Source organism: Emydura macquarii, unplaced genomic scaffold (assembly GCF_026122565.2).
Source record: "Emydura macquarii macquarii isolate MOO-44397 ecotype Brisbane River unplaced genomic scaffold, CSIRO-AGI_Emac_v2 contig_3328, whole genome shotgun sequence".
In the NCBI taxonomy this organism is placed as follows: domain Eukaryota; kingdom Metazoa; phylum Chordata; order Testudines; family Chelidae; genus Emydura; species Emydura macquarii.
The window spans coordinates 5,121,056-5,658,928 of record NW_027133465.1 but is presented as its reverse complement, the minus strand read 5'-3'; the positions used below and the strand labels follow the sequence as shown (position 1 = coordinate 5,658,928).

The 537,873-nt window shown below is 44.8% G+C and overlaps 5 protein-coding genes, 2 long non-coding RNA genes and 3 other non-coding genes across 17 annotated transcripts; 8 read left to right on the top strand and 2 right to left on the bottom strand.

Moving 5' to 3' along the window:
* Window positions 1–37,011: 37,011 nt before the first annotated feature.
* RPS3 (ribosomal protein S3) lies at window positions 37,012–46,865 on the top strand. The gene is made up of 7 exons (XM_067533206.1): window positions 37,012–37,072; window positions 38,148–38,278; window positions 38,645–38,738; window positions 40,230–40,324; window positions 41,511–41,698; window positions 44,645–44,841; window positions 46,794–46,865. Exons 1-6 carry the CDS (start codon window positions 37,043–37,045, stop codon window positions 44,836–44,838), a joined length of 732 nt encoding a protein of 243 aa, XP_067389307.1. The 5' UTR covers window positions 37,012–37,042; the 3' UTR covers window positions 44,839–44,841; window positions 46,794–46,865.
* LOC137143514 (small nucleolar RNA SNORD15) lies at window positions 40,951–41,100 on the top strand. Its single transcript, XR_010917183.1, has one exon. It is a non-coding gene; the product is annotated as a small nucleolar RNA SNORD15 (small nucleolar RNA).
* On the top strand, window positions 44,219–44,366 carry LOC137143513 (small nucleolar RNA SNORD15). Its single transcript, XR_010917182.1, has one exon. It is a non-coding gene; the product is annotated as a small nucleolar RNA SNORD15 (small nucleolar RNA).
* Window positions 45,461–45,600, top strand: LOC137143515 (small nucleolar RNA SNORD15). Its single transcript, XR_010917184.1, has one exon. It is a non-coding gene; the product is annotated as a small nucleolar RNA SNORD15 (small nucleolar RNA).
* A 4,458-nt stretch (window positions 46,866–51,323) lies between the features above and the next one.
* On the bottom strand, window positions 51,324–58,787 carry SERPINH1 (serpin family H member 1). Of its 3 annotated transcripts, none has more exons than XM_067533235.1 (6): window positions 58,642–58,787; window positions 56,039–56,637; window positions 54,570–55,183; window positions 53,751–53,849; window positions 53,043–53,275; window positions 51,324–52,285 (listed from the first exon to the last, which is right to left on the bottom strand). In XM_067533235.1, exons 3-6 carry the CDS (start codon window positions 55,150–55,152, stop codon window positions 51,983–51,985), a joined length of 1,218 nt encoding a protein of 405 aa, XP_067389336.1. In that variant the 5' UTR covers window positions 55,153–55,183; window positions 56,039–56,637; window positions 58,642–58,787; the 3' UTR covers window positions 51,324–51,982. The 3 variants fall into 3 exon arrangements, with proteins under 3 accessions (XP_067389336.1, XP_067389335.1, XP_067389337.1); XM_067533234.1 differs by having other exon boundaries at window positions 54,570–56,259; window positions 56,594–56,637; XM_067533236.1 differs by having other exon boundaries at window positions 56,594–56,637.
* Window positions 58,788–68,292: 9,505 nt separating this feature from the next.
* On the top strand, window positions 68,293–69,238 carry LOC137143458 (uncharacterized). The gene is made up of 2 exons (XR_010917164.1): window positions 68,293–68,416; window positions 68,947–69,238. It is a non-coding gene; the product is annotated as an uncharacterized lncRNA (long non-coding RNA).
* A 4,188-nt stretch (window positions 69,239–73,426) lies between these two features.
* Window positions 73,427–80,525, top strand: LOC137143459 (uncharacterized). The gene is made up of 5 exons (XR_010917165.1): window positions 73,427–73,541; window positions 74,659–74,725; window positions 78,062–78,283; window positions 79,464–79,618; window positions 80,299–80,525. It is a non-coding gene; the product is annotated as an uncharacterized lncRNA (long non-coding RNA).
* Window positions 80,526–153,556: 73,031 nt separating this feature from the next.
* GDPD5 (glycerophosphodiester phosphodiesterase domain containing 5) lies at window positions 153,557–461,572 on the top strand. Of its 6 annotated transcripts, none has more exons than XM_067533310.1 (17): window positions 153,557–154,147; window positions 228,464–228,551; window positions 261,304–261,478; window positions 370,478–370,581; window positions 382,270–382,363; window positions 383,120–383,179; window positions 391,890–391,988; window positions 393,485–393,578; window positions 403,087–403,232; window positions 422,296–422,378; window positions 426,650–426,800; window positions 432,181–432,399; window positions 434,508–434,665; window positions 440,182–440,329; window positions 444,190–444,272; window positions 452,431–452,543; window positions 458,646–461,572. In XM_067533310.1, exons 3-17 carry the CDS (start codon window positions 261,362–261,364, stop codon window positions 458,759–458,761), a joined length of 1,785 nt encoding a protein of 594 aa, XP_067389411.1. In that variant the 5' UTR covers window positions 153,557–154,147; window positions 228,464–228,551; window positions 261,304–261,361; the 3' UTR covers window positions 458,762–461,572. The 6 variants fall into 6 exon arrangements, with proteins under 6 accessions (XP_067389411.1, XP_067389412.1, XP_067389409.1 ...); XM_067533311.1 differs by having other exon boundaries at window positions 391,890–392,000; window positions 434,508–434,635; XM_067533308.1 differs by having other exon boundaries at window positions 391,890–392,000.
* A 16,259-nt stretch (window positions 461,573–477,831) lies between these two features.
* On the top strand, window positions 477,832–487,393 carry KLHL35 (kelch like family member 35). Its single transcript, XM_067533249.1, has 6 exons — window positions 477,832–478,721; window positions 481,260–481,444; window positions 482,411–482,529; window positions 484,412–484,600; window positions 486,568–486,756; window positions 487,205–487,393. Exons 1-6 carry the CDS (start codon window positions 477,832–477,834, stop codon window positions 487,391–487,393), a joined length of 1,761 nt encoding a protein of 586 aa, XP_067389350.1.
* Window positions 487,394–501,093: 13,700 nt separating this feature from the next.
* Window positions 501,094–501,933, bottom strand: LOC137143486 (transmembrane and coiled-coil domain-containing protein 5B-like). Its single transcript, XM_067533282.1, has one exon. The coding sequence runs from the start codon at window positions 501,931–501,933 to the stop codon at window positions 501,094–501,096; it is 840 nt and encodes a 279-aa protein (XP_067389383.1).
* Between the last annotated feature and the right edge of the window lie 35,940 nt (window positions 501,934–537,873).

The window sequence follows — 537,873 nt, the reverse complement described above, 5'->3', positions numbered from 1 at the left end:
AAAGAACAAGAGAGAGCTATAAGGTGGAAGCAGATAAACACGGATTCTTCATTTTCATACCTCGCTTTCAGTGTAAAGAAAACAAAGTGGTGCGGAATGTGGACATCTCATAGATGAGAAGAGAACTGGACTGGCTGGAAGTGGAAACAGCACCTGAATCTTACTGTGTGGATTTGAGCCCAGGAGTACTTCGGTACGTCTGTTCCTCCTATGAGGCTTAGGAGAAGTCTCAGCAGCGCTGGAGGATGATGAAGCTTGTTAATCCCCAGAGCCGGGACAGCACAGGGCAGTGGTAGAGCGAGCCTCCCATGCCTGACCTCAAGAGGAGACCATCTCTAAGGTAGTTTTTCTGCAGGCCCCTAATTTTCTGAGGCTGCTAATTAGGCCCAGTCATGCCATCAAGGATATGGGCAGTTAGACTTGGCTCGCCAGTACATTTTGCCCTCAGGACCACTGAAAAGTCACTGGAGGATGATAACTTTCTGGCATGAATAGAAGAGGCCCAGATCTGAACCAGAAACCTGCCCCAGTCCCCTTAGTAAGTGATAGTATTTAAGCCCAATGAGTGACCTTTTTACATTAGAGCGCACTGTTTTTGTGCTGTTGTTTTCAAAATTCACAGCAAGAGGGATGTGTGGAGATTCACCGGATATTTCAAAGCAACAGGCGAGACTCAAAGAGCAATGTAGCTGGAAGAATGCAGTTTTATTTTAAATATATGCATTTATTTGAATTGTAATTGGCAATGCAAAATAAATGGGGTGGGGCTAGCTCAGAACCAGGGCACACATCAAGCTGTAAGGTAAACAAACTGACAAGTGACTGATCAGAGGCAGGATGGCCTTGTGGGTAAACCACTGGACTGAAACTCAAGGGACCAGAGCTCAGCCCCGAGCCCTGCCATTGACCGGCTGTACGATGCTGGGTAAGTCACTTCATCTCTCTGTGCCTCATTTCCCCATCTGTAAAATGGGGCTCACATGTCCTAGAGGTGTTGCCAAGATAAATCCGTAAATAATTAGAAGCAATTTCGAAAAGAGTCAGAGAGAGAAACCCTTTTCCAGTGTGAAATTATTTACATTCCAGCTCGGAGCGCTACAGAAAAACTGCACATTTTTTTTTTTAAATGTAGTTCCAAGAATGATCAGCATGAAGAATGCTCCTGTTTTCATGGTAATTAGTTTCATCTGTTGTAACGGCTGCTCTCTTTCCCCTGGTTCACTGAAAGATGAATGAATCTCCAGCTCTAGTTGCAGAGGGGCGCCTATGGCACAGCTGGTACCTACCTTTTGTGTTCTACTGAATCTTGCAAAATGGACCAAATTTCTCCATGGAACAGAACCCCCCTAAATCAGTGGGGCCCCATGACTGCATTTCAGGCAAATAACTGCTCCTTCAGAGATTCTCACTTCTCCCTTACTGGGCCTTTAATATATGTATTACTAGAGTTTTTAAGAGCCCTAGTCATGGACCAGGATCCCGTTGTGCTAGGTGCTGTACAAAGAAAGGGGATGAAAGCAGGCATGAGGGAGATCAGGAGGTGGGACGCAGTCACTGGACAACAAGTGGAGGGATTAAAGAAGGACGGGAGACAAGAAACTTCTGTGTTTGTGATGGGAGGAGGAAGAGAGTTGTAGGGGTAGTAGGAAGGTTCTGTCCTATTGTGTCAATTTTTTCTTGGAAGAAATGTCGAGATCCTGTGCAGAAGTGGGGGCAGGAGGAGGGGAGGGTTTGAGGAGCAAGTTAAGGGTGGGGGGAAAAGGCAGCTGGGATTGTAAGTGTGAGACTCAGCTAAGCTGGTGAGATAGAGGTGATCAGCAAGTAAGGTGGCAGAATTGAAGGAGGAGAGAACAAATCTGTGGTGGAGGACGTCAGCCTGATCACAGGATTTCCATCAGAGATGCTCTGCATCACGAGAGCAGGAATGGAGGAAGCAGGCATTGTGCATGAGCTAACTGGAACCTCCCCTCCCATTGAGCGGTATCAGAAGGGCGGGTGATTCTTTGAGACCCCCCTGTGTTAGTCAACTCCATTCTCAGTTTGCAACAGTTTCAAGACCAGATTCCAAGGCCAGAAAGCCATTGCGATCATCTAGTCTGACTTCCTGCATAACACAGTCCATGGAACTTCCCCCAAAATAATTCCTAGAGCATCTCTCTTAGAACAACACCCAATCTTGGTTTAAATATTGTCAGTGATGGAGAATCCACCACAACCCTTGGTAAATTGTTCCAATGATTAACTACCCTCACGATCAAAAATGTATGCCTTATTTCAGGTCTGAATTTCTCTAACTTCAGCTTTCAGCTGTTGGATTGTCTGTCATACATTTCCCTGATAGACTGAAGAGCCTATTATTAATCTTTTGTTCCTCATGTTGGTACTTACAGACTGTAATCAAATCACCCCTTAGCCTTCTCTTTGTTAAGCTAAATTAAGCTCTTTGAGTTTATCGCTATAAGGCACCTTCTCTAACCCTTAATCAGTCCCGTGGCTCTTCTCTGAACCCTCTCCAATCTATCTACATCCTCCTTGAATTGTGGGCCCCAGAACTGGACACAGGATTCCAGCCGCAGTTGCTCAAGCATCAAATACAGTGGTAAAATAATCTCTTTCCTGCTACTCAAGATTCTGCTGTTTATTCATCCCAAGATCGCATTAGCCACGGTGTTTTGGCCACTGCATCACTCTGGGAGCTCAGGTTGAGCTGATTATCCACCATGACCCCTAATCTTTGTCAAAGTCACAGCTTCCCCGGATAGAGTCCCCCATCCTAGAAGCATGGCCGGCATTCTTTGTTCCTAGATGTGCACGTTTACATTGAGATGTATTAAAATGCACATTGTTTGCTTGCGCCCAGCTTACCGAGCAACCCAAATCGCTCTGAACTAGTGATCTGTCCCCTTCATTATTTACCACTCCCCCAATTTTTGTGTCATCTGCAAACTTTATCAGTGATTACTTTTTCTTCCCGATCATTGATTAAAAACGTTAAATAGTGTAGGACCAAGAACCAATACCTGTGGGACATCAATGAAAACAGACCTGCATGATGATGATTCTCCATTTACAATTACATTTTGAGGCCTATCAGTTAGTCAGTTTTTAACCCATTCAATTTGTGTCGTTAATTTAAAATCATTATAGTTTTTTTAATCAAAATGGCATGTGGTACAAAGTCAAACACCATAGAAGATGAGGGTTGGAAGGGACCCAGGAGGTCACCTAGTCCAACCCCCTGCTCAAAGCGGGATCAACCCCAACTAAATCATCCCAGCCAGGACTTTGTCAAGCCACACTTTAAAAACCTCTAAAGATGGAGATTCCACCATCTCACTAGGTAACCCATTCCAGTGCTTCACCACCCTCCTAGTGAAAAACTTTTTCCTAATATCCAACGTAGACCTCCCGCACTGCAACTTGAGACCATTGCTCCTTGTTCTGTCATCTGCCACCACTGAGAACAGCCTAGCTCCATCCTCCCTGAATCCCCCCTTCAGGTAGTTAAAGGCTGCTATCAAATCCCCCCTCTTCTCTTCTGCAGACTAAACAAGCCCAGTTCCCTCAGTCTCTCCTCATAAGTCTTGTGCTCCAGCCCCCTAATCATTTTTGTTGCCCTCTGCTGGACTCTCTCCAATTTGTCCACATCCTTTTTGTAGTGGGGGGCCCAAAACTGAACACAGTACTCCAAATGAGGCCTCACCAGTGCCAAGTAGAGGGGAATAATCATTTCCCTCGATCTGCTGGCAATGCTCCTACTAATGCAGCCCAATATGCCGTTAGCCTTCTTGGCAACAAGGGCACACTATTGACTCTCATCCAGCTTCTTGTCCACTGTAACCCCCAGGTCCTTTTCTGCAGTACTGCTGCCTAGCCCGTTGGTCCCAGTCTGTAGCTGTGTATGCGATTCTTCCATCCTAAGTTCAGGACTCTGCACTTGTCCTTATTGAACCTCATCAGATTTCTTTTGGCCCAATCTTCCAATTTGTCTAAGTCACTCTGTATCCTGACATTTAGAAACTAGAGACTTAAATGGCTGCCAGAAGTGGTACAACTCGGCTCTCTTATTAAATAAATCCTGCCCTCAGCTCTCAAGTTCTATGTGCAATTTGGTCCTTAACCCCCACTGTCTTTGCTAAGCAAGAGAACAGTGCAATTTGTAAATCAGCAACCCCTTACTCCTCTGAGACCACATGAAATCCCAGCCTTTGCAACAGACAGCAGCAGAAGGAGTGAAAGAACTAAAAGCTTTCCAGCTAATATTTCTGGACAGGAACCCTGCTTCTCGCCAGGATTTTCAGACAAATGAAACCACTGTTAAGGTCAGTGCAGATTCTTACAAAAGGCCACTGACAGGGAGTTTGATTATTTTCAGATAACAATTAAGATTTCATGTTCCTTAATCCAGAGGAGACAAGAATTGCAATGGTTTCTTCTGGAATATCTGAATATACTAATCCAGTGATGGGGAAACAATTTATTGATTGTTAAAGTCCAAGACGGGGCTAAATGAAAATCATTCTGGGTTGTTAAATGTATTATTCCCCTCAAAAAAGGAGGGGTTGATGCTCTCCATCCGTGTCTCTAATAGAATGAGGACTGTTGCATTTCAGTTATGCAGGATTATAGTTTTCATGTTCTATGTAGAGAATTGACTGGCTGCAAGATTGAAATAAGTGCTTTTGGGGAGACAAGCACTGTAAATTGATGGCATTTTGCAGAAACAAAATAGCTTGGTTCTGAAAGCAAAGAACCACTCACAGCAGTAAACTGTGTCTGAGCTCATCCTTTCTGCAGTTAATTTTCAGACCTAAAAAGGGGGTACTCTGCAGTACAGGATAAAAAGTTTGAGGCTGTTTCTCTTACTTCTGATCAAGTGGCTAGTGAAGATTCAGACTTCATGGGTCTCTTGCTAACAGGCTGCTAAGAACTTTGATACATTGTCCTGTGAAATAACGCTGTGCTTGAATTAGCAACCATGTGTTACCACATGTTGGCTTCTTGCTCTTCACTGGGGAGTCAGTGCTACACTGCGTGTACGTGGCTTTGTTATTGTAGGGTAGCTTGTGAGCAGTTAGCAGCGCCTGTACTACTGCTCTTGTAGGTCTGCTCAAAAACACAGGGCTGCATGTACACTGGCCAGTAACTATGGTTGCTGGTTGAAGGTTAAGACACAACCTAAGAATGGCCACACTGGGTCAGACCAATGGTCCATCTAGCCCAGTATCCTGTCTTCTGACAGTGGCCAATACCAGGTGCTTCAGAGGGAATGAACAGAACAGGCAATCATCAAATGATCCATCCCCTGTCATCCACTCCAGTTTCTGGCAAACAGAGGGCTAAGGTGATTCAGAGCATGGTGTTACATCCCTGCCCATCCCAGCTAATAGCCTTTCATGGATCTATCCTCCATGTACTTATCTAGTTCTTTTTTGAACCCCGTTATAATTTTCACAACATCCTCTGGCAAAGAGTTCCAGGTTGACTGTGTGTTGTGTGAAGAGATACTTCTTTATGTTTGTTTTAAACCTGGGCCTATTAATTTCATTGGTTGGCCCATAGTTCTTGTGTTATCTGAAGTTTGATGGGGTGACTGCCCCACCCTCTCCCTGCAGGGCTTAATGCAGGCCAGATGGGCCAATTAACCCATTAGGCAACTGATTAAGGAGGCTTAGCTGGGCAGGAATAGGCGGGGCCTATAAAGCCCAGGAGCTGCAAGCAGAAGGGGTTGCTGGTAAAAGGCAGACACTCCTAGGAGAAAGAGAGGAGTGAGTGGAGCCTGTAGGCTGCAGAAGAGGGAGTCCCCTCACTCACTGCCTCAGTGCCGCTGGCCCAGTGGCTGGTAGGTGTTATTTCCTACCGTTTGTTTCCTATCTTTTAACCAGTTACTGATCCATAGAAGAACTTCCTCTTATCCCAGGACTGCTTACTTTGCTAAAGAGTCTTTGGTCAGGGACCTTGTCAAAGGCTTTCTGAAAATCTAAGTACACTATATTCACTGGATCACCCTTGTCCACATGCATGTGTTGACCCCCTCAAAGCATTCTAATAGATTGATGAGGCATGATTTCCCTTTACAAAAACCATGTTGACTCTTCCCCAACAGACATTTACCTATGTGTCTGATAATTCCGCGGGGGCAGGGGCACTCTCCCACTCCGAAGAGTCGGGGGTGGACCCCTGCACAGAGATGCAGACCTGGAGGGGACTCGACAGGTCGTGGCTGGTGCATCTCTGTCCTCGACCCTGCCCGTACCCACGGCGCAGGGGAGCGTCGGCGCTCCATGCGCTGTCCTCGTCCTCGGCACCGGGGATGCTGCTCCGTGCCGAGTGGAATCCGGTGCCGACGGTGCCGACGGTGCGCTCCGCACCGAGGGGGAGCAGGACGACCCGGACACAGAGCGGAGCACTGCGATAGGAGCAAGGCTTTAAACCTGATCTCTCTGCCTCCGGCTCACTGTTTAAAAGCTTTGCATATCTTACTCTTGTCTGCTCTCCCCCCAGGCACTTAAGGCACCGAGTGGGGGGGGGAGAGGAGGGGGTTAAACCCCAGGCAGCCAGGACATAGCCCAGCCACCTTAAGTCCCTCAGGGACTTCTTCCTAAGCTACAACACTTAACAACTACTTAACTAACTAGGTACTTTGTTTAACAAAGAGTTCAAAGAAGGGGAATCGCACTTGCAGAGAGCAAGTGCTAGTTCCATCCGACCGTCACAGGCGGAAAGAAGAGACTGAGAGTGCGTAGGGCCGGCAGTGCCTCATGTGCTGCGGCATGGGTGCGGCACTCCAGGGGGCACCAGAGCCGGCCCTACGGGGTCTGCTAAGGAGAAAAAAGTTCCGGGAACCGTGCACTGTGGCGTGCACACACCTATATTGGAATGGATATGAGCAACACATCTCGAAGAACAACAGTTACTGGTAAGTAACCTTGTTATCTGAATTCATGCATGCTTGCTCCCCCTTGCAGTCAATACAGAACTGCTTTCCGTGCCCTCCCCAAACTCCACCCACACATTCCTACCAAACTGCTGGCCCATCTCGGTACCCCATTCACTCCAATCCTTCAGACAGCTTCCAGAACGATAGCTGGACTTACACCCAGATGTCATAGCTCACACTGCACCTCACTACTTTCTCAGCTCCAACTCAGCTTTTATGTGTGTTGTGAATAATTGTTCTTTAATAAAGACATACTCGATGAGGAATAAGCAGTCTTTATTTGTCTCTTGCACATGGTGGTTGTACCTCACATTGATACACAGTGCAAGCTAGATAGCATGGCACTGTGCTGTTTACAAAGACATCTTATTGGTGCTCATTGTCAAAATAGTTCCTCAAGGCTTCCCTGATTCAAATGTCCCCCCATTGTGCACCCCCTCTAATAGTCCTGACATCTAGTTGTTTATATTCAGCCACAAGGCAATCCGCCTTTGCGCTCCACCCAGGGGGAAATTTTTCACCCATAGCTTCACAAATATGAAGCACACAGTAGGCGGCTGTAACCGTGGGAATATTTTCCTCATTTAGGTCTAATCTGCCATAAAGGCATCGCCAGCGAGCTTTTAATCTGCCAAATGCACATTAAATGGTTATTCGGCACTTGCTCAGCCCGTTATTGAAGTGCTCCTTGCTGCTATCCAGGTTGTCCATATAAGGCTTCATGAGCCATGGCAGTAAGGGGGAGGCTGAGTCTCCCAGGATCACTATTATCTATCATCCCCCATTGGAATCTTTTGGTCTGAAAAGAAAGTCCCTGCTTGCAGCTTTCTGTACAGACCAGTGTTCCTGAAGATGCGTGTGTCATGCACCTTCCCTGACCAACCTGTGTTGTAGTCAGTGAAATGCCCACGGTGAGCTACAACCACCTGCAGTACCATAGAGAAGTATCCCTTTCTATTGATGTACTCCATTACAAGATGGTCCGGGGCCAAAATTGGGATATGTGTACCATCTGTTGCTGTGCCACAGTTAGGGAATCCCATCGCTGCGAAGCCATCCACTATTTCATGCACATTTCCAAGACTCACAATCCGTTGTAGCAGAATGCGATTAATGGCCCTGCACACTTGCAGTAACACAGCTCCAATGGTGGACTTGCCGACTCCAAACTGATTAGTGACCGACCGGTAGGAGCCTGGAGTTGCCAGCTTCCATACAGCAATCACCACATGCTTCTCCACCGAGAGGGTAGCTCTCATTCTGGTGTCCTGGTGCTGCAGGGCAGGGGTGAGCACCGCGCAGAGTTCCATGAAGGTGGCTTTGCGCATTCAGAAGTTCTGCAGCCACTGCTCGTCATCCCAGACCTGCATAACAATGCGATCCCACCACTCAGTGCTTGTTTCACGCATCCAAAAGCGGCAGTGCATCGTGTGCAGATGCTCCGTGAATGCAAACAGTAATCCGGTGCTGTTTGTTTGCATGGCATACAGCAGGTCAGGCGCCTCAGATTTCTATTCTGATTGGGAGCTGATGATATACTGCATGACCAGCCGTGATGTGTTCAGAACACTGACAACAGTGGAGAGCAGTGCAGGATCCATCCTTTCAGACAGCGATGGCGGGCGCTCTGGAAACTGGTGCCGTTAAATGCTACAAAATATAGTTGGAAACCCCTGGAATGATGGGATGGAAAGCACTGCATCATGGGATGTTGAGCCCGCACCCATGATGCACTGCGGTCCTCCCTGCCTTCCCACAACTCCTAGCGGCACAAGGTAGCAAGTTCAAATCACACAGTGGAATAGCTGCCCACAGTGCACTGCTCTCAATGTTGATGCTAGAGCACCAACTGTGGATGCGCTTCGGCAGCACAACGAATGCTGTGTGGACAGGCGCACATGTTATAATTATAGCGCTTCTTGATCATCGCTGTAACTTGTCAACAAAACTTTCTAGTGTAGACGAGGCCCAAGAGCCTGCCCTGCATGCCGCAGAGTTCGATGTTTTCATTGCACGTTTATTTTTTTAGATTTGAAAAGTAAAAACTTACAGCAAAAATAGTCTGAAATTTTAAAGCTGAAGAAAACAAATTCGCATTGAGACTTTTCTGTGAAAAGAGAGAAACGTGAGCACGTCACCAGGTTGCCAGGAGCAGGTCTCATGATGTGATCTGGTGGGAAGGACACTGGACTGGGAGTTTGCCACTGTGAACTGCTCTGAGACTTTGGGCCAGTCACTTGCCCCTCTAAGTGTCTCTGTTTCCCCTCCTACCTTTTCTCCATCTTGTTTAGTTAGAATATAACCTCTATATGTATGTACAGCATCCAACACAATGGGGCCCTGAGCTTTGTTCAGGCCTGTAGATCCCACGGTATTACAAAATAATAGTAGTAAGTGAGCAGACTAGTGTTTGGTATGTCATCTTCTGCCATGTCAGCAGACCCCGGACTTTTGGGAGTGGACACTTCTGAGGAAGGCAGAAAACAACTATGCACCTGGCCAATTCTAAAATGCTGTACATAGATTAAAAGAATTCCTTCCTGACCCCTGCAATGATCAGTTTGTGTCCTGAAGCTTGGAAGTTGATGAGGCTTGTGTCAGTCACTTAATTTCGGGAGAGCAATTGCATTGGTAATAGCATTTGCAACCACTTAGCCTGTCTGTAAAGGTTTCATTTCATGGCCTTCGCATTAAGACAGGTGAAGCGGAAGGTTTGAACGTGAGCTACTGGGATTGCCGGCTGTTAACATTCAGTCAGTTCATTAAATAGTAAACAGCTGAACAATGTCAAGCTAAATAGTGCATGGAGCTTTCTTTTTTCCTTTTCTGTGTTTATAGAGCAACCATTTAAATTATTTACTGGTGTATTTAAAATCCTTTCTTAAGTGAAATCCAGCTGGGAAGCGAAATCTTGTTTACAGGGACAGCCGTCCAAAAGAAAAGTGTCTGAGTCTGATAGACCCATTTGTGTGCCGTCTCCTCCTGCATCCCCAGCAGCTCAGAAGCTTTCATGTATCTGCCAGGCAAAGGTTTTAAAAGCTGGGTGGGTAAAGTGAGGCTGCTTGGTCACATTTAAGCCCTTAAATTGGTGGCCTGGTTATTAAGAGGGAGTGGCAGGCAGCCTGGTTGGGCACTGGGCTAGGAGTGAAGAATGCTGTGGTCTGTTTCCTGGCTTGGCCACTGAGTGACCTTGGAAAAGATACAGTGGAGGGGAAGGATGGTCTAGTGGGTAGGGCACTAGCTTAGGGCTTTGGAGACTCTGGTTCAAGTTCCTATTCCACCACTTAGTCTTTGGTCCTCAGTTGCCCATCTGGGCAATGGGGATAACAAGCACTGCCCCACCTCACAGGGGTGCGGCAAGGGTTGGTACATTAAAGAGTGTGAGGTGTTCAGTGATAGGAGTCTCAGACCTTAGAGAGATACTTGACCTCTCTGTGTCCGTGTTACTGAGACGGGGTGTACTCAGCCCTTTGAGACCCCCTGCTGGAGGCCACGAGGTCCTACCGCACCCTGCCCCAGAAAAGGAGCAGTGAAGGTGGGTCCTCCAGGCCTGCCTAGAAAGGCTGCAGGGAAGCAGCCAATCAGAGCTCAGTAGGCTGAGTTAAAAGTACCCACAGGGCCTGAGCAGGACAGTTGTTGTCTTGGAGCAGGAGGAGGACTGGGTCATGGGAAGACAGAGAAATTCTCCAGGCAAGGAGGCCTTCAAGAGCCCTTGCTTGCACAGGAATAGGACTGCAAAACTCTGCCAAGGAGGCCTGGGAGAGACCCTGCTCAAACAGGGAAACAGACGGAGAACCCAAGAAAGTGATGGGAGACTACGTGGGAAGCAGCCCAGGGAATGCAGCAGCTGCTATTACAGAAAGCAGCCAGTGCTATTTGTAGAGTCCTCTGGTTGGGACCTGGAGTCATGGACAGCCCTGGGTCCCCCCACCAGTCACTGCGGAAGTGGCCTAAACCTCAAGAAGCGGATAAAGACTCTGTACTAAAAGCCTGAGAAAGGAGCTAGAATTTAAACTGGCCCAGAGATGGGGCTGAAGACCCCGGAGAGGGCCAGCCGTTCTTTGCACTGTTATCCTGGAAGGGGTTCCTTCATGCATATTAACTGTGGTATTTAGCCAGAGGTCTGAGCCACTGCAGACCCATGAGATGGGACAACAACCAACAGGACACCACGAGCAGAGAGAGACAGTGCGGGAGGCGCTCTCGAAAGGTGAGTGCGCCCCGTCACAGTTACCCCTTGCTGCCCTTTGTCTCTCTTGCCTGGTTAGCCTGTGACCTCTCTGGAGCAGGGACTGTCTCTTGCAGTGCCTGGCCCAGTGGGGCCCGAGCTCAGCCAAGGGGGCTCTAGCTAGATGCTGCTGTAATACAAGTAAAAGAGACATAAGCGCTGCCCAGTGGTTCCTGCTACAGCCAGGAAAATCAGGCCACTTGATTGTCTCAGTGTGGATTTAGGACCCTAACGTTAGCCCCCGATTTCTGAAACCCCGTGCCCTAATCTCAGTTTGAGGTCTCCTAGTGACGGCCAATACCCTGCCATCACCTTGTATTTGTGCTTGAACATGCATTGGCCTTAATGTGCTGCTGTTTCTGGAGGCATCATGCTGAAGACCCAGCGGGTCAGCGCTGACATGGGGAATTCTGTGTGTGCTGGCACCAAAGGGTTAAAAAAGTGAGTTCAATTTGCAGCTCACTCCAAAGTCTCCCTCCCAACCCTTCCTCCTCTTCTCCACTTGTGTACCCCGAGAATCCCCCGCCCTTTCCCCAGCTTTATGGGCAGCAATGAGGGGGGCAGTCCATTGCTTACCAGCTGTGAGATGAGCAAGATGGGAAGAGGGTGGGAACCACTGGAAGGGACAGAGGGATTATCCTCATACCATCTGTAAAGGAACACTGAGACTTGCTCGGGGACTGCTCTGGTTTAGGGCATGGGCAGGGAACAGAGAGTCCATTGAATAGCTCCGGCCTGGCTAGGGACTTTCAGAGGGAGTTGAGCTGCCTGTACCACTGAAATTCAATGGCAGCTAGGCACCTGGAGGTCGCTTTGAAAATCCCAACCTTAGAGGCGCTGAGCACCATGCAGCTGCTGCTGACGTTGAGGGAGTTATACTGGACTTGCACCTAGATACAACTGACAGCAGAATCTGACCCATCAACCACACATCAGTGGCCGAGATGGGGACAGAACTCAGGAGTTCTGGGCTCCCAGTCTCGGTCTGGCAGCTGCAGGGATCCATTACCACCTGCTGGCACTGCTTAGCACTGGCCCACGCATCTGAAAGCGCTCGTTTATATGTCTCCCTGGTGTTCTACGAGCACATAGAGCAAAGGAACAGCAGCTCTTCCAGCCCCTGTTTTAAATGTTTTCAAAGTGTTCAGAAATTCAAAATTAATGAATCCATTTCCTTCCAAAGGGGCTCGTCACTGAGATCTCAATGAGCTCTGGAAATCCAGCCGTGCTTGACAAATTGGTTCATCCATTATGTATAAAATACACTTAATCAGAGCCTATGTACCAAGAGCTGGGCTCCTTTTAACAAACCAAGATCAAAGGCAGCAGAATGGAGTTTGCAGAAACTTTCCAAAAGCTTGTCAAAGTTATCAGCAGCTCAACAAGGGTTTATAACAGAAGTGGCAATTCAACCTACAGCAGCTGCTCCAACTCCAACTGCAGTTAAAAAAAGAAAAAAAACCAAACCCCCAAAAAAACAAACTATAAAACCAACCTATAATACTCCAACTCTAACAATAAAACTCAAGGCTGAGTCAGGCTTCTCTCATACTTTATAAATGGAGTTTGCATTTGATACTACCTTCACTTGCATTATAATTACCTGGTTCTTGATTAGCACATGGATATTGTCTTTCAATACACATTTCCAGAGAGGGCCTTAGAAATGGCTGTAGATATTTAACCAAAACTCTGTCTCATCTCACGCATCTGTGCCCTGGGTTGTATTTCCATAGATACTCATTGGGAAAACTCATTCACTCCTTAGTGTGTCTGTTAAAATTGCTAGTTGTGATGGTTTTGTGATTGGGAATTTTTCTAGTAGAAAAGCACTTAAACACAAGCTCAACTTTAAAAATGAACAAATTATTACCTGTTATTTGTATTGTGATAGCATCTAGGAGCCCAGGTTATGAACCAGGACTCTGTTGCACGAATGCTGTGCAAACACTGAACAAAAAGAGAATCCCTGCCCCAAAGAGCTAACAGTCTAAGTGAGGGGATTTCAGCACACGCTGAATCACGGCTTACACTAAGCGTTGCCAGCCCGGTACCTCTAAACAGGCGTCACAGCCTGGGCTGGATTAGAACTGCTGACCTAGCAGGAGTTGAGGTTCAATGCTGCGTTTATCAGTCCTGTGATTGTCCTCCTGCACTTCCACTCTTTATTGTTCAGTAAATTAATACTATCCCCTTAGAATCCACTAAACCACTGGACCGGAGCTGAATGTCTGCAGTGCAAATTATATAAAGGAAAGGAAGCACTGGTCATAAAAGTCAAGCAGAAGAAATGGCAACAAGTGAAACTGCAATTCATATGATGCTTGACTTAAACACACAGACTTGAGCAACTCCTCAGCCCGTAAAATTGTGGCAGCTGCTGGAAAGGGGCACTGTTATATCCTTTCTTCAGCCATGAAGTTCAATCTCCCACTTTCACTTTTACAGCCCTTCATTCTGAATTCACAAAACAGCAGACCTCTAGAAATGCAGAGGTGCAATCCCCTAGGAAACCGCATTCCAAGTTACCAGCTCCATACATCACTTATCCAAGAGTAAAACGTTTTATTAGGAAATGTTTAAGCACAAAACAATAAAGCAAATGTCAAGGTTCAAAAAGTACAGTAATACAGCATCCGGGGATGACACGCAGTGCGGGGGGGAATGGTGGCTGATTAAGGGTGAGCTTTGGCCCATGGGAGGGGCTGGGGGTGTGCGGCTTGAGGGTTGCAGGAGGGTGTGGGGGGGAACGCTATCCAGCGTGGAGGGAGCGTCTCTGGGGGCATTGCCAGGGAAGGCGAGTGAGTCCATGCGTGGGGGTGGAGGTCTGGGGAGAACAGTGGCGTACGGGGGGATATGTGGGTTGGGGGACGCTATCCATGGTGGGGGGGTCCCTGTGAGGTTGAGGAGGGAGGGTCCCTGGGGGATACTTGTCAGGGAAGGCAAGTGGTCCATGTGTGGGGGTGGAGGTCTGGGGGTACAACATATTGACAGTGCCCATCGCAGGCTTGTCTTCCATTCGTCTCCTGCCCCGACGTAGCCAAGAGGTCCAGTCTGGTGAAAGTTCTGGCAGACCGCCCACACTTCAGTAACTCCAAGATTAAGGGTAGGGGATACTGGTTTCAAACTGGTTTCAGCTTGCCAGTGAATGGAAAATGATAGATCGGGTAGGGGCTGACTGTGAGGGGCCTTGGAAGTGAAGACAAGGTGCTTATGCTCGATGTGATAGAGAAAGGGGAGCCCACGAATGGGCTCAAGGGGAGAGGGGGGGCAAAGCGACAGGCCATGAAAATGAGCGCTGCTGCTGCAGGGATTTGAGCAGGGCAAGATTGGATTTGTCAAGGCCAGAGAGAGGGAGGCTGCAGGAATCGAGGTGTGAGATGATGACAGCCTGGTCCCGAGTTTGATCAAATCTGGTGTTGTAACTTGGGGACGGACGTGCCGTCCTTATGCACCACCCTTGGGAATCAGAGTCTGACTGGTTCTAATGAGGGTGAATATAAAGGGGGGCTTAATGTGCTGCAGTGACTGGAGTTCAAGGTACAGTCTCTTGTAATCAGAGTGATGATGAAGAAGCTGTCCCTTAGCTGGAGTTTGGAACAAAGTCTGCAAAAACAAGCAGCTCTAAATGCACAGCGGAACGCAGGTTTGAGTGTGGTTCAGCTGGGTGCAGGAGTTCAGATTCAAGGGTAACAACCAGTGTCAGGAGCAGGTTCTGATCTGATGGGGCCAAAATCTCAGGAGGTCATTTCCCCAGATTGTGGCACCAAATGGCAGAAATCTCACAGCCCTGCTTGTTCTTGTTCACGAAAGCTTCTGCCTGCAGAAATGTGTTAGTCTTTAAAGTACTACAGGACTCCCGTGGTTGTTGCTGTATACAGACTAACACGGCTTCCCCTCTGGAACTTGTGGGATTGGCACCATCGCCATTGGTAGAGATCTGGCCAGATCAGCTGATTTGTGAGAGACTTGTGCCATTTGGGGGCTGTATCCAAACTGGCCAAGGAAAATAAACTCCCTTTCCAGGTTTTGGATCCCACCTGCAACCAAAGTCTCTGAAGGCAGGGGCAGTGTCACGGGCAGTGGCCTCGGGTGTTATCGGGATGTTAAGTGAAGGGCCCCCGAGTTGCCGTGCAGAGAGGACTACCTAATGAAGGGTGAGTCCTGTGTAGTGTGACCGACTCCCCTCGCTCAGTTCGCCGCGGTCCTGACCGTGTTACACTGACCAACGGTTTCCAGCCCTTCAATCAGTACCAATACTCAATGTCTCTGTTACAATCCGAGTCTTTATTCAATACACAATTCCGATGAATCATAGAATCATAGAATATTAGAGTTGGAAGGGACCTCAGGAGGTCATCTAGTCCAACCCCCTGCTCAAAGCAGGACTAACCTCAGCTATATCATCCCAGCCAGGGCTTTGTCAAGCCTCAGCTTAAAAACCTCTAAGGATGGAGATTCCACCACCTCCCTAGGTAACCCATTCCAGTGAAAATATAAGAGAGATAGAAAGGAAAAGAAATCCTGAGCAATTCAGGATGTAAGCGATAGGAATGCGTGCCTAAACTGTCGCGAGTCCCCCGATAGTACCTCAGTACCCCAATCATGGCTCCAAGCGAGACCGCTACAATAGCTGGTCCTCTGTTACCTCACTTGCCGTGTTCAACAGCGACCAGTAACAGTCCCTAACTATACTTCTCGTGCCTTAGGCCTGCTATGCTGGCTTCCTGCACATAGCCCCAGCCTCACGGTAACCCTTAACCGTGTCCTCAGGACGTTTCAATCTCATCTAGTCTCTCAGCGAAAGACTTTTCCCCTTGAAGCAATCTTAACCTAATCTTCTGTTACTTGTCTAAAAGTATCAGAGGTTCCCTACTTCCACGAACGGTTATACCGCTCGGCAAAGAGCCCTTTGGTCGGGAAGGCCACTCCTACTAGACCTAATACCTAATCACCGTACTCAATCGCAATATACTTACTCAATCTTTGATTCTGTCTTAACCAGTCTTTGATTCTTTCTCAGTCTGCTCTGCTCTGTTCTGCTCTGCTTCAAGCTGTTTCTCTTCCGGGCGAAATCCAGAAGTCAAGGGGTCGAGAAGGGGGATGTGTTGGTTATCAGCCTCTGCTGTGCTGATTACATCCGAACACACCACACTCCTGACCCGTTGGACTCTGTCTTTTATCTGATGTGGACCTTAGTCGAGCCAATGCTTGGTGTTACTGGTTGGTTAAAATTGTGGTTGAATTAGACTGGCACTTGTGGTTGGTTAAAATTGTGGTTGAATTAGACTGGCACTTGTGGTTGGAACCCACAACTGGCTTCCATTGGTGCATTTAGCATACTGGTTTGGTGATAGGCCACTCATCTGGCTTATTTTGCTAGTCTAAACAAGCCAGTAATATTTGCTTAATTTCCCCCTATTTATGTTAATTATATCCTATATACAAAATCGAACCTTAACTCTATCCAAAGAAACTAAACTTATCTGAAGACGCGCGCTGAGAGGGTGACGCTCACAAATCTCTCATCCGTTACACTCGGCCGCAACACATTCTCTTATTCTACCCAACAAGCAGCCATTTGGCTGCATGTGAGCCGGGCGCACAGCGCCAGGCCTCACAGGCAGAGCAAGAGTTTCTGAAGTGCAAGGGATTGGATTGAAGGGATGGCCTCTCTCTCCTTGTTTTGGACCTGAGTACAGCATGGAAGTAGCTGAATCAGGACATCGCAGAGTGATTCTCCAAGCCATGAGGGAAAACTGCCCAGTCAGAGAATTATCGGAACCTGTGCCCAGTTATCAACTCACAAGGACATCTGAGGTGCTCTCGCTGGCTGTGGTTAACAGTGGCTAGTAACACCCTGGGAAAGGGGCAGGGTGGAGAAGAAGGGAACCCAAGGGAAGAAAAGAATTACCAGTGAAACATTTAAAAAAAAAAACCAAAACCAACCTTCTGCCAAGCATGCAAGAGAGCCATTCCCCAGCAGGGTGAGGGTGGGTTACCGCAGGCTAGAAAATGAAAGTATATCATGCACTCAGACACAAAGCCCTTGAAAAGCACAGCCAGCTAGAAAAATAAAGCCAGATCTAGTGCTCTGTGTTAAAAGAACCTCCCCAGAGGTACTGTGCACTGGGGGAAACTAGAGGGGTGGTGGGGAAACAGTTAGGCTTTTTATGACAAGTCCAGAAAATGGGGGATCATTCTCTCTCTCTTGTTTCAATTCTCCTCCAATCTGTCTTGCCAGCCCATCCCTGTGGTATCTGGGCACTTTTACTCCTGTCTCAAGACCCCTGAAGATCCAAAAGAAGATGTCTCAGTGGAAGCAGCAGGAGTTTTTTAATAAAGACGTTCGGAAGTGCAGCGGCATTCTCTGGGGTATAGCAATTTGCACGTCTGAAGCGCTGCACAAGCAGTCATCCAGCTCTTCACTCAGCCTCTTGGTTTTTAACCATCTTCTCAATTTCAGCTCCTGCGGGATTGTCTAACGGCTCCAGAAAAAACGCTTAGGAGGCTCTGAAACCTCAGGGCCACGAGGACCTTTACAAGGTGAGTGTGTTTCCTGAAGAACAGCCATTTAAATGAAGCAACGCTGGGCCTCTAAGCAAAAATGATCGTTGGCGTGTATCGATTGTTAGAGAGTCTTTCGCAAAGTGCTTCACAAAATACACTAGAAGCAGCATGATCTAGTGCTCGGAGGGCAGGGGTGGGAGCCAGGCGCTTCTGGGTTCTAAGTCCTGGTGCTAACACCAGTTTCCCCTGTGGCCTTGGGTGTCATGGCTGGTGCGTAGGTGCTGAAGCTTAGCAGTCAGAGCCGTGGCGGTCCGGAACAGCGCTGAAGGTCAGAGTCAGGAACCAGGAGTCAGAGCCCAGGATCAGAACAGGTGTCAGGAGTCGGAGAGCAAGCTGAGAAGCAGGTCCATCCATCACTATGGCTGGTGCGAGAAGTGCATCTTGTCACACAGACACCTCCTGGAATTCCTCTGGGGCTTACATAGAGCACTTGGAACAATCGGAGACCACGCGGGAAGCTGTCAGTCCAGCCTTCCAGGGTGACATTTCTTGTGGTGTTTATCTCCACGGAGTCTGTGTGATAATGCACAGGACCCTCTTGCAGCTGCTGGATAGCAGCATGGAGGTGTCTGCTGTCTGCATCCCTCAGACCCGGCTTCTAGTCCCTGCAGAACCTCATGTGGGGCAAATCACTTAGATTCTCCTTGTGTGTAAAATGGGGATAAGTTACAGGAATGCTGAGAATTAGCTGCTATTTACAGAGGGCTTTGGGGAAAGTGCTGTGTAAGTGTGAAGTAATATTACACAGATTACAGCATTCACTGTCAAAATGCAATCACTTCTGGGGTGAAGCGTGGTAGCCATTATAAAAATGCTAGTGAGGCTATACAGTGGTTTAGGGACAAGAAGAAAAATCACTGTGTCCATGAAAGCTACATAGGAATGTGGGGAGGAGGGATGGAATTGTCCATATGGGTATTTAACCAGGACACTAGAGTTATGCTCACTCTTGCGAAAACCATCCTGGGCTCTTTCATGGCCACAGTGGTTTTCATGGCCACAGGACCTTGGCTTGATGTCCCATTGGAAAGACTGAACTTCCGGTACCGAATCAAATCTTTCAAGATTAAATTTCACAGGCCAGACTGGCGTAAGCAGTGACAACCGTCAATGAAGTCTGCCTGCTGTGAATTGGACCCTATATTTGCTCTAGGACAGGGGTGTCAAACTCGCTGATGGTGTGGGGCCAAATTCACATAAACTGAACTTTACAGGGGCCATGCAATACATGCCGCCGAAAAATTCGTCTTCCCCTTTTCGGTGGCGGGATTTCGCAGTGGACCCTGTTGCCAGACTGACTCCGTTGCTGCTTTAAGAGATTTCGGCGGCAGGGTTCTGCGGAGGCAATGCCCTCTGCCGACAAAACTCTTAAAGCGGCAATGCTATACGCAGAGAAATGCTGTCAGCACCACTCACTAATACTGGCCGAACGCGGGCCGGATCAAAAAGGTTCGCGGGCCAGATGTGGCCCACGGGCCGTATGTTTGACACCCCTGCTCTAGGATAAAGGTGCTCAAAACACCTTTGTTCCTTGTATCATCCTCCGTAGGGTTTTTTCTTAACACAGACTGTTGTTAAAAATTGTTATGTTAGCACTCCAGCGTGTTGTTAAAGTACCTTAGATATTCCCTGGTCTATTTCCGACTTCAGCCCCAGTCTGTAGCAGCTGCCTGCCAGGATTACTTCCCTCCTAATGTCTCATCCACTCTCTCAGTCCCAGATGGGTTAAAACCAGAGCTAGCCAGAGAACAATTCTGTTCTGTGAAAATTTCAAGGTTTGGATGTTTGTTTTTGGTTCCGCATGGGAATGAACACGAGACCTTGCCAACGTTTTTGTGAGATGAGAGAGAGCATCTCTGACTGGAGCCCACTGGTCAGGGCACCAGCCTGGGACATGGGAGATCCAGTGTTTCTTCTTCTCCCTAAATCATTGCACAGCATCCCCATTCTCCATGATTCAGAACAGGGACTTGAACCCTGGGCTACGGCCGTTGCCATAGTTACAGGGTTGTAGAAGCACACACGCACACCCTGCTCCACAAAATTTTTGTCGAAACCACGCGAGCTTTCACAAAACAGCCTTTTTTTGGACCGGAAAAAAAGTTTTGCTGCAATTTTTTTTAAAACCCTTTCTCTTAAAACCTGACCAGTCGGTGGATTACAATAATTTTCTCCTTGCAAGATAGAGATTGTGCTTCTCTGCCAGGTCTGATGTGGGAAGCCCCTGGTGCTGTGAACGCAACCGCACTGGCCGTCCTGATGTAATTAACTCTTTCATCCACAGCTCCCTTTACGAAGGTGGCTGTTGTATTTCCCATTCCACAGATGGGAAAACCAAGATGCTGAGAGGCAAAGTGACTTGTCCAGGGTCCCGGGGAATTCATGACAGAGGTGGGAAGGGAATGCAGAGCCCCTTCACTCCCGGTCTGCTGCTCTGTCAGCTGGATGGATAGCACAAGCTGCCCAAATTGATCTTTAACAGGATGCAGTTCTGCTAGGCAATCACTGCATTGTCCTGTTGTAACCGCTGGCCTGAGCAGAGCAACAAGGTTTGTGAGCTGTGACTGCCCCCTGGTGTGAAGCTGGCGTTCCACTGGGTCTGGTCCATCTGCCTTGCCAGAATGTTGGATGGTACCGATGATAATAACCCTTCCTTATACGGCTCTTTAAGGCCGATTGGCCCCACATAAAGCTGCTGCCTTGCAGGAGGCTGAACAATTGACTTGCTTAACGGAAGGCCGGTTATAAATGAAAGTGGCGTGCTGTAGATCCGTACCAAGGCTACGTGAGGCCCTGCCCTGTACAGTAGGTCATGGCTACTAAACATTGGCAGAGGAAGAATCATGGGCTGAGGAGCTGGATGGTAAAGCATTTTCAGAGCTGCTTTCAGGGGCATGCAGAGCGGAGAGATGCCCCGTGCTGACAGGAGCACAGCAGGGAGCCAAGCAGAGAGACAACCCATGGCAACATCATGTCCTGCGAAGAGAGAGAGAGAGAGATGCCTCCGGGGGCAAGGAGCGGAAGGCATGCAGCTGAGCAGAGCGGGCGGCGGGCTGGCCAGGTGCAGCTCTGGGATTGTTTGCACTGTCCCAGAGCTGGGGAATATCTGCTGCGTCCCTGCTCCCAGCTGCGTTGGGCAGTGCTGAATTCCAGTAAAATCACCACCGGCGAGCTTATAACAATGGTGTAGAAATCCAAAGCATTATACTCCCCCATTTAACTAGTCCGGGGGGAAGGGGGAGAGAAGGGCCCCTTCCCCCGCAGATGGCTCTCCCGAGTCTTGTGCAAAGGAGCCCGTCAGGCTGGGAGCTGGAAACGCTGAGGTGATGTTCTGGGAAAAAGGTTGTTTTTGCCAAGCTGCACTATTTGCCATGGACTCTTTCCACGTCCCAGCCATGGAAATGAGCAGCAGTTATCGCTTCCCGTTCGGGGTGGGCTGGCCGAGGGAGGAAAGTGGAGTCAAAAACAAAACAATCCATCAGTGCCGGGCTGGAGAAAGATGCTGACGTGACAGCCCTGGTGTCTGACGTTCTATTTATCCAGGGGACGGGTACCGTATGGGCTGCAGAGCTGCCACCTTCCCCCGCATTGCCCTCAGCCACGTATAGGGATGGCAGTGCCCCATTCAGTCCTGCCTCTCTACTGAAGCTGCCAACCAGGAAGCAAACTGTGATGCGGACACCTGTCTGTTAGACACTGACCTGGGACCACCCATTTATTTCACCGAACAGCCATGGGACAGGGGTTCATAGATTCAAAGGCCAGAAGGGACCGTTGTGATCATCTGGTCTGACCTCCTGTATAACACAGGCCCGAGGACTCCCCCAAAATAATTTCCAGAGCAGATCTAGTAAAACATCCAGTCTTGATTTAAAAGTTGTCGGTGATGGAGAATCCACCACGACCCTTGGGAAATTGTTCCAGTGCTTAACTACTCGCACTGTTCAAAATTTACAACTTATTTACAACGGGTCTAGCTTCAACTTCCGGCCACTAGATCTCGTTATACCTCTCTCTACTAGATTAAAGAGCCCATTAGTAAAGATTTGTCCCCATGTAGGTACTTCTAGACCGTAATCAAGTCACCCTTTAGCCTTCATGTTGTTGAACAAAATAGATTTGAGCTCTCCGAGTCTATCGCGATAAGGCATGCTTTATAACCCTTTCATCAGCCTTGTGGCTCTTCTCTTCAATGTATCAACATCTTTCTTCATTTGTGGGCACCGGAATGGGACACAGCATTCCAGCAACGGTCGCACCAGTGCCAACTCCGGAGGTACAATCACTGCTCTACTCATCATTTCTTGGTCATGCATCTTAGGATCATATGCACACTTTTGGCCGCAGCATCACCCTGGGAGCTCATGGGGCACCTTCCGGTCACACTCAAGCTGGCCAGTGACCTACAGGGAAAAGTCACTGTCTCCTCAGTCAGTCCTGTGAGCCCTGTAATCAGAGACAGGACTGCAAGATTGGCGCGTGCTTGCCAGGCAGCTCGGTTCTATTGTCGATGGGCTTTTGGCTGCCAGAAAATATGCCACTTTGTCGGCAACACGGGGACGAGTTTTCCATTTTGTTACTGGGACTAGTGTAAATTCCTGGTACTTCAGTTAGACTTCCCCCATTGTGCAGATATTGAGCCAAATTCATCCCTGGTGTCAAAACTCATAGACTTTAAGGTCAGAAGAGACCATCGTGATCATCTAATCTGACCTCCTGCACATCACAGGCCCCAGAACCTCATCTACCCACCCCTGTAACAGACCCCTAACTTCTGGCTGAGTTACTGCGGTCCTCAAATCATAGTTTAAAGACTTCAAATTACAGCAAATTCTCCATATACACTAGTTAAAACTTGCAAGTGACCCATGCTGCAGAGGAAGGTGAAAACCCCCAGGGTCTCTGCCAATCTGAACTGGGGGAAAATTCCTTCCTGACCTCAACTATGGCGATCAGCTAAACCCCGAGCATGTGGGCAAGAACCACCAGCTGAACACCTGGGAAAGAATTCTCTGTAGTAACTCAGCCATCCCCATCTAGTGTCCCGTCTCCTGCCATTGGGGACTTTTGCTACTGGCACTCACCGATGGGACACATGCAATCATAGGCTGTCCCATCATACCATCCCCTCCATCAACTTATCAAGCTCAGTCTTGAAGTCAGTTAGGTTTTTTGTCCCCACTGCTCTCCTTGTAAAGCTGTTCCAGAACGTCACTCCTCTGATGTCCAGAAACCTTTGCCTAATTTCTTGCTGGAATTTATTGATGGCCAGTTTATATCCATTAGTTCTTGTGTCCACATTGGCGCTGAACTTAATAACTCCTCTCCCTCCCTGGTATTTATCCCTCTGATGTGTGTTTATAGACAGCAATCATATCTCCCCTCAGCCTTCTTTTGGTTAGGCTAAACAAGCCAAGCTCTTTGAGTCTCCTCTCATAAGGCAGGTTTTTCATTTCGTGGATCATCCTAGTAGTCCGTCTCTGCACCTGTTCGAGACATTGGCTTCAGCAGAGTTACCCTAGTGCTGAATCTGGTCCACATTCCTTCCTCCCTTGGGTGTATACAAGGTGTGTGTCTGATGTTAGTATAGTATGTCCTTTGGAATTTAGTCTCCTGCCTGTGGCTACTAAGATGAACCTGTTCTTCAAGTATCTGAGATGATTGAACTGACCTAAGTTCTGCTAGCTAGGAGACATTGTTAAAATGCCTTTCAGCAGGGGGACTAGATGGCTCACAGGGATTAATAATAAGCCTCCAGTCCACTGATTCAAATCGACTTGATGCTGAAAATAATGTGAGCTTATTGCCATCTGACAGTGGAAGGGAGTGGGATGCACTGGGGGTCTCAGTTCAGTTCCTGGAGGCTGTGTCAAACCCAGCCACAGGGGAGATGCTAAGGACAGAACCCCACTCTCACCATTGGGCACGCTGGCCATGAGTCAGCGAAGCATCCCCGTTCGGAACACAATGTAAGCATATGCAAGTCCTGTTATTAAAGTTAAGCATGTGCTTAAGTATTGTCCTGAATGGGGATAGACTTCAGGAGCTATAGCGCTTTGCTGCAGGGGGGCCATTGATAGAACATTGTCAGGGAATCACATTAGCTGTATCACTGGAGCGCCTAGAAGTCCCAGTCCTGGACCAGTACCCCGTTGTACCAGGTGCCATATAAACACAGAAAAAACTTTGCCTCTCCACCCTCCGTGTTGTACTTATTCTGTGCATGACAGAGCAGCTCCATTACAACGTGGTCAGTGTCGTTATCTCTAAAGACATTGAGCAACAGGCTCTGATTTCCCTTAGCACTACCTTGTCCAACCAGTCCATGCACCAGTTGAAATCATTTTGGGCTAGATTTTGATTTCCTTAACCTTTGTCTGCGAATAGCCCCCTTGAAATCAATGAGGCTACTCATGGAATAAAGACCTGCACCACATACATAAAGAATATCCAAATCTGGTCCTTAATAAGGGCTTGGGAAATTAGATGTTTTGGTCCAAATTCCCCCGCATAAAGGATACATATTTAAATGCAACTGAAATCAATTGGATCCATTTCCTGCCAACTGGAATTCCATTGTAGCTTTTTTTTTCTTTAAACTCCCAAAATTTCCTATGGAAAATTATAGGCAGGAATGAAAACTGAGCACATATCACAACCTTAACTATGGAGAAATGATTGACTTCATGTAATAGATGCTGGTAGGGCCGAAGCACCTGGCGGGAGGTTAAGGCAACTGTTTGCATCCTGCCGTTTCACAGACAAGATACTGAGTCTGGGACTTAGAGAGAATTTTAATGGGCTCTGTCTGCGCCCGTAACAGTCCGGTTGGACTAACTCTTATTTGTAGCATCTAGAGGCCACATTGCACTGGCTACTGCGAATATGCACAGAAAGAAGCAGCTCCTGCCCCAAAGAGCTCACAGTCTGAATACAAGGCATGCCAAGCGAGGGAGAGTGGAAGGATTGTCAGTCCCATTTTACCGATGGGGAACTGAGCGATGAAAAGACTTGGCTGAGGTCACATGGGGAGTCTGTGGCAGAGCTGGGAATTTGAACCCAGCTCTTCTGAGTCTCAGCCCAGTACTTTAACCAGCCATCCTCTGTAACAGTGGCCCTGCTTCCTGGTAGCGAGAGCGAGACCGGAGAGGATAGTTCCTCAGGCTGAAAGAGTGAGATCTGTGTTAAAGATCCCTTTGCTGGTCAGCGCTTCCTTCCCTCCTTTCCAAGCGGGAGAGGCTCGCAGCAGCTGTTGCTGTTTCGCTGGGGCCTGATCCTTCCGGCTCCCAGTGAAGTCAGCAGGAGCTTTGCCTACCGCGGGAGCCGGCTCAGGCCTGGATGTTCAATCTCAGAAAGACGCTGCGGCTGGCAGCCCGGAAGGACCAGCATGCTCGAGTTTGCTTGCTTGCTACCCCCTGCCATGCTCCCCTAAGGGCCTGTGACTTCCCTCGCACTGGCAATGGGATCTCTTCCAGCGTCGCTGCCAAAACACCTCTGGAGAAGAAGCCGGGTTCCTCCCCCACACTCCTGTGGCTGCTGAAATCCAGAGCTTTGGCCAGGATTCTGCTTGCAGACAAAGAACCAACTCTCCCATTCAGCAGGCACGGGCATGCCCTCTTGTGGTCATATGGTGCAATGTTGCATTTGCACCGGTTTCATTCTGGCTGTGATCAGGTTTTATTTATTTATTTTTTTTAAACAGCTTTTACTACTGCTTCAATGAATCAATCCTTGAAGCTCCCAGTATTCTTATAAAGAAACATTCCATCACTTTGCTTTGTGATCAGTACCATTTCTGCTAGAAACAGGAAGTGCTGATTCCTAGCACGTAGAGATTAAAACTTCTCCCTTGTTTGCCCATCATTGCTAATGCACCTGTACCCCTTAAAGCTGAGCGTGCTTTTCCTCAGTTGTTCCGCCAAGCGTTTTGAAACTGTCAAGACAGAGGAAAACGTAAGTTACTTGACAAATGAATAAATAAAATGAATGTCTGTGAGCAGAGAGATAAATAATGCCCTATTTCTAAATGACACATTTAAAGACAGATAGCTGAATTGAAAGCAAAGAAAATCTACATTAAAATACTGACCTTTTCCTCTTTAAAAGTGAATGGCCCAGTTTGCTTAGGCAGTAGGATGGTTCTCAAAGGATATGTCCACTTCAGACTCTTTTTGGTAGCTTTTGTCATTGTACACAAAGCTTACCCTTCTCTTTTTCGGTGTCTGAGTTATATTTTTGGTTTCTTGGGAAGTGGATGCACACATGTTCCTCCTCCGTGTTTTGCAAGAACCCCCTGCAACAGGAAGACACTCACTTTTCTCTTTCCTCAAAGCTGAAAATGGGATCCCCATTTTCTTGTCTCCGGTGAATGTTCTCAGATTCTTTAAAGACGGATGCATACGTTGTCCTCCTGGATTTGCAAGCAGAATCTGACAAAGAGTTCTTGTGAATCTTAATAGGTATTTTAATCCATGCAAGTCCTCATTTTCTGCATTTTTATGAAGCCTCATACTGCGCCTAACCTTTTTTTCGCCATCCTCCCTCACCTTCACTAAGGACTGTTCTATAGAGTAATGGAGATCACTGAACATTTCTGAGTCATTTTCTATTTGAGGTACAGAAGGGGGTTCTTGCTCATTAGAAAAGGAACCACAGAGGTTGTTTCCAAGAGCTTCACAATGGAGGTTCTCCGTATCAGAAAGACAGACAATGGTTCTCCTGCCTTTTGAAGTTAACACTGGCATCCCTGTGAGTTGTTTGTTCTCTTGGGAAGTCTTTACTAGGACATTCAGTTCGAGTATTTTCACTTACAACAATGTCCTGCAGGTTCCTTTAGCACCTCTGTGTTGTTTGAAGGATGGTCACTTTCTAGTGCACATTCATTTTCTATTGAGCCATCTCTCTCTTCTTCATGTTCTTTATTGTCAGATGTATTAAATGGGGAAGTGCCCTTAATTTCTTGAATAAATGTGTTGGGTAGTGCCAAATGAAAATGTGATTGTACAGTTACAGGTGAAGCGTTCTCTCACAAGACTGGGCTCAGACTGCCGATAGCTGGTCTTATTAATGTTGTCTTCTTCACTGGTCTGATTACTCACACCCTCATTGACCTGAGAGGAGGGGAACCCTTCGCTGTCCCCCTGCAATGCTGAACGTTCTCCTCCCACCCCTGGGGGGGGGGAAGGTGGCCCTGTCACAGAACCTGCCATTGGCACTAACTAGCCCCCCGGCTGGCTGCCTCAGCAGAGGTTAGAGGCTGCCTGAGTCCTTGGAGAGCTGGGGAGGCAGTGTGACTGGCTGGTGCAGTACTAGAGAGCTTGACCCTTGGGGGCTCCCATGCACTCGAGAGTCCAGGCTTCACACTGGGGAGGAAGGGAAAACGACTTCCCTGGTTATTCTCTTGTCGGAGGTGTGCCACAGCATTCCCGCTCTTGACCCTGGGCTTCCTGGCCAGAGCCAGGTGGGGCCTCCCCAGGCTCTGAACTTTCAGCCCTCGGGGCCACTGGCAAACTGGGCAGGAGCACAAAATCCGCCTTTCCCCGGGTCCCATTCCATCCGCCACCGCGTCAGTGGCCTTGGTTGGTTCCACAGCATGTGAGCAGCTCCCAGCTGGGCCAACTGCACACGCACACCAATAGGGCAGGGGGTTCCCTGAAAACTGACTGCATGACATGATCCTCTCCAGTCTGGAAGTAACCCACTGCCTGAGACCCGCCTGCTCTGAGCGGTGATGGGCCGGGCAGGCAAGCGTTAGCTGCCAGGTTCTGCCCAGCTCCACGTGTGACATTTGATGCCAATGATTTAATGAGCGAATCTGCATATAGCCATCAGCCTGGGTGGATTTGGTGCTGGTGAATGTACTGCTCTCTCCCCATCTACAGACCAAGGTTCCCCCCACGCTGCCCTGGCAAATGCCCCGGGACGTTGCTCTAGGGTCAACAGGGGCGGTTCGATCTCCGTGCCCCAGCAGCTGCTCGTGCCTCTCCTGCGGCTGCCAATCGGTGCCAAGTGTGGAGGTGAGATGGCGACGTGGGAGCTGGAACCGAGACCCCACGAACTCAGATGTGGGAGAACGGAGCATCTGGCGGGGATAGTGTGTGGGTGTGGATCTGGGAGAGGGGGAGGCTTGTGGACCCCTCCGCTGCTCTGCTCCTGTTTCCCTGTTAGCTTTCTTTATTCAGCCAGGCAAATTCTGTCCCTGTTCCCTTTGCTGGACTCTGTCCCCATTAGCACCTGTTCCCCTTTCCCCTCTTAGCTTCTCTGATCCCATTGGCTCTTGTGTGTTCCCCTGTAAATTCCTGAGGTTCCCACCTGCCCAACTTTCCTCCCATAGGACCTCTGACATGGCAGGTTGTTACAGATCTACAGAGTTCCCTTCAAACACCACCCACTGCTCTGAAAAGTGAGCGCGCTGCCAGGGACCTTGACGGGAGACCCGTGGCCTGGCTTCGCAAGGAACTGAGTGCTGCCAGTGTTAGCCAAGAGCACTCAGCCTATCAGGAGAGCACCAAGGCCTCCCATCCAGACCAAGCCTATCCAGACGGCTAAGCACTTTGCAAAAAGAGCCATTTAGCACAGGTGACTGATGGTGCGTCTCACTTGTATCTGATCTGAACAGCGGAGCTCTTGACGCCGAGAGGCAAGATCTGCATGCTCGGTGCTTGGGCTAGCACAACGTTTTCAAATGTACGTTCCTGGCCTCTGGCTGCCTGTAGCAGCTTTGGCACTAATCTTGCTGAGATTAGCCCTGCATGTCTATAGCTATTCTGAAGCACCAAGGCATTTGCCATCTTCACTCCTCTCCAGAGCTGCCAAACGTACCCGGCACATACAAGGCAAGCCGAGATGCCAGCTGGCAACAGCTGGCCTTGTAGGAAAGGGAGGAAGCCTGAGTTACAGTCTGAACAAGGGACTTGAATTTACCGGCTGGAAAGGGTCCTCCCTGAGCACGTGGGGTCAGTCAGGCCATGGTGTAACTCCACTGAAGTCACCAGTTTACGCCAGGGATGAATCCTGTCCCAAGAGCTGGTTGTCAGCTGGAGTGCTGACCCGGCACATAGTTTATCCATAATAAGGCATAACAAAGCAGTTTACGTCAGGACTGGGGTTTTTTTTTTTCAGCAACAGAAAATTGTTGGCCCAGCCTCCTGTTGATGAACTAATTAAAAAAAAGACATGCCTGCCATGTATTTATGTCTGTGCCCTGTGTGCCGTGCTGCAGGCAGCCCAGGAACTGCGGGTGCTATCACTGCCCTCGCCGACAAGGTGTGCTAAGTAAAATGATGGGGTCTCAGGCTCTGGTCCTACAAATACTTATGCACCTGCTTAACTTTACACAACTGGTCCAGTTGAACTCAACGAGGCTATTCCCGAGCTCAGTGCTAAGCACGTGCATGAATGTTGGCAGGAGCAGAGTCCTAGTGAACTGAAAAATTCACCCTGATTTCTTTGACCTTTGTTTCTTCCTTTTTTAAAGACAAAAGGTATGAAAGTGGGATCTGCTGAAAGGTGTTACAGGCTGGTGGACTGAGCAGCTGACTAGGATGCAGACGTCCTGGATTTTCATTCTGCCACTGGCTCGCTGGGTAACCCTGGGCATGTCCTTCCCTGCCTCAGTTTACCCATTTGCATACTTACACTGTTACCATAGTATCAGAGAGCCTCGGAGTCGCTAATGGATTTATTCTCACAATACGCTGTGCGGTAGGGAAGTGCTGTTATCCCAGTTGTACAGATGGGGGGGCTAAGAGACGAAGGACCTGATTTTTAAAGGTATATAGACACCCAGTGGGAATTTCAAAAGCACCGAGGCACCTTAATCCCAGTTTAGCGCCTACTTTTTTAATCACTGAAGCATGTTTATTGAAGCCATTTTCATACGTCTTATACAAATCGGTTACACACATTGCCCTGACACAGTCAATTTGTGCATTAAACTCGATCTTCTAGGGGGATTTTCCTCAGCCCATCCCTGCTCAGTTTGTCAAACCGACAATAAATGAAAAGCACAGAAAGCAAAGAGTGAAAGCTACAGACGCTGCACGTTAAAATCAACACCTACCGTGTCACAATGACCGGGATTGGTACTGCACATTATGAAACGATCACACAGCTGGGGAAGTATTCTCCGCTTTGTCCCACTAACATTTGACACCAATGAGGTCTTTTCACTCTTCAAAGTCAAGAGAGAAATGTAGTCCCTTCCACTGTAAATTGTCCATTTCTCTTTTTCTCTGCTGCAGAGAGCAAGGATATTCTTCCACATAATGTAATGAAGGACCCCACAGTTTTAATTTGTAATTTGTTTTCACATGTTAAACTCCTGGAATCTTTCTTGGCTGGAGCTCTTTGCCCTCATAGTAAACCAGATGCATTTCCCAGGCTTTTGTGACTTTTCTGTCCCATAAGAACAGTTCGACACATGCAACTTTTCTACCAGTTAAAGATTAAGTTTCCTAAAAAGAACCAGAGTTTGCACTTGACTTGATTTAACCCCAACTGGTATTCTCTTCTCTTTCCTCACAAGGCTGGCATGGGTGAGACTATTGGAATACCCATCCAGTTCTGGTGGCCACATTTTAAAAAGCACGTTGAAAAATTGGAGAAGGTGAAGCAGAGAGCCACAAAAATTATTTGAGGCTTGGAAAAAAAAATGCTTCAGTCTATTTTATCAAAAAGTAGATCAAGAGGATTAATAGATTAAACCACTGTGATGATCGAGTCTGGCCTCATGTATAACGTAGGCCATAAAACTTCCCTGAAATAATTCCTGTTTGAACTAGAGCAGAACTTTTAGAAAAATATCCAAATTTGATTTAAACATTTCCCATGATGGAGCATCCACAGTAGCCTGATTTGTTTGGCTGGAACCCAGCCAGGCTGTTGTACTAAGTGCTGACTGCAGCTGGTTCATAGGTTCACAGATTCTAATGCCAGAAGGGACCAACTGTGATCATCTAGTTTGACCTCTTGCATAATGGAGCTCCCAGACACCGGCCAGGCCCTCCACAACGCACAGGGGGCAAGGAGTGCAGGAGGCTCTGAGCTGGAGAGGTCGGCGCCACACAGTGGGTAAGTGTGAGGGAGGGCGGTGGCGGAGCCTGGTCAGAGCAGGAGAACCGCCACCATGAGCGCCAGAAAGTCCCCGAGGCACAGGAGGAGGAACGTGGCATGTCCCCCCCCACCCCTGCAGGTAGACACCTCTCCTTTCCCAGGGCGGCTGGGGGTCGGTGCCATCTGGTGGGAGCCGGGGACCCCTCCTGCCCTGTGCGGGGGACCCAGGAGGCCTGGGGGGGGGAGCACAAATGTAAGCATTGGCCTCCGGGTGCTGGAGACCCGCGGTATGTCACTGACTGTGACCTCTCTCTCTTTGTGACTTGAGGTGCTCCTCCTTCATGACTCAGCCAGGTCCCTAAGTCCCCCCATTCCGAGGTAACAAAATCCTACCAAACAAGCTGTCTACAAATTCCAACTCCAGGTCCAGTGCCACGTTCCCAGGGGCTGGTAGGGGAACCCGGGCCCACCCACTGCTCTGGGTTCCAACCCAGGGACCCTCTGACTAGAACCTAGGGCTCCTCAGTTTCAAACCCTGTTGCTGTTTCCCTGGGCTCCTCCTTGCCCCATCCCTCTATCTCCTTGTCAATCTCTGGGTTTAACTGCTCCCCATGGCTTTGTGTGTTTCCTGGCAAGGCGGACCCACTTGCTGAGTCTATGACCGCCAAGCACTGGAGACCAGAGATAACTCAAAAATTAAAGCCTTTCTCCTTTCCCAGTATTCTTAAGGAATTGCAATGTGGCTTTTTTTTTTTTAATAGGGCCCCATTTTCCTGTTGATCTTACGAGGTGTTGCAGAGAAAATGTTAATCATTTCAGGCCTCTAAGGTTTTCATATAAACACCCCCTTTCGATGGTACCCGCTTTGCACTCCCAAGAGATGATAAACTGTTCCCTGGACCTGGCACATCTCACACCATCCATCTTTGTTATTAGAAACAAATGGCTATTGAAGCCAAAACGGCCAGTTAATATTCTACATAAATCCACTTCCCTTGTTCTCTGAGGGCCTTGGAATATATAAACGTTTTTAACTCTTGGGTGAATTTCCTGGAATCTTTCCCCCTTTGTTTCTGGTGCCCATATTTCCTGCCATTCCTCTCTTAACTCATTTGTGATTAAAATTTTAGACTCCAGTTTACTTAAAGAGATCAATTTGCTTGTATTTGACAGCATTCTTTGTCTGCCAGCTCTTTGCCCACCACCCCTCCATGCGCTGGGCTATCTGCTGCTATTAGCATTACACCCAGCTGTGTTACTCTTGTTCACAGTAATAGTTCATTAAGTATTTCATTTCTGCTACCTGAAGGACCATTTCTGATTGCCGTAATTCTGATAAGGACTCAGGCAGAATGGCCATGGCGGCTGGGCGCACATCCGTGACCCAATTTAATATCCACATTATGCCTGCCCGATCAGTTGTCAAAATGGCTACAAAATTGATACAGCTTCCTTGATTCCAAGCAAAAGAACGCAGTACGCTGTTCCCATTCTTCCCGTTCTTACATCTTTAGAGCTGTCAGTACACATTGGCAGTAGCATGCCCACTCATCACCAATGGATTGATTTGCTATATCTTGCATATCTAACTTCCTCATCCCTGCAGTCCTTTCCTCCTCCTCCTTTGTGTGATTTATGGCCAGGCAGAGGCACTCCTCACTTGTACACAGCTCATGGGCATAGTTTAGGGGGGGCGCTGCCCCCGTCAAACAGAGCCAGCCTTGTTGGGTACACACTGTGGTCAGTGTGGGACGGCTCGGTGTCTTTAACTTAATGCACCAGGATAGGTCCCTGCCAGCAGCCCACCCACACTCCCACTCCTGACCTCCTCCTCCTCCTCCTCACCCCCCATCAGCCCGGGGTGCCGGCTGTTTGGAGATCCTGGTGGGGCCTGCGCTGCCACGTGTATCTGTGCAGTGCAGTGGGGAAGCAGAAGCCTAGCATGTGGCATCCCCTTGCATCATGAAATACAGCACACACACAGGCTCATGTGTGTAGACACAGGCACAGCTCCACTCACTCAGCCTGTCTTGGCATGACAAGCTACACCAACACCACCAAAGGGGGAACAGAGACTGAGCCCTCAGGGTCCCTGTGCAAGACCCAAACAAACATTGGGGCAGGGGCTCAGCCTCACGGGCCAGCGGTGACCCCACAGTGAGCCCAGCACTGTAAGCTTTGGGATTTGCTCCCCACACGTGGCCTGGCTGGAGCTTCCCCCCCACTCCCAATATCCAACTCAAACTACACCTATGACACTGCCCATTAACATATTAAACACTTGTGGTTCTAAAGTGTTCCCAATTAGTTATTTTTATATTCCAAGTAGGGAGACAACCATAGTCTTCGGTATTACCTTTTCCTTGACATATGAGTATCAGGAAGTGGTCACATCCCATTCCCTCCTCTTTATAGATTTCCCAGTACATTTGCTTGCTATGTTGCTTGTTTCAATTCCCAAGTCTAGCCAGGGAAACTTCCACCAGCTGCATCAAATTTGGTAGGTGCTCCATCATTCAGAATTACTAAATATTTGCATCAATGAATTGCTTTAGACATTTTCCATTATCATTTTTTCTACTTCCCCACAATCTGTTATGGCTGTTTAGGTCTCCACAGATAATATACAGGCTTGGGGCATCTGCAATTATCTCTTTCAGTTCCTTGGCCACTAGTTTTCTGTATGGGTTGTACACGTTATATATTCTTAGTGATGTGGAATTATTTTGCATTGGAACCTCATAACATTATACTCAATGTTAAACCTTTTCACCTGTACTTCAAAATAATTTACATTCTCCTTGATGAATGTACAGCTGCCCCTACCCCTTCCTACTTCTCTATCCTGCCTAGATATACCATATCCAGGGATTCTGTAGTCTAGATTCCCTATTAGCCATGTCTCTTGAATGCATTTAATGTCAGGTTAGCTTCCACATCAACAATATTTTTCTTTAATTCCTGCCCATGCACTATCCGGCAGCGTGCATTGCAACTAAAAATTGTCATCACCATTCAATTTTAACCTTCAACACTTCCTTTGCTTAGGAAAGCATGGATTAGTTGTACTGATAGGCTGCTAACATGTAAATACTTTTCAGATGCTTTAATTGTATTTCTCATGTTCTCTGTTTTCTTTCCTGTCGGAGATGTGCAGTTTGTTACTTCAATCATAAATACTATGAGCCTCTCTGTTGCTATAAACGGTATGTCACCTCTGGTTCCCAGTATCGCTCCAAACAGCCTTTCCACTATTTTGTTGCTTTATTTCTTTTCTCTTTATTGGGCTTCCTTTCTCCCTTTTTTTCTTGAATGGTTCTGATGCTGGCCGACTAGATGCCAGCTCGTGCCAAGGTCCCCATGCCTTAACAGGACACTAACAGATACATAGCTGGACTCTATCTTGCTCACTTGTGGGTTAATATGAATAAAATAGGAATTATAAGAAAGTGTTTAGATTTAGACTCTATTGAATACTTGTGAGTTGCTGCCTGTTTTAATCTTCTTTGTAATATCTGTGTTCTACACTTCAATGTAACATTTGAGCAGTTGTATTGTGAACCTTTGTGGCTGCATGAATTGCCATCCAAGAGAGGGACATTAATTAGTGTGAAGAGTTGTTCTTCTACAGAAATTTTCTCACCTTCTGAAAGCCACACATCTCATTTGGAACTGGAAATATGCAATCAGGCAGCAGCAGAGACAAAAAAACCCAAATACAGTAAATATAGTGCAGTACTGTGTTAAACGTAAACTACTAAACAAAATAGAGGGAAAGTTTGAAATGAAAAGATTTGACAAGGTAAAGAAACTGTTTCTGTGCTTGTTTCATTTAAAATAAGATGGTTAAAGCAGCATTTTCCTTCTGCATAGTAAAATTTCAAAGCTATGTTAAGTGAACGTTCAGTTGTAAACTTTTGAAAAAAATGCCGTAATGTTTGTTCAGAGAGACAAACATTTCAGAGTTATGAACAACCTCCATTCCCGAGGTGGTCGTAACTCTGAGGTTTTACTGTAACACGGTGCGTAGCATAACAGGCAGTGTGATGCAAACTTTAACATAAATTAATGGAATGGGACTTTGAAAATGAAAAGGCAGCAAACATTTCTGTTCATTTCAGTGCACGACTGTAGTCTGGTGTAGCTACACATTCACCAGTCGTGGTTCTCACAGGTCACTATGTGAAGTTGTGGTCTCCTGGCAGGAATCATAAGGGTAAGGATGTGGCCTATGGTGCCACATAGAACGTTGTGGGGTGTAAGGAGCTGTGACCATGGAGTTCTCCAAGGACTGCAGCATTTGTTTGCCACCTGACAAGATCCATTATGTACGAGTGCATCTCCCTCTTCTTTTCCTGTGCCCTTCGCCGGTCTGCTCTTTTTTTCTCCATGCTATCGGCCATGATGGCTCTCCGTGCCCTTTCTTTGTGGTCTGATGCAGCACTGGCTTGCAGGATCTCACTGAACATGTCATCCCTAGTCCTCTTCTTTATCCTCCTCATCAGGGTCAGCTTTGGAGCTCCTCTACACAGCACCTTTCTCCAGCTCCAGCCATGGTGAGTATGGCCTCCCAGGGACAAGGAGTGGGGAAGGAATTTTGGTTGCATGAAATTTGGTCCCTTTTTCATGCATATGAGTGTAGGGTAATGGCACTGAACACTGGCACTATTTAACACAGGCAGTGGTGGTTTTAGCTGATATCTAACTCCTGAGGATCACAAAGGCACAGAGAGAACAGGTGCTGCTGGCGTCCCGGAGCCACCCAGGCCCACATGCTGCTACCTTGTTTACTATAATGACGCCAGCCGAACTCATGGAAGAGAGGCATGGGAAAGTGCCACAACAGAGCCCAGATATCAGCTAAAACCACCACTGCCTGTGTTAAATAGTGCCAATGTTCAGTGCCATTACCCTATACTCCTATGCATGAAGTAGATACCAAATCTACCTCTGTTTGTTGTATTCCCTTCTCTTCTCATTTGAGTAAAACAATGAGACATTTATAGCTGTGTCTTGTTAACTTATGGATGGGCTGGGCACCATCTTAAATTTAAATAATGTAAGAAAAAATGCACGCACACACATACCCAACTCCCCTTCATCACATTCATGTTTACCTGGTGGCGTCTCAAACAGGTCGTATCTCTTACTGCAAAGTGGGACCCGGTTCTGCACCACATCTCCACCCTCCTCCTCCTTGCTGTACATGGTAGAGGTCTCTGTCTCGTGCTCTAGAGTGATCTGTGGGGTGGTCTCTGCCAAGTATGGTATGCAGATCATTGTAAAAGCAGGCCCAGATTGATTGTTGTGGTCCTTGGCCTTGTGGTATGCCTGCTGTAGTTCCTTCATTTTCACATGGCATTGCTGCTGGTCCCCTGTGCAATCTGCTCATAGATGTCTATGTTGCTAGGGCTGGTCCGTAACTGGGCCATCATTGCCTCTTCTCCCATACACCCAAGCAATCCACTATGTCTTGCCTACACCGGCCTTGAATGTAGCTAGTGCATGGAGCCAGCACGGTCAGCTGGGTCATTGCACACAAGAAAGGAGAGCTACCCCGTGTGCTTGATAGGGGTGGGGGAACTACATCAGAGGTGGGGTGTTTGAAGTTTAGATCTTCTGCTCTCTGTGAGCCCTGTGCCATGGAGTTCACAAGTGTGACCTGTTGCATGCACAAGGGTGGTGGGACCACTACTGGAGGTCAGTCAGAGTTGACACTTGCAGTGCACAGGGTGACCGGATAGCAACTGTGAAAAATCGGGATGGGGGATAATAGGCACCTTGGTAAGAAAAAGCCTTGAATAGCAGGACTGTCCCTTAAAAGCAGGATACCTGGTCACCCTAGCGCTGCGTCACCCTCAGTAGCATGGCCACGGTGCCAGGCTGGGTGGGAAAGGGGGCTTAGTGTGTTGCCATAGCAACATGCCCCCTGGGTCGAAACAAGGCGGTTTATGTCAACCTGACTTTGTAAGGCAGACCCCACCTTAATGTGGATTAAGAGCGTCTACACCCACCTTTGCATTGGAAGACTGGCCTCTTTATAGAGAGAGTGGTACCAGCGCCTGCGCACAGGAGCCCAGAACACCTGCCCTCGGAGCTGGTGGCTGGTGTTCCCTGAGGAAGACTACATTTCCCACCCGCCCCTGCGAGCCCATGTGACTGGCGGGACCCAATGGGAAGCGACAAACGGCCCTTATATCCTCCCCCGGGTGGGGCCCGCTCTCCCTTTCGCCCGGCCGGCGCGGCACAAGATGGCGGTGCAGATCTCCAAGAAGCGCAAGGTGAGCGCTGCGGGGAGGGGCCGCGGGGCCCCCCCAACGGCCGCGGGGCCCGGCGAGAGTGGCCGGGCTGGGAGCCGGGAGCGCCCGGTAGGGGCCGGGTAGCGGCGCGGGGGCAGCCGTGGCGCCGGCGGGGGCGGATGGAGACGGATGGAAAGGCCGGGCCCGGCGGGGCGCCAGTCGGGCAACATGGTGGCTCCCTGCGGCGGTGTCTCGTGCGGCCGGGGGGGGGCTGCCTCTCCGCGGGACTTGGCCTGGCCCGTCCCTGCAGCCGCGGGGGAGGGAGCCCGTGCGGGGCTGGAGGAGACGCAGGGGGCGGGGGGGACCCGCAGGCTCTTGTAGTTGGGGGGCGGGGGAGGCCCTGGGCCTTGGGGAAGCGGGTTCAGGCTCATTGGGGAGCTGCGGGCCCGAGTAACGCTGGCTCCTCCCTGATGCAAAGCAGCCAGGGGCGGCTCAGCGATAAGGGGCTGGAGCTGGCGGAGTAAAACTCCGGTTTCCAATGAGTTATTGGCGGTGGGGAGAAGTTGGGTTACGGCCCTGGTCACCCCAGGGGTAGCGAGCTGCTGTGAAACCCTCTAAGGTCCGTAACTGTTGTAGCTGCAGAGTAGGGCCCCCGGGGTGCAAAACTGATGCCCCGGGTGTACTGCTTGCTGTCAGGTGTTTCCAGGGGCAGGGCCTGGCTTAAGCAGCAAAGTTAGGTATTGACTGGAGATAGTCTGACATCATTCACTTGTTAAAATTCAGGCCATTTGGGAAAGAGTCAGGAGCATGGTTTTATCGAGTAGTTTGGAGCACGGTTTTAACTTGATGTGGTTGAAACCCTGCTGTGGACCATTGCTTAATTATTGAACTAACCTTAGAGGTGTAGTCGCTAAAGCAGGGTGGAGGCAAATTTGGCCTGGCACTGGGAAGCTTCTCTTGTCACTGGCTCTGCTGCTCTTTGTGAAGCAAGAGAAATGCAAACTCTGGGGCTGGTCAGCCAGCACCTTCAACCAGCAGTGAAACTTGAAATTAAAAAAAACCCAAACTTCTGATTTGTGAACTGTTATTGAACATATCTTGACTTGGTCTGTTTTAGTTTGTCGCTGATGGTATCTTCAAAGCTGAGCTAAATGAGTTTCTGACTCGTGAGTTGGCTGAAGATGGATACTCTGGAGTAGAGGTCCGAGTTACTCCAACCAGGACTGAAATTATCATCCTTGCTACCAGGTAATTGAATCTTGCTCCTTGCTCTTTCACAGCGTTCATCAGTAGCCAAAATCTGTGACACTTGTGTATAATCCTTCTATACATGACCATGTTTCTTTGGAAATATAGTAACCAGAATTAATTAATGAAATTAAGAAATGGTGAATACATGTCCATATATTAGGGAAACTTCCTTGTGATATGATTAAGTTGTGGAATAAACTCTCAGAATGATTGTAATCCTTATCTAGTCAGTTATTTAAAACTAGACTAGGCACAGTAATGTATTGCAGTAAGACTGGTGTATTAAAATGGAAAAAAATTAGGTCCTCAAATAAGCGTTATTTCCCAGCTGCAAAATCTAATAACCATGTTTACTTTATTCAGAACTCAAAACGTTCTTGGTGAGAAGGGGCGCCGTATCCGTGAACTGACTGCTGTTGTACAGAAGAGGTTTGGCTTTCCTGAGGGAAGTGTTGAGGTAAGTGGAAGTGGCTTTTCTCGTGTCTGCCTCTGATACGTGAAAATGGGCCTTACTGTTGTTTAGAAAAGGCTTTAATTTAGAGCAGGGGTCAGCAACCCGCGGCATGCGTGTCAAAAATGACACACATGTCGACTTTGAGTGGTATGTGGCGCCCTGGCCGGAGCCATAGCACTCCGTCCTCGCGATGCCCCCATTGCCAGAACGAGGATGGCAGATCGCTGCCGACACTGCTGCTGGCGTTGGGAAGGGGAGGAAGATTGGGCATGGCCATTTGTGAAGGTTGCCGATCCCTGATTTGGAGGGACACCATTGTAAAAGTCACACGTCTGTCTGAATATGTATTATCAGCAGTCATCACAAGTAAGGTTTAATAGTGTTGGACATGAAATTACATTTTCATTTTTTCTCTCCACTAATGGAGATGCATTGGAGCTAGTCCAAAAACAAGGAAGGTATTATGACCTGTAGCAGGTCTGAGTTAGAATGGATCCTTATTAGCTAATGCTAATGATCTTGTCCCTTCATGCAAAACTGATTGTTTCTATTGATTATTGCACATACTTTGTGGAACTCATGGTCACAAGATACCTTTGAGACCTGCAGCACCATGGATAATCACATCCAGAGTACAGCAGTAAGAATTAAAACAGTTGCAAAGACTATAAAACGGGGGCCATTGGTAAGGGCATAAACTGTCTGATAGAGTTTAGGAAGAAACTTTTCCTTCAGGCAGACTGTTCCGTAACTGCCTACCACAGGGGCTCGTGCACGTTCCTCTGACAAATCTGCTGTTAGCTACTGTTGGAGATGGTAGGACATAGGATTTGAGGGGCTGCTGGCAGGATCTGTTCATGCAATTCTTAGCTTTGTTTTCCTCATCACAAAGTGAACTGATTATGGAACTTAGATTAAACTTCACTGGGAGAAATTGCCAGGTGACCTATAGCACATTCTGACTTTTGCCCCGTGCTTTGCTCAAGACATTATGCTTTCTGACTGTGATCTCTTTATTAAGCTTCAGTCATCCCAGAGGGCTGGGCATGTCTGGTAGGATGCTCCTCCAAGCACAGCCCAGCGTACCAGGCCTGCCTTGCAGGATGCATCACCAGCAGTGTCCATACTTGGACATGTTTGGATGATTGCACTTCCAGAGCTGCCTAACGTTATGGGCCTGCTTGGTAGGATTGCACCTCTAGGACTGCACCAGGCATGCCTTAATGGTGCCTTGGTATTCAGTGGAGCATTACTTTGCTGTCTCAGCTCAACATGAAGAGCAGAGGACAAACACCAAAGCAGTTTAAAGCCAGTGTGTGATGTCTAAGGGTAAAGATCCTGCAGGTGTGTAAGTATCAAGGAGTTAAGTGGGTTACTGGGTGCCAAGGAGAGGTAACACCGGGGCAGCCTGTGGCTCCTGTTACCTATGTGCATGGAAGTCTGCTAACCTTCACTGTTGTAACACTTTCTGAGCTCTCTTCCCTTGTTTTACAGCTCTATGCTGAGAAGGTGGCCACAAGAGGTCTGTGTGCTATTGCCCAAGCAGAGTCCCTGCGTTACAAACTTCTGGGAGGTTTAGCGGTGCGTCGGTAAGTGTAGAAGTGTAATAAAATGGTCTGGAACACTTCTGGGTTCTGATCCCAGCTCCGACACTGGCTCTGTGGAAAATTCCTTGACTGTTGTGTTTGTGAGCTGGAACTAATGCATGCATTACACAGGTTAATTTAGGATTAACAGATGAAGATGTAAAGGGCTATTATCTAATTGTTCATTAATATTAATGATCAAGGTGGTAAAGACATATTGGTAGATTTCTTATTTCAAAAGTAGGTTTTAAAAGCCACTGCTACATTGGACAAACTTAAAACAAATTTTAATGACTGTTTATTTGAACTGTCATTTCTTTGTTTAAACACAAGTCTCTTGATAGCATGTGGCATAATTGTTTATGAAATAAAACGTCATGATTTGTTTCGGGCTGTCACAATTGGCAATAAAATTAACTATCCGTTTTAATATAGAACTTGTCGGTTTACTGAGAGGATTAGATAACAGGGGCAGGCTAAGTCACACATGAAAAGCTTATATTTACACCCACTTATTAGGAATAGTGGGAAAGAAAATATCCACAAAGAATGGTGCTTCATTCTCAAACAAATCTATCTTGGAACTAAATTGTGGTTTAAATGACCTGTGGTCACACATGTTAAGATCCCTTCAGTGATGATACGATGACGAGTCAGAAAAGGGATTTGTATCCTGTTAAGTGCGCCCTTTACAGTGTCATGTTCTGTGATGCTGTGCAGGGTTCTTTAGCGGGATGATCCTGTTCACTGGGTGATTTACAGGCATATATCTGAGAAGGGATGGTGAGCCAGAATTTTCCACCTGGGGGGGAGGAAAAAAAAAAGCGTTGGACAGCCTATTATAAAATTACATGTTGTAGTAACCAGCGCCCATTGTGCTGAGCAGTGTACATGCCCATAACATCGAAGCAGAAGGCGAAACAGGCACAGGACAGACGGGAGCTCATAATGTTGAAACTCTGGTGTAAATTTTTAGGAAACTTACTTAAAAGTAAACAAGGCTGTGGGTATACAACACTGCAACAGTCACCTTTGGGGAAACTTACCTTTAACGAGAGCTGAGTTTCTGGAGCAGAATTTAATGATTATGGAGGGTTTATGTGGCACATTCTACAACCATAACATCTCATACTTGCACTGTACACAGTGTTCTCTTCAACCACTGAGTAGCTTTTTTCCCTCCCCAAAGAGCCTGCTATGGAGTCCTCCGCTTCATCATGGAGAGTGGTGCTAAGGGTTGTGAGGTGGTTGTGTCTGGTAAACTCAGAGGCCAGCGAGCCAAGTCTATGAAGTTTGTGGATGGCTTGATGATCCACAGTGGCGACCCTGTAAACTACTATGTCGATACAGCTGTGCGCCATGTCCTCCTCAGGCAAGGTGAGTGTTTGGAATGTGTATCCCTTGGCAATTGGCTGGCTCCCTGTATTAGCACTTAGTACCAGACAATCCACACTGCTGCCACTTGACAGCTTCCCTGCTGTGTGACTGCGACAGGAAAGGTTATTCCCAGAATTCTAGTGCATTTTCTGATGTGCAAAGTATTCAGCTCTAATTGCTGCTAGTTACTGGTACCTGTCATGCTGTTTTGCCTTTTGAAATTACAGGCTGGGCCTATCTTCTGTTTCACACATTTCATCTAGTGTGAAGCATCGTGTGCTTTTGTGCTATATAAGTAAATGGGAAATATAGGGTGAGGCTGTCTTCAGCTGCCAGTAAAATTCCTAATTAGCATGTTATGATTGAGGATTAGTAGTATGATACCAGTGGTCAGCACATCAGCTGTTTCTGGTTTCCTGCAGCAGCATTGCCTATCCATACTTAATCTCCTTAAATATGCATACATACATATTCAAAGTTTCTAACCGTCAGTCCAGAAAATACATATATTTTCACAGTGCTGCATAAATCGTTCCTGTAACCCCTTTGGGAGTAGGCAAGACAATATTATCCCAATCATGCAGATGGGGAAAGTGTGACTTGCCCAAGTTTACACAGTAAGTGGCAGTCAGGCTTTCCAGCCAGCTAGATTCTGCTGCCTTGTGGTGTAAGGCTGGATGATCAGAAACGGATCTTAAAAGTGACCTGCGAAAGGAAAATTGAGCTTTTTGCTTCAAGATATAAAGGAGGCCTGAAAGGATTTTTGCTTCAGAAATACTGAGGTTTGTTTTACTGTGGTATTTTTGTTGGAGGATTCTCAGCCTTTTCCATGTGGCTACCTGGTGTGACAACAGAAAGTTTTGGGACTCTCCCCCTCCCATCTAGCCATAAAGAAAGAGCAAACCTGTTTGCGATCCCAGGTTGAGAACCTGTGCTGCAGGGGTATGTCTACACCATAGCCAGGAGCGAAGCTCCCAGCTGGGCAGGGTGGATAAAAATAAAAACTTGTTTTTTAGTTAATTTGGATTTTTTCTATTATAAACCTGTTTGAAATGAAATATGAATTTAATACAAAATATGCTAAGGCCTAAAATTATTGTAATCTCTTAAAACATTTAAATAAAAAATAAATATGCTGAATCCATGAGCCTCTATTCAAGTTAAAGGCTGCTTTTCTATAATAAGAAGGAATCGAGGAAAATACCAACTTTTGAGATCAAGCATTATCAATATGGCACAACAAGTAATGAATTATAGTAAGGGCTTGATCCTGCAGGGGACCCAGGGGTGGTGCTAATGGGTGCAAGAGACTGGCAAAGTAACTCTCATTTTCAAGAAATGTAGGTGAGTAGGAACTCCAGTCGCTTTCTCTTAGGCGTATTTGAAATTTTTTTCCTGGCTGACCTGAAATAATCAGTGTAATTCACTGACTACAGTTAATTCCTCTGTTTACTAAATCATTTGGTGGTCAATGTGAAACACATTTTGATCAGTGTTACATGCTGTTTTGTATTTAATTAAATTCCAGCTTACCATCCTAATGCAGCTTGACACAAATCTTGCAAAAAGTTAATTATCTATTCAGTAAGCAATATATCATTCACCACTTTCTAACATACTAAAATGTACAGTTAATAAGAACGTAAAACTAGAAGCTAAATAAATGTTTATAGTTCTAGTGTAGCCTTCTAGGGAACAAAAAGGTGCACCAAATCTACAGGGATTCTCAAACTTTTTTTTCTGGGGCCCCCTTTGAAGATATTTCAGGCTGTGATGACCCCTCCCCCAAAGTGCTAATTCCTCCTCCCCATGCCATGTCACCCGTACCAGCGTGTGTGGGAGCTGACAGCTTCTGAAGCCCCCTCTCTCCCATAACTTCATGAACCCCTACTTGTAAATATGGTTTAATAGTTATATCAACCAATGGGAGTGCACTTTTCTGTAGACAGTAACTGAAGTACAAATGGAAAAGATGTTTAAAATGATTATTTAAATCAAGGCTTTCCACTTGATGATATAAATCGTTATTTGAATCACCCTGCTTTTAAATCAATCCACTTCCAGACAAGGTTGACAGATTTGAGTTTGTGTGCTAAAAGTAGCTGTGTGCGTATTGCAGCTCAGGCTGGGACTCTGACTGTCAAGTCTAGAGGGCCAGGTGTGTTTGAGTCTGTGCTCCAGCCTGAGCCACAGCGTCCACGCTGCAATTTTTAGTTTGCTAGTTTGAGAGCTGCTGGCACAAGTCTGTCTCCCCAGGCTGGGAAGCTTGAGCTCAGTGGCAATATAGATGTACCCTAGGTGACTGAAGAGCTAGTGGACTTAGAGACTAAAATCTGAGTAACTGAGGAGAAAAGGGATTTTAAGTCACTTTTAATGTCAAAGCCTTTCAGGTCTGTATAGTTAAAGCTTCAAAAAGGATGCAAATTATTTTTTACTCCTCGGGTCACTTTTAAGTGATTGTCACATGTGAGCAAACAGCCCTTTAACGTGATATGAGAGCAGTTAGCTTACCTGATACCCCTTCAGTGATGATACGATGACGAGTCAGAAAGGACATTTCTTGTCTAAGTGTAGCCTATTCAGTGCCATGTTCTTTGGTACTGTTCTTAGGGTACCTTAGCAGCGTGTCCTGGTCATTGGATGATTTAGAGGCATTTGTCTGAGAAGGGGTACAGAGAACATTCATAAATGAGCACAGGAAGGTGGGATTTAAAGCTCCCACTTTGTGAGAGTACAATGCATGAAATGATGGAAGGAAAATGACTAGACTGGTTTTGTTCATTCTATGCCTTTGTACCCTCCAATGCTGTAGGACGTTGCTAATTCACACTAATAACAGGGTCCTGTTACTGAACTTGTATCAGTTCAGAATCTAAGTGCATGCAGAGTATCTCATGTCCTTTAAAATGCAGTGGCCACAGTTCTAATATTGCAGTATTTTTTCAGGTGTGCTGGGGATTAAAGTAAAGATTATGTTGCCTTGGGACCCAAGTGGGAAGATTGGACCCAAGAAGCCCCTGCCAGACCATGTCAGCATTGTGGAGCCCAAGGAAGAGATCTTACCCACCACCCCCATCTCAGAGCAGAAAGGTGGCAAACCAGAACAGCCAGCCATGCCTCAGACAGTTCCCACTGCATAATGGGTAAGTGAGTGTTCTGTAACTCTGAAATGGTAGAAGCTAGTGTGATACCCATCAGAAATGATAGTGTTTATTCTAGCAAGGATTACAGTGAGGGCTAGCAGTCCTCATGCTTGGAGGTATAAATTGATCTGCTGGAGTCAGGAAGAAAAAAAAGTTAGGTGAATTTATCTGAATTGTCCTGAGGCCAGAATGGGACACATGGTGCAGGGCATTAACCATTGATCTGTTCTGGTATTGATGTTCCTATGTTTCTTTGAAAATAGAAAGCGTTAGCAAATTGTAGCTTAATCTGCAAATGTAAAATAAATTAAAATTAAAAAGAAATTGAGTACTGAAATACGTGGGCTGTTATAAAGAAGCACTTGCTGTTCAATCAGTAGCTCCCACTTTATGAAAGGAGACGATCTTGTGGCTGTTTTGGCTCTCCTCCATTTCTAGAGTGCACCCAGCCTTTGGTGGCAAAGACAGCTGCCTCTGTGCAGGGCTTGGGGTAATAAAGTGGAAAGTTAGGGCAGTAGAGAAGGAACCTAGTTTTGTGAGGCGTTTGAGACCACTGTGGTGGTCAGGGAACTGTGAACTCCCTATCATCGCTATTGTATTAAGCCAGTTTACGTCAGCCCTTCAGTGAAGATATGATGATGAGTCTGAAAGGAGATACCTTTGTCCAAGTGCCCTGTGCCATGTTATGTTTTATATCATGGATTTCAGGACCTTGAATCAGCCTCAAGTGATGACTTCAGAGGCATTTGTCTGAGAAGGGTTATTGAGGCCTTTATTGCAAACTTTAGTACTCAAACACTAAAGGTGAGACCCAACAAAGGTGAAAACTGAGTTATGGCTTCTTGGGTATCCTTACCCAACATTTCCCACGATGTTACAACAGTGATGACTCTGACCTTTGTCCTCTTTTCTGCCAGCTGATATATTTGGGGATAATGTGCCTTGTAATATAAACCCAACTCCCTCTGTCAGAAACTTATGAAAGCACTTGTATCACTCATACCTATTCTGTGCTACAGTCTGTGGTTTGCACAGTCCTGTTTTCTCCTTGTATCAGTCTGTGCCCTAAGATATCAGACACTTCACAGTAGACGTAAGTAATAAAGTGCAGGTCTAGTCAGTGTCTCTATGATAATGATCTCACTGAATAGATGTGTTCCTGAGTGTATTCAGTCGTAGCTGCAAATACTTCTGATTTTTTTTCTCTTTTTAAGTTGTATTTGCCCTGCTGTGCTCTGACATGGTGAGCTGGATTCTCTTCTATCTAGCACATCAGCAGAGTTGTTTACTAACCTGCAATTGCAGATGTTCTTAGTGGCGTCAGATCCAGGTGGAGCTGCCATAGCTGCCAGTTGGTCACTTCTCAGTTCAGTTGTTATAGAGCAACATATATAGCACCTAACGCAATATAATATAAACCATAAATACAACAGATCACTGGGTCTTTGATCCCTGGTTCAGGAGTTTTTGTAAAATTAAGCATATTTACCCTCACTAGAGTACGCGTTTTCCTTGGATTACTTCGTTCCCTTACATTCTAATCTAACCGGTCATTTGAGGCAATGACCAGTGTGTGGGAAATGCCAGGGAAGTAAAGGGGACCTTTTGTACTAATTGAAATCACAGTTGCTTTTACAATCATGTCAGAAAATAGCCTCACTGAGCTAGTTATAGACCTGTTACGATGGTGGAAAGTGTTATGGGGCTGATGTTAAATTACAGTGCCTAGCACAGTGGGGCGCTAATCTCTGTTGGGGCCACCAGGAGCTACTGTAGCACAAATAAATAACAATAAATGGATTTTAACTTGTATTACAAACGCTATAGCCTGGCTGGTAATGGATTTCAGTCCAGTGGAGCTTCAGACAGGATCATTTTGGGTCAGGATGGCTAATAACTTCACTGTGATCACTGAAATTTGCACTCACTAAGTATATTGTTTTTTATTGTAGGATTTTTCAACACTTGGAATGAGAAGTTGGACTGTGGCCCATGAAAGTGTCTTAATAAAATCATAAAAGACATTGCAATGTGGAGATTCTTCTTTTGCCCAGTTTGGTTCTTGAAAGGTTTTGCCTCCAAGTTCTCTGTGGAACCATCCCCAGGTTTCTTTTTTCTACCACCTTTTGGAGTGAATCTGTCAGATTTCATGTTAAACAGAATCAGGGCACATTAGTGTGCTTATCTGACTCTGGGCAGAGCCATGCCACAATCTGGTGTTTAGGCCTCATGAATGATATCCCTTAAATTGGACTCCCGACTAGCACCGCGAATGTTATGGCAATTGCCGTTTTTAAAAAAAAGGGGGAGGGGGGAGAGAAAATCCTGGTTGAAATGCACTTGGAGAAGTCTTAACTTATTTAAGCATTGCTGTGTGCTGTTACCCAGCTGCTTTTTGGTGGTAGGTAAAGTTCTCAAAATACTTTTGGGTGTGAAAGAGGCTACATAAGTAAGTTTGACGTCTTGATGCTTGTCGTTTGTTTTAAATCTCCAAAAGAGTTCACGGATTGAGGGCTCACAATGGGGTACCTGAGATGCAAAATTTTCTTTGAACAATCTTCAACTCCTAAGAGACCATGTGACACTGAAAAGGCAGCCTTTTTCCTTTGGATTTGCAGTAGGATTTGAGTTGACACATTGTGTTGATGTGACTTTTGTCTGTACAAAAAGATACCTTTTTAATGGACTGGCAACAGTTCTGTGGGATAAACTCTAGTAGATCTTACTTCTGAAATACAACTAAGCTGTTCCCTGACAAGAGAATTTCATTAGTGTTTATCCATCATATAGTGTTGTATGCAAAGTCTAAGTCTCTGCATTAGATTGCTCTGGGAGTTCAGCAAGTTAGGAGGTCTGAATTTCCTCTCATTTAAACCTGACTCTCCTTGTGTATGCTATGGGCCATTGTTTTTCAACTGGCATGTGCTGGGAACATGGTCATGAACCCCTTTGGAGGAGAACAAAAGGCATTTGGGTCATGAAGCATTAAATCTTACTGCAGCCCTTACCTATAAAGGTCAGTTTTTCTTTCTTGAAGCGCACACAAATTATATCGGTATATCGTTGATACATTTACTCTTTTATAGAAAATGGAAGGATTGTGAATACGAGGTCATAGCTAAAAAGCAATGCACTAAGCAAACAATTACAGGGCATCCATCGCTGGGGCTGGTGCCTGTGTGAAGACTGGAGAATCTGTTTCTGGCAGCTGTCAGTCTGTCTCAAACTCTCGTGATATACTGGAATACACCTAAAGTAATATTTAAAATAGCATTACTACATTATGCAAGACGGTTCAACTAACTTAAATATAATACCAAGGCTTATGGAAGAGCCTCAAGCGAAGGAGCACAGCTTACATTGTTCAATAGGTTTGCACCAATATGGAAACTATAGGAATCAGTCAGTTCAATAGCAGGCTTTTTACCCATGAATTCAACATGTTATCTTTTGTTTTGAAGAGTCTGGAAAGTGTAGATGTTCTCTCCATTCCTAACATTAGATTTAGTGCATCAGCTTATCTGCAGTTTTTAAGCACAGTGGAAATAAAATAGTGGAACTCTGCATTATAACATCTTTTTATGCACATGTTGCTGTGATAAAATGGGAAGTAATGAAAAGTGCAAATTCCCCGAATGTTGTGTATGGCATGTGGGTTGAGAGTTTAGCACTCCCTTTGATCCTGGTTCTTGTGCAAAAAAAACGCCCTAGCCAGAAGTGTTGTGCAGTCATAACAGGAGGAAAAGAGAGAATGGTTAATGGAATTCCACTAGTATCCTGTAACTGGTCCACATACCTAAAAACCATGTCATGCAGCTCTGGGGGAAGTGCCAGGCTGATGCCATGGCTGATTGAAGCAAGGATGGCTGGGTTACCTTGCCCTAGAATCTCAGCCCTGGACACTTGCAAGCAGACAGATTAAGCCTGGAGCTGTTGACTGTCTCGTGGAGTGGCTGGACATGCTGTCAAACTGCATTTCTTCAAAGCTTTGGTTCCTTCCCCCGTTTTTTTTCCTTCTCGTTGCTCTATGCAGTGAAAACTGACTTTCTTTATTAAAAAAAGGTAAACTTTGTATTGTTGCTATAACTAAAAAACCCTTTGTGGCCACAAGGTGGTAGTAGAGAAGTTGTTTATTTTTTATGGTCAGAGGAGACCAAAATATTTAGTTTGACCTCCTGTATAATGCAAGCCTTGGAATTTCACCCCGATGGTTTTTTTCAGTCAGAATAACTCAAGCAGGCAGGATTGATGCTAGTAAGTTTACAAGACTAATAGTTTCAGAACCACAGACTACATATGTTTGCCAATTTTACCATTAGCTTCTTGCAGAAAATCATTCATTTTAATAAGTTGTTAAGATGATAGGACAGAGGAATTGCTCTAACAAGTCTACTCCCTGTGTTTATGATAGATCCTATTGTTTGCACTCTAATGGAGTCCTGAAGCTCCAATTAGGAGAGAGGTCTAACTCTCCTGGGTGCTGCACCAATGCATAAAAGACAGCCCAGGCACCAGTATTTACACCCAACGACTAGTGATGGATTTACTCTTGCAAACCATGCAGACCCCTTGCCATCTGGAGGGGGCTTGATTCTGTCTTGTCTCAGACAGTCAGATTTAATGATCTAGGGGGTCCCTGCTAGCCTTACACTTTGTGAATCAACTAAAACATTAACAAAGGATTAGTCTACTCTTGAAAAGAATACCAACAGTTATGCTGGGCAGGATTGTGGGGGAAAAATGCACCCGACTGACATAGTTATGCTGATGTAACCTGTCAATGCAGCTATGTAGATGAGAGTGCTTCGGTCAGCGGAGCCAAGCTGTTTTGGGGGAGGTGGTGTTCCGACAGCAGCAAACACCCTTGTCAGTGTGTCTGGACTACAGGGCGTTAGCTAAAATCTCTGATCTTTGTCTGCTCCATGAAATGCCTGACAAGATCCAATGGCTAGAAATTCAGCAGCAAAATTCCAATCAGAAATAAAACGTTTCTAAGAGGGTGTGATGATGTGCATTACTGTAGTACTCATTAGAACGGGTTATTAAAGTGGGGGAAGGGCTGTATATTCTTTATCAGCCGATTTTTAAATCAAGAGTGGGAGTCTCTAAAACACCTGTTGTAGCTCTCTTGGGAATTGCAGGCCTAGAGGCAGGAATTGCTGAGTGTGAGCTGTGATCTGTGATGCAGAACATCAGACTACATTAGCATAATGGTCCTTTGTGGCCTTAAAATCTGTTAATCTGCCTGGCATTTGCAGAAAGTTCCTGCTGACATAAGAGCCCAGTTTATCTTTAAGGTCCAAGGTTGGATTGGTGGGGCTGGGCCAGTGGTTAAAGCAAAGTGTGGACAATTTTCCTTGTTTGCATGGGTCTCTTACTGGAATGAAAGGCACCATGGGGCCGCTTGCCAAAGGCTGATTCAGTTGGAGCTGAGGGTGATTCATGTCAGGAGTGTGCACATCTAGTGGTCCAAGCAGAGGATTGAGGAGTCAGGATTCTGGAGGGGTGGGGGAGGTTATTCCTGGCTTTACTATACTTTCTTTGTAACTTTGGGCAAGTTGCTTGTAGCTGAATCGTTTTTCTTAGTCGGCTGTTTTCTCCAGACACACACTGTGAAGGTCAGGGCAGTAAGCAGTCGCAGCTCCTGTTGTCTTCAGAAGCTGAGAGCATTGAGGACATTTGAAAAGCATTTGACTAACCCACTCCATTTCCCTGTATCAGAGGGAGTGTGCGGCTAAATGAATGTTCATAAAAAGCTACTCTGATTATTGGGTGAATGGCAGGAAGCACAAATTGTTTACACTGAATTACAAGCCTAACAATCAACCCGGGTTTGATTTAAGTGGGCAGGCAGAGACCTTTCGTAAGCCAGGCTTCAGCACTGGACGAAGTTTTGCAGATAAATCCCTTGAACCAATTGCACATTAATGAAGCAACTAACCAATGACTCACTGCCACTGCAGGATTCAAACAGTGGAGGCCTTCATAATCTCAAATCGTGCCCCTACAAATGCCTAGATTAATTGAAAAAAGTTTTATTGCAAAATTATACAATTCATAGTTTTGTGGTACAAGAATTCAAAATAGAAAAAAAAGCAATCAATTGACACTGTGTCTGCTCCACACTCCCCCCACCCTGTATAAATGTGCAATAGCACCTGGATTTCAGTGCACAATTTGTCTGAGCATGCACTCTGCAATTTCTTGTGCATGCGGATGCATGCCCATGGGCCCCCCGCCCCCTTACGCATTTGGAGAGGATTGTCAGAGGTGTGATAGCCAGCAATGCTCTTTGGACTGATCTGTACATGTTTTTTGGCACATATGATTTACTGCATTTCCATAGCTTCATACACTTGAGACAAGATCAGGTAGCAAAACTGGTTAGACTAACTACTGGGGGCTTGCTTCTCTGCTCCCTTACATCTGCATACATCAGGAGTGTCTCCATTGCAGTCAGCAGAACACATCTAATGTAAGCAAGAGCAGAATTGGTCGCTGGTGGTCTCTTTAGCAAGCAACATCTAGGCAGAACTTCAAGGAGATAACGGATAAAAAGGACCAGCCCCGACTTCCAGCTCAGCCAAGAAAACTCCCAGTGCAAGGAACCAGGAACAATCTCTCTATGGCAAGAGGCAAGCTGTCCCCTCAACGCTAACCCGAAGGGAGCTATCAGGGAAGGAGGATGAGGAAGCAGCGCTCCATGTGTCTAGCTAAAACAAAGTGGACAAAAGAGACTGTGATGCAAGTGTGTGGGCTGGTGTCTTTACAGTGGCCTTGGCTGGCAGTTTGCATCCTGGCAGATGATGCCATCATGCTTGGTATAAGGATTTATTCTACTGCAGGAAGAAGGAAGAAAAAAACCACAGATAGCAACCTAAAATCGCAGCAGAAATACCCCTGATGGGGAACAAAACCCCAGTGAATTGGTCCCTCCCATGGTTTATGGCCTTTCCCACCCCCACCTCCCCTGTTCCTCTCCACATTTTCTTTTGATGGAATATTCTGGCGAGGTAAAGTGTGTGCTGGATTTAGCATCAAAATGCACTCTGGTCCAGATAGCACCCATCAGTTCATAAGAGGATACAAAAGAACATTTCCCCGTTTAAAAAAACCTCCCAACAAAACCTTAAAATTCAAACTACAATTCATCACGCATTTTGTCCCCTTTGGGCCTCACTAGCCTGCCAATGAAAAGGATGGAGTTGGTTTTATTATCCTTGATCACAAAGACGAACGGGTGATCGGCGTAGAAGAGTTTAGGATTCCTCATTTCTTCTCGGCCGTAGATGTCAGTGTCAAAGGGGTTTCCCTCCGTGTCCCACTCGAGGGCAGCAGCGTGGAAGACATTGGACAGGTAGAGATCTTTCTTGCCTGAAATCTTGGACAGGTCAGCCTTATTTTTGTCAATTGCTTCAGTCAAGCCCAGGTCAGCCAAGTGTTTCTATTATGAAAAACAGGCAGGTTAGACTTCTACAGAAGACACTGATGTTTAATCTTATACTCAACCAGCTAGATTCTGCTCTCAGTAGTGTAAATACAGAACAACACACTGTGCTCACTGAATAGTTCTAGATTCATGGGCGTTTTAACAGCAGGATGTGGCTCCTTGGATCCTGAAATGAACAGGAGAGTTGAGGGAGTTTTCCTCCCCATTTTGTGAAAGTGGAAACGTGCTGTAAAATGACATTAGTTTAAACCTATAAATCCAGAGCCCAGTTTAGAGAGCGGGCAGCCATTTAAACAGCAGTGTTAGTCTAATTCCACTGAATTAGAGTTTGTAAATAACAAACTTACTGTGTATACCAAGCTGACGTGTGTATAAAACACATCTAACAGCCCTATCCTCACTCGTCAGTTTGAGGGCTGGAGCCGAGAACTCCCCAAGTGCAAGGACAGGGGGGACCTGGTTAGAACTACATATGCAGATCTGATCAAATCTGCATATTCTGGGCTTCTCAAAGGAAGTTCTTGTATGTCCTGCCAGGAAGGATCCTAACAGATGTCCACTCAGAGAAGCTCCCAGGGTTTTCTCTTCCCCATCCTCCTGGACTCTTATAACTTTCCCAATGTTGGCAGACATTTCTCTGCTCATAAGCAAGTCACATGTGCCAGCCTGTCACTTCAAAGCAAATGGTGGGGGAAAGACCAAGGAGCCATCCTAAGCAGCCAGTCCGGTTTATGGCTTCGAGAGAATTTACCTGAAGATCGTGGCTGACTTCCAAGCTCACTTTGGGCAAGGAAATAGCCACGGCTCTCTTCTTCAACTTGCCAATCCAAGTTTTCAGTTGCTCTCTGGTCAGCAGCTTCTCAACTCTCTCCAGTGGCTCCACATGGTTTGGCATGATGAATATCATGCTGGAGAGTTTGTGAGCAAGTGGCATCTCCACAATCTGAAGTTTCTCGGCTTCATCATCAAAGTAGTTGTACAGACCTTTAAAAGAAGAGAATTGCAAGCGGAGAGAGAACAATTGAGAGCCTTGGGGAGCAGATAAAGCTACCTGATTCTGTTGCTAATTTGCCCCATGTTTTCAGTGGCGGGCAGGGAATATGCAATCTGGGGACTGTCTAGTTGACTGACCCAAAAGTAGACAGGGTTGATAGTGACTGACAACTGCTACTACTTAGAGCTCTGTTTGATGCTCCAATTCTAGATCTCCTATGGAATCTGTTTCTATGGGACAGGTGCCTGTATCTAAATCCACTAACATAAATGGCATTCCATCGGCTTGTACTAAGATTTAATCAGAATAAGCATAAAGCTGCATAGTTTTGTCTCATCTGAGAGGCTGGTGGGGAAAGACAAACAGATGAAAAGTTGACCAACTGGGCTAACAGCATCTGTTGTAAATCAACAGGATGGATTTAGTCCCCTGTATATTGTGGCAGGGGACAAGCTCAAAACTTACCTGTGCGGTGCATCATGGGAACTCCCACTGTGTAGGAACGGGTCACCATAAAGCCACGGCTGTCCACCATCTTCTGATGGAACCTCTCATCCCAGTGAGCTGTAAACGTAGGAAGAGGAAAACCCATCAGTTGACAAGACATGGGAATGAGCTGTGTCACCATCCACAATCTAACAGGAGCCCGGCAACAAACACCATAGACTGGTGAGCATCTAAGATCCCACAGCGTGTCCTCACGAAGAGAGAGATGGTCTGTCAAGTGCAGTGTCTTGTCTCTGGCTTTATAACTGATCCTTTAAAGTTAAAAGAAAATCCTATTTTTGTTACTGTGCTAACCTGGGGAGGAGTGAGACTGGGACTAGCCGAGGAATCCTTGCCACCCCCTAAACCAACAGACATTACTACTCTGGAAAAGCTTTGGGCATATGTGCATGACTCTCAATGGAATATGACAGGGATCATCACTCGAAGAACAACTAATTCACGTCCACTCCTAAAGTAAGATTTCTGTTGCAAGCTCCCAATGGCTCCGGTGTTTCACCTAGTGCATTTCAGCTGTAGGGGAAATATCCCTCTGTGAAAAGCCCGGTAGGATTCTAGCAAACTCTTCGAGCCTGAGTCTTTTCTCACTTGCCCCAGTGTGCAACTCCACTGATGTACACCAGTGTAAATGGGAGTCAAATTAGGCCCTTCGCGTCATCTATGTCAAGGTTAGGAACAGGAGTTGAAGTACGGTATGGGCTCAAACTGGCTGGGGGCAGCATCTGCACTTGATCACTCATCTCACTACTTTAGAGCACCATCGGCATTTTAACTTACGCTTGAAAAACATGGCGTTCACGATCAGGGCCCCATCAGTCTTCTCCACGTCTTTGGTGACCTCTGGGAGCTTGCCATCGGTGGTCTGGGATGCCCACTCGTTGATGGATTTCAGGGCGCTCCTCTTGTCCCTGAAGTTGATCTTAGAGTATTCATAGTTGTAGTGCCTCTTGCTGCTCTTCACAAAGTCATCAGTGAAGCTGATGGAGCTGGGGCCGTACAGGCGGTTCCCAAGCTTCCAGGTGACGTTGCGGGCGGTGGAGTTGCTGACGTCGTTCAGGAGCTCCGACAGCCCGCTGTGGACGTAGTCGTCATTCAGCTTGTCGGCGCTGAGCACGGCCTTGGCTTGGGAGGCTGTGGTAGCCTTGCCACCGAGTGACACCAGGCCAAGCGAGGAGGCCACCACCACGGGAGACACGAGGATGTTCTCCGTGTTCTTGTCTTTCGCCATCCTTTGGTAGAGGTTGAAGGCCAGAGTCGCGCTGCGGTCGGCTAAGGTGGTTGCCTTGTCACTCAGCTTCTTATCTTCCGAGGGCACTGCGGCCACTAGAGCCCCGAGGGCCAGAAGGTTGGTCACCCACATGGCTTCCACTCAACACGACACTGCTGTGCACCTGCAGGGCAGCAAGAGGTTCAGAATCAGTCAGGCTACGTACCCTTTCAAAGGGCCATCAGAATCTAGACTAGTCTAAGCTCAGACTCTTCCAGTTAACCCCATTCCTCAGATCTAGTAGTGGAAAGCAAACTAGCGTTCATGATGCAATCTGATCTGCATCCATGGTTCCCTTCCAACTTTAATATGGTCCCAATTTCCGGTCAGGCTTCAGCCCAGCTCCCTTTTTTGCAGATGTAAACCTACACCCTCAGAAATTGTCCATGCGAGTAACTGCAGAAGTAAGTCACACTACATGGAGAGCTAAATGGTTGCTAATGCTGGAGAGTCCAAATTGCATTCTGAAATGCAATGCGGGGGCTGTACATTTAGAACAAATGCCTTCTCGCTAACTGAATGTGAACTCACTGGTTTGTTTATGATACTTTAAAGTGACATGATCAGAGTGGTCACAGACCCAGGTGATCGGATGGAGATCTTTTCAACTCTAGGACAGTGGTTCAAACCCAACTCAAGTTAGGAATAACTGAAAAGCTGTGTTTGGTGGTGGTCAAGTGGCCACTGAAGGTCACGGCTGTTTGGTGATCTGGTGGCCACCACAATCAAGGCTGGGGAGTGCAGGCTGGGATCTGTCATCTCTGCAGGCTACGGCTCTGAACAGAAGATGAGGGTGGCTGAAATCTGCTCCATTTTATGCCAGTTAGATGGAGCTCTTTAACCACAGCACGCTGCCATTACAGCCTGCATCTGAACAAGCCAGGCGTCCCTGGTGTGCACCCAAAGGCTGGCTAAGTGCTGCTGCTGCTATCTTGCTGAAAACGTACTTTGGGCTCAAAATCTTCCCTACCAAAGCTACCTGGTTATGTATACCAGCGGTTAAATTCCTTTTCTGTGCCTGACCCATTTTTGTGCATGACGTTATCTTTGTGGCAGCCGAAGACCGACTGCTGAGTTGTACAGGCATCCTGCCAGGGTCTATGGTTGAGCTACTTCCTTCAGTCCTTCCTGCTGCCTGGGGCTAGGCTGCTTTACAGGTCAGTTCTGGCACGCAGAGGCAAGAAGCAGCTGATGGCTGCACTAGGGTTAAAGAAAACAGGACAGGAAACAGAAGCGGGCCCAAGGAATTACAAGCACATATATGCACGTAGCCACAAGCAGACACACATTGATGGAAATTATATAGCCTTAAGTATGAGTAATTTACAGCCAAAGATCCCTTCATTAATAAGCCTTGTTTGAAAGACTGAAAATGAAAAGCTACTGACTTTAATTGGCCTGGCTATCCAAAAGAAAGACTATTTAAAAAACACATACACCAGTTTATAATCGCCCCATCTGGACATGGGGGGTGGGATTATACAGTTAAACAGTTTCAGACTTTTCTGGGTTTTTTGTTTTCTTCTAAAGATACCTTGCAACTTTTTCATAGTGAGGTCAACGTTTGCCTTTTTCATTCTGAAAGAAAACAGATACAGACAGTAGTTCCCTTGCGAATGGTGCCTGGTTTAAAGAATACGACAGATCTTTAGGACAGCTCCGTTACTTCAGACAGCAATGAAATCTAGCCGCCATCCAGGAAGGTGTAGCCACTCTGCCCAAACTTTGCCCAACAGAGGGGTTAAATCGGCAACTGTACAGCTCTCCCCAAGGACTATGGAAGTGCAGTCCAGCCGCGACAGGTCTCAGCCTGTAAGACTCCATCCTGTTCTGAGCAACCTCTCCTACCCTTGAATTAAGTGAAGGAGATGTGGTAGTGAGATAATAGCATTGGCCTGTGTGTTATAATTTAGTGCCTCTCTGATCCTCTAGGAACTCATTCTGGACGTTTCCACCCACGCCGTGCGCTCCCCAAGGTCCCAGTCTGCAATGAGAAGCAGGTGGGCAGATCCTCAGGCCAGCGTGGCACCTCCTGGCTTTCAAAGGACTCTATGCAGACACAAGGGTCTAGCTGGGGTGGGGTCAGTTTGCAGGATCAGGGCCTTAGATGTCATCCCCCCACGAGATCAGAACAAACCATATGACAAAGTGACTCACACAAAGGTAATAAGCAAATGTGTTGGGTGTTAGTAAAGACCTTGCACTGATCAGACAGCCCGCAGGCTTTGCATTTTCATAACAAGAGAGAACAAAGAGCTGCATGCTTCTCCCAAAGGCTGTAGCTTTCCTCCCTGCGCTACAGCAAATCAGGCTTCGGGCAGGGGGACCCAAGGCTCCCAGGGACAGAAGGAGCAGCGGATACTGGTTTACTGCGGAGTCCGAGCTGGAAAGGGGGGCAGAGAGCTGGTCCCTGGGACCCTGCTGCTAGTTTATTCCTCCCTCTCCTTGTATTGCACTCTCCTTGCTCGGGACATTTAAACCTGGCCGGGCACCTCTGCCCCCCATGGGATCCGTGTGGGTGTCACTTGCATGGCCTTCCTAGGACTGCTGCTCTAGGGCAGGGAAGACGGACCCCCTGGGGGGGGGAGGGGGCTGCTGGGCTTGGATCAGGGGAGCCCAGACCTGCCTCCCCTCCCACTGCAAAAAGCCAGCTGTGGCAGCCACGCCCTGAATCCCACCCAGCTCCACCTCACCCTGCGCTGCCCCCTCTCCTCCCCCCCCATCCTCCGCGGGGCCGGGGGGGGCAGGCAGCCTCTCCTGCCCCTCCTCACACCCCACCTACCCCGGGGCCAGGAGAGTCACCCCCGCACTTCCCGGAGCACGGACCAGGCTCCAGGAGAAAGCGGATCGCACGTTTACTCGGTCACCAGTCGCTTTCCAGCGCCAGGAAAGTATTCCCCTGCAGCTGCTCCCCCCCCCCCAACTGGGGATCAATGTCCCAGCAACTGGGGGAGACTCCAGGGCATCCAGCGCCTCGCTCCCCCCTCCTGGTCTGCCCCGGCCCAGGGAGGTCCCAGGCCCCCTCTTCACACCCCCTGCCACGAGGACAGTCCAGGGCACCCCCCTAAACCCCCCACCGACATTGCACCCCCTCCCCCTCGTGCGCACACCCCCTGCCACGGAGACATTCCAGGGGGGGGGAAGTCCCCCCCCCATGCACACACCCACCATGGGCACATTCCGGGGAGCCCCGGCCCCCCGTGCACTCACTCACACCTCCCGCCGTGGAGACATTCCGGGGACCCCCCCATGCACACCCCCCTCACCACGGAGACATTCCGGGGATGCACCCCCCCTTCACCACGGGGCCATCCCAGGGAGCCCCCCCAGTGCACACACTCCCCCCTCACCACGGAGACATTCCGGGGACCCCCCCATGCACACCCCCCTCACCACGGAGCCATCCCGGGGAGCCCCCCGTGCGCACACACACTCGCCCCCCCGGGGACATTCCGGGGAGCCCCTCACCATACCCAAGAGATCCCCGGGGCGCCCCCACGTCTTGCTACCCCCCCCCCTGCCCTGCGCCCCGCCCGCGTAGCCCTGCAGCTCCGTGCACCTTCCCCGCGCCCCCAGGCTCACCTGGAGCGGTGGCGCCGGGGCTCGCCGGCTGCTGGGGGTGCGGGCCGGAGCGCTCTGCAGCGAGCGGTGCTGGGGGCGCTCGGACCGACCGACCGGCCTCTCCCACTGCAGGATCCCGAGTCGCTCTGCGCCCTGCAGCTCCGGCTACTCCAGTCCGGCCGAGACGAGGAGGGGGGCTAGATTATTTATACCCCGCCCAGAGAAACTTCTGGAAAGTTGGAAAAGTTGCATCGTTCATGGGCGGCTCCGAGCTCCTTAAAAAAAAAAAAGCAAAGCAGCACGTCGGAGTCTCCCCCGCTGGCAGACTGTCCCCTCCAACGCTGGGAGCTGCTGCAGGGTCCTACTGCTTGGCGGGTTGCAGGCTGCCTGCAGAGTCCTGTGCTGGAGGGGCCATGAAACCTTTCACGTGCATCATCGCGGCCAGGTCTTCACAGACCAGACACGTGCCGGGCTAGCCTGAGCATCTGAGTGGCTCCGGCTTTAACGTGGCTGGCCTGGCCCCCCCAGGTGAGGAAGGGCTGTTCTCCACAGCACAGACCACCTCAGGCCCAGAGCCGCGAAGGTATTTAGGCACCTCACTCCCCTTGATTTCTGTAGGTGTCGGGCACCTGGATACCTTTGAGGATTTGGGCCTGAGTGACTTACTCAAAATTAGCCACCTTGTCCGTGGGGCGCAGGGGGCGGGAATGCAGGTTTTCCTAGTTTTGAGTTTTGTAAGTTAGCCATTGGACCATCCTGCCACACCTCAGCCCGCTACAGGATACAGAGGTGGTGCCGTGCACCCCGCAGCTTACAAACCACAGCCCTGAGCCTTCAAACAAGTAAGCATGTGCATAATTTTACTCACAAGAGCAGCCCCATAGATCATAATAGGGCTACTCACCTGCATAATGTTACACACGTGCTCAAGTGTTTGCAGGCTCAGGGTTTATATACCGCCAAAACAATACAGTCTATTATTGGTATAATCCCACTGAAGGCAATGGCGTTACAAGAGGGATGCATTTGGCTACGGGTTACCAGAAACCATGTAGCACGGCCTAGTAAATATAGTATCTTCAGCGAAACAACTAAATACAGGCTACTGTTGTCTGAGCAGGACTATTTAGCTGGATCTGACATTCAGAGTCTGTTGCTGATTTCAAGATGTTTGATTCTATCAATGGCCCTGCCGTCCACGTGTGTGTCTGACGCAGAGCATTACTTTTAAATATTGTCACAGGGCTGCTCATTCGATGTCACAGAACGTGCATTGTCGTCAAATCCGTGCTGAAGGTCTAAGGGACCATCTACGGTAGAACTACCTAGGCTAGGTCTGATGGCGCTAGTGCACTAAGAATAGAAGTGCAGCCATGACTGTCTGGGCTAGCCACCCCAACTACCAGCCGATCTGAAACCTACGTAAGTACTCAGGGCAGCTAGACCATCCCACCATCGCAACTTTTAGCACTCTGGCGTGCTCAGAGCTAGTGCGAGTATGTCTGTGGGAGCTGGCAATTACACCGTCAGCTCCAGTGTAAATGTACCCTAAGATGGGCAGAATTCTTTTGTATAGCTAAGTTTTTCTGCAGCACAATGGTCTGAGAAAACTTTGGCAAACTTCTACATACTTTGAAGCATGCTTGGTGTGGATTCATAGAGGAAGAAGTTTTGTTTTAATTTCAAGCTGTCAGCTCTGCTGGTTAATTCACCTTAGTGTGGGATCAAGGTAGAAAACATCCTGGGCCTTATTTTCATATACCTTAACATCACAAGGCCCCTCTACACTGCCAGAGCTGTGTAAAAGAAGTCTGGTTTTAGTTCCTCTTTCCCTTCTAAGCACCATTTTATTTCATTGTTCATTCCCTCTAATATGTCTCTTTTGCCGCTACAATTGCTTTGGCTCCCTAGGTAGTCAGGTATCTTAATGAATGCCTGTTGTTGTGGTAGAAAATAGCATGAAGTTATAGGGTAGGACCTGAGACTTTAGTGTTCTGGCTTTGAATGCACTGAACTTTCAGTTGCTGTTCACATCAGCTGTGCAATGTAGCCACGCCAGTCAGCAGAAAGAAAATGGCCTGAGAACAGTTCATACCGGATGCTCCCAACAAAGCCTATCAACAACTGAGCCAGAAAAACCACATCTTGATGCCCATCTGCTCTCCTGACCTTTGCTGGCAAGATAAAGGGGAAAATGACAAATTATTGGTTTCACTCCTTCACATGGGCATCCACCCTCACCTCATTCAGATCTCTGGAAAACTCCTGCCACTGAAACTGACTTCCCCATTTTACAGCAAACATTCTTGTAAATTTCATTACATTTAAAAATGTCACAAGAAATCAGTGATGCAATTATCACTTAACTCTACTTCTTCAGGAGCAGCTATCCCCCCCCCCCCCCCCCCATGGTATCTCCCCTTCATTTAGTAGTCTCTAAACTGCCAGTGACTTTGTCCTGTTATGTCTTTTAGCCAACCTCAGGGCACGATCTTCCAACCCTGATTGAAGTCTTTGTCTCCTTTGTTATTAGCTGTCTCTATGGTTCCTAACACAATGGGACCCTCATTGCTGACTGGGTTTCCTAGCTGCTACCATAATATGGATGATAATAATAACCTCAGTGGAATTATTCCTGTGAGTGAAAACAAACCATATGGGTGAAGGTTTGCCAAGATGAGGCCCATAGCTTTAAAGCACATTGGTGCAGGAGGTCAGTTTTCCATGTGCTGTGTCCACCTAATAATAAAAATAAATGCTAGAGAAAGTCTGTATCTTTCTGCCCCTAACAAACAGATCTGGATACAATGCAAATAGATAATGTATAAAGCCTCAACTGATTTGAGGTTTTGAGATCTCTTATATAATAAAATGTTTTGTCACCTAAAATGACCTGGCTACCTACAGCTGAAATAACAAAAGTAAATACATGTTTCTATTAGTCTTAGTGCTGTCAGTATGGTTACCAGCAACATTTAATAACAGTTATTGCAGATAACACATAGGTAATGACTGTTTGTTCCATTTGTCCTGTTTTTTTGTTTCTGGCTGAGAGAAAAATAGGCTCGTTTATTAGTTCACAATAACCTTTACTATGCTGAGTTGAGCCAGGTGTAATTCGCACAAAACCTGTCGTATGGAAATTGTGCCAAAGGTGCATTATCTGACACAAAACATGAAAGCATTTCAGCAGCCTAAAAAAGCAGTTTCTGACTTTGTGGGATTTTTTCAATGGGATAAAAGATTATCGTGTAGGGAAAAAGGAGTCTGAGTGCACCAGATTTCCAGGTCTTGACCTTCCTGGCATTTGTAATCCAGAGTTTAATCTAAATTGAGGCCTGATGCTGCAACCTTTACTCATGCTAGTCATCCTTGCTCAGGCACTTGTCCCCCTACTAAAATCCTGTTGTGAGAGGCTGAGCATCTTCATCTCCCACTGGCAGTCACAGGAATTTAATATATGGAAGATGACAGTGCTCTGTACCTCTTGGGAAACACTGAGCACCTTAAAGAACTGGCCGCAGCCTCGTTAGTCATGATGACACTGAATGGATTATCACTAATTAAAGGTGCTACTGGAATAGTACTGAATAACTCCACTGATCAAAGGTGCTACGTGAAGAGGTTTGCAACTGCGGCAGGGCACCAGATTCAGTTACTGAAAATATGCACAAAAGTGGAATACTCAGTGTGCAGCAGAACTCTGGCAAAGTTGGTAGTCTGAGATGCTATTGTGTCATGACCAAGGGGAGAGTGGAAGTCAGACCCCGTTCACCTGACTCATGAATAGTTCGACTGAGCAGGATTTGTCCCTGTTTTGGGTCGTGTAGGCTGTTTGGGTACTAGCTACCCTGGCATTACACACAAGCTTTTTTCTCTTTGTGTATTGTATTAGCATATTATCTTAAGATCCAATTTTGCTTTCATTCACACCATTGCTTCATATCTGAAGCAACTCCCTTGTTCTCAGTGGAGTTACTCTGGATTCACAGCAGTGTAACAGATCAGAATGTGAGCCACAATCCCTTGTTTTTATCATACACATTCTTTGCTACTTTTTAATTTTCATCCTTTGCAGTAGCATCTTCCGTGGGGGGAAAAGTAAGACATTGACTAGAGATGCAATCGTCAGGCTGAACACAGCGCAAGGGAAATGCACCTCATTCTAGTACAAAGTAGGCAAAAGGTAACTAAAGGCAACCAGACTATTTGCCTATTGGTGAAACCAGAGGCAGGCCCTTTAAATCTCCAAGATGCACTTCAGCAATCAGGGTTCTTTGCCAAACCCAGAATCTGCAACTGCTCTGCCTTTCCCTGCCTCTCTGTAATTATGTCCCATAAAAGACATTGCTCTAGCTAAAATGAAATCAAATCTAAACCTTTTAATTTACATGCCTTTTTATGTTCAGCCTTCCACCACTGAATGCCGTTTACATGGCTATGAACCTTTAACATTTAAAATGATCTTAACTCAGTAGAAGTAATTTTTGGCTGAATAAAAATAATTCTTTATCTTTGATCAGTGATCTCTGAAAATATAGACCACTCAGTGCAGAGATTTTTAGAGTTCCTGGATGATCTTCAGTTTTTGAAAGTATATTTCCTCCTATTCATATTCTAACTAAATGCCATATAGCAATAATGTATCCTACCCAATAAAACAGTTGTGTGTATGTAGTTGTGAGCAAAACCAGTTGTAATAAATTGACCATGCTTTAAAATTTTAAGTCCTATAAAACGAACAAACTACATTGACGTGGCTGCACCAGATTGGACTCATCTTTTTAAAATCTTTGCTGCATATTGGCCAGTGCAAAAGTGTCTGGAATCAGTGCGACATGTACCGTGTATAACATTTCTTTAAGTAATCTTAGAGTGGAATTCCAACTCTGCACTTTCTCTAGAATGCTCTCAACTCCCCTCCCCCATAGTGCCACGTTGGACTGTCTGCATCACGCAAAGGGATGGGAGGGGGCGAGCAGAGAGATTGGAGCTGCCTTCTTCCCTCTTCGTTGCTCCACCTAATTACACAGCTTCAGCTGCCAAAAGACATTTCTACTTCTGGAGAGCTAACCCTCCCCCTTCCCCCTGCTCCCCCCCCCCCCCCATAACACAATGCTGCATGCACGGTACAACTTGTATTTCTTTTACCAGAGCTATTTGAAATACGCCTATTTCCCCCTGAAAACTTGCCGGGGACAGAGATTCCTGGCTTCAGGGAAGGATGTGATGACTCCAAGGAAATATAACATACATTCAAAACACAGTTAAATAAGGGTCTGATCCTGCTCGCAGCCAAGTCAGTGTGAGTTTTGCTATTGATTTCAATGGGATGAGGGCTGGGCTTCAGATACTTATTAGATTGTAAACTGTTTGAGGCAGGGTCTGGCACAATGGTGTCCTGGTCCATGACTGGGGATCCTAGACGCTAGCACAATACAAATAATAAATAATGCTGAGTTCTTTCTTGTAAACATCACTGCTAACTAGAGACGGGACCTAATTCAAACCTCAGATCCAGCCCCCTCAGCCCCATATTTTGTAGCTGGATCCCTGGATCCCTGGACCCAGACTTCACGACTCAGGTCTGCAGCGGGACCAGCTTTTGGGGAAGTTTGCATTGATTCTGACTCCACATCTGAACCTGGCAGTTCGCCATTCCTTATGTGAGCAGGCTTTGGTCCCTTAGACATAGGGGAAATACTTCTAGTTAGCTGCAGTCCTCTCTGGGGTGAGGGCAGCATGCCGCGTGTCAGTGTGGGGAGGGAAAAGTTTGCCCAAAGACACCACTGTTCACCCTTTATTCTTAATGAAAGTGCCATGGGCTCTTTAAAGTCCTGGCAGATCCCCAGGTCTCCTCTAAGTGATGCTAAACTATAAGGCATTCAGTTTATCTGCTTGGAAGGACGTCAGCCCAGATGGCCTGTATTCCCCCCTCACCCCCCACTATTTAGGAAATAAAATATTGCCCAGGAGCCAACTCTGGCTTGCAAGAATAGTGCAGGATCATGCCAGGTCCTGAGTATCTCCTGCGATGTGCTGAGCACCCTCCGCTCCCATTGATTTGCATGGAGCTTGAGGGCACACGGTAGATTGCAGGACTGGGCCCATGTGTCACACCGCTGGGGAGGCGTTACGGGCAATTAACAGCACAGCTCAGAACTGGGGGAGTGAAGCAGAACTGCACATGAATTAAGCTGTCATTCCTGATGACAGAAATTAAAGAGCTCAGAGCCCATGACTATCCCCTCCCGTTCAGTCTCACTTCTGTCCCGTACAGAAATCACCAACGTTTGCATGAAATCTTATAGACAGTCTCTTCCCCTGGGAGGCATGCAGCTGTCCCAGCAACCGCTTGAAATGTAGCTAACACCGAATTGCAAAGTCCACACAACTTCCTCCCGTCCCCAGGAATGGCATCTCCAGCCTGCCCTGTAGTCCGGATGTGTTAGGGATTTTGCCTGCATTCCAGCCTGTTCTGTGCGCCTCTCCCCAACCCAATCAGCTGTGTCTGGTGCCAATACGTCAATGGACAGGGCTGGGGGGAAAAGCAGGAATAAGAACGAGGCAGACACAGCGGTGGAGGAAGTGGCCCCCAGGTTACGACCCAGGCACCGCTCTGAGCAGTAATCCAGACACTCTGGCCAACTTTCTGGTTGTCTCTGACCCTATAACGCTTTGAAGTCAAAGGGAGTCCTGTTCCGCACACGGCGTGCGCTAATGCAGCCGACCTAGCGTGTAATCCATTTATGCTTCACCTTGCACGGTAGGCCAAATAGATCCGCACGGCCCAGGTGACGCAGAGCTGATTGTGCTAATTATAGGAGTCATTACCCCTCCCATACCAGATCTCTTTTTGATGGCATGGACCTTCAAACACATAGCACTGCTGTCTAACACATATATCTTATGGCTCTGCTAGTGCTACTGCAAGTCAGTAGGAAGCAAGGTGGCTAAGCTCAAAACTCCCATATAACCAGAGCGCAGATGCAAGGATGACGAGAAGGGGCATGGTTGGCAAGGGACCACTGTGACTTTTTGCTTTTCTTTTTTCAGAAGTGGCCAATCCAGAGTAGGCGGGTCCAGTTGACCCGTGCATATTGTGTCCCTGATCGGCAAGGGTTAACAATGTGTTACAGCTCTGAGTTGTGGGATGTAACCCTTAACTCGCAGGCCTATGCATTTAGCTCTGGAGGTCCCCGGTTCAATTCCCAGTCACCACCAAGCTAGTGGTTGGCATTCCTGCCCTAGAGGCACTAATCCAGAGGAGGCTGGGTAGTGCCTGGCCTTGATGCCCACCTTAAGGGTGGCTGATCCGAAGACAGCATAGGCAGAGCGTGCACCAGAGAGGCCAGACTCTCTGTCGGGTTTGTCCACTCGCTTTCAGGTGTCACCAGCCCCGTAAGGACAGGCACCGAGCTATAAGTGTGGGAAGAGCTATGCACATGAGATGAGGTTAGGATGGACGTGGCTGTGCTGACACCTGTATTAAGCCTCTGAGTGGGCCCAGAAGTTTCCAGTCTGGGCAGGGCATTCCTGCAGTGACTAGCAGGCACTGGGTCTTTTCTCCTCATTCCTGGGTGCTCCCTCAGCGTGGCAGACTTTGCGGGTTACTGCTGTGAATTTAGTACTGGGGAAAGGTTCTGCATGGCCTCTCTCTCCTGCAGACTTAGCTCCTCCACTTAGCCACCGGGCAGGTACAGTCTGGGCAGTGGACGTGCAAGATTCCCACCCCAATGCCCAGCTAACGTAACTCAGCTCTGCCTGGCACATCTGGAGGTGCATAGTTCTCGTTTTCCTTGGCCCTCTGCGAAGGCTGCCAGCTGGAGTGACCGGAGTCATGTCTGCGGAGATCTGCCCTGAGAGCCCATTCTACAGAGGGGATCTGCTAGGTGTCATCAGAACAGCTTTGTAGTCACTGATGACTGGGGCTGCATTAGAATCACTGACATTTTCCCCATTGTTATCTGTATTATGGTAGTGCCTAGAGGCCACTGCTGAGATCAGGGCCCCATTGTGCTAGGTGCTGTACAGACATACAGAGACAGCTCCTGCCCTGAAGAATTTGCAATCTCAACAGGCAAGCCAGATTCAGGCTCTCCTGTCCCAACAGTAACAATGAACTCTGCTGTCTCCTGTAACAATAATGGGCCAAATGCATCTCTGCCGTAACTGATGTTAATGGAAACATCAAAATGTATATACTATATTTGTTCCAAATACGTAGATTTTTGTGAAGCCCCAGGGTAGATATATACACAGTGCAATGGAAAGAGAATACAATAATGTAACTCAGTGGGGATGTCTCCACTGCTGCTATGAGATGTAATTCTCAGCTCGGGTGGATGTCCATGCACTAGGTCTGATTGAACTAGCGTGATAAAAAGAGCAGCGTGACCACAGTATCATGGGCAGTGTCTCAGTCTACCCGCCGGCGTACATACCTGGGGCCTCAGATAGGATAGTACACAGATGGCTAGCTCGTGCTGCCATGCCTGCTTCATGACCACACCGTTATTTTTAGCATGCTAGCTAGATCAGAGCTAGTGCATGTATGTCTGTACGAGCTGGGAATCACGCCTCCCCATGGCATGGTAGATGTACACTAAGAGACATGCCTTTTTTTGGACGTCCCAGCGATGGAGATTGTTCTCCCCTGCATAGCACTAGACACATTTGACTGTTCCAGAGATGAAGTGCATTGAGAAAACATCACAGAACATTAAGTACTGTCTTTCCAGAGCTTTGATTTCCACAAGTCCACGGTTTACACACTAGCCATCAGCTTGCTCCCAGCACCCCTGAGCAGTTTTTTGACGAGGAGAGGATTTCAGAACCCAAACCTGGATTCTGTTCAGAACTTTCCAGCTGGCTTGTCTTCCTCCCAATGGGCTGACATAACCCAGATCCAGACATCCTGAACTCTAGGGGGTTCCGGATCTGGATCCACATTTTGCAGCGGGAACCCATGTCTACTGTTTACACAGAAACACGGGAAGAGAAGCTGTGAAGAACTCAGCTCCTCTTCCCCCTGCGATAGCAAACATGAGGCCTTCTACTTGATCCTCATTGATAATCTCTGCTTAAAGTGCCAGAGAAACATCAACAAATCCCTGCCAATGTGTCCGGGGTTGCGCAGGGAAATTCCTCCAGTGCTTTCAAATGAAAATAATTTCAGTGGTGAGGCCTAGTCCCCTGATCAAATTGCAGGTTGGGTAACTGCATCTGCTCAAATTCCCTCTGTACTTCCAAATGAATATGCTTGGCTTTGTCACTTCCTGACCTAACCCCTTGCATGGTGTTACCACCCACCTGCTAAACAGCTGGTGCATTTCACCTTGCTGGTGGCTGCATTTCAGTACTGGGTGAAGTGATGCCTGTGAACAATCTGTCCATCGGTTTGTAAAGTGGGATTAAAAACTCTTCTTTAGTTATAAGGTGTGGTCACAGGAGCATGGATGGGCATAGGGAGACAGGTTACCCACAGAAGACACTGTCATGTCATAGGACAACATACTGTCAGGCCCTGGGTTTCCAGAAGCTGCCTCCATAGGGGGTCCTGGAAGCCATCACACTCCTCTTCTCCACCTGGCAGTTCGCAGACAGCAGCTGGGACTGATATCCATGAAGCCCAAGGTCACAAGCCCTGCCTCTGTGCTCTGATTGGGAGAGCTCCAAGGCTCCTGGTTGGATTGCAGCCCCTATTTAAGCCAGGAAGTCAGTCTCTTGTGGATTGCTGCTTGGTGTTTATCTGTTCCTGCCATCTGATCCTGACCGTCTGCTGTCCTGATTGTTGGTAACTGACTCTTAATCCATGCTCTCTGGTTTGTCCCTTGATTCTGCTCTCCTGGTGTTCCAACCTGGCCTGATTCCTGGTAATTGGCTCCTGGCCTCTCAGCCTGGGCTAACCCTTAGACCACGCTGCCCATGCCCTAGCCCTGACACGTGCTGATGTCGTATAGGGTACTATGCTTCTAAGGGCTGAGCTTTTCAGACAGACTCTGGGTGGAGTGCTGTGACGCTCTTGCTGTTATGCACAGCCAATTGGAACTGGACACAGAATAAAGCAGCTTTCTTGCAAAGTAATGTAAGATATTTCATTTTTTGCATTTTTCCCTTATGCTGGGCATTGTCGTGGCTTGTGTTGGCTTCCACAGTGTGGATTTTGCTGGATTCTGAATTTGTGCTTTGCCTAGCGGAACATATGCGAGAAGTGTGATGGGCAGAGTGCTATGATCCATTGCATTTCTTTGAATCCCCACATAAACCTGTCTAGGGGGGCAATGTCTCTCAAATTACTGAGTGTGCTGTTTCCTCTGTTGGCAGCGACATTATCAAGACACTGACCTGCAGGCTGTCTCCTGAGATTCTGCCCTGATTCTGCGAGTCAACTTTTTTCTTTTTTTAAAAGAGAATTGCTGTTGTTCATCTGGCACATTTGTATTACCTTTGCTTTCATGACAGCTTGGTGGCATTTCCTTTCCTTCCAGATATTGACCAATGTGGGCTTCAACCAAGATCTCATATCGGATTGGGATTCTGTTAAGGGGTTGAGATCTAAACGTGCACCTTGATCTAAATTTTGCAAATGTCCCCTTCTTTTGTAGCAGTCTGAACTGACAGCTGAGTGCTGATCATCCTTGAACAATAGGGTGTTTGAAATCCAGAGCCAAACTTTGCAACGGGGGCTCATCTCCTTTCCTATTAAATTAAGCCATGCTCTGCAAAGCAGCTTCCTAGCACACCTGGGAGAGTTGACTGTAGTCCCCCATCCTTCCACCAGGCATCCTATACGGCACACACGCCCAACACCCCAGCTGGAGCGCTGTCCCCAGCCACAGCCCCATCTGACTCCATTGTCAGACTAACATCCCCAAATCAGTGCCTTCCTGGGTAAACTGTGCTGGTCCAGGTAAGGGGAGCTACTGAAGCTCTGGAATCCTACAGACAGCTGAGCAGGGAGTCAGCACAGCCTCAGGAGTTGTGTTGCAGGCAGGGGACCCAGTCATAGGGAGTGAGCTGGAAGGACCCACCCAAAGGTAGGGTCGTGTGGCTATAATAAATCAGCTTGAATGTGTGGCTGTTAGAGGACAGGCAATCAGAATACCTGGGCTCTATTCCCCCTGCATGGCTTGGTACCTGACTTTGGATAAGTCATGTAGCCTGTCTGTGCCTCTGTTTCCCCACCTGTAGTAGCTCACCACAGTTACTTAATGCATTACTGCCTATAAAGAGCTCAACATGCTGATGGATGTGCAGAGTGTGACTGAGGAAATTGTGTGTTGGAAGCAGTTGCCAGTCCCCTGTGATTTCATTTCTTCATTCTCCCGTGTGCAGTAAAAGAACCCCCAAAATAGGCATGGCCCCTTTCTTCAACTTGCCGCTGCAGGAAAAGAAACTCCTTAAATGATTATAGAGCCTCTCCTTCCTCCTGTGACCCATGCCTCCAACTGGGGAAGAGCCTCTGGCCCTGCGTGCTGAGAGAAACCCAACACCAGCCAATAGTGGCCTTCCAGCTCAGGCATTCTCAGAGCAGCAAGCCTTGAGTGATCGTTGTGCATACACGTCCCTGTGTGAATTACTGAACGGTCTGTTCCAGAGGGGTGGCCATGTTAGTCTGTATACAGCAAAAACAACGAGAGTTCTGTGGCACTTTAAAGACTAACACATTTAATTTCAGCAGGCATAAGCTTTCGTGGGCTTCAGCTCACTTCCTCAGATGCAGTTGGTAGAGAAATGCTGGTCCCCTCATTTTATAGAAGGGGAACAGACACACAAAGACCTAAGTGCCTTGTCCAAGGTCACACAGGTAGCTACCAGCTGCATCTGAGGAAGTGGGCTGAAGCCCACGAAAGCTTATGCCTGCTGAAATTAAATTTGTTAGTCTTTAAAGTGCTACAGGACGCTCGTTGTTTGAACTGTCTGTGTCGTCCCGCCAGCCAGCAAGGCCCAGGTGTGGCAAATGGAAGTGATGCTGCCTTGTCAAGTGTCTTGCTAACTGTCATTGACAGAAAGGGGATATCTTGACAGGATACAATCCCTGACCAGGCCGGGGGCGGGGGCAGAACCCCTGCTAACATTTAAGCAGCACTAAATAGGGGGTTGGGTTTTGATTAGGTAAAGTGAGGGAAATCTCGACGGGGACCAAAAAGCCGCCTGGGAGGGTAGATTGGCATTTCCTGTCTCTAGTCGCACTTCACTGCAGTGGATTTGTATAATAGCTTGCATTTATAGAGCCTCTCTTCTCCCCGAGTGCCCCGTGGAACAGTTCAGGGCAGGAAGTGAAGAACAACTTTCTAACTGGCTGACACTTCAAGAAAGGGATGCAGAAGGCAATTGCTAAAACTGGAGTTTGGCAAGGACCTAGGGACTAACACTCCTACTCTTGCACGGCTTTTCACTGAGATCTTTAACTTCAGTCCCCTATCCAAAGGACGGGGCTTTCAGCAATGCTAATCCCCCCTCTCCGTCCTGGCCCATGCTGGAGCACTGGTTCGGTACTGCTTGCGAGAGAAGGATGCCAGGGCGGGAAGCGTGCTGCTCTGGTGATGGCTGGAAAGAAAGAATAGACTGCTATAATGCTGTTATCTAATCACAATTGTCATGGCAACTCCAGGAAAATCTACTCTCCCATCTTTGGCTGACAATGAAAATGGTGGGAGGGGGGAGAATATTATTTTACTCACCCATTTAAAAAAGAAAAAAAGGCTTATCCTGAGCAAGCAGCATTATTATAAAAACACTTTTTGATCACTAATGCCAACCGTGCAGCAGCTAAGCTAGCTGTGGATCCAAAGCAATACCTACGGAATGGTATCTTTCCTTTCCCTTCAGTGAGAACTGGATGAGGGCTGATTGCAATACAGGGTGTTTGTGATAATTTGGAAGGCATCTTTCTCTTTTTCTTTGGAGTGAGAGGCTGCTTTTCTCTCTGAGTAACCAAGAGGTGAGTGTTCAACAGCCGGATCATAGTATGGAAGAAGAGTGAGGGGTTGAATCCATCCCTCTGTCAGTGCAGGACCGTTCTCCAGTGTTCTGTCCAGTTTTAAATTACTCCAGTGCAGGGGCGCCCATTCCTTGCTTTGAGAGACTAGTTCTCACACCTTACTGTTAGGAGCTACCTACCCTGAACACGTCTACCACACATTAGTCTGGTATCTAATCACCTCAGACCAAAGAGCCTTTCCAGAGTGATGGCTCCCATTTAAAGGACAATGATTGACTGACATTTTCAAGAGTGACTGGTGATATTTTGGGGTGCCTCCATTTTTGGATGCCCCGTGTGAGGCATGTTGAATGGGCTGGATTTTTCAGAAGGTGGATGACCCTTTAAGGTGTCTTAGGCTGGGTACCCAATAAATGAGAGGAAGGATGGTCCAGTGGTTAAGGCTCTAACCTGAGACTCAGTCCCTGCTCTGCCACAGACTTCCTGTGTGACCTTGGACGAGGCACTTAGATCTTTGTGTGTCTCTGTTCCCCTTCTATAAAATGCAGGGACTAGCATTTCTCTATCTCACAGAGGAGTTGTGAGGGTAGCAACATTAAAGATCCTATGGTAGCAAGAGCTATATAAGTACCTAAGATAAATAAAATTACTAGTCCTCTTTGACAACGTAGGCTCTTGGTTTTTCTGGTTGTTGTCAGATACAGGACAGAGGTAACCCTGCAGACCAATGGCTAAGAATGACTCTATCTCAAAGACAGAGCTCTTTAAAAAACATTTTTTTTCTACGTGTTTTTATTTCGCAAAAATTGTCTCAAACTAATCAACATATATATATATTTTGGCTGTTTCTCACTTGTATTTATGCACTGAAGTCTGCTCTAGTCTCACACATGTTGTGTGTCCCCTTGCCCTTGGCAGCAATTCAATGAGAGCAATAAGAAACTCCAGTTCCCACCACCCATGGATGTACTGCAGATATTTGAGCAGGAGAAGAGTTAGAAATGGTATTGGCAGCCCTGAGGCCTCATCTGTTCCATTTTTATGTGGTCAGCAAGAAAAATACTCAAGTGAATACAGCAGGGAATAGGGCTTTATCTTACCCTGTTTTAAAGGAACTGGGAATAAGGAATCACTGTCTCAATTCCCCACGTGGCCATTCACCAGTGGAGTTAGCCTCCTACTTCTGTTTATCTGACAGGACTAGAAAATCTTGCATCCGCATCTCTGAATGTCTTGAAACTTCATGTCACTGTTTGTGTCTTCATGGTGTATCAAGGTGTGATGTTTTGTCATGTATTGATCTAACATCAGCATGCTGCGATGCCCAAAATAAACGTGGGACTCTAAATGTCTTGTAAACTTAGGCGTCATCTGTGAAAATCGGGACTATATCCTGTAAAATGTGGGAACGGCTGGTGGTGACTTGATCAGGGGGCATATGATGAACTGGAAGTCATAGTATATGCAGAAAATTATGACTTAATTGGCATTACGGAGACTTGGAGCAGACCCCGTGTGTGTGTGTGTGTGTGTGTGTGTGTGATACAGTTAACAGCATGAAAACATCCCTCTTTCACAACATCCCTGCTTCATTCAGTGCACACAATCAACCTGCTGGGGGGATAAATCAGACTGAGTAGTGAAGGAGGCTGTTGTCTGTAGGACCCCTGTTTAATATGTGAAGTGAGTGAGGCAGGGGCCTGCAGGAAGAGGAAAGGCTGGTCTCATGGTTATGGCAGCTGTATGCTGCCAGGGGAACTGGATTCTGCCACTGCTTCTGCCAAAGAGTTCCTCTGTGATGTTGGGAAAGTCACTTAAATGAGACTTTTCCCAGGGGTCGCTAACTGTGTCTTCCTCATTTTCTAGGTGCCCAGTTTAAGGTCCTGGGGTCTGAATTGCAGAAGTGCGGAGCTCTGATAGTTGCCATTGAAGTCAGAGGGAGCTGTGATTTGAACACAAAAAGTGTTTTATAGTGGTAAGGTCTCTGAAAAACTCAGGTCCTGCGGGCATCCCAAATTGGGTGCCTAAAACTAATAGAAACTTTTTACCTTCATCGCTTTGGGCTTCAGCTTCCCCTCCGAGAATAACAGCACCCGCTCATCTCATGGGATGGTTGTGAAAATAAATTCATTTGCATCTGAAGCACTCAGATGCAATGTGCACCCCAGAAAAATCCAACAGGGAATTAATAATTCTGTCTTCAGAGCAGGGTTTGAGTAGCATGCAGTGAATAAGGCCTGGGCCCACATTGACCAATGAGGGGAAAACAAAATATGGCATAGCTTCTTTAACTGAATACCATCTGTCCTGTGCACTGAATGAGGCAGGGTCCTGGGGAAGAAATAGTACCTGATCATGTGTAACGAGGAGGCGTGGCCTCACTCAGAGGTTTCCGCCGAAGGGCTGAGGCACGCCACCTGGTGGGCAAAGCTGGGTGCGTCACGCCACACCCACTGGAAGTGGAGGGGTGGGACAGGAAGGGGAGATATAAAAGCCAGGTCCTGCAGCTCACTCAGGTGAGAGCTGCTAGAGGAGAAGGATGTTTCTCATCTGCTGCTGGAGTGGGAAGCCGGAGTGGACTCTCGCTGCACCGAGGACTGGCCTGACTGACCGGCACAGACCGACAACACAGATGCCATGCTGGGACTACCAGTGGCTGTTTACCCCAGGAGATGGACACTGACCCCTGGACTCAGCTACACCCCGAGGGGAGGGGAGGAAGAAGACCAGAGGCAGCTGACTACAAGCTGGCTGCATTACTGCCCGCACTTGAGTCAGCGTGCTTCGGTTGGGACCCTGCTGACTCATTGGCAAAGCATTCCTCCATGGTTAGGGCCCTAGGCTAGGTCCTGGTGGAATAGGGTGTGGCTGGGTCCCCCTACCCCTCTGCTGTCCCCCCTTGTGGTGAGAGCCTCCCCCAGCTAGGCCAGGAGGTCTGTGTTTTGGTGCTCAACCCTGCCTGAGTGCCTAGACTGCTTTGGGGCTGCCTGGTCGCAGGCCAGATCCCTGACTGTCTGTTGCCCTGCCTTGCCCGAGTCCTGGGAGCACAGACTGCTGCTAATTTCTCCCCTTCCCCACTTTTGTCTCTTGAGATCACCCCACCATTTGAACTATGAGGAGGCGTGGATGCTGAGGGATGACCCCACACCATTACATCAGGTAATGCAGATGCACAAAGGGGCTGAATTTAAGTTGCACAGGTAACCTCAGTTCTGGCATTTCCTAAGTTTGGGGTACTTGACTTTGCAGTCCTGTGAATGTTCTTGTTAAAGATAGGGGGTGGGGGTGTTCTGTTTCTCTCTATCTTCTGCTATCTGCGTTTCAGAATACTGTTTCTGACCACAAGAAACGTGGTAAAAGCAGCATTTTCTTTTGCTCTTAGCAATATATTATCCACGTCTTGCCCTCTTTTTTTAATATCCACAAAATAACCAAAGCCACGTGCAGTATTTAGCCAAAGCTAAATCTTCCTTCCTGTTTGAAATGAGGAGAAAATTGCAGGACTCCGTAGCGAGTGTATATTATATAGCTCCTAATATACACATACACCCAGGCAAGGTTTCTAGCAGTCGGCTGAGATGGATTTCTGGAAAATTCAAGGAGTTTTCATGATGCAACACTGGCGAATTCTTGCAGAGCAACATCTGCTAAAGCAGTCCAGCTGTTCGTATCATACACAGATGTTAAAGGGCAACTTCCCCAAACTTTATTCTTTCAAGGCTCATTTCCATGCCGGTAAAGCTCTGGCTTTTGTGGCCTTCCTCATATTACAAGGTCACATTCATGAGTCAGTTAGAGCTACATTGATTTTTAAAGTTTTCTGTTCTGCTGGGTTAATAACTCGAGAGGACAAATTGCTCCCCACAATATCTAGGTTTGAGTTTTCTACCACTGTCAATTCCCCTTTGAGAAATAGCTAAGTTCCTGTTCTTGTTTAACTGCAAGAAAGGAAAAGCATTTAGAGCTGCAAATGTTTTTTGTTTGCTTCATCCCAGCAAACTCCCCCGACTGTTGGAATAAAGCAAATATTGTTGGAACAGAATCCTCTGTATGGCTGAGTGAATCTTGACATTTTATGGAAGTGGTAGTGAGTCCTTGAGGGATTTGAATGCATTATAGGGATATCTGGAGCGCGCTATGCTTCCCACTTAAAGTGGGACATCTTTGGGACCTCCAGGGACCACTCATCTGCTGTTTTGTACAGGACCAAACACGCTGTTGCCATTCTGGAAATAGAGATGGAGATTATCTGGGGCATTATTCTATGTGGAAGAGAACAAACTCAGTCTGAACATGCCCCAGGGGCATAGGAGAGGGGTGTGCTGCCCCTCGTCCATCCTCTACCACTTTGTGTGACCTGCCAGAAGCCCCTCTGTTGATGCACCCTGGGGATCAGGCTCCGTGGGGGATGATGGGTTGTGGAGCTGGGAACAAGCTGCTCTCCATAGTTACCACCTCTGGCTGGTCCTACGGAAGTCCTATCTGAGGTTAATGCAGCAGTTCTCCTGAGGGGTCCTGTCATGAGGTGCACCACTCACCACCAGACTAGCGCCTCCTCCTGGTACTCTGGGGATTAGCTCGAGGATGACACCCCTCCACCGCCCCCATCCGCAGCTTGTTCACTGTTACTCTGTCTGCCTGCAGCTCCTCTTGCAGCCTCAGGAACCCCAGCATCTGCTTCGTGGCTTAGCCCTCTGGCCTTGTCATCTGTCTTTCCCCTTTCCAGGGGAGGATTAGATCCTTAATGGTCCTAGGCAGTCCTCTCACTCATTGCCTTGGTGCCACTCGTCCTGTGGCTGGTAGGGGAACCTGGGCCCATCCTCTTCTTGGGGTTCCAGCCCAGGGATCTTAAGCTCAACCATCTGGGCTTGCTCTCTCTCTGGCCATGCTGCTGTATTCCTGGGCTGCTTCCTACCATTGGTTCCCCTCTTCTTCCTGGGCCTACCAGCTCCCAAAGCCTTCTCCCTTTTCCCAGGGAGTGAGTGCAACCTCTACCTACTCTCCTTCTCCTGGGATTGTCTGCCTTTTCGCAGCAGCCTCTTCTCCTTTCTGCTCCTGGGCTTTCTAGGCCCTGTCTCTTCCTGCCTAACTGAGCCTCCTTAATCAGCTGCCTAATGGGTTAATTGGCCCATCTGGCCTGCATTAAACCCGGCAGGATGAGTGTGGGGTAGTCACCCATCACATGTCCCCTTTGCTGCTGCAGCTGTGGTGGTAGCATGGCTCAAGAACTACTCTGCCATGGATGAGGGAAGGCAAGGCATAGTGGGTGCCCTGCATGGGGCTGTCCCCCCGCCATCCCCTGCCTCGCTCTAGGCACCTCCAAGTGCCCTCTGGCCTAGGGGATGTCTGCCATGACCAGCCCTTCTGTCCTCTGCCAGTGTCTGGGGAGGGGATGCATTAGCCCACTGTTTGTCCTAAGAGCAGGTGCGTGGAGAAGGTAGGAGGGGTGCAGCCTGATCCCACAAGGGGGGCTCTTCAAAGGGCCCCCGATCCTCTCCCTGCAATGTCAGTGCACGAAACTGGCATGATGATGATGACGAACACGTTGCCCTCTTCTAGCGCCTTCTATCAAAAAGCCTAACCCAAAGATATAGTTTTCTCCCTCCACCTTTGAATGGCTCAGAATGCAAGGAGCTGACAGTATTCATGTCTAGAAATACACCTCTGGGCTACGACCCTGACTGTAGCTTCCTATCGGCAGTGCACATGGCTGTAATCCAGAGGGGGTGAGCGGCTGTCTAACTGCAGCTCCATAGCTTGCACTGTCCTCTGGAGGAAGGAATTCTCTCTGGCTTTTATGCCTGACCGCTCAACAGAACTAGCTAACCAGAGTTTTATAGCACTTTGGTGTCAGCTGGTGTAAATGGGCACAGATTTACACCTGCTGAAGATCTGGCCCATGGTATATTGGGCTCTTCACTCGCAGACCTCTTACTTTATAAACGTGGGGAAGGATCATTATCCCTTTTAATAGATGGAGAAACTGAGGCACAGAGCTGTTAAGTGACTTGCCCAGTGACTAAGGTTACGAGTCAGTCATGGATTCCATGATTTTTTTACATGACCTCCGTGATTTCAGCCCCAGGCAGCAGGGCTGGGTTGTTTGTGATTTACTGTTTGTTGTCCTTGTCCTGTCCATGACTTGTGCAAAAAATACCCAAGCCAAATCTTAGCCGTACTGATGTCCATATGCCAAGTCCATGGCAGACCCAGAAATACAACCCCAATGCTGTGCCTCCAAGTGTATGTCTAAACCGCAACTGGAGGTGTGACTGCGCAGTGACCCAGGCCTTGGCTAGTCTATGTCTGCTGTGGAGAGAGACAGAGGCAAACCAATACAAGATCACCTTAAATATTCAACTTTATAAAGGAAAAACCCAGCCTTTTGGCAGGAATGATAACATCAGTAACAGGATAATACATAAAGGCACATCAAAATACTTGCTTAGGACAATAAGAAATGATGATTTTCAACACATTGTGTCACCCCAACAGGGAATCAACTCCTCCTCCCAGGCTGCAAAGTCTAACTTCACTTCTGCCGTCCCACCTCCACCTCTCTCTGGCTTGTGCTGCTCCTGTGCTTTGACGTGGCGATGACTGCACCTCTTTCCAGCCTGTGAATTACAGTTCCTCTTCCAGAGGCCCACATCCGTTCCCCCAGCTGCCCAAACAGCATGCCTGCTGTCTGCATCCCAAGAGCCAACCTCACCAGTTGTAAGCTCTGTGCCCCTTGTATGTAGCCTTTCGTGGTCCAGCTTCCTCTATCAGTTTCCTCTGGCCAAACCCCTTTTCACCCCAGCACAGTCTCTTTTCACCTCTTCCTCTAACCACTTTCCTTCTGCCCCCTGTGGGTGGATTCCGAGACCTCTCCCCAGCTGCCCTCTTGTTGGCTGTTGCTCCCCCCAGGACAGCATTTGATGCTGCTGCTTCAGGTGCCAGCTGGTAGCAGGTGCTAGAGCCAAGATTATTACATTTGCGGGTGCTGCAGATGTGTCTGGCTAGCTCGAATTAGGATAGCAGTGAAGTTGCAGTAGCCAAGCTCCCGTGACACTTCTGATTGCCGTGTAAACACACCTTGGGTCTCAGCTGCATTCGACAACACTGCTTCCCTTCTCTGACAATGGTGCTGGGTGACTGACCAAAAGCACCCCGGTGTTCACACCCTACATGCTGCTGTACTGATCTTTGCAAAATGTGCCTTGTGAGGCATCACTTGAAAACCAATAATAGTCAATATTCTTGTGTAATGTCTGAAATGTGTATTAAGAGTTTTCAGCATAAGATGAAGACAGGTCTAACAAGGGGGCAAACCTGTTTTCTTAAAGATAGATAGATGCCTCCAGTTGGGTGTCTTCAAAGTTGAGGGGCAATCACTGGCCAAGTGGCCATTCTTTGACAAGGAAGGGAGCGGGGATGGAACAATCGATCTGCATTTTAGCAAACAGCATGGAGCCTCTCTCACAGCTGAACGGAACTTTATCTAGGGGTAACTCTCGGGGGAAAATGCATTTCAAAGGGTGAATGGGTTATAAAAGTGAGTTGCAAAACCACCCCAATTCATGTCTCGTTCACCTAAGAAGGCAGAGGAATCAGCCCTGTGACTTTGGGGGGACAGCCTGACCTGAGAATTTTGGTCAGCCATGTTGCTGGGAACCTGTGGTAAGGATTTTACCTTGAAGCAAGTCTAGCTTAAGTTTTTAGCTACTAAGAAGCACTTTCTCTTTATTTTTCTTGTAACTGTTTCTGACTTTAAAAATAAAAAAAGGTTATTTGAACTACAAAGGGGTTTTAAGTGAGTACACGTGTAAAGATATTAATCCAGTGTTATGTGGAAGCTGAGCTGCTTGGTAACTCTTGTTAAAGTAGCGAATGGTTAAATATTGACTCTTTACAGGGACTTTCAATATCTGAATGGGCCAGAACACATGCTTTTGGGAAATGTCAGGCCTGGGAGCATTGGGGTCACCAGAACGTGATTGGAGTGGTTCTGACAGGCGGCGGGTGTCTGAGTTGCTGGACCAGGGCTGCAGTTACTCCCTCCCTCTTTGGGTATGACCTACATGCCAGTAGGCTGTTTGTGAATGGCCCTGGTTGGGAGCTACCACAGCAAAGCCCTGTGAGGCACCCAAGGTTGTGGGGCAAGTGGTGAGACAACCCCTCACTGGTCTGGATTGCACCCCAGAATGTGACAGTGGTAAATAGAGGCTCCTCTGGGGGGATGAAACCTGTAATAAAAGGGAGGTGGGGAGGGGAGAACAACTTGATGGATAATCCTGAAGCAGGCCTAGGGTTGGGGGGTGGAGCTGCTGCTCTGGGTACAGTGATCAGCAGTCTGCTAGCTGCACGTAGTCTGAGGGATAGCCATCATAGCAAAGGCTGGCGTGCACTCAGCTGTCCTTCTCTGCAAAATGACCCATCAGCTTGTCCTCTCTCTGACCTGTGATATGCAGGGGGAAGGTCTTTTCTATTTCCTTAGATTTGTCCCCTTTCAATGGTCAAAGCAAGAAGCAGACCTGCTGGCCCACTCACACTCCCAGCTGTGCAGGGAGCCCCCCCAGTGGGGAACGTTGAATGAGGGAAAGAAGAAAGCCACATTGCAGAAATCTTTGTGGAGGGACCCCACAAAGCATAAAGCTGGCACTCATACAGCAATCTGATCCAGTTTTTAAAGCTTCATTGATATTGATTCTCTAATCCGGAGTGCTGATTGGCTCCCATCCATCCCACAGGCTACAGGATGGGAATGCTGGCTGGACTGGTTGATTGATTAGCCCCCTGCCTGCTGCTGTAACCCGCATGAGGTCTTTGGGCCCCCCTGCAGTGGCTAATCATGTAAGAAGTTGAGTTGACTACAATGGCCTACTAAAGGCAGGCCTCCTTTATCTGCAGTGTGTGAGGCTTGTGCTTTTAGTGCTGAAGGTCTGGGTTCAAATCCCACTGTTGGCCCAGCCTAGATTGCTGCACTAACTTTGATGCCAGTGTTTGCAGTCTGTTACACCAATAGTGGGACTTTGTTGGTGATTGCAGTGCTGCCTGACAGAATTACTCCTGTCCCTAACCTCCAATTCCCAATTTCCCTCTATGGACAGTGGAGAAAATGTGGATTTCAGAGCCATGTCAGGCACACTGAAGGAATGATACCGGTTGTCAAACAATAGCTAAAAAGGTTGCATAGGGCTTAGCAAACTAACTTAGAGCTGGTTCGCATTTACTGCGCAATTCGGAGGCAGTCGATGGGAGTTACGCAGAGTTTGCATAACTGACATCGACTGCTCTGCTTCCCTTCTGCGCGCTGTTCTCACTGCGCTGAGCCGACGGCTGAGCCGGCTCAGTGCTACGCTACTTGAGGGGGTGGACTTACTCAGTCGACTTCCTGATCGATTGAGCAGGTCTCACTGACCGCTCAATTGATCAAGAAAGATCGATCTGGCGGCGGCGATTTTGCCGCTGTCAGTCTGAACATAGCCTTAGTGAATGTCATGCGGGGCAGTCCATGTCTGGACAAGACCACAGCTCCTCACCTGCTGCACAACTGAGGAATCTGCCTACCACTGTTGGCTGTGGGTACAAAAGCCAGACTTCAAGAGTTTGAGAGAGCAATAAATTGCACTGCACACCCAGCCATGAGCGTATGGAACTGAAAGTTTTATAGCCTTCATTCTGAGGGGGAGCAGCTTCCCCTTTTCTTTGCTACAACAAGGCTCAGTGGTTGAGGCTCAGACTTTCTCCTACTGTTACCCAGGATTTTCAGATCCTAAAGCAGGGGTAACTTAACTGTTTCACTCCAGGTGGGATCAGGAATAAATCAATGGGAACACAGCGCCTCCAACTGATGAAGATCAATTCAAGCAAGCGTGCTCTTATTTACAACTACTATTTATTAGATTTAAGCACCCACAGACATAAACAATAGTTTTAGAACATCCCAAATAATTACCTAGAATCTGTGACGGTATTGAATAATTTGCAGCAGGTCAGCAAGGGCCGGATGCTACCTTGCTTTGGAGTAAGGTGTCAGGAAAAAGTGTCTCAAGATAGCTTCAGAGAACTGCTCCAAAGTACACTGTATTATCTAGCTTTTTATAACTGACTTTCACAAAACACATAGATCATAGTGACCCCTACTGGGTTATCACCTCTCCTAACTTCAGTAAACTACTTATTAACAAAACATTCCTAACAATCTTAGTCATAATAACCTTCTATATCAAAGACGCCCACATTCAAGGTCTCCATCTACTTATTCTTTCAGTCTCAAATTGTTGACTCTTTTCTCCCCTCCTCCTATTCTGATTAGCAGAAACTGCCTGCCTGCAGCTTAGCTTTTTTACCTTGCTTCTGCAGAAGCCTTGCTTGTTCAAATTAACCCTTAACTATGTGCTGTTCTATTTTATTAATTCATGGTGGCTGAATGCACACAATATGACTGCTATTAGCTTGATCGAATTCTGGGGTAACACTAGCAGCCTGTTCCAAATGGGAGCAGTTGGACCAGGCCTATATTGCAAACTTCTGATTGTGAAGGACCCAGGAGCCGGATTCTGATCTGTCACCTCTTGAGATTTTCTTCATTCACATGGGCCTGATCATGACTCAGAGTGTATGTGTGTGAACACCTTGTATGTGTGTCTACGCGTCCATGTGTACATGGGCAGCCACTTTCACAGCATCACCCTCTTTATTGCTGGACCATCTGGAGGACTGGGCAGAGATCCATGAGTGGGTACAACTAAGTGCTCAGGTACCATGGTAATTGGCACAGTATAAAAACCTGAACAATATGGAGTAGGTAAGATGGACTTATTGTCCCAACCCCCGCAGAAGTCACTTAGAAAATTTACTATGGGTCAAAGCTGTATTAACTTTTCCTGCAGCCGCCCTGCTATGGTATGGAACCTGACCCAATTGTATTTGCTTTCATGTCACCTTAAGTGCTCAAGGTCACCCAGAAAGTCAGCTGCTGAGCTGGGATCAGAACCTACCGTTCTACCTCCCAGTCTCCTTCTATCACCAGTAGGCAAAACTGCCTCCCAGCCAAAAGCCCTCCTTTACCACTCAAAATGTGTTATAGGAAAATGAACTGATGACCCAGGCTATTCTAAATGTACCCAACTGCCTCTTCCTTCTCATTCCCAAAGCGGTGTTCTTGAAGTGAACTCACTGCACCAGAAGTTCTTAGGCAACTTCCCTTTTGCTGTGTTGTCTATATCCTTCGGTGCTCAAGGAGCAAATGGATACATTGCTATGAAACTATTCCTTATTATCCCATCCAAAACAGATTGATCTCACAGCTTAAGTAGGGAAAACAAGAGATGATGAGCCGATCAATCCAAAGGGTAGCTGTGCTCAACACAGACTCCCACAAGAAGAATCTGAAGATAATTTATTACAATTTAGACGCTGATTGGTGCACTGGTTCTGACATCCATCACTAAAGCAGTAGTTAATAGATTATCACAATGGTCCCCTTCTCGCTTTACAATCTAGTCTGACCTCCTGCATGGTACAGGGCATAAAATGTCCCTGAAATAATTCCTGTTTGAACTACAGTTCCTTTTTTACAAAAACATCCAATCTTGACTTAAAAATTCCCAGTGTTGGTGAATCCACCACAATCCTTGATAAATTGTTCCAATGCTTAATTACCTTCACTGTTAAAAATGTGCACCTCGTTTCTAGTCTGACTTTGTCTAGCTTCAGCTTCCGGTCATTGAATTTTGTTAGACCTTTGTCTGCTAGATTAAAAGAGCCCTCTGTTAGGAGAGTTCTGTTCCCATTTTAAAGGAGATCACCTAGTTTAGATGAAGAATTAGCTTTAAGTCATGAGGGGAGTGTGTGTGGTGAGATGGGAATCTGTCAGTTTATATACCTAGGACTTTATATTCTGCTCATCACTATGGTATCCTGATATTTAGAGAACCAAGCACAACTAGAAATGTTTCCTGGACACTAAGTAAAAGGTCAATAAAGCTTTTATTCATCATGAGTTATTTAATCAATGCTGTCCATGTGCTGTGCAAAACATAAGAGAAAATGAGGTCCCTGCCACAAAGCTCTTAGTTTGGGTCATGCACACACGGTCTGGCTCATCTGCACTGTTGTCTTTACACAGATGGGACTTTGCATGCTTAAAAACCTACATTGGGATCCACTAGAAGAGACCACAGCCCCCATGCACCACAGTGCCTAGTTACAAAGACCCAGATCCTCCAGGTATGTAGATGCCTAAGTGCCATTGAAATCAATGGGAGTTAGTTGCCTAAATATCATTTAGGATCTTGACCGAAGTCAGTTGTTGGCTCACTCGAATCTCCAGTGGACAGATGTTAATGGCGCAAAACCAGCATCCCAACTGGCACCGATTTAAACCCCTCCTTGGCAGTCTTAGCAGGGAGCCACACTACAGAGAGAACTCCACTCACACCACCTGGAGGTTGTCCCTTGGGTCACATTGGCAGGGCAGGAGGGGGAAGCTTGCACTGCTGATCTGTGGGTAAACAGACAAGTTCAGTCTCCAGTGCTATCCATCGAGTCCTTTTCACCAAATTCATGCACAAATCCCAGGGGACTCCATGTAGCATCAATAGCACAAGAGTCTAAAGAGCATCATGATACTAATACTTAGTCCTGTCTTGAGTGCAGGGGACTGGACTGGAAGTCCTCCTCACGTCTTTTCCAGCCCTACACTTCTCTGATTCTATGTGGCACTGGCAAGAGCCCATCAAGCTGAAGCAATTGCTCTGAAAAAAATTGCATTTTTCCTTTACGTAAAAACAATTATTCTCAGCCTTGAAATGTCCAAGGGGCCTAATTACGCCCTGCTGTGAGGCCAGGATAGTTTGCCATGAAGATGTTTATCATTCACTATAAATGGATGCTGAAATGAATTTATTGGCTACAATTGTGCTGAATAATGATGTACAGCAAGGAAAGCTGCTGCCCTGGGAGTGCCACTGATCACAGGGGGACCTGCAAGGAGCCATAGCGGTCATCCCAGGGCCCCTAATTCCCCTCCAGAAAGATGTCTGAGTGAGTTGAAGGGAATCTTCTATTAAATACAGAAGTAACAATAGCCGGTTGACTGCTCCTTTCCTTTGAAGTCCTCTCCGGGCTATTAGTAGTGACAGGGAAGTGGTGGTAGTGGGGAGTCTATTTAAGAGGACATCATTGTCTGCAGGGCCCCCACATTGGGGGGCGGGGGAAGGGTACATTTTACTGAGGCCTGGAGGCCCTGGGTGGCCCGGCCCAGGCTGCAACCCCCACTACCATGAGGAAAAAAATTTTCATGGCTCATGAGATTGTACGTATGGGATGAGGGCTTGTGGTGTGTGTGTGTGTGGGAGGGGGCCCATGTTACAAGTTTGTCCTGGGCCCGAAAAAATTATGCTTGGGCCCTGATTGTCTGACACAAGCAGAGAAGCCATCCCTTCAGTGCACTTGGAGCCCAGTCCTGCAAGATGCTGAGTGCCCGTATGTCCTATTCAAGGACTTGGATTTCAGTGGCAGTGTGGCTTTTCCCCGGTTCATTGCCTTGATGGTAAGGAGCCTTCAGGAATACTGGAGGTGCTGGGAACTTTTTCCCTAAGTGTGTAGGGCTTGCCAGACTGGGTCAGAGCTGAGCTTCCCCATAACCAGTATCCTGTCTCTGACAATGACCAGCACCAACCGCTGAGCTGGTGGTCAGTCCTCAAGCAAACCTCCCACAGGTCTCAGTGCAGGGACTGTCCTTGTGTTAAGTTTCTATGGTGCCTCGTCTAATGGGGCCCTGATCCGTGTTTGGGCCCTGAGAAGGGGTATACCAGCGCCTCTCACCAGAGGTGGGAGCCCTCAGCTTCCTCAGTGGCCAGAAGAGCCCCACCCCGTCACGCACGCTGCACCCAGCCTGGCAGGAAGAGGGGGTTAAAAGCCCAGTAGAGGCCTCAGAATGGGGTGGGACAATAGAAAAGAGAGAGGCACTCCCAGAACCTGCTGGAAGGGACACAGCTCTGCCATGCCCAGAGGGGCGTCAGGACTGCGGGATGGCTCAGCATTGCTGCTGATTGAGCCCAGCCACGCTTAGGGAGGCTTCAGGACCCCCTCCTACTCAGCCCGGGGAAGGGGGGTGTTGCTGGATCCCATCGCATGGGGGAAACTCTCGAACTGTGGCGTGATAGGCAGCCAGAGGCAAGGCAGACACTTTGGGGCCTGCATGGGACGGGAGTGTACTAACCCGCCCCGTGTCTGGGGGGGAGTCCGAGGCACCGTCTGTCACAGGCCCTTGGGCACAACCCCAATAGAAATAAGAAGATGTTTTGATTTACTAAGGAATTTGAATGTAGAAGTTGACCTCTGGGAGAGCCAGAGCACACGGCTATTCTAGCCATCAGCCCTTCTCTGCTATTTGTATCACATCGTTACAGAAATTTGAGAGGGAAAAGACCCGTTAGGTCCCCCTTCACCACTTCAGCCTTGTTTCCTAGGGTATATTTTCTAGTGCTTGATCCAGATTGAGGCCTCCATCTTTTTCCATGGGAGACTCTTGAGAGACAGCATGGTTTAGTGCCAAGAAGGACTCAGGAGACCTGGGTTCTCCTCTTGACTCTGCCATCAGCCTGCGCTGGGACCTTGGGTGAGTCACCTCTTGTCTCTGAGCCTGTTTCCCCTCCTGGCTCTTGAGTGTCTTGTGTGTTTAGACTGTGACTTCAGCTCTCCTGTGCACATACAGCACCTAGCACAATGGGGGCCTTGATCTTGGCTGGAGCCTCTAGGAGCTGCTGCAGGATAAATAATAATCTCACCATGTTAAATGAGAAACTCTGTTTTAAACAAAGAGCTCTAAATTTCACCTTGTGGGAGGAAAGAGACCAGCTCCCTGTTAATGTTGCTGTGGCTTTCGTGCGGCCTAGAGACGAAGACCTGGAAATGCAGCACGCACAGCATGGAGCTGTTTGACTCCAGTTACAAGGCAAACTGGGCAAGTGGCTGCTGCAGAGAGGGGCTGCCTGTTCCCCAGCATGGAGGAAGCATTTGATATGAAGAATTTGTTTCACGCACGTAAGTGCCCTTGTTCTGCAGCAGGGATTGTGTGTGTGAGCGAGGGGAGAAAATGGCTGAATGGGGGCATTGTTTCACCCCTAATCGCCTTGTGGGATCCTTACAGACCAGTGACAACCTAAACATGTTTTTTGCCTCATTTTCACTCTCTAGGTCATGTCTGTCCTGGTACTAGGCCTGTCTCCTTCCTTGATTACTCTGGATTTTCCATATGGTGAGATGTTTATGTGACAGAGATGGGCCTGAATCAACCCCCCTGGAACTGAAGTCAGTGACACTTTGGATCTGGGTCTGATCCTTGTAGTTTGGGTTTGTCTCAAGTTCATTTACTGCAAGAGCCTAGAGAGAAACAGCAGGGTGGGATGGGGCGGCAACAGATGTATCTTCTGTCTATGTATCACTTTGGGCACCTTATGGAAGGAGGTGCTTTGGGAAGGAGAAGGGTGTTGTCAAGGTAAAATGGTGAATGGAGTAGAGGCTGCCATTACGCTGTATAAGCGTGTGGTTGCATGCAAAACATCTAGCACAATGAGGCCTAATCTGGTTAAAACTATTGTATATTTCTATGTAAATGTTATGCGTAGCATCCAGGATCCTAGGAAGCTGCCAATACAGCCCTCAGGGTTGCAAAGCCTCCTGGGTTAGGATCTGATCTTTAGATGCATATACTTGTTCAGAGAATGTCACTTTATCCCAGACGCTGGAACTGGCATTTCAATGTGCCTGGTATTTTAAGGTGCATGGTACATGCTAGTGGTGGGCACCAAGAAGCGGAAATGTTTTTGATTGCTCTCTGTATCTCTCCCCCAGTCCAAGTCGCTGGGATACAGTACTTCTTGAGTGGTAAATTCTAGTGACCCCTAGTGGTGATTGAGGTACTCATACACTATAATCGTTTTAGACAAATGATGTATTTTCCTTCATATGTTTCATTCTCATCAAATTGCTTTGGCGACTTCTGTCTTAATCACATGGAAAATGGTGTCAGATTTTAGTGTCTAAATGTGTGTTTGTTTGGTTTTTTCCTTGGATTTGGGATGGTCGCTGTCTCTCTCTATCCCCTTTTTGGCCCGTGTGGGCTGAGATGTTGTTCATAGACTAAAATTTTAAGGCCAGAAGGGACCAGTAGATCATCTAGTCTGACCTCCTGTTCATTGCAGGCCATTAAAACTTGTTTTAGCTACACTAGGGTTTTAAGGTTAGTTAACACATATTAAAACATTTCCCCAGTGAAGACATGACCTTAAAGAAAGCCTTAATTGCCAAAGTGCTCAGCACTGTCTGAAACTCAGCCCGCTTTAAGGTATCTCAAGTACGGCACCCAAAATCATGAGTCACGTTTGAAAATTTGGGCGTCAGCCTCTATTCCTTGAGCTAAAGTATAAACTCCTGGAGCCAGCAGCCATGATAGAACTCTATCCGCTACCTACGCACATTCTCCTTAGCATTCCCTTGGCAGCCATCCTGCCCAACGGTGGTCTTGAAAGGGTGAAATAGCTCTTTTCATTCTGGCCATGTTTTTGCTGCCAGCAACCAGCACAGAACCGTACAGGTCCTGTCAGATGCTGAAGAGTGAGCAGAGGGGCATTCCCATGGGGGATTCTGACTGACAGATGAGATTCGAGAGACATCTTCCATACCAAGGGACTCCAGCTTCTGAGGGAAGGCAAACCTCAGCCAGGCAAGCATCAGATGTAACGTGCTTTGCATCCCGTAGATGGTGAGGCTGGTTCCAGGTTTTATCCTAAATAAATCAAACTAAGGCGAGTGGCAGGCTGGTTCAGGGGAAGATGGATAGCAAGCCAGGCCTTTCACTCCAAATAGGTCATTCCGCTCGTCCTGTTCCCAATAGCCAGGAGCCCATGTCACTAAAACTGCAATTGTTATTGGTTTCAGTGAGCACTCTATGCAGCATTCTTAGCAGAGAGGCTAAGGACTGGTTGGCTGTGGAGCATGACCTCCCTTCTCCCCTCTAAAGATGTCCCTGGCATCAAAGTCTTGGTGTCTTGTGCTGGTTTGGAGAAATGCACATTGACGCTGTCTGGGCTTGACCGATCTCTGGGATAGGGAGCAGGGGAGGCAGGGATCCTCTCTGGGATCTAGGGTAAGAGTTAACTGAGGGAAGTCAGTCCAGGGGCAGGCTGTGGTGAAGGAAGGAGACTTGCAGTCCCTGATAGTAGGGGGCAGAAGGCCAAGTAAGGGAGGTATGTATGGTTTATCTTTCATTTTCTTGTTTCTTTCTGTAGTGAGGTGGTGTGGCCTCCCTCTGACCCAGAGGGCGAGGAGTCACCACCCCCTGCCTAAGTGGGCAGAGATAAACCAGCTTTGCCCCTCCCACCGGAAGTGGGTGGGTGGAGCAGGAAGTATAAGAGGCAGGGCCTCCAGCAGCCCTGTAGGCCCTGAGACAGCAAGGGGGCTGGACGCATCTGACTTGCTCCAGGCTGCTGCCTTCGCCGATGTGTCCAGAGGTGCCCTGCCCACCGAAGAAGCCGTGCATGCAGGGGAGCCACCAAGACTGCTACTGGTCACCTACCCTGTGGTCACTGAAGACACCCCATAGGCCCAGGTACACACCAGGGAAGGGGTAGGAAGTAGCCCAGGGGGCAGCCGATGGCCATTCAGCTGTGTGAGTTATGATGGGACTCCCCACTTACGCATGGTGGAGCACTTCCCCACTGATAGGGTGCTGGGCTGGGACGCGGTGGAATTGGGCAGGCATGCATCCCCCTTCCCTGCCTGCCACCCCTCTTGGGCTGGCAACAACCCCCTATCTGGGCATTAGGCTGCAGAGATGCCCAAACCCCTGCCGTGAACTACAGAAGGCTCGCCTGGCCCACCCTGCCTGTGGGCCAGGGGCCACAGATGGTTTATTGGCTAATTCCCCCTGCCAATAGATGACGACTGAGTGAGGTGGTGTGGCCCTCCCTCCGACCCAGAGCGACCCGACCTCTACACTTTCCTTTGTAGCTAAACTGGGCTTTAGCCTTGTATCCCTTGAATCTACACAGTTCTTCAACTCTGAGATCCATATAACCCTGCCTTGAATTGCTGAGTGGACTCATGTCATTGGTGGTTAGCCCTGACTGAGCACTCCTTATAGGAGAAACTCCTGGACCTAGGCGGATGCAACCTATAACTGTCAGCAAGACTTATTAAAACGGCTGTCCCAAAGGAAGAGAGTCTGGCAGTAGATGCGTATAAAAGTAGTAGACAAGAAGGAGGCAAGCTGGGTAAGATTCAGAAGCTGGAAGAGAATGAATGGTATAGATCAGGGGTTCTCAAACTTTTTTTGCTGGGACCCCCTTTGAAAATATTTAAGGCTTTGATGACTCACCACAAAAAGTGACGACCCCCCCCCATGCCATCCACCCTCCACGCCTTGCTACCTTTACTTCTGCGGTGCTGCTGGGGGTGGCACTGCCTTCAGACCTGGGCCCCCAGCCAGTAGCTGCTGCTCTCTGGCCACCCCGCTCTGAAGGGCTCTGTCTTTCAGCCATGCCCGGGGGCTGAGAGCTGCAACTCCAGCATGCACAGGGGCTGACAGCTCGTGACCCCCTCATAATAACCTCGTGACCTCTTGAGGGGTCCCGACCCCCGGTTTGAGAACCCCTGGTATAGACCAAATTAGGGAGGATCAGAATGAATTTGGACTGTATTGTATAGTGAACAAGACAAGTGGCTTTGATGGTCACTCTGCTTCCAGTAATAATGCCTGTTCTCCTTCAGAGTATTATTTTCAAGTCTATTGCAACACTGCCTGAGACTACGATCTTGTGAAATCTCATCAGAGGGGCAAGGTTAGGTCTCTTCTAGTGCCTTGATGGGAGATCTTCATGCTGCAGGATGTGAAACTTGTGTGCCACTTGGGAGGCAGCTCATCATTGAGCAGTGGCCAACCAATTGGGGTGGGGGGTAGAGGGGGGCCATGCCCCCCAGGCACCAGCTGGGCCCTTCAGAGTTCTATGTGGGAGAAGCGAAGCTGCAAATCAGCACCTCCCCAGGCCTGGAGAACAGACACCAGGGGCCAAGGTTCCTGCAACCTCCTGGGTGATGGATAATCCCTCCAGGCAGGAACTGCTCGAAAATATCGCTACGAGTAGGACAGGGAGTGCAGGGGAGCACAAATGTAAGCATTGGCCTCTGGGCGCTGGAGACCCACAGTACACCACTGCATTGAAGATATTGTAAATACAGGGATTCTTTCGGGTTCACAGTCCGTGAGCTAAACTAAACGCTGCTGTAACCTGCTGGGGAGTGTGCATCATTGGCCCCCTGTGTGCCTAATCCACAAAGGATAGGAGTCTGTTACAGCCCCATCCTAGCCGTTTTGCCAGCCAGGATGTAAAACGTTTTTGGTGACCCCGCCCCAGCAGCCCGGGAAAAGCTCTGCTTGTCCACTCCTAGAATGGCTCTGGCCCCAGCTAGGGAATCTTGGCACTTTAGTTCAAGCTGTGGCAGCTCATGCTTTTAGCTCTGGAAATCCCTGGTCTGCTGGCCAATATGGTAGCTGTTGCAGTACTCCATCATGGACCACTTATTGTTACCAGTGAGGGGTGAACATCGAAAGGTTCAAATGTTTGCATCATGGCAGCCTGTTCAGACAGCTTATCTGACCCATTTTTAGGTCCCTCTCTCCCCTCCATCCCAACATTGTGACTCTCCAAAAGCCACCCACACCTTCTAGTTCATCCTCTGGCAACTGTTGGAAGGTTGCAGGGAAGGTGCCACAGAATTTGAGAGTTATGGAACAAAAAAGAGGGTGCGTTGGGGCCCTTGGAGGATGCCACTGTATCTTACTTTCCTTCTTATTATGGGGAGGTACTCAGAGACCACATGGTGGGCCAAGATTGACAGAATCAAGGCCACCTGAAGTAGACAGATCACTGGCTCATGCTTGTAAATTCAACACTTGTCTAACTGGAACCTCTAATGTAAAATATGTTATGGTAACTGTGATGGGGTGTCCACCCCACACGGAAAGGGGTTAAGATGGCCAGGTAGGCCTATTAACTGCCCAAGTTGCACCTGGAGGAGAAGCCGTGCAGGGTTGGGACCTAATGGCTGACTGCCTCCAGCTGAGGAGGAAGAGGTGGGGCCTATAAAGCCAGGAAACTGGCAACAGACAGGGGCCGCAGTCACTCCCTGGGAGGAGGGTTTGAGCTGGTACACCCAGAGAAAGGAGGGGAACCAGAAGTTGTAGGAAGGAGAAGTGAGGGCTGGGAGAGTAAAGTTTAGAATTGCTGGGTTGAGGGTCATTGGACTGGAACCTGGAGTGGAGGGTGGGCCTGGGCTTCCTACTGGCCACTGGGGAAGTGGCACTATCAGGGCAGTGCTGGAGAAGGCTGCCTGAGACTGTTTGTTTGTGAAGAAGGACTTTGGATAAACACCCTGGAGGGGGGAAATGCTGAGTGACCTAGCTGGAGGGATGAGTCACGAAGAGGACGCTGTGGTTCCTGGATATGAGGGGAGCTACAGACCTGAGAGAGTGTCAGTGTGTTGGTGTATGACCCCGGGAAAGGTGTATGACCACGGTGTATGACCTCCCGAGCTAATCTCCAGAGTGACCAGGAGGAGGCGCCAGACAAGCGGTGAGTGACACATCCTGTGATAGTAACAAATAACAGCCTGCCAAATAGCTTTGAAAAATGCCAGCAGTACAGAGCTTCCCAGACCTCTCAGGTTCAGACAGTCAAATACACTCCCAGAGGGGATGCTGCATGACAGATAAGATCCCAGCGACATCCCTTGGACCAAATGTTCCTTGGGGAAGGTGAGCTGCAGCCAGGAGAATGTCAGATGAAACATACCTGTCTTGCAGCAGCTGGATGAGGCCACAGCATTTCCCAACTGGTGTGCCGCGGCCCACTGGGGCGCCGTCAGGCTGGAGCAGGTGTGCCGCGGACTCTTTTGAAACACGACTTGAAGAGTTCTGGACTGGCTCGTGAATATTCATGAGTTCATTTGGAGACTATCTGGCGGTGTGCTGCAAAATAATTAAAGGTATCAAGGTGCGCCACAGCAGAGAAAAGGTTGGGAACCACTGGGCTACAGCCTCACCACAGCCACCGCAATGAGGGGCTTGTCGAATTTGCATCAGTCTTCACTATTCAGTAGCCCAGATTTCTAGGGTACCTATTCCCCCCAGTGTCAACGCTCCAGAGTCTTGTGCAACATAAGGAGAGACCAGTCATTGATCACTCTGATTTCTTTTGCACCAAACTGGTCCAGTTGCTAGTGGCGTGTAGACCTGGTACTAGTGACAGCATTGTTTAGTGGGCTGAAAAAAAAATGGGGGAAGAGAGGGTGTCTCCAACTTCATATGTGCCTGTCCTCCTGGCCAGCAATTAATTCTGCCTCCTTCCTCACCTTCACGCCTCCTGCAGCTCCTGGGGTTCTTTACCCCCACTCCCAGATCTGGAGGGGCTGCAGTGGTGTCACCTGTCCCCCTTCCCAGGTGTTGTAGGGGGAAGAGCAGAGGAGCCCCTGTTACTCACAGAAGAGGGGGGTGGGAATGGAGCAGCCCTCAGCCCCAACACCCAATTACTTCTGCTGTGCGGGGAGAGCGCTGCCTGGTTCCTGCAGCAGTCCTGGTTGTCATTTTAATCACGTACAAAGTGCAATTCTTCTTTCTATAGTAACTCTAAGATTGCAATCTCTCTGCCAGAAGGTTCCATGTTTGTTCTTTCCATTTCCAATGTGCTCATTTCACATGAAAGGGATAGATAATAAGACAAAATATCATATTGCCTCTTTATAAATCCATAGTACGCCCACATCTTGAACACTATGTGCAGATCTGGTTGCCCCACCTCAAAAAAGATGTATTGGAAATGGAAAAGGTGCAGAAAAGGGCAACAAAAATGATTAGAGGTATGGAAAAGCTTCCATATGAGGAGAGATTAATAAGACTAGGACTTTTCAGCATGGAAAAGAGACGACTAAGGGAAGATATGATAGTAGTCTATAAAATCATGACTGGTGTGAAGAAAGTAACTAAGGAAGTGTTATTTACTCCTTCTGATGACACAAATATTAAGGGGTCACTCAATGAAATTAAGAGGCGCCAGTTTAAAATGAACAAAAGGAAGTATTTCTTCACACTAAGCACAGTCAAGCTGTGGAACTCTTTGCCAGAGGATATTGTGAAGTCCAAGACTATAACAGGGTTCAAAAAAGAACTAGATAAGTTCTCGGAGGATAGGTCCATCAATGGCTATTAGCCAGGAAAGGCAGGGATGCAAATCCCTCTCAAATGCTCTGAAGTGTTCCTACCCTCTGTTTACCAAAAGCTGGGCATGGGAGGTGATTACCTGTTCTGTTCATTCCCTCTGATGCACCCGACATTGGCCACTGTCGGAAGAAAGGATGCTGACTGAACCAGTTGTCTGACCCAGTATGGCCGTTCTTATGTAAAGATAGTGGCCCCTGCGCACACACTGGTCTGAGAATCAAGGGAGGTTCCTTGTTTGTACATTGTCATGAGCAATAAACACCCTACAGACTACATGTCCATTTCTGCCCAATACGCACACTGCCTTCACAATGACGGCGTATTCCCTTCTCCAATACATGCAACTATGCCATATAAAAGTATTCCATAGCTGCATTGACTCTTCAACGCTAACAGGGGCAAAGTGGTGTTTTAAAAGAAAAAGTCTGTTTCTGATGTTCTCAGCTGTGACACAGGGAGCAGTCTGAGTAAGAAAGTGCCTCTTACATAGTTACATTACGAGTCCCAGAGCCCCAGTGAATATCAATAGGAGGGAAGGGGAGGATGGTCCAGGGGTTAGTGCACTGGTGTTGTGAGTGTTAGGTCCAAGATTGCTCTGGTGCAGACTCCTGGTGTGACCTTCAACAAAAAACCTGCAGCTGGCCTGGGTCAGATGACTCGGGCTTATGGGGCTCAGAGCTTTAAAATTGCCATAGGGATGTTTTAGGGTCAGGTTGGAGACCAGGCTTGAAAACTTTGGGAGGGGGGTGAGTCTCAGAGCCCAGGCTCCAGCCCATGCCCGAACATCTACATGGCTATTTTTCACCCTGCAGCTTGAGCCCCATGGGCCCGAGTCAGTTGCCACGGGCTCTGAGACTCCCTGCTGCGAGTCTCTTATTGCAGTGTGGGTGTCTTAGTGTGTCTCTCTGCCTGGGCCTCAGGTCCCCCATCCGTGCAATGGGCATGACAGCACTTCCCTGTCTTGCAGGGGTGTTGTGAGGACAAATACGTTAGACTGTGGTGTGCTCCGATACTGGGGTAATAGGAGCCATATAAGTACCTGGGATCGAACTCCTGCACTTCAAATGGAACATTATCACCCTCTTTAAGGGTGTCTGAAGGCTTTAAACCCCAAGGAGAAAGAGGGACTCTTTAGGATGGCTCCGAGGGCTATAGCTAGAGTAATGGCATGAAGTGAAGAGAAGGATGCATGTTAGGAATAGCTCCTTAACACTGAACTCTGTCAGGGTAAAATAGTTTCCAAAGACATCGGAGCTGCACTGATTGACGCTTTTACAATTAGACTAGGATAAATTAGAAAATTCCCTTTAGGGAACAGGCTTGCCCTGTCAGGGAGATGGACTGGATGACTTCAGAGATCTTGTCTATCTCTAATTTCTACCTTCTGAATTATTCCTTTAATAAAGATGTCCTAACAGGTCTCTCCAGCCAGAAATTCTGTAATTGTTTGACCAGCAATAACACGCTGAGGCCAGTAGGTGGTGAGCATCAACTAATTTTCAGAGTTCTGGCCCGCCCCAAGTGCGGTATCTGGTTAGCTTTTAAGGGGGGGGGGGGGTGTAGTGTTTTGGGGGTTTTTTGTTTGTTTTTATTTTACTTTTAGCCTAGTCATTCATAGTAAAATCTTCTTGCTCCCTAGCAGAGGAGATGTCTTAGATACAGGCCCAGCTCCCAGCTCTGGGGATGTTGGAACCTAGTTCCAAGCTTAGTGGTCCAACACCGTCTCTTCCGTTTGTTGACGCGCTCTGGTTATGCCCTGTGAAATAACGCTCCTGTGCCTTCCCGTGCTGAGGTGGGGTGCAGACAGGCACGATCAGCCTGTGGGACCTATGGAGAAGGCCCTACCCCTCCTTCATCAGTTCCTCCTCCAGATACTAGTCTGCCTTTCTGCTCCAGTCACTCCATGTAATGAAGACTGCTGGCACCTATGTCCCATCACTCCCTCCAGTGCTGATGAGGCAGGAAACTTTCTGCAGAATAAATGGAGTAGGGAGGACATGGACCATGTTGCTGGTTCCTCCTCTCCTGAGAAGCGGTAGTTGGCTTGCCTCAGACACTCTACCAAACGTCACCTGTACCAATATCACTGGCCACTGCAGGAAGGATCTCCTGAAAAAACTTAGTCCTCTCTGATTTTAGAGCAGCACCTGCAGACCTCAGTTGAGGGACAGGGGTGCATTGTGCTGGGTGCTGTACAAGAGTAATGAGACCGTCTCTGCACCAAAGAGCTTACAATTGACCTGTGTGACAAAAGACAATGGGTGGATCCAGCAAACAAGGGTTGAAAGACAACATGGTAACAGTGAAACAGTCCTGGGATCCATGAATTCTTAGATTCTCTTGCCAGCTTGTTAGCCTTGGGCAAGTCGCTTAACCTTTTTTTGCCTCTTTCCCCATCTGTAACATGGGTACCATCTTACTATTACCTGCCTCGCTGAGGTGTTGTGAGGACATAACATTAACAAGCTTTGAACGCGTAAAGTGCTCAGCATTATTAGCATTTGCCCTGCCATGCAAGTGGACCTGTCTCAGCATTTACTTCAGCATGGCTGTTTTGATGCCATGATTTCTGGATGGCAAACCATTCCAGTTCAGGGCTAGATGGTGGGAGGATGTTTTACTTCAGCCACCTCCCATGGTCCCTTGCATCTACCTGATCGCTTGGGTTGCCCAGTGGCCCTGCACTTCCCAGGGCCCAAAGACCAGATTGAGTAGGTAAATGACAATTAAGTACTGGCAAATTTCAGCTTCATCTTGAAAGTCCAAGTAGCAATGACCTGATCAAATGATTCTTTCGCTACAAGCTATAAAAATGCAGGGCTGGGTCTGCAACAGAGCCAATCATAAAGCTCTAAAGTCCACATGCTCAAAGATACTTAGGTTCCTAACGTCCATTGATTTGGTGGAAATTAGGAGTCTGAATATCTTTAAAGGATCTGGGCCGAAGAGCTTCCAGTTCCTACTTTTCCTAATCCTGAGGCTGAATCAAGCCCTCCCCTCCCCCACAACATACATTAGAGTAGCCACAAGGCTGCTCTAACTTTTATGGCCGCTGGAATGGTCTTTGGGAGCCAACTCCACTGGGCCAGGATCACTGTGAGACATCGCACTCTGGCTCACTTATTCCACCCCCTCCTGCCCCGCGATGCCTTCTGCATGTCCCGAGATGTCCTCTATGCCAGAGGGTGGGAGCAGGTGGAATAAAACCAGCTATGCCAACTTCTCCCCAGCTGAGGTGGGGAATCCTCCGCTCCCTGTTTCTCTCTCTCTGCCACACACACTAGCTCAGTCCCATCTGTACTTTCAACTGAGCACTTCCCAATGGAACCTGTGGGTCCCTGTCCTCGCACACGAACGGATGGTTTATATGCTGAGGTGACACCTGCTGGCTGGGCCTCACCTGTTCTCCGTCAGATTCCTGTATAATGAAAGGATCTAACCCTGGGCTGACGCTCACAGGGCAGCATGCCTTAGGTGGCTTTGAGCTGTCTGTCTGGTGGGTTAGGCCATCTCCGGGCCATGCGTTTCTTCTTACGCAGATAGTGGAGGGCTGATGTGCTCTGGCTACAGCTCTCCAGATGCTCCTGGCTGAGCCAAGGACCCTTTTCCTCCCGCTCTAGGGGGTTCTGCCCTGTTAAAGGTGGCTCTGAGCTTGCACAGGAAGAGGTGAGCGGCTGTGTGTCAGCAGCAGTCTGTGTTTCTCCTGTGAGTGATCTTTAATTGTGACAGATAAATGATTAGAGTCTCAGAAAGGAAGGGAGATTAATCTAGGTCAAAATGCAGGCCAGCACACAGGCTAGACAGGATTTAGATGGCCTTTACATCTAGGGAGACAGGGCAAGAATCTTGCTGCCTGGGCCCCCCCAGTGGTCCTCTCCCCCCTGAGTTAAAGGAGAGCTGCAAGCCCCGAATGAGTGGACAGCCCCAGCCACGGGAGGGCATGGTGCACGCACACAAGGAGGCGATGCAGCGCTCCTGCTTTGTTAATCACAGGGCACCCACAGGGTGTGGCTGCTTCACTCCTAAGTGGGAACAAAGGCTGCCCTTCCAAGCTAGGGAGAGGAAGGGCTGGGGATGGAGGTTTATGGCAAGTGGGTGGGAGGGGCTAGGAACAGACCGTGGCTGCTGGTGCTGTTTACTTTGCTCTTTGAGGGTAGAAAGGCTGTTTATAGGCCTCTTGGAAGAACTTGAAGAGAGAGACTTGAAGGAAGAGGGAGCAGCCCAGTGGAGGATACTTCAGCGGCCCGAATAAAGGTGGAAGGGATCCTCTGGGCTGGATGCTGGGGGCTGATTCTTGACTTAGTAGCACCAGTGGTTGCTGTAACAGGCTGGTTAATGTGGATTAGGCATCTCCCCTCTGTGCCCACTCCAGAGGCTGTGAGTCTGTTACAGCCCCACCTAGAGAGGCTGGATCCTTAGCTCCAGGTGTAGAGACTCATGATCTCAGCTGCGGAGGGCCCTGGTGTCGGCCAAGATTGCAGGTGTCAGACAGTTACTCACACCTGTGCAGAGCAGCTGTAGGCTGCTCCCGTTCTGACCTGGCAGGGTTTGGCACCCCCTCCCCACAGGCCGGGGGTGTAGGGTGGTGAGGCATCAAGTCCTCTGCGTTGAAGAGGAGGGCAGCTGCAGTCTGCTCCCATTTCATGCCAGGTCAGTGCAAGCTTCTGGTTCTTGGTAAGATACTAAATGCTGGGCTCAGCTGGGCAGCTCCTGAGTTCGAGTAAACGAGTCAATCTGCTGTGAACATAGGCAGCCAAGATTATCCTTTCAGAGCGGCTGGAGCAGGCTTGCATTTAGACTGAGCTCCAGAGACGTGTGCCCATTCTGAGGGGGCTGAGGTCCCCGTGGTATGGCTGAACTAGTGAAATGCATTTCCTGAATGGCCCAGGAGCTCAGTAGGTTTCATAGACAAGGATTAGACTTTGCTGTGAAGAAGACTGGCACCGGCAGTTACACCAGATGGTGCCTCCCCCAAAAAAGGGACCATTAAGCCTTTTGCTTCAGGGCAAACTGGTCACCAGTTGGGGTCAGGAAAATCCCTACCATCCTGCTGTTTATAGAGATAAGTGTGTGTGAGAACCTCTGATTCTTTTTCTTCACGTAAGTTAGAGGTGGAAAAGACCTATTAAACCATACTGTGCATCTTCTAGCCTGGAGCAGCCCCTGTGCCCTCTGCCCTGAAGAGTTCATAGTTTGACTGACACATCCCCTGGTTACATTTAATCAGTGGGAACAAAGGGGAGGGAGGATGAGGGGAACTATAATAAGAACAAGTGTTTACAAAGGCCAGCTGTGTGCACAGCAAGATGGCTTGAATTCATATGACTACCCACCTAGCTATTTTTTAATCCATTAGCAATAAACCATGGGCATCATGACAGATGTGTTCAGAGGAGGGATTAAAAGGAGAACAGGATAGTATCTTTAAGGACTAGTTTGAAGAGAATTCTTCCATGCAGCCCTTATGTATGGGACAAGCACAAAGATGTTTATGGGAGAGATGGACAAAGAGGTGATGGTAGCAGACATAGTTGATGGACTAGTAGTAAGGGAGGAGGATGACCTGAAAAGATGTGAAGATCAATAAGTAAGGAGAGGTGACATTGTGAAGGACCTTCAAGGTAAGGACCGGAAAGCCTGTATTTGCTGGAGAGAGGGGGGGTCTGGAAACCAGCCAGTAGAGAAGGGAGGGCTAGTGGAGAGGGACACAGGTCAGGAAGATCTTATCTTTAACATCTTGAATTGGCATGAGATGGACGTTGGGGAGGCCACTGAGGAGAAGGCTGAGGGCCTGGATGAGACACGCTGCCGTGTGGACTGAGGGACAAGGCCAGACACGTAAAGGAAGAAGTGGCAAGAGCTGGATGTGCAGGTCTAGAGAGGGTGATTACAGACCTGAGGATGGTGGTATTAGAGACCAAGGTAGGGTGAAGTTAGAGGAGAAAACCAGGCCCACATTCCAGTTTGTTGCCATGTCTGAATGTGGTCGCCAGCAATCACATGACTGGATAGACTGGTGAACATGGCAGGACAGTGTTCAGTATAGCTGCAAGTGGCTGTGCAGAAAGGGGTGACAGTCAAGGAGCTGTGATGGGAAGAGGTGCAGTTCGTGGAGGGATTTTTAGGAGGAGAGGAAGAACGGCTGACCCGCAGGGAGAGTGTCCTTCTAGGCTGGGGAGGAGCACCAAAGACAAGATGAGAACAGCTGGTCCAAAAAATGGAGGTTGGCGGGGGGGAGGAGAGCTCTGCAGAAAACAAAACGGGAATGATTTGGAAGTTTTATGGAAATAGGTTTTTAAATTCAAGGGCTTGTCTAGGTGGAGGGGCAATGTGCACTCTGGGGGTGTGGGTCTATAGCACACACACGTGCTGTGTGTTAATTGGTCCATGTAGATCCTGCTGGTGTGCACAAAAGGTTCCTTGCTGTGTCAGTACTATGTTAGAGCACACCAGGGAGCCTTTAGTGCACACCAGTGCAAGGTTTGCACAGATCAATGAGTGCACAACACGTTAGTGAGCTTTAGAAATCGCACCCCGGTGTGCACGTTCCCACAGTGTGTAGGGAAGCCCACGCGTCATGATGGGAAGCAGTAGGGTCAAATCTGAGTGAGTGGCACTCTGACCCCATGCACCAGGTCATCACCACTGGAGCAGAGAGCCTGGCCAAGCCCGTGGGACAGGAACTGCCCTTGTGGGGTGAGTGCGGGGCTGGCTGGTTCTCAATCCCCAGTCTCCTTTCAGTGTTCTTGCACCCTTAGTATTTTTGAGCCTCTGTTTCAGATTTGTCCTGGGCCCCCCAACACCTTTGCATGGCCCTGAATGGGAGCAAGAAGAATGGGAGGAGGTGAACAATGAAATAAGGGATGGGCAGAGCCTTAAAAACGAGGACATGGAATCTGAGATCTTTCTATGCGGAGAGGCACAGAACTGTGGGGTTGGAGGGGGATGAGATGATCAGAGACAGGAGAACCAGGAATGGACTGTCACAGGAGCCCAGGGGAGACAGGTCCTGGAGGCAGGGTGACCAGGTAGCAAGTCTAAAAAAAACAGGAGGGGTGTGGGGGGTAATAGGCCTATCTAATAAGACAAAACCCTGAATACTGAGATTGTCCCTATAAAATTGGGACATCTGGTCACCCTACCTGGAGAAGTGAGGCAGCCGGAAGATCAGCTGGAATGAGTAGTGAAAAAGAGATGCACAGACCTGAGAAGGAAGAGTTCTCTAGTGACTGGTGTGAGAGCAGCTTCAGTAGGTGGGAGAGGGCAGGGGCTGGAGGTAAGGAGGTGAAGGTGCTGGGAGCAGACCCCTAGCGGGACTTGGAGTGAAAGGGCAGGAGGGGCTGGAGTTGATAGATAAGGGGAAAGTGGGGTCGAGTGGATAGGAGACTCAGTAGCAGGCAGGGGAAGGAGCTAGAGGAGAGAACAAGCAATTGTTGACAAGTTGCAAGGAAGCGATGAGGACAGGGCATGTGCTGTGCATTCTTTGGGGAACTCCACAGGGACTGGATACCTGCCATTCTTCTGACTTGCCGCATCATTGCTCCCAGGGCATCACACTGTCATGAAGAGGAGCTGGCGTCTGTCACTGCCTACTGATGGGATTTCATTAGCTTGCAGCAAACCTGTTGCCTTTGCCAGCTTGTTTAAAAGCTACTGCTTCCTTCGGAGGTGGAGGGGCAGGAAAGCCTTCCTAATGCTGAGGAACCAAAGCAAAGCCAAATCCTGAGCGAGGGAAGGCTGATGTTCTGGTTAAAGCACTGGATGGGGACTTCAGAGTTCTGGGTTCTAGTCCGGCCACTGACTTCTTCTGTGGCCCTGAGTAGCTCCCCACGGGTAAAATGGGCATGATACTTCCTTTGTTTTGCCTAGTTAAGACTGTAAGCTCTTTGGAGTAAGGGTATGTCTACCCAGCAGCAGGGAGGTATAGTTCCCACTTCGGGTAGATCTAGACATGCTAGCTCTCCTTGACCCAGCACCATAAAAATAGCCGCATGGCCATGGGTGCCGGCTTGGGCTAGCAACCTGAATACACACCTAGGACCTCGGATGGGATTGTACGCAGGCAGCTAGCCTGTGCCACCATGGCCACACCGATAGCTCAACCGGAGCTTGACATGGCACCTCCCGGTTGCTGTGTGGACATATCCTGTGTGTCTGTAAACACCTAGCACTATGGGACCCTGACTGTGGGCCACTCAGGGACCCTAAAGACCTGTAACCACTAGGTCTGCCAGCTGAGCCTGAAAGCCCTTGGTCAAGCCTACAGGAGGGAGGCTGAGTCTGCCTCAGCAAGAGACTGCTCTTTAGCTGGCTTGTGCCAGGTTGAAAATACATGGGCTCCTTGTAAGCCTGCAAAGAGGCAGATTTGACTGGCAGTACAGCGGCTGACCGTGGTAGGCCTGCTGCTTGAATTTGCTTAAAGAGTGTGGGTTCAAAAGTTTGACTGTACAGGGATTTGCATTCTGCTGGGAGACACTGAGAACTGGGTAGGGACAAAGCAGAAAGCTCAAGTCTGAGAGAATGGGCAGGGAGGGCCTGTGAGGAGAATCTTAATTCAAAAAGAAATGCACCGTAAAGGGTCCCTATTTGCACCATACGGTCCACATATCCCATATATACCACTAGCTTTTTGTAGGGAGGTGTGTGTGTGTTTAAGCTTTAACATATAGCCTTGCACACCTTTAACTGGAGAAACATGTTCATACCGGGGAGGGAGAGAAGAAGCTTGTAGTGTAAACTCTAGAAAAGGACTTCATAAACTACAGCTGGTTTGTAGTCATCCCAAGAAGTCAAACAACTCTAACCTTGACTCGTTTCATTCTCTTTTGTCAACAATACTTGGCACTCCTACAGAATAGCACACTTCCTCCACGGATCTCACGTTAACTCACCATCATTATCCTGGGAGGTAGTTGTGTGTTATCGCCACTTTACAGATGGGAAATCTGAGGTGCAGAGGCATTTAATGGCTCGCCCAAGGTTATACAAAATCAGTGACTGAACTGGGAATAGAACACTGTGCCTCTGCTGTAACCACTAGCTGCACACACTTACTGTTCCTTTGGCTGTCAGTTATTCAGATCAGGGTTATGGTCTTTATTTATGTTATCAAGTTCTAGGCTTCGCTGTGCTAGGTCCTATATAAACACATAGTAAGAGATGGTTCCGGCCCTAAAGAGTTTACAATCTGAACAGCCAAGACAAAGGAAGGCTTATTATCCCATTTTACAGATGGAGATTAAGTAACTTGCCCAAGGTCACATGAGCCTGTAGCAGAGACTGGAAACTGAACTGTGAAGTGCAGGGTCTTAACCACAAGACCATCCCTCCTTTCAACTTTGCTGTTCATGGAGTACTTTCTGTCCACTGTGAAGTCCTGTGTAAGTTTAGATCTCTCTCTAAATAATCACACTAGCGATTCTTCTGTTGGCTTTGAATTGTAAGGGATGAATATGTGTGAAGATTCTAGGTGGTATAAAGTGAGCTCCCTGGAGCAATATTTGAGGGGACTGGCAGCTGGAAAGAGCTACGCTTAAATAAAGGCAAAGGAATTGCTGCCACTTGGCATCTCTGCTGAAGGTCCCGCCTGTCCAATGGCTTTACAGCACAAAATTGTAGCGAAGCACTGAGCGGGCTGTGAGAAATGGGGATAAAGTCCTCCCACGCCCTCTGGCGTTCCAGCTCAGACAGGGACATGGGGGAGGTGGGTTGGGCCATCTTTCCATCATGTATTGGCAAAGGATTATCTACTGCAGGCAAAAGCTCTGCTGTGATGTGGCTATCTCTATAGCTGGTCTGCCTTTTGCCAGATGGCATTTACACTGAGGGTGGGATTTTAATAATACTGTGTCACGGAGCTCTCAGAGCACAGGACGAGGCCAGGTGGCTAGCAGCAAGGGGCTTGGCTAGCACAACCAGGCCCAGTGAGGATACACTTGCACCCTGTGCAAATCTGCAGTCCCCGCTGGGAGCCAAAGCCTTGGCGCTCCACTCGGTCACAATGGCCATCGATTTCAATCGACGTTCACCTGAGCAAAGACCGAGGCCTGCAGGATTGGGGCCTTATGCTCTGTCTCCATGGATCCCCTGAACTCCCTGTGAAGCAATAGAGCTGCCATTTTGGGGTGCTGAATGTCAAGCGATTTCTGCAGAGGCCATGCTAGGAAGGGGGCGGGGTAAGGGGAACCGTCCCGGAATGGAAGAAACTCTGGGCCTGCTTCTCAGTTACTCCATTCCTGTGCTTGGGGGAGGGGTTCTAAACCACCTCACCATATTCTGGGGCCATGAAAGGGCCCTGCCAGCCAGCCCCCCCGTGTAAATCAGAGCAGCCACAGGGCACCGCTAACTTCAGCTCTGCTCTCCATGGGCGCTGGGCTATGGACAATACCCATGTGCAGTGCATTCCAGACATGCCCCAATCCACCTCCGATGTGAGAGACTAAAAACCAGGGCATTGAAAAGCCCTGAAACCAGGTCCGAGCCAGCTGGGGAGTCTGCATTGGAGTTATTCTTAGAGGGGGCATTTATGTCCCCTTTAAAGCCCTCCTATATGGTCAGATCTGATTTAAAGAGCCCTGGCGTAACTGAGGGTATGTCTGCACTGCAGTTAAGAACCCCACCGTTGGTCCGGGCCAGCTGACCCAAGCTCATGGGGCTTGGGCTAATTACAGTGTAGACATTCATGCTGCGGCTGGAGCCCGGCCTCTAGGACCCTACAAGATGGGAGGATCCTAGAGCTTGGGCTGCAACCTGGACACAAACATCTACGCCACAGTTAAACAGCCCCTTAGCTTGAGCCCTGGGAGCCTGAGTCAGCTGGCCATGGCCAGCTGTGGGTGTCTTACAGAAGTGTAGACATGCCTTTGGACTTCAGTCCTGGGAGTCCCTGTGTGTCTGGGGTGGGATGTGCGGAGAAAGGGAGAGGGTTGATCCTCTTCTTATTGAGGTCAATGGCAAAATGTCCACTGACTTCAGTTGGAGCAAGATCAGGTCCATAACATGGGGAGTTTCTAGTTCCCTGTATGGGAATAATCTACAGAGGACGCAATTGAGTCCTAAACAGATACAGCGCAGAGCAATTAGCCTCCCTCGTGATTAGTGGATCTTGTCATTGGGTGATTTACGAAGCACCAAAATAGCTTTAATTGTAAGTCTCTGGATGCACGTACCTTCTCCCTATTAGCCAGATGATGCTTCTCTGAGGTGACTGAGGAATTAAAGCATGCAGTCTTAACCCATGTATTAGTCCCTGGCATGATTCATTAGCAGTCCAGTGTTCCTGAGGAGCAACATCTCAACAGATGGGATTTCTTTTCTAGGAAGCGTGATCAGCATGAGGGTTTATCAGGGAGATGGTAGTTTGTGCATTAAAAAGGCATTTGTGATTCATTTTGGTGCTGGATTTCTGTACTCTCACCTTTATTACACAGAAGCCAAGTGAGACAGGGACAGACTCATCCCTGTGCCGGTGCAGGGACAGAGAGGAGAGGATTCAACATGCTACAAGTTCAGGGACCAGTATAGTCCCAGCAACCCTCTCGGAATAGCTCCTGGAGGGTTGCTGCAAGGATGCAAAATCACCGTGGTGCAGGTCTGCCACAGCACATCGCCTCCTGCCTTGGTCCTCCCCGATACACTTCTGCTCCATCCCTAGCCTGCTCTCCAACATCCCCAGCTCCTGGGGAGGTGGTGCAGTTCTGAGAGAGCCCTGAGCTAAACCTGGAGGTGGGGAATGGGACCCTGCGGGTGCAAACGGGCCATAAGGCAGATGTGAATCTGGTGTCAGAGCTAGATGGCACATGGTACCAAAACCATCAGTTTTAGGTACTGACATGGAATTAACGGCCTTAGAAATCAGTCTGCCAGTATTACCAAGGCTCTAGCTCAGAAGCAAAATGTTTCGAAAGCAAGAAATATTTGGGCCAAAATAATCTGCTTCCAGTTACCTGGTGCATCTCTACTGAAGTCAATGGTGTTATATGGGTGTAGCTGACAGCAGAATTTAGCTTGTAGAACTGCTTGTGCTGGATAAAATCATGGCTTCATTAAGTCTGGTTGGTGATCATTAGTCTAGCTTAAAGAAAAGCAAAAAAAAGTCTCTAGCTGGTCTGTTTATTAAGAGAACCTCAGACCTGTGAGCGGAATATAACTGAACCAGCCGGGGCCAATAGCTTGGACCAATAGAACTTCCCCATTTGTCTCTGCGTGGTGTTAGCTCAGATGCACAATGGCTATCTGCCAGCATTATTAACTGTCTCTACTCATCATAGCATGTAAGAAAGGGGAGGGAGGATCACAATGTACTAAGACCATTCATTCAGGTGCAGGGGTGGGTGTACTTAGGAAACACCACTTGTCACAGTTACCGGGCTACCTGTCCTTCTAACCTTTCCTGGTCTCGCTGAGCACACCCAGTCTAGGTTGCAGGGATCAAGCTGTCCCCTGTCTCTCGGGTGGAATCATAGTATTTTCCCTGTGACGCTGGCTGGATTGGGAGGGGGTGGGGAAATTTATTATGTTATTTAATATCAATATGTCAGAATCATCATAATTCATGTGAGATATGCCATATCAGGTACTGTTAGAAAGGCTGTAATGTGCTAAATAAGATGATAATGTTTATGTTCATGTGTTATGTGTGTAATGGAAGTTATGGATATGTTTGATATATCTGTATTTCAAATTGTGCTGTGTCTGGGCGACACCCCAGACAGGATGGCTGCAGCACTAGCCTGCTTAATGGCCCATTAAGAAATTCACAGATACAGTGAGCCAGGGGGAGAAGCCCGGGATATACCTGATGAGTCTCCAGTCACTCATGTGACCCTGGACTCCATCTTATTTCTGTAAATTTCCACAAGCAGCATGGCAAAGTCCAAAGGACATAAAAGGCAACTGTACCACATCCATTTCATCTTCAGCCTACCTCTGGATCAACTCATCTACAACTGAACTGAAGCTGTGAAACAAAGGACTGAGACTCATCCAGGTACTGGATGTACATCAGAGGGACTATACAAGCCTGCAAACTCCACAATTCTATTAGAAACCTGATATATATGGACTTTCAAATCAATTGTATTTGTCTGATTGCTTTAATTCTTTAACATTTCTCTTATAAAAAGAAAGAAACAAACTATAATAAACCTTTAGTTTTAGTTACTAAAGGATTGGCTGGCAGCGTGGTATTTTGGGTAAGATCTAAACTTCTATTGATCTGGTACTGTGGCTGACCCTTTGGGGTCAGGAGAAACCTTTTTGGTAAAGAGCATAGAGTTTAAATAACTGGTCTCTTTACTGGACCTAGTGGCCGATTGGGAGCCAGAGACTGAAAAGCAGTAAAGGGGACTGTGTATATTTTTATTTTAGCTTCTTGATAACCAGTGTGGGGAATCAGAAGCACTGTTTGTGGCTGGTTGGGAAATCTGACTTCAGTGTCACCCACCAGTGCTGGGAGAATCTGCTCTCCTTTTATAGCCTGCCCTGACCTTGGCATTTTCAAGTGGCTGCCTTAGGCACGGATGGGTCACATTCCCACCCTCAGACTGGGCCCTGGGTTGCAGTCCCCTGGGTATCAACCATGATTTACTTCAGCAGGTCTGACTTATGTCCAGACCCTGCAATTCTGTCCCTTCGGGGCATTGACAGTGCTAATCCGTGTTCAAACAGTCTCCTTAAAGCAAAGTCTTTATTTAGAACAAGAGCATTTAAGAGAGAACAGATTTTAAACAACAAAACAGGCTAAACATATCTAGCTTTTCCCATAAGCCTTCCCACTCACCGGCTTTGAGAAGGCCCACATTTTTAGATTCCTCTGTCTCTGTCTGTCTGTCTCCCTAGACAGCTTCTGACAAGTGACCCCCTGTGACGGGGTGTACTTGCCCTGCACTGGAGATGAAAGGGTTAAGCCAATACTCCTGGCAGCAGAAGCCACGCCCCCCACCCCATTGGGCATGCTCCAACTACTGCAGCAGTATAAAGGGCAGCAGCCCAACTCACTTGGGGTGGCATGCTGAGCCGGGTAGATGCATGGTGGCGGCTCCAGCCTGGGGGCCAGAAGGTCCTGCAGCTGCCCTAAGGCAGCCTGGCCAGCAGGCTGCTACACCTGCTGCAGGAGTTGGGGACCTGGGGAACGCTGAGATGGTGGCATTAGGAATTGGGCTAGGAAGTGGCCCAGGGGGAAGGCTACTTAACGGCTCTTGAGGAGATGATGCGTTTTCACCAGACTCTGGCTGTTGCAGTGACCACCTGCAGTCACTGTTAGGGCCCTGGGGCTGGGCCTCGTAGAGCAGGGAGTGTCTGGGCCCCCCATCCTGGCTGCCACCCCCCTGTTCCAGTGGCGGCCCTCCCCACCTTTCTGCTCCACTGGCCGCTAGGTTGCCCAGCACTGAATGCAAGGGCCGCCACTGACTCGGAGCCTAGGAGCTGTTAGGGTCTCTGACTGCTAGACTCTACTGCTCTGAGGCTCGCCCCCTTCTGGGGTGGTGGGATCCATGTGCCCCTCTCCTTTTTCCCCTGAGAAGGGCTTTTTAACTCTTTAGGCTCCTAGTTTTGGCAAAATAAGGCTTGCTTTGCTGTTGGAGATCGGAGACAGGATTTTTGAAGTTAACAGTTTGCCCCATTCTTTCCACTGTGTGAATGGCTATTCTTATCGGGTAAGCCCTTGTGTCGCCTTCATCCACTACCCTGCTGTACAGTAACTTCCCCTCACTGACCAGGTCTCACAATGGCCACAAAACTATTATACATCAGCTCCACATCTGTCGCTCCACCACTTGTTGTCTTTCCTCGTTCAAGAAGAAAACATCCCCCAAAGAGCCCGGAAAGGCACCTGGGGCAAGGCGAGCTGACGACAGCATTCAGCCTCCAGTGGGAAGCCCACAGAGTATGCCTGATCATATTTTGAACATCTGCACTCACTGCTGTGAGTGGTCTCAAGTGGGTGGAGCTTATTTTGTGGGTGGAGCATGGAGGAGTACACCACCTCCCTCACCCCAGGATTTGACACCTGGTTTCGTGGTGAACGTAGAGGCGATGGGGAGATCTGTTTCTGACACCATTCCAGGCTTCAAGTCTGACCACATGAATTGTAGTAGACTGGCAGAAACCTTCTCATGAAAAGCATCCACTGAACAATTCCAAATGACAAACATTAATATTGTGATTTGTTTGCTGACAAGTCCACGAATGGGGACGACAGCTAAGTCTGACAGTTATATGGCTCACAACAAAAAATCGGGCCAGGTGTAACCATAACTCATGCTCCCTTTAGTCAGGGAGTGCTTGTGTCAACTGTCTTCCTGTGTCCTTTGGGTGTACAGTGTGTGTGTGTTGCAGAAGCAGACCCCAACTCCTGCTCACGACATGCCAGAATGTCACCCTGATAGATGTCACCACATTCCTGCTGGGGGGTGGTTGAGTCCTGATCTCCACTGATAACAAGATAAACTGTTTATTTTTCATTGCAGGAGGTGTCACGCACACGCACCCATCTGTGTGTGTCTGTGTACTGCAGACAAAGGGGAGGGTAACAGAATAAGCCTGTTACCCTCATCTGTGGCCAGCCCTTGTGCCTTCTGTTACTAAGCTGTTATGTAACTGCTTTGGGTGTCTGACCTCTTGTAGTTCCCCACTGCTGAAGCTTTATCCTGGACAAGCTAAACTAGCTTTCTAATTAAACATGTGCCATACAAAAGTGTAATTTCACATACGTTCAGAGTTACGATTAATCAATCATGCTTGAATACATGCAGGCTGGACCGCCCACAGATTGAAAGACGCTCCTCACACTTCTTGCCTGTATGCCATTGCCCCATCTTTAAGTCCAAGGGTCCTTGGCTGGGAATAGAAATACCCTTCCTCTGTGCCCCTACTGTCTCTGTGTCCTATAAACAGAAAGCCTTACGCTGTCATTGCTGCAGATTTAAACCTGTGTGACCGTGAGATTTACTGAAGCAAACAGTCAGCTGATGTATCTCTGCACACTCATTAAAGGGATTATTTTCCACTGACATTCAATCCATGTCTGTGCAGAAAAAAGGGGGAGCTGGCTTGTTTCACATAACTGGTGAATGAAAACCACTTCAACCGGGTTCCCAGCAGACAAGGGACATTTGTTTTGGGGAGGAATGGGGGGAGTGGAATCCAGTTTACCTGGTGCTTATGTTATGGGGAAGGGCAGATGGGCTGGAATCCTAAAGAACTGTCTTTGTTTCCTTTATGGATTTTTCCATCATGCATGAAATGAAAACACTGTTGTTAAATGGTGGTGGGACAAAGCTGTTCAGAGATTAGTAAATGCAGAGGAGTTATATTATTATTAATAGAATAATATTTTATATTTAAATATCATTTCTTTTGTCCCAAAGGACACCAAAGCAGTTGTCATAACACGTATGTAAGCAAGGTCTGAGTGGCGCTCCCCCTGCTCAGCACCTGAAAGGGGGGCACGTTATTTGCATGCGCTTTGTATTTGCATGAGTACAATTAAGTACTCAGCATATTGCATAAGCGCACTAGGTGTTGAGCATGATGGGAAATGGTCAATGTGCCTGGTATTGTGTTACAAATCACTTTTGTGTTAATGGCAGGGCTAATGAAATGTTGTCCTTCGATTGTATGAACAAATGGCATCGGATCTGTGTTTAGCCTGTTCTGATGTACGGTCCACTCTCTCCTAAACAGAGCCCAACAAGGTGGCAGACGGATATTTCAGCATCATAAGGGCAGTAGGGAGGAGGTGAGAAGTTTCCTGTTGAGATTGCACTAGCTCTGGCAAAGAGCTACCCTCAGGCATGGATTGACTATCTCCTCCCACTATTAAAAGGTAGAATTAACGATTCCTTTGTTTGCTAAAAGCAGGGACGGTGCTCCTGTGTTAGCAGGAGGTTTTCCCATGAGCTGAAAGCTGAAATTCACTAAGAGCTGAATCACTAGAGGAATTGGGAAACCTTGACTGACAACCAGCAGAGATCCAGAGGGGTAGACAACCAGCAGAGAGGAGCCATGAGCGGTCAACCCCTGGGAGTGGGACATGGGGAGGCCTGGAGGTGGTAGGAGACAGCAGTGGAGAAGACCTGGTCAAGCCCGTGTCTAGCAGGAGCCTGAAAAAGGGGACTGGCTGAGCCCCAACTGAGAGGTGGACATTGCAACTACGACAGTCAGTACAGGGGAAAGCAAGAAGGGAGAGGTGAAGAACATGCCCCTGTACTCTGGGTGGGTTTGGCTCCTTGAGTTCATGAATTCTGTTTGCTAAACCAGTGCTATGTTACTTCCTTCCTGTTGTTAAAAAGTTTACTTTCTTCACTCAGACTCTGTGCTTGCGAGAGGAGAAGTATTGCCCTTTGGGGCATCCAGGGGATAGTGTGTGATTACCGAGGTGACTGGGTGGGGGCTCAATCTGGTTTGGTGTTGTATCATTGACAGGGACCCCTGGAGATAGAGTCCAGCCCTTGCTGCTGCCAACTCTGTCTGGCAGAAGGGTTATACATAACCAGGAATCACTTCACTTACCGCTGAAATGCAGCCTCCTCTGGGGTAGTGTGCAGCAGCTGACGGCACACAACAGTGCTGCACAACAATTTAGGACAGGAAGTGAAGATGATTTCCCCCCTCCCGTTCACCCCCAATGAATCTATAAAGTGATTTTGAGACGGCAGAATATAAAGACCCAAATGGGACATTTAAAAACAAAATTTGTGCAGAAAGTGCTAGATTGTCAGCCCCGGAGACTAAGGCCCACAGGGATGCTTTAGGCACAGGCCATGTAAGAATTCCCTACCTTAGACAGTCTTTCTGGTACAGCTAGATTCTCTTCTTGAGAAGCCAGCTCTAGAACTGAAGGTTGTTTAGTGGTCTCTCTACTCAGACATCTAACAAGGGACCTAACTAGTGAGTTTTGTAACAGACCCATCCACTGGGAACTGGACTCAGGCTGCCAAACTGGTTTTATTAATGCTTGTTAAGACTAGCTGGAGATAGCCTTACACTGTGAAGGCCACATCACTGTAGCATCTTATAGACCTTAACAAATGCTTCTCACTACCCCCTCATCAAGCATTATCCTCATCCCCATCGTACAGCTGGAACTGATGCACACAGAGATTCCGTGACTAACCCAAGGGCACAGAAGGTATGTCTACGCAGCAGAGAGAGCCCACGAGCCTGCCATGGGTTCATGGGACTTTTGCTGCCATATAGACTTCTGGGCTTGGGCTGGAGCCTGAGCTCTGGGACCCTCCCACTTAGCAGGGTCCTAGAGTCCAGGTTCCAGCCCAAGCCCAGAAGTCTACTCAGCAATTAAACAGCCCCTTTGCCCGAGCCCCATGAGCCTGAGTCAGCTGGCACAGGTCAGCCATGGGTTTTTCTTTACTGGGTAGAGATGTACCCAGAGTGACTCTGTGGTAAAGCCAGGGATTGAACTCTTAGATACTTCTATAGCTCCCATTACCAGAGCATGTGAGCTCCTCATAATCAAATGTATTTATCCTTACAACATCTCTGTGGGTTGGGAAGTGCTTTTGTCCCCATTGTACAGATGGGAAACTGAGGTACAGAGCGACAAAGTGACTTGGCTGAGGTCACAAGAAGTCTGGGGCAAAGGAGGGACTCAAACCTAGGCTTTCCATGGCCTAAGCTAGTGCCCTAGCCACTAGGCCCTCCTTCTCTAATTGCTTGTCCATTGCTTTAACCACCAGGCCACCCTCCCTGCAGTGGCAACTTGTGCCTTTCAGAAATCTTTTCTAGGAAACATTCTCTGAGCACCAGGCCAAACTCATCCCGGTTGTAACTCAGCTTAGATCAACAGTTATCGCTAAGATGAATTTGGCTTAGTCAGCCTCTAGACCTGCTCCAGAGAGTTTGCTTCTGTATCCTGTGGTTCTGCTTGTTGTTTGACATCTCTTTGATTTTAAATGTTTGTGTGTGAGCAGAGTGAGGGATTCAGTAGTGGTGCTTTCTTAACCCGACTATTGCAGTGCAGATGCTCTGTAAGTTTCCTCCAATACACCGTTCCATCAGTCCTGGCAGACAATACTACTGCCATCCCAGTACTGGACATGCTTGAAAGAAATGCTGTGGAAACTTCTACCAGTGCAGCTTCACATGGGCTAGCTACAGTGGCAGGAGCTCTAATGTACACGGGGCACTTGGATATTTACTGCTGCGATATCTGTCTTGACATCACAGTGTTAAAAATACTGGTAGTTGCCTGAACCCAGTCTACACTAGCACGCCCACAACTGCCACCATATTGACAGTGCAACAGTGTGAGATTTCCCCAGAGAGCCTAGCACAGACAGCCTCAGAGACTGCCCCTTGCTGTTGAGTTGGACTGCCTCTTGTTATCTCTTAGGTGTATTATTTCAGCTGTCTGTATTTTTAAATCTGAGAGGAGCTTGAATCAAAATCTGCACAACTGGCTCCAGATCTAGATCCCAACTTTCCAGCTCTTCAATAAGCCAAACCAAAACCTGGTGTTGAATGCTCCTGAACTTTGGCATTCAACGCTTTGGGCTGTAAACTTGGACTAAAACTTGAACCGGAGCTAAGATTTCAACTCCAATCAGATCCAAACAAGGATCTAGATGCAAGCTTTTGACTGTAATTTACATTTTCTAGTAAAAAAAACCCTAGTTAATATAGCACAGATGGATAAATGGGTACATTTCACTGTGGCTACAGTTCATGGCAGTTTCAGGTCATAGGGGATTGTGTGGGGATGTTCTGATCTATGCTGAAACGCATCTTCAGATATTAAAATCATACCCTAAAACCCCAACTGAAACATGGTCAAAACTGTAGTTTCATCACCTGCTATCTCGGTGAAACTATGGCAAGGGCTGAATTTCATACGATTTCAACATAAAACTATAAATCAGCCCAGGTTTGCTTAAAGCTAGGCCCAGACTCATGTGAACGGTGCCTTGTTGTGAACATATAGATGTCACCTCTTGGCGGAGTTCAGGCTTGGCCTGGTGATTTTAAAAGGGGCCTGGGCCATCGGCGTTGGGATGAAAGTTTCCACTCGGGGAGGCTAACTCCCCATCGTGCCTCTTCTGCCCATGGCCCCCGCCCCTGGGCAGCTCGCCACCATGTCCCCCATTCCCACCAGCCCACCTTCGCCCCCTCCTCTCTTCCACACCCTCCTTTCCCTGCAGCCACATCCCCCCACTCCCGCTCAGCCCGCCCCGCCGTCGCTCACAGCGGGCATCCTGCCTCTCCTCACCTGCTCACCACCCCCCATTGCTCGTCGTGTCCCTCCTTCTCCCCTCCCCATTCAGCCCCCCCAGCTGTCACTCGCCACCTGGGGGAAGATGGACTGTGGAAAAGAGGAGGGGGACCAAGCGATTTGGGGGGGGGGGGGGGGGGGCCTGGGATAGACTGTGGGGCAGGGCCGTGGGCAGAAGAGGTGAGATGGGATTGTTCTGCCCTGGGCCTGGAATTCCTGTCGCCGGGCCTGGTTGAATTATTGAGTTGGTAACAAAACAGTACACCAGGCAAATGCCCTATGTGGTTTTGAATTTTGCTGGGAACATGTAGCCCAGCTCAGACTGGGTTCTGTGCATTCCAATTGGGGGTTTCCCTTGTAATCACATTACTTGGTGATCCTTTGATGTTGTGTTGCATAGCTAGGTTCAGAGATGGACTTTCTTTCTTTCTTTCTTTCTTTCTCCTTAAAATTTGAGTCTTTCTATCAGACTCTCAAGGGAGCCTAGAGTAATGACTTTAGCCCTTAGTGATTCTAGAGTCCCCCCAGATTCCCGGCTCTGGCTCCACAGGGCATTGTTCCAGTTGGCATTAAGACGTGCTGGCTATGAAAGGCCTTCAAGCAGTGCTGGGCTGTCTGAGAGGCGAAGAGCTCATGCATACACAGACACTCTTCACCATGTCAGGTACATTACAGCTCCCAAATCCCCATCCACCGACAGATGGGCGGAACATAGCTAAGGCTGAAAAATGACTTTTGACAAAAGCTAGAATGACTGTGAAAGGTGGGAGCTATATGGGACTTTGGAACCCTGTTTTTCAAAGCGGACCATTAGGTCATCTAGTCTGAACTCCTGTGTAAGTGAGATCAGAGATCCGCCGTTCAATTTCATCCAGCTTCCCCCTATATTTTAGCCCAGTGATTCTACTTAAACTAAAGCATTTCTGTACTCAGGAGAGTAAACTGTTGTCACAGATACAGAATGGGAGGGACTGGGGTGCTTTCAATGTCCCACGCCCCTGCGATGGCAGGGAAGTGATTAGGTGAGATTAGATTTGGGCGTGTGAGCAGCATGGGATACCTACAAAAGCTTTCTGCTGCTTGATGAGTGAGGGAAAAGGCAGCCTCTCCAGGCCATCTGCTCCTGTGGCTATCTGAGACCCATGTGAACACTGTAAATTGGACAGGAAGGGATTTCTTGTAATTGTCTGGCACATTTTCCTTTTTTTAAAATGTGAATTTGTATCCCCTAACGCTTTATTGTTGCTGTTACAGTAGTTCCTAGATACTGGGATAGGTTGACATTCTGCTAGGTGCTGTATCATGCATAGTAAGAGACAGTCTTTGCCCTGATGGACTTATTATCTGTGCACACTAACCGTTCGGAGGAGAAACGGGGGAAGTGACTTGCCCAGGGTTACACAGGTCAGTGGCAGAGCGGGGAATAGAACCTGTGTCTCCTGAGGCACTGTCTGCTTAGACCACGCTGCCTTTAATCTTTCGTTCAATATTGAAAGGTTAAGCCCTGCCTCCAATGTCAGCTTCCATCGCCCACTTGGTAAATTTCCAGACATGCACCTTCGTGCTTTCTCCCATGTTGTCCCTCATGCTTGAGAAGAGCTCCCCATAAACAGCCGCAAAGCTATCTCATGGTCCTCCTTCATATCCCGCCTCAAAACTCTCCTTTGCCATGTCATAAATTTGACAACAATTGGGCTTCCTGTGTGTTGAGACCACTGCCTGTCATGCTGACCACTGTTTCCTTATACTCCCCCATCAGTCTGTCTGTGTACATCTGCTGTCTCTTGTCTTATACTTAGATTGGAAGCTGTTTGAGGCAGGGACTGTCTTTTTGTTCTGTGTTTGTACAGCACCTGGCACAATGGGGTCCTGGTCTATGACTGGGGCTCCTAGGCCTGACTGTAATATAGGTTAATAATTACTCATTTTACAGATGCACAGAGAGGGTGAGAAAGTAGCCTGAGCGTCACAGCAAATCTCTGGCAGAATTAGAGTAGACTGCTAAATCCTAACTCCCAATCCTTCTCTTCTTACCACTGGGCAATATTCTTCCTTATTCATATTCCACGCGTCTCCCTTTTGAACTCAGTCTGACATAGGGATGGCAGTTCCAAGGAAACAGTGCAGTGACTCATGGTCCACCCTTGACAGACCTCTGCACAGCTGCTGACAGCTGGAACAGAACGGCGGATTTCGTAACTAGCGCCATGCTTGTCAGGTGAATGTGACAGCCTCACTTAACCCCAAACTCTTCCTTGTTGTTCTCCTCCTGGTGCTCTGAAGGACTGTGGTAAATCTCCATATGCAGAAGCAGTCCAGAGAACTCCCAGGCAAGCAGACGGCCCGGAGTCCAGAGTAAAATGGAAATTCCTGTTGTGAACAAGTCGTACTACATATGCAAGTGCAGCAGGAGTACGCTTGGAAAAACATTCAATCATCATTGCTTCCTTTCCTCTTGCGGCGATGGGGGAGGGAAACATTTTGTGTTTGGGTATTTTTTTGTTTTGATTGTGAAGTGTTCGCTGACAGGCTGTTTGCAAGCTCTGCCAAGGGCTCCTTAGTCTCTGCCCATCAGCCATTCCCTTCTGTTCCAGTAAGGAGCTGTTTGGAACAGAGGTTGCCAGTTCAGCCTAATTGCTAAGTGGTTCCTGAATCAAAGAATCATAGGAGGGAAAGCTGGAAAAGATCAACTAGTCAGCTAGCCCATGCTGTTGCCAATGCAGAATTGCTCCTAGTTTGGTTTTTTTCCTAGGCTTTGCTTAGTTTTTTCAGTTTTAAGTGTCCCAAGCAGTAGGGCTGTCACCACGCTGATATCACCGTGATGGGTACAGTATAGGAACTAGAACAGAAGTGTCTTGGAGAGATTATTCAGCATTATTATTATTGTAGCACCTAAAGTCATAGAATCATAAACAGTGTTTCTCAACCTTTTTGGTACCAGGGACTGGCTTGGGACCGGCTTGCTGTCTTCCTAAATTGGGTCAGGGACATCTCAGAGACTGGTGCCGGTCCACGGACCGGTTTTGAGAAACACTGTCGTAGAAGACTAGGGTTGGAAGGGACCTCAGGAGGTCATCTAGTCCAACCCTCTGCTCAAAGCAGGACCAAACCCAACTAGATCATCCTAGCCAGGGCTTTGTCAAGCCAAGTCTTGAAAACCTCTAAGGATGGAGATTCCACCGCCTCCCTAGGTAACCCATTCCAGAGCTTCACCAGCCTCCTAGTGAAAATGTTTTTCCTAATATCCAACCTAGACCTCCCCTGCTGCAACTTGAGACCATTGCTCCTTGTCTTGTCATCTGCCACCACTGAGAACAGCCTAGCTCCATCTTCCCTGGAACCCCGCTTTGGATAGTTGAAGGCCACTATCAAATCCCCCCTCACTCTTCTCTTCTGCAGACTAAACAAGCCCAGTTCCCTCAGCCTCTCCTCATAAGTCATGTGCTCCAGCCCCCTAATAATTTTTGTTGCCCTCCACTGGACTGTCTCCAATTTCTCCACATCCTTTCTGTAGTGGGGGGCCCAAAACTGGACACAATACTCCAAAGGTGGCCTCACCAGTGCTGAAGAGAGGGAAATAACCACTTCCTTCAGCCTGCTGGCAATGCTCCTACTAATGCAGCCCAATATGCCGTTATCTTTCTTGGCAATAAGGGCACACTGTGGACTCTCATCCAGCTTCTTGTCCACTGTAACCTCCAGGTTCTTTTCTGTCGAGCTGCTGCTTAGCCTGTCAGTCCCCAGTCTGTAGCAGTGCCTGGGATTCTTCTATCCTAAATGCAGGACTCTGCACTTGTCCTTGTTGAAGTCCCCAAGCAAGATCAGAGACCCACCATGTTAGGCACTGTATAGACACATACCACGGTCTGGTCTACAATACAAACCTATATTGATATCACTATGTTGCTCAGAGGTGTGAAAAAACCACACCCATGAGCAACATGGTTATTCTGATCTAACCGCCCCCCTCCTCCTGTGTAGACAGCGCTGTGTTGGCGGAAGAGCTTCTTCTGTCGACATAGCTACCACCTCTCAGTGAAGTGCATTAACTACGCCACTGGGAGATCTCTCTCCCATCAGCCTAGAGAGTCTTCACTGAAGTGCTGTACTGATGCAATGTTTTAAGTGTAGCCTTGCCCTCAAAAGCTGTCCCTGCCCCAAAGACTATAGGACAAGAGACAACAGACGGACATAGCCAGAGCAGCACAAGGAAACTAAGGGGACGTCTACACTGCAATAAAATACCGACAGCACAGCCATGGCTGGCCTAAGTCAGCTGAGTCAGCCTTCTGGGCTTGGGCTATGGGGCTAAAAAACCCATGAGGGAGGGAGTGTCTCAGAGCCCAGGATCCAGCCTGAGCCCGACAGTCTATACTGCAATGGTTAGCCCCACTGTTTGAGCACCACGAGTCAGCTGACCCAGGCTCTGACCCTCAGCAGTGTGGTTTTGTTTTTGTTTTGTTTTTTATTGCAGGGTAGACGTACCCAGTGAGGCAATACTGGTCAGCAGGATAGGCTATGGTCTCAGCACACATGCCTCTTCACCTAGTGAGTAGATGTCACTCTAGATCTGGAGGTTTCTCTTGATACTCAAACTGTTGGGGATTAGGCTAAGAGCACCAAGTGACTCACAGAAGCTGTTAATACTGTGTCTTTGGTAGAACCCAAATCTCTAAAGGTGAGAGGTTAATACTGTAAATAACCCACTTGCAAAGGTCTGGGGTTTTTTGCTATACATTCAGGGCCAAGTTTTCAAAAAGACTGCGGCACTCCATTTCCCTTTGTACTCTCACCAGCACATTAGTTGCACCTCACTGAAAACACAGTCTCACTGTTCCTCTCCAAAGAGGTCTAAAAATTAAATGCAACTTCTGCCATGGTAGTACCTCTAATAAAACTGCATGGCCTATAGGAAATACCAGAGCGTTTTACTCACATAAGGGTGGGAGAGTTAAAGCAGGTTGGCTTATAAAATATAAATCTACCTCTGCCATCAAAACATAGAATTCAACCCATTTTTAGCCTCACTGTTTGTTTAGTCTTCCATTCTTTGGGAAGAAAGACAGCGAACCATCCCCGGTACAGCATCAGAGGCTGCTGTCTAGAATCGCAGAAATCCTGAGAGTTTCTAATCTTAGACTGTTTTTCCTTGGGAGTTTATTTCTTTAAATAGAAAGGTTTAAATTGGATTGACTAATACAATCCTTCATCTCTGTGCTAGCCCATAATCATTAGCAATTAGCTGGCTCTTCTGTTGATTTTCTTGCCGTCATTCAGATTCTGCCTCATTTATCATTTCCCATTTCTCCTGTTCATTTTTCTTTTTGTCTCCAGGTTTTTTTCTCCCCCCCTCTCCTGCCCCCATTTCATTTCTTTGGTCCTCCCTTTTTCTCCTTCACATAACTTCTTTTGTACTAGTGTCAACAGACTGTCCCATCAGTGGGGTGGGGTGTGTGTGAAATCTATTGTCTAGCTGTACAGCACAGCTTTCTTTTCCTTATTTGAGTCCTTTGAGTCAGAAAGATAAAATCAAGGTTAAACACAGATTTCTGAGCTGACGGGCTAACCAGGTGGCATTGAGCACAGAAGTAGCTCTACTTTTGCCACTATTTTGTTGACCTGTTCAAAAAATTATAGTAGAGAGGAGAGACACTGTTTTCCTTTGCAGAAGCTGCGCTGCTTTGTCCTTATGCATATTACGCTCCATCCAGGCGGTTTTATAATTCTGTTTTCAATAATAATTTCAACCAATTTACCTGTTTTATTGGCCTGTAATTCCCAGGATCACTGAAGTGTCTTCTGATAAAGACAGCTGCAACACTAGTTGCTCTCCCATCTCCTGCTATAGGAGCTGATTTTAACAAGGGAGCACATTTCTATTAGCAGGTCAGCCCCTTCATTCGCAAGCTCCTTCAGAGCTCTCAGATGCACCATCTGGTCCCACTGACTCATTTCTCTAGCTTATCAATTTGGTTTTAGCATCAGCTTTTATGACACCTAATGAGTGAAATTCACCCTGTAGAGAATGTCAGCCCAAGGACTTGGCCCTACTTCAAAACCACTCTGAATAAGACTTCAGTCGGCCGTAAGCCTTCTATGGATCCTCTGACCAAAATCTAATTTCCCCCATAAAGAGGAGGCCCAGGGTAGGTATCTCCCACCATTCTCTGAAGTGAAGATGGAGACTAGGATCATTTAGCTTCTCTGCAATGGCCTTATTTTCCTTAATTGTTTCCTTTATTTTCCTGTAGCCTCACAGAGCCACCAATAGCAAGTAAACTGGGGTTCAGTCCACTAATGTCTACCCATAAACTGAGTCTTAAGTAGGGACACAGGGCCATACTCTACTTTGTAAGTCTTATTTATCATCAGTACAAGGGAAATCTGAAATCCAACCTACCTCTTCTGTTGCAGCCTTTGCTGCCATGGCTCCAGTGTGAAGGAAGGACAGGGAACTTTTAAGGGAAAATAATAGAATCATAGAAGATTAGAGTTGGAAGGGACATCAGAAGGTCATCTAGTCCATCCCTGTGCTCAAAGCAGGACAAAAGCCAACTAGATCATCCCAGCCAGGGCTTTGTCAAGCCTAGCCTTGAAAACCTCTGAGGATGGAGATTCCACCACCTGCCTAGGTAACCCATTCCAGTGCTTCACCTCCCATCTAGTGAAAAAGATTTTCCTAATATCCAACCTAGACCCCCCCACTGCAAATTGAGACCGTTGTTCCTTGTTCTGTCATCTTCTACCATTGAGAACAGCCTAGCCCCATCCTCCCTGAGACCCCCGCCCCTTCAGGTAGTTGAAGGCTGCTATCAAATACCCCCTCACTCTTCTCTTCTGCAGATTAAACAAGCCTATTTCCCTCAGTCTCTCCTCATAAGTCATATGCTCCAACCCCCTAATCATTTTTGTTGCCCTCCGCTGGACTTTTCCCAATTTCTCCACATCCTTTTTGTAGTGGGGGGCCCAAAACTGGACACAGTACTCCAAAGGTGGCCTCATCAGTGCTGAATAGAGGGGAATAATCACATCCCTTGATCTGCTGGCAATGCTTCTACTAATGCAGCCCAAATATGCTGTTATCTTTCTTGGCAATAAGGGCACACTGTGGACTCTCATCCAGCTTCTTGTCCACTGTAACTCCCAGGTCCTTTTCTGCAGAAGTGCTGCCTAGCCCGTTGGTCCCCACTTCCCAGTCTACTGAAATGACAGAAAAGGGGGGAATTGCTGTGCCAGTGATTCTGAATCTGAACAGCAAGCACCCCCAAGAAACCACAGTGAGAGACTTCACTGGATAAGTGCCAAGAAGAGACTGTGCCAGAGTACCAGCTGCATAAACACTGCTTGGTCATGTATGCCTGGATCTCTTATTCTTCAATTAATATTTGCTCATCCACCCCAATTTTCCTTCTGAAATTCCCTCTCCCCCCTGACTGAATAGATTATACTACTGCTTTCTCTCATCTGTAGAGCACGTTTCATCCTAATAGATCCCAGAGCACTTTACAAACCACAAGTGATATACACATGAAAAAGTATGGGTTGGATGAATGGACTATAAAATGGATCGAAAACTGGCTAGAGCATAGGGCTCAACGAGTAGTGATCAATGGCTCCATGTCTAGCTGGCAGCTGGTCACAAGTGGAGTGCCCCAGGGGTCGGTCCTGGGACCGGTTTTTTTCAACAACTTCATTAATGATCTGGAAGATGGGGTAGATTGCACCCTCAGCAAGTTTGCAGATGACACTAAGATGGGGGGAGTGGTAGATACCCTGGAAGGTAGGGATAGGATACAGAAGGACCTAAACAAACTGGAGGATTGGGCCAAAAGAAATCTGATGAGGTTCAACAAGGACAAGTGCAGAGTTCTGCACCTAGGACGGAAGAATCCCATGCACAGCTACAGACTGGGGACCGACGAACTAGGCAGCAGTTCTGCAGAAAAGGACCTGGGGGTAACAGTGGATAAGAAGCTGGATATGAGCCAGCAGTGTGCCCTGGTTGCCAAGAAGGCTAATAGCATATTGGGCTGCATTAGTAGGAGCATTGCCAGCAGATCACGGGAAGTGATTATTCCCCTCTATTCGGCATTGGTGAGGCCGCATTTGGAGTATTGTGTCCAGTTTTGGGCCTCCCACGACAAAAAGGATGTAGACAAGTTGGAGAGAGTCCAGCGGAGGGCAACAGAAATGATTAGGGGGCTGGAGCACAAGAAGTATGAGGAGAGGCTGAGGGAACTAGGCTTGTTTAGCCTGCAGAAGAGAAGGAGGAGGGGGGATTTGATAGCAGCTTTTAACTACCTGAAAGGGGGTTCCAGGGAGGATGGAGCTAGGCTGTTCTCAGTGGTGGCTGACAGAACAAGGAGCAACGGTCTCAAGTTGCAGGGGGGGAGGTCTAGGTTGGACATTAGGAAAAAGTTTTTCACTAGGAGGATGGTGAAGCACTGGAATGGGTTACGTAAGGAGGTGGTGGAATCTCCATCTTTAGAGGTTTTTAAGCTGCGGCTTGACAAAACCCTCGCTAGGATTATTTAGCTGAGGTTAGTCCTGCTTTGAGCAGGGGGTTGGACTAGATGACCTCCTGAGGTCCCTTCCAACTCTATGATTCTATGATGCACAAAGATCCCTTCACTGAAATACAGCCATTTCTGGGGTGAAACATAGCAACTGCTGAACAGCGCCCATTATTTTTCACCTCTTTTCCTAAGTTGTCATAATATAGCCATTTGAAAGTGCAATAGGGATTTGGGTAAACAGCATGTAATTAGTGTGGTTGAAAATTGACCAGGCCATTGAGATTAACACTTATGGAAAAGTGCCATGGCCTCTTTAAGAACTATCTCAGGTTGACATTTCATCTGAAAGTTGATTCATAAATGTTAAGGTCAAAATAGACTCTGATGATCTTGTCTGGGCTCCTGCATTGCACAGGCCAGAGAACTCACCCAGTGACTCCTGCACTGAGCCCAACAATTTGTGGTTAAGCTAGAGACTATCTTTTTTTAAAATACCTCCATCCACTCTCTATTTAAAGAGTCACAGTGATGGAGAACCCACCACATGCCTTGCTAAGCTGTTCTGATGAGCAAATACCATATGGCGTGGTAATTTTCTTGATGAAAGAACTGCAGTGGGCGTTCATAAAGTCAGGCTGACTTCTGAAACTATGCCATTTGCTTTGAAAGCCATTGGATGTTTATATTTTTATCATGCTATGGAATAGTTCCTAGGTAAGTGCTGAAATTTGTGTATTTGTGCTCATCGTCCTAATGGCAGTGTGTCTGGTTGGCGCTTCACTTTAGAAATAAGCTATTATGGGCAAGGCAGTGCCTGGTTTCTGCAAGGGAATGTGAGAGGTCACAAAGCACTCTCCCACTCCCCTTCCCCCCCCCCCCCCCACACACACCCACAATGGAGGGACATGACTCAGGGAACACAACGGCCACACAGTGACTGTACTGCTCCCAGTGCTAGACACACACACAGTATCCTGCCTCAGGCTCTGTCTACACTTAAACTGCTACAGCAGCACATCTGTAGTGTTGCATCTGCACAGCTGTAGCGCTTTAGCATGGACACTGCAGTGATGGGAGGGGTTCTCCTTTACTGTAGTTAATCCCCCACCCCAAGAGGTGGTAGCTAGGATGATGGAAGAGTTCTTCCATCAATCTAGTGTTGTCTACACCAGGGGTTAGTTCAGCTTAACTACACCGCTCAGAGGTATGGATTTTTCACACCCCTCTGTGACGTAGCTGGGTTGACATAACTTTTTAGGGTAGATTTGGTCTCAGACTCTTTGATCGAAGCATTTTTTAGGTAAAGAGTAGCTGCCTAATGATATATCCATGTAAACGTAGGCCAGGTCTATGCTAGAAAGTTAATTTGACCCAGTTACGTTGTTCAGCGGTGTGAAAAATCCATGCCTCTGAGTGATGTAGTTAAGCTGAGCTAACCATCAGCATAGACCGCGCTAGGTTGATGGAAGAATTCTTTGGTCAACCTAGCTACTGCCTCTTGGGGAAGTGGATTAACTACAGTGACAGGAGAAGTGAGTGGCTGCACAGAACCGCTTTAGCTGTGTCACTGTAGCAGTTTAAGTGTAGACAGAGCCGTAGTGATTGCTATCTTGGAAAACAAAAGACTAAACTGAGGCTCTCCAGAGCTAAAAGGGCTTAGTTTCTAGAGGGTGAATTGAAGTGAAAGCTGGAACAGGCTCACATCCTCTGTTGATGAGGCACAGAGGGGGACATGTAACACACACTGGTCAGTGGGTTAGACTAACTAACAACATTGCATGGTGTCAAAGACGTAACCTGAAGTGGCACCCGTTTATACTAGCAGTGAATGTGGTCTACTGGGTTTAACCCTATCAGATATTCCAGTATCCTCTTTGAAAATAGCCAACACATACTGGAAGCTTCCGAAGGCACTTTAAAAACCCGGATGATCAACCCATCTAACTATGCAATACCATGTATGTTGGGAAAGTTCCATCCTGACCCCTGTGGTGCTCAACCTATGCCCTGAAGCATGAGATTTGAGTAGCATATATAACTGCAAAAATATGTTAAAAGAACAAAGTTGTTCTTTACCTTTCTAGCAATTAAATTCTTCCCTCTGATAGTTAGGTCCAACTTGCATGGCAGCTAGCAGGAATCCCAAGGGGAGAGGTTGGCCTTGTGATTATTTCTTCTTGCCCCATGTTGCTCTGCGCTCGTGTATGTGGGTTCTGACCCTGAACATCCAGAACACGACCTGGCATTGGCACCTTGCAGGATCAAGCTCACAATGACTTACCTTCCTACGAGGCTCATGCTGGCAGAGATCCTCTCCTGTGGGAGTGAACTCACTTTGCTTGAGTCTGAGCATCACTGCTGTTCTCGTGGCCTGAAACCGTGGCGGCTGTGCTAGCATTCGAGGGAGGGGGAGATAATGTTATTGAGTAAGAGGATTTAAGAGGAAGGAAGAGACACAGAGCATTAGCATGGAGGACAGCGCAGCCAGTAAAAGGGCTTTCCAAATGTCTTCATTATTCTGTGCTCAGATTAAATCACGAGTTTGTATTTTCTTCTCTTGACTAAAAGCTTTTCACTGAGGAACATGACATGGCTGCCTGGCTGTTCTTTAAATACCCACATGCTCATATCTCTGTCTCCAGGCACATTCTGTCTTCACAGACACCACTCACAGCCAATGTGCAGGAGACGTTCTGGTTATTTTTAACAAATCTATCCACAGGTCCTTGCATCTCCCCTCTCCTCCTTTAACTGTAAAACCATCTTAAAAAAAAATGTAAATGCAGTTCTTGGGGTTTTTTTAAACAGAGCTAATGCGGATGACAGGTAGCAGAAGAATCACTCTGGGGAATTATGTGCTGGTCCGGTGCAGCAAACCCAACCTCCGGACAAGGGGAGGAGTAGTTTTCCCCACTCCCTTTGATCTCTCCCCAAACTGATGGCGTTAATGACGTCTGTTGATAAGCAGACTCACTTGCCCAAGAAAGGATCCATAGGAAGTGAAGAAAAGACTGGAATAAAAAATTGGGATCCAGGTTTAGGTTCAGATTAGTTCAGGAGTGTTTCAATTTATGGTTCTGGTTTAGCCCAGTATATAGACAGACAACATCTGGATCCAGATTTGGGTTTGGATGTCAAATTCACCACTTACTCCCTCAGAGTTCATGGGTAGTTGGACTGAGAGCAAAGACACAGATGCCTGGGTCTGGCTGAGCTGGATTTGGCACAGTATCCAGGGCAGGAGGGTGGGGAAGGTGGCTTTAAGCTACCTTGCTGTTCCCTTGATCTTGGAGCTGCGTGGGTGCCAAAACAGTGTTGGCATGATCAGAACAGCCTTAAGGGCTGCTCCAAATTATGCCATCTGAAAACATTTCTTAGGTCCCCTGGCTCTGCCATTTAAGGATTACAGGGGCTGGGATCTAGCCAGGGGTTCCTAACTGGCACAAGACCCTAAATGTGAAATGGGGTAACTAGACGAGAGCTTCCAGTTCTGCTAAGAATGGAAGGTGGCCCTGACTGCAAAATTCAGATCTGAATTCAAGTCCAGAGTGGGATCATTTGGGAGTGTTTTGGATCTGGGGTTCTGGCTTGGACTTGTCTCCAATATGAAGTAAAGTTCCCTGCCAGGTCAGAGCAGAGGCCAAGAATGGAGGGAGAGCCAGTGAAACACTGTGTAATTTTTCACTTACTCTGAAATAAAAATATATCTCGGGCTTGTTTTGGAATTAACCTAAAAAAATTCCTCTTGATGAGAACCATCTGTAGCCTGAGGATGCTGGCTGCTTCCCTCACAATGAGCATAGACTGTTATTCAGGGTGTGTTCCTCTCCACGTTGTTCCTTTTATCCCTTTACGGTCCTTAGGAATTCTAACTATTCAAGTAGGTTTTCCTTCTGGATGGTCCTACCATTCAAAGCACAAGCAGCTTATTATGCCTATATAGCATAATATTTACTTTCCTCATTATAATAACTTTGGCCAGCACAGCCTGCTAGTGGTTGCTGATCTTGCTAGCATAGACACTAAAAGCATCTTCATTGTAACCCTTCAACTCCAGACGTTACCTCATGTTCACAGCCTCTCAAATCTATACCACATAACAAAAGAGAAGGGAAAATCCATCCCTGGGCCCTGACACAGGGTTGTCCTGGATGTGCATTGACTAAAACCAATGGAAATGCCACTCCAGTTGAATGATTGTTTTAATAATGAATACCTCATGTATATAGGATACCCAAGAGTTCGCTTTAGTAGATTACTGACCGGCATAGGGATCACAGTAGCCATCACTGAAATGCAGCTTCCTCTGGGGTGGAAGGTGGTAGCTGTTTAGCAGCAGCACTGCACAGCACTATTCAGGATAGGAAGTGAAAAAGAATGTTTTATTGAAAATGGTAACATAAGAATGACCATACTGGGTCAGACCAATGGTCCATCTAGCCCAATATCCTATCTCCAACAGTGGCCAATGGCAGATGCTTCAGAAGGAATGGACAGAACAGGGCAATCATCAAGTGATCCATTCTCTGTTGTCCAGTTCAGTATCTGGCAGTCAGAGAGCTAGGGATGCCCAGAGCATGGGGTTGCATCCTTTACCATCTTGGCTAATAGCCATTGATGGACCTATCCTCCATGAACTTATTGAAATACTTAGAGAAATATTAATGCTGAGGTGGGTAATACCTAGTGCTAATATTCCCCCAACTTGAAATCACTTAATGACAGAGCCTGATTATAATAGGCTCACATATGCTGATCAGCCAAATCTGAGAGTGCTACAGCTGACATTTAATTATTTAAAATTTACTTCTAACTTGCACCGAGTTTGGGGAGTTTAAACAGGAGTGTTTATTTAGAAGCATGATGTTCGCTCAGCAGCAAACTATTGAGTCTCCCTTTAATTGAGGGGTAAATTATATTTATCTGAATTATTCATCAAATACATTTTGTCAGAAGTCTTGTTGGCACAAATTCACAAATATATTTAACAAACATCTCGGAGGACTGAGGTTATTGCATTGTTTGTGGGGCCATTGAGAACAGGGGCAAGCTGTCCTGCATAGCAAGAGTACCCCTGGGGATACATGTACCCCTGGGGACATGCAGAGGTCTTTCAGGGAGTACATCAACTCATCTAGACATTTGCCTGGTTCATTGCTTCTCAGTCGTCACAGGACGGGTTTAAGGTGTTAGGGGGTGGCAAGCAGGGCAATTACCTGGGGTCCCATGCCACAGGGGGCCCTGCGAAGCTAAGTTACATGCTTCCACCTTGGGCAGCTGGGCTCAGGCTTCAACTTCAGCCCTGGTGGATGGGCTGGGGCTCCAGATACACTGACATATAAGACCAACATTTCTATTCCAGTCAATTTATTTTATAGTTATATGGTAAAAATGAGAAAGCAAGCAATGTTCCAGTAATAGTTTGCTGTGATACTTCTTTGTTTTTATGTTTGGCTTTGTAAGCAAATAGTTTTTAAATGAGGTGAAACTTGGGGTATGCAAAACAAATCAGACTCCTGAAAGGAGTACAGTAGTCTGGAAAGGTTGAGAACCCCTGATCTAAGGGCCGAACCCATTCCTGGTGTAAAGAAGTGAGACTGTGGTAAAGTCAAGGGAGGGCACCACCTTACCCCAGTACTGATTTTAGCTCTGGCTCTCTGTCTGGATTAAATCACCTTTTTTAATTGTTTATTGGGCCAAACAATGGAAAAAGTGATTTTTTTCTAGCATGTGAAATTTTAAAAAGAAAATATTCACAACTTCATTCTGGACCATTTTGTGGCTCAAAACTGTTTATTTTTCCATGAAATGTTCACAAAATGGTGATTATTTATATTGAAACATGACATTTTTTATCCTTTGTATGGTTTAATGCAAAGACAGATCTTTGCCAGGAAGATTGGGAAATCCTGTGGGTTTCTTTTTAAAAATAAGATTTTTTTTAGTCATTTTCACTCAAAAGAATAATAAAACTAATAATAATAATAATAGTTCTTATATAGCATGCATCATCAGTATATCTCAATACGCTTTACAAAGGAGGCCAGTAGACTTTCAGGCCAGAAGGGACCATCATGATCATCTGGCTGACCTCCTGCACGTTGCAGGCCATAGAACTTCACCCACCCATTCCTGTAATAGACCCATAACCTCTGGCTGAGTTACTGAAGTCTGCAAATCATGATTTAAAACTACAAGTTATAGAGAATCCATTGTTTACACTAGTTTAAACTTACAAGTAACCCGTACCCCGGGCTGCAGAGGAAGGTGAAAAACCCCCAGGGTCTCTACCAATCTGACCACAACTATCCTGCAAGCTTCATGCATATGCATAAGATTTCTGTATATGCAAGGCCAGCTTTATGCTTAGGCAGTTGCCAGAAGTGACACACTTGTCTAAAGGGCACTGGAGCAGTAGTGGGAGCCCTGCAGATGCTCATCTGCAAGCAGGGCTACTTTAGGCAATCCTGCTGAGTTCCCAAAGAAGCCATTTGGCTGCAAAGCCCAAGTTTCTTTGATCCATTCTATTCCCTTTGCACAGCCAGAGTCACCTAAAGGGAATGGCAAGTGGCCAGATCTCTGCAGCTGTGGATGCCCCCAGTGGGTATAGAGGTGGACTAAGCTGCTCCTACACCACCTCTAGTCTCCAGGGTATAGGGTGTGTTGGAGGCAGGGACCCCTATGTTGCTCTAGTCTATGCCAGGATCAGAGCCAGTGCAGAACTGGCCCCAGGATTGAGGAGCTGAAACTGGCTTGTTTGTGTCCCTCCCCTTCTGCCCAATAGAAACTGGGAACAATAATGGAGAATCCTGTCCTGATAGTGTGGCTTTTTCCCCCAAAAAAATCCCCATCCTGATTCCCTCGGGTCTCAAATTATCATCCCAGATCTTTGAGTATGAAGCAGCTCCTACTTCAGTACTGCATGGCATGGTGCATGAACAGTGAATGTGACACTAGCACGGAGGTTCTCAAACTTTTTTTGCTGGGACCCCTTTGAAATATTTCAGGCTGTGATGACCTCCCACCCCCAATAAAAGTGATAACCATTCCCATGCCATGCCATCCTTACTGGCATGGTATGTGGGGCTGACAGCTCACGACCCCCTCCATAATAACCTCGTGACCCCCAGTTTGAGAACCCCTGCACTAACATTTCAACCTGGCCCTAGGACCATGGGCCCCCAGGCACTGAAGGCCTCTGCCAGAGATGTGGCAGCAGTGTCTGAACCTGTGTTGTCTCCTGGCAAAGTATCTATCTAGGGGGAATATACAGACCCCTCCTCCAAACACAATAGAAAGCATTCTGTCTTGCACTAGTTGTTGCAAGCAGTTAATAGGAATTTGGCTTATGGGGCTTTTGTTGCAAAAAACAAAAAAAAGCAAAAAAAACCACCCCTTGTTTCCATAGTTCTTATGGCTTCTCCACCTTATCAGTTTATTTCACACAGCTTTGATTTCACCTTGCTGAAGGGCCCTTCCAGAAACTCAAGACTACAACACCGAGGTGCAGCCTTGATAAGGAATCTGAAAAGGAAATGTGAACATGCAGCATTAGGGATGGGCGAATTTCAAGGGAGCAGAGAAGCATCCGAAAGAACCGATCAGAATGCTCTTTGCTCATGACACTGGGCTGTAAAGCTCATGAGAAAAGGCTGTTTAGGAAGACTTCCTGCAATACCTGATTTCAGCCAGGTCAGAAATGCAGTAAAAGCAGTTTTTCTGAGTTCCACTGCTTCAGCATTTTTGCTTCCTGTTCTTTCCACCATCAGGAAACTCTCAGGCACAGGAGAAATGAAAGGAACAACAAAACAGTTAATTTAACTGTTTCCAGCCACATAAAAGGGTTGGGTTTGAGTTTTAGATAAAGGCTCAGCACAAGGACTATTGCACCCCTTAACCTCACCTAAGTCATCAACATGGAGCTTAAGTGGTGAGGCACTTGTGCTGGCCCTGTGTGCAGGGGTGAATTTCACCCCATGCAAATAGAGGCCTGATGGCTGGTGCTATACCACTTTAAGCTGTGGTCTTGTCAGTTCTCGTAAGCAGGTTCAGTACTTGAGAGACCTGAAAACCAAAGTGATGCAGGAAGTGGTGTTGATTCAGTGGTGTGCTCTGCTTTCTAAGTGAATACTAATCCAATTTCCCACTATGGTGCTTGGGAGCATTGAGCTACCAGAAGTTCTGTAGAGAGCCTGAATGTGTGTGATATTCTCATAGTATATTTGTAAGACTAGGGGAAGTCCTATGTCCTGGCTAAATTCCATTTAGGTAATTGCATTCTGTTTCCCTAAATATTTCCTTTATGTGGTGATGGTCATTTTCTCTTCCATATTGTTTTGTGCTGTTGCTATGAGGTGTTATACAGTTGCAATGTTCCACATCAGATGGGTAGGTAAAATGATTCCTACTATATATACACGTACAGCCAGATTTTCAAAATCCTAGTCCCCACAATCTAGGGCTAGCTTTCAAAAGGACTCAGTGCCCATTGTGACCCCTTTGGGTGCTGAGTCCCTTCTTAAAATTCTGTCTGTGAGCTCAATCTTGTCGGGTACTGTGCACTTCCTGGACTGAGATACCAGGCGTTCAGGACATGCTGCACCTTGCTGGAGGGACTCACCATTTCAGAGGACTGGGCCCTTAGTTTGAATAATCAGTAAGGTGTGTAAAACACTTTGGATGAAAGACACCAGGGACCAAATGTTCACAGGCACATCAGTACAGCCTGTGGACATGCATGTTTTTACAAGCACAATTGTAGTGAGCTATCTACTGCACACACAAGTGATACAACTTACACATACAGACCTATTTCATGTGATAGTCATTTGCAAGTAGGTTTTTGTTGTGTACATTTGTGTGGATTTTAGACAAAAGAAGGTCGAACTCAACAAGAGGCATATCATCAGGTGGTGTAAAAAGTCAGCCCTCAATGGAGTTCTGACCACTTACACTAGCTAGGGATCTGTTCCTAAATGGTTCACTCAGTTCTGTAGTCTCTAAAAAAGGAAAAACCCAAGTGATTTTCTCAAAGCACTGAGGATGTTGCTGTAGTGGGGATTTTTGGATTTTTTTAATCACTGAAATAATAGTGTATAAAACCACAGAATATTGTACATGGAAGAAAATACACCTCCTTACTTCTCTACTTGAAACATGGACTCACGCAACATTTTTCAACCCATGAGATTTAGAACTACAGGGATTTAATTTATTAATTATATGTGTAAACATATCAGATCATAAGCATATTAAGCAGAAGAGTCTGATGGGCCGTCTCAGTCCCTTATGTAGAAAGGAGCCATATTACGGTGTCACTCTGTACATCTTGGATTCAGGAGAGTCCGGGACTGAGACAACAAGGAAATTGATGTCTCCTTCCCCTCAGTGAATAAAAGGGCCTTTGTTCAGAGACCGAGTTCTGGTCACTGGTAGCATTGTTTGAGGGAGATTTTATTTTAGTTTCCTGCAAATAAGCGATGAAAAGAATGTTGAAACCCTGTAGGAATTGAAAGAGATTAACCAAAGATATGGTTTACTATTAAGTGGACCAGAAAACACCTGTGAAAAGTCTGATTGTTACATAGGCATGTCAGTTCTAAACTCTGATTAATAATGGATGAAACCCCTAAGAGGGCCTGAGTATCTGCAGCTCCCATTGAAATCAACTGTATTGACTGTCATTATTAATGATCATGTATTAATTGTATTGCAGTAACATCTGGGAGCCTGAGGCATGGACCAGAACCCTATTATGCTAGGCACTATATGAACCCAGAACAAAAAGACAGTTCCAGCCCCAAACAGCTCACAGGCTAAGTATAAGACAAGAGACAACACGGCAGGTACAGGAAGAAGGGGGAGTACATGGAAACCATGAGACTCTATTGGTCAAGGGAGTGGCCTCTGCACACCAGCTACTGTCAGCTACTCCTCCAACCCTTCTTTGTAAGATAGCTACCACAGTAATGGACACATTAGAAATTGGTTCATGGAAAGGTGCTTGACTGATGTTTGGGAAATGTATGTTCCTGACCCCGGCAGGCTGAATGGTACTGCCAAGTGTTGTTGTGATTTATTTGTATTATTGTGGCACCCAGGGCAAGAATTTAGCTTGCACAGATCAGCCATTCCTTGGCTGGCCCACCAGATGTTTCCAACACAGCTGTGGTGCTGCTCATGGGGCTGCTACCACAGGAAGAAGCGGCTGCAGGTGTAAATGCATGACATTTTCTTTCTCACCCCTCCTGTGTTGGATGCAGCAAGCAGAAGGTGGGGCCGTGCTGCTTTAGCAGAAGAGGTTGACTGCTGCAACCAGAGATGCGGGGACAGTGAAGCATGGCAGTTGGGGTTTCCTTTAAACAGCGAGTGGATGGAACGTTGGGAGCAGAAGGTTCCGTGGCAGTTGGGAATGACAGTTGGCGGGAGGGGAGGGCCTGTGGTGGGAGAAGGTGAAAGGTTGGACTCAGGAGGGTCCCAGGGCAGGGTTCATGTCAGCCAGCAATGATGTTACAGACTGGCTACTGAATGGGCTCCTGTGGGGGGGAGAGGGCAGACACAAACTGCCGATGTGAGCTTAGAAAGCAGAGAGAAGAAATTCGTCCCAGTGGGTGGGCAGTCTCATTGCTCCTTGAATTCCTATAGGAAAGTCAGTGGTGAGAGGGGAGAGGAAGGATGCACCTCTCCGAGGAAGAGCCAGTGCTTGTCGGGTGTAATTCCTCTGTCCCATGCTACAAATGCAGAACGGTGCACTGTACTCGAGACTGGTCCTTCTAATCTGTGTGCACCCCACCTCTGCCAGGACAGGCTCTGCACGTGCACCCGACACACGTGCTCAGTGTGCTTTGCACATCCCCGTGGTGTGCCCAATCCACCAAGGATGTGAGTTTGTTACAGCCCCCACTACGCAGCCTGGCTCTCTAGCTCAAGCTGTTACAATTCACGCTGTTAGCTCCGGTTCAGTCCTTGGTGTCTGATGCACGTCTGTCTATGTGTGCGTACAATGGGCACTTTGAGAAATTTAGCCCTGTGTGACACCACCCACCAGGAACAAAGAGACTGTTAATCATCCAGTTTTTAGGACTAACCTCTCCTCGGTTCTTCAGGCTGTTTTGCCTCCTTCAGTCCAGAGGCATGCAGTACTCCCCCCTGCCTTGGACCTGGCCTACACCTAAGATGTCAGGAAGATGTAGTTAAGATGACCTAATCCCCAGTGTAGACAATGCTAAGTCTACAGAAGAATTCTTCTGTCAACTAAGTTAGTGCCTCTCGGAGAAGTGGATTTACCACAGTGATGGAAGATGTTAGTGGACTGAGTTGTAGGCAATCAGGACTAGTGGTTGTAGGCTGAATGCCAGAGCCAAGGGCTGAGCCAAAGTCGAAGTCAGGAATCAGAGCTGAGGGTTGGGACTGAAGTCAAAGTCTGAATACTGGAGCCACGGGTCAGAGCCAGGTTACCAGGAGTCAGGAAAGGCAGGAGCAGGGTTCGTTCTGAGGCAGGAGCAAGGCTGGAACAGGATGGTAACAAGGCCGTGTGCAGGACAGGAGCTGGGCTGGAGCTGTGGAGGAGCAGAGCAGGAGCAGGGCTTGGAGAGGCAAGCACAAAGAGGCAGAGTCCATGGGTGTGTGCATTGAGCAACCAGCAAGCTACTGCAGCTGCTAAGTTAAGAACTGGCCTGCTGGCTTCCTCACCCAGTCAGGCAGGGTGATCTGTCAGGCAGCCTGGTTGGCTCATTAGGGTGTCAAGAGTACTGAGAAGATGCAGCTGAGAACCTTATTCCTGCTAGAGGATCCCCTTGTGTCGCTTTGGTAAGTGTCTACACTACAGCACATACAGTCACTAGGGACTTAAACTAACTCCCACTGAAGCCAATGGCAAAATTCCCACCTTTTTCACCACAAGCAGAATTGGGGCCTTAATTCCCTCCTTTTCTCTTTAAACACCTGTTTAGAAGACTAAAAATACAAAAGTCCAGTAACAAAAGATAAAGTATCTCAACCTATAGAACCATCACTGGCTTCTGTTAGAACTCTCTCCTGTGGGGAGGGGCGAAATCTTGACAGAGACTTGGTCTACACTACATGCTTACTTCGGTATAACTTTGTTGCTCAGGGGTGTGAAAAAACCACACCCCTGAGCAACATGGTTATACCGACTTTAACACCCCGTGTAGATAGCGCTATGTTGACGGGAGTACTTCTACTGACATAGCTGCCACTTCTCGCGGAGGTGGAGTTATTAAGCTGATGAGAGAGCTCTCGCCCATCGGCTTAGACCAGTGGTCCCCAAATGTTTTGGGTCACAGCTCCCCTTTATCTTATTGTCCCTCCACCCCCCGGAAGCTGCAGTCAAGAGTGGGGCCAGAGCTGTGGTCGGGGGCTATCAGTGCCAGGAGCCAGGGCCTGAGCTGTCGCTGGAGCCGGGACTGCGGGGCCAGGCCAGGAGCTGTGGCTGGCTGGGAATGGGGCTGGGAGTCAGGGTCTGGGGTTGGGAGATGGGAGCAGGAGAGGGCCAAGAGCGGGGCTGGGGCCTGGGCCATGGGCTGTGAATTGGGCTGCAGCTGGAGCTACAGCCGCAGGGTTGGGGCCACAGCCAGGAGCGGGACCAGGGCTGCAGCTGGGGGCAAGGCTGGAGCAGATAGGGGGCAGAACAGGGTTGGGTGGTGCTTCCTCCCTGCCCCCCCATGGGGGGGTCCAGCCCCCACTGGGCCCCACCCCAACTATTCCTCCACCCCACAGTTTGGAAATCTCTGGCTTAGACCATCTTCACCTGATATTCTACAGCTGCATTGGTGCAGCTGAGCCAATGTACATTTGTAGTGTAGACCTGCCCTCAGTTAATGTGTTTAGCTGTTAGGAAATTAAGCAGAAGTGGAAAACTCTGTTAAGCATTAAAGGGAGAAAAGGTGGAGAAGGAGGTATAGCCACACTAACACAGTAGGGATAAGGAGGCTGTTGAGCATATTTGAAAATGTAGAAAACGCCATTAAATATGATGATTTAGGTCATGTTAATTTTTCTTCAATTAATTCTGGCATGGCTCCACCCCTGAGTCTTGCTGTTTTAATAAGCTCTTTGGACCATTAATGTTGATTTTTCAATAAGTCTTGGAGCACTGCGGAAGTTCCAGAAGACTGGTTGAAAGCTAATGTGCCAATATTTAAAAAGGATAAATGAGAAAACCTGGGTAATTATAGGCCTATCATCCTGACGTCAATACTGGGCAAAATAATGGGATGGCTGCCACAGGACTCAATTAATGAAGTATAGAAGGGTAATATAATTATTGGCAATCAACATGGGTGGATGGAAAACAGACCGTCTAACTTGTTTTTTTTTTATGAGTTTACAAAGTTGATTGATAAAGGGGATAGTGTTGCTGTAATATACTTAGACTTTTGTAATGCATTTGACCTGGTACTGCCAACACTTTGAGAAACTAGAATGATACACAATCAACATGGTGCACGTTAAATGGGGAACCCTCACTGAGCAGGTATGTTTCTAGTGGGATCCCACAGGGATTAGTTCTTGGCCCTATGCTATTTAACATTTTTAAATACGACCCGGAAGAAAACAAAATCATCACTGGTAAAGTTTGCAGATGGCACAAAAATTGGGGGAGTCATAAATAATAAAGGGGACAGGTCAATAACATGGAGCAATCTGGATTGCTTGGTAAAGTGGGTGCAAGCAAACAACCTGATAAATTGGAGAGGGTTCAGAGGAACCACAATAATGATTCAAGTATTGGAAAACATGACTTATCGTGAAATGTTTCAGGGACTCAATCTTTTTAGTTCATCACAAGAGAATGTTAAGGGGTGACTTGATCATTCTCAGAGTATCAACATTGGGAACAAATATTTGATGGTGGGCTCTTCAATCTAGCAGAGAAAGGTACACACAGTCCAATGGCATAGAAAGGATTGTTTCCATTATCGTAGTACATCCACTCCCTTGAAAGGTGATAGCTAGGTCCACAGAAGAATTCTTCATCTGCACCTACAGTGGGAGTTAGATTGGCCTAACTATGTTGCACAAGGTGTGAAATTTTTGACATCACTGAATGAGGTAGCTAGGCCAACCTACATTTTAAATGTAAACCAGGCCTTTGAGGGAGGTCTTAGAGGCATATGCCTCCCCTTGTTATTCAGAGGGCAGTGCATCTTAGCACCATCTCTTGCCTAGGCCTGTACCAAAAGATACAATTTACTCAGAATTTTAGTTTTCTATCCACCTGTTGATCAATATATGCTGGCTAGCATATATATCTGTATCTGTCTCTCTATATCACATTAATAAAATATACTAGCTACCATATATATATATATATATATATATATATATATATATATAAAACTATGCATTAAGCATCAATATGTTAGCAGTTACATAGCCTAAACTAGCTAAACCTTTACTATAATATTGTTCACTTATGCTAAGTATCCCATAACACCTTCCATTTGGTGATGTAAGCTTTAGCTTAAGTAGATAGGGAAACTGTCAGGATCAAGACATGTGAATGTTCTACCCTGGTACAAACCTAATCTTAGTGCCTTCACACGCTTGGTACCTGGAATGTACGTGTTATGAACAAAGAGATAAGGGGTGCACTACACTACCAGAAAAAGAAGGTAGAAAGCTATTTGGTCAAATCTAGCGTCAGATGACATACACAATACCTTTTACTTATAAAAAGGATGAATATAAAAAGATGACTTTAGGGACGTAACATTGGGAACAAACCTTCTGTGTAAGGTACATATAACAACACTGCACGAAATGGCTTCCCAGAGACAGGTATTGTATTCAACCTTTTTCCTGTGTTATATTATTATTGGCTTAGAGCAATAAACCTGACTGACATTGGTTATTTGGGCTCTTAACTATATTTCATAACAAACCAAAATGTGGCCAAGCACTTGATATCCAATTTATCAACATACCGGACACAGAAGAAGGAGGTTTCTCCCTCTGTCTGTCCATATCCTGGAATGTTTTATGCAAATGTCAAACTCCTTTGTCCCTGCCAATGACAGGTGATTCATAATCAAAATTCATATGGTTTGTAATCCAGGCCTGGACTTTACATAGACTAAGAATGAAACATCTGATCAGATTTATTCCTTCTCTGCTGTGCGGGAAGTGCAGCCACTAATGGACTCTTAGATCTAGTTATTTATTATTAGTTTTAACCACTCCATTAATTTAATGCAATCTTGAATGTCTTTGGCACATCTACCTAGACTCTTTGTCAGGAAGCCCTACTTGTGATGCAATATGGGAACTTTTTAGTAATGTTTGTAGATTCCCCCGCCCCCGTAACAGACATGTATGTATCCTTTGTCTCCTGCTGAGAGCAGGAAACAGGAGTTAGAGAGAGGCTCATTATTTTTAATTGTGTTTACTTAATATGGAAAAACTAATAAACAACATTTAAAAAGGTGATTTCTTAAGACATGAAGACAATGATGAAGGAAGGAATAACCAGTGTGAGAGAGAAGGGGAACTTTGTTTGAGGCCTCAGGGATTCAGAGTGTGCATCTCACAAGATAGGAGGAAAAGAACTGGAGAGTGCTGTTTCTTCCAGAGCTCAGATCCTGGTTCCAACAGGACCAGATCTCCTTTGAAGAGGGGAGTGTGAGCTGTTTCACTGACCCAGATGTGCATCTTATGGTGATGCAATTCAGCAGCCTGTCTGATCCTTTTTGGAAGGTGTGAGCGATGAATTAGCAGCCCTGTATAACAGGGCTGACAGGCAGACCATGCTGCTCTCCTTCCCATCATGAGGCACTACTGGAATATGTTGGTGAATCATCCAGACTCACCTTCACTCCCTCCTTCCCTCCAGTCAAACCTTTCAAAGGGCAATAGGTGCAGGTACTAGAGCTGTCTGGACCACCTGAAGGCTTTGCTGCACGCTTCAAGTCCTTCAGGAAGCCACTGGGGGAGGGAAGGGCAAATAGCAACAATCGTAGCACCTTTCCTCCCAAAGAAGCCTTAAAGGAACGGTAGATGCCTATGTCTGGCATCAGTGCCTAGCCCCACCACTGTGGGGGTATGTTTTCGTTGCAAGCATCTATCAGGGATCTCTAGCTCCCTGGGTTGCTGTAGTCTTGCTCCAATCAACAAGATGAGCCGTGTATAGCTCATATATATGTATATGAGCTCTGTTTGTGTTTGTGTACGTATAGCTCATATATAGCTGTATATTTTATATACATGTATATATTTACAAGAGTTAATTTGTTCTCTTTAAGAGGGAAGATGTAGAGATATGTTTGTAGAAGTTTATAGTTTAGAGATGCTCCCTCATAAGAGACAGTATTGTGCACTGCAGCAGTTCACCACAGAAGCTCTCCAGTTTGTTTAATTAAAGTTTTAATCCTTTCTCATTCACTGGTTTGTTATTTAATGAACCCCAAGATCGTTACACCTAGGAGTGAACGTTTGCAGCAACCTCCCTCCCTGCTTTTCCTCTCTGGGGATTGTGAGCCATGTGCCTCCTTCTCTTACGGTGTCTTCTTTAGAAGCTCAGCAACCAGATCAAAACTAGCTGGGAAGGAGGGGACCAGAAATGAAAGTGAATGAGTCCTGAAGCCTCAGGAAGTGGGACGTAAACAGGATAGAAAATATTAGAGGGGGCGTGTCCCTCTTCTTCTCCCCACATTGCTGCATCTGTGCCTAGATGCTTTGTCACAGGCCTATTTTCTGCAGCAGCTTTTCCCCCATCAACTTCTGGATGGCAGTGAAACACTCCTCTCTCTCCCTTTCTTCACATTTGAAAGGTCTTTCAGGAAACCCCCTAACTTGCATGTGGGCTTTGTCTTAGTGTCTGCCTCCTGGAGAGAGATGGATTTCTCTCTCCTAGCCATCTCTTGTTCTGAGGGCAGCTCTCCCTCTGACTGCCAGAAGGGATTACTTACTGTCTGGTCTCAACCCCTCTCCACTTCCTAAGTGGCCAAACTTGCTTCCTGTTGCTGCTGGAATTCGTGGTTGCTGTCTGGCTTGTTAATCTCTCTTGTCGTGTGATGCTGCTCAGCGATCTCCATTCTGAGGCAACAGAGCTGCTGTTTCCCCAGCCCCTCTGAGCACTGAACAATGGTTCTGACAGTTTGGCCCTGGGTCCCTGTGTGCTCTGTTTTCATTTCATCAAGGAGCAGAGAAGCCTTCAGAAGCTGAGCACCAGAAATCCTTGGACCCTGACATTCTTGTATCAGGTAGGTACTCTCTATCTCTATGTTCTCAGAAAAGTGGAGCTTTACTCTGGAACCCTATGTGCTCCTGAATATCTGGTAGAAAACCAAGCAGAAGATTGTGTTTTCTCTGGGCCAGCCACTAGGGCATTAGATTGCAGGTATGTTCTTCCCAGAACATGGGAGATATCCCTTCTCCCTTATGGTATGACTACACAGCAAGTAAACACCTGGCTGGCCCGAGTCATCTGACTCAGGCTCATGGGGCTCAGCCTGCAGGCGCAGCGCTGTAAAATTGTTGTGTAGACATTTGGGCTCGGTGATGGAGATTGAGCTCTGGGACCCTGCAAGTGGGGAGGGTTGCAGAGCCCAGGTTTCAACCCGAGCGTGAATGTCTACACAGCAATTTTTAGCCCCGCAGCCTGAGTCAGCTGACTCAGGCCAGCCACGGCCATGCCACAGGTCTTTTATACCAATGTAGATGTAAGGGCTGTGGTTTTGGATGGACAAACATTTACCTTGTAGGTTATAGATACCTACTAACCTCAGCCTTCCTGGTTAACAGGCCAGTAGGACTGGCCTATCTCCGCAAGGCTCAACTGTTAAATCGGCTAGCTGTATACTGCTGCAGTCATCTGTGGGATCTTGTTTCATCCTAGTTTTCCTTTATGGGCTGCTGAGACTAATGCACCCTTGGCAAGTAGGCAATGAATTTGGGGACAGGATTACCTCAGTAATTCCCAAGCTGTTTTGTTCCTTTGCCTTTACACGGAGCCTCTTCACCATGGACTCTGTGCTGCCCTCGCCATCCAAAGAACCCCCTCAGACCATTTTCGGTAGGTTCTTCCCCTGCTATTATTAGATTGTGATAATTGGGCCTACAGATTTACCCTAATTGTGAGCTCAACTGTAAAAAGCATGTGAAAGTTCAGAAGGTATCACGATAACGTATAACAATAATTGCTGACGGGAAAAGCTATGGAAAGGCACTAGAAAGACTGGGTTAGGCACAAAGGCCTCCTGATATAACTCAAAGACTATGTTAAACTCATGCTTGGTAAGAACAGAAGATGTGGAATTGGAAATTAATGAATGGAAATTGGTGTGTTCAATATCAGGTCCAATCCGAGCTGGGGCAGAGGAGGCTTCCGCACCAGCTGGGACCCAGGGATGTGGGCAGGCGGCTGCTGCCCATCTTCAAGTCGGGGGGCTGGAGGCTGTCCCTGGGCTCGGAGCCAGGCACGGGTGGCTGCCACCCAGCTGTGAGCCCAGCTCCTGAGATGCAGGAGGCTGCCACCAGGCTCCCAGCTGGGAGCTGGGACCTGGTAGGATGCGGGCAGCTGCCGCCTGCCTCCGCCAGAAGCTAGTGGCTGCCGCCTGCCTCCCAGCTGAGAGCTGTGACCTGGCGGGAAGCGGGCAGCTGCCGCGCGCCTTCCCAAAAAGCCGGCAGTTGCTGCTTGCCCCTCAGCTGGGACCCGGAGCGAAGCAGGCGGCTGCAGCCTGGCTTCCTGGGACTATAGTGGCTGCCGCCTGCCTCCCAGCTGGGAGCTGGGGCCTGGTGGGATGTGGGCGGCTGCTGCCTGCCTCCCAGCTGGGAGCTGTGACAGGGCAGGAAGCGGGCAGCTACAGCCCGGCTTCCCGGGACTGTGGTGCCTGCCACCCCCCTCACAGCTGGGAGCTGTGACTAGGCGGGAAGTGGGGAGGGTGGGTTCTGCCCGCCTTCCCCTGAAGCCAGGGGCTGGGGCTGGGTGGGAAGTGGGCTGCTGCTGCCAGGCTTCCCCAGAAGTTGGCAGCTGCTGCCCACCTCTCCTTCTCTTTTTTTTCTTGAGTACCCCCTGCCTGTGTCTCGTGTACCCCCAGGGATACGCGTACCACAGGTTGAGAAACTATGAGCTATTCCACCTATCACTCCCTTTCTGGGTCCTTAAAGAAAGCGACTTTGGGGGGAAAAGAGGGAAAGAAAAGATGGAGGCTATTGGATTGAGCATCACACTATCATGGCTACAATGCCCACCATTTCCTGGGACCGTGGACCTTCTGCATCCTAATCCTGAGAGATGTCCCGGCCAGACTGGGCCAGAGAGAGGGATACAGATGACATCATTGCCCATACCAGCTCCAGCAGAATCCAAAACACCACCTAAGATGAAAAGGAATCAGACTTTAACAACAGCACCACCAACAACAACTCCAGCTCAGCTCAACTAATTTCTTTTTTGCCAAGAGGACAATTATTGCTATCTGTGATACCCTCTAAGAGTCTGTCAGACAGGGTTTTTTTTCCTTCTAAAAACTCTCTCCAGCAAAAGGGAAAGAGAAAATGAAAATGAAATCCTTACTTAGTACTTTACATTTCAAATGCTTTAACTGTTTTCCCTTCATTTCTATATCTTTAATAAAAAGTTAAAAGGCATTTTTATGTTTGCATGTACTAAGCAGGCTGAGGTCTCTGTATACCAAAACCTGGACCTCGTTTAACACTGTTTAATGTTGGACAGCGACCAGGTTATGTTAACACTTCTGGCCCGTTTATTCCATTTGAATTAATATAACAGGCCCCTCTTTCAGATGATTTTCTATCAGACACCAGTCCTCCTCTCTTTCATCAGATGGCCATCCAGAGAGTTTAAGGTGGATCTAAACCTCATTATACTCCTGGTCTCTGCCTTTCCTTCTTTTCCTAAGGATCCTGAAGCAGCAACTTGGAGGTCAATATATAATAGGCTGATATATTTTCTCCTCATGAGAAATATCAAGCTCTCTTTCCAGCTGTCAGAGGAGCTCTGTTTTACTGACATCCCCCAACTCTCTGTGGATGATCAAGTTCAATTGCCCATCACTAATGAAGAAGTTGCCTGGAAGTATTACACATCTTCCAGCCTCTCAAGCAAGAATGACAGAAGAGTTTCCCTCCCTGGATAGCTCTGAGATAACCTTTCTGACAGGATAAGAACTCTTTTCTCCTACTTCAGGGACCTTTCCCCTGTTTATTGGGGGGCACTTATATAATGCCAGTATTTTAACAAGAGGATCTTGCAAAAAATGACTGTCTTCGCCTATAACAAACCCGGTGTCCCCCAGGATGTGTGTGAGAGAGGGAGAGGGGGAGCATATTTATGTTTTCCCATCTTAAATAAAATATTTTCTCAAAACCATTACCAGGGAAGGAATCAATTGGCAAAGAAAGTTCCATTAAGTGCACTTGCTGGAAATGTTTATACTTCATTCTTGAGAAACACATAGAATGTATTTATAGCACAGTGTTCAACTTATACAACTTGAACTTTGTGCATGTGTGCTTGAACATGTATGCATGTAGATTTTATAGATCCTCCCAGGGAAATCTGTTTGAAATATCCAATGGCTACAGGACTATACCAAGAAGCATAACTGAATGTAGGTTAACCTTTGTCCAAATACACAATATTTAGGTTCATCTGCCTGAAGACTGGATTGCACCTTCCATAGATTTTTAAGGCCATAAAGGATTCATTGATTTCAATGCCAGAAGAGACTATCAGATCATCTAGTCTGACCGCTTCATAACACAGATGATAGGATTTTACCCAGTTACCCCTGCATTGAGCACAATAACTGGTATTTGTCTAAAGCATATCTTCCAGAAAGGCAGCCAGTCTTGGTGTAAAGACATTAAAAGATGGAGAATCCACCACTTCTGTTGGTAGCTTGTTCTAATGGATTACCACTTGCACTGTTAAAACTGTGTGTCTTATTTTTAATTTGACTGTCTGGATTTAACTTCCATCCATTAGTTCTTCTTTTGCCTGTCTGTGCTAGACTGAAGAGTCCTTTTTAGTGTCTGGTATTTTCTCTCCATGAGGGTACTTATTTATCAGTTATTATGTCCATTTAGTCTGACCTGCATAACACAGGCTCATAGAATTTCACCCAGTAATTCTTACATCTAACCCACAGCTAGATGTGGCTGAACTAGCGCAGAACTCTCCCAAGGACATCCAGTCTTATTGATAGACTCAGAGTGATTGAAGAATTTACCATATCGCTCACTAATCTGTTCCAATGGCCTCGCTGTTAAAAATGTGCATATTATCTTGAATAGAGCGGGTTGAGGCTTTGGGGGTTAACCTAACAGAACAAGCAAACACTAAGATTGGGTAAATGGGCAAAGTATTCCTCAATGGAGTCAACTAATAATATCTCTAACTTCAGTTGCTGGGTAACATCAAACATTTACATGCTCCTAGTCAATGATCTTTTCCAAACTTGTAGTCTACATACCTCCCACCAGTCTATATACATCACAGTGTGTGTTTACGTTTAAATAGACAGCTATTAAAATGAAAATGAAAACCAGTGAATATAGAAGCATAAACATAAAAATTACCTGTTTTCCAATGTTTGTTTCCTTGGCTGACTACTCTCTCCTGTGATTTTCATAGATTCCAAGGCCAGAAGAGATCACTGTGATCATCTAGTCTGACCTCCTGTATAACACAGGCCACAGAATTTCCCCAAAATAATTCACCATGACCCTTGGTACGTTGTTCCAGTGATTAATTATCCTCACAGTTAAGATTTACTCCTTATATCCAGTCTGAATTGGTCTAGCTTCAACTTCCAGCCATTGGATCATGTTATACTTTTCTCTGCTAGACTGAAGAGCCCATTCTTAAATGTTTGTTACCATATATATACTTATAGACTGTAATTAAGTCACCCTTAACCTTCTCTTTGCTAAACTAAATAGATTGAGCTCCTTAAGTCTATCACTATAAAGCATGCATTCTAATTCTTTAATTATTCTCATAGCTCTTCTCTGAACCCTCCCATTTATCAACACCCTTCTTGAATTGTGGTCATCAGAACTGGACACAGTATTCCAACCGTGGTAGCACCCATGCAAATATAGAGGTAAAATAACCCCTCTACTCCTATTTTGATTCCTCTGTTTATGCAACCCAGCATCACATTAGCTCTTTTGGCTACAGTGTCACATTGGGAGCTCATGTTCAGCTGATTATCCACCATGACCCCAAATCTTTTTCAATCACTGCTTTCCAGGATACAACCCCCCATTCTATAAGTGTGGTTTATATTCTTTGTTACTAGATGAATACATGTACATTTAGCTGTTTTAAAAAAACATATTGTATGCTTGCTCCCAGTTTACCAAGTGCTCCAGATCACTCCGAATCAGTGATCTGTCCTCTTCATTATTTACTACTCCCCTAATTTTTGTCCTGCAAACGTTAGCAGTGATGATTTTATGTTTTCTCCCAAATCATTGATAAAAATATTAAATAGAGTAGGGCCAAGAACAGATCCCTGAAGGATCCCTTTGGAAACACACCCTGCTTGATGGTGATTCCCTGTTTACAATTACATTTTGAGACCTACCAGTTAGCCAGTTTTTAATCCATATAATGTGTGCTGTGTTGATTTTATATTTCATTATTATTTCATTCTAGTTTTTGTATCAAATATTGAGTGGTACCAAGTGAAATGCCTTACAGAAGTCTAAGTATATTACATCAACACTATTACCATTATCAGTCAGACTTGTAATCTCATAAAAAAATCAAGTTAGTTTTACAGGGTCTATTTTCCATAAACAAATCTTTATTAATTGAGGCCCATATCAGCCTGTGATGGGATATACAAACCCCATACTGCACCTGAACTGGTTAAAGGACAATACTGGCTCCAGGTAGCCCCACCCCTCTAGATCTGCAGAGTATGCTTTGAACTTTAAGAAGTTGAAAAGGGAGCAACTCAGCTCAGATGGGGGAAGATTGGGGAAGAAGACAGGCTTCTCCTGAGCAGTCCTGGAGAAGAGCATCAAAGAAGCCTCCCCAAGAAGCATAAGACTGTATGCTGAGACTGGCTGGAGCTGAAGGTTTAGTTATCTTTTCTTTTTACCTTATATGGGACTTGAAGCTGGGGGAGAGAAGCAGATGGTAGGAAATGACCTAGGGAGGGTAACTCACAAGGCAGATACTATTGACACTTTTGGGGTCCTGGATCACAGCCTTATGGGTGGGAGGGGCTGGGCTATCCTAGCAACTGCCCCTGCTGCAGGAGGGGCATAAGCCTCATGCCCACCTTCCTCCCCACCTAGTAAAAAGAGGGACTGGACTGAAACACCGTTCCACTGGGAGGTGGCACTAGGCACAGTACCCACCAAGCCACCTAGCCCTCTGAAGACTCTATTATACAGCCAATCCATTATCTTGCCAGGGACAGTTGTCAAGCTGACAGACCTATAATTACCCAGAACAGCCTGTTTATCCTTTTGAAAACTTTCCCAGTGCTCTAAGATTTATTGAAAATCAATATTAATGGTGCAATGAGGACCTCAGTCAGCTCTTTTAAAACTCTTGGATGCAAGTTATATGGGCCTGCAGATTTTAAAAATGTCTAATTTTAGTAGCTTCTGTTTATCAGCCTCCAGAGATAAGAGTGGAATGGAAAGAATGTTATCATCACCATATTATGAGACTACATCATCTATTTTTCCCTCAAATACAGGACAGAAACATTTATTGAACACTTCTGCTTTTCTGCATTATTATTGATTATCCTAGCATTTCCATTTTGTAATGGACCAATATCATTGCCAAGATTCTTTTTGTTACTACTATATTTTAAAAACTTCTTACTGTTCTTAACTCTGCTGGCTATAGAATTCTCCTTGTGTCTCTTGGCTTCCCTTATCAATTTTCTACAATTCCTAAATTCTGATTTATATTCATTACTATCAACGTCCCCTTTCTTCCATTATTATTATTATTATTATTATTATTTTAATAGATGCCTTCATCTCCCCTCTAAACCAGGCTGGATTTTAATCAGACTTCTTCCTCAGTTGTGAGAGTGTGGCTTTTTGGGCAGCTAGTAAAATATTCTTAAATGTTTCCTAATTAATATTCACTTTTTAATTAAATTCCTCCTCCCATCAGATTTGGCTCATAATTTTTTTCAGCATTGTGAAATTGGCCCTATTAAACCACCAAGTATACACATAACTGGTCTGGACTTTATTCTGCTTGTACATTATCAATGTGATCAAGTCATGATTAAGGTTAAGATTCAGTCTCGGGTATTTTTAGTAAAAGTCAAGGACAGGTCACAAAAATAAACAAAAATTTACAGAAGCCCATGACCTGTCTCTAACTTTTACTAAAAATACCTTGGGGGGTCCAACAGTCAGAGTGCTACTGGGGGCTGATCTCCGGCAGCTGCTCCAGCCCCAGGGGCCACTGCTCTGGTGGTCCTGGGGCTGACCACCACCAGCTGCTGCTCTGGCGACCTGGGCTGACCACCCGCCAGCTTCTTCGGTGGTCCAGGGGACCACGGCTCTGGCAGTCCAAAGGGCTGACAGCTGCTCCAGACCTGCTGCTGTGGAAGAAGTCATGGAGGTCCTGGAAAGTCACGGAATCTGTGACCTCTGTGACAGAATTGTAGCATTAGTCATGATCACTTGTACCTAAGCTACCATGAATTTTAGTTCTGTGATAAGTTCCTCTTTATCTGTTAGGACATAGTTTAATAAAGAATTCCCCTGTGTTGGCTGCAACACTTTTTGAGTTAGGAAATTGTCATCTTCAATGTTTAGAAATTCCAAAGATATTTTAGTACTGGCAGCATGAGACTTTCAGCATATGTCACTCAAATTCAAGTTTCCCATGATTATGCAGCTTTTTTCCCTACACATTATAGACAGGTGCATAAGGAGGTGGTCATCCTGTTCCTTAGTGTGATTTAGTGGACTGTAGCAGACACCAAGTATTACCACATCTTGTGCTTTATCTGTTAGGACAGTGACACATAAGCATTCAATATCATTTTCTTGTGAGTGACTCAGAAGCTGGTAATTCCATTTTTTATATAGAAGGCCTCTCCCCTTTCCTTTTTTGCCCACTCGATCCTTCCTAAATAGTTATAATCACTGATTTTAAGATTCCAGTTGTGCGAATCGTCCCACCACGTTTCACTAATACCAACTAGATCAAATTTATGCTCATAAATGAGCAATTCCAGATCCTCTTGGTTGGTATATTAACAGTTCAAGAATTTATTTTCTTCATTGTCCCTGTGAATGCTTAGACAGATATAGTATATCCTTAGAAGCATCTCCCACTCCCTTCTACTGATCAGTTGCTGAAACCCACTAAGTTTTACCCCAGACTCCTAACCTCTAACTACTGTCTGGGCCTGACCTGTGTTCCTGGACAGGATAGGGATAACCTCCTACTTCACCTTAATTTTCTTGTCCAGGATGTTTTTCTCTCCAAGAGTTTCCTGAATGGGGTGTAAAATATTTTTAAAAAATTATCCTAATCCCCTTGGTCTTCTGTGTGAATTGTAGAATATCTTTAGTGAATTCTCCTGAAAGAGATAGATATATTCTTGTAACTTCTCCTCAACGGATGGTTTATGCTCTGTAACTCTTCCCCTACTGTTCCTAGCTAAGAGGGAACATTAACTCTCCCTTGTGTTACCTCACTGGAATGTGGCCAGAGCCAGCCTTAGCAATTTGGAGTGGGCCTGCAAATAGGGTTGCCAACCCTCAAGGGTTGTTCTAGAGTCTCCAGGAATTAAAGATTAATAATTAATTAAAGATGATGTCATGTGATGAAACTTCCAGGAAAACGACCAACCAAAATTGGCATCTCTACCTGCAAAAGAATTTTTCACCTTGCTCTCCATGTCCTCTGTCCTCACAATGGACTGGATTTAGAATTTGAGGCAAGGTTGACATGCTGGTTGCATCCCGCCTTGGAAGGAATTCAAATCCACTGTAAATAAACAAAATCTCGTAATGCAGAGTGGCGAAATGTGCAGAGAATACTTAAAAAAACCCAGAACTTTTCTGAAAGCATCCAAAGCAAACATCTCACCCAGGAATCAATCACCATTCCTGCAAAAACAAAGCAATTCTCTTGGGAGCGCAACTAACAACTACTCAGCGTCTGTAGCTAGACCACCGATGACATGGGGACTAAAGCTGTCACCATAATCGCTGCAGGGGGAAATCATATGGCCACTGGGGACACTTTCAATCAAAACTCTATTACATCTATTAATGACTGACTGTCTCTGAATTACAGTATTGGCAAAAGCATATTTGTAGAAATGTATTAACACAAACACAGGAACATGCAGGTCCCATGTCTCTTTGACCTCCATTTCCCTAATAACATTGAGAGCAAAAAAATACCACATCCTTTACCATGCTTGTCTGTATGCCATGATCTGCAGTGGGAATTGCAGAGGCCACAGAGGTTGAATTGGGGAAAGGGGTAATGTCAAGTCTCAGTATCCCACGAGTCCATATAGTGCCCTCCTTTCTGTTCACAGATATACAGCAAGCAGCAATGATTGTAGGGATTTACTTCAGGTCAGTGTCATTGCCCTTCAGTAGGTATAACCCACTGGTCAGCATCTGTTACATATCCCTTTTGCGGACTGATCTACAGAGGACGTGAGTCTGCTACAGCTCACAACTACAAAGGCTGGTGTTTTCACTCCAGCTGAAGGGACTCCTGTTTTTAGTTCTGGAGGTCCCTGATTGAAACCCTGGTGTCAGCCCAAGATAGCAGCAGTCACACAGGCATCTCAGTTCCCCACTGAGTCTCCCAAAAGCAACAGTCCACCATCAGTCTGGCATTTCTGAGGCAGTAGTCGTGTTGCTATTCTTCTCAGGTCATTGAGAATCAGAGTTGGCACAGAAATATCACTAACATCTCACCCGTGGAAAGGGAATATAACATCCCTGTCCAGCCCTTACTGTACAAGATGGAATTCTTTAGTATTCATGCATCAGACACCTTGTCAGGTCAGCCAATATTTGCATCCACAAAGCACCCTCTATGATTCACTACAGCCTGCAGTGCCATAGAGTACTATGACGTATGGTTGTAGAACTTCTTGGTGGCCAGATTGGGAACTAAGGTCCATCAATAGCTCCAGCATCATTCCAAACTCCCTAGTATTTCACAAATGCTGAAACCTGCATTGCATAGATCACTGGCACTTTTTTTTTGGTACTATTGGGGTGGGCTGAGTGCAACTATGGATAAAAAACACAATATAAGAACCAGGAAACTAGCTGAGCAGTTATTATGTATTCCACCCAAAAATTACATTCAAAGAACATTAAAGTTGCAAAGTCCAGGACTCAAAAGTTAGGTTGCCCATGCAACCTTAATTCAGCCTTGATGCGTTATGACACAGGCTTTAATTACATGATCACATACCATTTTCCCCCACAGGTCCCCTGTTTCATTCATTGAATGGGTAGTTATTAAATATTTATTTTTATCTTCCTCATTCAATGTATGGCCCCCAGGACTTATTTAACTCACACCAGCCAAAACCTTGCACTGAATACAAAACTACTAATTTCCTGTTGTGCCTTTTTGCTCTTTACACAACAAATGTAATATGAAAGAACCACATGGGACAGCGGGGTGCAAATAACCATGTGTACTAGCTAGATACAACATGCAAAACCTGCCTCCCTGTACACACTGCTGCTCTGGCAGGAATCTGAAACACAGAAAGTCAATGAATGAGGGCCACTAGCGGGATCATAAACTATTTAAAGGGATACTACCCAATTCCTCTATACTGCATTTCCTCATGACCATTTCTGTGGTGCTCTCAGCATAGTATGTGAGTGCTTCACAAACATTAGTGAATTTATCTTCACAATACCCCATGATATCAGGTGCTACTATGGTCCCAATTTTACAGGATGGGCACTGAGGCTCAGAGATATGAAGGCCCAAATTGTCAAAAGTGTCTACTACTTTTGGGTGTCCAACTTGGAACATCGAGAGCCATTTTGTTTTCCCAGAGAACATAATGTTTTTATAGCACTTAATATGTTCAAAGCACAGCTCCAGTTGATCTCATTGCATTTGTGAGTGCTCAGCACTTCTGCAAATTTTCTAATTGAAACAACTGAACAACAACAGTTCTATCATGTGGAACCATAGTGAACCCCAGCTTAGGTTGTCAGCGGGATTCAAAAATTTAGATTCTCAACAGCGTCGTATGTCACTTGATCTAATGGAGTAACTGATAGCAGTAGAAGGCTGTTATCCTCTATGTGGCGGTAGAGGGGGACGAGACAGTTCCATGTTCTAGAGTCCCATTGTATCCTCAACCTGTTTCTATCGCCTTCTGCTCCTATCTAGGTCTCCCCCACCCTGTGACTCCTGCTCCTCTCCTGGGCATCCCCCAGTGGCTCCTCTATGTAACTCCACTTCTTTCAAGGCCTGGCGCTCATCTCTCTGAATTCCAGTCAGTTGCCTCCTCCTTATTCTGCATGCTGCCTAGGCTCCAGAAGCAGGAGCATGAAAGCATAGGTGAGAAAGTCTCCCAGTTCTCAGTTCTTGTGCTTAGAGGTCCCTTGCGAGGACTGGAGCTATTGCCAGAAAAAACTTGCTCAGCCTGGGCTAGAGCATGCTCAGTGCAGACAGAATCTGTGCCTACCTAACTCTACAAATCTCCACAGAGTACAGTCTGTGTGAACTGAGATTATTTAGAGCAGCGGTTCTCAGACTGTGGGCTGTGACCCCAAAATAGGACGTGATTCTGTTTTGGGGTCGCGAGGGCAGAAAGCCCCAGCTGGGAGCTCCACGGATGGCAGGGGGCTGAAGCCTCAGCCCAGAGCTCTATGGCAGCAGGGGACTGAAGCTCCAACCCCATGGGTGGCAAGGGGATGAAGCCCAAGCCGGGAGCCCCGAGTGGGGCTGAAGCCTAGAGCCTCCAACCTTAAGGGTGGCTGAAGCCCAGAGACCTGAGCCCCACAGAGCTGAAGGTAGAGGGTCACAATTTTTTCTAGTAGGAGGATCACGATTTTTTTAAGTCCAAATGGGGTTGCCAGCACAAAAAGTTTGAGAAACACTGATTTAGAGGTTTATAGCTTGGTCAAACTTAGGCAAATGTTCAGATCATTAACACTAGGCCAACCCCCCCCCCCATCGAATTTCAAGTCTCTTCTATTTTATATTGGTTGCTATAGTGCGTTCATCACCATGGTATTGGAGCATCTTCCAGTAGTGCATTAAGCAATGTGACTAACACCTTGTCAAATTGTTCTCTCATTCTCTCCCCAGGGGAAGAAGTGTGTTGTATTTTGATAGGATGTTTCTTTGTTTTGTTTTGCTTTAATATACATTACTATATATTTATGTTAGAGAAGGCAAGGTCAAAGAAATGCACCTTGCACTTGGAGCTGAAGATGGAGAGGTTTGTGATGGTCCTGAGTTGGTAGGGGAGTTCATTCCACAGTCTCGTACATGACCCCAAGAAAGTCTCTGCTCCAAAGTGTGGAGACACTAGAGCTTCTTAACAAAACACTTAGAGGAATTTTTCTAACATGGGCAAAACAAAGTATTTTCCCTTAATTTGCCAGCTCTTCACAATTTGTTTGTCTTAAAGCCCCAGCTCCTGGATCCATGTGATTAGAGGAGACTCAGAAAATCATAGAAGTGTAGAACTGGAAGGGATCTCAATAGGACATCTAGTCCTGTCCCCTGCACTCAAGGCAGGACTATATAATAGTCAGAATCTCAGTTTTCATTTAAAACAAAAACAAAACAAGCAAACAAACCACTCTGTTTCCATTCCTCTTGGTTGCAGAGAAAAGTTTGAAAATGTGACCTCAGTGCACCCTAAAGGTTTGGAAATCAGAAATAAAAAAAGAAAATAAAAAGAAATAAAAATCATTAATTTTAAAAAACAGTATAATATGGATTCTTTTTAAAGATAATCCCATGCTTTTTTGGAGCTTGACTCATGATTTTTGAATGTTTGAGATTGGCAATTGCTGTGACGGAACATGTTATGCAACTTTAATTATAGTCAGTGTTAACCATTCTGCCTGTAATCATATTCTTTTGTTGCTTGCATTTTAACCTCTGTGTCTTTTCTGCTTTATTATGATGTTGGCTGTTGTATCATCCTTTTAAGTTTTGCTTTATTTACTTCAATTTTCTCCTTGGAAGAGAGGGAGAGTTGCATATATGTATTTATCTAGTTAGGATGCAGCCTCTTGAATTGTCTTATGTGACAACGGCTACCTTGTTATCAGTCTGCTCTTCCTATTTCAGTGAAGTCAAGTTTTGTGTTTGTCTAAGACTGTTTTGGCTCTGATAGTGAACATAACAGAGTGCCATACAATGACTTTATCCTGTTTGTGTACCATGCAAGGGCCCAATCAGGATCAGGGCCCCATCATCCTGAGCAGCACCATGCAAACACATGGCAAGAGACAGTCCCTGTCCCAACCTGCTTACAATCTAAGGCCCCCAAACCTAAAAACACTTAGACTTGCGTAACTTTACCCACATGACTCTTCCCACTGAAATCTATGGGGCTTCTCCACCAGTAGTTACATATGTTCTTAAATGTTTGCAATATCAGGGTCTTATATAAGACAAGGTGCATCAAGTGAGCCTAACAGACTAATGAAGGTGGGGGAATGAGAGTCATGGAGATTAGACGTCCTGGTGGTTATGGGTTAGCTGCCTGCACTTTTAGGAGGTTTTGAGTCAGTTTTGTCTTACACACAGGCCTTAACCCCTTCCTGCCTGGGTTCCCAGCTGGGATGGGGTGTACCCCAGGCTATAATCCTCCACTCACTGGGTTCCCAGCTGGGGTGGAGGGTTGTATATCTGAGGCTGTAATCCTTTCTTGCCTGGGTTCCCAGCTGGGGTGGAGGGTTGTATATCTAAGGCTGTAATCCTTTCTCGCCTGGGTTCCTAGCTGGGGTGGGGTGTACACCAGGCTGTAACCCTTTCCTGGCTGGGGTTCCCGTAGTGGTGGTGGGATATCCCAGGCCGTAACCCTCCGCCGCCTGGATTCCCAGCTGGGCTGGGTGTAGCCCTGGAGGCCACGCCTCCTGCCCTCCTTGTGCAGCCGGGGGCGGAGTTGGCTGGCTCCCTGCTCTCCCCGCTGCGCTCGGGCGCTCGCCGCCTTACTCCGCTGCTCCTGGCCAAGGGATGACATCGGCGGCTGCGGGCAGGCTGCGCTGGCAGCGGAGGCGCTGAGCGAGCGGAGCCTGCGGGCTGCAGCCGGGCTCCTCCTATCCCCGGGCTCTGCTGCTTCTCCGGCCCCGCACTCGGCTCGCTTCCCCGGGCGCGTTTCCCCACCCGGCGCCCTCCTGGGGTAGGCGCCGATCGCAGTGCCCCGGCTCCGGGGAGGAAGCGGCAGGTCCCCCGCTTTGTACCGCTCCGAGTCCCCGGAGGAGCCGGGCGAGGGGGGGCAGCCCGCCCGCCCGCCCGGGGCACTTCTCGCCCCGCGGCTGGGAGCAGCGGACCGGCCGCTGGAAGTTGCCAGGAGTGGCTCGCAGCTGGTGGCTTCCCCTAGTGGCCCGAGGTAAGCGCCGGTGAGTGCTGCGGTGGGGCAATGGATGGAGAAGGCGGAGGGGGGCTGACCCCTGCACGCACCTGTGCCAAGCCGCGGGGGGCAGAGGCCAGGAGGGGGGACGGTGGGGGGACCCTGCTTCCTCCCCCCCACCTGTGCTGTGCCAAGCCGATGCGGACGGGAAGGGGATGCATCCGGGCGTGAGATCCCCGTTGACACCCCGGCGGCTGGGAGGGCGGGCATGGGAACACCGGGTGTCCATCTCTCCTTCCCCCGCCTCCTCTCCTTTCTCCCACCCCAAAAGCTACCTGGGCAGCTGGGTTGGGGGAGGAAGGTCCGGTGTGTGTGTGGATGGGGTGGGTCGGGGTTTGCAAGAGTCTCGCCTGGATGGGGAGCTCCCCCCCGGGCGGGCGCGTTAGTGCACGCACCTCCTCTAAACCAGGGACCAGCGAGATGTGGAGATTTAGTGGGTCGCAAGCCCCGTGAGTTGGCAGCTGGCTTAGCAGAGAAGCCCTGGGGCTCCTAGAGTAGCCCTCCTATGGAGAGGGGCAGGGGCGGCTCTCTGCTCTGTTCGGGTGGCAGGGGAATGTGGAGTCTTGGCATGACAGTCGCCCTCCCTCCTGGCTCTCTGCTATTCCAATCCAGAAAGCAAAGTTTGTGGCTGTTCCTCATGTACACGCGGATGCTATGGAGGTGCTGGGCAGGAGGTGCTTCAAATTGCCTTTAAGCGGCTTTGGAAAGCTGTTGATGTGTAAATCATAATGAGGCTGGATGCCAGAGGCATCATTGGGTAGGGGGCACTGGGTCTGGGGTTATAGGACTGCTCACGCAGGTGACCATGAATGTGAGGCAGCAGAGTGTGATCATTGTATTTCATCTGGAGTGCATCTGGCTTTATTTTTAATTAACCATTAGATGTGTGTATTCCCATAAAGCTATGATCATAATGACAGTATCTGCGCTACCCTGGCACCCTCCAGATCTGCAGGAGGTGTTTTTTCAGGCTATGGGGTTATCTCATGTCTTGGAATCCTGAGCCAGCAAAATCCTGGTGCCTGAGGTAGATTAATGCAGCCTCATTAACTTAGTCAGGAGGAACACTCTGGGTCAGTGCAGATTATTAGAAATCTCCCCTAGAGTCTTAATAGGTCTGACAGCATGTCTGTGCCTGCTGACACCTTCCAGGGGGTTAGCTTTGTTTTTATTAAATCTTCTTTATTGATATTGTTGGGGGGAAAATGTGCTGGAGAATCCGTGGCCTTCTGGGTCTTATGTAAAGAAAGCAACAGAAAAAGAGGAAATTCTGAAAGGGAGTGAAACAAGTCTGAATAAAGGGATTTGGGAATGAATGATACAAGTTTGGAGAATATTTGTTTTATTTACATCCCTTCCTCTGCAATCCCCATGTACTTCTTGATGAATAGACTTCCCGGCACTCATTGAAAACTCTGTCTTAGCACTTTCTGGCATTGAAACTGCAGAGATTCAGATGTCTTGGACCAGATGGCAAAGCCGGATTATTCAATCCTGGAAATCTGTCCTCTTCAAATTTTGCAACACTTCCTATATTTAGGAGAAGAAGAATCATAGAGCAAATAACTTGATTGATAATCATTGGTACATATCCTGTTTGCTTGTGTATTTTTTCTGGTGGGCAAGGGAAAGAAGGAAAATTTGGACATAATCTGAAATATTTTGAAAGGCACACACTGTTGGGCAGCAAGATGCTGTGTGTGAAACTTTAAAGATTAGTTATGATTCGGTTTGTATTGGCTTTTGATTGATAGTTGTACAAAGGCATAATGATAGCTCACAGAATAGTTCTTTATAATGCTTGTCTACATTAGAAAGTTCCACGATGCATTTACATGGTTAGACTAATGTACCTTACTCTGTGTGGTTACACTCCAAACAATGTAGACAGTACTGTATCCAAAAAACGGCAAATACAGCTGTTTTTTTTTTTTAAAAGACCAGTTTTGGATAGGATTAAACACTGTATCTTAATCAGAATAAGTGGGATGGTTTTACCTTGCTTTGTGGTTTAGATGCACCACTGCTTAAATTACTGGTGTGAAGATAGCATACCTACTAATTAGCATCTACAGTGTCTAGTCATTGGCAGATTTGGTGTATACTGAGTTGTTTTTGCCTTCCATTTGAATTGCTGGGTATATTGGTCATCAGTTCATACATAACAGAATCCATTAGCACACCATCTAGTCATTGCTCGCTCTCATAGTGGTTGTTCCACAATTTGGGAAGAAGTTGCTATTTTTATCATATTTTTCACTTCCACTGTCAAGCCTTGAAGTCTGCTTCAAACTGGTAATCAAACGGTAGTAATTCAACTGTAAAAAGCCTCTTTATAAATCAAAAGTCACTTCCCAAATGTGAATATAAACTCAGTTTTAAGTAGTTAATTTTAGAGTGGGTGTCTCCTTCAAGCTGTGCAAAACACTTCTTTAAAAGAAAAGATTCTTCAGCTATAAAGCCGAATGACCAAGATTTGTCCACTGCCATTCGCTGCAGAAGTACAAAGAAAATGAATTGTGGGTCAATGCATTTTATTTGGTGTCTGTCTGTAGATTTTGGTAGCTAACTTTTTTTAAACGAACTGCAAAGCTTTTAATTTATTAGGGAAATTACTCCTTTTGACTAGGGTGACCATGATTAGATGCAATATCTTGCATCTGCTCTGTGGGCCAAGGATTGTTTCTTTCAGTTCCTATGAAGTGTCATGCATATTTAACATCCTCTATAAATAACTGTGAATTAAAATTGCCCTAGTTTTTTTCCTGACTTGTGCTATTGTGAGGATTAGGTTATTCCATCATTATCTTAACTTCCAGGGAAATAGTGAACATGACAAGGCCCCATTAGCAAGTGTCTTGTTCTGGCAGGTGGGTACCCATTGCTGTTTGAAGTGTGGCCGTTTATGCAGCAGATACACCTGCTGGGGATGCTAACCAGACTCTGAATAATTCCTTTATCAATCTTTATCTGGCTGCAATAAGGGCAATGGGGAGGGTAGGGGGGATATATAGCTTTGCTTTAGTATTAAACTAGAATCACCTGAGATAATTGTGCCTCTCTTGACTGCAAGGGTTTAAATTCTGAGCAATTTTAAAGTGGGGAGTGGACTGGCATTTGGAACCAGGTCCTCATGGTACCCAGATTGCTCCTTTGGACAAATACGTTGTCCTTTTTAGTTACCATTCAACATCACAACTGAGCTTAATTTTTCAAAGCAGAGACTTGGGGATTTGGTCACACAGCTCCCATCAATTTCAATGGGAATTGTGTGGTTTAATCAGCTTCCCTTCCCCATACCGACTCTCCTCCCTCTCAAAATCCTATCTTTCTCTCCAACAGTTGATGTCCAGCATAATACATCTGTGCAAGGTGCTGATTGGAATTCAATGTAATGCCTAATGTAGCTAGAGAAACCATTATCCCCTCCAAAAGGGTTTTAATAACAAGACCTTTTTTTTGTAACTCATTATCCAAAGGACAGTGTGATTAACTAACTGAGAGGATTTATTAGAGGCTTTTCAGACACTGCTCGTATTTCTCCTTCAAGAGGCTTTGCTGTGATACTATATTTGATTTTTTGGCTCTAAAACAGTATGTGGCTCTTCTTTCCCCTGCACTGGTTTACAATCTCCATGTAGCTTTGTGGACACTTATTTTTCCAAACAGTGCTTGATTGTTTCTGTATGTACACACTGTAGCTTTAAAACTAATGCTAGCAGGCAGGAGCACCCCATCGTTTGTTAATGATGTAACAAATCTGTGGTCACTTGGGACTTCAATGCTGTCATTATGTTGCATGTCACAGCCACTCTAAAGTACCTGATGTCTGCAGGAAGAGAACTCTGATTCTTCTGCTTCAAAAGCAGAGGCGTGACAGGAAAACTTCAGCAGAGGTTAACAGTATAGGGACTATGCCTAAGGCTGGTATGTTCTAATTCTGTTCAGAAGAGGGCAGTGCGGCACAAACCAGACAGTGCATTTAAAATGCTAATACTCCGTTCCATAGCACCTTTCAACACAGGATCTCGAAGTGTTTTGCAAACATTAAGCCTTTGAGAGAATCTCCATTTTTACAGGCGAGGTAAGAGACAAAACTGAAATTCATTGACCTTCTCAAGGTCACATAGTGAACTAGAGACCAGAAGAAATAGAACCCAGCAAATCTGGTTCCCAGTCCCCTGCGCCAAGCACAGAGTTAACACTCCCTTCCAGACAGTGTCCTTGTCTATTTGTTTTGTACAATACCAAGTACACCCCAATGGTACCTAGCATGTAAAGAACAACCAATAACATTACTTCCATAAAGGCAGGGTATGTGTGTGTGACGTGAGGGAAAGGGTTTGTAAGGGAGTTCTAAATGGTGGGTTGTAGTAACAGGAGATTGTTACAAACAGTGACTGGAGAAAACTGTTGTTTAATAAAACCATAAACAAGCTTGATATCTGTTTTGTGTGTGTGTGTGTGGTTTTTAAAGCCACTTTCTCTCTCACCCTCTCTTCCTCACATTATGAACAGTTGCCCTGTGATTTTTTTGGAATAATATCTTATTTTTGCTTGACACTCTAAAACACAAGTCACCTTATTTTTTTAATATGCAGTTTAAAATATTTTTATAATGTTCCTGCCAAGAAAGACTTTCAAGATAAATGTGTCCTTCTGAAGATACTCAAACTAAGCATCTCTTGAACTGCCTGGGGGTGGGAATCACAAATCTTTTCACACTGTTTATCTTGGGCTGCATTGTACTTAATCAATACATGATTGAAGAGGTACATGGAGATTGCTTTAGTTTTGTCTGCTTTGTCTTCTCAGATTTCAATTATACAGAATAATTCTTGTGCATGATGTAAGGGAGATTCTTCCGCCCTCCCTTCCTCTCATGTACATGAAAAATCTGCAAATAACCTTTTTTAATTTTGGGGGCACCTGAACTTTGGATGCTAAATGCTCAATTGTCATTGAATTTGATTGCTGTATGCAGTATTGTTGTAGCTGAGTTGGTCCCAGGATATTAAACAGACAAAGTGACTGAGTTAGTCTCTCTCATTGGACCAGCTACTGTTGGTGAGACCTCAAGAACTTGTCTCTCTCACCAACAGTAGTTGGTTCAATAGGAGAGATTATTTCACCCACCTTGTCTCATTGAATTTGGTGGCTGTTGCGGCTTGGCAGCTTTGCAGAATCAAGCCCATAACAGTGTCTCTTTTATTATTATTTTATTTATTATTTTATTTATTTATTTATTGTGTATGTAGAAAGTGGCTTATGAGGAAGAGAAGAAAGATCCCCAACTCTCTCTCCCTTGGCCTTCTGTTTTTGTGGAGGTGGTACATGTGAAAGATCACAAATTTAGGCACCAACCCTGCAACGAGCTCTGTGTCGTGAGACCCCTGCATTCATCCACAGCCTCTCTGAAAGCTCTTCTGTTATTTAGAAATAGCCAGTGCTGGCTTGGAAATGATTCTGTGGAATCATGGTTTATATTGGAAAGCCCTTTGTATTAATTACACTTGAAGTCCTTTATCCTGCAAGTTACCCCATTGGACTTCCATCTGGTCACTGAGTTTTGCAGGATGGTTCGGTAAGGGTCTAGGTTACTTCAGCTGAAATAACTCTGATCTACTCTTCTCTCTTATAGTGTTTGCTTGCTATATGCTATTCTGTCGCTCTGCACTGGTGATGCTAAACTGGTCAGTTGCACGTTCAGACTCTACTGTCAGTATGATGTGTTGTGTGACCTTCTTCAACCTAGGAGAACACATCTTTAAAAACAAACTCTATTGACTTGAAACAAAAAAACCCAGTAAAACATTTCTATTCTTTCTCTTTGCAAAACTTTAAATTCTGGCCATGTGCTGTGGGCACAGCGTACCTATAAATATGGTAATTGTGCCACAGTATGTGCTTCCTCCCAACACCCTCCTACCCCCCTAAAAAGATCAAAGCTGAAATGCAGTAACTTTGCTCCTTTATGGTCCCAGGTGTGATGTACAGAGCGAGAGGGCTCTGTAAAGTTGCTTTTTAAATAGCTGAATCTTGTTTCTGAATTACATGTGAGAATGCATCAGGCATAAACAGCACCAATGTGAAGGCTACATTTTCCTTTAGGTGCAGTAGTGCCTTCTAAAATATTGTTTTTTTTTGTTTTTTTTTTTAAATGAACTAGTTGGGTTTGTTGTGTGGTCTAATTTCCAAGTGCTGCGATGAGGCACTCTAACCGATTAGGTGTTGCTGCCACTTTTGTATTTATGAATTTGTCTGACTGACACATCATTAATCTAAAACGGCCCGAGGCTAAAATAAAGGGAACCATAGTGGTGTATACTGCGAAACTGCAATCACAGAAAATCCCATAGATCAGTGTTTTGGGGTGGGAGGAAGAGAAGGGAAGCCTTTTGGTTAAAAGACTAGGAACAAGGACCTCTGGATGCTTTGGATACTACGATTAATGAGCAGAACCTAGGAGGAGGTTCTATTCTTGGGTATGACACAGACTTGCAGTGTGACTTTGAGCAAGTCATTTACGTTGTGTCTACACTGACACTAAATCGATTTAACAAATTCGATTTAGGCGCTACGCCATTTGCAGAGGTGGTCTCATTAAGTCGATTTTCAAGGCATCTTGATTCGAATTAACAGTGGTGCCAGTGTAGACATGGGTGTAAGTAGGTCAATGCAAGTGACTTTAAATCGCCAGTGTAGACCAGGCCTTAGAGACTGTGAAAGATTGACCATAAACTATGGATGTTGCTTGATTTTCAGAGGTCCTGAGAACCTATAGCCTCACTTGCTTTCTACCCATATCTTCTTTTTCTCCGTTTCCCTATCTGTGAAATGGGGCTAATACTTAGGACCGTTGTGGGTTTAATATTTTGTAAAGTGTTTTGTGACACTTGGATGAAGGAGATAGAGAAGTACAAAGGATTTGTACTGCTTACCCATCCATCCAAATTTTCTTCCCTCTGCATTAAAATATTTCCTACATGCCCCAATTATTCATGTGTAAACATTATAATGGGCATATCCAATGCTTTTGATCTACACCTTCTTCTGGAAGATTTGATATGTTTCTGGTGATAAGAGGGTATGAATGGGTGGCAAACAGCCATCTTCTGAAATCATGGTCTCTTCTCTGCTATCTCAGCTTTCACACTTTAATCTAGATAGAAAGAAGCGCTGCATGGAGAGAAGTTTCTTTAAGGTGTCAAGTTAGTGATGTTTCAGAAGCAGTTGCCTTGTATGACAGTGATCATTTTGTAGGCAAGTGTGGGAATTTAATGTCAATCTACCCACTAATAATTTGCATCTCTTTTGGATGAGACTTAAAGCTGACAACTGAACCAACTATGACTAAAGATCCATGATGTTTCACATATGTAGAGGTGCATCTATATTAACTAAGTAACCTGTGTGAAACCTACAGCCAGAGGCCAAAGCCTTCATATCTGCATGCTTAAAATGAGGCTCCTAAAGCAGTTTAGGCACCTAAAACAGAAATGGTCTCATCTTAAAAAGGTGCTGACCACTTGCAGTTTTCAGCCTGACTTTAGGAACTAGGTTTGAAAATGTTCACCAGAGGTGCACTTGTCATTTGTTAAGTTACTAGTTAACTTGGGTTACTTTATTTAAGTGTAGGTGCTGCCTTACTCAGATCAGTGTTGAAGTTCTTTCTTTTAGAATTACGATGTAATGAAATTCTGCTAATATACTACAGATAAAACAGCTGTGTGTGTTCAAATATTATCATGCTGGACGTAAACGTGCAGTGGCGTCTCCTACATTAAATTATCTTAAAAGTAAACTGCTTCTCTGTATATCACAAGGTCGTGCATAGCACCACTGCTGCATGGATGCTTGTGGGCTAAACAAATCTGTGTGGATACCCAGGAAGATAACTCTTGCTGTGCACAGAAAAATAAACAAGTCTCCAATGCCTGTGGCACTATATCGATGCAGCAGTTATCCCTGAAAAGTACAGAAAATAGTACAAGTACAGCTAGAACCTGGAATGCGTGACAAAGTGTGCTCTTTAGCATTTCTATAAATGTATGTTTGAGGGCCTCTGCAAAGCACTGTGCTCTAGCTGTTTGAACTAAGGGCTGGGGCCTGAGTTTTAATCTCGACTCTGCCACCTAAATCACTGTGAGAAGTTAAGCAAGTCACTAATCCCTCAGTTTTGAGTGCCTCTAATTTTGGGGACAGCCTGAGACACTTTGGGACCTGATTAATTTTTTAAAGAGGTGCCCTTACCTACTGACTTCAGCTGGAGTTGTGCTGCGGGATCCCTAGAACTGTTGAAAATCGGGCACAAGGTCACTCAGAAATCAGTGGCTAGCTCTTAAAAACTCTGCCCTCAATCTCTCTTTTCCTTCTGTCTGTTGGGGATAACTTGCCCATCTTTTTAAAGGATTTGTGTGAGGATTATGTCTAAAGTATTATGGAGGCTTTTGTTAATGGAGCCTTAAGTTTAATTATTAAATGAAAAAATCTTTCCCACTGCTTAGGCGCATAGGTGGTTTGATGCGGGGGGAGGGCTGATTACACAGGGGCCTGTCTACGTGTCTCAGCCAGCCCTATGCATACCCCCCTTTCCTGTAGATACTGCAGATTCCCACAGGGGATCTGTGTTAGGATGCATCGTCCTGCCTGGTTGGAACCTGCTGACTTTGCAGGAACCAGGATGAATGTGCCTTGCACTTCCCACTGAGAGAGAGCATGACCCTAAAGAACATTGACATAGCTTTAAACATGGTAATATCTATTTAAATGTGACACAGTTGTTCTTTAATTGGGTGTTAATGGCTCTACATTAAACCGGTTGTAGGAAAATTGGCCTGTCCCACACCTGGGAACAGGGTAACATGAAGGGGACTGGTTGGGAAGGGGGGCATTGAGGTCCAGGGGCAGCATTAGTGGGAAGCTCAGGTCTCTACTACTAGCAGCTGGGTGGGTGCTAACCTTGGACTTTCCCAGGAGCCTGGTTCTACAAATCTGTCTCTGGTTAGTAATTGTCTGATGGACTTTGGAATTGTACCCCCTCCCTCTCCTGCATGCACATTTGTGTGTGTGCTTTCTAAGGAGAAGAAGCTCCCTACTTTTCTCTCAGCCCCTCCCAAATCCAGTTATCCAGAACACTGTGAAACAAGGCCACTGAGTAGCACCTGGATGCCTGGCGACTGCATGTTTCTTAGAGACTTGGGGGTGCTGTGAAAGATTCCCACCTAGAAAGTCCCTGCCCCAAAGAGTTCAAAGCCTGCTAGATAGAAATAGAGGAAAGAATGAGTCTAGGAGGTCTTGGAAATATTTTCCCCTAGGAATTGAGCCGTCTGCCTCAGATTCAAAACAAAGAGGCCATGCAGCACATCAAATACACTGAATCTCCTGCATATCCAAATCCTTTTTTATCTGAATTTTCATTTAGATAACTGAGGTTTCCCTCAATATCCAAAGCAGTGGCAGTATGAGCATCTCTATGTGGATGCAATGACGTGTCTATCCTAAAGCACTGGGATTATACCACCCTCAGGTATTAATCTCCAGGGCTCATTCAGTCCTGGGTATCTGAGGGTATGTCTACACAGCGAGTGAAAACCCACAGCTGGCTTGTGCCAGCTGGGTAGGGCTGCAGGGCTATTTAATTGTAGTGTAGCTGTCTGGGCTTGGGCTGGAACCTGAGCCAGGAAATCTACACTGCAAGTAAACAGCTCTGTGAGCCTGAGTCAGCTGGCATGGGCTAGTTGCAGGTGTCTACTTGCAGTGTAGACGTACCCTGAGGCAAATGAGCAGAGGTAAGATGGTAATAGCCCAATTACATATTAGTGAGGCTATATCTGAACGAGTGATCTGAAGATTCCTGTATCGCTACTAATCCCCTGGTGGCCTTGTCATCCTGTTGTGCGAAAAAGCCATCTTGTTACGAGTAAGAAAGTGGTAAGTTAGCAGGAACCATCTCTAAAGAATGGAACCAGTGAGTTTATTTTGTGGTAAAGCTTTAACATACTGGTTTTCTTTAGAGAGCCCCTGCAGGGAGTAGTGCCCATGGATCTGTTTCTAAGAGCAGAATAAACTCAAATAATGTTTTGTCTTCAGGTATTTCTAAAGATGTAAAGTTAAAACATCTAAAAACTCTCCAACTTGAGCCCAACCCCTAATCATTTTCTAGAAACGATACATTATGGTCCTCGTATTTGTAGTAATGCTGGTGTGATGGCCACCCTCTTGGCTGATGCACAGGGGATTAAACTAGGGACGTTCAACACTAAAAGCATGAGCTGCTACTACAAAGAACCTAAGGTCCATAGCTGGAGGCTGTAATAATTCCTCCTGCCTGTGGATTGGCCGGATTGGGGGACCTGTAACACACACACTAGTAGGTTACGCTAGAGTTTAGAACCCCATTGCACTGGGTACACCTATTAAGAGACTGGCCTTTTTCCCTTCAAATATCTTGCAATTCAAATACAAGACAGACGGAAGGTGGGAGGAAGGAAGTGTTGTTATCCCCATGGAACAAATGTGGAGCTGAGATACAGAGCTTGTCCTAAGTCACATGGGTAGGTAGGGCCAGAAATCAAACCCACATTTCCCCAGTCTCTGGCCTGTGCCTTAACCACAAGACTATCCTCTCCCTCACAGATATGAATGAATTAAAAAGGACATGCTTTTTGTGCAAGAGCTTGAAGGGAGCGTGCGAGTGAAGAAGGCTGTGAAGTGAGCCATGTATGTGGAGTGAGGGTGAGGAGGTGCCTTGTCTTTTGGTCTGATTTTAATGTAACTTCTCTCTTCATTTAAAAAACCCCTCAACCCTTACTTTTAACTGGTTTAATTCCTGGTTCCTTTTCCAGACATTATGTACAAATTTCTGTCTTGATCGATGATTTGCAATAGCCTTCTTCTCATGAACTCTTAATACATTCTGATGAGCGTTGTCAACACAGATAAAAGAACCCTATGGCCTTGAGAGCTACTTCAAACTGGAACTCTTTATCAGCACTGTGATGCTGGTAAACCAAGTGCCAACTCTTGCCAAGGCCATAGGCATTAGTTAAGAACTGACAAACTCATAGCTGGAAACCAAACCAGCTCACCTGCATGTTAGTTTTGTTCAAAATAGGTATTAGTCTAATAAGAATTTGTTTTAGTGTTTCAACTCTATGAGATGCTTGTAAGTTGCTGCATGTATCAATCTCACTTACAGCATGGAATACAGACATTGCAAGGAAATAAGTAAGTTTTGTTTTATAATTTTGAAAATGTTTCCTCTGAGCTTGTGAACCCAGGCATGGGAATCTCATGTCTCAGGGTAATGGGCTGTGAAACCTTCATTTCTATATCACTGGCTCAAATCCGGTGTCCTCATTATCTTTTTATTCAGTGACCTCTGTGAAATGAGTTGGTTTGTCCAGTGCCTAGAAGTGAAGGCTCTACAAACACCAATACCATAATGGCCAACGGGAGAGGCAGTCTTGACAGAGAAGCCAAGGATTAAAACGTGGTCATCCACTTGCATTTTGCCAGGGCAGTCTTGAAATGCGTTGGCTGGAGGAGACGAGCTTGCGGTACTTTTTGTGCATACTGTTCTGTAGCTACATAAATTTTGCTCTCTAGGGCTCTCAGTTGGCACATTTCACAAGCACTGACTTTACACCAGAAAGAGAGAGAACCAGCCTGTGTTATGTGAACACTTTAGTCCTCTTTGCTCTCCTCTCTACTGCACTAAACTAAATCCTGTTAGTGGCTGTAACCCTGGTTTTTACAGAGGTCTATGACCGCTGCAGTGACATGAATAAAACTGTTTTGTCCCGTCTTCAGAGCGTGTTGGTGCCCTAGTTGGGTACGTCCTATTACGTGATCTCTGGACACGGGGTTTAGCAGAATAGAGAGGCCCTTAAAAGCCAGTTGTACTGCTGAACACTTTGTCTGAGCTAGCAATAGTATTGTACTTCCCCCTACTATATTATAACTGGAATGATGTAAGTTGGAGGCAGAAGCATGGCAGTTATCTGACCCAGCCACCAAGAAATGCTTAGATCACGTCCTCCCTTCCAGAACAGGACTAGACTACTTCCTCTTCTGTGGTGCTGAGATGCTGGAATGAGGCTTCATTCCGGAAGCTTGGTGTTAGCTATGTGTAAAGAAAGCTGTTGGATCAAACACGGCAGAAAGATGAGATGTGGGAATGTTGGAGGAGGAGGAGATCTTGTGGGTGTCATATATATTTATAACTGTGCCACTACCATCCCTTGCCCAAGCGCAAATCTTGAGCTCCCTTTAGAAACCTGCCTTATTTCAGCGAAAGCTTGGTTTGATCAAATCACATTTCAAAATTCCTGTTAACAGAACAGGGATGAGATCCCAAGGAAAAGAGGCTTCATTTAAGATATTTTGCATTGTTGGAAGAGACTGGTTTAAAAAAAGCCAGCAAATATCTGAATATTTGAGACTTAACTGCATTCATTCATCTGAACATGTGTAATATTAGTTAACATCATTCTGTTCTGAAACTGGATAGTCGCACTTCACTGTTTTGGTGACTATTTAGTCACTATTCATCAATCATATGTCTAGTTACTGGGCTTTCCTGATCCATAGACTTCAGTTTCAGTAAACACATTACCTAAACTTGATACTGGGGGACACAAATAAGTGGCCTGACATTGAAAACGATGGCCATTGGGATTTTCAGATATATTGGATATTTTTCAGTGATGAGAGTTATAGGATTCAAAGGTGCCTAAGAGAGTTACGTACTCAAATCCCAATGAAAGTTAATGGGAATTACACACTTTTTTTTATGTACCTTTGAAAATCTGTCATAACTGAGTGCTCACCAAATAACTAAATATAACTGGGGGAAAAGAATAAGCAGAATAATCAGAATAATAAATTGCTGCATAGCAAATACAGTTATGTATGCTTAGGGTAATGAATATTGTGAAATCCCTATTATGTAAATATCACAGCTTTGGAAAACAGCAGCTAATACTCTGCGTCAATGGAAAATATTTATGGTAACTTCAGTATCTTTTTACCTAGGAATCTGATAGCTAGAATTCTGACTGATTTGACACTGCTCTGTAAAACCAAGCTTTTATTAGAGTAAGAAGCAAATTTAATTCTAGCAGAGAGAGGTTTCTATCTAAAATAAATAAATAGCTGTTAGGGAGGCAGGGAAGATAAACATGCTAGGTGTAGCGTTGTAGAATGATTAGGTCACATATAAAATATGTGATATCTCATCTCTGACCTTTTGGACTATGTCGTCATGGCTGGAGCTATGCCCAGCCTTTCACGTGCATTTCAACTTTTGTTTTTAGTTCCAGAACACAATTACTTATGTAGGGTGCTCAACGTCCAGGAAGAACACTTCAATGTGTCATTGCTTGGTTTTTTTTGTGACCCCCTGGTGACCAGTGTATCAGCCAGCAGGAGTGGGGAGGAAGAAGGACTTTTTTTTTTTAAAACCAGCTTCTAAGGTTAGTTCTGTAAAATGATCTCAAATATTGTATGCTCTGGACTAGCCCTCGCTTCAGAGAGACCCATCTAAAATTGCTAGGGATATGATGTTCATCGTCTGTCATGAAGACCTAGAAAAGGAATCAAATATGTGGTCTCTCCATTGGGATACACGATCAAATACTCTAATGAAGTGGGGTTATAGTCAGAACATGTAAGAAGATGCTTTAAAAACACTACAGATAATGGTTACCGTTGCCAAATCTACAGACCAGACTATGTCTGGCTGTAGACTAAGTGGGTGGGGCCAGCACTGTATCTGATTCTTTGGAGGTCTCCCATGCAATGTGCTGAAGAAAGTGGTGACTTTTAGTAGGTGGAACTTTTTTCTTCATGCTGGCAGCAAATAGTTCCTTGGTGTAATGGGCATCAAGCAGCTAGAGGGATCTCTAAGAAGATCCTATGGTACTCTATGCAAGACTAGGGATGTAGATGCCAGACTCTTGCCAAAATCACAGCTTGGATAATAGTGTTGTGCTCATTGAGATTATATTTGTGGTTTCTATTTGCAAAGACTCTGCTTTCTATACTAAAACTTCAACATTGCTTTGGATAGATGCTCCATTCTACTCCAGAAGTAGCTGCCTCAGTGGTGGATCCGGTATATTCGGTTATGAAATGCTCTAGGATTCATCTTGGATGAAGGGTGCTATGCAAGCCCTGACTAAAGTGTCTGCTTGGCTATCGGCTCTATAGACTCAAAATAGCTGCTGGATTTTATTCTGCCTCATGCATCATCAAGTTTAATGTTAGTTAAATAGCAAAATATTTGTGCCAAGGAGAAGTTTTGGACTGAGACTGCATTACTGGCTTTAAAAGTAAATGTAGCTTTAAGTGACTGACTGGGTTTTGAAATAATAAACTGAAAAACTGAATGGAAGTGAGGGAGTGGAGACTAGAAATTGTCAGTACCAGAGGCTTCAGAGGAAGCTGTAAGGAACATTGTTCTTGGCAGTTGTGGAGTAAATTCTCCCTCATGTGCCCTCTCCCCCTCAATAGAGATTGGTTTAAATCCTCAGGCTGCAAGGTATATCCCATCTAGAGCTCTAGACTTTTAAAATCCTTAACTATAATTAGATGAAGTTCTCTCTTTATTGACCATAACCATGCTTCATAACTGTTTCTAATGTAAAGTCCAGCCCTCTTTCTATCCCTACATCAACACTGCAGAGTAAAATCATGGAGGTGCTGTTAGATGCTTTAGACCAGAGATTCTCAAACAGGGGGTCATGATCCCTCAGGGCTTTGTAAGGTTACTAAGGGAGCGGGGGCCGCGAGCCGTCAGCCCCCAATGCATGCCAGGGCTCTGCCTGTCAGCCAGGCACGGGGCTGACAGCCCGAGCCCTTCAGAGCTGGGTGTCTGGAGAGCGGCAGCTACTGGCCGGGGGCCCAGCTCTGAAGACAGTGCCGCCCTCCAGCAGCAGTGCAGAAGTAAGGGTGGCATGGCATGGGTGGGGGTGTCACAGCCTGAAATATTTTCAAAGGGGGTCCCAGCCAAAAAAGTTTGAGAACTCCTGATCTAGACAATGTCCTTAGACCTACCAACCCCTTTCTGTTACAGTATAAACCACGCTAGGTGCATTTTGGACCTTGGTCCTTCGGATCTAGTACTGCAACAAGGTTATGGTGCAGGGGTGTGTGTGTGTGGGGGGGGGAGGGGGATTCATTCACAGACACCCCTAAAGGTGTGGTTCCTTTCAGAGGGGTAGAGCTGCTGATTTAGTAATCCAGAGAGGAAAGTCAGTCTGGGGGTACTCCCTACCTGGGGAAGGTGAAGAGTTTTTTGGGGGTCAACAGCAGGCAGGGAGCTGCCTCTGTACCCTCTTTCAGTAATAAATACACGTTCCATTGTTTACTTATCTCATACCTCTGCTGGCCTTCCAGGGACCCTGGCTACTTGTGCTAAGCTACAAGAAAGAGACTACGTGAGGTCATACAGCCTTGTTGTACAAGGGTGTCTTTCAGGGGGCATTTTAGACTGGTTGATGTAAGAGTGTATAGAATTTAAGAGTAGGGTTTTGCCCTGGCTTGTGTGGTGAAAATGTACTTTTTATAACCCCCTCTCCCTGCCAGGCTTCTAATGTTCTGCATTGTAAATGGTGGACAAATCAATTCTTCCTTTGTGTGGATGAGAGAGTTTGTAAAGCACTTCAGGATGCTGCAGGATGTGGTATGTAAGTGTTATAATAACATTGGATTTGTAAAGAGCTCTAGCCCCAGAAACTCCTGAACTCTGAGGTGCTTGAGGTCTGGTTTTGAATATTGGGGCTTCAGTGCTTCTGTTTTGTTCCACTATCCATCTCTTTAGCAGAGACTTTGATTGCATTTTGATGTGTCTACAAAGAAATATTCACATATGTTCTGCCTCAGCTTAAGAAGGCTGTTTTAACAAATGAGTTTGCAGAGCATTGGTGCTGCAAACCAGTCTTATTTCACTAGAACCCCTGACTTTTACAGCTCTTCCATAGAAGGGTGTGTAGCTTTGGACTTTCTATCTAATGAATGCAGGATTTTTACTTCTGTGCCCTCTTAGTACAATTGGTGCAGACACTTTTGTGCAGTGCTGGGGAGGAGCTGATGGTTGTGGTACACGTAGGTATCAATGACATAGGGAAGGATAGGAGAGAGGTTGTGGGGGGGGAGGGGCGGAGGAGAGAACATCAAAGCAGCCCATCACAGTAGCATTTAATTTCAGAAAGGGGAACTATACGAAAATGAGGAAGTTGGTTCAACAGAAATTAAAAGGTACGGTGCCGAAAGTGAAATCTCTGCAAATAATTAAGAAGGCCAAAAAAGAATTTGAAGAACAGCTAGCCAAAGGCTCAAAAAGTAACAGTACATTTTTTTTTTTTTTTTTTTTTTTTAAGTACATCAGAAGCAGGAAGTCTGCTAAAGAAGCAGTGGGGCCACTAGACAACAAGATGTTAAAGGAGTACTCAAGGAGGATAAGGCTATTGCATAGAAACTAAATGAATTGTTTGCATTGGTCTTCACAGATGTGAGGGAGATTCCCAAACCTGGGCCATTCTTTTTAGGTCACAAACCTGAGGAACTGTCCCAGATTGAGGTGTTGATAGAGGAAGTTTTGGAATAAATTGATAAATTAAACAGTAATAGTCACCAAGACCAGATGGTATTCACCCAAGAGTTCTGAAGGTACTCAAATGTGAAATTGCAGAACTACTAACTGTGGTATGTAAGCTAACATTTAAATCAGCTTCTGTACCAGATGACTGGAGGATAGCTAATGTGACCGCAATTTTTAAAAAAGGCTCCAGAGGCAATCCCGACAATTACAGGCCAGTAAGTCAAACTTCAGTACCAGACAAATTGGGTTGAAACTATAGTAAAGAACAGAATTCTCAGACACCTAAATGAATACAATTTGTTGGGAGAAGAGTCAATATGGTTTTTGTAAAGGAAAATCATGCCTCACCAATCGAGTAGAATTCTTTGAGGTGGGGGGCAACAAGCATGTGGACAAGGGTGATCCAGTGTATATAGTGTACTTAGATTTTCAGAAAGCCTTTGACAAGGTCTCTCATCAAAGACTCTTAAGCAAAGTTCATGGGATAAGAGGGAAGGTCCTGTCATTGATCAGTAACTGTTAAAAGATAAGAATCAAAGAGTAGGAATAAATGGTCAGCTCTAAAAAATGGAGAGAGGTAAGTAGTGGTGTCCCCAGGGGGTCTGTACTGGGAACAGGACTATTCAACATATTCAGAAACGATCTGGAAAAAGAGGTAAGCAGTGAGTTGGCAAAATTTGCAGATGATACAAAACTACTCAAGATAGTTAAGTCTGAAGCAGACTGTGGAGCGTTACAAAGGGATCTCAAACTGGGTGACTGGGCAAGAAAATGGAAGATGAAATTCAGTGTTGATAAATGCAAAGTAATGCACATTGGAAAACATAATCCCAACTATACAAATAAAATAATGGGGTCTAAATTAGCTGTTACCACTCAAGAAAGAGATCTTGAAGTCTTTGTGATAGTTCTCTGAAAACATCCACTCAATGTGCAGCAGCAGTCAAAAAAGCAACAGTTAGGAATCATTAGGGAAAGGATAGATAATAAAACAAAATATCATACTGCCTCTTTATAAATCCCTGGTACGCCCGCATCTTGAATACTGCATGCAGATGTGGTTGCTCCATCTCAAAAAAGATATATCGGAATTGGAAAAGGTTCAGAAAAGGGCAACAAAAATGATTAGGTGTCTGGAACAGATTCTGTATGAGGCAAGACTTTTCAGCTTGGAAAACAGATGGGGGGGGGGGATATGATAGTCAGGGGTGTCACACTCATTTGCTATGGCGGGCCACATTTGAATTAAATGTACTTCAAGTGGGCCATACATACTATAAATCGAAATACTAGGCACTTTTGGAGCGCTCTGTCTCATGCACACACCGCTCCACGTGCTGCTGCCAGAGTTCACACATCTCGTGGCAGCGCACTATGCTGTGAGATCTCATGGCGTCGTACTCTCTGGTGGCAGCGCGCCATGCCGCAACATCTCACGGCGTTGTACTCTCTGGTGGCAGCACGCAATGCTGCCAGGGGCCGGACCGAAAAGGTTGGTAGGCCGTATCCAGCCTGCGGGCTGGATGTTTGACACCCCTGTGATAGGTCTATAAAATCATGACTGGTGTGGAGAAAGTAAATAAAGAAATGTTATTTACTCCTTCTCATAACAAAAGAACTAGAGGTCACCAAATGAAGTTAATAGGCAGCTGGTTTAAAATGAACAAAAGGAAGTATTTCTTTACACAATGCACAGTCAACCTGTGGAATTCCTTGTGAGAGGATGTTGTGAAGGCCAAGACTATAACGTGATTCAAAGAGGAACTAGATTAGTTCATGGAGGATAGGTCCATCAATGGCCGTTAGGATTGCTGTTTGCTAGAAGCTGGGAATGGGCTCCGGGATGGATCACGTGATGATTACCTGTTCTGTTCATTCCCTCTGGAGCAGCTGGCATTGACAACTGTCAGAGGATGGGATACTGGACTAAATGGACCATTGATCTGACCCAATATGGCCCTTCTTATGTTCACTTAGAAGGTGACTCATTTTACCACCGCCGGTTATTGTAAAGATGAGAGCTAAGTGTAGGAAAAACCTCTTGCTGGGACAAGGTAGCATTTAAGACAGTCTCATAGTATCTCATGGATGAAAGGGGTGGGGGCATTGCAGAGTGCAAGGAGAACACGTCAGAGTCTTAAAGCAAACATGGAACACCCTGTAATACCATCACTACATGTTCAGAGGTGAAGCTGGTGGGGAAGTGGGTGTGGTATTCAGTAACTCCTCTGGGCCCACAGTACTTAAAAGAGAAACTCTGTATTCAGTGACTAAATTCCAATGGCCTCTTTGTAACAGGACATGGGCTTCTGCAGTAGACTTCCTGTCTGGGAAGCTAAAACACATAAAGGTGCAGTTCCCAGTACTGTAGGGGGAGGATAGGAAAGAGCGTTTGTTAATGCACTAAAACTAAATAGTAGTGTTGTAGCATAAGTGTGTGGTTTTGCTTAAGCTTTGCTATATATATCAGGCAGGAGCTTGAATTGGTTTATAATGCTCTCAAACTTTCTGAGTAAGAGAAATATGGGTGTCTTAAACAAAACAGATTTCATCATAGGTCAAACAGTAGCCACCCCAACTGCTAACATTTTTCTGCAGCGCAAGTAGTCCTTTTTAGCTCATCATGGCTGTGTATAAAAGTTAATTAACTTTAACAATCAGCAGATTGCAGTCCCCAGTCACTGCTTTCAGCAAAGCATAGACAGTAAAGTTTCTTGCATAACCTTACAGGCCATGGCTTTCATGTACGTGTGTGCACAGTCCGCTTATAAATGGCTTATTCTTTTATCAGAATCATTCTTATGTCTAACCACCTTATGTTATGAACTACTGACGAATGGAGTTTCTAATGGAAGCGAGTGTGTGCTGTAACTTTCAAATGGAGCTTATTGCGAATGTTAGAGTATCTTTGTAACTGTTTAACATTCTCTTAACAATACAGATAAATAATAAAAACCTCTATTTATCTGATGGAGATTCTCCAAGTCCTCCTTGTAGAAGCAGAAAATGGAGTGAGAAGGCATAGACAATGGGCTAGATATAGCCTGAAGTAAAAAGCAAATCGTATAGACTTCTCTGAACTGCAGCTGCTTACATCAGGCCTGAATTTGGCCTGTTGTCCTTTTGGAGACACTTGTTGCTATTTAAGTTGCCTCTTAGGTTCCCTGCACTTAATGGGAGGCTGTGATCTGATAGTGGTTAGGACAGGAGACTAGGCATCTGGGCTCTGGTCCAGTCTCTATCAATGACTTGGTGTGATATTGAGCCCTTAGCCCTTCTATGCCTCAGTTTCCCCATCTGAGGAAGTGATAGTTCAGTGATTAGGGCACTAGCCTTGGGCTTGAGAGCTGGATTTAAGTGCCTGCTCTGCCACAAACTTTGTCACCTTGGACAAGTCACAGGGGATGTTGTGAAGACCAAAACTATAACTGGGTTCAAAAAAGACCTAGGTAAGTTTGTGGAGGATAGATCCTATTAGCCAAGATGGTTAGGGATGCAACCGATTGCCAGAAGCTGAGAGTGGATGACCAGGGATGGATCACTCGATGATTGCCTGTGTTGTTCATTCCTTCTGAAGCTCCTGACATTGGCCACTGTTGAGAGACAGGATACTGGGCTAGATGGACCATTGGTGTGACCCAGTATGGCCATTCTTACATTCACTTAGTCTCTCTGTGCCTCCATTCCCCATCTGTACAATCAGGATGACAGCTCTCACGGGGGTATTGTGAGGATAAATAAATTAAAGATTGTCAGGTGCTCAGATACTGTTGTAATGTGGGGGGAAGGTCAGATACATATTTTAGACTAGACAGTACTAGCTTTTGAAAGCACTTTGAGATAATCTGACTACAGGGCATGTTGTTTACTGTTTGTTACACTGTCAGTATTCAAGTGATCTTAATTTAGTTTTGACATTCAGATGTTGTTGGGTTAACAAGCGGGGAGGTGAGCCTAGGAACCAAACTGCTGGGGAGAATAGGAGAAGGGGATGCTGTTTTTTAACTTCTTGGAGATTTTAGGTCTTTTCTTCAAATAATTTCGATGAAAACAGATGTTACTTTTACTTTGGAATAAATTATAGGTAACCTGGGATGCCACCTGTAATTTTAAAGGGGAAACTGCAAGAGTGGGAGGCTGCTCACCTCCTTGCATAGATTGTACTCCCTACTGGTTTGGACATCAGTTAGATGTGAATTACAGGGGATTGTTGGCCACGTTGGGGCCTGCTCCTATTCCTGTTGACTTCAGTGTGAGCATGATCAGGCCCTAATTTGATAAATTGAATGGATGTTTTCCTCCCCTCCACTTTCCACTCCCCACACAACTCCATCATCATCCCTAGCCAGCAGGTATAAAGACTAAGTTCTGCTATGAAATTCTGCCACACAGGGTATCACTTAGAACCCAAAGTTGCTCTCTTGGAAGGATGTAAGGCTTAAAGGAAATGTTGCTTAGTTAAGGCACTCGATTGGGACTTGGAGACCTGGGGTCAATGCCCTTCTCTGCTACGGACTTCCTCTGTGGTCCTGGGCAAGTCACTTAGTCTTTCTTTGTCTGAGTTCCACATCTGTGAAACAAGGATAATAGTCCTGCCTGCCTTACAGGGGGCCGGAGGGAGTGTGTGAGGATAAATATATCAAAGGTTGCGAGAAGCTCAGATGCTGTGGTGATGGGGGTGCAATGGTGTATATAAACCACATGCTGGAGAAGAGAGCTGCTCTGGGTCTGCATTGTCCTGTCCCACTGCACCTGCAACGTTTGGACAAGGGTGAGTTTAAAAAGGGAAGCAGGGAAGCTCAGTGGCTGGCAGATGTTGAGGTAGCTGATCTGGGCCCTGAACTTCTGGAAAAGGGTGCCACAGGAACTCCTGCTGCCTGAGGTTTGGCGATACCTGCCTGGCCCAGCCTGCAAAAGAGAGACTAGTAACTTTTGAAGGTCACAAACTTTATTTTTGTGTTCAGTTCTTTACCTTACCCTGTGTGAAGAGGGGTGCTGGTAGGAAGTGATTCAGGGAGGCAGCTTAATAGTACCCCAATGTGTTGGTCTTCGCTGCCTACCGGTGGGCCCTGGATTGGAGCCCTGTGGAGAGGATGGGCCCAGGCTTCCCTTCCAACCCCAGGACAATGATAGAAACTGACCTTTTGGTGGGTAACTTAGTTGGGGAAGACCCGGACGGTGCAAGGATCCAGACCCTGATCCAAGAAGGAAGCCCCAAAGCCTTTGCTTACTTCTGATGATTTCCACGTTATTTGACTCTTTATGTGTACCGTGAAAGGGACGCACTTGAATGTATGATCCGGCCAGAGGGTTGAGTCGCTAAAAGTACTGTGAATCTGGGCCTAGGCGACTCACCTAAAGTTTACTGAAAGAATATATTTTGAGCTGGATTGGAATCTGCAAGGTCATAGCTCCTAGTTTTATACTCAGACCCATAAATTACATCTAGGTTTCCTTTTTTCACCCTGCCTTCCGGGAGGAGAGAGGTTTGTGTACATTCCTAATGTGCTGCCTAACTCATTGCAAAAGTTTAGAGGGAAGTGTCTGCACTGTTCATTCAGTTAACTTGACCGGGGAGAAAGTGCATGGTGAGGTCTTTATGTGCTGCTCTAAGAATATTTTGGGATAACTCAGTTTTTTATTTGCATGCTGCTGGGCTTTCTTTGCACAGGGATGGTGGGATGGTGTCTCCTTCGTATCAAATGGCACTAATAAAAAAAATGGTATGTCAGAGGAATTTACCAGCACAGGAGGTCTGTTATCTCCTATTAAAGAGACCTTGGAGAAATTCACAACATGCTCTGCTCTTTTGCTTTGGATGCTGCATGCGTATTTCCAGATTGTAGTTCAATATTTGCCATTTGAATTGCTAATATAACGGAATGGGGCAATCGCTACGTTATTAAACAAAGTGCACACTTCTCATCAAACAGAGGTGGGCATCTGGGTGGTTTTGTCTTTCTGCAATTGTATGGTCTGAACTATTCCTGGAAGTAAGGGAAAATAGGCTGATGGAAAGATTGTCTTCACTGCTTTTTTTTTTTTTTTTTTTTTTTTTTTTTAAAGCTATATTTTTACTTTGGGGCAATCAATGCATCATGTGAGCTATGCTGAGGTAAAAATATAATGACGAGAAGGTGCTTTAATTTTGCCATGAGGTAAACTCACTGGGGTTGACCTAAGTGAGTCTACAAAGACCAAAACAAACTCACTCACCATATCAAACTAAAGTCACTTCCCAAAATAAGCGAGAGAGACCACAACAGGGGTTATTATCCTGCTTAGAGTGGATTGCATTTTAATAAAGAACCTTGTGACTCAGCCTTCCCAGGCCAGTTCCCATTTGCTATTGCACAGCCCAGTTCCCATGTTGTTTACAATCATGTAACAACCTTGTGGCAACCACAGCAATTTCTTACATGGAAAAGTAGTATTTAGTTATTACTGAATGCATTTTATCAGCTGGAAATGAGGAAACATGGAGTTCTCTGTGGATAAGCAGAAAGTTCCAGTGTTGAAAAGCTCGTAGTAATGAATATAAATCAGAAGTTAAGAATTATAGAAAATTGATAAGCCAAGCAATGGAACACAAGGAGAAATCTGTGGTCTGCTGAGTTAAGGATAATGAGTTTTTAAAATATATTAAGAATAAAAAAAAATCCTGACTATGGTATTGTTCCATTACTAAATGGAAATGCTAGAATTATAAATAATAATGCAGAAAAGGCAGAAATATTAAATAAATGTGTTTTATGTATTTGGGGAAAAAACAGATGATAAAGGTTCACTGTAAGGGGACGGTAACACTCTTTCCTTTCCACTAATATCTCTGAAGGATGTTAAACAGAAGCTACTAAAGCTATGCCTTTTGAATCAGCAGATCCAGATAACTTGCATTCAAGAGTTTAAAAGAGGTGGCTGAGGAGCTAGTGGGATGGTTAACGTTGATTTTTTTCAGTAAGTCTTGGAGTACTGGGAAAGCTCCAGAAGACTGGAGGAAAAAAAGCTATTGTTGTTGTATCAGTTTTCAAAAGGGGTAAACAGGGGACTCAGGTAATTGTAGGCCTGTCAGCCTGACATTGATCCTGGGCAGGATAATGGAGTGGCTGATAAGAGACTCGATTAATAAAGAATTAAAGTAGGGTAATTGATGCCTGTCAACATGGGTTTATGGAAAATAGATCCTGTCAAAAATTTGATATCTCTTTTTGAAGAGAGTACAAGTTTGGATGATAAAGGTAATCGTATCGATGTGATATACTTAGGCTTTTGAAGATGCTTGACTTGATACCACATAATATTTTTATTTAAAAAAAAACCCCTAGAATGATCTAAAATTAACATGGCACTCATTAAATGGATTAAGAACTGGCTAATGCCTATATGCCTATTTGTACTCCCCTGTTCATGCTGGGATGCATAAACAGGGGAGTGCAAATAGGTGTATAGGCGTTACTTTACCTTTATATTGGCCATTAGTGTGACCACTGCTGGAATACTGTATCCAATTCTGGTGCCCACAATTCAAAGCGGGTTTAGGAAAGAACCATAAGAATGATCAAAGGATAAAAAACCATGCATTATAGTGATAGATTTAAAGAGTTCAATCTATTTATCTTAACAAAGAGGAGATTAAGGAGTGACTTGATTAGTCTAGAAGTATCTATCTTGAGAACAAATATTTAATAATGGGCTCTTCAGTCTAGCAGATAAAGGTATAACATGATCCCATGACTGGAAACTGAAGCTAGATAAATTCAGAATGGACATAAGGTGTGAATTTTTGACAGTGAGGGTAATTAATCATTGGAACAATTTACTAATGGTATCCATGGTGGATTCTCCATCAGTGGCAATTTTTAAATCATGATTGAATGTTTTTCTAAAAGATCTTCTCCAGGAATTACTTTGGGCAAGTTCTATGGCTTGTGTTAGACAGGATGCCAGACTAGATGATCACTGTGGTCCCTTCTGCTGTTGGAATCTATGAATTGCTGCTCCGGGTGATTTAGCCACTGCAAGAGATTAACTGAGTAGAAATATTCATGAGCCATACCACCAAGATGTGGATTGTGGAATGGCCTGCCTTGACTTCTTCCTAGGTTATTGAGATGAAGGATGGTCCATATTACTTGGTAGGTTGCTTTTACCATGAAGATGCATGCATAACTATCTAGACAACAATCCTGTTATCTTGCCCTGCCTTCTTTCCTTCCCTCTACTCTAGTTGTTTTCACGTCTTGTTACTTTTCTTTTTTGACTGCAAAGGTCTCTGGAGGAAGGGATCAAATTCCTCTTGTAAAACACTTCGGGTGTTACAAATATTTGGCCTCTGACTTCTGTCCCACAGCATCAATACTACCCAAACCATGAACCTGATAAGAGTTCTGCAAAAGTTCTATCATGATTTTAAGCGATTTAACCTCCAGTCGCACCTCTCAACTTCTAAGAGCGTGCTGAAAAGGACCAACTTCCTAGCAATGGCTTTTTCTGCAGACGGCGCCTATGCGTATAAATGTGATGTCATTAATTTTTTCATCTATTCCTCAAAATTCAGAGCACTCTGCTCAGTGCATGACACACATGGTTGAGGACTGCAAAATGACTCAACTTCCTGGAGGTCTTCGTGCTTTGAACATTGTTGATAAGAACGCAGTGACTTGGCTTGACTGCATTGCATGTACTAAATAAGTGCATGATACGTGATATGAGGGTTCTCAGTAAGGGTTCTCTGCCAGTTTTGATCAGCAAACTGTTCAACTATGCTGTGAAGCTTTTTCAGTCTCCCACACAGCACAGCATTCTCCCCACACCATGCAAACACCACCACGTTCAGTACAGCATCTATCCAGAAAAGTAATCTGGTGCGTAAATTAAGTCCACTAGCAGGATGCCTGGTGGCTCCATGCTGAGAACCAGGAAGTTACAGGTGCTTAGTGTGAGCAGGGCTTGCTCAGCTCCTCACAAAGCATGATTCCGCCCCCACATGTGCATCAGTTCCCCTGCCTGTCCCTCCCCCCGCCCCCTTCCCCGGTGTTCACCTAGCAACAAGGGGCTTCCAAAAACCTTGCTGGTAATTTAGCAGGGATGTGACTGATCTTATTGGCCTCATGCCATTTGTTGGCCAGAATAATAACTATTACACTTAGTGGCTATTTGGATACTATTAGTAATAGCTTTGCAGTAATTAATAGGTTTCCCAATGCTAGTTTTGGCAGTGGGATAATTTGGCCTGAATGCATCTATTTATAGAGCACGAAGGGATTTTTTTACCTAGCTGCTTGATGTTAAAGTAAACAAGCTCAAAATTATACCAATGAAGAAATTCACACCTCTCATTTCCTGCCTGCATTTCTTCTTCCTCACTGTGCTCCCGCCTTCTCTCCTTAGTGATCCCTTTCCTTTTCTTTCCTCCATTTGCTGTCTTATACTCTTTCATTTGGCCTCTGTGCTCACCTACTCCTTCAGTTTCATTAATAGGACCTTTATATTCTTAGCAGCATTGATCTCTTCCCTGACCTTGTTTTGCAATCTGAGTTAGACTGTAACTTCTTGAGAAAAGGGCCTTTGGAACTTCCATACACCAAAAACTGTTGAAAAAAATGTCAGAAACATCTTCTGCCTGTTACATCACCCCATCCTCCCTTCTTCTAGCTCTCTGACTTTCCAGTAGGTGGATCAAGAAGCTATAACGACCATTGTGCTGAAGAACTTGAGAATGCTGATGAATTTTGAAAGATTGCTTCTCTCATGCTGTATGTGATTGTGTCCTGTTTGGAAACGCGCCACGTATTTCTCTAGTAGATCGAGCATAGGACGAGGAGCCAGAAACTCTAGTATTCTTATCCCAGCTCTGCGATGTTGGGGAAAATTGCTTAACTGCCTTATCTCAGTGCCTCTAACTGTAATATGGGTGTAATAGCTGCCTATTGGGTATTGTGACAATTGCCTAATGTTCATTGATTGATATATCAACTAGGGTGACCAGATAGCAAGTATGAATAATCAGGACAGGGGTTACTAGGCGCCTATATAAGACAAAGCCCTGAATATCGGGGCTGTCCCTATAAAATCGAGATTTGGTCACCCTAATGTCAGTGCTAAGTGTTGTTTAATATTAAAGTGGATGCTTATGTGACAGCTGGCACACCAAAGACATACAGAGCTAAAAGCACGAACTACCTTTTGAGCTAAGGATCTGTCGGTGGAGGCTGTAACTCATAGGTCTGTGACTTCTCACAGAGGAGCCTGTAACACCCTTTCACTGTGTTACACTAACACTAGTTCACAGAAGTCCATGGATGCACACATTGCTGATAAGCCCTCAAACGGTTGTATCTTTTAAAAAAAAAAAAAAAAAAAAAAAATCACTTATAGATCAAAGGCATGTATCTCAATAGGGGGCTGAAATCACACTTCCACTGTTTATACACACCTTTTTTTTCATGTGGTGCTTGACTTCCTGTGTTTATCTGAGAACTTAAACCATTATCCCTCAGATGTTTACATCTGACCCAGAATAAATTCACGGTGGGGCCAGAGGTGCGCTTTAGCTGCGCAAACCTTGCCCAGCTCCCTGGGCAGGCGATCTGTGCTATGGAGACAGGATTTCAAAGCCGTAGGTAGCTAGCAAATGGAACTCCCTCATCCGGATTCCTTATCTCGGTGGAAACAGACTGAGTTTGACTTGTAGGCTCATAGTTATTGCCATGAATAACTTTAAATTTACTTCTGAGGAAGTAGAAAGGTGCAACAACAACCACCACACGAATAGCCTGGGCATGGAAATGTAGAAAATTTGACATGGAGAATAACACAGCTGACACATGCTCTAATTAATCCACTCTTATGACAGACTCTTGGCTCCTAGTAGTAACTTACACTTCTGTTTATATAGGCCACGGTTCAGGAGCAAATGGGTCATCTCAGAGTACCTTTCTGAACTGGAATCTTAGCGCCTCTCATTTAAGGAAGCATAATCTACCTACATACAGCACTGAAAAGCAGCCATTTGCGGTGTGCAGGGTGCCAGTCAATGGCACAATAATGAGGAGGAAAGGCCCAATATTCCTCAAGGACCCAAACCTCTACTCTTACCAAATGTGCTGTAGGCTCCTTAACGGCAATGCGGAGCAGACAGGGCGTTGGGTTTTGGAAATTCACAGTATTCGGTGCACAGTATTCAGAAGGTTTTGAATCTAGGACTGATGGACAGTGTTGTCAGTGGTTTAGTGTGTGTGTTTTTCTACAGATTTTGGCTGCGTTTTCTCACTCCTGCTCTTCCACTCCCTTTTTCAGTCTCTTTACCTCGGTTTCACTCCACCTGCTGTTTTATACTAGAGTTGAGCAAATAACTGAATTTTTTTGGTTTGGTGACAATGTTTTGATTTGACTTAAACAATTTCTTTTTGGTGTTTTTAAGTTTTCAGCTGTTTAAACTTTTAAAAACTTAAAAAAAAAAAATCTAAACTAATATGTGAAATGAGATTTTGGCATTTCATTTCAAAATGTTTTATTTAAAGAAATGTTGAAACAAACCATTTTATTTCAAATTGTTTCACTTTTTTTATTCAGCTGAAACTATTTACTGATCTCATGAATAGTTTTGTTACCCCAAAATTGACTGAGGAAATTTCACCCAGGTCTATTTCATGTCCCTTCCTCCTTCCTTCCTTTCTTTCCCTTTAGCTGTCCCTCTTGATGTGGAATCATGCAGTTTCCTCATTCTCACACCAGACCTTGAGCTGCAGCCCCCAGGTGCTAAATGTGATTACCTCAGCAGGCCAGACTTATGTTTAGTTGTTGCTGTTCTGTTCCCTTTAGGAATATGGACCCGTGGTAAAACACACTGATCAAATAGCCTTCTTAGAACCACGTGCTTGTTTAGAACAAAACCCCTTCAGAGAGAGGTCTTAAAACAATAAACAGACTAGACACATGTCTAACTTACCAGGTTTTTGTCCATCTTCCACACAGGGACCCTGGTAGATCTAAACTTCCAGCTGACCCACCCCCCACCCTCAAGACATCTATGGTCAGGTTGTCAAATCTGTTCTTTGTACTCACAACATGATTCACATTGCTTCAGGGAATGTCTCCTTAAGGGTCAGTCTTCTTGATTTCCCTCTTCCTTCCTCCTTCCCGAGACTGTCTCTCTTTAACTGTTTGTAGCCTTTTAATCTGTTCTGTCCTTACAGAGACAAAACAGCTATGCAACTTCGGGCTGGACAGAGCCTGGGAGTACGTCACAGCCATGTAAATGCCTCCAAGTATTTATTAGGTTGCTTATCTAGATCAATTACTGCTTTCCTCCATGTTTTTCCCAACACTCCCTATTAGCATAGATCATAAAATCATCAGACTGGAAGGGACCTCGAGAGGTCTTCTAGTCCAGTCCCCTGCACTCAAGTCAGGACTGAGTATAATCTAGACCATCCCTTATCTAGACCATCCCGGACAGGTGTTTGTCTAACCTGTTCTTAAAAATCTCCAGGGATGGAGATTCCACAACCTCCCTAGGCAATTTATTTCAGTGTTTAACTACTCTGACAGTTAAGAAGTTTTTCCTAATGTCCAACCTAAACCGCCTTTGTTGCAATTTAAGCCCATTGCTTCTTATCCTATCCTCAGAGGTTAAGGAGAACAATTTTTCCTCCCTTCTCCTTGTAAAAACCTTTTATGTACTTGAAAACTGTTATCATGTCCCCTCTGTCTTCTCTTCTACAGACTAAATAAACTGTTTTTTTAGTCTTTCCCCATAAATCATGTTTTCTAGACCTTTAATTGTTTTTGTTGCTCTTCTTTGGACTTTCTCCAATTTATCCATATCTTTCCTGAAATGTAGCACCCAGAACTGGACATGCTACTCCAGTTGAGCCCTAATGAGCATGGAGTAGAGTGGAAGAATTACTTCTGTCTTGCTTACAACACTCCTGCTAATGCATCCCAGATTGATGTTTGCTTTTTTTGCAATAGTGTAACACTATTGACTTGTATTTAGCTTGTGATCCACTATAACTCCCAGATCCCTTTCTGTAGTACTCTTTCCGAGGGAGTCATTTCCCATTTTGTATGTGTGCAACTGATTGTTCCTTCCTAAGGGAGTATTTTGCATTTATCCTTTATCGAATTTCATCCTATTTACTTCAGACCCTTTCTCCAGTTTGTCCAGGTCATTTTGAATTTTAATCCTATCCTCCAAAGCACTTCCAACCCCTTGCAGTTTGGTATCATCCACACACTTTATAATTGTATTCTCTATGCCATTATCTAAATCATTGATAAAGATACTGAACAGAGCTCGACCCAGAACTGATCCTTGTGGGGCCTCACTCGATATGCCCTTCAAGCGGGACTGTGAACCACTGATAACTACTCTTGGAGAATGGTTTTCCAACCAGTTATGTACCCACCTTATAGTACATACTATAGTATAGTAAATACATCTAAGCTGTATTTCCCTAGTGTATTGATGAGAAGGTCATGCAAGACGATATCAAAAGCTTTACTAAAGTCAATATATACCACATCTACTGCTTCCCCCATCCACAAGGTTTGTTACCCTGTCAAAGAAAGCTATCAGGTTGGTTTGACCTGATTTGTTTTTGACAAATCCATGCTGACTGTTACTTATCACCTTTTTATCTTCTAGGTGTTTGCAAATTGACTTTTTAATTATTTGCTCCATAATCTCTCTGTGTACTGAAGTTAAGCTGACTGGTCTGTAATTCCCTGGGTTGTCCTTTTTCCCCTTTTTATAGATTGGCACTATGCTTGCCCTTTTCCAGTTCTCTAGAATCTCACCCATTTTCCATGACTTTTTGAAGATAATTGCTGATTGCTCAGTTATCTCCTCAGTCAGCTCCTTGAGTTTTCTAGGATGCCTTTCATCGGGCTCTGATGCCTTGAAGACATCTAACTTGTCTAAGTAATTTTTAACTTGTTCTTTCCCTATTTTAGCTTCATATCCTACCTTATTTTCACTGGCAATTCACTGTTAGACGTCCAATCGCTTCTAACCTTTTATGTTAAAACTGAAACAAAAAAGTCATCTAGCACTTCTGCCATTTCCACATCTGTTTTGTTTTTCCCCCTCATCCTTGGTCTTTCTCTTGTTTTTAATGTATTTGTAACAAGAAAACTTTCTACCCATTATGTCTTAGGTAGTTTAATCTTGTTTTGTGCCTTGGCCTTTCTAATTTTGTCTCTACATACTTATGTTATTTGATTATATTCATTATTTGATGATACATGCATTCAGGAAAGCCTAATAAACCACAGACCATATTTATAAAAAATATTACATAGTAGCTCCCAATGCACCATAGTAGCTAATTCTCTCCTCATTTAAACTCGATTAATAAAGAATTAAAGGAGGGTAATGTAACTGATGAAAATCAATATGGGTTTATGGAAAATAGATCCTGCCAAACTAACTTTTTGATATATTTTTAACTTCCTTGATGAGACTACTGGTTTGGTCATAAAGATAGAATTGTAGGACTGGAAGGGACCTTGAGAAGTCTCCTAATCCAGTCCCCTGCACTCAATAAATAATAAATAATAATAATAAGGCATTTGACTTGGTACTGCGTGACATTTTGATTAAAAAAGTAGAATGATATAAAATTAACATGGCACATATTAAGTAGATTAAAAACTGGCTAACTGATAAGTCTCAATGTCATTGTAAACAGGGAATTATCATTGAGTTGGGGTGTTTCCAATGGGATCTTGCCTCTAACATTTCTTATGAATGACCTGGAAAAAACCATAAAATTATCACTGATAAAATTGTCAGATGACCTTCAAATGGTGGGGTCGGGGGAGGAGTATTAAATAATGAAGAGGACAAGTCACTGATTTAGAGCGACCTGGGTCTCTTGATAAAATGAGAGCAATCAAACAATATTCATTTTAATACTGTTAAATGTATAGATCTAGGAGTAAAGAATATAGCTATGTTTCCAGGATGGGGGACCTCTGTATTTGGTACTGGTGTGACTGCTGCTGGAATACTATACAGTTCTGGTGCCCACAATTGAAGAGAGATGTTGATACATTTGGATAGCATTTAGAGAAGAGCCACGAGAATGATTAAAGGGTTAAAAAACATGCCTCATCATGATTGTCCTTTTTGTGTCTATATATTTAGCTTAACAAAGAGAAGCTTAGGGAGTAACTTGATTAGTCTATATATATCTACATGGGGAACTATTGAAGAATGGGCTCTTCAGTCTAGCAGAGAAAGGTATAACACGATTAAGTGGATGGAAATTGATGTTAGACAAATTCAGATTGGAAATGCATAAATTGGCAACCGTGAGAATAATTAACCATTGGAACAACTTACCAAGGATTGTGATGGATTCTCCATCATTATTTTAAAATCAAGATAGGGTGTTTTCCTAAACAATATGCTCTACAAATTATTTTGGGGAAGTTCTATGGCCTGTGTTATACAGGAGGACAGACTAGATGATCACAGGTGTTCCTTTTGGCCTCGGAATCCATTAATTTATAAACCCCATGCAAAGAATTTTTTTTTTAAAGTGGCACTAACATGCCATTTGCTGGCCAGTCTTGGTTCATGTTTGCTTGTATGTTTCATTACTTTCTGCTACCCTCTATCTTGTCTGTTTTCATTCTAAGCTTTTCTGGGCAGAGTCTGTCTACTGTTGTTTGTACGATGCCCCGTGCAATGTGGTTCTCTTCTTACTTGATCCCTCAGCATGAGGTTAACTACTTAACAATCTCAACAGGAGTGAGATTCTGGGGGTGCATTCTGCTTCTTGAAGTAGGGCTAATGAACTTTGGTAAGATATAAAGAGAGCGACGAAGCGCCATTTTGGCATCCATCACTTGAGGGACTAAAGGGGTCAGAACTCTTGAAATTAAGGAATAATGGATCCTTCAGCCAAGGAGGCTGAAGTCTCTGGGAACTCAATTCAGGTGAGAGCTGTTTAGGCAAAGATTGTAACTTGCTGAAATAAGTTTTAGGGTTTTAGGGTTGTGAGCTAACAAAAGTTTCTCTCCTTTATTCCTTGATACCTATGACCTTTTGTTCAATCAACTTGTTTTACTTTTACTGTTAGGTCAGTGCTTTGATTAAAACCCTTTAGCCCCAGTTAAGGTAATAAGGTTCTGGGTACTGTCTTTTTAAGGGAACAGCAGACTTAACTTCTGTGTGTGTTGAGTGAGGGGGCTGGATATTACATGGTACCTGGGCAGATGGTTTAGAGGAAGTTTGGGACTGGGGGGAGGGGTGTTGAGCACCAAAGCACCAAAGCCCATCACTGGAAGCTTTTAATAATCTGTTAGACAAATACCTCTCTGAGATGGTTTAAATATGCTTGGTCCTGCCCCAGGGCAGGGGGATAGACTAGATGATCTCTCAAGGTTCCTTCCAGCCCTACATGTCTGTGATTTTGACTAAGAAATCTCAGTTCTGAATCAGCATCTTCTAATAAAGAAACACTTATTTGGAAAATTCCCAGCAGCTCTATTCTTAACCCCAGTGTTTATGCCATGGCTGGCGCTCTCTCTCAAGGCACAGCTGCAGTCGTGTGGCCTAGTTCCCCATTTATGTGCTCTCTAACATCTTGGTTTTTTCCCATTCAGGCTGCCCATTGCTCTCGCTGCTGGAAAATGTGGCCTTGCTCCCCATCCAGACAGGAAGGGGTGGCGAGAAAAGAATGGGCTCTGTCTGGAAGACAGCATGTTTATAGGGAGGATGTGCTCTGAAAGCTATAAGACCCTCCACTAGCTCTGTTGCTAATATTGTCCTGCTGGGCTGGAAAGGTGGAAGCAGGGAAGAGCAGCCTGTCTGTACCACACGTATCCAACTTTGACTTGAGCAGTATGACCCTCCTTTAGTGGCTCATTTGCTCGTTAATCTGTGTTATAGTTGAAAGTGCCCATAAGTCCTCCATGGTAGGTGCCCCCTCCAGCCCCCGCTCCCCCAAAATACCTTTGGTGCTACACTCAACAGCTTCAAACTCTCACCGTGGAGGTTTTGTCTTTGTAAAACAGCCTGTCATACATAAAGCATGTCGGTGTCGTGTCGTCGTCGTCCGTCGTCGTCCTTCTCCTCTTCCCCTCCCCCCCCAAAAACAAAAAACAAAAACAAAAACAAAAAAAAGACTGAATTGCCCCTAAATGGCACTGATCCAAGGTCCAGGTGACACATACTCAATCCTTAAACATGCAGCCCATAAGGACTAAAATTGTGCTTTAAACATGCAAAAGCCAAGAATTCTCTCTTCAGGTCTTTCATATGACTTGCATCACCATAGCTTCTGATGGCCTAGTCTTCTCACCTCTTCTAATGCTGTGAGGATTTTTATCTGTAGCCCTGGTGGGCAGACTCCAAATTGGCTGAAACTCTGAGCTGTCCTTGGTAGAGACAACATACCCATGGTTTTAACACAAAGGTGCTACTGTCATAACTAATTGTTACTAGTGTGGTTACATTTGGTACCTTAAAATGATTCTTTCCATTCCGGTGTAATGACTTTGGGCTCGTGGCAGCAGCACATTGTCATATCTGCTAGCTGGATCTCAAAAAGAAAAAATAAAGAAAGAAAAGAAAGGCTTGGACAGTGCCATTGTTCATAACTGTCCAGTGCTTCACATTAATGTGTCAATACTAATTCATGAACTCCTTATCTTGCATGGTCTGGCACAGACCTCAGCTAAGCATTAAAAGTAAAAGTTTAACCCCCAATAAGTATTTGCTAAGATTTGGCCATCATTGCTCTCAAGGAAGGAAATGAGATCCTAACTGCTATGCCAAATTACATCTACTTACAGAGAATAAATGTCTAAACCTCTTTTTAATGAGCCTAATATTAATACTAGGAAGCTGTTCTCTTCATTGTCTGTCTGAAACTAATATACAGAAAATAACATCTTGTCACTGAAAAATCTAGAGTGAAAGACTTCAAAAAAAAAAAAAAAAAAAAAAGTTGCAAGTTCTCTTATTGAAGAATCTCTTTTGCCCTGATGCTGTGGGAATGACTCTTTCCCATGGTTAGTTGTGTGACACTGCCAACTTAAAACATCTTATAATGCAATTTCTTTACCCATATTACTACTAATCCCTCAAAACAATGAAACAGAGAATTTCAAAATCCTCATTTGCCTTTCATAACTTTGCTCACTCTGCGATTCTCTTTGGGAACAATGAATTTCAATGAAGCCAGTTTGACTTTCAGGTAGTCATTTCTGCTATGCAAACGCTGTAGGGGGAATGCTTAAATAAAATGTATTTCCTATTGGCAGTTGAAAAAACGATGCACAGGAACATTTTTGTGGGACTTATTGAAACCTTATTTTTTTATGAAATATAAATGTCGAGCTAAATCTAGTTGATTTAAAGGTAAATTGCAAAGAAGGACCCTGGAGAGGACTGAATTGATGGTTTTTTTCTTAGTGGTTGATGCAGGAGCTGCAGCTTTCTCTCCTTCCAGGCTTTGGGGCTGCGAGTCTCCTTCTCATCAAACTGACAATTTACCATGGCCAGAGGCATGCCTAGTGCCTCATGTTACAAACGGTTAGATGAGGTCTTTGCCCTAATGAGTTTGCAATCTGACAATGAGTGAGCATGAAAACAAGATTGGAAATGGGGTGGAGTTGTCAGGGCAGCATCAAATGAGACCGTGCAGCTGCTGTTTCATCACATGTGCTACTTGATGGGTAACTTTTTAAAAACTCATTCTCCTCTTGTATTCACTTTGGACATAGAGATCTGAGTGAGGAGAGAGTGTTGTGACTAATAGATTTCTGGAGGACATTCTGTGCATCAGGGACAGCATGGAAGAAGGTCCATATATGTGTATAAAAAGGGGACTAAAAGGTGCCACAGTACCTGTCATTGATAGGACAAGGGAATTGCGGAAGGAGACACAAAGCCCTGCAGAGAGTTCTCTGGGAAGAGAGAAGCCAGTGCCCAAGAGTACTAATGTACAAAACGAGCAGGAAAAAAAATGCTTTGAAGCTGTCATAATTAAGGCTAAGTAAAGGGCACAAACACAATACCTCCCCTTTTGCTGTTTGCCAAACTGTCTGGAGTGGCTCAGGAGCATGAGTACCAACCTTTGGGCAGATTGTTAGGAAGCAGAGCAAACACCCCACACTGATTGTGAGTTCTGTACTTATGTAACACTGACACTCCCTTTGTGGTCATTGGCAGCAGGGATCAAACCTGGGACCTTTGAACTTTAATGCGTGACACATGTCTCTTTGGGCAGGTCTACGCTACAGATTTACAGCTGCACTGCTGTAGTGCGTCTGGTGAAGACGCTCTAAGCTGACAGGAGAGAGCTCTCCCATCAGCATAATTCCACCTCTCTGAGAGGTGGTAGCTATGTTGGCTGGAGAAAGCTCTCCTGCCAACATAGCACTGTCTACATGGGGGGTTAAGGTTGGTATAACTACTTCGCTCAGGGGTATGGATTTTTCACACCTCTGATTGATGTAGTTATACCGAAGCAAGTATGTAGTGTTGGCCAAGGCTGTAGCAGGGTAATCAATCTCTAGCTGGCCTAGTCTCCATTAGAGGGGACAGAGTGCCACACCGAGCAGGCGTGGGTTACATTTAGATTTCACCAATCAAGCATCAAGTATGAACTTAAATGTGCTCGTGTGGTTTTTTGCATATTTCAATACAAATTCTTGAAAAACGGTAGTTTCTATGAACCTATTTCAAATGGCCAAAGCTCTCCTTGATGCTGTTTTAAATTAATTGGGAGAAAATTCAGTTACTCATGCCAACCAGTTACATTTGAGAGAAGCCAGATTAACAGACCTGGGGGATGAAAGTCTAACCTGCTGAGAATGTGGAGAGTGGCACTGTCAATTTCTCATTCCAAATTATCCTAATAGACTTGGGGAAACCATCTTTTCTGGAGGAGGAGAGAATCTGTCTTTATGGCCTTGTCACAGGTGGTGAATACTTGTCCATGAGAATAGCAATGAGACTATCGACTTTCTTCACACGTGATATCAAACATCCTCCAGGTGGTTGTGACTTTGAGGTCACAGTTGACGTCGTCTGGATTTGAACTGGTGACCTAGAGGTGAATTACTTCACATCTCATTGCTAGTTCTCTATGCCATCCAGTTTCAATCCTAGGAGTTTAGTAAATACACATTTGAAAAAATGCAATCACGTTCATTGTACTTTGCCTGTTTGCTCAAACAATGAGGGCCAGTTTCATCCCAGATGAAAGGGAACTTCAAAAAGTTGCCTTCCTAGGGACCAGAGATCAGTGGCACTGCATTTATAAAAACAAGTGAAGCAATCTTTTTTTGGCTTGAAGCAAGTATGTGATGTTAACAGCATCCCTGAATAAAGCAGCACTGAACGTGGATCTGCTGCCAAGAACTCTGTAGCGATGGCTGCTGACAAGCAGACAAATGCCAAAAAAACCTTGATTACAACAAAAATTCAATTTTAAATTGCATCAGTGTGGTGGCAGTGATGACACCTGAGAATCGTCCAGCTCCTTGGCGGCCTTGTGTGCTTTAGTGGTTTTCCATTGGCAATAATGGTTCTGAGAGAGCCTGGGTAATGTTCTCATTTATTATTCATAGATTATCTAAATTATAGATCAGGGGAAAAGACCTGTTAAGTCATTAGTGCATACCCAGGGAGTCCACTGTAGGATTGTTTCCTAAAGTCTAAATTTTCCAGAGCATTGTCCAGTCTGTCTTTAATATATCGAGCAATGGGGTTTCCACTTCCCTTTGGAGACTATTCTACTGCCTACTTGATCCCTTATTAGAAAGGTTTTCCTGACATTCAGCCTAAACTACTTTTCTTGCTTGTTTGCCTCTTCTCTCACCTCTCATTATTTCTAGCTATATCCCTTTGCCCTGCCTTAAATGATTCTTCTTCCTCCATTTTTAATCTTAACGTTTTTGGTACTTCCAGAAGTGCTAAATTAAGCTGGGTTTTATAGAAGTGTTTAATCAATTTTCTTGAGTTGCATGCACTCCCTCCCCTCCACCCTCCCCCCCTCCCCCCCAAATAAAAAAAAAAAAAAAGCTTATAATTATAGGTTCTTGTCCTAGTGATCACTGGAGTATCTGAGAATCTTCCACCTAAAATAGGTTAGCAATAGCAAAGCCCTTAGTCACTTTGTATAGCTTCTAGCCATGGTATCTTCCTTCTTTCGGATGATAAATCTCTGCTTTGGATAGGTTTTATTTTTAAGGGGGCAGGCGAGGTTGGCTGTTGCTGTTAATGGCTGGAAGAGCTTTCTCTAAGAATGCTCAGACTGTGGATTTGTCTAATCTTCTTTAGAAGTTTATTCCACACCCAGATAAACTATGAATGTCTCATCCCCCCAAGTCTTGCATGTCTGGAGTTGGGATGAGAAGTTCTTCCTTTTTCCCAACCCCGATGGTTTAGTATCACAATTAGATGCGCTACGGGGCCTCTATTCCTTCCTGTGGAGCTTTCGGGGCATTGACCATTGTTGGAGGTGGAATATTGAGGTAAATGGACCATTGGCCATTCTTTCTGGTAGGGCAGTTGCATTCTTAACTCTCGTATCCATTAATGGAAGTGGTGCGCACAAGTAAATAGCAAGAGGTAGGCATTTATCCACAGAGCGGAACCATAGTGGAGACAGCATGTGCAAATTATTCATGAAGTCTGGAACCTGCAGCTTGAGATGGACATTCTGCATTATGGAGTTTAATGCACCTTTTTTTTTTCCCTTCCTCATTTCACCTGTGCTAGGGACCTTGTTCTGCAACTGGGCATGTGAGCATATTGCGTAGGGTGCTTCGTACCTCCATAGGATCAGGTCCCAGCAACACAGCAGTTACAATGCTGGCCTCATCCCAACAGAGGCTTTTGTCCTAGTGGTGCTGATAATGGCCCATCATCAGTATGCCAAGTCCAATGCTGAGAATAAAAATCTCCTGTATGAACCCATGATCTATCTTACTCTTGGAGTGGAGCCATTGGTTACTGGAGGTTCCTGGCAAGCTCTCTGTAGCATAGTAGTAAGGTCTTTGGGAGCTCTGAGTTTGGTCAGTGAAGTATAGCTGAGCTATTTTGAATTCTAATCTTGTCATGCAATGTGCTTGCAAACTTCCCAGTTTTGAGTCCTCCTAAAATTTTATAAACATACTCTCCACTGCATTACACAAGTTATTAATGAAAATCTTGAATAGTACCAGACCAAGGACTGACCCCTCTGGGACCCCACTAGATATGCCCTCCCAGTATGACAGGGAATCATTGATAACTACTATGAGTACAGTTTTTCAACCAGTTGTGCACCCACTTCATAGTAACTTAATCTAGACCACATTTCCCTACTTCATTTATGAGAATATCATTTTTGGGACGGGTGCCAAAAGCATTACTAAAATCCATGGAAATCGTATCTTCTGCATCCACGAGGCCAGTGACCTGTCAAAGAAGGAAATTAGGTTGTTTTGGCAGGATTTTTTTTTCTTGACAAATCCCTGTTGGCAATACCTTTACAACCCTGTTATCGTCTAGGTCAGGGGTTGGCAACCTATGGCTCGCGTGCCGAAGGTGGCACACGTGATGATTTTGAGTGGCACACCGCGCTGTTCCTGGCCTCAAGCAGGTGGCTGCTCCCCTCTTCTGGCCCTGCCCCTCTCTCATGTGGACCCAGCGGTGCCCTGCCCTGGCTGGAGCCAGTGCAAAGCAGGCGACGTCCCCGCGGCTCCCTAGGTGCACCCAGAACCCGGGAGGCTGAGGAGCCAGGTCGGTGTGCCACTGGTCCTGGCCAGGAGCTGCGCAGCAGCCACTCTGCCCCGCCTGCTTTGCATTGGCTCTGGCCAGGGCACAACTGGGGGGGCCCATGTGGGAGAGGGGTGGGGTTGGAAGGTGGGAGCGGCCGCCATGTGGCCCTGGGCCCTGCTTGGGACCAGGAGCAGCACGGCTCCGGCCAGCAGGGCACTGCTGGGCCCACTTGGGAGAGGGGCTGCCTCTGGGGATGTCAGCAGGGGCCGGCTCCTCAGAGAAGGGCCCGGCCAGTGCCCCCCCCACCCCTCCAGGTACATCACTGCCACAGCAGGGAGAGGAGGAGAGCAGGAAACAGGCCCTGTTGCCACTGCTGCGGAACACGCTGGCCAGGGCGCTGGACCCACGGCACAGGGGAGTGGGGCGGGCCGGGGGAGGGGGGCAGGAGAGTTGGCACCCCCCTTCCAAAAGGTTGCCGACCCCTGCTCTAGGTGCTCATGAATTGATAGCTTAATAATTTGTTCCAGTATCTTTCCAGTTATCAAAGTTAGGCTGACAAGTCTTTAATCCCCTAAGTCGTCTTTATTGGTGCAATGTAAGCTCCAAAATAGGGTTCAGTGTGTTGCTGGAGCAAGGGGTCATTAGAAGATACTTAATATTTCTCATATTTAACTGATTCCCTGCACCTTGTGAAGTAGATATGAGCCCTGTATAATATATAGCTAAGGCAGGGGTGTCAAACATCCGGACCATGGGCTTGATACGGCCCGTGATCCTTTTTGGTCCAGCCCGCAGGTGACCGTATTCGGCCCGCGATCCTTTTCGGTCTCGCCGAAGGGTAGGACGCTGCGAGATTTCTCAGCGGCGGGTAAGATGCCGCGAGCTGCCGCTGAAAGGTAGGATGCCGCGAGATTTTTCGGCGGCAGGTAAGAAGAGGGTATGGCCCACTTGAAGTACATTTACTTCCAATCTGGCCCGCCACTGGAAGTGAGTTTGACATCCCTGAACTAAGGAAATGGAGACCAAGATTCTCTGGCGTTGGTCACATCCCAGGGAGCTGGTGTTAGGGCCAGGGTTGAAAATGGGAATCCCAATGGTATGCAAAAGAAGAAACTGGGGAGTATATATTGTGATTCCACTCTTTCAAATTATTTAGGGTAATTTAGTCCATATTTATTTCTGCACCCATATTATTCAAAGATCTCACTGGCATACCCGTATATTTTGGATACACAAATCTCTAGCACAGTGAGGCTTAGATGTTGGCCTCTAGAAGCTACTGGAATGGAAGTAATGCTGTTTAAGAGAACCTTTCTAGCATTACTAAAAGCCTGATAAGAAAAGTTTGTGAACTGGTATTCTCTACCTGGAAGCTGTTTGGAATACATCCATAATAAACTTGTCTGCAGTAAGGAGTCTTCGGCTTCCTGTTCTGAAAATGAAAATGTCCTTTGGCTTTTTTGGTAATTGGAATGGAATTCAAGTAGCAACTGTTGTGGCTTTGGGCACATAGTCCTGTGAGCGGGATATACACCATAGCTGAAGCAGGCAGATTTTTTCAGAAGGAAGGGGTTGTGCAGGTTCTGGAGAGAATGGGCAGAGAGCAGTATTCCTGTTTTGAATTTCCTTGCGTAGTAAGCTGCTAAAAAACCAAGGAGGGTGGAAAGTTAAAGGGAACTTCAGAACACAAATTGGCTGAGGTATGACCTGAAAAAACATTACATTTGTGAGTCTCAAAGTTTAAACTGAGCTCTGATAGACTGATGGAACCCTCGTACTCTTGCTGCCTTGTGCCATCTTTTGGATGAGACATACAAGGTCTTGACCTCTAAGAGTTACTAAAGATCCCATAGCACCATCCAAAACACTCTATAAAGTTTTTAAATGCTAGTGACATTAACTCCAGTTTCCTGGCCACATTCCAAATCTGCTATGGTTTTTCATTTCTCAGTTTCCCCACGTAGCTTCCATCTGATGGGCCATTCTTTACTGCCTGTTCTAAACAGATGTGGAGTGATGCTGTGTTCTCTAATCATCTGTTGTTTCATCCCAGAAATGGCTGCATTCCAGTGCTGGGTGAAATGATCCCTATCTATATAGTCTTAAATACATAGATATATAAGTGCTTTGAGATCCTCTGGCATGAAAGGTTCTATGGTGATGTTGGGCTGTTAACACATTTTTTTGATCTTACTTAAAAACTAACCTTTTAAGTGTTTGGTTTGGGTTTTATTTTTATTTTTTTGAGGATTGAGCCTTTTTTTGCCTAGTGGCTTTGCTGATATCTTTAAACATGCAGGATTGGTGTGGGAGAGAGGAAACAAACTGAAATCTGAAATAGCAGCCACTTATTGCCCATACTGTGATGAGCGAGTATGTTTCTGGCTTTCTCCCATTCTGTGAGTTAAAGCTGGAAAGCTGTATCTGTCATCTGAATTGCCAAACTCCTGAAGTAATTCAACTTTTTTTCCCTTTTTAAATCTATAATATTCTCTATTTACCTATTCCCCTGAGCATTTTTCAGTGGAAAGTTGTCCTTATCCCATTCTCCAGTCTTAGATTGTTGGTTTATTGTTAATTACACAGTATGCTGGCTTATACAGACTACCTCTCTCCCCAGAGTTTGAGCAGTTCATTTCTGCAGGATACATGAAGCAGTCAGCGTCCAGATAGTAGGAGACTTAAGTCCTATGACATGACTTGTACAATATAGTAGATACCTGACTCTGACCAGTAACAATTTAATGTGTGACATGGTTGGAAAAGTGTTTAGGAAAATTGCTCCTGTGGGTCTTCAGAATAAAATTGGCTGTGTTCAAACATAGCGCAAAACAATCTGCCCTCTGTTGGTCCCGGAGAATGCAAGCTCTTAGTTCTGGAAGACGTATGTGCTCTGGAGAGTGCACTCTGGGAGCTTTGAAAAACTCATGCTCTCGGCAGCATTGACAGAAAAGTTCTGACTCCAAAAGTGGTAAAGAATAGAATTTGCTTCTCCGATATCTCATTAACGTTGGGACCTTAACAGCTCCATGTCACCCTTTTGTAAAGGGGAGATCCAAAGCCTCCACTCAGCACATTGTGTTTCTTCCCTCTTTCCAGTCCCTCCTCCGTGTGGAGTCAGGCACTGTTCAACAGCTGCAGCAGCACTGGTTGGGAGATGGTGTGAAGCTGCTCCCTTTCAATGCTTCCTCCAGCCTGCAATTGGCAGATGGGGTGGAGGTGAGGCAGGACTTTATCAGGTCTAGCTGCAGGACAGGATGCAAACTTGAGTGGGCTGCTTTAAAGCTGTGTGGTCCCCATAATTGCACACTCACTTTAAGGCTCTGGATGTAGCCCCTTTCATGTTGAAGGACAGTGAAGTGTCTTACAAATAGCACCGATGAAATGCAGCCGCCTCGGGTAGGAGGCAGGGACAAACCACGATACAGTAAGTGACAGGAAATGTGAACTAAGAACACTGGGCACGACCTGCTCCTCCGGTAACAGGCATCATGGGTGTCTCTAATGCACACACCCAGCAGACAGGAACTCTAGGTCTCTTGAGCTCTCCTCAAAAGTACTCCTACATTATGTCACTTTGATGTTTGTACCTGGGAAGGATCAGAAGCTGACATGACCTTCCTGGGAGTTGAGTCCATTTCATTATGGACCTTATGTTGCTTAGCTGATGGTGCAAAAATGATAGAGTTTTACTATTAAACAAATGGGCTTTGCACTCCAGAGAGTTCCTACCTCAGGCTAATTAAGTAAAAGCAGTGCTGATGGTACATCTCTGCGGGATTATCTCATGCTTGAGATGAAAGAGGCACACTGCTCAAGTGCATGCATCCACCTGAGAAGGACAGCAGTGCTAGCCAGGTGACCCAAGGTCTTGCATTATATCCTTGCGCAGCACTGGACAATCAAATACATGATTCAGCATACATAATGGAATGGAAAAGATCAGCTTTTGTCCATTAAAGGCAGAAAGACAATGTTACCATGAAGGCCGAGGATTTAATAGCTAAAAACTGCAAAATGCCAAGTTGTTTCTCAGCCACAGATATATTTTCAGCATACAGTATTTGCACTAATACAAACAGCCCTGTTGCCTCTCAAGAAAGATCTTGGAGTCATCCTGGTTAGTTCTCTGAAAACATCTGCTCAGTGTGTAGCCACAGTTAAAAAAGCTAACAATGTTAGGAACCATTAGGAAATGGATAGAGGATAAAATAGTAAATACCATAATGCCACTATATAAATCCATGGTGCACTCACATCTAGAATACTGTGCCCTGTTCTGGTTGTCCCATTCCCTTCCCCCTCCTCCCCCCCCCCCCCCCCCCAAAAAAAAAAAAAAAAAATAAAAGGTGCAGAGAAGGGCAACAAACATGTTTAGGGGTATGGAACATCTTCCATATGAGGAGAGATTTAAAAGACTGGGACTGTTTAACTTTGAAAAGACATGACTGGGGGTGGGGATATGATAGAGGCCTAAAAATCATGAAATGGTGTGGAGAAAGTGAATAAGGAAGTGTTGTTTACCCCTTCACATAACACAAACAAGGATCACCCAATGAAAATTAATAGGCAGCAGGTTTAAAATGAACAAAAGGAAGTATTTCTTCCCACAACGCACAGTGAACTGATGGAACTCATTGCCAGGGGTGTTGAAGACCAAAAATACAACTGGGTTCTAAAAAGAATTAGATATGTTCATGGAGCATAGGTCCTTCAATGGCTATTAGCCAAGATGGCCAAGCTTTGACTGCTGGATGCTGGGAGTGGATGACAGGGGATGGATCACTCAATAATTGCTGTGTTCTGTTCATTCTCCCTGAAGCATCTGACATTGGCCACTGCTGGAAAACAGGATACTGGGCTAGATGGACCATTGGTCTGACCTACTATGGCCATTCTTATCACTTGTTTGTTTTTTTTATGCATCTAAATTGTTTCTAAATTTTGCAAGGTCTGGAGTCTGGACTGCTATAATTTAGGCTTGGAAGGATTAGACTTTTATTTGGTAAAATATCAATTTTACTGTACACACAAACTGATGAAAAATATTTCCATGGATGATTGAAATGCAGACAGACAAACTAAGCAAAGCGTTTGAGAACTCTAGTTTGATTTAAGTATATTTACTTTGTATATTTTCACACTGATGATGACAGCTTGTGTTTTAATGGCTATAAAGTTTTAACTTTTTGAATCTTAACATCTACTTTCACTAAATTGTCTGAACTGCCCATAACTTCCTGAAATCGTGAAAATTTAAATGATAAAAATTTTAAAAAATCTTAAAAATAAATATTGATATTACCTATTGAAACCATAAAAAATAAATATAGAATTCTGCCCAGCCTAGCTATAATATATTCTTGGCCACCCATGAAAGGTTTCCGGTTGTGTAATAAAGGCAAACATGGAACAGATCCAGATCTAGGACATCTAGTATGCTTCTGACAGTAAGAAGATTTTGAACAACTTCACTTTAGAGTGTGTCTATAAACCCCCCACACCTCCCTCCCCAAAAAATAGTTCCATGCTCATTTGTAGCCAGTTTTGGGGGAATGAAAATGGGTACAATAGTGAAATAAAGTTTTAAAACATTAATGTTCACTGCTCTATTAGCCTCAGATCCATGTACAGTGTTTTGAGATTGAGATCCATGTATAGTGTTTGTTTTTAAAGCAACCTCTTGGATTTAGACACATTGTAATGGGAGTTGTTGTCCCTAAATCCTCTGGATGCTTTGAAAACCTTGTGTTAGTGTTCTTGTGTTCCTGCAGATAGCCATCTATTCTGTTCTAGTTCTTATTCCACACCATACACTGGGCACTCAGAGCATAGTGAAACATAACTGAGTACACTCAACATGAATATCATTATTAAAAATCAGGGTCTATGTGAGAGTAGAGACCTATTGTTTGCATATTTGCAAAGAGCTGGTCTAAGACCACTGTGGGTTCCTTGACTCTCAATTTCTTTTGCATAACTGACACCTATTACCATTGCTTAACCCATCTCTTCCTCCAGCCATGCATAGTACAGCTAACTAGTTCTTAGTGCACTGAGCAGTATTAATCTGCCTGATGCAACTGTGCCTGCCCTTTGAGATTTTTGTACCCTAAATGGCTTTTACAGATGAAATGCTGCACATACATTCTACAGAATGTATCTTTTGAGAGCACCAGCACTTATTGCTGTTCCGCAAACCTAGTGCCAAGACAACGCAGCATAGAGAGGTTAGAGATTTGGCGTCAGGAGTAGGTAGCGGTAAGAACTGTAGAAGAAGACAAGACTGAGGAAGTCAGGGCGCAGCTGCGAACATTGTTGGCTCGTTATTAGCTGTATTTCTTTTTATTGTGAATTTAATGCTGGCAAAAGATTGACTGTCTTGGAAATGGCAGATCTTTGCCCACAGCACAGAGATGGCATGGGTAGCAGCAGTGCCAGGTTTTTCATCCTGTCCTACCAATCGATATGTCAATGACTTAGAGGTTCCCTCCCTAAGGGTGGGGAAGGTAGTTTCTCTCGAGTCTATTCAGTCCTTGCCCTGTGCACAAACTACAACTCCTAGAGCCAGTTACAGCTAGCTGTGGTGGTGGTGGTTTGATGGAAATTCTTGTTCTGTGAGACAACCACCTCTATTCGTACAGGCCATCTGATGGCAACAGTTCCTGATCCCAATCCATCTGGACTGATTTGAAATGGAGGCCTCTCAAATGTTGTATCCGTTGTATTTTTAAGGAAAATTCCACCTGGTGAAGCCCATAGATGCTACCCTTCTAATAATAATAAATAGGGCAAATGTCTGAAACCTGTGTGAAAACAGGGTCCCATTGTTTTGTACCTCAATGTTATATGCCAATTTTAGTGCAGGTAGTTAGAACTGGGACTGTGCTGTTGTACGTGGATTGCCAGCCCTGCAAATCAGTGACTAAGATAAAGCAGCATAGCGAGTTCGAGCTTTGGAAACAGGAACTGGTAATGATTCCTAGATTCTGGCTTTCTTGGCCCATGGAAGTGAGTTTCAGAGCTAAGGGCCCGTCGCTAAGTGTGCAGTCTCTAGTCAAAGATGTTCAAACTGAGGGATCTGGTGGGATCTTCTGTTCTTCAGGAATATATCTCGTTGCAAAGATAGTGATGATCCTTTGTGGACTGTATCTACAATCGTTGACCTGGCAGGCTGATCTTTTTAACAGGATAAAACCGTGGTGATGTACTCGAGTCTTATCTGTAAGGCTCTGTTAAACTGTCCCCCAGAGGTATTGAACGGTAGCATAATTTTCTATTATCATCACTACATTTCCTACAACAATAGGAAGCTTGGTTCTATTGATGACATTATACCTTTCAACCTTCCATGATGTAAAAGTGGGACAGAGACTCAGGAGATTAATAGTCCAACAGAACATAACATTGGGTTTTTGTTTTTTAATCCTGAAAAAAATCCATCCCACCCTTGCGTTTCGTCGATCAGGGCTTCTGATGTAAATAACTTAGGGCAAAGATGGGGGCACCCAGTTTGTGTGGGAGCAGCCAGCTTTGGTTCTGAAATGTGGGCTGTCCTTTATCATGAGTGACAGTAGCTGAAGATGGACTATCCTTATGTTGAGCAGCCCAGCTCCCGATGATAGAAACTGATATAAGCAAGTGAAGTTTATGCCTATCACATGCTGTCAGAGCTGGCTGCTGGAACAAGAAACCAGCCTGTGTATCAACATCTTTTTTAATCTGCTGTCTTGCTGCAGAGTTGAGTGTGGGGATGTTTATGATGAATAGTTTCTTACTGCCAATTGTACTTCCGTTATGCCACAGCAAGTATATATACACAACACTTGAGTATTTAAATACCTAGGAATAGTAAAGAAAATCATGAACACAGGTGGTCCTTGGCATCAGTGCTGTGACCAGAGACAAGTGAGCCCAGGGCCTCACTCCTAAGGGGCAAATGAATACCTGCATTTCCCATCAAAGTCCATGGGAGTTGCAGGTGTTCAGAACGTCTGAAAATCTGGTTTATAACCCGTGCCTCCGTTTCCTCATCTGTAAAATGGGGATACTTGCCTGTATCCCAGGGGTGTTATAAGGCTAAATCTAACATTTGGTTTGACCCTTGGTTCACAAAATGTAAAGTGAATATTTTCAAAAAAATACAATAAATTTTTTTTTCTCTGATCTAAGCTTCTTCAGTTCCTTGTTTGGGCCTTTTTGCATTTTATGAAATCTCTGAAAGGTGTGCATGAGTGTTGCTTGCTAATGTCTTTCCAAGGAGATCTGAGTAACGCTTCCTATTAAAGTGTAGGGCTATTATTAGGATACTTGTCCTTTGTGGATTCTCAAAACTTCCTGGTTTGCAGCTCTTTAATGATGACTAATTCTACTGCACCAGTTACCCCCTGGTGCCAAAAAATACCAAAACCAAAACAAACCCCAAACACAAAGAAGCTCCCCAAAACCTAGTTCTTCTTGCAGTGATTAAATTGCCCATGGGGCCCTTTTGTACATTATGCAATTACCTTCCTGTGGGCAAACCGATCATGTGCATCAGATTGGGCCATATGAGTCACTTTTGATACATGCAGCAGAGGAGACTGCCGCACACTTCACTATCAGGGTGACCAGAAATCCCGATTTCGTAGGCACAGTGCCAATATTTGGGGCTTTTTCTTATCTAAGTGCCTATTACCCCCCTCCTCCCATCCTGATTTTTCACACTTGCTATCTGGTCACTCTACTCAATATAGACTTGATCCAAAAACTGATTGAAATAACGCAAGGATAGTCTTTTGATTTTTTTCGTAGGGGCTGTGGGTAAGTTCCTTAAAACAACCAACCAACCCTTTTTGACGATCCCTTGTGACTGAGTTGACAAGACTGCAGGTCTCAGAATTGCTAGTAAAGGTCTCCTGCTGTTTCAGCTAAAGGAGAATCTGTAGTCTTCCCAAACCATTCAAGCCTGAGGCTTTGCCAGCAGTCTCTTTCCTGTAACACTTGCCACTGTCAAGCTTACCTGTGTCCTTGATAGTTTAAAAATAACATTTTTTTGCTTTCAGCCGTGTTTAAATGTACATTGTCAAAACTGTTTAATGCTTCCTCTTGAGCATGAGATCTGACGACACATAATATGTGTCATTTGTGCTGACAGCTCAGACTCGTTGAAACTTAATGAGGGGTTTATGTGGATGTGATGGAAATTAGGGGAGTCTGAGCATTTTTTCTACACTGGCTCAAGTGTTGCTCTACATGTCAGGGAGAGAAACTTTCCTCCAACAGACTGATCCTAGGTTATTAGAGAGGCTGACAATATCCAGTCTTGGGAGTGAACCCCTCTATCTGATCCACTCCTTTTCCCCTGGTATCTTAACTTAAAAGAGAGCACATATAAACAGAAGCAGAGAATTGAGGAACCACAAAGTGTCTAGTCTGCATCATGAAAAATGAAAAACATGGGAAATTACTACTTTTTTTTTGAGTCATCTCTGAACCACATGAGTATGAAGCTGTCTCCTCCTGACTTCGTCCTCCCTCAGTCCCTGCCAGATAATACTCTTTTCCTAAGCAGCCCAGCTGTATTTCCTTTCAAGCAAGGAGAAATCCTAGGCTCCTGAGTCCCTGCAGACCTCTGGGTAGCAGATGGTTATTGTGGGAGCATGTCACTCTAAGGTTCTCTCTTCCTCTCTCTCTCAGCAAGCTATAGTGTGTTCTCTAGCCAGCGTTTGCTGGCATATTGTGGTCTTTGGGCGCTGGAGGAAGAATAATGGTTCTACAATAACATTGTATATTCAAATATAGTGCCTTTTTTTATTAGATGATCTTGACTTTAAAAATAGCAATCCCTACTCTGAAAAACTGCTCTCTCTATTTGTCATCCACTGCAAACTTCGGAGGATCATCCTAACTTTGTCACAGAAATCCCATGTCCCACAAGTGCGAATATTCATCTGTCATATGAACTATTATTTGGCTCATATCACACATCTTCTCCAGAAGTTTGCATTCATTTTATATTTGTTGTTCCTGGAAGCATGTAATTCTGCTTGTGCGAGAAGGCTGACTTTCAAAAAAAAAAAAAAAAAAAATTTCTCTGCTCATCCAGGAATGTGAAACTTCTAAAACGAGCTCTTGCATAAGTTGTTGCAGTAATTAAAGTTTGCTGTATCCTCCTCTTCTTCTTTTTTTTTTTTTTTTGAATTGGAAATATTCCATTGGTACAGCTGGAGTGGCATTTTGCCAAAGTGCTGATCTATTTTCTTCCTTTCTAATGCTCCTTTAAAATAAAAATTTTAAACACTCCTTAAAGGAAACCAAGCCTATGGTTTTAGACATTGGAGTATGCTGCTGACTTCACATCAGTAGTGCCGTGTTAGGACAGCATCCTTAGCCATAGTATGCAAGCTCTAGGGAACAGACTGACCAAGATTAGTTCTAGAAATGCTTAAATACAGTGCCGATCCAAGGCTTTTTAGGGGCACGATGATGAGGTTGTGTGAACTATGATGCTCATGGATTACAGTGCCAAATCTTGCTATATCCCCTGCTAGAGCTGAGTGGGTCAGGTGGGGATGGATGTTGCTAAAGGGGTATCGAGGTTTTAGAGTTTGCATGACCAGAGGAACCTTTTTGGCACTTACTAGTTTCTTGGGGTGGCAGCTAGCTTGTCTGACCTTCCCATACTTCAGGGATGGACTTGTGGAGCACAAAGCCACATGGGGCCAGATTTTCACAAGAGCTCTATGTCCAGCAGCTCATTGTGGCAGATTTCCAAAAGACCTCAGCAGCCAAACGTTGAGCTCTCCTGGAAACCTGACCGTTCGAGCCCAAGATAGATGTCCTTGGAAGGTTGTCTAGGCACAGAAGCTTTAGGTCTTGTTTCCATGTGGGATTTTTTGGTCCCCAGTGCAGCTGTACCAGTTCAGAGCCATAGTGTAGATGTAGTGCACCGATATAAAGCTGATTTACACTAGTGCCATTTCAGCTGGGATGTAAATCCATGGCTTCTACTGCTGCATGGTGTTTGCTTTCGCCTGGTGCAAATGGCTTAAAAATCCAAGGATAGAATCATAGAACTATAGGGTGAGACAGGATCGTAAGTCGAGGGGTTCTCAAACTTTTTTGCATGGGCCCCCTCTGAAAATATTTCAGGCTGTGATGACCTCTCCCACCTCCCCAAAAAAGGTAACGACTCCCTCATGTGAGGCCACTTTTACTTCTGCACGGCTGCCTTCAGAGCAGCTGGCTAACAGCCGTTGGACTCCGGCCACCCAGCTCTGAAGGGCTCTGTCTGTCAGCCGTGCACAGGGCTGACAGCCATAACCACAGCATGCATGGGGGCTGACAACTCATGATCCCTCCCCCCACAATAACCTCATGACCCCCTGAGCGGTTCTGAACCCCAGTTTTGAGAACCGCTGATCTAGTGTAACCCCCTGCCAAGATGCAGGATTTGTGGTGTCTAAGTTGTCAAAACAGATGTCAAGACCTGGGTTATTTGCAAGGTCCTTAGTGACTTCTATGCTTTTTAAATGAGTGTCAGTGGGGCAAGCCTGAGCAGAGATTAGTAGTGGGATGCTAGATAAAAGAGCTGGTCTTGGAGAGCATGGAAAGAAGTTACTAAAATTATCTGAAAGATTTGAATCCCTATTTTGCAAGCTCTTGATTTTTGTCTTGACTCTTTAGTATTTGGCTGGGAACTTAGTACTGTTGAGAATCCTAAAAGTAATTAGAGGGACACTCAGGAAGGTTAATCCAAATTAAGTGGAGGTGTGAATTAAAAGTGGAATAGTTAAACTGCATTAAATCCCTGTGTGGAGACACTCTCTCATTCAGAACTGAAGTTGTCTTAGTATGGTCATTTCGTTTCTGAATGAGAGTCTCCACATAGGGATTTAATGCAGTTTAACTATTCCACTTTTCATTCACACCTTCACTTAGTTCGGATTAACCTTCCTCAGTGTCCCCATGTAGATAAGCCCTACTGAATATCTGATACGAAGCATGCGTGGCTCCTCTTTAGGCTGTAGGCAAAACAGTCCTACCTCTCTACCCGCAAACCTGTGTGCATGTTCTGACTTACCAGAATGCATATCTGTGAGGTACCAGCCCTACTTGGGATGGATGGCTGGTCCAGGCTAATGGGGTGTGCGTAGAATAGAATTTTTTTTTGCTAATAAGCAGCTTTGTGGGACTTAATTACCATGCTGACGTGCCTGAATACATCAGCCTAAAGGGAGCGTCAGCTTCTGGTTTAACACTGCAAACTGGGAAGTCTGTTTAAAAGTAAACTGCTGGAGGAGAGATTAGAAGGGGGAAGATTAGTTAAAGAAACTTCCACTTGATGGTGTGTCACCTGGAAAGAAGCCCATGGGTGTGCTGCTGCTTTGCATTTCCATAGCCCCTTTCTTCCAAGGATTTCAAACTACTTTACAGACCTGAATTAAGGAATGAAGGATAGTCTTGTGGTTGAGATGCTGAACTCGGACTCAATTCTTGGCCCTGCCACAGACTTTCCTGGTGGCCTTTGCCAAATCATATATGGTATGTCTGTACAGCCCAAGGCAGTGAGCTTCCCAGCCCAGGCTGACAGACTCACGGGGTCATGCTACTGTGCTAACATATAGCTGTATAGACTTTGCGGCTTGGGCTCTGAAGTTCTCCCCCGTCCCGAGGCTTCAGACAAGCCTGCCAACAGGAATTCTTGGCCCCAGGGCAGAACAGTGCAGCCCCACCCCTTCCGCCAGCAGCCCCACCCCCAGCCTGCCCCAGGACCCACTCCCTCCCCTTGCTGGGTCCGCTTGCCACCGCATCCCTCCCCCCATCGCTTGATCCCCCTTCCTTCTCTTCCACACTCGCCCTTCCCCCAGGTGGCAAGCGACATCTGGAGGCACTGAGTGGGGGGGGAGGAGGAGAGGAGGGATGCATAAGGTGAGCGATGGTGCAGGGGCTGAGTGGGGAGGGGGGATGTGGCTGCAGGGAGGCCAAGTGGGGACAGGTGGTGTGGAAGAGAGATTGGAGAACAAGCGGGGAGGTGGGCTGGTGGGGAGGGACATGGGGCTAAGCTGGAGTGGGGGTGGACTGTGGGTAGGGGGGGCCACAGGCGGAAGAGGCGGGATGGGGAGCTAGCCTCCCCCGAGGGGAAGTTTCCATCCTGCTGCCCAGGCCCCTCTTAAAATCGCTGGGCCCCTGGGCAATTGCCACCCCCTGCCGGCGGACCAGGCTTCAGAGCATGAGCTCCAGCCCTAGCTGCAATGTCACTGTGCTAAAAATAGCCATGTAAGCATAAGCCTTAAGATCCTGAGTCTGTTGACCTGGGCTGGGAGGCTGGCTGCTGCAGGCTGTGTAGACCCTTAATGCCTGTACCCTAGGTCCCTTTCTACTTTTAAAAAGTGAATAACAATTCCTTTGTCTGTTTACACTGCAAAGTCTTTGGGACAGGAAATGCTTTTTGCCATGTCTGTATTATACCTAACACAGCTACTGTGCTGTGCTCCTCTGCCTTCATATTGGTTGCGGCCTCTATTGGTATTACAGGAGTAAGTGCTCTGTGGGTTACATCATTACTTCTGCTTATACGGTTGGGTGAATTGAGGCACAGGAAAGCTGATATCTGCCTGTCTCCACTAATTTGGGTGCTTCAGTTACTGTGTTTCAAGTCACACGGGCAGGAATCGCCTTTCAGAGGCGCTGACTTCGCCCAGCTCCGATAGACGTCTTTCTCTGGAGCTATGGGATTGTGAGGCTCATCACTCCCTATAAACTAGCCCTACAAATCTAAAGCTAGGTACTGGGAAGCTGCAGCACACAGTGAAAACGTGAACACTTTGCCCTACATGAAAGCCCGTGGTGAGTTGGCAAGTTGGTGACAGCTGGATATGGTAGCGTTCTCCGACATGCCGCCAGGTCCATGCACAGGGCCAGTGAGAGAAGCCGAACTGCAGGGTCAGTGAGGGGATGAGAGGATGGTGTGGGGAGGAGGGATTTAGGTTCGTTAGTAACTAGGAGGGTCTAGTTATTACTTAGTTCTGGCTTGAGTGCAGAGGACTGGATATCCACCTCCGTGGAGCAGTGGCCACTGTCTTGGATTCTCTGCGTTGTACTCCTCCCCGAATCAAAGGGATCTTACTGAACTAAGTGACTGGATGACAAAATGGCAGATATAATTCAATGCTGATAAATGTAAAATAATGCACTCTGGAAAACACAATCCCAACTATACATACAAAATGATGGGGTCTAAATTAGTTGTTAACACTCAAGAGAGAGATCTTGGAGACGTTGTGGATAGTTCTCTGAAAACATCTTTTCAGTGTGCGGCGTCAGTCAAAAGAGGTAACAATGTTAGGAACCATTGGGAAAGGGATAGATAAGACAAGAAAATATCATAATATGAATTTATATAATGGTGTTATGTCCACACTTGAATACTGTGTGCAGTTCTGGTCACCTCATCTAAAAAATATATATATATATATATATATATATATATATATATATATATATATATATATATATATATATATTTTAGAATTGCAAAAGGCACAGAAAAGGTCAACAAAAATGATTCTGGGTATGGAACAACTTCCATAAAAAGAGAGATTAAAAGACTGGGACTGTTTTTATCTTCGAAACGAGATGACTAAGGGCGGATATGATAGATGTCTGTAAAATTATGAATAGTGTGGAGAAAGTGAATATAGAAGTGTTATTTACTCCTTCACGTAATACAAGATTCAGGGGTCACCCAATGAAATAATAGGCAGCAAGTGTAAAACAAACATAAGGAAGTACTTCTTCACACAATGCACAGTCAGCCTGTGGAACTTGTTGCCGGGGGATGTTGTGAAGGCCAAAAGTATAACTGGGTTCAAAAAAGAATTAGATAAGTTCATTGAGGATAGGTCCATTAATGACTATTTGCCAAGATGGTCAGGGATGCAACCCTATGCTCTGGGTGTCCCTATACTGCTGAATGCCAGAAGCTGGGGCTGGATGACGGGAGATGGATCACTTGATAATTGCCGTCTTCTCTTCATTCCTTCTGAAGCATCTGGCATTGGCCACTGTTGAAAGATATGATACTGGGCTAGATGGACAGTTGGTCTGACCCAGTATGGCCATTCTTATGTTATGTAAATAGAGCCTAGGAGCCTTTACTTCCAATCCCGTGTGTTAACTGCTAAACCCTTTATACTTGATAAGAAATGAGGAATTCAAATGACTTTTAAAATTAACCCCTCTGCCTACAAAAATATTGATTCTGTTAGTAGCAATCTGAGATCAAATTTTCCAGAAGTTACGGCTGAGTGTTAATTTTTTCTTCTTCAGCTGAACAAGTTAATTAGGTGTTAAAATACTTTTTTTTGCTTCCCAAAAACTGGTAGTTCAGAAAATGCATTGTTGGTGATGTGACCCATCCGTGCCTAGGGTAGCCAGCTGGAAATGCCAAGGTCAGGGCAAGCTGCAAAAGGAGAGCAGATTCTCCCAGCACTGGTGGGTGACACTGAAGTCAGACTTCCCAACCAGCCACAGTGTTTCTGAATCCCCACACTGATTATCAAGAAGCCAAAATAAAAATATACACAGCCCTTTTTATTGCATTTCAGTCTTCGGCTCCCAATCAGCCACTAGTTCCGGTAAAGAGATCAGTTATTTAGAACTCTATGCTCTTTACCAAAAAGGTTTCTCGTGATCCCAAAGGGTCAGCCACAGTACCAGGTCAATAGACGTTTAGATCTTACCCAAAATACCACGCTGCCAGCCAATCCTTAGTAAATAAAACTAAAGGTTTACTATAAAAAGAAACTATAAGAGAAATGTTAAAGGATTAAAGCAATCAGATACATACAAATGATTTGAAAGCTCATATATGTATCAGGTTTCTAGTAGAGTTGTGGAGTTTGCAGGCTTGTATAGTCCCTCTGGTATACATCCAGTACCTGGATGGGTCTCAGTCCTTTGTTTCACAGGTTCAGTTCAGTTCAGCTGTAGATGAGTTGATCCAGAGGTAGGTGAAGACAGAGACTGAAAGACAAAATTGATCTTGGGCAGCTGCCTTTTATGTCTTTTGTTCTTTGCCATGCTGCTTGTGGAATTTTACAGGAACAAGATGGAGTCCAGAGTCACATGAGTAAGTCCTGGTGACTCATCAGGTATATCCCTGGCTTCTCCCCCTGGCCCATTGTACCTGTGAATTTCTTAATGGGCCATTAAGCAGGCTAGTATTGCAGCCATCCTGTCTGGGGTGTTGTCCAGACACAGCAGAATTTGAAATACGGATATATCAAACATATCCATATCTTCCATTACACACATAACACATGAACATAAACATTATAATCGTACTTAGCATATTATAGCCTTTCTAATAGTACCTGACACGGCATATCTCCTATGAATTATGATTTTGACATACTGATGTTAAATAATATAATAAATGCCCCCTCCCCCCCAATCTAGCCAGCGTGACACCCCCAATGCGAGATTGGTGTAGAAGAGAGTAATCAGAGCTCCTGAATACACCTCAAGGGCCCCTCCTAATCCAGCCAGCGTGACAGGTGAGATTACCATTTCTCCTCATCTCTTCCGGCTGGTCTACGCTATGAAGTTAGGTTGAGTTAACTACATTGCTCAAGGCTGTGAAAAATTTTGCACCCTGTGTAAAAGTAATTAAATGGACCTAATCCATGGTGTAGACATGGTGAGGTTGACGGAAGCATTCTTTTGTTGATCTAGCGACTGTCTCTCGGAGAGGTGGCTTCACTACAGCAATGGAAGAATGCAGATGTAGCATTTCTAGTGTAGACACACCCCTGAGACATTACAGCAAGGGAAGATGTTAATCACTTCCCAGGGAATTGTTGGAAATAAAATGTGCTGTAACCATAGAACTTGTCATACATAATTTTTGTCTTGATTTGCAAGGGGAGAGGAAGCTATGACAGCTCACTACAATAGTTGACAAATGCAAATCAATTAGTTTCTTAAACTGCACATTTCTTAAGCAGCATTTTACTCTAATTATATTGTGCTGTTAGATTTACCCTTCAGGCGCTCACAACCTTCTATTTGCTTTTATTCTTACATTTAACCATGACTTTCTCTTTGACAGGTATTATAGCTCCAGAGATTCTCAGACCTATTCATAGTATGGATAACATCTTCATAGAACAATTGTATCCTAGGCACCTCCCCATCCCATTAGTGTAGTGCTACCACAAAGTAATATATTAAGAAAGTATTTAATGTGTTTCTTGCTGCTTTTAATGCACTTAACATTTGGAAACAAGAAGAAGAACCATCTCCTGAGACCAGCCAACTCTTCTGGGACCATCATCCAGGAGGCTGGACTAATGGTGGTCCATTGAGCACTTCTGGGAACTATCACTCTGTTTTCTTTGGAGGACCTCAAAGCATTTGCCCTCTTAAACTGATGACTGGATATAGCTTGTTGTAAAAGCTCACGTCGCCTGGAAGACCCCTGTTCTGGGGCAGGGTGTGGGTGGGTGGGTGGGTGGGTGGGAAGCTTTGTTTGGTAATGAGTTAACTCAACCAACAATTCTAGTGTATTAAAGCCCGTCAGACCTCTGCCTTGTATACCAGGGCCGCTGGTCAAGGACTTGCGGTTTGATACATGCTCCTGTAAATATTCTGACCTTGTTAGATAAAGTGCCCTTGCTGTAAGCTGGGCAATGATTTGACACAAGTAGGCTGTCTCTTAGCTGGTCCACATATAACTTGATCTGTTACCCAGAAATCAGAATTTGTCCCACTATTGCTATTAATTACAGACCCTTCCCCCTCATCCACCCACTGCAATGTAAACGCAGAAATCCAGTCACTTAGAAAGAGGCAACACATCTATGAGCGCATTGCATGGCTTGACTAATCCCCATCTCCCTGGGGCATGCAGCATACTGTGAATTCCTGACGTCAGTCACGGGTCAGGCTGGGGCGCTGTTTACATCCTATAATTAACATCTGGGAAGTTAATCACCAGACAGCAGCAGAGCCAAAAAAGCTCGGAATTGGAGTCGCGTGCTCAGTTGCAGTTAGATCTCTGTAGTCCATAGATGTGTGCTAGCAACAAAGCTGTATCAACTCACGTGCCCCCCCGCCTGTGTGTGTGTGTGTGCGTGCACGCACACCATCTCCCACTGCTCCCCCCGTGTGTGTGTGTGAGACAAAGCGAGAACGATGTCCCCGTCACACTCCCATGTGTGCACACTGACCCTCCATCTCGCCCACCCGTGTGTGTGTGTGTGTGTGTGTGTGTGTGTGTGTGTGTGTGTGTCTGTGAAATCAACTTGCAACAGGCTACTAGTATTAAAAACACAAAACAGAACATACCTGCCATTTATTAACAGCCCCTCATATATTGTGAGTTGTGCTATTTTCACTGTAACACAATATAAAAAAACATGTTAAAAACTGCATTAAAGCTGTATCTGAGAGAGTGCAGTTACTTTTTACTATACGATGGAGTGGAGAAGGATTCCTATAGGGAAAAATCGTGGTATGGTAACTATGGCTCAGAATTCCCCTTCTAATGGCAGCCTCTGTAGCGCATCTGCTTTTGGTTTAAGGAGGAGCATGGGGATTTGTTCTGAACCTCAGTCGTTACTGAAGATGATGATGATTGCCCTTATATAGCACTTTTCATCAGTCTGTCGCAGAGCACTTTACAAAGACTCTCAGTATCATCAACCCCATTTTACAGATGGGGAAACTGAGGGAGGGAGCGGTGACATGACTTGCCCAAGGTCACTCGGCAGGCAAATGGCAGAGCAAGGAATAGGTATAGTGCTCTATCCACTAGGCTACACTGCCTCCCAACTAAAGATGGCTACCACCTTTAATTTCCCCATAATGTTTTTCTGACTTTCCTCTGCAGAGAATTTTTTTTCCCTTTAGATATAGTTGTCATTTTCCAAATCATGTACTCTGTATTGGTTAAAGGCCTTCCATTGCATGTGCCTTTTGTCTGTATGATTGACTTGTGAAGAGAAATCTACATTCCATTCTTATCTGCCTCCTTTAAGCCAAATTTATTGGAAGTGGTTAAATTATAGCTTTAAAATAAAGATTGGAAGAGGTGAAGAATGAGAGAAGGAGTCTCCCTAAGGAATATGGGCTTGATTCAGCTCTCATTAGAGTCAATAGGAGGTAGATTAGGCCCTTTCTGCACATGTTGGACTCTTAACTATGTATGCCAGGGTGCCTAAATTTGTTCCTGAGTAGGGGGGATGAGTGCAACAGCAGGAAGAGAAGTACCTAGCGTACTGTGTGTGTGTGTGTGTGTGTGTGTGTGTGTGTGTTACCATGTGGCATTCAGAAGCTAAGGGCCCCAGTAGTGTTACCAACTCTGATTTCATCATGGGTCCTCACATAATGGGTATTTTTTTTTCCAAGCCTCAGGTCCTGGAGTCATGGGGTCACATGAGACTCTTACTGTTTTCCTAATGAAAACAGTGTTTCTAGCACTAATCATTGTAGAGAAAAGCCTAAAAACGTGAGCCAAACGCATTCTATAGGCTCAGAAACCAGAAGGCAATGAAAAGGAACCAACACTTCATTTTTTTTTTTAACCCATTTTTTGGAGCCTAGCTCATGATTTCTGGGCACTTGACATTAGCAATACATTGCTCCTACTGCTTCCAGCTAGCTGAGATACTTAGCTCAAGTGATAGAGGCTGCTGTGTCTTGGAACTGGGGTCTAGTCATGGCTCATGTTTTATTTTAAGCCAATTAACAGCTTCTCTCCATTGGTAATGAATCCATGCAAACAAGACACAGTAACTCGAGAGGACCCACTTAAAACGAGCCCTCTCAAGTTACTGTGTCTTATCTGTATGGATTCGTTACCAATGGAGAGAAGCTGTTAATTGACTTAAAATATTCCTATTCACAGCCTATATTTTACACAATGCAGAAGTGTGTGTATAAAGCTTAATTGCTCTGGTCTAAACTGATTAAAATGTAGCACCTCAATTCCTCCACACACTCCAATTATTAACACAGTTGTTTCTAGTAGAAGCTTCCTTCGGTTGTATGTCTAAGTCCAGGTTAAAACAGTGTTATACAGCCAGGCTGTAGATTGTGCAGGAGGGGATGAGAAGGCTTATATCAGTGGGGCTGGCCCAAGCTTTGAGGATGTGGGGAGAAATAACGTCTGTGTGTTGTCAGTGAATCTGTTAGTACTCCTAGCATAGCGGAGGTGCTAGTTACTGCCTTGGTGTGCCCAGGGGCCCTAGTCTCTGTATCGACAGACTTGTGCTGCTGTAAAAACATACACAATGCTGCTTTGAAAGCCTTGGCGGTAACCTGAGCGGGCGTTTCCTGTGTGTGTGTGTCTGCGATTAACCACTTCCTGGAACTTTCTCCCCCTTGTGCTAAGCCTCCTTGAGAGGAGAGCAAAGGTCACCACGGTGACTGGTGACTGCAGATGTCTTCCGGAAATGCAGGTCTAGTCTGGTCCGCTCGAGAGTGACAGAGCAAGCTGATGGCCCAACTCAGGGATGGAGGTGTCACAGCACCCGGAAACGAACAGATCGCAGGGACAAAAATGAAAAAAAATGACAGGAGTGCAGGTCGCAGGGTCCAAATGAGGGATTTGGGGAGGAACACCAAGCGGAGAACCCAAGACGGTGCCTGCTGCTCCAAGGAGGAGTTGGTGAACTTTGCCTAGAGGAACTCTGACTGATAGTCCTGGAGAGCCAAGTTTTCTCTATGTCCAAAGAGGCGGCTGTGCTTGGGCAGCAGGACTGCAAGGTCACCAAATTGCTCCAGCGCTAGGCCTCACCCTAACCTGGAGGTCTCTCTTGAGCAGCAGGTGTCTAGTCAATGCTTGTTCACTCTGCTGAGTGACCCTGAAGTTACCAGATGTAGTGGATTTTGTAATGTGGCCGCTTGCCCACTGAAACCCACCAAACAGCTTCAGATGTGTTACCTAGGGAGGTGGTGGAATCTCCATCTGTAGAGGTTTTTAAGGTGCGGCTTGACAAAGCCCTGGCTGGGATGATTTTGTTGGGTTGGTCCTGCTTTGAGGAGGGGATTGGACTAGATACCTCCTGAGGCCCCTTCCAACCCTAATCTTCTACAATTCTATGTGGATAGCTTTGAGCCAGTAACATCCTGGGCTGGATCTTAATCTGCAGCCTAAATACCAAAAGGCCTGTGGTGGTAACTAGGGTGGCCACTCATGTATCCCTAGGATACCAGACATTCCAGTGCTTCTGGGAATGGTGTGGGCCCACCCTGGCTGGCGTGACCTGGCATTCACGGTGCATGGGAGGTCATGCGGGCAGGAGCGGCATGCTCTTCAGAATCGCATCCCCCATCAGATACCGGGTAAAGCCATGTCTGGTTTTGTCTGTCTTGGACAGAGGAGAAACCTTAGACAAGCAGGACTGTCCCGCTTCAATCTGGATGAATGATCTGCCTAATCATAATGATCCTTTTTGGCTTTAAAACCTAAGAATCTGTCTAATCTCTTGAGCTGTTCTGTTCTCCACAATCTAGCTTGTTAACTGCTTTAGTGCTGCCTCCATTACCTGTTATGGGGAGCAAAATGCACCTCCCTCACACGTACGTAGCTTTCTTGAAATGCCAACATTCGAGTGACTAGCTTGGTTAGCCCCGTTTCAGAATGAAACAAGACTTAAATAGCCTAGCCCCTATGTGCATGTGTGCACTCACATCTTAGGTTGATTGGTCAGCAATTTTGGTTTTTTTAACAAAAATGTTTAAAGTCCTCCACTTCCCTTTGCATCTCCCACATCATGCTCATTTAACATTCACATGGTTAATGTTGAGGAGGATGTTTTTCTTTCTTTTTTCATGTATTTTAATCTCTCTTGAAATTTTTTTAAATTGTGGCCAGTCAGTCAAGATGAAAGCGTATCTTGCCACTTGGCATGATGCAGTTTGAGTGGATTTCAGATGCATTGTTCAACACAAAGGAGACATTAATCCATCCAGGTAGCCAATAGCTCCCCACTCACGTATGTGCTGGTGTATGTTGAGACTTTTTTTAAAACTACATGTACAAGTAATGGTTTTTAAAAGAAACATCTATTGCGGTTGCAGCAATGTTGTACAGACAAACTGGAATAACCCAGCAATTCCTATGTCCTTTCCAAGAACAGACAGATGGTAACAAATTGGTCAGTGTAATTTAATTGATCAATTCCAACAAGCTGTTCTGCACGTTGCTAGCACCAGAGCAGGCTTTCTGATAGCAGTTCAGGCAGGATGGGCTAAATCCTGTCGTGAGTCACAGCCTGGAAACTTCACTGGGATACCCGGGGTATGACTGAGGGCAGAATTTGTCCCATTGTTCACTAACACTTGAGAGCTGAGGAATGTACTGGGCAACTCAGTGGTGAATGGATAGACCTTTTGCTTTTTAATAAAATATTTTACCCTCCTAGTACACTTTATATCTGAGGATCTCCATGCACTTTGCAGACATGAATGAGTTTTGCCTCTCACCCTGTGAAGTTGGTAGGGAAGCATTATCCCAATTTGATGGATGGGAAACTGAGGCACAGAAGGCTTGACTTGCCACAGAAGGGTGATATGGAAGAGCTGGGATGATAATCCTGGTTCATTAACTTTCTGTTCTGTGCCTTTTCATGACTATCTTTCCTCTTAGTAATGACCACCATTTCTTAGACTCTTTGACCTATGTAGCCTTCCCAAGGGAAAAGAAAGAGACAAAGGCTGGCTGGCTCATTAAAGGAACATCTCTAAGCTTTGACCTGCAATAAACAAGCACCAATGCCTGGTCTTCATGGCTGATATCTTCTTATGAATGGAATTTGTGAAGACCTGTGAGATACCGATTAAAATGTATTATCAGACATCATACAGAGACCAGCCAATCTGTAAGTGTGTATTACTGGGGGAGAGGCACTGAACCCTTATATTTAGGATGCCTAACACTTTTTCCATAATAAAGCGTGAAGAATTAAGAATCCTAGCACCTCCATAGTCTTCAGCAGGACTTTGAAATTTGGCAGGGAGATAGCCCTGCGGTCAGCAAGGTGCGGTTTTTTCCCCCCCCACCCCCGGTCTCATGTAAATATGTTCACATTCAGCTGCTGTACGGTCCGGTAAAAACTGCCCCTTCCCATCTTTCCTCAGCTCATTGCAGGTTCTTCTTGGCTTGTTGCTCCAAAACCCTCAACAGTCTATTAACACTGTACATGCACCACTCCAGCATCTTCCTTCAGCATGCCGTGCTCACAGCATCTCTGAATGGGTCACTGGCAAAATAGCTGCTGCTGCATTTTGTGCACTGAAGGAGGCCGGCATCTGTGGATAAAGTAACATGTGATTATGTAGCTGAAAACTGCAGGCCAGATCCTCAGCTGGTATAAATTGGTGCCGCTCTACTGCCTTTTTTTGTATGCAATTTCTATAGTACCTATTACTGTAACAATAAGGTGCTTTAGTTAAACTATTAAAAAAATAACCAAAACCCTACAGCACATAGCATCTATAACTAGTGGCACAAAACTAAAAATCCAGCTACTATAACTTGCCAACATGTCTTACAGTGACAGAATCAGAGCTCAGTCAATCCAGCTTATCAGAGAGACGGTGCTGATCATAATTGATAAACACCTATATGCAACAGAGCTTGGTAACTGGGCAGACTAAGGGGTACCAAGTGGTTAGAAGTTGTGGCTTATTTCAAGTTTGATTTTCCAGCTTTAACTTGTCAACGGTAATCTGGGGGATGGAAATGGTAAACTCTCCATCACTTGGAGTCTTTAAATTGAGACTCTGGATGTCTTTCTAAAAGATGTGTTCTAATACAGATAATCAAAAATAATTTGAATACAGGCTATCTGGCTTAGAATCATAGAATCATAGAGTCATAGAATATTAGAGTTGGAAGGGACCTCAGGAGGTCATCTAGTCCAACCCCCTGCTCAAAGCAGGACTAACCTCTGCTATATCATCCCAACCAGGGCTTTGTCAAGCCGCAGCTTAAAAACCTCTAAGGATGGAGATTCCACCACCTCCCTAGGTAACCCATTCCAGTGCTTCACCACCCTCCTAGTAAAAAACTTTTTCCTAATGTCCAACCTAGACCTCCCTCCCTGCAACTTGAGACCGTTGCTCCTTGTTCTGTCATCTGCCACCACCGAGAACAGCCTAGCCCCATCCTCCCTAGAACCCCCTTTCAGGTAGTTAAAGGCCGCTATCAAATCCCCCCTCACTCTTCTCTTTTGCAGACTAAACAAGCCCAGTTCCCTCAGCCTCTCCTCATAAGTCCTGTGCTCCAGCCCCCTAATCATTTTTGTTGCCCTCCGCTGGACTCTCTCCAACTTGTCCACATCCTTTTTGTATTGCGGGGCCCAAAACTGGACACAATATTCTAAATGCGGCCTCACCAATGCCGAATAGAGGGGAATAATCACTTCCCGTGACCTGCTAGCAATGCCCCTCCTAATGCAGCCCAATATGCCATTGGCCTTCTTGCCAACCAGGGCACACTGCTGACTCATATCCAGCTTTTTATCCACCGTTACCCCCAGGTCCTTTTCTGCAGAGCTGCTGCCCAGCTCGTCGGTCCCCAGTCTATAGCTGTGCATGGGATTCTTTCTTCCTAAGTGGAGGACTCTGCACTTTTCTTTGTTGAACCTCATTAGATTTCTTTTGGCCCAATCCTCCAGTTTGTTTAGGTCACTCTGTATCCTATCCCTACCTTCCAGGGTATCTACCACTCCCCCCAGCTTAGTGTCGTCCGCAAACTTGCTGAGGGTGCAATCTACCCCATCCTCCAGATCATTAATAAAGATGTTGAACAAAACCGGCCCCAGGACCGACCCCTGGGGAACTCCGCTTGTGACCGGTTGCCAGCTAGACATGGAGCCATTGATCACTACTCGTTGAGCCCTATGCTCTAGCCAGTTCACTATCCATTTTATAGTCCTTTCATCCAACCCATACTTCTTTAACTTGCTGATAAGAATACTGTGAGAAACCGTATCAAAAGCTTTGCTAAAGTCAAGGTATATCACATCCACCGCCTTCCCTACATCCACAGAGCCAGTCACCTCATCATAGAAAGCAATCAGGTTGGTCAGGCATGACTTTCCCTTGGTGAATCCGTGTTGACTGTTCCTGATCACCTTCCTCTCTTCCAAGTGCCTTAAAATGGATTCCTTAAGGACCTGCTCCATGATCTTTCCAGGGATTGAGGTGAGGCTGACCGGTCTGTAGTTCCCCGGATCCTCTTTCCTCCCTTTTTTGAAGATGGGCACTATATTTGCTTTTTTCCAGTCCTCAGGGACCTCCCCTGTTGCCATGAGCTTTCAAAGATAATAGCCAATGGCTCTGAAATCACCTCAGCCAACTCCCTCAGCACCCTCGGGTGCATTGCATCCGGCTCCATGGACTTGTGAATGTCCAATCCTTCTAAATAGTCTTGAACCTGTTCCTTCAGCACTGTGGGATGTTCGCCTCCTTCCCATTCTGTGCCACCCAGTACAGCAGTCTGGGAGCTGATCTTGTCTGTGAAGACAGAGGCAAAAAAGGCATTGAGTACCTCAGCTTTCTCCACATCCTCCATCACTAGGTCGCCTCCCCCTTTCTTTAAGGGGCCTACACTTTCCCGAATCTTCCTCTTGTTGGCAACATGCCTGTAGAAACCCTTTTTGTTCCCCTTCACGTCCCTTGCTAGCTGCAACTCCAATTGTGCTTTGGCCTTCCTCATTTCATTCCTGCACGTTCGAGCAGTGTTTATATAATCCTCCCTAGTCATCTGACCAAGCTTCCACTTCTTGTAAGCTTCTTTTTGCGTTTAAGTTCGCCAAAGACTTCTTTGTTAAGCCAAGCTGGACGCCTACCATATTTGCTATTCTTTCTGCACATCGGGATGGTTTGCTCTTGTGCCCTCAATAAGGTCTCCTTAAAATACAGCCAGCTCTCTTGGGTTCCTTTCCCCCTCATATTAGCCTCCCAGGGAATCCTGCCCATCAGTTCCCTGAGGGAATCAAAGTCCGCTTTTCTGAAGTCCATGGTCCGTATCCTGCTGTTCCCCTTTCTTCCTTTCATCAGGATCCTGAACTCGACCATCTCATGGTCACTGCTGCCTGATAGTGTTCGCTTCTGTAATAGGGAAGAATAACTCCCTCCACTGCAGGAACTGCTGGCTGAAATTCTCTGGCCTGTGTTCTGGAGGAGGTGAGAATAGATGATTGCAGAGGTCCTTTGTGACCTTAAAATCTACCTACTTGCCCACTACCTGAGAGATGGTGGAAGGGGGACATTTCTACTGGCAGCAGCACCTGCAATTTTTACCAGCCTTCCACTCCCCTAGCAGTGGCTTGGTAACATGTGCTGTAATCCAGCTCATAGGACTATCAGTTAGAACTCCTTCCTTGTCTTTATGTCCTCAGTTTGCAAATGCCTTTTCTGAGGCCTTTTATAGGTCAGAAATTAAAGCCAGACTTTGTAATGATTATGCCTATCAATTATTTCCTCAAGATCTAGGCTGAAGTTTCCAAGTGTTCATTAATTTTTAGATGTTCAGAGTGAGATGCCTATAAATATTGGCATAAATATACAGGGAAGTGGAGGAAGAATATTCCCTCTCAATTTAGGGTAGGGGGGGGAAGGAAGGGCAGTGCCTTAGGGGATAAGGTATTTTATGGGAGAACAGCATGTCCACTACTCTCTCTCAACTCTCTGTGGTAGAGGAAAAGCTGTTTCCCTCCAGCAGGCAGAAGATGGGGGAGATTATGGCTTTCAGCATGTGGAGGAGGAGGGAGGGGACTCTTCCGCTCCTTCTCAAAGCTCAATGGGAACAGGTGCTGGTGGGAAGGGGTGAGGCCAGGTCAGAAGGGGAGCCAGGGAGTGGGGGAAATTTGGGGTTGTGGAAGGGGAGGAGTGAGAGAGCTCCAGGGGAAGGGATGGGAGCCAAAGAATGGAGGGAAGTGTGGGGGAATTGGGGGAGGGGATATAGGATATTCAAGGTGGGGGCAGCAGAGATAGGACACCTGTATAGCCAGTTTCTTGTCCCTCTTCCACTTTGGGGCCAGCAGGACCCTGATTATGGCAAGGGCCTGATTCGCAGAGGTGCTGAGCTCCACCAGGTCCCAATTGGCTGCTTGGCACCTCTAAAAATGTGTCGCTGAACTCTCAATCTGGGCATCTGATGAGGGGGCACGGTTTGGGAAATGTAGGCCTTATCATGTAACCCAGTTGGAATCAGAGATTGTTAGTATGCAAGCGTGTCACTTGGCTGCTCCGACATCCATCCCAGGGCAGGAGAAAATGGAGCCATACGTCTTCCATTCATTTTAATGGTTAACTGCCCTGTGCTGCTTTGAAAGTCTTTGCTTGTGTATCTTATTGATCAAAATCGTTAAACATTAACATTGCTGCTGTAGTGATGGCTCCTGCTTTGGAAAGTATTTCTGTTTTGGGTGGGTTGGCAATGGTCTACTGCATTAACACTGTCTCTTTATCCAGCCCCAGACGATGAGGGGTCAGGCCAAAATCATTTATTACTAATGGTGGTATAATGCAGCTTTGTGTGGACTTAGTGACGTTAAATGTTGCTGTCAACCTGTTTAGTTTTTTTCCTGATAGGTGAACTAAATGACTCTTTATTTGGCAATCCCTAATTTCAAGGCCTGTGACTACATTAAAGAATAAATCGGTGCAAGTATGTCCACACTAGTTATACTGAAATGGTGTGGGAATAGTTATTGGCGTGGTCTGTGTCCATACTAGTGCTGTTCTAAATTGCTTTGGTTGTAATGCTCTCTGGCTACTTAATTCACAGTTTGACACTGATCTTGAAAGCAGTGGATTTTGAGAGATTTCAATAGGCCACAAGTGCATAAAGAGATAACTAGTCCAGGCCTAGTTGAACCGTTTCAGCATGTTTATGTCCAGGAGGGCAGTAAAGTGGTTCACAGTATAACAGTTGAGATTAAACTGGTTCTTACACCTGCTGATTATCTAATCTATTTAAACGAGTTCCTGAGGTACAGTAAATTTTTCTAGCATAGATAAAGCGAAGGTTATGTGTTTGTCTGACTAATGTTTAACACAGCTGAGGAAGTTCTGTCCCTTATGCTGCATTTGGTGTCTGAATTCAGATACAAGAGGCAAGACATAGAAGGAACCCTCAAGATCTAAATTCATGGCAGCGAAATGGATGAAACATCTGAGTTTAAACTAGAGCTGATTGGAAAATGGAATTTCCGTCCTGTGGGAGATGCTCGCATGAATTTCTGTCCTGAATCGGTATGAAAAGTAGAAATCGCAAAATATTCTGTGGAACAGAAATTCCAAAGTATTTCTATTCAGAAACATTGAAATGACTTTATTAAAAACATTTTGTTTTGATGTCATAATACATTTGTTTTGATAAAGCTGAAAAAGGTAAAGTAAAAATGAAATACCTCCTACTTGTTCTGGATCGTTTAAAAAATTTACCGTCAAATGTAGTCAAAATCGACATGCTCCTGTGAAACATTTAGCTTTTGATGAAACAACATATTCTGATGGATAAGTATCCTATCAATTCTTTTGATTAGATCTAGCTTAAATCCATCCCATCAGCCATTTGCATTTTATAAAGAGGAAAATGCTACCTTTCCTGTCATAAAGAAATTCTAATTGCACTTTTCTCAATAACCTTACATCAAAAACAGCTGAAGTGCTGCCATTGCATGAACCACTGCAGCAGTTCCCCTGCTGGTTGGTAGAATTGCTGTGCCATTTGCGGGTCAAGCAGTCAAAACTGGAGTATCCCTGTACTATCTCTGGTCCAGTGCGCCCAATTGCCACAACTAAGGTTGTAAAGACTAACATACCTGACTTAAGAGAGATGCAGAAATTAGATAAGGACATAGTGAGAGTAACCCGAGAGCTTTCCAGAGGAGGAGAGTGGTCACTCACAGATCCCTTATACAGAAGATACGAACAGTATTTGCAGGTAGTGGATGGAGTTCTGATATATACAGGAGGTCCTTTCCCTGTGTGGATAGTTCCACAGTATATGGTTCATGACACTCCAACAGGAGGACATCAGGGAGTGGACAAAATTGTCCAACTTCTTGTATCTGTGGGATGGTGGCTGCTTCTTAGGATGGATGTGCAACAATACTGTGATAACTGTTTGGCATGTGCTCAAGCCAGTCCTGCTCCATCCAAAAGAAATGAGCCATTAAAATCTCAGGTATATGAAGGTCCATGGATGGCTTTGCAGATTGACTTCATAGGTCCTTTCCTAAGGACCCAGAGAGGCAACCAATATCTTTTGGTGGTTGTCGATCCTTTTTCAAAGTGGGTAGATGCATTTTCTCTAAAAACCAATGCTGCAAAAGCCACTGCCAGAGTCCTGGTAGAACAAGTCTTCTCTCAATGGGGGATCCCTGCAAAGGTGGAAGCAGATCAGGGATCACATTTTACTGGACAGTTCTTTAAGGACTGACTTAAATTGATGGGAGTCCTGCAGGGACTACACATCCCATATAGAACACAGTCATCTGGGATGGTGGAACAAACCAATCGGACTATAAAGATAATGTTGAGGAAACTGTTGATGCCAATGGGCATAACTGGGACACCCTCATGCATCTAATTTTAATGGCACTGAGGGTGACACCTGCTGCATCTACTGATAAAACACCCTTTGAGGTGATGACAGGCCGAAATATGCGATTACCAGAACATTTGATCTGGCACACCAGTGGCACTCAACTGGAGGGAATAAAAATGGATACATACCTGCACAATCTGCAAAACCATTTGAATCCGGTCCACATGCAGGTAGTTGTTAAATTGGGAAAATCCAGATGAAAGGCAAAGGCCTACTTCAACAAAAAACAGAGAGAGAATACTTGGGAGGTTGGCGACTAAGTAACGATGTTAACATACAAAGCATCAGAGCATGGACTGTGTAACCGATGGATCGGACCCTTCCGAATCATTGATTAAACTCAGGTCAGCAGTGTATAAAATTAGAGTAACAGGAGGCAAGTGTAATAGAGACAAAATTTACCAGGCTAATCAGTTAAAGCTGTATTGATTGTCCAGGTCTCAGGAGCAGCTTCCTCCACAAGAGCTAGGTGAATAACATTTGGAATCCAAACTGCTGAAGCCCAGTAGCCAACAACCATGAAATGGACACTGATATTCCTGATTTACTACACCCTTATCGTCACTCTAAGGGTAGGACTGAGCCAAAATCAAGAAATTGGGACTAAAATGTTGCAAAAGATACAACAAATTACTCAAGACCATGAAACACAGCGACATGTACATGCTCAATTGATTGGACATTTGAAGCAAAACTCACCAAAGAAAGGAGTGGAACAGACTCTTATGATCAATACGGGCCATGAAATTACCTTAGAAATGTATACCAAATCACTGGAAATTGCTTCATTCTTTTACCTTGTAAATGCTTTAAGTGCTAACATTACTCTTTTGGGAATGGGCAATAAATTCCATACTCTTAGAAGGAAACGCAGCTTAAATCCTCTTGGAATTTTGCGGTCCTTAACAGGACTATTTGGTTCAGGGAAGTCAATCTGGAATCGAATAGATGTTTGGAAAATTCGCAAACACATAAATTACGTGTTGCAGAAGGAAGTTAACCAGGTAGTCAACCCAATGTTACAGGGAATAAAGGGACTAGTACAGGAGGAGCGATTTACTGTTTATAACATGCATGACATAACTCAACTGTTTAATAAAACCAAACTTAAAATTAACCAACTGGTCACTTTGAACAATAATCAGGAAAAGAACCAATATCTAGGAAAATAAGTGATCTGCTCTGCTTATGGAGAATATGTTATAAATACCATCACGAGTACCTTGCCAGCTCTAAAATTGGGAAAGGTTCCAGACCTAATCAAGGATGAGAAATTACTAGGTTGGTATTGCCCTAAGTGCTTTCAAAGGCTGGAAAGGGAGCGATCCACCTGTTTGGATCTATGCCAGCATTTATCATGGGGAATAATGAGACAGATGGGATCTGTGACACTTCACTCCAACCAAGACAGTTGCTCTTTTTCCAAAGATTGTTCAGTGGCACGGTCCTTGTATGTCTCATTCACTATTTCTTTACCAGTGTTTGACCCAAACAAGGATGTGTACAACCAGTTGGTAGCAGTCCAGTCCATAGGTCACCTGGAAGACAGCATCTACAGAGAACGTATGAATGTGCCTTCCTAGGTGGTCTACCACACTCCAACTCAGACTTGGAAAGCTCCACAGATGGCCTGTTGCTCTGAAAAAGGGCCTCAGTACATCTGTAGATGTAATGTATTTGAGACAGATACTGTCCTGTGTGGATTGCAGGGAGAGTTACAAAACAAATCGTCATTGTCATGCTTGGTGAGGCTGACTAAGTGGAGGACTCCAATGGAGAGGGTGTCCTATTCTGGAAATGGCTAATTTTGCATGGTAACCAATCAAAAGAGGTACCATTATGGTCCCTTGGAGTGTCAGGTCACGGACCCAAATTTTTGTTTTACTCCAATGCAACCTACTTTAATAGGAAATCAAGCAATTTCCCCTATTCCCATCTTTGGAAACATCACTGTCATCCTATCTGACCCAGCCTATCAAGATTTAACTATCCAAAGTACACCGACATTCTTTGTCTATATTCCCCCACTAGGGTTACCATTGAAAGCATTATTGTCTCATTATTATATTTATCCATGGTACCCATGACCATCATTATGATATCCTCCCTCCACCATGAGCTGTACAAACACACTGAAAGGGCCAGAAATAACAAAGGTGAGATAAGCGAACCATCTGGAAAGGATATGGATATGTCGTTAATATGCATGAACCTGCCAGCCTATAGAATAAGTGTACCCTAATAATTTGTGAGTGAAGAAACCAAGTTTGGACTTAGGAGGACTCATATTGTTCAGGGTATAAAAAGGGCAAACCAAGTTAATTGGGTGTGATCATCAGCTACTTCTTCTTTTGGGCTTCTTTTGCTTTGTGTTTGTTAGGATCTTTGTTCTCAGTTTATACTTAGTACTATTTGTAGTTTTAGTCTTATAGGTCTTAGCTCTCTAGCACTGCCTAGCTCTCCACCCCTCCACTCAAGTTGAGGAACCAGACATTTCTTTCAACCAGGTCATCAGGGAAGGGTGTGAGTATATTAATCCAAAGTGTACAATATATATATTATATATCACATGTGTTTTTAGAACAAGACTGTAATCCCAATCATTATCCATTTGATTATTCATTTGTCTATTATTCTATGTTATTTTAATAAGTCTGTAAAACTATACATATTCGGTTATCAGTGTGAGCATTCCTGTCATGCACCCTAAGGGGTACTTGTAAAACTCTTGGTAGCCTGATTCTGGGACTGGAAACTCATCTTCTGATCAGATCAATTGGTGAGCCTTATAACCCTATTCAAATTACTAAACACCCAAAATCCGGCAACAGCCCAGGACTTTATAACAACACAGATTTTTTTAATCCTAGAGTTGTTGTAGCCATGTTGGGCCCAGGATACTAGAGAGCAAGGTGGGTGAGGCAGTCTTTTATTGGCCCAACTTCTGTAGGTGAGAGAGACCTGAAGAAGAACTCTGTGTAAGCTTGAAAGCTTGTGTCTCTCTGCAACAGAAGTTGGGCCTATAAAAGATGTTTACCACATACATCTAGTGTCTGATTTTTTTTTTAATGCAGTCCGCAAATATCTACTATGTTAAAAATATCCTGTTACTAACCGAACATCTTATCTCTTTGCCCTTTCACAATCTGTGCTATTTAGACTGTTTTCATTGTGCTTGCTGAGAAGTGAATGAAGTAGTCTGTTTCACTTGTATCTAGGAAACTTTACTTTGCAATATTTGAAGTACAGGGAAACATTGCTGGGTAGTGGTTAAGAAAAGAAAAGAAAACAAAACCCTTTTATAATGGTTTTAAGAAAATATCCGAGGAATGTTTCTACTTGTATCAAATTTTGTAATATAAATGCTAGGCCAGATTTGATATTACTTACAGTGTCTCCTTAATTTAGGCTTAATTTCCAATGATGTTAGTTGAAACATATGGCCAACCCAAGCAATTTTCTTGAATTTGCACCTTTTGGGTTCCAGCTGGCATGCAGCAAAATTTGAGATAGTTTTCCAGAAATCCCCCATCACATCACAGGTTCCCAACTCTTTGTGATAGTGGCATGGTTGGGTGTGGAATTTTTAGTTTTTTTTTTTGTCTAATAGCATTTGTTACTGTTTCCAGTGTGTGAGTCGAAATAAAACACAATTTCCTGTCTGAGTCAGTGTCACTAATGAGCCCTTCATTAACCTGACTAAATAAAGTATCACAATTTAATCATCTGAAATAGAGGCTGAATTAGGGGACAATTTATGGGAAAGATCTACAGATTTTGAATAAAAATGCTATCTTACCTAGAATTCTATATGGAGATTCATAAAAACAGGTAGAAAGGATAGAGAATTTTTAGTTCAGTTCCCATAGAAGCCTATTATTTTTATCCCTCTAAAATCAAGTAGTCAAACATATTCCCCTTATATGCTCTGTGTGTGTGTGTGTGTGTGTGTGTGTGTGTGTGTGTTCGTTCGTTCGTTCGTTCGTTCAGAACACAACTGGGAAACAAAAATTTTTGCACTGTAAGTCCTTGAGATCCAGGATTGATTTTGTGTGAAGAAGTTGAATGCATTACACTGGCACTCATTTTGTGATGTTAAAACAGACAGACCAGACAAAACAAAGATCAAGAGAAAAGCCCTGGAATATATATCATCTTGGTGTTTGTAAAGGCAGTAGGGGTAAATTCTGTGTCTCTTCTAATGGGCTGTGATCCAGCAAACTAATTAGGCACATGCAATGTCCCATTGAAGTCAGTGGGGTGAAGCATGTGTTTAAAATTAGGCACGTGCTTAACTATCTTGCTGAATCAGCTTATAATGGCACACTGTCTTCAACCTGAACTACAGAGCAGTTATAATTGTTCCACAATGCCATAAGATAGGCATACAGGGATAAGTATATGCCATAAGATAAGCATACAGGTGCAACACGACCAAGCTATTTATTGTTGAATTATAATACTCTCTCTTCCCTCGCCCCTCCTTCAGTCTTCTTGTAAACGACCATGGGATTGTAACACTGCATTTAACTTGTTTACATGTGGCCAAATTCTGATCTCATTTTTGCGTATGTAAATTTAAAGCTATTTCAGAGGCATCCCTGTCTTGTGCCCTGGTAAAACTGAGCTCTGAATCTGGCTGAGAGCACATGTAAATAACAGGTGATGTGATGCTATATTTGCTCTTTGAAGTATGGCTCCCATAGTCACAGTAACTCGCTAACAGTCTCGTGAGACATTTACTTACAGGAGTAAACAGGTTAAAATTAGATTATAAAAACACAGAATCCGCCATACACAGTAGCTTTTGAACTGACATGACTGATATCAGTGTCAGTGGCTAAGCGGAACTTTGTTTCTAAAAACAGCCCATCATGTTGTTGCTCTTTAATGACACTAGTGCCCAAATGAAATGAGCCCTTGCAGAGAGAAATGGATGATAAAGCCACAACACATAGCAAATTTAGCTTAGAGGAACTAAACAGTGCAGTATGAATGACCCCAAGGGTTCTTATTTCGTTTTGGGGAGCCTAATAGAACAGCTGGCTTTGGTTGCAGGGTGAATCAAACTATGCTAGGATGCCCGTCTGTGGAGTGAGTTGGAAAGCACAATTTATGGTATAAATTCGTACATAGGATGCATTAGGTGGGATTTGAATTCTGTAGGGTGGTGAGCTGCTAAGTGTAAAAAAAACCTAGATTCCTGGGCTACTCTGTGGTCTGACTAGAAATACTGATCTGTAATGGATTGTGCATGGAACTACTCCTCTCCAGATAGAAACTGCAGAGATAAAAACTGCAGACGTACAAATTACATATTTATTTCTTTTTCCTTTGCAGCACAGTGGGTCTGTCTGTCCCCCTTAAGTCACTCTGATTCTTTAAGGTTGTTCTGGGCTGAAACTTTAACAGTACGGACAAGTCAAAGGTAAGCAAAACCCAGTATGGTTTAAATGGCTGTAAGAACTTGTTTGGAAATAGGATCAAGATCTCTTTCTCCCCCCTGCTTCCGGCGCCTTAGTCCTGCTTCTAATCGGGTAACTGCTGCAGTGGCTTCTACAGTAATGTTTTAATATTTTGTTTCTTGCTGTTACCTGCCAGGAGAGGCTGTTTTTCATATTGATCCTCAAGTAATGTTGCTCTGCTCTGTTAAAGTGCAACCCTTCTTCATGCTGAGAAGTAATTGCTTTTCAGTGTTATGTCGATGTTTGAATAGGAACATATGATGTGTGAAGTTACAAAAGTCACTACAGTCTTCTAGTTCAAATACCTTCTTAAGATGCATTTCCTTACTGCTAGTAAATCAGAAAACCATATTCTTTTTTATAAATATTTCTAATCCCCATCCAAAATCTTGCACCAGCAAGAGGTGCATATTTCTCTAGAGTAACCCCATGATTTTATTGCTGTGATAGTCCCTTCTTTTTCACCCCTCCCTTCCCTTATTCCCACTTGTCATATCTAAAATGAGACTGGAAACTCTTCAGGGCAGGGACCATGTGCCAGATCTTCCAATGGTGTAAATGAACTATTCTGGTTTGCCCAGCTGCAGATCTGACCTCATATCTGTTTGTTTCCTATAAAGCAGCTTGCATCAGCAAATGGAAACAGCTGGGTGAATAAGAGTCTAAATTAAACATGACTGAAATTAAGAGGAGCGGGTTGATCTGCAGCTCTGAGCGTGACTGCTTCTTTTTCAGTGCCGTCATCCTGTGTGTTTTTCCCCCCAGAACTGGTCACCACAGGGACTATTTTGAACTGAATATTTGACTTACAACATCTTAATACAGCGTCTATATAAAGACTGTGGGAAGTTCTCATAATCATGCTTGCAACATCCATGTCTTTATAAGCAGCTTCTTTCTCAGTTAAGTGCTGCTTCCAACTTTGGCCTCCAGAATGCTTCTAAGCGTTGTTTAAAGAGCCCAGAAGTTAGTGATGTCCTAGTAATAATCGCTGCTTGGTTCCAGCAGGGTTCTGCAGCTGCCTGCTGAACTGTGGAGAGTGCACAGGACAATAAGCAGCAAAGTATTTGCATTTCAATAAACTGTCTCTTGGTGCCTAAGCTGATAGGCTATCCTGGATGGTATGAACACAGGTGACTTTTGGAAATGGGCTGTTCTTTGCAGCAATCTGGCTTAAAACTGACACTTCCATGGACCTGAAATCACTTCTCTAATCTGTGTGATAAGACTGGCCAAGTGCCTGAACTGCTGCACAGGTGGGATTTTACTTTCAGCTGTCTCCAGTTTTCCAGATTGCCTCAGTTGAAACTCATTCTACAAAAGCCAAATGAGATCAGTCATTTAATCCATTTCTTCTCACTCTTGAACCTGATTTTAATTTTAGCAAAAGACCTACAGTGCATTTCAACTTTTCAGCCAATCTGCCGTATAATCAGGAGTATGATGAACTGGTGTGAGTTGGGAGTTTCCAATAGGCAATAGCCACCACTGGAAATATTTCTCTTTAATAAACTGCCCTGTAATTTGAAGCCAGAATCCAAGACATTCATACTATGCACAGTTGGAGAAAATATTAATGCAGCTTTAAGCTTGCAAATGTATCCTTTGTCCTTTTTTTACCTTTCTGGAGATGCAACTGACGTTTAAAATAGTGAAAAAGATGCTGATTAGGATTTTTTAACATATTCAACAACTCAGACTTTGGGTTGAGATGAAGCATGGGAAGATTTGGCCCAGAAAGACAATCCCCCCCCCCCCCTCCGAAAGTTATGAGCCAATGAAAATTGTATGGGCTGTTATAAGAAATGAGCCTTAATTCTTGCTGTACATTTATGATGATGAAGGCTCTGCTACAGGAGCAGTCTATAATGACAGTAATGTTACTGGCTATCCTTAAAGCTATTTCTACTCTTTTGCACAAACAAACTTCGGGGTGGGGTCCAGCAGAAGATGACAGGCTCCTATGTCAATGTGCTGTGAGTCATGGAATTGATTAGTTAGCATGACAGAGCAAATGTGAAGCAGGATGGCTGGGGAAGGAGCTATTTGTCTCAAAGCAAATACATTTGTTGTTCTAGTGTAAATGGCAAAGAATGAGCAACAAAATCCACTTTGTGTAATACATATTAAAGCTCATGGCCGTGTGGAAGGGTCTCATTCTGAAGGATTTTGTACACTGTGTGAGCTGATCTCAGCCTTGATATAAACAGGCACAGGACATTGATGTCAGTGGAGTCACACCTGTTTTCCCAGGGCTGACTGTGGCACTTGGATTCCATTCTCTCTGACGGCTTGCCAAAAGAAGGAAGGTATTTAGCTGCTGTATTGAAGGAGGTACTGAAGGAACTGATACTCTGCCCTTAGAATGTCTGCCATCTGAAGGTCTTAGAGAACTTGGCAATTGTTCTAACTCTACCTTTGCTACTTACCCTGCTGCAGGTGATACCTGCCCAATTCTGGTTCACCAAGTCACTGCCCCTTCTTCACTCCAATCCCTCCTAAAGGCTCTCTTCAGTGCAGCCAACAAGGAGCAAGTCTATAGTGAACCACAATGAAAAAAATCATATACCCAACTGTGCTAGATAATCCTTCTTCTGTGCTTCTCACCCCTCCTTTCCTACATTAGATTCAGAGATTCCAACGCCAGAAGAGACCATTCTGATCATCTAGACGGGCCTCTTGTATAACACAGGCCATCAAACTGCCCCAAAGTAATTCCTTTTGAACTAGAGCATCTCTCTTCAAACAACAAACATACCCATTTTTACTCTCCTGCTCACATTGCAACCTCTTCAGGGTAGGGACTGTTTACATTTTAGGCTAGCTCCTTAAGAGCTCAGGGCCAGGTCAGTTCCTCGCCTCCCAAGTGCTTGGTAGCCACATCTAAGGTCAGGTTTCTAAACTTGCTCAGCTCCCTTTAAGGCACCTACATGTAAATAAGGGCCTGCCAACCAGAAAAGCTCCGCAGCTCCCGTTCCAGGGACACCTACGGTCAGACTCTGAGAAGAGCTCTGCACCCAATATGTTGAACACTTCAGAAAATCTGGCCACTTATTTTGGTGCCTAAATGGGGAGCTGAGCTCTTCTGGGAAATTTTTGTCTTGTTCAGCACTGAGTATGCTAGTGCTATGGGAAACCTGGAAAACTTGCTGGAACCAGTCCTTGTGAAACCACTAGCTGCACTTTGCATTGGATGGTTGGGATAAACCCTAAAAACTGGGGTGTCTCATTGAGTGGATGAGTAGATTCTGTGCCCAGGCTGGCATTCTTTTCTGCAAACTGGGGTAAGCACCTCAACTCTTGGGTGCTTATGAACTGAAGATCCGGTTACCTCCTTAATTGTTCAGCCTCTCAAACCTTTCTGCTTCAGAAAAGGTGGCTAACGTGGAAAGTGAATTATAGTTTGGTTTTACTTTATGCACTTATCTCTGTAAGTGGTTTTGTAGGTTCAGAATAAGTCTTGCATCTGTGGTGAAAGTCTGACCTCCAGGCAGCAGAATTCAGGTTTTTATCCGTCCTCCCAATATGTTTAAAATGCTGCTCTAATTCCAGATTCTGTAATCAATTTCCCCTCTGCAGCCAGGAGGGTTTAATCTTAGTATCAGACCTTCACCTTGACCATTGCTGCTGCTTATGTTGCATTAGTTTAGCTTAAACTTTCTGGTTTCATTTTTTCTCTTGTCAATTGCAACTAATATTAAGAGCTGGGAACTGTCAGAGGCTCTTGAAGTTAGGGATATTGGATCTTGCAGTAAGAGGTAGAAGCTCCCAACAACTCATAGCCAGTTCATTTTCAGATTTGCTTTTAACCTCTAGAGCACCCTGCTAACTTCAGTGCTACTTAATTCCCCTCTGTTACTGGCTTGTCTGATCCAGGAGATGTCTGATGAGCTCATCTAGTTTTCAGCAGTCTGACCCATGTCTAGCTCAAGTTGGCCCACCTGGGCTTTATACTCACACAGAGTAAATCGGTCTCTCAGTAACCCAAGCACAAAGTGTGGCCAGCAATGGGCCCTGACTCCACCCTGGTTTCTTGGGTTATGGTAGAGAGAAAATCCATCCTTTCTCTCCTGGCTCACCCAGGAACTGCTGCCATTTGATAGAAGCAGCCAGGCCTTCTTATTTGACCTGCTGGGCCCTAATTGGCTGCCACCTGCTCTTCCAGCCCTTCTAGCTGTTGGAGGACCAAGTCTTGGTTTCGTATCTGCTTTGAAGAAGTTTCTGCTCCTGCTGGCTCTGTGAATAAGAGACTCGGAATTGGAAAAACTAACTTGTCCTGATCCCAGAACTGGATGGCTTATGCCAGTGGCTCTCAACCTTTCCAGACTACTGTACCCCTTTCAGGAGTCTGATTTGTCTTGTGTACCCCAAGTTTCACCTCACTTAAAAACGACTTGCTTACAAAATCAGACATAAAAAATACAAAAGTGTCACACTACCACTGAAAAATTGGTTACTTTCTCATTTTTTTACCATATAATAATAAAATAAATCAATTGGAATACAAATATTGCAGTTACATTTCAGTGTATAGTATACAGAGCAGTATAAACAAGTCATTGTCTGTATGAAATTTTAGTTTATACTGACTTCACTAGTAATTTTATGTAGACTCTTGTAAACTAAGCAAATATCTCGATGAGTAAATGTACCCTCTGGAAGACCTCTGGCTTATACTATCTCCCGTAGTATAAGCACTGATCTTGCCACAGGTTGGAGGAGGGGTTTGTGTAGCTCTTTTGCTTGTGGTTGCCCAACTCTTCTTTGGAGGCAGTGAGTCACTTCACTTCTTCTTCGCAGTTGATGTATTTGTGGGTCTAATTTTAGGGCTGCCTGCTGCCAAAAAGGAATAGCCGGACTGGTGGGTTTCCTTCTATGAGCCAGCCAAGATCTAGTTAGCTAGCGAGCTGCAGTGACCTTAATGGGCCTCAGGTAGCCCCTTGCTTTGGTTAGACATAAAGCTGGCACTGTTGGTCATGTCTCTTTAAATGTGTTGGACAAATTAAGTTACTTTCTGTTCTGATAGAAGCTTGTGAAAGAAACTCTCTTGAAATTGAGAGGAACTGATCCAGTGCTAGGAAAAAGCTTTGCAAAACTAGGGCCAGCCCCTTATTGCTTCAAAGTGGTTGGCTCTGTTCTGAGTCTGGTATTTCTATATAGTGCCTGTATGAATCTGAGATTAATTATTTGTTGTCTGCAGTATTGTTGTGGCTGGTAGGTGGGTGGTTGCTAAGCTCCAAAAATGTACTCGTCAATTTTAGATTTTTTTAATAGATCAACAATCATCAGTGGAGAGTCAGTCCCGTCCCCCTTCTTCCCCCCCCCCCCAACAGGTTAGTGTACTGGGGGAAAAGGGCATTGGGAACATGTGGAGAATTTTGAAACCTTACTCTGAAACTGCTACTAAAAGGTTCTGAAAGGAGCCTTTCGAATGGTGTGTGACAGTTGTTATGGCTACATAAGACTCCTACTACTTGTTATAGGGCGAGAAGACTGTCATGAGAGTGTTGAAGAAACTGCATATGTTGGGTTCAAATCTGTGGGTGAGAACACAAGGCTTGAATAATTGCTAGGAGACAACTACATCTGTTGCAGCTGTGATGCAGCAGCAGACGAGGCTGTTTTAGAGAGAGAGAGAGAGAGCCAGTAAGTGGGCAGCTCGGAATCCACCCAAAGGGGCAGTTGGAAAAAGCTGTTCGAGAAGGTGAAGAATCGAGATGCTGAACTGGTAGATGAACTGGAGCCTGGTTAGGAGGGGAGGAGATAAAATAAAAGAAAAGAACAGGAGAGTAAAAGCAGAGGACTGGGAAGAGAGAAGGAGGAATGAAGGAAAATAGGAAATGTTTCAGGTCGGGAGAAGCAGAAAAAAATAGATCTGGATATTTGAGCAGGTATTACTAGAGAAGGGAAGAAGAGGGAAATAAAACACTTACCAGAGAGAGTATCAAGGGGAAAAAACTGAAAGGAAACAACTTGTGAAAAAGGGAATTGATCAAAAAGCTGTGTGAGATGAAAACAGATCCTGAAAACAAAACGAGACGCCCACCAAGAAAGGACCTAAAGTGAACAGAAAGAATGGTTGTTTAGACATCAACTGAATACATTTCAGTGGTGCCTAATGGACAAGTGAGATCCACTAGATAAACTCCGTGAAAAGAGGCACAGCCAAGGGAACGTCGCATCTAAGGAGCACTTCAAGCTGAAGAGAAGCAAAGAACAGAACAGCAAGAGTGGAGTTGGACTTACGGGAGAGGAAAAGTTGATTCTTCTCTGAAGTGACACAGTACATTAAGTAATGTCTTTCGTTCTTGTTAGTAACAATGCATTTGGTACTAACTGCAAGTTGGTATTTCACTCACCTTGTCTCTGCACAGAGTAAGGAAGAGTAGCATGTACAAGCTTGTAAAGGTCAATGAGTTGGTAACCAATAGTTTATTATCAGCAGTAAGTATTTGGTAATGTTCTATGTTGTTTATGCTCCTGGTACAATTTTTGGGTTTTCCCTTATAAAGTTCTAAAAATTTAAAATGATCCCTGTTAGTCTTGGCTTGCCTCTGCATCTCCACACAGTTAGCCTAGTCTAGCCTAGCCCATCACATTGTGGTGTTGGGTTTGCATTGGATGAAAAGTGAAGCAGACCAGAAGCAGTGAAACTGACAAGCTTTGCTTTATTGGCCAAAGAGAGAAAATTTGGGGGGGGGGAAGGGGAGAGAAAACAAAACAAGGCAGACAGTTAAGTTCTTTCAGTCTTATGGGTCTCAGGTGCTAGTAATACCAGCAAGGAATTTTTTAAAATAAAATTTTCATTGACACTGTCCTTTCTTAAAATATTGAACATATTCAATATTCCTCTGATAAGAACTAAATATTAGTAATTACTATCCCCCATCCCCAGTAACACTAAGCCCATCTAGTTGGAAGGCAGAATTATCTAAGGAAAAAAAATACCAACTCATTAGAGTATGTAAAGCAGCCTGGAGAAAGCTAAAAAGTTAATAAAAAGGAGAGCCCAGGACAGACAGATGATCGTTATGATATTTTTCACTGCAGCGTTGACTAACACTGCTATAATTAGGGTTCATAATGGAAAAGATGAATACATCCTGGCCAACCTAGCTGTTTTAGGGGGTTTATAACTTGACCATAAACATTCATAAACTAGGCTAAAACTTGGCAAAATGCTCTAATCATGGTGGAAATTTCCATTTAAAAATAGCCTCCTTCTCTTCCTTTTCTTATTTTTCATTCCCCTTTTTGAAATTGCACTAGACTAGAAGCTAATTGCAGTTACTCAACACCAGTTTATTGGGGATATGCTCTTCCTTGCCAGTATGTGGAGACAATGGTTACTGTTTTGCAGACTTATTTCTCTCTCATATGGAAATTGCCACTACAAAGGAAGCAGTAATTAGTTTGCAGCTGGTGGACTAGCTTTTCAACCTGTGCCTAGTAGAAAGGTCTAGTGGCATCTGCACTGCTTGGTGTACTCTGATGTTACAGCTATAGTATACAAGTGGTATACTGCCAGTTGTTAAGTTTCTGCTTGTGTTTGTGCAGCGTCTTGCTACGTGGATTAGTCAAAGACTCAGACTGTTGAGAATGGGCCTTGTGCTTTCAGTTTAATCAAATGCTATGTTGGTAGCTTCGTGAAATTAGAATGGCCTGTCCCATCCATTTTCTCCAACTTCGACTGACTTTCATTCTAAAAGTTTAAGTGCAGTCATAGTCAGAAAAGTGACTCTAAATGTAATATTGTGTGGTTCCATCTTTAGTGCCTGGAGATCAGACTCCATCAGTTAACAGGTCAGATAGTTTTCAACTACCAAGCCTACAAGTGTAGCCTGGGATCTAAAAATTCAGCTGTGATCTCTGTTTCGTACGACTACCAAGCTGCTGCAATTGGAACTGAGCTGCTGTTTTGGTGGTTGATGTGGGAGCTGGGCAGAGTCCAGCTTGCTCGTCCATAGCTGCATTGGCTCTGTAATACGAAGAGGAGTGAAGACTACTTCTTTTGTGTCTGTAAAAGGAGCACATAGAGGCACACAGAGCATTTATGCTGAATAAGAAGGCACCATGTTTATACCACCAGTCTTCTGATTAGAACACTCTAAAACAAAAGTAAAGTTAGGTAATATTTATAAGGGAATGTCTTGTCCTGTGCTCAAATGTCCCCAAAATCAGGTTCTCATTGAACAATTCAGAAGCAGCCCCAAGACTGAAACTTATTCATGGACAGCATGTGTCAAATAACTTTCAAGAATGAACAAATTCATAAAAATCTAAGTTGCGCCTCGGTAAATCCTAAAATCCTTGAACTAATTATTTTCTGTGGCTACATTGCTCAATTCTAGTGTATGTCAAAGGAGGAGTGGAATTGTTTAACACAGTAGTTTTCAACTTGTGGTCCGGGGACCCCTTGGGGGTCTGCAGACTGTATCTAAAGGGTCCGTGAAAGGTTGTCGTTACCATAGAACAGTGGTTTTCAATCTCTGGTCTGCAGAGTGGGTGTGTGAAGTTCTGTGGCCTGCGTTGTGCAGGTCAGACTAAAAATGATCATAATGGCTCCTTCTGACCTTATAGTCCATGAGACACATCCCTCCCACCCCCCTGACTGAGAAGGTTGAAAACCGCTGATTTAGAATGATCCAAGGGATAAAGCTGCTGAAAGGAAATGGTAGGCTGCAGATCAGGAGGTGTGACTTGGTTTCGTCTCTTAGACTGGGATCAATAGCTTGGCTGGACAAACCCTTCCATATACAGCAGGACCAGTCCTGCACTGTAAGCTGGGAATGACCCATTTTAGGGTTTTCCAATGTCAAATGGCTAGAATTTTATATTTGTTCAACAATGAGTTGTATGTCTTTAAGAAACATTAGTATTTAAAATATCTATGGCTGGATTTTACAGGGGGGGAGGGTAGAGCAGGTAACAATGGGACAGGAAAACTTGCTGTTAGCTGACATTGAGTGTCTGAGTGGCGTTAAGTGACTGTAGAAGAACTCCCATGCTACTTCAAGTGATGAAGGGATTTAATGCATTCCTTCCGGAAGGTACCGTTCTGACTAATTTAGCTTTAGAAATGTCTAAATAGCCTTTCTGCTAAATGAAAAAGGTGCACGTCTCCCCCCACCACCCCAGTTCTGTGCTTCCTCAGCGATAGTGAGTTTCTCAAATAAATCCTGTATAATGATCAAGCTGCTAACTCCACCATGTCTGGAAATGAGTGAGGCAGTTGGTTTTTTTAAAAAAATATTTCTTTTAGCACGAAGGATAATTTTGCGATCACCTTTACACCATTCTGATTCCTTAAAAGGAGAAATAATCATTTGCTGGTTCGAGAAGTGTCTTGCGGTCCAATACATGCCAGTTTTTAATGTCACAGGGTCAAGTGATTGTTTGATATCTGTTTTGAAATGAGTGGTTAAGTAGGGCTGCCAAAGAGGCTGGATTCCAGAAGATGTGTTAATGTCAAAGAGGTGTTGGTCAGGAAATAAAACATGGAAGGTGCATTTTATCACAGGAGAGAAGCTTGCTAGTTAATATCCCGTAGGGCATGTTTACACTCCAATTAAAAATCCATGGCTGGCCCATGCCAGCTGACTTGGGCCTGAGCTAAGGGGCTGTTTAATTTTGATGCAGATGTTTGGGCTCGAACTGGAGCCTGGTTTTTAAGACCCTGCAAGGAGGGAAGGTCCCAGGGCTCGGGTTGCAGCTCAAGCCGGAATAAGCAGAGTCAGCTGGTAATGGGCCAGGTGTTTATCCGCAGTGGAGACATACCCTTAAATCCCAATTTAAAATGACACTTGAACCATTTGTTCACTCCATACACTTCACTCAACTTGGAGAAATTTTCTTGGTTAGTTTCATGATCTATGTCACTTACCATTTTTTTTGCTGGTCTATCGTGAGTCAGAGGTTGCAGTCCCAACTCTGACTAGCTATGTGACTTTGAGCAACCTCTTTCCTCCTCTGGTAAAATGGGGATCATAGTGCTTGCCCACCTTCTTAAAGTACTTTGAGATCTCAGGATGGTAAGTGCTGTGTAAGAAAATGTAATTGTAGTATCTACTAATGGGGCTATTTAAAGGAACCCAGTGGTTTACTCTCCAGGCAGAAAAAAGTGACCTTCCATATTGACTGTCCCTTCTCAATTTTCAAAGTCATGTTTTGCAAATAATCCATGCTAAATAGTAAAAATATAAGGGAAAATCTGATGTGACTGTTGGATTAACAGAAAACAAGGGGATTTTCACTCTGATTGTCAATATACTGAAATATTCATTGTGAAAGATCCTCATAGTTATAGGACTTGTCCTTGCAGTAGAATTTGGAAGAGCCTGCTTGCTCCATTTACGTGTGTAGGTTTTTTCAGTGAATGTAAAATAATCCTTTTTTTTTGTTTTTGTTTTTTTTAATAAAAACACAGTGCTGCCCTTTCTTGACTAATTAGATGGTCACAGCAATGGCTTGATCTGAATAGCAGGTGTCTGTAAATCTACATCCATCCCCATTTTCAATTTAAGACAAGGATTTTTTCTTAATGGGAGACAGAAAACATACAAGACATCAGTAGAGTCAGGTTGGCCTGCTGACTTGTATAAACTAAATGGAAGGGGCGGGGTGTGTTGACTCTTTTTATTCACCCCTTTCAATGTGTGATTATTTGGTCTGTGTTCTAATCTCTGTTAGGAAGCAGTGAGTGTCCCACACACCTGACACTTTTTAGTTACTCATTTGAAGACTCATGTTATCCAAACTCAGCAAGATTTCTTGTATAAACAGAACACTCGATAGTAGGTTCAGTAATTACCTACATGGACTCTAATGTAGATGCAATCAGTGGTTTCTTGAATAGGTCTTGTTGCTTGGAGAGACTCTTATTCTGGAAAATCTTTGCACAAATTGCTCTGTAAATAACCCCAACACCTCTTATATCTCACCTTCTCCCATGACATAGTATTTAATTATTTACGCCTTTTATATAGGGTTTTGTGATGCCACAGCACTGAGCTAGTTGGAGTTAGGATTACATCTGGCAAGAGTAAGAAGTTAACATTTCCTGCCACAAATCTTCCATTTAGTGCCATCAAGTACACTCCAGTGATGGGATTTCTTCTGTGTTTTTTCACCACAGAACTAGATGCATTTTTCCTGTTAGCTCTGTACTAGTGCCATCTGGAACAGCCTCCCTCACGGTTTGCACCTAATGAATTCTGACTCATTTTTTCCAATCCCTTTTCTTCCATGATTTGACTTATACCCATCTCTAATAAAACAAGTAAAACCTTGGCCCTGGAGCCTCCCAGTTTCCTCCTCTTTTATATTCTTACCACCCAATTTTTAATTGTCTCCTGCTCTCATTTTACTTTTTACTCCATATCTCCCTTCTCTGATTTTTTTTTGGGGGGGGGTCTGGTATCAATCTGTCCCCGGGACCATCCTCTTAACCCCCACCTGCAAAAAACAAACAAACAAAAAAAAAAAAAAACCCCAAACCAAAACATGTTTCCATAACCTGGGACCTCTCCACTTCTCTAAGCAAGTCCCATCTACATCACTTTCTTTCCTCTCTCCCTGGGCTGACCATCCCATATTCTAGTCCTGTGCTCCTTGTGAGCATTGAGGGGTTTGGTCCTTCCTCAGGGCCTGTCTAGTCTGAATGTTGGCATACTCTGGCACATGAGGCTCAGACTCCAGGGAATGCAAAATCCCATGTAAATTAGAATGAAGTTACAGTAATCAAGGTGAATCAATGGATGGGAAATATTTCAGCCAAAGTGGAAGTACTGTATGCATCTGTCTTCACTCTATTATCCACACCTCTGACTTTTTCCTGACCCAATAGGTATCAGGAAATACCAGAAACCTTGCAAGAGTCCTTGAGATTTCTCACTCAGTTTAACACATGCATAAGAACTTCCTCCTTGATCAACATTCCCCCTTCTGTTATGTTGATTGTGTGTGTGAGAAATCTCTAGGGATGAATGTAGCTATGAAAATTAATAATAATTTCTTGGTGCCTGCTCCATATTTGCATTAAAAAGGCTTGTCAATGGAGCCAAGTGAAGCCAACATTGTTTTTCTTTTCCACCCAGTGATGAAACTTCTGCCTCAGGTACTCCTAGGTGTTTCCCCTTTCTGGGCATACAGTACAGAATAGCACCACATATGAAATGAAAGGACATATTGAGCCCCAGTAGGCCCATATGTTCCCTGTGGCCATGTTTTAGTGTTCAGTGAACACTTGCATAATTGATTGTTCAGTCTGTTACCTTGAGAATTGTATCTTGTTAAATATTTTATTTTCCAAATTCATTGAGTTGTCACAGGCTATTAGAAATTAAGCTTTCAGACTCTTCCCTTCTGAGGCTCTTTCCTGGAAAGCTTTGTATGCTAAAGTAAGAGGAGGAAGGTTGATGGCAATACCTTGTCATTAGGGTGTCCAAGGCCTAGGTGCTATCCCAACTCTGCCAGTGATCAAGTCACTGAGGATCAGATCCTCTTCCTACTGAAGTAGATGACTGTATTCCCATGGACTCCCGAGGGAGCTGTATCAAGTCCATGCACTCCCAGTGCACTTCCTCATCTGTAAAATGGGGATGATAATACTAGGTGTCAAGCGGCTTAATCTGCTTGTAAGCAGATGTCAGGCATGCCGCTTAATGCACTGAAGGAAGGTGCTCGGGTGCGCCAGTGATGAGGCTGGGCTGAGAACCAGTATAGAACAGAATTGCTGATTAATGTTTGTGAAGCTCTTGGAGAGCCTTTGATGGAAGCTGCTATAGAAGGGGACACTTTTATTTTAATTTAAGCTCTGAACATTGATATCTTTAATACTGAAATTGGCACCCACAATTAAATCAGGGCAGAGGACAGTAGGGTTATGAAAGAGGAAAGAAGGGAGGGAAAGGAATCAACTTCGTTCCCCTGCTCTTCTCTTCATAGCATTCTTTTTACATCCAACCTTCCTCCTCCTCCTGCTCCTCCTCAGTGGCCATGATAATTAAACAGGAGTTCATACTCCTACTCCTACTCCTGGCAGCAATCTACCAGCCCCCACCTCACTGTGTCCCACCCCCCATCAACACCCTGGCTCATTCAGGGCTTGTACTTTGGAAACTTTGGCCCAAGGTGTCTTGGGTTGCGCATTCAAAATCACCTGCTGCTTGAAGACATTTGAGTCCATGTCCCTTTCTTTGGACTATGAATGACCACAAAGAAGTGTTGCTCGGCCAGGGTATAGTGAACAGTAAGATATTGCCGTGTTTGGGGAACTGATGAGCAGAAACTGCTTCTTATGAATGAATAAGGTTAACTCTGGTCTGGCTTATTAGGGCATCACTATGGGGAAGAGTTGAGGTGGTTGTTTTGCTATGAAGACCGAAAATTCCAGTCCAGGCAAGCCAGAATTGTATAGTTAATCTTATCTCTACATTTCAACAATGTGCTAAATAGATGGATATAATGGACCTATTCAGTGGACTAGCACTTTGCAAATTGTATTTGTTAGCTATCGAAGCATGGTGAGTGGTAATAGCTATCGATATTGTAAGATATGCCTTGGAAGGCATGAGACAAGTCAGGGAGGGTAACTGAATAGATGCTGTTATTGTTCAAAGTAATAAAAATATCTTTTTTAAATGATTGAAAGCACTTTGACTAATAGCTGTTGGAGTCATATCCGAAAATGAGTTTATAAATCTCTCATGGTTGTCCCTGTGGTAAGGAAAATGAAATAGTAGCTATGTAATTGGTTTGCAACTGAAGTTTTTTTCCTCCTGAACAGGACTCTCCGGTCAGACTTTTGGAAGTGAACTTCAATTTATCCTGTTAAGTCAGGTAGTGTGCCCTTAATGCATGAAGAAGCGTCGTTGTTCCTTTCCTGCTTTAAAGCTATCTCTTCCCTTTTTCCAACAACTTTGGTCTCCATTGTTGGATTTGAAATGACTACTGCTTGCATAAAAAGATATGCTCTGAAAGCAAAGAATGGGGTCTAGACTATACTGTAATTGCTGTTTTCTTTAGGAAGCTCATAGCAATGGTTAAGACGTCATAGAAATTAGCCTATCTAGTGCACCTTTGGCAGTTCCTTACCATACTCTTCTGGACTTGCCAGTGGGAGTTCATCTGGAGCCATGAAATACCCCTTAGGGTAGGGTAGTTGGACTCAACTTGAAAATATATTAGAATTTGTCATAATTAATAATAATGTAGCTAGTAAGATACCTCTGAACAATGCGTGTCCCTTAACCCAGTGTTTCTTACACCAGGAACTGGGTTCTTTATGTTAGCAAAAACTTGTGGAAGTATACGCTGACAGAGCATGATCCTTTGTGCACTCCACTGGTATCATAACAACTGCTTTCCTAGCATGTATTCTCATAAATTAATAATATTTAGGGCTGCAGTGCATGAAACAATTTCACATGTATTGACACTTTACACTGGTAGTGCACATTAAGGAACTAGGTCAAAGCCTGTGGTATTAAGCACTTAAATTGCACTTGCAGTCTGAATCCACCTCAACTACATGTAAGCATATTAAAACATTCCACATTCAGCCATCCCTGTTATCCATTGGGAAGCCTCAGTATTTTTTTAACTAGAATTTAATCTATAAAATGCACTGCTGCAAATTCTACCTAGCCATGTCTGCTAATTCTGCTGACACCATTGGACTTGATTCATTGATTTCAACAGCAGTATGGAATGTTTTTCCATTGACTTCACTGGGAGTTGGCTTGGGTCCTTAAATAAAACTTTGAAATGAGCAAGTATTGTATTATGGTAACTGGGTATGAGGACACTAGTTTTCTCTTACCGTGGCTGGGTGTTATTTATGACTGTGCCTAAGACACAGTTCTTTCTTGAGACCAAATGTAGATCGCTAATGTATTATCACTGTGTCGCCAGGTGGCACTACTACAGGTGAGTCGTAAGTCTCTGACTGTCTTGGCAATTCAGTTTTTGGATGAAAGCTGTGGTGTCTAGTTGTGATTCAGTTCTTTTTAGAAGCTGGTTTTTTATTATTTGTATACATAAGTAAAAGCTGGTTCACTGCCTGAGTGTGTGTGCCTGGAATAATTAAGCTGCAGAGCTGCAAAACAAATGTGTATTTTTAATGCTTTTGACACCATATAATGATGATACTTATTAAATCTGGTCTCTAGCGTCCCAAAAGTCTCATACAACGGTACCACCTGCAACTCTAAGAAGAGAGAACGTTTCAAGACTTGTACATAAACTGTTTTCAGACTTTGAAACTCGCTTAATCCCAATAAAGAACACTGGATGTTTGGATCCACAGTTACAAGTCAAGTGGGAAAATGTTCTCCATTCAAATAACTCAGTATGATGTTTGTGTAAATAGCGTAAAAAAGGAAAATGGCTCCATCCTCATTCGTGTTTTTCATCTTTTGGGTTTTAAAAAAATTAGACAGAGTAATGGAACAACGAAGAGGGGCACATACTCAAAATCTGATCTTATTATTGCAAACATTTGCCTTCCCTTGCCCCCATCCCTCCCATATTTGCTACAGTCATTCATTGTATCATGTCTAAATTAGACTGGAAACTCTTTGGAACTCAGATCACGTAAATGTCTATTTGTAGACTTTGAACAGTGCCCACTACACCTTTTTGAGAGCTATATAACAATAACTAGAAAAGCAGGCTCTAATACTACAATTTTACCCCGCAATTCCACTTGGCTTTTCTGAGCATCTCTAGAACATCATAGGATGGATCATCCCGGCTCAAATGACTGTTCCATCAGGTTGGGTATCTTGTCTTCAGAAGTAGTTTATTCCTAAGTGTTTCCAAGGGAGTGGACTGCTCCAATGGAGATGATGAAATGCACATAGCCAGTTGTGTGATTAAGTTAATGAGGAGAAACTTGTGGTAACTGGTACTCCCAATTTTACGCTTCTTGGAATACTTCCTTTTCTTAAGAGGACTATAATAGTTGCAAATGTTTTATCATAAACATATCCAACTTTCAAAAATAATGTCCCACCATAGTATTGGAATCATAGACTCATAAACTTTAAGGTCAGAATGATCATCTAGTCTGACCTCCTGCACAATGCAAGCCACAGAACTTTATCCACCCACTACTGTAATGGATCCCTGACCTATGACTGAGTTATTGAAGTCCTCAAATCATGGTTTAAAGACTTCAAGATACAGAGAATCCATAAGCAAGTGACCCGTGCCCCATGAGGAAGGCGAAAACCCCCCAGGGCCTCTGCCAATCTGCCCTGGGGGAAAATTCCTTCCCAATCCCAAATATGGTGATCAGCTAAACCCTGAGCATGTGGACAATACTCACCAGCCAGACACCCAGAAAGAATTCTCTGGAGTAACTCAGAACCCACCCCATACAATGTCCCATCACAGGCCATTGGGCATATTTACCACTAGTAGTCAAAGATCAATCAATTGCCAAATTAGGCTGTTCCATCATACCATCCCCTCCATAAATTTATCAAGCTCAGTCTTGAAGCCAGCTAGGTTTTTTGTCCCCACTGCTCCCCTTGGAAAGCTATTCCAGAACTTCACTCCTCTAATGGTTAGAAACCTACATCTTGTTTCAAGTCTAAACTTCCTGATGGCCAGTTTATATACATTTGTTCTTGTGTCCACACTGGCGCTGAACTTAAATAATTCCTCTCTCTCCCTCGTATTTATCCCTCTGATGTGTTTTTGTAGAGAGCAATCATATCTCCCCTCAACCTTCTTTTGGTTAAGCTAAACAAGCCAAGCTCTTTGAGTCTCTTCTCATAAAAAGACAGGCTTTCCATTCTGCAATCATCCTAGTAGCCCTTCTCTGCACCTGTTCCAGTTTGAATTCATCTTTCTTAAACATGAGGGACTAGAACTGCACACACTATTCCAGATGAGGTCTTACCTGCACCTTGTATAACAGTACTAACACCTCCCTATCATGACCAGTTATGTTAATTCTTCAAGTTGTCTGTTACAAGATCTTTCTCATTCTTTCTCTGCCTTTAATTCTCCATTCTTTTGAGATTGATCGACACAATCAGAAGCCTGGCTTTATTCTGAAAAGTGTGTGTGTGTGTGTGTGTGTGTGTGTGTGTGTGTGTGTGTGTGTGTGTGTGTACACACATACATGAAATGGGTTTCCACATTGTCTCAATTACTCTGAATAAAATATGCTCAGCCTACAAATGAGGAAAAAAGGTTTTTCTAACTGACAGCTCTCAAACCCACTCAAGGATCTGAAAAGCAAGTTGGGTTCTTTCAGACTTGCACGTGGTCTGTTGAGATTTTGTTGGCCAGATTCTGTTATTTATTACACCTGTGCAACACTACTGGGTCAGGATCCAGCTTGCTTTCCCATAGGTAGGCTGATTTTCCAGTGCTAACTAGTATGGCGTAATAAATTTTGCTTTTGGCACTAAAGCAGACATGACAACTCTGAGAGACACAGGGAGTAGATTTGTTGAGTAAGTATCATTTACATTGCCAGTTTAAAGTACTGTTATTGTCAGAAATACTTAGTTACACAAGCTGATTTTATCCAACATGGTTACTTGAGAAAAAAGAGAGTGGAAAATATAGATGAGAACAGGGCAGAATGCAGCTCCTGCCTCTTTACACAGCAGGGAATTGCATTAAGAATATTTTTAAAGAATGTTTCTTGAGCAGGGTGGAGACATCATTGAAAATAGAGTTCATAATCTGGTAAACAAGGATTTTTCCACCCTTCCCCAAACCAGGAGAATCACGTGGATGGCACTTAGTTCTCTGAATAATCATACAGCAGATGTGCAAAGAATTTGACCATAAAAACAAACTTACTTTAATTGAAACAATAAGACAAAATCTGTGTCTGTGCATGTGGTGGGGGATGGGCATTTCTCTAACACTTAGATGGTACCTAATTGCAGAGTTTGCTTCTCTGACTTAAATACACTTTTCAACGATGCATCAGGGAAGATTCCTTAAGAAAAGCATAGAACAAACTCTAGATGAGCATGCATGACTTATAGAGGGGGAAAACTGTTTTTCTGTGTCAGGTTTAAAAATCTGTTCTTATTTAACTCCTCAATAAAACACATGCTGAAAACTGATAAAGCTAGAGGGCAGATTCTCTGTTTTGAGACTGGTATTAGCTAAGAGGATAAGATTTTTCTTATTTCCAAGTATTATTCTAGCTAGAAACATTTCTTTCTCTTTTTGATCTACTTTTAATTAGCATTTGTTCTTTATGATTGAGAGAGTCTCATCTGGTTTGATTCTGCATTCAGCCTTGAAGTTTGCCTTTTTAGTAACTTGTCTTACTGTGCTCCACCATTGGTGTTTCACCTCCCTGGTGGCTGTCCTCCTTTTCCTCATTCACACCTGCCTCATTGACCTCAAAATCTTCTCCTCCTTTCCAGCTTTGCTGAAGTTCTCTTTACCTGGGCCATATTGTGTCATGGTGAGTTCTCACTCAATGCTGTTTATGGAGGATCTTCCCTAGGCAGGAGCTTTCAGAACCATCTGGTGTCTTGATCAAGACCCAGCCTTTTTTGATGCCTCATGTGCTACTGCTATTTATGTTGTCCAGTCTATTTCTAGGGGGGGTGGGAGGGATGGTGGTGAGTGGGTCTCGTTGTTCATGTTCCTTCAATTCTGTAGTTTAGGATTAATGGCTATTCCTGCCAGTGCTGTATGGCATTCTGAATTCTTGCATCTACCTTGCTCCTCTGTTACTGCGGAAATATTCTTGACTCTTCTGATTTGTTTTATCTTGGAGCCATCTGTGTGGTGTTTGCCTGGGTAATTCTCTTTGTCACTAGTGAGTGTGCAGATCACTTCCCAAAAGTGTTGCAGAAGAATGGCGAAGATTTTAATTACCGCTGCTCTTAATAATGAATTATTATCACATGTAGCACCCAAAATGTGCTGGAAAGTCAGGCTCCTTCCTGAAAAAGCTGGTAATCCACGAGTAACGTGCATAAGTAGCTTTGCCCATAAGTTTTTCTATAGAATTCAATGGGGCTACTCATGTGCAGAATGAGACCCTGAGTAGAAATAGTGAGGATCTGCCCGACTGGGTATCTTGTTCCTTTGTGGCTTTGTCTCTAGATCAGTAGTTCCTCCCTGTGGTCTGTGGTGCACTGGTGGTCTGTGAAGAGCTGGCTGGACACATCGTGTTAATTCTCTTCATTTCCAGTTGCTAAATGACACCCAAAGAACTACAAATATTTTCTATGTAAGCAGTCGTCGTAGTTGTGTTCTGTGAATGGGAAGGAAGGTGTCCAGGAGGCAATCTTTAATAAAGTGTTCACTCAGTTTAAAAATTTGACAACCCTAGTTCTAAATAAATAAAACAAGTTATCTGAACTTTCTCTGCCGATTAACTCATCAGTTACCGCTCTCCAATCTAACTTTCAATTTCAGAGCACATCTTTCTTCTTAAAGTCGAATCTAATTCTTAGGTCTTCTCAGCTACATGTTAATCTGTTTCTTATTTTGATCCTGAACTCATTAGTGGTCTTGGCCAGCCACTTCAGTCTCTCGTCTTTATAAATTACCTAGTGGCTGGGTCTGTCCAGTATTTCTAAGGAAAAGCCAGTAATTGGTGTCAGTGAATCATTAGATGCTATGCTTCCCGCTGAATCAGTGACCTGGCATGGATCAGTGTCCCAGTATGGTACTGGAGGGAGAGTGCTGCATAATTGAGTAGCTTTTGGTTACTGAAGAGTCATGGACTCTTTTTTTCATAAGGCAGTGATCCTAATAAATACCCTGCTGGAATTTGCTATATGTGTCTAATATTCTCCCTGTGGTGTCAATGTAACTATATTTTTACGTTGTCTAAAATTGTTGTGAGGTGTTTAAAATGCTGACTCATTCCACTCCACTTCTTAGATTTGGATAGGTGATCTGTATACACTATATGTGGCCATATACACTATAGGTGGCTATATGTGGTTTTGTATAGTACTTTCAGGTTTAAAGATGCTACATTCAGCATCTTGAACCTACTTTTTCTGCTGGCTTCTGTTCCTTTTTCTGCTACCTTTGTTTGGGTTTGCTTAATCACTTTGGATTTGCCTACAATCTAACATGACTTCAAATCTGTATTTAACTCTGGAATATAGGAATGACCATTGCTGATCTGAACAGTCATCCATCTAGTCTAGCATTCTGTCTGACAGTAGCCATTACTAGCTGCTTCAGAAGAAAGTGCAAGATTATCTAGAAAGGAGAGATACCGAATAACCTGTTCATAGGAAAAGTTTATTTTAACTTGTTCCCTTGCTGCGCTCCTTCCCTCCACCCCCCCAACACCTGATGCACATAAGTGTGCACATCTCAGTTAGCGGTTGATTTTTTTTTTTTTTATGCCTACAACCAGAAGGGTTTATGTATATCCCTTGTTTTTAAAATTTTCAGTGGGTTATTCTCTTTATCCAGATAAATATCTAATCCTTTTCTCTTTTTACCCCTGTGTAGCTCTTGACCTCAATGGCATCTTGTGACAATGAATTACACAAGTTAATTATGCATAGTGTACATTTAAAATTTTAAAAGCTGGTAGTATTTTTTTCTTTTCAGTTTGATTGGCAGTCACTTTCTCTTATTAGACAGCAGTCTAAATAGATGTGTCTGACTGATCTCCTCTTTGCCATTCATTATCTCATATACCTCCATCCTGTCCCTTCTTGTTGTTCATTTCCACTGTGAACTAAACAGTTCCCACCCCTTCAGCCACCTTCATACAGAGAACACTTCATCCCTCCATTAGGTGAGTGTGGCTTCATATTTTCAGCAATGGTTTCAGTCTCAGATCTTCTACATCCTGTTTTTGGTTCAGTTTTTGACTATTTCAGCACATCGTGGACAGCTCAAGGATAACATCTGCTCAGTGATGCCCAAGTCTCTTTCCTTGATAGCGTACAATTCATTCTGAATCCTGCTGTGTAGTTCACATCGTTCCTTCCAAGGTATTTAGCAACATTAAGTTTTAAATCTGCTGTCATGTAGATCTCAAATCTTTTGGTCTGACTCAGTGTTTTTGGTGAGAAGCTCCTGCATAAATCAAATCTCCCTCTTTTTTTTTTTTTTTTTTGGCTTTCATGGTCTCTGTTTGCGTCTTCTGCTACCATGAAAAAAGCCATCTGAGTTAGTCCTCCATCATGACCCCTTGCCTCTAACTGAATCTCCTGTTACATCACTATGGTGTGACTCTTCTGTTGCTTTTCATAGTGTCCAAATTCAGAATGCTCCCTTTGTAAAAGTGAATTAATTTTGAGCTCCTGCCCTTCTTCACAAGAATGATCGCCCATGTTTTGTGATCCTACCTTGCCCTTGTGCAATGCCCTCTTCTGCTAGGAGAAGGAAAATTGGTGGAGTTATATGGGAGGAATAATAAAGATTGCAAGTGTGATTCTATACTTTCCAGGGCAAGCAATATATACAACTGAGGATCAGCACACTGCAGATACTATGTTACCACCACTTCATTAATAGTCTCTGTATGTTGAATCCAAGTGAACATTTGTTTTGCTTCAAAAAGAAACTGAGAGATCTATCCCTTAAAGGGCAAAAACTCCCTGTTCTGTTCTCCCAAAGCCAGTGAACGTAAGAATTTTTTTTGAGATTCATTCTAAGGCCAAAGTGCAAGTGCAGGCAATGACTTACATTTGTAGGAAGAGTGACGAATGCATTTCTGTTGTTTGCTCTGTAAAAGACTAATGTGGGTGACTCCTTCTAAATCATCCCCCAACTTCTCATTCTTCCCTGAATGCTCGGGACGAAATATGCCTCTTGTCTTTTGAAAATCTTGAATAAAGACTTTAAAGTGAGTTAGTATATGTTGTACTTATTTACTTAGTGAGATTAAAGTTTGTTTTTCCTCTATAGTCCCTTTTGAAGTGTTATCTTTGATATTGAATTCTCATCAGCTGGAGGACAAAAAACAAACAAACCCCTAGGTCAGAATGTAGTTTTGAAAATGTGTTTCTGGTTGTAGAAACTCCTGAATGGCAAATTTTACATGTGGTGGGGGATGGTTATGATCATCCCGTTCCCTTAACATTAACGTCATTTTTTACAATCTTGCACATGGAAGCGGATATAAGTGATTGCTAACGCTCAGTGTCTCCTCTGCTTCCAGTGTAGCCATGGTTTTGTCACACATGTTGCGAACTGGAAGGACTTTCACTGTTGTCACCCTTAAAGTGACATAATGTTGGTGCCATGCTTCTGGAACTAGTCTGTCAGATCAAACAAGCTCCATCAGCTTGCTGGTCTCTGGCTATTTTGATTTATTGTTAATGCTAGTCCATAAATGTCTAATGGAGGCTGGGTTGTCCCACTAGTCATAATTCATTTCTGGTCTAAGTGACTCTTGCAAATGTTTACACAATCAGCGTAAATAGACATGATATATTTGCTTTCTTTTGACTTATAACTATAGCTCTGTGCTCACCAGTGAGATAGGTGGTCATCTGCATTTTAAAGTATTGTTTATGTTCCTGGTTTTCAACCTGTGGTCTGTGGAGCTCTGGGAGTCCATAGACTTCCTAAGATTTCCAAAGGGGTCCACACCTCCATTCAAAATTTGTAATGGTCCACGGTTGAAAACCACTGACCTATGTCGTATTCATGTGTGCAGAAACTTCCTTCAGTATAGATCATAGGAAAAATAAACTTTCCTAGAACAGAAATGGTGAGAGGAAGATCTCTAGCAATGGGGCTCTGGTACATGAAATCATAGATGTTAGAGATTGGGGGTGGGGGGATATTTTGACTCACAAGTGATCTCTCTGCCAGCGTGGCATTGTTCGCATCAGGTTGTTCATTAGTGTTCTGTCCAGTCTAGTTTGAAATGTCTTTATTGAGGCAACTGCCACCACATCCCTTCTCTTGGGAGATTATTTCACAGACTAGAACTTCAGATATAAAGCAATGCACAATGTCTGTCATGGTGAAATATATGCTGTCCCTTACTTATTTTTCCATCCTGCCCACCCCACACGCCATACTTCCTGGAGCAGCTGGAATCCTCTAGGACAATGGCACTCTTGATGATAGGTTGAGTATAGAGAAAAGTGGAGATGAAGCCTAATCAGAAGCTGTTCTGTGTCTCTGGAGCTCTTTCACAGGAACTGAGAATGACCATTAGCCTCTCCACCTTCTGGATTAAGGGCTTGGTCCAGCAGAGCACATCCGCCTTATTTTTAAACATGCATTTAAATATAGCCCCATTGAAGTCTAGTGCTCTACTGGATTGGGGCCAGAGTGCTTAGCACCTTGATAGGACTGAGCCCTAAATGCAAATGTTCCCATACCGCAGTTTTCCTGTAGGTAAATTGGCATAAGAACAGAAAAACCTTGCGCTCCTCATCCTAGAAATGGTGAGAGAAGAGTGAACTGAGCTCACTAGTGGGCAATCCTTTTGGATTCATGTTAACTTTGTTTAGCCATCTGAATAGTACAGTGTTGGGTGCACTATACCCAGAGAAGCAGCAAGTACCTGTGACGGCAAGATGGAAGATATAAAGTTTCTTTTCTCTTAGGGCTACAGTAAACTAAGGCCAGTTCCTTTTAAAACTTAATGGTTTCAGGTTGGTCATGAAATCAAGAACTTTACATTTCATTACAATCCCAGTTGGGTAGAAGAACCTTATAGAGGCATGGTTTTATTGCACTTGGAGTTGGAGAGTCTGTTCCTTAGGAACTTCATTTCTATTTACTTATCTAGGAAGCATTTAAAGAAAATCAGCATTTTCCAGTGTAATTAGGCACTCGGAATTGAAATGAATGCCTATACAAGTATTCACCAGGATGGAATAATTGGCTATCAATAATCTTTTCATTTAATCAGTGTCTGGCACTCATGCTTATTAATGTTTGAAATACGATTAACTCTGTGTAACTTGTAGCGAGAGATGTGGCTATTTGATTTATATGGAGATGAATAATAAATTCACATCCTATGAGTCACAATGAATTTGAGCTCATGAGTTACTATCCTTCATGTCAATGCAAGAAGTAGGAACTAAAGTTTGGCTTCTGAGGTTTTTTTCCATATATAGCCTATGAAAGATTTTCTAAATGCTCTTTAAAAAATTAAGTGAAAGGTCTCAAACTGATTTTCCCTGGAGTCTGAAGACCTGCTTCTATTCACAGCACAGCAGTGTGGTCAGGGAAAGCTTTCTCCACTCAGGCCCACCCATGTACCTCAACCCTGAGCTGGAGGGACCATCTCTGTGAGTCACAGGGAACAGTGATCTTGGCCTCTTTGCTGAGATGGCCTCCAAGAGAGGGCAGGGCTGCTGGCACATGTGCACGCCAGTTGAGGTGGGATGCACTTGTGATGTGCATACCTGTCCTCCTAAAGACTGCATTGAGACTGCCCCCTTACTTCAAAGAGGCCACTGCATAGCCATCAGATGGGACTCTTGATCAGACTCTTGGTCACAGCAGTGGTGGCAGGATTTGAACTGGTGATGTAGTTGGAGGGTGGGATTTTCAACATCTCTCTGCATTGGCCTAATTCCATTGCCCTTGAAGTCAATGGGAATCTTACCATTGGCTATCAGTGGGAGGAGAATTAGGCCAGAGCTGAGCACTTGTGAAAATCTCACTTTGAAAGCCCCATCCCGTTATTAACACACATGCTCCATATCTGTGTCCTTTGCTCGGATAAGGCCTTAGCTCCACAATGGTATTTCTCTCCAATCTTTTTCTTTCTTTTTGCTCCTGTCATCCTAGCTCATTCTGTTTCTGTAGTCCAGTATATTGGCTTTTCTTAAAGCAGTGGAGATAAAGATTTTTTTCCTAGGAGACAGAGCCATATAGGACTGAAATGCCCCTTATTTGCTGGGTATTTTGAAGCAATTCTTGACTATTGGAGGCCTTCCAGAAGGCCACAGCTTTCATCAGCCAAGAAAAGTCTTGACCAAATAGGGCTTCAGATACTCAGCCATTCATTAGGTCATCTGTGAGTTGTATCCTGATTCTCTCTCAGCTCTACTACTAACGGCTCTGGAAGATCTACTGTTCCCTCTACTGTTTATGAACCAGTTAGTTGGATCTTGACTGAACCTATCAAGAAGTGTGATTGTTCTGGAGTCATTCAGAGAGGTACCTTGGATCAGAGAGGCTGCAAACAGGTGCAGGATAATGTACGTGGCCAGGTGGGGCAGAAGCAGAGAAGCTGTGGTAGTTCTAGCAGGTTTTCTTTTCTTTCAACTCCTGTCCTCACTACTCTCTTGCAAAACTGTAAGTGGAAGAGGTCAGAACACTGGACCTTAAAATAGCATTGCTGCCCTGCTTTCCGTCTTATGTGAGACCTTGGAAGTGCTGTTCTACTGAGATGTGCCAGAGGTACGTAAAATATTCGTGGACTTTTGGAGCCGGAAGTGTTCGGTTTCTGGCTTCTCGGGTGGGTTTCCTGTGGAGTTCGGAATCACTGAGAGATGATTAATGCAAAGTCTCCAGTGCCAGTTATGGTGATATGCAGCCTTTGAAGCTTCAGCAGGGGGGGGAGAGAGGGTTACCTGTTTCAGGAAGTCTGGGGAAAACAAACTATGACGTGTCAGCCTGAAGTAACACAGTCCTTCACTTGGATCCAAACACTGATATAAGATTGTGACCAAGAGGGCAAAACTCTGCTGCAAGGGTTTGAAGGAATGGCACCTTGTCAGGTTTCTGTGTGGAAGATGGGGTGACACCTGGTAAGCTAACGTGTGTAGATTGGTGATTGTTTTATGATTGTTTTCCCTAATACTTTTTTCCTCCTAAAATGAAAAGCACTGTGCTCTGTGAAAGGTGGCTGGCCACCAGTAACCCTGTCACTGTCCCCTGAGAGAGAGCCAGCTGCAGGTGCTGGATTAAGGTCAGACCTGCTGGGATATCGCAGTGAATTGCATGGGGACCGCAAGCCAAAATCCCTGGACAGCAGGGAGAGGGGGGTGTGGGTTCCTGCCCATAGAGGGGTGATAGCTGGATGTCTGAGACCTTGAGCGTTGCCCTTGAGGAGGCAACAAAGTGGGCAGAGGTGTAGCTAATCCCAACATTGTTACATGTGGGTGTTTAATCAGGGCTCTAAACTGCTTGCTTGTGAATATTGAAAAGTCATGTGGCCTAGATGTCATGAGCAGAGTGGGAGATTGAACTGCATGAAACTAGGATGGCAAATAAAAACCAGGGAAATGATGGAAGATTAGAAAGAGGGTTTGTGAAATGCATCCTACTTCATTAACAAGGCACAGCCAAGTTAAATATTCTTATTAAACCACTTAATTTTCCATATCCGTATAACAAATAACTTAACATTAGCCTGTATCTTTCAGTACTACTTACGTTTTGCATTTTATTCTACTTGGAATTAAGATTCCGTTTTTAATTGAATCTAAGTCAGTTTCACTTTAGTTTCTAGTGAGTGCATCAGTGCAATGCTGCAATGATTGAGGAGATAGGCTTTAGCTGTAGAAAATGTTTCCATTATGCTTCTCTCTTTAAAAATGTGTGCCTATTTTGTCTGTTTAGGATCTAAGCTTTTTAAAGCAACGACTGCTACATTGTGTCTGTACAGAGCCTAACACAATGTGCTGCTGATCTCAGTTGGGGCCTCTAAGCACCGCTGTAATATGCTACTAAAAACAACCTATGCTCCCCAGGGAAAGTGTGTGTGTGTGTGTGTTTAATGTAAACCCCAAACTGTCAGGTCAAATTTTGGCTAAAGTTTCCTTTTATGTTTTTGTCATGAATAAATTAATTTGCTTTGCTTGAAAGTGATCAGACAGGAATAATTTTCACACTGTATGTAATGTGCGCCTACATCCTAGTATCTCTGTAAAGAAACATATGCTAATTGTACTCCATAAAGTCTTCATAAAATGCTGCTGCTGTATTTGCAAACAAATCATTTTTCCTTGGACATGCTTACTGGCAATCAGGTCACTTATTTAGCAGCACAAAATGTGTAGCTATTGACAGATGGTGCATCTTTAAAGTCAAGGTTGACAGGCTTGTGGGTTTTTTCTGGTGTGTGTTGCTGAATTTTAATAATTGATTTGTTGTCTTGTTTCTGGTTTTATTTCTATATGTAATGCTAGCCAGCAGAAGATTGAATGATTCATAGGCTGCATTCTCCATGTCAGAGCTGCAGATGTCATGGGAACAGTGACTGTAGGATACAGTCTTTCAACTTCTGTCAGAATCATTTCTAGTTGCAGGGGGAGTAAATATTCAAGAGATGATCTCAGACTAAGCACAAAATCCCTGGCTAGATGGTAAACACGATGTGGAAATTTTATCAGCCTGATTTCCGTTAGGCAGAAGGTCCCTTGTTGTCTCTGTTATTCATCAGCCTTGTATATCTTTTTCCTCATGGACTTCTGTTTGTTACCTAGCGACATACACAGGGGAGTGGGAGTACTTTATGCTGGCAACATTGTACTGTAATTCAAATCAAAACCACTTTAGGTGTTACATTTTAGTGTGTTTAATTTTTACCTTGGATTTCTTGGCATATGTTTTGGGGTACTTATTTTTTGCATATGCCTTTTAGGCTCTGCATTTGCAGTTGGATCCACAGAGATCCACGGCAGTTAGTGCAGGTCCGCAAAGGGGTCAGGGTCTGCCCATATGGATTTGATTGCAGCATTGGGGTCTAGAACGCCACTTAGCCTGGCTGGCCAGTGGACCTTCCAAATGTGGAATGCTGAAAGGATGCTCTAGATAACTGGCAGATGTTGTTTAAAAATAGATAATAAATTTGATACTCTGCTCTTTGCGCTGGCTGTCCAGACTCTTGGGTGGAATTGAAAGGTGCTAGTCAATGCTTCCTATTCACAGCCCAAACTAGTTGTTGATTTTGCCTTGCACTGAGATCATAAGTGGTCTCACCTGGAGAGACAAACATGCCTCACTGTTGCACTTTTAGTTTTACTACCTTCTAGTTCCCATGTGGACCCGTCTCTCCATTTCTAGTCTACCACATACACTTTGGTTGTTGCAAGTGCTGGAACTTATTCACACAAGGATGAGCTGCAGGCAGGGTATTCTTGGTAGCTGGCCCAGACCTATGGAGTTATTCCCAATGGAAATATAATGTGACTTTGGCTGTGTTTTTAGTAGTGAAAAGTTCTTTGTACCCATTTTTTTATTTTCATTCACAAAACTGGGAAACCTTCAACTCTTAGGTATGTGACCAGGACTGTATTGTATAAGTGTATTGTCTTTACACTTCTTCCCTGGAATGCTAATATCCCAAATTGAAACCATTTAACATACACCCAGATACCACGTCAATGGAATGCAATAAATAAATGCAATAAAAACCTGATGATTGAGGCCTTTAGAAATCTCTAGATTCCTGCTTGTAACCAGGCGCATTTAATAGCTTTAGCAATATCAGGCGTAGTCTGTTAGTATTTAAGGGAAATGTGCAAATGGTGATCTGTTTCGTATTCTTCCAAAGCTAGGGAAGATGGATTCATGAAACCTGACCAGAACTGGCTCTAAAAGTAAAGGTTCTGACAGAGTCCATCGTGCATCCACCTACCTGGTCCTCAGTTTGCTGAGCACTATGATTCCACTATATGACGCTCTGAAAGTAGAAGGAAATAGAAGGAGGGTGCTGGGTGGAATCACTTGAGGGCTTAACTGAACTTCCAAACTGTCAACCTTTTACCCAATATCATTGTTTCAAGGTGAGGTAGAGCCCTTTAACTCTGCACATCTGTATCCCGTATCGCAGGGTGGATACCCTTTCTCTTCATTCACTCCTGTTTGTCACCTCCAGCCTAAACTGACACTTTTCCTTCCACACCCGTAGCAATTGCCTGCCCGGTGCAGTGCTGGCATGAGAGTCAGCAGCTGATGATGCAACATTCTGCACCCCCTAAGTGCAATCAAAGAGCCAAGAAATTACTACCAGGTGAAACGGCCATTGGCTATAGCACCCAAGGTAATACTGTCACTCAAACCAAATGATTACATGATCTGAAGACAGCTCCTGAGATATGTGCTGCACTGCAGCTCTTTGTTGTTCACTATCAAATGGCCTTGCTTGCAAAATGAGGGGCTCCTGGGTGTGCCGGGGGGGCTGCAATTGATCCAGTGTGTATTTTAGTCTCATGCTGGGGGGAAAGGGACTGGAGCAATTGCCCTGGAGAATGAAATACTCTATCTTATCTACCGTGCAGCTACAGTCTGGGTAGAACAGTCAGTGGGTTTCCATCCTGATCTGGAAGGATCTCGTTGACAGGGTGAGAAGAGCAGTTATTCACCCATTCAATCCAAGGATCCTATGGTCTAATTACCAACTAGACAGGCAGTTGGGAGACCTGGAATACATTCCTACTGCTACTGACCTGCTGTGTGACCTTGGGCATGTCACTTTGCCTCCGTTTCTTTTCCCTCAATATCTCTTTTGTCCATTTAGATTGTAAGGTCTTTTGGGCAGGGCTGTCTCTGGCTGGGTTTGTACAGCACCTAGCACAATGGGGCCCTGTGCTGAACTCCCTGTGTGTCACTGTAATTATGGAGACACCAGTTGAGGCTTGAATTAAGGTTGGACTGAACTTCATGCTTTTAAATTTGGCTCAGGTCCCTGCTTTAACCAGTGATTTACAGGTGAAACTGTTCCACCTATCATTGCCATCCAGAGACCACATCTACAAAGAAAAGACAAGTCCTAATATTATTAGGAATAGAAGCAAAGCCCTTTTTTTAGGGTTTTTTATTTTTAATTTTTTTTCTGAAGTGCATCCACAGCGTCCAGGCATCTGCTGCATTGTGATCAATGGGACCTCTGTTGAAAGGCCTCTTGATGCGCCAGCTTTCACAATCTGGGGGGTGTGTGTGTGTGTGTATGTATGTGTGTGTTTCACTGGTGTTGGGCGCAGCCTAGCACAAGTTTCTCTAAATGTGCTAAGCTGCAGGAAAGAATGGACAGCTGCCAATGGCTTCCAAATGGGAAAAACTGAGCAAATGGTCCCATTTAGTCTCATGTTTGTAGCACAGCGTGTACGAATTTGCAGTTAAAATATTCAGTAAAAGTCTCAAGGAAGAGAAGTTTTTTTCCTGTGTCAGACTGGTGAAATCATGTTTGGCTTTAGAGTGATATAGGAATGCTTTCTGTTGATCAGGTATGTTTTTATAATGGCTGTTCTTCCCCAGAATCTAAGTTCTGCCCACTCCTGACCCACAGTGAGATACCACTCACTGTAGATGATGCCAGTCTTCACAATACGATCACCCCTCTCTCTCCTTTCTTAGACACTTCGATCAGCAGCAAAATAGTTAAATGGCGATTATTTGCACTATTAGGCGACAGAGTTTAAATTACATTGAAATGAAATAGTAGTGGCAGTTGATTCTCCTTAGAGCTATTGTTTCATGCCTCTGAAGACTCAGGGGCTGTCTACACTATTCTCTGCCCTAAAATTTCCTTACCAGATAGCAAGTGTGAAAAATCAGGATGGGGAAGGGGGGTAATAGACGCCTAGATAAGAAAAGCCCCAGATATAGGGACTGTCCCTATAAAATCGGGACATCTGGTCACCTTATTGTCACCACAGGTGCAACTCCATTGGTGGTATCAACCCTGCAGTCTAGCATGGTGGTTAAAACATCTGCACCTTGACTACTCTAGTTATCCCACCACTGCTGCCCTTGTGGGTGCTACAGTGGTGATAAGCTCTTGAGACAGTGGCCAGTGTAGACAGGGCCGGGCAGACATCTGACATGCTAAATGTTTTCTTTGCAGTCTCAAAGATTGAGAGGCCAAACTTCTTTTGAAAAAAGCCTAAACTGTGGAGTATAAAATACTAGGGAAGAATATTGGCTGATCAATCCACCACTAGCTGGGTTGGTAGTTTAACATCTGATTTAAAGTAGCTTTCAATATAGAGCAAAGGATAAAAGGTAATATGTTGTGCATCTTTCTTTTAATTTGTTCTAGGCACATGTCTGCTTATATCTGAACACCCACAAAACTTGTCAAGATGCATCCTTTAAATCCAGATTTAAGTTTTGCAAATGGCCCTTAATGTTCTGAAGTGTTGGGCATTTTCCATTTTGCAGTTTAGGCCCATCGCTAGTTCAGAGATATTATTTAAGTCTCTTGTGTACCTTTAAACCAAGCATTACTGCAATAGAGGCTTGTGAGAAGATGGGGGGTGGGCACTCTTGGGTTTTAATTGTCTAGGAAAGAAAAAGTGTATACAGCCTTTGACTAATACTTGTGCAGAAGACAATCAAGATGTACCAACTGTTTGTTCATTGCAGAAAGAAGCACCTCTCACTGCGTGTTAAATTATAGGGGTTGTAGATTGTGGACTCTTGTTCTGTTGTGCTTGAGAATTCAGTTGAATTCCTGTCATTAAGAAGCTCCTTCTAACTTTATGTATTATTATATGAGGGAGTTGGGATTTTTCAGTCAAGGGGAAGGAACATTTTCAAGGCAAAATTACAGGGTGCTATTGAACGTTTGTGGCTGGATCTGAGGGTGCTGTTACTGAGGTGGCGCTTTTAAGGCATTTTGCAACTGTATCTTCTCTTGCTCTCAGGAATGTGCGTGAATAGGAATTAATACTGTGCTGTTCCCAGCTCTGTTTTAGAACATGTAAATCATGGACATTAGCATGATATGCAACTTGCTTCAAGGCATTGATGGTCCTGGATCCTGGTGAGACCCAATCATGGTCCCCGCTAATATTAGCAGGGGGTGATGCACAGAGCACAGCGGGTGGGAGAAAGGGGCTGAGTTATCTAGTGTTATCTAGCCGGACCCTTGACTGGAAATATCAAGAATTGAACACGTGGATCCAGGGTGAAAAGAAGCATGGCAATTACTAAGGGGTGGGAATCTCTCTAAGGGTTATTGTCCACATAGAAAATCTACAAACATGGATGAAGAGTAGTGGTAGGGGGGTGAGAGTGTGTAGGAAGGGAATGGAGAACACCACTAGTCCTAGCATCAAACAGTAGTTGTGTACAGTATGCCAGATTTCCGAGCAATGGTGTCAGTCGTGTAGGCAATAAATCTTAAGTTCCCTTTTGCTAACGCTGATTTTTAATAGTCAAATCCATTGGATAACTAAGGACATCTGCTGCAGATATCAGCTGAGACAAAAGCAAGCGTCTAAATATAAACTATAGCTTTGTGACAAGAACTCTTCGGAACAGAACAGAACGTCTGAGTTCCCGTGTGGGTGGATGGAAGGGGCTAAGAGGGAGTGGGGAAACTAGCCTTTTATGTGTGTCACGGTAATGACAGTATATGCAACTTTTTCAGTGCCTAATGCGTGAACTCTTTTGGGAAGAGAATGGGTGTCTGTGTAATGGGAGGGGCCTTTGGCTAGCTGCAAGTCCCATCAGCACCATTCAAAGCATGGGTTGGAGTGGATTGTGAGGGACATGCAATGCACTCCTGAGAACACTGGCTAACAACTCACCAGTGTAGGAAGAAAGAGACAGCTGGAAACCTGAATTATCTTGCTTTCCAGGCATCTCTAGGTACTTAGGACCAGCCCCTCACCTGAGGTAAATCAGTGAAGTAATTTAGACTTGTACCAACTGAGGAACCAGACCTTAATATTAAAATGCGAAGAGAATACAACCCGGGAGTCCTGACTACCATTCTCCAGTTCAAACTATGAACCATGTTCTGCTTCCATCAAGTAATGCATCTTAAAATATCTCAGATTTCACAGCTTCCCTCTCGTCTCTTTTTAGGGCACTCCCAAGACCTGATGGATTTCTGATAGCGTGCTACTGAAGAGCTGGAAAGAGCATGGTTAAACACCAACCACTACAGTACTACGAGCCGCAGTTATGTTTGTCATGTCTGACAGGAATCTATGGCTGCCGCTGGAAACGGTACCAGCGGTCACATGACGACACGACAAAGGTTGGTAACCAGGTGTCTCCTGCCATACGCATCCCCAGGGCCCAAGCATAATTTTTTTCGGGCCCAGTTCAAACTTTAAACATGAGCCTCCTCCCGTAATGGGGGTTGCAGCCTGAGCTGGGCCCCCGGCCCCGGTAAAGTGTACCAAACCCCCCCCCCCCCCCATGTGGGGCCCTGCGCATCCCTTGTTCATATTAATTTTTTGAATTTATAGCCAGGCATGGAAAACCTGAAGGCTGGCCTTGAATGTGAAATTAGGATTCAGTTTAAAAAAAAGAAAAGAAGAGTGCTCTCAATAGATCTGCTGCCGAGCAGTCTGATTGCTTTATGTGTTAGTTAGGTGAAGCACAGAAATTACTGTCCCTGGTGTCCTTGGGATTTCTTTGAGTTATGCATTTTTAACTAAAACCATTAGAGCTCCTGACCCTTCGTTGCTGTGGCAGAAGAGGATGTGTCTATCCCTGTTCTCAGTCCTCATGCTTGTGAATTAGATGGACCTTGTCAGTTTGTGTCATGACCTCTCACTTTAATCTATGTGTTCTGCCCCTTGCATTTATGAGGAGACTTCCATTCTGTCTCCTTTGTTTAATTTGTTCTGTTTAAGAGCCTATGGCTTCCTGGCTGGCAGATGTTACCTCCCTGGTGAAGCAATTCTGATGACACAGTACTGCACCCAGGTTCCTCTTCAAAGCAGTGTGGCCTAGTGGACAGAACACCGGGCTGGAACTTGGGTGGGACCTGGGTTCCACTCTCAGCTCTACTACTGGCCTGCTGGGTGACCTTGGAATGGTCACTTCATCTCTCTGTGCCTCCGTTACCTCCTCAATGGGGGATGACGGTGCCAGTCTCTTTCATAAAGTGCTTTGAGATCTACTGATACGAGCTAAATATTCATAATATTTTATTCATTATTAGCATCATCAATCTTGGGTACTTCAAATCTCCAGTGCATTTTTGCTTCCTGGAGCAGCCAGCTCTGAGACGTATACCACAGTTAGTGCTGAGTTTTGGCAGTTAGGTTGCGGAAGGTGCTGAGTGGTTTCATTGTAGGTGAAGGAAAACAGATCAGTGAGAACCAGCTAAACAGAGACTGAACAGGCTATGGAAAGCAGACTATTCCCTTGATACTGAGGGGGTTTCCATCCCACCAGGGCAGAGCTTAGGTCGGGGTGTCAAACTCATTTGCTGTGGTGAGCCAGATTTGAATTAAATGTACTTCAAGTAGGCCATACATACCATACATCAAAATACTAGGCGCTTTAGGAGCGCTGTGTCTCATGCACACAGCGCTCCACGTGCTGCCGCCAGAGTACACAGATCTCGTGGCAACGCGCGATGCCGCAACATCTCGTGGCGGCGTACTCTCTGGTGGCAGCATGCCAGGGGCTGGACCAAAAAGGTTGGTGGGTTGTATCCGGCCCGCGGGCTGGATGTTTGACACCCCTGGTTTAGGTATTATGGCAGGGGAATATGGTGAAACTTTGACTGATTTTTAGTGCTGCACTTATTTCATGGATAAAGAAAGGACTTCAGTGTCTAGAGCTGTCCATGTGGCACTTCGTGAGTTCTAACTCCACTTGCAGCAAGACCTATGAAAAGTCTGAATGCTCGTGTGTGACAGATGTCTCTTTATTCCAACCCCCTGGACAGCACTAAATATATTTTACTCCTTAGATCAGTTACTATTATTTCTCTTGTTCCAACACTATACAGTTTCTAGTGTATATTATTTTTTTTAAAAATGCACACTGGGCCCCAAAAAAAAAAGCTTTGACCAAACTGATCTTGTTTGTTTCTCAGTGCTCAGAGTTTTGCTGTAGCAACTGTTATTTAAAGCATGTACTACAGGGCCAGAAAACTGGGTCAGAATGTTGAGAAATACAGTGTTGAGTAGAATTACTTTTCTGCACTAAAAGGCTTTTGCCAAAATACTTCTGATTGTGAATTGTATCCGGTGGTGGTGTAGAGTTGGGTTTGTGATTCCTGTGCTGGTTTAAAAAGTCAGCCGTGTGTGTGTTGTGTGTGTAAAACAAAGTTGAAAATATTTTCTTGTGCTGTGTAATCGCTTCTGTAGTCAACATTGCTATTTTTATGTCTTCTCAGGCATTACTGGCGTCTGCAGAAACTGTGCGCAGCTCTGAGGGTGGTGCTGTTTGATTGTTGGGTTTTGATGTGTCACACAAAAATGATGGAAATCCAGTTTTTCAGCAGCAGGCGTACGTGTGTGTGTTTTAATTTAGATACTTACTTAAAACACTTCAAGTATATTTACCATTTGATGGGGATAGTAAGAAGGGCTTTAAAAATAGAGAAACCTACTAGCCAGAACACTAAATTTACTAGCTAAATATTTATAGGAAAGATTGGTAGTAAGGGTAATGTTCAGGAGTGATGCCCAGGTGGTATGCAAAGCCTTTATTTTCGAGTGAAAATTGCCTCATCTTGCACTGATCTTGGTTCTGTTGCCATAAATTGTCATCCACAAGATTGAATCATGAATCTACCATTGTGCTAAAGAAATTAATACATTGTTTAAAGCTGTTTGCACTGGACTTTTTATGTCCTCCCATGTGGGCATCAGCATTCTGAAAGGTAAGTGAAGAGTTGGCAATTTTAACCCCATTGCATAGTTCAGCTAATTTTTGTTCTGTTTGTCTATATAGAGTCTCATAACTTGAAATAGTGAACAAGAATTTAAAGAGGTGGTGAGTAAACAAGGTTAGGTAGGGCCAGACTAAACTGAGATTCTAAGAGGCCTTATTTGTGGTCTTCCTGAAAACCCCGTATTATTGTAGATGAAAACAAATTGACAGATATGAATGCCTAGAATAAAGCATTGTCACAACATTTATATCAAAAGTAGAGGCCGTTTACCTCTTGGCCATGGAGATGCTTTTAATTGGTTCTTGAGTATGTTTTCCTAGGCTTTGTTCTAGCATCCTCTGTTCTGTTCGTCCACTCTTCCTCAGCTTTCACTCCTTTTCCTGCCATAGTGAATCCATGTGGTGCAGAGAACAGATACTGCCAGAGCATGCACATGAGCAGAAGATCTTCAGCTCCAAAAAGAGAGGTCTTGATCAATTCAGCAGAAAGAAACTTCCTGCAGGTTGTGGCGGTGATTGGCCCACTGAGCAGATAGGGTACCTACTTCTATCATCAGAGGGTGACCGGACATATGCATCCTGTACATCACATCATGCCGAGTTGCTATGAGATAGTGCTCGAGGATCCGGAATACAGAAATAATTTGGAAGCAAAAGCTATGGAGCCTGCAGCATTAGAATAGGTTTTTTTTCTTCCCTACTAGTGCCTTACTTTGCAAGTAGTTCTTCTGACTTTTATTGCATCACCTGAGGAGTTAGATGTTCCTCAAATTGTGTAGGGGTGGAAGACCCTGACCCTGAATATTTAACCATCTTAAGTAATGACTGAATTTGCAGTAAATCTGTTTAGCCACTGAAATTCTGTGCAGGGGGAGAGAAAGTGGATGTGAACCAACTCTGAAATGGCCTATTGCTTGACTCCGGTGTGGGCATTGGCTACTATGATGATGGTGATACAGAACCATCTACAAGTATTAAGCAGTCGTCCTAGTATGGTTAACTCTTTGAGGAAGTTAACTATTGATTTGATGCTCTGAATGTCCACACTTCTTGCCTCCATGGGCGTTTTTGGCAACTTGCCAGGATTCCAAAGCCTTGCGCTTAATTAGGATAGCAATGTACATATGTTAATCATCTCAAAATGATGTGCACCCAGCCGTGACATTTGCCTGTGCTGGTATCCTCAAATTGCCTGATGAATACAAATTGTTCAGTAAGGCTTGCAGATGAAAATCTGTAGCTGGTGCAGTTTTGTCCTTGCCCTGTAGTTGCAAGGAGACAGGCTGCTGGCTGCAATTACACCCTCAGCTGCCGTTAGGACTCCACTGTTTTCAGTATAACTTATTGTGTGGTGTTCGGTGTGTTGCTAAGCTCTGCCCATGCTCAAAAAGGGAGCAGCGTTTGACAATGGGAATCAGACAACCTCCTGCCCGCTGCATCCACTCTCATCTGCGATTAAATGGTAGCCCTGTAGATGTGGTCAGTGAACTCATCAGTCGCTGGAGCAAGGTGCATTTGACCCTTTGTTGTACTCTAAAACCAGCATGGATTGCTGCATGGGATGTTGAATTCCGCTTACCTTGTGCAGACGAGCAGAACAACAGCTGTCAGCAGCAGTTGTGGGAGGGTGTGCCATTGTCAAATGCCGTTCGCTTGTCTGGTGTGGGTCCAGGCCAGAAGGCTGGAACACCCTTGAAATCTCCAGTGAAGTCCATGTGGATCAAGTTCCTAGCCACGAGCCATGGTTTTCAAGTCCCATCCCCTTCGCCCTTGCAACTTATAAAAATGCAGATCAGGCTTCCTGCTGTGTGAAAGATTCAAATGAAAATTAGAATTTTAATTGTAAGCTTGAGTTTCACATTTTTGTAAGAGAGCAGTGTGAAATTGTAATTGTCTCTTACCCTTCTATAACCTTCTGATGAAAAAAGTCCACACGCTTCTTGCAGATTTGATTTCCTTTTTGTATTAATTTTGAAGAATGGGTAGAAGCCACAGTGCTTACATCTCCTTTTCTGTTAAGTGTGGTTTTCCTAACCTAGTGGTGATATTGCCTTTCTTGGTTTTAAAATATTAATTGGAGGCTTCATAAAAAGGAGACAATTTTGCTTGTGTTCTTGTATTATTCTTACTAGCATCCTACTTGGTATGGAACAAATTATTTAGTGACCACTTTCTCAGATGGTATTTGAATAAGGAAGTTCTGATTAGATCAGTTCTTCATCTTAATGAGACACCCTGCTCCAGTATATGATTTGCAGACCTAGAAGCACGAAGGATCAGTACCAACTGTTTGGCATATAGTTGCCGTTTGTGTTTTGAAAGATCTAATGCAGAAATAGTAGTTTCTATAGATAGTCCCTGTTAAAACTTTCCAGTTGATGGATTCCAAGCAATTAAACACCTACAGAGCAGCTTTTCTAGTTGCAGCATATAAATGTGGTGGTCTATATGTAGCTCACAGGCTTTACCTTAAATGGCTTGTTGCTGGGTATTACAATATTACAGCAGTGTTCACTAGCACTGCTGTAGTTCAGATTCATCTGCTGCCTCAGTCTCTTTTAAAACCCATCAGGACTGATATGGGATTGGAAGGTTTGATTCTCTTTTCACTTTGGTGAAAATCAGGTGTGTCACACAGGCATAAATTAGAAGTCAGTGCTCTTTTGTTATTGTAGAAGTGCAATCATGTTCAGGAAAAGCTTTTTTACTAGTAGGGTGGTGAAGCACTGGAATGGGTTACCTAGGGAGGTGGTGGAATCTCCATCCTTAAAGGATTTTAAGGTACAGCTTGACAAAGCCCTGGCTGGGATGGTTTAGTTGGGGTTGGTCCTGCTTAGAACAGTGGGTTGTACTAAATGACGTCCTGAGGTCCCTTCCAATTCTAATCTTCTATGGTTCAGAATCTCTCTGTTCACTCCGAGGTGGTTATGCTGCTCCTGTAACCATATTGTCCGAGTGCCTGAGATCTCATCCCTGGGAGAGGAATTTTTGTTTGGAAAAGTCCACAAAATCACAGTGTAATCAGTAATTTCTTGCCAATCCATGTAGCAAAAATAAACAAGCTGTCTTATGGCTCGGTTGCATGTCAGTAATTTAAAAATATCGAATGAATTTTGGTGACCAGCTCCTGGGGTTATGATGGAGCAAATCCCCTAAACCATCATTCACATGTAACTTGAAATATTTGAGGTTTGAAAACTTGAGGTTAAACACAGTCTTCTCTCATCACTTTTCGCTTTCACCTATGTCTGTACTTCTGGCTGAAATACCATATTAGGTCATCAAAACCAGGAAATACTGGCAGCCTCACCAAATCACCGGTCTTTGTGAGATCTGCAACCCAAGTGTGCAGCGTCAGAAAGCTTTGGATAGTTGGAATAAGCATCCAATAGACAATCATGCGGTTGACAATGAATGAGTCAACTTAATCACAGCGCTCCTGTCCCCTATGTATGGGCATTAGACTTTATGGCACTTCTAGGAGGTTTCTTGGAAAAACACTTTTTTTCTTTCCTTCAGCTGCATTGTGTGTGTGTGTGTGTGTGTGTGTGTGTGTGCATGTGTTAAACAGGTTTGGGAGTCTTTGGATTGAAATAATCTGTATAAAGAAAATAACTTTTAACCCTCTACCTACCCATCAAACACAGCTGAAATCCACAGCCTTTTGATGGCTAAATATACAACCCATATAGTGAAGGAAGGGAAATAACCTGAACATCTTTTTAAAATCAGGATATGCTGGCTTAGACAAGTGGTGTAGGATGTAGGGTTTTGGTTTTGTGTAACATTGGTCCACCTTCTATGGTGAGAGGGGCTGTATAGTTTGGATGACCTCCATCTCAGTAGAAGAGGAACCAATCTCCTTGAGGCTAGACTAACTAGAGTAGCTAGGGTGGAGGGGTAAAAAAGAAGGGAGATATGAGCACTGAATTAGCACACAATTGAGAAATCGAGAACAAATGAAGAGAAGAAATTCTTGAGTGCCTACATACCAATGCTAGGAGCCAAGGTAAAAAACAAGGGGAATTGGAATGGCTCATTTATGAGCATAAATTCAATCTAGCTGGTCCTACTGAAATGTGGTGGGATGATTTGCACAAGTGGAATGTTAAAATCAGTGGTTATATGCTATGTAGGAAGGATTAAGTGGGCAAAAGGGGAAGGGGAGGGGCACTCTGTCAAAAAGGCATTGCCCTTTTCTGAGTTACTGATTCATAAGCATTCAAAATCATGTTTTCCGAGTTGTCAATGTCATAACAGATAAAATACCAGTACTAAAACATTCCTGGAATGTCTAAACAATATAGATGACAGTTTCCTGACTCTCAAAATGTTGTAGCCAACATGCAGGAATTCTCGATCAAACCTTGTCCTAACATATAGAGGAACTGATCACAAAACTTGAAAAATGAATGGTAACATAGGTACAAGTGATCATGACTTGATCACATTTATAATGTACAAGCAGAAATCCAGACCAGTAATATGTATACTTGGTACTTTAATAGGGCCAATTTCACAAAGCTGAAAACACTTATGAGCCAGATCATCTGGGAGGAAGAATTTAATTAGAAAAATGTGAATGATAATTGAAAATCATTTAAGAACACTGTACTAGTTGTCCCCAAAGCCCTGATCCCACAACTGAGGAAGAAGGCTGTGCTGGCTACAAAACTGACCTGGTTTCGAGGGGAGGTGATGGCAGCTATTTAAAAAAAAAAGGGGGAGCGTGGAGGGGGTAAGAAAAGGGAAGTTTATAGTAATGAACATAAATCAGAAGTCAGGGATTGTATAAAATTGATAATGGAAGCTGAAGGACACAAGGAGAAATCTGTGGCCAGCAGAGGTAGGGACAATAAGGAGTTTCTAAAACATATTAGAAACAAAAAGAATTAAAACAATGGTGTTGGTCCAATACTAAATGGAAATGCTGGAATTATCAATAATGCAGAAAAGACAGTGTTCAATAAATATTTTATGTATACTTGGGGAAAAAATAGATGATATAGTCTCATCATACGGTGATAGCACTCTTTCCATTCCAGTAGTATCTCTGAAGGATGTTAAACATAAGCTACTCAAGTTAGACATTTTTAAATCAGCATGTCCAGATAACTTGCATCTAAGAGTTTTAAAAGAGCTGTCTTACGAGCTCTAATTGTTGGCCCTCTAATGTTGATCTTTCAATAAGTCTTGGAGCACAGGGAAAATTTCAGAAGACTGGAAAAAAGCTACTGTTGTGCCAATTTTCAAAAAGGGTAAATGGGATGATACTGATAACTATAGGCCTGTCAGCTTCACATTGATCCCTGGCAAAATGATGGAGTGGCAGATACAGGACTTCTAAAGAATTAATGAAATGTAATATAATTAATGCAAATCAGCATGGATTTGTGGAAAATAGATGCTGTCAAACTAACTTGATATCTTTTTAATGAGATTACAAGCTTAATTGATAAAGGCAATAGTGTTGATGTCATATACTTAGACTTCTGTAAGGCATTTGACTTGATACCACAAGATGTTTTGATTAAAAAACTAAAGTGATATAAAATTAACATGGCACATAGCCAATTTTTAATCCATTTAATAACTGATGGGTCTCAAAATATAATTATACTTGGGAAATAGTCATCGAACGGGTGTTCCCCTGTGAGGTCCTGGCCCTACTCTATTTAATGTTTTTATCAATGACCTGGAACAAAACATAAAATAATCACTGATAAAGTTTGCAGATGACACACACATTGGGTGAGTGATAAACAATGTAGAGGACAAGTCATTGGTTCAAAGAGACCTGGCTTGCTTGGTAAACTGAGCACAAGCAAACAATATCTTTTTCTATATGGCTAAATGAAAATGCATACCTCTAGGAGCAGAGAACATAGGCCATTCTGGTGCCTGCAGTTCAAGAAGGGTGTTGATAAATGGGCGTGGATTCAGAGAAGAGCCATGAGGCTGATTAAAGGCTTAGAAAACATGCCTTATGGTAATAGACTCAAGGAACTTGAGAAGAGAGAAGGTTGGGGGGTGACTGGATTAGTCTGAGTATCTACATGGGGAACAAATATTGTATATTTCGCTCTTTAATATAGTGGAGAAAGGTATAATGTGTTTCAGCTTCCAGCCATTGGATCTAGAGAAACTCACACTGGAAATAAGGCATACATTTTTACCTGAGAGAGTATCTACCCATTGGTTCAATTTACCAAGGGTCATGATGGATTCTCCATCACAGCAATTTTAAAATGGAGATTGGATCTTTTTTCTAAAAGATCTGCTCTAGAAATTATGATGGGGAAGTTCTATGATCTGTGTTTATACAAGAGATCAGACTAGGTGATCACAATGGTCCATTCTGGCCTCCAAATGGATGAAAATCCACAAAGATGGAGAATTGGAGTTTAAAGAACGAAATCGTGTAGAACTGTGTCTCACTGCGATTGAATTTCCTTTCCAGCTTTCGGTTGGAGACTGACTGTCAATTTGTTTTTATTTATGACAGTAAATTTTAGGCTGGAGACTGGAAATATATAAACTTTTGTTATTTGAAAATGTTAATGCTTTCGAGTCCAATTTAATAATAGTCTAATTTGCTTCTGCTCTGCGTCATGGAATATGTTCTTTAGTTTTGCTGTCCTAACACTGAGACATTAATTATGGACATGTAAATCTGTTTGTCCTTACGTAGTTCCCCCTGGCTTATGAACTGGTTTTTGCCTTGATGCCTCTAGTATGGTTTTGTTTTAAATCCCTTGTGTACAGTTTAAGTATTTGTGTTCAGCAAGTTAGCCTCATTCTGTGCTGTGAATCCTGGACCCTGTCAGGAATAATTGAGCATAATGATTCCGTGGTTGCAAAGTACTTAACTGATCAGCTATTCTCCATGTTCTAATTGTACATCTCTTTTTATGGCTGATAGCAGGAAGAAATCTCTGGCTCTTCTAATTCAAACACACGGACCTCTCCCACTTGAATTACAGTACAATCCCTATTAGATGCACAGTGTAGTGTTTTGGCTCACTCACTCTGGCCAACTAGAAGAGCTGGGATTATTAACACCTCCACAGCATGGACCAGAGACTTTCAGACTTCCCCTCCCATTAGTCATCAGGAAAACAACTTCCCCTGTTTGTCACTAATTACATTCATATGGCAACTACGATAACTGCTCACACGCAGAAGCAGTGTCTGGAAACCATTGTCTAGTGTGCAGTAAGTGGGGTGTCCTTTGGGATAAAAGTTGAACTTGTTTTTGGCCCTCTGAATATTGTGTTCTTCAGTTGCTCTATTCTTCTCCACCAGATGGTAGCAGCTTGTCTTTTCCCCAAGCACGCACACTTGCTCCTAATCCTTTTGTCCCCTGTATTGCTTGGCTGCCTCATTCTCTTCTTCCTGGGATGGTTTTCTTCCATTGGTATCCGACAGCTCCAGATCTAGTGAGCCATCACTATGGTCCAGTTCCTTTTATATAGCAACAACCTCTAATAGAAGTAGCTAAACTGGCTCTTTAGAGACCAGCAGGCTATTTGCAGTGAAGAAACAGCTCAGTATAAGGAGAGCCAGCACCAACCACGTAACTGGCCAGCTCTGTCCATAGACCACTATAGTTTGGGAGCTGCTGTGCTAGAAGTTGATGGATCACACAGTTTAAAGAAGTCTGACATTCCATCAAAAAGAGGGCAGTTGAGACATGTATCCTAGCCAGTCCATTACAGAGAGATTGCTTTAAAGGTCCCCTAGCTAGGACCATGGGGCTCCTGCCTCAGAGGTGGCCCCTTTTTAATGTTTTTTTGGTATCTTTACATGGAGAAATTGAAACTCTCTATGCAACTTTTGCTGATCCAACCTGTTACAACACTTCTGGCTGACAGTCCAGGTGTCCTCATGAACCTGATGAGCTGGCATCAACTGAAGTGCCTCTAAGTAGGAATTGGAGTTTATAAGAGGGCTAATGAACTACCAGCATTCAATAAGCAGGTTCTGTAGTGCTGAGCTGCACATCTCCGGTTACACTTCAAGGCAAGGTAGTACAAAGAGCTGGTTCAAGGGCTGCAGAAGAGAGAGCAGCCTCTGTTACCCATTGAAAAGGTATATCAGCAAGTTACCCATTGCAAGGAGGGAGAAAGGGGGCAGACTGGAGCCATATAAGTTACACTCTGATAACAAGGACAGAACGAAGCATTAGAAACAGGATTTGGAGGAAGTGTAGTCCAGTGGTTAGAAGCAGGGGAATTCGACCGTCAGGACTCCAGGGTTTTTACTTTAAACAGTTTAGGCTAAATGTCGCATGCCAGAACCTGTTCCAGAGAACCCGATCATCCGGCTCTCCCCTAACCTTCACACTGGTTTCCATGAGTGCAATATTAATGTCAGCATCACCAAACTTTAGGGCTAAACCCCAATCCTGAACATCTTTAGTCAACCTCAGCCCCCAAATATAGCTTTTAGTGGCACTTTTTTGTCTCTCAGAGTGAGTGTAATATCTTCACTTCTGTAGTGCTTTTCTCCAGAGGCTTTTGGATGCGTTACAAGCAAATGTCATAGCACCGTTTGCGAGGGAGGCCTCATCACAGCTGGGCAGATGAGGCACAGAAGTCAAATTGTTGCGAGATGAATCCGTGGAAGAGTGAAGAATGGAGCCCAAGGGTCTTGACTCCTAGTTCTTTGTGCTAACCTGTAGGCAGCACTGCCTCCCCTCTGAATATGATGTTGGCGTTGAGAGAGCTGCTCAAGAGAAACCACAAGTTCTGCTTCTTCAGGGTACAGAGGAGGTGCCATGTCAGCCAGCTAGCCTGGCGCAGATTATTGAGCCTAACATCATGGAGAACAAAATGCCATTCTCCAAACAGCACTTCCAACAGACATCATTATCCGTTCTTTATCTGGAGCCCTTTGATAACAATCCCACTGGATCCCCATGAACACCAGGAAGCTCTGCCAAGCAAAGCCTTCATCTGGCTTAACTCCTGTAACACACAAATGGTTATTACTGCCGTTGAGGTTTTCCTGACAGTTATTACTGCCGTTGAGGTTTTCCTTGTTTCTATTGTCATAAAGAGATTCTAAGGTAGCTGGGAATGTGGCAAATTTGAAAATTTTGATTTGTCAGTGGCTGGGTAATGCTGCAAATTGCCCATGGTGTGGATGGCATTTAGATGAATGTGGGCTGTTGGCTTGTATGTTGTCAGTATCAGTAATTCCTAATGTCCTGCAATGATTTAGCAACTTTCATTCAAAGATCTCAAAGCAGTTCATCCCCACGAAAGCCCCCTGTGACACAGGGAGATCATTTTTTTTTTAAGTTTACAAATGGGGAGGAAAAGGAGGCACAACAATGTACTAAGTGACTTTCCCAAGTTTAGAGTAAGTAACTGAATTGAAAATAAAAACCCTGGAGTCCTGACGGTCGAGCTCCCTTGCTTCTAATCACTGGACTACACTTCCTCCGAACCCTGTTTCTAATGCTTCATTCTGTCCTTGTTTAATGTGTAATTTATATGGCTCCAGTCTGTCCCCTTTCTCTCTCCTTGCAATGGGAGACTGGCTTTATATACCCTTTCAATGGGTAACAGAGGCTGCTCTCTCTTCTGCAGCCCCTGAACCAACTCTTTGTACTACCTTGCCTTGAAGTGTAACCGGAGATGTGCAGCTCAGCATTACAGAACCTGCTTATTGAATGTTGGTAGCTCATTAGCCCTCTTATAAACTCCGATTCCTGTTTGAACTAAACATGTCCCCCAGCGTACGTTGGATCTTTGAAAATGGAACCCTCTGTGTTGGCGGAGTCAGGGTGGACCTGGGCCTCGTTGGCTGACTTTACAAACTGTAATGAGACAATTAAGACAAGTTTCTTGATAGCATTAATCAAGGGTTGCGATCAAAATCCCAGGCTGCTGTTTGCTGCAAGTTAAAAGAAAACTGTTTAATACTTAGCATGTGTGTAGTTCTACACATCTTCAAAGCAGTACAAAAAGCTAATCCCCAAAATCCCCTGTGATGGTGGTATTGCCCTGTTAGACATATGGAAGGAGAGGGTTCAAGACACAAAAGGCTGTGAAGTGTGTGAGGCAGTGCAACAAATTGGTAGCAGAGCTGCGAGTTCTCTGCAGGAGTTCTTGGCTTTTAGATCCAGGCATTTGTTTTTAGGGTCCATAGACTCTATTGTCTCTTGGGGGAGGGCTTTGCGATAACCCTACAGAATAATCAGTGAACAACAGCCGACTCCCTTAGCTGCTAGTTGTCAGCTCTGCAAGGTTTACCAATAGAAAAAGGACATGGAGTCTCTGGAAAGGTCGGGAGGAAAGCCTGGAAACAGGAGATGGCATAGAAGCCTGGCCTCTTCTGAATATATAAAATGAGGAGGGAATTAGGTGTGTAAACTCCTCCCCTCCTCTGCCCTCTAGAATGAAGTGCCCTGCTTGGCACTCAAGGTTGGGTATAAGCAAAAGTTGGATATTTTGGGGAGGGCCTGAGGCTCTTTCAGCCTCTGAGTCAATGAGAAGCCAAAGAATCTTAGAAGTGTAGGACTGGAAGGGACCTCAGTAGGTCATCTAGTCCAGTCCCCTCCTCTGAAGGCTTGACTAATAACTAGACCATTCCTGACAGATGCTTGTCTAACCTGCTCTTAAAAACAAGAGGTTCCTTTATTGTTACTGAATTCCAGACAGAAACCTAATCTTTCCTGCTGTGCTTTAATATTCTACCTTAACCCTTTAATAAAACTGTTCTACCACCTGTTATATTAATGTAACACTTTCCAAATATAATCACATAACTTGCCTTATCAATATGAAACTGATTTCCAGTGCTTTTGAATGGAAATGCTGATTCTTTCCTGCCTAATTAACATGGTTACACTGCATCCATGTTGGGAAGTGTAATGTTTAAAACAGTGATAATATTGCTGGAGAAGTAAGAACCCAAAGAATGGAGACTGTGGAAGAGTGACAATATATAACAACAAACAAACAAAAAAAGCCCGTGGAAACATTTTTGTAAACAAGTATATATAATATTTATTTAGCCATCTAAGGTGCAACTAATTGCTGGCCATTTCTTTTGTCTATACTTAAGACATTCTTTTCTTTGAATCCCAACTGAGATGTTTAAAGCTGTAGGTGATTTATGCTTTTGTATCAGGTTATTGCCATGGAATCCTACCTTAGGACTTTAGAACAGAAAATACCTTATTAGATCTGGTCTGTTACTTTGTGAGGGGAGTTTAATTCCCTGCAGTATATTTTTTGTTGTTGTGCATACAGCACACTAGATCTGTACTGGCATTTTTGTTGCAATGAGAACCCACTTTAGATACTTTATTGATCAGCTACTATGAATAACATTTGAGGCAGGATATTTCTTTGCTGTGACCTTCCCCCTCCCCCTTCCCTACTGCCTGGACTGCTGACACAAACCCATTACAGAACAGGTCAGCTCCAAACATCCAGTCATATTTGTGGGTGTCCGATGGTACAGTGGTGCACAAACTCGGGGGTGAGCTCCTTAGGTTCTCTGGGGTTTGTGTGAAGAAACTGGGATCCTGCAGGACCCGCTGCTATGATAGCAGGAATGGGCTAAAAATAGAATGGGTATGGCAGTGCAGGATTAAAATAATAGTCCTCCCGAACTGCAAACAACATGAAAGCCCCGGCCAGCAGTCGCCACTCTCCAGCCGCCCAGCTCTGAAGGCCGCATCACTGCCAGCAGCAGTGCAGAAGTCTGGGATTGCTTCAGATTACAAGTAATGGAGGGGGGATGCAACCAATTCCGTGAATGGTAAGTGGGTCGTGACTGGAAAAGTTTGCGCACTGCTGCGATAGTACGTGCAGCGTTCTAAATAATGTAATGGGAGACAGTGGCAGCAGCTTGTAGTGAACAGCTTTGGAACCATTATGGGTGATTTACAAATGCCTTAGCATTGAATGCACATGCTAGCATCTGAGCAGTCAAAACTATTTTTCATGTGCTGTGTTAAGAGAACCGGCTTGTGCTACTTTCAGAGCTGGAAGAAGGGAATTTTTACCATAGTTTAAATCAAAGAAATCTGAACTTCCTGAGAATGTGTAAGAACTGGGGGGAGGGGACACTAGACAGTATCTAGAATGTCTCCCCTCCCTCTCTTCAAGGCATCTTCATTCTAATGAAAACATAACTTAGAAAAACTGGAGAGTCATAGTAGCAGAAATTAGAACAGGAAACCAGATTGTCTCATCTTAAATAAATGGAAAATTCCCACTAATGCACTGACTGACTTTGCTTCCCTTTTTACCAATATGCCAACGAGTTCATCATACCCTTTGTGGCAGGGTGGGGGCAGAGAGAGCAGGGAGTTGACTAGTTGACTTTTCCTTTTTCTGGGGAGCGATGGAGTTGCTAGAGAATCAGTGCCTTAACACTTCTCCTTGAGGATGGAGTGGTTACGTCAGAAGACATTTCCCCATCCTAGAAGAGCACTCTTCATTCTCTTTCATCTCTCTCTTGTGCTTTTAAAGCAAAACTGGAATGATTCATGATGCAACTCTTCTGTTGAAGGGCTGTGACCTCGAAGTGAAGCTTTTGATGGCTATTTCTGTCATGTTTTAAAACACAGAGCTGCAAGGAGAACTTGGAACTACGATGAGTTGACTTAATAGTTGATTGTTGAACTTCCTGTGTTAAATAACTTGTTTTATGTTGAAGCACTTTATATATATTGCTTGGCAATATCTAGCCTGGTATGTGGCTTGAGCAGTGTGACCTAAGACATATAGCAGTGATATTAAGATCTCAGTGGTTCAGGAGCCAAATTAGCAATCAACATTACCCAGAAGAGCTGTAGTAGTGTGAATTCATTGTTTCATTTAATATATGTATAATCACAGCAAAATGACTGACCAGATATTATTTTACCAACGACAGTTGGTTAATAACACAGTAAAAGCATTCTGGCTGCTTAATAACTTAGATTGGTTAATAATTAAATCAGACTGTTTTAATATCATGTGCTGCAAAGAACAGTAGGAGACATATTGAAGAGCCACTTGCAGCTCCCAAGCCTTAGTCTGAGTATCACTGTCATACAGACATCTGTATAATCATAGACTTCAGAGATGGAGAAGACCCTCTCAGGTCTTAGCAAGGAATAATTGCTGTTTTACCATCCCCAATCCATGAAAACATCATGAGCTGGACCACAAAAATCAGGACAGGTTTAAAATTCATGAGATTTTTTAAAAAATAGTAGATTTAGGGTGTTTTATTTGCCTTTTGATTCGTCAGCCTTTCAAGCTCTTAAATGCAGCCATGAAGACTAGAAACTCACTTACCTTGCAATGAAAGCGGAGATTCTCTTGGAATCTCTGAAGTCAGACTTTAAGAAGAACACCAGATATAAGACACACTAAACACTTTGGGGTAGAACTATGTAAGGACAAACCCTGCACATTATAATTATTTTGCAAAATCTGGCCATTTTCAAATATTCAGAACATAGTGCACAAATCTCTACCTTTGACATTTTGAACATTTTTTCTTGAGTTGTGCACATAGATATGTAACTATAGAGAAGATTATCCCGCGCTACTGCCCCTGATGTTCATCTCTGAACTCCTTCCAGTCTGTCTGTATCTGTGTCATTTTTTAGCTTCTCATTCTGAATGTTGTCTGAGGAGCTATTGTCCTAGCTGTGCCCTTATTATGGTGTCCTTTAGGATCCTCCAGCCCTTGCCACTCTGCAGCCCCACTAGCATTCTTAATTCTTTAGCATTGCACCCCAGAAGTGCAATGTTGTGTGTTGGATTGTTTTAACGTTTGATCACTTCCACCAAGTTTCTTGTTCTCAATTAGCTCTTCCTATAACTGACCAACTATTATTATTTGGAGATTAAGAGCAGGTTAGACAAAAATGTGTCAGGGATGATTTAGATCAGTGATTGTCACTATTTTTCAAGCGGGGACCACTTTGCCAACAAACCTTCAATGTGAGAACTGCATTAGCTACTACCCACACTGCTGGGGGAGAGACATGCCCAGGAGCTGGGAGGGGTGAAATGGCTGGGGGGAGGCATGCTGCCTGATTGGGGGGGGGGGGAATGGACGGGGGCACACTGCTTGAGGGGAGGCATACACAGATAGGAGGGGAGTGCTACTTGGGGGGGAGGGAGGGAGGGAAACAGACAGCCGGGAGGTGTGCTGCTGGGGGGGAACAGACACAGATGCGGGGGTGGGGGGCACTGCTTACGGGGGGGGGGGGGGGTTGGCTGAGGAGCAGACAGCAGGGGTGCAGCGCTGCCAGGGACTGGGGACTAACCTGGTCTTGTGTCTGCCCGAGCCTGGACTCAACCTGGCCTGACGGTGCCAGGAGCCCCATGTCCCTGCGGGTCCAGCCCATGGTCCCTGGACCCAGGCAGCGCGGGGGCCACCCTGCCCCCGCCTCTTCCCCCCGCCCCTCTCCCACGTGGGCCCAGCCGGTGCCCCCCTCGGTACGCCACTGCTACCCCATCTCCCACTTGGCCCCCTCCACCGAGGTCCTCCCCTCCATTGTCTGCTCTCCTCTCAGTGCAGCCCACCCTGCTTGGCTCCCCTACCCTGCATGGTGCTGACCTGCTGGTGAGTGACTCACACACCGCCTTGCAGGGTCCCGGGAGAGCAGAGAGGGCAGCTCTTCCCCCTCTCCCCGGCAGGTGGGTTGTGCTGCCCATGTGCAGAGCCCCTCCTCACCACACACAGCTCTGTCCCCTTTTCCAGGTGGGGGGGGGGGCGCCAATTAGTCAGGGAGCTGCAATTAGGGTCCATGGGAGTTGCTATTGGCTCGCGGGCCGTGCAATGAAGAACACTGCTCCAGATAATGCTTGGTCATGTCATAAGTGCAGGGGCTGGACTAGATGATCTCGCAAGGTCCCTTCCAGTCCTACAATTCTGTGGTAGGCCAGAAGAATCCAGGGTTGAATTGTCTTTAGAAAAATTGCAAAACCTTTCTTTTTGGGAAAACCTCTCCACGATAAATGATGCTCACAATATGAAAGCCCCTTTCTATTCCCAAACCCCTACTAGTCCCCCTTCTTTCCCTCCCCCCCAAAAAAAAAAAAAAAAAAAAAAGAAAAGAAAAGAAAAAACCTACCCAAGGAAGATTTTTGACCCTGAAAAGGGAGTGGTGCCAGAGACTCCATTAAGGCTAGGGACTTAACTATTACTATTGACTTTTTGAGGAAAGTGGTCAGATGTTATGGTGATAGGTGGCCATGTAAAGCCCTGTGGTAGGTTCAGAATGGTTGGCATTTCTGCTTTCTGGGTCTTAAAGTTGTTCTTTATGAAACTTGGGAACCTGTTGTTCTGCTCACCCGCATTGTCAGAATCCAGGTGCTGAAACTTACTTAATGCTGAAGCAGGAACTGATTCTTCCTGATGCACGTAGGCAATTGGGAAGATAGAATAAAAAACGTGACAATATTCCGTTTTTTCTTCTGCTACATTCCTGTGGCGTGGATCTTCAAACTCCATTGACACTTTGAATGCGTCTCCTCAGCTCTGAGTTATAATTTGACAATTGAGTGACCTAAGTATCTTGATTTCTTACTCTTCCTCTCTTCTGCCATTCCTGGTGAAGTACTCAGTCTTGTTGTTCATAGTGTGCTTCCATTAGAAAGAACTTCTTTCTATTTTTTGCCAAATGATCCTTTGGTAATCCTCCTGGGGCTTCTTAGTGGAAATGGTCACACAAAAGGAAACTAAGAATTAATCTCTCATCTGCTAGTAGCTGATCAGCTATTAGTAGCCTCTCATTGGAAAAAGAATAATAGCCTAAACACTGAGGAATGGTTAAAAAATATGGGAGACTGTGGTTATGGGAAAAATTAACATACCGATTACATACCCAGAAAAATAGACAGAGGACAGGTAGATACTTAGATATTTGGTTGCCTTTTATTCGGTACTCAAAATACATTCAGCTGAAAAAAACCCCTCTGTACACCTATCCAATTTTTTTGAATATTAATAATTGATAGACATACCTGGTCTATTTAAATGTGTATATAGAGATTTACATGGCAATGATTTGTAAACTTGTGAAAACTTCCTGAATAAATAGCTAAAAAGAAATAGCTTCTTTCAAAGCATATTTACATGTAGGAGTAAGTACAACAGGAGTGAGTTTACTTATGGGAAGAAATGTTAAAATGTCACAAGTGCAGACCCACGGATAAAATATTTCCTGTAAAAATGGTTACTCAGTGTTAAGTCAAAACAGTGTATGAATGCTTCTAATACCATTTGGAGACTAGATCAGTGGTCTAGTTATAATACAATGGACAGACATACAAGTGATCCAGGTTTGGGTTCCAAGCCATTAGGGGCTAGCAGAATATGGGTGCATCTCAAGCAGTCATTCCTTCCCCCAACTCTGGACTTTGAGGGGGTTTCTGCAGTAGCAGGGGGACTAGACTTGATGACCAGGAGGTCCCTTCCAGTCTTACGTTGAGTAGTAACATTTTGCATTTCTCTAGTGACACTCTGGCCTTCCTGAAGAGTAGCATGGTGGTTGGTGCTGGGAATGTTATGGTAACACAGGACACAGTGAGGAATGAGAGCAGTGGAAAGGAATGAATAGCTTGATACTTTGGATTGGCTCACTAATTCACATACTATCCTTGGAGGTCTGGTTTGTAGTCTGTATTGGGGAGGAACTGTGAGACTAAGCACGTAAATCCTGTTGGGTGATTCCCATTAATTCTTGAAAAATCCCATGAGTGTGGATGAGAAAAGAAGGCCCTTAATGACTGGCCCCTTGTGATCAGTTTCTATGGGATCTACTTTGAATTGTGAAAGGATTGTTTGTGTGTGTGCATGTCACTGCCATCTACTTGATGAAATTGGTCAGACCTTCTCATAGATACTGGCTTGGTTTCATCAACTGGCTGAGCTTTTGCAGCTGCGCTGTTAGCTTAAATGGGAAAGGCCTACATTTTTTGAAGTTGAAGTATGTGGCTCCTATTCCTAGCATTCCATGTAAGTGAAAGGCTGACTACCATGGTGACCTTTTCTAGGTGTCTTAGGACTGAGAACCTTTTATTAATATGATCGTATTAGACCCTTGGATTGAGAATTTCTATTTAAAATTCCCTTTATTGACCCTTTTGTTGACAAATGAGGTTGTGAACGTTCATGAGCTACAAAGAGGCTGTCCAAGTAAGAGACTGATCTGAGACCTGAAGCTGATGGACAACACAGCACCACAACTATACAAGGACTGCTGGAGGGCTATGACTGACCTGCTGCTTTGCTCATTGCTAGGCATGTCTATTAGTATCTGCACTGACTGAGTCCTTCGTGTTGATACTGAAGATCATTAAGACTTCCTCCACAATATTTATGGTGCTCTGTATCCTGGGTTAGAGGAAGCAGGCTTCTCTTCCTGGTGTACAGGGAGAATAGTTCCCATGTGGCCCATGAATGTATGTGCTCAAAACGTAGAGCAGAGCAGCTATTGGCTGATGAGCATGCTATGGTGGATGAAGCCATCACATAAATTGTTCATTGTGTGTGTCACAATAGACCCTAGAAACCTCATCTGATATGGTGACCCTTTTTCCGCGTGGCATTGTACAAATATGTAGTAAGAGACCCTGCCCCAAAGAGCTTGCAACCTAAATTACCCTTAACGATCAAAAAATCCTTGCAGAGAGCAAATGAGAGCATAATACAGTTTTTAAAATGGAAGTAGCATTTCTCTGCAAATATTTCTGAGGATTGTAGAAGCTACCTGACATGATCGTCTTTGAAAGGCAGTGCAGCTCTCTGTCACTCGGGCATGCTTCCAAAGCCTATCAGCAGCTGATGTACATCACCCTTGTTTAGGTTTATTGTTCTGTTTTAATCAGTCGGAGAAAGTTAATTTGAAGTGGTGGCTACAGGGGATGGAATTGCACAGCTTGCGGGTGTCGGGGGAAGTGATTGGAGGCTAGAGCGGGTGTGTGGAGAAGCGGCTTCAGTTCAGTTGCATCAAAGTACCGCACTGATGGCAAACTTCTGTGTGGTGAGACCCCACTGTGCCGAAATCTTCACTATTGTGCTCACCAGTATTATCTGTCTCTCTTGTGCGCCACTGTCTGTCTGCAGACGCTTGTTGTCTTGTGTCTTTATACTTAGACTGAAAGCTCTGTGGGGCTGGATCTTCTTTGTGTGCTGTGTTTATACAGCACCTGGTACAATAGGGTCCCAGTCTATGACTGGTGCTTCTAGGCACTACAGTAATGAACTTGCCACAACCAGACAGTTGTTTCTTCCCTGAGATTCAAGGGTGAATTGACATGCAGGCCAATATAACAGTTTGAGCCTATCCTAGGAGATGATCCCTCACCCGCTCAAGCCATGGGGGGCAGACCTATCCTTGCTTACACACTGCCCCCCAACCTGAAGCAAATACTCACCAGCAACCATACACCATACAACAAGAACACTAACCCAGGAACCTATCCCTGCAACAAACCCCGTTGCCAGCTGTGCCCGCACATTGACTGTAGTGACACCATCACAGGTCCTAACCACATCAGCCACACCATCAGGAGCTCATTCACCTGCACGTCTACTAATGTAATATATGCCATCATGTGCCAGCAATGCCCCTCTGCCATGTACATTGGCCAAACTGGACTGTCACTACGCAAAAGAATAAATGGACATAAATCATAGAATCATAGAATCATAGAATATTAGAGTTGGAAGGGACCTCAGGAGGTCATCTAGTCCAACCCCCTGCTCAAAGCAGGACTAACCTCAGCTATATCATCCCAACCAGGGCTTTGTCAAGCCTCAGCTTAAAAACCTGTAAGGATGGAGATTCCACCACCTCCCTAGGTAACCCATTCCAATGCTTCACCACCCTCCTAGTAAAAAACTTTTTCCTAATGTCCAACCTAGACCTCCCCCCTGCAACTTGAGACCGTTGCTCCTTGTTCTGTCATCTGCCACCACCGAGAACAGCCTAGCCCCATCCTCCCTAGAACCCCCTTTCAGGTAGTTAAAAGCCGCTATCAAATCCCCCCTCACTCTTCTCTTTTGCAGACTAAACAAGCCCAGTTCCCTCAGCCTCTCCTCATAAGTCCTGTGCTCCAGCCCCCTAATCATTTTGGTTGCCCTCCGCTGCACTCTCTCCAAATTGTCCACATCTTTTTTGTAGTGGGGGGCCCAAAACTGGACACAGTATTCTAAATGCGGCCTCACCAATGCCGAATAGAGGGGAATAATCACTTCCCGTGACCTGCTGGCAATGCCCCTCCTAATGCAGCCCAATATTCCATTAGCCTTCTTGACAACCAGGGCACACTGCTGACTCATATCCAGCTTTTTATCCACCGTTACCCCCAGGTCCTTTTCTGCAGAGCTGCTGCCCAGCTCGTCGGTCCCCAGTCTATAGCTGTGCATGGGATTCTTCCTTCCTAAGTGGAGGACTCTGCACTTGTCCTTGTTGAACCTCATTAGATTTCTTTTGGCCCAATCCTCCAGTTTGTTTAGGTCACTCTGTATCCTATCCCTACCTTGCAGGGTATCTACCACTCCCCCCAGCTTAGTGTCATCTGCAAACTTGCTGAGGGTGCAATCTACCCCATCCTCCAGATCATTAATAAAGATGTTGAACAAATCAGACACAAAAAATGGTAACATACATAAACCAGTCGGAGAACACTTCAATCTCCCAGGACACTCTGTAGCTGACTTGAAAGTTGCCGTACTTCTACAAAAAAAACTTCAAAAACCGACTTCAGCGAGAAACTGCAGAGCTGGAACTCATATGCAGACTTGACGCAATCAAACTGGGTCTGACTAGAAACTTGGAATGGTTATCTCATTACAAGAAGTAATTGTCATTGTTCACACATTCTCACCTTCTAATCAATGGTTGCGAATAGGCTTCATCTACTCTAACTGAATGGACTTTGCTAACACCTACCCTCCCCATTGTTGTTCCTTACCCTTGGATGTATATATATACCTCCTATCTAATTTCTATTTTTTGCATCTGACGAAGTGAGTTACAGCCCACGAGAGCTTATGCCTGCAGAAATTAAATTTGTTAGTCTTTAAAGTGCTACAGGACTCTCATTGTTTTTGCTGTATACAGACTAACATGGCTACTCCTCTGAAAGTTAGAGAGTGATTTTCTTCCTCTTCCTGCTCTTAAGAGGGAGGTGTGCTTCTTCCACATTAGGAAGACCTGAGTTGCCCTGGCTGTCCTGAGAACATTTAACTTCTCAGTGTCAAACAGTCAGCAAGCGGACAGGCATTGAAGCAGCAGAGTGAATGTTACAGTTTTTAGTGCCTACAGACTTTAGCTGTAGTTTGTACCCAAACTGGCAAATTTAAAGCATGGAGGGAAAACTTCCTAGCAGTGAAATCTATTAGACCCTCGAAGAGTCTCCCAAGAGAAATGGTGAAAACTGCATCACTACTCATGTCAAACTAGTCCTGCACGGACACATGTATGGTAATGGAACAATTCTGCTCTGGGAATGCTTTAACCTCTTCCACCTCTAAATTCTGGTTAGCTAAAATTAGCTGCAGGTTCTGGGTGCTTGTAGGCTGGGCATTAACTGTGGATTTAGGCTCATAATACGTTGCCAGAAGCAGAATAGTTTCCTTAACCAACCTTCTTGGGTGCCTCTTTTGATAAGTAAAACCACAGCATCGGGTTTGGGAGGGTGCATTGGGTAGGCTGCAACTCGGCTTAACAAGTGCAAACCCCACCACAAAGGAACAAACAAACTAAGGCACAATGTTTGATGAGATGGGGGCAAGAGCAAAGATACCTTTCACCTGGCCTGCCTGCTAAATCCTTGTGGGCAGAGGCAAGGTGTTGTCTTGTTGTTTACCCGGAGGCATTGAAGCCCTGCTGCACGTGGGGAAGGAGGCAAAAGATACTGAATAGTGCATTGTGGCTTGTGTCTGCCCCGTTAACCCAACGCTGGAAGGTTAATTAAAATAACTTTGTCAGCATCCATGAGGACATGTACAACAGTGGCCCAAACTCATCCTTGATCTAACTCCCCTGAAGTTGCTGGGGGTAAGCCAGGGAAGAATTGACTTAGTGTTTTTAGTGTGATTAAACTTTGTCCCTTTTCTCTTAAATTCAGTACCTTTGTGGGAACGCTGCTAGAAAGACGCTAAAGGCTTATTAGAGAGGCAGGGTGGGTGAGGTAATATCTTTTACTGGACCAACTTCTGTTGGTAAGAGGGCGAGTTCTCATGCTACATTGAGCTCTTCGTTAGGTCTGGGAAAGGCACTCTGAGTGTCACAGCTAAATACAAGGTGGAACAGATTGTTTAGTGTAAGTTTCTAAGAGACCATTCAAGGTGAAGTAGCCTGTTAACACCCCTGCAGTCATAGCACGAGAAAAGGCGGGGACGATAATAAGTAATAAATAAATCCAGGGTCTTTATTAAGACCATAATTTTTAGTGTCTCAAAGTTATGAATTTAAGTGCTTAGGTTTGGCTTTTGAAGGTATTGTGCAGATGTCCTTTGAGGATGAGAACTGAGGTTGGGTATGGAATGACTGTGTTTGTGATGTGGATGAAAGCTTATTCATATTTTATTAATGCCTAATACTCACTCATTAGCTGTGAGTTCAGTTCCTGTCAGGCTTCTGGTGTGTTCCCACCCCCAGTGCTCCTTTGTGAGCCTGGCTAACCTAGGAAATTGAGTCGGTGATGCATTGAAAAAGCGCTAATACCTCATTTTAAAAATCTCTGGCAACACTAAATTATGCCAGAGTACAGGATTCCCAAAAGACTAGGCTGCTAAGTGGCTGAAATATCATACAGGGTCTTTAAACTACTTTAATTGAGGCATTTGCCACATTGTAATAGAATTACTGTCATGGGTGAATCGCTGCAGCTTGAGAATAACTGTAGTTTATTTCCATTAGACAATTGACGGTGTTTTTCTGAACCTTGAACAGAAAAGGTAGTTTTTAATAACCTTCCTCAGGCTGTATATTGAGCTATATCGGGTAAAAAGGGAAACAGAGGCTGTTTGGGATCATGGAATCCAAAGTCAACCTAAATAGGATCCATTCTTGATTTGAGCAAAGTGCTGTGGAGGGGAGGGTGCAGAAGTCAATGGGTATTTTGCCTGAGTTAGGTTTACAGGCTCTGACTGTGTGTGAAAGTACCCTATTATTCATTATAATGTTTTATTACATGCATAGGGATTTTATTGCAAAGGCTCAGCAAAGCAGGCTTCACAGCTTATCTCACAGCTTATCTACATGCCCCAATGAATGACACATCTGGAGTAGGTTGGGGGAAGGAAGATAAGCATTTGGTATACTGTGCAAAAGGGTGGGTGAAGAAGAAGAGAAACTTTTAGCCATAGTCACTGAAGCAAACTCCATTCTCACTTAGGGCAAGTGCTGTTGGCTCTTTAGGCTGAGGGTTTTGAAAGGAGCTTATTGGAATGAGGCACCAAAATCCCATTGCCATTTATTGGGGAATTAGGTGTCAAACTCCCTTAGGCCCCTTTGACAATCATATCTTCTTGTCTAAAGAGAGCTGTGATGGTTTTGTTGGTGTTTTGGGTTTTTTTATATTTTTTTTTCTTGCTGAATCTTCTCCCCAGAGACTAGAATTTAAAGCTGGATCTGTATTCAGGATCCACAATGCTGAATGATGAGAGTCAACAGTGTGCCATTATTGCCAAGAAGGCTAATGGCATATTGGGCTGCATTAGTAAGAACATTGCCAGCAGACGGAGGGAAGTAATTCCCCCACTCTCACCTCCCCATTCGGCACTGGTGAGGCCACGTTGGGAGTATTGTGTCCAGTTTTGGGCCCCCCACTACAGGAAGGATGTGGGCAAATTGGAGAGAGTCCAGGGGTGGGCAATGAAAATTATTAGGGGGCTGGAGCACATGACTTACGAGAAGAGGCTGAGGGAACTAGACTTTTTTAGTCTGCAGAAGAGAAGAGTGAAAGAGGATTTGATAACAGCCTTCAACTACATGAAGGAGGGTTTCAGGGAAGATGAAGCTAGGCTGTTCTCAGTGGTGGCAGATGACAGAACAAGGAACAATGGTCTCAAGTTGCAGTGAGGGAGGTCTAGGTTGGATAGCTTTTTCACTAGGAAGGTGGTGAAGCACTGGAATGGGTTACCTAGGGAGGTGTTGGAATCTCCATCCTTAGAGGTTTTTAAGGCCTGGCTTGGAAAAGCCCTGTCTGCGATGATTTAGTTGGGATTGGTCCTGCTTTGAGCAGAGGGTTGGACTAGATGACCTCCTGAGGTCCTTTCCAACCCTAATCTTCTATGATTCTATGAATACATTTAGCTTTGTACCTCAGTCTACATATGCATTACTAACAAAGCAATCCAAGGAAAGAACCTCTTCACAGCAGCAGTTCTCTCATGTGCACTGAAAAAACAGGAGAGCAGGGTGGTGGTTGTTTTTGGTTTTTATGTAGTTTTGCACCTCTAGAATGTTGGTTGTGAAATAACCTCGTAAGGTACTCTTGATTTATGAGGTTACCCTCAGCTGTAGTATAGTGTCTTGTGCACACCTGCTTGGTGCCTTGTGATGGACTTTCAGATTCATAATGCAAAGGCAAGAGTTACCTGGTTTCATAGTGAGTTCTGGACAGCTCAGGTGACAAATTTGAAAGCCCTAATACCTTTACTTCCTTGAAGCACGAAAACGTGTGCTCTACACTTCTTGAAGCTCAGTCAATGGAGCTGCACCAGTGGGGTAAACAAGGCCTAAGTATCAAGGTCACACAGCAGATTAGTGGCCAAGGATAGAACCCAGGAGTCCCAGCTTCTGCTTCTTGTCTCTAACAGCTAGACATGCCCCTGAGAACATAGCTGGAAGAGATTAGGTTAAAAGACGCATGTTTGGAAAAAGAGAATGCTTCGTGCTTCCAATGAGAGAGAGAAACTCCCCTTTCCCTTTATAACAGCTCATTGTGAATTAAATAGAGTACTTATTATGATGCCTTTTCAATGACATTGAGCTGTATGCTCCATTTGCTACAAATATGGGCTTAGTTGTGCTCCTGGCTATGTGTTGTCTCCATGGATGCCAGCATTAGTTCTTTATTGAATTTGATATTGTCCTTTTTAAAGAGATGCAATGGGAGATCTTTGTGCTGGTGAGAGTAATAAATGTGTTAAACTACTTATTATAAAGGTGTTTCCTACTGGAGTAGGCCCTGTGTGCCAATAACGATCTAAGGCAAAATTTGTTTTTTTTTAAATATAATTTTGATGGATAATATTGATGTTTTGTTTTAAGCATTCTTTATTTTTATTAATTTAAATTTTCAGAGTTGTGGGAAAGACAGAGGCAGGTCTGACAATTATGCAATGACAGTAGACCTTGAGATTCAAAACATTAAAGCTTTATGACCATCAAACCACTAATTGTCAGTATTACATGTCAAAATGTACGAAGTTAAATATCCTTAGTTCAAACTAACTTCTCAAACAGCGTTTTTCTTACTTTTCTTGTCTGTACATTTTGATGATTATTGATGGAGATATTTTTTTTGTTTGTTTGTGTGTATGATGAAATCGACCCTTACCTACATTTTCCGATTAAAAATCTAATCCGTCCAAACCTATGAATGTTATCGCTTACCCAAATAGTTGGATCATTTTCCAGATAGCCTTAGTAAGTGTGAAAAATGATGTGAATGCCAGAATATTTATGATATATATTTAAGTAGAGCAGCTTGGCTCATCTACGTTTTAGGGAGCTGTTTCAGAAACAAACCTGAATAAATCCATATTGATGGAGATAAAACAAGGTATTTTCCAGAGGCTGTTCTGCCTTCATCTATCTCTGCATGTGATGTGCACTGAACAGTGTTGAGGAAATGGGAGTGTGACTCTTTACACATCTGTCAGGGCAGGCAGCTAATCACTTTGTGTTGGCTTTCATGTCTTCAGATCTTCTGGCTCTGCCCTTCCAGGCTGGATTTCCAGTTGTCAGGAGCTCTGCAAACAATGTCCTGGGATAACGTGGCACCAACAGGAATCCCAGTGCAAGAGAATGAGGCTATGTCTACACTACAGCTTATGTCACTCAGGGATGTGAATTAACCACTCTCTCGAGCAACATAAATTACACCGACACAAGCGCTTGTGTCCACAGCGCGATCTCCTGCCGACGTAGCTTCTGCCATTCCCAGAAGCAGTTTTATTTTGCCAGCAGGAGAGCTCTCTCCTATTGGCGTAGTGCGTCTTCACCAGAGGCGCTGCCACAGAGCTGTACATGTAGACATGGCCTCATGATGTGTTCTTCCACAGGAGATTGCCGTTTGGGAGGTGGTGGCCAAGGGAGATGAAGATCTTTGTTTTACATGTGTGTGTTTTGCACTCCAATCAGCAGAATGATGGTGAAAAGCTGACTTCATGGGAAATTTGCAGCCACTTGATCAGACCAGCTAGGGTGTGGGAAGGCGGAGAAAATCCGACGAGGTAGGATCTGTTTTTGTATTTAGCCAATCAAACTGGCATTGCCAGGAAGAAACCTCAGCCCCGCTGCAGCAGATGTTGGCCAGTCTAGCAAGGCCATTCATCTATCTTGTCCAGAACAGCCAGGCCATGAGATTCCAGTTACTTTTGAGGGAGTTTGCAAAGACATTGTCATTGTTCAGCTGCCTTCAGCCTCATGAGAAAAGTCTGACCGGTTCACCCTGTGGCTGCATGTGAATGTTGGAAAAGAACCAAGTGAGACTGTATCCTTTTTGGGACTCCACCAATGAAGGGTCCGGGGGTGGTTTCAAATCCTTGATTTGCTATAGACTTCCTGTGTAACTTTGGACAAGTCACTCAGTCTCTGTGGATATGTCTTCACTGCAGAGTTAACCTGGGATTTTAATCAGGTATTGCCCCCTAAGTAGGCTCCCACCCGTACAGAAAATCATCTGACCTGAGTTTGGTGCTTTTGAGCTGAGATCTGGGCCCTTCCTGGTGTTTGGGCTAAAGCCTGTGTGCTGCTTTCACTTGAGCTGGTATCCCACTCACTTTGCAAGGTAGACACAGGCTAAACCTGTGCTGAGTGCTAGTCCTCCCCATGATTCCCCCCATGTGTTCGGAATGATAGATAAGTTCTCCCACAATTTGCTGAGAAAGAATCAGTGCGTCTCTGCTTACTGCAGCACTAAGAATCCTGGGATAGGGCCCCACAAGTCCTAGCAACACATGGGTGAGTGCCACGCTAGTAACTTGAGTGTGGCTTTGCACTGTGGATGCTTGTGCCTGAGCTAGGATAACTTGGGGGCTCAGACACAGGTATGGTCATCTACGTTAAATCAGCAGTGCAGACATACCCTCTGTGCCTTATTTTACAGCTGGGGAACTGGGAATAATAGCACTGTCCTACCTAGAAGGGCTGTTGTGAGGATAAATACGTTCAAGATTGCAAGGCACTCAAATACTCTGGTAACAGGAGCAATTTAAGTAAGGTGGATAGGCTAGGAAGATTGGGACAGGAACTGCTGCTCACTAAGAACTTAGTCTTAGTAGACAGATGAAGAACAGGAGGGGAAACTGGGATGTATTGGCTAACATGTTCTAACAATTCCTTAAATATTAGTAAGACAAGATCCCAGAAGTGATCCCTCTAGGCCAGGGTTGAGACACTTTAATGGGGCAGAGTTGGGGAAGCTTACACTCCCATTACCTTTGCTTTACTTGAGCCATGGAGGATTTTTTCCAGCACTAAATTCACTTGAAAATAGAGGAAATAAGCCTTAAAAAAAAAAAAAAAAAAAAAAAAAAAAGATATCCTCAAGTTAACCAAAGAAAGCAGAGGGTGCATGTTTTTGAAAGTGAATTAATCTTTGCAGCTTCCCCTTCTTTAAACTCATGCATCAAATTGAGTGATGGTGATTCCTATGCATTTTAGTTCAGAGAGCCCTACATGGAGTTCACAATGTCTTGTCAATCACTCTCTGGATTGATTTCACTGTGTATTTTATGCTCTGAATTAATTAAAGAGAGAGGATATTCAACTCCTCCCCCCCATTAGTCTCATGGCTCTTGCATTTGAAACATCACGTATTAGTCTTTAATTCCCCTTGCAGAAATAATCCTTGTTTTCAGAAATAATATACACTGCTGTGTGCACACAATCAGGATGCATGATTAATAGGCTATCCCACATCACATTACTTTTTCCTTCCCCATTGCTGTCCAGAATTAAGTTTATCTATGCTCTTAATGGCATAAACTCATATATGCCACCCCTGTCATTAGTAGGTCTTGACCCTCTGTACAATATATGCTCTAGCAGCAAAACACAGGACTGAACCTGTTTTGTGATTGATTAAAAAGCAAACCATGGCTTTTTCTCCTAAGAATTGGCAAGAGGCAACAAGTCTGAATTGGTGCCTATATTTCCTCTTTCAGCTGCAGTAGCATCTGTTTAGGAAATCACATTTGTGTGTGTTTGATGCCGTGGATGTGGTGAAAGGGGCTTCTGGACACCCGTGTAAAATTCCTCCAGCTAACTAAAGGGAGGATGGGGACGACATCCCTACTCTCCCTCGGTGCTGCCAAATCATCTCTGTCAGAACTGAGTGACCCTGGGGGCTGATTATTTAATGCCCTTGAGTAGCAAATTTCCAGTGAAGTGCACTTACGAGTTTGCCAGGTGGTTCCACCCCCCCTCCATGTTCCACAAATGCATTTTTGTATAAATGGGGAAACAAACTAATAGACTCATGTTCCCCTCATCATTTCACTCTGCAGTGCAAGAAGAAATGCTATTGTGGGAGTCCTTTGTTAATGTAATGGCGGCACGTCCCCAGTTTAATATGCTTATCTTAATTTTATAATCGGATTTCCTTTCTATAGTGGAAATGTCCATACTCTTACTTATGCCAGTGTAAATCCTAATAGCTGAACTGTGTCCATACAAATCTACTGTATTATATCAGTATGCAGATCAACAACTGGATTATCTGTAAAAAAGGAACTTACATTTTTTTGGAGATGCTAGATTTACCATCTCTTGAGGTCTTCAGATCAGGACTGGATGCCTTTCTGGAAGGTACGCTTTAGTCAAAACACAAGTTATTGGCCTCAATAGAGGAGTAACTGGGTGTAATTCTATGGCCTGGGATAGACAGAAGATCGGACAAGATGATCATTCTAATGGTTCCTTCTGGCCTTAAAATACATGATTCTTATTTAGGAATATTTTTGCACCTCTAAATTGGGCACAGACGTAGCTTGTTAAACATTTTGCAGCTCTTCTACCTATTTTGGAAGGTAGGGGTGTTAGATGAGCTGTGGAACCAAGATCAAAGAGACTATTGGAAGGTGGCAGGCATACATCTCCTGAGTAATATAATTTATCAACTTTAGTACTGATGTTTGCATTTGTGTCTTGTGCTCTGGAGTCTGGCCAAAGTCTGGCTTCTTATGGTAACCATATGCAGTTCTTAGTTACATCTTGGAAGGTGAAGGATAGGACTATCTAACCCAAGACAGGTACAGTATAAGATTAATTTCCTTGCCTGAGTTTCCAACACACTATAAATCAAACAATGCTTCTGTCTCAGTAGTTTGTTTGATATGCCCTTTAAAATATGAGGGTAGTCATAGCAATATTGTATATTCCTTTACAGGCCCATAGTGCTCTCCATGGATCGGTTGGTATATTAAAAAGCTATTGCCAACTGCAGAGACTAGAAAATGTTTATAAAGCATTCTTTGTGTCCTCAGTATATTACATGATATAAATGCAGTAGTTGAATATAATGTATGTGAAATTTAAAATAAAAAATCTAATGGAGGGATGAAACAAAAATATTGCTTGTACTTCATTTAAAATATAATGAGAGTGGGCCAAATGGTCTCATCTGGTCTCGTTTTCAATGGGAATTGTGATCATTTAACCCAAGGTGGCATTGATCCCATCGAGAGGCAAGGGGTTAGTGTTTGATTATTAACCTCCCACCTGGATTTGCTAGACGTTAAAGATGGCAAAAACTTGTTAGACTGTTTTGCCCTCCCCTCTGCAGGACTTTTCCATACAATAGATTCTTCAACATATTGTGCTGTCTACTTCTAAATGTAGCCAATTACTTCATTTTATCATTCATTTATTGTGTGATGTTGTGATTAACTAACATGTCATGTAACAGATAATCATTGTATGCTAAATAGATTTAAAGGGTAGGATTATAGAAGTATAAAAGTATAAAGTATTTCAAGACCCATGATAAAATCATGAGAATTGGCAACAGTGCTCTACTTACAGCTGGCTATTCTTGTATGCCAGGCTATGCATAGTTCTTTCATGTTTGCTCATCAATCTCTGCTAGCAATTTTTGTTCCTCTTCTCTGAATTTCCTTCTGTTTGTCCTAGGTGCCATCTCTCCAGTGTCCTGAAGAAACTGGTTATGATCTCTACAGTCATTTTACTTTAGAAGATTTCAAAACAGTTTTTCTTATCTCTCTCTGTTGTTGCAATTACTTTTATCTGCACGGGGCTGATACCATGTGTATATGAAATTCATTATTAGAGCAGGGCTAGTGTGCGATGTGAGTGATACAACTTGTAAAGCACAGAAAAATCAAAGAGCAGCTGAGCTGCTAACTAAATGTATGACAAATAACAGCTCAGGCATGAACCTGTCAGATCTTGTAAACTAAGTGGGGTTAGGCTGGGTCAGTACTTGAACGGGAGCCCTTCAAGAAACACACCTCGTTCTGTAGGAAGCGGGTAAGGTAATTCATCAGCAGTGTCTTTCCTTCTGAATTAGTACTGAGGCAGTGTCCCAGCTTACTTGTGTGCTTCTGGAGATGTCTTTCAGAGGAGACTGAAAACTAAAGCCCTTGCTGTTTGTGATCTTTAGAAGAGTAAGGACCAAATTACAATTCAAGTAATTACATCTTGGTTTCCACCCTAACTTTTAATTTTGGATGTAGTGTTACTGTACTAAACTGTTATGCAGTGTTGTGCACTCTTATGTGGCTGTCACATTCCACCGTAGAAGTAGCTGTATTTCAATGGTGGGTGCAGACTTTCAGTGTATAGTTTGTATATCAGTTTTTTTGCAAAATCTCGTTCACAGTAGGTACAAAGCTGTTTTACAACACCATTGGTTGAGTGCTAACATGCAGAAATTCTGATGGTCAGGAAACACATCTTAGCAGTAAGATCAGTTAGAGTACAGAACAATCTCCCAAGGGAAGTGGTGGATGCTTCATGCATGGAGACATTTTAAAGGTAGACTGGGCGAAGCACTGGTGAATACTTTGTCCAGACAGTGTGGGATTGCTCACTAACGAATGGGCTAGACTATTAAATCGCTGCTGTGTTCAATTTACAATTCTTGGTTGTATTTTTTTTAAACCCTGGTGTTGGGATAAGTGGGAGTAAAGTTTTCTTTGGATCAGCCAGTGCTGTTTAGTGAGATTAGAATTTTTGGCATGTTGGTTTTTGTTTTTTTTAAATGCAGAAACATTATAGTAACACTGCTTGATAATATCACCGAAGCTTGGAAACTTAGTTGTAATACATACTCCTCTATAACTGATGTGTACAGAACTAGAAACTGCTAGTGCCATTCTTACCCAGAGAGAGGCTGATCATGGTTCTGGTTCTGGTTCATAGTTGGTTTCATGGGTTTTTAAGGAAGAATTTAGCCCTTGTGAAGCTTTGCTGTAGATTAAGCTAAGTAGGTAGCATAGCTGTTTAATTAGAACATGAGCCTTTCTCCTCTAGCATACTCACAGGTTGACCATGTCACAAAATTTCCATGGAAATTGGCGTAACTTGGTATGGCTGCGCTGGGACACTCTACTTAAAAGTCTACAGCGACAGTAGCAAGGTTGTTGCAGCAGAGGTTAGAGCAACATCAAAGAACCCTAAAAAAACCAGTAAAGGCAGTCAAAGGTTGACTATTTGTAAATCACCTGTTATATGATCTAATCGGCTTTGTCTATTTTGTTTTTTTTGCCTTGTCTGAGCTAGGATACAACATTTGAGTTCTCTGATAACTCAGTAAATTAATGTTGCAGATGTTTCAGTGTAGGCTCATGTCTTAACAACTGTTGTGGTGTGTTGGGTCCTCCTCTCCAGATCAGGCGGGTCTCCAAGTCCATGCAGTACTTGTGACTGCAGAGAATGCCACCTTGTCGCCACGTTACCTGATGCAATCTGCTGCTCCAGTGAAGAGCATGTAGCAGAGCACGGGGCCAGATTCATCGTTCTCCTGTGCAGGTCTTGGTGCGGTAGCTGACCTTAGCAAATGAAAACTGATTATAATGAAAAGTGTGGCACCCTTAACTATAGCAGTGGACATTAGACTGCTGCTTTTTCTGGCTGTCCTCCTCTTGTCATTCTAAACAAACTGCTCTTATTGGATGTCTCACAAACACCTTGACGTCCTGTATGCAGTTCTTGCATGTCCCCTGAAAAGCGGTCAAACCAAGCTCCGCCTACTAACCTGAGGTGCTGCAGAGCAGGGATTTTTATATCCTGAAACCATGTCGTTGTTAAAAGCCCCAGAGAGGCTCCACTAAGAGTAGCCAGCTTCCTGCTGCACATTTCAGGGGAGCTGTTTCTCATATCCTTCCTGTTGCGGTACCACATGTTACCGGTTACTTAGGCTCCATCTAGAATTAAATGCTTGTCTAAACTGCAAATATCACGGGGGCGGGGGGGAGAATGTGGTGTAGATAAGACCTAACCATGTGATAAGAATACAGCTTAAGCCTTGGAAATATTAAAGGCCTAAATTCTGTAAACAGGGTTCATTCCATCTACCCTGCAAAAAGGGCTGTGAATTAACTTGGACAGCCAAACATGCTGCAATATGGAGTCCTATAGATGTGTGCTTTAGTTTTGCAGCTCCTCTTCTTTGCATTATTCTCAAGCAATGGCATTGCTCAGGTGTACAGTGGCACACAGTCCACCTTTCCATTTCTAATGCTGTAACAAGCATGCATTTGTCTTCAAAATCCAAAACCAAGCCTGCATAACTCAGCATTGACTTTGGACATGCTTTAAACTAGGATTGTTACTGTGGTTCTGATCAGTGGGTATTATCTGGGTTGAATAAAAGTGCATGTGTGTATGATGAACTATGTAATGGCATGCATACAGGTGTGATAAAAAAGGCTTTATTTATTGGCATGAGTTTGGGATGAACACGTTACTGTTTTCCAGGTTTTAATCCTGATAGTACAGACATCAGGGCTGTCTGTGGAGCTGGGATTTGGCTCTAAATTTCCCCGCACATATGGGGATGTTTGGGACTGAGGCTTTGTTTCAGGCCTATTTCTAGTTGTGACTCTCAGGGTATGTCTGCACTAGAACCATAAGTTGGACTATATTAGGTTGACTTTTACAGCTGTGGTGGTTCATGTCCACACTAATCTCCTTGGGTCGGTGATGAGCGTCCTCACTCGGTACGCTTCCACTGACCTAAGAGAGGCAGTGTGGAGACATGGGAGCCTGGTCTCTCAGCTCTGCAGATAGCTGCATGCTGGGAGCCTAGCTGGCTCCTAGGTTCTGGGTGGGCTGTGCCCCGTTCCCCCTTTCCCTCCCCCTCCAGCGCAGGGAAAGCCATCCAGGGCTTCTTGCTCCCAGGCGTAGGGTCAAGCTGCCCTGGCTTTTCCGCCACCCTCCCCCCTACCAGCTCCCTGCTGGGAGTGGATTTGGAAGCCACATGGGCTTCTTGCACCAGCTCCCAGCCGGAAGCAGGGTACAGCTGCCCAGCTCTCCAGGGGAGTGTGTGGAGTTTTTTTTTCCTGGCTGAGATTTCTTAATAGAACTGAAAAATTAACATGTGACTATCCCTTTGGATATTTCCCAGGTCTGTGTAAGGGAGCTCTGGTGAAATTGTATTATCTGACATAGGGTACTTTGTACTCGTGATGAATCCTATTCCTAGGGAGCGGAGGTGTGATCTGAGGGCTAAAAGTGGCTCAGGGACTCCAAAAACGCAGCCCACGGTTGCCCTCTCCTGTAACTGCAGCATGAAGTCTAAACTGGTTTTATTGCTGCAAACTCATGCAGTTTCTGTTCATCTTTCAAGGTAAATGCTAGTTCAGGCGCATGGCTCTAGGGCTCCTGGAAAATCACCAGCATAGCCCTTGGTGCCACGCAGATTGGGCTTCCCTCATTACTTGTTGCTTTGATTTCCTTCTCTCTGGCATTCTCCATTTGATTCCGAACCTCCAATGACTAGCTTTGCATGTGATTAGCTATTTGATTTTCATTGGCCTGTAGGGGAGTCATGTTTACAGCCAGCTCAAATCTTTGACAAGTTACCCCTCAAAATGACTTTCCAGGAAAATTTTTAAAGGACAGGAAGCATATAAAGTAGTTTGCACCTTTGACTTGGCGTGAATCTCTTTTTGTAAATGCAGGCTTTGGGTTTTCATCTCAGCAAATGCACATTACCAAATGTATCAGGGTTGCCTGAATCACAACACAGCCCAGGAAGGACGGCTGTGGAATCTTCTAACCAGCAGGAAGCTGGAAGAACAAATTCAGAGACCTGGACAGGAGAGAACTTTGTTTTGGGGTGGAGACACTCTCCAGGGAGACGCAGCTCCCTGGCTTAGAGATAACTGGAGCGAGAACCAGGAACCTGAAGCCCTTTACCCAAGACAAAATTGGAAGCCCCAAGAGGCAGCATGTGGGCCTGAAGTAGACTGCATTCATGAATTGAAGCCCCGGAAGGATATCTGGGCTGCAGCATGTTGATGGGAGAGCTAGGAAGGAACTGAGAGCAGGAGGGCTGAAAGGCCATGCTATGCCATGAGGGGGTGTGCTCTGGGACTCTGCCACACTGTCAGATAATGCAGTGGCTTGAGAATGAAGAGACTTAGACAGTGTAGTCATGGCCTCTTTCCAGCTCTTGATTTGAGGTTTAACAATGATGTTTCATGAATCCTATTTACTGAATAAATCCCTCCTAATTATTACTAATCACAGTTTTCTGATTTACTAAGCTTCACAGAATCAACTAAGGCAAAGTGTTTTCTTTTGCTCACAGTGCTTTTCTGAGGAAACGGTGATAATTTATAACCCCAAAGCCTGGCAATCCTCCTTCACTCCTTGGTCAGCAGTTGTGGTGGTGGTGTTTGGTGTATGTAATGCAGGTGCCTAGAGGCATCATCTGAGACTTGGGCCTTATGCTAGGTGCTGCACATACTCATAAGAGATGGTCCCTGCCATGAAGAACTTACAATTTAAATAGACAAGAACAGACAAAGGGTTGGAGAAAGGGGAGTATTATCCCCATTTTATAGGTGGGGGAATTGAAGCACAGAGAGATGGAACAAGTAAGGTCCCATAGGAAGTATATGGCAGAGACTTGCACTTGGATCTTGAGTTCCAGTCTGCCAGAACATCCTTTCACTCTCTTTGTGGCTGCTTTTTTAAAAATGTTAACAGTTATCCTAGTCTTATTGCAAAAATAAACCACTTTCTATTAGCTGCTTTTACTTCAGAACACATCATTGTCTTATTTTAGGGTACATTAACAAGCTCATGGTTTGTAGCTACCTAAACCACTGCATAACTTTAACGAACAGCACCAGAGTGATGCTCTGATTTTACTATACCATTTTGTTGTACTGGTTTTTCTTTTCCCTTTAACATAGTAAACCTGAAAGAGGGTGTTCTTTTTACTGGGAAGTCCTTGAGAGAGCAAGTCAATCTGAATCTTCTCATTTTAAGGTAGATACTAATGAGAGAACTGCTTTTTTTTTTTTTTTTTTTTTTTTTTTTTTTGAGAATGTTGTTATTAATGCCTTTGGCGTGCAACTCTTAACAGGGTATTTTATTATAATCATCTGGTACCATCAGGATTCCTGCTGTTTCAGCAAAAGCAAATGATAAATGGAACAGTGCAAACAGGAATCCCTCCTTCACACTGTAATACGCTTTAGTGCTTTATCAGTGTTGAATGAAAGTGACATTGCAGTGAGCATACGGACGGAATGGTCAGCCATGTGGTGAATGGTTATTGGCACCTACATTCTGCCCATGACAGCTGTATGGGTTTTTTGGTTTTTTTTACATATAGCCCTAGACAGAGAGAGGTAAAACCTCTCTACTTATTTTCAGAGATGCTGAACAACCAATCCTGCATCTTGACTGGGGGTTAGACTAGGTGACCCTTGCGGTCCCTCCTAACCCTATGATTCTATGCCATGCTTTGATTTGCAGCTAATGCGGAAGGCCTGCTGTCTTACTAAGAATTTCCCTGGCAGTGTTTAAACTGTTTTAATCTCTCAGACAGGGAAAATATGTCAAGTATTTGGATGCTTTGTATAAGTTAAAAATCCTTATGTGTTTTCTGTTATAAGGTATAAGAATAAACGCACACTTGTTTCTGCAGAGTAAAATTCTAACCTCACTGTGGAAATTCTGAAAAGCTAATCGCCAAGTCTTCAGATAGCCTGTGCATGTGCATGCTGGGGAGGAATCTGTGCTCTTATTACTTGCACCCAAATGTCAGTGTTGTGCCAGGAAATGGAAGGAAACACATGACTTCTGTTTTAATATTTTAATTCTTTTGTTGTTGACATCCATCTCTGGGAACTAGGGGATAAAAGAAAGATCTAGCATATTTGTCTGTTCAGATACATCCAATTGTTAACAAGTTAACTTATCAAAATATCTGCCCTTACAGATGTGTTTTGGAAGGCGGGGAGAAGAATGCCATTTCTCATGGAGCAAAACATAAAACTGAATGATGCTCCATGAAAGTTTCAGATCTAATTTTAAGGGCCAGTACAATGGTCTTACAAAGATGTTTCAGGAGAAAGCAGAGAGTTATTGGCTTTGTATTGGCAACGTAAGTACAGCCTTACTTTGGCGAACTTTCGAGAATCCAGGAGTGGCCTGTATCAAGAGTTGTTACTTAAAATCTGTTTTTGTCTCATTGCCGTGCGCTCCATGTGTCCTGACCCTCACTTTCCAATCTGCCAGGCTTGTTGTCTCTGATTTTAACTCCTTGAGGGCAAACAGGGCAGGAGAACCAGACTATCCTGCAATGGAGGGGAAAAGGGAAAACAATACAAGAGCATAGGAAGGTTGGGAATTGTTCCCTAAATAACTGGCTTGTAATATTGTTTTCTCTAGAGTGAGGAAGATCAGGGATCTCTTTCTCAAAGTTCTTGTGTTTTGTTCTCTCCCCCACTTCTGGATAAATTAGTTCCTCTTGGGCACTTGAAACAAGGATCTGGGGACTGATTCTCAGGAGGTGGCAATCAGCATAACTTACATTGACTTCAAGAAAGCTGTGCTGATTGACATCTGCTGAGAATCTGGCCCCTGCCCTCCAGACTAGACCCTCAAGAGGAAGAAAAACAGGAATTTTGGGGACTGTGTCTTCTGCTGAGAAAATAGCACTTTTCTTTTTGGGTCTGGTTCTGAATGCAGTTAGATGGGAGATCACTGACTGGGTAAAAATAGCATATCAAGAGCCAGGAGTGAGAATTGGAGGCTTACTAGATGATCTTACTCCAAGGAATTGATTATAAAAGGGTGCAAAAGGTAATTGTGGTTTAGATGGGGTTGGCAAACATGTCAAGTACTGCATAATCCTGAACTTCAGTGGTAACTGCATGATGCATTAAGAAATCTAAAAGGGACTTGGGCTACTTCTAGTGAGAGAGAGACAAATTCTAATTCTGAAATCTCACTTCACTCTTTTGGCTTTTGGTTGAATATACCATGAAAATGTGTTTCCTTGTCCAAACAGTAGCCCTCGGGGCACTGAAGGAAGCTGCCAAGTGAGAAAGCAGACTTGATGCTCACCTTGTCTCGCAAATATCCTGGGTCCCACACGGCTGTAATAACATTGCATGCAAAGCTGGAAGATGTTAAACATTTAATGATCGTGATGATTTATGCAGCTATTTGAAAATATCTGACTGGACCCATTGCTGGACTCATTTCTTTGTGCTTTCTAAAACAGACTGTTGTTATGAACTAGATTAGATTGATATGACTCTCTGTTAAATGGAACTAGTGGGAAGCAGCAGGGTTAGACAGAAAAGAACTAGTAAAGCTTAGAGAGCTAAAGAGGTGGAAACGAGAGAGCCAATGACAGCTGAAGCCTGGCTTGACATGAGGCTGTGGTCTGATCTGGCTTTGTTCCTCTGTGTGAGCACAGGTGAAGTCAGTGAAAATATGAATTCCTGATAGCCATGTCAGCCTGACCTTATAAATTCCTTACTGTATTTTCTGTAATTTCCAGGCCTTAGAGGACTGCACTTGAATGGCTACTCTGTGCTTAGCAATGCAAATAAATAAAAGAAACTCCTTTTGTGTCTATATTGGCATCTTGAGGTATTGAGACTTGCATAAACCTGTTCTTCATGACAAAATACAAATTAAAATGGGAATGAGTGAGCAAATACAATGACAGGAAAGAAGGTAGGGTCTGCTTCATTCAGAGCAGCATATTCTTTGATCTGGGGGGGGGGGGGGGCAATAATTGGCTGCACCTTTAGATTTAATTATACGACCAGATATGTAAACTATCCTTGAAACAAAATAAACCTTTCTGATGTGAGTAGGTATAATTGAAAATACCTTGTAATCCCTTTGTATAAAATACATATTATAGTGTAGCCGAGTTCTCGGGTCAGTCCTTTAATCTCGCTATAAAATGAAGTGTTTTGGATTATTTTTGTGGCATTGGGAGGGAGTGTGTACTAGTGGCTAGAGATGGGAGCCAGGTTTCTTGGGTTCTGTTCCCAGCTCCGATGCGAGCTGACTGTGTCAACTTGGATGCCTCACTTCTGCCATCTGTAATTGCGCAAGTCCCGCCAGGTCAGCGATAAGGCATTCTGTCAGGGCTGCCCCACTGCTGCCTGGGCTGTCAACCTGGCACCACCCACAGGAACTAAATTCCTTAAGGATAAAGCATCTTCCAATTCCTGTATGTATCTGCCTGATTGTTATGACTGAATTATTCAATGGCATTAATTGGGTTTTAGTTCAGATATCCTGGTGTCTAAACCAGCATAGTTACAATGACATCACCTGAGGTTCTAGACCAGCGGTTCCCAAACTGATGGTCGTGACCCCAAATGGGGACGCGCCATCAGCAGATGGGGTCGCAGCAATCCCTAGTATGTGGAGGATGACATTTTGCTCTGCACCGCATGACTTCGAATGTGTGGTGCATGTGAGGTGTCACTGTGCAAAGAGCAAAATGGCGCCCTCCATGCTGTCTGGGGTCCCGGCAGGATGGGGTCATGACAAAAAGTTTGGGAACCCCTGTTCTGGACCCCAATTTTAAGCTGTTCTTCAAAGATTTAAGTAGCTTAATTCATTTTCCTAAACATACTGAAATATTGTCTCTGTGGGGAATGGCCTTGTCCCATATTCAATATATGAATGAAAACTGCAGCCTCCTCATCAAGGGTTGAAGGGGAAGCTTTGGCTGAGGGAATGGGGACAAAATGTATTTCCCCAGCCAGTTCAAAGTAATCCTTCCCAAGAGCTCTCAATCAGAATGTGCTAAGCCAGTGGAAAACCACTGATCTCCTCACTGGAACCAAACTGTCCAGAGCTGCGAGCGCTGACATCGGACAGAAAAACACAATAGAGGAGCTTGTTTTTGGCTCTGACTTTTTCCCTTCATTGATGGATTTTGCTTTTAAACAAAAATAAAAGTGACTGCTGGGGAAATCAATTGATGTTTGGGTTGGGGTGAAGAATCAGCTCCTGTGATAAACTGGAAGCTTTCTGAATGCCATAGACATAAAGAAAGGAAATTGGAACGGTCAAACTTCCGGGCTGCAGGCACGCTTGCTGGCAGCTTGGTTCTTCACTCAAAACTTATTATGAATAGCTTCTCCCTGATATACAAATAGCAGTTTCCGGAGGTAAGTGTCTGTTGCTCTGTAGCTTGTCAGGTTGTTCTCTCCACCCTGGCAGCACACAGGGTGGTGCTGACTGAGGAAAATTCAGTATACTTTCAAAGTTGTCATTTGAGACATGGGCCAAAACTCCAAACTTCCCCATCTTAGTGGGCTTTTGAATCTGTTCCTTGCATTTGCAAACTGTGGCATGTAAGACTTGCAGAACTAAAACAGCCCCTGATTTTGCCCAGGTTGAGCTCCTGTCTGTTTCTCTTTTGGGCATCTCTTTAATGTAAGGCCCCAGCTGAGGAAGAATAGCCTTGCATTGAAGAGAAGGGAGTGGGTTTTACATCTGGGTTTGATTCCCAGTTCTGCCACAGATGTCCTGTGCAATTCTGGGCAGGTAATTTAATTTTGTGCCTATGTCACAGGCTATTGTGAAACTTAACAACATGATTCTCAAGGGTTTTGCACTTTCTGTAATCATTTATAATTGTACAAAAGGGTTGTAAAATGCTATTTTTCTGATTTGGTAGTGTTTTACATCTGGTATGCACAGTCACAAACTACATGTTGTAAGGCAGTGCAGTATTACTTCCTAAGTGCTTGGAGATGCTTGGATGCAAGGTTAGCATCTAGAAGCTGTTGTAATAGCAGCTTACTACTGGGGTGGCAGATGCTCTGTATGTGCCATTCAAGATAGGACACACTATCACAGTGCAAAGAAGAGGTTTTCTGGGAGGAGGTTGGGGGTTTTGTTTTGTTTTGTTTTTTTAAAAAGTATAATACAAAAAAGTGACGACATACAAATAAATAAGATTACACAACTGGAATCTGACTTGAGGATTATATACGATAGCAGAATAATTTACCTCTAAGCAGCCTGCATCATGACTTGCTACAAACACAAACAGAATGTTGCTTAGTTCCAGTCAGCAGAATTCTGAGGGGATTTTCTAAATTCTGGTGTCCTTTTTGATCCTTGATGCGAGAAACCTCCCTGTTCTCCAGTTGGCACACTCAGGTCTCTTTAGGTGTGCGAGCCAGAAAGCTGGGTTCTTATAAATGTCAGCAGCCAACTTGCTTTCAAGAAAGGAGTGAAAATTCACACACAGCAGGAAAAGGAGCAGAACAAGTCTTGACAATATCCCTTAAAACTTTCAGCCAACCTATAAAACACAGCAGTTAATCTTTTTCCTTACACATGTCCCTGGCTGCGTAGACCTGGTTTGAGGTACTCATTTTTTATAATTCAATGAATTCAATTGCATTGAATTCTAGCAGCTCTAGCAAGCCTTTCTCTAGCTGAGGACCTCTTATTCAGTGTTTCCATGATAAAATACAATATTCATGGATTTATCTGTTGTCCATAAAATATTTTGCTTTGGGCTTAGCCTTCAAGAGAAGATCTGGGAGGAATTTTGTGTTCAGCTATTTTCAGCGTAACAAGAACATAAAAATGGCCTTACTGGGTCAGACCAATGGTCCATCTAGCCCAGTATCCTGTCTTCTGACAGTGGCCAATGTCAGATGCTTCAAAGGGAATGAACAGAACAGGGCAATTATCATGTGATCCAATCCCTATCATCCCGTCCCAGCATCTGGCAATCAGAAGCTGAGGGAAACCCAGAGCATGGGTTGCATCCCTGACCATCTTGGCTAATGGCTGTTGATGGACCTATTCTCCATGAATTTATCTGTTTTTTAATCCATTTATAGTTTTGGCCTTGACAACAATCCCTGGGAACAGGTTCCACAGGTTGACCGTGCATTGTGTGAAGAAATACTTCCTTATGTTGGTTTTAAATCTGCTGCCTATTTCGAGTTAGAGGAGCATGGGGTGGGGGGAAAGACTGGTCTCATATTTATTTTTTTCAATCTCATGTGCTCATAAATGGCTCTCTCTGTTTCCTTGAAGGGCAGTCAGCTTACTATTAGTCCACAAAATGGAAAAGAATCATAGAATATTAGAGTTGGAAGGGACCTCAGAAGGCATCTAGTCCAACCCTCTGCTCACAGAAGGACTAATCTCAGCTAAATCATCCCAGCCAGGGTTTTGTCAAGCCACAGCTTAAAAACCTCCAAAGATGGAGATTCCACCACCTCCCTAGGTAACCCATTCCAGTGCTTCACCACCCTCCTAGTGAAAAATCTTTCTCCTAATATCCAACCTAGACCTCCCGCACTGCAATTTGAGACCATTGCTCCTTGTTCTGTCATCTACTACCATTAAGAACAGCCTAGCTTCATCTTCCCTGGAACCCCCTTTTAGCTACTTAAAGGCTGCTATCAAATCCCCCCTCATTCTTCTCTTCTGCAGACTAAACAAGCCCAGTTCCCTCAGCCTCTCCTCATAAGTCATGTGCTCCAGCCCCCTAATCATTTTTGTTGCCCTCTGCTGGACTCTCTCCAACTTGTCCACATCCTTTTTGTAGTGGGGGGCCCAAAACTGGACACAATACTCCAAAGGCGGCCTCACCAATGCCGAATAGAGGGGAATAATCACTTCTCTCGATCTGCTGGCAATACTCCTCCTAATGCAGCCCAATAGGCTATTAGCCTTCTTGGCAGCCAGGGCACACTGCTGGGTCTTATCCATTGTAACCCCTGGGTCCTTTTCTGCAGAACTGCTGCCTACCTTGTCGATTCCCAGTCTGTAGCTGTGCATGGGAGTCTTCCGTCCTAAGTGGAGGACTCTGCACTTGTCCTTGTTGAACCTCATCAGATTTCTTTTGACCCAATCCTCCAATTTGTCTAGGTCACTCTGTATCCTATCCCTACCTTCCAGGGTATCTACCGCTCCCCCTAGCTTAGTGTCATCTGCAAACTTGCTGAGGGTGCAATCTACCCCATCCTCCAGATCATTAATGAAGACGTTGAACAAAACCAGTCCCAGGACCGACCGCTGGGGCCCTCCGCTTGTGACCAGCTGCCAGCTAGACATCAAGTCATTGATCACTGCCCATTGAGCCCTATGCCCTAGCCAGTTCTCTATCCATTTTATAGACCATTCATCCAGCTTATATTTCTTTAACTTGTTGATAAGAATACTGTGAGAGACTGTATCAAAAGCTTTGCTAAAGTCAAGGTATATCAAATCCACCGCTTTCCCCACATCCACAGAGCCAGTCACCTCTTCATAGAAGGCAATCAGGTTGGTCAGGCATGACTTTCCCTTGGTGAATCCATGTTGACTGTTCCTGATCACCTTCCTCTCTTCCAAGTGCCTTAAAATGGATTCTTTGAGGACCTGCTCCATGATTCTTCCAGGGATTGAGGTGAGGCTGACCGGTCTGTAGTTCCCTGGATCCTCTTTCCTCCCTTCCTTGAAGATGGGCACTATATTTGCCTTTTTTCAATCATCAGGGGCCTCCCCCAGTTGCCATGATCTTTCAAAGATAATAGCCAATGGCTCTGAAATCACATCAGCCAACTCCCTCAGCGCCCTCGGATGCATTGCATCTGGCCCCATAGACTTGTGTATGTCCAATCTTTCTAAATAGTCCTCGACCTGTTCCTTAAGCACTCAGGGATGTTCACCTCTTCCCCATTCTGTGCTGCCCAGTGCAGTAGTCTGTGAGTTGACCTTGTCTGTGAAGACAGAGGCAAAAAAGGCATTGAGTACTTCAGCTTTCTCCACATCCTCTGTCACTAGGTTGCCTCCCCCATTCTGTAAGGGGCCCACACTTTCCCTAATCTTCCTCTTGTTGGTAACATACCTGTAGAAACCCTTCTTGTTCCCTTTCACTTCCCTTGCTAGCTGCAGCTCCAATTGCGCTTTGGCCTTCCTGATTTCATTCCTGCATGTTCGAGCAGTATTTTTATAATCCTCCCTAATCATCTGACCAAGCTTCCATTTCTTGTAAGCTTCTTTTTTGTGTTTAAGCTCACCAAATACTTCTTTGTTAAGCCAAGCTGGGTACCTACCATATTTGCTATTCATTCTGCACATCAGGATGTTCCTGCACCCTCAATAAGGTTTCTTTAAAATACAGCCAGCTCTCTTGGATTCCTTTCCCCTTCATATTAGCCTCCCAGGGCATCCTGTCCATCAGCTCCCTGAGGGAGTCAGTCTGCTTTTCTGAAGTCCATGGTCCGTATCCTGCTATTCTCCTTTTTCCCTTTTGTCAGGATCCTGAACTTGACCATCTCATGGTCACTGCTGACTAGGTTGTGCTACCCACTTCTACTTCCCCTATCAAAACTTCCCTGTGTGTGAGCAGCAGGTCAAGAGGAGCACGGCCCCTAGTTGGTTGCTCCAACATTTGCACCAGGAAGTTGTCCGCAACACTCTCCAAAAACTTCCTGGATTGTCTGTGCTCTGCTGTATAGCTCTTCCAGCATATGTCAGGGTGATTTGAAGTCCCCCATGAGAACCAGGTCCTGTGAACTGAAAACTTTACCTAGTTGACTAAAGAAAGCCTCATCTACCTCATCCTCCTGGTCTGATGATTTATAACAGACACCCACCACGACATCACCCTTATTGTTCTTGCTTCTAAGCTTAACCCAGAGACTCTCAACTGGGTTATCTCCCGTTTCATACTGGAGCTCAGAGAAATCATAGAGCTCTCTGACATACAGTGCAACTCCTCCACCCCTTCGCCCCTGCCTGTCCTTCCTGAACAGTTTGTACCCATCCATGACAGTTCTCCAGTCATGTGAGTTACTCCACCAAGTCTCAGTTATTCCAATCATGTCGTAGTTTCTTGACTGTGCCAGGACTTCCAGTTCCTCCTGCTTGTTTCCCAGGCTTCTTGCATTTGTGTACAGGCACTTGAGATAAGTAGCCGATTGGCCTACTTTCACAGTATGAATCGGGAGGCCTCCCCTGCTGCACCCTCCTCCTTCTGCTTCCTCGTGGTGTCCCTCTTCCTCACTTACCTTCGGGCTTATGTCTCCGTCCCCTGTCGAACCTAGTTTAAAGTTCTCCTCACTAGGTTAGCCAGCCTGTCTGCGAAGATACTCTTCCCTCTCTTCGTTAGGTGAATCCCGTGTCTTCTTAGTAATCCTTCTTCCTGGAACAACATCCCATGATCGAAGAATCCAAAGCCCTCTCTTCGACACCACCTGCATAACCACGCATTTACTTCCACAATGCGACAGTCCCTGCCTGGGCTTTTTCCTTCAACAGGGAGCATGGATGAGGACACTACTTGCACCTCAAATTCCTTTATCTTTCTTCCCAGAGCCACATAGTCCGCAGTGATCTGCTCAAGGTCGTTCTTGGCAGTGTCATTGGTGCCCACGTGGAGAAGTAGGAAAGGTTAGAGGTCTGAGGGCTTGATGAGTCTCGGCAGTCTCTCTGTCACATCCTGAATCCTAGCTCCAGGCAAGCAGCACACTTCTCTAGTTTCCTGGTCCGGATGGCAGATGGATGATTCCGTCCGCCTTTAGGAGGGAGTCCCCGACCACCACCACCCTTCTCTTTCTCTTGGGAGCGGTGGTTGTGGAACCCCCATCCCTAGGACAATGCATCCCATGCCTTCTGATCAACAGGGTCTCCTTCTGATCCATTCCCTCAGATGAGTCTTCGAAATTGTTCTATGCCATAGTACCTGTGCAGAGAGCCTGAAAACAATTTCTTACCTCTATTTGCATGGTGGACATGTAGGTTCTCTTTCTTCGGGAGGTCACAAAGAGATTATTTCTTTTGTGTAATACAAGTGTTGCCAACTCTTGAGATTTTATTGCTAGTCCCATGATATTTGGTGTCCTTTTTGAAAGCCCTGGCTACTGGAGTCAGGTTATTAGCTGAAAATCTCTGCTGCCTCTTTTAAGAAAGCTCTCCTAGCTGCACTTGAAAATGTGAACCCTAAATTCTCCAACACCAGAAGACCTATAAAAAGAGCCCTGAATCTGTTTGTTTTAAAAATCATGAGATTTTAAAACATCTTATGACTTTTGGGAGCCTGATTTCATGGTATTGCTAACCTCAAGTAATAAAAGAAATCATGAAGTCCTAAAAATTAACTTTAAATCAGGATTCCCATTGTGCAATGACTGTGTTAACAGGGAGGCCACACACCTCTCACAGGGTCAGTCAAAGTCACTCTGCTCTATTTTTTTAATACAGTTTTACACTCTTGCAGCTTTGCATGTGTTTATCTCATTTCCAGTTCAAGTTTTGTAGAAGGCTTCAAGCTAAACCAGGGAGCAAACTCCTAAACCAGGGAGACTTGCTAACTGCCCACAGGAACGGAGAAATTGCCTAGTACCAACTGATTTGGAGGAAGGTGCAAGAAACCCAGCAGTAGTTATGGATAATTTGTCTCTAGGAAAAAGTTTCCTCCTAATCTCCGCTAGTTAAAGGCAGCATGAAGGTTTGTGTCTCATTCAAAAAAAATGTGTTAAAAGTTATTTACTGCTATGTTCTGGATAGTCTTCTTCATATTAATGCCTATTCCCTGTTAGACTCTTGAGCTCAATAGTATTGCATGGCAATGAGTTCCATAGAGTGTGCATTGTCTGGAATAAATAGTGCCCAGGTGTTGCAGCATATAGTAAAAAGATTGGGAACGCATCAAAGAGAGCATGAGCACTAAGCCTCATATTTGTGAATCGCTTAAAATCCTTCATGTTAGTGTTGCTGCTAGGTTACCATAACTGGACACCCTATGTGGCCTTATCACAACCTTGGCAGGTTCTAAATAAAAGCAGCAGGAGACACCTGTTGTAGAGATAGAAATAATGAATTGTTTATACCATGTAGTGATGTTTAGTTTGGCTAGAATGCTATTATGTGCGGAATGCTGCTGGTATGCATTTGGTCAGGCTGAAATTCTCACTTGATACTTGTCACTAGCTAAAGCACCCGACAGTTTCCTATTATTGAGAAATGTTTTTTCTTCAATTGTGATCTTTAATGTTTACATTTACCCTGCGGAGGATTTAGATGCAGGTTCCCCACAATTAGAGATTTACAGGGCAGTACTGTAAAGAGGAGAGTGGGTGAGACAGCATGAAAATCTGTGTGGTGTAGAAGGTAAGGACAGCACTGGGAATCAAGGGCCACGGGTTCCGGTTCTGGACAGGTTTGTGAAATACAGTGTTGTTGTAGCCATGTTGGTCCCACAATATTAGAGAGACAAGTTGGGTGAAGTAACATCTTTTTATTGGACCAACTCAAAAGCTTTTTATTGGACAAGCTCAAAAGCTTATCTCTCTCGCCCACAAGAAGTTGGTCCAGTAAAACATATTATCTTTGGGAAAGTCACTTAACCCAAGGTTTTCTAATGAGGGTGTCCTGAAGCTGAAATTAGGCACCTAAAATTTAAAGTAACTTGATCTCCTCTCCCCCTCCCCCAATCTAACCCTCACTATTCCATTGAACAGCTGGCCAGTTGTGCAGAGGACCACTTTTCCCTCAACCCCTCTTGGATTCTCTGTACAAATCCTGTTTCCTTGGAGGTAGAAGACAAGCATTTAGTCTTGAGAGATGTGCATTTACCATATTCACCTCAATTACATGTTCATTCTGAAGCCTAATGATGGCTTAAACATGGCATTGAATGCTTCATTGTTCATCCTTTTACTGGTAGCATTCATCATCTCTGAGCTAGTGGGCAGACCATGAGGTGAGGTCTTTGCCATTGCTTCTCTCCATACTGACCAGTGGGTGGTAATGATTGAGTAAGTAGGCTCTTAAACCAGTGGGCTACCTGGATGTTAGCAAGCAGTGTATTACTGGAGGTGCTGATTCAAAGAAGATGCCGAACTCAGGTCCTGATCACTTCTAGACTTTAATGGCCCGTATTATTTTTTTTGCCACATTGGGGGTGTTGGACCTAGTGTTCCTGCTAAATTCATATTCCAGTCATTTCTTACTTGCTAAATTCTCCCTGGTATTTAAATTGGATATGGTATTTTTCTTCACTTTGTTTTGAAATGCTGGGCTGTTATGTTCTGTTAAGCGATGTCTCACTTTCACCAGAGAGTTTAGATGTATTTCAGTGGTAGGTGCCAGGAAAGATTGCAAGGTGTTTTCAGCTCATTTTGGATGAAAGTCACAGAGATCATTATCAGTTAAAGAAATTTGCGATACATAGCTAATCAGAAACAAAGCAAGAATCAAGCCTAAAATGAGGAATGCATTGCTTTTGCTGCTGATTATTATGAAACACAGATCAGTCTGGTTAATCAGTATTCAAGAATCAATATACCCTTTAGGATTTTGTCAGATTAAAATGTTGCAGGGTGACAGTGATATTTAGCCAGTTATCCATGTACCACTCCTATCCAGGAAACATCACCTCTGTGCTTGAATGTATCCTGCTGTAGCTATTTTTGTTTCTAAAAGTAAATAGATTGTTATGAAGTAAAACTGCCCAGGACTCTCATCTTCAGATGTCTAAATAGTGTTTGCTACAGTTCTTGCTTTTGGCTTTGGGAGCCAAAACATTAGCCGTAGCATGATATAACAAATCAACTCGTTGTCAAGTTATGAAGAACAGTGCACCTAGAAATGTCACTTCTGGTTTGGTGAGTAATGTTATCTCTGACTGTGCTATGAAAAATGCACCTCTATCATGAGTGCATGTCCTATAGTAGAGGAGTGGGTTACAAATTTCACCATTACATGTGGTAAGATTCCTGGTTTTGTGATCATATGCTTTTTCTGATCACTCTCCCCTACTTTACAGTGGTATTTTACTTATAAGAATCTACTAAATTGCTTTTTTCCCCCCTTTAGTTTTAATTCAAATAAAACACCTGCACTATAGAGTTGGTGTAGTCTACTGGATCAACCACAGGACTGGGAGCCAGGGTTTTCTGTATTCTTTGACTTTGGACGAATTACCTAATCTCTCTGTTCCCAGTTTGTAAAATAAGAATAATACTTATCCTATTTCACTGGAGTGCTGAGAAATTTAATTCATGTGTGTACAGCTTTGAAACGTACTTTGCATGTATAAGTGCTGAAGATTGTGATGAACAGGTTAGTTTGTACGTACATATACCATTGCTCCTAGGTGTGTCATAGGATCTATGTTGCAACAGCGAACTGACATTTTCTATTCCTTATTTACAAGAATCCCCTATCTAGAGAATGTGAATTGAAAATGAAAATATAAGCAACTGTGGCTTTCCCCATCTACGATAAACATATGTGGGAAGGTGATGAAATCAAAGCACTAGACGTGTCTGTTGGGCTGCAAATTTGGGCTGCATATATTCTTGATTCCTCCCTCCTCCCACTGCTCTTTAGCATTTGGTGTTTGATTTTTTTTAAAAAGATTATTTAGATGTCAAACAATCTTTGCCTACCAACCTTCTAAGGGTACTTTTATCAAACCTTTCTGTCATAGTGTGTGCAGTGTTTCTTCTGTACGCTATGGAAAAAGTGAGATCATAATGGACAAGCAACTCAGTGTGAGCTCCCAGTGCAATGTTGTGGGGGAAAAAGGGATAATACGATCCTTGGATGTAGAAAAAGGGAAGTGTGGAAATAGGGAGGTGGTTTTATCTCTGTGTACAACACTGGTAAGGCCTCTACTGGAGGGGTGTGCGTAGTCCTCATGTCCACATTTTAAAAAAGAGGTTAACAAACCGGAGGGGTGCAGAAGAGATCGACAAAGATGACTCAAGATCTGGAAAATAGTGCCTTACAGTGGGAGACTTAAACTAAATAGACTGAACTCTTTATCAAAAAGGAGAGCGAGAGGTCACTTGATTGCAGTCAATAAGTTACTTCATAGGGAGAAAATACGGAGTATTAAAGGACTCTTCAATCCAGTGGAGAAAGGCATAACAAGAACCAAAGGCTTGGACATAAAACCAGACAGATTTAAATGAGAAATTAGGCATTAATTTTTAACCGTGAGGGTGACTGACCCCTGGAACAAACTACCAAGGGAAGTGGTAGGTTCTCAGTCTCTCAATGTCTTCACATCAAGACTGGATGCTTTTCTGGAAGAAATGCTTTAGTCAGATACAAGTTCTTGGATTCCATACAGGGGCAACCGGGTAAAATGTAGTGGTAAATGTTATACAGGGGAGGTCAGACTAGATGATCTAATGCACTCTCTCTCAGCCTTTTCAAACTACTGTACCTCTTTCAGGAGGCTGATTCATCTTGCGTAGCCCAAGTTTCACCTCACTTAAAAACTACTTGCTTACAAAATCAGACATAAAAATATAAGTGTCCCAGCACACTATTACTGAAAAATTGCTTACTTTCCCATTTTTACCATGTGATTATAAAATAAATCAATTGGAATATAAACATTGCGCTTACATTTCAGTGTATAGTATATAGTGAACAAGTTATTGTCTGTATGAAATTTGAGTTTGTACTGACTTCGCTAGTGCTTTTCATGTAGCCTGTTGTAAAACTAGGCAAAGCTCTAGATGAGCTGAGGTACCCCCTGGAAGACCCCTGTGTACCCCCAGGGGTACATGTGAGAACCACTGATCTAATGGCCCCTTCTGGCCTTAAACTCCATGAATCTGAGATGTATCGGGTAGAAGAATAAAAATATCTGACCCTTGCTACATGAAAGAATGCTTAGTCTCTTATCTCCTTGATCTTTATACCAGTCCGTGTGCTTGGGTTATAGTTCCTTCCAATCAGCAGATGGAGGTGGAACACAACCTTTTGATGTCATGCCCTGTCATGTAAGACCCTGGCGATCTCTTTGCCTTCAGTTGTTTCTGACATGCCTTGGTGTAAAGCTGCTTTGCAGCAAACGTGAGGCACCAATGGTCTGCAGGCGCTCATTTCCACATGCACTGTATGTGACAATATGGTCTCCTCAAAAGTCTGAGTGTCATGTTGCAGAAAGCTTTAGTCTTCAGTCCAGTTGCAATACTGCCTTACCTAGTGTTTAAAATGTATATATATTCAATATAATGTACCTATCTAAGGAGATAAATCAAATGTTCAGTTGGTGGCGAAGTATTTTATTTGTAGACTCCGCACTAAATGTGTTGCACAGTACACAACATGGGAAGTTGACTCTTGCCAATTTTTCCTTGTAAGTGGTCTTGTACACTGTGGAACCCCTTATGCGTGATAATCTGTTCCACCTTGTATTAAGCTCAGACACTCTGGTGATCTTCTCCAGACCCGAGGAAGAGCTCTGTGAATCTCAAAAGCTTGTCCCTTCCACCAGTAGAAGTTGGTCCAATAAAAGATATTACCTCATCTTCCTAGTCTCTCTCATATCCTGGGACCAACATGGCTACAACAACACTGCTATTTGCCAAACACTAAGACATTTCATGAAATACTTCGTAGATCTAGGCCAGATTCTAAATCTTCAGAAATGAGACATTCTAATTACTTTCCTTGTCTCTTTGGCAAAATCTAAGCACGCCAGTATAAATTACAGTGTCCCTGACTGCAAGTGCTGGTTCTGATTAGCATTTCAATTGCAAATCTGTTCCAGTTGTCTTATTTGTTAGAACAGTGCCCTGGAGTGTTGCTCTAGCTAAGGTTGTGTATGTGTTTCTTTATGCAAGTCTTCCTTTTGCTTGAGGATCTTGTAGCTCTGCCATGAATATTTGCTTGAAGCTTGGAATTAACATGTGCACTCTAGCAGCAATTTTTTGTATATTTTTAACCAACTTCCTGTAGGGTTGGGATGTTTTTCAGTTTCATTTGCAAGCATAAGGCCAAAGGGGAAATTCCAGTGTCAGTTCCTTTTGCATGTCTAAGGTTTTAGCGACACTCGTGCAAAGCTGGTTTTAAAAACTAAACAATTATAGGCGCTTGATCTCTACCCAAATCTAGAAGGGCAAAAAACATGTTTTAAAAAAATCCCAGAACTAGTAGAATGCTGCATGGACCAGTGAAAATATGACCAAGAATAGTGTGATGAGTTATGAATTAACCATAGAATGAATGAAGGATGTACCTATGCATTTGTGATGCATCTTTATATGTTAGCATGCAAAGAGCATGACTTGGTTTGCAAAGTCTTGTCCTGTGTGGTTTGGATCTGCAATCCATTTTTTTCCCCTCTGGCATCCCTTTCCTCAAAGTTGGAGGAGATTGCATTGGTAGCAGCAAGCCAATAAATGATGTCTGTGACCCTGGGTGTTTGAAAAGCTTTGTAAACTTTAGTTGGGGAGGAGGTAGCTTTTTCTAGTGTTGATTAATGTTAAAGAAAATGCCAAGTGAAAAAAAAATTAGGCCTATTTATATAATGTATATGGATTACCTTGAAGTCTTCAAAGAAAAATCTTCTTTTTCATTTTTCTCAGAAATGACAATATTTGATTTTCTTTTGTGGGGTTGGAGAGTACTGAAACCTCTGCTACAGCTTTTCCAGCTCTCTGGGGAGGTAGGAGGGAATGCTGAGGGTTAGAGTGTCTATTTTCTGATCTTTAAAAAAAATCATGTGCACACCCTTTAAACCTGAGGGGGACCTTATTTATTATTTTTAGATTGATTTTAAGGGACCTTGTGCAGATTTCAGGATCTGCGTGTTGGACCACAGCCCTGGAGGATGGAGTTAATGGATAGGATACTGATCACAGCTTATGGCGAGTGTGGACCAAAGACCCATCATGTTCAGTGTCACATCAGCTAACTGTCCCAGGAGCGTGTAATTCTGGTGAGCTGATGCAGAGTACTACTTGGTCCTGATCTCTGCTAGCCTGTCAGTATTTTGTCAGCTGACGCAATTCCTCATGTAGATAAGATTTAGGAGAACCTCCCACCCCCTCGTCTATCAATGATTCATGAGGTAACTTACTACATCTGCCCACACGTTGCTGTACTTACCAATTATTATTCTCCTGCTTGGTGTAATGTGCCACCACAGAGTCTGCTGTCGGTATTGCTGGTGCTTATGGGCTGCCCGAGCTGGTTGTACATCCCTCCTCGTGTCAAGTACTTGTCTCCTTGGTTTCTGCAAAGATGGGTGAGGGGTCGCTCCAAGTCAGGTGCCATTTAGAAATGCTGCTGCTGTTTCTTGCAAATGTCCTGAGCGTCAACTGTTGACAGAGGGCAGTAGTCCATTACCAGTGTCAGTGACGCAGTTCTTCATGACCCACACACTCTGACTTGCTTGCCACTGGCTCTTCAATACCCTCTGTTGCTCTTTTCAGTTTTCTTGTGTGCAGATTCTTGGACTGCTCTGAATGTCTCCTTGTTAAGAGAGGTAAATGCTGGTAACAAGGCTAGTTCCTGATTGCTTTTGTTGTCACCGGACTATGCTGAGAAGTTGTAGGATATGGGACTGGAAGTCTGAGAAGAGGATTCCATTCCTACTTCTGCCACTGTCTTGCTGTGTGATGTTTGCTGGTCACCTAACAACATTGTGCCTCAGTTTCCCCATCTGTAAATTGAGATAATGAAACCCACCTGTGTGAAGTTCTTTGTTTGTAGTATATCCAAGCAGATATTCTGGAGATTGGTGTCTTGTTTTCAGGCAAATTCTGCCTCAGATAAAACATTCGTATCAGCAACACCCAGGGTATTTTTATTTGTTTTTTGTTTATAAAGGGGCAGGGGATAAGTTTTTTTGTTTCCATTTAAACTGGCTTGATAAATTTAGTTTTCAACCTTCAGTAGCACAGTACAGCAGTGATTTCAAAATATCTCACATTTGTTTAACATTTACATGACGTGACATAAAATATTAAAAAATTACAAGTCTTTTAAATGGCCACTAAAGTCCACATAATCAATAATATTGATCTAGGGTTTCTGTAGGTGCCCATCACCATAGTATTTAAATGCTTAATGCTGACAAAAATATTTAAAATTATCAAAGCATTCTAGAGACATTTACCAGTCCTCAGAACATTCCTGTAGTTAATTATGTAGTATGATCTCTAGTTTACAGAAGGGGAAACTGAGGTAGAGAGGTTAAGTGACTTGCCCAAGGCCATAGAAGGAATTGCTGTCAGCATTAGAGTTATAGCTCAGGGGATCCTGGCTCTCAGTCCCGTGAGTAACTTCTTTCAGTTATAAATGCTTTTGAAGATAACATGGACCAAAAAAGCTTCCCCTAGGAGTGACTCATTCAGAAACCTTGTGAGGAATCAATTTCAGAAAAACATACCAGGTGAAAGTGGCTGGAGCCATATTTCATCTAACCTGTAATGCTAGCGCCCTCAGTGATTCGGGTCTGATAAATGTTTAATGTGGCCTAAAGCAATCTCTTTCCTAGCAATAAAATTCCATCTCCACTTATGAAGCTCAGCATTTGTTTTATATATTTTGCATGTGCCTTTCCCCCTCGTTTTATCAGTTATCTCTCTGTATGAGCTGTCCGTGGCTCACCTCGTCTGATCTCTCTGCCTAGGGTACTTTGCTAGGGCATCCTGTCATCCCAGCAGAGCCGAGATTAGCCAAACGCTGGATGTCCTGAGGGAGCAGGGTCACAAAGTTACCTTCAAAAACCTAGTGGATGTCAGAGTGCCTTTTAACTGCAAGTTTACTGCCTGTCTCATGCTAGTGCTTGCAGCAGCTAGCAATTGTGGCAGAGATGGCAATTTCCTGCAATATTCAGGACAAACCCTATTGCATTAAGTTTATGTATCATTATAGGCCAGAGACTGTGTTTAAATTCATTGGGGTGGGGAGGGGAACCATAGGCCTCCAGGAAGTGAGAACAGTGGAGGCAAAGTCACTCAGATTGTAACACCTTCAGGGAGCTACAACCACCTGGCGAGAGGCGCACACACACACGCACGCTGATTCAAACTGGATTCTCCAGAGGACCAACAGACAAAGAAAGGACTTTTGGTTAAATACCCTGAGTTAAAAGTAACTTAAGGCCTTCTTTCTGACACAACAAATGGACAGGACCTGCTGTCCAAGGGGGCCCCAGTCCTTCCTGGGAAGGGTTGGAAGGATGTGGCCCAGTCTGAGTGCTTGTTCTGAGGTAACAGCTGTTACGTACTTGTAAGCACTGGAAAACCCCTGAGTGGGGCTGAAGGACTGTTTGCCGGCCAGAGCCCTTGTGGGAGTGGTGGTGGTCTCTAGCAAGCTGCTTAGCATTCATGTAGATTCCTTGATTGCTTCTAATATGTTTTCTCTGTAATGCTTTCATCTTAAACAAAAATGTGCTTGCTTAAAAAGAGCTGTGTGATACCTTATAACGGTGGGCAATTGCACTATTTACTATCTCTGGGGAGAAAATAAAGTAGGCTTGCTTATGCAGCCTGACTTTGCTGGAAATATCACAGTGTAGACAGGGAGCTGCGCAGCCTGGAAATGACCTGGACAGGAGGGTGAGAGATGTACCTGCACCCAAGGAGACAGTGTGGGAGACTGAAGCTTGAGAGACTGTGTGCCATTGCTGAACCATAGAGAGGGAATACATGTGCAGTTGCCCTGAACTGTGATAGTATCTTCTTCAGACTTGCTACTGAAAATTAAGAAAAAACTGGGCTATATAAGAAAAATTCTCTCTCTTTGTATCTGAGAATAATAATGGCATAACAGGTATTAACAGGTGGTGGTGTTAGTCTTCCAAATATTTTTCATAGCGTGTGAGCAAATGGTCAGTTTTGGAAAGACATGCTGTGCTGTTGGATTTTTTTTGTCATTTTTGTGTAGAGGGAGCTGCATGAGCAGGAGGAGAGCTTGCTCTTTGCCATTGCATCAAGAATTGATTCTGATCAGAGGCAGAGTTGCTCCCTGGAAAGCAAACATTTGATTTAGGTTTAGATTTAGGTTCCTGAAAGATTAGATTGCCCTGCATACTGTTGATCCCTGGCTGTGCCAGGACTGGTGTATATGTGTAAATAAAAGTTACACTTGAGTATACCCAGACTCAACATCACTGATTTCTCCTCCAGTCAGAGGGTGAACTGCCAGGATCCAGAATCTGCTACCTGTCAGCGTAGTGTTTGTGTCAGAAAAGGGGCAATAATAACACATGCCAAATAGTACACTAGGAATGTTTAGTTGAATAGAAGTCATCAAGTCAGATGGCATTAATAGTAATTTGTAGCTTTTTCATACATACATAATTTTTCATACACACACATACTCAATGAGCAGCAGGAAATGGCCATGGTTAGGGAACCCCGTAGTCAACTACAGCATATGCAGTATCAGTGTTGGTTTCTGCCATCTGCCTGGGCTGGGGTGAGATGAAGTCCTGTGGTAGTTGTTGGGTAGCTGTGCCAAATAGTTTGGCACAAACTTCAGGAGCCTCAGAACATGAGGATTCCAGCTGATCTAGTAGGGTGTGTTTCTACCCACTTCCCTAATTAGTCTTCTGCGCTGATTCTTACATCTCATAAATAAGTACATTCAGGCCACGTCCATACTTGTAAAGGAGATGATGAGAACAATCCAGGTGGAGCAGGAAATGCTGTTTTTTTGGTAAGTGACACTCTTCTTTCTGAGTCACCATTGAATCAATGACCCAGCATGGCATGAGCAGGCACTGTGCTATTCATAGATTCCAAGATGTGATCATCTAGTCTGACTTCCCTGTATAACACAAGCCATAGAACCAGAAGCATACTGTAGGTCTCCGGTGTCTGGGGGCCATACTTACATTGCCCCTCTCCCCCCTGTCAGCAGCGCCTCATGAGGTGTGTGTGTGTGGGAAGGGGGGGTGTGTGTCTGCGGCCTGTGTCCTACTCTCCCCCACTCCTCCCCTGTCAGCAGCAGCACCTTGCAGGGCGGGGAGGGGAGGAGGGCGGATCTGCAGGCCCATGTCCTCTCCCCACCTACTTCCTCCCCCCTCCTCCCGTCAGCGGCAGTAGCAGCTTCGGCAGCGCCCCGCAGGGGTGTGTGTATCTGCGGGTCCATTTCCCACTCTCCCCCCGCTGCGGGGATGTTGGGAGCTGCCCAGTGTGGGGGAGGGGAGGAGGAGGCCATAACGGGCTCCGGTCCCTGTGGCTCCCTCCTTGTGCCCAGTGCAGGGGCAGAGGAGCTGGGAGGATGCCCTGGCTGCCTGCGACAGGGGTGGGGAGGCTCCTCCTCTGAGGCGGCGTCCCTCCCCAGGCCAGCACCTGGAGACATGGCCCCTCCCCCCCCCCCCCCCACAGTATGCCACTGCATAGAACTCCCCAAAATAATTCCTAGAGCAGATTTTTTTTAGAACAACATCCAGTCTCATCTCAGTATTGTCAGAGATGGAGAATCCACCCCAACACTTGGTAAATTGTTCTGATGGTTAATTACCCTGACTGTCAAAAATTTGTGCCTTATTTCCCCTCTGAATTTGTCTAGCTTCAACTTCCAGCCATTGGATGTTATGTCTGCTAGACTGAGGAGCCTGTTATTACATATTGTTCCCCATATAGGTACCTGTAGACTGTAATCAAGTCCTCCCTTAACCTTCTCTTTGTTAAGGTAAATAGATTGAGCTCTTTGAATTTATCACTGTAAGACTTGTTTTCTAATCCTTTAATCATTCTCGTGACTCTTCTCTGAACCCTCTCCAATTTATCAACATCCTTCTTGCATTGTGGGCACCAAAACTGGACTCTGTGTTCCATCAACGGTCACACCAGTGCCAAGTACAGAGGTAAAGTAACTCCCTACTCCCACTCGAGATTCCCTGTTTATACATCCAAGGATCACATTAGCCCTTTTGGCCACAGTGCACGGGAAGCTCATGTTCAGCTGATTATCCCTCACGATCCCCAAATCTTTTTCAGAATTACTGCTTCCCAGGGTAGTTTCCCATCATATACGTATGGTCTACGTTCTTTGTTCCAAGGTATATACATTTACATTTAGCTATATTAAAATGGATATTGTTTACTTGTGCCTAGTTTACTAAGTGATCCAGATCACTCTGGAGGGGTTGTCTTTCAGCAGAAGGTAAAACAAGGTTCTGTGCTGGTTAAAGATCACATGGCACTTCTTGCAGGATTGGGGATGTCTTGGCTAAATTTGTCAGATTTTCTTATATAAATTCCTCTTGCAATTTCAAGAAGATATAAAATGTTCACTTCCTGTTCTAAATCATTGTGTAATATTACTGTGCATTGTTTGCTGGTTGGCTTGTACTTCAGTGGTACGTGAAGCAATGCCTAAAGATATAGGCCGTATAATCAGTAAAGTCTGTAAAGTACTGTATGATCTAAGTGAAAGAGAGGAGTGATATAAATTCAGAATAATCCTGTGGAAGTGATTAGTATTCCCTGGGGCAGAATGTTTTGGGAAATGGAATTGGGAAAAATCCTGTCCTATGGAATATGAAGCAGAACCAGTGAGAATTATTTAATGTGAAGATTTACTATTCTGCTTGCCTGCTTCAGTCCCTGATCATACATGAAATTAGCAGGTAAGATTTCATTAGAGGCTGTGAGAGAAGCTGCTGCATCCCAACTTCCTCTTTTGTGTTGAAGAGAGAATGCTGAAAGAAGGTACAGCATATGCTGGAATCCTCTTGGTGCTGTTGTGTGGGACTGGAGCATTTGACACTTATGTTAATTGTGAAGCTCTTTGAAATGCGTTCAACTTCCCTCGCTTCGGACAATATGACGTGAGAAGATCTAACTAAATAGAGTCTGCCACTAGTTGATTTAACACCAGCAGGACCTGAAAGTCCTTGATGATGAATGGTGCTTGGGTTGAAACGCCATGTTTTGGACAGGAGATAAAGTAAGCATAGCTAGAGGAGACTTTGTGCTTTACATACAGTGATTATATGTAACCTAGATTTTTAAAATGCTCTCACGTTGCTTAAAACGATCCTGGGTGCCCACAATAAGAACATGCCATATCATTACAGTAGTGCCCAGGGGCTGCCATCAGGATCAAGGCCCCATTGGTCTGGGTGACCACCTTTTCAAATGGCAGGAGCAGGACACATGCAGGAGCTCTGCCCCCTGTAGCCCCGCCCTCAGCCAGGCTGGGTTAAGTGTGAACCGGGCTGTGGTAAAAGCCGCCTAGGGAGTCTGGGCCACTTTGGGGAGCTCTAAACCTTCCACCTGCTCTGGACGGGAGACTGGGGTGCCCAAGAGCAGCCCCCTGACCCATATCCCTGTCCCCCAGGGCATGCTGCTCAAGGCAGGTAGGGAGTCTGGGGTTCCCCACAGGCTCACTGGGTGGCTCTTATTACTACCCAGCTCTGGCTTCTGACCTGATTGGTGGGGAGAGAGGAGGAGCAAAGGAGTAGGAGGAGGGGCCCACCAGGAAGAGGCTAGCACTGCCACTGAGCCTCGGGCAGGTGTGGATCAGCATCAGAGGGAACGCAGGACAAATGCTGTTCCAGAGTCATTTAGCCTGGGATTGGGACTTGAACTCTGCATTTCGGGACTGTCCCACCCAATTTGGTCACCCTAATTGTGCTAGGTGCGGTATGAGTTCGTAGCAAGAAACAATTCTTGTCCCAGAGGGCCGGCGGTCTAATTTAAGAAAGGAGGCAAGAAGTGGGTGTACCAATCAGTCTAAAGGAATGTGGGAGGAAGGATGACCATAACAGTGGCAGGTAAAGGTGGTTGCTGTGTTTCATTTGGCTTGTCTTCTCATACCCCAATTCCTAGAACCTAGTAGTTAATGTCTTCAAAGAAGCAGCTCTGCAAAGCTTTTCAGTCTTGTCTTATTCCCGTTAAGAGAAATACAAGTGAACTGAGTTTATAGAACTCCTTTCACATGAGATCCGCACAAATGCCTTCCAATAACATATGGCGAACAGCTTCACACAATTATAATTAACTATATCTTTAAAAGGCCAGACATTACTTTAAGTAATTCCAGATCCCAACAAAAAGGCCATACATTTAATGCCTCTAAAGGGTCTTTGATTTAGAGTGAAAAGTGGATAAGAGGCTTGGTGTTTTCTTGAGCAGTTCTGCTATGTTTCCTGTTCATTCTGCTATGTTCTTGGACGAGTATTCCAGCGTAAATCTCTTGGTAGTTCAAGGCCGAGGCGGTGTTGGGAAGCTTTTGCTGTCCGTGTTGTGCCTATTCTATGACTAACAGAAGATTCTCTCTCCAGATTTGTCACTCTCTGGCACCTTTCCCAAATGATAAATTCACTTTGAAAGGGAAGAGATCCCACCACAACAGTAACAAACCCTAGGGCCAACATTTTAAAACTAACCTTCTTGGGTGCCTACATTGCACCAAGCTGTCTGACTTTCAGAGGTGCTGAGCTCCCACAAAAATCAAGAGAAGTCAATTGTGTTAGTAGATTTTTCAGTCCACATTAAAGACCACTGAAAGTATTAATGGCTAAGCCGGTTGACCAGTACTAGGTTTGTACTGATTGGTTGTTTGTAGTATCTATTGTTTGTTTAAAATTCTGGGTGAATTGTGCATGTAATAGTCTACTCGCCCATGTTGTCCTCACCATCCCTCTCACTGATCGCTACATCTGCTTGTTGCATCCTGTCTTAAATTAAACTGTAACTTCTCTGGGGCAGGGACCATCATACTATGTAAGTGCAGTGCCTAGCACAATGGGATGCTGACCCTAGCTAAAGCCACTGGGCACTGATGCAAATAAATAAGTATACTCTTTGGCACCAAGGGTGCTTTACGTAATATCTGAGCTTTTTAAAGTATAGGGACAGAAGAGTGTAATTATTGTAGCAATATGCATGTGAAGTCTCTTCTAGCTCTGGTTACTGGAGCTATTTCTATAGCTATTGCTCAAAGTAATTATATTACAACCACACCATCTCTTCACGTATGTGTATCTGAGGCATGTATCCATGTTTATTTAGGAGAGTGAGGCCTCTCTTCAGGTCTGGGCATATGTTTGTTTGTGGAAAAAATATACTCCTAGCAGATCCCAGGGTTCAGGCCACAGAGCTAGACGTGGGCAGTGCAGGGAGTTGTAGGGTGCCCTCCCACAGGAAGTTAGCTGAGAATTGATGTAATCGTTGCATTCAAAAGGGAAAAGGGTTGCTATTCAGGAGTGCCTCTGTGAGCCTCCAGGATAAGTCATCCTTGCAAAACGGCTGTGAAAATTCACCATCTCAAGATAAAAAATGACACCCCCACCCTTTGTCATGGTGATTAATGATGACAGTATATGTGAAGGGGGAAACCTCGTCATATCTACTCCTCCATCAAATACAAATGGGGGAAGTGGGATTTTGCAAGGCTGATTTGACAGGCTTCAGAGGGAGAAAGGAACTTGTAAGAGGTAGGAGAATGACCTTCACCAACTGCAGTGTGGCAGTGGCCCAAGAGCCTGTTCTAGAATATTGGTTGTTGCTCTGTTCAGAATCCCTGCCTAGATAAAGTACACCCTTCACATCCCTTCCTTTCTTCACACACATCTGTTTTTCCATTCAAAAGCCCCTCCCCCTCAAAGAAACAGCCCTCACCAAACAGTTTGTGCTAAGTAGCTTAGCACTTGGCTTACAAACCCCTTGATGCTCTAAGACCCAGGCATTTTTGGAGCCCAGCCAAAGTTTAAAGCTGCTAGGAAATGAACTCACCCAGTAAAATCCCTGATAAACAGCACATCTTAAAAGTGAGTCACTGCTGGACCCAAGAAATCATGGGCAGCCAAGGGGAGCTCACCTAAATTAGAGCAGGGTTGCATCCAAGATCCCTCTTCTATAGCTAATAGCGAGTTTAAAAAGGGAGGGAGGAAGGGGGAAGCTGTGTGAATTTAGTGCTGGTGAAAGGTGCTTCGCTCTCTGAGCTCTCCCAGCTCTGGAGAGCAGGATTTATTGCAGGCCAAAGTGGGGAGATAGTGCTGGGAACCCCTTGTTATATTATTGGTAGCACCTCACTGGGACTACAGCAGAGAGTCTGAAAGCCCCTGGGTCAAGCCAGGGTTCTTGGGGCTTCCAGCCCTAGTGAACTGATGGGAAGCCTGGGAGTCATGGCTGAGGTTGGAAACTGGGGTTTACAGCTTCTCAGCTCTGTGTCAGGGACTCTGGAAGCCCAGGGTTCACCGACCACAGGGCAATCTGCACGACAGGGCAGTCCCACAGCTGCTGACCCTAGAAGCCCTCAGGTCCCTGGCAGCCCACCAGGCAAGCCTGCAGTACTCCAGATAGGTTTCTAGTGGAACCGGGCCTGTGTTTTATTGGAAGCGCCTTGAAACAGCAATTGTTTGTTTTGATATTGATATTAAATTGATATTTTCTGTCAAAAACTTGGTTGGTCCGAAATATTCCCAACCAGCTGTGACCGTATAGAGGTGTGTGCTGAAAACATGGCTGCCGTCACCTCTGGGATGGGCCGCTAGAGGATGAGCAGATGGCCTACCATGCTGTTCATGAAAACCAGGGCTTAGTCTAGGCTTAAAATCTTGCCAACATAGCTATGTTGGCTTTAACTGATTTAAGCTATACCAGCAAGCCCTTAGCAGACAAGCCCGAAAGGTCATGTTTTGACCCATCGTGGCATGCGTGAACACACAAGGAAGTCACAAGGAGCCTGTGCTCTGCTAGCGGAGGGCCGATACTAATTCCAGTGCTGCTGTTGGACACATTGGCTGGAGCTGTGCTGGACAGGGCCACATCCTCAGTCCTGTTCTGCACCAGCCAGCAAAGTGCATGCAGTGTGCATGCCAGATGGTGCAGCAGTCATGTCCCCTGTGTCCCTGGAGGCATTGTGCCTCCTTGAGGAGCATTTCAAGGGATAGTGCAGCTCTATATTGCCCCATACCCGATGCATGCAACTGTTTAGTGCTAAGAAGGTAGGTTTGCAGCATGGCTATCTTCTCCTCCCTTATTCCCTGCTCTGTCCCTTTGCATTACCTTCAACATGTTTTCCCCTCTCTGCAGTTTGTGTTGTGGGACTGCACACATGGTGTGTAACTCTGTCAGGCATTGCTGATGGTAGCGCTTCTTTTCTCCAATGTGCCAGGAGATTATGGGCTGTGAATGGGATGTGCTGCATCTTAGAGAGAACCTAATGTGAGAGATTTAATCATACGCCCTCTGGCTTTTAACACTTTTCCATCCTTCAGTGGTATGGTGCTGTCTCTAATTTAGGCCTTTTCCACTTGTTCAAAATGTGCTAGCAGCATCTGTGTTCCCAGTTTCAGCTCTAGTGCAGGAAGGTTTTAGGCACAGGACTGATCAGAGATCATCCCATATAGTAAAACCTTTCTTTCTAAATACATGGCCCTGTCTGAGAACGGTGTCTTAGATTTTTACTTTAATGAAACCCTGATAGATTTTACTTCCTTGAATTAAAGTCTCATTGCTTTTACTCCTTCGAATGTAATACTATTTAAAGTTGTGTTGATTGGTTGATTACATGAATTTTCACCTGTTGTACATTGTGCTTGCAGCTAAATGTGTGGCCTACATTTTCAAGGGGTGGTCCTTAAAGTTAGTCACCTGGGATAAAACTTTCAGAAGTGCCCAAGTGCCATTTTCCGAAGTGACTTGGAGACACTTAGGCTATGGCTACACTGACAGCGGCAACACCGTCAGATCGATTTCTCTAGATCGACTGAGCGGTCAGTGAAGACTCACTCAGTCGGTCTATAAATCGATGTACTAAGACCACCTTCACAAGTGGTGTAGCGCTGCATTGACGGGAACGCGGTTCCCGTTGGCGCAGTGCAGTGAAGACGGCGCGCAGAAGAGGAGCCCAGAAGTCGACGGGAGTTACGCAGTTTTTTGCGTAGCTTGCGTAATTCCCGTCGATTGCTGCCGAATCCCAGAGGTAAGTGTAGACAGGGTCTTTGGAGCCTAAGTCCCATTGACTGTCAATGAGATTTAGAATACAAAGTGCTTAAGTCAGTTTTCACATTGGATTTAGTACTCTAAGTCAGTTATAGACTCTTGAGACCTTTAACATGAAATCCTGAAATAGCATCTTGATTCTTCCCCCCCCCAAAACCGAGAGCTGTGGAACACCTGCAGCTTGTTGTCTTCCATGGAATTTTTGACTGCTCCAATACATCTGAAAATCAGACCACTATTTCTATGGATTTAGTAGCCCACATGTGAAAACGTTGGCCTAAATCTGTTCTCCGGTGTGTCCACTATGGATAATACTTCCCTCGCAGGGAGGTCCTGAGAATTAATTCATGTTTGTAGTGCACAATGCAAAAAAAAAAAAAAAAAAGTGCAGAGTATTTTTATACCCCTTTGCCAACTCTTCAGTGAGGAAGACATGAGACCTCAAATTAGTTTTAGAAAGATGAGTTCATTGCAATGGATTACGTAGATTTTAAATAGTGTGGAAGTGGCTGAATACCTAATGTTTAAATAGATTTTCTCTGCGTTCCCTTTTAAAATTCAATTCCTCATCTTCAGTGACTAGGACAAATGGAGGAAAATATTGCCTGAAATTGCAGGGATTTTTGTTCTGATTGATCAATTCACTCTTATGGTGAATGCAAAGACCATTGTTTGAACAGGATTTATCCCCTCCAAGGGGTATAACCTTTACAAACTGTCATATGCTGGAAATCCATGTGTTGGATTACAACCAAACTAAATGATGCTTCAGACAACGGGGGACAGGCAGATAAAGGACAGGAGATAATTGGAGATGTGCTAACATACTGCTCTTTCCACTTCACTGAGGGACCTAGAAAAAGAGCTGCCAATCAGATCAGATACTTATGCTTTTCATTAAAATTACAGGTGCAAACCATGCTGTCTCAAATCAGTGCTGTGAACTTCATTGGACCACTCCTTTGTATAGGCAGCTCAGATACCATGGTGATTAATACAGTAGAAAAACGTAGGTAGATTTGGGAGCAGCAAATTCAGGGTTGGTCCCAAATTAAATGTCAAATTATTTTGGCAGCATATGTATGTTTAATCTAAGTGGAAAAGATCTCTCTTTATCCTCTACAATAATTTAGAACGTTCAGGGTGTTTTTAGAGTAGATAGAACAATATTGGTCAAGGAACAACGGTAAATATTTATGAAGCGCAATATTTTAACAACTCTCCTCTTTAAATCCTTTCCTTTCTATTTTTGGTATACTCTGGCAATGGTATTTGAGCAAAGATTAAGGAGGCAATAGGAAATGCACTTTTAATTACAGTGCATTGCTGTAGTAGGTAATCTCAAACAGTGCATCTTTATCTTAACCTAGTCCATCAAATAAATGAGAATAAATTTCCAAAAGTTCCGAAATGATTTACATAGCCATTCATTTCAGATGTAGCTCGCCAAAGTGCCATGCCTTCTTTCAAACAGAAATGAATTTTTAGCAACTCCCCTCCCACCACCCTGTATGCTGTTCCTTCAATTCCAGTCTCCCAGAGATCATTCGCACATTGAAATTGAGCCATAGCAGGCTTATTCTCATTGCTCCACAGGGCCGAGACAATGTTGGTTTTCTGACCACCTCATTTTATTGGTTCAGCCTCCCAGATCCCTTCCTCTTCACCCTTACATCCTGACTCAGGATCAGAGTCAGGTTTTGCATCCAGTACTCAGCTCCCTGCCTCTCAATATGGATGCTACATGGTTAGATAAGGAAGAGGAACGATGCTTGGAGGCAGTCTGGAAAGTCTTGCTTAATAATCAGAAGCCCTCCACCAGAGCGGCCTATTCAGCCAAATGGAAGCACTTCTCTTTATGGTCATTAGTCCAGGGGAGTTTAACCTACGCTGGCTTGTATTTAGAACATCTTGGAATAGCTGTTACACCTTCAGTCTTCTGGTCTTGCACTTAGTTCATTGAGAGTTCACCTGTCTGTGATTTCAGTGTTTCATCCACCCATCTGTGGGAACTGGGTGTTTTCAAACTCCATGGCAGTGAGGTTCTTGAAGGGAGGCACTCGTTTCCACCCACCGATTAAAGAGCCGGTTTCTTTGTGGGACCTTCATGCTGTCATAGCGGCTCTTATGGGAACTCTGCTTGAGCCTCTGGAAACTTCTTTCTCTCTTCCGTGTCAGAAAACGGTCTTCCTGTGGTGATAACGTCTGCAAGGAGGTTGGACCGGATCTCCAATTAGACATAATAGGCACGTGCCTAGGGGCGACTAAACAGTGGCAGATTACAGCATAGGTCAACGAGGCCCAGGGGCCCCAGCCAATTTGGGGACCCTGTACGTATGCTGGAACTCTGGCCCTGCCCCCTGCTTCTCCTTTTCCCTCTGAGACTCTGGACAGGTTGGAAGCTAGAGCCCAGGGCTGAGCATATTGCCGAGCTGGTTGCCCCAGCCCCTCCCCCCAAGCGCATGGAACTGGACCAGCCAGCCCCTCTGTACCCCATCTTCTCCCCCCTGCATGGAAAATGAAAGTCAGCTGTAGGCAGGGGGGCACATAAGGTGTAAATCCAGCCCTGCAAGAAGGGTTGGGTGAATTGCAGGCTTGGAGGGTGGAGCTCCCTTACATTCAATTTTCAGTCCCCTACATTTTTATCCAAGGCGGTTTTCCAGTTGCACTTGAACCAACCTATTTATTTACAGTGTTCTTCCCTAAGCTGCATTCAACTTCAGAGGAGCAACGTCTTCACACATCAGATGTCAGGCAACGTTCAGCATTTTATCTAGAAAGGACCAAGCCTTTCCACTCCTCCTCTCATTTGTTTCATACGCTGACTGAATGAAGGGTTAAGTGACCTCTTCACAGGTGATCTCCAGGTGGAGATCCTGTATCATGAAGCCTAGGTAGTAGCCCAGCTACACCTCCTCAAAGGGTGCAAGCTCATTCCAAGAGACCCCAGGCAACATCAGTGGCATTTCTAAGTGACATTCCAGTATTGGATGTTTGCAGGGTGGCCACTTGGTCCTTTGTGCATGCTTTTACAAACCACTAAGCCACTACTGCTGCATCCAGATCAGATGCAAACTTTGGGAAGGCAATCCTTTTAAATAGCCCCACCTCCTGCTTGTACTGCTTATGAGTCACCTAAGTAGAATACATGGCTGCATCTGCTAGAAGAAGAAAACATAGTTGCCTCCTGTAACTGTTTGTTTTTCTTTGAGATGTGAGGCAGATCTGTATTCAACAACCCATCCTCCATCCCCTCTGCATCGGAATCTGTACTTTTGATGTTGGGTGCACAGGAAGTCAGGAAGAGGGTCAGAGCGGCACCATCCTTATATGGCCGGGGAGGGGATATGAGCGCTGCCCCTATGGGTACTGCTAGGCCAAGTTCTCTGGCTCCGGTGTGCTGGGCATGCACATGCCTAAGGAGAATGCACAGCTGGATCAAATCTTGAACAAAGGTTACAGGTAGGTAACCATTTTTTCATCCAACATTGTAATCAAATAGATCATTGGTTCTTGACTTTTCCATACCATCACCCCATGTCCAACAGGAAAAAGATTCTGGACCCAAAGTTTGTAAAGCACGATGTGCAAAAGAGTGTATTTAAGTAGCTGCTATATGTTCATACAACAGAAGCCCTGATGGTTCAGGTCTAAGCCATCTACAAAGAAGAACCCGAAACATAATTGAACCTAAAGTTAAGCACATGTAACTTTTCATTTTTCTCATACAGTGGTCACTTTTAAAAAGTCAACATTTGCCAACAAATACCACATAATTAGCATAGTTCATTCCTAAAACTCAGGCTATTTCCGATATCACTAGGTAGTAACTGCCAGATTTTAATGGTGACCACCATGTCTACTGAAAAGTGGAAGAGAATAACCTGTATTAAATTCAAACAGTTTTTGGCCCATTGTCCTCCCAGGATGAATGAAACTGTCAGATTGAAGTGAATTTGGGAAGAAACAGCAGAAATGACTGAGGGACTGGAGAGAGTGGGTTAAAGGATTAAGTATGTGTAACTTGACCAAGCAATGACAAGGGTGAGGAAGCTTTGGGAGAGAGAAATACCTTACAATTATTTGATGTCAAAATCACAAAGAAGTTTAGGTAGTCTGGCGCGGAGGGTGGTGGGGGGTACCATCAGGGGTTCCTAATGACAAAATAACTAACTAGTTTTTCCATTTTCAGAGCTCTTTCAAAACATTGATCTTCCTGTCAACCTCTTGAGAAAGTTTAATAAATATTTGTATCCGCACTTTACAGGCAGGGAGGTTAAAACTAGAGCTGGGTGCAATTTTTCAGACAAATAATTTATTTGCTGAAAAATGCAGTTTCAGTCAACCTGGAATAATTTATAAATTTTGACCTGAAGTTTTGCAGAGGCTGGGAATGTGTTTTTTGGGGGTGTGAAGATTGAAATTCACATCTTCTACCTCAGTGCCAACCTCGGTGCCTTAATCAGCAGGCTATAGAGTCATATTCTCTCCCCCCAACCCCCTTTTGTCCCCTTCCAGGCCAAATGAAAATTTCATATTTATACTAAATGGAAGAGCTTCAAAGGAGAGACTGCAAGCACGCCAGCCTATTGCCTTGTGGTTAGGGCACTCACTTGGCAAGGGGGAGACCTGAATACAAATCCTTACTCCAGAGTGGGGAATCAAACCTGATCTCCCACATCCCAAGCTGGTGGCCTAACCACTGGGCAAAGTTTATAAAAAGACACATCCCATACATGGTTTGTTGGCCCGAAATGGACTCTTCCATTTTGCTGACAAATTCCATACAGTTTTGGAATCGAATACTTTCCCTGGTTTTTTCAGTTTGTTGACTGAACTGAAAAATCAATTATTCTCCCAACTCTAATCAAGATAGAGAGAGGTTATGTGACTTGCTTAAGGCCTCAAGGTCTGTGCCAGACCAAGAATTAGAACTCTGGAATTCTCACCTTCCAGTCTCCTATTCAGATCATTAAAATGTTCTGCCTTTTCTCAGTTTCCAATGAGTTTCCAATGCTATTGCTTTCAAAAAATTAGTTTTGTATTACAACAATGCTAAGAGAAATCAGCCAATAATCAGGAACCCTTTACAATGTGGAAACAATCCTCTCCCAGAAAGAGCTTGCAATCTAAATCTAAATATGCAAAGACAAAAGTTGGAGGAAAGGAAGTTGTATTCGCTGGAGAAGTTTTTAGAGCAATATGTGGATTTGTTTGGGAAAACTTCACAAAAAAGCATTTGTATTGGCAAATATTTATTGGCCCATTGCTATAAACTGGATGAAATGCTTTTTGCATTTCTTGTGAGCCAGCAAAGTATGTGCTCTGAGCTTCGTAATTGATATATCTACATCTTAGGCTGTGTTTAAATACATTTTCGGAGATCATAACAACCTTCTTGAAATAGGATTAAGGGTTTTTTTACTTGGCTTCCTGAGATTTTATCTCAGGAAGACTTGGCTTTATTGCTAAGCTATGTTTATAGTATTAGATCCTAATGCCCACAGTAAAAACGTGCAGAAATAATGTATGCATCTCTCCATATAAAAGTGGAAAATAAATGTAAATAAATGTAATGCTGTAGTCAGACCAATTGAGAAGTGACTTTCACGTAGCTCACGGGAATGGAGATAAAATACATGAAAATGCATATGAATCTACTTGTTTTTAAGGAACGTGTCTTCTATGAATGTGAACTATCAGTGCTTTATGTGCAAAATTACGACTCTTTATCCTCCCTGGAGTTTGTTGTGATAAAATTCCAGGCTTTTGGGTTTGTTACGTTTTAACAATGTAATATTTTTCTGACATATTAATGAGAACGTTAAGCTTTTATTTGCCATCTCCGAATATAGAGAGAATTTACTTTGTGAGCTCAGGGCTTGTCAGACATCTTCAGAGCATCTTTTGTAGGCCTCAGAAATATTGGAAATCTGGTTTGGAGAATTAGTCTCTTCCCTTTCTTGAAAAAAGATTCTTGCACGCATGCAGTCTAGGGATTTTCCAAGGTAATGCATTGGGCCAAACTTACTGATCACTGCAGTCAGGGTTTTGTATCATATCCATCAACATGGTATTTGAACAAAATAATTGTGTGCACTGTAATGGACTTAAGAAATGATCCGTGAGGCTGCTTTTATAAATGATCTTGGGGCTCATATAGTTCAGACTCTGTTGCTTCTGCAGGAGAAGTGATGTCTGAGCACTGGACTCGGAGCCAGGAACTGCCTAACTCAGATCTAGGGTCTGATGCAGACTCCCTCTGTGACCTTGGGGAGTGAATTAATCTTTGTTTTTCTATCTGCATATATTATGATATTTGCTTGTTGAGGACTATAAAGAGCTAGAAGATGAAAATGCCTATGTAAGCATATTATTGGCATTGGTTGTTTACAGGAGAGTAATGGCAGATACCTGTGAGTCAGTCATTCTATTTTGTCCCTTTTATTCCATTTTATTTGTGTATTGTCTTCCCCTCCCAAATGCTTGACTTTCCCTCCGAGAAACATTTACATAATATACCTAAAATGGTTTATGGTAAAAGAGCAGAGTCTGTAAAACTGGAAGACGTGACTAAATTCTCTTAATGCCCTGTGCTACAGACGTTTTCCCAGTTTTACAGATGGGATAAGCTGAAGCACAGAGGTTAAGGGACTTTCCTACGGTTAAATCAGTGGCAGAGCTGGGAATAGGCTTCCAGGAATCTCTACCCCTGCTCTAACCACTGAACACTAACCCACTTTCCCTTTCTCTGCAAATGTAAGACAGATGAGCCATATCGGCATCCAGGATTGCTTGCTTGCTGATGGAACCCCTTTACTGTTGGAACCTATTTGCTGCTTGTAGCTGATGTGTGGGCTCATGTCTCAGCCTTTCTAAATTTTTGTAAAAGCAGAATGTTCTGATTCCCTCCTCTAGAATTTCTCTTGGAGAACACTTAAGTCCAAGAGGCAGCTGCGTGTCTGCATACCTGTACTTGCTGGCAGAGTCTGCTGTTAAACATTTTTGGACAAAAGGGGGGCAGTTTGGACTCCTTATTCTCTTACACAGGAAAAAAAAATGTTAAAAGAACATTAAGGTTGCAAAGTTCAGCACTCGAAAGAGAGGAAATGTCAGAATCTATGTTGCCTGTGCAACATTCAGCCCCCTTGTGTGTATACAATACAAAGTTTGATTGAGATGATCACATGGTTTGTTTTCCGCAGGACCCCTCCCTCATTCAATGCACAGGACGGAGGCTGCTCCCCGAATGTGCAGCTGTTCAATATTTTGTTGTATCCTTATTCAGTGTGTAGTTTCAGGTCTTTTTTTTACTGCACTGTATTGAAAACCTGCTCTGAATACAGCACTATTAATTATCTCATGGGCTTTCCTCACTATAGTGTCTGAGTGCTCATTCTCGAAAACAGCTTTGCCTGAAACATTAAAAAAAAAAAAAATCAGCTGGAGGACTCTGGGCATGGGAAATAAAGCCCTAGCAATTAAAGTTTGGCAAAATTATAAGCATCTGAAAGCTAGGTCTTATATTGGAAGGTATCGGGCAACTCAATAATAGGCGGGACTGGTAGCACTGCCTATAATTAAGGCATAAATATCCTTCCTATGTCTCAGTGGTGCATTAAAGCCCAGCTCTGCATCTGTTTGAAAAGATTGTTGTTAAGCTGCCCATCCACCCTGTAGACTGGCTACGTGTATCTTAGTAGGTTGGAATTGACCATCTAGCTGTAAACAGCTCTGTCTCAATAGGCTGTCAGAGCTGCAGCTCCTTGGCTTGTCTACATTTCAGAGTTAACAACAAGCAAAGCATTATGTCCTGGGCTGCCTTTCCTTTGTCACATGACCACATGGTGGTAGGCCTGCTGCTGGGGGTTGGGGTGGGGGGGACAGGAGCAAAGGGGGCAATTGCCCAGGGGCCCAGTGATTTTAAAAGGGCCTGCCTGGGTCATGGGCGGTGGGTGAAGCTTCCCCTCAAGGAAGTCTAGCTCCTTGTCCCGCCTCTTCCACCCATGGCCCCACCCACACTCCACCCCTGTTCCGCCCCAGGCCCTGTCCACACTCCTCCCCGACTCGGCCCGCTCACTGCTGTGTCCCTCTCTCACCCTCCCTACCTCTCCCCAATTCCCCCTACTGCCACATCTATCCTTCCCCGCTTGTTTCCCCGCCATGGCCGTTAGGGAGGCGGGGGCCATTGACTGTTCTGCCCTGGGGCCCATGATTGCTGTCAACAGGCCTGCATGGTGGTCCTTCAGTCAATAGGCATTTACATGAAACTCTCCTACACAGACTATCCAGCAGTGAAACTGAGCAGAGAGCATTTGTGGTATTCAATCAGTAAACAAGGTTCCTTCTAATTAAAGCCTCCTAACAAGTATCTCTAGGCTTGTGGTTTCACGTCTGTGTGTCCTTAGCAATCATCCTAAGGCAAACCTCAGTGCGGCTGAGAGTAATAAGAATGCAGTGATTTTGCAGCTATAAAAGTCCCCTGTCAGCTTTGGCTGCCCAAAGAGCCCTTGTGGTTGTGTAGTGCCAACCCCACATTTAGGATCCTGGGAAGCTGTGACCATTAGGTCAAATTCAAAGAGAGATGGAAGATGGATGTTTTTTATGGACATGTAGTTCTCACTAAGGGAGTCAGCCTAGACTAACTTAAACACAAAGGGGCTGGAAGAAGGAGTGAAGTGAAGGAGGTGTCAGGGACGCTACTCTAGCTTGCACCTTCTTTAATCTCCTGTTTTTCTTGGGGCATCCTTTTTTTTTTTGCCTGCTTGGCATTTATGTTATGTTACCTCAGAGTCATTCAGTCACAGTTAATCCTCTAGGCCTTGTCTAAATACAAGTTGTACCAGCCTTGCTACATCAGCTTAGAAACTGAATCAGTACAAACGTGTGAGTGCAAACAAGGCCCTACTTCCCAATGTACAACTTATAACACTTTGCTCACCCCCTCTCTAAATTCCTCATTGTTCTGATAAGCAGATGCTATTTGTGGGGAACTTCTTGTTGAATCTTTGTGGAGAAAACTATCTAGATGTATTGGGAACATCTTAGAGTTGGAGAAAAATTCCCCTGCTACTTACAATAATATTTTTATTACTAAAATTCAAGTGAATCCAAAATATAATGCAGAATGAAAGAGAGAAGGGGAGGGGAAGAGACAAGAGTGCTGTGTATCATGTTAGTTACAGCAGTGTGATCGTTTCTGTGTGGCACTTTAGTTGTATAATTCTAGGAAGGCTGCCCATATTTATAATACAGTAAATCTGGGGACCGGTGGTGTTGGGTGTGTGGCTTTATTGGTAGGGCCTACCAAATTCACAGTCCATTTTGGTCAATTTCATAGCCTGAGGGTTTTAAAATTAGTCATTTTCACATTTTCAGATGTTTATCTCTAAAACTTCATGGTATTGTAACCATGGGCATCCTGACCCAAAAGGGGGTCATAGGAGATCACAAAGCTGGTGTGGGAGGGTCAGAGGATTGCCACTGTCACTTCTGCGCTTTCTTCATAGCTGGGCTCCGAAGGTAGCAGGTGCAGAGCTTCCTGCAGCCGGAGGAGGTTCTGAGAGGTGGAGGCGAGTCTGATCTCCCCCATGCTGCTGGGAGTGCTTACTGCAGTATGTATTTTTATTTATATAGCCTACATTGGACTTTACAGACCTCCTTCCATCTCAGATACTGTAACAAATTCTTGACCACCTAAGACTTTGCAGTTGTTTTGCTGCACACCCTGGCCACTCTGAATGTGGTGATGATGGAGTTGGAAAGGCTTGCACCGTTGAAATAAGAGGATCCCTCTTCAGATGAAGGAGAAATCCCAGTACCTGTTCGCAGTATAGGGCGTATGACACAATTGAGAGGATTTGGTTTCATCCAATAGAGGATAGAAAAGTCGACATATTTCTTATAATGTTAAGCTATTGACCTTTATTCATTAAAATTGTGAGTCCTGATGCTGGGTTTTTTTAAGAGTGCCATAGCACTTAAAATTCTGATGAGTTGGAATGATCAAGGGATTGTGCGTTTTTTCCATACAGATCTCACACACACATGATGTGAAGTATAAACTTTATCATCTAGTCTGTGTCAGTGCACAAGAATAGTTTATATGTATTTCCAACATGCTCTTGTTGATTAATGTTCTTGGAAAATGACTTCAGAAGTCTAATGCATCCATCTTGCAATTCCCCAGATGCAGATCAGTAGCTTAAAATGGCAATGATTTCTTTCTCCTGGAGCTTTGCATATTGATCAACTCCTTGTTGTAGGCAATCTACAGCATAGCAAGAAGTAGGGGTTTTACTGTGGGAACAAAATTACCAAACTACTCCTAAAGAAGTGTGTTCCCCAAATTATTGTCAACATCAAAAGATCCACGGTGAATGGTTTGGTTTTTAATCTGTCTAATCAGGATAATGCATCTTTATCATCTAGAGCAGTGTTTCTCAACCTTTTTGGTACCAGAGACCCACTTGCTGCCTTCCTAAACTGTGCCAGGGAGATCTCAGGGACTGGCACGGATTCATGGACTAGTTGTTGAGAAACACTAATCTAGACCGTGAGAGATTAGCCCAGGTGTTGGTATGACCCCAGACCCTCATGGAATTCTATGTAGACTCTTTACAGCTGTGCAAAACTATGGCTGGATAAACAAGTCTTAGAAGATATTTGTTACTCAGACAATATGGCCACTGGGTAGAACTCTGTGTAAGTAGCTGCTTGAGAATTAAACATACTGGTCTGGATTTTCCTCTCTCACAGTCATGCAAACCCACTGCTGTCACTGGAGGTGCTATTGTGTAACTCAGGAGAATATGGCCCATTGTGTACCTTCTGTTCACTTTGCTCATCTTGACATCTTATCACTTTGTAGTGGAAAGTGCCTCCTCCCAACCCCAGTGTAATATTTTGTGCATACACATTCATTATAAGAGTGAGGTACTTCATGAATACCTAAGACACCATATGAATAAGAGTAAGGCACTAGTGGGCTAAAACTGCTCTCATTTACGCTAGTACAATCCCAGTTACGTTGGAAATAGGAAGGCTTTCGCTAAAATAGGTATTTCAGAGTCCCTTGTTGCCAGTAGCTCTGCTGATCAATGGTGTCCAAACTGAGACACCCCCTGTGGCTGTTGAGTCTGAAGTTGGTATCACACACCCCGTTTTCCTTTGTCTATCCTGCAAGCCCAGCCCATAGCTCTGAATCAGTTTGAGCTTTGGTCGCAGTACACTTCCAGGGTGCAGCCACCTGACTCCGTCTACCAGGATAAATGCAGCTGTCACCCTAGGCCACTGCCATCATGGGGATTCAGTGTTAGAAATAAGTCAGTTTCCACCCTGCTTCAGGTTTAACAATCTGTGAGTGGGCTTTCACTCGTTAAACATTCATGCCTTTTCCCTGATTGTTAAACCACTCCAAAAGCCAGATGGAAACTCTTACGTTGTCTTCCCATATGTCCATGACCCTTTTCATTCATGTGACCTCAGCCAACAAATACATTCAGAAATGTCACTTGTAATATAAAGCTCTGTTGTATTTTAAAACAACAGTGTTTCACATGCCGAGTGTCCATATAGAGCAATATAGCTCTCTACAATCGACCTTCCAGTATCTAATGGAGCTCATTCTGAGCCAGGCTGTCGAAGGAAATGATGAAAGAGCCATCGCTTGAATAATTTAAACCGAGTCTGGAGGAAACGCTGTAGGGAATAATCCTGTGCTTGCAGGGTTTGGAGTGGACTGCAGGGCTGAGTAAGATCTCTCAGCCTTGAATGTGTGAGTAATTTTAGGACATCTGTGCTGGTTGGGGGGAGGGCAGACTCAGCCCACCACAGTGCAGTTGCCAGCCGGGTCTGTGGGCTGTGAAACTTCAGGATGAATTGCTTCATCCCTCCTCCTTTGTTGTAATTGATTTTAAAAACAAAAATGTGTAAAATCCGCTGTTAAAATGGTGTATGTAAGGAATAGGAGACAAAGCTTCAAACAAAAGATGGAAAATAACAGTTTAGCTTTTACATAACTCTTTATGCCCAAATGACTTCCCAGAAATCACTTTAACCTGCATTCATTGGTCAAAGAGCCACAGTGCATTTGGCGTTGCATAGGCCAAAAGGAAAGCATGATGACTGCCCCACAGAGCTCACAATCTGAAATAGTGACACAAATCCGACACCAAAGCCGGGAAAGAAATAAAGACCATTGGGCCTCATTCTCCACTGCCCTGCATCTTTTGTATAGGCGTCCTCTACCAGTGCACAGCGGGTGTCAGGCACCACCATTTTAAAGTGGTAGGGTTTTACACACCTGGTGCACAAGGGTCAATAACTACACAAAATGCAAGGCAGTGGGGAAGCAGACCTGCTTTATCCAGCTGAAATGGCAGGAGAGCGTTAGGGAAGCCCAATGTAAATAACCAAATTGAAATTAATCTGAAACACCAGGTTAACCTCATTATCTGGCAAAAAGTGCCGTGAGACCTTTAATTCCCATCTGTGGTCAGCCCCTCTCTTCTGACGGACATTACTTCCATGCTGCCTGTGCTGCTTAGCCATAAAAAAATTATAGCTATTCAATGAAATGACACCAGGCCTTTTTGTTTTCAGTAGAAGCTCCACGTCAAACAGCTGAAGTCTTAGCCCTAACATGGTGTGTTCTAAGACTGGGCTGGGGCATTGAGCAACGCTGACTCTGAGGGAAGAATACTAATAATGTGGCTGCACCTTTTGTGGAAATCCATTTAGGAGCAGTGAAATCATGAATATCCTGATCAGACCAAGAAAATCTCTGGACGCTCTTGGAGATTGGCGCAAAGACTTACCTTACTTTGTGTGGATCTTTTTTTGCTGTGGGTCTTCCCGAAGATGATCTTTAGGAGAGATCTGAATGAGGATGGGGTAGAGGGCAAGCACCTGGGCATCATGAGGCTGTTCTGTCCCTAAAAGGCAGACTAGAATAAGACACACAGAGAAAAGTGGAAGATGATATCAAAGGGAGCATGAAGAGAGAGAATGGTGGTGAGGCTGGATGTGAGGAGAGTTGAGATCTGAGATGTAGGCTGGGGAAGAGCTGTGCAGCACTTTGAAAAGCAGGGAAGGAGTTGAAATGGGATACATAACTCAAGATCAAGTCAACTGGGGCAATTCCAAGAGGCAGCAGTAATGTGGTCTGACTGTGTAAAGGATGCAACTTTGACTGTGGTGTTTTGGGTAGTTAGGGATGCAGTGATACTTGCACACCTGCTCCGAGTGCACTTGCCTTTTCACAGCGGACAATTGTGCAACCTGTCACTGAAGAGGAAAAATCTGCTTTTAAACTTATTTCCAAGAGGCAATTGGCACTGTCTCTAATTAGACCATGTTTTAGATGTTTATATCCTCTTGAGTTGTTTCTTCAAGCCCAAAATATCTGTCATAGTCTGAACAGAGCGAGAGAAGCAATCACTTCTAATAGTGGCCAGTGCTTACTTTGTAGCAGGGCTTGGCAGTTCATAGCCCTGGCACCTCTGGGGTTGCAGCATCAGTTTTTAAAGTAAAAAAAAAAAAATTGCTTGAGCCCCGGCTTCTCTTTCATTACAAATTAAATACTGATAGCAGCATAATCAGCAAACCTAGGGGCCTACATCTTGACAGTCTGCAGAAGGTCCCTTTGTCATATAATAAGAAACAAATTTCAAAGTAGCTCTTAATCTTTATCTGAAGCAGAACATTTTCCATGATAACTTATGCTCTAGATCCACTAGCGCCACCTTATTTCAGACAGCATTTTCACCAGAGGAAAATATCTGGACATCGTCCACTCCTTATTGGTAAATGCTCACATTGATTTCACCTCTGCATTCCTTTCTACAGCTTGCTGACTTGAAGATTCCATTAAAAAGAGAAAATTCCTGATGCAACTTCATCTGATACCATTGGCTATAGAGCAGGGGTGGCATAACCTAAAGGAATCATTAACAGTATGGGAATTATGAACACCTTGCCCTCCCATGACTGTCTGTGGTCCTGGGCAGGCCACTTAATTTCTCTCTGAGCCTCAGTATCTCCTTCAGTAATGGGAATAATACTGACCTGCCTCTAGGGTTTTTGTGGGACTCAGATTTACAAGCATCTATTGCTTCTAAAGATGTAACATCCTAGTTCCAAATATTATGTAACATCAAAATGAGATGAAAATATTTCAGGCCAGTGAAGGCTGTTTAGATTCATGCCAAATAGAGAACTGAAACACTCTGCTAACTTATTGGCAAGTGTAAAACCAGTGTAAAACAAAACAGTAAAGGCACAAGTGGTCTTTCATTAGCTATTAGTAGCTGCATAAACTCTTTTTTACAGCTTTCCGAAAGAATGAGATGTACAGTAAAATACCAAAATCTATGCTTCATAGAGAGAAAGCTGTGCGTTATTTTTTTTTAAATTATTTTTCTGCCGCTTGCTTCATTTTTCAAACTGGATACTCAGCCCAGATCTCAGATCAATAACAAGTGTCTAAACCACTAGAAAAGACTTTATCACTTTGATTGTAGCACAGCATTGTAGCTATTGTGTGTATTTTATGAGATGGATTGTAGATAGAAAAGAGTGTAAAAAGGAAATGCTTGATCCTTTCTCCCATCTGACTTTGTGAGAGGAGGGACAGCATCGACCACAAGACACTGGCATATGCAATATTCCAGTTGACTGACTTCAGGTCAGCTGTCTGTACAATTCCATCTGCGCTTGGATAGTTACAGCATTCAGCAGCTCAAACACAAACAGGCCAGTTCCTGGGTTTTACTGAGCTCTTTCTGTCACTTTTGCATTGACAGTTATGACGTTGTTGGCACATACGTTTTCGATATGAATCCCAGTCAGTTTTAGTGGCCCTGGCTATCAATATATGAACTTTGGTGACTGTAAATGGCTTACTATTTTAATTTGAATCCTCTGATCCTCCACAGAACATATTTACGGCATGAACTTGATTCCCTGGGGTGAGCTCAGAACGAACACGCTGTCCTGAAGTGTAGCATATACTGGTGTATGATGTGCAGAAGATCAGATTTGCTAATAACAGATGCAGGTGCACCTTCCATCAGGGCTCTTATTAATCACTGTGATCCCCTTGCTGTCCTCCAGAACAAAGAGGAAGTGTGGGAGAAGTTGTGACTCAGGTGTGTGTGTCTGAATAACGTTGCTTTCTGGAGTGGTGCAGTTTATGAAGCACCTCTTGGTCTGCACAGTATCTAAAGACACCATCTTGCTCTGTGCATGGTAATGTTTCTTTGGTTAAATCATATTTGTCATGTTTGCTTTTTGTGGTATGGAGGTCAGGCTAGTAGGTATTATAGAAAGATAAGCTCATTTGGCATACTGTGGGCCATCCAGGAATCAGCAGATGGTAACCTAAAAGAGCCATATGGTCCTTTTAATTTGAAATATCTGCTTTGGAAGAACTCTTCCTCCCATCTTCACCAACTGGTTTCCCTCCCCACCCCCTGCCTTTGAGGTTTTCCCATCACAGTATTAGGCATCTATTCTATCCACCAGACAGAATTGTTCCTTTATCTCAAGTTCATGGAAACTATTGGGTTGAGAAATTATGCTGGAAATTGCATGAAGTATTTCTGCTCTGATGTGAGATTTCCAGTCTGTTGTGGAAAAGTAGCAAGACTAGTGCTTTTTTGCACGGTACATCCCTGAAACCAGCTAGTGCTGAGATCAAACAAAAAGTGAACTTTGGTTTCTTGCCTTTTTTCAGTCAGAATTGTGTTGAACCTTCAGGAAAGGTTCTGTTCAGGTTAGCTTCTTAAAACAATGAATGGAAAATTAAGGTGTTTGGATACTGCTCGCAGGAACCCTTTAAATACACTAAAGATCTGTATTTCAATAACACCTTCCATCTGAGGCTCTTGTAGCACTTTTAATAAAGGCTGTTTTTGACCCCGTGAAATAGATAAATGTCCCCATTTTTGCAGACTGGGAAACTGAGGCATAGAGTCAATGCTTCGTCCAAGATCATAAGCGATTGTGTGGTGGAACTAGGAATGGAACCCAAGTCTAACTTTCAGTTCTGTGCCTTAAACACAATGCGTCTCTTCCCCCCCAGCAAGCTGTCCTAGCATACACTGGCTCCTGAGCAAAGCCAGACTTCTTTAGTGGCTGCATCTAGTGGCATCCAGCAAGCATTACTATGGAGGATATACTAGGCAGCTTTTTTTTCCAGAGAAAATATAAAATACTATGGGCTTCCCAAATCTAATAGGATAAAACTAGAATGTCCATTGGCATTTCTTTATTTGTCACTGCAGCATATCAGCTCAATCCTGCTAAGCTCACTGTTTACCGCCTTCTTTACAGAGCCTTTGCCACTGATAAATATTTGATGGACTAAAAAAAAAGAATAGATTCATACATGCAGCAGCAATGGGAATGATTTATGTGTTGCTGATGGGTAGCAAACGGTGTAGATGAGAGCTAATGAGTTAAGAGGAGGTTGGCGTGGACGGGGGGGCTTAATGCAGAAAGTGGAAACCGTGTATTTGTTTATTACTACTTCAAGCCAGGGATGCTGCCAACCCCTCAGCCCCCCTAGTTCCAGCCCCCCCTGCATGGGCTAGTGTTGTAAGAACTCCTGACATGCACACTCAGGAATCGGTGCCTTTCAGTGATTTGAAAAGTACCTGCTACTGAGCAGGGGAATGGACAAAAAACAACCTGCTACTCTCGAGCTGTGTGTATGCAAATGGCAGGCTTATTTGCCTTGATAATAGGTACAGAAAGGAAATAGCTACAGGGGGAAACTGGCAGACTCCCTCAAGTCAAGTGCAGGGAAAGTGGTTATGTAACCTGACTTTGCTATGCCAGAGTTGTAAATGTCAAAGGAAATGGCTTATCGCAGCAGCAACAGCAGCATAGGAGTTGTAAATGCTGCTAGAAAGCAGTTAGGAATATTTGGTCAGGTGGGATTTTTAGCTTCTCTATTGAAACTCTAATGAAGGGTATTAATTAGGACCAAGGTCATGTTTGCTTTTTGTGGTATGGAGGTCAGGCTAGCAGGTATTACAGAAAGATAAGCTCATTTGGCATACTGGGGGCCATCCAGGAATCAGCAGATGGTAACTACTGTTCTTCGCTACCGACCTGAGCGGGATTCCAACTAGCAAGCAGGTAGAGAACAGCGCCATCTCCCAGGCATTGCCAATCCACCCACATCCCCTTTTTCTCAACACTGTGCCCCAGCAAAAGCTTTTTTTTTATTTTAAAAAAACCTCTTGTAGCACATTATACTTCAGCACATTGATCAAAAAGGAGAAAAAAAGCCAAGCAGAACATGTTATGTCGGCATAAAGTCATCACAGTTAGTTATGTTTAGCTTGTATGTGTGCATAATTGGCTCTTTGCGTGGGTGCTGCACGTACTCACCAGGAGTGCTTGTGTCAGTGCACGACGGGTAGGTATCCCACGGTGCAACTTACCAGCATCCAGCGCGCTCTCTTTTGAGAAGTTTTGGCAATGCCTGATGAGGCAGAAACAACTTGTGCAGATGTGAGTTGGACTTCAAATTGACTTCCCATCATGCAACTTTCTCCATCCCATAATACCGTCCCTCTCCCCTAATTTTCATACCCATTTTTAAAACACCACAAACCTGCACAGGACTTGTCGCTGTCTGCCATCTTTGACAGAAGAATGGAACCTGCATATCTCTGCCCTATCATCACGATCATTGCAGTCACAGGATGCATGATCCTCCAGTATCTGCACAGCCACAAGAAGAATTGAATCAGCAGGGAACACGACGGTTTTGTGGTGGACAGATTGCTATTGGACATAGCGAGAACCATTTCAAGGTGGTTGTTGGCATTCACAGAGCAGCTGCAGATGGTGGAGCACCACTTCTGGGCCCGAGAAATGAACACTTTCCGGTGGGATCACATTGTAATGCAGGCTTGAGGCGGTGAGTAGTGGCTGCAGAACTTTTGGATGTGTGAAGCCATATTCCTTGATCTCTGTGCCAAGCTTGCTTCAGCCCTCCAGCACCAGGGACACCAAAATGAGCTGTACTGATAATGGTGAAATGAGTGGCAATTGCACTATGGAAACTTGCAACATTGGATTACTCCCAGTCAGTGAGAAATCATTTTGGAGAGGGGAAAATCCACTGTGGGGACCATTGCCACCCAAGTGTGCAGGGTCATTAATTGTCTCCTGCTATGCAGGACTGTGGCTCTCGGCAACGTGCAGAGCATAGTGCAGTGGTTCTTAACCTTTCCAAACTACTGTACCCCTGAAGCCTGAGTCCCACCCCCATGGGGCTGAGGCATGTAACTTAGTTTCATGGCGCCCCTGTGGCTCCAGGCAATTGCCTTTCTTGCCACCCCCAATACCAGCTCTGCACTTGCGACCCCTCTAAACCCCCAGGTTGAGAAACACTGGCATAGTGGATGGATTTGCAGCAATAGGGTTCCCAGACTACGATGGAGCAATGGATGGCACACACATCCCTGTTTGGGCAGTAGACCACCTTGCCACAGAGTACATCAACAGAAAGAGCTGCTTTTCTATGGTTATGCATGCATTGGGTGGATAACTGGGGATGTTTCAATGTGGGCTGGTCACAGAAGGTTCATGACGCTCGCGCCTTTAAAAACACAGGACTGTTCAGAAAGTTGCTAGCGTGGACTTGCTTTCATGACTGACAGATTACCATTAGTGATGTTGAAATGCCAGTAATGATCCTGAGTCAATCTACTCCTCACTTCCCAGCTCATGAAGCCATACACTGGCCATCTCAATAACACCAAGGAAAGATTCAACTACCAGCACAGCAGGGGCTAAATAACATTTGACTGTGCTGTGGTAGATTGAAGGGATGCTGATGGTGTTTGCTTACAAGATTGGATCTCAGTGAGAGAAAAGCCTGCTGTGTCCCATAAAATGTCTGTGAAGCAAAGGGGGAAAACTTTGCTGCTGGGGTGAAGGGTGGAGGTGGAGTAGCTGTCTGCTGAGTTTGAATAGTTAGACACAAGGACTATTAGAAGTTCTCAATGTAGAGCTAAGCAGCTCAGGGAGGCTTTGAAAGAGCACTTTAACAGGGAGTCACAGTAATGCTGTGTAGTGGACTGTGCTCTACCTGGCCCTACTATTTTGGGAGCCCGTTAGGAATTGTGTGATGCTTGGTGTACATCTAGGAGTATAACACTGTCGATGCACATGTTAGTTTTGCATTGCTTGCTGTACATTTGATTATTACACTGATTGTCACTGATCCTATGAGTTGTCACACTGTATAATAACAAATAAGTGGGTGTCTTCACTACTGCTAGGCATTCTGCAGTTAACAATACCTCTCTTTGTTGTACCTCTTCTAGTGTGAATATATTTGTGATGTAATTATATGAGACAGAATTGGCCCAGGCCACAATTGTTCCTACGAAAAGTGTCATGGGATCTCTAATAGCTCTGCATCTCAGCCAGGTGGTGGCTCAGTAAATTGACATCACTCCTTCAACTTCTCTCACTTAAGTTTTCCATAGGAACTGTATGAACAACAATTACAATAGCTGCTGGGCTAAATTTAGATATTTATAATGAGAGAGAAAAAAACCATGACTAGTGTGGAATCTATTCTCCAGTAGATATGCACAAACTCCCATTGTGGCTAATCAAAGTCTGGTCCCTTCCCTGCAAAGCAGAGCTGAATGAATGAGAAGCTCCTTCCACTTACTGAATGGCTGGCTTTTCAAAATGCCACAGTCAATAAATTGTGGAGGGAATTTTGCTGTTCTGATTACACCGTTTAGGCAAGGTTTGACAGCTACATGCCATCAAGTTTTAAAAAGGGTGACAATAACATAACTTTTAGAGACTGGCTTTGAGTTTCTTGTTGCACTCAGTGATCTACAGTTGAATTAGAGAAGCAACAGCAGGAGAACAACATTTATTTCAATAACGTGTTCTCTGCTTTCACTTTGACCTGCTAAATTGGATTGTAAACAGGGCATGTCACAGCTCATAGATCTCATTCATGTTCATCAATAACAAAGTGTGCTGAGAGCTATTAGTTGGATTTTTACAGTAGTAAAATATGGTGGAACTGGGGATTGGAATGGGTTTTTAAAATATGTTCAGTATTGTCAGCAGCAGCCAGAATATCAGGTATTCCTTCTTCTTCCTTATGATTTAATCTGTCATCCAGTTGATCTGAGTTCTTCAGATTCTCTCCTTCATTTAACTTATTTATTGGGAGATACCTTTTATAAAACTCCTTCAGAATATTAACCACAGTAATTAATTAGCAAACCCTTTCTAACATCCTGGAACAGGCCAGCCACAGACTCAATTCAGTACAGTTGAGTGATGTCTGCTTTTTGATAAAACTGTTCTTTTCCACCAAGATTGCTTTATACTTTTTAAGGTAGCACCGGAAAGTAAGTTGTAACTCTTACAAACTTTGAAATACTGAATAGGGGAGAGGGGATAAAAGAGGGAGGAGAAAATGAGGGTGTTAAACAACAATCTCCATTAGCAATTAGTAGTCTTAAAGCTTATATTTTCAGTGGAGAAGCCACTAGATGGAGACAATCAAACATTTGAATAGGTCAATAGACAATACTTCATATACTACCCAGTATGTTAGACAAGCACAGGGGAACCAAGTATATCCATGATTGTCTGTTTGGAGTTCACATCCAACATGTGGGTGCCAGACTGAAACAAACTTTTGCCAATTAGTGTTAAGAATAAAGAAATGGGTCTCAGGGCTCCTGAATTCTGTTCCCATTGCAGGTAAGGCCTAGCAGAGGTTCCACTGCTATCGGTCAATATTGACTTCTCATTTATAAGGTGTCTTAAGATTATTGGATGCAAGTAATTTAGAGTGCAAAGTAAATTAATTTTATTATGATCATAATAGTATATTTTTTCTTGCACTATGATGTTCATCTGCTAGATGTTGAGTGCTGTATAGTGTTACAAGAGAGAATAAGCTGGAACGTGACCTGTGTGGAAGCTTCTTTGTGTATCTGTAGTGTGTGGTTGTTCTGTGTAATAAGCACATTCTGTTCCATATAACAAGACAATTATGTTTATACTATACTTTTACTGGCATAAACATTTAAATATTCAGTATAAGAATAATAATGGAAATATATTAATAAAATACATCAGTTAATATACTAATTTCCCTTTATTACTTTTTGTTTTATCCTGATTTCATGTTTTCTTTGGACATAGATTGGAAAAATTTGTGCTCTTATTAAACGATCTTTTAGGGTGAAACAACTCATTTGGAGCAGGCCTTATTTTGTTAGTTTGAGAGAAGTCCAATTATTTAGGCCTGATGTATAAAATTGTACCTTCAATCTTTTTCTTGTTTTCTTTGGGAGGCAAAAATAGCCGAAGCTAGGAGGATACTAGCTAATAGTGACAAAATCCTCAGGAAATTAGTTCCTGAAAATGTAATGGAAAATATGATAGTTCAGACTTTCTAGCAGAAGCTCTGGTGTATATTCAAGTGTAAATTTAAATGACTAAATGACCTTAATTTCTGTGAGGATATATTTAGCTAAAGGTTATGTCCAAGCTTGAATCCAAGCACTTAGCTTTGAAGTTGCGGTGCACAACTATCACCGTTGTTGATCATGGCCCTGACCCCACACCAGAATCTGTTGTCCATTCTGGACACTGATATAGGATCTGGACGCACATTTGTGTTTTATAAAATATCCATACATTTATTTATGGGGAGCTAAATGAGCATGATACCTTGCAGCAAATGAAAGGCACATTCCTTGTCCTGAACATCTTATGATCTGAAGGCCTGATCCTACCTCTAATGTCCCTCAGGGTTTTGCCCAGATAAGGACTGTGCCCTGAATTAAGACCTAACATGATGGGAGGATAATAAACATTGGGACTGGGTGATGAGTATTACAGTAGCTCACAGGGTTACTTTGGTCACTGAGCATTAAGATGGCTCAAATTTAAAGGCCGACTGGAAGAACAATGGTTTATAATGAGAGAGTGAGAGGAGTGGAGGACTGGGGCAGATGGGGTTCCCAACATAGAGGGCCGCATGGGGGTGGTGGTAGGGAACAAGTGCAGAGGCAAGGAGAAGGAAACAAAGCAGGTGGTTAATCCCACAAGATGGACTGAAGGAAGTGAGTGAAGAGTGTAGAGAGATGAGTAGGCAGGGAAGTGGGGAGCTAAATGGTACCAAGCGTTGGAGGTAATTATGATGAACATTTGGGTTTGGGACTTGTCTACATAATAGAAACTTTGGAGAAATTTCCCATCTTGGCTAACACCAGGTCAACTCCTCTGGTGTTACCACCACCAGGAGCCCTAGCACATATTGGTCACTGGCTGCTCCTGGAGTTCTCAGTGATGTGTTGAGTAGATCTACGTGGAATATAGTTATCTAACATGGTGTTCCAAATACAGCTGTCTGTTTACATTTGGGCTCTCAATGTTGCTAACATCAATGGAGATGAACTGACAGTGAAATAATTAGTTTCCTTAGTGTGGGCGAGACTTGTGTGCACGGATGACTGAACTGGGACAACTCATGTGAGTAAGGATAACAGAATCTAGCCCTAAAGTAGAATGCAGCTATAGTAAAAATAGAACACAGTGGTTAGTTAGAGGCAGGCTGGTCCAATGGGCATGGAACTAGACTGGGAGTCAGACTCAGGTTCTGTTCCCAGCTGTGACATTGACCTGTTGGGAGACTTTGGGAAAGTCCCTTCACCTGTCTGCCTCTGTTTCCCCTTTTGACTTTCACCTGTCTTGTCCAGTTAAACTGTAAACTCTTGGGGACAGTGTAGCATGAGTAGAACTGGAGACAGTTCTGTTCATCTGTTTGTCAGTATGTGGCCTAGCACAATGGGGCTCTGATCTTCACAGGAGCCTCTGAGCACTACCAGGATAATAGTGAATACTGATCCGGGAGCATTGGCTTTCACAGAGAATAGATTCTCTGACTTTCCATATTTCATACATTGTATCTTTTGAAATGATTTAAATGTCTTTTTTGGATTACGGTTCTTCTATTTAGAACAAACATCCAGCACAGAGCCAAATTCAGCGGTGACTCTAGAGTGGGTCTGAGTTACTGTAACTGACATACTGTGGTGGTAAGTGGGAGAAAGTGGTGTACGTTGCACAGATTTTGAAATGCTGAAACTCCCTTAGGCTGTTTTAGATGAAGCCACTTATCACCATGTAAACTATAATCCTCTAAATAAACTATTCCCCACTTTAACTCACACCTAATTGCCAGCTCCATAGCATGTAAATTACACCAATAGACGCTCTCCTACAATCGCTTACATCACCTTGCTCATCATCTCTGATTCTGGCCGGTAGACTTAGGTTGTGATTTTCAAAAACACCGAAGAGAGTAACTCACCCAACTCCCATTGACAGTCTGGGGCGTTAGGCACCTAATGGAAACTTTTGAAAATCCCACCCTGGAAATGTAACAAGGGGCCTGATGCAGTTACTGCTGGGGTCAAGGGAAAGAGTCCTGTTGAATTCCATGGAGTGGGATCAGGCCCGAGATTCTTTAAGATTATTGCTTAATATATATGTTGTACAACACTTGTGAGAAAAATAGATGTTTTGAAGCATAAAAATGTCTGAAATACAAAGAAAATACAGGAAAGAGGCCATTTACCCTTCTCACATCTTCCCCCTCCGCACTCCTCTTGTTGTGTGAATACTCACCAAATTACTGACTTTGGTCTCCTCTTGTGCATTGACACTTTCCTATAGACTTGCTGTAGTCACTGATATTAATTCTGGTTCTGGGTTGGCTATAGAAAGATCATCCTTCTCATGCCAGTGTTGGTGTACAGAGCAGAAACTAATCTCTTCTATCCCCCACTGCCATTTGTTTCTGCTTGCATCTGCAATGTGGTGTTGAGATCAGCTGTTCTGCCCTCCCAGCTAAGGGTAGTTCTTAAGTTTTCTCTTGGGCACCCGCATTTCCTCACACCAGTTGGTTTCCACTTGACTGCTTCATGTGGGAGTCTGTTTTTGCATTTGGAGTATACACCCCAGGTATGTCCAATGATTCCTTTTAATTCTGGTGGAAGCAAGCTGCTGGGTGGTAGTTTCTTGGATCTGTTCATTGGTGATAGTCTCTCCTCCAGTGCTTAGAATCTTTGGTAGACACTTATTTTCAAAAACATCCAATTTTCTATCTAACATTTTAATAAGTCTCCAGCTCTCATAGCCATATGTTAGCACAGAGATTATGTTTGAGTTGAAAATACTCAGTTTTGTTTTGGAACTGTAGATCACTGATTTCATTACATTGTTGAGTTTAGTGAATGCTGTGGATTATAAACAGCTACACTAGCTATTTTTGTCAGTGGAGAAAGTTTCCCTACTGGGAGTCACAGTAACATAGCATGTTTGGTCCTCTTTTGCTCTAAGCATACTGTTGAACTATCAGCAAGTGAGATGGGAAAATTAACTCTTTAGGAAAGATAGTTCTCAGTACAAAGTTTAGCATAATAGCATAGGGTTAATGGGGAGAACTGAGTCTGTTTCTGATTGCTATGATTATTAACACCATATATATAAAATATCTTGTTTTTACTAAAATGAGATATTTACAGTAAAATGGAGACTTAAAAATTTGTAAAGTCTTTTCTTAACAATTTTGAGAGAGCAGAATCTTTTCTTATTTTACTTCTGTGCTAATGAGACAGTGGTTATTCATGTAGCTTCTGCCAATAGCGTCTAAGGATATAATTCCCTGATGTGGTGTGAAATACAACATAACTGCAGAGAAGAATTCAAAATTAAAATATAGCTCAATGTATCTACTTTTCTGGAATACTGAATGAATACCTAATGAAATCAACTGGAATATTTTTCTTTATTTCAATGAGCTTCCAATCAGGCCCTTTTTTCATCTTTCAGTCTCTCCCCACTGCCGTTGAAGATTTGTTCACCACTCACTAGGTGTTCTGGACTACTTAGTTCATTCTAAAATTAAATGAAACCAACAATAACAATAAAAACTGAAAACGAAGAGCCTTAATTATAGGATAAGGAGAGTCATGCAGTATTGAGAATGGTACCTGCTGTACCACCAATATGCTGATCAGTTACAGATAACATTTTCAGTGTCAAGCACAGCACAGCACAGGGAGGTATCAGTGGTAAACAGAGTATGGCAAAGTTCCAGGCCTTAGAAAATTTTAAGGCATCTTAAACTCATTTGTGAAGAAATCTCCAAAGTACTGATCAGACACGTTTCAAACACTGGAGCTAAAATATCATGAAAATGTCCTAATAGTGAAATCTAGGAGACTACTGAATAGTCTCCTAGAGAAAAGATGGAAATTACATCATCACCAGGAGAGTCTTATTTACCAGTTAAGACGGGACACTGGGTCCTCAGACTCCTGGAATCTAGTCTCATCTCTGCCATGGACTCAAATAACCATGGAGAGCACCACTATGAGTTGGCCTATGTGCTAGTCCAGTGGAAACAAATGGATTGGTGCTATAGGCCTTAGCCTACTCATCTTTGAAACTGGTATAAACACCGACATATCCCATTGCGGTGCCAAAAGGCTCATGAATGTTAACATATTTTGAAATCTTTGGACGATGGGTTTTGTTAAGAACCAGGTGTCACAGTTTTGGGGTGGCTGCACTTTTAATCCCCTTCTGTAGTTCACACAAGGTCTCAAGCCTCTAGCTGTCACCTCTCTTTGTGCAGGGACCAGTGTCCCACTCCCTCTCGACTGGGAGTTTAGGTTTGCAGTTCCCCTGCAATTCACTGTATTTACCTCAGCATGTCTGATTAACATCCAGCCCCTGCACTTTGCTTTCTCTTCAAGGGTTATGACTAGGGTTTGCCAGTGGTAACTAGTGACCACACAGCTTTTTCCAAAGCGGAGTATATTTATTTGAGGACAGAAGCAAACAGCGAAAACCCAAAACAATAAAGAGATCTAAAGCTATATTAAACATACCAGATGTCACCCATCACTCCTATGGAGATCCTGGTAGATACCACTTCTTCCATCCTTCTTCAGGGGTGGGTTACCTCTTGGACAAAAGGATCAGCCCATTTGAGGAATCAAAAAGAAGGCCTCTCTGTCAGGTTAAACTCAGCCTTCTATACCAGATGCCATTTGTCTCCTTGGCCACTGGTACCTGTCTGAACCAGTAAACCACCCCAGTATGTAAACCACACAGGGGTGGTTCTTCTCTGGAGCTGTTTAGTGGCCCAGGGATTTCAGACCCCCCACCCCCACATGTTGTTTTTTGTTTCTAAAGGAGCTGTGGTAACCTTTGCCCATGTTCCCCACTCTAGAGGGAGAGAGAATGTTTCGTAGTCTGAATGGTCCATGTTCCAAGCCGCCATCTCTCCACATCGGAGAGCTGGGTCAGGAGCACTAGAATGACTCTCGCACTGCTGTACATACTGTAGCCACTCCCACTCCAGCTTTACAGATAGCAAACAGTTACCAGCGTTCAAAGCACATCAAAGTCAGTGAACTACTTTTCATGCTAAAGTGGATCAAAAAATGAAAAACTGTATCTGACTGTTATGAAATAAAAAGGGAGTTTTGAAAGCTGAAAAACAACAAAAACAGGAGAAGTGATGTATTAAATTGATGTTTACCCACAGAACTACAAAGTTAATTATTTTTCCACTGATTTTCATCCATTTTTAATTTTTTGTAATACATACTGAATTCCCTGGAAAATTTTAAACAAAATAGAAACTGAAAACAAAAGGCCTTAAATATAATTTAAAATCAAAGCTAGAACTTCATTTAGTGATCTGACATCTTGTGTGGCAATATCATCTGCTTCAGTGACTTTTTTCCTCCATGTTCATAATACTGAGGCTTTGTGGAAATAACTGATACATCTTAACCTTTTGTAAATGTTAGTGTGATGATCTTGCATTGCAGTCTGAGGACCTTCAAAGGCAAGTTTACATTTAGGGACTTGATAGTCGATTCTTGTTTCATTGCTTAAAGAGAGCAGTTTACATTTTCATTTTATGCATTTTTTTGAGACACCTTTTAAAATCAATTTGCCTGGTACTGAAGTTAGGCTTACTGGTCTGTATTGCTGGGATTGCCTCTGGAGCCTTTTTATAAAATTGGCATCAGATTAGCTATCTTCCAGTCATCTGGTACAGAAGCAGATTTAATTGATAGGTTACATACCACGGTTAGTAATTCTGCAATTTCACATTTGAGTTCTTTCAGTGAGTGAATACCATCTGGTCCTGGTGATTTACTACTGTTTAGAGGAGTTTTTGGAACAATTGATAAATTAAGGGCACCTCAATCTGGGACAGTTGCTCAGATTTGTAATTTAAAAAGAATATCTCAGGTTTGGGAATCTCCCTCATATCCTCAGCCATGAAGATCGATGCAAAGAATTCAGTTAGTTTCTCTGCAATAGCCTCATCCTCCTGGAGTGCTCCTTTAGCATCTTGATTGTCCAGTGGCCCCAATGGTTGTTTAGCAGACTTCCTGCTTCTGATGTACTTAAAACATTTTTTGCTGGGTTTTTTGTGTGTCTGGCTGTTCTTTTCTGGCTTTCCTAATTATATTTTTGCACTTCACTTACCAGAGTTTATGCTTCTTTTACTTTGTTGTTAGCCATGGTGGCACTTTTTTGGTCCTCTTACTATATTTTTTAATTTGGGGTATACATTTAAACTGAGCCATTATTATGGTGTCTTTTAAAAGTTTCCATGCAACTTGCAGGTATTTCACTTTCAGCACTAAACCTTTTAATTTCTGTTTTAATTAATTTCCTCATTTTTGTGTAGTTCCTCTTTCTGAAATTAAATGATACTGTGGTGGCTGCTTTGGTGTTCCCCTCCCTACACACACAAGGATGTTAAATTTTATTATGTTATGGTCTTGATTATAGGTTATATATTACTAAGTGGTTCAGCTATATTCACCTCTTCGACCAGATCCTGTGCTCCATTTGGGACTAAATCAAGAATTGCCTCTTCTCTTGTGGGTTCCAGGACTAGTTACTCCAAGAAGTAGTCATTTAAGGTGTCAAGAAAATTTATCTCTGCATCCCGTCCTGAGGTGACATGTATCCAGTCAATATGGGGATAGTTGAAATCCTCCATTATTACTGAGGTTTTTATTTTTATAGCCTCTCTAATTTCCCTGAGCATTTCACAGTCACTGTCGTCATCCTGGTTGGTAGTATATCCCTATTGCTATATTCTTCTTATTCAAGCATGGAATTACTATCCATAGAGATTCTGTGGTACGGTTTGGTTCATTTAAGATTTTTACTTAATTTAACTCTATGCTTTCTTTCACAATAGTGCCACTCCCCCAACAGTATGACCAATTCTGTCCTTCTGATATATTTTGTAACCTGGTATTACTGTGTCCCATTGATTATCCTCATTCCACCAAGTTTCTGTGATGCCTATTATATCAATATCCTCGTTTAATATGAGGCACTCAAGTTCACCCTCTCAGTATTTAGACTTCTAACATTTGTATATAAGCACATAAAATAATTGTCACTTTTTAGCTGTATACCATTATGTGATGTAATTGAATGGGACTCTTTTTCATTAAACTGTTTCTCATCAGATCCTACTTGTATTTTATCCTCTTCCACCATCTCCTTCTTACTAGGATATAGAGAATCTCCATTAATAGTTTCTTCCCTAAGGGATGTCTCTGTCCACCACGTGCTCCTCTGCATTTGTCGGCTTTCCCCCAGCCTTTATTTTAAAAGCTGCTCTACGACCTTTTTAATTTTACGTGCCAGCAATCCAGTTCCATTTTGGTTTACAAGGAGCCCATCCTTCCTGTATAGGCTCCCACTTTCCCAAAAGGTTCCCCAGTTCCTAATAAATCTAAGCCCCTCCTCCCTTCACCATTGTCTCATTTGTGCATTGAAATCCTGCAGTTCTGCCTGTCTAACTGGCCTTGCGCATGGAACTAGAAGCTTCCATGGAGGTCCTGAACTTCAATCTCTTACCTAGCAACCTAAATTTGGCCTCCAGGACCTCTCTCCTATCCTTCCCTATGTCACCGGTTCTTACATGTACTATGACCACTGCTTCCTCCCCAGCACTACACATACATCTGTCTAGATGTCTCGAGAGATCTGCAAACTTTGCACCCAGCAGGCAAGTCACCATACGGTTCTCCCGGTCATCGCAAACCCAGCTATCTATGTTTCTAATGATCGAGTCCCCCATTACTATTGCCTGTCTCTTCCTAATAACTGGAGTTCCCTCCTCTGGTGAGGTATGCTCAGTGCGAGATGATACCATGACATCATCTGGAAAGAGGGTCCCAACGCTGGGATCGTTTCCCTCCGTTCCAGTTTGATGTTCTCCTTCCCTGAGACTTTCATCCTCCTCAACAGTACAGAGGCTGTCATACCAGAGGGGGATGGGACCATTCTACTGTGTCCCAGAAAGTCTCATCTATGTACCTCTCTGTCTCCCTTAGCGCCTCCAGTTCAGTCACTCTGGTCTCCAAAGTTCGTACGTAGTCTCTGAGGGCCAGGAGCTCCTTGAACTGAATGCACACATATGCCTCCCACCCATAAGGCAGGTAATCATACATGTTGCATTCAGTGCAATAAACTGGATAGCCCCCACTCTGTTGCTGGACTTCTGCCTGCATTCTCTTTTTTTACTCCTGCAGCTCTTTGCTTTATTGTTTTGTTTTTATCAGGGGGTGTTTATTGTCTTTAGTTTAAAGAATGTTAATGAAGTATATCTAGGCCACCACCACCCCAACTCTCTCACTCCCCCTTTAAATTCCCTCACAAAAGTCCCGTTAGCTGCCCCTGTTCGTTGATACCATTTGTGGAATGCATACTGTTCTGTCGACAGATGCACATCCGTGTTTTCATCTGCTGGTTCTGCTTCAGAGATGTACCTATCTGGAATCTTCAAGGAAAGCAAACAAGATGCTGTGGTTATCCTAATGCTTCCTGAAGAAGTCCGTCTTTCCTTGCCTGTTTACTTCTTTCTGTCCTTCATAGTGTATTCCCAACACACACCGCACCTTGTGTCTTTCAACCTTTTGCTCTTTTCAACTTGTTCTATTCCACTTCAGGCTATAGACTTGATACTTTAGTTCCCAGTGTATGCTGATTGGGTAAGATCTGGAGTAAGATGTTATATCAACCTCTCCCAAGAAATTACTCTACAGATCTCAACTGTATCTCAGAAGATCATAGAAATGTAGGGCTGGAAGTGACCTCAACATGTCATCTAGTCCAACCTTCTGTACTAAGGCAGGACCAAGTAAACCATTTCTGAAGGTGTTTGTCTGACTTGTTCTTAAAACCTCAAATGGTGGAGATTCCACAACCTCCCTTCGAAACCTATTCCAGAGCTAAACTCTCCGTACAGTTAATTTTTTCTTAATATCTAACCCAACTCTCCCTTGCTGCAGATAAACCCCGTTACTTCTTGTCCTGCCTTCAGTGGATGTGGGAAAACAATTGAGGGAGCTGAGAAGTCTCCCTTGCAGGGTAGATTATTCCTGCTGAAGGATTACTTGCATCTTCTTTTGAAACATCTGCAGACACCTGCTGTTGCACACAGGATGGTGGACTCTAGGTGGGCCCTGGGTCTGATCCAGAGTGGCAATTCCTATGCTCCTATTCAGACCATCACTCCTAGATTGGTGAATATGAGATGAAGAAATGTTTCAAGGTCTAGGATTAGGTCCTCAGCTGGCACAAGTTGATGGTGCTCTCCTGGAGTCTGCAGTCGGTTTGTGGATGAAGCAGAACACTACATGGTCACATCTCATCTGGTGTAAATTGGAGGAGCTCCAGTGGTATTCATGAAGCTATACCAATTTATACCTGCTGGAACTCTGGTCATGTAGTGTTCTGATTCAACCACAAACTGGTTACAGACCAGTTGGCTTCAGTCAAAGCTTATTTGGCTTTAACATAGCAATTTATTGCTTCTTAGACCTCAGGCAAACTGTACTCTGTTCTGAAAAGCCATTTCAGCCTGCAATCCGAGTGTGGGGAAGGAAAGCAATTTAACTTGCAGCTTGTGTATTTCATCACAGTTCATCAAAATACTGTGTTATGTACTTGAGGGTAGTAACAGCACCCTGGTGAAAAAGACCATTATGTGTTAAGTAAATAAGAGGTGTTTAATTTGTGTTGCGCAGCAAGTGGGACTGCTTTGCTTTTCCAGGTTGCCCTATATAGGAGTCTAGGAGGCAACTACTCATACCCACACCTGCATTACCCTTCATGTTAACAGCTTAATTAGAAAATTGTAAACTTTCAAGGAAGAAACTGTTTCAGTGAAACGATAGCAACACCTGCTATACTAGCAGTTTTAACCTGCGGTCATGTTACAAAACTATTTCTTCTTCGAGTGGTTTCCCTATGGGTGCTCCATTTCAGATGTTGACATGTCCATGCATCCTCAATTGGAAATTTCTATCAGCAGTGCTCGTCCAGGTTGCGCATGCATCGTCTCTGTCTCATGGCGCTTTTGGTGCCTTGCTTGGTGTGCACACGATCCAACCCGACCCGCTCAGTTCCTTCTCAACTGTCTGTGGTGTGAGTTGGAGCTCTCAGCAGTCCAAAACTTTAACTCATTTTAGTTGTTAGTCTTTAAATAAAATAAGTTCCAGTTGTTAGTCACCTACCTTTTCCCATTTAACTAGTTTTAAAAAAAAACAAAAACTGTTTTTTGATCCTCATAGACTAGAATAGGTTTTCCCTCTGAGGGACCAAGCTGTTGTGTCTGATTCACTAGGATTCCAACAATGCACATTCTGTAGGGATGCAATACCAGCATCGGACTAATACCTCCTCAACACAGAGGGAAGGGTTTTTATTCCCATTCCTTTCTAACCGAAAAGAACAACTAGGGACCCATCCTAGATCTCAGAAGGCTTAACAAATTCGTGAAGGTACAATGATTCAGGATGGTCACATTAGTTATCATAATACCATCATTGGAATGGGGGGACTGGTTTTCAGCTCTCGACCTACAAGATGCTTACTTCCATATAACAATTCATCCAGCACACAGACAATTCCTCAGATTTACTCTGGGGGAAGACCATTATCAATACAAAGTATTACCCTTTGGCCTCTCTACAGCCCCATGAGTATTTTCCAAAATTCTTGCTAAAGTAGCAGAACACCTATGCAGGCAAGGAATAGTAACATTTCCATACCTAGATGATTGCCTGACAAAAGCCCAGAACCAGACAGAGGCTATTCATGTTACTTACAGAACAATGTTACTCTTTCTCAAGATCTAGGACTAAAAATAAACGTACAAAAGTCCACTTTGAAACCCATACAACATCTGGAATTCATAGGCTCATATCTAGACTCACTGAGAGCCAGAGTGTCATTGCCAGAAAACGGGTTTCTCACCATAACTAACTTAATATTATTGGTGATAACCAGTCCGAAGACTGCGACACGCACGTCTCCAACTTATGGGACACATGGCGACAATTACATTTGTAGTACAAGGTGTGCAACTACACGTGAGCTGTCTTCAGGGCTGGCTTACAACCGCCTACAAGCTATATAAACACAGCCTAAACAAAAAAATCATAGTGCCAAACAGAGTCAGACTCCCTGCCGTGGTGACACAACCCAGGCTATGTCTACACTGATGGCAGCAAAGTTGCCTCCATCAGATCGACTTATCTGGATCGACTGAGCGGTCAGTGAAGACCCGCTCAGTTGATCCAGAAGTCGATGTTATTAATCCACCCCCACAAGTGGCACAGTGCAGTGAAGATGGCGCACAGAAGTTGATGGGAGTTGCGCAAGTTCTTTGCGTACTTCGCGTAACTCCTGTTGACTGCTGCCGAATCACGGAGGTAAGTGTAGACTAAGCCCCAGCAACATGTGCTCAGGGATCCCATTCTCACAGGAGCCACCCTAGATAATGATTACAACAGACACATCGATAGGCTGAAGGGCTCACCTGCAGAATCATACGATTCAAGGTTGTTGGTCCCAAACTAAAACACATCTGCACATAAATCTACTAGAATGCTGCGCAGCACACAATGCATGCACTCATTTTTTCCCACTCATAAAGAACAGGACAATAAGAGTAATGACAGGCATCGGATGCATGTTCTATATAAACAGGCAAGAAGGAGCATGATCCCACTCCCTGTGCACTGAAGCTATGAAACGATGGAATTGGTGCATCCAGCACAACATCAACATAGCAGCCGCATACCTACCAGGGTGCCAGAACACAACAGTGGATATTCTCAGCAGACAATTCAATCAAAACCACGAATGGGAACTGAACAAGATGATCCTGCAAGACATATTTCAAGAATAGGGACACCCAACCATTGAGCTTTTTTGCGACAGCACAGAGCCACAAATGTCCAAGCTTCTGCTCGAGAGCAGGCCTCGGAATCTGATCAATGGTACGACTTTCTTCTCAAATGGGAGGCATCTCTCCTGTATGCATCACCCATACCAATGCTATTCAGAATAATACACAAAATATGCATCGACAGAGCAAAGGTGATACCGAGAGCACCCATATAGCCCAGACAAATTTGGTATTCCTATCTTCTCCGGATGGCAGTATGCACACCAATCACCATTCTTCCATTGCTCAACAACCTTCAATCCAAGGCAACGCATGGATTCATCATCCAAATCTGGAGAAACTTCACCTGAAGGCCTGGCTCTTACATGGTTCCATTGTGAAGAACGAGATTGTTCGGGCAAGTAAAGGACATATTAGTTTTCTGCTGTTTAGTAATAACACGCAAAACTTGCCTTCAGTAATGGCGCAGATTCAATATATGGTGCCAAAACAAACATATTAACATAGTATCCACACTGCTTCCATGGTACTCGAATACATCCTAGAATTTTAAAAAATCTGGTCCATCAGTGAGTTCAATCTAAGTTCACTTGGCAGCCATCACCACCCTCCATCATAAGGTTGATGGCATATCACTGTTTCCACCAAAGCAATGTTGACATCCTATAGCATTCCTTAATAATGTACCACTCATAGATATATGCAGAGCAGCTACGTGGGTCTTGGAACATATGTTCATAAAAATCTATGCCATTGATCAGGCTTCAATATCAGATGCATCAGTAGGCTTAATGGTATTATCATCTATTACCCAATTAACTCCAAAGTCCCTCCCATCCAGTGAAGGGTACTGCTGTATAGTCACCTGAAGTGGAGCCATCCACAGGGACAGCACTTGAAGAAGTTACTCACCATGTGCAGTAACTGAGGTTCTTTGAGATGTGTGTCCCTGTGGATGCTCCACTACCCTCCCTCCTCCCCTCTACTTCGGAGTTCAATGCAAGAACTCTATGGTAGAGAAGGAATTGAGAGGGTTGGATCGTGTGCATCAAGCGAGGCCTCAAGGGCATCATGAGACAGGGACCCGGACAAGCACTGTTGCTTGAAATCTCTGATTGTGGACATAAGGATGTACCAATACCTGAAGTGGAACACCTTCTTATCCTTCCCCATGTGTGTCAGTGCTCATGTATTCCTTCCTGTTTAGACCACTTTGCCATACTTATGCCAGTCTGATATCTGGGAGGATGTAATGACTAGAGGTGGTCCTAATGCAGGATACAATTATTCTTCAAGTGTTAAAGTGGGGTTGTCCCACCAGCTAGCGACCTAGATGTATAATGAAATGTATTGATCAAGTAAGTTATTTAATAGTTGCATTATTTGGGAAGAGTTCTTCAGTTGAGAGTCTCCGACTTGTTCTACTAAGGAGGATTCCAATATGCCTTTTGGACTCTTTTGGTATACACTCCTCCCTAAGAGGGGAGGTGGAGAGTACTTTATTCAACTGAAACTACATGGGGAAGAGGAAACTTAGGTCAGAAAAATAGTGCCAGCATTTTTATTCTCTTTAAAAAAGAGTTGGTTAATATTTGATAAATGAAAGGGATTCTGTGATACAGTAACTGAGGATGTTTGTTACTCATGATTGGAATCCTGAATTATCAATCTTGAACAATTTGTAGACTCCTAAGGATTAAGGATCACGTCATGAGTAGTCGGCGAATAGGGTCCAGATTAAACGGTATTCCCATTGTTACAAGACATTAATTATTCCTGCAGATAATACACAGTATAACATTTTATTCATTTAGAAGGCTAAACACAATTGGATCTCCTCTAGTTTCTAAAATGTTTAACTTATACTCAGTGTATGCATTCTTAAGAGAGAGCTGTACTGATATAAGTAATTATGCACAGTGTGTTGCTATTCAAATATATTCTAGTGTTTGGAATGTACTGAGAAAGGGGTTTGATCTGAGTGGATGAATCCGAGTTTTAATTCTAAATAACATGGACTTTCTTCATGACTTTGGGGAATTCACTCAATCATTCATGTAAAATGTGATAATATTACTTACTTCACAAGGGTGTTGTGAAGATTGATTAGTTAATGGTTGAAAGCAATTCTGAAGATAAATACTGCTAAGTCTTATTAACACTGAAACTCACAAGTGTCAGGTGGCTGTTAACCTTTTTGTCTTATCCAGAATAAATTCTATTAATAGTGTATATAAACTATGATTTCCCCTGCTTTCCTATGAACTGCTGCGCAAGAGAATTTTCAGTACAGAGTAAAGCCAGAATGACCTTGAGCATCTTTGTCTGTCAACAAACATCTTCCTAGTGTAAGAGGTGGATAGTTACAGACCATCTCCATTCAGGTGAATCAAAACTCTTCCTAGTCACTGTAGAGTTTATTATACAAGCTTTAAAAAGGGCTCTTTTCCCCAGAGCTGGAGAGAATTGCTTTTCAAAATACAAGGTTTTCTTTTTGTAGGAGTCAAGGAGCTAACAATGCTTAGCACAGTTAAAAAATCATAAAGATGGTGATGATTGCATTTGTGAAAATAGCTACAGTGTTTGTGGTTAAAATGGCAACATTTACTTGTTCACACAGATACCAAGTTACTTCCTATTGTAAGTAAAGAGGGAAATTGAACTTCTCAGATGGTACTATATGGTTATTCTTGGCAAATGCTGACATTTTAATGGTGGCCAATATCTCTTGTCCAAATGAATTTTAAAAAATGATCATCCTTGGTCAACAAGAAACTCTTGATTTAAAAACTAAACCACCCAAAATGAAAAGACCTGTTTCAAAATGCAATACACTGAAATAATTTAAGCGTGGGTGAGCAATCTCATCTGTTTTCATTTAATCTTTTCTGTTAAATTAGAGTAGTTACTGTGGCATCTAAGTGCCCAGAAATGCTCACAGTTTGGCATATCCAGTGATTTTGGAGGCTTTTACAGTATAGGTGGGAGGTGGCATTTGGAAATAAAATATTTTCAAAGCCACAGAGCAAATGAAAATATTTTTTTTTAAAAGAGCATTCATTGAGCCTCTCTGGTTTTATGCTCTGGTGGCATTGCATCGTAGTTAATGCTATGATGTGTGAAAGTATGTTTTGATGGAATCACAGTGGAACAGACTGGTTAAAACTTCAAGGTACCAAAAGCTAACTCCCCAGGTAGAAAACTAATTCAGCATATCATGATATATAACTCACTGTTTTTAAAACAGAGGAATAGGTTGTCTCCTAGTTCAGCTACTGACTTGATGTGTGAGTTTGGCCAAGTTATTAATTACTTTTGTAATTTGTATTACCGTAGCAACTAGAAGCCCTAGTCATGGACCAAGACCTCTTTGTGCTAGGTGCTATACAAACACAGACCAGAAAGACAGTCCCTGCACCAAGGAGCTTACAGTGAAAGTATGACAAGAGACAGTAGATGGATACAAATGCTATAATGGGAGGGGAGGACAAGGAAACAATGAGACAGTACTGGTCTGCTTGATAAGCAGTGGGCTGCTGGTGTGATGAGAGAGCTGTTGACAAGTTTTTGTAGTCATGGTGACAAAAGAGAGTTCTGAGGAGGGATTTCAAGGTGGCTAATGAGGTCGGTTTGTGGATGTTTGTGGGGGAGCCTTCCAAACACAAACGTGTTTGTTTGAAAATGTAACAAGTACGCAGATGACAGGCAGGGTGGGGATAGGCTGTGAAGAGCCTTGAAAGTGAAGACTTGTTTGACAAGATTGAGCAGGGGCATCCACGGAAAGGATGCAAAGAGAGGCTGACATAGTCAAAGTGTTGGGCTAGAAGAATGATCTCTGCAGCAGTATTCTGAATGGATTTGAGCAGGACAAGATTACACCTGTCAAGGCCAAAGAGAAGGACGCTGCAGTAATTGAGATGATGAAAGCCTGGATGCAAGCTTTAGCTGTGTGGATGGATCTGAAAAGCCTTGTTTTACAGATGTTAGGCAGAAAGAATCTGCAAGATTTAACTTCTCCTTACCTCTGTTTCCCCATGTTTATATTGGGAATAACACATCCATATCTTATGGGGGTGTTGAAGATAAATTTATGTTGTGAGGTGATGCAGGATCCACAGATGGAAGGAGCTATAGAAGTGCCAAGAACAGGATTATTTTACCATAAGAACTTTGCAGTAAGGATCATCTTTAAGAATTATGTGCTTGCCATCAGCTTGGAAAGGTTTGTACTGCAGCTCAAACATGGGAAAGTTCTTCAGAAATGAAGATTTGATATATTTTGACCAGGACTGTAGAGACATTGGCGCTAAGAGTGTCTAATTTCTTTTTGTTGAAATGCCACTAAGATTAGGCACGAGATAGTAGATAAGAAATTGCAAGTACAGTGGTTATATTTAATATATAAGAAGAGAAGAAATGTGCTTCTCTAGTTTGAACACACACTGTCTGCTCTTTTCAATATTCTTGCTTCAAAATAATGTTTCTTTATTTTAAACAAACAAGCAATTTTCCATCTTCCTCTGAACTATGGTGATCTCGGTATGCTCCGCAAAGAGACTATCACAGGTACCTGCTTTATCAATCTCTCTCTTTAGAGCTTGTAGCTTAATCAGCCTCAATACTGACCATCATATTATGGGCAAGATTTATGTCACTAGAAGCAAAGAGATCATCCTGGAGTTGGAGTAAGGATCTGGGACTTGGGCCTCTTGAGTTCTAGTCCCAGCTCACTCTCACCGTGACCTTCAAATCACTTTTCTGAGCCTCATCTTACCCATTTTTAAAATGGATCTAAGAACATGTACATCATGTGGATTTTGTAACTCATAACTGATGTAAATAAAGCAGTGTGAGATCAAAGGACTATCTCCTATTAAAAGGATTACCCCAAATTAAAAGAATGCATACTGCACATCAAATACAGCATTTATGTTAATTATTTTTAACCACTCTGCAGAGTTTCCAGTGTTCAAGATGTAAGGACTGTCTCGTCTTCTCCATTTCCCTTATTGGAATTCCGCAGTGTACATTCATTGCTAATGAACTTGGCTGATTCAGTTCAAGGTCTTGCTGCCTGTACATAAAGTCATTAATAGTCTAATCTGGAAGTACGGTACTATACTGGGTGGAAACAACAGTGAAGGGAAGTGCTAGATATGCAGAATATAATCACCCAAATTGAAATCTGATCAGGACAATGGGTTTGGGGAAAGAGCCATGGAATATCTAATGGCTGTAAGTGATTATGATGTCTGTTTCTGTGTGTCCCTGGAAAGACTTCCCCACAATAGCACTGGTAGGCATGCTTGTATGAAACAAACGTCAGTCTTCATTTATTTGCTACATGTATCAGCTTTTTTATAAAGTGTCCAAAATGCTCATGTTGCCAGACTAACAGCACCGTCACCTCCTCAATGAAATACCTAGCAGGTTTCATTTGTAACACTCCACCAAGTGGATCTATGATCCTTTTTGACAACATGAGGGTCAAAAGTTATGCAAGTAATTGATCACTAGCAAGTAATTGATCTCTTCATCCTAGAATTTTTGAATTCAAGTCAAAAAAGCTTTTTTTTTTTTTTTTTTTTTTCAACTTCTCAGTAGCTTTACTGCCAAAATATCAAAGTTGACAAACATGTCAACTGGAAAATTTAGTAGAGTATAAAAATGCGTAAAATTTCAGATACTTTCAAACTGTATGTCTGTAATGGTACTGTTCACGTTCTTGTAATTAAGGTGGTGTCAGCATTTTTTACGCTTAGACACAATTGTTACTGGTTGATACATCGCTAATTAGAATGATGGTTTTGAAGTCTGATATTTTGGGATCTGTCAGGGCTGAAACCAGTGCTTTCTACTGTTGTAAAGTCTTAAAACCCTAGTTCAAACTTATTGAATTGTAAAGATGTCCCTGTCATGCTGAGATTGTTAAGGTCCGTCTCTCCCCCTCCGCCCCCCCCCCCCCCCCAAGGACTGAGGTTAAATTAAACAGATCCTGGATGTTGGCCAGTATAATTTCCATTCTCTGCATGTGTCACTGATGCCATGATTTTTGTTAGACTCTCAATAGATTTCAGTAGGGCTAGGATTGCATTCTCAGTGTGTGAGGCTGGAGTATGCCGACAAAACTGTATCACTTTCTTCTTCCTGGAGGTTCACCTCAGTCTCAGCATTTACCCTTGCTAAGCCAAATTGTGAAGATTTGTGTTGGGTGCTATGTGCTTTAGGATGCACGGCCTGTTCAGTGCACCCATAGCAAGGCTGGATTCACGTGTGGGTGGTGGGTGGCCGATGGTGTGTAAGAGCTCAACCATTTAGCCACATGACTTTAATTGCAATTAATATTTGTAGAAGTTGCTGATAATTTTAGACATGTCAAACATGGATAGGATTTTGAAAGGACTCTAGGGGAATTAAGCACCCAAATGATATTGATTTGGCATCCAACTCCCTTAGGCTTTCTTGAGAATCCAAGCCATTTTAGATTTGGTATTGGTGAGTAGTGAGAACCTCATAGAAGAAATGCTTGTAGGGGACAATCTTGGTTCGAGTGACCATGAGCTAATTCAGTTCAAACTAAATGGAAGGATAAACAAAACTAGATCTGTGACTAGGGTCTTTGACTTTAAAAGGGATGACTTAAAAAAATTAAGGGAATTAGTTGGGGAAATGAATTGGACTGAAGAACTCATGGATCTAAAGGTGGAGGAGGCTTGGCATTACTTCAGGTCAAATTGCAGGAGCTATCTGAAACCTACATCCCAAGGAAGGGGAAAAATTCATAGGCAAGAGTTGTAGACCAAGCTTGGATGAGTGAGCATCTCAGACAGGTGATTAAGAGAAAGCAGAAAGCCTACAGGAGTGGAAGATGGGAAGGATCAGCAAGAAAAGCTACTTCTTGGAGGTCAGAACATGTGGAGATAAAGTGAGAAAGGCCAAAAGCTAATTCAGTTGGACCTTGTAAAGGGAATTAAAACCAATAGTAAAAGGTTCTTTAGCCATATAAATAGGAAGAAAACCAAGAAAGAAGAAGTGGGACCGCTAAGCACTGAGGATGGGGTGGAGGTTAAGGATAATCTAGGAATGGCCAAATATCTAAACAAATACTTTGCCTCCATTTTTAATGAGGCTAATGATGATCTTGCGGATAGTGGTAGGATGGCTAATGGGAATGAGGATATGAAGGTAGAAATTACCACATCCTAGGTAGAAGCTAAACTCGTACAGCTTAATGGGACTAAATCAGGGGGGCCAGATGGTCTACATCCAGAATATTACAGGTACTAGCACATGAAATTGCAAGCCCATTAGCAAGGATTTTTAATTAATCTGTAAACTCAGAGGCTATACTGTATGACTGGAGAATTACTAACATAGTTCCTATTTTTAAGAAAGGGAAAAAAGTGATCTGGGTAACTATAGGTCTGTTAATTTGACCTCAGTAGCATGCAAGGTCTTGGAAAAAATTTTGAAAGAGAAAGTAGTTAAGGACGTTGTGGTTAACGGTAATTGGGATAAAATACAACATGGCTTTACAAAAGGTAGATCGTGCCAGCCCAACCTGATCTCGTTTTTTGAGACGATAACAGATTTTTTAGACAAAGGGAATGCAGTGGTCTAATTTACCTAGATTTCAGTAAAGCATGTGATGTGGTTCCACATTGGAAAAGATGGGGATTAATATGAAAATTGAAAGGTGGATAAAGAACTGGTTAAAGTGGAGACTACGCGTCATACTGAAAGGTGAACTATCAGGCTGGAGAGAGGTTACCAGTGGAGTTCCTCATGGATCTGTCTTGGGACCAATCTTATTTAACTTTTTTTTTTTACTGACCTTGGCACAGAAAGTGGGAATGTACTAATAAAGTTTGCGGATGATGCAAAGTTGGAAGGTATTGCCAATACAGAGAAGGATCAGGATATCATACAGGAAGATCTGGATGACCTTGTAAACTGGAGTAATAGAAATAGGATGAAATTAATAGTGCAAGGTCATGCATTTAGGGACTAATAACAAGAATTTCTGCTATAAGCTCCAGGAAGCATCAGTTGGAAGTGACGGAGGAGAAGGACCTGGGACTATTGGTTGATGACAGGATGACTATGAGCCGCCAATGTGATATGGCCATGATGTGGCCGTTAAAAAAGCTAACGCGGTCCTTGGATGCATCCTTGGACGCATCAGAGGAGGTATTTCCAGTAGAGATAGGGAGGTGTTAGTACCGTTATACAAGGCACTGGTGAGACCTCATCTGGAATACTGTGTGCAGTTCTGGTCCCCCATGTTTAAGAAAGATGAATTCAAACTGGAACAGGTGCAGAGAAGGGCTACTAGGATGATCTGCAGAATGGAAAGCCTGCCTTATGAGAGGAGACTCAAAGAGCTTGGCTTGTTTAGCTTAACCAAAAGCAGGTTGAGGGGAGATATGATTGCTCTCTTTAAATACATCAGAGTGATAAATACCAGGTACGGAGAGGAATTATTTAAGTTCAGCACCAATGTGGATACAAGAAATAATGGATATAAACTGGACATCAGGAAGTTTAGACTTGAAATTAGATGCAGGTTTCTAACCATCAGAAGAATGAAGTTCCAGAATAGCCTTCCAAGGAGAGCAGTAGGGGCAAAAAACCTAGCTGGCTTCAGAACTGAGCTTGATAAATTTATGGAGGGGATGGTATGATGCGACAGCCTAGTTTGTCAATTGACTGATCTTTGACTACTGGTGGTAGATATGCCAATGGCATGTGAAGGGATGCTAGATGGGGTGGGTTCTAAGTTATTACAGAGGCTTCTTTCTTGGGTGTCTGGCTGGTGAGTCTTTCCCACATGCTCTGGGTTTAACTGATTGCCATGTTTGGGGTTGGGAAGGAATTTTCCCCCAGGGCAGATTGGCAAAGGCTCTGGGGGTTTTTCACCTTCCTCTGCAGTATGGGGCACGACTCACTTGCTGGTGGATTTGCTGTACCTTAAAGTCTTTAAACCATGATTTGAGGACTTTAATAACTCAGTCATAGGTCAGGGATCTATTACAGGAGTGGGTGGGTGGGTGAGGTTCTGTGGCCTGCATTGTGCAGGAGGTCAGACTAGATGATCATATTGGTCCCTTCTGACCTTAGAGTCTATGTGTCAAGAACCAGAAATGTCTAGTGGAAAACACCATTGTCAGCACAGTGGGTAATTAAATTATTCCAACTCTTGTTTTTCTGCATCATTTTTGTGCTGTGGAGCATAAAGCAAAAAGCCATATCACCCAGTTAGAATCTAGGCTTGTGCATGATGAATTATAATCAAAATACTTTTACGTAAGTGATGCTAGCTTTTAAGATTAATAAAAGGGGGGTTGAGAAAGGGAAATGGGGGGATGGGAGAGAGAGAGTGTGTGTGTGTGTGTGTGTGTGTAATCTTATGTGATGCCAAAATACATACTCAGTGGTTTGTGGTGGTTACATTGTTTGCTGTAATTGAAAAGCAAAGTCGCACTTCACAGGTGAAAAGAATATTTTGAAAACCAGTTAATAGTGTGTTCAGAGTTTAGAAAGTAATTATAGTAGTTGAGTCTGCTCATTAATTTTTGTATCCTATCTTGTTAATTCTGGAGGGAGGGGACTAATTTGAATGTTCTCTTTTTATTAATTTGATTCAGTTTTTTTTCCAGGTAAACTGAAAGGCATTTGAAGTAGAAGCATCTGCAGCACTATGAATGCTGCAGAATATAACCAGTCAGGAACACACAGAAGTGGTATTAGTTAGGAACAGAACAGTTTTCTCAAAATTCTGCTATCTGAATGAACGGCTTTGTGAATGGGAACTCTGAAGTGCTGTTTTGTTTTAAAAGATGAGAATAATCAAAATCTGAATATTAATACAAATCTGTCATCTGAGTCAAATGTTGCCTCTTTCTGTCCACCAAATCATTTGCAAAATAATCTTTGAGGGTGGAAAAACAAGTGAAGCATGTGGGAAACTCAGAATTTACAGACATGGGTATCAGAACACTTTGGGCACGGAAAGGCCTACAGTCATAAGGATAGCAAAAGCTACCATTGAGATAGAGCTCTTCTTTGAGCATCCATGACACGGTCCATGGAGTCAAGTAGACACAACAGTAATTAGCTAACTACACACACTGCACCAATGGGATTCATAATCACAACGATGGGCTTAACCTTGTGAGAAAGAGAAGCCCACCTAGTAAAGACACTTGGAGATCATATAGTATTTCCTGAGGAAGGACCACAAAGCACTTGACAACAGTAGGGAATAAAGACTCTCAAGCACCCTTGGGGATGGGTATTATCCCCATCTTACATGCAGGGAAATTGTGTTACAGAATGATAGTGTCTTGCTCACACAGTAAGCCAGTGGCAAATCTGGGAGTAGAACCCAGATCTCCCGATTCCAAGTCCTGTGTTAAATTGTTGCAACCATTACATGTGGAAGCAGTTATGCCAGGCTAAAGATATCTACACTGGAATAGCCTTTAAATTTACTAAGACTAGCTATCCCAGAATAAAGGTGTTTATACCAGTATAGCTGCATCCACACCAGAGAACTAAATCTGCTTTTCTATCAATTTAATTACATTGGCACAAAAACTATGTGTAGATAAAGCATGAGGCTTTAACCAATTCTGTTAGTGTTGGAATTCTTGCAGTGTAGGTCCCTGCTAATGTTAATTTCCTTTGCCTCCACAGTGGGAGCGCCTCTGGTTTCTAATCCTCACCTTCACTTTCTTCCTGACACTGGTCTGGTTTTATTTCTGGTGGGAAGTTCACAATGACTACAATGAAATCAACTGGTAAGTAGAGTTTTTGGTGTGGGCAACACATGTAGATTTGTGTGTGTGTGTGTGTATTGTTTGTTTTATTTAAGGAATGTCTTATAACATTAATGGTTTGATCTTTTTGGGTTCATTTGGTAGAATCAGTAACTGTAGTAACAAGTGGTGTGGTCTGTATTAAGTAAGAGCTTCTTCTGTCTTTCTCAATTCATAGATGTATTGATATATACTTGTATTTATATTATTTAGCCACTAGGCATGTGTTGTATAGAATTCCAGACAGGTGTGCTCCGTGGTAAACATGGAAAACAAAGCTGGAACTCAAGTTGTTGAAGCCAGTGTGTGTCTAAAGTTAGTAATTTTATTTAACAAATGCCTGTTGTATAAGAAGGTATTGTGATGTCATATCATGAAAAGATAGATTCTCGTCAGTTCCTTGCTTCCATATATAGATGAAGAGAACAAAAGACTGTCAAACCCCAGATTAAATCTATATTGGCTATTCTAGTTATGCTTTCCCTCCATTCCCCCACTTTTGGCTTTTGTTTTTTAAATTGATCCTACCAAATGTGAAAAATTAAAATTAAACAAAAAAGTAGTGACACTTTTGTCTAGGTTCAAACTCCTCTCCCTAACTGTAAAGACTAAAGAAGGCAACCAAAGAAAAATACTAGAACATAAGAATGAGTCAGGCCAATAGTCCAGCTAGTTCAGTATCCTGTCTTTCAAAAGTGGCCAATGCCAGGTGCTTCAGAGGAAATGAATAGAACAGGAAGTCATCAAGTGATCCATCCCGTTGGCAATTCCCAGCCTCTGGCAAAGAGCAATCCCTGCCTGTCCTGCTAATAGCCATTGATGCACCTATCCTCCATGACTTTATCTAGTTCTTTTTTGAACCCTGTTGTATATTCACTTGTAGACAAACCATGTATGCACAAAATCAACTTACTCTGATTATTGCCTGTTTTTTGCCCATAGTCTAACACGTTATTATTTGAGAAAGAGAATGTAATAACATAATTAAAGATTGTCTCATAATATATACCCATAAGGAAACAGAGGTAAGGTTGCAAATGAAAATCTAACTTTGTTTTCTTGACCTGCGTTCTTAACTATGCAACATAAACTTTCTTCTATGAAATTTTGGACATAAACCTATTCTTGCTGCTCCAGGGAGGTTTTAAGATCCTGTCCATCAAAAGGCCTAACTAGAGAGCCACTATCATTGCTTCCATAATACATATCCATCTATCATTCCCATCTCACTACTTTTAAAATTGTTTTGATGTGATGCATTGTTCTGGATGCTCTATTGTGGTAGGTTCCTAGCTTTTAAAAAAGCAAACTGAAAAAACAGATTCCATCATGTGGCGGCATACTGACAGCCACATATTTCGCCAGCAGGGCTGGAACCTTTAGACCCACTGCACAGACCTCTGATACTTGAGCTAGTGAAGTAACCGATTGGAGTAGTAGGTTGTCATCCTCTGTGTGGAATGGTACTAGTGGGGAATGACATATATTGCACCAGTGAATTTCCTCCAGCTCATTTCCTCAGTTTCTTTGCACAACCAGTCCCAGTCCCTTGTTAGTTCTCTCTCCTCCCCCATTTCTTCCATACAAATGGGTTCTTAGCCCCAGTTTCCTTGTCCAGCCGGATCCAGTTCATCTTCCCACCCACAAATCCCTATTTCTGGTCAAATTGCTCCTCTCCTCCGTTGTCCTTTCCCCTCCCCCCAAACTGGTTCTTAGCCCTAGTTTCCTCATCCAGCCAGTCCCAGTTTTCCTCAAGCTTTTCATCTGATCTCAGGTGTTTTTTCCCAATCAACTTTCTTCCATTCTCCTCCCCTGCTCCCAGTCGCTCCCCTTCACCCACGGCTCCTATTCCTGTCTCCTTCCTCCAACTCCCACTCTGCTTCTTTCTTCCCTTCCCTCCCAGTCCTCAGTTTCAGTAGGCTCCTTTTCTCGGTCTCCTCCTTTCCCTCCTTCCTAGTCCTGCTGTTGTCCCCTCTGCATTCAGATCAAATGGCTTCCTTCTCCATGCTGCTGGGGTGCAGCAGCCAGGGCATTGAGAGCACAGGAGGGAGACGCTCCTTGCTGTTAGTTCTGGTGCCTAGCTGCTCCAGGCCAGGATGGGGCCAGTACAGTGAAAGCTCTTCTGAGCCCGTTACCCTGGGCAGGAGTATACTCAGTTGTCTCTGGGGATGGCACGTACATTTCATTTCCTCTTTCTCTCTCTCTCTCTCTATCCATCTCCGTATCAGCATGGGTTAGTATGGGAAATGTCAGTACAAACAGTTACAATTTTGTGAAGTTATAAGCAACTAAAAGAAGGCCATTTAATGGGAAATTCAGGCAGCCTCACAACGCCCATCTATAATAAAATTGAATTTCTTGCAATAGGTCTCAGCAATTTTCTAAAATGCTTTAGAGCAAAGCCCAAGCTCCTGTCAACCAAATCACTTTAGCAATCATCTTCCTGTCAAAGATGATGTGCAAATTCTATTTAAAATGCAACTGGTAGTTGATCTCGTAAACAAACTGCCTGTTAGGATGCTGAAGTTGTGTGAAGGAGAGGGTTCAAAAAACTTAATGACGTGAGTGATTTTCTGCCAGGAATAACTATTTTCTGCCAGGAATAACAGGGCTGTCTCTAAACAAGTTCATGTTCTCAGCAGCGTGGTTAACATAGTGCTCCTGAAGATGTGTTTATATAAGAGATGTCTTTGGGGGCAACTTGTATCCTGTCAGCTCGCTTGACAGTGGTATTGAGCCTGGCCTGTCTGTTCTCATAGATATTTAGAGCGGAACATGTTTATTTTGGGTGATTTATATGCTTGAATAACTTTAAGTTGGGGAGAATAACTTAAAGTGCTGAAGAGAAATTCAGTCTCACAGTGAGGTGACATGGTGAGTTGTCTTTTAGGCACCTATCACCAATCCTCTGGGACTTCTGTTGTTACGTCACTCATAGCACTTTATTTTCCTTTTCATGTTTTTCGTCTCCATGGTTTCACTCATTGCTTACTTAGTCTGACTCTTTTTCAACTGAAACTGAAAACCTGAAAAAGAGAACCTTCCTCTTTATTTTTTGCAAATGCATCAGTTGAATGTTTTTGACAGGCAGCAGCTATGACATATTGAAGGCATATGGTGGTCTCGCCAGGTACCAAATGAGGATGTCAGGCATCAGATCAGCCAGCCTCCAATGTCTTTCCCAATGACTCAGGGCTGGCTCAGGTGGCTTGAGTCATATGCCGGAATCCCATCCTGCCAGCTTTCTGCATTTTATCCAACAAGAGCTGGCCGGAGAAGACCTCATGGACAGTTTTGCCCATGCTGGGGGGATGCCATGCCTTCTGACTCACCCAACTGAAGCTTAATATAGAGCAGGCAGCAGCATTGGCAGGAGACTGGGCTCTCTGGAAATGGGTGATCCAAAAAGTGTATTCTACACTCCATGAGCAGGAGAATTAAAGAATCAATGTATGAAGTGAAGCCCTTGGTGCCACAAAGTTTGGTCGCCCTGTGATGAAAGCTCCTGGGAAGGTTGCTTTGACCATAGTATATCCAACTGGGAGGAAAGTGTTGCATATTAAAATTTAATTTTCATGGAACCCCTGTACCAGTGAGAGGGTCGGGAGCCCTGGTGAGTGGATTGCATTGGGAAGAAATCTCCCACGTATAATAAGAGTAGCTGTGGAAGATGTGAACTGGACTGGAAATAGCAGGGCTCTATCTACCCATTAAGCCACTCAAGCATCACAGTTTGATGTATGTACCAGACCACAATTAACCACCTGCTTTGGGGTGCAGTCAGGTCCTGACATCAGTGGTGTACGGAGACAGCACTGTTTTAAAAATAGCCTAAAATTCTATGAAAAAAATAGGCAAGAGGATAACTCAGTGTGAGGCTTTAATTACAGGGAGGCTAATCCTGGGGATGGAGGAAATGTCACTTTCCACTGCATACGCCCAGGCTCATCCTGGCTTTTGCAGCATAGATGTTTGTGATCTAATAAAATACACGGGTAATCAAAAGAGTGCCCAACCAAGTTGCATGTAGGAGAAGCAGAAGCAGCTGTGTGGTACAGGCAGAGACACATGTGCTGGTAACTGACATGCAGGCAGTATGAATGAGGATCCTCTTTAGAGCTCCCTCTACTGTGGTGCCTACAAGCCAATGACAATAATAGTGAGGCAAATGGTGGCCTGTTTACCCCATCCTCCTCCTCTGTCCTCTCCCTCTGCACCATCTGTTTTTCGTTCACCAGTCATATCCTGTTGCAACCTAGATTGTAAATTCTTTAAGGTGGGGGCTGTCTTCGTATGGTACAATGGGCCCCTGATCCCTTATTGGGGCCCTTAATCAGTATGATGATGGAAAAAAAGGTTTCTATGTTGGGCATTTACAATGCCTGCCGTCTCTCACAGAGGCCATGGCACCAGACCTCTTCAACCTGTCCCAATTAAAGTGTGAAAAGAAAATACTAATAGTGTAAATATAATAGTAAACAAATCGTTATATACACATACGCCCTATTGCATTCTGCCTGTCTAAAACTACACCTGAAATTTCAAATGGATACAGTATTCATCATTTCCTAACCCAGACTTTTGCATAGTATTGCTAAGTGCTGCTAATCAGCTGCCACTGCTCACCTGAGAGGCGGCTACACTTCACAGATCAGTGCGGTAATCCCTGTGGATAGTTTGTATATCGTTTTAATGGCCCAGCCTGTAGAGATTTCCGCATGTGAGAAATCCCATTGATTTGAAAAGGCTATTTATGTGAACAATGTGGTTCACGTGGGCAGGTGCTCACAGGATTGGACCCTAAAGTTGACCAGAGTTATGGAATCCTTTGAGATTGAAATGTACTTTATAGAGAAACACATCAAGCTGTGGTTTTGATTTCTTGTTGCAGGCTTTTATCTAAAAGCCTTGCATCCCTGAATATGCAAAGCCCTTCCTAGTTTTGATGCTTCATGCCTCAAAAATAAAAAGTAAATATTTTAAATGTGTTGCCTGGGGTGATTTCCTTTGGTGCATATATTGAGCTGTTTCTATTTCAAGTCACCGGTGGTGAAGGTTATATCTACGTACCCAAACCATGGATGGAAAAAGATGTACATGAGGCTTTGCATTTTGCAGACTTGATCTTGTTCCCCTCTAAATCTATATAATAATCTCTTAATTCCTATTTTCATCTAGATTCTGGGGAACGTTGATCTGTTTTTCATAACACAGTAATGCAATTTTTAAACTTTAATATTAAACATCAAGTGCAGACTTTCATTAAAATCCAGGGTGAGTTTAAGGGATGTCGATAGCAAAAGCAATAAAGGCATTGAAAGTTATCTGAGCTGTGTAAGGCTCCACTGTTCAGGCTATCATGAGTGTCTGTGAACCTTTCCCTCCACTTCAGTTTGTGTGGCTCACATTCCCTTATTTTATGGATCTTGGAATATGAGAACAGAAGTCTTGAGCTGGGCTCCTGTATTCAAAGAGGAGCACCAAGTGATGTGTTCTTGGGGGTCTGTGCTGCTATGCAAACAGGCTGTTGTGCTTTGTAGCCATCAAATCTGCATCAGGTACTGTAGCTTTATTCCCACATATAATCAGCTGCAATGATCAAACCTGGTGGTCATGAATGTGGGGTCACGAGGTCTATTCCTGATAGGAGAAAACAACTTGCAGATGGAAATGGGCATTGTGACTGATAGGACAACATCCTGGACAAACCTTATGGAATTAAGTTTAATTAGTTGAGTTCATTGTATTAAAAAACCAAATGTTTATGTATTATTGTGGGATTGTATGGAACTTCTTGAGGAGGAAGACATGACTAATGCAATTTGTGGGAAGTGTTATGAACGTCAAAGAACTGGTTTGGACAATCCATGGGAAGTGGATTTCCTTGGAGGTACTCGGGAGCCTTTTGAAGCTACACTCTGAAGAGAAAAACCCATTATCTCCTGATTACCTGCTTCTGGAAACTCCTGATCCAAGACCGCTGGGCTGTATAAAGGATGCACGATACTTACCATGCTACATAAGGGATCTGCTCCCGCATCCATTTGAAGTCATTGGGGAAAACTCCCATTTACTCCCATGGGAGCAGGACTGCGCTCAAGAGCTTGCATTATGCTTAAATATCATCTGGTATACTGCACCTACACACAAGGTGTGAGGAGGATGGAGGATCCAACCGCTAATGCCCTGCCTTTTGTGGATTTATAGAAGATTGTTTGATATGAGTTTGTAGGAGTTTAAAAATAGAAAAAATTGTATTTGGGGCTCTCTTTTTTTGCTTTTTCTAGTCCTTTTGCCTGCAGGCTTATCACTGTTCTAAGACTGTTATATTTAAAGCCATGAACGCAGCTACGAATTGACCACAGAGGAGAGCTTGGTTGGAGGCCGACCACCCAGCCTGTGGTGAGAACCATCTAAAACTGTATGGCTACTGAAACTGTTAAGCTTACTTTAGAATGCGATTTGCCTTTTTTTTTTTCTTTTGATTAAATCTGACCTGTGTTCCTCTGGCTTATAATCACTTAAAATCTTTCTGTATTTAAACTTATTTGTTTGTTTTATCTAAAGCAGTGCATGTGGTTTGGGTGTGTGCAGAGATTTCATGTAGAGTGACAGAGCTGGTGCATATTGATTTCGTTGATATATTAACAAACATATAAATTTGCAGAGTCCAGTGGGCAGCACTGAACTCTGTAAGATGGCATTTCCTAGGATTGCATCTGGGACTGGGGATATTGATGGGAGATCATACCAGTGCATAATCCCAGGAGTAGCTGACTAGAGGCACTCACTCACTGAGTCAGAGGGGCAACTTGCTTGCTGGTGGCTGTGCGTGAGCTGCCCAGGAATAGGAGTTTACACAGCAAAGCAGAGTGAGACGCACTCCAGAATGGGGGATTGGGGTAACACAGCAATATACCAGCCCAGACTGCAGAGGGGAACATCACAGTTTTATACTTTAAAAATAAAAGTTTGCTTAGAAAAAATGGTGTGGTAGCTTCTTATTGTTGGCAATTCCTTTGTTGTTAGTCTCTGAAGAGAGAGCAAAGCACAGACATTGGCCTTCTGAGGTAGTCTGCCTTACTGGGGAGTCACAGTGTAGGCTAGAATCTCAGCCTGGAAATACCCTGGTTAGAAGGGAGAGAGATGGGGGGTCTCTACCCAAGAGAGATGAAGGCCAGGGGAGCCAGAAGCCTGAGAGTGGGTGTGCTTTGCTGTACTACAGACGGGGAGGGGTGGTCACCCTGAACTGTGACAGACATCTCTTGTTTTTGTGTCTGTTCGGGCATCCAGGAGAACTGAGGAGTCTAAAAGGATGGTAAGACTGAGTTCTTCCAGCTGCTTCCCTCTTCATGTCAGCATCCCCTCAGTCATGCCTGGGTTCAGCTTTAGCCAGCTGCTCTTCACCTTGCTGCTAGGCTTGCCATGGACTGTGAAAAGTGAGTGATGGCAGCCTTTTGCTTTTGATGCAAATGCAGTGTGAATGGTGCGCTGCTGGCACATCAGTCCGTGTTGTCTCACGAGCTCTCCATCAGCTTCACTGTATGATCTAGTCACTGAATGACATGGGGAGAGGCTGGAAACTTTGTTTCTACAGACCAGATCTATGCACAAGAGGTTGGAAGAGTCAAGAATAGGGTTCAGGCATCCTGATTCCTGGTTCCCTATTCCAGACTCTACGGCCCATTATGTAGTCGGTAGTGCTCCACACTGTTGTGTTATGTGAACCTTTTAAGTAGGATTCATTCCTTGGATCAGTCTCAGTAACTCTAACGCTACAGATACTTTTATTTTAGGTTCCCATGTCATCGTAAGAAGCCCTTGCACATAAAAAGAGTCAAGTGCTGTTTCTGTGCAGCATCCCCAAGAACTCCAGAGGTTTCTTTAGTGTTTGTTGTGCAGATCCCTGAAGAGTCAGTGTCAGTATTCTAACCACTTCACCGCACATGTGTGCGTCACGCCCTTGTTTCCTTTCGCTCCTTTCCCTCTCTGTTGGTTTCTGTAGGGGCAGGTCCTCTAGGAAATTCTATAGAACTGCTGTCTTTGGCAGGCATGTCAGCTTAGGGGATGGTAAAGAGCCACTGGGGGGGGGGGAAGCGCACACATGCCCAAGTCACCTTAATGGCAGTGTTTTATGACCTAAAGCATTTCCAAAAGCTAACACTGGAAATCAAACCCATGCACATACATATGTATGGGATATCCATTGAGTGGAGGATGTGGCTTCAACTGAAACCCCAACATTGTATTAGTTCAGCATGGTTTTTTTTTTTTTTTTTTTTTTACAAAGACAGATTGCTGGAATCCAAATTCATCTTGTGTTTCGTTGGTTTCACAGATCGTTACATGAAAACTGGCAATACTGTTTGTTCTTTAATTACGACTTAGTTCTGGGAGAGTTTTATTGGGAAGCGTGTCTCTATTTAAATGCAAATTTGACATTTGAAGTTCAGTGAGAAGGGGGTAGTATCTCTTACAGTTCTGATTAGTGCCTACTTGATTCAAGCTATTATCATTGACTTTTTCATTGTCAGCCCTTCTATCCTGCCAGTGAAGATGGGTGGAATTCAGGTCCTGTACTGAAGAAGACTGAACTGATCTCCTGCACTGGAGAGAAGAGAATAAAAAGCTTAGAAAGAGATAATGAAAAGTGACGTGGGGAACACTGGGAAAGGGTGCATAATAAAGGCTGAAGTAGAGACACACCCAGATACACGTAGAAGGAGAAGCTGGAGCAAAGGAAGGATGTAGGAAAGATTAAAAACACTTGGGAAAATGAATTTTTTCACTGAATGTCAATTTAGCTGATGAGAATTTTAGCAGGTGTGGTGGGGTAGAATGTGGAAATAGACCCCTGGCGAGGGGGAGCAGGCACTGAGAGTTGCTGCCTGGGAGAAAAAGGAAAGGCCTGCAGGGAATAGGAAGTGAAACAGAGATGAGATAGGGAAGAGAAAGAAACAAAGGGCAGAAATTGTGGTCGTGATAGTCCAGTGCTTGGATAAGTTCAACTCCTGGATGAAGAACACTGGCTGAAGCTGAACTCCAGCAAAATGTAGGTGATATCAGTGGGTATTAAGAAAGCTCTTGGAAGAGATTGTGGCCAGGGTGCAGTCTCTGGTGGAAAGTACACACCCACAATTGGCCAGTGCAGTTTGTAGTGATTACTCACTGATCTAAACTCTCATATAGCAGCATCCACAAGTAACACCATCTACGTTCTACCATCTACGTTTGGCTTGGAGGCTCCGTCCCAGACAATGACCTGGCTTCCGTTACTCACATTTCCATCTCTGCTTGTTTGGACTACAGCCGTGCAATAATCCTGGGTATGAAACCATCAGTGCTTAGGGAAACTTGAGCTAGAACAGAGCACTGTGATGTGTCTCCTCCACAACACAGGTTACTGCAAGCATATCCAACCTGTCCTCTGCTTGCTATACTAGCTTCTTATAGAATCGCCAGTCACTTTCAAAGTCTCAGTCCTCATCTTCAGTGTGCACAATATCTTGGGCCCAGCATATTTACAGGAGCCTAAAGCTCCAGGATAAAGGCTGTGGTCCACAACCACGCTCCTCCAGCTCAAACTGAACTTTTTACCCTCAGGGTAAAGCACATCTGTGCAGGGGGCAGAGCTTTCAGAGGGACCAGTCCCAGACAAACCCCTCCTACCAAAATAAAATGCTCCATTGAATGTACAAGTCTCCTTGAGAGACAATGAACCAAGTGTGATAGATGTCAATCATGTATCTTAATTCACTGCTGGCAGATGCTCAGACACTATGGGGATGAGAGCGATATAGGATATAGTGATGGTCCCAAGGATGAGTGTATCTGCCCACTGTATAATGGTGAGTGCAAGAAACAACTCTGTTACTCACAAGCTGTAATGTGTCCTTGATCTTTGCACAAGTCTCCCATTGATGTCAGTGAGAGATTGACATGGATGGAAGGACAGTGTGGTTTGTGCCCCAGCTAATAAACAAAGATTAAAAATGGAACTCAGTTCTCTCCACAAAAAGAGTTTGACACCTCTGATCGTCTCTCCTGATCTAAATAGCCAGCACATTGAGGACTGAACCAGAGGGAGTAGGTGGAAGGTGTTGGAGGAAAGCGTTCCAGATACAATATCATGAGTATTATCTTGTTTTGAAGGGTTTTTATGCATTCTTCTATTTTTTAGGGACATGGTTTCTTTGCTTGTTCAATTCTCAGCCCAGCTTTGAAATGCCCAGAAGTTACCACCATCTGCAGGCTGTTTGACCTGTGTACAATGAGTTGGTGGCCTTGTTCCAGCTTCTTCTGGACAGTTTTCCACATCTCCAGAAATCACCTTCTCAATCAAACCTCTTGTTCGCAAACTCAGTGGTGATTGGCCAAAGGACTGAGTGGGCCATAGGGACTGAGCTCCTTTTTCTTCCCTCTAGATGGGCCCTCCAGGTCAGGGTTGTGGCATCATATCAATGGTGTGTATATACCCACTTCCTGTGCCAGAAGATGTTCTGCCCAGAAATAGAGCATTCAGTCTCCTGGCCCTAAGTCTGGCACTTATACAACACTAAATGCCCGACACGCCATCTGGTCTGATCACTTTATCCATAAAACTATTATTCTTTCTAGTGAAAAGACTTTAGTAAGGACGAAGATGCACAGAAATTGTCACTTGCCCAAGGTGTCTCAGTGAAGCAGTCGCCAAACCAGAAACAAAACCCAGGAATCCTGCTTCAGTCCCGTCTCTAATCATCAGACCATACTTGCGCCCCAACTCTTGAAGTCCTTTCTAAACAAACATGCACCCACCCTGATAGCCATGCTTGCCTTACAAAGGCTATGTCTACACAGCAATTAAACACCTGAAGCCAGCCCAGGTCAGCTGACTCAGGCTCATGGGGCTGTGTAGATGTTCGGGCTCAGGCTGGAGCGTGGGCTCTGAGACCCTTCCCCCTCACAGGGTCCTGAGCCTAAATATCTGCACTGCAATTTTAAAGCCCCACAGCCCAAGCCCTGCTACCTCAAGTGGCCAGGCCAACCATAGGTGTTTAATTGCTGTGTAGACTTACCTAAAGGCTGGTATTGAAAGAATTGCTTGACACCTTCCAGTTTCTGTGCACTGTCTCTGAAATGTAGATCAGACCCAATTTCTATCGCCACCATCTTTCCTATTCCCCTCTGCCAGAGATTCAGCGCTTGAATAGAGCACCATTGTGGATAGCTTAACTCTGTTGTTTTCCTCCCTCTCTTTCACTTTTGATATAATCTGTATATTGTTGGATTGGTGAAATGGCCCATCTGTGAATGCCAGGGGCTGATCTGAAGCTGTTGTTCAGAGGGGAGTGAAAATCCCAGTTGGAATGTTTATGTGACTCTCTTTATTTTGCTTGTCTACATGGAATTATTTTTTAAACCCAAACCTCAGTGTATTTTCCCCCATAGTGCCGTATTGGCATTTAATGTGATTGTGCAGCTCCTGGTTTCGCAAGAGGGGTCAATACACAAATGTTGCAGTTTGGGTTTTGGGTTTTTTTTTTAAATGTCTTATTTGTTTCATCTCCCATCTCTGGTCTGCTTGGTGGGGAAGGGAAAGACCCTTTCTCTAATCCTTGTTTAATCAAGCAGAGTTGCAGTGCTGTTGGATCACTACCTAATCTCTTTGTTTTCATACTTATCTTCCAGGTATTTATATAACCGAATGGGATATTGGAGTGACTGGTCCATTCCAATACTTCTAACAACTGCTGCTGGCTTTACGTATATTACAGCATTATTGGTATGTAAAATAAAAACCCTGTATGAAAACTTGTGTAGAAAACCAGAGCGTGAATTTCATCACACTTTGTGCAAAGGCATTTATGAAATCTTACTTTTGGGAATGGCTTAGTTCTGTACAGTGTATTTCTCATGTGCTCCCATCCTTAAACAGCCCAGAGTAAATGGAATTTCAAAAATCGTTTTAGCTTGGGGTGATAGCTGTGGACCGTTCCACCATCATTGTTACTGGCTGCATAGCTTGCAGAAATCACGGTGCACATATTCACACTGCAACTGGCCTTCTGAGAAATAGATCTCTCGTGTGTCTCATTCATGATGGTTCAGTGCTATCTGTTCTTGCAGCAGCAAGCTTTGGTTCTTTAGTCATGTGCAAAATCTGCTTCATTGCATACTGGGATGCCATGGCCAGTATCTTGAAGCTGACGCTTGAGCAGGCAGCGAATTCTTGCCTGACATAGTGCAGATAGTGCCTCCTGTCTGCTTCATGGCCCTGTGAAGTAACACAATGGGCTCCACAGCAGTTTCCCTCTTAAAGGGGATTAAGTCCATTTATTAGATTATTCAGATGGAGAGGACTCTTCTGTACAGTTGTCACTGTCTTAAACCTTCCTGCCAGCCCCATCCTGTAACTGCTGTCCTTCCGTGCTGGTAAGCAATCCTTTATTTAAGGTGCATTTTCTCCACATGCTGAATGAACACGTACAGCTCATCCATTCCAACCTCTGACTGGCTTCTCTTTTGATTGACTTTTCAGATTTTAGCACTATGTCACATAGCGGTGGGACAGCAAATGAACCTGCACTGGCTCCACAAGGTAAATGCTCCTTCTCCATTAGGAAACCACCTAGGATCTGAGTAAAACAAAGGAGACTGCAGGAATGTAGAGAGGCCCCAAAACTTATTGCTTGTGCCGGGGCGTCATGACTACTTGGTTGGTGGCTGTAGTTGGCTTTAAATCTTGTACCTGCGCATCCTGGGGGAGGTGGTATCTCAATCTGTTACATAATAAGTAGAACCAAAGCCTTGCCCTCTCTTAGCCATTAAAGATCTGGATAATTTAGATTTTGCCTGCCGCAAATTCCCCATACAATGTCAGTTAGGTACGTTATTTTTCATTTCCTGCCGCAAACTGAATTGTGGTGGTGGAGCTGTGCTCTGGGAAACAGCCACATTTCACCCACCTATGTAACTTGTTAGATGCTTTGACATCCTTGCTGATAAAGGGTGCTAGCTCCTTATCCCAGTTAGCACCTTATGTAGGCTCCTGTGGGTGTGATGACCATGTGAAATTATGCTGAACCCTCAGGATTTTCGAATTCGTGGTTGGAGATCTGAGTTCAAAGAGGGTTAATGGTGGCAGGTTGGGAGTCTGTTTTGCAGCAGGTATTATTTGAGCTCTGCGAGAAAACACAAGTTAGCATAGCGAATGGCAAAAGTAAGCACCAGGCAGTTACACCCTTTACTTCTGAAGCACAATAATATTTAGGTCTAGGTTGGTATCTTATGCAGAAAAAGTCTGCTGTGGGCAAGCAACTTCTTGAAGTTTGCTTTACAGAGTTCTCATTTGATTGCTCCGTTAGGGAGGGCTGGGATTTTCGCACCTGTGGAATGAACAAGAGGTTCAGCCCTAACAACCTGGAAATCTGAGATCTGCACGGCCCATGGGTGACCACGCAAGCTACTGGGCCTCCGTATTGCCCTTCTGGGCTCCCAAAGACCCTTGTTTCCACAGAGCCTTGAAGCTTTCCCTGGCAGTGTCTGTTCCAAAGCACGGCCTAAATCAAACATGCACGGCACAGGAAAGGGGCTGTCTTGTTATGTGAGGATCACAAATATAAACCCCACTTGGCAAATAAATGGAGGAGCAGCACAGAAAATAAGTGACTTACCCAAAGTCCTGCAGTACATCAATAGTGCAGCTGGCAATACTGCTACTTAGCACTTACAAAGCTCTTCCCGTTTTCAAAGCACTGCACAAGGAATCCTGACTGCTAGCTCCCTGCTCTAACCACTAGACTTCATCACTAAGACTGAAGACAAAGCTTCCACTCACCACATGAGGGTTGGGACCTGTATTCTAAGCAGTTGATCTACCTTTTTTTGCCTTCAGGGGACTAAGTCTGCTAGAAGGAGCAGCTCCAATTGAAGCAGAATTTAATTTTTAGTAACCAATTTGCTGCAAAGCACAGACTTTCCTGGGGAAACTTCTGTGTGCCTTGTTTGATTTGCAAAAGCACACAGGATACAGGCTTCAATTTGTAGGTTATTATTTCATATAAAGCACCAGTTTTATGCTCGGCACTGAACAGACCTGTAGAAAACATGGACTCCCTGTTCCAAACAGCTTGCTATGTAATTCAAACACACACAACACCATACTGTGCTGTGCACAATGTTCTGGAAGATGACTCAGGCACAAAACAGGGGAAAGTGTTGAAAGCTTTCATGCCAGATGTATGTTTTCAAGAGGGATGTGACAGGGTGTGAAGGAGGTCCCTTCAGGCAGAAGGAGGAGAGTGTTCCAGTCATATAGTGCAGTGTGGAAAAAGGTTCTTAAGCAGATAGCGAGCGAAGGCGACAGAGGTGGTGCTTGGGAGAATCCGAGGTATGTCTACAGTGCAACTAAAAACCTGCCGCTTGCCTGTGCCAGCTGACTCAGGCTCCTGGGGCTTGGGCCAAGAGGCTGTTTAATTGCAGTGCAGGCATTTGGGCACAGGCTGCAGCCCAAGCTCAGGAGTCCTCCCACCTCACAGGGTCCTAGAACCTGGGCTCCAGCCCGAAAGTCGACCCCCTTAGGCTGAGCCAGCTGGCACAGGCCAGTCGTGGGTTTTTAATTGCAGTGTAGACAGACCCATGAAGGCCAAGAAACGGGAGGGGTGTACAATGGGAGGGGTGAAGGTACATTGAGTCTTGAACTTGAAAGTGAGAGGAAGCTGAGGAAAGAAATCATGGATTGGCCCAAAACCGAGCAAAATTTGGCAACTTCGGCAAAGTTTTGCTTTGACTTTTCAGTTGGGGTGAAATTTGGGGACCGCCAACCTCTGTAAATTAGAACAGAAACGTGTCTCCACACACCAAAATCCACAGAGCTGTGACTCAGCGCAGTATGGAAACACAAGTCTACAGAAGAATAAGCATTGGATGGAATACAACTAAGTTAAAATATATAGACATAAACACACATGTAATAATTGATTATGGGACAAATCCCGCAAGCTCTCAGTACACAACTCTTGTTGAAATCAGTGGGAGTGCTGCACACAGAGGGAGCTTGCAGGATCAGACCCTTAGAAAACATATGTGCAGGGGATTTGAATTCCACCACTTTCCTGTCTCTTTCCTCTTTCCTTAATGTGTTGCTCTTGGGAGGTGGTGGGTGGGGGGAGGTGAGGAAGGGGGCAGGAGGATGTCTGCTGCTGAAAAACAAGCTGTTGATTCTTGAGCACAACATATGTTTCTTAGTGAGGCGTCTATTTTTCAGACACGTTACAGGTGGCTGGTGGGTTTTGATGAGTAATGTCAAGAGGGAAATATGCTAGAGGAATCCATTGTTGATCGTCGCCCCCTCTCTCCACCCCAGATTCCAAACGGTACATGTCCGTGTCTTCCCCTTGAACTTTCCAGATGCTGTGAGGGGGAAGGCGTGGGACATTTGTGCCTGATTATTTTTCGTTAATACAGGATGGCTGAAATCAAATGCCATATCTGATCCATGTGCTGTTGGGATGGAGTGTCCTATATTTGTAGGGCATGGATTCTGTGTCTCTTCCATGATCCTGTGAAGAGTTAAGGATCATGGCCCAAGTTCAGAGGCCATATGTAACATAGTTTTAACTAGATTCCTTTAGACCAAAGTATGACGTTCCCTCTCTGCAATCTGGACTGGTGTGTAGCTGTGTCACCCCAATTCCTCACTCCTGGGCCCCGACTTACTCCGCTTTGCTGTGTGAACCACCGACTCCTGGGTCAGCCCGCGCCCAGCCTCCTGCAAGTAATCGGTCCCTGGTCTAGTGAAGGAGTGCTTCTGGCCAGCCGCTTTTGGGATAAACCCCCAGCAAATACCCCCAGTCCCAGATGCAACCCCGGGAACTGCCGTTTTACAGGATTCAGTGCAGTACACTGCACCCTGCAAGCTCATTTACACTTGTCCATCAATTTATCAAAGAAATTGATATGCACCAACTCTGGCTCTCTAAGTGAAGTCTCTACATACACTCGATCCACATGCACTGTTTTAGATAAAACAAATAAGTTTATTGATTACCGCATGATTTTCAGTTTAATATGAATTAAGAAATTAATATGAATCAAGGAGTTGGTCACAATTAACTAAAAAGGTAACTAAACTAATATTTCTGTAGCTTTTCAGTCTGTGATGTCAGCTTACCCACAGCTGGCTGGGATGCCTCTTGCAGCCAGGTCCCCCGCCCATGGGCAGTTGTCAGTCCTAGATGTTGCTTGGGAGATGGATTCCAAGGGAGAGCCCTGAGACAAAGATGCCTCTTTCTTTTAACAGTTTCCTCAACCCCCCTGGGGTCAGGTGATCGGCCATGTCCGGCAATGGGCATGATTTCTTCCACTTGAGCCAAAGTGCTTATGCCAGTTCATTGTTCCTGTATGCCATGCCTCTGTGGGGCGTGGAAACACAACTTTGTGTTTGTTTGCATCTGTTCAAGCCATGTGAGAGACACATTTGGGGGTATGACATAGCAGAGTTTCATATCTGTACATATGTATGACATTGCAGGAAACCTGCTACCACAACAATAATGTTCAGTATGCCATGAGCATTTCAAAAACACCCTACATGACATACTTTGCATCAGACCATACACAGTTACACTGTAAGGGTGAACATGAATGATACACAGATCACACCATAAAGGTGTACATGGGGTGCAGCGTGTCACACAAAGGCACTATCTTCATATGCAGCTTCTTCCCACTCCTCTGTGTTACCCCAGCTTGGTTTCCTTTGCTTATCCAAGGTCGGGGAGGTGGAGGCCTCAAGGGAATCTAATTGGCCCCAGCTTTACACATCACCACTGAATTTGACACCAAGTTGAAGTGAATCAAACGAGAACTCTCAAGCATTCTGTTAATTGACGTCCATTTGGTTGACATACATGGACAGAACACCTTCGCTGTGTCACCCAAAGCACTTTGGTCCAAGCAAATGTGTTGAAGGTAAACAGAGTGGCTGTCAGCATGCCACAAATTTTCACAGTTCTGTTGAAAGGATAAGGGGGATAGTTCTGTTCACAGGCTGCCCAGATCACATGCACATCCCTCTATCCTGGCTATTATGTCCTGGCCAGAGCCCCTGAATGGGTTGTAACAATAACCAGCAGTTACAGGTGCTAAAGAAATGGATCATGAATACTACTGAGGGACATGTAGACAGAATACAAGCAGCCTTTTGTATGCTGCTGAGAGCTTCCTTCCAGATGATCTGCTATAGCAGAGAGGGCTATAGGAAGGTCACTAGTCACTCCAACATTTATGTAATTCCGCCTACTCCAGCAACTCAGGAAGGTTAACCCAATCCTAACAGCTGTCAACACAGCTGTGGAATTCCCCCATTTCTTATGGAACATGTTGCAAAAACAAATGATCTCAGGTTTCACTTCCCTGAGCTGCATAGGTTGAGTAAATCCAGTATGATCAGGAAATCACTGGAAATAATGTGCAGCGCCACCCCATTCAGTGGTGAACCGAAGATTTTTGAGTAGGCCAACCAATCCAAGCCCTTCCTCCCATCTGAAGAAGGCCTCCCAAAGTTTAGAAAGGGGTCCCTAAAATTCTAACCTATCAGACCCTCCCCCTCCAGTCCTATTCAGACCAAGTTTAGCTTTAATCCATTCCTGACCCTGTTAGTGTAAACTTCACCTCTTTCCCCTGTGGGGAGTTGCCTGACCTTTAATATAGGAATGAGAAAAAACCAGATCGTTGCACACTTACGCTGTGCCATGTATGTTTTTTGCTGTGAATGTTTGAGCATTATGCTCATGTGCACATGCGCACACACTTATTCCTGTCACCCAGGATCTAGAGGGTGGTGGATATTCACTAATGTCTGACAAATCACTCCAGTTGACAGTCTGCCCCTTACAGACTGGGTAGCTGTTCAGGAGGAGAGACAAGGGAAGTGAGGTCACATCTTTTATCAGACCAACTTCTGTTGGTGAGAAAACAAGCTTCCTCAGGGCAGCGCTGTGTAAGCTTGAAAGCTTGTCTCTTGAGCCTCCCCCGCTCATCCACTTTGTCTCTGTAATATCCTGGGATTGACCTGGCTATAACAACACTGCATACAAGAGAAGGAGGAGTACAGGAGTCATGCATGAGGAAGAAGGACTGCCTGAAGAGGTGGATTAGAAAGAGTTGGAAAGGTGCATGGCAGATGAGGACATGGGAATTATTTTAGACACAGGAGAATTTCCTTTCCAGGTTAGAAATATTTTATTCTGAGATAACGAGATCAGGTTTTTTTAAAAACAAAACAAAAACAGTGAAAAAAGAACCCAGTTCTTTTCATGGCAGTGGACAATGTGTCTGGATTTCAAGCAAATCTAGATAATCATAGAAATCTTGTATTGTATTTTTTGACTGACCTATGCTGTATTTCTCGCAACAAAGACTTTTTGGTCTGTTTTTTTTCTCCCTCTGCTCTGAAAGTTCCTAAAGAATCCAGATCCAGCCAATACATGAGATCAAGGCATAGAACAGCAGCATCCTTTGAATCTAGTGAGACATACAGTGCAGACTGAGATACCAGACAGGGAAGAGAACAATGTTCTGACGCATTTGCTACAATGTTCTTTAGGATAGAAACGATGAATAAGTAAGACCTGGCAGGCTAAAACTGTAAAGCTGAAGTTATTTCCATGCCATCATGAGGCTATTTTAATCTTTGATCTTGAATAAATCCAGTGATTTTTGGTGCTGTGCATAGACTCGTTCATTCTGATTACTTCCAAGTACATGCAAAAGATGCACTGAAATAAAGGGGGGAACAATACATTGGATCCTGCGTTTTCAGTGTGAGAGCGCCAGGGGAAGTCAAATCATAGACCAGCTAGAACTTGCTAGGTTCCTCTACATAGCTCTGTCAGTGCACTTCAGTGCAGATGAGCAAGAATGTTGCCATTTCAGAAGGTGAGTCTCTCCCAGGGAAAGTCATGTTGAACTGTGCCCAGCATTGAGAGATGACTGCTTATTAGAGTGTCTCTGCTGTGGTGTGTATGTACATGTTGGTGATGTGTCAGCATGACACAATGTTGGGATCCTTTCACTTACTGCAAACTAAATTTTGGAGAACTGCCCTAATAAAAGTGAGAAGATCCTTGACAATGCAGTTTAGATGACAACCCTTCACCCCTTTTATAGAGTCCCTGACATCACTGATGTGGGAGCAAATTCTCTGGCTAGGGCTTTCCACACTTACTGCTGAGAATCTAGTCCCACTTACTGATGCAAGTGAAATGTTCTTGTTTCATCAAATGCTTCTCAGATGATTCATATTGTATGAGGCCTGCTCCAAAAAGAAAAGAGAAAAAGGCAATAGTCAATTTCATTGAACACTTGGGGCTGGTAATCTGTCTGAATTGATAAACTAGTAGAGGATTTAAAATTGGGTTTAACTAGTGATCAGTGTGGTTACTGCCAAGTTGATTTTGTCCTCAGAGAAAAAAGATAATATTGACTTGTCTATAATCAGGCCTGCCTTGCTACTTTGTGAGATGGGACTGGATTGTGATATAGTTCTGTAGAGAGAAAGTGTGCAGTGTGTAACAATGATTACAAAATATGGTTAGAATACAAGCGTGAGTAAATGGGAAGATTTTAGCCAGATAATACCCTCTATACATAAAGCTATTTTTCTTTTTTTATATACTTCCTCTTATGAGAAGCATTCATGTTTCTCCAGATTATCCTTTCTCCTATCCTAAAACAGCCTCACGGCAAAATGTAATGTATTTTGTTTCAAAATTAAGCTGCTGGGTTTGAATGAAAATAGAATCTTTCCATTTCTGAAACATCGTATGTGACATCCCCATTACTGGAGGTTTACAACTCTGATAACTCATTTTCTATGGTCCTCTGCTAATCTTTGTGGATGAGTAGTCCTTTTGATCCATGCAGGATATCACATCATCCATCCAAGATCTTTTTTCTGCCTTTTGTTGTTCTGCCATCAACCTTCCCTTCCAAAGCCCAAAAAACATGCACTCCCTGCTGAACCCCTTAATATGTGCCCTGCAAATCGAATCTTTCTCTTCATAAGGTCTCTGACTAGTGTTTGCTGAGTTCCAATCATGTCTAGTACTGACACATCATTCTGGCAAAGATCAGTTGTTTTACCAAAATAGGTGAGTTCACGCCTTTTGGTGGAAACTTACCGAAAAGCAACACTCAGGAGTTGCAAATTGGGCTTGAGATGACCTCTTTTTGCAATATTGTTCAAACTAATATTTTCTATTTCAGCACAACCCTAGTTGCTAGGCAGACCTGCTGATGGGGGGTGGGGGGGGCAAAGGGGGCCATTGCCCAGGGGCCCAACAATTTAAAAGGGCCAGGGCCTTTTCCGCCCATGGCACCACCCCTGCTCCATCCCAGGCCCCGCCGCTCGCTGCATCGGTCCTCTCCCCCCACTCTCTGCTATTGCTCACCACTTGCATCCCTCCTCTTCTCCCCCTCGCTTCTCCCGCCACTGCTTGACAACTCCCCTCCCCCCCACTTAGGCCCCCTGGCTGTCCTTGGTGTGGAAGAGAGGAGGGGGACCAAGCGGCAGGGGATGGACATGGCAGCGAGTGGGATAGGGGGCGGGGCCTGGAGTGGAGATGGACTGTGGGTGGGGCCATGGACGGAAGAGATGGGACAGGACTGTTCTGCTCTGGGGCCCAGAGTTGCTGTCAGTGGGCCTGTTACTAGGTAACTTTCATTTCCCTCAGGGTTGGATTGTTACAGCCTACAGCCAGCAGTGTATCACTTGCATTTTAACTGGACTCTGTCCTGACACTGCCGCTCTGTTGCTAAAGAGAGGACCAAATAGAGTGTCAAGCTTTAAAAAGGAAAAGTACATACCAGAAACATGCTTGTTAAAATGTTACTTGCTCTGAGATTAAAGATACCGTTCCCATTTGGAGAACAGCAGAAGGTATGAGTTTACGTTATAGAAGGGCAGTGTGGCCTATAAGAGCAAGGTGTTCGAGTCAGAGATCATGGCGTCAACTTCTGAAATCAGTGAGTTATCATGGGGAATAGCTGATTGACGGCAGAATAGGTCTGATGGGGCTTGTTTGGACTCTGCCATTGATTGCCCTTTAGCAGGTTATTTAATCTCTCTGAGCTGCAGTTTGCCCATGTGTAAAATGAGGATAATACCAAATCCATCTCACAAGGTGTTGCCAGATTTAATTCCCCTATGTAAAGCACCTAGAGATCCCCAGATGAAAGGTATGATGTGAAGTGCACTATAGTGTTCATATTAGGGATTTGACTTGTAAATACTTCTTTTGTTTCAGATCGGATTGATGGTGACCTTGGTAGCTACTGTAGTAACCATGTCTTCTATAGCACAACTTTGGGATGATGAATGGGAGATGGTAGTTATTTCATTACAAGTAAGTTGCATGGTATGTTTGATAGTGTAAACTTTAAAGCTTTATTGCAAAGAACAGTGCTTGTTCTGTAGGTTCAATGCATAGGATGAAATCCTTGCTTCTATCAAGTCAATGAAAACTCCCATTGACTTCAGAGGGGGTAGGGTTTTACCCATAGTTTATCTTTGGAGTTATTAGTTCTTAATCAGGCTGAAGCAGAGCTACAAAACTGGATGTACAAAATATTGACTGATCTTGGGTGTCATACAAAGCCATGTGAAGTTAGAGAGACTCCAGCAAACTCAATGAAATAGTTAGGTGTTTTTCAGATTTTATAATTATGTCCCAAATATTTGAATCCTAGGAGTATAGACTTGAAGCTTTAAAATTCCTCCTGGCCTGAGAGTGGAATTCCATTAACTTTTTTTTGTATGCTGTGCTCCTGTTTAAAAATCAATTAAAAGAAGAACCTTGATTTCTTCAGAGCAAGTGGAATTTTCATCCTGTAAGGCAGGTTGAATAATGGGGGGAAATGATTCCCAAATATTTTGGTGAATCTTGAATTGTGTTTTGATCCAGCCACTTTTTTTACCTCTTTTTGTTCACTTCCCCAAAAATGTGATAAGTGGGTTTTGGTTGGGGTTAACTATCCTTTTTAGGAATACCCAGATGCATGAACAAAAAGGGATGCTTGAACAAATATGGCTATTCCCTGTTTGTGCCAGAAGTGAATTCCCCTGGTTTCTAAAGATTTAGGTGTGCAGTTAGGGAGCAAAAGCAGTACCATGTGGCTAAGGTGACCAGTTACACACACAATGAAGAGCGAAGTATCAAAGCATATAGTTGGTGAATAGCCATCAATCTATGTTATGTGTAAAGTTGTTTGCTGGGCAATCTAAATAGCCAGAGTTTTTTATTTATTATAACTATTAATATTAGATAACCGCAGCAGTGGTAAGGAAGAGTGGGAAAGGCTAGAGGAATATTAAAACTAGGCTGCAAAATGTGAATTTCCTTCTGCACACTTGTGTGTTTAATCTGCTGTTTTGAGAAGAGCTCTGTTTTTAATAGATAGCAGCAGGGGTGCCTCTTATTGTACAAGTGTCCTCTCACTTGTGTTCAGTGCCAAAACTGCACAGCGTTGCATTTTTTGATGTCCAAACCATTCCCAAGACTATATGGGTGCAGAGTGGCGATAATGGAAACTGGGTACAGATAAAAGCTGACAGTGGTTTAGGGACACCTGGAGCATGGCACTGTGTCCCTGATCATCTTGGCTAATACCAATTGCTAGACCTATCCTTCATGAACTCAGAGCCACTTTGTTGCAGAAGCTAAAGAGTGCATGGGATCTGCCTCAGAATGGGGTAGGAAGACATCCTGTGGAGACATCACTGTTCACCTGAGAGAGCTAGTCTTAAGACTCTGCTACCTGTGTATATGAACTGTTTGAAGAGTTACGTGAGGCTACCTATAAAATATCTTCTATTCAGTCCTTTGTGTTTGTTTTTTCCTAGGCCACAGCTCCCTTCCTGCACATAGGAGCCCTGGCTGCAGTCACGGCCCTGTCTTGGTTGGTAGCTGGGCAGTTTGCAAGAACAGAAAAAGTCAGTGAGTACCAACCAGACTTCACCTTGTTTGCCCACATACTCCTGTCTACTTGTGTGCTAAGATACCTTCCTAGTGGTGTGTTTTTAAAGATGATTGGCTGTCGGCTGACAAGTTCCTATTGTCAAGAACAGCTGATTGATCTAAGATTTGTGCCCTTGAAACGACTTTCTCAGATTTACCGACCCTTGACAGTTCAGAGGAACTGGGGGAGGTTAGGAGATAACTGGACCAAACTCAGATTGAAGGGAGTAGGCTGGCCTAGTCAGGCAGTAGTAAACCACTTGCTGGCTCTCTGCCAGTAGAGGCGTGCTGTAACTGAAGAATGTGTGTAGCAGGTTCGTGCAGGCCCCCCCCACTGATCTGGTCCTCTGCACCCACAAACCACGCCCAGACGTCCGCGTCGTGCTCCCACCAGTGCTCTTTATTTACAACTTAAATCCCACCGCCATCTATGAATATACAGTCCTGCCTAACAGCCCTGGGCCCTCACGGCTCCAGCCACGGATCAAGGGAAGCTCACCTCTTGCTGCAGCTTCTTCCTTTGCTGGCTGTTTGCTCCCCCGTTTCCTGGGAGCCTTTATAGTGCCTGGGCTAACAAGTCCCACAGCTGCTCCTCTTTAACCCATCCTGTGCAGGGTTTACTCAGCCTCTTCCCATTCCTTCTAATTAGGGCACCTATACTATTCGAGCTTCTGGGGTGGGCGGGTGCAAGCCAGCCCACAGCTGAAAGCTCCTCCCCCAGCCTGAGGGGAGGAGCCACTGAGCCTGGACTCAGTTAATTACAGGGGACAGCGAATGATAAAACAGGGACGAATGTGAAGGTCAAAGGGCTGAATGGAGGGAACCTGAGGACAGTAAACCCCGGACAGCAGGGCACCAGTGGCAGGGGGTTGAATTAGCCTGGTTGCTCCCAGCAGCCTGTCACAATGTGAAAAAGCATTTTCCAAAGCCTTTTTTAAAAGAAGATTTTCCCAGCAGCAAGAAAGAAATTTTAATTACACATAACTGCCAGAGCATGTTGTTCTTACATATTCAGTATAGTACCACAAAACCCTCAACCCAAGACAGCTGCCTGGCTCCCCATAAATGCCCTCCTTGTTTTTACAAGCCTTCATGTACTTATTGCTTGTATTACAGTAGCACCTCGAGGCCCCACTTGAGATCTGGCCCCATTACTCTGCGTTCTGCACAGATGCATAGTGAGACCCTGTCCAGGCTCAAAAGAATGTAATCTAAAGTAGAGGGGATAGAAAGGTGAGCGGTAGAGATGGGAATTGAACCTGTAACTGGTTAAAAGAAACTAAACAAAGGGTAGGAATAAGTGCTCTTTTTACAATGGAAAGAGGTCAAAAGTGGGGTCCCCCAAGGATTTGTATTGGGACCAGTGCTGTTCAACATATTCATAAATGATCTGGAAAAAGGGGTAAACAGTGAGGTAGCAAAGTTTGCAGACAATACAAATGTATTCAAGATACTTAAGTCCAAAGTAGACTGCAAAGAGTTACAAAGAGATCTCACTAAACTGAGTGACTTAGAGACAAAATGGCAGGTAACTATCAATGCTGATAAGTACAAAGTAATGAATTTTGGAAAAATAATCCTAACTATGCATTCAAAATCATGGTGTCTAAATTTAGTCATTATCACTCAAGAAAGATCTTGGAATCATCCTGGGTAACAAGTTCTCTGAAAACATCCACTCAATGTGCAGTGACAGTAAAAAAAAAAAAAAAAAGCTAACAAAGTTAGGAGCCCTTAGGAAAGGGATAGATAATAAAATAGAAAATATCATAATGTGATTCTCTCAATCCATGGTGTGCCAACACCTTGAATACTATGTGCAATTCTGGTCACCCAATCTCAAAAAAAGATATATTAGAATTGGAAAAGGTAGAGAGAAGGGCAACAAAAATGATTAGGGGTATGGAACAGTTTTTGTATGAAAAGAGATTGAAAGATTGGGACTGTTCATCTTAAAAAAGAGATGACTAGAGGCAGGGGGGATATGATAGAGGTCTATAAAATCATGAATGGTATAGAAAAAGCAAATAGGGAAGTGTTATTTACCCCTTCACATAGGATCACCTGACAAAATGAATAGGCAGCAGGTTTAAAACAAACATAAAGAAGTACTTCTTCGAACAATATCCAGTCGACCTGTGGAACTCATTGCCAAGTGATGTTGTGAAGGCCAAAAGTACAAGTGGGTTCAGAAAAGATTTAGATAAGTTCATGGAGGATAGGTCCATCAAAAGTTACTAGCCAAGATGGTCAGAGACCCAATCTCATGCTGCAGGTGTCCCTAAACCTTCAACTGCGAGAAGCTGGGAGTGGATGACAGGATTGATTACTGGATAATTGCTATGCTCTGTTCATTCTCTCTGAAGCATCTGATACTGGCTACTCTGAGATGGACCATTGGTCTGACCCAGTATGGTTGTTCTTATGTTCTTAACCCAGGTCTTCTGACTCTATGTCCAGTGCCCTGTCCACTAGACTAAACTGCCTCTCCTCTAATCTAGCTTCATGTGTAATCAGCCTTGGGCCTTTCTACTGCCTTCACCGTTCCCCTCAGTTCACCTCGCACTAGCCCACCTCTTTTTGCCTTCAGCAAATATCAAATATATTTTCTGAAGGGCTCAACTGTACAGCCTATAAAATTACTGGGCCAGTTCCATAAAAAATTCTTTTAATTAGCAATTAAATGGTAGTGAAATAAGATCCTGGGGAGGATTTGGCAGTACTTGCAAAAGATTGCCAAGAAGTGGGCGTTGAGTGTGTGGAGGCAGCGGCTGAGTGCAGGGAAGAATCTTAAAGATGTAAAGAATTAATATTAAGAGAGATTTCTCCAAAGGAGAATTTGCTGTAGCTTCATTTGCAAATAGGAATGGAAAAGCTGTACCTGTGCAACACGAAAAGAAAATAAATAATAAAATAAAATAGGATGTGTAATTACACTGCCAATCAAAATGGGAGGAATTATCAAATAAGCCTAGAGTAGATGGTACGCGTTCTCCTTTTCATCATTTTTAGTATTGATTTCTTGAAGTTCTCTTCTTTGAAGGTGGATTCTCTGTATTGTACTCTTAACTATGCCAGGAAAAATTGCCACTTATAAAAATATGCCACTGTTATTTCCTCTTATTAAAACGTTACAACAGCATAAGGCATCTTTCATATAGTAACTTCCCCTTTTACAATGTGCATCATAAAGTGCCTTGCATATACAGGCATCACTTTACACCATCACTGAAATGCAGCCACCTCAGAGGTATAATGTAGCAGCTGTTCAATGGTGCAAACCTGCATAATAATGCAGTATAAGACAGGAAGTGCAGAACATTTCATCAATGGAAACTGCTGGGGGAAAGTAAGGAATGCAATCACAAATCCGCAGTACAAAAAGAAAGTTACATCTGTCTTGCCCACCTGAACATAGTCATTTGTAGACGTACTGGCTGTTGCCCAGTTTCATTGGCACAGGAGTCTATTGTTCTTGTCCCTTTTCAGACATCAGACTCTTTATCTGTTCTTTTTCCCAAATCCAGAGTATACAACTCAAGATAAATTGGATCTTTATAACTCTTATTGTTTATAAGTTCCTAGCTCTTTTAGAACTCATCCGGGGGGGCTTCCAAGGTCAACCAGAAAACACTGAATTAAAAGAAGCAATAAAAATAATGAGGAGGCAGGAGGAATGCAACCAAGAAGCTAGTTCAGGGAACAAGGTAAAATGTGGTGGCAAGGATCAGACTCCTCACCAGGGCAGAAGGGAAAGGAAAGGAGAAATTTACTCAAGGAAACAACATTGTCTGTTTCTGCCTCCAGTGTATAAAATGCTTATTGGTGATTACTGAAGATAACAATCTCCTTTACTTACCTAAGTTACACCGTCCCCCAAGCTACTCATTGCACAAGCAAATAGACTCCACGGAGCCAAGAAACTGCACTTAGGTTTTTCTAACCTTCTTGATTGTATCATAAAAATGTGAATCTTTATTTTTCACATCAAGGTGACTTCCTGCTGGAGAAAGGTGCTAGCGGCTAAAGGGCTTCAATCATCCCCAGGACAGGAACACCACAATAAGATGAGACAGTTGCCTGATGCTGTCTCTGTTCTTGTATGGCACCCATCTCTGTAGTATCTTGGGGCCTCTTACACATGAATGAACTCGTCCTCATAAAGCCCCTGTGGGGTAGGAAAGTGCACTTCTCAATTTGGGGAACCAAGGCTCAGCAATTGTGATGTGCCCAAGGTCATGTAGGGAGCTTGCTGTGATTTCCAGCAAGGAGCCAGTTGGTGGTGAACGTTGTGGTATGGGAATAGAAACCTACGTCTCCTGAGACCTAGTCCAGCCACTCACCCATAAGGCCGCCCTCCTCCCCCTGGTGGGCCTAAATGTGGAGCTGAAAGAGCTGCCTCTGGGAGGAGAGAGACTAGTTCAGCTGCCATGGACGTTCAGTCGATGGCATTTGCAGAGATTATCTGCAAAGGGGCAAGCCGTGGCGATTTTGTGGTGTGGAGAGCAGATGCCAACCTCCATGCATGGAGGATCCCCTCCATGCACAGCTGTTCCCGTTCTGATGCACAAATTTGGGTTCTGCCTACAAGACACCATCCCGCCTCCCCCCTTCCTTTCCCATTGCTCAGCTCCACAAAGAGCCACTGCAGCATCAAGGATCTGCATGTGAGCAGGATATGATAGGTTGGGAACGATTCCAGGGCGATGTTATTCACTACCAGCCCCATGCGGGGGATCTCCTTCAAGCTGTTGCTGCACTACCTTTGGAGTGGACTCCTTCCGTGATGTGAAGAGTCCCTTAGGGTAGGTTGCCAAGACAAGTGATCAGCCAGGGGCACTCCTGACTGGGAGGCGGAGGAGAGGACACTAGGACCTGAAACCGGTGTGGAAGCACAGGACCACCATGCAGATCACCCTGGCCTCTGGCAGGTCCTCCAGGATACGAGAGTCTGGCTGGCAATTTCAATGGAGTGCATGAGAGCAAGTTCAGGTGGAAAAATTCCTAGGAACCTCCACCGGGGAACCACCCGTGTGGCTTTCCACACAGCGGGATGGTCACTAGAAACAGGACTGAGATTACAACACTGTATGTCACTACAAAGGTCTTTTAATAGCCACAATGACTTTGCTCACGACTCATCTGGATCCGAGAGGCGAAAGGCTCACTATTCCATTACCTACGTCGTCATTCATCCAATTCCCCCCATAAACAGGGTTTGCTGGGACTCCTGTTCCCCATGGCTTCTGTACGATCCAGTAACGTTTCTGGTTTTCTGTATCGACAAGCATTTACCAGTCTAACACAGAAATAGTTTCTAGCCTTTATCAAATTCTGCTAGGCTACTTTTGAGCAGTGCGCACCATCCCTCGACATGCCAGGCACATCTTGTTATAAAATCAGACTTCTCCCTTTGTCTCCTGAATAATGTACTGAAGTTCATGGGTCTCTGCACCACAGTTAAAACTCTGTGTCAAGGAGGGATGTGGTGCCAAGGTTCATGGTATTAGAAGGAAAGTGATGCCTGCAGCTGCCTCCCACATTGCTTTGTGAGGCTAACGAGCATGAGTTTCTAAAGAGATTAATAGGCTTCCTGTAAATGAACTTTAAATTTCCCAACATTTGTGACTAATGGTGGGATTCTGCTTCAATCCCATTTCACAACGGTGCCCATCCTATGATCTGTGTTGGGTGACATGGACCTTTCAGATGCAGGTCAGTGATCAAAATCTAACACCTGTATTTCATTTGGTAATTGCACAGGATCTGGATCACTGAGCTGTATCATCTCAATCAGCAGAGGTGGATAGGAAGGGAAAGGGTCCTTTTTACTGACAAAATGGGATATTTGAGTTTTGGTGGAATCAAAGAATATACTTCTGAGGAAGGGAAATCCATGTAGAAAGGGCTATTCCAGAGTGATCTAGCTGAGAGGCATAGCCAGAGCAAATTGGAATCACCAAGAAGTTTCCCCAGTGGTCTCACTGATCTCCAGGGTACCACAATTTTGTGATGTTGTACACAATGTTGGCACCTAGTTAACTTATCTCCCAATCTCTCAGGAAGGACGAGTCCAAGCATGGGTTATTATCTCATTGTCAACTTTCCCACACTTATATCCTAGTCTAATTGATTGGCAAGTAGGTGCATGCTTGAACAAGGAGATTAGATGGTAAAAATCAAACGGCAGCTTATAACTGAGACAGCGACAGAACATCTGTGTTCAAACCATTAGCCAGACTGTTCCTGTGACTGCTGCTTCTCCGAGGAACCTGCTCCCTCTGTTCTGTCTGTGTCTGACTTTAGATAAATTACCACCAAATATCAGGGACTCACTCAAAATCTGCATTGTGTCAGGACATTAACTGTTTGGCAAAACAAAATGAAGCCTGCCTCCTCTTGAGTATCATTGGGTTCAAGTGACTATTTATAGCCCATCAAGTTCAAAACACAACTTGGTAGGGAGCTAGGAGTATCTCTGCAGTGGCCATCAAGACAGTCTTCTAAAGATTCCTATCTCAACTGAATGATGTCATTAGAAGTTAAGTGACTGCTGCTCTTTCCAAAGCACAAGAGTGAGAGCCGGGAGGTCTGGGTTCTGTTCCTGGATCTGCCATAAGCTCCTGGTGTTGCAACTCAAGATTTTATCTTGAGACTTGCAATATTTGTTGTTTCTCTTAATACCCCGGCTCCTGGAGTTGAGTGATATGTGAGTCTTGCTTTTTTTTAAAAAAAATGAAAAAAATAAAATATTGGAAGCTAAATTTCTAGGTCTCATGATTGTGGAGAAAATCCTGAAAATGTGATTCACATGTACTCTTGTGATTTTTGGAATGCTTGGGGTGGGCAAGACTGATCTTGGGCAAGTCATTCAATCTCCGTTTTCCCCGCACATGATACTTGCCAACCTCACAGGAGTGCTGTGAAAATTAACCCATAGGTTAAGACATATGAGATCCCTAGGCAGGAAGCACTGTAAACAGACAAAATATTTTTATTATTTATATTTACTGCTTTTGTGACAATACTTTAAAAACACTCTGTTCACATTTGTGCTACTTATTTCCAGAGCTATTGCTGCCATTGAGCTTGCCAGCAATGAAAACCAATCCCAAGGCAAGTTGGAACCATTAGAGGACAGCAGACATGGACTCTGACCCGTTAGAGTCATTAGCCACTGCCAGCTGCATCTTTATCCAAGATATAGTGCTCCAGAGAGCAACAGTGAGGGCTGCTTTGTAGACTGACTCTTTTGACCTGGTCCCTGGGCTGGACTCTGTGCTCCCTGATGTAAAAATCTGGGTGCGGGGTTACACTTCCCAAGAGATGCATTGTACTAGGGTGAAATACCAAGAACTGTGCTATAAATTAAAATATTCATCGTTTGGTGTCACATTTGGAAGAGGGTATTAAAATTTAACAAAGAGGTTATAATAGGATTTAATGAAACCCATAGTGCGTTTAACATTTGCTCAATATGCAGTGGCCGTGGGGGAAAAAAAAGGCAAACAATGTTAGGAAACATTAGGAAGGGCATAGATAATAAAACAGAAAATATCATAATGCCACTCTATAAATCCATGGTATGCCCACACCTTGAATTTTGCGTGCAGTTCTGGTCGCCCCCATCTCAAAAAGTTTGCATTAGAATTGGAAAAAGTACAGAAAAGGGCAACAAAAATACTTAGGAGTATGGGACAACTTCCATGTAAAACGGATTAAAAAGACTGAGACAGTTCAGCTTTGAAACGAGACAACAGAGGGGATATGATAGAGGTCTATAAAATCATGAATATTGTTAAAAAATGGAATAAGGAAGTGTTATTTATCCCTTCACATAACCCTCAAACCAGGCGTCAGCAGACGAAATTAACAGGCAGAAGGTTTAAAACAAATATAAGGAAGTGCTTCTTCACACAACACACAGTCACCATGAGGAACTTGTTGCCAGGGGATGTCGTGAAGGCTAAAAGTATAACTGGGTTAAAAATGAATTAGATAAGCTCCTGGAGGATAGGTCCATCAATGGCTATTAGCCACGATGGTCAGGGATGCAACCCCATGCTCTGGGCATCCCTAAGCCTCTGACTGCCAGAAGCTGGGAGTGGATGACAGAGGATGGATCAGTCGATAATTGCCCTATTCTGGTCATTCTCTTTGAAGCACCTGGCACCCGCCACTGTCAGAAAATTGGATATGGGGCTAGATCAACCATTGGTCTGGCCCAGTATGGCCATTCAGATGTTCTTATGGAGCACTATCTCAGTCAAGGTGTCTACTTTCTGCAAAACAATACAATTAATCCCCTTCATTGTCCCCACCAAACACTATACTTTATGGTTCTTTGCAACCCCAGTGCAGCCCAGATTACCCTCCCCCTCTTTTAATCCCACCACTAGTTCCTCTATTGTGCTCACCATTCTTGTAATAGAGTTGATTACCTGAGGCCTCTCCAGAGTCCAACATTATATCTCCCCAGTCATCCAAAAAAAGCTTCAAAGGCCTGATCTCCATTTTTAAAAAATTTGCATCCGTTGATTTTAAACTGGTGTAAATCCTTAATGTAAATGAAGTTAATCTGCCTTAACCCTTGCTTTATATTAGTTTTGTTTGCATTGGTAAATTAACAAATTATGCTAAAGTTATTTAAATGTCTACATTATTGTTAGTGTGCAGCAGTTTAATTAGATTGATTTAAAAGTAAAGTTAAACTGGTGCAAGTTTTCTAAAGTCCACCAGGCTCGGAAGTGATGCAGTCCATCTCGCCTTCCACCCAGAGACACAAGACTGGGAATCAGGTCCATTTGTATTTCTGGCTCTCACTGACCTTTAGCAAGTCACTTAGGGCTGGTCTACTCTACAGAGTTAGGCTGGTTTAACTACGTTGCTCAGGGCTGTGAAAAATTTCATCCCTTGTGTGATGTAGTTAAAACAACCTAAGCCCCAGTGTAGATACCACTAGCTACATGAAAGAATTCGTCCATTGATCTAGCTACTGCCTTTTGGGGATCTGGATTGCCTACAATGATGGGAGAACCCCTCCCGTCAGCATTGGTCGTGTCTACACCGAGAAGCTGCAGCAGTGCCATAGTAGCTTTTCAAGAGTAAACAAACCCTCAGAGAGATGGATATACTACAGTGATGGAAGAATCCCTTCTGTTGTTATAGTCAATGTCTACACTATAGTGTCACTGGAGATATGCTGCTGAAGAGTTTCTAGTGTAGACATATCCTAAACCTCTTTGTGTGTTTCTGTTCCCTGTCTGTAAAATGGGGTAAATACCTATCTTGGGGTTAATAAAGCACTCTGAAGTACTTGAATGGAGTACATCACTGGCCAAATACAAAGCATTGCTATTCCTTGTAGCTGGAAGGAATTGCTGTTCTTGTCTGTTATGTTAGGGGAAGTAGTACAATGTCTTCCATGCGTTTTTTCTGGAGTGATTTGTTCTGAACCAGCGTTTTCACTGGCTACATTTGTGTTCAGCTTCACAGATGTTGATATTCACTGCATACTTCGCCGTCGTACTTGCACTTTACCTCGTTCCCCTCACTATCTCTTCCCCTTGTATAATGGAGAAGAAAGACCTGGGACCAAAACCTGCCATAATTGGCCATCGCGGCACTCCAATGGTAAGTAGCTTCACATTATAATCCATTTCTGTCTCTTCTCCTCGTGGGCAAATTTGACTGCCCTGGAGACTTAAATCTGCTATCCATAGGACACAGGCAGCATGACTTGGTGTGTAATCTTAGATACGTCATTTAACTTCGCTCTACCTTGGCTACCTACCTACTTCACAGGGGGTTGGGAAGCTTGGTAAATTACTAAGTGCTTAAAGACCTCTTATGAAAGGCACTATTTTGCTATGCAAGGCCACCTGCCCTGAAATTTCCAAAACCCTCCCAATTTTAGTGGATCATTGTTCTCCATGAAGCCTGCTAAAGAGAGTTTGAAAGTCTCTAAAGTTACTTTTGGGGCCCTCAAAACTTTTACGTAACCCACATTAACCTAGAGTGTGTCTTTGTCCTTCTGTGTGGCTGGATCATATAAGAAATGTGTTATTGCCTGTGACTTCATGGACTTGGTCTTCTAGGTCAAGAAGTAAAAAAATATGCTTTTAGCTCAAGGTCCTAGGTTCGTTTCCTTGTGAGGACCTAGCCAATTGTATTTAAAAATGCAGCACAAGAAGAGATTTTTGGTGGGTGATACTTTAAGAAGCAATGCTTACATATGCCATGTGATGCAAGAATACAACATTGTGATAAGTTTTACATTAAAAACTAAAAAAAATGGCAATCCTAAAAACTGCTCATAGTTGATTGGCTGGTTATTTCCCAGCAGCTCAGTACAAGTGTATGTTTCTTTTGTGGCTAACCAAACACCACTTGTTTTCTGCACCTCCAGGCCATGGTTGGTGATTATAAATATATGCATCTGATGAGTGACTGGGAGCAGGCTGATGGAGAACTGAATTTTTATTTTGCCAAAGTTCAGAGTTAGCTCTAAGCTTCTGTAAGTTTCTGAGAAGCAGTTGAGGTCTGTTTGTAGATCTTCCTTTTAATGTATAACTACTGCACAATCATCTGAGTACTGGGATTCTATTATTGTTGTTGATGTTATTTTAGTTCTAGCACAGAGGCAAGAGAGATTGAAGAGGTTACCGTCAGCCCAATATTGGATGTCAGTGCCCTGTAGCAGACGATCTTGGATTAATGTTTACATAGCTGCTAGGAAAATGGAGAAGAGAGTGGTTGCCAATACACAAACTTGTTATATGCCAGTTCGAATGGCAAAGGGCTTAGAGGTAGAGCCACTGCACAGAATGGAGGCAGTCATCTGGTCATGGAGGAATTTTACAATGGCGGTAAATTTACTTGGGCAACCAAACTTTGACATGATTTTTCACATAGCCTCACAGTTGAGGAAGTCGAAGACTTTGGTCAGATCCATAAAGGCCATACACAGCTCCTGGTGGTGTTCTTGACATTTTTCCTGGATCTGCCTAGTTGCGAAAATCATGTTGGTGGTGCCTTGTAATGGTCTGAAGCCACATTGGGAGTCTGGGAGTGCTTTGTCTGCAAAAGAGAACAGATGATTCAATAAGATTCTAGCAAGAAACTTCCCAGTGATTGAGAGGAGGGCAATGCCTCAGTAATTGCCACAGTTGGCCCTATCTTAAAAACGGTGATGAAGAAGATTTACATTGACAGAGAGGACCTGGAAAATGTAGAACGCTTTGCCTACCTTGGCAGCCATCTTTCACAGTGGGCAAACATAGTCATCGAGATTCCGCACAGAATCCATTGTGCGAGCCATGCCTCTGGCAGATTGTCCTTCCGGGTCTTCAACAACCATGATATTAGAATTACGTACTAAACTTTTGGTTTATAAAGTAGTGGTAATCCCAACTCTCCTCTACAGCTGTAAGACTTAAGTTACCTACAGAAAATATCTAAAAAATCTGGAATGTCAGCACCAGCACTTTCTCCAGAAGTTCCTCAACATGAAGTGGGAGGATCACCATACTAACATCAGTGTCCTCATGGAGGCCAACATCTTCAGTGTTGAGGCCTGATTATCCATCACCAGCTGATGTGCAGCAGGCACTGCATGCACATGTCTGATGCATGCCTACCAAAACAATTGCTGTACACCCAACTCACAAAGGGGAAAAGAAATGGGGAGGCCAAAAGAAATGCTTCAAAGATACCCTCAAGACAAACATGAAGAGACATGGCATTGACATCACACCCTAGGGGAGAGTAGCCCAAGATAGGACTAACTGGCAAAGACGTGTCAGAGAAGGAATGACCATTTTTGAGGAAAATCACCTTGCCCTGGTTGCAAAAAAAATGCCAGAAGAGAAAGGACAGACTCCTGTCATGCAATAATTATGACCCAACACTGCCTTCCAACATCAACTGCAATATCTGCCAATGAGTCTACGGTTCAGGGATCAGACTCATCAGTCACCAACGGACCCATAAAATATAAAACCTGTGAAAGAAATCATCCTCGATTCAAGGGCTCGCCCACCGATTACAAATGTCTAGGTAGAACGAGACATTTTTTGGAGATAATCCTTTTTCTACTGATGCTTGCTTATTCTGTGGTAGCAGCAGTGTGCCTCTGCTGATTAGTATCTTGAAAAGCATGAGGTGGATCCAGTTCTTTTGGAAGTTGGGGCTGTTGCCAGCAGGCTAGTCTGTTGTGCTTAATTCTTGGGAGTCTAAGTACATGTTGCAGCCTGTTAAAGGATTAGCTGCAATGGCAGTTGGCCTTTTGTGGATATTGGCATGCCATATCTTCTTCCCTCTTGGAGTCTGTTCCATATGGCTGCTTCATGGGTACACCAGTCTCTCTCCTTGCTTCCTGATAAAGTGCTCTCTGTTATGGTTAATTTTGGTAGGGGGAGGAGGAAGCAGGCTTCAGTTTAATTATTGGCATGGAAACATTTTATCATTGTAAGTGGCTGCCATAAAAGCAATTCATTCTTATGGGCATCCAGATAGAATTTGTCCGGAAGGCTCGAGCCCACTGAACCCTTCTTGTGATGCCATCATCTATGTCAGGGTTCCCAAGCTTGATTGGTTCACATACCACCTCCTTAAAAAGTTGTTTTTGAAAATAATGGATCGAATGTCAAGTTCATATACGACCAGAGGTACACATACTATGGTTTGGGATCCTCGATCGGTATTCATTACATGTTTTCCATACAAAACACAGGACCTTCCTGTTGTCTAATGGGTTGATATTGTATTTGCCTCTTTAGTGGCTTTTTAAATAATTACTTGTATTTAAATTTTCTGAAAACCTAAAATGAGGGATTGACTAACATAGAAACGACCTTATATTTCAACCTGAAATTCCAGCTGAATCTGAACCAACCTTTTTTTTTTTTTTTTTTTGGAGGGGGGAGGGGGGAAAGGAGTGTTTTTGTAATCTTTTTTCTCTGTCTGTCTACGGTTATATGGATCTGTCTGAGCCTGGAAGTATCAAAATAGCCCTATGATGATCTGGTCTCTGCATATTTCCTACAGGAAGTCATGGAAATCTGTCTGGAGACTCTTTTGCTATTAGATTTCCTGACTTGCAATTCAAGAGGTTTGGATAAATTTTCATGTGCCTATTAATACCAAACCTCTAAACCATATGAGAATCGATGCTTCACTTTATTTAGTTGCACTTCTGTAGGGTAGTGGTATTTTTGTATTGTGTGATAAAAAAGCTGCTGTTAAAGACAAACTATCTCATGTAGCATGTTCTTCTCCTTCACCATAACCTAGTAAATAAAGCCAGTCATTATACCGTGTCAGTTGTATATGGTAGGTGGTTTATTTTAATGCTTCACAGAAGACAAGGTTAGAAGTAAAAATGTAACTTCTCTGAGCTGTGAAATCAGTAGGATAAGAAACTGGCAGCTACATTAAAAAGAAAAATGAGACTGAAAGAGAAAAGTGGTTAAAATATTTTGTACCACCCACCCTTTTCCTTGCACTATCTTGCGTGTCACCTGGTAGTCTTACTGTATGTTTCATGGGTTTCTTCTAAGCTCCCCTCGTTTACATTATTCTCTCTCAAATGCTGATACTGCACCAGACTCAGTTGTCATACCATGTTTTCAAACCTAATTGTTTTAAAGTTTTGTCAAAAGACATTCCACTGATAGAATCTAATTTTCCCAAGAATATTACCTGTGCTTTGCCACTGAGTTAACTATTTTGGAGAAAATCTTACTACATTGTCAACAGGGGAAATAGAGAGTAAATTACCTCACTAAAGATCCAAAGAGAGTGTGCTGCAGAACAGTGACAACAGTTCTCCTTTAAATAATGTAGAGATTGACGGTCTCCAAAGCTAGGCAGCTGGAACCTGGGGCAATAGTAGATCTGCCAGATGAGATCTGATAATACTTAAGGATTGCATAGCCATATTAATCTTCATCTCCCAAAAGAGGCAAATGTGATTTCTGGGTTGTGCACAGAGGCAATATGTAATGGCGCATGATAACTACTTTCTGTACTAGGCTGATGAGACTGAACCTAAAATATTGTGTTAATATTTGGACTTGCTATTGCTTTAAAGGTGTAAGTAAATGTAATGGATTTCAGCAGGAGGCCACAAAAATTGTGAAGAGGCTGGAGGGACTGCCTTCCAAGAAAAAGTGTTGTGTCCATGAATGATGATTAAGTGAGGAGCAGAGAGAAGGGAATTGATTCAAAGAGTGAACGTAAGGAATACTCGGTTACAGTTAAAGGAAGATTTAGGCTGAATATTAGAGAGAACCTCTTTATGGTGATCACATTTTCATACCTATTCGTGCAGCAGTTTCCCGCAGGAAGTGGTCAATGGGAATTGAGAACACTCACCATCTCACACTGTAACCTGGCACAAAGGACGCATTCAAGTGCTGCGAATGCTTTAGGGCATGCACTCCTCACCTTGGGTTTCTACAGGGCCTTTTAAAAACTACTGTCTTATGTTGCAGGGCTGGAATAGTGGGGGTTAGTGGTGGGATCCCATCTGGGAGAAGTGAAATTTAGAAAGCTCTTGGAGGGAGGGCAAGGGACTTTCTGCAGAAGAGGAAGGATGGGGATTCCACATATATATGGGCACAGTGCAGGTTCCCTTGCAGGTTCACTAGTGTTTTGTCCACAGTTACTAGTATGTTTAAATCCCCCAAGTAATGGCTTTGCACTTTTCCCTTGGAAGTCTGTTCCACAATCGATTAGCTCTCACTGTTAGGAAGTTTTTCCTGCTACTCATCTTAAATTTTTCTTTGCTTAAACTTCATCCAATTATTCCCACTTTTTCACTATGCTAAATATTTCTTCTTCATCATTGATGTTAACTTTAAATTCCATTTCAGCTTCTCTCTTGGCTGTTGCCTAGCTCACTGATCCATATTTAACTCCCAATATTTCCTTCCAAATTAATAATCCAGCCTCCTAATCATTTTTCCTCAGAATTCCCTCCAGTGTCTCTACACCTTCCTGGTAATGAAATGCTGATAATTGAATGCACCTGGCCAGTTGTGCAATACAGTACTTGTGAGTTAAAGGGCATTTGTTCCTGACCTACTTAGTGATCAGTTTACACTGTAAAGCATGAGATTTGATTGCCATTATCTTCCTTTGATGTTAATAGTTATCGGGTTATCTAAGATGATTTTAAACATGAGGCAACAAATGAAGTGCCGGTGTTCCAATGTGCAGATGAAAATAAAACAGATATTACTACAATTGTCCAGGAGCAATTTCAGTACTAAGATTCATGATACCCTCATCATGATACCATGATGACTTTATGGACTTTAATACATTGCCTCCCCTTTCTGGGTTGTATACTGTATCAATGTCCTTGCCATCATCCACAATGTATTGGCAATTTACACCATCAGCAAAAATAGCAACCAGGTGCCTAACAGCCATTGATAGTCAATAGGAGTTAGGTGGCTGTCATTTATGCCATTGAAAATCTCCACCAAGATCACCTTTCTGGGTGAGAAGGAGAATTCCTTGGTTCTAGAAGGAGCAGAGCCTAGTTTTGTGGTGACCAGCCTTTAAGATAGGAAGAATTATGCATCACTGCTTTTGCATAAGGTCGAGTGTAGTAAGTCTGGTTGTTGCATCAGCCCCATCCTTGTTTTTAGATGTTAATCTTGAATGTACATTCGTTACTTCGGGTCAGAAGTGAGATCATTAACAATGGTCCTATTTGGTATTTTAGGTAAATAACTGAAAGACTTATACTGCCAAGAGCTTAGCGTAGCAGATGCATCTTTCTGGAAAACAACACAATGTTTAATTTTTACCTGCTTTTATTGAGACCAAATGAGGCACCGGCATTCTGAAGCAGCGCCAGGCTAGTTCTCTGGAAACAACCGCACTAAAGAAAAACCACTCTGGCTTCGAGTTCCATGCTTGGGCTCCTTTTTCTCCTCCTAGCACATGATGGATATTTTTATGCTGGGTGGAAATGCTCTGCACTGAGGGTTTGGTCAGTGATGCTGACTTGCTGATTTATTGTAGGTTCATGTTTACAAAACCTCTTTAAATCAAATTGGAGATCCAATTTGAAACACACGACACTTGGGTGGAGACATGGGGAGAACCTGCTTCTGGTATGAAGCATCCTAATGGGCAGCCAATTTTTAATCGCTCCGACAATTACATTGTAGTTGATTATACCCCCAGTAGGCAGGGCATTATGTCGGCAACAGGAAATTACCATGAAATATGACGTTATTACAAATGTTACACCAGTAGTATGTAAGCAGCTTTACACGCCAGCATGAAGACATGGTCCATTCCCCAAAGAGCTCATACAGCATTCAGTTCTTTCACAGTCCCTGTCTGGCAATCTCACAATGCCAGGTAGTGGCAGCAGAGAAGTGTTAACAGAGAGCACATGGACTGCTGCTCGCAAATGAGCCCTTGAGCGAGAAACAGTGCAATGGAAATGTTATTTTAGTGCCCTTGTGGCCAAGGTAGAGTCTGCTCTGCAGGCAGCTCTGGCCAAGAAAAGGCACACGCAGGAATGCAGCAGGGAAAGTCCCTTACACCCCACGGATCCCTGTTCCCACCACCCCCCCAGAGTGAACACACGCACACCGGAAGAGTACAAAGAATATAGGAAAAGGAAATATTTATTCACAGGGGGATGAATGGAGAAAAACAACAGGGGGAAGATAAGGGGAGCGGTAAAACAGGACTACATTCAACACCAGGCCCCACAAGCACAGTGTTGACACGGCCTGAAAGGGTAGATCCCAAGCAACGTGTCTGCACTCTGAATTCAGAGTCCCGAACAAAGTTCCAGTCTGGTGGTGAGTCTTGGGGGCTCCCAGTCATCCTTGGTGCCAGTAATCTTTCCCCAACAAACCTTTCCGGTGCCTCTTCTGCCGCTATCTGCAAACCCAGACAGAGCAATGACCTCCCCACTTAGCTAGCTACAGCCTGCCTCTTTATTCCCAGTGCAAAGTCACAAACCCCAGTACTCACAGCCCCATTCAGCTCTGGGCAGCCGTGCTACTGGGCCCAGCTCCAGTTTGTCCTTCTTGGGTAATTCCTCCTCGGCACAGTGCTCCTCCTGCCTCCTGTCCTGGGTGTCCCTGGTCGTCTGCTCTCTCCCTCCCAGGCTTCAGGCAGGTTCTCAGCTGCTTCACTCTGTGAGGGCCGGCTCACTGCAGCTCTTCTGTCTAGAGCTCCAGACACACATGCCCTGTCGCTCTCCATGCACTCTCCACCAAAACAGCACTTTCTCTTCCTAGAACAATCAGCACTTCCTCCCCTCACGACAGAGATTTAAAGGTCATGCTCCCTAAACCCAAAGGGGTTACACAAGTATGTGCGGGGATGACTGCACTTCCCATCATGGGATGCTCCATCTTGATCTGAGCAGCTACCTTCTACCAAGGGTTATGACTCATGGGAGAACCTTCTATCCAGCTGTGAAGTTTGGCTCATCCATTCCTCCACGCCCTATCTGGAAATTAAGGCATATGACCTGTAATGAGCTGCAGAAAACAAATAGCCTTTTTGCACAGTAGAAGAATTAAGTGAACAGAAAAGAACAAAGGCCTCAAAATGTTCAAACTTGGGTGCCTAAAGTTAAGTGTCCAGCTACATGCGGTAGTAAGTAAATATGGTCAGTTATTCAAAGGGCCCTGATCATTTTCAGTGGAATGAGACGATCCACATCACCTCTGAAATCAGGCAACATTTATTCAGTTCTCTGTCATTAGGCACCGAACTTGAAAACTTGTCTGGAGTGATATAAAGGATTGTAATCAGCGATGTCAGCTTCACCTGACATGGTTGATGTAACTAATAAAACCCATTTAGTGTCTATCTTTCAAGTAAGACCTTAAAACAATAAGAAAAAGAGGTCCCGTCTCGTCTAGCTATTAAATACTTAATAGCATGTTTTGTAAGTTTTGCCTGGTCTTTTTGGCTAAAATGTCCCTTCCTCATTGCTGGGCTCTTGTTTATTCCCCTTCCATCCTTGGGGTGGCTGTACCAGTAGTGTTGTATATGTATAGTCTATTAAATTTATTGAAATCCTTTGGAATGAAAGGCAATGTAAAAATACATCTCATTATTATTAGAAGCTGACTCAAAGCTAAGACATTTCATCTGTATGTTAGATCACTGTCTCACTTATCCCATTAGGGAATATGGTTTCTTTGGCTAAAACTTGTGGTAAGTGTGAGAAGCCATGTGGAGGATCAGATTTTGATACTACACCAAACCTGCTGCAATCCAAAGGGTCTAACACCCCCACAATCTTTGTAATCCATAATTCAAGGGATTATTTTATGACCTTGAGTAAACAACATAAATCCCTTCCCCTCTGGTAAAGAGAGAGTGCAATACTATTTATTGCACTAATGGGGAACTGAGGCACAGGGAGACTACTTGACTTGCCCAAGTCAACACAGGAAGTCTGTGGCAGAACACAGAATTGCTGAGGGCCTCCTGAGTCCCAATCTAGTACTTTAACCACTGGACCACCCTTCCTCTATCCAAATGGTCACTATCTCGCCCATCCTTCCACTGTCCTGTCTGTTTAGAATGTAAACTTTTTGCTCTGTTTGTATAATGCCCAGCTCAACAGGGCCCTTGTCCTGACTGGGACCTTTGGGCATTATTGAGATATAAACAATAGATGTGGCCCCATGGAACCGTGAACTACCCAAATACAACTTGCACAGAAGAAAATCTCCATCTTCCAGATCTCGTTCTGTCCATGCTATGTTTCGATGTCAAGGCTGGTTATAACTGCTCACCAACAAAGTGGTACTCAGTACAAAATACCAAGAAATTCCCTTCCTATCTGATCCTTACAGCATATCATGATAAGCAGGGGGTCTAGTCCTTCACTACAGCTGAGTGAACAATGCTGCGAATGTTCTGTGACTATTCAATTGAATTTTAAAATGAACTGAGTTTGTTTGCACCCCTTCTTTGTTCACTTCCAAAAACATTCAAGCAATCCAGAAAGTTGAAGCAAACTTTGCTTGCTGCAACAAAAGTTCTTGTATGCTCAGCCAGTCAGAGGATAGAAACAATGTTGTCTGACCAATTGCAGCAGAGTAGCTCGGTTCACATTTGGAACATTCACAACAAATCCATAGAACAAAATAATGCAGAAGGATATTAATTTGGATAGTAAACTGAAGGAAGTTGCCATTGGCTTGTGAATGGTCTGTGTTAAAAACAGACTAAATTTGTTTAAGTAATTCACTGCAAATTATTTGCTCCATTCTCTCCTTCAGCAGCCACTGAGAGAGAAATTTTGGACTGATCATTGCAAGTGATCAATTAAATCAAGCTCCAGTGTCAACAAAGTTTCCAAACACTCTGCACAGAGGATTCCAGTTGATATCCAGTGGAGTCTTGATCCTGATGGGGGGGCTTGCGTGATCAGGCCTTAGAATGAAAACATTACTGTTTTCATTCCCTCTGGCTTCTTTTCCTATAACTTTGTTCTTTTAAAAAAACAATTATACTGTATGACAATAGAGCAAGAGTTTTCTAAAGAAAATCTGCTCGTTAACATTGGACTAAGGGAGAAATGTATTCCAAGTAGTGATATAAATATTTACATCTGGAAGTGATCCATCTCTGTTTTACAGTTTTTGTTGGAGAACTAAAAAATCTTTTGAAAAAACCCGAACCCCCCCTAAGCTCCAAGTGAATGACTGACTGTTGTGGCCATGCCTATCCTCCTTGGCTACATCTGTGCTAAGTATGCCACTATTTGCTTTGCACTTCCTAATTTTCTAGGGAGAAGGGTGCTGGTGGGAGTGAAATTTATTCCACTTGAATAATCCTCTTCAAAGCTCACAGCTCTGTTTTTAAAATCACTTTGTTGGCATGTCAGCATGATGCGGCTGGGCAGGGGAACGTGCTTTCCCAGCAGTACCGAGCAAACCTCCAGGAATAAACAAAAGCTTGTCTAAAGGGAGTGTGTGTTAATTTATGAAGAAGGTCCCTGGCTCACTTATGTTCTCTTGGATGCTCTGCGTAGTTGTGTGTGAAGGCATTGTCAGTTTAAGAGTCATAATAAAGCCAGCACTGAATGACCACTTCCCTATGCCCAGGGATGGGGAAGAGTGAAGTGGTTTAGAAAGTGGTGGGGGAAGAGGCCTTTTGTGAAAAATGGAGAATCAATAGCTGAATGTAAAGGAGAGATTGAATCTAAATTCTAATTATATTTACGGATCTGTGTTGTGGTAGTACCTCAGGGTTCCAGTCAGGATCAGAACTTCATTGTTGTGATTTGTATTCCTTTAGCACCCAGCATCCCTGAGACCAGAACCCCATTGTACTAGGTGCTTTATAAACAAAGAACAAGAAGCCAGTCCCAGCTCCAAAGAGCTTACGATCGAAGTATGAGATGAGGTATCAGATGGATATAGATGGAGGAGCACAAGGAAACAATGAGACAGTAGCAGTCAGCCTGACAGGCAGCGGTTTCAGCACACCAGCTAGATTCTGCAAGTGCGTGCACACATGCACTGGACTCATAGAACATTGGGTTAGAAGGGACCAAAAGGGTCATCTAGTCTAACTCTAAGCTCTTCAGGGCAGTTCTTGAGCTTAGAGTACAAGGTCAACAAATGAGCATTGCATACAAAAGAAGAGAAGGGAGCTAGAGAGGCTAGCCCTTGCCTACTGTGGCATTTATGGCAGCAAAACTTTTATCACTCTGGGGTGTGGAAAAAACACCCCTCCTGAATGACATAAGTTTTGCCGGCATAAGCACTTGTGCGGCTGCATTAGGTCAACGGGAGAGAGTTCTCCTGCCGACATAATAAAACCACTTAAACGAGCGGCGGTAGTTATGTCAGCGGACAGGGTCTCCTGCCGACATAGCATTGTCCACGCTATTGCTTATGCTGGCTAAATTTATGTTGTTCAGGGGGTGCTTTTTTCACACCTCTGAGCAACAAAAGTTTTGCCAGCATAAGGGCCAGTGTAGACAAGACCTCAGAGTAGCTGGCAATGATATCACATGGTTACATAGATTAGCTATGGCACAGCTTCCTGGCACTTCAGGTTATAGCATCATTGGAATCACAAGAAATGCTGCCTTTAGAGTTTGATCCTCCACTGTTTCTTCCGTAGCATGAGATCCCACAACATCACAGTCACTACGGAGTGGCAAATAGTGAATTTTGATGGCACTGGCCGTACAGCCTCCATTCCTGGAGCCGAGTTTTGAAATGCTTGTTCCTTTGAATGTCCAGCACTACAGCAGAGTGTGGGTACAAATCTAGGTTTTCTGAAACTGGTGAATCTGGGTCATGTTTTAAGTGATCCTGAGCTGATTTGTGGCTCTGAGTAGAATTCTTGAGAAACCAATGGTTTTGCAGGCTGTACAGCCAAACGGTCGTTTCTGCTGAGTTTTGCTTTGAGTTTTCTGGTTCCTTAAAAGTGAAACTGAACTCTGCAAGCCCCAGAGGATAAAACAAGCTCTGCAGAAACACCCCCGTGGCTTGAAACTGCATTTTTACCCAGCCCTGGTTCTGTCTAAGCATGGTTGCTGGGATTTTCAAAGCTGTCTAAGGGAGTCAGGCTTCTAACTTCCATTGAATTTCAGTGAACATCCCAGCTTTAAACAGCAGTCCTCACTACGGTGTGTATCAGCATAGGCAAAACACTGTATCTGGTATGCTGCTCAGTACAGCCTTTAGACAGTCAATATTATGTGGCCAGTTGGCAATCAAGACTGTGTCCCAAAGAAACAGTTTTCTTAGTAAGCTTTCATCTCTGTCATTTTACGTGGCTCAATGACCAATGTCCGGGTGAAAGATTCAAGCAGTTTCAAAATGGCTAAAATGCCCTCTTTCGTGTGTGTGCTCTAGTGCCTCTCATACCAAAGGATCCTAAAGAGCTTAACAGGTACAAAAATCATTTCACTCACCACTGAAGTGCAGGTGCTTCTGGAGTAGAGTTATTTTATCAGTGCACAACGACGCCACATATATATTTAATTTGGCTTGGTCTAAACTGTTGCGTGTTTTACATTGAGTCATCTACAAACCACTTCTGGAGACACTTGAAGATGGCTGGCTGTGTCAGAATCTTTTTGTTTGTTTGTTTTATTACATTTCCTTTGTGCTTCTCTCAAAATTTGTCCCCATTGAGGCCGTGATCCCATTGCCATTCAGCTTTGGGCCTCCTCTGTACTACAAAACCTACCATTTTCTAGTACTGGCGGTGTCTGAACATAGTTTGGGTTTCCCTGAGGGTAGGCCCAAATAAAACCCATACTAGTGGTTTAGCTTGGGTAAAGAGCAGAGCACAGCTGCGTCTCATCTACACAGACAATGTCAAAGCTTGTTCTTGTTTGGTTGAGGGCACTCCCATGCTGAAGCATGGTACTTAAACGTGGAGTTTGCAGTATGAGCAGGACCTTGTTCCTTCAGACATACCTCTACCTTGGGAAAATTTGAGAGTGGGGGGGGGGGTGAGAAGGAGGAGGAGGAGGCCGGGAGGCTATGCCCCCGGACGCTGGCCATGCCCCCGGACGCTGGCCCGCGGGGAGACGCTGGCTGGGCCTTCCTCAGAGGAGCCGCCCCCGACTGTCGCAGGCAGCCAGGGCCCAGGGGCCAGGGCCCAGCTCATGCCTGCTGGCGGCCGAGGGTTTCCATTGCAGTTTGCCACTGCACACAGTGGTAGGAGACCATTTAAAATGAAGTGGCCAGTTAACACTTCTGGAGTTGGAGGACAATGAAGGCTTGGTAGGTATCAGGGTGTTACAAATTGTTGTAATGGGCCATAAAACCAGGGTCTCTGTTAAATCCATGGTTTTTAGTGACAAGCAGAATTTATTTCCAGGCTTGTCTTTTGAAGGCATTGTGCAGGTTTCCTTCAAGGGCAAGGACTGAGAGGTCAGATAGATGTGATCACTTTGTGAAAAGTGTTCATCCACATGTGATAGGATGTTTTTGTTTTTTATAATTTTTCTGTACAAGTTCTTTCGAGAACATAGTGATTGTCTGGCTTCGCCCACATACCTGTTGCCAGGGCATTTAATGCACCGGATGTGGTACACCACATGTTGTGATAAACATGTATAGGACTTAGATGTGTTCTGGGAAGCCATATTCATCATCATCATCATAGCAATAGAGAGATGTCTGCAGGTTTTGTGTCTGTTGCTCTGTCAGGGCCTGTTGCTACTTTGAGTTGGTGCATGTGTGGGGAGTTTGCTTCGGATGATGAGCTTGGCAAAGTTGGGGCGTATTTGAAGGCCAGAAGAGTGGCGTCAGGAAAGATTTTTCAGGATGTGGTCTCCGTCAAGTATAGATTGTAATTGTTTGATGATACCCATATGGATTCAAGTGTGGGGTGGAAGGTGACAACTAGAGGTGGACAGTTAGAGGGAATTTTATTTCCCATGGTATTCGGGTGGCCCGTTCCATGGTGTGATCTATTTCTCTGGTGGAGTGTTCTTGTTTGGTGAAGGTAGTTTTAAGTGTGTTGAGATGTGTATCCCAAACTTTCTCTTCTGAGTATATTCTGTGGTATCTGAGTGCCTGGCTGTGGATAAGATTCCTTGGTGTGTCTGGGATGGTTACTGGATCTGTGGAGGTAAGTGTAGTGATCCATGGGTTTTTTGTGTATTGCCCGTCAGGTTCCCTTGCTGAAACTGTCCGTGATGTCCAAGAAACTGATGCTGGTGTGTGAGTGTTCTAGAGAATGTGATGGATCGATTAGTTGCTGAACTGTGGTGGAAATCAGTGAAGGAGGATCGGTCCAGAGGATGAAAATATCACTTTTTAAAAATATTTTTTGAAAAAGTTCAAAAGTTAATCATGCTCCCCCCTCCTTCCCTCAACTTTGCCTGGAGCATGAAAAAAAAATCAGCTTTTGTGCTGGTCTGTCACCAGCAATTACCAGTGAGGGCTTCAGGGTGTCTCTTAAAGGGACACTTAACATAGCTCTCTGGGATTTGCTCTTTTGAAATATTTCAGTTCCCCGATGGAGACCCTGGCATGCCCTGAAAGAATTCTTTTAGAAAAATGTTGTAGGGGTTTATCTGCTGCCCTGCAGTGTTTAGAAAGATCATTTAGGGGGCCCAAGGGTAGCACTGTGTCCCTCTCTGGTGGCTGATTCTTTAGAGGATAACTGCTTACTATTGCTACCAATCAAAGAAGTTATTCCTCTTGCTCAAGTGGCAGAGGTTTGGGCTATGGTGCTAATGACCCTTCCGAATGTTTGTTACAAAAGCAGTGAGTTCAATCCCAATAGACTTAACTTACTTGGTATGAGCTTCCAGTAACAGGAATTAAGCAACACATAATTATGCAGCACAATGTGTGAATCATATTGCCTCCTTGTGGCTGGTCCACTGAAGGATAACAGCCTACTACTGCTAGAGGAGCTACTCCTTAGGCTCAAGCCTGCTTTGGTGCTGAAGTGCCCTGGTTCAAACCCCTCTGTTCACTCATGTGTGGGGGGGTTGTTACACTTGGGCCGACCTCTTACCCCCGCCCTGCTATTGCCCTGTGAGGCTTGCAAGCTCTGCCAGCTTTGCAAGAGGCGCTTATAATGAGCTGCGGGCTCCAAAGCCGTTCGGTGTTCAGGGACTGCCGACTCCTGGAAGAGACCCGGGTCCCCGTGCTGTTCCTAGCCACGCGCACCCAGTGATCATGGCAGAGATCTTCAAAGGCAAAGATGCCTGTGAGAGGCCCAGCACTCGAGTTGTTGTTCAGTCAAGACCAGATATTTTCAAGCCATCCAAAGCCACTAGGAGGATGGAATCTATGCCAAATGATAGTTTCAGTCTGTTCTGTTCAGACCCTTCTGCTGTGCTAAACAGCTAATAGAAGAATTGCACCGTTCCGTCCCTGGATGGTCCTGAACCAACAACCATTTGGCTAACAGGCCCATGTGCTCCACACCACACCAGAGAGCTGCTTTGAGCCATTCCATTCACGATCTCCACAGCCCTCCACAAAACACACTGTGCACAACACCCCTTGTGAGTTTCTGGCAATGCTGCATGTTGCACTCTGGGGAACTTAGGGCTTCTCTCTTCCTACAGGCTGGAGCCAAGGCCACTTCGCACCTGGGGCTAATACCACTAGAGCGTCTCTGCAGCAGCAGTGAGATCACCCTTGCTGGCGGACTGCATGTGGGGAAGGAATGAAAGGGGCATGGGGTAAAGAGGACGGGTTGATGGGGTACAGGAGTGGATGGCTGGTGTGGAGGAGCTAGGATCCTCAGGCATGGTCTATCCCCAGCATTACAAGGTGAGACACGAGCCTAGTGGAAAGGATCATGGGAAGAAAGCAAATACAGTGTTCTGTACTCAGGAAAACAGGCCTGGGACGGTCTGCCTGGGTAATGCCAGAGGATGGGTAGTTTTTTCTGCTTCAGCAGTCTGAGGAGATGGGCAAGCCAGGATGCCAGATCCCAGTGTTCTGACCACCCTACCCCTTTCCTCCTGCGTTATCCTGCTGGCTTTACCAAGGGGATTATTTTTATTTTATGCCTCCTCCTTTCTTTCAATCACCAAGAAAGAGCAAAGCTCCAGCCATTTCCCTTCCAGTTGGCCCCAGGCTGGGGAGGATCTGAGATCTCAGCATTAACCGGCCCCCCCATCTGCAGATTGGAGATGCAGCCCATGACCAATTCCCCTGCAGAAAGCCAGAGAGAGAGAGAGACTATGAACGCGGCACAGAGCAGGAGCCTCTGCCTGAACTGGAAGGCACAAGCTGCCATTTCTGGTACAGAGAAAAGAAAAGTGTTTGTGAGCACCCTGGCCTGATACAGAGAATCGGAGGCCAGTCCCTGATGTCCTGGGGCACCAGCAGCTCGTAGCACTGGTGGGCAGCATGCGGAGTCCCTAGGGCCCAGGCTGGAAAGAAAGACCTTGCATCACTCTCACGAGTGAATGGCACTGCGTGCGTCATGGTGTTGTGGTTTCTCCCAGAGGTTAAACTTGACTGTAACAACCACCAACATGTAGATTTTATGCAATCCTGTGCTGTGGGGTTGGTCTGATTCATTGGTCTTCCCAATCTTCCCTAGACAGATCCTCAGAGAAGCTTCACTGCGTAACATGGACATATTTAGGAGTTTGCTTATTATCCATTTGCCTTTTGATGCTGCCGTTGGATTTATAATTCTAGTCACTCCTCTTTGGCTTAGCTCGGTGATGGGGCAGAAAAAACATCCACCACAATCCACATTCTTCTTTGAGCGCTGGTGCTCTTGCACCCAAGTCTAGAAATATTAACAAATAGCATCCATTGGCTTGCACATGCGCCTCATGCTCCCGACCAAGGGTATAAGAGGCAATGCAGGCCGACACCTCTCCAGTTCCTTCTTTCCGCCGCGTGGTCTGAGTCGGAATCCCTGTGTCCACAGATTTCTTCAGCTTTTCTCCTTGGTAGCCTGTAAATAGCTATTGTAAATAGTTTCGTACTTTCATTATTTTTATATTAGTACAGTTAGAAGTTTATAGTATAGTTTGGTTTTTTCCTTTTCTGGTCAGATGCCTTTTAAGCTGGTTTTAAAAAGCAGAGGGGAGGCCTATGTTCACATATCTCCTAACTCCGGCACTGTGTCCATACACCAGCCTTCCATTCGCTCTGTCTTAAGCTTCCCTATGTAGGGTCAGGCTCAGACTACATTCGTGCAGGTGCTAGCCTGTTGTTTCTGTGTGAGTGCAGCTTATGAAAGAGAGAATCAAGTGATGCTCAGTGGAAGCAGGATCAGCTTGCTTTGTTCATCTTAATGAAACCTGAGTGACTGGAGAAGACGTGAGACTCTGAAAGCGATGCAAGAGCAGGGAGTGCTTTAGCAAAGGGTAAACTCAAATGCATTTGCTCCGGCAGACCAAGATCTTGCTTAAATGCTGCCCCCTTCTGACCTCTTTGGAGGTTGCACTTGTATTCTTAACCTCAGGTGACTCATTCCGTGTGTGAGAGAGTGGTGGGTGTTCCCCTTTTCCTTGTCTAGTCTGTCTTTGATTGGAAACTTTTCTAAGCAGAGATTATGTCTTGCTCTTCTTTTTGTGAAACAGCATGTACATTTACAGTGTTAAATACGTGATTTGTAATCATAAATAATGGGCCAAATCCATCCCTGGTTTAACTCCCTTGAAATCATAATTATACCAGAGTTCGGATATTGTCTAATATCAGTAAACAGCGTGTTAATGTCTTTATGTGGAAGCTTCAAGGGTATGAAGGTGGTAGCCACTTAGCAGATAAAGAGCCTTCCAATTTATGATGAATTAGAATCACAAGCAGTTCTTCAAACACGGGCAGTGTTGCCAACTCTCAGGATGTTTGGTGCTTCTCTTGAAACCCTCAGTGCCTGCTTTTCTGTTGTTATATGAGAATCTTGGATTTTTAATTTAAAAAAATTCTAGCCCTTATGGTGGTGGAGAAAATCTTGAAATTGTGACCTGGGTGCACCCTGAAGGCTCAAAAGCCTGAAGACAAAAAAACAAAAAAAACAAACAAACCCAGCGTCATCTTTTTTTTATTTCAAATCTCATGAATTTAAATTCAATCTCTTGATGTTTGTGCAGGTCGCCTGACTTATGATTTTTGAATGTTTGGGTCTGGCAACACTGTATCACTTTCTTTAAAAAATAATTTTTGTCCACAGTGAAGCTATTAAACCTAGCTCTGTTAATTTCAGCTCCATTCAAAAAAGAAGGAAGCAATGTCTGCTGAAATAAAACTTTTTAACCCCCCTTCCCAAAAAAACCTACGGTAAAACCCATGGAGAGAAGCTGTTTTTCATGCTTTTGAGACTATTAAAAACCATAGTGAATTAACAATCTATAAAAATAAAGTCTGTGACAGGCTCATGCTTTTTTAAAGAAAGCAATGGATTTTAGATGCAGCAATGGACTGTGTCAGTGAAAGAACGTGTGTGAAGAAAATGCATAAGCAGACCAAGGGTTTTTTAACTTCCCATAGCCTGTGCAATATCTTAGTAGGGAGTGTCTTATAGGCACCTCCCTTGCCATTCGTGATGCCAAAACTTCCCTTTGGCAACTGTAGCAATTGCTTACATGGAAAAGTAGGGAAACAGAATAACTAATGTCTTTTCAACTAACTTTTCACCCAGTCAAACAGCTGTGAACGGGGGGTGACCAGCCAGTCTCTATGGGCACACCGGCAAGCCCTCTGCAGACCACCGGTCATCTATAAACCACAATTCGAGAACCAGTGCAGTTGACCAGTATAGGTTACCAAACCTTTTAAACAACATATGACGACAAATCCAGAGCTACCTAGGACTTTGCTGCACATCATGGTTATTCAGTATAGACCTCAGATCTTGCTGCTTTGAATGAACTGGTCCCTACCAACTGAGTAAAGGAGAATCTCTGTTAGCAGCTAGCAGGTTTAAAGCATGATGTTGGGCCAATTCAGTTCCACCTGTGAAGGGTGGTAGTTATTGCACATACTAGCCCTCGCCAGTTTATTTCAGTAGTATAACATGATTTTCAATGAGTACCTTCTGTGAAGTCTTGTGATATTTTTTCGGTAATGCTACTTTGTTGTCTTCAACTTTTTAATGATCTCTTATAGGTATTTTGATTTATGTGTTGGGCTGTTGCTGCAGCATCATGTGTGTCTTACCAGGAGGTGCTTTATAAATATTACTAGTTTATTAATAAACTTTTTCACTGCTTCTTCCCTAGCTGGCACCAGAAAACACTCTGATGTCCTTCCAAAAAGCAGTGGAGCAGAAAACATATGGAGTGCAAGCTGACGTCGTGATAAGGCAAGTCTGTATAACTGTTTACTGTAAGTGCAAAGATTTTCTTTAGTGACAGGTCCAACCTAAATCCCTAGATCTGCTTTATTTTGGATCCAGAACTGAATTTTGCCACTTAAATTTTCCACTGTAGCATCCTCTGAGAAGTGCCTCTTCGAGAATGCGCTCACATGCTGCTGTTCATAAAGTATGTGTGTTGTTAGTCATTTGGCTGGCACAATGGTTAAAGATTAAAATATAAAGGAAAATAGACTTTCTACTAATCTTCATATCAAGGGCCAAAATTCACTCCAGGGTGCCCTCTTGTAGATATTTTGCTTTATTACCATGAAATAAGGTAATGTGAGGATGTTGATTCTCGTGGCTTCATTTTCCTGCCCTGACATTCAGTGAGCCTCTCTTGCTTCTTTAATAACGTCACTGCAGTTGCATGTGTGTGGATCAGGATTCTCTTTGGTGGGTTATATTAACTGAAAGGCATCTTTGTGGTAAAAGAGAGACTTGTGGCTTGTGGAATTTGAACATCAGGGCTTCTCTTTTGCAATGATTGTCTGAGAGCAAACAGATTTAAACACTAATGGAAGTTCTTGTCCCCTGTAGCAGGAAGTCATTCTGCAATGCTGAAGGACAAATCAGGGTTGATAGCGGCTTAATCCCTTCAGAATCATTCAAAAGTTAGTTCATTAACTGTTGCAAAGCTAGTACCATTGGAAGCCCTGCGTGCCCACAAGCGATTATTTTGCTTGGGGATGATCTTGGTCACTTAGGATAAGCAAACAGAATCAGTTGATCTTTCTGAAGAGTGGAGTTGACAGTTATCACTCAAGCACTGGACCAAAATCAGCCCTGTGTTTCAGATGCTGAGCTCCCTGCAGTAGAACCAATCTGCACTTCATCTGAAAAGCTTTTGTCTCTCTTCCCCCTCCAACCCCCTTCCAAGAGAGCATGGAGACTGCATGTTTCCTTGACATTGTGTCCCCCTTGATTCATGAAATGCATCCCGCAGAATCTTCATAAAGTCAGGGCTCCACTAGACACACAATGCTTTTGGTACCTTTGCATGTTAGTATGGTGCTACTTTGCCCGGGATTCATGCTTTCCAAATGACAATACACCCTGAGAGGCCACGGAAGGGATGAAAGCGGGGAGAGGATGTTCAACGCCACACCGGATTTCTGCATTGCACTGGGGTGGTTAAAGAGTGACAGAGTACACTGGACTGAGAGATGTACTAAGTCTTGGGCACCTGTCTACCTTAAACATTCAACATGCTTAATGCCTTGTCTGCTTGGCATCTTTAAACTGTATTAAAGACCTTCAGATGTTGAGGCATGATGTGCTGCTGGCCATGACTGGTGCTGTGTCAGCTTTGGGTGAAAAGGGGCTGGGGGGCAGTTTATGTAATTCAGTGCCAGAAATAGAAAACCAGATTTGATTGACATTTCAAATAAGGGCCTTCCGCAGGCAGTGGTGAAGCTGGGACTGCATTTGCTCTGTCAGCTAAAGTAGGTCTTTGTACCACTCCCAGCTCAAGGCGGACTCCACGGCTTGTCTCCCAGTTAGATTCAAATGGGTTTCACGGTTCACCCTGTCCATATTCAAGATCTCCCTCTTGAGCCTCGCTCCAGTGAGGATCTGTGCTTTGCCTTTTCCAGGACTTCATCCTCATACCCTTCACCCCGCGGCTGCCTGGAGGAGCATGGAAGCAGCTTCCTGCCGAGCAGCTGCCTCAATCCATCTTCCCTACTTCAAAAATCGGGTCTAGAACCTTCTTCTTTCAAAAGGGTTTGTTCCCGCTGCTTTGTGATAGATTTCAAGCATCCCCAGCAGAGAATTCCCATCCAGAGCTCTGGATACCTTCATCCTTTTCTTTTCTTTTTTTTTAATGTTGCCACTCTTCTGCCATCTTTGAAGTATTCGTTAAACACCTTGGTGGGGTCCATGGGCACTATGTAGATACAGCTGTTTTACTTCCTGGGGCAAAATTCTGTTCACAGCATCTGTCCCTCCTCTGCAACTGCTTGTATGGATGCTGCTTTCAATATATTTTACTCTGAATCTAGCACACCTCTCTAGGTTAACCCATATCTTCAAAGGAAATTGGTGTGTGGTTATGGTCAGAAAAGTAGCTCTATAAAAATAACAACCTTTTAGCTCAGCTCATCTGCTGCCTGATATGTATTACAAGTATATCTGTTTTTTCTGACCAAAATATGAACTTTTATTGCTCCTGTTTTAGCGCTGCAGAGCCAATACAACTATGGACAGCGAAGAGATCTTTTTCTGGCTCCCACATCCACCACAAAAGTGTTTACTAATTTCAGGTTGCAGAGTCTTTCTCATGCAGCTGGAATATTTGACATTGACATTAAATTCTCATGCTGAGTTTGCAGTGCTGTAATTCAGAAAATGGTCCTTTTCCTTGTAGGCCAGTGGTTTTCAACCTCCTTTCATTTGTGGACCGCTAAAAAAATGTGAATGATGGTGCAGACCCCTTTGGAAATCTTAGACATAGCCTGTGGACCCCCCAGGGATCTGCAGACCACAGACTGAAAACCACTGTGGTAGGCTGACAAATGACATTGTGAGGTTCCATCTTGATTGCCTCATGTTGACTCCAGATCACATTTGCTGAGAGTATAGCCGTGTTTTAAAGCCATGGCTGGTTCTCTTTGTGAAAAAGTTCATAATGAACGAGAGACAGGCACGTGTAATGTGACCATAGGATTAAGACCCAGAGCGCTAATCCTAGCTCCAGCATTACCTCCATCTGTGGCCTGGAGCGAGTCACCTAATCATATTCCTAGTTTTTCCATCTGTGAAATGGAAATACTGCTTCTGTACTTTACAGGGGCGGTGTGAAATTTAGCTAGCTCATGTTTGGGGAGCTCCTTGAGGCCTAAACTCTTTGTGCTATTGCTGAGTAGTAGTAGTTTGACCATTTAGTGCAAGGTGAGTCACAAAAGGCTACTCTGGATTTCATGTTTGCTTTGGATGTTTATCAGAACTTTTTACAAATTTGGGCTGGGAATCTCATGAAGGTAGGCTCTTTTGTGAGATCCTTGAGCATCTTCTGTTTCCTAATGGCTTGTAAATAACACAAGAACTGTACTTCCTGTGATATTTGCATGCTTCCTGTCCCAGCCAAGTCCCAGAAGTGCAAAAGTGGGTGAAAATGAAAAATGAACACCAAAACACATCCACAACTTGAGTAACTGCATAACCCTTCTTCAGTAACCTTTGTCCTCCATTCCCACTGCACTGTTGCTGTCATTCATGTCTCGTAGGATGACATTTTCAAAAGTGTCTAGGTAACTTAGGATACTAAATACCATTTTCAAAAGTGACTTAGAGTATGTCTACACTTAAAGCGGCCTGTAAAGTACATACACTGCAGCTCTGTAGATGGCGAGACGTGGTTTATGTGACTAGAGTAAAGTCATGGCAGAATCTTACGGTAGGTACCCTATAGAGCTGTCTGTCCACCCATGCAGTGGGGAAAGGCTCTGGCAGTGGAGAGGCAGCTCCCCACTGCTGGAGCCTTTCCTAGCTACATCCCCCCTGCCAGAGACTTTTTCACTGTTGCATGTAGCTACATTCCACAGTGTGGACGCAGCCTACTTTTCACTGTGGTATATAGCTACATGTACCCTACATATCATCTCACCAGTGTAGAGTAGGCATTAGGCACCTATTAGTCTAAACTTTATAGAAATTCAGTGGGACTTTAGGGTCCTACATGGCGAAATTGGGGTCCCAAATAATTCAGGCGCTTTTGAAAATTTTATCCTTAGTCTAATTTTTAGGTTGTAAGACTTTCAGGACAGGCATTATTTGCTTTACACATGTATAAAGGGCCTCTCATGCTAAAACAAAATTAACAGGATTAATAATGAATTTTCACTGGTTTTTTGGTCTCAGTAGGCCAGGGTAAGTTTTTGGCAATCATTTGGGGTGGGGAGGAAGTTCTGTTTTTTCCAAGTTAGTTTACCAAATCCTAAGAGAAACTCTAAATTAAGGATGGAGCTGTGCAAACCTTTATGTGCATAAAAGCATCTGAAATGCATTTTAAAGATGATTTTCCCCTAAGTGTGTATCTTTTTATATGACTCAAGACCACAAAGGGCCTGCTAAATTAACTGAGATCTTGACCACATTTTAACCCCAGTCTGAAAAGCTGGAGAGAGGATGGAGCAGAAACCAGTTGTTCTTCTTTAATACTGTATGTGTTCTAGCTAATATCCATGGGTTAATGGAGGTGCTTGTTTGCTTTGCAGCTATGATGGGGTGCCATTCCTTATGCATGACAAGACACTCAGGAGGACAACTAATGTGGAGGAAGTGTTTCCAGAGCTGGCCTACGAGCATTCTTACATGTTCAACTGGACTGACCTGGAGAGGCTTAATGCTGGAGAATGGTTCCTAAAGGTGCCTATGGTTATGTACTGAAGATAGGGTCCCTGCCATCTGGTCCCTACCATCTGTATGCCCTATATCAGACGTCAGGATGTTGGTTGAAATGTCACAGTACAGACCTTGTCAGGTGGATAAGAGTATTGCTGTCCCTCAATAAAAGGAAGTGTAAATAGACCAAACCAAACCAGGCTACCCCATGCTGCTCTGGGAACCCCATTCAACTCTGCCCTCCATTCACGATGCAGTGCAAAGTAACTTAGCTCTTTTGTTTTTGTTTGGCACAGCTCTGTTGCCAGTTCCAGCCTATCAAATGAAGGAATTTGTCAGAGGTCCTCCGCCAGGGTTCTAAAACTGAATGCACAAGTGTTGATCTGTGTTTGCGCATCCTGAAACTCTGACTTGTGTGCACATTTAATTTTACAGTTGACTCTGCTGGGAGGTGGTGTTCAGTTGTTTGGACTAAGAGTAAAGAGACCTGGGTTCTAAAGCTGCTCAGCTGTCTAGTTGCTTGAGAACATGGGAAGCCACTTGAACGGTTTCTCAGTTTTCCATCACTAAAATAGAGATAATAATAGGACATAGAAGTGCTAAGTATTATTCATTATTGTTACTGCAGTGAGTTCTCCTAGAAGGCCCGCAAATGTTACTCCACATCTGTCAAAAGCTTCTTCCATCCTGATGTTATGCAGAGGCAAATAAGGAAAAAAGAAGAGATGTGTTTGTATTGAATCAGATCCTTACAGATAATATGGTTCTTAGACAGCGTCTCGAAAATGAGAACTTATGGTTGTATCCTGCTCTCTCTCTGTGCACATTAATGAGATGTTGCAAAAACACTGAAAGCAGGCTATGGCCTGTATGTGCTAATGTTTTTAAAATCCTTAATGCAATTTACCAGTCCAATAGCAATATGCCTCCTCTCTTATTTCTCTTTTAATAACCCTTAGAATACCTTCCTGTGGTGGGGACTTAAAAGGACTAAAATGTAAATCATACAGTGGGGTGAATGGATTCTTTGCAGAAAAGGTCTCCATTTTTCAATCAAATACCATTTCTTTCCTTATAAAGCTGGGGGAGATTCAATCTCTTCTGAGTGCAGTAGAGATTACATGGCGGTTTAATGGAAGGTGACACTCAAATTTAATGAATATATCCCAGCTTCTCTGCACTGTCAGATAAGGAGCCTCTCCAGGCTGCACAGTGCATTGGGGATTGGCCGCTCTGGATCTGTCTGAAGTGACTTGTTGATAGTGACATCTAGCATTTCCTCTGCCACAATGTCCATCAGGCAGTGTCACTATAGTGCTGCAACCAATTATGGACTAATCTGAAATGCTAAATCCACTGGTTTAATTGCTGCCTGTGGTGTGACTTGCACTATTTTCTACCACTGTGCAGTTCTTTTCTTCTTTATTTAGTGAAACAGAGAGAGATGATTCTCAGTGGTTCCCAAACAGGGGGTTGCGATGCCCAGTTGTGGGGGTTGCGAGCTGCTGGCTGGGCGCAGGGATGTGAGCAGCCCTGACCCTGGCCCCGACCCCGGGCATGAGGCTGTGAGAGCCCAGATCTCCGCTGGGTGGTGGGCTGTCAGCAGCCTGGACCCCAGCCAGGCACAGGGGGGCTGTCGCCAAAAACTTTTACTGCCACACTTTGTGACCGGTACCAGTTAAGTTTTTGCAGCGCAGACCCAGCAGACATCTCCGCCCGGCTTTGAGCTGTGAGCAGCTCCAAGCCCCACCACTGAGCCAGTAGCCCAGCCAAGTGCGAGGTTGTGAATGAGCCCTGACCTGCACAGGCTTGGGGTTTCAGCTCCAGCCCCACCAACAGGGGAGCTCTGAGCCCCCACCCTGGCCAGGGGCAGGGTTGTGAGCCCCAGCTCCCACCATGCACACAGCCCAAGCCGCTCCAACTCAGTTCCATCCCCAACTCCGCTTCACCACCAGCCCTGCTCTGCCTTCAAAGAAAGGGCGCCAAATAGAAATTTGCCCAGGGCGCCATTTTTCCTATGGACAGCCCTGTGACTGAGACAACACTACAACATTAGAAGGCTTGATTTGAAGAAGTATTTTATTATTTAACAGTCAGAGACACAGGAGCATACTTTGTCCTGAAATTAATGGCCACTTCTCCTGTTTAAAACAGCTAAAAGCCCAGAGTATCTGGAGTCTTACATAAAACACAGTTTTAACAGCATCGTTACCTCTGGTATTGAAAAACCACAGTGCATCATTTGCTGCGAAGTTTTGTCTGATGAACCAATGAAGCTTGAAACTAGACATCCTGAGTATAAAAATCAAAACGTGGATTTTTTTCAAACACAGAGAAGAAGCAACAAAGAAAGCCAGGCTTGATGCAGATGGAAGTTTCCTACAGCAAACGTCCTCAGCTGCGGAAGCCTCTTATGCTGTGTCTCTATGAATTGCCCGTACCAAAATGCCACATACGATACGCGAGGAGCTTATTCTGCCAGTGTGCAAAGATATTGTGTCACTTACACTTGGCAATGATACTGCCAAAAAGCTTCAGATACTTTCCATGTCGATCATACTGTGAAACGCAGAATATGTGAGATGAAAGAAGATATCAAAAAGCAAGTTGTGCATGAAACTAAACATTCTGCTTGCAATTTGATGAAACTACTGACGTTACTAACTGCACACAATTGATAGTGTTCGTACATTATATTAATGCCGGGGATGTTAAGGATGAGTACTTATTTTGTGAACAACTTGAAACCACCAGAACAGCACAGGCCATTTTCAAGAAAGTGAATGCCTTTTTTCTTAAAGCAACGGCATTGAATGGAAATATCTGTGGTATCTGTACCAACGGTGCTTCAGCCATGTCCTGTTAGTCCTGCTCTGAGCAGGGGGTTGGACTAGATGACCTCCTGAGGTCCCTTCAAACTCTATGATTCTATGATGGGTGCACAACCTGACTTTCTGCAGAAGGTAAAATGTGTGTCACCTAATGTGATTGTTACTCATTGTGGAATCCGTTGTCAAGTCCTAGCTGCAAACATAGTCAATGTGCCTGAATACTGTGATAGATGTTGTTATACAAGCACCTGCTCTGAATAGTTGTCTCTTTTGAGAGCTCTGCAACGAAATGGATGGTGAATATGAAACTCTGCTTTGCCACACTCAAGTCTGATGGCTTTCTAGGGGACGTGCAGTAAAACGTGGTTTTATACATCACAAAGAGATGATGGAGTTTTTCCTGTGAAAGGAGAAACAAGAGCTGAACAAAAAGTTCAGTGACAAGAAATGGCTTTTCTGTTTGATATACCAAGTTGATATCTTTGATAGCCTTAATGACCTCAATCTGTCACTTCAGGGAAAACGTTCAACATTAATAGACCTGACTAATAAAATCAGAGCCTTCCAGATGAAGTTGGATCTATGGTGCAGGAAGTTGGACACAGACAGATATGGGATATTTCTGACACTTTCCTCATTCAGCGAGGAGGAGGAAGTCAATATTGATAGTGCTGTCAAGTCAGTTATCAGTGAACATGTGAGAGCCCTTCACAAAGAGTTCCCACACTACTTCCCAGTACTACACGAAGCACTTCACTCCTTGGTGAAGAATCCTTTTAGTGTGATGGCAGAGCAGTTACCTACTGAGGATATTCACACACAGGAACAGTTCATCAACATGATCAATGACGATGAAGTGAGAGCAAAATTCACACAGCTGCCTCCACACCAGTTCTAGTGCTCAGTTGCAAGAAAATGTTCACTGGTGTCTGAAATAGCCCAGAGAGTCCTTCTGCCGTTTCCCACACCCTCATATGCGAGAATGGATTCTCCAGCCTTCTCACAATAAAGACGAAATCTCGAAACTGGTTTGATGTGAAGGGTGACATCAGAGGTGCCCTTTCAAAAACAGCACCAAGAATAAAACGTCTTGTGTCAAATAAACAGCATAATTCATCTCACTGATTTTTGGCTGCTTCTGGTGATTAATTGCTGTCATATATTAAAGTAAAATTCTACTTAAAAATTTTTATGCTTATAACAATAATTTGATAAATGTGTTTTAGTCTTAATTTAAAAGCAGTGAGAAAAGAAATTCATTTTAAGCAATAAGGTTTAAATTTAGCATTGAACATAATAAATATAAAAATGTGGGGGGGTTTTAATTTCTAAAGGGGGGGTCACACTCAGAGGCTTGCTGTGTGAAAGGGGTCACCAGTTCAGAAAGTTGAGAACCACTGTACTGGATAAGCACAGAAGTCCCTTCTGGCCACATTATCAATGAATCTGTTATCAGTCTGGATATTCTTTGTATTCATATAAATACCAATCCTTTTTAGAAGCCTGGTAAACTCTTGACCTCAGTGGTGTCTTGTGGCAGTGAGTTCCACAAGCTCATAATATTTCCTTCATCTGCTGTGGATATTCCACCTTTCTGTTTCACTGAATGTCCCTTTGTTCCTGTATTATGAAATGGGTTGAATTAGATGTTCCCAGTCTCTTCAAATGAGTTTTCATGCCCTTGATCATTCTCCTCACCCATTTCCAGCCCCCTTCTATTTATGCTACAGCCTTTGAGATGGGGTGACCAGAACTACACACACTACTCCTAGTAAGGGCATGCATCATATCCTCCAGTGGGAAAACTGAAGCACAGGGAGGACTTGCCCAGCACATCAGCGTCAGAACTGAAAGTAGAAACCATCTCTCCTGTCACTTAGTTCAGTGCCTTATTCAGTGGGGCCACACTGCCTCCTGGCATGAAAGACTTTGCTTGGCTGTTACCTATTGAGACTGACACCTAACAATAGAGCTGGGTAGGAAACCGTTTCCCATCCTGTAAAAAATTGGTGAGATTTCAAATATGGTTGCTGTTCCCGGTTGAAACTGAGGCTCCTCAAAATTTTTCATGAAAAACGAGAAAGTGAGGGGGAGGGCAGGGGAAAAGAGAGAGAGAAAGAGAGAGAGAGATCACAGAATACCCAAAAGCCCAGTGGCCAGGGTGCTCACCTGGGACGTGTGAGGCTGAGATTCAAGTCTCTGGCTGCCTGATTCAGAGCAAGGATTTAGACCTGGGGGGGTCTCACTAGGCATTTTGGGGTGCCCCTCTCTCTGACCAGAAATTCCATCCTGGATATGAGAAATATCGCTAACTAAAGTTGAATTGAAACTGACCCTTTCCCATGAAAATCTGTTTCGATGAATCGGTATTTTCTGGCAAAAAACTGTTTTGTTGAAAAATTCCTGGCCAACTCTCCCTAACAACTTGGCAAGTCACAAGGCTGATTTCAAGGGCAGTTGCCAGAGGTGACTTTGTTGCCACTGCGACGTGGCCAGAAAATGAATTCTGTCTGCCTTCTGTCCCAGTAGGGACCCCAGTTGCATAGCAATAACTCTGACTTATTTGTTTTCAGAGTGACCCCTTCTGGACAGCTAGCTCCCTCTCGGATTCAGATTACCTGGAAGCGGCAAACCAATCAGTCTGTAAGCTGGCTGATATGTTGCAGATCGCCAAGGACAACACATCCGTGATCTTGAACTTTCAGGACCTGCCACGAGATCATCCCTACTCCAGCACTTACATCAACATTACCCTGCAAACCATACTGGAGTCAGGGATCCAACAGCAGGCTGTAAGTTCTGCCGCGCTTTGGAAATAGAGGCTCTTGGGCTGACTCTTTCAAGCTCCAAAGGAAGAGCAGTTGATTTAGTAACTGGAGAAATCAGAGTTCCATGCTGGAGCCTAATTGCTGGCCAGTTTTTTTTCCCCTGCTGGTAGAGGCTTTTGGTGTGAAACCATGCTGCTCGTTTCCCAGTGATATTGTCCACCCTCTAGCACACAGTGATCTGAGGTGTTCCCATCCCAGAAAGCCTCACTCTTCAACCTCTTGCACTGCCCTCTTGTAATGTGAGCACTGATCCCAGAGTGCCCCAGCCCACACTACAGGGTCAAAGGGAAGTCAGGATGCAAGCAGTACGGCATCAGAGGCAGATTGACCCCAATGTTCTGTGAGGCTGAAAGCTGCTAGGTCCTGCCACCAGGGGTGTTGGATGCCAAGACAATCTCAGACCTCTTCGCATGGGTGGCTGTGCTAAAGCACTCCTCTTTGTGCCCAAGAGTAGGCGCAAGTGATATTCCTCTAGCACAAGACAGCGCTTCCTGTGTGTCCAGCTAATGCCCAGAGCCAGTACAAAAATGAAAGGAAGCTTCCCTCTACAGTAGCCTCCATCAGTCAGAGCTTTTCCCACCTTTCAACGAATGGTTGCCCCTTTGGCCAGGTGGTTCCCAACATCCGGCACCTTGCAGGGTAGTGGTTTCGGTGTGGATGAGAAATCAGTGATGCAGAGTCAGGGTATCTTAGCGTGATCTGTTTATTTACAGAATGTACTCATGGCCCAGTTTCCCTTAACAGAAGTAGGAACAAACCTGCATGCAGGCAGCTCCTGCCAGCAGAAATCCCATCCACGCCGGCACCGTCCCAAGAAGCATCTGTCAGTCTGTCTCTGCTTCTCGCCAGGGCTGCACAGAGTCCAGTTCACTCGCTCACCCCAACTGCTTACCCTGCAGCCTAGGAAACCCTGTTAGCTGCATGAGCTCTGGGCACACACACTCTTCCTTTAAACAATGATTCTTTTAGGGTGGGAGAAGCTGGAAGTAACAGGAGGTACAGCAGAGGAAAGCTTCCCATTTGTAGTCAGTGCAGGTTCAAACCTTGGGGCACTGTGGCAGCTCTTTAAATGTGTGGCATCTGCTCAGCCCAGCCAAAATGGGAAACATCTGATTTTCTTCCCTTCCCCCCGCCCATCTCACCCTTCGGATTTTAAATTGTTGAAAGTAGCTTATGGTGAAACGTGCTGATGTGCTAAGCAGCTGCACATCTTGTGACTGAAATATTTCAGACTTTCCAATTAGGTGAATAAGACATATGTATGCAGAGAAAAATGGAAATGTTTAGCAATCACACTTATGAAATGATTAGCTTGGGGGAAGGTTCCATTTTTAGCTTCCATCTGTCTTTCTAATGACAACCGCTGCCAATATGATCATCTGGTCTGACTCCTGCATAACACAAGCCAAAGATTTTCACCCAATAATTCCTGTGTCAAGCCCATATCTTTTGAGTGAGCTAGAACCTATTATTGTTAATTGATTAAGCTAATATTGGTACAGTGCTTTGAAATTGGAGTTGGAAGTGCTAAAAATTGCAACGTTTGAATGGATTTAGTGCTGCTGGATGTGAAGAATGGCTAGTCTGAGCCAGGCATAATTCGGGCTGTTGGTGGAAAGCTTTTCCTACCCAGCTCTGCCAATGCCCCTTTAATGTTGACTTACAACATCTTGGTATCTTTTCCATGGGTCCTTCCTGTGTTGAACTGGATGAAGAGTTTGTTTTGATGGGTGCAAAGTGCATCTTGGCACGAAACCTTCCAATTCCTTACCCTTGTCCTGTGGATTAGAGTTTGAACCCACGTCTCTGCAGGTGAAAGTCTGGAGCCGAGACCCCACAGTGCCCGCCAGCCAGCCCCACATTCAAAATGCAGTCGAATAAAGACGTGTGAGGCTTTAAGCTGATTATAGCATTAGTGCAAACTCTCTCACTTGGCTGTGCTTCCCACTTCGTTGTACTGCAAACAGCTCAGAGCCCATATTCCTAACGCCTTCCCAGCTGCCTTCTTTGAGAATCATCTCTTTAATCAGAGTGGCTCAATTTATCGACTCTTTCTCTCTCTCTCTCTCTAGGTGATGTGGCTACCCAACATGGAGCGGCAGCTGGTCAGGCAAATTGCGCCAGGTTTCCAGCAGACTTCTGACATCAAAGCAGACGCGGAGCGCTTGAGACACAAAGGCATCAAGAAGCTGAACCTGCGGTACACTAAGGTCACCAGTGAGGACATCAGGTGCTGGCCTCATTGGTGTGAATTTCCGTTTGCTCTGTGCCTGGAAGTCATGCTGTGTGCATTTCACAGATCCAGAGTACGTAGCTGCCCCCTCTCCCATTCCCGCTGAGACTTGCTGTGCTCTCAAGCTGTGGTCAAGCCTGCCTGTAAGGAACCGGGACCCGGCGCTCAACCCACAGGTTCTGGTGATCACAGTGGATCTTTCTGGCCTTGGAATCTGACAGTCTTTGGCCTACCAGGTTCCAGGCAGCTGCTGTCCTTTCACAGCAGAGAACTGCTCCCACTTAATAGGGCACATAGCTGGCTGTCCAGCGGGAGCTTTGCTGTCTGGGGGTTGTGTGTGGGGGGAGTGTTTCTATAGAGTGATGACATCATTTTAACCAAGAGCAGACTCCATTTTCCCCTTCAATGGGCCTATTGTGTCTGCTAGTACATGGGTGACAGCAGGAAATTCCCTCAGATACTGTGCTGGGAGTGGAAGACCAAGAGAAGTAAAAGGACTGTGGAATGGTGTGACATCCGCTCTGTCTGTTCCTCCCTTTTGAGTGAGAAACCTGCACTCAGCTGGGTTCACCTGCCCTATTGGCAATCAGGAGTGAAAGGCACACAGGCCTCCTTTTCTTGCCATACCATTTCCTGGCATATCACATGGCAGTGCGCCCACAGCAGTCTCTTGTTGCCACTTGATGATTCAAGGACCTTAACGTCTCCTACCACAGCCCCCTTGCTTTTGTCAGACCTGCTTCCTAAGCTACCTCTGGCAAAGGAGAGTGAGACATTAAGTCAGGCTGAAAGTACAAGAAAAGAAGTGAAGAGGATTATGATTTCTTGTGAATAATTTCCTAAGTAACACATCAATCAATGGAGCAAACCAAGGAAAGCAGCAAAGGGAGGCTGGGGGGAGTGGTAGATACACTGGAGGGTAAGGCTAGGATACAGAGTGACCTAGACAAATTGGAGGATTGGGCCAAAAGAAATCTGATGAGGTTCAACAAGGACAAGTGCAGAATCCTGCAGTTAGGACGGAACAATCCCATGCACTGCTATAGACTGGGGACCGATGAGCTAGGCAGCAGTTCTGCAGAAAAGGACTTGGGGGTTACAGTGGACAAGAAACTGGATATGAGTCAATAGTGTGCCCTTGTTGCCAAGAAGGCTAACGGCATATTGAGTTGCATTAGTAGGAGCATTGCCAGCAGATCAAGGGAAATGATTATTCCCCTCTATTCGGCACCGGTGAGGCCACATTTGGAGTACTGTGTCCAGTTTTGGGCCCCCCATTACAGAAAGGAGGTGGACAAATTGGAGAGAGTCCAGTGAAGGGAAATAAAAATGATTAGGGGGCAGGGGCACATGACTTCTGAGGAGAGGCTGAGGGAATGAGAGGATGGAGCTGGGCTGTTCTCAGTGGTGGCAAATGACAGAACAAGGAGCAATGGTCTCAAGTTGCAGAGGGGGAGGTCTTGGTTGGATATTAGGAAAAACTTTTTCCCTAGGAGGGTGGTGAAGCATTGGAATGGGTTACCTAGGGAGGTGGTAGAGTCTCCATCCTTAGAAGTTTTTAAGGTACGGCTTGACAGAGCCCTGGCAGGGATAATTTAGTTGGGGTTGGCCCTGCTTTGAGCAGGGGGTTGGGCTAGATGACCTCCTGAGGTCCCTGCCAACCCTCATCTTCTCTGATTCTGAATGAGATGATGAGAACATCCTACAGGCATTTTATGAAGTGACCCCAATAAGGCAGGGCAGACTCTCAAGCCATAAACCTTTCACAGTTTTCTCCCTATGTTCCATAGCACTGGTTGATGCGGTGGTTGCGTCCAAGTGGGACGTCAAAGTGGGGCAGAGAGGGATACTGGCAAGCAGGGGCATATCTGAAACAGAGCTCATCCCCTAGGCAGTGTGGCTTAGTGGCTAGAGCATTGAACTGGGACTCAGGGAACCTGGCTTCTGTTCCCGATAGTGCTACTGGTCTGCTGGATGTCTTTGGGCAAGTCACATCGCTTGTTCATGCCTCGGTTTCCTCATCTGTGAAATGGAACTAGTGATCCGGACCTCCTTTGTAAAGTGCTTTGAGATCTACTAAGGAAACGGCTGTCTAAGAGCTAGGTAATATTAGTGTATATAGAAGCCTCTTTTTTCCCCTGACCACAAGAACACAGTTACTGTCTTGAAGACTTGTCAGTCACGAGACAATCAACTCAACTTTAAAGTGTTGAGGGGCTGAAGACTCACACGGAGGTCCTCATAAGTCTCTCTCTCCCCCTTTGCTCCAACATGTTCTTCCAACCCCTGACCTTTGCTATTGGTAGTCTAGCCAACCCATGGCCGGAAGCCTTCCTCCATCCTCACAGAGAGTGTCCTCCAGCAGAGCCACCTAGGAATTGACCTTATTTTCCAGTTTTCAGGTATTCTGTTCTGGGAACTGACCAATTTAGAAAGGTTTACAGGATTGATGTCTTGAGGGAGCAGTAGGTGGCTGAGATGGGCCTTTAATGACTTCTCAACAGAATCCCTTTCCAGGGAATAAATCTATTGTGTTATTGCTTCTGGGTTAAGGCTTTGACACTAGCTCCTAGTGGTCATGAAATAGGTTGCTTAATAAAAGTTTTATGAACTACTAATTATCAGCATGGAAGAGAGGATACAACATATAATGCCCAGTGTTAAAATCTTCTCCTCCATGACAGGCATTCCTTGGTCACGTGAAGACCTTGATCTCACAGCCCTGTGATGCATTTTGATGGCGTTGCATGGATCTCAAAGATCTTTCCTGATTCCTTTTTAGTTATTTACAAAGTGAGATTCCCAAGACATGGGACAGTCCCATCCAAACTGGGACTACTGGGAAAAACGAGACCACCGGCAGCCCTGAATCTGACTCCTTGAGCAGTAATGGGTGTTGTGTAGTTTAAATACCTATGCCGCATTAGTATGTTTTTAAAAGATCCTGTGGGAGAAGAGATTTGTATTGTGACGATCTGGCCCATTTCCAAGTGAGGGTCATGGAAGCACAAGGAGAAAGTGGCGAATTCTAATAGCTCTTTACATGCAGTCTGGTGTGTGACGAAACTAAATGATCCTTTTTTAAATCAAAATATTAATCTTCCGATTCTCATTCTAATACCGTCTTCAGAGGAAGTTTAGGCTTCATATAAAGCACATCCAGCTAGTGTTTCGGCCTGATTAGCAACTGCCCTTTTTGTCTCTTTCATCTGCTCCAGAGCTGCTGCTGGGAACCTGAGATTTAGGCTAAGCTCCCGATTTCTTTCAGAAATTACTTTGTGCAGATAAATTTCAACACTATCTTTTAACGGCCCTCTTTAAATCGCCCTTGTCTCATCTTTAATTAGCCAACACAGTGTTTCTTCTTTGTAGTGTGTGGAGTTTGAATTGCATAGGGTGTGAGTCAAATGACTTCCGCTACTAACATTAAATAGAGGAGAGATGTTTTGCCACTAGAAGGCCTTGCTAATTTTTAGCATTTCTTGCTGCCAAGCTTGACTTTATTCCTCAAGAAAACATAGGGAAATAAAACAGTTTGGGAGGAAATAATATTTTAGAGCTAGAAACGACAGTAGGTCTTGCTTTGTAGTTAAGGACTGTTGACAGAACTGCCGTGTATCGTATTGTAACTGATGCTGGTTTTTAAAATACGGATAGTTCACAACATACAAGTGTTAAATGGTTAAGGCCCAGATTGTGCAACTGCAGTACATGCTGACCCTGACGACCAGTGTGGGGCTGCGCTGCTTTAGGAGAAGCTGTCCAGATATGTAGATGGATCCAGGCCCTGCTTCCAAGAGCTTATGCTCCCAGAAGCCCAACAGGATGGGGAAGGAATGAAGACAAAATATGCCCCGTAATTTTCAATGCATGAGAGGCAGAGTGGTCCAGTGATAGGGTGTTCAGAGACTTTGCTTCTCTTTCCAGCTCTGTCACTGACTTGGGCCTTGGGCAAGTCACTTCCCCTCTGTGTGCCTCTGTTTCCCTTCCCACCCTTTGTCTTGTCTATTTAGATTGTTCTTCCAGCATATGTACAGCACCTAGCACAGTTGGGTCCTCTTGGTATTGCTCTAGTGGAAATAAATACAATCTTTTTAATTCTAAATCCACATCAATTTTTCCCCAAATGCACCACTCCCCTTTGTTAGCTGTCAGATTCTTTCTACTAAAAAGTTAACTCTCTAATGGTAACTGCTGCATTAAACTCAGTTAAACTGAATCCTCTTTTTCTGCTACATGCACTAAGTTTGCACAAAGCGGCTGCTATTATGAATATGGCTAATCAAAGGTCACTGCCTGCCTCTCTGCTGCTGAAAACAAAAGCAGGCCACATTATGTAACTGTAGTAACCAGCTCTACAAGGAGCAATCTTATTACTGCATATTAGCCCTCTGTGCGGAACAATACCTTGCCCACCCTTTCTCCTTTCCGTTCGTTGTCTGTCTCTTGGAGATTTATGGAGAAGCGATGCCCACCTAGCAATTCTGTGATGGTTTGTCTAATCCTCTTGGTGCTGTTCTGTGTGTTCAGCAGTCTCAAGAATCGAACCTGCCATGCCAGCAAACTTAAGGCACTGTACGGTTCAAACAGACATTGCCACAGTCCTACAACACAATCATTAGTGGGGGAGCTACCGACCACACAGACTGAATAAATCCTGATGAAATGCCATTCTCTACCCAAACCCAAAGTGTCCTAACCACTGCTTTCAAGAGTGCTTAACTTCACCCTCAGCATTCAGCTTTGTGCTGCCTCCGTAATTATATATAGCCTTGGCCATCTTCAAAGTACTTGGTTAGTATGAACTGATCATTATAATCCCCCACTGAGGCACGTAAGTATTAATTCTATATTACAGATAAGGAAACTGAGGCAGATTGACTTGCCCAAGACCACAGACAGGATCAATATCTGGATTGCAACTCGAGGGTTCTTGTGTCCCTGTCTTGTGTTCTTGCCTCTGGAGCAAGCCTCTTGAAAAGTGGATTCAAGCATTCAGGAGAGTTGAGGCCTCTTTTGTTTTCAAACAAGAGCCCCATAAATCTATGTCTGGACATGGCAGGAGAGTGAGAGCATGACTTACTTTTAGATCGGTCTCCAGGTTAATTAAGTGAAGTGCCCTTTAAGTATCATAGGAATCCGTGATGGCTGTTAATTTTACATCACCTAATTAGGTAGGCATTTTAAAAAATGTGTCCAGCATACCACCAGGTGGGGCGGGAGACTTATGTATATCTAAGCCAGAATCTGCTCTGTTGAGTGAATAAAGCTTTTAAGATCAAAATATTGGATTAATAGGGTTTAAGGCCAGACGAGACGTGTTGTGATCTTGCATTTCCCAACGACCTACTTCATCAAATTTCCAATCTAGCCAATATTAAAAAGATGACACTAATCTCCCTTTGTATCAATTTCGTGAGAGTCACCCATGTGTAGGACATGGCATTTTGTATCCTCGGTACGCTGTACTTACAGAGATACTAACCTATCGCTCTGTTGTTTTTTCTCGGCAGGGAATACACCACCGCAAACCTGAGCGTTAATCTCTACATTGTGAATGAGCCATGGCTGTACTCTATCCTGTGGTGTGCTGGCGTTCAGTCTGTCACCTCCGACAGCTCACAAATCCTTAGCAAGGTGCCTTTTCCCATTTGGCTAATGGTAAGCAAGACCAGATGTGAAACATCCATACAGTACATATGATTCGCTCCACTGTGATACCTTTAAAAAACAGGGACAGCTTTCTGGGTGTGTTCAGGGCAGCTCGGGACTCTAGAAGCCATATATTAGAGGGGTAGTTTCAGCGGCGTGCTACCAAAATTTTAACGAGGGACTCCTTTGGAAATGTTCTCTCTCAGACCTACAAGATTCTCTGGGTTGGATATTTTTCCCTCTTTCCCCTAGCAAAACTCTGTCTTCATACTCTTCTCCTATCCCAAATCCATCCGTTCTTCCACTCCATGCACCTCTAGCCTCGTGCCTTTCAACACACCATGCTCCCTCTCCCCAGTACTGCACTGAGGAACCTCAAGGTGCCCCTCTCACTTGGCAGCAGTTCCTAGCAGCAGTGGTGGTGGTGATGGCGGCAGGTGGGTTTTCCTTAAGTCTGTCTATGGGATGGTAAGTGGAAAGTGGATTTTTTTTTTTTGATGAGCTGGGTGGTCAGTTGGATAAAGGGGTCTCTTTGGTTCCTGACGGGGGCAGGTCTCCTCAGCTGGTGGTATAAGTGACAGAGCTGAACTCCTCTGGCTGGTGGATGGAGAGCAGAGCTCTGGTCCCTTGCCCAGGTCCAGCCCTGGGCGGGCAGGCACCAGCCAAAGGAGGGATGGGTTGCAGTGGCTCCAGGATGCATGCTCCCTGCAACACCAGCTTGGCCCTGTCTCCTAATGGAAATCGAGCAGGGCTGTAGGCCTTCTGGAGAGTAAATTGTGCAACTGCTGTCCCCCATGTGCACCTGGTGGGGGCTTGCCAGGAAGGGACCATCCATTGCAGCGGCTGTCACAGTGGCAGCAATAGCGAGCATGCTCAGGAAGAGCTGAAACTTTGAACAAGCTGAGTCGCCTTCAGCATTCCAGGGCACATTGTGAAGCTAATTTTTGCTTCCTCCCCACTAATATAATCAATTTCTATTGGTGATTATCCCTGTATGCCGTGGGAGGGATTAGATAATGAAGACTGGCCCTGTCAGCTGAACCACCCTGTAATAATGACTATCGTATAATTCAATATAACATTCTTGTAGAGGGGAAAATCCCAAAGAAACCCTCCAGATCAGCATTTAACTTCAGAAAGGGGAGCTATGCAAAAATGAGGAGGCCAGTTAAATGGAAATTAAAAGGAACAGTCTCAACAATAAAATGCCCACAGACTGAAGGGAAACTTTTTAAAAACACCATAATAAAGGTTCAAACAATATGTGTACCCCAAATTTAAAAAAAACAAAAACAAAAAACAGTAGGAGGACCAAAAAATGCCACCATGGCTAAACAAAGCAAAAGAGACCAGACATAGTTTAAAAATTTGAAGTCAAATCCTACTGAGCAAAATGCTCTGGCAAGTCAAGTGTGAAAGCATAATGAGGCAGAACAAAAAATTTTTTGAAGAGCAACTACAAAAAGACACAAAAACTAACAGCAAAAGAAAAAAATTGTAAGTACATCAGAAGCAGTTCTATACGTGCAGTTTTCCATTTAAAACTACATTTCCTGTATATTTTGCTATGAAAATGTCTTTTGTATGGCACAGCAACTGTTATAACCAATAATATATCATTACAGGAGCAGATTTTCAAAGGCACATAGGACAGACATCCAGCTCCAATTGAAAGTCAATGAGTTGAGTGCCTAATACCCATTTGTGCCTTTGAAAAACTTCCCCCCGAGAGATGAGCCAGTGTTTGAATATACCTTGACAAGCACTGCACTGAACTGATACTACATTTGCATGATTGGTATTGGGTGAGCTCATGAACAGAACCGATTTAGTGTTCAGGTCAAAAATACCCTCTCTATGAACAGAGGGCTTCCAATGAATGGCTTCCTATAGCGAAACTGTATACAAGTCGAACTGTGAGATCTGACTGTTGATTGCCCAGGTCTTGAACCAAATGAGCTCAGTTTTGTGTATCTCTGCAGAACAGATGTGTTCACTCACCCATGCTCCCTTCCCTGCAGTGCTCAGCATTTAGGAGATGTGGGGAGATTTCCGCTCATTGATGTGCTGCAAATGCTGTCACACACAGTGTATATGAATCAAAACACCTACTTTTTCTTTACAAAAATAATCATATTTAACTTCTAAAGGTAGTATTTCCTTCCAGTTGAGAGAGAGCTGTTTGGAAACCAGAATTTCCATCTCATCGGAGAAGTTTGATATTCAACACTTGGTTTTTCAAAATAACGAAAATGTTCCCATGAAATGAAAAGTTCCAAAAAAACCTTAAAATTGGGAATGCAAATGACAATGAAAAACTGGGCATTTTTCCATCAAAATATTTAGTTTTGAAATGCTGACATTCTGGAAATGTCAATTCAAAATTAAATGATTGGTTTTGAATTTTCTTGCCACAAAATTGGAAAATATAATCAATCAACTTTTTCCCACCTAACCATTCAGTTTCAACAAAATTCTATGTCTTGTCCAGAAATTTTCAGTTAAAATTTTTGACCCACTCTCAGATGTCACACGTGTGTCTGATGCTTGTTTTAATACGTTTAGTGTATATAGATAGATGGAACATATTCATTCAAACATCAAAAACCCGACTTAATGCAATCTCATGGTTTTACAGTTCATAAATGCAGAGATTTAAAACTCCATCAGAAATGTTGGATAACTTGGCGCATCCTGCTAGTTTTATGATACAACTTTTACAGTATAAACTGTAGTATAGTCAGCCACACTGAAACAGACCAACAGGAGTGGAAGTTGTTACATGCAAGGAGGTAGAATATTCCTTGCTGAAGGAGTCATAGATTCCAAGGCCAGAAGGGACCATTGTGATCATCTAGTTGGACCTCCTGTATAACACAAACTATAGAATTTCCCCCAAATAATTACTACAGCAGATCTTTAACCATTACTGGTCACCGCTCCATTGAAGTCAATGTGGCTACAACCATTTATATGAGCTGTGGATCTGTCACCGAAATGTAAAAATATGCTTAGGCCTGCATTTTTAAAAGTATTTAGGCATTTGTGCCCTCAGCATTGCAACACCTAACTTATTTAGGAGCCTAAAGCTCATTTTAAAAAGGGATCTAGGTACCGAGGAGCCAAAATCCCATTGGCAGTTGGTGGGATTTTGGCTTCTAAGTGACTAAATCTCTTTTGAAAATGAGCTTTAGGCTTCTAAATCAGTTAGGCACTGCATCGCTGAGCCCAACAACATTTAGGCCCAGGTTTTTAAAGGGATTTGAGTGCTTAGCTGAATCAGGGCCTTACTTTTCATTGGGGGCTGAGTCCAGGCCAAGTTTCAAACTTGAGCTATATTTGCTCTAGTAGAACGTTCAAATCAAAGTCTGGCTAGAGAATTTCCTGAGTGTATTTTTTCAATTCCCCATAAACTCAGAAATCACCAAAGGCAGTTTAATCTCCTCTCCAGAGAGAGACCAGACATGGAAATTTTCAGCCCAAAGGGTGACGGTTGAGAAAACTGTGAGCATGTGAAAAGAGGGTTAGAATGGATGCTGCTATGCAGATCTTTCCTGGCAATGTCGCTGTTGGTTACATCTTTAAAAACAGAGATGGGCAAAATAGCAGGTGGTTTTGATTTGGCAAAACCCTGTTGATGAGGTTTCGTTGTTCTTTAAAAAATAAGAACCAGGAGTAGCTTTGGGATCCAAAATCCTGCTGCTCTGGTGTGGTTAGGGTAAAAAGAAGTTTTGGTCCATCTCCAGGGCATATGTCTATATCATGAGGTTTGTGATATTTCTGCATACGATGATCTAGTTAGAGTTGAACAGTCTCCAAATTTGTACAAACTGTAAGGTATGAGGTGAACTTGTCTTTTTGTCTTCCAGACTCCAGACGAGTACAGTCTAATCTGGATAACATCTGATCTCATTTCATTTGCCATAATTGTAGGAGTTTTTGTATTCCAGAAGTAAGTAGAATTATTACAGATCAACTCTCATGTATTTGTGGTGTGTTTGTTCATCTCAAGGGTGTGGAGATAAAAGGGAGGTGCAGTGTTCTCCAGAGCTCTTGCTTATAAAGACATTTATAATCAGCTCCAGTCCTAGACAGTTTACTTATTCCCTCTCTCTTCCACCCTCATCTCAGAGTTATAACCAGTTGAATGAAGATTGCAACGAATGAGGACTGCAGAGAAGGCGTACTGGGTTAAAGTTGGCAGGGTAATTGCTATGGCAGTAGAAAATGTATGTGGGAGAGAACTGTACATGCTTAGGAGAAATGGGCACCACAAGGAAAATGGGAATGAGTTAGAATGAGAAGAAAGCTCTGTTAGTTGGGATGTTTTTAAATTGGAACATTTTGTCGGGAAGAAGAAAAGAATGACTTCACTGATCATCTAATGGTTTTACAGTTCAGGTTTAGCTTGACGTGTGGAGAAAGTTTCCTCACCCTTCACTAAAGGAGAGAGGGAGCCATAACTTTTACTGGCTAGTACTGGAAACTTCAGCAAAGACACCATAGCTAAGGTTGCATTCAGTTTCTTGCTTTATCTGAAGGATGTCTTCGTAATGCATGTAAACATGCAGAATGCAAACTAAATTACCCCACTCGCTCATAGGGTAAAGATTTAATTTTCTGGCAAGTTGCAAGTAAATCTACTTGTTTGAATTAGGGGTTAAACGAGTTCATAATGACAGTTTAGAGGAATGTCTACAATGTTTTTGGAATCTTTTTACAGGTATCACTCACCCAGGCTACCCTGTCCTTTGTTTATTCTGGGGGAAACCCTGGCACATCCCCTGAAAATTGCATTTACTCCCAAGAGGAACTTTTCATCACAGTTATGACAATGTGACGTGGCTGTCCTGGAAAACCTGGACTCAGAAATAGACAGTCTGAGAACAGCAAAACAGCAGTATCTGCCTAAGGAAATATGTCATTTTGAAACTCCACCTTCTCCTTTTCTGAGTTTCTCTTTGTAACCTTCTCTTTTTGGCACATATAAACCACCACAGCGCATGTACTGAATGAGCTGCAATTTCCATCCTTATTATTAGCACAAACACTGTGGCATTAGGCACAGCAGGCTCCTATGAAACATCCGCTTCAGCTTTGTGAGCTAGTGATTTCGATATCACGTTGCCCTGACTAATTTGCTTGGTGGTTAATTTCCAGTGTGGATAATTACCTTGCTATGTTTGTAATGTGTTACAGTAGAGTGTCTGCAGCTGTTGAGAACTCCACTTACTGATTGTATTCCCTGCCAGCGACTGCAGCTGTTGTACTGTATCTGACAGGCCTAGTTCTACTCAGTTATACCTTTGCCATCTGCTGCATTCAGTAACCCAGATTCATAACATGGGTAACTCCAAGGCAGTGGAGTTATGCTGGCAATGAGTTTTGTTCATTGACTTCATTGTTGTGGCATAAGTGTAACTGACCAACAGTTTGGTTCAATAGCCTCATATCCAGAAACCAAAAGTAAATCTGTAAATGGATCAGAATTTTGGCTATATTTTGCATCTGAACAATATAGATTTTGAGGCCAGGAAGAGACCATTATGGTCATCTAATCCAACCTCCTGCATAACACAGGCCATAAAATTTCACATGGGACTAAAATATGATTTCTTAAGTGGCATGTGGATCATACAAATAAAATAAACCCTTCCTCCAAGACAAACGCCAGATAAAGAAATGTACCCTGGACCAGTCACAAGGGTGTGACTGTCTATTTTACTCTCTCTTTGTTTGGGATTTTTGAGGCCAGAGTGACAACCATTTGACTTGACCTTTCGTTTCAGAGTCTTCATGTCTTTCCTAAAGCAGTTCCGTAGCAATTCCTCTGAAACCCTTCCAAAAACCTGCATCTTGAGACTTTCCAAATGTATTTAATTTTTCTGAGCTACACCTCTTAAAACTGGGCTAATTTAGATATTTACCCAGGTTGCTGAGAGCCTGGAGAGACAGGGATAGTTTCCAGCAATCATGGATTTTAAAATTCTTGTACTCCCTGTTAGATTTTTTTTTCTTGCAGCTCCTCATAGATTTAATTTCTTTAAATTAAGGAGAGGATTGATAGGGAAGAAGGGTTGTATAAGAAACAGAAATGGCCAAAAAAGGAATGTAAAGAGCATGGTGAGAGATGAAATGAACAGACAATATGAAGGAAGAGGTAGAATTATTATTATGGAAGTGCCTGCAACCCCTCAGTGCTGTACAGCTGAAAGAGGTAAGGGGCTCAGAAATACTCTTGGTGACCATATACAAATTCAGACTTGGTGCAAGCAAGGAAAGCTCCAGTTCACATCGGCAGTACCTGCTTTCCCCAGGGCTGAATTTCCACCACTTGTATTTACCCCGGTAGCTCACAATGTGTCTGAGCCCGGTAGGGTCATTACTCAGAGACATATAGTCTGCAGGGTTAATCAGTTACAGGTGAGTATTAAAACCACCCATAGCCAGAACTCATTTCCTTCCAAAGCATCTCTTCGTCTCTTTTAAAGACTGAAAATTAAAAAAAAATCAATAACAAAAATTCAATGCCCCAAATTCCATTTGCTGTATCTAAAGCCAAGGGATTTCCCTTTGCAACCGTGGAACTGGGAACCTACACTGACACCCCGGGAGTTTGTCACACAAAGGGACCCATTCCCATGCCTCATGTCCTTCTCTACCATGCAGAAGTGTTGGTGCTGCATGGAGGGAATTCAGAAACCGACCCCAGGTGAATCGTTCTATTTATTTGCTGCAGCGATTTAGCTCCTGGAAGACAAGCTCAGAATTTGACCCTTGTGAAACTTTGCAAGTCTTGCTGGGCAAATCCAAGTTGCTTCCTTCACCCCAAGGATGAGGCGATGAGTTGGGATGAAGCCACACCTTAGATGTGTTCGTTCTACCCAGTACAAGTGGCTTTCCTGCATTCCACAGCCGGGCTACCATTACCACGATATGTCAAACCTCTGCGGTTTCGCTAGAGGGGAAGTACTGACTGTGATGACTTCTAACCAATCTTTTTTGCCTTCTTGCCTTGTTTATTTTTTTACTGCTCTGACTGTTGTGCATGTTCCTCCTCTTTCTCTCTGCTGCATTCTGGCATCTCACAGCTATCACATGATCAGGTAATTCTGGTGCTTTCCTCCTCCTCCTCTTCTCATCCCACCCTCCTCTTTCTTTCTGCTATGGCTTCACTGCAGACTGGGATAGTACGGAACACAGCCTTAATGACGCTTTAAGTGACACAGCTCCACAAATGACCACGACTGTCTTGCTGAGAGTCTGAAGAGTAACTTATTTAATAGTTACTAAAACTGCGCAGCCTCCTATGTCATGTCCAGCTGACCCTTCTAGAGGCACTTGGACAACCTACATCAACGGTCCAAGCCACTACCATTGGCAGGAGTATTAATCTAGGATATCTGAGCATCTTTTAATTAGGGAACCTCTGGTAAACCCTGATGCACTCTAAGTAGAAATACCCCATTACAAGATCACCCTCAACATAGGGTTTTTTTATAGGCCAGTCTGCTCTGTTTAGTCCTTTCCAAGTTAACAAATTTGGCTTCACAATTTATATAAAATATTTCAGTGTTTTTACCCCACCGTTGCAAAATTTCAGTTGCCTGTGAGAAACGGGAAGGCATTGTGGTGCACTGAGTGACCAGTAAAAGCTGTTCAAAACTCTTAGTCAATATTCTGGACCAGATTCTGTTCTCAGCTATATCAGCATAATTATGTAGCTGTGGAGTTACTTCACATTTCTCCTGATGTCCAGATCACATATCACAGTCTGGCTTCTTGTGTATGCAGCTGACATCACGTTATATCCTTAAAGCTTAATGTGTTTGCTGTCCAAGGAAAAATGCAGCATCATTTTTCCCACATAGTCAAAGTGCTGTCTTTCACTTTTCATGATTTTCTTGCCAACAAAAAGGTATTAGCAGGGCCGGGGGATTTAAAAGATTTGTCCATCAGCTACTGCACAAGTCTGAGCTCAGAATCTCTCAGATTCTCCTGTCACTTACACCACTGTAAACCAGGAGTAAATCCACTGAAGTCAATGGCATTTCACCAGTGTAAGTTGGAAGAGAATCAAGACCTTAGGACACTGGACTTGAGGCTCCCTGAAATACTATTCTGATTGTTTATTTTATTGGCTGTTTCTGTTACTTTTGTTGCTTTGAAATCTGTCCTCTCTCTGTAGTAAAGCCTCCACTTTTATTTCTAAGTTTGAACCAAACTCTTCATGTATAACCTTCTCCATGCGTTTATCTCTGAGCAATGAGATTGTGTTACTGAGAAATGTCCTCGTCTGTCTCTCTTTTTTTATTTCCCCGCCCTTGAATTCAAGTGTTTGCCATTTGTAAATATTGCCTGCTAGAAGGTTCATGACAGCTTGCACAGTTGTCCTCAATCTGCTGAGTAACTGGATCTGTTGTTATATGAAACTGTCCTGCATTGATGCCTGTTAAAAAGGTATCTTGCTAGCAAAAGAATACAATGAAAGTTATTGGAATGTTACCATGGTGGAGCAAATTCGTCCCCAGGTACATAGGCTCAATTCACATCAACTTCCTTGAGAAATGTGTACGTGTTTCTGTGACTCTTCATATCCAAGATGATCAGAATAGAGGTGTTAAATGCTCCCTGCGATGTTTTAAAAAAAAAAAAAACCGTGCGTACAGCATTTCATCTGGGACTGAGACTACAGTACCCTGACTCAAACCAATGTGTAACTTTCAACTGAGTCTAAAAGCAAAAAGCATGGACCCCATTTTACATTAAAAACCAAAACGTCTTGGGTTTGTAGGAATAATTATAAACAACATTAGGATTCTGTCTTGTTTTTGACTGTCCTTTGCAAACTATAATTTCCACTAGTTAATTAAAGGCATAATTTGCGTTCGGCCTAATTAAACTTATAGCTGGTTCTTTACATTATTCTGACAGTCCAGGTGTTGAGATGATTGAAATATGGGGGTTGCCTTTAAAAGCTCACTGCTAATAATTACCATTCAGTGAGGCTGGCCATAGCATTGCCCTGCACCTACATTAGGAAATAACTGTGCTAGCCTGGTAAATTCTGACTGCTTAACGTCAGCCACCATATACTTCATGCTTACAACTGCATGCAGTCTGCAGACTGTGGGCTCTGTTTAAAACTCCTCATGCAGGCAAAACTCCCAATCACAGGGACCACTGCGATCAATGGGAGTCTTGCCTAGCTAAGAATCAGTACCCTCATAATTCTCCTCTGCCACCCTTCCAAAAAGCTGGGGAGGAGAGGGGAGTAGCAGCCTGTCCTAAAAGTCATTAGATTGCAGCTATTTCAGTGGCTAAGCATCCTGCCAGCAGATCCCCTCTCTTATATGCTGAGCAGGCTCTAATTTATGCACTTGCACTGAGCACAAGTAACCCGTGTAAGGGAGTAGATCTGTTTTACCACCCCATTCAGTCACCTCTGAACTTGGGCTCTGTGTCTCTGAACCAAATCTCAGCCATGACCTAAAATGTCTAGTACCGCTGGGCCTTTCCTTTAGGGATGGGACACCCTGACCTACCTCTAGACTTGCAAATCAGCCAGAACTGATGCGGAAAGTTGCAAGTACCCAAGAAATATATAGGGCAGAACTTCACACAGACCGTTTCGTTGTGGGCTGTGACTACAGAGAGCCTGATCCTATGAGACGCTGAGTATCTGCAATGCCGACTCCAATGGGCGATGAGGGCCCCAACCTTTCATTGGGCTGGGTACTGACGGCATAAACCCTTTTCTTCACTGTCAGTGAATGGCTCAATTTAGCACCATTGAAGAGCGCTCAGGAGGATGTTTATTTAGCAAACCATGCTCAGCTCCACCTTCTCTGGCCTCATCTAGGTTGCTTCTGTACATGCCTTGGCTCTATCAGCCCAGTGTAGCTTTGTCCATCACATGCTTTTTTCCTCTCCCTTGTAAGGAGCAATCTCCTTCATCTGTCATCCGGCACGCCTGCTGTTGTGCAGTGTTTTATAAAGAGTACAAAGTGCAGAAAGGCTACACAGAGCAGATTCCTCCTGCCTGGGTGTTCCTAGAACCTTTAGAGTACACTTTTTTTATGTTTGCCGGCCGTGGGCCTGATCATGTGAAGTGCTGAGCACCCTTAACTCATGCAGACTGCAGTGGGAAATTCTGCACCGCGCGGTAGGTGCTAAATGCCTAGCGAGTTAAATCCCTGTATGCAGTCGTATTAACTTACCTTGTCGCGCCACGAGGTGGCGCCAGATAATTGGAAACCTGACAAGCTATCATCAAAGCTTTCCGTTTACACTGATCCTATTTCTTGATGAGAACAAGCTGAGATCCTTTTTGAAAGCTAGAACCTTATATACTTCCTGCCCACAAAGGAAGAGAGTGGAGCAACTTGGTGGTGGGAATCACACCCACGTATTCAAAGGCAGTATGTGACCCTAAAATCCAGAACATAATGCAGACGAGTGTCCACTTTGCTAAACTGTTTCAGGCGCAGGATTTCTGCTCCAAATATTATCTTGGCAGCTGGTTTATTAGAAACAGGGAGATGTTTGCTCTAGGAAAGGCAGTTGGATGAAGTTCCTCAAGCTTAAAGATGTGACGTCTAACATCCAACAGGTGTTATTGCACCTAGAAAATAGTATGCACCCTAAAGATCAGTAGCCATTAGTATTTATATTAGGGTAGCACCCAGTGGCCCCAGTTGGATTGAAGCCCTGTTGTGCCAGGCACTGTACATACCAATAGGAGGAAAGAGTCCAATCTAAACAAACAAGCCAACAGAAGGGGTGGGAAAGAGGAGTACAGAAAGGTGAAATGATTTGTCAAGGGATGCTTAGTACATCAGTGCGATCTGGGGAGAGTATCTGGTTCCTGGTACCCAGTGAAGCACCTTTACGTGCTATGCCTCATTGTCTCTCATCCTGGCCTCCATCAGAGTAGGTTCAGCTTAGCTCTTCACTGTATGCTTTCAGGGCTGAAGTAGTCATTAGCTCTGAAGTGTAATTATCCATGTGCTAGAGGGACTTTCCCGGGCTAACAAGGGGGAAAAAAGTCCTCCCCTGAGTTGGTAGCAATTCCTTAGATAATTAAAAGTGAATTTTTAAAAATCTGGTGTACTTTTCACAATGCTTTTTACATTTATTCAGTTTGGGCAATGAACCTCAACCTAGATATTTTAACTTTTATGGTTGTCACCTTGTTGGATTTCATCGCTCTCCCAGTGTTCTGGGTGGCAGAAACTTCAGGAAGATGTTTAATTTCATTGATACTTTAACATGAAAAATTAACAGAACATTTTCCCCTCAAACCCAAAATGTTGGATCTAGGTTACCTGACTCTGTCCCCCAATCAAGAGCAGTCACTAAAGTGACCAAATCACAGCACTTCTTGCTGTGCAGTATTCAAACCTACATCTCAAATCACCTGTTCTGTGTTATCTATGGACAATAATATTCAGAGTTACAGTTTTAAAAAAAATCCCATGAGCTTTGCAAAGGGATACAAACACTCATGTTTCAGGGCATAAGCCATTCTCTAGTGGGGCTCAGGAAGAAACTTACCTTGGGAGCAGGTCATTCCATAATTTCCAACTTTGGGGTTACTTTCATCTTCCTATGAAGCTGCTACTACTGATGTCTTCCTTATGCATGTCTCTGATTTGTCTGAAATATTCATTACTATTGAACATTTTCCTCCCATAATTAGTCTGTATAAATTTAACAAGGGGGAAAGATGAAGGCACTTTCACAGAAATGGTTTAATTTATTTTTGCGCTTGATTTCCCCACTCCCTACTCTAGGGGGGGAGGGGGGGAGGGAAAAACCAGGAGCCAAAATTCTCCAACTCGGATACCTAAAATTAGGTCACCTGATCCATATTAAATGACATGGTTTCAAAAAGTGACTGACAATCATGGGAGCTGGGAGTGATCAGCACCTCTGAAAATCAAGCCATAGCTGCCTAGCACCAGGGCTCTAGTGGAGTAAAGCCATGTTTCATGGACAGGGTTTCTGACTTTGCATATGTCAGTGGCTGCTTGCTTAAGAGCCTCTTAGGTCATTAGAGGATAGAACTTTTGAGGACAGACCCTTTACATCCCTCTTTTCTGCTGCAGATGGCGTCTGGGAAGCATAAGGACCTACAACCCGGAGCAAATCATGCTCAGTGCTGCTGTCCGCAGGTCCAGCAGGGATGTAAAAATCATGAAGGAGAAACTGATCTTTTCAGGTATGGCCACTTGAAAGTGAGATCCTCAGAATGTCGATAAGTAAAGCCAGGGTAAGAGGGATGAGTTCTGCTCTTATCTTGCCATCAGTTAGATAATGGAGCCTTTTGTTACTGTTACCAGATTTGCCCGTTACCTTAGGGTGCGCTCATTTATTAGGGTTACATTCCTGGGGGGTGGAGGGGTTCTGTAATTCTATCAATATACTGCTTGTGTCACTTGTGTTTCCATACGGAGCTCTGCTTCTTCCTTCTGCAAGTCTCCTCCCAATGGAGCTACCCTGCAGGACCTAGGTTTTCCAGGGCTGGTTTCCTCCAGCCCCAGAATCAGTTGAACACACACGTACACGTGCACAGATTAACAGAGTGCGTCTGAGCACACCGGGTTGATCAACACTCCCAAGCTGACCCCTTATATCTCCTTGGACTCAGCAGGCTGGGTCGAGCAGCACTTCCAAGCTGCCACCCTCATATGCCACAGGTTCAGCATGTCCCTATCCCCACTTTCACGTTACAATTGTTCTGGTAGTAACCCCCTTGATGAGCAAACCCCACAGGATTTTTGGGCGTTACAGGGATCTTTGGCTTAGCTAAGAGGAGCATTGTTGCAGAGCAAACAGGAAAGCCAAGAACACGCAAGAATAAATGAAGTTCGGAGAGAGTCTGGCAACCAATTTGATTACAAAAGTTATTTTATTGCCAGGTATATAAAACTTATGATACTAGTAGTAATAGCCATACAAGGAGAGACAAACAAACCAAACACTTACAATATTACACGATTTCAACTGGGGAAAATCTAGCTCAAATATGATTACAAAAGTCAGGTTTAGAAAGCTATACCTGGAGTGAGAGAGAGAGTTGGGGGTCTTACCACTCCGTGAAGCTTGAACCAGTCGAGGTTCCCAGGTGGTGGTTGTAGCTGAGGATCCGGAGCGCTGGAGACAGGCAGAGCCCCCAACCCGATCAGTCAGGAAAAGGTGAAGCCCCAGTGGAATTGATGCAGCTTTTGGATCCAGGCATCAGAACCAAGTTTTGGACTTGGGTAGGGGTTTTTGTAGGGAAGAAACAATGGTCCAAGGGAGGACATTAGGTTTGTTTATGGGTAAACGGAGTATACCAGAGCTGTTTTGTTTGAGCTGGACTATAGGAACTGATCATTCCTGGCTAGGGGCGGTGTTCCTTCCAGGAAGCTCACAATGCAATTAGGCAGATTCAGTATTTGGATTTGTAAACGTTCCCTGGCGTGGGTTGCCCTCCCTTACTGTCAATTTCCGAGGGAGGCCACGTCTCCCGGCTCCTATGCCCTGTGGAGAGTTCTAGCAAAAAGAGGGAAAGTTAGCGGCTCCAGGCCCCTTCGGCCCTGCTGGGCAATCCCACCATCCTGGGCCCCCCCGCCAACCCTCGGGGGGGGGGCAATCCAGTAGGTTGGAGCCCAAACCCGCAGTTGGGGCTGGGCAGGCCAGGTAGGAAGCTACTAGCCCTCTGCAGGGCGAGCAAACAGTTCCTGACCCAGACCCTTAGGCAGGGCTGGGCTGGTAAATCGGGGAGTCTCTAGCCCTCTGCAGGGCGAGCAAACAGTTTTCCGCACAGGTCCTTAGACAGGGTGAGGCAGGAAAAAGGGAGCAGTCTCTAACCCTTGGTAGGGCAAGTCAACAGTTCACAGTCCAGGCTGTCTGGCCGGCAGGGTAAATGGGCGGTAGCCCTAGGAAGGGCAAGCAAATAGTCTAAGGCCCAGGCCCATAGACAGGGTGGGCAGACAAGGCTCCTTCCTCCCCCCTTTCCTTGGAGCACCTTGTCCCCGAGTCACGCTCAGCCCCCTCGGGGTGACTCTGCCAGGGGGAGCTTCCACAACCCTTTGGCCTCTCGATCGGCGGCAGGTCCAGCAGCTCCTCCAGGCTGGAAGGGCCAAGTACCCCTCGGGTTCATGGGGTTGGCAGCTCGGGCAGCTTCTCCAGGTTGTAAGGCCCTCCTCTGGCTCGCAGGGCTCAGGTATCTCTGGCGGGTCCCCTGGGCCTCAGCCCTGGCAGCCTCTCCTCAGGGTAATGATCAGGCCCAGGCCCCAGCATCAACGGAGAGACGTCCTCCTTCCTCGGCTGCCGTCTCCCCAATGAGCTAGAAGGCCCACCCTTTATACTGCCTGTCCTGCCTCTCCGCTTCTGGTCAGGTGGGGATGAACTTCCGGGTTCCTCCTCCCCGGGGGGTTTGCATCTCCCTTGCCGTCAATCTCCGAGGGAGGCCACACCTCCCGGCCCCTACATGATGCCAATAGGGAGTTCATGACTGGAATTGGTCTGATAACTGCTGAGCTGGGGGTGTGCAGGCATAGCTTCATTAACATGGGAGCAGAGATCCCCCATCATGCTTCTTCTCTGTCCCCGAGTTCAGTGCAGTCCGTGCCTTGGAATCTCTGTTCTCCATTCTGGATGCTAATGGAGATGCTTCCGTATCCCATCTCCAATGGAAATGAGGCTAGGGGAGTTGCCTTAATCCTGTCACCCTTGCCCGGGGGTTTAGGTGTGTCTCCCCCTGCCTTTTCACTGCTTTTTGTAAGTCTGTCTTCTGATCAGTTCTGGTTCAAGCAGAGGCTGGGAGTGGGGGGAGTCCTTTGTGAGTCAGACCGGCTGGGTACTGCTGGTTCCCCAAGAACACAGAGCTGACAGGTAACAGTATCTCAGCTGCCATCCCACTCTCTGAGCATGCCTCTTACTGGAGATATTGACAATAGTGCTACAGATCTAAGTGGACATTTGACTTGTTTATTGACTGCTAAGATGGATGGAGAAAGGGCACAGAGGAGAGGAAGAAAAATCAAATATAAACCAGTCCTGAAGTAACTGAAAATCTGTGCTGGGATCATGGGGTTAACAGCAAGCCAACCAGCCTCCTAGTGATTCGCTCAGCACTGAGAGTGCCACTGATGAGGATCTGACCCTGCAATCCTCACTTTCGTATGACCACTAATATTAAGGTGGGAGTCGGGCTTGCAGAGTCGGGCCCCAGTATTGCAGTGTGGGAGTGCAGAATGATAACTGAAGCTACTGCCTTGTCAGGAAAGGTCCATCAACCACTGGCAGGACCCTGATCTTGTAAATCCGTATAGGATCTGTCCAGGCACAGCTGGGGTAACTTACTAGGAGGTGGGGCAAACCCCAGGGATGTTGAGTGTTTACAAAATCATGAAGCTTTGTGCAGTTGTTAGTAGTGGAGTATTAAGAAATGTATTGAGTTGGACAATTTGATATTAAAAATAATCTTCAGATGATGATTTTTTTTGTATTACTGTAGTAACTAGGAGCCCTAGTCATGGGCCAGGATCCCATTGTACTAGGTGCTGTACAAATACAGAATGAAAAGATCCAAAGAGCTGACACTGTAAGTATAAGACAGGAGACAGACAGATGGGAAGCAAGGAAACAGAGGAGATACTGGCCAGCACGATAGGCAGTGGTTTCTGCACACCAGCAGCCTTGCCATTGATAAGCGTTTTGTAGGAATCACAGCAGAGGAGACTTTTGAGGAGGGATTTGAAGGACAACGGGGCTTTAAATGTAGAGTTCCCTTCTCTCCAGCGAGAACGAGGGGCAGCAGGATCATGCTATGGTGAGAGCTGAATGGAGTGTAGTGGGAAGAGCACTCAGAGCTGTTGATGGTGGAGAAGCTGTGGAAATGGGGAGAATGTGGAATGGGTTATATAGGGAGGTGGTGGAATCTCCATCTTTAGAGGTTTTTAAGCTGTGGCTTGACAAAGTCCTGGCTGGGATGATTTAGCTGAGGTTAGTGCTGCTTTGAGCAGGGGTTTGGACTAGATGACCTCCTGAGGTCCCTTCCAACCCTCATCTTTTGTGATTCTATGATAAGAGGGAAGTAAATGGCGAGCTGTGCAATGGGCTGAATGTCCCTTTTACAGCATGTGTAGGAGGCACTCAACACGTTCAGACAGTTTTGTTTGCAACATAATTGCAGCCACCTCTTTCAATATCAGCATAATAAGAAAGTGATACTTGGCCTTACAGGTAAGCGACTATACCATCGATACGACATCTGATGCACCCGGCATCAAGGGGTGGACTATACCCTGTGCTGGAACACTCATGGACTTCGTGGTCTACGGGATCTTTTCCATCTCTAACTGTGACCCTGAGCACTGGCCTGTTAGAAGAAATTGACTCAAATTTTCAGTTTAACCTGGCTTCATTGAGGCTCTTTAAACTATCTTGCAGCTTCTAGCCACTAGATGGCATCTGAAATTGACCTGATTCATTGTTCTTTAGATGATAAGAACAACTGCGTGCTAGCACAGGGGATATTAGCTGGCACTATACGGGTGAAGGATTCTGAACAGGCTGCAGGTCTAGGGCACTGGTCTGGGAACTAATGACTGCCCAAGCACATGCTCTTCGCCCCCCCCTTTCACCTTCCTCTAATGCTTTTATTTTCATTAGCATGTCATTGTTCCCAGCAGGGGGCGCACTTACCACAGGATTGTCTCAGCTGATCTGCATGCCCTGTTGATGTAGCCCTATAGCCCTGTCGGTCCCAGGATATTAGAAAGACAAGGTGGGTGAGGTGATATCTTTTATTGGACCAACTTCTGTTGGTGAGAGAGACAAGCTTTCCAGTTTCGCAGAGCTCCTCTTTGGGTCTGGGAAAAGTATTCAGAACACAAAGTACACAAAGGTTCAAAAGTACCTTTCCCAGGCCTGAGGAAGAGCGCTGTGTAGCTCAAAAGCTTCTTTCTCATGCCAACAGAAGTTGGTCCAATAAAAGATATTACCTCTCCCATCTTGTCTCTCAATTGATATGATAAGAAAGGTAATAGTGCATTTGTGTGAAGAGAATATTTTAGCTTTGGGAGATCAAAGTTCACACGTTAAGTCTGTAATTTTAAAGTCTTAAAGATCATGAATACAATAATTTCTCCTGCAACCTTTGTTGTTCTCATGGTACTAGCCACTAGAGACCCCATCAGAAATCAGACCTTATTGTGCTAGGCGTGCACATAACAAAGATCTTACAGTCCAAGTTATGGACCTAATTCTGCTCTTCCATACATGGCTATAAACTAGGCTAAAGCCCAAGGAACCCAGGAGTTACAATGATGTGGAAGCCACGTTAATCAGACTAGAATCAAACTCTGTTGTGCATCCTGAAGTACAGGACTTAGGGACAGCACAGTTTATTTTCATATTTTGTCTCTAAAACAAACTCCTTCGTTAAGACTGGCACCAACTAACCCTGCCAGGACTGGGAGAGCTCTGGTTTCCACAATAAAGACGTTCAGATGTATTAGATTAAAATCGGGGTTATGGGATACTTCTGAAGTTCATCTCTTCCTATTACAGACACATAACAGCAGTATATCTGTGGCTGCCATATGATAAGGGGTGTGATACTTATCTTGATTATGCTGGTATAAATAAGGTGTACTTCCACTGAGATCAATGGAGTCAGACTGATGTAAAATTACTAGGGCAATGATCTTCACTATTTTTCAAGCCGGGGCTACTTTGACAAAAAACCTTCAATGTGAGAGCCACATCAACTATTTAAATTAACATGTTGGTTGCTATGATAATATTACGTTATACAACAATATACAATATTGATTATACAACGGATATGCTTAGATGTACTTCTTGGCACACATCATACCATGTGCTCAATATGATGTGTAAAGAGGGCGGACTTTGATAGGCTTGGTACACATTCTAATGTTAAAAATAAAATAAATTGGAATATACACAATTAGTCACGGAGCCGCACTTCGGGTCGATGGGAGTCGCCACTGGCTCCTGAGCCTTGCGATGAAAAACAATGCACTTACAGGGTAAGAATCAGACTCGTACATTCTGCCACTGATGTGCTGTGTGAATTATTTTTTTAACTGAACCTCTCTGTGCCTCAGTTTACCCATCTCTAAAAATGGGAGAATCATGGAGCCAGAGGTGCTGAGCCACCTCTGACAGGGCCCTGAGCTCCCTGAACTTCCATCAACTCCTGTGGCTCTGCCTGTAAGGGATGCATTTGAATAAAATGCTGCTGAGGACTCCTATGATTGCAGCACTTCAGTTGTGTCTTCATTTGTCTTTCCCCTCCCTCCAGAGATAAACAATGGCATGGAGAATGCAGATGAGCTGTCCTTGTGTTCTGAAAGCGGTTACTCCAACGAGGCCGTCGCCCCCATGGATCATCGGGCCATGAAGCTGCGCATGGACTGAAGAATTAAAGGCCAATGGCATGACACCCTCCCCCCACCCGCAGTGCTCCCATCTGCGATGAGTGGTCTTCACACTGGCTGGGAGAGGGGGACGTTTTATGGAACTATTGAACATGCAGAGACCCCTTCTTTTGCTCTTGTTGTTGGCTTCCAGCACACTCTGGACCGTGAGGCTGGGGCAGCTTTTTGTAAATATGTAGAAAGTCGTTTTTTTGGTTTGTTTGTTTTTTTTTGGATCTCTTTCTTGTATTTTTGGGGGTTGTATATATTTTTTCCAGGGCACGAGTGGGAATAATTTGTGCACTGAAACAGGAATGTTTTGGCTGAATCTGAAATATTGAGGTGACATCCTGGACGTTGAGGAAGACAGGGTTCTTACCCCACCTATCTTCCCCCTCCACTTCACTCTTCCCCTTGGTGCAGCGATTGTTAGCTGAACTTGTTTAAAATCTGTTGTGAAGTTCTTGTGACGTATCATTTCTTTTTCTGGATAATGACGTTTTAGCTAATCAAATAGAAGGCTGTTCAGAGCTTCCTAGCAGAGGGGAAATTGCTGCTCCCAGAGTGTGTTCAGAACCAGCAGATGGAATTGGATTGGCTTAATCATTTCCCCACCTTCCCCCAGAATAGCAGAACCGAGGCATGCAGGGGTCATGTGAAACATATGATAGGAAGTCCTCAAAGCAAAACCCTTGGCAAGTTTTATGGCCTATACTGCAGTCCTTCTTCAGAGAAATCTCCACTAGAAGCTCCTGACTTGAGTGAAGACCTTAACTAGACCCCTAGTTGGTATTCCATGGTGGCTAGTAAAGAGTGCTTCCTTGTTCATCACGCTGATCCAGCTGAAGTGCCCGCCACTTAAAGCAGGTGGTGTAGTTTGCGTTAACCCTTAAAATGGTGTTGTGCAAGGGAATTCACAATCAGAAGTTGCTTCGCTGCCAGTGTTTCTCAGTCACAGATCAAACAGCTCAGCTTGAAGAATTGAAACTTGAAGAAGCAGCAAAGAATGCTGGTTTGTAAATAGTAAAGCACAGAGTGAAGCAGTCTAGCAGAATAACTTATTTAACAAGGGAGACCTTCTAAGTTCTTTGTTGTTGTGTAGAAGCAGTGTTTTTTAAAGACTGCACGTTAATTTCCTCCAAAGGAGTGATAATGACAGAAACTCAGATGATTGCATAGGATAGGAGCTACCGTTAGCGTTTTTTCAATGCAACATGCTTTAAACCAAAATCCTATTTAAAAGAAAAAAGCCCAAAAACTGAGTGGCTGAGTGATGCATTTTTTCCCCTCTTCCAAATGGCAGTATTTTTTTCTCATTCAACTCCTCTTCCCACCCGCATACACATCATTCCCTCTCTTTTCACACATCACAGTTGGGCCACAAACAAGAGTGTGGGCACTTGGCCTTTTTGATTGTAGTTTTTTCCTTTCCTTTTCTCACTGAGATGAGTATGGTATTGGGCTATTTTGCTTTTTTCACTATTTTACCTGTTCTGAAGTCTGTTGAAGCCAGAGACTTCAGTGGGCTTTTGATCAATCCCTAATCTTTTGTGGCATTTTTTAGCTTTGCCTCTTTCCTGTATCTCAGCTAACACTGAAATGTGGAATATGGGAAATACCATTGAGCACTTCTTTTCAAGTTCAACAAATGCTGCCTTCAAAATCAGTTGTGTTAAATTTGGCTCCTGAAAAGGGATTCGAGTCAAATCTGGGATTCTTCAATCAAAAGCGAGGTGAAATGGGATTTATTTGCAGTGTCATGCCTGGCAATCATGAAAAAACTTAAAGCCATGGCGTTCACCTTGCTAAACAGAGAGAAACGTCTGTTTAGTGTTTGCTCTCAAGTCGTATTGGACACCAAATGTAGGGTGTGCTAGTGTCTTTACCAAACTATAGTAAGAATAGAAATATTTTCATGAGATTATTTTCAAAGTGATTAAAAATGTAAACATTCCCTAGCAGTGTTAGAAAGCCAAACCCAGAGGTGTTGTCTCTGGTGCATAAGAACTGGGAAGTGAAACTGATTAGAAACAGAAAGTGAAACTGACCTATCTAACTGAACAAATTGCAAAATGTCAACAGCATCTAGGTAGGGGGAGGAAAAATTTCTCCTTTAATCTTTTTGTTTTTAATAATCAAAGATGCTATTAGTAACACAGGTAAGGAATTAAATATATTTATATAATATAAATCTGTGGCTCAATTATTACCCTTTAGATTCTTATCAGGGTTACACCACTGTAAATCCAAAATACAGCTATTAAAATAATTTGAATTGACTCTGGATTTTTACCAACGTAGCTGGAATCAGAATCTGGCATAGAGTGTGTGTCACTCCCAATATGCTACCCTTTTTCATAGTGCTCTCAAGCCTGTGTTGTAACAAGACGGCTTTTTGCAGAACTGAAAGATCTTATGTAAAGTTGTTCTTCCTTCTATCGTGGTGTTGTATTGAAACATTCCTGGCTGATTGTCAGATCAGCTGAAAGACTTTGTTAAATCTCAGCATCTGCTGATATTTACCTGCATGTCTGGTTTTTATCCTTGGCGATGACTTTGTTGAAAGGTCAGACACTTCTTTAAAAGCGTGGGTGGTTAAAAGAAATCCAACAAGGCATTGTTGACAAAGTTGATTCACAACAAAAATTTTTGCTATAAGACCCTACCCCAGGCTCTGCAGTGATTATTACCACTGTCGCCCTAAAGATTTACTATATATTTTTTAAAAGTATGATAGTTTTCAATGAAAATATATCTAGATCAAAATCAGCCCCCCAACCCTCTGTGAAATAAACATTCAGTATTCCTCTGTTGTTGTGCTGCTGTTGTGTTTTCTGAACTTGCTTACAAAATGCCCTGGTCTTTACAGTGAAGTCATTATTCTCTCCTCAGGGTGAGTGAAGGGTTCTGCCAGTCGGAGTTGGCAGCAACCAGGGCCGGGTTCAATATCTAGGGCTTCCTTTTTGACAGCACCGCACAAAACCGGCTCGAGCCCCCACCCAGTAACCTGGGACAATTACACACCACCCCTTGGGCATGTCTAGAGGCAACACTTCCCCTCTCGCAAGCACAGAGACTGAGTGCAGAAAAGAAACTTTTAATAAAAGGGGGGAAATAACCCGGCATTAACTTGGGGAAAATTCCATAAGCATAAAACCACGAACAAAACACCCACCCCAGAGCACGTGGAGCAGCTTCCATTTGCCTCAGTTTCTTAAGTCCAGCAACCAGAAGTTCCTTTAATGTGCCTCTCCCCTCCCAGCAGCCCACTCACAGTTGTCCTTAGTCAATGCAGACCCAGAGATCAGAGGTGCAGCTGCAGAGTTCACCTCATTGCCTGGTTTGGGGGGGGTAGGGATGAGGGGAAAGAAGAGGCCCTTTGCTTGCTCCACTGTCTGGCCATTCCACCAGCCGCCTTGCCATCCACTCCCTGCTCCACTGGACACCCTGCCGGTCATCACCAATGCACACCCTCACCTTCTGCTGCCACCTTCTCTACTGACACCTCTGCTGGTCAGTCCAGTGAGCTTCCACCCAGCTTTAGTGGGAATGTCACTGTGGAAGCAGGTTGGGCAGAAAACGCTGTCCCGCAAGAAGTGATTGCAGCTCTAACGATCACTTAACAAAAGACTCCTAATGGAGCCTTAATTAGCTCTGTCTTTGAACAGTGGGGAGGGGCCAGTTAAACCAGGCCTAGAGCTCTGCGGCAGAGCCACACCTCCCAGCAGGGACACCTGTCCCCACCCCCTCTCCCTTTCACAGGGGTCTACATCCCAGCCCCCTCCATTGGGTCAGGCTAAGCACAGTTCTGCTGCCCTTTACTCAGACGATAATTGGAGGGGTAATGAAATGTTGTTCCTCTTAACACTAAAGTGATCGGTAACTCAGCACCAGCCAAAGGGATCATTTGGGCAAAGCAGTCCCATCATGCTGAGCACCTGGGCAGGGTGGGTGTGTCCATGCAAATACAGTCTGGTCCTGAAGCCTTCCTCCCTCCCCTCCACCCCTACATCCCCCCACCTAGCTAGCTGAGCAGGGGAGAGCTCATTCAGACCCTGCTTACACTTGTGATTTCTGGAGAGCTCAGGACTCTCCTTTGTGAAATCAGAAGCCTTAAAAGGAGCAGGCAAAAGCAGGGGTATGGCCAGCAATCTGGACAGTATCAGACTGTCCAGCTGTGTTCCACCTACCTAAAATTCCCCCCCTTCCCTTGTGTGGTTTCAACTGGATTTTGTAGGACAGGAGATGAAGACAAACTCTCTTCATGTTCTCGTGCGCTTCTAAACAGCTGCTCTACTCACCCCAGAAATGGCTGCATTTATTAGTGGGTGAAGGGAATCATGCATTTACACTGGGTGGAGAGATGGTTTTCCTGGCCCATGATTACTTTCAAGTTTTAAATTTTTTCCAGTTTTAAATCAGGATGAAAAGTAAAAATGTTGAATATTCATGAGCTGAAACACCAACTTTTTAGGTCACTCAAAATATTCAGACTTTGGCCTTTTTCCTTTAAGCTTTTTAAAATCTAATTATCTTAAATTTTTTAATGAAAAGTCATTTTGAACTGAAAACTGGATTTTTTTTCTTTAGAAATATGTTTTCACAATTAAAAAAAATAATGTCTTGCCTTTTGTTGGAGTAGAGAAATTCCTCAAACCCGACACTGTTTCCTGGTCAGTTTTGGCTTCAACAAATTGACATTTTTTCAACAAAACTCCCACCTGCCTGAGGTGTAGGTCTGGTCTGTCCTCATGTGGCCCAAAGCAGAAGGAAGAGGAGAAATGTATTTCCTGCTCCCAAGTCAGCAGCTGGGCTGTGCGTGTTGATTTTTTTATCGTGGCTCTCGTTGACTGTTTAACAGCAAGGTGGTACCCACATTGGTGCTATGTTATCCCCAACAGATGGACGGATGGATCAGAGAGGAATACTTCCTACAGACTCACATTCAACGGATTAGAGGTACGTCACAGTGCAAGCACGTTTCCCTTTTATTGACCTCACCCAACAACCTAACGGGGCATGGCCTTGATTACCAGGCTTACCATAATCTCCTTTTGCTCCTCACCCCTCTGTATTCCTCTTCCTCCTTCATGGCTTTTCTCTACTCTAGCTCACCATTATAATGTATTTGTATTACTGTCATCCCTAGAAGCCCAAGTCATGAACCAGGACCCCGCTGTGCCAGGCGCTGTACAAAGACAGAACAAAAAGACACCCTTCCCTCTTTCTCCCCTTCTGGTTCCACTCCCCTCATCACACGTACACTCATGCGCTCCGTCAGTCCACACATGCTCTTTTCAAGCTGAGTAAATCAAACCCAGCACTCGCTCCTCAATAGCCTCTGAAATTCCTAGGACTTAAAAATATGTAAAATTGAAGGAAGACTTTAATCCTAGAGTATTATTGCTTCTGTCGGCTGAGCTCATTACACATGCCAGGGGCTGCTTGTAGCTTCTCCTGTCTCCCCCTATTCCAGGGGCTCCCTGCAACCCTCCACCCCCTGCTCCCACCCCAGGGTTCCCCATTCCTCCCTTCCCCAGTAAAGCAGAGGTTCTGCCCCCCTCCCCATACCATTTCCCTTTCCCCCCATTCCAGCGTGTGTGCGCCCATTTCTTCATTCTCCCCATGCTAGGGGTTTTGTGTGCATCTTCCTGCCCCCCAGGTTTCCCCTTTTCCCATACCATGCTTATTTTTTGTCTTCTCTTCCAGGCAGAAAGGAACCAGGGTGACATTTTTCAAGGCTGGTGGGAGGAAGGCTAGATCTGAGATGGGGGGAGAGGTTCAGTTATGCTGGTAAGTGTTATTAGCTGCCATCAGCCCAGTCTTTCATCTCTAGGCAGTTCGAGGTAGTTGAAGCTGCTGGGTCTGCTAACCAGATGCCAGGATCTCCATGTGTGCCTCATTTCCCCCTTCTGGTTTTCAGAATTTCACCAAAATCAGTGGGGTTCTGCCCTCTGATGCCTAGAAAATTCCCTGAAATTTTGGAGTTGATCAGATGTGGCATTTAAAAGTTCTCATGTTACAGACCAAGGCTCCCAAACTGATTGTAGGACCTCGCTTTGGTTGGGCAATTATTTCTATTACAGCAGTGCCTAGAGGCCCCAATAGGAGATCAAGACCTTGTGCTAGGTGCTGTACGTACACACACAATGAAAAGATGGTCCCTGCCCCAAATAGCTTGCAATCCAGGTACTAAATTGTACAATGCGACAAGATTTTAAGGTAGCCTGTAAAAAGGTGTTGCAGAATGTGCCTTTCTTTTCTTTCCTGATGTTGAACTGAAAGGCATGTTTTTCTTTCACAGAAAACCCCCGCTTGCTTTATACATTAGGTTTTCATGTCTCTTGTTTTTTCCTGGAAGGCTGTATGGATGACCAGGGAAGTAGTAGGATTCTGACATCATAAACACCAAGAGAATTGAAGGGCTGTGTTTTGTATTCAAGCTGTTTAAAACTTAGTGCATTTGTTGGTTTTTCTTCACACATTTAACTTAAAAGCCTGAAACAACACGAGGGGGAAGAGAGTTTTGTTCTTATCTACATTAGGAAAAAGTAGCATGTTAGAAAACCTGTTGACTCACAAAACATTAAATGTGGCTTTCTCTTACTGTGAACATGGACTGTCTCCAGGATTAACCATAGTGACCTCACAAGTTTTTAACGTGACTCTCCTTGTCCATATTAAATACCAAGGTTTCAGAGATTCATAAAGTAGAAGGCACCATTAGATCATCTTATCTGACCTGTAAATCACAACCATTACATTTCGCCAGGTTACCCCTGAACGGAACCCAATCACTTGTGTTAGACTAAAGTGTTTCTTCCAGAAAGGCATCCAGTCTTGACTTGAAGATGTCAGGAGACGGAGAATCCATCACTTCCCCGGTAGTTTGTTCCAATGCTTAATCACCGTCGCTCTTAAAGAAACTTGTCATTTACTCCTAATATAGATTGGCCTTACTTTAACTCCAGCCATTGGTTCTTGTTGTGTGTACAGCTGGTGGAAATTTTTCACCTTTGTTCCTCTATCAACCAGCAAGGTGGGTTGCTGTAAAGCAGTACCTGAGATGCTACCCCCTCTGCCCCCACCAGGCATTGCACCCATGTTGTTTCCGTGGTGGTTTCAAGCCTTGTTGGCCAAGGAAGGAAGACACCAAAAATACACTGAATGCAGCCCTCCTGCATGATGGCAGAGCTGTGCAGCTTGGCTGGAATTCTATGGTGGAATTTGGAAGGAAGGCAGAGTAGCCTAATGGATAAAGGGAGCCCAGGTTCAATTCCCGGTTCTGCAACTGGCTTGTTTTGTGACCTTGGGCAAGTCATTTCCCTTCTTGTGCCTCAGTTTCCCCCATCTGGAGATAATGATACTGACCTCCTTTTGTAAAGCACTTCGAGGTCTATTGATGAAAAGCATTGTATGGCAGGTGGATATTGTTCTCTCTCTTGTTTCCCCTTCAGCACCCGAGGGTGCTGAGGGAGTTGGCTGAGGTGATTTCAGCGCCATTGGCTATTATCTTTGAAAGCTTGTGGCAATTGGGGGAGGTCCCTGATGACTGGAAAAAAGCAAATATAGTGCCCATCTTCAAGGAAGGGAGGAAAGAGGATCCAAGGAGCTACAGACCGGTCAGCCTCACCTCAATCCCTGGAAAAATCATGGAGCAGGTCCTCAAGGAATCCATTTTAAGGCACTTGGAAGAGAGGAAGGTGATCAGGAACAGTCAACACGGATTCACCAAGGGAAAGTCATGCCTGACCCACCTGATTGCTTTCTATGATGAGGTGACTGGCTCAGTGGATGTGGGGAAAGCGGTGGACGTGATATACCTTGACTTTAGCAAAGCTTTTATTGCGGTCTCTCACAGTATTCTTATCAGCAAGTTAAAGAAGTATGGGTTGGATGAATGGACTATAAAATGGATAGAGAACTGGCTAGAGCATAGGGCTCAACGAGTAGTAATCAATGGCTCCATGTCTAGCTGGCAGCTGGTCACAAGCGGAGTGCCCCAGGGGTCTGTGCTGGGGCCGGTTTTGTTCAACATCTTCATTAATGATCTGGAGGATGGGGTAGATTGCACCCTCAGCAAGTTTGCGGATGACACTAAGCTGGGGGGAGTGGTAGATACCCTGGAAGGTAGGGATAGGATACAGAAGGACCTAAACAAACTGGAGGATTGGGTCAAAAGAAATCTGATGAGGTTCAACAAGGACAAGTGCAGAGTCCTGTACCTAGGACAGAAGAATCCCATGCACAACTACAGACTGGGGACCAACGAGCTAGGCAACAGTTCTGCAGAAAAGGACCTGGGGGTAACAGTGGATAAAAAGCTGGCTATGAGTCAGCAGTGTGCCCTGGTTGCTAAGAAGGCTAATAGCACATTGGGCTGCATTAGTAGGACCATTGCCAGCAGATCGCAGGAAGTGATTATTCCCCTCTATTCGGCATTGGTGAGGCCGCATTTGGAGTATTGTGTCCAGTTTTGGGCCCCCCACTACAAAAAGTATGTGGAGAAGTTAGAGAGAGTCCAGCGGAGGGCAACAAAAATGATTAGGGGGCTGGAGCACAAGACTTATGAGGAGAGGCTGAAGGAACTAGGCTTGTTCAGTCTACAGAAGAGAAGAATGAGGGGGGATTTGATAGCAGCCTTCAACTACCTGAAAGGAGGTTCCAGGGAGGATGGAGCTAGGCTGTTCTCGGTGGTGGCAGATGACAGAACAAGGAGCAACGGTCTCAAGTTGCGAGGGGGAGGTCTAGGTTGGACATTAGGAAAAAGATTTTTCACTAGGAGGGTGGTGAAGCACTGGAATGGGTTACCTAGAGAGGTGGTGGAATCTCCATCTTTAGAGGTTTTTAAGCTGCGGCTTGACAAAACCCTCGCTGGGATTATTTAGCTGAGGTTAGTCCTGCTTCGAGCAGGGGGTTGGACTAGATGACCTCCTGAGGTCCCTTCCAATTCTATGATTCTATGCTGTCTGCCTCTCAAATGATATGGTGGCTGATGATTGGTGATAACACAATTTGGAATAAACACGACAGCTCCATCATGGATTGAGTGTCCTGAGGTTGCTCCTGTAACCTGTTCTTCTATGGGGAATGTTACTGAGTTAAGTTCCACTTACACAGCCTGTCCTATTCCAAAGTGTGTGCGTGTGTGTGTGTGTGTGTGTGTGTGTGTGTGTGTGTGTGTGTGTGTGTGTGTGTAGTGTTGCCAATTCTCGTGGTGATTTAATCATGAATCACACAATATTTGGTATTTTTCTTAAAGCCTCAGCTCCTGGAGTTATTTGATTATGTGATTATCCTTGTGTTCATTGAACCAAAAAATTCATTTCTAGCCTTCCTGGTTGCAAAAATTGCATGAAAATGCAAAAACGACAAATCAAAGAACATTTAGAACGTATTTGTTCTTAGAATCTTGTGAATTTTTTAGGCTAATCTCCTGAATGGGGGGTGAGGCCTGCCTCATGAATTTTGCACCTTCGGGGATGCAATGCTAAATGGGAATCTCTTTCCCCATTACCAAAGTGCAGCCACTTCTAGGCTGGAATGCAGTAGTTGTTAAAAAGCACACAGCAATGCTTCACCTACAACTATGTGAATAATTCAAAGAGCCACTTATTTGATTGATTTTTTTGCATTTTATTTCTGAGCGTGTGAGCAGATTGTGATTTCCTCATATCAGTTTGATCTGTTGCTTAGTAGTGGCGGGTCATATGATATAGATTCTGTTTCCTCATTGGATTCTGGCTCAAGCCTTTGCTGTTGTCACCCTCTAGTGGCTGGAGGGGGTAAACTCTCATACCACAGGTAACAAACACTCTCTCAGCTCCAGCAGCTGGCTGAATATCCTGGATTCTAGGCCACCGCTCCATGTGTGCAGTGTAGCGTGTATGTGTGTGCAGCACTGATCTGTAGCAAACTCAAGCATCGGTGTTAGCAAATTAGTACCCTGACGCCATCTCCGTGTAGGCATGTATTTAAGGTGGATTTCACAGGAAAGCAAAGGGGTATTGAGACAAAGCTGCTTGATGCTTGCAAACTTGCTGCAATGATTTTTGTGTTCCCCTTTTAACCATCAGACTGCACAGCTGGCCCATTGGCTTGGCACCACTGGAGAAAGGCGACCCTTGCCTGCTGATGGGGGGTGGGGGCCAGAGTGAGGGCAGCTGGCTTCAGCAGTATTACTGAGCATGCTCAGTCAGTGTGAGCATGCTCAGTACAAGTCAAACAGCAAAACTAGGAGGGCACATGACTCCGCATGACCACACCCCCCCCCCCCTCGCCGCCCCTATGCATCACCTTGGCCATTGGATATGATCAGTACCATGTTATAGTAAGTACAGGATGTGCAGTTCCAGAGGTGTTCGCAGCTGGCCTCAGATCCGGAGATTGTTATAGGGCCATAAGAATGGCCACACTGGGTCAGACCAATGGTCCACCCAGCCCAGAGCCTTGTCTTCTGACAGTGGCCAATGCCAGCTGCTTCAGAAGGAATGAACAGAACCGGGCAACTATGGAGTGACCCATCCCATGTCATGCAGTCCCAGCTTCTGGCAGTCAGAGGTTTAGGGACACCTGGAGCCTGGGCTTGCATCACTGACCATCTTGGCTAACAGTCATTGATAGACCATGTAGCCAGATGCAAGTGCAAGACTACGCGGGTCTGATTTCAAAGCCTCATTGCACTAAATGCCCGGGTAGAGCAAGGTGTATGAACTCCAGTAAGTGCCAGAAAAGCTGATCAGCGCGGACAGAGGTGCCAAGTCATACGGGGCAGAGGATCTTGGGAATGAAACCCTGGAAATCAGGCAAACGACCCTGCATTTCCAGTGTTGCATATGAACCTCTGGCAGTCTGGGGAAGCAGACACCAGACTGTGCTGTGATGCCCATGGAGTTGGTGCGCTGAGCAGGATGGAAATGAAATGCTGATGCGAAACAGATGTGAAATTTCATGGAAAAAGGCAGCACGTTTTCCCCACGCTAGGAACGTTTCTAATGTGGAATGAGGTGTCCTGTTCAAACTGCCAGGGCAATGGGCACGTCAGCGAGGAAAATGCCAGGTTGCAAAGTGCTCATTTAAACTTCGACGTGGCGAGCTGGAAATTCCCAGGACAATTAGGATTTACTCGGGGTGACCGAGGGCTACCTCCCCTTCTGTCCTATTCTTGTCCGTGGACCTAATTACACAATTTTAATGAGCTGAGATGCCTTCCTCTTCCTCAGTTCATAGCTGTTGGAGGCCTCACCGTGTGGTCTGGGCTCTCTGGGCATGTTTATTTAACTGCTTAGTGTGGTTTTCAGAGAGACCCAGAGACTCTGTCAAAAGAATTGTTCCACCTGGACCTCTATTTACTCTGCAGGCGACTCCTCTTTCTGACGCTGTCCCCGTGTAACGTTTTTCTGAGCTGTGATTTTTTTTTCCTTGTGTCGTCCCCCCCCCTCTTGTCTGACGGTTACTGACACTGGGACTCCTCCCTGAAAGGCTGCGATTGACAGCTGCAGCAAATGCCCTGTCGCCTGCAGGCACGTCAGGCAGGAGGAACAAAAGCAGATTCCTGCCCCCTTCTCCCTCTGTGGCCTTTTGTGTTTTCCCCCAGCAGCAGCCGCAGAAGGGCTGATCTCTCCGCCTCTCCTCAATGCTGCCTGCAGCCCTCACACACAGGACGTGCTGCAGCGGCCTCTGAGGGAAGCAGAGCTGTAGAGACACTGGTCCTAACTGTGGTCCAGGTGAGTACTTGCCTTGTGAATGAGGGACCCCTTCTTGAACGAAAGGGATCACTATACCTTGACAATTAGCCTCTTGGGCCCCTGCCATGTAGGATGTACAGGGAGGGGATGGGTTCAAGGGCAGCTGGAAAAACCAGTTGCCTCTTTACTCTGTGATTCATGCATCTGGGGGAAAGGAGATGGAAAGGGAGGCAAGGTTTGGGCCGAGCTGGGGGTTCTCTTTGTGCTAGCTGTCAAGAGTTCAGCTGGGCCACGTTAATGTGGAGGGCTGCACGGTGACACAACCAGCTTGGGAGTTTGAGAGCAGGGTGGAGGTGGGGAGGGAGATGTCCAATTCTCAGCCACACACCTGTGCTGTTTGTGCGTGTGTGATTTGTTACACTGTGCTATAGAAGGTCGTGGCGTTCGCGTGTGTCCCAGCTCCATGGTGCACCCAGTGGAGATGGATTTCATGGTTTTCTTTGTTTAACTCAGATGAATTACTTCTACAGAAATCTGTTTCATTTCCTTTTAGCTGCATAACAAAAGGAGTCTTTTATTAGTGACATTCTGGAGCTCATTAACACTTGCGTAACTCAACTGACTTGTCTGTTTTTTCTAGCTCCTAGCCTCTCGCAGTCATTCGTGGATTTTATCCCCACAATATTCTGTGAGGTAGGGAAGTGTGGTTATCCCCACTCTACAGAAATTAAGTGACTTGTCTAAGGTCACCCGGGGTGCCAGTTGCAGTGATGGGACTTGAACTCAGGTCTTTCAAGTCCCAGTGCAGTGCAGTGCAATGCGATCCCCTGTACACTAGGTTACCCTTCTTCTCTATATGATACCCTGTTACTGATCTACACTGTTGTAGAAGAAAGTGGAGTCAGACCACTTTATTTTTGCCAGTGAGCACAGAGCAGTCACATGATTATATCTGAATGTGGAACAGAACAGTCAAGCTTTACAGTTCGAATGGCCAAAAGCTTCGTAAATGGCAGGAGATTTTTCCTATGCTTCACTGAAACCTGTACTGCAAAATCCGTAAGAGAGGCTTCAAAATGGCCTTGAAAATGAATCTCAAACTAAGGCTGCGTCTTCCCAAATAGTCAATTTTGTTTGTTTAAAAAAAGTGCTGAGTGTAGCCATTACTCGCCTAGGGGATGTTTTGCAAAATTACTTGGAGTTTCATTTAAGATTTTGTTCACTCATTCTTTTTCAGTTTTCATTTAAAAAAAATTTTTTTTTTTGGTATGGTCTTTTCCCCTGGTTGCCAATTTTGATTGCTCAGCTTCTGGCCACAATGGAATTGTCCAAAATAATTAAATAAAATAAATTTGAAAACACTAAATTTGAAAACTCTGATTTTCAAAAATGAGAACATAAGACCAACCATACTGGGTCAGCCCAATAGTCCATCTACCCAGTATCCCGGCTTCTGAGAGTGGCCAATGCCAGCTGCTTCAGAGGGAATGAACAGAACCAGGTCATCATCAAGTGATACATCCCCTGTCACCCATTCCTAGCTTCTGGCAAAGAGAGGCTACGGACACTTCAGAGCATGGTTTTGCCCATCCCTCCCTTTACATTTCTTTACATTGGGGGGGAATATTTTTCTTCAATTTTTTCCCTCATCATAGACTTTTAAGGCCAGAAGGGACCAATATGGTCGTTGGGTCTGACCTCCTGTATAACACACGGAATTTAACCAACAGCTTGTGATTGAAGGAAACTGTGTGCGTGTGCGAGTGTGAGTGTGAGTGAGTGAGAGAACGAACAGAATCTCCAAGTGATGGTGGATTTACCACACACCTTGTGAATTTCTGCTCCCAAAGAAGTGAGACTTGAGGCAGATCTGAATTGATAGAAAAGTTGCTGGATTAAAGACCTGAACTAGAAACTGATAACAGATCTAGATAAAGAACTGTATTTTTCCCTCTTAGGCATTCACTGCCTAAAATGCCATAGCAGCACGGCTCCAGGACATCAGTGTAGACACTACCTATGCCAGCGGGAGGTATTCTCCTGTTGGTTAGGTAATTCACCTCCCCAAGAGGCAGTAGCTAGGCTGATGGAAGAATTCTTCGGTCAATCTAGCGCTGTCTACACGAGGACTTAATTCAGCTTAACTACGCTGCTCAGGGAATGTGGATTTTTCACCCCCCCCGAATTTCCTCGTGTAGACCAGTCCTTGCTCCATAGTTTTCATCATTGTTAGTTTCAACAGTACAGTCCAACAGTGTAAGAGCTCTTTAGACCCATCATCGTCTCCCGGACAACAAACTAATGCAACTACCGAGGGAGGCAGTACTGCTGAGGCCATGTCTACACTAGCAAGCTTACAGTGGAACAGCTGTACCAATGCAGCTGCACCACTGTAAGATGGCTTCTGTAGCTGCTCTGGGCCAGCAGAAGAGAGCTCTCCCATCAAAATAGCGCTGTGCACACTACCACTTATGGCAGCAAAACTTATGTCACACAGGGATGTGAGGTTTTTTTTTTTTTTCAAACCCCTGAGCGACATAAATTTTGCCAACGTAAATTGTAGTGTAGACATGGCCTTAGTGGATAGGACACAAGACTGTTGCTCAGGAAACCTGGGTTCCCCTTCCCTGCTCTGCCATATTGGCCTGATGTCTTGGACAAGTCCCCTCCTTTCTCTGTGCCTCAGTTTTCCCTTCTGTAAAATGGGGATGATAATTTTCTCCTTTGTAAGGTCCTTGGAGATCTACAGATAAGAGTGTAGTAATAATAATAATTAATAGCATGGTGCATCCAATCACATCGTCCACTGGTAGCTGGTTACAGCACAGCAAAGAGCTGCTGATGGAGTCACTGTTTACGTCAAGTGCTTTTTGGTACTGAGAGTCCCAGGTTGGAGCCCCGTGGGGCCCGTGTGCTGGTGGCTGTGATTTAGTGTAAAGCCACATAATAAAGCGGGGCCTGAGCTGTGCAGATAACCTCTGCAGGAAGGTTTGGGTCTGGGGGATTGGGTCTGGCTTGTCTCTTAGGCAACGTGCTGAGAGTCGTCATTCTGGCTAGTGGAGCCCGACTTTCAAATGTGGGTGTCTGTGCAGGGCACTGAATTCCCATCTTGGGCATATATAGCCGCCATCAGGTGCCCAAATGCCCTTTGACGTGCAGAGCCTCCAGACGGGGATTTGAGGGCTGGGTTAAGGTCCCTGTGTTTGGATCTGCACCGCTAAGAGCTCAATTGAAGGGGGGTGAGGGCGGCTGGAACTGTTGGAGGATAAAGTGGTAATGAATCGCTTTTTCAGGGGCAGGTGCTCAGCATTAGTAAGTAGTCTGGGTGCGGAGTGGGGGGGAGCTCACAAGAAGGTCGGGTTATTCCTAATGCGAGCTGGAACAATGGGAAACCAGAGAGCAGAGCTGCAATTAGCGCTGCGCCGGCTGCAGCTCTTGTTTGCCCGGTTGGAAAAGAAGACATCAAAGGCAATTGGAGGCTAATGAAACATGTAAGAAGAGGATGATAGGAGAGAACAAGCCCTGAGATCCCATACCCTGCTTACTTCCCCCCAAGGGGAAAGAGGGTGCATTAATAATGATCTCCATCTTTCTGGCTCTCACCTGTAAGCCCCTTGCAGTTTGGGTACGAAGATCTATGTTGACTGTGGAAGAGTTGGACTTCTGGGTCCTGTAGCACTGTTGTCTGCCCATACATCAGCTGAGGATCGGCCCCCATGATCTGGGTGCAACTGCAATGACTTTCAGTGGGGCTATGCTGATTTACACCAGTTGAGGATCTGGTCCCATTGGTGTGTTTCGCCAGTGCCCTGTCTGGTCTAGCTTTCCCAGGGGCTTTGTGCGCCAAAGTAAGTCTGTATTTATGGAAAGCACCATAAGGAATCAATGGGGTGGTGGGCGGGGAACAGGAACTGCTTGGAAAGTGAGCTATTGTGTGTGTGTGTGGGGGGGGTGTTCTGCATGTCTGTGAGATAGACAGAAGAGAAGCTGGGCGTGGCCATCAGTCTGGTGGTCTCTGTCCTTCTCCTAGTGGTATCCCCATAACCACCACCGTCACTGGTACCGCTGCTGCTGCTGTCTGCAGACAGGCCAAGCGATGTGACCATGGAAACGGGATTTCAGGCAGGATGTTGGAAGACATTGAATCGGAGTTTTATATCTTAGAGATTGCTGGGAAGGATTTTTTTTTTTATCTATCATCTCCCTCTGTAACCCTCGTGGTTCCTCTTTGCTGCGTAAGGAGCCAAGTTCATTGCCTGGTGCATCGCCACTGAAGCATGTGCTCACGCTTTGACCCTAGGCCCTCCTGGATTCCCACCCTACACACTCCTGCAAGAATGTTTCTACACAATATGTCTCGTAAGGTATCCTACGAAAGCTAATGACACTCTGGTAATTAACAGCATTGTCAAATACGCGAGTTAACGTTGCGTGAAATCATGAATTCTCTCTGTATAATGTTACTAGAACAGGTTTAAGACAAAGATCGCCTAGCCTAGGGAAAGGTGATAAACCAGTCTAGCCTGCACAAAGGGATGTCGGTTACCTCCACTTAGATATTAGCAGTAAACAAAGCCATCGAGCTAAACCAATGTGTGTGAGTGTGTGTGGGGGGGAGATGGTTATCTTGTTCCTGAACTCAAGAGACAGAGAATTAACTTGGCTCCTGCACCCCAGAGAGACCTAGGAGGCTGATTCCCCAGGAGGCCTTGTAAGACAAAGGGCTTGTCTACATTTAAAACAGTGCAGCTGCACTGCTGTAGCGCTTCAGTGATGATGCTACCTAGGCCGCCGACAGCAGGGGTTCTCCTGTAGGTGTAGGTACTCCTCCTCCCCCAGAAGTGGGGGAGAATTCTCCTGTTGACCTAGTGCTGTCTACACTGAGGGTTAAGTCGGTTTAACGCTGTTGCTCAAGGGGGTGGATTTTTCACACCTGTGAGCAATGTAGCTACACTGACCTCATTGCATAGTGCCAGGCAAAGACATCCCGTGGGGGAGATCAGGACAGGCAGACTATGGATTCTGGCCAGTAAAAGGCTGGTGAGGAGACTAGGGGGGGAGGGGGGGGAGAAAAACCATCTTGAATAAAGACTGTGTCTTGTGAGATTAAGTTTTAGACTTTCAGATGCATGTTGTCCCTGCTAGTTGCTTGTAACCGTAAAGGCAGCAAACCTAACTCTTTCTTTGGGTGAGAGAGCCTGGTCCCTGCTGGATGATTTTGGAGTGAATTCAGGTCTGGAAGGGTTCTAAGGTCAGCCTGCAAGGAGGAACCAGGTTGGGCAAAGCCAGCGTGAGGCTTCTGGGTTGCTGAGGTCAGAGCTCTGGATGAAAGCTGCACAACCACACAGGATTGCCAGGCAGATGGTGACTGAATCCCTTATTGGTCTGGATGAGCCTGAAATTCTTGCGCACACCACTGCAAGTGTGGTCTGGTTTATCCTGTGTTCCAATTGTTCTGCAATTCTAGATGGTCAATTCTCCGCATATTTAGACCTGGGGGTTACAAAACGATTCCTGGTTTGTACCTGAGATGGGGTGTACCGGGACCTTTGCTGTGCACTGCTAGAAGCCCTGTGGTCTTACCACACCCCACCCCAGGAAAGGAGCAGTGAAGGTGGGGTCCTCCAGGCCTTGCTGGAGAGGCCTTATGGGAAGCAGCCAATCAGAGCCCAGCAGGCTCAGATAAAAGGAGCTGCAGGACCTAAGCAAGTCAGTCAGTTCCCTGCTGGGACCAGAGGGGTGAGGAAGGGGGCTCTGCTCTGGTCAAAGGAGCTCGACAGGCTGCATCTACTGGACCTGTGGAGATTGGACCTGAGAAGTGTGACCCTAAAATAATGGGTGAAAGGAAGGGGGCTATATGGGAAAAGGCCCAGGGAAAAGCAGCAGAAAAATGGAAGCAGCTAAAGTATGTGGCTGCTTCATATAGGGTCCCTGAGTGGGGACCTGAAGTGTAGTGTATGGCCCAGGTTCCTCCGCCGGTCGCTGGGGATGCGACCTAGGCTCTGAGAAAGGGACAAGGCTCGCTTAGAAGAAGCCGAAGTGAAAGAGGGGATTTAAAGGGCTCAGAGGTAGGGCTGAAGACCCTGGGGAGGGCAGATAGCTTGTTGGACTTTCCCTTCCCTGGAAGGGGTTCATCCATTTTGACTGTGTGAGTTGGCCAGAGGGCTGAGCCATGGAAGACCCGCCTAACGGGGTTCACAACCTACCAGCTGTGCCAGGACAAGAAAAGACTGCAGCACCACACCCGGCCGAGAGTAGGCGCTCACGAGAGGTGTGTCCCCCGTCACAGTACCCTGGTGCATTAGCCCTTCCTCAACATGCCGTTAGCTTGGGCCTGTTTTCAACATATTTCATTCCATAGATCATGGTGCATAGGGTTTTGCGGGGATCCCCTGGGTTGCAGGTATGCACGATAATTCACCGGAGGCTCACATGTGAGGTCTCTGCACCAATGGCTCTCTGGGTGTCCTAATCATTACGAAATGTACGTACAGATAGTATTGAAGGAGTTACGTATCTGTACTGGAAAAGCTGGTAAACTCCTGGGATTAAAGCAGGCCACCAGGATGTGACGTTCCTCAGGAATCTTCCTTTGAGCTGGGGGCGGTAAGACATCTCTCTCCATGCCTGGCCATCTGTATGTTGCTTGTTGTATGTCTCACACTGTAGGCCAGCCGTTTTCAAACGTTTTGAGCTGAGCTCATCCCTTTGAGTTATAATTTTTGGTTGTTGCCCCCCCCCCCCCCCCCCCCCGCCCCCGCCCCCGCCCCAGACAAAAATAGACACAATACCTGCCCTCCCCCTCGGATTTTCAGGATGGAGGTAGGTGTGTGTGACGGTCTCTGGGGGCAGAGCCAGCACAGGGGGCAGAAATTGGCATGGCTGAGGTGGATGTGGATGCTGTGACCCCCAGGCTGGGTCGCCTGCTGAGGTGAGTCAGGGGATGGACGTGACGCTCCCTCCCCTGAGCCCGGCCGAACGTTCCTCCACACCCTGGTAGGGATGTGTCCCAGAGTTTGAAAACTTCTACTGTAGGCCTATTTGCATACTGAGCCCATAAGAGATTGCGAAATCTACGAGAGAGGAAATCTACAAGACGAAACAGCCAGCAGGGCAGTGTGTGAATGGATCTATCTAGGCATGCCAGGGGATTTAATTTCTGGTGTTCCTGTGAAGTTCTTTGTGACCATGATTACAACTGGAAAGTTCAGTGGAACCGTCGGCTTGTTGCAATCTTATGATGAATACACGCAACAAAATAGTTTGGCTAAGAGCAATGTTAGCCAATACTTATGAGCTAACGTTATTAATCACCAGTAATTTGACAACTGTTTCACTGTGTTCATTGCTCTTCCTCCCCCATCCCTCTTCCCCTTAAATCAGGATGCACCGACTGATAAAAGAAGAGTCCAGTTACAGAACGAGCAGCCTTGAAAATGCAACTCAGGACCAGAACAAAGAAAAGCTGCACATGAAACTCTGCAATGGGTCCTGCCACGCTGAGCAAATCCTCCAGACTCTGAACTCCTACCGGCAGAGCGGCATCTTCACGGACGTGGTGCTCTTGATTGACGGGCAGGAGTTCCCCTGCCATCGCGCCACCTTGTCGGCCAACAGCACTTACTTCCAGGCCATGTTTGGTGGTAGCCTCAAAGAAGGCCACCAAGACATCATCAGCATTCAGAATATCTCTGCCTCCATCATGAGCCTCCTCCTTGACTATATGTATGGGGGAAACATAGTCATTCAGGAAGACAATGTTGAAGGCATCTTGGAGCTATCGGACTTGCTTCAGATGTCCAAGCTCACAGAGGCGTGTGTCGCCTTCCTCGAAGGCCAGCTTCACCCGTGCAATTGCTTGGGCATCCTGAAGTTCGCTGACTCTTTCTCCATCGCTTCCCTGGCTGAGAAGAGCAAGAAGTTTATGCTGGAAGGCTTCGTGCAGGTGTCATGTCATGAGGAGTTCCTGGAGCTGAGCATGAAGGAGCTGATCGAGTATCTATCAGATGAGCAGCTGGTGGTCCCCAAGGAGGAAGTGGTCTTCGAAGCAGTGATGCGCTGGGTACGGCATGATGTGGCCTCCAGGAAAGCGGCTTTGAAGGATCTCCTGGAGCACGTGCGTCTCCCTTTGCTGGATCCCATGTACTTCCTGGAAAAGGTTGAAATGGATGAACTCATACAGGACTCAAAGGAGTGCATTCCTTTACTGCACGAAGCGCGGAAGTACTATATTCTTGGGAATGAAGTCAGCTCTCTGCGGTCAAGGCCAAGGAGGTAAAACCAGGAAACTGTTTCACAAAGCTGCATGCCTGAGTCATAGATCCCTAGATATTGGAGTCAGAAGGGACCATTGTGATCATCTAGTCAGACCTGTTATATAACCCAGATGAAAATATTTCAGTAGTAATTACTACAAGGGAAGAGAGTTTCCTGCTATGTAAAGGAACTTTATCCAGCTCAATAGCCTTGGTTCTGAAAAGACTTGTGCATAACTGTTAGCTAGTGGTAGTTGTTTATTTAAAAGTCCTTCACATTCACATGGGCTTCTTATAAGGTTCCTCATGCTAATACCTTCCTAAATTGCCTTTCCTTAAATTGGAAAGGGTTCAAAAAAAAAAAGCTACAAGAATGATTTGAAGTTTGGAAAACATGCCTTCATGGTGAGGGGCTAAGGAAGCTCTGTTTAGTTTATCCAAGAGAAGGCAAAGAGGTGACTGGGTCTTTGTCTACAAATGCTTTGCCGCTAGTTGGGGAAGAGATTTCTGGTAGTAGATGGCTCTTTAATCCAGCAGAAAAAGGCTAGAAGCGGAAGCAGAAGTGAGAAAATTCTGTCTAGAAAAAAGACGCATGCTTTTAACGGTGAGGATAATTTAACCATTTGAACAAGTTACCACAGGTTGTGGTGGATTCTCCATTACTTGAAGTCTTTAAATCAAGACTAAATATTTTATTTTTAAGATATGCTATAACTCAAGCAAAAGTTTCAGGCTTAATGTAGAAATTACTGGGTGAGTTTCTCTGGCCTGTTTTATGCAGGAAGTTAGATTATATAATGGTCCCTTCTGATTCTAATAACTTTAACCCATTGCCAGATACAACCCTTTACTCATCTCATGCCTCACCTGTACATCCCAAAAAGCTTTCCAGAGGCTAGTGCTGTAATCCCCACGTAATAAAGAGGTTCAGAGTCACAAAATGAGCTGGCCCACGCTTTTGGAATTTTAAAATTTCTGTGAAAAATTTGGTCCAAAATTTTGAATTTTGGTGGGAAAGGGGGAACACATTTCAACATGATTTTTTTGCAGATTTCCCCTCCTCCCCCCTCATTTTCTCACCAACTATAGAATGGATAAAAAAAATCCGATTTTCAAGAAAACGTAAGACAAAATGTCAATCTGCAATTTCCCCCTTTTTTGTTTTACACTAGCTGTAGTCAGACTGTTGAGCAGCTGGGGTGGGTGCTGGGACTGCTGTTTATGGACAATCCCTTTGTGCTATTTTGCGTGGCTTTTCACTGAAGAGAGAGGCACCCGAAGCACAGTGTGTGTGCAAGAAATATGACTGCAAAATTCCCTGCTTGGTTCTCAGCTCTAAGCCTCTCTGCTTCCCCGGAGCTGCAGCAACACGATCTGCTCTCCTGCAAAGTTTGGGCGATTTGAGGAATTGTTGTTGCAAGCAGGGTGCCATCAGTCTGTGGAATTTACTGCCATACGTCGCGTGGATTTAAGTCAATCGGATTTAAAAGGGGGTCGGATCATTTCATGGCCAATGACAGCATTTGTAATGATATTTGCTGAGGGATGGGTAATCGAATCTCATGCCGGAGGGAATCAGCTGCTCTCCATTCAGGGTCAGCAGAGAGTCCCTGCAATACGTTGCATTGCACAGCTTGATGGGGGGCGTTACGGGGGAGGGGATTTAGTGGGTTCCATTTTTCACAGAAGCAGCAGGTATGGGCCACTGATGGGCAAGGGTCTGATCTGGAATGGCGAACCCTGTGTTCAGTCTGGAGACTTTGGGTGCAATGCTGCTGCAATGTGTTCTGACACTTGTCCCTGGGAATCGGTCTGGAGCAGGGGATTGAACTGTGGTCTCAGGTCCCGAGCTGGCACCCAAACCACTCTTCCCTCTCTCCCGCCATGAGCTAGTTGGCTGGAATTTCCCTCCTTCCGTGTTTATTTTATTGCTAGCTATTCCTGCAGCTGAAGCGTGTCACTTCTCATCTCTTCGGGCAGTGGGTTTGCTGTGGGCCAGCTGCCAAGACAGCTGTGTCTCCCATGGTGACTGGTCTCACCCCTGAGGCTGCAGCTTCCTTGCTCCTGAGGAAGGTAACTGTCAAGAGAGGTAACGATCACAGCCTGGGGACTTCAGGTGGCTGGGCCAATCCTGGAGAGAGTTTCAAAGACCAGGAGCAGCACCTTTACATGCGACTCTCTTTAACAGAAGCTGGTCAATGCTTTTGAGCTGCACAAACCCATAAAAAAGACCACTTCTGCCCCAAAGAGCTCACAGTCTAAATAGCAAAGATGGATGAGGAAACCGGGGGGTGGTGGAGAGAGGTGAAGTGACTTTCCCAAGGTCACCCAGAAAGTCAGTGGCAGAGCTGGGAACAGAACCCAAGTCTCCTGACTCCCAAGCCAGGGCTATAGCCACTAGACAACAATGCCTCTCCCAATAGGACTCTTCATGGTAATAGGTATCAGAGTGCTTTCTACCAGATAATATGGTAGGAAGATAAAGCTTGGAGCACAACAGCAGAACAGAAAGTTGGGACTGTTGCTTTAATATTTAGCCACGTGTTTCTCATTCTAGGTTCATGGAATTAGCAGAGGCCATAGTAGTTATAGGCGGCTGTGATAAGAAAGGCCTCTTGAAGCTCCCCTTCACGGATATGTACCACCCGAAGAGCAGGCAGTGGACAGCACTACCTAGCGTGCCAGGGTACACAAAATCGGAGTTTGCAGCCTGCACCCTGAAGAATGATGTGTATATATCAGGTGAGAAACTCCAGCAACAGGCCCCCTGCTGTGCCGCCGAGCGATTCTTAGAGAGACAGCTGATTCAGGCTCCATGCTGCTCTCTTCTCCCGCTGCAGAGCCACTAGGGTCTGTTATACGCACACACCTAGCACCAATTGCAAAGTAGTTCCCTTCAGTTATGCAGGTCTGTGTTTTCCTGCAGTGGTTAGCAGTGTTACTTGTATTTGTAGATGGATGCGTAAGCGGCTGAGAATTCATTCCCAGTATAACGTCTTGGCCCTAGATTCACAGATGGTAGGGCCAGAAGAACTTTTGTGATCATTTAGGCTGACCTGTTTTAACACATAGAACTTGTCCAAAATGATTCCTAGAGTAGATCTTTTAGACAAACAGCCAGTCCTGATTTATAAATTGTCGGTGATGGAGAATCCACCATGACCCTTCTTGCAATGGTGAATTACTCTCACTGTTAAAAATGTACACCTTGTTTCCGGTCTGAATTTGTTTAGCTTCAATTTCCAGCCATTGGATCATATTAGACCTTGCTCTGCTAGGTTGAAGAGCCCGTTATTAAATATTAAATAAATATTCACCAGAATATCGGAATGGATATCCCTTTAATTATTGGATAGCACCCAAAAGCATGCCAAGTGCTTTACAGGAGACACCGGGAGATCCTGTCCATGCCCCAGTGACCACACACAGGAATTGCCAGACTGGATCTGACACAGGGTCCTTCTAGTATCCAAGGTTGACCATCAGGCATTCGGTCCTACTTCCCCTGAAGCAGTCAGGGCGGTGGGATTTTTCTTTCTTCTCCTTTTCCACCTTCTGCCTCTACACGTGAGATCCTTATGTCAGGCTCGACACCAGTGCAAGGTGGTGTTATTTATCATTCACACTAAGCTGTCTCACTGCCTCTTGGTTTTGATGTGGTGGCGGCTCTCCCCTTGATCGAATGGGGCTTCTCTGTCTGTCTTCCAGGAGGGCACATCAACAGCAGAGATGTTTGGGTGCTGAGCTCCCAGCTGAATGTCTGGATCAAAGTTGCCTGTCTGCACAAGGGCAGATGGAGGCACAAAATGGCGACTCTTCAGGGCAAGGTAGGTCCTTCATTCCTCCCTCCGCAGTTGGCAGTGACAGACTATCAACCGGAACTATTCACCGAGGCTTTGGCACTTGTTCCTCCTCCCACGCTAACAGCAGGTACTAGCGGAACCTGTGTCACGTGACGTGCCAGATCCCATAGAAACAGGTCCCATGGGAAGAAAATGGAAAGGATCAAGGAGTTCCGGAGAGCTGTCTGTCTGTCAAGGAGACAGTTTTAAAGGCACAACTGTAAAGATAGGGAGAATAATAAGAGGCCAACATGGCTCCAGGAGGAGCTCTCCAGTGACCTGAAAGTCAGAAAGGAATCCTACGTACATTAGAAACAGGGACGAATTGCTAAGGAGTACAAAAGAACAGCCTGAGCATGGACATTGAAGAACCTGTTAATACATTAGGAGCAAGAGAAAGATGAAGGAAAGTGCAGGTCTTCTGCTTAGCAGTGGAAGGAGAGCTAATGACTGATGACATTAAGAAGACTCGGGGGGGAGGGGGGTTAATAGCTATTTTGCTTCAGTCTTCACAAAAAAGGTTAATGGTGATCAGATAATTAACACAATTAATATTCTCAACAAGGGGGAAGGAATGCAAGCCAAAATGGGAAGAACAAGTTAAAGAATTGGATGTGTTCAAGTCGACAGGGTCTGATGAAGTTCATTCTAGGGTGCTTAAGGAACTAGCTGAAGCAGTCTTGGAACCATTCGCAATTACCTTTGAGAATTCCTGGTGGACGGGTGGGGACCCAGAGGTCTGGAGAATGAAAAAACATAGCAGATATCTTTAAAAAGGGGACCAAAGAGGGACTCAGGGAATGATAGACTACTCATCCTGACTGAAGTACCTAGAAAGGTACTGGAACAAATTATTAAACCATCAATTTGTAAGCACCTAGGGGATAATAGGGTTATAAGAAATACCCAGCATGGATTTCTTCAGAATAAATCATGCCTAACCAACCTCATTTCCTCCTTTGATAGGGCTTCTGGCCTGGTGGATGGGGGGGAAGCAGTAAAATATAAGATCGGCCACACTGAGTTAGACGGATGGCCCATCTAGCCCAGTGTCCTGTCTTCTGACAGTGGCCAATGCCAGATGCTTCAGTGGGAATGAACAATTCTGAGTGATCCATCCCCTGTCATCCAGCCCTAGCTTCTGACAGTTAAAGGTTTAGGGATGCCGGGAGCATGAAGTCACGTCCCTGACCCTCTTGGCTAATAGCCATTGATGGATCTGCCCTCCAGTAAATGTGCTAGATCTTAATTTTAGCAAGGCCCCACGTGCTGTTCTCATAAATAGACTATGGCAATGTGGTCGAGATGAAATTATTAAAAGGTGGGTGCACAACTGGGTGAAAGGCTGTACTCAGAGTAGTTACCAATGGTTCACTGTCAACCTGGGAGGGTGTATCGAGTGGGATCCTGCAAGAGTCACTCCTGGGTCCAGTACTATTCAATATTTTCATTAATGACTTGCATAATGGCGTGCGGAGAGTATGCTTATAAAGTCTGTGGGTAACACCACGCCAGGAGGGGTTGCAAGCACTTTGGAGGATAGGGTTAAAATGACCTTGACAAACTGGAGAATTGGTCTGAAATCAACAAGGATGAACCTTCCCTGCTCCAGACTGATTCCCATGTTGTAGTTGTACATTTGATTTTCCCTTCCTAAGTGAAGTGCTTTGCACTTAAAGTACTTACAACCTTCCTGCTAATAGCTCACTCTGCGCTCTAGCCATTTGCCTCTTTTCCATGCCCCAACGCAACTTTTGCTCATGCCCCTTCGGGATCATTATGCCCAGGACCAGATGTAAGATTCTGTAACCCGGAGCCCTACCCCCAGTTTGATTTGTGATGGCTGACTCTGCTTCTTCCACGACAGATCTACGCAGTGGGTGGGTTTGACGGCTTTTACCGCCTGGCCAGCGTGGAATGCTACGATGCGTTCTCCAACAGCTGGTCAGTCGTCGCCCCTTTGCCGGAGGCGGTGAGCTCGGCCGCTGTGGCCCCCTGCATGAACAAGCTCTACGTGATGGGGGGAGCTGTGGACGACAGCGCAAACACAGACAAGGTACCGCGGTGCCAGGCACTGCCAGGATAAAGGGAAAGTTCAGCCAGTTTGCTTTGCTTGAGATGTCTTGTAAACAAGCACTGGGAAGGTGTGACTCAATTGTTTTCAGGTGTGTGAACTTGGGCAAATCACTCATTTTTTTTTTGTTCATCAGTTTCCCTATCTGTAAAATGGGGATAACATTTACTATGCCTACCTCATCATTGTTTGGATTGCAGTAATGCCTAGGAACCCTAGTCATGGACCAGGATCCTATTGTGCCAGGTGCTGTACAAATACCAACCAGACAGTCTCTGCCCCCAAAGCATTGACAGTACAGGTTACATCTGATGGGGGGGGATGGGTGACTCACAGACTGGCTCTTGAAGGAGTTGGGCCCAACCTCAAATGTGACTGAGCAGCCACCTCCCAGCTGAGTCTGATCAAGTCATTAGCAAAGCCTGCAAGCGACTGTTGGACAGGAGGGCTTTGGGAGGTGGGGTGGCAAATCCTGGAGCTGTGGGGAGACACGCAAGAAGCCTCTGCCGAGGACTCCTGGGTCAGGGAAGGACTGGCTTTATATAGGGAACATAGGTGGAACTGTTTGATTGTGTCTGAAGAATCCACCGAGCCCTGAAGGAAGCAGCTGGCTGTGGTGGCAATCCTCCCCTCCTGGGAGCAGGAAGCCAGCAGCCCGCAGGCTGGGATTGCTGAGCATTACAATGCATTTTTGTAATGAAATATGAACGTACCTGTGTGCGTGCGGAGATCCACGGTGCGGCCAGCGTACGAAACCGACCCCTGCCGAATCCGATTTCAAACAGACCAGCTCTGCGCTGTCTGTAATACCACGGACGCTTGGGTCCTTTAGGGCATGTCTACCCTGCAATTCAAAACTCGCAGCTGGCCCATGCTATGGGGCTGTTAAACTGGGGGTGGGGGGGTAGATGTTTTGTCTCGGACTACAGCCTGGGTTTTAGGACCCTGTGAGGTGCAAGGGTCTCAGAGATTGGATCGCAGCCCAAGCCTAAATGTGGTTAAACAGCCCTGCAGCCAGAATCCTCCGGGCCCAAGTCAGCTGGCCCGGGCCGGCCGTGGGTATCTAATTGCAGCGCAGACAGACCCTCCGTGGCAGACTGCGAGCGTGTTCAGAGCGTTTCAGATGATCTCACTCCTTACTCCTTGCGGGTTACCTGACTGAGGAAGGCCTCCACACACCCAATATGCTGCTACACAGCTCATTAGTTAATAATAAATTTATATTATTAAGAAATACTCAGCACGTTTTATCTTCAGTTCACTGCGCAAACACGTAACTGATTAAGCACGCACGCACGCCCTGTGTGAGGCAGGCATCAGCCCCGTTTTACAGCCTAGGGAACTGAGAGGCAGAGGCCTACACTTTCAAATGACCACTGACCAGGTGTCTTATTGTTCAGGGGGCCAACTTAGCCACTTACAGGCCTGACTTTTCCCCCCACAGGTGCTGGGGGCTCACAGCTCCCCTTGAATTCTTTTGGAGGTGTAGATGCTCACTACTTCTGAAAATCGGGCCCCTTGAGGCATCCGGTTGGGCCGCCAGAGATCAAAGCACCCAAAATTAGAGCATGCTTCTGAAAAAACTGAATTCTAAGGGCCATGTTTATAAGGCATTTAGGCACCTAACTCCCATTGATTTTATTGGGAGTTAGGCACCTCAGTACCTTTAAAGATCTGGGGCTAAGTGACTTGCCTGAAGTCAGACAGTGAATCAGTGACAGAGCCAAGAAGAGAAACCAGGGGCCCTGACTCCCAAGTCCCTGTTCTCTGTCCACTGGACCGTGCTCCTTCTCCCATTCATTCATTTTATGATAGATGCGCTGCAATGCACTGGATCAAAGGGACTGTGCCCTTGAAGTGTGTTGGGTTTTAGCTAATAGTATTTTGCCTAAGCAGGGACACCACCAGAGTCTGTGCTTCAATAGCCAATTTCCTGTTTCTTCTCCCAGGTCCAGTGCTATAATCCAGAGGAGAACAAATGGACATTCCTGTCTACTACCCCCTTCTATCAGAGGTGCATTAATGCCGTCTCCTTGGACAACATGATTTATGTTGTGGGTGGACTCCTGAGTAAAATCTTCAGCTACGAACCCGGCAAAGATACCTGGAGAGAAGTGGCCAGTCTCCCAGGACCCCTGGTAAGGAGAAATTTTAGTACGAGTTTCTGAATGTCACCTCATTCTCTAGAATATCCTCTATGAACGTGAAAACGTTTGCAGAAAATTAAAGGCGAAGTGCTGAGAGCTGTGACCCGAATGCAGTAAAACACTTAAGTGCATGCTTCAATTCAAGAATGTAAATAGTCACAGCTCCACGCCAGAGCTGGCTGACATTTTTGGGTAATACATTTTTTTAACACTCATTCAGAATGAAAATTTTCATTTTGGTCACCGTTTTCTGGTTTCCCGATGAAGGGGAGGGCGGGAAGGAACCTGAATTTTGGTTTTGGTCAGAGCAGAGTTTCATTGAAACCAGCGCATGATCCCCACTTCCTTCCTTGTTAAACTTCAGATTTGAGCCCTGTTGTGTGAAGTTGGAAGAGATGCCCACAACCTTTCCATCCTCTCCTTCTCTCCACCCCCCTAGGAAAGCTGCGGTGTGACAGTGTGCGGTGGGAAGATCTACATCCTGGGCGGCCGGAATGAGAATGGAGAAGGCACGGACAAAGCTTTCACCTTTGACCCAGCTACGGGGCATGTGGGGCAGCAGCCCCCACTGCAACGCTGCACCAGTTACCACGGTTGCGTTACCGTCCTCCAGCGTGTGAGCAGATGACCTCGCCACCTCCTTCCCCTCCCTGGGAAGAATCCCCCTTGCGAAGACAGCTACCTGGAGTGCCAAAAAATGACCCTCTGTCTTGTTAATTACTCTTATGTGCCAGTCCATGTGGAAGAGCAACATCAAGTGATCAACTGCAACGGAAGTTAGGGTGAGGGAGTCATCGAATATTTGCAGCCATGACTGCTCCCATTGTTTTAGTGGTGGTGAACGCTGCTTTATGCCAAGAGAGGATGGGTGTGGGCAGTGCGTAACATTCGGGTCAGGGAATGCTGAGCTAAGACCATGCCCTTCAGCAGGTCTTCAGTAAAGCCCATCAGGAATTTTCTTGCAAAATGGTTGGGGTTTTTTTTGTTTGTTTGTTTTTTTCCCTGCAAAATGTCGGTTCCTCAAAACCGAAACTGTTGGCAAAATAGCGTCTGATTCGACAGAACTCCAACACTGAACATTTTTGGTTTAAAGAAAGGCTGGTGATTGGCGGACAGGAAAGTTCCTTTCTTCAAGTCTTAATAAATTTTTGTATGTAGATTTTAGTCACACACCCAAAAGGGAAAGAAGAGAAGGTTGCATTTTGAACAAAACATTTTGAAATTATAGAAAAAAACTAACCTGAACTGAATTTTTTTTTTTCAGTTTGTGGAAGCTTTTGAGATTTTTTGTTGACTTTTTGTCCCAATTTGGGACGGGGAAAAATGTTTCACAATGTCAGAAATTCTTCTGGGGCTGTTTTAAGAAATTTCAAGTGTCCCCAAAGTATCTGGCCTTATTTAATATGACCTTTAATTAACTCACCCCTACCAGATATCTGTTTAAGACAAGAAAGGTTCCAAGAGTCCAGTTCTCACTCCATTACAACCGGAGGCCTTGATTCTGCAGAGACATCTGCATGTGTAACCCATTGGCCAAGATTTGTTATGTCTCCCTTTGGTCCCAAACCACAGAGGATACGAATCCATTACAGCCCACTTAGTGAGCCTGGCTCTTAGCTCAAGCTGTCGAGCTTTGTCCTGTTAGCTGTGGAGGGCCCTGGTTCAATCCCTGGTGTCAGCCAACATCGCAACCATCATGCGTGCAGAGTTTATGCACTGAGAGTCAGTCCTGTTGACGTTGGGGATCTGGGCCTGACTTTGGCCTAGACACTCAGGTCCAGGTATCTGCTGGACCCTTGACAAATTACTACTACTTAAATTTTCTCTTCCATCTCCGGGTTCAGGATGCCAAACTGTTGCTCTACCCTGGGCTCCCCTCCCTGCTCATGCCATAGGTTGCTCCTGTGGGAGCAGCTGCGTGAAGAACTGAAGCACGGCCGGCGGTGGAACATAGCTTGGCTTAGATTCTAGGTTGAGCTGGCAATTAGAACAAAGATCTGTTTACTTGTCAAGTTAGCAGACTTGATACGAAGCTCCCAAGAGACAACGAGCATGGAACTCCAGGACGCGCTTCTTCAGAGAAGAGCTACACTTTAATGTCCTTAATCCACAGCTGGAATGGATGGTTTCTGATTGGCCTATCAAGGGGTCGGCATTGTCCAATGAGGTTAGGACTTACAGTGGCTCCCAAACTCTCTGCTGGATCTCCGTCTCATGCTTCTTAGACTTTCCAAGGGACATGTGCCCACTTCCAGCATACCCTTGGGTTGGGTTTGAAGTCCTCTATGTGAGGAGGTCCCAATGGACCATGTCACCATTCTGAGGTAGGTGCCCTGTAATAGTGACAGGCAACTGGATGGCAGTTTTCAGGTGCTTGTAATATTGGGCTGGAAATCTTGTGGACACAGGGTCTTTTGTGAGTTTCCTTGGTCTTCAGACTTCTGAGCTGGCAGCTAAAAACCTTCTCTCTCTCTTAACATTTCAGAACCTCAGAGACCACCTATGTGTTGAAGGCTCAGGGAGTTCTTACTGTTCTTGAACCATCTCTTCTCTCCCTACTCTTCGAATCCCCAAAAGCTCAGTGTCTTCAAAACCAGTGTAACATGGGATTGGTAAAATATTTGAAGAGTCTTTAACCAATCCTCCCTCCCCCACCACTCACCTTTATCTTTTTAATTTTACGAAGTTGATGCTTATTCCTTAAGAGCTATTGAGAAACATCTGACTTGCTCAGAAGAGCACTCGGGCAATACTAAGTCATGTTACAAGATTTACTGTGATACAATAAAATGGTCCCAACAGGCTATTTCAAGCACTGGAAAAGACTCCCCTGCTCCGCTCCCCACCCCCAACTTTCCCATTTGTGCTGAACATCAAGGAAAAAAGGCACAGTCTCATTATTCCCGCTAGTCATCGTCCTACCAAAGAGAGAGCCTGCACCATCTTTTCACCAGGCTGGAACTGAGTGGTGTCACTTGCCCTCCAATAGCAGGTAGGTAGAAATGGGTGTGTAGATTTTTGGCACCATTTGCGTTTTCCTTCCCATTTTTGTGGTGCTCTCACCTGCCCCGTTACTTCTGTGGTCTCCAGTGACTATGAAACCTGAAGACAGCCTTAAGAATGACGGGAAGGGGTTGCTAGGCTGGCAAAGCAGGTCTTAAGTCCCCTGGTTCTGTACAAAACAGGTACAGCAGCAGTGGAAGCTTCCTCTCCAGCATTGTGGTTGTTTTATATTACAGTATCACCGAGAACCTTCAGATCAGGGCCACACTGGGCTAGATGCTGCATAACAGAGTTCCTCCCCAGAGTTCCCAAACAGTCTCCCCATTTTACTGATGAGAAACTGAGGCACAGAGAGTAAGTGACTTGGCCAGGATCACACAAGGAATAGGTGGCAGAGCTGGGAATTGACCCCTGGTTTCTTGGATCCTAACATGGCATGTTAACCACCAGGCCAGCCTTCTTTCTACATGATGGTGAGCCAGAAACTGTGCCTTAGAGGGCTCCTTGTGGGAGTAAGAGTGTAGTCTCCATGCTTCTTCAATGCTGCCTGCTGGGATCCCCAATGAGGTGTCTGATGTGGACGCCAGTGAACCAAGCCTGAGCTTGCTAATCCGCTTCACACCGGCCGTAGCAGGAAGACAAAGCTAAATGATCCTGAGACCATCTAAGGGAGGGGAGGTGGTAAGTGACTTGCTTCCAGACGACTGCAGGCGGTGCAAAGCAGTTTCTTTGCCCTCATAATTGGTGCTAGTATGGGTGTGTTGGCGTTTTGATTAAAACGAAGGCTGGACAGTGTCAGAAGGTCAAAGAGCCCTGTCCCAGCTGAGTGTGTTTGAATTCCTTGTCCTTGCATTTTACTGTAGCCTTCATTTTCTCTCCCCTACCCAGCTGCGTGAGAAACTCGGTGACACTGCTCGCTTCTGTGGCTAGTCCTGTTTTGTCACTGCCCAAAAGAGGTGTGGTTTTACAGCAGGTTGACTCACCGTGCTGGCCTCCTGTAAAATCCTAGTGGAGACAAAGCTCAGTAGTTTTTACCACCCAGTAGCTAGGTGAAGTCAACCTGGCCTAGCTACTTCACAGTAAAACCTAGACCCACGTCGCCACTTTGGATGTTACAGCAAGAGAAGTAGCCCGCACTAGTTGGCTCTCTGTAAAGCCCCACCTTGTTCGCAGTGAAGATACAGTCTGAATGAGCTAGCTCAGATCATCCTCTGTTCTCAGAGAACACCTGTTCTGTTACACTCCTGTATCTTTACCTTTTTTTCTTCCCCTTCCTCACCGTGACGCTGAGGCGGTGCTCAGATACTTCTGTAAGGAGGGTCCTCAGAGAAGTTAGAATTGTTTAGCTGGATCTGCTTTGTCAAACGTCTCCACTCTTTCCATTGTGCCCATTCACTGACCTCATGCCTTTCCTGCAGTGAGGAAACGAAGCCTCCTTAGCCTTTCTTCACAAGGGTATTTTAATAATCAGGATCAGCTGTAAACCAAGGCAGCCAGGCCTCTCTGGTGAGGAAAGATAAGATGGCTGGGAAATCCGTATCTTAGTCTTATTAGAAATGGGAAAGTCTGATGATTAGGTGTAAATTGTTGGGGCTATGGCCTGGACTGAGTGTCTTCCCTGCAGGGAAGTGTTCTCCATTGCTTTTGTACCCGCAATGACTGTTGAGGGAAGAGAGGCGGCCCCATCATTGGAGTATCAGCCAGTTTCCACTATTGGCATATATTCAGCCTAGAATTGTCTTTATTGCTTGTCCACCCACACACACGGCACCTGTTATTAACGATATCAGTATAGGTAACGTGACACATCCCCTTTAGTGTGGATGCAGTATACTGGTATACTTACACCAGTACAGCTTAGTGCTGAAGAGAAGAGGAAGAAGTTATACTGATATAAGGCACCTTTATACTGATATAACTGCATTACATTAGGAGTTGTTCTGGTAGAACTATTCCAGTCGGAAGTCGCACCTCTAACTGAAATCGTTAAATCGGTACAAGATGTCTGCATAGATCAAGCCTTAGTCTGTTTCATAGATTTTAAGACCAGAAGGAACCATTATGATCATGTCGTCTCCTGCATAACACAGGCCATAGAGTTTCTCCCGTCTGATCACATTACTCCTATTTCTACCCCTTTGCATCTTAAACAATTCTCTTCCCTCCTTTGTGTTTGAGCCCCCTTCCAATACACATGGATTGCTGTCCCCTCTCTCTGTGTCCCACCCCATTGTCATTTGGGCAGGATGTACCTATTTAATTCTTTGACCCTTTCCTCATCAATTGATCCCTCCAGCTGCTCCAGTATTTTGGTTGCTCATACGCAAAGCAACCCTTACACGTAACAAATGAGTGCAGGTAGCCATGTGCGTGTGACCCAATATGGGGCTAGTGGACGCTGAAGATCATGGAAGTGGAGACTCCTCAGCACCGTGCAGCGCTGGCTCTATGAGAAGGATGGTTCTGAGCCCAAAATCTTACCATTGCCTACGGCGCCCTTCAAACCATGATCGCAGTTTGCAAGCAGCCGATTAGCTCCTCGTTAAGAATTTACACGCAAGGCCTTTGTGTTTTCACGCTAGGAGAGAGTCTTGATATCAAGACTCTCACTGGATGCTCCACACCATGTCTGGAGCAGCAATAGCCATGCTGGGAAAAGTTGAGTCACAATCTTCTAGATGAGGTTGTGCTAGTGCCTTGCAAAGTAACCTCATCCCTCACTTGGATTTTTCACTCTCGCCTAACGTTTTCTGCAAGTTTCGCGTTGTGTTTCACGCTTCAGTTCAGTAGAAATACACACAAGGAAGGGTATAAAACATTCGGGGCAGCATAATATTGTTTCCTGTCTGTTGAGGTGCCGTAGGTGTAACATGGGGGTGGGGTTTAAACCATAGACGCAGAGGTCAGATGTTCTCAGTCTGATATTCGTACATAGTGTGGTGCCACAGAAACGTGCTTGCGTTTTGTAATGCTGCGAGCGCTGTAAATGCCGACAGTTTGTAAACTTGTTTGCTTTTCTAGAAATAAATGTCTGCATTAACTTTTAATTCTTCTTGATGATATTTTTGGCTGTTTTCCTCTACTTGTGACCATCGCCATGCTGAAGGTCAAGAATATATTATATTGGTGGATCAGCAAATGCGTGTGTTTAGGAGGAGCAATACCTAGAATGGTGTGGAAAGTTCAAGGCCAGGTTCTGATCCGATCCTGGGGTAAGAGTTGGAATCCAGCCCCCTAGGGGATGTCTAAGCCAGGGTCCATCAGGGGCTTGCACTAGTGCACTTAAAAATAGCTGTGTAGATGTTGTCAGGCTCTGAAAACTAAGGGGAGGGGTTGAGAATGGGCTGGAAGGTTGTTTCCTAGATGCAGTGTGGACATAGCCATGGTGAGCTAATGTTGACACCGTTAGGGATTGTACTCTTTAAAAGTGGCGTGGAACTTGGAAGGGCATCATCAAGTCACTCCTCGTTCATGGATCAGCAAACTTCAGTTGAAAAGTGAAGTGTTTTGCATTGAGTTTTGCCAAGATGTGACTAAATGCCTACAGCTGGGCAAAGAACTGATTTTTTCCCACTGTTTGCTGGCAGTTCCCAAAAACTGAAAAAAATAAAATAAAATTCAGTTGGGGTTGAACCGAGCCTGAAAATTTTGGCCAATCGAAAAAGGCCATTTTGGGTTGAATGGAACGTGTTGTTTGACCCGGACCTCTTTGTTTCTGGGCTTTTTAAAAAGAGCTAGATTGACAACGTGGGAGGAGGCAGAGCAGAAAGGTGGTGGCAGCGGTGCCCCTCATAACAAGTAGCTCAGTGGCTAAGGCACTCACCTGGGATGGGGGAGACCCCGCGTTGACTCCTTGCTCTGGGAAGAGAGGGCTCTTCTGGCTGGATGGTCATTGAGGAGTCAAACTCTGAAACCAGATTTTATAAAGAACTAGATCATGTTAAACCCAGTAATGTCTGCAGCTGATCAGCCCAGGATATAAGGGTAAGTGGATCTCATGATCCAGGGCAGTGATACTCAGACTGAGGCTTGGGAGACGCAAGTGGTTCTTTGAGTCTCCTGCAGCTCTTTGCAAGCCCACATTATTAAAACGCTGTCTCATCATTAACCACTCAGGATGCTTTTACCATGTGATTAACCAATTGTAGAATACTTGGTCAGCCTTTTGGCTGTGAGAATAATATCTGTAATACAAATAGTAAATGAAACAATGAATTCACGTGGCTGTGGCTCTTTGTGTAATGTTTATCACTAATTTGGCCCCTGAGCCACTGAGGCCTGAGTATCATTGATCTAGGATATAAGCCAGTCACCCTGGATGGCAAGATGGGATTCTTTCCAGCTCACCACCTCATGCATAGCCTCGCACGTCTAACTACTGCTGTTGCCTTCCTGGTGCTCATACGGGGCTTCAGTAACTGACCGCAGGTGGAGGTGACTGATGATCATCTAAGTTCTTGGTAACTTCCTGGAGAGCACCATCCTCCCACAACCCTCTGCCAGCTGACGTGGCTGGGAGCATCTGGCTGCAGCTCCTGCTTCGTTCCCGCTCAGACAGTGCCCAGAACACTAGTGATGAGTAAGGCTACGATTTTGGCACGGGTGCTTTTTATTAAAAGTCATGGGCAGGCTGTGGGCAGGAAACGCTAAATCCCGGATTGACTGAGAAGCTGGAGCCCCGCCGCCCGGGGCTGAATTGTTGGAGTTTTCAAGAATTCACAGTCTCGAAATCACAGAATCCATGACAGATTCATAGCCTTAGTGATGAATATCTTGCCCTGGAACACTTAACCCGGGTGATGTCTTACCGTGCGGCTCAAAAGAGGCTGTTACGTTGCTATCGATCTCAAAGCCTCGTTCCCAGGACTTCACAGAGGGGAGAGAATACCTCCCCATCGATTACTTCAAGCTGACTCCTTGACTAGTGAGGACAGGCCATGCTGGGTACAGGAAGGAGCAGGAGCGGAGAGTTTTCTGGTGCTCCCAGGTTTTTCTGCTGGAGGGCAAGCAGCAGCATCGGACAGCAGGAGAGGAGATGTCCCAGCTGATTGTCCCTCTGAACGATGTGTTTATATGATTGTTACTGGGGTGTTTGCTATAGGATTACAAGGGGTAAGGTGACCAGATGTCCCGATTTTATAGGGACAGTCCTGATATTTGGTGCTTTGTCTTATATAGGTGCCAGTTACCCCCCCCCCCCCCAACCTTTTGTCCCGATTTTCCACACTTGCTATTTGGTCACCCTAACAAGGGGTTAATTCAAGCACAGGGAAGTGACAATAGTTTCAGAACCCCCAGCCCTCTCCCATCCCTTTCCCAATCCTTAAAGGACAAAGCTGGTATCAATTGCTTTGTAGTTTTACTTCCCTCTGACCTGCTGAGTTCCACCGTCTGGGTTAGGTGGTGGGAACCCAGGCTGGATGAAGACAGCCCCTGACACACCAGGGGAGAGATGAGGCAAGGACAGTGGGGGAGCCGACAGTCCCCAAAGGTGGTGGGGGGCCTTTGGGATAAACTAGGCCTCCCTAAGCCTGTAGGTAAGCTAGAGATGGGTGCAGACCTTTTATTATGTGAAAAACCTGGCTCCATTATGACCTCAGGCCAAGACCTGTCACCTGCTGATGCACAGCGTGGTGTGGCAGGTTGGCATGCTGGAAATATTTCACAGGAGGAAGAATAGTGATATTTGGGCTTGATCCTGCAATGTGTTGGGCACTCTCAGCTGGCACTTCCGGTCAATTAGATCTGCATCCGACTTGGGTCATTTATGATGCTTCATAAGAGAACCGGCACGAATCGTATCCAGCTGTACAGTGTTCTGCTTGATCAGGAATTGAGTGGTCAGCGCCTCGGCTGAGCCCATGCCATGCTTTTCATCCCTGATCTCGCACCGTGAAACGCCGCCTGAATTTACAGCCTGGTGTAAATGATTTGTAGTAATAGTAGACAACTGATTAGACAAGTGATATAGATATCACTGTCCTAGTCCTCACATTCTTCTGCCTGCTATTCCCTTTTTATCTGAATCTCTGTCCCCTCCTCGTGGCTTGTGTCTTTCCTGGCTGTTCGCTTGTGTTGCTTTATCTAGTCCAATATGAAATAAACCAATTGTCGGCTCTGCATTAAGAGGTTTTGGCCAGGCCTGCTCCCCAAGGTAATTCATTTCACACAAGCACACATTATCTCTCTGATCAAGCCATCCTATTGCACACAGGCTGCTTTTAAAGTATAAAGCTGAAAAGCTCCAGTGCAGAAATGGCAGGGAATCACCAGGCTCAGATCCCCTGAGATGTCACTTCTTGTGTATGGTGATCCAGCTGGAGCGAGCTGATAACGTAGCAGTCAAAAGAGCATTGCACAATGATTGGGGCTCCATCTGAGGAGACGAGCCAGCACTGATTAACAGAGATTAAGGGTCACAATAGCCATCTGAGAACTGCTGGGAAGAGATAATAGCTGACCTGGGGATTGTCTTTCCTATTGTTAAATAAATCTGCAAAACAATAAATTCACAGATGTTTCAGCTTTATTACAAGGATGATTTGGTTTTCCACATTTTGGACCAGAATGTTGATTTATTAAATGTGAACGATGGCATTCAACAGAACCAGACGACTCATTCAGATACCAGTCTTCAAGAGTTCATGTGGTTTTGAGTGTGAATGCACATTGGCTACAGAGTGTTATTTTCTCTTTATATTACAGTGTCTGGAACCACATTGGGGTAGGCACTGTATAAATACACAGTCAGAGATAGTCCTGCCCCAAAAGTCTGCCACTCTAAGTCCACATGATGAACAATGAAAGGAAGAAAGGAAGTATCCTTATCTGTGTGTGTGGTGTGTGGGGGGGGGGGGGGCTTGGTCTACACTTACCCCAGCGATTCACCGGCAGTCGATGGGAGTTACGCAAACTACGCAGAAAACTTGTGTAACTCCCGTCGACTGCTGTGCTTCTCTTCAGTGCACCGTCTTCACTGCGCTGCGCCGATGGGAATCGCGTTCCCGTCGACACAGCGCTACGCCACTTGTGGGGGTGGATTAATAGCGTCGCCTTCTGGATCGACTGAGCGGGTCTTCGCTGACCGCTCCGTCAATACAGATAAGTCGATCTGACGGAGGTCAGTGTAGACATAGCCAGAGAGAGAGAGACTTCCTAAACACAGCTTACTGGGGCCAACACAAGTGTACCCTGCCTGAAAGTCCCATGGCCTGTTATACAGGAAGTCAGACTAGGTTGTCTAATGATCCCTTTCTGGTCTTAACATTTATGAAATGAGCAAAAATCATAAGACTTCTCTTCAGAAAATGATAAAGAAAAATGACCCTCTGAGAGAGACCAGAGCTGGCACTTCATGGTGTAGAATCATAGAACTATACGGTTCGAAGGGACCGCAAGGATTATCTAGTCTAACCCCTGACAAGATGCAGGATTTGTTGTGTCTAAACCATCCAGGACAGACACTATCTAGCCTCCTTTTGAAAACCTCCAGTGAAGGAGCTCCCACAACCTCCCTAGGCCGTCTGTTCCATTGTCCTATCTTCTTACAGTTCGGAAGTTTTTCCTGAGATTTAATCAGGAAGAGAGAACAACTTTTTCATGGCGACCTTTCAAGTATCTGAAGACTGCTATCATATCCACCCTTAATCGCCTCTTTTCCAAAGTAAACATACCCAGTTCCTTCAGCCTTTGCTCAGATGGTTTGCATTCCATCCTTGTGATCATCTTTGTCGCTCACCTCTGGATCCTTTCCAGTTTCTCCACATCCTTCCTATACAATGGTGACGAAACTGGACACAGTACTCAGCTGAGGCCTACTCTGCACCAAGTAGAGTAGGACTCTCACCTCCCGTGCTTTGCATGCTCTGCTTCTCTTCATGCAACCTAAGATTGCATTTGCTTTTTTTGCAGCCGCATGTCATTGCTGACTCATGCTGAGGCTGTGATCCACCACAACTCCCAGATCCTTCTCAGCAGGGCTGCTGCCAAGCCAGTTTCCCCCCATTTCTGTATTTGTGCGTTTGGTTTTTCTTCTCTGTGTAGCCCCTTACCTTTGTCTTTGTTGAATTTCATTTTGTTGTCTATAGCCCAGTTCTCCAATTTACCAAGATCCCGCTGAATTTTAGTTCTTTCCTCCAAAATGTTGGTAAACCTCCCTCCCCCCAGCTTTGTGTCATCTGCACGTTTGATCAGCATGCTCTCTATATCTACATCCAGGTCATTAATAAAGATGTTAAACAGCACTGGATCCAGGACAGATCCCTGTGGAGTCCCACTTGAGACCTCCTTCCAATCTGACATCCTTCCATTAATAGTTACTCTTTGTGTGTGGTTGTTTAACCAATTATGTATCAAATGAATGGTAGTTCTATCGAGCCTGCATTTCTCCAGATTACTGATCGGAATGTCATCTGGGACTGTGTAAAAAGCCTTGCTGAAGTCCAGGTGTATTATATCCACCGCATTCCCCCTCTCTGCCAAATCACTTACCCTGTCAAAGAAGGAAATCAAGCTGGTTTGTCATGATTTGTTCTTAGTAAATCCCTGCTGGCTGCTAGTGATCACCCCTTCAGCCTCTCAAATGGAGTGTTTTATACATTGCTCTAGTAGCTCCCCAGGTATTGAGGTCAGGTTGACTGGTCTATAGTTCCCAGATCCTCCTCCTTTCCCTGTAGCAACCTGCCACTACATCAGGCATGGACACTGCCGACAAACGGGCACAGGGCTCGAACCCCAAGCTGGGTGGGTTGTACCTGCCTTTGGGCAGATGAGATTTGTCTTCTGCAGCATTTGTGCATCTTGCCATGCCAATGGGTTGAATTGGAATGGAAGTGTGCAGAATACGATGGCATGAGGGAATCCTCTTTATAAGTAGTAGTATGACACAGATCGGGGCATACGTTTTGCCCTTGCTACACCCATGTGTGTCAAAAGTTTGTAAGGATGCAGTATACAAATGTCAGGTTGATATGGTGGCTTTACCTGGAACCTGAAATAAAGGGCAGAGCATTGTTGCACTGCTCTGGGAGCCACCGGGAAGCAGACTCTGCCTGAGGCACAAACTACATCCCAGTTCCTGCCTTGCCTCCGAGACGAAATAATTTGCCCCAGCCCTATATCTGGCACAGATTGTCCCCTGGCATGCTGGCGCAGCTGAGTTTCAGGTGTATTGGGGGGGTGGAGCCAAGGTTCCTCCCACTGTGTCCCATCCAGGTGGGCGGGAAATGGGTGGCCAGTGAGTAGCAGCTGCAGTTCTGATAGCTGGCGTAGGGCAGTACGGGAGGACGCCTTGCATCCCTTATTCCCCTGTGTGAGATCAGCAGCCAGGCCTCAATCCGGCCTCTGCTCGGAGGCTGACGTACTGACAAACGTTGGTAACTTGAAAGCCTTTGCTTGGGCTCCCTGTTTGGTTTCCATTATCTTTGCAGAGAGGAACTTCGAAAGAAAGCGTGGGCTGCGGCCAATCCCTCGTGTGTGTGTGGGGGGGGAGAGGGGAATTGACTCTGGAGCCAGTTTTAATGACTACTTAACTCCAGGATTGCTGAGACACCAAAAGGAAACTGACTGTCACCTGTGGGGCAAACCCCACAGTCAGCAGTAAACACAGTGCGACTTATTCTCTGTCGTTCTCGGTAACGGTTCTATCCACAGCAGCACACAACCTGCTTTTAGCCGCAGTACGCCTAGGTGCTGTACCTTGGCCGAATGCAGGTGGTTAGTGCAACGACCTGAGCTGTATTTAATGGGGGAAGATGAGGGCAAAATGTAGCGCATGTAACAAAGAGGTGGTCACCCTTTATATGAGGGGTACATTTAATGAATAGGACTGGAAAAGGATCTCCTGGGTTACTGAGTCCAGATCCTGCTATTGTAGGTAACCCCACTGTATGATCCCATTCATAAACTGATCAAGCAGCATTTTAAACCTAGTGAGGTTGTTCGCCCCTGCTGTTCTTGTAATAGTTTATAAAGGGATAATAGACATTTTAATATAGTTATTCAGTGTTGTAGAATCCATCCGGTTCTCTCCCTCACCCTTATCTGGCCCCTGTCACCTTAATATCTGAGCACGTCTCAGCCTTTTAATGTATTTATCCTCAAAACACCACTGTAAAGCAGGGCAGTGCTGTTATCCCCAGTGTACAGAGGGGAAACTGAGGCACGGGGCTGCTGGGAGCATGTCTACACTGCACACTAAGTCCAGGCTCTGACTCAGGTTTGAGCCAAAGCCCCGCTTTTATCCACAAATAAATTGGTCTGGCACAGGTCAGTAAGTACTCAGGACCTCAGTCCTAGGACCATGCTGGGGAGGTAGGTCAGAAACCAAGTCCCAGTGTGGTTTTGGAGAAGCCCTGTCATTGTGGACGCAGTGCAAGCCACAGCCCTGAGTCAGAAAGTCTGTGTGGTGCAGTGTGGACACATTAACCTGGCTCCAACAACTGTAAACCCAGATTTACAAAGCAGTGTGGGTGCTCGCAAGCACAGGCTTGGGAATACCGAGTCCACAAGGCTGGGTCCCACAGACCCAGATTTACTGTGCAGTGTGGATATACCCCATGTGACGTCCCAAGGACTCACGGGGAAGTCAAAGTAGGGAATTGAACCCAGATGTCCAGCAAGTGCCCATCCTTCGCTTCTAACCATCTATAAACCCTTCTGCTGATGCACTTACAGACATTCAGAGCACCTGCTGCTCGTGTCTGTAACATGCTTACAACAGCGATTAGTTGAGGACTATTGGGCAAAACCACAGCTTACAATTTTTGTCAAGATCTGTGTTTATACAGGGCCAAGCACAATGGGGATTAGTTATACAAATCATAAAAATATTATGACTTTCCTCCCACAAGGCACTGGGGAAGGGCAGCTGGTCTTAACCCCGGGATCCTGACAGAATTTAAGAATGAAGTCACTGAGCAGCTAACAAAAATATGCAATCTCATTAAATCAATGATTCGAGGGGAGAACTGGAGGGCGACAAATTGCCCTATCCTTTAAAAAGTTGCTCGGCGTGACCCTGAGAATTTCAGCCCAGTGTGTTTAACGTCAGAACCAGGAAGTGACTGATAAAACACCTTGATGAATATAATTTGATGGAACAGACCAGCCTGTCTCCTGCAAAGGAAAATCACACCTCTCTAGTCTACTAGAATTCTTTGAGCATGTCAGCAAAATATTGGATGAGGGAAAAGAAGATAACTAATTTAGAATTTATTATTTCATTTTAGAGAGGTATAATTTATCATGTTGAGCTAAACTCATAAGCTCCAAAGAAGAGTTAACTAAGCTGACATGAACAGCCAAGCAGAAGCTTTACAGCTGGTTTTAAAATGGAAAGAGGCCATCATTTTTCCAGGTAAGGTGTCGAGATAGGATCTCTATAACCATATGGATGTCATGGTCATTAAACAGTAGTAGAAGGGATTCCAATATGAAATACTTGTTGACAAAGTAGGTGTATAATAGAGCTACAGCTGTGCCAAGTCCCAGGCAGGGCACTAATACCAACAAAAACCTTCCAAGAGCCAAGAGCCAAAAGAGGAGCTTTCTCATCTTGGACCACTTCCGTGAGATCTCCACCAGCTTGGCTTCACCTCTTTCCTGCAATAATGAGCCAGCCACGACCCTGTCCTCATTTTCCAATCTCAGAAGTGCTGCCTGCTGCATTGACATTTCCAGTTGTCTTTTCAGCTGTATGATGTCCTTCCTCTGAACCTCCCTGATCTGGAGAAGCTCTATCAATGTCTCTCTTAACTGGGAGGAACGGCGCTTTTCCTGGTCACGTTGCTGCTTTGTGTCTTCCAGCTTGCCCTCTAAATGCCTCATGTAGCTTTTGATTTCTTGTGTAACGGTTTTTGTGCCTAGTAAGTCTCTTTCTGGAGCAACTTTATCGTCTTCATATGCAGAAAGCTGGCAAGAAATTTCATAGGTTTCCAAGGTAAGTTGCTTGTTGGTTCTGTCCAAGTTCTTGTTTTCTAATTCTAATTGTTTGATCTTCCCGTCTCTCTGTTCCAGCATCTCTCTGACATTCTCCACTTCTTTCTGTAGCTCTTCGACTGTGGTCTTAAGACATTCTGTCTTGGTTTGCAAGCCCCTGTTGAGGTCTTCAGTATCTTTGTTTCCTTTCGTTAGCTCCTGGTTTTCTGCATCTAGGTTGGCAACCATATCTCTGAGGTCCCATATTTGATTGCGCAAATGTTCATTTGCACTCATCAGATCCTGAAGAGACATTTGCTGAGTGGGATGGTCTCTGTCTGCGTGGGGGAGGATGGGTGGTGGGCTCTGGAGATGAAACAGTCAAAGTCTGTGGAAGAAGATCAAATATGCTCTGATACATTGTGCTAGTGGGTTGTGTTGACATACATGTTTTACTCTCCATTTTTTTAATTTCATAAAAGAAATATAAAACAGCCCAAGGGAAAAAAATTGGGGGGGATCTCTCTTACCCCATTTTATGTCCGCTAGTGACAGGTAAACATTCCTTAGTACTCGTCTATCGGTCATCAAGTATGTTGAGTATTTTCACAAATAGTCACAAATATCTTGTTGTGCATGGAACCCAGGCCTATACAGAGGGCTCTTTGTCCCCCTCTAGTGGGCGAACTACATAGAGGTTTGAATCTGCTGAGAGATTTTCAGCTGTGGAACCTTAACTCAGGCAGGAGTGTCTTGTGCTTTTGGCTGTAGAGGCCCTGGGTTCACTCCCCACAGAAATCCATACAGGGATTTGAGCTGTAATGGCATTATGAGGCTCAGGATGATCTTCCCAGCCAGGGGACGCGCGTACCCTGCAATCACACAAACGTTATCCGCGTTTATTATTTGTATTATGGTTGCGGCTAGGAGGCCCCGACATGGGACAGGACGCCATGGTGCTCGGCACTGTACGAACACAGAACAAAAAAGATGGTCTCTCTGCCCCCAAAGACCTTGTTTCTTTCCTCTTACATAGAATCCTCAAAGGTGTCTGCAATACGTTAGCCTTTGAGATCATGTGAACTGGTTGCTAGGAGTCCTTAAATAAACTCAGCCCTGATCATACCAAGGTCCCTTAAAAAGGCTTAAAAATGTGCAGAAGTGTCTGCAGGGAAAAGCATATCTTCTCAAGAACAAGCCATACCACTTCCCTTTTCCCTCCCAAAGAGCTCGGTGAGGGCAGAACTCCCATCTCAAGAAGCGATAACAACTAATCGACCAGATTTATGGTCTTAAGAGAGACAAATCTCTCTAGTTTAAGGATCTCCAAGAGTGACTACAGTTAACTAAGTGTTCGTTGTGCTTCAAAGCCATCAATATGGGCCAGCTGTTCACCCCCTTCCATTCTTTTTCTTGGGGCCTGATCCAAAACACATCCAAGTCAATGGACAGACTCCCACTGAGTCAGTGGCCTTTGGATCAAGTCCTCCATGAGCCTCCGTTTTGGAAGGTCCATGAAGGCGTTCTTTAAAAACATGGGTAAGAAAATCCTAGAACTGTCCCGAGTGAAGCAGCTTATTTGTCTAAATCCTCAGGAGTTACAAAAGATGAAAGATTTGAAAGAGGCTATTTAACCGGAAGGAGCATTTTGTGGCAATAATGAGCTACATCTTAGTGCGTGTAAAGTGTTAAGCCTTGTGTTTTCTGTTCCACTGCCTACATTGATGTCAGGATGATTTCTCTCATCTATCTATCCAACCACAACACTTATATGACCCGCCCATCACCATAGCGTCTGAGCAGCCCCTTCAATCTTTAGTGTATTTATCCTTGCAGTGCCCCTGGGAGGCAGGGCAGTATGGCTATTCTCATAGTACAGATGGGGACCTGAGGCGCAGAGAGACTAAGTGACTTGACCAAGATGACACAGGAAGTCTGTGGCAGAGCATTGATTGAACCCATCTCTCTCATGGTGCAGGCTAGCACCCTGACCACAGGACCATCCTTGTGCTCCCTGCTTCTGTAAAATGCTGCTGATTTGCAAATGTAAACCTGCCTCCTTCCTACTTCTCCACGTGATTGGATATGCTTTGTCCACCAAGAACCAAATCTCCTGCGTTCTCCGAAACAGCCAAGATGACCATTGATTTCAGTGGGCTATGGATTAGGCTGACAGAGGAGCCATTCCACAGCCATGGGTGCTGTGGGCCTACTCTGTGTGATGGGGAACTGGGACAGACTAAATATATATATTTTTTCATAGGGTCTGGAAAACCCTTGCTCCAGTCTTGGCTGCCAGTCGACGTTCTAACCAGTAGACCACGTTGCTTCCCTGCCACTCTGGCAAACAGCCAGACGAGGCCAGAAATAAGCTGTGTGCATTCTGAAATATTGCAGCCTCTGGAGAGCGGAGCTGAATTAATCTCAGAGTGGTGGCTCTGCCTGACGCTGCTTTTCAGAAAGAGGCAGAAAGGAAAGGGTTAAAAATGAGGTGGCTGATGGAGAGAGCAGATAACCCCCCACCTCTTGTGTCCCCACTAAAAGACTAGGGGGAAAGGATTATTTTAGTTGCCTGCCGTTTATCTGAAGGGAGATGAATCCAAGGGGACACCAAATAGATTTATTCAGGTCAAGGGAGTACCAAACAGCTGATGATCACATTAAATATTTATGTCCAGCTGGTGGATTCTGCTGATTATTATTTGCTTTTTTTTTAATGCCCATCCATGCAGCTTGGAGTGAACATTTTCCAGAGCACATTCTGGGCAGCGGTGACTACGTCTGTAACCCTGGACATTGCAAATACCCTGGTCCAGGGTTAGATTTTTGGCTTCAGATTGGATTTTGATATACATTTTATATCTTTTTCCACTCCACACATGCAGGATTTTGGGGGGCATTTTCCCCCCTCCACCACATGCTGAACTTCACCACGCTTGAGGGAACCCTGTGATCTTCGTTTTAATGTAGGGATAGGGGACAAGTACTGGAGGCGTCGATTCAAAATCCGTCCATCTAATGCAAATTATCCCCATTCCCTCCTTCATCTTCCAATCAACATTTCGAAAAGAGCAGCTCAAACAGATGCCTGGGTTCTCAAAGGGACAATGGGCACGTGACAGGCAATGATTTGGTGGCTTAGCCTCTTTTGCCAGAGGGTTTCTGAGATCCAGAATAAACTGCTCCATGGAAGAAGAGCATATGTACACTCAGCAGCAGGAAAAGGGGATGTTAGCGGCTCACGGTTGGTATTGGCACAATCCCTCCATTTGGAAGTAGGTGGAGCCCTGCCGAGATAAGGTGCAGCTCAGTGGCAGTGCTGGAGATCATGGCCCTGATTCATGAGTCTGTCCAAACTGTGCTTGATACCACACTAAGTGGGGGAGTGGTTTTATGACCTTTGCATTCCTCTTATCCTATGGTTCAGCCCAGGTATCAAGCCAGAGCAGCCCTGGCACTCAAGGGAGTGTGACACCAGCTGCAGATGGACAGATTGCAGCAGGGCTCTGCCCAATATGCCCCCCTGTGCCAGAGGAACGGGGGGATCAGCAGAGGGTGCTGTGGAGCCAGCTACTTTGTCTCTCTGTCGGGCGGGAATTCCACCTACACCCAGCGAACGCTCAGCTTCCCACTGAGGGCAGAGATCTGGTTGTCCCAGGAGCAGGATTTCTTTTATTGGACCAACGTCTGTTGGTGGAAGGGACAAGCTTTCGAGCTGCACAGAGCTTGTCTTCAGGTCCGGGGAAGGAAGTGAGAGTGTCTGAGCGAATTATAAGAGAGACCAGATTGTTAAGCATTAGGGGTAATGCATGATGTAAGAGGCCACTTGAAAGTTCATGGGCAGCTGAGGGATAGATTGTTATGCATAGCCTCTGCCAGACCTGAAGGGCTCTGTGTAGCCCAAAAACTGGTACCTGGCACCAGCAGAAGTTGCTCCAGTGAAAGATAATGCCTCACTCAGCTTGTCTTCCTAACACCCAGGGACCAATGTGTGTCTTGCTTTGCTGACCTAGCCCGAAGTGCCACCTGCTGAGAAATCCGCAGCACTCCACCTAGAAACTCAAATGTCCTGTCTATCCAAAAAGGATGTGTGTGTGTGTGTGTGTGTGTGTGTGTGTGTGTGTGTGTGTGTGTGTGTGTGTGTGTGTGTGTGTTTGGGGGGAGGGAAGAAGGGTTTCCCTTCACTAACGCAAATGGAAATCCATGTTCTAGGCTGAAGGTTTCCTTCTGCTCCATAAATCCCGGCTAATAGACACAAATGTGTCATTCGGTTCACAGGATGATGAGCCAGTCAGAAAAGAGCTTGCGGGTTCGACAGAGGCTCTTTAAAGGTAGGTGCTGCCTGGCACTCCTGTTCTCCTGGGTCACTGGGAGTGGTACCAAGGCTAGCTGGGAAGAGGTGAAACAGGATAAAAGCCAGCGGTCATTCCTCCCTGGAGAGAGAGAGAGAGAGAGAGAGAGAGAGACTGGGGACGATGAGGCCTGGGGGCTGGGCTCTTTGCTCAAGGAGCAGTGAAGGAGTTAGGGCCTTGGACGCCGGAGAAGGGTACTTGTTCCTTGGGGTCAGACTGCAGGTAAGCTCTGCACCGAGGGGGGAGGATTTAGTCCTGCAGTAAAACAGGAGGAGGATAGCGTGCGCTGGGACAAGAGGAGCAGGGTGAGCTTGAGATCTGGTGTGTGCCCCCTGGTCTTAACTTAGGGGTCCCAAGTTGGGGGTTCCAGAGAGGGAGGGAGGCTGACTATGAGCCGCCAATGTGATGTGGCCGTGGGAAAAAAGCTAATGCGGTCGAAGGATGCATCAGAGGAGGTATTTCCAGCAGAGATAGGGAGGTATTAGTACTGTTATACAAGGTGCTGGTGATTCCTCATCTGGAATACTGTGTGCAGTTCTGGTCTCCCATGTTTGAGAGATGAATTCAAACTGGAACAGGTGCTGAGAAGGGCTACTCGGATGATTCAAGGAATGAAAAACCTGCCTCATGAGAGGAGACTGAAAGAGCTTGGCTTGTTTAGCCTAACCAAAAGCAGGTTGAGGGGAGATATGATTGCTGTCTATAAATACATCAGAGGGATAAATACCAGGGTGGGAGAGGAGTTATTTAAGTTCAGCACAAATATGGACACAAGAACTAATGGATACAAACTGGCCTCAGCAAATTTAGACTTGAAATTAGATGCAGGTTTCTAATCATCAGGGGAATGAAGTTCTGGAACAGCTTTCCAACGGGAGCACTGGCGGCAAGAAACCGAGCTGGCTTCAAGATTGAGCTTGATAAATTTATGGAGGGGATGGTATGATGGGACAGCCTAATTTGGCAATTGACTGATCTGTGACTACTAGTGGTAGATATGCCAGTGGCCTGTGATGGAACATTAGATGGGGTGGATTCTGAGTTACTCCAGAGAACTCTTTCTGGGTGTCTGGCTGGTGAGTCTTGCCCACATGCTCAGAGTTTAGCTGATCACCATATCTGGGGTCAGGAAGGAATTTTTCCACATGGCAGATTGGCAGAGGCCCTGGTTTTTTTTGCCTTCTTCTGCAGCATGGGGCACAGCTCACTTGCTGTGGATTCTCTGTACCTTGAAGTTTTTAAATCATTATTTGAGGACTTCAGTAATTCAGTTTTAGGTTAGGGGTCTATTACAGGAGTGGGTGGGTGAAGTTCTGCAGCCTGCATTGTGCAGGAGGTCAGATTAGATGTGATCATACTGATCCCTTCTGACCTTATAGTCTGAGTCTATGAATCATGGGCTGATCGGAGACAGGGCTTGTCAGTGAAGACAAGTAGCTTATGTTTGTCAAGCTAGCAAAGGGGGAGCCAGTGAAGGGGATGCAAAGAGAGGGGTGACAGGGTCGAAGTGACAGGAAAATGATCTCTGCAGTGGTATTCTGACCGCATATGAACAGGCCAAGACCACATTCATCAAGGCAGGGGAGATGGATGTTGCAGAGTTCAAGGCACGAGATGAGGACAGGCTGGGCAAGAGCCGTTACTGCATGGCTGGATAGGAAAGGCCATATCTTAGAGAGGTTAGGCTGAAAGAATTGGCAAGATCTGGACCTGGCCTGGATGTGAGGACCTAGAGAGAGGCCCGGATTGAAGATGACACCCAGATTGCAGGCCTGTGTGACGGGAAGGGTGGTGATGTGAGAGAACTGTTGATTTAGCCAGATGGCCCAGGCACCCAAACCCAAATCACCCTACATCCAGAGAGAAAAAAGAGGCATAAACTACCCTACAAGCAGAAGGGGAGACTGAGGCAGCAACCACACCTAACTCTGAAGAGGTAAGGACCCATTCCAGGTGCACGGCGTTGCACTGAGGTCCAGCCAGTCAGACACCAGGATGAAAATATTTGTATATGTGAGGTAAAGTGTACCATCACTCTGGCCCCACAGCCCCTGAGCAGTCCAGCAGTGTGAGTAAAATACACCCCATAAAGGCTTGTCTCAGCATCCCCGTTCCCCCCTGCATGTTGGGGGAATGTCACCCAGTGCTCCCCTTCCCCCCAGAGCAGTGCAGCCCTGCACCGTGTCATTGACTGTGCCCGAAAGTCTCAATCTGTCCCTGAGGATGTCTAGTGTCACCTGCTGAATCGCACACGCTACTTCCCAAAACACTGCAGTCTCCCCTGCGTTGCTTGAGAGATCTGACAGGGTCAAGGGACCAGGTGGTCTGGATGCTCACTAGCCACTCTGCAAACTGGGAACCATATCTTTGAATTTCATGGCTTCTGGGCATGTAAAATCTCCACTGCTATTTGCATTTAATACTGATGGTCTAATGCTAGGGGGAATGTTATGCAGCTTTCTGGAGCAAGGATTACCCGTTTCATAGGATCTTTCACTGAAAACACTTTCATGTGTTGTCCTTTTTTCCTCCCTAGCCCACATGCTGTTTGTAATTTAAAGTAAATTTAATTAGATTTTAAGATCTTTCGGGAAGGGATTGTCTTTTTGTTCTGTGTTTGTACAGCACCTAGCGCAATGGGGTCGTGGTCCGGGACTGGGGTTCATAGGGGCTTTTACCCAAACATCTTAAGCAGAGAGGAATTCCCAAATCGAACATACAGCACGGCCCCCTTGAGGTGTGGTTTCTGAGAAGTCAAAGCTGACTTTCCTTACAGAAGAAGAAGGCTGGAGCAATTTTCATGCAGTACCCCTGATTACCAGGAGGTGTCACCTCAAGCCCACCATTCACTGGACATAAAGGCTATAGGGTAGCAGTTCAGCCTGTGTAACCTTTGGGTGGACTCAGCCAGACTTTACTTCACTGCCCTTCTCCCAGTGCCTAACAAACCAGCTCCCAGAGACAAGCACATGGAGATCCAGAATTCAGGCCCGGAGGATGCTCAGCAAGGACGGCAGAGCGCCAGCCTTCCCACTAGCAAGTCCAGAAAGAACAAAAGGAGTCAACTTAATCTGTCAGTGCTGTGGGGAGGGCAGCCTGTTCTGCCCGTCCATGGGTCCTGCGCCCTTTTCGGCTACGCTGGCGATACGGCTGGGGGGAGGAGTAGGGGGGGACCCAGTCCCGTCCTCTACCCCAGGCCCTGACCCAGGGACCCTGTGAAGAGTAACCTCCAAGTGCTTAGTCCATGAGCTTCTGCCCTCCCTGCGTTGCCTGTCCTTGGCCCCACTGCTCGTGCGCCACTTCCTGGAACCGGGGCCTGGGGTCCTTCCTCAGGCCTCTGCGCCTAGGATCCCTGGCCATGCCCGGACGGGCTTCCCCCTGACTCCGCTACCTTTTGGGTTGTGGTAGCACCAGCGATTGCTCCAAGCCCTGTAGCCGCTCCGCTCTGCTCTGCTCTGCTCTGCCCCTCCTCTTAACTCCCTTTCAGCTGCCCCCACCTGCCTGACGGGGAGGCGTTCAACTGCTGGGGCAAGCTCCTTGATTGACCTCAGCTGGCCTAATTGCCCTAATTGCCCTGGAGTAGCCCCAGCTGAATCACCCAGGGAACAAGGATTTGTTGATCCTGGGGCTAATATAGATACCCTCCACTACACCTGCCCCTATTGCGGCGTGAGGGAGACCCTGGTGCACGTGTACCTGGAGTGCACCCGGTTGCAGCCCCTGTTCCGGCTCCTCCAGAACCTCCTGCTGAGGTTCTGGTTGCACTGCTCCCCGCACCTGTTCATTCATGCACACCCCATCCATGGCCCCACGAAGTCGCGGGACCTCCTTGTCAACCCCCTCCTGGCCCTGGCCAAACTGGCCATCTACAAGACCAGGGAGAGGAGGTTGGCAGGGGGGAGGGGCGCTCTGCGACTGTGGGGCCTATTTCCGTTCCCTTGTTCATTCGCGTATCTGGGCAGAGTTCCTCTGGGCGGCGTCCGCTGGCTCCCTCGACACCTTCCAGGAGCAGGCGCTGTCTGGGGTGCTCTGCTCAGTGTCCCCTTCTGGCTCCCTTCGTTTAAACCTTTGACCCTCACGTCCCTTCCTGTTTTTTCATTAGTTGTCCCAAGCCATCAGTTGCGTTCCAGGCTCAGTGGCTCCTCCCCTTAGGCTGGGGGAGGGGCCTTTAGCAGTGGGTGGGCTGGCACCCGCCCACTTCCTGGTTTGCAAAAAGAAGACTCACCTGTAGCCATCAGGTCTGGCCCTGTCACATTACCAACTTTATCAAATCTTATCATGAAGACACAATCATCGTAATAACTTATTTTTTACAACCTCACATGGCTACTTTACAAGCCACTTACATTATCTTCCCAGTTCTACAGAAACATACATAAAGAAAACAGATTAAAGCTAGACAGGGCAGTGAGAAGAAACTCCAAGTTCCCAAAAGCTTCGGCTCAGTCAAACTCTGTGATCACCAAAATCTATACAGTTGGCTTAGTCAAAAGTCCGGCAACACTATCTCCCCTCCGCTTGCTTGCAGAAATCTTCAGCGGGGAGCCATGCGGACTGTTCCCCCTCCACTGCTGCAATCACTCGGTGAGTTAGTCAACTAACGAAGTAACCATCCACTCCGTTAAGTATATAGATTCGAAAATAAAATACAAAGCTGAGAATAGCAAAATATAAATGACTCTTTCCCCATAATAACATTTAAGCAAGAGAGGAATTGGTGACTCATACTGGTTGAGACAATTTAATTAACATGATTTGGTTAAAATCAAACTACGTTCCAAGTATAAAATTAAAATACAAGAAATTAGTTTTCCCTTCCAATTTCCCCGTTCTGTAATTAACACCACGGGAGCTTCCCTGGCGGAGGGGTAGCAATCTCACTAATCTGCTGCAAAATGCTGCAGCGCTAGAGATAACAGCCTGCTTTCTGCTCCTGCAGCTCAGCTTATCCCAATCCACACAGTGCACATGGTCTTCTGCAGAGCAGTGGCCCTGATGACTTGCCCTCATGGAGTCTGTCTCTGAGTCCAGTCCAGCAGCAGGGAGGGAACATGCTGAGGGTACCCAAAACTACCGCCCCCAAGTCCAGAAACTTCCGAGGGTGGGGAGTGCTAGCTGTGCATCTGCCTAGCAGCAGTGATCCAGACACAACTTGTTCCTACCCCTCTGCATGCGTGGTGGGTCATGCCCCAGAGTTTGGGAACTTCTTGCTCTACGTTTCCCCCCCATGACTGAACCCACACCAGCGACAATAACTGGTGCTACTAGGTGTCTGCCATAGCAGTGTTTCCTTAATCAGTGCAGAGAGTGTTTCTTCTCTCCCACACTGACCCTTACAAAGGGGATTAGAGGGTGCTGACATCCTCCCGCACACATCCACACCCTGCCCATAGTGACCTCGAAACGTCTCGCTCTACGTACCTCCGCTTCAGCCCAGTCACTGGCTGTGTCATCCTTTACTGCAGTAACCCGGAGGGTGACAATTCTATTTTGTGGCTTTTGAGGTTTGGACATTTTTTTTTCCTTCTAATTCCATCTAAAACAAAACCTTTCCACGAAAACAGAAAAGCATGTGCATCCGACAGGGAGAGATGCTTGCACGGGGTGGTGAGGATGCTGGCCTGCTGTGTGTGAGACCCAGCTTCAAGCCCCTGCTCTGCCTGTTTCACAGCAGAGTTTTTTTCCTTCCCTCGTCAGTCCAAATTAGACACGAGTGGGGTTTCAATCAGGGTCTCCCGCGTTGCAGGCGGCTGCCCTGCCCAACTGACTGTAGTGTGTAACACAAGCAGACCTCAATCAGATTTCATAGAAGCCGTTCTGACCAGTTCTGATACAAGCTGGATGTCCTGGCGTCCGTTTCTCCACAAGGCCTGGCATTTTACCATGGAAATAGAAATACCATGGAAATAGAATAGAAATACCCTTTCTATTCCAGGCCACCAGGTCTCCAGTCCCTCTTCATTCATAGATCTCCAGAAGGCTCAATTCATTCATGATTTTCACAAGAAATGAATCATATATAGATATAGAAAATGAAAAACCAGCCAGACCAAAAATACTGCTCCCTTTTTCATCTGGGCATTCCTGGACACGCCATCTAACCTGCACACAGTCCTGTAAGATATTAGGGATGGAAACGCTGTATTTTGTACCTGGTTAGTGTTGGACACCTTGGCGCTGCTTAACAAATACTATTGCTAATTATGGGCACCTGATCTTTGTTCATCCCTAAGACAGGTTTGGAGCCAAGGTTTTGGTACAGTCCCTTCCAGAGAGTGTGGTCAACTGCAAAACTGAAATCTGAATCAGGTGTTCCAGGGTTCCAGATCCCCTCAGAAAGGGGTTGGATTCATGTCCATCTTGAGTTGTGACAGTTCCAATATATATATGAGGAAGCTGTGTGGCCTGTGGGCTAGAGTGCTGTATGGGGACTCGGAAGATCTGGATTGTAGTCCTAGCTCTGCCACTGAGTGACCTTGGGCAAGTCATTTTGCTGCTCTGTGCCTCGGTTTCCCCCAACTGTAAAATGGGGATACTACTTTGTAAAGCACTGTGAGATCTATTGAGGAAAAGTGCTTTGTAAGAGCTGGTCACTGTTATTTTAAAGCACACAGAAACCTAGCGATGGGAGCATTGAAAAAAAACGATTAAAAAACTGCTAAGATGCTTTTTGGAGTGGGGGGGTGTCTCTTTCTACGTTCAGAATGCAGCATCTCAGGGGTTGAGATGGGATGCTTAGACCTGCAGCTTGTGACCTTCCCAGTGGAACACGGATTCATCCCCTGAACTAGGGAGGTGCAAACCTCATGGGGTCTAACGTGTGAACCGCAGGAACTGGTCTGTGCCTTCATAGTTTGAGTTTACAGCCTTTTATCCTTAAATTTAGGACCCCCCCCCCCATCCCCCAAGGATGATTCCATTTGAAAACAGCAAGGCGACATTTCTCTAGTGACAGAAAATTCCCCCCGATGCTAGACTGGCATAGGCGGGTTGGTTTGGGTACCTGTATACGATTCTGTATGAAGACTGTATCTATTTCTTATTGGAGTTTCTTTTTTCCCCTGTCCCGTTTGTCTTCCTATTTTGTCATCCGATTTTTTTCTCTTGTCTTTTCCCGTTTTTGGGTGCACCAGCAAGCCTGTTGTTATTACAGACAGGGCTCGGTCCAGCCCAAACCGTCCTGCACAGGAGTGAGTGTACAGAGGCTGTCTGCCGGCTCCCAAGATCAGCTGCTATGAAGTCGGGTCTCTCTACCTAGAAGCTGCTTCCTCTGGGATGCTGCTGCATTAAGCCCATTGCAGGTTGATGCAGCCCGGCCTTCTTAGGGGCAGAGTCGGTGCATGTGGATATTGATCCAGTCCGCCAGGGACAACGCTGAAGGGCACAGCACGGCCAGAGCGCCTCGGTGATGGAGCTATGGGCCGTGCAGAGGAGACAGGCCCGTGGGGGGTGTGCCCAGGAGCGCTCTGGGACAGTGGGGAACTCCCATGGCTCTTTCCAGCAAATCCGGAGAGAATCTCTAGTTACCCAGCTTAGCACGGGGGCGATGGGCTCCAAACGAGGCGCTGCAGTGGCTGGGAAATGGAAGCACATGCCGGCTACTTCCTCTTCCCTGCAGTAAACGCGTTCCCATGCGGCTCTGCCATTCCCTGGGTAAAGCTGTGGAGAGGGCAGTTCACTGCAGTGGCGTACAGATGCCGGGAGGAGGGGTGCAGAGGGGGCCAGACCCCCGGGCACCGGCCTGTCGGGAGGGGTGCTAGCTGGGCCCTTCACGACGCACACGGGGTAGGGGGCACAGGAAGCTTTGAGGGGTGGCTGGACGGAGCCCAGGGGCGAGCAGGGGTGGGGAGCTGCGGGTGACCAGGAGGAATAACTCCTCCCACCCCCGCTACCCCTTGGCTGGGGGGTGAGGCTGCCCCGCCTGGTAGGGGGAGCTGGCGCCGGATCCAGTTGGGCTGTGGGGCTGGCGCGTGAGAGGTGGGCACCACGCAGAGGGGAAGTGCGTGGGGGGGATAGAGGAGGAAAGCGGCATGTCCCCCTCTCCCGCCCCCGCAGGTACAGACCCCTTCAGGGCAGCTGGACGGCGGTGCTGTCTGGTAGGAGCCGGGGACCCCTCCTGCCCTGTGCGGGGGGGGGGGGGGGGGCGGGGTTGAAGGGGCTCATGAGGCTGGGGAGGGGCGCAAATGCAAGCATTGGCCCCTGGGTGCCGGAGACCCACAGTACGCCCCTGGCTGGCAGAGGGTGCTGCTTATTCACACTGAGCTGGTCTTTGCTTTAATGATCGGCCTAGTGCCTTAGCCCACCTGCAAAGCCTACAGTTCTCTCAGGAGAGGCTCAAAGAGATGGAAGAAGGATGGCCTAGTGGTTCGGGTGCTTACTCACGTTCAATTCCTTGCTGTGCCACAGACTTTCCCTGTGCCCTTGAGCAAGTCACTTAGTCTGTCTGTGTCTCAGCGCTCCAAATGGAATAGCGACACCGCCCTCCTTCATAAGGGTGTTGTGAAGATACACGTATAACGGAGCCTGGAGCAATGAGCCTGAACCAAAGTAAGGCTGTGTATTAAAGCAGATGTTTACAAGTTCACTGTCCAACATACGACCTTGGCAGAGGTGTTGCTAGTGGTCCAAAGACACCCTGAGCTAACACCATATAAGAGGATGTTTTGACCCAGGCGCCTGGAACATGCTACGCAGGGAGGTAAGAAGCAGATGTCCTGAAACACGTGAGGTGTTTGTCTCTGTCTATAAACATTGGGGTGCCTCACCTTAACCCTTTGTCCAGCCGAGGGAGCAGCAGAAAGTCTTGCTGCTGCCTGTGCTGAGTCCTGTGACCCCAAAGCCACCGTGCTCGGACTGTGTCTTGAAGGCAATAAACCAGGGCGAGTGCCTTGGGCACTGAACCGTGCCCATGGTGGTTCTTTCTGGGTAATACTTGTCATGCTGGGTAGATGGGGGGGAGAGCATTTGTCATATTGTCTGACATTAATATATCAAAATCATAATGATCCATGTGGGATATGCCATGTCAGGTACTGTTAGAACGGTTATAATATGCTAAGTCTGATGATAATACCTATGTTCATGTGTGATTTGTGAAATGGAAGTTATAGATATATTTGCGATATCTGTATTTCAAATTGTGCTGCCTGGGCAACACCCCAGACAGGATGGCTGCAGAACAATGGCCTGTATAATGGCCCATTAAGACATTCCCAGGTGCAAGGGGCCCAGGGGGAGAAGCCAGCATCACCTAGTGAGTCACCAGAACCTGCTCATGTGACTCTGGACTTCATTTTGGTTCCTGTGAAATTCCACAAGGCCGCATGGCCAGGACAGAGGGTACATAAGATCAAACCAGAGAAACCATTTTGTCTATGTTCCTGTCCAGCTGCAGACACACACCTACCTCTGGATCAATTCATCTTGCAACTGAACCAAAGGACTTAGACCCATCAAGATACTGGATGTGTACCAGAGGTAACTATACAAGCCTGCAGCTCTACATTTCTTCCAGAAACCTGATGTATATGGACACTTAATTATGGACTCTTAATTGTTTGTATGTATGTGATTTGCTCTAATCTTTTAACATTTCTCTCATGGTTTATTTCTTTCCTTTTACAATAAACCTTTAGTTTTAGTTACTAAAGGATTGGCTGGCAGCGTGGTATTTTGGGTAAGATCCAAACTTATATTGAGCTGGTGCTGTGGCTGACCCCTTGGGGTCAGAGGGAACCATTTTAGTAAAGAGCATAGAGTTTAAATAACTCGTCTCTTTACTGGACCTAGTGCTGATTTGGGAGCCTGGAGCTGAAATGCAGTAAAGGGGGCTGTGTGCATTTGTATACTGGCTTCTGTGGGGATTCAGAAGTGCAGTTTGTGGCTGATTGGGAAGCCTGACTTCAGTGTCACCCACCAGTGCTGGGAGAATCTGCTCTCCTTTTACAGCCTGCTCTGACCTTGGCATTTTCAGGTGGCTGCCCTGGGCACGGACGGGTCACAATACTATCAAGGTCTGCTGAACCAACTATCAGCCCAGGGCTGGGGCAGCATGCAGAGAGAACACACAGGCACCTAACTGACAACAGCATACATCTAAGGCACTCAGATATGCTGGGCATGGGGCCTAGATAGTAAGACAGGACCTACATCTTCACAGTGAACCCTTCTTGACTGTGGGGATGTCATCTCGCTTTCAGATTTTCATTCCACTCTTTTTGTTTTGTTTTTTATAGTGCTTTTTCAGCATCCCACTGCAATGCCAAAGGAAGCGAAATCCCCTAATAACATTAAACTGTCGCTTGCCATGGAAACGGCTCAGCCAGTAGCATCAGCGAGTTGAAATAACACAGCACAAGCTGATGTGTGTACATGGCAACAGGTCACCCAGGCGGTACTCCGCAGAGGCAAACTTGATGAGGAATGTTCTGGGAACGAATAGGAAGAGAATGTCTGAGAGGCAGCAGACAACAAAATAGAATTTGCTGTGCATACAGGCTTTTATGTTTTGGGCTATTTAGCATCATAAGTGAGAGCAGACCTGGCAATTAGACGTAAGTGAAACCATATTACATGATCCCAAATCACATGCATAATTCTCCCTTGTTTCAGGAATGGATGTGCTTGCACTGAGACTCTCAACTCCCCTACTCAGAACCATGTAGTTCAGCTCCTGATCAGAGCTGTGACGGTTTTTCATACATTTCTGTGAACTTTAGGGGACTTGAGATCCAGAGGCTAACACTGCAGCTTGAGCCTACTGTTAGTGTTTTGGACAAGAACATGAACCTCCTGGGGCAGCAAATTCTTTTGGGTAAATCCACAAACAAAGATTCAAATATGAACTGAAATTGTCAAGTTTCTCACAGTTCTTTTAGTAAAACTGGAGTCATATTCCTGGGGTCCTGTGATAACAATCTTACCTCCCTTAAAAAAAACAAAAAAAAAAAGGCTGACTTTTAGCTTTGATAGTTGAAGAGAAAACTGAAAATTGCAAACAGTAAAGGCTCAAAACGTGGAAGGCAAATAAAAACCCCATAGTTCCAGAGGGGTAGCCGTGTTAGTCTGTATACTGCAAAAAGAATGAGAGTTCGGTGGCATAATTATTCTTTTAAATTATTTTAAATCTCATTCATAAGCCAATATCATGATTGTTGGGGGTGGGGTGGAGGGGAGGGAAGCAGGAAAGGGAGCTTGATACATGATTTATGAATGCTTGGTGGTGGCCATGCTGTCAACGCGTCCTTAGTCCCACACCATTAAGCGTGATCTCTGGCCAACATTTTCAAAAAATGCTCATTCATTTTGGAAGTTCCAACTTTTGAAATGCATCGACATGCTGAGTGCTGCGCATTCCATTTGAAGTCATTGGGAGCTGCAGCTTCTCCGAAAATCAGGCCCAACGTTTCTCTAGTTGGGGCACCCAAAATCAGCCATCAGGAGCTCATTCACCTGCACATCTACTAATGTAATATATGTCATCATGTGCCAGCAATGCCCCTCTGCCATGTACATTGGCCAGACCGGACTGTCACTACGCAAAAGAATAAATGGACACAAATCAGACATAAAAAATGGTAACATGCATAAACCAGTCGGAGAGCACTTCAATCTCCCAGGACACTCTGTAGCTGACTTGAAAGTTGCCATACTTCTACAAAAAAACTTCAAAACCAGACTTCAGAAAGAAACTGCAGAGCTGGAGCTCATATGCAAACTTGACATAATTAAACTGGGTATGACCAGAGACTTGGAATGGTTGTCTCATTACAAGAAGTAATTGTCACTGTTCACACATTCTCACCTTCTAATCAATGGTTGTGAATAGGCCTCATCTACTCTAACTGAATGGACTTTGCTAACACCTACCCTCCCCATTGTTGTTTCTTACCCGTGGATGTATATATATATATACCTCCTATCTGATTTCTATTTCTTGCATCTGACGAAGTAAGTTACAGCCCACGAAAGCTTATCCCTGCAGAAATTAAATTTGTTAGTCTTTAAAGTGCTAGAGGACTCTCGTTGTTTTTGTTGTATACAGACTAACACAGCTACCCCTCTGGAACAAAATCAAAGACCACTTCCAAACCTGGCTCTGTTCACCAAAGGGCTGTGTCCCCCCCCCCCCTCGTGTGTATTGGTACTGTAATGATATGGCCTGGTGAGGTGGATTCTTTGGTCACTAGATGGCGCTCGCCTTTAATGCGGCACAGGCTAAACAATGGAGCAATTGCAAACAAAGGCAATTGAAACGAACCTGTGCAGAGAGAAGTGTGTGTGAGGGCCCCTTTCGTACCAAAAGCCCCAACAAAATGCACAGTTGTTATGTCCAAGACAGAGAGTTTCTGGAGCTTTGCAAGTGAGATTGAAATGCCCTGCGAGCCTGACTGACAGGTAGGTTAAAGGGGATATCCGTCCAGCAGTAACCGCTACCTCCATTATCTTTTAATAACAATTCTCTGAACCTACATAACTGCAGAGTAGTTTCCAGCACTTATTAATGAAGCCTTTCAATGAAGGAAGGACTGGGTGGGTTGAAGGACAAGCTGCCACGCTTGAGCGGAAGGATGACCTTGTCATTAAGACATTGTAGAATGATGCAGGAGATCAGGGTTTCATTCCCACTTCTTCAGTGGTTTTCCTGTGTAATCTGGGGTGAAAGCACTCAGCACTGGCCTAAGTCTGCTCCCAGTGAAATCAATATGTATTGACTTATCCTTAAGCTTTGTGAACCCTCTCTATAAACTTGGAGTTTTTCTTAAAGCCCAAGCTGCTAATGTCAAGAAATTGCATGGGACATTCAAGAATTGGGGTGTGTGTATCCGTGTGTGCGTGTGTGTATTGTCTGCCTAGGTCAGCTGTGCTTTTTCCAAGCCTGAGAACAGAAGCCCAGGCAAATGGATAAATGCTGCGTGTTGACTTGTTGTTAATCCTGTTCCATCATCTGCCCCGATGCCAGCAGAAGATTCTGTCCATTTCCCCCTCTCTGGTAAGAAATGTAAATCAGCTCTGTTTCTCCTGCGTATCTTGGATCTCCACTGAAATAAAGTCACTTAATTCCCTGTTAGCTTTTATGGCTTTCTCCGGGAGGTAGCCTTCAACTATAATATATGAGGTGGCCTTCAACTACCAGCAGATTTGTCTTTCCACCCTTTTTCTGTGCCATTCACATCAGACTGTTTCACAGCAGAAAGCCAGACCCCTGAGCATTTTGTAAATAAATTTGTAGTTTTAGCCCTAGGAGTTTCCTTGACTCACTGTTTTTTGTGTCTTACTTTTTACCTTGAAGCAACACCTTGGCCAGAAGACTTTTATTAGTTGCATTACAGTAGCACCTAGACGCCCCAACTGAGATCTGGGCTCTGTTGTGCTAGGTGCTGTACAGAGGGAGAGACAGAGCCTGCTCTGAATTGCTTACTGTCTAAACAAACGAGACAGCTAAAAGGTGGGGAAAGGAAAGGATTATTAGCTCCATTCCACAGATGGGGAACTGAGGCAAAGAGAGAGATTCAGTGCTTTACCACAAGGTTTGTGGTACTGCAACACATCACACCTGTCTTTTGCTGTCTATACTGGTTCCCCATAGAATATTGAATCAAGTTCAAGGTCTTGGCCCTTATCTTTAAGGTGCTCACTGGCCTGGTCTAGTTCGTAGTTAGTTAGTGCCCCGTTACGCCTCTGGCGTTTAGGGCAGCAACGAAGCTTCTCCACTTCTGTCTGTTTCCGGCCAGTCTTTCGATGGTTCCCCAGCTGTGCCCCAGGTTTTTCAGCTCAGCTTCCACAGGTCTTCGCCATGTTGTTTTCAGGCGGCTTCGTTTTGACTTGCTCTCTCTATTTTCATTCATAGTGCCACACCCATGTCTTCCCATTGCTCTGTCCTTGTGTGTGTTAATCTTAATGACCTTAGCATTCGAGTCTCCCATGATGATACTTAAGTCCTGGCCTGGTACTCCTTCCAACTCCGCCTGTGGTGTAAGTACAATTTGTCCTTTGCTTCTTCATCGCTATCGTTTGTCAGAGCATGGCACTGAATCAGAGTGGTGCTATCGTGTTTCCCTTTGAATCTAACTCTCATAAGTCTGCTGCTGATGGGCTTCCACTCAAGCGGGGGCCGCTCCACTCCCGTCTGCAGAAGGATGGCAACACCCTCGTAACGTTGTTCATCATCCCGTCTGGAATGCAGCCAAGTTTCTCCTGAGGTGGTGGTTAATCTTCCTGATCTCGTCCATCTACTCTCACTGATGTCCTTGAGGCCATCACACACGGTAATCATTGATTTCTCCACCGCTCTTTCCACCACATATGTTGTTTTTGTACAAGACAGGGTTGTTAGCCCTCTGCCCGACTGGAGGCCCAACAAGGCACAGACGCCAAGGAACAGGGCCTGTGCCCAGAGTCAGTTTAAAAACCATCGAAAGCTCTTGGATGTGGCCCATGTTTGACATTGCCCCTCGTCCGGCACAAGTGATCTCTACACAATAAAGGTAAAACTTTCCAAGGCCAGAAGGGAACGTTGTGATTGTCTAGTCCAACCTCCACTACAGGACAGGCCATGCAACTTCCCCAAAATCATTCACAGGGCGTAGCATTTAGAAAAACAGCCAAACTTGATTGAAAGTTTTCCAGTGATGGAGAATCCACCACGCCCTCGGTAAATTGTTGCAATGGTCAGTTACCCTCATTGTCAAAAAATGATGCCTTATTTCCAGTCTGAAGTTGTCTAACATCAACTCCCAGCCATTGGATTGTGTTATACCTTTCTCTGATAGACTGAGGAGCCCATTATCAAATCATTGTTCCCCAGGTAGGTGCTTATAGGCTGTCACCCCTTAATCTGCTCTTTAAGATAAATAGCCTGAGTTCCTTTTGTCTATCACCTCTCCCCTGGGGGGAAATTGCACATGGCATTTTTTTGGTGGGGAGAGAGGTAGTTTTGTCTGTCTTGCCTATTTAGATGGCATTGCTCTTTTGGCAGGGCCTGTCTCTTATTATGTGTGAGTACATGTGGTGAGTGGCACCTATCAAGTGTGTTTTCACAATACCTCTCCCCGGATAACGGCTGCAGGTGACACACAAATTGCGGGAGTGGTAAATAATGAAGAGGCCAAAAGGGCTAATGTGATCCTGCGATGCATGAGCAGGGGAACGCTGAATAGGAGCAGAGAGGTTATTTAACCTCTGTATTCGGCACTAGAGTGACTGCTGCAGGAATAGAGGGTTCAGTTTTGGCGCCCACAATTCAACAGCGATGTTGATAAATGGGGGAGGGTTTAGATGATACTGCAATGCAAATAATAAGAGCGAAGAATTGTTTTGTCTGACCTACGCCAAGTGATGTGATCCAAGAAGGGGATGGTAGAGGGGCGGATCCCTGAGCCCAGTTCAGTGAAGCTGGCAGAGGGAACCTCTACCAAGCTGGTGTGGTGAGGGGATTCATGGCTCTGTTTCCACAGCTGCCCTCACCGAGGGGGCTGGAGCATGCAGTTTAATTTACAGCTTGGCCTTTGTGGGCAGCTCTCTCTAGGTGGCTGCCTCTGGGGATGCGCCCAGTCAACCCCAGCCTTGTCCCCGCGGGCCCACCTGGCATTTTCAGGATGTGCCAGCTCCCTGCACCTCAGCCTGGCAGACTTGTCCTCTCAGGGCTGTATTCCACTGAAGGCTGAATTCCATCCTTAAAGATTAAACCCACATTTTTCACTGCTCACTGCCGAGCACTGGGTTGAGCCCTCTATTGTTTCATTGAGATGCCAGGATAATGGCCACTTAGAGCCGTCCATCCTTCATCGCCAAATTACCCAGCAATTGAGTGACTCCACTCCCTCCCCTTTCGAAGACAGTCATTAGTGGGCGAGACCATTTGCATTTCATGTTAAGTCATTTGCCTAGGCCACAAAGTGAAATGAACCGTTTTCTGCGATAGCCTCTCTCCCCTGGGACCCAGCTCACCATCTGCTGCTGACAAAGTACTAGCCCCTCTCCTCCTATCAACCAACAGTCATTCATCTTGATCAGCAGCCACTAGCTGTGCTGAGCCAAGGGCGTAATGAGAATCCAGCTATCTAATTACGACGGGGTGCGGTGATTGATTAGCAGGGGGAGTGGGCAGGCAGAGAGAAGGGAAGCCTTTGCAAATACTCATTTGTTATATTGCTCATGGAGCTGTAGCGGGGGATTGGCAAATGGGCACTGAAGTATTTTGAGCTCGCTCTTTGTGGGGAGAAAAAAGTGACTGGAAACACCACACAGCCCAGTCCGTGAAGGATGGGCCGGCATCGTGTTAGTGAGTGGAGTAGATTCAACATTTCAAAGAGATTATAGCGTGCTCTCTCTCTCTCTCTCACACACACACCCCACCCCCCAGAAAGGGGCAGAACACCTGGAGGGCCAGGGCGTGGGGAAAAGACTGAAAACACACTATTATCCCGAAAGGGGTGGGCATAAAGTGTGACCTGGCCGGAAGGCTGAGGAGCTGGACCACTGCAGGGCTGGAGTGGCGGTCAGCCGGGGGGTGCCGGAGGAGAGCCAGCTACACTGATGCCCAGCCGTAAGGGGGCACCTGCTGGGCGTGAACCCCTTCACAGCAAGCACTGTAAGGGCCTTACACAGGGTCCTGAGGGGCAGAGAGATGAAGTGACTTGCTCAAGGTCCCACAGGGAGTCAGTGGCGGAGTTGGGAATTCACTATGGTTTTCCTGAGCCACAGCCCAGCGCCAGCCTTACAACAGCCGCTGAGCTGGGCGAGGTGGAAAACAGCAGAACACGGGGCACTGACTGTTCTGAACTCTCGCTGGGGTTTTTTTGTTTTGTTTTGTTTTTTTAATTATTTTTATTTGGGTCCTATATATCGTTTGAGCCTCTATTACAGTGATTTTTTTTAAAGTTTCTATGCAGCTTGAAGGCATTTCAGTCTTCTGACTGTTTCTTTTCATTTCTGTTTAAATAGCTTCCTCGTTTTTCTGTAGTTCCCCTTTGTGAAGTTGAATGCTACCATGGTGGCTTTCTTTAGTGTTTTCCCCCTACAGCGACATTAAATTTAATTACATGGTGGTCGCTATTACCCAGCAGTTCAGCTCTATTCACCTCTTGGACCCGATCTTGTGCACCACTTAGAACCAAATCAAGAATTGCCACTCCCCCTGTGGGTCCCAGGACTAGCTGCTCCAAGAACTGTCATGAACAGAGGTTTTTAAGGTGCAGCTTGACAAAGCCCTGGCTGGGATGATTTAGTTGGGGTTGGTCCTGTCAAGCATCTTCCCTGTTGTAATTGAGCCAGAGCGGGAACAGGCCCAGCCCCAGAGGACATAGCAATCCACACAAGCATGTCTGATCCATAGGGGAACATGCTGTTTGCACCTCACATGAGAGACTGAGACGCAGGCCAACGCGGCAAAACCCCAGCTCAGAGGGATTTGCCAGCCCCTCTGAATAAAGCACTTTTAACCACCCAATCCCCCCGTTATGATTTTTTAAAATGGGATAGAGCATTTGCATGCCTGAGTCTTCGAGCTCCGCTGGGGTAAAGACGCCAGCAGCGGCACAGAAAACACGCGAGTTCTGCAGGTGACTAGCAAATAGAGATTTGGGCAGGGACGGGTGATATAGCTGACAAATGCACACACCTCTATCCAACACGACGGTGCTCGACTCACGTGCCGCCCGGCCAGCTGTGTGCCCAGCGCCAACGCACTCTACAGCCCCAAATACCTAAATCATCCTTGAAACGCACCAGGCCGAAGCCTGTGCTGCTATAAATCCGTGCAGCGCTGCTGCCACCCCACAGAGGCTCTGGCACTCAGGCAGCTGTTCGCTCTGAGGTCTTTGTCAGTGAAAACAGGGGAAGAGCAAGCCAGAATGTTTTCAAGGCTATTTGGTTTTAATGTATTTCTCCTGGCGAAAGAGTTTTGTGTTCATTTTCCCCTTCCCCACCCCAGCTTGGACGGCCTAATCAGGACTAGCAAATTGAAGTCAACGTGTGGAAACGGAAGAGCCCAGCTCCCTTTTAATGGTGATTATTCGTATTACAGTAGCCCCCTGAGACCTCAGCTGAGTGGGGCCCCATCGTGCTCGGTGCTGTACAGAACTATAGAAAGAGTGTCCTTCCTCGGAAGCACTTACAGCAGAAATAGGCAAGACAAAGGCAGGCTTGTTATCCCCATTTTATTAATGGGAAACTGAGGCAAGAGGGGTTCAGTGATTTGCCCAAGGTTACCCTAGAAGAATGTGACACACCAAGAAACAGAAGGAGATGGTGGAATCTCCATCCTTAGAAGTCTTTATGGCCTGGCTTGATAAAGCCCTGGCTGGGATGATTTAGCTGAGGTTGATCCTGCTTTGAGCAGGGGGTTGGATGAGATACCTCCTGAGGTCCCTTCCAACCCTCATCTTCTATGATTCTCCAAAATGCAATATTTGGCTGTCACAAGCAGAGATTGGGCTTTAGAGACTTAAATAGACTGCCGTTAAATTCAGGGCTGGAACAAACGGCAAAGGAGCTGTGGAAGAAAGAGTTGCCCTTGTTAAGAAAAATTAATTAATGTCTGTAAAGATTTCAGCCCAAGATAGTGAGCTTACCCCACCCTGCTGAATCCGGTTACAGGCCTGATCAGGAGCGTGTGTAAACCTCTTTCATAAGTAACCTTACGGGAGTAGACCCATTGCAATGAGTACAAAGGCTATTCATATGAGGCCTGGGTCCCTGTATAGTGTTTGTTTATGGCTGATTTAGCCCGAATATTGTTATGTAAAAATTAGGGCCTGGTCCTACCTCCACAGAAGCCACTGACTGATCAGGCCTGAGTGCTGAAATAGTTCTTGGTTCAAACGGTACCTCCAGAAGGTTGAGTCAATGGGCTGGTTTTTCAGATTTAGGTGATAGGCCCATTTGGAGGCCGCATCGTGGGGGGCTGGAAGTGGGGAATACTAAGGAAATAGTCTCCGCACCCTCTTTATCCCTCCTTAAAATCCTCCAGCTTCCCACAGCAGCTGCACGAGCAAAGTCTCATCCCCACTTGCTTAGCTAAAGCCCACTGAGAAAACCCCCAGTGATGATGACGTCCGTGGACATTGGATCAGGCCATTAGCCGTGGGTGGGGCGTGAAGCTTCCCCTTGTCCCGCCTTTTCCACCCCAAGCTCCACCCACACTCCACCCCCCCGCTCTGCTCTGGGCTCCGCCCCCTCCTCCCCACTTGAAAACTGCTGTGCACCCCCATGGGCAACTGGCTCGGCACAGGAGCTGCCCTGGGATGACTCAGCATGAGCAACCTCCCTCTGTCCCACGCTGCTGCCGATGGTCTCCCAGACAATCCTGCCGTGGTGCTGCTGGCTTGTGGGGCAGGGCGTGCGATGCTATATCGGCCCCCTCCCAATCTCCCATGCTTGTTCTGCCCCCAGTACGGGCAAACCCCAGGCACCCTCAGTGCGTGGTGGAACAGAGGAGGGATGCAGCGAGTAAGGGAGTGGGGAGTAAAGGAGGAACCTGTGTGCAGCAGCAGCGACGAGGACCTCTGGAGTCCGGCTTCAGAGATTAGGCCCGGGGGCGGCTGGTGCTGGAGAGGAGCAGAGCAGCCGCCCAGCCAGGCAGGCAGCGACATGCGGAGACCGGCGGAGAACGCTGCCTGCCTATGCATGCGCCATTCAGGTTCCCGGGTGGCGAGGAGGCAGTATCTATTACTCAGCTTCCTGGGTTCATCCGTAATCTCCCTGGGCGTCCAAGGGATCCGGGAAGTCGAATAGCAATGCCACCTCCTCAGCCACCCAGGAACCTGCATGGCCCATAAAAACTTCCGCCCTCCTAGCAGCGAGGGAAAGAGGCCTGCCCTGGCCTTTGATACCTGCTGCTTCTGCCTTTCCCTTCCTCGGAGGAGGCTACCTATCTTCCTTTGCCCCTCCCCAAGGCCTTCTTCCCAAGAGGAGCAGATTTCCCTGCGGAAAGAGAAAGGCCATTTGGTGAGAAGTTTTCTATGATATTGACTAAAATGGTCAAAGCCTCTGAAATCCACCAAACGCAGAATTTTCCACACCAGGGCCTGAAAATCCAGGCCACAGAGCAGACGCTCCCTGGTGCTGATTGTGACCGATCGCCAGCAGCTCCTGGGCAGTGCGTTTGTCCCACGGTGCTGTGTGTTCAGTCAGTTCTAAATGCCATAATCAATCTGGACAGGCTGCTGTGCGTGTCTGGGTTTGGTGCATGGAAATTAAGACTCTGACATCTCAGGAAAAGGAAGTTAATTATTTATAGACAGTGATGTAAATACTCTAAGTGGCCATTTGCATTTCCTCAAGCCAGCCTTTCCATGACCTCGCCTGTTACATGCCCCACAGATAATTCCAATTTTATGATACAGTATCTTAGTTTTGGTCTTCACCCAATGCAAAAAAAGATGACAAAAGGCCAATTGTCTTCTGTTCTGTGAGCTTCCCAGTGTCATTTTATCAAGACCTCATCTGCAGTCACTAGTGTCCCGATTTTCACAGTACTCAGAGCCTCTGAATGTCAGACCCCTGGATCCTTTGTTACTGATTGGATTTCAGCTGAGATTCAGAACTAAAATAAGTATATCCATAAATAAACAGACAGCCATTTTAGGCATCTAGTTGTCCTATCAAGCGGCCAAAAATTACATCTCCATCTGAATCTAATCTATTTTATTCAGACATGTGGCTCCAGTTCAGGAAAGCATCCCTACTCAGAAAAGCACTTAAGCATATGCTTAAGTCCTTTTGAAGTTAAGCACATGCTTAAGTGTTTGCTGATCAGAGCCTAGAATGCTGATTGTGCATGCACTGGAGTCCATGGCAAACCACTCAGGCCAAGATCTTCAAAAGGATTTAGGCCCCCTGTTGATTTTCATGGGAGTTAGGCACCTAAACATCTTTGAGGTGCTAAGCCCCCTTCACGTTAATGGTGCAGGAACATGCCCTGTACAATTTCTTCTGTACGTTCCAGTTTAGCTTTCATCTCTTTTTTCAAGGAACGTGCCAATGTAATAGAAAAAACAACAAGAGTGATGTAGCACTTTAAAGTCTAACAAATTAAATTTCTGCAGGCATAAGCTTTCGTGGGCTGCAACCCACTTCGTCAGACAAAGTGGGTTGCAGCTCACGAAAGCTTATGCCTGCAGAAATTAAATATGTTAGTCTTTAAAGTGCTACAGGACTTGTTGTTTTTGCTGTATACAGACTAACACGGCTACCCCTCTGGAATGTAATAGAAAAGATCCTTTACTCCGTACGTCTACAGCCAAAGAAGAATAAAAATCACTGTGTGTGTCTTCAATAAACACGGTTTGTCATGAAGTTTGTTTTGTATGAACATTTGCAGAAAGTGAATTTTAGGCCAACATCCACGTTTTGTTTAATACCAAGGAACAAATTTCATTGTGTGACAAAACAAAATACATTTGGGATGAAACCAGAAGTAGCTGAGAAACATGAGGACACCGGAGTTCAAACACCCTTCCCTTTTTGGCCACTTTGTAGCAAAAGAAATCTACCCCAAAACAAAATAAAAACCTGAAATGTGGCACAAATGGCATCATGCTAGACTTCAGGTGGGGAAATCTTGGATTGTCTCTCATGCAGAGTCTTAGCCATCAAAGGAATCCATTCCTTCGGGTCCTGGCTCCACCGATGGATTGTTCTGTAACTTGTTTTCCTTGTCAGTGAAATGGGACTAATGATACTGTGACACTCTGTACCTCAGAATAGCACCCTGGGAGCTCCATATTCACCAAGGTTATATGATTACGATACGTTTCGTACAAAGGATGCCTTGTGAGGTATCGTTTAAAAAGTCTTGATCTGTTGAACATTACTATCCTGTTGGAGTGTACGTGCTATTGTATGTGAAGTTATGGACTTTTGCTATGTGTGTGTTATGTTGTGAGGTTGGGACCACCCACAACTGTCCTTTGAGGTACAACAATGGAATAGCAAGATAGTGGTTAATGGCTCATCAACAACCATCAAGGAAAGAAGCAACTACCCCAGAAACTGTGTACAATGGAGACTTCTCAGAGATAACACATAGACAATGGAGACAGCTTCACCAGTGGGGGCTGCCTGATCCCTACGTCACAGCAAAAGATCTTTTCATCAAGCTGGAAGAAAGTATAAAAGAGGGGAAATAACATCATAACTTGGCCTCCCTAGCCCCACAACTCAACACCTGGAAACACATTTGGAGGACAAAGACTTTGAACTAGGGGAGGGTGATCCCAGGTGGGGAAAGAGTCCCAGCTTGTGTATTGAGGCTCTGTGACCTGTTTGTACCATCTGTCACAGTCAGATGCGGCTGGATTCAAATTCTGCTTAGTTTGTAGAACTCAGACTGTGAATTTATTTTTATTTCTTATGTAACCAACTTTGATCTCTATGCTTGCTACTTATAATCACTTGAAATCCATCTTTCTATATTTAATAAATCCGTTCTATATTTTACCTAAAACAGTGTGTTTTGGTTGAAGTGCTTAGGGACTCTTAGCTGAGTTTACAAAGGCTAGTGTGTATCTACTCCACACTGAGGGAGTGGCAAACTTAATGAAGCCCAGATTATCCAGGCATTCTGGGAGAAAACCACAGCTGGGAAGCATGCTAGGCATGATAGATGCACAATAGGGTGGTTGTGTTGTGAAAAATGCTCTTGTGTGGCATTGGATGCAACAGTACAAGCAATCAGATGAGAGCAAGAGACTCTGGTGGTTACAAAACCACAGTTTTACGTTCAGTCTGGAAAGGGCCTTACACGCTGGAGCTGAGATAATAGGTGTCCAAAGTCCAGATCCAAATAGTGCAACACAAATGCATCTCTAGGGGGTAGCACGACTTGTGAGCCTACATGCTAGTCTACAGCTCAGATCAATGACCTATAGCCAGAGGGGGACAGACTCTCCAGCTAAGCCATATTGAACCTATTGCTGCGGTAGTTACAGCTAGTGTTGCTACCACCGTGGAAGAAAATCGGGATAACAAGTGAATGCAGGAATCACTAGAGGCAAGGGGTCAATTAATTGCCTTTCTGTTCTCTCTCCTATCTGGAGATAGAAAGCCAGCTACAGATTTGTTTTGACATGGACAAATCTTGGGTCTGCAGCCAATTGTGGCTTTTATGGATTATATCACATCTACCTAGTCTCGATGCAGCATTTTCCTCTCTTACACTTGAGCAGTGCTTGATTTATGGCTTCACTTTCTTCTATCGACAAGACTCCACCATATCCAGAAGAGCCGCGAAAGGCTAAGAACAATTAGGCAGCTATCACTATGCACACAACCAACTGCTGGAGCAGCTGGGGCGTTCCAAATATACCCGTTTTAGTGAAAAGGGGAATGATGACTGAAATGGCTATATGGTCCACAATCATAATGGAACACTGAAAGAAAGAAAAATGTGAACAGGAAAATACTTTCCCAGGTTTGGATAATTTATCTTTATACCAAAACCTCTCAAGAGGGCCTTTTGGGAATGGCTCAATTGATTTCCTTCCGATTCCCTACTGCCATGCTAACTAATTGTTTGGCACATTTTAGGGATTCCCATTTGATTTTCTTCTTTCTGGGACTAGGTGCAAAATGCTGAATGCTTCTGTGAGATGCAGCGTATCCTCAGCTCCCACTGGCTTTGGTTGGAGTCGAGGTTGCTTAGCACCACACCAGATTAAACCCAGATTCATGGATTCCCTGTTTTCCAGCCATGAGCAACCCTCTTAGAGCCTTCCCTGTAATTAGAACATAAGAATGGCCATATTGGGTCAGACCAATGGTCCATCTAGCCCAGCATCCTGTCTTCCGACAGGGGCCAATGCCAGGTGCTCCAGAGGGAATGAATGGAACAGGTGATCAAGTGATCCATTCAGTGCACTTCATTTCTGGGAAATGGTGACATTCAGTCTTCCCAAGAGGCAAATATTTTTTTCTAAAATTAAATTCCATTTACTGCCCCAGTCCAATGGCTGAGGGCCAGATTCTGCTCTTAGTTACACTGGTATAAAACTCTGGAGTAATTCCATGGACCTCAATCTATGGATTCATGCCAGCAGCACTGATTTCAGAGTCTGGCACTGCTCATAACATTTTCCAAAGTTCTGATGTGACGTAGGCTCCATAAATGTCACTGAACCGCTGTGGGATTTAGGTACCTATAGTACACAGCAAGCAGCCTGCAGCTGTGAGGGGATGAATCATCCGTGAACTAGAGCTTGATCAAGCCCCATGCAGTGATGAGTCATTCCTGTGCGAGGCTCCAGCCAATCCACAAGCCAGGAGCTGGTCTGGTGACTCTCAGGGCAGGTATATAAGCCTCACCAGCTGTAACAGCAGCTCAGTCTGCCCAGTGTTACTTCATAGCTTGGGTCTCTTCCTTGCCTGATAGTGGTGATAGACGCCACAGGCTTTAGCCTGCTCCAGCCCTGCTCTGTCTTCAGCCTTCCCCTTGTTTCAGCCTAGCCCCCAACCCTGTTCTTGTTTTGTTCCCAACTTGCTTTCGATGCCTGGCTGTTGCTGCACTGATTGCTAGGCCAACTGCTGCTCTTCCAGCCCTCCGAGCCTCAGCTTCTGACAGCAGCAGCGAGTCTCAGAGCCTGGGTCCCCTCACCCCCTGGCTTCAGCAGCTGAGCTCCAGCCAGAGCAGCTACACGGCTATATTTAGCGCCGTAACATGAATCCTGCAAGCCTGGGTCCGTAGAGCTGGGCTCTGAGACTCTCAGCTGCAGGATCCTGCTTGCTCTGTAGCCGTTCCCTGAGTGAGTGGGGAGCTTTCGAAAAATTTCCTGTGTCCGATTATTCTCCTTCATTTCTGCAATTGTGTTCAAAGACCCCAGTCAAGATTAGGGTCCCTATTGTGCTGGGTGCTTGTAGCGAGGGGGGCGTGGCCTTCTTTGGATACGGACAGGGAGGGGCATCCTGACCCCTGGTGGGTGGAGCCAGAAGAACCCTGCCCACCCCACTGGAAGCCGAGGGGCGGGACAGGAAGTATAAAAGGTGAGCTGTCTAGCTCAGTTGGGAGAGAGCTGCCAGAGGGGAAGGATGTCTCTTGACTGGTGTCGTGGCCCCAACCTGACCGGTGAGGTGCTGCCCACTGTCTGGGACCCAGAGGAGCTGCTATAGCCCTCTGCTTGCAACTTGGGGGAGCTGCCTGCGGCCCATGATGCTGAGGGCCGGGGGGGTTACCCCTGGTCATCTACCCCGAGGAGACGGAAGGCAATGCTGAGGCCCAGGTACGCCAGGGAAGGAAGGCATCCAGGGGAACCAGACGACTGTCTGCTTGTGTGGTGGCCTGCAGCCATCTCAGTGAGTTGCGGCTGGAGACCTGCTGACCCAGTGGCAGAACGTCTCTGCCACTGATAGGTCCCTTGGCTGGGACAAGGTGGAGTCAGGAGGGTCCGTGTCTCCCTTTCCACACCACGCCTGGGGTGGTTGCCTAATCCCAGCCTGTGACGCCTCGGAAGGCCACAGGCTGCTTGCTCTGCTCACCCCGCCCTGCCTGGGGGCCCGGGGCCACATACCTGTAAGCGCTTGTGACCTGCAGGTTGGGCCAGGACCCCTCCCTGAACGCTACTTCCCCGTTGAGTGTCTGCACTCTGCACCCACTGTAGGAAGGGGACAGGGACAGATGGCCTGATGCTCTACAGTGCTGCCTGAAATCAGAGGCAGACAATCTCTCCCCAGAGGCTTTTGCAGTCTACAGTCTGAATCCTGCAACCCCTTTCATACGTGAATTGTCTCTGCCATTGAATTCATTCACCCGTGTAAAGTTTCTCACATGCATCAGAGTCTGGAGGAGCGGGACTAATGAAAACGGTATCGTTTGCAATTGGCTTTTGGTGGAGGGCTGGTTAAAGAATCTTTGAGAAATAATCATCATCTCTGCCGTACATGACAGTGTCGGCAACAAAGGATCGACGGACAAAGGTTTGTTGTTTCTCCTACCTGCCAAAAAGGAACATTTCCTAGTTATTAAAGTAAGGACTGTTTCAGCCATTACATTTCCTTGTAACCTGAAAGTGGTCAGCCTGCAAAAGTCATGAAAACATCTGCCGTGTTTAATAGCCTGTGAGACTGATTTATGGCTCTCCTTCTGAGCCAGGAAGTGAGTGACTTCCAGCTGAAACAAGCTTAGCATCGCTGTTACTGGCTTGGCCAGAATGTGGCTGACTTGATAGAAGTGCTCTCTTTGCTGCATTGATGTCCTAGATCCTGGTCATCACGCACTGCGTTCCGTGTGGATGGGCTCCTGTGTCCACACAAGGAATGTCTACGCTGGGAACATGTTTCCCCATTCAGGTCAATACATGGGCACTAACTCTGGTCAAGCTAGCATGCTAAAAATAGCAGTGTGCGCCGACTAACCAGAGGTGGCAGCTAGGGCTTGCCATTTGCATATGTGTCCTGGGGTCTGGGTGGGTTTTTACTCCAGTGCCTAGTCCATGCTACCCCCAGCAGCAAGCTAGCTCAGGCAGAGTCTGCCCGAACTGAGACACATCCTCCAAGTTGCAGTGCAGACATACACTCAGAGCCTTTTCTCCAGTGGGAACCCACCTGAGGTCACGGAGTAACTGATAGCAATTGTAGGTTGTTGTCCTCTCTGTGGACCAGCACTGGGAGGCAGGGGCTGAGACATGTTTGGCCGGTGGGTTCCACAGATGTTTGCTGCCAGCAGAGGAAAGGTGAGATTCAGGGATCTTGGGTTCCATTCCATGCTCCAGAAAGGAGCGTGTTCTAGTGGTCACAGGTTCTTCTGACTCTTCCCCCCCCCCCCCTCCTCAAGCCGACCCATTCTGCCACATCCCCGCCGATCTGTTCCTATTCCTGGCTTCCTCCCCAGCCCCATTCTCCTTGCCTCCCCAGCCCCACTCTCCATACCTCCGGCTTCTCATCCCAGTCTCTGTCCACTTGCCCAAGCAGTACCAATTCCCCCTTCCCGACTCCTTGTTTGGTTTCTCTCTCCCTCTCGGGCCCCTCCTCCATTCTCATGTTCCTGCCCACCAAGCCCTTTCTGCTCCTTGTTCCAGTCTCCCCCAGTCTCGGCTCTATGTCCCAGTCTCTTTGCCCAGCCAGTCCCAATTCTCCCTCTGCTCTTCATCAGATCTGTCTCCCCTCCTCCAGACTCCCATTATTTCCCTTCCACTTGACCCCAGTTTCCTTGTCCAGCCAGTCCCAGTTCTCCCCTCTCTCCTCATCCAATCTCAGGGCCTCCCAGGTCCACTGTTTTCCTCACTGCTTCCCAGTCTCTTCGCCCATCCTGTCCCAGCCTTCCCTCCTCTCTTCTTCCAGTCCCTATTTCACTAGGCTTCTTGTCCCAACCCACACCTTTAACTTCACCCTCCAGCCCAAGATCTGGCTCTTCTCCTCTGAATGTTCAGGTCAGACATCTTTCCCCCTCCATGCTGCCTGGGGGGCCCATCAGTGGTGGATCATTGACAGGGTGGGAAAGGAAGGTTTCCAGCTCACTTCCAGTGCTTGGCCCTATAGGGGAAGTGCTTGGTCCTATAGGAGTTGAACATGCACAAGCCAAACACCTGTAAGGGGATGGAGCATGGCCACTCACTCTGGCTGGATGGCAGGTGCAGACTGTGGTCAGCACTAATTTGGGAGGGGCTGGAGCATGCTCAGTAAGGATGGAATCGGTGGAGACTTGATCCGTGAAACTCGAACTCTCTGCTGAGCATGGGTGAGCTGAGATTTTTGGTGTAAGGTTTATAACCTGGCCAGATCTGAGCACATTTTCACAGGAAGAGCTAAAGACACATCCCTGACACAAAAGCCCAACCCGCTGCCAAATTGAAGTGCCTGCTCCAAAGCATGGGAACACTGAGCTTCTTAAAGTAGAATCCCACTCTTCAGTAACAAGAGTATAGCAGTAGGCCACCTGACCAGGATGGTAACAGTAATTAGGAAATGTGCAGGGAGACTAGACATTCCACAAAAATAGAAAACTCAGTACTAAGGGGGATTTCAACTATCCCCCTGTTAACAAGATAGAGGTCACCTCAGGACAGGATGCAGAGAGAAAATTTCTAGACACCTGGGGGAAGCTGCTCCAGGAAGCAGTCTTTAATGAAGCCCACAAGGAGAAAAGACTAAAGCAAGAATTGCCTAAGTGGTGCACAGGATCTGGGCCACGAGGTGAATATAATTGAACCACTCAGTAAGAGCGATCATGTTGTAATTAAATGTAACATGCTTGTGAGGAGTAAAATACCAAAGAAACTAACCACATTAGCTTTTAACTTCAAAAAGGGGAATTACACAAAAATGAGAAATCTGGTTAAACAGAAATTAAAAGGAACAGTCACAAGAATGAAATGCCTGCAAGCTGCATGGAAAATTTTTAAAAACCCCATAACTAAAGGTAAAAGGACCAAAAAAAGCCACCATGGTTAAACAGTAGAATCATAGAATATTAGGGTTGGAAGGGACCTCAGGAGGTCATCTAGTTCAACTCCTGCTCAACGTAGGAAAGTAAAGGGGTGGTTAGAGGCAAAAATATCATTTAAAAATTGGAAGGCAAAACCTACTGAGGATAACAGAAAGGAATATAAACTCTATCAAGTCAAGCGTCAAAGTATAATTAGGCATGACAAAAGAGTTTGTGTCTTTTGCTATTTGGTCTTCAAATTCTAACAGCAAAAGAGAGTTTGAAATACCTCAGAAGCAAGAAGTTTGCCAAACAATCAATGAGCTACTGGACAATAGAAGTGCTAAAGGAGCACTCAAGGAAGACAAGGCCATTTTGGAAAAGCTTCAACCAAGAGTTCTGAAGGAACTCAAATATGAAGTTGCAGAACTACTAAAGGTGGTATAAAACAACGAGAGTTCTGTAGCACTTTAAAGACTAACAAATTTAATTTCTGCAGGCATTAAGCTTTCATGGGCTGTAAACCACTTCGTCAGATGTAAGGAATAATAATCAGATTGGGGAGTATATATATACATCTAAAGTTAAGGAACAACAATGGGGAAGTTAGGTACAAGCAAAGTCCATTCAGTTAGAGTAGTTGAGGCCTGTTCACAACCATTGATTAGGAGGTGAGAATGTGTGAACAGTGACAATTACTTCTTGTAATGAGAGAACCATTCCAAGTCCATGGTATGTAACCTATTGCTTACATCACATGCTGTACCAGATGACTGCAGAATAGCTAATATAACGGCATTTGTTGGGGTTGTTTGTTTGTTTGTTTTTGTTAAAGGCTCTGGAGGCAATCCTGTAAATTACAGGCCAGTAAACCTAACTTCAGTACCAGGCAGATTAATTAAAACTATAGAAGAACAGAATTATCAGACAGATAGATGAACATATGTGGGGGGAGAGTCAACAAGGTTTTTGTAAAGGAAAATCTTTCCTCAATTAGAATTCTTTGAGGGGATCAAGAAACAAGTGGACAAGGGTGAGCCACTGGGTATAGTTGTACATGGACATGTAAAAAGCCTTTGACGATATCTCTCTCCAACGGCTCTTCAGCAAAGTAGGCAGTCATGGGGTAAGAGGAAAGGTCCTCTCCTGGATCAGTAACTGGTTAAAAGATGAGGAAGAAAGGGTAGGAATAGATGGTCAGTTTTCACAATAGAGGACACCCCAGGATCTGTACTGGGACCGTGCTATTCAGTATATTCATAAATCATTTAGAAAAAGGAGTAAACCGCAAGGTGGCAAAGTTTGCAGATGATACAAAATTACTCAAGATAATTAAGTCCAAAGCAGACTGCGAAGAGTTACAAAGAGATCGCACAAAACTGGGCAAAAAAATAGAATTTCATCTATGTTGATAAATGCAAAGTAATGCACACTGGAAAACATAATCCCACTAATACATACACAATGAGGGGGTCTAAATTAGCTGTTTTCACTGAAGAAAGATGGAGTCATTCTGGCTAGTTCTCTGTAAACATCCACCTAATGTGCAGCAGCAATCAAAAGCTAACAGCATGATAGGAACCATTAGGAAAGAAATAGATAAGACAGAAAATATCATAATGCTACTATATAAATCCATGGTACACTCACACCTTGCCTACGGCATACAGGTCTGGTCACCCCATCTCAAAAAAGATATATTAGAATTGGAAAAGGTCAAGAAACGGGGAACAAAAATTATTAGGGGTATAGAACTGCTTCCAAAAGGGGAAAGATTAAAAAGACTGAGACTGTTCAGTTCAGAAAAGAGACAACTAAGTGGGGAATATGATGAGGGTCTATAAAATCATGAATGGTGTGGAGAAAGTGAATAAGGAAGTGTTGTTTACCCTTTCACATAACACAAGAACCAGAGTCACCCAATGAAATTAATAGGCAGTACATTTAAAATACATATTATGACATACTTCATCACACACTGCAGAGTCAACCTGTGGAACTCTTTGCCACAGGATGTTGTGAAGGTCAAAAGTATAACTGGGTTAAAAAAACTAGATAAGTTCATGAAGGATAGGACATTGATCCATCAGTACAATTGTTAGGCAGTCATGAGAAACATGGGAGACAAGCTTCATTTTATTTCCTTGCATACTCTGTATATGAGACACACAGGAGATCCCTTCATCCTGGGAACATAAAGACTCGACTGGGTCTGTGCCAGCTGTCTAAACAGCATAGATCTCTCAGCTTTAGAGTAAGTGCAGAAGGCACCAAGGTATAGGACTGATGTCATCTAAACTTAACTGAATTCTTTGCTTCCTTGAGACTCTTAATTTTCCATCAGGAAGGCTGGATCAGAGTCCACTTATTCTAGTAGTCTAACTGTACCTCTTGAGGTACTCCCAGTGTTTTTACCATCTAAGAAGAACTGGAAGCATGAAGTGTTTCAAAAGAAATTGCATAACTTTAAAATACCTGTGTGAAAGATCCTCAGCTAATGTAAATCAACTGTTGGTTTATGCCGGTTGAGGATTTGACCCTTCTTGTGACTGGCTGGGTTTTTTAATTAGAGAATTAAAAATGCCAGATAGATTCCAGCCTGGTATTTTTTTTCTCTCCAAATAGATAAGAACGGCCATACTGGGTCAGACCAATGGTTCATCTAGCCCAGTATCCTGTCTTCCGCCAGTGGCTAATGCCAGGTATATTTTCAGAATTTCAGGTATGCCAGATATATTTTCAGAATTTGTTACATTTTAATCTTCAACAAACCTACAAAAAGGAAAGAGGCATTGTAATAGGCACAATGCATAACTGGGAATGTGAAGCATAGATTGTGTTGATCATAAGAGAGAAAATAATTTTTATCTGCTTAGTATCTGCATAATATGAATATAAATATATATTTTTAAAAGCATCCTATTAGGGTGTATTATTAATAGCACAGAGAAGAGCTAAAATATGCATATAACAACCAACTAAAAACCCAGCATGAGTTCAAAGCCAGAATAATTTGAAACATTAATGCTTAATAGGGACGTTTTCCAATATTTTGCTAGTGCCTTCATTATGTTGCTTATGAAGCCTTTAGAACAGAAGCATAGTTTTTCATAAAGTCTATAACCTTCAAATGCAGATGCCTCCTTGCTTGCCCCTTGACCTGTAAGTGGAGCTGGTCAAAAAATTGTTTAGACAGAAGAGTTTTCCTTTTCGAAAATGCAGTTTTGTCAAAATTGAAACATTTTGTGGGAATGTGTGACTTTGATGAAATTCTAGATGGAAAATTGTCAACATGAATTATTTGGACTTTCCCATTCCATTCTGCTAACGTCAAAATATTTCATTTGACTTTATCATATCACTTTCATTTTGTATATTAATAATAATTTTAATATCCTATTTACATGTATTTTATATTGTAACGCTCAAAATTAGTTTAAAAAGCTTTACCTCATCGAAACAAGATGTTTTGACATTGTCAAA

Coding starts and splice junctions, on each gene's coding strand:
- RPS3 (XM_067533206.1), top strand. CDS start 37,043: ATGGCGGTGCAGATCTCCAAGAAGCGCAAG. Junction 37,073..38,147: donor AGATCTCCAAGAAGCGCAAG/GTGAGCGCTGCG, acceptor GGTCTGTTTTAG/TTTGTCGCTGATGGTATCTT. Junction 40,325..41,510: donor GGAGGTTTAGCGGTGCGTCG/GTAAGTGTAGAA, acceptor CCCTCCCCAAAG/AGCCTGCTATGGAGTCCTCC.
- SERPINH1 (XM_067533235.1), bottom strand. CDS start 55,152: ATGTGGGTGACCAACCTTCTGGCCCTCGGGGCTCTAGTGGCCGCAGTG. Junction 53,850..54,569: donor GAACGCCATGTTTTTCAAGC/GTAAGTTAAAAT, acceptor CTACGTTTACAG/CTCACTGGGATGAGAGGTTC. Junction 52,286..53,042: donor AAGTCAGCCACGATCTTCAG/GTAAATTCTCTC, acceptor TTTTCATAATAG/AAACACTTGGCTGACCTGGG.
- GDPD5 (XM_067533308.1), top strand. CDS start 261,362: ATGGTTAAACACCAACCACTACAGTACTACGAGCCGCAGTTATGTTTG. Junction 261,479..370,477: donor CACATGACGACACGACAAAG/GTTGGTAACCAG, acceptor TTGCCTCCACAG/TGGGAGCGCCTCTGGTTTCT. Junction 382,364..383,119: donor CGTATATTACAGCATTATTG/GTATGTAAAATA, acceptor TTGACTTTTCAG/ATTTTAGCACTATGTCACAT.
- KLHL35 (XM_067533249.1), top strand. CDS start 477,832: ATGCACCGACTGATAAAAGAAGAGTCCAGTTACAGAACGAGCAGCCTT. Junction 478,722..481,259: donor CTGCGGTCAAGGCCAAGGAG/GTAAAACCAGGA, acceptor TTCTCATTCTAG/GTTCATGGAATTAGCAGAGG. Junction 486,757..487,204: donor CCAGTCTCCCAGGACCCCTG/GTAAGGAGAAAT, acceptor CCACCCCCCTAG/GAAAGCTGCGGTGTGACAGT.
- LOC137143486 (XM_067533282.1), bottom strand. CDS start 501,933: ATGGTTGCCAACCTAGATGCAGAAAACCAGGAGCTAACGAAAGGAAAC.